Genomic DNA, 576,716 nt, shown 5'->3' with positions numbered 1-576,716 from the left:
CATATTGAAGTGCTTTTATTTTTGTTATGCATAAGAGCAGGGACCTTGTCCATCTTCATCACTAGTATCCCTAGGGCTCAGACAGTACCTGACACATTATACTTCTTTAGCAAGTATTTGAATGAATGAACGAATGCATGAATGAATGAATGGAAAGTAGAGAGGCATGATGTAGTGGTTAAGACCAAAGACTTTGGCATCAAACAGACCTGAGTTTGAGTCCTGGTTTCCTCATTTGTAAAATGGATTTGATAATGCCTCCCTCATAGGATTGTGATGGGATTAAATGAGATCACATGTAAAACACTTAGTGCAGCACCTGGCGCACTGTAATTATCCCATAAGTGGCAGCTATTATTTAAAAAGGTCACCTGGCCAAAAGGGCATCAGTAGACTTGGAGTTTAAAATTTTTCATCTATCACTAATAAACTACATAATACTGAGCAAGTCGTCTAACCTCTCTGGGTCTGAGTTGTTTCCTCATAAAATTAGGACCTTAAGTTAGATGACAGGTCAGGCATGGTGGCTCATGCCTGTAATCCCAGCACTTTTGGGAGGCCTAGGCAGGCTGATCACCTGAGGTCAGGAGTTCCAGACCAGCCTGGCCAACATGGCGAAACACCGCCCCTACTAAAAATAAAAAAGTAGCTGGATGTGTAGTCCCAACTACTCAAGAGGCTGAGGCAGGAGAGTCGATTGAATCCAGGAGGCGGAGGTTGCAGTGAGCCGGGATTGTGCCACTGCACTCCAGCCTGGGCGACAGAATGAGACTCCGTCTCAGGAAAAAAAAAAAAAAAAGTTAGATAACCCCTGATGGCCCGTCTGTGATTTTCATTTGATTCTTACAGTTGTTACTGTATTAACTGTAGGAATTATTACCATGACAATGTCAAATTTAATTATATTGGAGATTGTTAATCCCAGAGTCTAAATCTCAGAAGCATCTAAATAATAGAATTGATGTTAAAGAATTTTTCTAAAGAAAAAAATAATTCCATTTCAAAAGTTAAACAATTGGAGCAGTTGAAGAATAGTTTGCCCTAGTGTGGAGTGTTTAGTAATGATTTAATGTGCCAGGCTATGTATGATTGCTCAGTGATACTAGAAATGGATGAATGCAGATTGTAACGCAGATTGTACTGATAGCTAGGTGGTTTTGCTGAGTTGTGTTGTGCTCAGCTGTTGGGAAGGCTTGCTTTGAGGATACCTTTCTGTCCATGCTATGGTGCTGATTGGTGGAGGAAATAAAATAATCCTTAAGAGAAGATTTCTGATTTCTGAGATGTAGCTGGTTGTGTACCTGTTGTTCTTAGCAAACATGACACCAGGTATGCAAACTAATTCTGACTGGGCTTTGAGGGCGAGGAGGTTATGGCTTCACCCAGCACAGTTACTTGTTTTTCATACAAATAACTTTGAGCAGAGAGTGGAATAAACTTAATTTTCTATTCTGTATCTGTTTTCTGTTAGGCACTGTTAGGTGCTTTCATGTATATTATCTTACTTGATTTTATTTGTTGACAAAATAGTTAATTTTTGTATGTATGTGTTGCTCAGTGTCACCACCCCGAATCACTTACAAGACACTCCTGAGCTTGATAATGATTTTCGTACATGAGTCCCTAGAGCCTTTGTTAGGAAATCACTGCTGCTAGCCCCAGGAATTATATGCTGCTTTCAAAGAGGAGTTCCTTTGGCTTTGTTAGGAGCATGTAACCTGATAGCTTTTGCCATCAAACTCCATTATCTCGTCAGAACTTCTTTCTGATGGTCTGATGTCTCCAAAGAGGAATCCTAAGCACTTTTTCCCACTGAAAAGAATTATAATTGGTGATTAGGCCTCCAGATGAAGCGTATGCACATGCACACGGTGTATATATAACATGCACACACACACAAACATTACCTTACCTATTATTATATTATATATTATATATTAAAACTTACCTATTATTAGTTCATTGGTCACGTGGAACAATTTCTATAATTTAGATCTTCCTTTAAACATTTGTCTAATGGAAAGCATATATTAATAGCTATGTGACCTTGAGACAGTGTAAAATCCTGTATCTCTCCCCATCAGTAAAGTGGAAATATACTTAATCTTGTTGGGGTGTGGTCAAGATAAAGTGAAATATATGTAAAGCTCATGAGTATTTAACAGATGTAGGCATTGTATACTGTTACTCCTTCCCTTCTGTTTTTCAAATAACTGAGTAAAATCTCTGAGCATAACTAACTTTATTAAGTCTCTTTATTAAGATTATTTGGTCACATGCCCCAGAGATTGACAGTAAAATTTATTTTCCTTTCCTTATGAGTTACAAATGTTACTAGAAATTTATTCTTGTTCAGACTTTGGAATGAGAATTTTTTTTTTTTCCAGAGGGAATTAAATGAGTTTGCTTTAGGCAGCTTTCTGAGAGCTGGCAAATTTGGACAGGAATATTAGAATTGCTTTCATAGTGGAGTCCCCACCTGGAACATAGTTGGCAGTAGGGAGAAAGGTTATATAATCATATTCCTTATCACATTTTCAGTAGAGTTTATTGTCTCCTGAAACACTCAAGGAAGTCCCTTACTTCTTTCCTATCAATCAAGAAGGTGATTATGGAATAGGAGGTGAGTAAATTAAAATTAATCTGACTTTAGCAATTTGAGAATAAAAAGAATGCTAACCACCAGGCATGTGTGCTTGTTTTAGCTTCCCAGGAACCTCCTCAGAGGGCATGAAAGGTTGGTTGTAAGCATTAAAACAAACAATCCCAACCCAAACTGTAGATGAAGCCTGGATTAAGTAAGGCAATTTAAAAGATTTTAGGTTGGTAATGGAATACAGAGACGATTTTCATTGGCCAAAATCAGTTTTGATGTTTTGGTTTTACTCATTTAAAATTCTTCTTGGTAAAAAGTTATTCTTGATCATTCTTTCCAGAGTAACAAGAATGATGTTCTTAAAAACATAAATGGAACTGCATCACTTCTCTGCTCAAAACTCTTACCTGCAGTGGTTTTTCCATTGTGCTTAGAATAATATTAAGATTTCATCCCATGACCTATAAGGTGCACGCATACTCTATCTTTGCTGATCTCACCACCTCCTCTGGCATCCGTCTGCCTTCAGCCAGCTGCACCATCATCCATTAGTCTTCAGTCCTTTCAACTTTCCTTATCACTGTATCTAAAAAGTTGGCACTTTCTGCCCACAAAAGTCCCTTCTTTGCTGATTTTATAACTTGGAGAAGTTTGAAATTGGTTTTCTGCTTGATGGCTTTCCTATTTGTTTTTGTTTTCCTATGCTGTTAGATTATAAACCCCATCAGAGCAGAGACCATGTTTTATCCTTTTTGTCTAGTATGTTGGCACATGGTGGGTATCTAATCTTTGTTGAATAAGTGATGGTTTACTAATTTCTGCTTTACAGAAAAGTGGTTACTTAATAAAGGAATGCTTGCTGGTCTTATAGTCTGTAAGTGATAAAGGTTAACATGGGTCAAAAAATAAATGATTCGTGTTTTGGGGTTTAATTTTTCAGAATTTAACTTAGATGGTAACTCCTCTGGGAAGCTTTTCCTGATAGGTCATAGATTAGGTCTCTTCTTGTTTGGTTTATGGCACCATGTGCTTGCTTCATTCATTCAACAACAACAACAACAAACAGATTGCATTTATCTGTTTATCATTGTATCGTCAGCACTTAGCTTGGTGCCTAAGTCAGCACATGGTGGTTGTGTTCAATAATATGTTCAGTGAGGAATAAGTGTTAGAATTTAGGTATCTCAGGCTGGGCACGGCAGATCACGTCTGTAATGCCAGCACTTTGGGGGAGGCTGAGGCAGGCGGATCACGAGGTCAGGAGACTGAGACCACCCTGGCTAACACGGTGAAACCCCGTCTCTACTAAAAATACAAAAAAATTAGCCGGGCCTGGTGGGGGGCACCTGTAGTCTCAGCTACTCGGGAGGCTGAGGCAGGAGCATGGCGTGAACCTGGGAGGTAGAGCTTGCAGTGAGCCGAGATCGCGCCACTGCACTCCAGTCTGGGCAACAGAGCTAGACTCAGTCTCAAAAAAAAAAATAAAGGAAGGAAGGAAGGGAGGGAGGGAGGAAGGGAAGGAAGGGAAGGAAGGGAAGGAAGGGAAGGAAAGGAATTTAGGTATCTCTTTTTTTTTTTTTTTTGAGATGCAGTCTTGCTCTGTAACCTGGCTGGAGTGCAGTGGTGTGATCTCGGCTCACTGCAACCTCCACATCCTGAGTTGAAGCGATTCTCCTGCCTCAGCCTCCTGAGTAGCTGGGATTATAGGTGTGTGCCACCATGCCAGGCTAATTTTTATATTTTTAGTAGAGACGAGGTTTCACCATGTTGGCCATGCTGTTCTCAAACTCCTGACCTTGCAATCTGCCTGCCTTGGTCTCCCAAAGTGCTGGGATTACAGGCGGGAGCCACCACACTTGGCCAGAATTTAGGTATCTCTTAAGGATCTAACAGCTTTTACTCAGGTGGATTATGGAGGTCACTGTTTCCAAGAATCATTTTGCTTATCTGTTTTCCAAGTTCACCAGGTCATGATATTAGTAAAATTTATTTTGAAATCTTTAATATGGAACATTTGAAACACATACAAAAACAAAGAGAATAATGCGGTGAACCACCACCATGGGCCTATCACCCAACTTCAACAGTATTCAGGGGCGGGGCACGGTGGCTCACGCCTGTAATCACAGCACTATGGGAGGCCAAGGTGGGAGGATCACTTGAGCCCAGGAGTTCAAGGAGAAGCCTGGGCAACCTAGTGAGACCTCATCTCTAAATTAAAAAAAAAAAAGTAAAAAAAAAATTTGTTTTTCAACACATGACTAATCTTGTTTAACATTACTCCACACCTCCTCCTTCATATTTTAAAATAAAATTCAGACATTTTACCATTTCATCTGTAAATAATTCAGAAGAGTATAGTCGATTTAAAAACTAGTTAACTCTTGGAAAAACCTGATGCAAAAATTCCATTTGTTCTCTTGAATCTCAGTGTAAATGCCAGCTGGTGAATTTCCATGTGCTAAGCCACTCCCAAGGCCTGACTCACTATCCAAAGCATATACTCTATTGTAATTGCTGAAATAGCAGCAGTTGTTAGAATATGTTATGGTAGTTAAGTATGTTTCTATTGGATAGAGAGAGGTTACCAAAAAGAAAAAACTCCTGTGTCAGGAATAAGTTTTTCCCTTTGGAGATCTGATACTTTTTGACGTTGTAAATTACAGGCCTTTAAGATTTGTCTGGAAAATGAAAATGAAATGTGGTCTGTGGATTAATAGAGTAAATTCCTGTAGTTCTTTGTGGGTGAATTCCTGAGAGTCATAATTAGCAGTAAAATGAAGAGCCGAAGTGTCAGAAGCCTCGGAGCTAGAAAGACTTCTCTAAGCCTTGGGAGGTAGACAGTTTAGAGCTTCGGCCAGAGGGAAAGTCACATGGCATTAGTAGTGATTATGGTTAGTTTTATTCTGGAAGTTAAAGTTGTAACCTAGACCTCTGTAAATAGCCTAGTGTGTACATACAATTTTCTGCAGGAAGGGAAGGCACTATTTTTTCAGCAAATATTTTAAAGGATTAAGTACTATCTGAGATTGGCACTGAGTGAATGGTTGGACTAGAACTGTGCTTTCTTGTGATGCCAGTTTTTTTGTGAAGAAGAAATGAAGGGGGACAGACGTGATCATAATGATCTTTAACTATTTTTTTTTTTTTTGAGGTGGAGTCTCGCTCTGTCGCCCAGGATGGAGTGCAGTGGCGTGATCTTGGCTCACTGCAAGCTCCGCCTCCCGGGTTCACGCCATTCTCCTGCCTCAGCCTCCTGATTAGCTGGGACTACAGGCGCCCGCCACCTCGCCCAGCTAATTTTTTTCTATTTTTTAGTAGAGACGGGGTTTCACTGTGTTAGCCAGGATGGTCTTGGTCTCCTGACCTCGTGATCCACCCGCCTCGGCTTCCCAGAGTGCTGGGATTACAGGCGTGGCCACCGCTCCCGGCCAACTATTTTTTTTTTTGAGACAGAGTCTCGCTCTGTTGCCCAAGCTGGAGTGCAGTGGCGTGATCTTGGCTCACTGCAACCTCCACCTCCTGGATTCAAGTGATTCACCTGCCTCAGCCTCCCGAGCAGCTGGGATTACAGGCACATGCCACCATGCCTGGCTAATTTTTTTTTTTTTTTTAAGTAGAGATGGGGTTTTACCATGTTGGCCAGGCTGGTCTTGAACTCTTGACCTCAGGTGATCCACCTGCCTTGGCCTCCCAAAGTGCTGGGACTACAGGAGTGCCTTTAACTATTTTTTAAACCAACCATATAGGAGAACAAGAACTTGATTCTAGGAGGCTACAAGTCCTAGCCCTGCTGCGACTGTAGCCTTACTTTCTCCTTATCCTGAATCACCACGATTCTTCTGCATGTAATATTGGCAGATGGTGGATGTGGTGATCCCAAGTTCATTCTTGGCAACTTATTTTGAAAAATCTGCTCTTTTATTCTTTCTGCTATACTGCCATGTCCCTTAGTTAACTCCTCTATTGAAGTACTTAGCACACATGACTTGAATAGGTATTTTGTCAAAATCATCTGTTTCCTTAGCATCTAGCACATGGTCACTCGGAAAATACTTGTTGACACATGATGATCACTTTCCAATGCTGAGATGGTGTGATTTTGCGATTTCTCCAATGACCTTCAGTCCCTCTGTGTATTGTTCTTCTTTCTAGGTGCTTTGTTCTCAGGCTCTGGACCATTCTCTTGTTTTGGGACATTCCAGGGAACAGGAGAGAAAAATTTGCGTTTAAAACAAGAGGAGTATGTTACATTGATGTTCCTCATTGCTAGGATCACTGGAATGTTCCAGTTGCTATCAGGATGAATTCACTGTTGGTGACAGATGCCAGGAACTCATTATATTTTTGTTATTCTCCCTCATTTACTGAGATTTGGCCCCCTACCTCTGACTATGGTGGGAAGGGGATTTCAGTCTTGATCTTCAAGCTTTATATTATATTATTTTATTTATTTACTTTTAATTTTTCATTTTTTTCAAAGAGACAAGGTCTTGTTCTGGTACCCAGGTTGGATCATATTGGCACATCCATAGCTCAGTGGCCAGTCATTCAGAATTAATCAGTATCAAACAATGAGTATTTTTTTTTTTGTCATCTATGTGGTAATTGCTGAAATTAACTTATTATAAAACTAGGCTAGAGTCTAGGCTAAATTAAATTTATGTTTTGTCATCTTCTATAAGATAGTAAAATGGAAGTGTTAAAAAACATTACTTCGAAGTTGGGCATGGTGGCTCATGCCTGTAATCCCAGCACTTTAGGAGGTCAAGGCAGGAGGATCGCTTGAAGCCAGGAGTTTGACACGAGCCTGGGCAAAATAGACTCTGTCTCTACAAAAATAAAAATTAGCCGGGCATGGTGGCACATGCCTGTAGTCTGGCTCCTCTGAAGGCGGAGGCAGGGAGGAGCGCTTGAGCCAAGGAGTTTGAGGTTGCATTGAGCTGTAGATGTGCCACTGATCCAGTCTGCGCAATAGAGCAAGATCGTGTCTCAAAAAAACAAAAGTTCAAAAACTTAAAAATTGTAAAGTGGGTTTTGCTTTGCAGTTTAAAAAGGAAAGAGCCGTATCTACATCTCTGGAGCTACTATGTCTGAGTCTTAGTAATGGTCAAAGAGTAGATGCTTGTTATGGGATACTGGCAGATGAAGGGAAAACTGGGAGCTTTTATAGAGTTTGAAGCTCTTCTTATAAGTGGACAGTTTGAGATTGTAGCTTTTTTTTTTTTTTTTTTTTTTTGAGATGGAGTCTTGCTTTGTCGCCCAGGCTGGAGTGCAATGGCACTGCAACCTCCACCTCCTGGGTTCAAGCCATTCTCCTGCCTCAGTCATCTGAGTAGCTGGGACTACAGGTGTGTACCACTACGCCCAGCTAATTTTTGTATTTTCAGAAGAGACGGAGTTTCACTGTGTTGGCCAGGCTGGTATTGAACTCCTGACTTTGTGATCCGCCTGCCTCGGCCCCCCAAAGTGCTGGGATTACAGGCGTGAGCCACCGAGCCAGGCCAAGACTGTAGTTTTTTATTTTGTAAAGTATTGCATATGTTATGGTACCTTAATGAGCACATGAGCATGTTCGGTTGAATTCTGCATCTGGGTTGACCAGCAGGCTACATAGGCCTTCTTTATTTTCTCTCTTCCTTTTTAATATATACAGGTATTGCTTCCGTTTTCCTCTTGTCACCTTAATCAAATGTAATCTCAGCCTATCAAAATGCTGAGGTTACAAGTGTGAGCCAGCATGCCCTGCCTTAACTGTTCTTTAAAATCTCTATGCACATCACACTGATAATCGGAAAGGAAAGATTTGTTGTGGATATGAAAGGCAGCAGAGTGTATTGCTTCTTGTAGGAGGTTATGGATATGCCTAGGAGCACAGTGGTTTCTCTGGACTCCTTTAAGACTCTTGGATCACTTTAATCATTACCAGGACTTTGCAGGGACTACATGACATGGATTAGCACTTCTGCCTCCCTTACCTGTTTCAGGGGGCCCAGTTTATTTAATCTTCTCTTTGGGTGCAGAAGAAAGAGCGAACAGAGGAATCAGGCAGAGAGAGATTAAGATTTTTTTCATAGGTATTCAGTTTGAGGAGCTATGTAACCATATCTTTTGAGGTGGACTGCTTAAAAACCACAATTCCAAAAAACCCCCACAGTTTATTCATTTAACTGAAAATTGTTATTTTATCTCTCCTTTTTTTTGATAAGTCAGACCTCTAAATTGATTTTCTTTTGTCTTTCTTCCTTTTCCTTTTTCCCTTCTTCATTCCATTTTTGTTCCTTTCCCTTTCTTTCTTCTTCTTTTTTTTTTTTTTTTTTAAAGAGACAGTGTCTCACTCTGTCACTCAGGCTGGAGTGCAGTGGTGTAATCATATCTCACTGCGGCCTCAACCTCCTGGGGTCAAGCGATCCTCCTACCTCAGCCTCCTGAGTAGTTGGGACTTTAGGCAAACACCACCATGCCTGGTTAATTTTTGTATTTTTGTAGAGTTGGGATTTTGCCATACTGCACAGTCTGGTCTCAAACTCCTGGGTTCAAACAGTCCACTCGCTTCTGCCTCCCAGAGTGTTGGGATTACAGGTGTGAGCCACTGTGCCTGGCAAGTTTCTTTTTATTCTTTGCATTCCCTTCCCCTAAATTAAAATGGATCAATGGCATTCTTTCCAAAGAAGTGCTTGTTTGAAAGAAGACCCAGAATTCTATGAAATTGCTTTTTTTTTTTTTTTTTTTGGTTAGGAAATTTGTTTTTTAGAAGATAAGGATAATGTCATCTTAGATTGTAAAAATTATTCTCATCCCCTTTGGAATGTAAGGAAAACTTTTTTTTTTTTTTTTTTGAGATGGAGTCTCGCTCTGTCACCCAGGCTGGAGTGCAGTGGCGCGATCTCGGCTCACTGCAAGCTCCGCCTCCTGGGTTCACACCCTTCTCCTGCCTCAGCCTCTCGAGTAGCTGGGACTACAGGCGCTTACCACCACGCCCAGCTACTTTTTTTGTGTTTTTAGTAGAGATGGGGTCTCAGTGTGTTAGACAGGATGGTCTCAATCTCCTGACCTCGTGATCCGCCTGCCTCGGCCTCCCAAAGTGCTGGGATTACAGACATGAGCCACCGCGCCTGGCCAGGAAAACCTTTAAAAGCTAAACTTCCACTGGAGAGTTTATGTGAGTATGTATTGAGCCAAAAGTATTGAAAATAATTGCTATAGTTTTCTAATGCCCAAGGTTTTTTTTGTTTATTTGAGACGGAGTTTCGTTCTTGTTGCCCAGGCTGGAGTGCAATGGTCTGATCTCGGCTCACTGCAGCCTCTGCCTCCTGGGTTCAAGCGATTCTCCTGCCTCAGCCTCCTGAGTAGCTGGGATTACAGGCATGCACCACCATGCCCGGCTAATTTTTCTGTTTGTAGTAGAGATGGGGTTTCTCCATGTTGACCAGGCTGGTCTCGAACTCCCGACCTCAGGTGATCAGCCCGCCCTGGCCCCCTAAAGTTCTGGGGTTACATGTGGGAGCCACTGCACCCAGCTTTTTTTTTTTTTTTTTTTTTTTTCCCCTTTTGTTGCCTAGGCTGGAGTGCAACAGCGCTATCTTGACTGGGCGCGATCTTCACTCACCGCATCCTCCAACCTCCGCCTCCCAGATTCAGGTGATTCTCCTGCCTCAGCCTCCCGAGTAGCTGGGATTATAGGCATGTGCCGCCACACCTGGCTAATTTTTTTTTTTTTTTGAGACGGAGTCTCGCCCTGTCACCCAGGCTGGAGTGCAGTGGCCGGATCTCAGCTCACTGCAAGCTCCGCCTCCTGGGTTCACGCCATTCTCCTGCCTCAGCCTCCCAAGTAGCTGGGACTACAGGCGCCCGCCACCTTGCCCGGCTAGTTTTTTGTATTTTTTTAGGAGAGACGGGGTTTCACCGTGTTAGCCAGGATGGTCTCGATCTCCTGACCTCGTGATCCACCCGTCTCGGCCTCCCAAAGTGGTGGGATTACAGGCTTGAGCCACCGCGCCCGGCCTTTTTTAGTAGAGACAGAGTTTCTCCATGTTGGTTAGGCTGAACTCCCGACCTCGGGTGATTCGCCCTCCTCGGCTTCCCAAAGTACTGGGATTACAGGTGTGAGCTACTGTGCCTGGCCTCTAATACTCAAGTTTTTAAGGAACAATATTTCCAATTTTGGGGGGGGCACACGCATCTAATTTTTAAAATCTTCCCAGTTAGGGAATGGATATTTAAACTTTTCTGTTGTAATTTCAAAAACTGTATGTTTAGTAGTATGTAGTAGAATAAATGCATTGGACTAGTAATCAGATTGTGGCCCATTTTTCTTTTATCAGATCACTGAACTCTTGTGCTGTAGTTCCCCAACTAAAAATGAAAAGATTGAATGTGTTAGTTTCTGAGGTTCTTGTTATAAAAGTGTAGTTATTCTAGGTTTTATTGGCATTTCTCTAATGCTGATAAAAGATTAAAAGAATTTTGCTTATAATACTGTTCATATAAAAATAGAATTCATTTCAATATAAAATGAGTGAGACTTGGATTCTAAAGGGGCTTAGTCAGTGGATGACTAAAGCAACCTTTATATAAGATGGTCTCACGTAGAAATCAATTTCAAGATACATTCTCTAGGAGGCTGGGGAGAGCCGGGGGAGGGAAACAACCACCAAAACATACATTGTCTGACAACTTTGAGCTAAAATCCAGTATCTTAATTTGAGATTAATGTAAGAAATCTGTCAGGTATTTTTAAAAAGTAGCTCATCACTATTTAGGAGTTGACTTTTTCTGTTATAGCTTTCATTGAAAGACTATTGTTTTAGTCATTCGCTCCTAAATTCCTTTTCCTGATAATAAAAGATTGAGCTCATACCTTTGCATAACGATCTGGAGAGTATTTTAAGCTTGGCATGTTCAAACCTGGCAGACTCAATTAATATGTGGACAAACTAGCCCATTAGAAAATTTTTAAAGTTCCAAGCCATAAATATGTTCTAAATGAACATGGGCATGTATAAAATTAGTACTTAAGCCTTCAAATAGTGCAGACATTCAAAATGCCTGTTGCCTTGGGTGACTGATTTTCAGTGAGGCTCTCACTTACCCTACACTTTACTCTTTGTGTGAAACAGTGCCAGGAACAGAGTCGGGAGAGGGTTTGCTCCTTTAGTGCTCTACTACCCTCTGCTTTCAGCAGAGAGAAGTCTGCTGTTTTATTTCTTAAACTCCTACCATATGGAAAGCTTCTAAAAATAAACTTTGGATTTGTATTGGACTTCTAAATGTGTAACCTCCTTTATCCATGACTAAAGCCAATGTAAATACCTTTAATTACTCTACATAGAAAGCTGTGGCATCGTTTTAGTAAGAAAGATCACCAACCATAATACTTAAATTATCAACCAAATTATTTTATCTTTAATGTATGTTCTAGTTGACATGGATGAGAACCTGTTTGTGTTGTCAAGCAAAAACTAGTTGGTGGTTTTTAGTGAATCCACTTTAATTTTTTGTGCATGAATTGTTGGTGTAATTATGTAGCAGACATATTCGTGAGAATGTAGAAGTACACCAGTTTTTGACACAACAGATTGTTTAAATGGATCGTTATTCACTTTGTAAATTCTGGTCAGTTGGGCCTTCAGTCAGCAAGTGTATAATGAGCACCTGTTACTTGCCAGGCACTGCTAGGTCTTGCGAGATACAAAGTTGTGTAAAGGATGATTCTTTTTTTTTTTTTTGAGACGGAGTCTCACTGTGTCTCCCAGGCTGGAGTGCAGTGGCGTGATCTCGGCTCACTGCAAGCTCTGCCTCCCGGGTTCCTTCCATTCTCCCGCCTCAGCCTCCCCAGTAGCTAAGACTACAGGCGCCCGCCACCACGCCCGGCTAGTTTTTTGTATTTTTAGTAGAGACGGGGTTTCACCGTGTTAGCCAGGATAGTCTCAATCTCCTGACCTCGTGATCCACCCGCCTCGGCCTCCCAAAGTGCTGGGATTACAGGCTTGAGCCACCGCGCCCGGCCAAGGATGATTCTTGTTCAGACAAGTAAGAGAGAAAGGAAAAAGAAAACCTGGGGACAACCAAATATTTTAACTGTGTTAACAGAGAAATAGATGCTATGGGAGCATGGAGGAGAGATGAGTAGAGTAATACTTGGGGGCATTGGGAACCGCTTTAGAAAAATGTTTCAGTTGGCTTTTTTTTTTTTTTTTTTGAGACAGAGTCTCACTCTGTTACCTAGGCTGCTGGAGTGCAGTGGCGTGATCTCGGCTCATTGCAGCCTCCACCTCCCAGGTTCACGTGATTCTCATGCCTCAGCCTCCCGAGTAGCTGGAATTACAGGTATGCACCACCACTCCCAGCTGTTTGTTTTTTGGTTTTTTTTTTTGAGATGCAGTCTCGCCATCACTTAGGCCATAGTGCAGCAGTGCAATCTTGGCTTACTGCAGCTTCTGCCTCTCAGGTTCAAGGATTCTTGTGCGTCATTCTCTGAGTAGCTGGGACTACAGGTACACGCCACCACGTTCGGCTAGTTTTTGTATTTTTAGTACAGACAGGGTTTCACCATGTTGGCCAGGCTGGTCTTGAACTCCTGACCTCAAGTGATCCGCCCGCCTTGGCCTCCCAAAGTGCTGGGATTACAGGCGTGAGTCACTGCACCCAGCCTAATTTTTGCATTTTTAGTAGAGGTGGGGTTTTGCCTTATTAGCCAGGCTGGTCTTGAACTCCTGGCCTCAAGTGATCCTCCCGCCCTGCCCTTCCAAAGTGCTAGGATTATAGGCACTTTTCATAGGTGTTCAGTTTGAGGGTATATGTAACCATATCTGTTGAGGTGAACTGCTTAAAAACCACAGTTCGTTTATTTAATTGGGAATTGTTTTTTTCCCTCCTTTTTTGATAACAGTCAAACCTCTAAATTGATTTTCTTTTGTCTTTCTTTCTTCTTCCAACTGAGCCACGACACTGAGCCTCAGTTGGATCTTAAGTAATAAAAATTATTTACAACAGAGGCTATATTTTTTTGAGTGCCAGGGTTAATGTTACCCACCAGGGAAAGGAGAACATTGTAGGCAGTAGGAGAAACAGTAGAACTATCAAAGACAGTATGTTCTAGGAGGAAGTTTGGTGTGGGTAATGGGGAGGAGGAGGGACATTAGTGGCCAGAGAGCAAAGGCTAGTGAGACTGGGTGGGATCAGATTATGAAAGGCTTCAGGGACAGGCATGGTGGCTCATGCCTGTAGTCCCAGCATTTTGGGAGGCCAAGGTTGGAGGATGGCTTGAGCCCAGGAGTTTGAGATGAACCTGGACAACATAGTGACACCCCATTTCTATAAAAAATACAAAAATTAGCTGGGCATGGTAGTGTGTGCTTGTGATTCCATGTACTTGAGAGGTTGAGATGGGAGAATTATGTGATCCCAGGAATTTGAGGCTGCGGTGAGCTGTGATCTTGCCACCACACTGCAGCCTGGGCAACAGGAAAAAAAAAAAAAAAAAGGACTCTAGATATACCACTGATTCTGTCTCTATTGTCATGTCTTTGTTCTCTTTTCCTTGTCTGTAAAGACTTTCTCCACTCTGCCAATCTAACTTATTTTTAAAGGTCCGGTTTTATCGCATCTGTTATGTAAAGCCTTCGTCCCTTTTCTCCAGAGCTTACCGATTTTTTACTGTGAATGTTTGCACGAAGAGGCTGTATTATGCCTCATAATAAGGATTTCCATTTCTTGAACTGTTTTTTGTTTTGTCTCATCTGTCCAGCTAGTTTCTCAACTCCTTAAGTGAAGAGAATGAATCCTCTTCAGCGCCTGGTATTAGTGCTAATCACATTGTGAGGACTCAAGAAGTAAATGATGAATATAGAGCACTTACATATACAAACCATTACAATAAGTAGAGATTGCCTATGTTTTTTTAAAAGGCATTTCTTGGCCGGGCGTGGTGGCTTACACCTGTAATCCCGGCACTTTGGGAGGCCGAGGCAGGTGGATCACGAGGTCAGGAGATCGAGACCATCCTGGCCAACGTGGTGAAACCCCGTCTCTACTAAAATACAAAAAAATAGCCGGATGTGATGGTGCGCACCTGTAGTCCCAGTCTATTCAGGCTGGGCAGAGAAATCGCTTGAATCCAGGATGCGGAGGTTACAGTGAGCTGAAATTGCGCCATTGCACTCCAGCCTGGTGACAGCGAGACTCTGTGTCCAAAAAAAAAACAAAAAAAAAGGCATTTATTAACATCAATAAGAGCAATTTTCAGAGGTATAGGACAATTGTCATTTGGATATAAAATGAGTTAATAAAAACACTTATAGAGTTGTGAGATTTAGTTTTAATATTTAAGCACTTGCAACAGTAACTAGCATATAGGAAGTGCTCAATCAGTGTTACCTATTATTTAACTCCACTTATATGGGCCTTTTTACCAGTGACAGAACTCTTTAACACTGTTGTGGGCATGGAGAGGATTGAAAGGAGATAAGAAACAGCTTCGTACCTTTGAAACCAAATTCCTTTTAGGAATGGGAAGAACTGTTTATATTGCATGAACTTTTATTTTTCTGTTTGTGTTGTAGTGATCGGAGGGTATGGTTGGCATGGAATTGAATTTCATCTGTCTGTGGGAATTGTAAGCAAGGTAGGTCCCAGATTTATTTACTCTTCCCTCCCTCCTTTCCTAATGTGGTCGTTAGTATCTTCAGTTATACTGACCTAGAATAGATCAGGTTTGACTGTTGTTTGGGGAAACATTATCTTTTTCAGTGTCACTCATCGTGCCGGTTGATGGTCTGTCATGTGGTTTATCCAGTGTTGTGGACTACATCTAGTATCTCGTTAGAATGTAGAGAATGCTAAGAAACAGCATAACCAATGTAAAATGTTGGTGGTCCTAGAACAGAACCATGAATTTACACATGTACCCACCCACACATACTCCTACCTCTTTAATCCAGTCCCTGGGGGCAGAAGTTTTTGTGTTGGAGCCATTATGTAAACCAATTTAGGGTAGTGGGTAATGGTAGTCTGGCTTCTTCTGATCACTCTAAAAATCAGTAGCCTGTGTGAATGGTAGACTAAATGCAACAAAGGACCTGACTAGACAGTAGCCAGGCCATTACTGGCAACTGTAAATTTTCTTACTGATGACAGGATCTGTCCATCTGTAACCACTAGAGTTTGATTTGACACAGCATGCTTTGTTCCTTTCTTAAGCTCCGGGGCCTGAACAAACGTACACCAGATACAGCTTTGGCTTATATATCTGTCTTATGTCAGGTGCCTGCAAAAAGAGCTATAGATGGCAGTTCACGCAGCTCTGCAAAACTATTTCTGTCAGAATATTTTGTGTCAAGGTAAAGGCTAGTGCTAGTTCATGTAGTTCTAGTTTTCTGTCACCAAAGGTATGTTGAGATTCCTCTTGCTCATTGGTACAGGAGACCTGGCTCAGTTGGAGAGTAAACTTGACAGTCAAAACAGGACTTCCCAACCAGGAATTCTGTAAACTTGTGTGTGTGGTTCTATGGGTTGATGTCAGTCTGGACTCTTGCTGCATCTACACTTAGCACAGGTTCTTGAGACTGGCTTTCTCTCAGTCACAAAGAAGAGAAACTTTTAGTACCTTGCTGCAGGGAAAAACAGTGTAGCCACTTCCTGTAGCAGAAGGAACGTGGCCTTGGAATTGACACTGCTGTCTAGGAAGGAGGAGGAGATGGTAGATTAAAGTTTAACTTCTGTAAATGAATCCTTCATTGTCATTTAGTGGTCTGAATTTTCTGGGTGTGGTCTGTGTGGTCAGTCAATAAATTATCTTTTTTCTATTGTTCTACTTTTATATTGGGATAATAAGCTGTTTCATGGAAACACTGTGTGATAAAAATTAATGGAAAGTAAAGAAAGGTACCAACTTTTATTGAATTCCTGCTGGAGTTAGGCATTGTACTGTAAATTTTCATGTATGTTCTTTTATTGAAATATATCAAGTTCATTGATATTACAGTTTTTCAAGTCTAGGTGAATAATATTGTGACTCAGTGTCTTGAACTGTTTATAATAGCCATTTAGAGGATATAGAATTGTGTAGTGTTTCATGTTATTTCATTTGTTTTCTGGAGAAGGAAAGAAAATAATTATATGAGTTAGTTTTCTTTTTTGGGGGGGTTTGCTACTGATTAGCCAAAGGCAGGGTGGAGACTAGCAGGTCTGAAATTAGAGACACCTGTGCTGTTTTGGGAAGTTGAGACTCTTGACCTAGGATTTGCTGAAGTTGGTGCAGGAGAGGTCAGTGTAGGTTAATATTTTCAGAGCTCAAAGCAAATGTGGATTGGGGTTGTTTATAGGTGCAGTTTTGCTTGATCTCTGTATCTGCAAATGGAGTAAAAAAGTACAGTACTGCTGTTTTGGGAAACTTCTGCAAAAGTCCCTGAGCCAATGCAAATTAATCTTCTCCAAAAATACCAAGAAAATTCCCCATTTGGCTGTTTCACCTGGTTGAGGGAATTGACTGTTGTCATTATGCTTGTAAAGAAATTACCAGGCTGGGTGTGGTAGTTCATGCCTGTAATTCCAGCACTTTGGGAGGCTGAGGTGGATGAATTGCTTGAATCCAGGAGTTTGAAACCAGCCTGGGCAACATGGTGAAACCCTGTCTCTACAAAAAACACCAGAAAAATTAGCCGGGCATGGAGACATGTGCCTGTAGTCCCATTTGCTAGAGAGGCTGAGGTGGGAGGATTGCTTGAGCCTGGGAAGTAGAGGCTGTAGTGAGCTGTGATTGCATCACTGCACTCCAGCCTGGGTGACAGAGTGAGACCCTGTCTCAAAAAAAAAAAAAATTTTCCACAGTTTTGTTTGTTTTTTATTGAGAGACAGGGTCTTGATTTGTTACCCAAACTGAATTGCAGTGTGGAACAATTACAGTTCACTGTAGCCTTGAACCCCAAGTGATCCTTCTGCCTCAGCCTCCAGAGTAGCTAGGACTGCAGGCATGTGCCACCATGCCTGGCTAATTAAAAAAAAAAAAAAAAAAAAATTTTTTTTGTAGAGACTGACGTCTCACTGTATTGTCCGGGTTGGTCTTGAACTCCTGGCCTCAGGTGATTCTCCTACCCCAAAGTGTTTGCATTTACAGGCGTGAGCCACCATGCCTGGTCCACACGTTCTTTTAAAACAATTATAAATTTGATTTTCTGTTTTTAAATTTTCTCTTGAAATTCTTCTCTCATGGGAGATACCATCTCTATGTTTTTCAGTCATGCAATAGCTGGGGGTCAGAATAAATTGTTCGGCTCTCTCCTAGGTGATATGCAATTAAACTGAAATCTTCCTTCTCCTTTGGACTTGTGCATATATCTATGAAAGGTGAAAAAAATCTGGTTAAGAGCAGCAGAATTACCTGATACTATACTGTCCTTTAAAGGGCTGAAGTAGACACATTAACATTTCTTAATCTATGCATTTTTCCATGTTTATTTTTCTGTCTATTGAATGAATTACTGTACTTTTCCTCTTGGCCACTTCCTTTTTATGGTTTAGTGAGAGAAACTTAATGTAATTTTTCCTTCTTTGTTGAACAAGTATTAGTTCTTTAAAAATAACTTTATTGAGGTGTAATTTATATACTACAGAATTTGCCTGTTTGAAGTGTACAGTTTATTTTTAGTAATTTTGTGGAGATGTGCAACCATTGCCCCACTCCAGTATTACATTTCCAGTGCCCCAAAAAGATCCCATGTAAACACCACTTTTTAACTTCGTTTGAAGTCAGGCACACGTTTTATTAAGTTCTGCATCAGATTTAATCTTCTTCCACTCATGAAGTTTTCCACCACTCTGCGTATTACACCTCTTCTTTCCTCTTCTTCTTTATATATTTCTTATTACTGGTCAAACATACCACTCATTTGTTATTTTATTACATTTTCTCAACACTTTCTAAAAAGTGTAACCTTGAAAAGAAGGGATTTAGCTTTTATTCAAAGTTATTTTTTTCTTTGAAAGTTGTTATCTTGTAATGCCTCAGGCCTCTCAGTAAGAGCTCATTATTCTGGGTTTTTGTTCATTTCATTTGCTGTTTATTTATTTATTTATTTTTGAGATAGAGTCTCGCTCTGTCACCAGGCTGGAGTGCAGTGGCGCGATCTCAGCTCACTGTAACCTCTGCCTCCCAGGTTCAAGCAATTCTCCTGCCTTGGCTTCCCAAGTAGCTGGGACTACAGGCGTGTGCCACTACGCCTGGCTAATTTTTTGTATTTTTTTAGTAGAGATGGGGTTTCACCATGTTGGCTGGGATGGTCTCGATTTCTTGACCTCGTGATCCGTCTGCCTTGGCCTCCTAAAGTGGTGGGGTTACAGGCGTGAGCCACCGTGCCCAGCTGCTATTCATTTATTTTTAAAGGGAATAATTTATTGGTTATTTCTTGTGTGTGTATACAGATCAGGTATTAGCTAATTTGGAGAACTCTGCTCTGTGCATAAGTATTCAGATGCTCAGTAAAAGATGTGAATATTGTCGTACATTTGAGCTTTTCCTTTTTTTTTTTTTTTTTTTTTTTTTTAAGACGGAGTCTTGCTCTGTTACCCAGGCTGGAGTGCAATGGTGTGATCTTGGCTCACTGCAACCTCTGCCTCCTGGGTTCAAGCGATTCTCGTGCCTCAGCCTCCTGAGTAACTGGGATCACAGGTGTGTGCCACCATGCCCGGCTAATTTTTGTATTTTTAGTAGAGACGGGTTTCACCATGTTGACCAGGCTGGTCTCAAACTCCTAAGCTCATGATCCACCCACCTCGACCTCCCAAAGTGCTGGGATTGCAGGCATGAGCCACCACGCCCGGCTACACTTGAGCTTTTTAAAGGCCTACCTGCCATATTGGTTTGTTTCATTAATGGTGATGTTAAATCTCATCATTTGGTTGAGTTCCTGTCTGCCAGATTTATCCATTGTAAACTGTCTTTTCCCGTTTGTGATACATAATCTGTAGAGCCATACTAATTGTTTACTTTTGATATCTCTTGTATAGAAGTACCATGTGGTTGTCACAGTAGCAATACGTCTTCTTAGAGTAACAAACTAACCTGGCTAACAGTGTTTAAAAATTGAGCATTATGGCCAGGCGCGGTGGCTCAAACCTGTAATCCCAGCACTTTGGGAGGCCGAGACGGGCGGATCACGAGGTCAGGAGATCGAGATCATCCTGGCTAAAATGGTGAAACCCTGTCTCTACTAAAAAAAATACAAAAAACTAGCCGGGCGACTTGGTGGGCGCCTGTAGTCCCAGCTACTCAGGAGGCTGAGGCAGGAGAATGGCGTGAACCCGGGAGGCGGAGCTTGCAGTGAGCTGAGATCTGGCCACTGTACTCCAGCCTGGGCGATAGAGCGAGACTCCGTCTCAAAAAAAAAAAAAAAAAAAATTGAGCATTATGTGGAAGACAATATGTGAAAAATGCAAAAAAATGAAGTTCAGAATTCGTTTAATTTGAGCTTCTTTGTAATGTGAATTTTTTTTTTTTTTTTTTTTTTGAGACGGAGTCTGCTCTGTCACCCAGGCTGGAGTGTAGTGGCAGGATCTTGGCTCACTGCAACCTCTAACTCCTGGGTTCAAGCGATTCTCCTGCCCCAGCCTCCTGAGTAGCTGGGATTACAGGCGTGTGCCACCATGCCTGGCTAATTTTTGTATTTAGAGATGTGGTTTCACCATGTTGGTCTGGCTGGTCTTGAACTCCTGACCTTGTGATTTGCCTGCTTTGGCCTCCCAAATTGCTGGGATTAAAGGCATGAGCCACCGTGCCCAGCCTTGTAATGTGAATTTTTAAGTGCAAAGTTTAAATACAGTTGCTTAAGAGCCTTGGGATGCAAATCTAGTTTTCCTTAGGTCATAAGGAATTTTTGCTGACAACCCTTTCACAGTTGTACTTTCGTAGACATTATTAACATTTTTCATAGTTTTCAGACAAGTTCTTTCCTGCTTTTAAAATTCCTTCCTCCAGTCTTTTCATGTATCCCTTGGAACAATACAGCTCTTACTGAGGGGTCTAGAGTTGTCTGGGTTTGAACCCTGGCTCAGCAGTTACTTAACCTCTCTGTACTTTAGTATTCTCCTTTGTAAAATAGAATAGTAATACCATATAAGTTTTTTTGAGGATTACATAGGCATTTGGTACTTTTTCTGGTCACAGATGTTCAGTAAGCCTGTATATTATTATTCTCAGTCTGATAAAACTTGTAATAGGCAGTGACTTTTTCCTTTATACGCTGTACATGTATACATAAACATATAAATGTACCTCATAGACATTGCTCAAGGAAATAATCATAGACATTCCTTCTGTAATTGTCTCTGTCCCTATCTTGGGGGGAAATTTAGATTCACTTTTTTAGGTTACTTGTAGGATCCATATGTTAACCATACACCCCCCTTTCCACCATGTCTACATTTGCTGCATATTACTTTGAATATAACACTTAGGCACTGTCTAGTGCTATGAAAAAAAATGGTAAATATTATTTCTACCTCAGACTATATGATCTTTTTTTTTTTTTTTTTTTTTTTTCCCCCAGAGACAAGGTCTTACTCTGTTGCCCCAGGCTGAAATACAGTGGCACCGTCATAGCTCACAGCAGCTTTGCATTCCTGGACTCCAGCAGTCATCCTGCCTCAGCCTCCTCAGTAGCTAGGATTGCAGGCATGTGCCACTATGCCTGGCTGATTTTTAAATTTTTTGTGGAGATGGAGTCTCGCTGTGTTGCCCAGGGTGGTCTTGAAGTCCTGGGCTCGAGCAGTCCTCTGGCTTTGGCTTCTCAAAGCATTGGGATTATAGGTGTGAGCCAATGCACCTGGCCCAGACTATAATCTTAATATGTATGTTGGAAATGGTTAAATTCAAGGCACTGTTACTACCTTACATCTCTGACCTGAATTGGAGGCCACAGTTCATTAAGTGGCAATCTATTCATCTAAGGACAGCTACCACCTAAATTTTTCAGTGGTTCTCAGTGGGGAAGGTACCGTATATCCAAAGGGTATTTGGAAATGTATGGAGGCATTTTCGGTTGTTAAGTGACTGTGGGTGAGGGATGCACCACTGGCATTTGGTGCAGAAAACTCAGAATTGTTCACCCAAAATGCCAATAGCGTCACTGTTGTGAAATTAAGCTAAATACTTTGGTAAATCAGTAGATAATGTTTTATCTTAGTTATAAAAAAATGTTGAGCCTGGGCGTGGTGGCTCACGCCTGTAATTCCAGCACTTTGGAAGGCCAAAGTGGGTGGATCACAAGGTCAGGAGTTCCAGATCAGCCTGACCAATATGGTGAATCCGCATCTGTACTAAAAATACAAAAATTATCTGGGTGTGGTGGTGCATGCATGCCTGTAATCCCAGCTACTCAGGAGGCTGAGGCAGGAGAATCCCTTGAACCTGGGAGGCGGAGGTTGCAGTGAGCCGAGATCGCACCACTGCACTCCAGCCTGGGCGACAGAGCGAGACTCTGTCTCAAAAAAAAATGTTGGAGTGTGGCCTTCTTACCTTTCCATGGCATGTGCTCATCCACTGTTGTCAGTGTACTCTGAAAAAGGGGAGTCATCTGGCAAAAATGTCACTTTGCTTCCTGTATTCAAGGCTCCCATTTCACCAGATATTGTGAACTTTGTTCGCACCAATTTGCACAAAAACAACAGACAGCCCTATCTTGTTACTGAGTCTTGAGGTACTGGCAGAGTTGGGTCTCACATTCCCAGAGTTTGAGGTGGTGGGACTCACTGTTCTGGCCAGGGTGCTTTTGGAAATATCTGTCATGGAGGCCACATGTTTGCAGCAACCAAAACCTGGCACTGTTGGCACTGTAGAGTGAATACAGCCCAGAAAACGATATGCTATCTGTTCTCCCCTGGGTGCCTCTGCCTTACCAGTGCTGGTCATGTCTAAAGGTCATCATATTAAGGAAGTTCCTGAACTTTTTTTGGTGGTCAGAGATAAAGTTGAAGGCTATAAGACAATCAAGGAGGCTGTTTTGCTACGTAAGAAACTTAAAGCCTGGAGTGATACAAAAAAGGGCTATACCTCTCAGCAAATGAGAGCTGGCAAGGGCAAAATGAGAAACCATTGTATCCAGCACAAGGGACCCTGCATCGTCTATAATGAAGATGATCATATTGTCAAATCCTTGAGAAACATTCCTGGAATTACTCTGCTTAATGGTAAGCAAACTGAACATTTTGAAGCTTGCTCCTGATGGGCATGTGGGACGTTTCTGCATTTGGACTGAAAGTTCTTTCTAGAAGTTAGAGAATTGTGTGGCACTTGGTGTAAAGCTGCTTCCTCAAGAGTAACTGCAGTCTTTCCATGCACAAGATGATGAATACAGACCTTAGCAGAATCTTGGAAAGCCCAGACATCCAAAGCCCCCTTCAAGCACGTTGCAGGAAGATTCATTGTAGAGTCCTGAGGAAGAACCTCCTGGAAAACCTGAGAATCATGTTGAAGCTAAACCCATGTGCAAAGACCATGCACTGAAACACCATTCTTTGCCAGTCCAGCAATCATAAACTCCGGTTGGAGGAGGCAGCGGTGGCGGTGGTGGCGGTGGCGGCAGCAGCAGCAGCAGCAGCACTAGAGGCCAAATCAGATGAGAAAGGGGATTGTAGTCAAGAAGCCTGTGGTAGGGAAGAAAGGAAAGAAGGTTGTTGGTGTTAAGCAGAAGAAACCTCTGGTGGGAAAAAGGGCAGCAGCTACCAACCAAGACATCAGCAGCTGAAAAAAAAAACTTACCACAGAGGAAACGAAGCCTGCTGCATAAACTGTTGGTTTATTCCATAAAGGTCGAATAATTTTGGACAGCTTATTTTAAATAAAGACCTGATCAATGAAAAAAAAAAGTTATTGCTCATGGCAGGAAGCTTTTTGGATGAATCCTTCAGAGCTGTAGTATGTAATCTCTGAATTATTTAAGGGGAATTAGGCCATATTTTCTCAGTTGGGAGAGTAAGGTTTTGTCCTGAAGATTCTGAGGGTGTTTGCCATTATGAATGTGTTTTGGTAGGGTTTAACCTCTAAAATTAAGAGTAGTTGAATGGCTAGGGTGGTTTAGTGGTTAAAGAAAATTGGCATTATTCCTTTAGTAATCTTTGTATCCTCATGGTTGATGGAAATAATACAATTTGTGCCTGGCATTCCAGTGATGCCTGGATATTGTTTGTCCTGTTCTTTCTTTCCTTCTTCGTCTTTTTTTTTTTTTTAAGAGCAAATGATGTATTTGTTTGGCAGATCAATAAGATTTCATTAGGTATGTAATTTAACTTGTTGTAGCTTGTTTCACTTGAGGCTAGTATAGGACTTTGACAAAGATTAAAAAAAATATATTTATTCTCAACTTCCACCTCCCATTTTATCAGTCTCTAGGGCAATGTTTCTCAAACATTTTTGGCTGTGGGTCATAGTTCAAGATGTATTTACATTGAGACCCATTACACGCATAAGTATATCGGTATCTAAAACAAAAGTTTCATGAAATAATACTTACCCTTATTAGGTGCAGTGTAATCTGGTTGTTTCTATTTTATTCCATTTTATTTAATTGCAAAATGTTGAGGTTGGCCTAGCACGTTGATTCTGTGACCAGTGTATTATGAATTGCAGTTAAAAATACTGTGTTAGGATATATGTTCATGAAATTTTAACTCAGGCTTTAAAAATATATCCCAAGTCTTACTGTCTCTGTCTGCCCAACTATTGCCCTTGGCTAAGCCACCTTCATCTCTCTCTTAGACTTCTCCAGTAGCCTCCTAATTGCATTCTCTGCTGCCTCTCATCCCCTGCCATCACCTAGCTCTGTTGTTTTAGCTGTCTAATTGATGCTTTTAAAATGTTACTCTGGTCATGTCGTCCTTACTATTACTTTCTTTCCCCCACTTTCATTTATCATGGTAAAATACACATGAAATTTACCATCTTAATAATTTTAAGTGTATAGTTCAGTGGTATTGTATACATTCATAATGTTGTGCAACTATCATCACCATCCATCTCCAGAACTCTTTTCAGCTTGTAAAACTGAAACTTTACACCCGTTAAACGAGTAAGCCCCTATTCCCTCCTCCTCCTTCCCCCTGGAAACTACCATTCTACTTTGTGTCTATGATTTTGACCACTCTAGGTACCTCATATAAGTGGAATCATACAGCATATATTACTTTCTGTTATAAATTTAGCCTATGGGATTTTTAAAAAAGTTTATATAATGTTTTGCATACAAGTTAAAAATTAAAGTAGTAATCATCGACCTCAGACATCTAGAACAAGTTATACCATGGAGCCTTCCTGCTCAGCAGTATTGAGGCTTGGACTGCCTTGTTTCTTCTTCCCTTCAGATTGGCAGAAGTGATTACTTCTCTGGACTTGTTGTAATATTTTTGTTTTTTAGTAAGTGAATATAAGGAGAGCCTTGACTTTTTTTTTTGAGATGGAGTCTTGTTCTTTTGCCCAGGCTGGAGTGCAGTGGTGCGACCTTGGCTCACTGCAACCTCCACCTCCCGGGTTCAAGCGATCCTACCATCGCAGCCTCTCAAGTAGCTGGGACTACAGGCGTGTGCCACCACGCCCAGCTAATTTTTGTATTTTTAGTAGAGATGGGGTTTCACTGTGTTGGCTAGGCTGGTCTTAAACTCCTGACCTCAAGTGATCCACCCCCCTCAGCCTCCCAGAGTGCTGGGATTAAGGTTCGAGCCACTGTGCCCAGCCCAAGAGACCTGACTTTTTTTTTTTTTTTTTTTTGATACGGAGTCTTGCTCTTGTTGCCCAGGTTGGAGTGCAACGGTGCGATTTTGGCTCACCACAACCTCTGTCTCTCAGGTGCAAGTGATTCTCCTGCCTCAGCCTCCCAAGTAGCTGGGATTACAGGCGTGCGCCACCACACCCGGCTAATTTTGCGTTTTTAGTAGAGATGGGGTTTCTCCATGTTGGTCTGGCTGGTCTCAAACTCCCAACCTCTGGTGATCCTCCCGTCTCAGCCTCCCAAAGTGCTGGGATTAACAGGCGTGAGCCACCGCACCTGGCTGAGACTTAGCATTTTATTTTTTTTATTTTTATTTTTTTTGAGACGGAGTCTTGCTCTGTCGCCCAGGCTGGAATGCAGTGACGCCATCTCGGATCACTGCAAACTCCGCCTCCCGGGTTCACACCATTCTCCTGCCTCAGCCTCCCCAGTAGCTGGGACTACAGGCGCCCGCCACCACGCCCGGCTAGTGTTTTGTATTCTTAGCATTTTAAAAGACAAGATAATGTGCTGAGCCAGACAGCTCAAGATGCTCCACATCTATTTTATTATTTGCTTTTGGAAAAGGCACTATAGTAGTATGTATGGAAAGGCTGACTTGGAAGTCATGACGTCTGGGTTCTCCTGGCTTTGCTGCTTTCTTACTTGGAGACCTTGGGCAAATTGCTTACAACCCTTCTGAGCTTCAGTTTCTTCAGCATCTGAAACCATTGGATACTTTGGATTTCTTCAAACCCTAAAATTCAGAAATTCTGTCATCTCTTTGACAAGGTTTTGAGACCGTAAAAGATTCTGTTTTTCTGTTCTGCCATTCTGATTTTTTCCCCATCTACTGTAATCTGAATGCTTAGAAGAAGGACAGTGAATTTTAATCTGTCACACTCAATTATTGTGATGAAATAATTCCAGAATTGTGTTTATAAAATAGTCTGGACATACAAAGTACTATGCAGATGACAAGTACTATATATACCACTATGGGGATAAAACTGGAGATGAGCACCTCATCCTGTGCACTTTCTGTGAACTGCTCTGTGGTTATGATCTTATGATCCACTTAGAGCAGTGGTTCCCAACATTTTTGGCACCAGGGACCAGTTTTGTGGAAGACAGTTTTTCCGTGGACCAGAGCAGCGGGGGCAAGGTTTTGGGATGAAGCTCTTGCACCTCAGATCGTCAGGCGTTAGATTCTCTTAAGGAAAGTGCAACCTAGATCCCTTGTATGTGCATTTCACAGTAGGGCTTGTGCTGCTATGAGAATCTAATGCTGCCTATGAGAATCTAATGTCGCTGCTGATCTGAGAGGAGACGGAGCTCAGGCGGTAATAGTTGCTCTCCTCACTCCTGCTGTGTGGCCTGGGAGTAAGGTTTGAGCCACTGTGCGCAGCCCAAGATACCTGACTTTTTGTTTTTTTTTTGAGACGGAGTCTCATTCCTGCTGTGTGGCCTGGTTCCTAACAGGCCACGTACTGGGAGTTGGGAACCCCTGACGTAGAGAGTCTTTTGATTCTGCTTTCCTTGAATTGCAAGGCTGATTGGTTGCAGCATTCTCTTTGTATTATGTTTTGTGGCTTGAGTGTGCCTAATCCAGCCAGAGGTAAAGCTGGGGAATTGTCCTCTTCTTTGGTCTTGGGGTACTTCAGGAAAATTTAGCTTTAGAAAAGATAAGGTTACCAAAGTTCTGACTGCCTAGTTTGTGAGCTGGGCCCCTAGTGTCACATAGGGAGCTATGGTTTCATTATTACACATTTTGTTTTTCACTAAATATCATAGGTTTTTTCTCTGAAATGCTAATGAGCTGTCATGTGACTGTATTTGCCTTCAAGTTATTGGGAGGATTGATAGACACATCTGTTATAGGCAAAACAAAGCTCTGTTTTTTTAATCAGGGAAAAATATTAGTAATAGAGCTCTTTTGTAGCTCTCAGGCTTTTCAGGCTCTTTCATAGTCCCATTTGTTAAAGACTTTTTACTTTATTTTGCCTCATTTGGCAGAAGACATGGAGGTGCTCTAAATCTATTAGCTGCTTCACTCCAGTGAGACTCTTACCATTGTAGTACCTAAGGGCACGGTTCAGCTCACCCCTGTGTACTCATGGTCAGATTGCCATCAGCCTTCCTTTTTTTCATACAGAAAGAACCGTAGGCCGGGCGCGGTGGCTCAAGCCTGTAATCCCAGCACTTTGGGAGGCCGAGATGGGCGGATCACGAGGTCAGGAGATCGAGACCATCCTGGCTAACACGGTGAAACCCCATCTCTACTAAAAAATACAAAAAACTAGCCGGGCGAGGTGGCGGGCGCCTGTAGTCCCAGCTACTCGGGAGGCTGAGGCAGGAGAATGGCGTGAACCCGGGAGGCGGAGCTTGCAGTGAGCCGAGATCGCGCCACTGCACTCCAGCCTGGGTGACAGAGCCAGACTCCGTCTCAAAAAAAAAAAAAAAAAAAAAGGAACCGTAATGTGCATACTCTGTCTGTATAACATAATGAACTGACTTCTGGGCAACTTTAATTGTAACCTTAAAGGAGCTAATGATATTCATGTGTTAGGTAGGTTTACCTTGATTTTTGAACAAGTAGTGCAGTTTCCCAGGGAATCAAAGTTAGATTGCTTTACATTGTAGAGAAGGGTGTGTGTGTGTGTGTGTGTGTGTGTGTGTGTGTATGTGTATAAAGTTAAAAGCTTTGTTTTGTGACTGTATTGAAGGAAGTAACCTAGGGAAGTTTTATTAAGACTGTGAATAAGAGCAAATTGATGAGTTTTTTTGGAAAGAGGATTAAAGCAACTCATAGGAATTCAGCACCCTGATGTATGTCATAGTGCTAAAATTTGCTTAGTGTTAAAGTCAGATGGCATAATGTAGAGTTACCATGTGACCAGCAATTCCTCTCATCATTATATACTCAAGAGAATTGAAAAAATATACCAACACAGAAACTTGTACATGAATATTCATAATAGCATTATTCGTACAGGGAAGAAATGGAAGAGTCCAAGTGCCCATCAGCTGATGAGTGGATAAATAAAATGTGGTATAGCTATACAGTTGAGTATTATTTGGCAATGAAAAGGAATGGTGTACCAATACACGCTTCAACATGGATAAACCTTGAAAACATTGTGCTAAGTGAAAGAAGTCTGTCATAAAGGACCACATACTGTATGATCCCATTTATGTGAAATGTCCAGAATAGGCAAATCACTAGAGACAGAAAGTAGATTAGTAGCCGCTGAGGGCTGGAAGAGAGGGGAATGGAGAGTGACCACTTGAAACAGGAATGGGGTTTCTTTTTAAGGTAAAGAAGATGTGTTAGCTAGTAGTGATGGTTCCCCAGCTTTGCGAATTACACTGAAATCCACTGAGTTGTATACTTCGAAAGGCTGAATTTTATAGTATGTGAATTGTATACCAGTAAAGCTATTATCTAACAAGTAGGACCAAATTATCTGTATGGGTAAGATACCTATCTTTTTTGCTGAGTAGAGCTATATGAAATTCTGATACATGGAATGCCTTGATTAAAGATACTCTGTATCATCATTTCTCTAAAGGCTTATGTCAACTTGGAAATCATAATTGCGAAGAAAACCTTTTTTCGTATTAAAGAATTAAATGTTAGATGTAAAATTCCATAGCGTCTGACTCTATGGATGCCCACAAGAAAGGAATAAGTTGTATATATATTATATATATATTATAATCTAGAACTAGAAATATTACAGAAGGGAAAGCCCATATGTATATGCCTCATAAAACTATAAAGTTGGCTCTTTCTCAAACAATGGGATACTAGTTTACACACTTACATTTTGCAAATATTATAAAATCTAATACTACCAAGGCTGTGGGAAAAGAGAAACCCTAATACACTGCTGATGGGTGTGTAAGTTAGAGCTCTGTAGAAAGTTTTTGGCAAGATTTTGTGAAGGTGATGAATATATCCTATGAACCAGCAGTTCAGAATATACATTTTATATATCTTTTGCATAAATGGTGAACCTTCCATTTATGCAAAAGGAAACATGTACATGCGTTTTAATTTCATTTATATTTATGATAGGAAAAAATTTGGAAACTATAGAGAAATGGATAAGCAGGCAGTGGCATTTTAATGCAACCTATTACTCTAGTACAGTTAGAATGGACAAATTGCGTCTACATGTGTCAACATAGATACATCCTGGAAGCATTATGTTGAGAAAAAAGAAAGCAAGTGGCTTGGCATGGTGGCTCATGCCTGTAATCCCAGTGCTTTGGCTGAGGTGGGAAGATTGCTTGAGGCCAGGAGTTCAAGACCAACCTGAGTAATGTCGTGAGAGCCTGTTTCTCTTATTTAAAAAAAAAAAAAAAAGAATAAAAATAAAAAGCAAGTTACAAAAAGTTAAATGTGATACCTCTTATGATCATTTAAGACAAAATAAAAGCATGCCTGTAGTCCCAGCTACTTGGGAGGCTGAGATGAAAGGATGAGACAGGACAATTGCTTGAGCCCAGGAGTTCCAGTCTAGCCTGGACAGCTTGGTGAGACCCCATCTTTTAAACAAACACATCAGTCAATCCAATACTGTGTTGTCTATGGAAAACATATGTATGCTGCAAAATTATTTTAAGATGTGTATTAAAATAAGCTATATTACCTTCAGCAAGATATTTATTTCTGTAGGAGAAGACAGCACAGTGGAATGAAGAGGGAAACTTTCAGCTTACAGTATTCTTTCTTAAAATCTGATGCAAATAATGGCAGTATGTCATAAGTTATATTTGGGTTTATAATTTCATTTTTTTGTATTTTAAATAAACTCTTTCATAATTAAAAATTTGGAAAAGTCACCAGACATAGTGACTGACACCTGTAATCCCAACACTTTGAGAGGCCAAGGCGGAAGGATCGATTGAGGCTAGGAGTTTGAGACCAGCTTGGGCAACATAGCAAGACCTCATCTCTACAAAAATTACAAAAACTACCTAGGTGTGGTAGTGCATGCCTGTAGTCCCAGCTACTCGGGAGGCTAAGGTGGGAGGAATGCTTGAGCCCAGGAGTTTGGAGCTGTAGTGAGCCATGATGATGCCAGTGCTTTCCAGTCTGGGTGACAGAATGACACCCTGTCTCAAAAAAAAAAAAAAAAAAGAAAAGTGAAAAAAATCACATAGGATGAGTTAAAAAAAATCATTGGGCTTACACTTTTTTTTTTTTTTTTTACATGTTTCTATATTTGCTGTCCTAAAAATGATTCATCCTAATAGTTATTAATGTTGGTTTTTGAAGAAGTACAATGAATGTGGTTCATATCTTGGGTTTTTATTATAAAATCGCCCCTTGTCCATATTTTGATTATTTTTTCCTTGATTGAAAAGTGCTTAATTAACACAATAATGTTAGACAATAACACATGATTGAATTCTTACTAAAGGTGCATGGGTTTTTATGTTTTATAGTTAGGACTTTGGTTTCCCTCTATAATAGCATTTGTGTCTTTTTTTTTTTTTTTTTTTTTTGAGACGGAGTCTCGCTCTGTCGCCCAGGCTGGAGTACAGTGGCCGGATCTCAGCTCACTGCAAGCTCCGCCTCCCGGGTTCACGCCATTCTCCTGCCTCAGTCTCCCGAGTAGCTGGGACTACAGGCGCCCGCCACCTCGCCCGGCTAGTTTTTTGTATTTTTTAGTAGAGATGGGGTTTCACCGTGTTAGCCAGGATGGTCTCGATCTCCTGACCTCGTGATCCGCCCGTCTCGGCCTCCCAAAGTGCTGGGATTACAGGCTTGAGCCACCGCGCCCGGCCTGTCTTTTTTTTGTTTGTTTGTTTTTGTGTTTTTTTTGAGATGGAGTTTTGTTCGCTCTTGTTGCCCAGGCTGGAGTGCAGTGGTGCCATCTTGGCTTACTGCAACCTCTGCCTCCTGGGTTCAAGAGATTCTTCTGTCTCAGCCTCCCAAGTAGCTGGGATTACAGGCGCCTACTACCACGCTCGGCTAATTTTTGTATTTTTAGTAGAGACAGGGTTTCACTATGTTGGCCAGACTGGTCTCAAACTCCTGATCTCAGGTGATCCACATGCCTCGGCCTCCTAAAGTGTTGAGATTACAGGCGTGAGCCACTGCACCTGGCCAGCATTTGTGTCTATTGGTTTGTGTGAGAATACTGCCTGATAAGGATTATACTGCCGTCTTTCAGATGTTCTTTACACATACTTTAATTCTGAGGAAGGCTGTAAACTAGTATGATACTGGCAGGTGCTTACCACATTGTTGGATGCCTTAAAAGTTTATTGTTATGAATAATATTATTTTTAATAAATGTTTACTGTGTATAATAAGAAAGTGTAAATTACTAGATGGAAGTATGCTTTTGACAAGCTTCTTGGAGACAGGGTTTTTAGAACTGAAGAATGGAGTGAGGGATAGATTATGACAATTATTTTAGTTGTTCATCTTAAATCTTAAGGGAATTAGCACAAGATATGCCTGCCTTCACAAGACGCGGAAATTCCTTAGCATTCATCTTTAAATTAGCAGACTTGGCTATGGATATTTTCCCTGTTAACATTAGTTTCCTTTCTGCCCTTCTTTTTAGAGTTGGAGTCTCACTCTGTTACCCATGCCGGAATGCAGTGGCATGATCACAGCTCACTGCAGTCTTGACCTCCTGGGCTCAACCTATCGTTCCACTCCAGCCTCCCAAGTAGCTGGGATTATGGGCATGCACCACCATGCTTGGCTACTTTTTATTTATTTTATTTTTTATTATTTTAGTTTTTTGAGACAGGGTCTCTCTCTGTCATCCAGACTGAAGTTCTGTGGCACAGTCTTGGCTCACTGCAGCCTTGACCTCCTGGGCTCAAGTGATCTTCCCATCTCAGCCTCTAATGGCTGGGACCACAGCTGTGTGCCACCACACCCAACTAATTTTTGCATTTTTTTTTTTTGTAGAGCTGGTGTTTCACCATGTTGCTAATGTTGTCTCGAACTCCTGAGTGCAAGCAATCCGTTTGCCTCAGCCTCCCAAAGTGTTAGGATTACAGGTGTGACTCACAGTGCCCGGCCCAAACTGGCTAGTTTTCTAAAAAAAAATTTGAGAGAATGGAGTGGGGTCTCACTACATTGCCCACACTGGTCTCGAACTCCTGGCCTCAAGTGATTCTCCTGCCTTGGCCTCCTGAGTCAATGGGATTATAGGTATGAGCCACCGTGCCTGGCCCTTCTGTCATTCTTAGAGGAAAGGATGTTACATACCATCTCGTCTGTTTAGTATAATGTTCCCTTCCTGATTTCATTTTCTTTTTTCCTCCAAGAAGTTACTGAGTTTTTTTACATTTTAGATTGAGTTTTCAAGTTAGACTTTCTTCCAGAGCAGTGTTTTTTTGAACTGCAGTATGTGGCTGGGAGTAAGTAGTGTTACTGAAAAGATCATGAATTCTGGCTGGGCCTGGAGGCTCACACCTGTAATGCCAGCACTCTGGGAGGCCGAGGTGGGTAGATCACTCGAGGTCAGGAGTTTGAGACCAGCCTGGCCAATGTGGCGAAACTCCATCTCCACTAAAAATACAAAAATTAGCCAGGCATGGTGGTGCGCGCCTGTAATCCCAGCTATTTGGGAGGCTGAGGCAGGAGAATTGCTTGAACCCGGGAGGTGGAGGTTGCAGTGAGCCAACATCACACCACTGCCCTCCAATCTGGGTGATGGAACAAGACTATCTCGGGGGAAAAAAAAGATCATGAACTCTAAGGAATTTTACCAGGCAGTGGTTTAAAATGATAAGATGTAGGCCAGGCGTGGTGGCTTACGCCTGTAATTCCAGCACTTTGGGAGGCTGAGGCGGGCGAATCACGTGAGGTCAGGAGTTTGAGACCAGCCTGACCAATGTGGAGAAACCCCATCTCTACTAAAAATACAAAATTAGCCGTACATGGTGGTGCATGCCTATAATCCCAGCTACTCGGGAGGCTGAGGCAGGAGAATCGATTGAACCTGGGAGGCAGAGATTGCAGTGAGCCGAGATCGCGCCATTGCACTCCAGCCTGGGCAATAAGAGCGAAACTCCATCTTAAAAAAAAAAAAAGATCAGACGTAGGGATGTTTTTCTCTGTGTCTGCCCTTTCCTTTTGTACCTACCTTTTGAAGGCATGTCAGAGATGGGTAGTGCCCCAGAGACGTTTAGAAGTGGTCACATAAACATACCATGTTTGTAGCCAAAATGGTGGTTTATTTTGTATTTATCTTGTTACATTTGATCATTATCAAGTGGAATGGTTACTGTCCCTTATGTACATAACATCCTTTAAAGGTGTGCTTTCTCTCATTCCAAAATGGAGCCCTTCAAGTTGGAAATACACTCATATCAGGAATATTTGGGCTTCTGAGCTGTAGTTTTCTGTTCAATCTCATTATAGTCTTTTTTTTTTTTTTTTTTTTTTTTTTTTTTAAGACAATGGTCTCACTCTGTTACCCAGGCAGGAATGCAGGAGTGCAGTGTCACTATCATGGCTCACTGCAGCCTTGACCTCCCAGGCTCAAGTGATCTTTCCACCTCAGCAACCCAAGTAACTGGGACCACAGGTGCTCACCACAATGCCTGACTAATTTTTAAATTTTTTGTGCAGGTGAGATCTCCCCATATTGCCCAGGCTGGTTTCAAACTCCTGTGCTCAAGCTATCCTCCCATCTCAGCCTCCCAAAGTGCAGAGTGCTGGGATTACAGGCATGAGCCACTGCACCTTGCCTCCAGTTAATTTTTAAAATTTTGTAGAGCTGGGTGTCTCACTGTGTTGTTCAGGCTGGTTATGAAGTCCTGGACTCAGGTCATCATTCTTCCTTGGCCTTTCAAAGTGTTGGGATTACAGGCGTGAGCCACCACGCCTGGCCTCATTATGATCTTAGTGGTGATAGAAAACAAACTACTTTAGTTATACATTATATTGTAGGTTTTTCCTAGTAGCTATTTTGTATTTTTAAAGATACACTTAACATATTGAAGGTAGAGATCTGTTGGTGTAGAAAGTTTGTGTATTTTCCTTAGTCCATTTTTGGGACAATTTGAAGTTTAAGCCGAAGTCTGAACTTGGAAACATAATTTTGCTTCCTAAAGGGGTAATCTAAGAAATTCCAGACTTATGCCATGAGTTAGAATCCCTTGCATTATCCCTTTAAAAGGTAGGAAAAGTAAATTTATGGTATAAATTGAACAATTTAGGGAGATGCTAGGATTATCAGCATTCACCTAAAAGTTACTGAGTTATTATCAGCATTCACCTAAACGTTACTGAGATGAATAACTTAAAATAATTGCATCTATATACTGAGATGAATAACTTTTTTTTTTTTTTTTTTTTTTTGAGACGGAGTCTCGCTCTGTAGCCCAGGCTGGAGTGCAGTGGCCGGATCTCAGCTCACTGCAAGCTCCGCCTCCCGGGTTCACGCCATTCTCCGGCCTCAGCCTCCCGAGTAGCTGGGACTACAGGCGCTGCCACCTCGCCCGGCTATTTTTTGTATTTCTTAGTAGAGACGGGGTTTCACCGTGTTAGCCAGGATGGTCTCGATCTCCTGACCTCGTGATCTGCCCATCTTGGCCTCCCAAAGTGCTGGGATTACAGGCTTGAGCCACTGCGCCCGGCCAAGATGAATAACTTAAAAATAATTGCATCTATAGCCTGGGCATGGTGGCTCGTGCCTGTAATCCCAGCACTTTGGGAGGCCAAGGCAGGTGGATCACCTGAGGTCAGGAGTTTGAGACCAGCCTGGCCAACATGGCAAAACCCCATCTCTACTAAAATTTGAAAAATTAGCTGAGTGTGGTGGCACGCACCTGTAATCCCAGCTACTTGGGAGGCTGAGGCAGGAGAATCGCTTGAACCCAGCGGGTAGGGGTTGTAGTGAGCCGAGATTGTTCCACTTACTCCAGCCTGGGAGACAGAACAAGACTCCATCTCAAAAAAAAAAATTATATCTGTACATGTTGCCAAGATGCTATGTAAGAATGCTACAAAAATATCAGCTGAGTATATTTAAATTAGAAAAAAATGCTTAGTGTTTGTTGAGCTCGTACTGTCTTAGCATTGTTAGTGCTTCTTAGGTAGTATGTCACTCATTCCTCACAGTTAACTCATGAGAGTTGTTATACTCATCGGGATAAATATTAGGTTGGTGCAAAAGTAATTGCAGTTTTGCTATTGAAAGTAAAAAACCACAGTTACTTTTGCATCAACCTAACAACCTATGGTCTTACACCCTGGTAGTAAGTGATGATGTTGGCTTGTAAAATCAGATGCTTTGACTAAAATAATGGTGCTGTTCATCACCATATTGGCTGAAGAAAAGTCACCATGGATTGTTTATATCACCTGAATTTCAAATAGTTGAGCTATAGAGATATGCAGGTTGTGAAAGCTTTTTGATTCAAAGATGAGGAACATTGTGTCATTTAACATACCATTTCACTATGTACTACTACTCACCTGGAAAGCAAATAAGTTTTTAAATATTTGACTCATTTTATAAAAGATCCTTTTTTAATTTTAAATTTAATCGACTATAATATTTTTCTGAGAAACACCTGAGCATATCTCAATATTTTATATCTAAATCTAGCGTTTATATTTTATCTTAGAACTTTGACTTATATAGATCTCCGTGGGGTACTAATTAAATTCTACGAATATTTACTGAGTAGTTGAGCATCTTCTATGTGCAAGGGGCTGAACAAGCTGGTTGAGAACAAAACAGGGAAGGGAGTTAACATTTATTGAACAGCTGTTAAATTTCAGATAGTCTTAGGTTACTTTAGATCTTCATCTCATTTAGTCCATATAGTAACTTTGTTAGTAGGTACGATCCTCATTTTATACTACAGGAAGCTTAGGCATGGAGGAGTTAAGCTCTCATCACCTAAATGGCAGTTCTGGAATTTGAACCTAAGCCCATGCTACTTTTCTAACACACAATACTGCCTCATGGGTAAATACAAATTGGGTTTCTGTTTCTAGTTTATAGTCTGGTCCAGGAGTTCACAAAGTGGAGTCTGCAGATGGACTGCTGGTGGTCCCTGATTCACTTTTGGTTGTCATAAGTTCACAACTATAGTTGTGCATCAGTTTTCATGGAGGATTGGTTCCAGGGCCCCCGCTCTGGATACCAAAATCCATGGATGCTGAAGTCCCTTATATAAAAAGGTGTAGTATTTGCATATAACTTACACACATCCTCCCATATACTTCAAATCATCTCTAGATTACTTATAATAACTAATACAAGCCAGGTGTGTTGGCTCACGTCTGTAATCCCAGCACTTTGGGAGGCTGAGGTGGGTGGATCTCTTGAGGCCAGGTGTTGGAGACCAGCCTGGACAACATGGTGAAACCCCATCTCTACCAAAAAGTACAAAAATTAGCCGGCGTGGTGGGGCATGCCTGTACTCCCAGCTACTTAGGAGACTGAGACACGAGAATCGCTTGAAACTGGGAGGTGGAGGTTGCAGTGAACCGAGATCACACCACTGCACTCCAGCCTCTGTGACAGAGCAAGACTCCATCTCAAAAAAAAAAAAAAGGGCCGGGCGCGGTGGCTCACGCCTGTAATCCCAGCACTTTGGGAGGCCGAGACGGGCGGATCACAAGGTCAGGAGATCGAGACCATCCTGGCTAACACGGTGAAACCCCGTCTCTACTAAAAGTACAAAAAAAACTAGCCGGGCGAGGTGGCGGGCGCCTGTAGTCCCAGCTACTCGGGAGGCTGAGGTTGGAGAATGGCGTAAACCCAGGAGGCGGAGCTTGTAGTGAGCCGAGTTCGCGCCACTGCACCCCAGCCTGGGTGACAGAGCAAAGACTCCGTCTCAAAAAAAAAAAAAAAAAAAAAGGAAATAATAACGGTAACTAATACAGTGTAATGCTGTAGTTGTTACACTGTATTGTTTGGGGAATAATGGTAAGAAAAAAAGTCTGTAAATGTTCAGTATAGATGCAGCCATTCACTTTTTTCATGAATGTTTTCAATCCATGGTTGGTTGAATACACAGAAGCAGAACCAGTGGATACAGAGGGCTAACTGTTTTTATGATAATGCTAAAATGTTATTACTTTTTTCACTGATGATGCAAAAGCAATGATGGGTAAGACTGCTGGCACCTTAGCACCAGACTATATCATGGTCATTGTTTGTTTGTTTGTTTTTACCACCATGCACTCACAGGAAAAGAAAAAGAATAGTTTCACTTACGGATGTCCTTGATGCGGAGACCTGGCATAGTGGCTTATCCGTGTAATCCCAGGATTTTGGGAGGCCAAGGCAGGAGGATGGTTTGAGCCCATGAATTCAAGACCAGCCTGGGCAACATAGTGAGACTCCCATTTCTATTAAAAAAAAAACAAAACCTTGATGCAGTAGTAAAAATATTACTATTTTTAAATAATAGAGATAGAGTCTTCCTATGTTGCCCAAGATGGTCTCAAACTCCTGACTTCAAGTGATCCTCCTGCCTCAGCCTCCCAAAGTTTGGGATTACAGGCATGAGCCATCACACCCAACCAAAATATTTATTACATCTGGATCTTCTACTGATTATCTTTTTTTTTTTTTTTTTTTTTTTAAAAGACACAGGGCTTCTGTTACCCAGTCTGGTCTTGAGTTCCTGGGCTCAAGTGATTCTCCTGCCTTGGCCTCCGAAAGTGCTGGGATTACAGGCATGGGATTCTATACCTGGCTCTCGTTTTTAAAAATTGAGATATAAATCACATATTATAAAATTCACCTTTCAGAAGTACATAATTTCAGCCAGGTGCGGTCGTTCATGCCTGTAATCCCAGCACTTTGGGAGGCTAAGGCAGGCAGATCGTTCAAGGTCAAGAGTTTGAGACCAGCCTGGCCAACATGGTAAAACCCTGTCTCTACTAAAAATACAAAAATTAGCCAGGTGTGGTGGCACGCACCTGTAGTACCAGCTACTTGGGAGGCTGCGGCAGGAGAATCGCTTGAACCCAGGAGGCAGAGGTTGCAGTGAACTGAGATCGCGCCACTGCACTCCAGCCTGGGTGACAGAGCAAGACTCAGTCTCCAAAAACAAAGCAAAACAAAACAAAACAAAAACCAAAAATACAATTCAGTGGTTTCCAATATTTTCACAAGATTGTGCAACTGCCACCACTGTCCAATTCCAGAACATTTTCATCATCCCAAAAAGAAACTTCGTACTCCTTCCCTCTCCCTTTTCTTTCTCTCCCTAACACCAGGTAACCACTAATCTACTTTCTGTCTCTGTGAATTTACCTATTCTGGACATTTCATATAAATTGGATAATACAGTATGTCGTCTTTTGTGTCTAGCTTCTTTCAGTTAGCATAGTGCCTTCAGGGCATATCCATGTTATAGTAAGTTGATATGGTTTGGCTGTGTCCCCACCCAAGTCTCATCTTGAATCGTAACTCCTACAATTCCACGTGTTGTGGGAGAAACCCGGTGGGAGAATTACAGGGGCAGTGGGTCTTTCCTGCGCTATTCTCGTGGTAATGAATCAGTCTCACGAGATCTGATGGTTTTAGAAACGGGAGTTTCCCTGCACAAGCTCTCTCTTTGCCTGCTGCCATCCATGTAAGATGCGACTTGCTTCTCCTTGCCTTCTGCTGTGATTGTGAGGTCTCCCCAGCCATGTGGAACTGTGAGTCCATTAAACCTCTTTTCTTCCCAGTCTCAGGTATGTCTTTTTATCAGCAGCGTGAAAACGGAGTAATACACAAATGTAACTACTCATTTCCTTTTTTAAAACAAACATCTTTATTGAGTTAAAATTCACAGACTACCCAGTTATTCCATATGGATGTTTTTTTTTTTAAAGAGATAGTATCTCACTGTGTTGCCCAGGCTGGATTACAGTGCTCTTCATAGGCATGATTATAGCACACTGTAGCCTTGAACTCCCGAGCTCTCTTGATTCTCAGACCTCAACCTTTCAAGTACCTGGGACTACAGATGTGCACCTCTGCACCTGGCAAAGTGTACAATTTGATGGTTTTTAGTATATTCACAGATACATACAATCATTGCCACAGTTTATTTTAAAACATTTTTATCACCTGAGAGAGAATCTGTGCCATTTAACTTTTACCCTGCTATCTCCCTGTTCCTCCTGAACCAAAGAATTACTAATCTACTTTATTTTTCTGTATGTGTCCTAATTCTAGACTTTATATGAATGGAATCATATAATATGTGAGCTCCAGTTTCTCCATATCTTTGTCAACACTTGTTATAATCTGACTTTTTGTTTTTACCAGTCCTACTGGGTATGAAGTGCTATGTCACTGTGTTCTTTTTTTTGTTGTTGTTATGTTCTAATGACTAGTGATGTTGAGCGTCTTTTGATGTGCTTATTGTCCTTCTTTTTTTGTTTTTTGTTTTTTGTTTTTTTTGGACAGAGTCTTGTTCTGTCGCCCAGGCTGGAGTGCAGTGGTGTGATCTCGGCTCACTGCAAGCTCCACCTCCTCCACCTCCAGGGTTCATGCTGTTTTTCTGCTTCAGCCTCTTGAGTAGCTGGGACTACAGAGGCCCGCCACCACGCCTGGCTAATTTTTTTTTTTTTTTTGTACTATTGGTAGAGATGGGGTTTCACCATGTTAGCCAGGATGGTCTCGATCTCCTGACCTCGTGATCCCCTGCCTCGGCCTCCCATACTGCTGGGATTATATTGTCCATTTTTATACTGTCTTTGGAGAAATGTATATTCAAATCCATTGCCCCTTTTAAAATTGGGTTGCCTTTTTGTGGTTGAATTGCAAGAGTTCTTTCTTTATATATTCTGGATATTAATAACTTATCAGTTAATATGATTTGTAAATACTTTTTTCCATCTATGGGTTTTCTTTTTCACCTCTTGATATTATCCTTTGATGCACAAAACTTTAAAATTTTGACAGAAATACCTGGCCTCTTGTTTATCTGGCTTTTTCCTTTGGTTGCATGTGCTTCGTTTTATTTAGGAAACCATTGCCTAATTGAAGGTCGTGAAGATTATACCTGTATTTTCTTGTAAGAGTTTTACATTTTCATCTTTTACGTTTAGATTGTTGATCCATTCTGAGATAATGTTTGTATATGGGTGTGAGGTAGGGAGTCTAACTTCATTCTTTTCTTTTCTTTGAGAGAGGGTCTCCTGTCGCCCAGGCTGTGCAGTGGCATAGTCAAGACTTACTGCAACCTCAACCTTCCTGGGCTCAGGTGATCCTCCTGCCTCAGCCTCCTGAGTAGCTGGGACTAACAGGCACACACCACCATGGTCAGCTAATTTCTTTCTTTCTTTTTTTTTTTTTTTGTAGAGACGGGAATTCACTGTGTTTCCCAGGCTGGTTTCAAACTCCTGGGCTCAAGCAATTCACCCATGTCGGCCTCCCAGAATGCTAGGATTACAGATTTCAGCCACTACTCCCAGCTCTGCATTCTTTATTAGGTTATGTTCCATGATTTATGACCAAAAAAAGTAAAATAACGCTGGCTTTAAAAATGATATAAGCCTATTTTTTTGTCTTGTATAAAGAAGTCCACAAATAGCCTAGGAGTAGTGTGGTGCTCTGCAATATCAGAGAACTAGTTTTTTTCTGTATTTGTTGCCTTGCTATTCTCAACATGTGGCCTCTTCCTCATAGTCTTAAGTTTGCAGCTTGTACTCCAACCATCTCATATACATTTCCAGCCAGGAGGAGGGAGAAGTGCCTAAAGAATAATGTACCCAATTCTTATAAGGACATTTCCTAGAAATCACGCCTAATACTTTTATTCGTGTCCTTTGTCTTGAACTAGTCACAAGACCCCCACCTAGCTGCAAGGGAAGCTGGAAAACATAGTCTTCCCTCTGATATGCATTTAGCTAAAACTTACATATTCTTTTATTGGGAAGAAGGAATGAGAGAGGATATTGGGCAACAACCTCCCAGGCCTGTCACAATGATCTAAGTGAGGTTCTTTTACTCCCTGCTGCTGCTGTTTTCTTCCCCACCCCTCTCACTTTTCCAGTGAATTTTTATTATTAAGACTTGATTCAGGCCGGGTGCGGTGGCTCAAGCCTGTAATCCCAGCACTTTGGGAGGTCGAGACAGGCGGATCACGAGGTCAGAAGATTGAGACCATCCTGGCTAACACGGTGAAACCCCGTCTCTACTAAAAAATACAAAAAACTAACCAGGCGAGGTGGCGGGCGCCTGTAGTCCCAGCTACTCGGGAGGCTGAGGCAGGAGAATGGCGTAAACCCAGGAGGCGGAGCTTGCAGTGAGCTGAGATTGCGCCACTGCACTCCAGCCTGGGCGACAGAGCAACACTCCATCTCAAAAAAAAAAAAAAAAAAAAAAAAAAAAGACTTGATTCAGCGTCCCAGGGTAGGGATTACCATATACCCAGGTTCTTCTTTATCATCCTGGGAGAAGGACAGAGGTGGGATGGAGCCAGTTCAGATCTTCCCAAGAAATGTACCTTCTGTCCATGGTCATCCCAGGCTGAGACCCAGGATATAGGGCAGAGAGACTTGTACCCATGCTGGTACCATTCACAAACAGAGACATCACCCCCTTGTTTGTACGTATGTATATATGTATGTATGTATGAATGATGGAGTCTTGCCCTGTCACCCAGGCTGGACTGCAGTGGTGCAATCTCAGCTCACGGCAACCTCTGTCTCCCAGTTTCAAGTGCTTCAGTCTCCCGAGTAGCTGAGATTACAGGCAGCTGCCATCGTGCCCGACTAATTTTTGTATTTTTAGTAGAGACAGGGTTTCAACATGTTGGCCAGGGTGGTCTCAAACTCCTGACCTTAAGTAATCTGCCTGCTTCGGCCTCCCAAAGTACTGGGATTACAGGCATGAGCCACTGCACCCGGCCATCCATTACCCCCTGTAGCAGTCGTTGCCTTCTTGAAGGGGTGGAAGTCCAGGTGTTTCTGCCAGCCATTCCTGGTCTGGTTCTGGTTGGGGAAGTGGCTGTCAAAAGGGGCAGTCCTGTAGTTCTTTATTTTGGTCTTGATGTCTTCTACCATGGTGCAGTTCTCAGCTCAGTGGCTACTCTCTGCTGTCTTCTTTTTTCAGAGACAGGGTCTCAGGCTGGAGAGTTAGTGGCGTGATCATAGCTCATTGCAGCCTCAAACTCCTGATCTCACATGATCCTCCTGCCTCAGTGTCCCTGGTGGGACTACTGGTGTACCATTGTACCCACCTTATTTTCTGCTTCTTATTGGTAGTCTGATATTTTTAAAGGCTCGTAATTCTCTACCTATTATATTCTTTTTTTCATGTTATATGTGACATCTGAGTTACATTCAGGTGATAATGTAGTCCATTATTACCTTTTAATATGGATCACTGGTATTCTTCCTTTCTCCTTGATTAATTTAGAACCTTTCTATTTTAAATAGGCTACCCATAAGGTATTTGAAGATTTTCATGCTGGTGTGCATTTACTGTTTCTTTTTTGCTATCCACATCTCGCTTGCTGCCTACATTAGATGCTTTCAAAATGTACAGCACTGCTGACTAGTGCTGCTGTGTTCCTTAGTGCTTTATAAATTTACAATAATTGCCCTTAGATGTAGTTGTAATGTGTAAACTCCTGTAGTGATGTAGAGAACACTTTAGTTGTATTATTTACTTTGTTTGGAAAATGGATGTGTTTGCCTATACTCTGTCTTCCTTCTTTGTTTTAAAGCTTTAAATATAATTGTGCTGAGCTTAAAATGGTGTTAAAATATCTGTTGTATTTTATTCCATCAAAAATTCTCAGCACCTTTTACAGAATATTAATTGGTTAAGAGTAATACTGTTTGAAGCAAGAGGCTGTGAAAGGAAGAATAATGAGCCATGACTGAAGAGCTGTTTTTATTTAAATTGTCAAGGTTCGTTGTATTTCCAGAGGTTCTGCCCTGATCAAAGTCTTCAGTAACCACAGTAAGTGAAAATGCATTTTTGACACAAACTCTATACCATATTCCATGAAGGTAACTTGAAGAGCCATTGCTTTTGTATGGTAACTGATCTTACCAGACTAATTAATAAGCTAGTTTTTATAATTAAAGTGTAATTGGAAGAATAATTCATGAACATGCTGTCGATGGCCTGTTTTCACTGGTGCTGCAGTGCTGTCATCAGTGTGTGCATTGTCTTGAGAGTTCCTCATTGTGGCTCCGGTAGCTGCTTAGAAGCTTTAGACTTGACCTCTTCTTGACCCACAGACACACTTCAACCTTGAATATACACTTTCCTCTGAGTGTGTGTTGTTGTATTTGGATACTGTTACTGTGACAGGTTCTTTTTTTATGGCAAGATATTTTGCAGTATTTTAAAAATATTTGCTCAAGAATTTAGGAAAATATTCATGGTTCCTTTTATAAAGTAGGAGCATATTCTTGATCTATCCAGAGAGGATGTCATTGAGAAACCTAAGGATATGAGGCTTCTGGCACTGGAAAATAGGGCTTTTCTTCAAATGCCCCATTGTCATGTGAAAACAAAGCACAATACTATAAATGTCTTCCTTTCCCCCAAACTACTGCCTGTCTTTATGCTAGGTGAGGTTTGTCTCAACAAGTTTTTCATTCCAAAGTTAATATTTTCAAAAATAGACTTTTTTATATTATTCATACCTGAACAGAATTATTATTGTAGATTTTCTGTGTGGCAGATTTTCTTACTGTGGCAGGTTTTCTGTGGCCTGGCAACATTTCAGGTTGCCTAGGCTGATTTTTGCATGGAGTTTTGGTGTAAGAGTAGAATTGACTGAAGAATTCCTAACTTGAAAATTGTCTCATAACAGATTACATAATTTTGTAGGTGAATACACAAAATATGTGCAGTTGATCATATTTAAATTTATCCAGGTCTCTTATACATAGCATGTGGACTTTTAAATATCCGTCACTCAGCCTCTTAGAGAAGAACTCTCTAGAAGACAAATAGAATTCCACCTTAAAAATTGTAACACATTTGAACACCATAGAAAAAGGATTGAGAATCATAAGGAAAGCATACCTGTAGTGTTTGTGGGCATGAGTAAAGTTCAAGGAATGTAATGAAGTCATCTTGTCAAAATAGTGCTTTAATTTTCAAGCAGCCTTTTTGGAGGTGGGGGAGGAGTTTAAGGCAAATTGTCAAATTTCTGTTAAATGTTTGCAAGAAAATATTACCTTGTAGTTAATCTCTCTACTTTTCAGAGTACCTTCTTATAAGACCCTTCATGGTAATAGGACAGATAATAATAACAAATGTTTATTCAGAGTAACTTACTCAAGGTCGCATCACTGAACTCAGTGATACATTAAGACACAGGTCAGTACAACATTATTACATTTTTATTAGGGGGCCAGGCAGAATGGTAAATTATACCAGACTCAGAGTCAGGTGGCAGGCTAAGGTGAACAGCTCCCTTGTCATTCTTTCTCTACACACCTGCCAAAATGATTATTTATTTATTTTTATTTATTTATTTTTTGAGACGGAGTCTTGCTCTGTTGCCCCAGCTGGAGTGCAGTAGCGTGATCTCGGCTCACTGCATCCTCCGCCTCCCGGGTTCAAGTGGTTCTCCTGCCTCAGTGTCCTTAGTAGCTGGGATTGCAGGCACTTACCCCCACGCTTGGCTAATTGTTTGTATTTTTACTAGAGATGGGGTTTTACCATGTTGGCCAGGCTGGTCTCAAACTCCTAGCCTCAAGTGATCCACCAGCCTTGGCCTCCCAAAGTGCTTGGATTACAGGCATGAGCCACCATGCCCAGTCCTCAAAATGATTATTTAAAAAGATAGATCATATCTCTCCATTGTGTAAAACCTCCCAGCGGCATCTAGTTGTTTATAGAATATACTTATGTCCATTCCTCTTGGGCCATGCCAGTCATTTAGTTCCTTCAAGATGCCAAGCTCATTCCTGCCTCATGGACTTTTAACTTCCATATGCTGTTCCCTCTACGTGGCTGGCTGTTTCTTGTCAAGTTCAGGCAGAGTCATAGAGGCATGAATTCTGAAGCTTGACTGCCCAGGATCAAGTATTTAACCTCTCAGTGTCTCAGTTTCCTCAACTGTAAAAAATTATGGATGATATAGGTAAATATACATCTTAGTGTTGTGAAAATTGAATGCATACACATACAGTGCCTCATTTATAATAAGGGTTGGCTATACAAGTCTCATTCAGATATCCCTTCCTCAATGAGACCTTTTTTGGTCATTTAATCTGAATTAGCCCCCAGGCACATAATGCTTATAGTTATCTGAAAACTTTTTATTGTATATTTATTTTCATTTTTATGTCTCTCCCACTTAATGTAGGCTCACGAAAGTGGGAATATTTTCTGTCTGTTGTACTCCCAGTACCTACAACAGTGCCTGATCACTATGCATTTGTTAAGTGAATTAATGAAAATCAGGTCTGCCCCAGAAGGTCTTATTTATTTATTTATTTTATTTTTTGAGGGGGGATCGAGTCTTGCTCTGTTGCCCAGGCTGGAATGCAGTGGTGCGATCTTGGCTCACTGCAGTCTCTGCCTCCTGGGCCCAAGTGAACTTCTTACCTCAGCCCCCCGAGTAACTGAGAGTACAGGTGTGCGCCACCACGCCCAGCTAATGTTTGTATTTTTAGTAGAGACAGGGTTTCACTATATTGGCCAGGCTGGTCTTGAACTCCTGACTTAAGTGGTCCACCCGCCTTGGCCTCCCAAAGTGCTGGGATTACAGGCGTGCGCCCCTGCATCCAGCCTACTCCAGGAGGTCTTCTTGAGTTCCATAAGACTGAAAGGCAATTTATGTTGTTCAGTTAAGGGAAGATGTTCACATGTGTACCTAACACACATGGTAGGGGCTTGTGGGGAATGGTGTAGAGAAGTAGTCAATAAAAAGGGGTTGAGCCATGGTATAAAATACGTATTTTACTTTTTTTCTGTTTTCTTTTTTAAAATTTCTGTTTTTTTCTAGCTGGTTAGTTCATGTCCCTATACATAAGCCCATGAGCTTACTTGTGTCTTTAAATTTGAGGACAACTGATTGCCCCTCAGCATTATAAAGTTAGAGCTTTTGCCGGGTGGGGTGGCTCACACCTGTAATCCTAGCACTTTGGGAGGCCGAGGTGGGTGGATTGCCTGAACTCAGGAGTTTGAGACCAGCCTGGGCAACGTGGTGAAATCCCGTGTCTACTAAAATAAAAAAAATTAGCTGGATGTGGCAGCATGCGCTTATAGTCTCACCTACTTGGAAGGCTGAGGCAGGAGAATTGCTTGAACCCGGGAGGCGGAGGTTGCAGTGAGCTGAGATCGCAGCACTGCACTCAAGCCTGGGTGACAGTGCAAGGCTCCATCTCAAAAAAAAAAAAAAAAAAAAAAAATAAATAAATAAATAAATAAAGTTACAGCATTATTGAGCTTCTTCTAAAATAATGTAAGTAGAAAGTGTCGATATGCAATTAGATACTCAGTGGTATTTGACAATTTTAGGAGTCACAGGGATGGTCCAAGATCCAGAGTAGGTGATCTGAGACTAGGAATTTATGAATTATCAACTAAGTCAGGTTTGAAAGCAGTATTATTATTTCTTTATATCTGTAACTCAACCTCTTTCCTCTTTCTCAAACTCTTCCTACTTCTGTCATTCTCTTCCTATTCTTGTAATCTTTGTCATTTCTCATTCTGTCTTCGTTCCCATGTTTTCCTTCTCGTGTACCTAATGGAAACCCAAATGACATTGCCATTATTGTTCTTTGGTCTCTCGACCCAACATGCAAAATCAGATTTATTATCTCCACAGATAAAATTCCTCATCTTTTCCGTATTTCTATTAGCAGAATACTGTTGTCATGACCGCCCTGGCTTAAAACCTTCAGTAATTTTTGACATCTGTCTCTCCTCCTTCCCTAACAATCAAACAGAAACACATTCTATCTTATATAAATCCTGTCCTCATTCATTCAGTATTAATTCGACAAAAATTTGAGTTCCTGTCTGTGCCAGGTACATTGTATGGTCGTACCCTTCTTTCTATTTAACTACCCCAATTCAGGATATCAACACATTATACTTTGCCTAATGAAGTAGATTTGTAACCTCCCCCCGCAACCTCATATTTCTTTTTTCCAATGCAGTCTAACTCAACTGCCATATTAATTTCCTTGTACTGGAACGACGTGATTTCTCCACTGCTATATTAATTTCCTTGTACTTGAATCATGTGATTGGCCAAACCGTATTGCCCTTTTAGAACATACTTCACATTTTCTCACATCTATGACTTTGTTCATGCAGTTATGTCTCCTGGAGGAATATAAGCTCCCTGAGGGCAAGAACTTTGTTTTATTTACTGTAATTCTCAATACCCAGGCAGCACCTGGCATGTAGTGGGTATTGAATTTTGTTAATCAGGTTGGTCTTGATCTACTGGGCTCAAGGGATCCTCCCCGCTTGACTTCCCAAAGCGCTGGAATTACAGGTGTGAGCTACCACACCTGGCCCACTCTGGAAGCTTTTTCTGATCTTCCATGTATTTATACCTGTGACGGAACCCTCTTTCCTTTTTTTTTCTGTACCTGTGCCGACTTTGTATATATGATGTGCTTGCTGTAAGGTTAATATACATAGTAAATTAGCAAATATTTATAAGTTCTTTTTAAATTTCAAGTATTGTGTCTGGGTACTTGAGACAAAAAACCAGTAGAATGGAGTTTCTTTCAAAGAATTTACCATCTACTGGGAGATCAATCCATGATAATGGTAAAAGTAAGCAGTGATAAAAGCAATCTTGGGATGTTGTGGAAGCCTAGCCCATTGGAAGGGGATGGATAACAGAGAGAAGGAGATAGGGTGGAGAAGAAGAGGCAATTCTTGGCAGTCACAGTAAAGAGCCGCATAACCGGTACCAGTAATTAGAGTGTAAATAAAGGGGAATGGTGAGAAATGAAGCAAGTAGTGAAGGGGCCTGTACTGTTGTAATTGAAGAGACAGTGTTATATTGTTACTGTTATCCTTTTTGTTGGGGGAAGAGGAAATAGTCGAATGACTGATTCCCTGTAGAACCATCAAGAGGAGCTGAAGTGAGCAAAGGCCAAATAATTTATGGACTGGCCATAAATTATTTTTTGCCTTTGGCTATTTGTCACCATTGGATGTTACCAAAGGGTATTTATCACCTTGGCTACCCAATTCGTTGAGAACGCTATAGATACCTAGAAGTCTACCCCGCATCTTGCTACTTTTAGACGACCATTTAAGTTTTTTCTATTATTCACTCCCATGTTTCCCTCCCTTCCTTCCCCACTTCCCCCTTCCCCCTTCCACCTTCCCCTCCTTCCCCCCTTCCTCCTGTCCCCTCCTTCCCCTGCTTCCCCTCCTTCCCTTCCTTCTCCCTCTTCCCCGCTTCCCTTCCTTCCCTTCCCCTCCCCCTTCCCCTTCTTCTCCCCCTTCCCCCCTTCCCCTCCCCCTTCCCCCTTCCCCTCCCCCTTCCCCCCTTCCCCTCCCCCTTCCCCCCTTCCCCTCCTTCCCTTCCCCTCCCTCTTCCCTTCCCTTCCCCTTCCCTTCCCCTTCCCCTTCCCCTTCCCTTCCCTTCCCTTCCCTTTCCTTTCCTTCCCTTCCCTTCCCTTCCCTTCCCTTTTTCTTTCTCCTTCTTTTCTCTTCTTTCTTTCTTTTCTGCTGTTGAGAAATCTCATGCCATTTATTACATATCACAATTTTGTGGTGAGGATTTTGGACAGGGCTTAGCTTAGGGATTCTTCTGCCTGCTCCATATGGTGTTAACCTGGATCCATACAGTGTTAAGTGTCATCTCTTAGTTTCAGCAGGTGACTAGGCTTCATCTGCTATACAGTAACTTTTTTTTTTTTTTTTGAGATATAGTTTCACTCTGTCATCCAGGCTGTAGTGCAGTGGCACAGTCTTGACTCACTGCGACCTCCACCTCCTGGATTCGAGCAGGCCTCAGCCTCCCGAGTAGCTGGGACTACAGGCATGCATCACCATGCCTGACTGTTTTCCTCATCTTCTACTGTAGGACGTAGGGCAGTACCTACTACATATATAGTAAGCTGTCAGGAAACACTTGTTCAGTTTATTTGAATTCCTTCATGCCAGATTTTACACACACACACAGACACCCATACCCACCCACACCCACCTCCACCCCTACCCACCCACACCCACCTCCACCCCTACATACCTGCTTAGACAGTAACAGTTTTCAAGATTAGGTTTACTACGTTGAAAATAAATCAGTGAAAATTAAAGTAAAAATATGTCCAGCTAAAGAAAGTTCATTAATTGGTTGAAAACAATTTTTATACCAATTATTTAAAAAATTTTTTCAGAAGAACCATACCATTTGGTTGCATAGAACCACCTTTTCGTCATGGGTCATGATAAAGAATCGTGCTAGTGCTTACTTTTTAGAGTTGTCAGTAGCTGTCTACGTTCTTCCATTCTTCTAACACATTTCATGCTGCTGCTTCTAGGTACATATGTTGTTCTGTACAGGCAGAAGGCATGCAGCCCTAAAGCAAGTAGGGCGGAGAAAAGATGAGGCATAATCAGGCCAGCAAAATAAGGAAACAGATGGGTTGTGGGAGATGACCCTGCCCCCATGTTGTTTTTGTTCTGGCTGCTATTGATCATATGTGAATCAGCAGCCCAGAAACTGGAGTTACTGATCCTTTGATAAAAAAGAAAGTGTGATCTTAGGCTCAGTAGAGTTATAAATTACAACTCTAAAAAATGATGCAAGTTTTACAGTAAATAAAATTATAGGAGAATTCAGGAATTGTTAAACGGGACTTAATTACGATGGCCATACCTCAGCATTTTTGGGTCTTGTCTCTAGATTATCATAGTTTACGAGATTTTATCCTGTGGGCTCTTTCAAAATGAATAGAGAGTAGTGTGTTTGTTAGAGAAATAAATCCAGTGTGTATATTTTATGCCAAATTAGTCTTTTGTCAGTGGTTATATATGACTTCTGGTCTATTTCCTAATCTCAAGGTTAAGGAAACCTTGCTATGTCTCTCTAAGCCTTCCCATTGTTCTGTGGAATAATCTTATTTTTTAAAAAACATTAGGAGAATGTTATCAAACATGTACAAATACAGAGATAATAGCATAATGAATTTCTAAATACCTAATAACCAGCTTCAACATTATCAACATTCTGCCCCTCTTGTTTTATGTATTCTTCCCCACTCCCTGCCTCATAACCTTGATGGAAGGATTTTGTTGTTACATAGTATAGTTTAATATTGGTGTTTTAAAGGTTATATCCTGAAACTTTTGAAATCCCTAAATTAACAAATAACACTATATAATTTACCCAATAAAAATATTTGGTAAAGTGTGTGTGTGTGTGTATGTATGTGTGTAGATATATGTGTAAATTTTAAGTGATCTCTTTAAGCCCTTAATAATTTTGTAAATATGGAACTTAATTACAAAACTATTCTGAATCGAACACTTGCTAAAGCAGTTTTTCCAATTGCTTATTTCTTTTGTTCTGGGTAGTGGTAGGCACAATCATGGGGTTCAGGTCTATAGAATTTGATATTCCTATTTTCTTTTTTTTCTTTTTGCATCATAATATAGTATCAAACAGTCCTTTCTTTAAACTATTAAAAATGTATGTGTTCTGTTGGGCAAGGTAGCTCACGCTTGTAATCCCAGCGTTTTGCGAGGCCAGTGTAGGGTGATCACTTGAGGCCGGGAGTTCGAGACCAGCTTGGGCAACATAACGAGATCCCATCTCTACAAAAATGTGAAAACATAGTCAGGTGTGATGGCACACGCCTGTAGTTCTAGCTACCTGGGAGGATCACTTGAGCCCACGAGTTTAAGGCTGCAGTGAGCTATGATCATTCCATTGCACTCTAGGTTGGATGGCAGAGTAACACGTTGTATGAAAGAAAAAAAAGTATGTGTTCTAAGAAACATCTCCACTTTCCGCCCCGCCCTGGGTTGGATCTCGCTGTTGCCCAGGCTGGAGTGCAGTGGCATGACCACAGCTTACTGCATCCTCAACCTCCCTGGGGTTGAGTTGATCATCTTACCTCAGCCTTGGGAGTAGCTGAGACTGCAGGCTCACACTACCATGCCCCACTAACTTTTGTGTGTTTTGTAGAGACGGGGTTTTGCCATGTTGCCCAGGATTGTCTTGAACTCCTGGGCTCTAGTGATCTGCCCACCTTGGCCTCCCAAACTGCTGGGGATTACAGATGTGAGCCATCACGCCTGGGTAAAACATTATTTTTAAAACTTTCTGGCCAGGCGCGGTGGCTCACACCTGTAATCCCAACACTTTGGGAGGCCGAGGCGGGTGGATCATGAGGTCAGGAGATCAAGACCACCCTGGCCAACATGGTGAAGCCCCGTCTCTACTAAAAATACAGAAAAAAAAAAAATTAGCTGGGCGTGGTTGTGGGCGCCTGTAGTCCCAGCTACTTGGGAAGCTGAGGCAGGAGAATGGTGTGAACCCAGGAGGCGGAGGTTGCAGCGAGCCGCGATAGTGCCACTGCACTCCAGCCTGGGCGACAGAGCGAAACTCCGTCTCAAAAAAACAAACAAAAAAACCCCCACAAACTTTCTTGGCTGGGTACAGTGGCTCACGCTTGTAATCTTAGCATTTTGGGAGGCCGGGGCGGGTGATCACCTGAGGTCAGGAGTTTGAGACCAGCCTGGTCAACATAGCAAAAACCCAACTCTACTAAAAACACAAAAATTAGGTGTGGTGTTGCATGCCTGTAATCCCAGCTACTTGGGAGGCTGAGACAGGAGAATCACTTGAACCTGGGAGGCAGAGGTTGCAGTGAGCCAAGATCGTGCCTCTGCAGCCTGGGTGATGGAGCGAGACTCTGTCTCAAAAAAAAAAAAAAAAAAAAAAACACCCAAAAAAACAGAAAAACAATAACTTTATTTTCTCTTCATGCTTAGCATTGGACTTGGACTTGGGTTGGCTTTCTTTTGGGGGTCATTTTTTACAAAGCTTCTTTAAATCATTTTCTAGAAATACTGGTTATGTTCACTAAATACATACCAGCATCACAAACTCATGAAGTTAACTTCATGCTTCATTAGAAAAACATTGATACCCTGTGATGGATTTTTATTGTCTCTTGGAAATAGTAACACATGTAAACGCTCAATCTCTGAATTCCAGCAATAATAATAATTCAAATAGGAAGAAGTTTGTTCTGAATTAGTGAAAAGTAAATTAAATAATTTACTTTATTTTAAAGAATATATGGTTTTGGTGAGGCACAGTGGCTCATTCCTGCAATCCCGGCACTTTGGGAGCTTTAGGTAGGAGGATCCCTTTAGGCCAGGAGTTTGAGACCAGCCTGGGCAACATAGCAAAACCTCGTATCTCCCCAGCCTCCTGCAAGAAAAATAAAAAAAGGCTGGGCATGGTGGTGTGTCTGTAGTCCTAGCTACTTGTGGAGCTGATGTGGGAGGATCACTTGAGCCCAGGAATTAAAGGTTGCAGTGAGCTATGGTCATGCCAGTGCACCCTCGTCTGGGCAACAGAGCGATACCCTGTCCCTTAAAAAAAAAGGAAAAGGAAAAGGCTGGACTCAGTGAGCTCTCACGCCTAGCACTTTGTGAGTCCAAGGCAGGTGGCTCACTTGAGTCCAGGAGTTTAAAACCAGCCTGGGCAACATGGCAAAACCCCATCTCTACTAAAAATACAAAAATTAGTCGGGCCTGGTGACGCACGCCTGTATTCCCAGTTACTCGGGAGACTGAGGCAGGAGGATTGCTTGAGGCCGGGAGGTGGAGGTTGCAGTGAGCCGAGAACTCATCGCTGCACTCCAGCCTGGGCGACGGGAGTGAAACCTTGTCTCAAAATAAATAAATAAATAAAACAATAAAATATGTGGTTTTATTCTTTCAAGCTCAGTAATGTAAGTTTACTTAGTGAATTTTTTTTTTTTTTTTTACCAAGACATCTAAAAATAATTGTGATAAAAAACATATGTAACATTAAATTCACCTTTCCTCCTGCCTTGGGAGCTCTTAGACAATAAACTCACCTTTTACACTTTTTTTCCTTCTTTTTAAAATTTTAAAAAACTTAAAAAAAACTTTTTTTTAAAAGAGGCAGGGTCTTACTATGTTGCCCAGACTGATCTGGAACTCCTGGGCTCTAGCAATCCTCCCACCTCAGCCTCCCAGAGTGCTAGGATTATAGGAGTGAGCCACTGCACCTGGCCACCTGGCACTCTTTTATATTACCGTGCCCCTGCCAAGTAGCATAATATTTTATTTAATCTCACACCAAGTTATAGTATCACAAATATCAGTTAAGTCTGAAATAATGGGGTTTTGCTAAGTTAAAAACTTTTTACATGAAACCATGATTCTAGCGCGTCTGTTTAGCTGTAGTATTTTAGTGATATGAGGCTTGATGTTTCCTGTCCTTGACTTCCTAACATTATTTTTAGTATTTCTGTATGTTTCATGCAGTCTTCCTTGTGTCATCCAAATTTCCCCCAAGACATGTCTATTGTGGTTTCCTAGATTGTCTTTATGTATCTTTCATTTGCTTCTCTCTCTGTTCAGTTAACAAATATTACAATGCTTGTTTTGTGTTAATACTTTTGCGTGGCCCATCTACTGCATACAGAGTTGTTACTGTTACAGTTGAATTTCTTAATTTTCTTATGAGAGGTATGAACTCTTACTGTCCATAATGATTTAACAGCTGTTTATTGGAAACCTGTTACTCTATGTGAAACCATTTTTCCTAAGTCCTAGGGCTGAAGTTTTGATACCGTTCTATTTTCGTTTAGAATAAGGAGGTTAGTTTTCAAGGAGTCCTTGAATGTCATAAAATTGAAGTCTTTTTTTAGTCTGAAAGGCTGCTGTTAAAAGAAGCAAACATGCTGTTTCAGAGTCAATGACAAAGAATACTCAGCCAGATGGATTAATCCTGTATAACAGTTGTTTTTTTCCCAGTACACACAGAGATGTGGTTCAAACCATAATAAATCATAGACAAGATGGAAAAGAATTCTTTGAAGTTTAGATTCTGAATTTTCTTAGTAGACATTTGTTGTTTTGTAAGTTCTAAAATTATTCAAACCCTAAAAGAAGTCCTTTTCCCATTGTTTGCCCATAGTACCCTTGAGAATATTGAGTTCTTAATATTGAGTTCAAATATTTTTTTTGAACTTGTCTCCCTTAAGTCTTCTTCCAGTCTTTTTTGGAGTAGAGAGTCCTTAATATCTTTTTCTTCATAATATTATCTCCCTCATGTTAATTGCTCTTATCTGGACCTTTTCCAGTCCAGTTTATTTTCTGTGAGATGTATCAACCAGAACTACAGTCAGATTTGGGCACACTGTTGCTTTACTTGAAGTTAGATCATAATAGTCTGTTTAGTGTCTTTCTTCACTTCATGGCTGTTCAATATTTTGTTGGTTTCTTCAACTAAAGCAATTTAAAGTCCTCATCAAAGTTTGCAAAGAATGCCCAGGGAATCTCACTTTATAGATCAGAAACTATAGTCTTTTTATTATAAAAGCCATGTAAGTATTTTAGAGAAAATTTGGAACCTTAAAAAATTTTTTTTCATTGTCCAATCAAACAGAACCCCTCTTTTGTATCTTGGTATACTTATTAAAATCTTTTCTCTTTGTGTAATATTTTAATATATGAGTATGTAGTTTTATATCTTATTTTTCTTAAATGTGGCTTTAGAATAAGCATTTCCCACATTAGAAATGCTTTATAAAAATTATTCTTATGGCTGGGCATGGTGGCTCACGCCTGTAATCCCAGCACTTTGGGAGGCTGAGGTGGGTGGATCTCAAGGTCAGGAGGTTGAGACCATCCTGGCTAACACGGTGAAACCCCGTCTCTACTAAAAATACAAAAAAATTTAGCTGGGTATGGTGATGGGCACCTGTAGTCCCAGCCACTTGGGAGGCAGGAGAATGACGTGAACCCAGGAAGTGGAACTTGCAGTAAGCTGAGATCACGCCTCTGAACTCCAGCCTGGGCGACAGAGCGAGACTCTGCCTCAAAAAAAAACAAAAAGAAAAGAAATTATTCTTACTAACTACATAGGACTCAGTAATGGATATATATATATATATATATATATATATATATATAATTTTTTTTTTTTAAATGAGGTTTAATTGGTTCATGGTTTTGCAGGACTGTACAAGGATGGTGCCATCAAGGAGCTTTTACTCATGATAGAAGGTGAAGCAGGTGCAGGCATGTCATAGGGTGAGAGCAGGAGCGAGAGAAAGAAGGGGGACAGTGCACACACTTTTAAACGACTAGATGTTGCAAGAACTCACTCACCATCACGTGGACAGCACCAGTCCATGAGGGATCTGCCCCCATGACTCAAACATCTCCCATCAGGCCCTACCTCCAACATTGGGGATTGCATTTCATAACCTTCATTGTCCATATCACTATCAGCATTTTGGTCAAAGGCATTCAACAAGTCTCTAGGAAGTTTCAAACTTTCCCACATTTTCCTGTCTTCTTCTGAGCCCTCTAAACTGTTCCAACCTCTGCCTGTTACCCAGTTTCAAAGTTGCTTCCACATTTTCGGGTATCCTTATAGCAACATCCCACTCTATCAGTACCAATTTACTATATTAGTCTGTTCTCACATTGCTATAAAGAACTGCCTGAGACTGGGTAGTTTATAAAGGAAAGAGCTTTAATTGGTTCACAGTTCCACAGGGCTGGGGAGGCCTCAGGAAACTTACAATCATGGTGGAAGGAGAAGCAAACATTTCCTTCTTCACATGGTGGCAGGAAGGAGAAGTGCTGAGCAAAAGAGGGAAAGCCCCTTATAAAACCATCAGATCCTGTGAGAACTCATGAGAATAGCACAGAGGTAACTGCCCCCATGATTCAGTTACCTGCCACCAAGTCCCTCCCATGACATGGGAATTGTGGGAACTACAATTCAAGATGAGATTTGGGTAAGGACACCACCAAACCATATTATCATGGTACCATCTAAACTTTCCATTTTTTCTTCCATTTCCAGATTGCCATCACGAAAGCCAAAGTGGATTTCTCCAGTGTGGTGTGCCTGCCCCCTTCCGTCATTGCTGTGAATGGACTGGACGGAGGAGGGGCCGGTGAAAATGATGATGAACCAGTGCTCGTGTCCCTATCTGCGGCACCCAGTCCCCAGAGCGAAGCTGTTGCCAATGAACTGCAGGAGCTCTCCTTGCAGCCCGAGCTGACGCTAGGCCTCCACCCTGGCAGGAATCCCAATTTGCCTCCACTTAGTGAGCGGAAGAATGGTGAGTAGATACAGAATTATTGCATTCCCTGATTTGTACCAGGATCTTCATGTTTATAATATTATAGATCCTTACTTTATTTCATGTTCCTTGAAAGTTTCTTATAATCTTAACATTTCTTGTAAAATAGATAGCTGTAAGTTAAAGTGATCATTTTAAGTCCAACATTTCCTACCTGGATTATTAGAATTTATTTCTAATTTCTCTACTTCCCTCACCCCATTCCTTCCATAAATTCATTAATTTAGCATATGTATTCATTAATATCAACATATTATAAACTATGCTAAGATTAGGAATTAAATGGTAAACAAGCCTCTGTCATTAGGAAACATACTGTATCGTATAGCCTTGTCAGAGTAATCTTTTAGGACTTTCTAGCTTACAGCTTTTCAGTGATTGCCTTGTGGGATGAAACAAAAGCAAAATAAATGTCTTGCCAGGTGTAGTGACTTATGCTTGTAATTCCAGCACTTTGGGAGGCTGAGGTGCACAGATCACCTCAGGTCAGGAGTTCGAGACCAGCCTGGCCAACATGGTGAAACCCTGTGCTAAAACTACAAAAATTAGCTGGGTGTGGTGACACACGCTTGTAGACCCAGCTGTGGAGAAGGCTGAGATGGGAGGATCGGTTGAACCCAAGAGGCAGAGGTTGCAATGAGCCAAGATTGCGCCATAGCACTCTAGCCTGGGTGACAGAATGAGACTCTATCTCAAATAAACAAACAAACAATAAATAAATAAGTGAATAAATTTCTTGGCATGTTTTGCAAGGCTTTGCAGAATCTGGTCTTTTTCTTTTAACATCTTCTCTTATTCCCCTATTCCTAGTATTTGTTCCAGCCCATTAAACTATGCTAAGTACTGTTTAAAAACCATGTACTCATACCTCAAACTTTTTTTAATTCAAAAAATATATAATTTGTTATGAAATATTTAAGATTTGAAAAAATGTATAAAGAGGCCAGGCACTGTGGCTTATGCCTGTAATCCCAGCACTTTGGGAGGCTGAGGCAGGCAGATCTCCTGAGGTTGGGAGTTCGAAACCAGCCTTACCAACATGGAGAAATCCTGTCTCTACTAAAAATACAAAATTAGCGGGGCATGGTGGCACTGCCTGTAATCCCAGCTAGTAGGGAGGCTGAGGTAGGAGAATCGCTTGAACCTGGGAGGCAGAGGTTGCGGTGAGCCGAGATCGCACTGCTGCATTCCAGCTTGGGCAACAAGAGAAAAACTCCATCTCAGAAAAAAAAAAAAAAAAAGAAAAAATATATAAACAACAATATAGAAAATTGTGTGTTCGGATACCACCCAACTTACGTACTTTGCATAAATCTTCATTACCCCTGGAGGTAACTACTAACTTGAATTTGGTATTTCATTGCCAAATATGTTTGTATTCTTTTCCCACGTGAATATATTCTTAAGCAATATATAATGTTGTTTCTCGTGTTTTAAACCTATATATGACAGAAAATTATGTGTTCTTCAGTAATTTATGTTTGTTATTCAGTATTCATTTTCCTTGTAAGTTAAAGACATTTTGTATTTTCTTCTAATCCAAGCTGTTAATCCCCACTTATTGAATAGTTCTACTTTTTCCTACTGATCTTTATGCCTGCAGTATTCTGTCTGTGCGTGAGTTAGTTTTCAGGCTCTCTTTTCTTTGACTGGTCTCTCTGTCCATCTCTGTGTCACTGCTACCTTATTTTAGTTAATTGCCTAATAATTAGTCTTTCTGTCTGCTAGGACAGCTGTCTCCTTACCTTTTTCTTTTTCAAAGTTGTCTTGGCTATTACCCTTTTAATTTTCCATGATTTTAGAATTGGCTTTTCAAGTTCTGCCAACAAAAAATCCCTTTGGGATTTTTACCTCCAACATTTTATTATGAAAAAAATTAAACATAAAGTAGAAAGAAAAAAAAAGAAGTAGGAAGAATTTTACAATGAATACCTGCATGTCCATCTCTTAGATTCTACCTATAACATTTTACAAAACTTGCTTAGGCCAGGCGCGGTGGCTCAAGCCTGTAATCCCAGCACTTTGGGAGGCCAAGACGGGCGGATCACAAGGTCAGGAGATCAAGACCATCCTGGTTAACACGGTGAAACCCCATTTCTACTAAAAATACAAAAAAATTAGCCGGGCGTGGTAGCAGGCGCCTGTAGTCCCAGCTACTCCGGAGGCTGAGGCAGGAGAATGGCGTGAACCCAGGAGGCGGAGCTTGTAGTGAGCCTAGATCACGCCACTGCACTCCAGCCTGGGTGACAGAGCAAAGACTCCGTCTCAAAAAAAAAACAAAAACAAAAACAAACAAACAAAAAAAAAAACTTGCTTAAATCGCAGATATCTATCAATCTAATCTTTAAATTTAAATTTTTTTTTTTTTTTTGTAATAGAGTCTCACTCTGTTGCCCAGACTGGAGTGCAGTGATGCCATCTTGGCTCACTGCGGGCTCTGTCTCCCGGGTTCAAGTGATTCTCTTACGTCAGCCACCCAAGTAGCCGGGATTACAGCCATGTGCCACCATGAATGGCTAATTCTTGTATTTTTAGTGACAGGGTTTCACCATGTTGACCAGGCTGGTCTCAAACTTCTGGCCTCAGGTGATCCGCCCTCCTCAGCCTCCCAAAGTGCTGGGATTACAGGCATGAGCCACCACACCTAGCCCTCAATCTGATTTTTTTTATGTTTCTTGAAGTAAAATGCAGACACCAGTACTCTTCCTGTTGTGGAAGTATAACATAAATACAAAATAACCCACAACTTGTAAGCGTTGTTATTATCACAAAGTGAGTACACCTGTTAGTAATTACTACTTAGTGAGGAACTACTACTTAGTTAGTAACTACTACTTAATGAGGAAATACTAGTAGTCCAGAACTTTCCCCACCTTGTACTTCTTCCCAATCAATACTCAAAGGAAACTACCATCCTGATTTTCAACACCATAGGTTAGTTTTGAAAACTTATAAAAATTGAGTCATACCATGTGTATTCTGTTGGTGGTTTCTTTATGTTTTTGAAATTTTTTTATGTTGAATTGTGTGTGGCTAGAGTTTATTTTCATTGCTGTTTAATCAATTCATTGTGTGAATAAAATGCAATTTATTTTTCCATTTTACTGTTCATGGATGTTTAGGTTGTTTCACTTTGGGACTATTACGATTTATGCCACCATGGAATTCTTGTATATGTCTTTTGGTATACTCGCTGGGATTTTTATTTGAAGTATGTTGGTCATCGGTAAGTAGGGAGAATATAATCCCGCCATGTTGGGAGGCTGACATTTGAAGATTGCTTGAGCCCAGGAGTTTAAGATTATAGTGAGCTATGATTGCACCACTGCAGTCCAGCCTGGGAGCCATAGTGAGACCCTGTCTCTTAAACAAACAAACAAACAAACAAAAACAGTGGGTAGGAAAATACACATTTTTAAATATTGAGTCTTCCTATCCATTACTTTGTTTTATCTCTTCAATTAAATAGGTTTTCTTTAATGTGTTTACAGAGTTTTGTCAGTGTCTCGAGAAAAGTCATACAAATATTTATTAGTTTTATTCCTGGATATCTTTTTTTTTGTTTTTTTTTTGGTAGATGTAGGTGGTATATATATATTTTTGAGACGGAGTCTTGCTCTGTTGCCAGGCTGGAGTGCAGTGGTGCGATCTTGGCTCACTGCAACCTCCGTTTCCCGGGTTCAAGTAATTCTCCTGCCTCAGCCTCCTGAGTAGCTGGGACTACAGGCATGCACCACCACGCCCGACTAATTTTTGTATTTTTAGTAGAGACGGGGTTTCACCATGTTGGCCAGGATGGTTTCTTGACAATCTCTTGACCTCGTGATCCGCCTGCCTTGGCCTCCCAAAGTGCTGGGATTACAGGTGTGAGCCACCAGGCCCAGCCTTAAATGGTATATTTTTATACAATATTTTCTGTCCCATGCTGGTGTAAATAAATGTCAAACCTTTTCAAAACCCCTGTTTCTTTTCTACGTCTGTGTCCTCCATTTGGAATACCCTTTCTCTCCCTCACTCTTCTTGAAGCCTTTCGTAACTCATATTTAGTGTCAGATGCCCCTCTTTTGGTTTTCCCAGTTCCCTATTTTTTTTTTTTTGAGACGGGGTCCTGCTCTGTCACCCAGGCTGGAGTTCTGTGGCGTGATCTTGGCTCACGGCAACTTCTGCCTCCCTGGTTCAAGGGGTTCTTGTGCCTCAGCCTCCTGAGTAGCTGGGATTACAGACATGCGCCATCACGCCTGGATAATTTTTGTATTTTTAGTAGAGACAGAATTTCACCATGTTGTCCAGGCAGGTCTCAAACTCCTGACCTCACGTGATCCCCTCTACCCCTGTCCTCGGCCTCCCACAGTGCTGAGATTACAGGCGTGAGCCAGTGTGCCGCTGTTGCCCTTTATCAACCTACTTCATCACCCTATATTGTAATTGGAATTCTTCACTCAGCAATAGTGAGCCTTTGAAAACTGAAATCAGACACTGCTACGCTACTCTCAGTACTCTTCAATGCTTTTCTGTGAGGCTTATGATGAAATTATAGTACTTATTATGTGGCCTTGGTATTCTCTCTGACACCATTTCTTTTTTTTTTTTTTGGGAGACAGTCTCGCCCTGTCACCCAGGCTGGAATGCAGTGGTACGGTCTCAGCTCACTGCAACCTCTGCCTCCAGGGTTCAAGTGATTCTCGTTACTGAGCTATTGAGTAGCTGGGATTACAGGCGTATGCTACCATACCCGGCTGATTTTTAAATTATTTTTAGTAGAGATGGGGTTTCACCATATTGGCAAGGCTGGTCTTGAACTCCTAACCTCAAGTTATTCACTCGCCTCGTCCTCCAAAATGCTGAAATTACAGATGTGAGCCATCATGCCCAGCCTCTCTCTGACATCATTTCTTAACCCTTATCCCTTAGCTCCCAGGCACACTGACTTCTTGCTATTTCTTGAACACATCAAACCTGTTCCTATCCCAGGGCCTTGTACTTGCTGTGCCTTCACTGAAGTTCCTGCACAAATGTCATTTCCTCAGGGAGGCCTTCCCTGCCTGTCTTCTCTATAATAGCACCTCCTGCTACTCTCGATCCTGCTTTTTCTTCAAAGCAGTTATTCTTATCTGTCATTGTGTGTGTGTGTGTATGTGTGTGTGTGTGTTTATTTTCTCTTTTCTCCCCTTTAATAGTTATTTCCTGAGGGCAGAAACTTTATTTTGTTCACTGGCATATACCCAACTCCTGGATCATAATGGGCACTCAATAAATATTTATTTTATTTTATTTTATTTATTACTATTTTTTGAGATGGAGTCTTGCTCTGTCACCCAGGCTGGAGTGCAGTGGCGCAATCTTGGCTCACTGCAGGCTCCACCTCCCAGGTTCACACCATTCTCCTGCCTCAGCCTCCTGAGTAGCTGGGACTACAGGCACCCGCCACCGCGCCCGGCTAATTTTTTGTATTTTTAGTAGAGACCAGGGTTTCACCGTGTTAGCCAGGGTGGTCCCGATCTCCTGACCACGTGATCTGCCCGCCTCGGCCTCCCAAAGTGCTGGGATTACAGGCGTGAGCCAGCGCGCCCGGCAATAAATATTTATTGAATGAATCAATGAATGGTTTACATGTTTGTTCCACTACAGGTAAGAACTCTGTTTTCTTAGTGGAGTAGAAGGCAGCTCTTGCTGTTGGGCCCAAGGTGTTTGTGTATCTTCAGCCTTTTTCTCTAAAGTGTTTCCACTTAGCATATAAATTAACTGAAATCTTTCCCAACAACTCTTAACTTTCCCTTAGTATTTAAGCTCCTGAAAGAATAGTTTACAGTCATTGTCTCTATTTTCTCATATTCCAGAGACTTGAATGCTTTATGGCTTCTGTCACTACCTGTCTTCAGAAACTCCCATTGCCACAGTAATTTGTGTTCTTTTTGCTGTAGATCAAATAAGCCCTCTTTAGTCTTTACGCTACTTGACCTCTTTGCCATTATTTGACATGGTTGGCTTCTCCCTCAGACTTGAAACTTTTCCTCCACAGATATCTATGACTTACCTTTTTCCGGCTTTTTAAACTCTACCTTTCCAGCCACTCCCTTTGCTATTCAGAGCTTTTGCTATCTTTCTCTGCCTACCTCTTAAATTTTGTTACTCTCCAGCATTCAGCTCTGGAGGAAAGAGGCTGGTAAGAAGATCCTTATATTTTACAGTAGGTTTTTGCATGGTCATTTGTTTGGGAGGTAATGATAGGAGCAGAAATGGAAAGTCTTTGAGAAGATTGTGAAATTGGAAAGTGTGGAGCTCTAGAACAGAATAAATTCTAGAGTTAGAGGAGGTGCTTTTTCATGAATGGGTGTATCGTGTGTTGAGAGAGTGGAGTGAGAAATGTACTTCTTTGATCTATTTCACATAGAAGCATGTATTATATAGAAATTCAGTGGTGGCCGGGTGCGGCGGCTCATGCCTGTAATCCCAGCAGTTTGGGAGGCCGAGGCTGGTGGATCGCCTGAGGTCAGGAGTTTGAGACCAGCCTGGCCAACATGGTAAAACCCCGTCTGTAATAAAAATACAAAAATTAGCTAGGCATGGTGGCAGGCGCCTGTAATCCCAGCTCCTCCGGAGGCTGAGGCAGGAAAATTGCTTGAATCCAGGAGGCGGAGGTTGCAGTGAGCCAGGAGATTGCTCCACTGCACTCCAGCCTGGGCGACAAGAGCGAGACTTCGTCTCAAAAAAAAAAAAAAAAAAAAAAAGAAAAGAAAAGAAAGAAATTCAGTAGGTTAGCAGAGGTCCGTATGGGGCAGTAGGCAGTCAAGGTCCTGACACCTTCATTTCCTAAACAGAGGAACTTGGAGCCTTAAAGAGAGGCAGTGCCTTGGTTAACCCAATCTTTACTGACTTAATTGTAAAAGGTTGATAAAAACTTTCAAGAAGTATTTTAAAATATTACTCCTCTATCTTCTAGGCTGAGAACTTAGGTCTAAAAGATAAAAGTTGATCTGCTTGTGGATCGTATCTAGCCAGGGCTTGGAGAAGCCTGGAAACATCTGTCTAATGAACTAAGCCCTTAGGCTTCAGCTCAAGGAGTTCTGTCATCCATTGAATCAGTGTATCATACTGGAAAGTGATTTCTTTTACCAATTATATATACCAATTATTTTATACATATAATTGGTAAATCACTTTCCATTTTTTAAAATATATATATATATTTGAGACAATGTCTTGCTCTGTTGCCTAGGCTGGAGTATGGTGCTCACTTCAACCTTGATCTCCTGGGCTCAAATGATCCTCCTGCCTCAGCCTCCTGAGTAGCTGGGACTACAGGAGTGTGCCACCATGCCTGACTCAGTTTTTATATTGTGTATAGACAGAGTCTTGCTATGTAGCCCATGCTGGCCCTGGCCTGTACTTCCTCTTTTGTGAAGTGGCAAGTTAAGTCTTTTGCCTACTCTTTCTATTGTATTGGTTTTTTCTTGAATAAGAGTTCTTTAAATTTCCAGAATACTAGTTTGTTGTTGCTTAAATATATTGCAGACATCTTCTCCCACCTTGGGATTTGTCTTTTTCTTTCTATTTATCCTGTCTTTTGATTAAGAATCTCTAAATTTAGCTGGGCATAGTGTTTCATGCCTCTAATCCCAGTGCTTTGGGAGGCCAAGGCGGAAGGATGACGTGAGGCCAGGAGTCCAAGACCAGCCTAAGCAACATAGCAAGACACCCTCTCTCAAAAAAATGAGCCGGGCATGGTGGCTCATGCCTGTAGTCCCACCTACTAGGGAGGCTGAGGCAGAAGGATCGCTTGAGCCCAGGAATTCAAGGTTACAATGAACTATAATCATGCCACTGTAGTCTAGCCTGGGTGACAGAGCAAGACCCCATCTCAAAACAAACAAAACACAAAAAGAATTTCTAAATTTAATATAATTTATGTGAGTCTTTTATAGTTTGTGAGTTTTGTGTCTTGTGTTTCTGGAAATATTTTTTCATATAGGAATAAGGTAAGACACAAGTTAATTTTTTTTTCAAGTGGATTCCCATTTATTGAAAATCCTCTTCTTTCCCCACTTATCAACAGAGCTACCTCTTTCATATATCAGGGACCTAGCTATGTGGGTATGTTTCTGAGCTCACTCTTTGGTTCCATTGGGCTATTTGTGTATTCCTGCCCTCACAGTTTTAATTATGATAACTGTAATAAGCCCTGTTGTATGGGAGAAGTAAGTCCTCACGCTTTGTTCTTGTTCAAGAGTTTCATTCTTGCCTGTTCTTGGTCCTTTGCATTTCCATATAAAATTTAAAATCACTATGGGATTTTGATTGGAATTGCGTTGCATCTATGAACCAATTTAGGAAGAACTGGTATTTTTAGAAGATTATACTGTAAATGTGTATTTTCCGCATTTATTTAGATCTTTTGTAAGGTCTCCCAGTGGGTTTTTAAAAATTTTCTCTGTGATGATCTTACACATCTTTTGTTAGATTTATTTTTAGACACTTCGTATGTTTTAATGCTATTGTAAATGTTACCTTTTACAAAAATTTTATTTTCTAAATGTTGTTGCTGATCTCAGATATTGTTCTGAGAGATGTAAAGGTGCAGTTCTATGTGTGTCTGTGGTCTGAGGTGCTGGGTAGGATAGGAAGAGCTATGTAAAGAAAAGTCAGCAGGAGAATGGGAGTGAAAAGGGCCTTTCCTCTTTCACAGTGGTTTTTCTCCTCCTTTGTGTAAGATTTAAGAAATATCCATTTGTTTTCACATGTGCAGCCTGTGGAATAAAGGGCAGATCATGTATTTTTTTCTGTAAGGGTACGAACCGTATCCTTTCATGCCATAATGTTGCACAAGAGGTTCTAATTAATTGCTGGGAGAAGTAAAAATCTTGAGTAGGCAGTTTCTGATCCAAATTACAGCATTTCTTGGGGAAAGGAAAGAGATTTGTTAATTATATTCTTCACCAAGCATGATTTTCGAGGATTTTCTAGATTAGGTCTCCTGTTGAAAATCTTCCAGTCTTAGGCATGTCAGTTGATTAAATGATTCTGTTTATAATGTGACTTAGAGAATTTCATAACCTACTTCATTCCAGTACTTAGCGATAATCAATTTCTCATTCTTGCTTATTCATCACATGTTATGCTAGGCCCCTGGAGAACAGATACCAGATAGAGTTCCTGCTCTAACACAAAACAAAACAAAAACAAAAGCCCAAATTCTAATGGATCCCATCTCCCAGAGAAAATCACTGTTAGCATATGGTTTATATCCCTCTAGTGTTCTTGCAAATGTATGTTTTTAAAATAACTGAGCTAATACTACAGACCCAATTCTGTGTCCTGCTTTTTTCATATTATTGAAATATTTTTATAAGTAGCCTTTTTTAATGGGGTGTATAACATTCTGTTCCATGCCATCGTTTATTACTTTCTCCTTAGTTGGACAATTGAATCATTTTCTGTTTTTCATGCTTACATTAATATTTAGATAAATATCTTTTAAATCGTTTTTTGCATTTCAGATTATTTCCTTAGAAGTGGAAATATTGACTTAAAGAATTTGACCATTTTAATGTTGGAAAAATTATTCTGTGATTATTAAGATCTTAGCACTTAGCCCTGTGTGCTAAGTATTGGAGAGAGGGTAGTTCACAAGACAGATAAGGTTCTTACTGTCTTTCATGGAACTATAGAAGTTCCATGAAAGACAAAGACTCAACAAAGAGTTAGATGAGCTAATTCATAGTTACAAACTTTGGTAATTGCCTTTTAAAAAAACAAAAACACAAGATGTTATAACAGAATAACAGATCTAATAGTGAGGGTTTTAATGTAGGGAAGGCTTGAGGAAGAGACATTTAAGCAGAGATCCAAAGCGTAAGCAGTGGTTTGACAAACGAAAGAAGTAATAGCATGTGTGAAGACAGGGCTGGGGGTGGAGGAGGAGAAATCAGGAGGAGGAGGCGGCAGAGGTTATTGGGGAAAATTGTCACAAAGGAACTAGAAGAGTGTCAGTATATCAGTGGAGGGAGTTTGAGAATAAGTAATGTGAGATGAATACTTTATTTCAGACATAAAGTATGAACGAGCCATGATGGTGCCACTGTACTGCAGCCTGGGCAACAGAGTGAGACCCTGTCTTAAAATGAATAAATAAAAATGTTTAAAAAGTGAGCTTAAAATACAGCCATCACCTAGGCCGGGCATGGTGGCTCATGCCTGTAATCCCTGCTTTGGGAGGCCAAGGCAGGCTGATCATGAGGTCAGGAGTTCAAGACCATCCTGACCAACATGGTGAAACCGCGTCTCTACTAAAAATACAAAAATTTAGCCGGGCGTGGTGGCAGGCGCCTGTAATCCCAGCTACTTGGGGGGTTGAGGCAGGAGAATCGCTTGAACTCGGGAGGTGGAGGTTGCAGTGAGCCAAGACCATGCCACTGCATTCCAGCCTGGGCAACAGAGCAAAACTGTATCTCAAAAAGACACACACACACACACACACACACACACACACACACACACACACTCTGCCATCATCTGTGACACACACACACACACACACACACACACACACACACACACACACTCTGCCATCATCTGTCCTGGGTCTAAGGAATAACGTATCTGTGGTAATGTGTGATCCTCCCAGGTTTGCAGGTCTTGACTCAGTACTTCATCAGCAGTAGGTTGTGGTCACAGGAAATGGAAGCTGCCTCAGGACCTGTAGCAACTTGCCTGCATGCTGGGTTATGTTATCTTTTGAGTGGTGCCCAATACGAGGTGTCTAGGGGAAAGTCTTCACTGGTTGGAGCCCATGACATTTGGGTATGATGACTAGATTTTTCGTAGAGCTGAGCTTCAATATACTGATGCATATGCTTGTGAGAACTCAAATCAGAAATGGACACAGGAACTGAATTACATTTCTGTTCTCTGAAATCCCAGAGTTCATAAAAATAAATTTGTTACTTTTGTGTATACATGTGTAAATTACATTTTATTATAGAAATTAACATTAGTGAAATTGACAGCTTTCTGTGTTTAAAGATTTTTCTGTAGGTGAGCCAAAGTTCTCTGTTTTTCTAATTTCTCTTATTCATTCCCTATAATTTCAGCATTTTCATTCTCGTTAAGACTTAATATTCCTGAGGGTATTATTGTGAATGTCTTTATGTTAACTCCATACTTCAATACTTTATGTAGTTTTCTAAGTAATAACCCTTTCAGTATGTGTTCTAATGAAAATTTTAGCAGAGCACCTGCCCTTTCTGGGTAGGTAATGATTTTTTTTGTTATGAACTTTTCCCATGCCATTTGAATTTCTGTGATAAATAAGGGCTTTTCATTACACTTGGCACACATTTATGAATGCTGTCATATATGTCAGACACTGAGCAAGATTTGGGAATGCAGAGGAATTTTTTGTTTGTATTTTTTTTTTTGAGACAGTCTCAAATTACAATATGCCTCATATTACAGGCATATGCCACTATGCCCAGCTAATTTTTGTATTTATAGTAGAGATGGGGTTTCACCATGTTGGTCAGGCTGGTCTCGAACCCCTGATCCACCTGCCTCAGCCTCTCAAAGTGCTGAAATTACAGGTGTGAGCCACCACCCCTCCTGGCTAGCATTAAGCCATGCGGTATTAACAGAGGCAGGCACAGGTGCTGGGGGAGCCTAAAGGAGGGGTAGTTAGCATATCCGTGGAGGCTGTGTGAGATGGGGAGAGTGCCAGGGATCAGAGAGGGCTTTATGGAGAAGGCAGCACCTTAAACTGAATTTCCAAAGAGAAATAACAGTCAGTTGGTAACAAGGATGGTTTTTAGTAGAAACAAGGCCAAAGAGAAGGAGCACAGTTCAGAAGCTATTGCTCAAGTACACACTACCACCTGTGAAATACTACTGTCAAAAACTTTAACCTGGGCTGGGTGAGGTGGTTCACATCTGTAATCCTGCCACTTTGGGAGGCTGAGGCAGGAGGATTGCCTGAGCCCAGGATTTCAAGACCAGCCTGGGTAACTTGATGACGCCCCCCATCTCTACAGAAGTTTTAAATATTAGCTGAGTATGGTGGCATGTACCTGCGGTCCCAGCTACTTGGGAGGCTGAGATGGGAGGATCGTTTGAGCCTGGGAGGTCGAGGCTGCAGTGAGCCGAGATCACTCCACTCAGTCCAGTCTGGGCAACAGAGTGAGACCCTGTCTGAAAAAAAAAAAAAAGAGAGAGAGAGAGAGAGAGATAACTGAAAATTTGAACACTGATTGTTTAACTGATATTAAGGAATTTATAAAATTTAAGTGTGAAAATATTATAGTTATGTTAAGAAAATAGTTGTTGTTGGCCAGGTCCAGTGGCTCATGCCTGTAATCCCAGCACTTTGGGAGGCCAAGGCAGGCAGATCACGAGGTCAGGAGATCGAGACCATCCTGGCCAACATAGTGAAACCCCGTCTCTACTAAAAATACAAAAATTAGCCAGGCTGGTGGTGTGCGCCTGTAATCCCAGCTACTCAGGAGGCTGAGGCAGGAGAATCGCTTGAACCTGGGAGGTGGAGGTTGCAGTGAGCTGAGATCGTGCCACTGCACTCCAGCCTGGGCGACACAGCAAGACTCTGTCTCAAAAAAAAAAGAAAAAAAAAATCGTTAATAACTGCCAAAACTGTTAAAAAATTTAAAACTAGGCTAGGTGCCGTGGCTTATGCCTGGATTCCCAACACGTTGGGAGGCCAAGGCTGGTGGATCACTTGAGGCCAGGAGTTCAAAACCAGCCTGGGCCAACATGGTGAAACCCCATCTCAGCTAAAAAAAAATATATGTAAAAATTAGCTGGGTATGGTGGTGGGTGACTGTAATCCCAGCTAGTTGGGAGGCTGAGGTATGAGAATCACTTGCACCTGGGAGGTGGAGGTTGCAGTGAGCCGAGATTGTGCCACTGTACTCCAGCCTGAGTGGCAGAGTGAGACTTTGTCTCAAAAAAAACAAAAAACAAAAAACAACTATATTGATATCCTACAGTATAATGTCCCTTTAGAGTGAATTAATAGAGACTGTAGATCATATCAAATTTGTGTTGATTTGCTAGTTAGGATTAGAAGCAAAACTTTTGTTCTATTGGAAATTAAGATCATTATCTCTCATTCCCTTGGTGCTGTTAACTTGAAGTCATCTTCATTTGTGCAGAGCCCTTGTTAAAGTTTACTTTAGTTCTTTTTCTACGAAGTGTTACTAATTTGCGCAAAAACATAACGGAACTGAAGCTTTCACAGGGGTTCAGACTTTTAGAATTGTAACTTTTAGAATTTTGGCAATGAATGTTGCTGTGCTAATACTCTTGAGAGTAAATGCAAAATCTTAGCAATTGAGAAAGATTACATTGCTGCTTGTTTTATTTTTTAAAGATTACTGTTTAAAAAATTGTTTTTCTTTTATTTAGCTCTTTTTACCTCAAAGTGCCAATGAGATAATGGGTGTGGAATTGCTAAGAAAAAGTCAAATCAACTGAGATGTTATGTTTGTTACTCCTATCGCATGACTCTTAGTATCTCCTGTGGCACTGGAGTATTGACACTGTGGCATTACATGCTCTCTTCTAGGGTGAACAGTTTTGGCAGGAGGGAGACAGTCCTCTGCCCTTCCTACCATCTTCTGTGCAGTAATCTTAAAATTTCGTATTTATTTTCCTGTAAATACCGAACTGTGAAAACTTGTTTCATTTGAAAACCCTCATTACTAGAGAGACAAAGTAAATTTAACAAAGACCAGGTGTGGTGGCTCAAGCCTGTAATCCCACCACTTTGGGTAGCTGAGGCAGGGGGATCACTTGAACTTAGGAGTTCAAGGCCAGCCTGGGCAACATGGTGAAACTCCATCTTTACTAAAAATACAAAAATTAGCCGGGTGTTGTGGCATGTGTCTGTAGTCCCAGCTACGGGCAGGCTGAGGTGGGAGGATCACTTGAGCCTGGGAGGTTGAGGCTGCAGTGAGCCGAGATCATGCCATTGTACTCAGTCTGGGGAACAGAATGAGACCCTGTCTCTCAAAAAAAAAAAAAAAAAGAAGAAGAACAAGAAACTCCTCACACAGCAAATTATACAGCCCACATAAGGACCAAGGAATGACTCAATCTCTCAATCTTCTCAACCTTTTTGGGATGCTTTTCCCTTAATTGCTAACCTTTGACCAGACTGTCATGTAGACTCAGAGTTGAAATTTACCTGTTTTTCATAAGTCAGTTTGAGAATTTGGTTGCCAGAAGGGGCCAGTGAGATGCTTCTGCCTTCCCAGAGCAGCATTTAGCCCACACTGGCTGCTACTCTTTGCCTGTTGAGTCATTCCCACAGTTCTATATAGAGCTTTTCTGGCTTTTCTTTTAAACATGATGTTCTTGGAGTGAGAAAGGAAGGAAGTTTTTCTCTCTGGTACTGAGTCTCCCTCACCCCAAATCTGCATTGCTTCTCTTTACTAATAACAAAATATTGCCTTCAGTCATTCTGAGACTATTTTCTCTCTTAAGGTTTCCTAGTGCTTTTATTTACCATTTGTTTACTATGTAAGCATTAAGGTATTTGCTGGGCTGTTTGCAGCAGCCAGCTTTCACATACAGGCTGATAGTTAACCAGAAAGACTGAGGAATTCTAGATAAACATACCAAACATGAATTCTTAGTTTCCAACTTTTAAAAAGTCAATCAGATAGGCTGAAAGTAATCTTAATATCATTATTTTGAATATCAGTTAATGAAAGGTGCTGTGGGGAGTGGTGGTTCATGCCTGTAATCCCAGCACTTTGTGAGGCTAAGGTGGGCGGATCGCTTGAGCCTAGGGGTTTGAGACTGGCTACTCAGGAGGCTGAGGTGGGAGGAGCTCTTGAGCCTGGGAGGTCGAGGTTGCAGTAAGCCATGTTTGTACCACTGCATTCCAGTCTGGGCGACAGAGTGAGACCCTGTCTCAAACATACAAAAAAAGTAAATAAAATCAAATAACATCAGTATGCTCTCTATTCACAGACCGTATATCTAATATAAGCATAAGTAAGAGGCTCTTTTAGGGGATTGACAGATCTGAAAGACAGATTACAGTTTCGGAATGTTTTCAGATGACTTTTTGAAACAGATATTTTAATTGGAGTGGGGGTGGAGAAATAGTTGAGCTTCTGTAGTTAAATGTTCAACTTCCTTAGCCTGTTATCTATAAATACCACAGATAAAAAAGCCGTTGGAATTCTTTTTCAGAAAATTTATGCAGCTTACATTTTGTATATATGTGTTTATATGTGTTTAATCCTCTTCCCCACCTCTCTTCAATGGGTCAGTAATTGGACTGCTTCTTTCATGAGGTTGAGCTGTTTGGATTGTGTTTAATCTGTTCCACTAAACTGCATTAACAGCAGTCTTTTATAGTAGGATTTTGAACAAAACCTCATCTTCTCTTATAAAGAGAGGAAAAAAGCAGTTGATCTGTTTTCTGAAAGTCTCTTTATATATGTCTCTCCCCTCCTCCAGAGACAAATAGCAAGGGGAGGAGCTCACTCACTGTTCTAACCACACTTAGTGTGTCTTAACTGGAGAGCTTTTTGGTTTCCTGTCGGCAGTAATTCAACTTTGTGTCATCTTGACTCGCCTGAAGGGTGGATAAATTGGTAACTGCACTGAGAAGGGGAGTGAGTTCTCACAGTCTGATTTGAGCGTAAGGCATCAGATTGAATTTGTGAAAGCTTTCCATAGCCTTTCAAGACAGCTTTTCTTCTGTGACTTTGACTTTCTTCAGTATATTTGTGGACTTTTGTTTCTGGAAGAATCCGTCATGACTCTACTGGAACCTGACATGTTAATGATGGCAGTACAATCAGGTAATTCCCATAGATCCTAATTTCCTAATTTGCTAATAATTTCCTACAAATCTTATTTGTCATAGGCTTCTTTAAAAAAAGTTGGTCAAATGGGGAGGAAGAAATGTACTGCATTTTCAGTTTTTTATTAATTTTTCTCTCATTGCAAATTCTAGTTATTCCGAAAGTTTTGAGTTAGATGCTTACTGGTTTTAAGACTATTTAGTCGAGGAGACCTATTTGAGAAAAAAACTATTCATCTTCTTTAATCAAGTGTTGTATTGTCTGTGGCACTGTTTTAAATGAAGGACAATTAAATTGCTTTGCTGTTTTATACATTGTCTTTAATCATTAGTCTACACTCTTTGTTTTTCTGAAAGCATCTTTAAATTTTTTTTCTTTGCTGTTCTTTCTTGTTTGTGGTATATCCTTTCTGTATCATCTTTTGGTTCTGTGGAAATGTCCTTAATAACACATAGGATTAGGACTGAATTTTGGAGATGGGTAAGTTTGAGCAAAGAGTCAGTCAACACAAGGCAGGATTTTTGACATTTTATCTCTAAAAACAGTTTTCCAATTGAGAGTTTTTTAAAACCTTTAAAAAATACAGTTAGTTTTTAATGGTTTCTTTTAGTGTTTTTACACTTGGAAGTCAGATATCTAAAAATAGGGAATGTTCTTTTGCTATTTTTAGATCTCTACTAAAATGTAATCTGTAGTGTTTTCTTGTTTGAGAGCATATCTTAAAAGATTCAGACAAGTGGCATTTGGGGACCTCTTCCCCATCCACTGGCTTTCACTCAAAGGGAAATAAGACTTCTTGGTTCTGGCAGATACTGTCTCTGGCAGAACTGGTCTCACTGTTCTCCTTGGGGAGCATTTTAGGTAGTATGTTGAAAGACATAGGTATACATCAGTTGAAGACAGGATCAGATGCTATCTGGTTAATAAAGCTTACGATCAGGGAAGGGGCAAAGAAGACAGATACCACTACCATTTTGTTCTTTCTGGTTTTACTAATATGACGGTAATGAGTCATTTTTTATGCATATAGGCTGTGTCTTTCAGGTTCTTTCCTTTTCCTCCTACAGATCTATTGAGCTTTGTGTTCTAAACAAGACAGTGTGCTTATCCGAATGCTTTCCATCTGTCTTTGATGAAAAAGCTCCCAGTTACACTAATTTGAATTTATTTTTCCTCTCTATTCCGGTTCTTTGCTATGTGTGGGCAAGGGCCTATTTTATCTTGAGGGTTAGATTTTAGCATTTGAACTCTCTCCCTTTTTAAAATCACCTTGTTACTTACAAATCATCTCAGTCCAGTAACTTTATAAAGGTTAAAAGATTGTTTGCTTTCTTCTTAGGTAGTCTCAGTGTTCTCAGCCTTAAGAGGGAAAGGGACATACTTAATATTTTCTTGTCTTGCCTGCTAAGAGCTGTTTTTCCTTTCCGGCATGTGTTGGGCAGGGCTAGCCACCCATCTGTTGAACCAGCTACTTCATAAAACTTACAAAGGATGATAGTATGTGAAACAAAATTGACAGGAGTGTTGGATGCAGGTTGAATGAAAGGTCTGCCAAAAATAGCATGTATGTGAACTTCTTTCTTTTGTTTATGTTCGTAAAAGTGGAGAGACTCTGGATATAGAAAGTAATAGCAAACTGATATCTCCAGTAGCTGCCTCCTAAATGATCAAAAACATTAGCAATGTGTTGGTTTTGTAAAATTGCTACTGTTTTGTTCTGAAGTGCTGTAGCTGTTACCTGGATTCTAATAGTAATATGACAGCTATATAGTAAAATATTGTCTTTCTTTATGATAGGAAATGAAAAAGCATCTGTTATGAAGCCTCAGTGAACTAAAAGCCATTCTCTGAGAAGTCAGGACTTTTAGACTTTATCAGTAGATAAAACATATGAGCCATAAATTTTCTAGCAATAGAATATTTTGACCTGTATGAATATATGCTTTATAGGTGAGACTGCTATTTAATGAGAGCTTTAAAGTAAACCTTGTTGACAGAATTCAGGATGGAAAGTTTTACCCTAAATAAAACTTCAGGATATTGAATATGATAGCAAACTTCAAGGGTACGTTGTATATTTATGAACAATTTTCTTTTGCATATTTTGACCTTGGGGGTTTTGGTGAGACATGTTCGTGTATGTTATATACAAACTTTCAGGCCTGGCATGGTGGCTCACACCTGTAGTCCCAACACTTCAGGAGGCTGATGCAGGATAATTGCTTGAGCCCAAGAGTTCAAGACCCCATCTCTACAAAAAATAAAAAAAAAAAAATTAGCTAGGCATGGTGGTGCCCACCTGTAGTCAGAGCTACTTGAGAGGCTGAGGTGGGAGAGCCCAGGAGGTCGAGGCTGCAACAAGCTGTGATCATGCCATTCTACTCCAATCTGGGTGACAGAGCAAGATTCTGTCTCAAAAAAGCAAAATAAAACTTTCATCCTCCTCACTGCTGGTGGTCTCTTACTGGACCTTTGGAACCAGTCAGATGTATATGTCTTCCTAATTAGATTATTAGCTTCTCAAGGGCAATATATTAATCTATATATTGGCTTCTGATACTGGCACATGGTATACAGTAAGTATTTTTGAATGAAAGAGAGTAATGAAATTTAGATTGTCATACTTTAATGAAACAAGTATAAACTTTTTTTTGTTTTTTTTTCACAAGTATAAACTTTTAAATCAAGATTTTATCGAAGTATTTTGAGATCTGTTCTTACATTAAGAAATGAATCTTCTACCCACCATCCTGTATTTTAGCCAATCCTTGTCCAAAGCAGATGCTGAAAAATAGCTTTCAAAGTTGGAATTCTTCTGCATCTCAGAATGTGCAGTATGCCATGTCTGCTCATGATGTTTATTGCTGAATGTAAGTGTTCTGATCAAACCACAGTTAGAGCTTTTCTCGCTACTATGGAAACGTATCTGGATAATTTTGATTAGAAAATGAATGATCTAAGATGGACATTATGGGGCTGGGCACAGTGGCGCACGCCTGTTATCTCAGCACTTTAGGAAGCGGAGGCAGGTGAATCATTTGAGGTCAGTAGTTCAAGACGAGCTTGGCCAACATAGGAAACCCCGTCTCTACTAAAAATACAAAAATTAGCCAGGCATGGTGGTGCATGTCTGTAGTCCCAGCTACTTGGGGGGCTGAGGCAGGAGAATCGCTTGAACCCAGGAGGAAGAGGCTGCAGTGAGCTGAGATTGTGCCACTGCACTCCAGCCTGGGCGACAGAGTGAGACCCTGCCTCAAATAAAACAAAACAAAAAAAAACAAACAACAACAACAAAACAAATAAGATGGACGTTATGGAATTTCTGAAGCTAAGTCTTAGGGAATTTGGGGGCGTGGTACTGACTCTGGTGTGTTTTAGAATGGAGAAATGCTAGGACTTGGCTCTTGACAGCTAATGTGTAAGGCTTTGACTAGACGGGCCCTAAGCTGTATCTAGCCACTGCAGTCCTCTTAGTTATAACAACAGTGGGACAGAATTCACAGAATTCACAGAAGTGAATTCACTTCTGTCACTTGCGGGACAGAAAAGGATTGAAACAGTTCCTGAGGTATGCTTTGGTCCATGACATAAACCTGATCTTAATGAGGCACAGTTAGGGAGTCACTTTGTTTTTTCTCTCTCTGTCTTGTGCATGTATGTCTGTGTGCACACCCACACATTTGTCCATGCACGGAATGTCTCTGGAAGGACCACAGAAGCTGATAACAGTGGCTGCCTCAGTAAAGGGGAATAGAGAACTGGGGAGCTGGGGTGGAAGAGACTTTTTGTTGTTGTTGTTATGAGAGTGCTCCGTAAATGCCAAAGAATATATAAAGTATTATAAGATTTGATTAATGCACACCTACTAACCAGCCTAAGAAAAACAGCACAACCTATATACTGAAGTTTTCTAAGTGTTCTCTTTGATTTATCCTTCAGAAAATGCTTTTATTTTTAACTGTGTACTTTAAAATCTTTTTGGTTTTGTGCCACATACATGTTATTTATTTGAAAATATGTTTTATTTTTGAAAATATTTCTTCAGCACTTTGGGAAGCTGAAGTGGGCGAATCACTTGAGGTCAGGAGTTCGAGACCAGCCTTGCCAACATGGTGAAACCCCATCTCTACTAAAAATATAAAAGTTAGCCAAGCGTGGTGGTGGGCGCTTGTAATTCCAGCTACTCGGGAAACTGAGGCAGGGGAGTCTCTTGAACCCGGGAGGCAAAGATTGCAGTGAGCCTAGGTCGCACCACTGCATTCCAGCCTGGGCGACAGAGCGAGACTCCATCTCAAAAAATAAAAATAAAATATTTCTTCAGTCCATTTAGTCTCTCCTTCCTTGATATCTGTATACTTAAAATTCCTGCATTTTTTTTTAACTTCTAGTTCGCTAATCATTACAGTTTGTCTCTGCACTGTATGTTTGAGAATAGTATGGATCAAGAGGGGAGTGGCAGTTAGTAAAAATGAGGTTAAAAGGAACTATCATAGGGCAGATTGTGGACAAATAAGTTTTGCCCTTTTTGATAGTATGTTAACTCTTTAAGGAAGTTGCCCCATTTGGGTTCACATCACTCAGAAGTCTATAAAACTGATGAAAAACTCCAGGTTGCACTAGCAATACCTACTTTTTGGATCTCTTAATGCTCTAAATCTTTTGGCAAGGGCTACAATGGATGAAGAAGAATTGTCTTGGAATACATTAACACTAACGATAGCTGATGAGCTTTTAAAAAATTGCAAAAACTTTTCGGACTCAGCCCGCCTGCACCCAGGTGAAAGAAACAGCCATATTGCTCACACAAAGCCTGTTTGGTGGTCTCTTCACACAGACGCGCATGACATTTTGGTGTTGTGACTTGGCTCAGGGGACCTCCCTTGGGAGATCAATCCCCTGTCCTCCTGCTCTTTGCTCCGTGAGAAAGATCCACCTATGACCTCTGGTCCTCAGACTCAACAGCCCAAGGAATATCTCACCAATTTTAAATCGGGTATAAACCCAGATGGCCTGAAGTAACTGAAGAATCACAAAAGAAGTGCAAATGCCCTGCCTCATCTTAACCGATGACATTCCACCACAAAAGAAGTGAAAATGGCCGGTCCTTGCCTTAAGAGATGATATTATCTTGTGAAATTCCTTTTCCTGGCTCATCCTGGCTCAAAGAGCTCCCCCACTGAGCACCTTGTAACCCCCACTCCTGCCCGCCAGAGAACAACCCCCCTTTGACTGTAATTTTCCTTTACCTACCCAAATCCTATAAAACGGCCCCACCCTTATCTCCCTTGGCTGACTCTCTTTTCAGACTCAGCCCGCCTGCACCCAGGTGAAATAAACAGCCATGTTGCTCACACACACACACACACACACACACAAAAAAAAAAAAATTGCAAAAAAAAAAAAAAATCTCATAGTGTTTTAAGAAAGTTTACAAATTTGTGTTGGGCCACATTCAAAGCCATCCTAGGCTGCAGGATGTACACGCTTGCTCTAAATATTAATGTGGACTTTAAAAGAACATACTTTTTTTTTTTTTTTTTTTGAGGCGGAGTTTCACTCTTGCTGTCCAGGCTGGAGTGCAGTGGTGCGATCTGGGCTCACCGCAACCTCCACCTCCCGGGTTCAAGCAATTCTCCTGCCTCAGCCTCCTGAGTAGCTGGGATTACAAGCATGCACCACCATGTCCCGCTGATTTTGTGTTTTTAGTAGAGACGGGGTTTCTCCATGTTGGTCAGGCTGGTCTCGAACTCCTGACCTCAGGTGATCCTCCCGCCTCTGCCTCCCAAAGTGCTGGGATTACAGGTGTGAGCCACCGCACCTGGCCACTTTTTTTTTATATTTCAAGGGATTTTAGAGTTTGAGAGAAACCTAAGGTAGGGAAACCTTAGGTAGAAAATTCTTGCCCTCCACTTTAAGATAAGGAAATTGACCCATTTCAAAGAAACCATCAGAGGCCTCTAATATATGAGATTGTTTATAATTTTTCCCAAAGATTTTGGTTTTCTTTGGGTTTTTCCTTTACAGGATTCTATCACTACTCAGACTGACTCACATCTTAGGAGGTGGAGATAAAAACCAGTGCCTGGGTATTCACCTTCTGCCCGTTGGGAAGTGGAGTCAGAATGCGACAGGCCTCATAGTTCTCCAGTGTACCTCCATCTTATCTTACTCCGTATTCCCTAGTCTTGGTGATCTCATACTTTAATGATGATCTCAGAAGACAGGTAGGTAGACAGACAGCTGTTGTCATCAGTATTCTGGCTTACATCTTACTGCCCCTTCTCTGACTCACTGATTTATCTGAAGTCCCCTTAGAGTTAGGACGCAGATCAAAGAAATTTGAATTCATCTGTCAGTCTGCATCTTTTTTTTCCCTCCTTTTTGTTTCTTTTTGGATGAGGCAAGCTGTCAAGACCAAGAACTAACAGTTTTAGCTTTATTAAAACAGTGCCAAATTAAATAAAGATGAGACTCATAAAGTCTTGTTTTTTTGGAACTTCACTTTTATGATTACCACATGCATTATTTTTAAAAAAGATTTTCCTTATAACAACAAGGAAAATAATGCTGAAAAACCACTCTGCCATCAGTGACAAAAAAAACCCCACTTACTTTGCTTTGCACTCATCAAGCTAAAGGGCAGTATCTGGCTGAGCTCATAGTATCAGAGGTCTGGGGCATTAATCTCATGGCAAAGTTGCATAAATGGATGATGGTGGCAGTAGGGTGAGTATAGAGGGCTTAGAAAAGAGGAATATATGGCAACTACATAGTGCAAACAAACTCAGTAGTGAAATTTTTGTAGTCTGTCATAATTTATAAATATTTTAATGTGTGTGTGTGTATACATATATATATATATATATATATATATATATTTTTTTTTTTTTTTTTTTTTTTTTGGAGACAAGGTGTTGCTCTGTCACCAGGCTAGAGTGCAGTAGTGTTCACTGCAGACTCAACCTTCCTGGCTCAAGCAATCCTCCCATCTCAACCTCCCAAGTAGCTGGACCACAGGCGTGCACTGCTATACCCCAATATTTTTTTCTCCTCCTCTGCCCCAGTAAGTTTTTTATTTTTTGTGAAAATGAGGTCTTGCTGTGTTGCCCAAGCTGGTTTTCAACTCCTGAGCTCAATCAGTCCTCCGACCTCTGCCTCCCAAAGTTTTGGGATTACAGGCGTAAGTCACTGCTCGTAAGCCCCTCAGCCTTATGTATATTGTTTGATCTTCACAACAACTTTTTGCAGTGTCTGTATCTTCACAATTTACAGTGGAAACTGAGGCTCAAATGCTTAAGGGCACACAGTAAGAGATGGAACAGGTGTTTAATTCAGCTTTTTGAGTTTAAACACTATTTATTACATGATCCATTTAAAATTAATCAGGTCATATCCCTCCGTACTCACAACCTGCCAGTAATTCTCATTCACTGGAAAAGCCACAGTCCTTATACTGCTCTACAAAGTCCCACATGAACTGCTTTATAACTCTTGATTTTATCTCCTTCTCTTCTCTCCCTTGCTTATTTTACCCCAGCCATATTGGCTTTGTTTGCTGTCCCTGAGCACCTTAGCTCCCGTACCAGGGCTTTTGTACTTGTTATTCCTTCTATGTAGAGCACTTTTCCCTGAGTAGCCTCATGGCTTGCTCCTGCATCACCTTGAGATTTTTGATTAAATGTTCCTTTTGGGCCCGTTATGGTGGCTCATACCTATAATCCCAGCGCTTTGGGAAGCCGAGTAGGGAGAATCACTTGAAGCCAGGAGTTCAAGGCTAGTCTGGGCATCATGGTGAGATGCTGTCTCTATGAAGCAACAACAACAACAACAACAAATTAGCCAGGCATGGTGGCATGTGCCTGTAGTACTATCTACACAGGAGGCTGAGTGGGGAGGATCAGTTGAGCCCAAGAATTTGAGGCGGCAGTGAGCTATGACTGTGCCACTGCACTCCAGCCTGGGTGACAGAGCAAGACCATGTCTCTTAAAAAAAAAGAAAAAAGTGAAAAGAAAAGTTACTTTTTCAGTTAGGCACTCCCTGACCATCCTATTTTATAAAATCTTGCTTTTATTTTCCTTCATACCACTTATTTGACAGAATAGATAGTTCATTTGTTTATTGGTTGTGGCTATCTCTTTGTAAAATGTAAGTGCCACAAGGAGGATTCGTTTTCCTTTTTGATTTTTCTACATTGAATACTTTCTACATTGTAAATGTATAAGAATAGTTTCTACATTGTAAGCACTTAATAATTGTTGAATAGGTGATGTACCAAAATTAGGATTTTTTTTTTAGGTTAAGTGTGTTCCTGAGACCATGCCTTGTAACTGTTTGTATAGTGTGCCCTAACTGAAGAGGCACTATAATATAGCGCATTGGTTTTCAAAGTGTGGTCTGAGGACCCCCAGGTGTCCTTGAAACATTTTCAGTGGATATGAATCAAAATTTTATGTATTTATACTAAAATGTAATTTCCCCTTCTTAGCTGTTGTTCTTTGATAAGTGTACATTGTAGTTTTGGTTTTTTATATTTTTATAATTTTTTGAGACAGGGTCTTGCTCTGTCGCCTCCTGCTGGAGTGCAGTGGTGGAATCTCAGCTCACTGTACCCTCTGTCTCCTGGGCTCAAGCAGACCTCCCCGCCAGTTTCCTGTCCAGCCCAGGAGTTCAAGACCAGCCTTGGCAACACAGCAAGACTCCATCTTTACAAAATTGTTTAAAAATAATTTTGAAAATGTGGAATAATGTTTACCACTGATCTGTATAATTCTAGAAAAGTGGCTTCGAGGCTGTACACCAGAATATGAATAACTATCTCTGAGTAGTGAGATTTCATGGGGGACATTATATTTTTTTCATCTTTTGGATTTTCCTGTATCTTTCTGATTTTCGATGATGAGCATACATTTCTTTTGTATTCCAATAAAGCTTATGTTGGCCGGGCACAGTGACTCACCCCTGTAATCCCAGCACTTTGGGAAGCTGGGGCAGGCGGATCACTTGAGGTCAGGAGTTCAAGACCAGCCTCGCCAATATGGCGAAACCCCATCTCTACTAAAAATACAAAAAAATTAGCTGGGCATGGTGGCCCATGCTTATAATCCCAGCTACTTGGGAGGCCTAGGCAGGAGAATTGCTTGAATCTGGGAGGTGGAGGTTGCAGTGAGCCGAGATTGCGACATTGCACTCCAGCTTGGGTGACAAGAACAAAACTCTGTCTCAAAACACACACACACACACACAAAACAAAGCTCATATTAAATTGTGTGTATGTACGTACACAGGTAGGTACATTTAAAAGAGGGAGAAAATGGGTGGAAGCATAATGATTAGAAGACAGAGCTGTTAATTTGGGACCTCTGCAGTCAAAGTGCTGTACTGACCAAGCAATGCATGATAAGGAGGCACTCCATCCCATTAAACTGTTCCCTCTGACCAGTTGAGTTTGTATAAATCTCTTTTACATTTTTGCCTTTGTTTCTATTTTGTAAGATTTATTGAAATTTATCTTTGCAGTGTTTGTGTTAGGCCATGTTCTTGGCAGAGCTGTAACTCCTTCCTGTGTACACTCATTTACTCTCAATTTGCTGAACCTCTCAAGTTTTCTATCAAAAAACAACACACTAAATTTTTTGTTTGTTTTTGTTGGGTAAGGATAATCTGATTTCTTGTAGGCATAAAGTGGTGGTGTTAGTATAAAATGTTTAAATTATTTCTTTGTGTAGCTTTTTTTTTTTTTTTGAGCCAGGATCTCACTCTGCTGCCCAGGCTGGAGTACAGTGACATAATCACAGCTCATTGCAGCCTTGACCTCCCCTGGCTCAGGTTGTCCTCCCACCACAGATTCCTGAGTAGCTGGGACTACAAGTGCACATCACTAGGCCAAGCTAAATTTTTTTTTTTTTTTTGAGAGACAGGGTTTCACTATGTTGCCCAGCCTGTTTTAATTATTTGAAAGTGCATTTCTGTAATATATTTTGTTCATTGACTGTAGGGTGTGAAAATTGTCCTTAACAATTCATGTATGCTGTATCTTTCTGATTTTCTGTTTTTCTGTTTTTCCTTGCAAATAGGATCTTGAGGAATTAAAATATTAATTAAACTTGATTTTCTGAACTGTTATCTTAGTATATTCTCTTGGGAATCAATAAGATTCTATTCCTCAAATCAGTGCCATAAGACTAATTTATTTGGTTATGTAAAGAACTGAAAACTTCAGTATCAGCATTAATTAGGTTACTCAAACAGATACTCTGTCCGTATTCTTCTAACACCTTGCTACTCAAAGTGTGTTCCAAGGTCCAGCAGCCTTTGTATCACCTGGAAGCCTATTAGGAATGCAGAATCTCAAACTCCACCTCAGACCTGCAGAATCACAATTTGTGTTTTGAAAAGATTATTTGTGGGATGCAGTGGCTCACAGCTGTAATCCCAACACTTTGGGAGGCCACAGTGGGCAGATTGCTTGATGTCAGAAGTTCGAGACCAGCGTAGGCAACATGGTGAAACCTCATCTCTACAAAAAAATGCAAAAATTAGCCAGGCATGGTGACACACACCTGTAGTCCCAGCTACCTGGGGGGCTGAAGTGGGAGGATCACTTGAGCTTGGGAGGTCAAGGCTGCAGTGAACCGTGTTTGTACCACTGTATTCCAACTGGGCCACAAAGTGAGACCCTATCTCAAAAAAAAGATTGTTACATGCATATGAAAGTTGAGAAGTTCAATTCCAAAAGATATTTTATTTTTATTTCCCAAGATGCTATGAGATGTGTTGGATTTATATGTGGGATTTATATGATATCTAATTAGTATGGAAGAAGAGAGTAAAACAGGAAACAAAAATACGAAGCTGTGCCTAGTATAGTGCTCTGTGTTCGATAAATGTTCACAATTTGACAACTTTTTTTGTTTTTGCCATTTTTCTTGATTTTTCAAAGAAAGAACGAATAGGCTTATTTTTGACATTCTAGAATGTTTAAATGGGAAGGATCTTAGACATGACCTGATAACAAACCTTGGTTTTACAGGTAAACAAACTGGGGGCTAAGAATGTTAAGTGACTTACCCAAGATCATATAGCGTGGACTGCCTGTGACCTGATTTTCAAACTACTGATCTTTGTGCTACTCCTCTGTGTTGCTGAAGGCCATCTATTGTTAGTTGGTTCTATTGATGTTGGTTGAAACCATCCTGAACACACCTGTGACTGGGCACAGTGGCTCATGTCTGTAATCCCAGCACTTTGGGAGGTTGAGGAGGGCGGATAACTTGAGGTCAGGCGTTGGAGTCCAGCCTGGCCAACATGGTGAAACCCCGTCTCTACTAAAAAAACAAAACTTAGCCAGTGATTCTAGCTACTTGGTTTGCACCTGTGATTCTAGCTACTTGGGAGGCCGAAGCAGGAGAATCGCTTGAACCCTGGAGGCGGAGGTTGCAGGGAATTGAGACCATACCACTGCACTCCAGCCTGGGTGACAGAGTGAGACCCTGCCTCAAAACAAAACAGAACAACCATCTTGCACAATTATGAGTGAGAGTAAATCCAACACATCTCACAGCATCTTGGGAAAATGATAAGACTCACTTTTCTTCTTTCTCTTCAGTGTGAACTTATGTAATAACTTCAAAGAAAGACATTTCCCTGCTGTCTGGAAGTTGAACTCCTACAAACTGGTGGAGCTTGCTGCTCAGTCCTGTGCTCTCTGAGCTGAGGGAAAGGTGTGGGGATTTTCTCTTCTACTGAAATGGCAGGATTGTGTCATGGCAGTGGTTTTGAGTGTTTAGAGGTAGTGTTATTTTAATTAGTTTTCTAACTCTGGTTTAAATAAAAACTTACAAACCAGGAAAGAACTGGCTATCTGTATGTTAAGAAAATTAAAAGAGGGCTGGGTGCAGTGGCTCACATCTGTAATTCCAACACTTTGGGAGGCTGAGGTGGGTGGATCACGAAATCGGGAGATCGAGACCATTCTGGCCAACATGGTGAAACCCCGTCTCTACTGAAAAATACAAAAATTAGCTGGGTATGGTGGCATGCGCCTGTAATCCCAGCTACATGAGAGGCTGAGGCAGGAGAATCACTTGAACCTGGGAGGTGGAGGTTGCAGTGAGCCGAGATTGCACCAGTGCACTCCAGTCTGGGCGACAGAGCAAGACTCCATCTTAAAAAAAAAAAAAATAGAAGAGGAGAGAGAGAACATTGACTCTTACCTTGTACCATACACAGAAATTCATTTGAGGTTGGGTGTGGTGGCTTATGCCTGTAATCCCAGCCCTTTGTGAGGTCAAGGTGGGCGGATCACTTGCGGTCAGGAGTTGGAGACCAGCCTGGCCAACATGGTAAAACCCTGTCTATACTAAAAATACAAAAATTAGCCAGACGTGGCGGGCACACATAGTCCCAGCTACTTGGGAGGCTGAGGCAGGAGAATTGCTTGAACCCAGGAAGCAGAGGTTGCAGTGAGCCAAGATCACTCCCCTGTACTCTAGCCTGGATGACAGAGTGAGACTCCATCTCATTAATTAATTAATTAATTAATTAATTCAGACTGTGGGATGCTACTTAGCAACTTTTAAAAAGGGGCAAACTTTTTAGAAATAAAACACCCTGAATGACTCTTGAGAATTATTCTGAGTAAAAAAAGCCAATCCTAAAATGTTACATATTGTATGATTCTATTTATGTAACATTCTTGAAATGACAGAATTATAGCTATGAAGCACAGATTGGTTCTTCATATTGTCAGGGCCTGTGGATGGTGTGGGGCTGAAAGTAGATGTGGCTATAAAAGGTCAATGTGAGAGATCCTTAGGGTGATGGAAATGTGTATGTTGACTGTATCAGTGCCAGTATTCTGGTTGTAATATTGTACTGTAGTTTTGCAAGATGTTACCATTGGAGGAAACTGAGTAAAGGATACATGAGCTCTTTGTATTATTTCTTTTTTTTTTTTTGAGACGGAGTCTAGCTCTGTTGCCCAGGCTGGAGTGCAATGGCCGGATCTCAGCTCACTGCAAGCCCCGCCTCCCGGGTTCACGCCATTCTCCTGCCTCAGCCTCCCGAGTAGCTGGGAGTACAGGCGCCCGCCACCCCGCCCGGCTAATTTTTTTTTTTTGTATTTTAGTAGAGACGGGGTTTCACCGTGTTAGCCAGGATGGTCTCGATCTCCTGAACTCGTGATCCGCCCGTCTCGGCCTCCCAAAGTGCTGGGATTACAGGCTTGAGCCACCGCGCCCGGCCTCTCTTTGTACTATTTCTTGTAGCTACATGTGAATCTATAATTATCTCAAAATGAAGTTTAAAAACTGCAGACAGTTTAGCAGCTTTTCAAAAAGTTAAACATAGATCCTGTGACCTAGCAATTCCACTTCTAGATATATATCCTAGAAAATTGAAAACATTTGTCCATGTAAAAATACACACACAAATGTTCATAGCAGCATATTCAAAATAGCTAAAAAGTGGAAACAACCCACATGTCTTTCAGTTGATGAATAAACAAAATATGGTATATCCATACAATGGAATATTATTCACTCATAAAAAGAATACTGTTGATATATGTTATAAAATGAATGAACCTTGGTTGTGTGTGGTGGCTCATGCCTATAATCCCAGTACTTTGGGAGGCCAAGGCAGGTGGATCACTTGAGCCCAGAAGTTTGAGACCAGCCTGGGCAACATGGTGAAACCGTATGTCTACTAAAAATACCAAAAAATTAGCCAGGCATGGTGGTGTGGGCCTATAGTCTCAGCTACTCTGGAGGCTGGGGCACAACAGTCGCTTGAACCTGGGAGATGGAGGTTGCCGTGAATGGGGATCAAGCCATTGCATTCTAGCCTGGGTGACAGAACGAGACTCAGTCTTAAAAACAACTACAAAAAAATGAATGAACCTTAAAAACATTTTCCAAATGGAAGAAGATAGACACAAAAGGCCACATATTGTGTGATTCGGTTTAAATGAAATGTCCAGAACAGGAAACGAAGAGTAACTGATGGATACAGGGTTTATTTTGGGGGCAGTGACAATGTTCTGGAATTAGATAGTGGCGATAAACTATGGAATTATGCACTTTGAATGGTTGAACTTTATAGTATGTGAATTATATCTCAATTTTTCAAATTGTATGAGGAAAAAAATTCAGGTTTCTCTAGTGACAGCAGATCAGTGATTGCCTGGGGCTGGAAGTGGAAGGAGAAATTGAGTACGAAGGGACACAAGAAAACCCTAGGGATGAAAATACATCTCTTGATGGTCATGGTTATACAGGTATATGCCATTGTCAGAATGCATTGAATTGTACACTAGGTGAAGTTTATTGTGTCTGAATTGAAGTTCAATAAAGTTAGTTTTTAAAACTTGTAATAAAATTGTCTCTAGTTGTTGTAAGCTTAAAATGACCTTTAGGTTAAAATTCTCTTATCTCTTATTAATTATAAAGCCAACAACTATTGCAAAAATTACCTCATGGAGTCTCACTTCCATTGCTAGTTTCTATTCCCACGTTTCTATCCAGTTTCCAAAGTGAAACTAGATTGATCACTTTTACCCAGACTCTGCTCTTAGGCCTTTGTCCTAGCCTGACTCCGTTACTGTACTTTTCAGAACCCATGAGTGGGTGTGATTGTTCTAACTTTTTAAGTTTATGGAACATTCTGTTGCTTTTTTGCTTTATGTACAACAGAAAAATGTCTCAATTTGGGTATTACAAATCAGGGTGATTGCCTTTCACCTCCACTTTGGAGTGCTTTGAGCCAGTTTGGACACTAGGAGGTTGGAGTTAAAATGACTCCTGAAGGAAGTAAGCAAGCATGAGAAGAGGGGGCAGCACTGGTAGGTAATGCTAAAACAAAACCAAGTGTGTGAGCTTCTTTTCTACCTACATCGCCTTCGTCTCTCAACCCTGATCTTTTGCCAAGAAGTGAACTGATTAAATGAAATATACAAAACCTTCCAAGGTTTGAGAAGAGTTCTAGAGGGTGGTCTCTAAGTGAGAAGGACCATCTCTATAGGTGACCCTGAGTTTTATCCCCAAATTTCCTTCTACCCCAGTGTACCCATCCTCACTCATTTTTTGGGTCCCACCAAGCCTAAACTCACTCAGGGGTAGTTTTACATTTAAAATTCTGCCTCACAAGTGGACACATCTTTTTTATTGTTTCCCTTAAGCACAGATTAGACTAACTTTATTAAAAGAGACCATGCAGTAGCATCCCTTGAGACCGGGAGGCAGAGGTTGCAGTGAGCCAAGATCCTGCCACTGCACTCTGGCTTGGGCGACAGAATGAGACCCTGCTTCAAAAAAAAAAAAAAAAAAAAAACCAAAACAAAACCACCACCACCGACAACAAAAGCCTCCAAAACAAAAATCATGAAAACATAAAAGAGACATATTTCTAGAATATGGAATTCTAGAATTCTAGGAATTCTAAGTGGATTTTGTAAGAATTCCAGCAAAAATAAATATATTTAAAATAATAATAGCTAACACTTAGAGTTTACAGTGCATGAAGAGGAAAGACAGACACTGTTTTGTTTTTTTCTGGACTCTACTACTCCTTTCAACACTCCACCTCTGATGATATCAGATGTGTGGTCCCCACCCCCCCAACAACCAATTCTCCAACCATCTGGACACTAACTGGGTGTTCTGCAATTTAACTCAATTTTGACGCTAATTCCCTGGAGTTAGTGCAGACCCCCCAGGTTAAGGGCTCAGGCCCACAAGATTGCCCCCAACTTCAGATGACGGTCGATAGTGGTGGGTCCTCAGATTATCCATAACTTCTGTCTGACTCGGCTATAAATCAGAGGTTTCCACAGCCCCCTCCTCAGGTTGGATCATTTGCTAGAATGACTCACAGAACTTATGAAGCCCGTTTACTTAAATTTGTCAATTTATTATAAAAGATATAACTCAGGAACAGCCAAATGGGAGAGAAGCATAGGGTGAGCTATGAGGGGGTTGTGTGGCGCTCCTATGCCTTCTCTGGGCATACCCGCCCCTCCCAACACTGCCTGGGTTTATCAGTCTGGAAGCTCTCTGAACCCTGTCCTTTTTGGTTTCTTTGGAGTCTTCATCATGTAGGCATGATTAATGACATCATTGGCCATTGGTGAGTAGGTCAATCTCCAGCCCCTCTTGCCTCCCCAGAAGTCAGAGTATTGTGGGGCTGCAAGTTCTAATCCTCTGATCATATGATTGTTTTCCCTGGCAACCAGCCTTCATCCATAAGGGTTTTCCAAAGTCAGCTCACTAACATAAACTCAGGTATGGTTGAAACGGACCTGTTATGAATAACAAAAGACGACCCCTTTTACCTTTGTTATTCTTAGGAAATTTCAAGGTCCAATTTTAGGACCTCAGTGCCAGGAATGAAGACAAAGACCAAATATGTATTTATTATAAATCACAACATTGCAATGTGGCAGACAGTGTACCAAGTTCCTTACGTATATTAACTCTTACTCTTTGCAACAACTATGTGAGATAGATGGTCTTATCCCATTTTGCAGATAAGGAAATTGAGGGACAAAGTGGATTTGAAACCTATCCAGTGCTACACACTTAGTAAGTGGTACAGCTAAGATTGTATCCTGCTGGCCTGGGTTAAGAATCTATGCTCTTTACCTCTATACTATATTGCCTTTCACGTGAACTTCAAGCCCTTTTTCAGACCCTGTGTGTTAGCTCTTGATACACTGTTCTAACTTGTCTAGGTTCCTTTGCTCCATTCTCCCAGTACTTAGCCTGCCTGACTTTTTAGTCCCCCTTCCCTCCCTGTTTGATCTTTCCCTGCCAGAACACTACAACATACATGTAACAAACAAAAAAAACCCTCCAACTTTTTCTTCTCTTAGAATATGTATTTTAAGGGGCCAGGCACAGTGGCTCACACCTGTAATCCCAGCACTTTGGGATGCCGAGGCAGGAGGATTGCTTGAGTCCAGGAGCTCTAGACCAGTCTGGGCAACATAGTGAGACCCCCATCTCTACAAATAATGAAAAATTAGCCAGGCATGGTAGTGCACACCTATTGTCCCAGCTGCTCGGGAGCTGGGGCAGGAGAATTGCTTGAGCCCAGGAAGTTGAGGCTGCAGTGAGCTGTGATTGTGCCACTGCACTCCAGCCTGGGTGACAGAGTGAGAGCCTGTCTCAAAAAAGGGGAAAAAAAAAAAAAGAAAAAAGAAAAAAATTATGTTGTCCTAGACATTCTTTCTGCATAGCAATGGCCCTCTTTTTTAAAAAATAAATTCGACATTTAAAAAAAGCTCTTAGAAGACGAGCCCTAACCTTTGCATAGAAGCTTCCTTGTTTTTAACTGTGACTCTTGTACCTGTTCACAAGGATTAGGAGGGATGCTATTTTAAATTACAGTGTAGTAATATTTCTGACTCTATACCTGTGGCCAAAACCAGTGTCATATGCTTGAAACTAAGCAAAACTTCTAGTGTGTCTTGCCATAAACGTACATTAGACATTTTTTCCGTTGTAGCTAATAGTTTCTGTGGGTTGGAATTAAAATTAAACCTGTATATCTTTAGAGTAGGAACATTTGCTGTGTGAAGGTCCTTGTTGGCTCTGGTAAGAAAAAAGTTCCCTTGCTTATTCTCTTCTGAGAAGGCTTTCAGAAACTTTTCTTTTTTTTTCCTTGAGACAGACTCTTGCTGTATGTTCCAGGCTGGAGTGTGATGGTGCAATCTTGGCTCACTGCAAACTCCACCTCCCAGGTTGAAGTGATTCTCCTGCCTCAGCCTCCCAAGTAGCTGGGACTACAGGCACCTGCCACCACAGCTGGCTAATTTTTGTATTTTTAGTAGAGGCGGGGTTTCACCATGTTGCCCAGGCTGGCCTCGAACTCCTGACCTCAAATGATCCACCCACCTTGACCTCCCAAAGTGTTGGGATTACAGGCATAAGCCACTGTACCCGGCCCAGAGGCTTCTTAACAGCTGAGTTTTATATCAGTTCAGTCAGTCCTTGAGATGTTTGCAAATAATCTTCCATTGCTTTATCCTGAAGATCCTCTTGCATGTAGGCTTTTGGTCAACTGATTCAATATTACTAAATATATGTTTAATCCCAACTAAGGTAGGTAGTTTGGATGTTTTTAGAAAAGTTTAAATTTGAGGAAATAGTATATATATGTATATATGTACAGAATCTGTCACGTGCTAGATGTTGCATGAAAGTTGTTTGAGAATCTGCCGAAAATGTGGTTGCTATCCGCACAAGGATTATATTCTGGTTTAGGTAGTTCAGAATAAGGGGTGAAATAATATATAGTCCTGCAGTCAATACTTGTCCTTATATACTGGTAGGCGAGTTTCCTGATATGCATGGCTCCATTTTCTCTGTTCCTGCCTACCTCTTCAACTTTACCTGCTGCTGTTTTCTCTTTGCTTTCTAGGTTCCATCTGCCTCTCTTTGTTTTCTAGGTTCCTCGGCCTCCTAGGTTCAAATGATTCTCGTGCCCCAGCCACCCAGGTAGCTGGGATTACAGGCGCATGCTACCACGCCGAGCTAATTTTTGCATTTTTAGTAGAGATGGGGTTTTGCTGTATTGCCATGTTGGCCAGGCTGGTCTCGAATTCCTGACCTCAAGTGATCTACCCGACTCGGCCTCCCAAAAGGCTGGGATTACACACGTGAGCCACCACACTGGCCTAGTATGTGATTATTTTATGAGATTTTTGGGGGTTCTTAAATGTATTTTTTCTCACTAGACTGTAAATGCTACAAAGGCAGGAATCTTATTTTTATTGTGTTAGCATTTTATATCCAGGATCTTATTAGGGTGCTTGATACATAATAAATGCTGAGTAAATTATGTTAACAAATAAAAGAAATGAATATGAAATATTGGAGAAGGCTGGGCGCAGTGGCTCAGGCCTGTAATCCCAGCACTTTGGGTGGGCGAGGCAGGTGGGTCACAAGGCCAGGAGTTGGAGACCAGCGTGGCCGGTATGGTGAAACCTCGTCTCTACTAAAAATATAAAAAGTAGCTGGGCATGGTGATACGCACCTGTAATCCTAGCTACTCGGGAGACTGAGGCAGGAGAATCGCTCGAACCCAGAAGGCAGAGATTGCAGTGAGCCGAGATCACGCCACTGCACTTCAGCCTGGGTGACAGAGTGAGACTCTGTCTCAAAAAAAAAAAAAAAAATTGGAGAAATTGAGAAGAAAGCCATTTCTTTCTGTGTCCAGGTCCTTCAACCTAACTGTTTCTCCAAAGAAATATTTTCCTGAAGAGTATGTACAAACCATTCCTTTATAAGAGATAGGGAGGGCTGGAGGTGCGGTGGCTCACGTCTGTAATCCCAGCACTTTGGGAGGCTGAGGCGGGTGGATCACTTGAGGTCAGGAATTCAAGACCAGCCTGGCCAACATGGTGAAACCCTGTCTCCACTAAAAAAAATACAAAAATTATCTGGGCGTAGTGGCTTGCACCTATAATCCCAGCCACTCAGGAGGCTGAGGCAGAGAATTGCTTGAACCTGGAAGGTGGAGCTTGCAGTGCACCAAGTTCACGCCATCATGCTTCAGCCTGGGTGACAGAGTGAGACTTGACTCAAATAAATAAATGTAAGAGGGACATTTTTGTTTTTGGCCATCTCTAACTTCCCCCTCCCCACCATTCATTTTGAGAAATGTGATTCTCAATTCTTAGGAAATTATAAAGCTATATAAACCACAGTTTTCATATCCATATTCCTGAATGAATACACCTCTGCCCAGAGTTGAGGTCAGAAGTTGTCTCTTTTTAACTTTATTTATTTATTTATTTATAGAGATGGAATCTTGCTCTGTCATCCAGGCTGGAGTGCAGTGGCGTGATCTTGGCTCACTGCCAACCTGGGTTCAAGCAGTTCTCTTGCCTCAGCCTCCTGAGTACCTGGGACTACAGGCACGTGCCACCATGTCTGGCTAATTTTTTTGTATTTTTGGTAGAGACGGGGTTTTGCCATGTTAGCCAGTCTGTGTTCTCTGTCTCCTCACCTCACTCAGGTGATCTGCCTGCCTCAGCCTCCCAAAGTGCTGGGATTACAGGCTCGAGCCACCGTGCCTGGCCTCTTTTTAACTTAAAAAAAAAAAAAAATATTGCTTTAGAGACAGCATCTTGCTATGTTGCCCAGGTTGGTCTCAAACTCCTGGCTCAAGTGATTCTTCTGCCTCAGCCTCCCCAAAATGCTAGGATTACAAATGTGAGCCATCACGCCCAGCCCGAAAATTGTCTCTTACTAAGGAGCTAGCACATATTTAAAAGCACTACATGTTTTGGCTTATGGATTAGGGATTTTATTTTTTATTAATGGACTTACTTTTGTTCAGGCTTTGGAGATCATTGTGGCATATTTAAGTCAAAGGACTCACCATGTTGTTTGTTTTTTTTTAATGGCAAGCATTTTGTTTTTTCCTTTTCTTTTTTTTTTTTTTTTTTTTTGAGGCGGAGTCTTTGCTCTTGTTGCCCAGGCTGCAGTGCAATGGCGCGATCTTGGCTCACTGCAACCTCTGCCTCCTGGGTTCAAGTGATTCTCCTGCTTTAGCCTCCCGAATAGCTGGGATTACAGGCACACACCACTATGCCCAGCTAATTTTTGTCTTTTTAGTAGAGACGGGGTTTCACCATGTTGGCCAGGCTGGTCTCGAACTCCTAGTCTCAGGTGATCTGCCCGCCTCAGCCTCCTAAAGTGCTGGGATTACAGGTGTGAGCCACCATGCCTGGCCTGCAGGAAGTTTAACAGCCCAAACTCAAACCAAGAGTGTTAGTGTTTTAGTATTTCTGCTGCTTGTCTGTTAATTCTTACCTCCTGCATCTCAGAATACTTCTAAGGTTTCTAAGATTGACAGTTTTTGTGAGAGATTTGGTACTCCTGAAAACTTTTGACTTAGAATACTCAGTTTCAAAAATTGTTTTCATAAGCTCATCAGATGGCTTTAAACTTGGTGTAGTGGTAGTGGGATGAAAGTGCCATAAACAGACTTTACTTGTTGGAAAACTTTCCTTTCTTCTAATTATTTTATTACTTTAAGCTTTCTAGATTGTGTTACCTAGAAATTTCTTTTCATACCAAAATAGTTATATAAAATAAAATTTGGAAAATTTATAGTTTAACAAATGCTCTTAATTAATCATGATAAAAGTGGATCAGTTAAAGTTTACAAATTACTTTTAGGATGCACTTTGCTAAGTGGTGGTGTTATGGGTATGAATTTCTTAGCTTTTCAGGATGTCATCCTTTTAGCCCTGTAGCTAAATATCAAGAGGCTACATGTTCAACCATAAAACATTAGCCTCTGCCAACATTACATCAGCTCCACAAAACCTCACTGGCTAATTATCCCTTGGGACTAGGAAATGGATTTGGCAGCTTGTGAAAGCTGCTTTTTCCAATTTCTCCCTTACTGGCTGTGACATATCCCAAAGGAATGAAGTTGAGAAATAATCATCTTTCGAAAGCTCTCAACCTCTCATTCCCACAGTGGTTCTCATGGTTAGGGATAGAAGATCCTTTCTTCCACTTGAGGAATCCCTTTAGCTTATGATGTATTCTTTCAGTGGTAACCAAGGTACCCTGAGTGGAAGGGTGATGGCAAGGATCCTCATTAGGTATGTTTCCAGGTAATTGTCTATAAGGAATTTAGTGCTTTTGTTAGGATTGAAGAAGCTGTAAGACCAGCATCAGAATCCATGTGTGGTTATCATCTGTGTCCATTGACATTTGCTGTAAGAATTAGTGTTGCTCATTTAGCATCTCCTTTTGATGAGCACCTGTAAAACAACTTTTTTGAGGACACTCTTGGATAGCAAAAAGAACTGTATGATCTTAATCTCTTTTAGCCTCAGTTTATTTATCCTAAAATAAAGATATGGTACTTGCCCTGTTTTCCTAACAAGGGATTGTAAGGATGGAAGGAGATGACACATATGAACTAATTTCACAGTGACCTACTAGTCACCCTATATAGTGGGCCCATTCTAGGCCTCATCTTACCTGTTCTATGTTCACTCCTCATTCTGTGCTACTCAGGGTTCTTTGCATAATCTTGGTTAACCTAAGCATAAAATTATTGGAAAAGTATTGGATAGTGCACAGCCTTAAAAGGAAGGCTGAATAACACAGTTCAGAAAATGAGCAGAAACTGAGTGAGGCAAGACACAGTGAAGACCATGTAGTGGGACCAGTCGGCTGAGGACTCTATCTCTAGCACTGCTCACTGGACCTTCTCTGCCACTGTTGCTGGCCTGGTCTCCCATGAACATCTGTTACTGTTGGCACTGCCACCAGTAGGCACTTGCCACAGTGCCATGAATAATTTCTGATTATATTTTCCACCTTTGTGTTATTCTTTCAATATTCAAAGATCTACATAGGAGGATCTGATCGGCTTGGGTTATATACTTGTGAACTAGATGCCAAGGAACAGAGAGGGAATTTCTGTTACTCTCAGTTCCTGTAATGGGAAAAGGTGACTACCTTCCCCCATCTTAGAATTTCCTCCAAATAAGAAAGGTATTCAAATGTGATGTGTGTATCTGTATCTATATCCCTGACCTGTTTCCTGAGTTCTTGATTCAGTTAATCCACTAATTCTTCCCACCTGGATATCTAGATGACTAGCATGCGTTTAAAACTGATATTGCCATTCCTGGTGACTACCCCCTAACCTGCATTTCCTCATTTATAGTGCCAGATGCCCTAGCCAGAAAATTAGGAGTCGGTCTCAATTCCTCCTTTCTTGTTATACTCGTTGTATCTATTTGGCTTGTGAGTTCTCTAGCTTTTACCCCTACCTTGAATCTCTTATATTTTGTCTCTCCGCCCTATATCATATTGTCAGCATTTTTATCTGTGGTTTCAGTGATCTTGTTATTGGGCTCCCTGGCTATAGTTCAACTCTCCTCTATTCAGCTGCCAAGATACGTTTGGTAACTACCAATTCTAATAATTTTCTTTCTCCTGCTCAGAATTCTTCCATTTCTTGTGGGGCAAAACTTAAACTATTTTATTTGGTCTCTGACTATGTGGTTATGTCACTTCCAAACTCACAGTCCCCAGCAGTACTGACCAGCTTTTGGTTCCTAGAACACTTTGTGCTTTTTTAAAAAAAGCACATATATTCCTTTGCATGTAATCTTTCCTCTGCCTTTGCATTTAATCGTTCCTCTTTCTGCTTGCCAGCCTTCTGGCCTCACTTCAAGGGCTATCTCTTCTGAGACGTGTGCTGTCTTTGATTCCCCCAGAAACTTCGGTGCCCCTTCTGCTGTGCTCTCCTTATGTTTACTGCATGCCGCCAAAGAGCGATTGTTTGCTGCATTTTCATTCCTAGCAGGTCTCATCATTGGAAGTATGGCCCCTTTAAAGCAGGGGTGGTATTTAATTTCTGTATTCCCAGTTCCTAACATATAGCAGGTACATAATGATTTTTATTTAATGATTCAGTGAAAGCACTTTGAGAAGTAAAGCACTGTACACATGATATTTTCATCACTGGCATTTTCTTGTAAGCATTTAGGACCTTTTTAACTCTAAAATTCTGTTATTTATTAATCTGTTTCTGGGGGAACATTTTGGGTTTTATTTCAATCAATTATTTACCTTCAGGTGGCCAGAGGTCCAAGAACCCTACCAGCCCCTCACGTGAGCTTGCCTTCTTTGTGATCAGCCTTATGTATTCCTTCACCAATAAGTTGATTAAATGTACTTTCCTTTAGTTTTCCCAACCTCTCACCTAATGTACATTTTAATCCTGAATCATGATTTGCTTCATGTGTGACACCATTCCTTACCCCCAGCCACTAATTCAATCACTTTAGTTGTCCTACTTATCGTAAATTATACAGTGGCTGGGACCTTACACTGTATTGGTACTCTAGAGATTATCTAGAGAATCTAGAGACATATCTGTCAATTTGACTGGATTGCTGGTTCTGCTGTCCTTTTTCTCTCATCCCACAGCTCTCATATGGGTTCTGTACTCCCACTGGGGGCCTTGGCAGAGCAAACAGTATTAACCTCACTTTTTTTTTTTTTTTTAAAGTACTTGGCTGCTGTTTCTTGATTTACTGCACTGGGAAGAATACGTTTTGATTTTTTTTTTTTTTTTTCTTGTTCCTCCCTCTGAGGGAGCCTGCGTCATTGAGAAATGTTTAACCTCATGGCCTTGCACTGGGGCTGGAAATTTGCCTAAGGGAACTTGAAGTTGGCAGTATTTTTACTCAAATTCCTCCTTATGAGGAGGGGGATTTCAGCATGACCTGCCCAAACAGGAAGATGTTGGGAAATTTTTAGTAGCAAAGCTGTTGCCATTAGATTACTGAAAGTATTTGAAGAGGTTTCTGGACATAAGCTTAGGTATTTTGAATTTCTACTAGGAGAAAGCAGTAGCTTCTATCAGGTATAAACAAAAATTCAGGCCGAGAAGCTTAGCTTTTCGGTTGTGTGGTATATTGTTATAAGAAAACTTTGACCAGCTGGATAAGAAAGAGAAGCTTACCAGAAAGTTTAGAAAGTCTCGCTTAGGGAAAATAGACTCAGGCTGAGGCAAATCTCTTTCCGCTATGGGGAGAATTTGGCTTTTTATCAATCCTGGATTATCCAAAGAGTAGGTCATAACAGGGATATTTTTGGCAAATCTTTCTTTCAAATACTTAATGATATTGGTATTATATTCTATTTACAAAAGTACTTAGTTGACACAAACAAGATATTTGCCCAGTAAGAGTTAGAATGGATGATCTTTTGTGCCCAGTGATTTCCCTAATACAAGAAGGTGTGAAGGAGGAAATGTTTAGAATGTGACTACCTCTCCCTATTTTAATCTTTGTATCACAAATGAGGAAAAGTTGTATAGTTGTTTGCCAGTATGAAATGATAAGCTGAGCGGGCGCTGGGCGCTGGCAAGGGAAGAATTGTACAGTTAAACAATTTGTGGTGGCTTTATGACTTCCTAGAAAATTGGAAATAATTACTCAGTACTAAATACAAATACAAATAATCTTGCCCACTCTGAAAGATATTGTCTACCTTCTTTTCTTTCTGTGCAATGTATTTTCTGCTATTAGCATGGACATTTGAGGGTTGAGCTGTTGATACCAGCACCTTGTTAAAAGCTACTGTGAACACAAGGAGAAGCATATGATAATCTTAGAAACCAAGTTCTTTTTTTTTTTTGGGTAGAGACAGAGTCTCGCCATGTTGCCCAGGCTGGTCTCGAACTCCTGAGCTCAAGTGATCCTCCTGTTTTGGCCTTCAAAAGTGTTGGGATTACAGGCATGAGCCTCCATGCCCAGCCAGAAGCCAGACTCTTACTTTGCAAAAAAGTGCCCTCAAACCACAGCTACTATGGAAAGAACATATTACTAACGTTCTTCCACCTTGAAGAAACTTCTAAATGGGAGACAGCCTGAATTGTGAGGCCAGAGATTTTAGTATGAACGGAATACATTGTATCTATAGAAAGTGGTAATGAGTGTAAATAAATTCTTTTTTTTTTTTGAGATGGCGTCTGTCTCTGTTGCCCAAGCTTGAGTGCATTGGCATGATCTCAGCTCACTGCAAGCTCTGCTTCCTGAGTTCAAACAATTCTCCTGCCTCAGCCTCCTGAGTAGCTGAAATTATAGGCGTTCACCACTACGCCCAACTACTTTTTTTGTACTTTTAGTAGAGATGGGGTTTCACCATGTTGGTCAGGCTGGTCTTGAACTCCTGACCTCAAATGATCTGCCCACCTCAGCCTCCCGAAGTGCTGGGATTACAGGCGTGAACCACTGTGCCCAGCATGTAAATAAATCTTATTGGGAATAGACAAACCCATTTTTTTTTTTTTTTTACATTCTATCAGAATCTGTGATTTATTTGAATTTTTGTTATTAATCAAATTGGGGACGAATCTAATTGTCTTCAGTTGCTGCTAGGAGAAACTTATTTTTCCCTAGAAGTCACTATGCTAATCTTAGTAACAGCACCTGTGCCCAGGTACTGTTCTATGTGCTTTATATATAAATCAACTTTTTTTTTTTTTTTGAGATGGAGTCTTCTCTCTCTTGCTCTATTGCCCAGGCTGGAGTGCAGTGGCTCAATCTCAGCTCACTGCAACCTCTGCCTCCCGGGTTCAAGTGATTCTCATTCCTCAGCCTCCTGGGTAGCTGGGACTACAGGTGTGTGTCACCGTGCTTGTCTAATTTTTGTAATTTTGGTAGAAATGGGGTTTTGCCATGTTGGCCAGGCTGGTCTCGAACTCCTGACCTCGTGATTCACCCACCTTGGCCTCCCAAGTGTTAGGATTACAGGCGTGAGCCACTGCACCTGGCCTAAATCAACTCCTTCAATCCTTGAAATAACCCAGTGGTTCTTAATCTAGGACAATTTTTTTTTTTCTTTCAGAGAGGGCCTTGCTCTGTCACACAGGTGGGAGTGCAATGGCACCGTCATAGCTCACTGCAGCCTTGACAGGCTCAAGTGATCCTCCCACCTCAGCCTCCCTAGTAGCTAGGACTGCATGTACCCTTCTTATTTTTTGTATTTTGTTTGCCATGTTGCCCAGGCTGGTCTCAAACTCCTGGGCTCAAGTGAGCCATGGTGCCCAGCTGGGAAGTTTTTTTTTTTTTTCTTTTTTGAGATAGGGTCTCACTGTGTCACCCAGGCTGGAGTGCAGTGGTTCAATCACTGCTCACTGCAGCCTCGAACTCTCGGGCTCAAGTAATTGTCCTACCTCAGCCTCTGAAGTAGCTGGGACTACAGATGCATGCCGCCACGCCTGCCTAATTTTTTTGTATTTTTTGTAGAGATGGGGTTTTGCCTTATTGCCAGGTTGGTCTCGAATTCTTGCACTGAAGTGATCCACTTGCATGGTCTCCCAAAGTGCTAGTTTTACAGGTTTGAACCACCATGCCTGGCTGAAGGAGAAGTTTCTAAGATGGTAGTATGCTTCTCTTGGAGCACGGTAGCTTTTAACAAGGCGCCAATAGAGACTGTAATGTATCCTACTCAGAACTCACCAACCATAATAAGCAGAATCAGCATTTATTATATGTGGTCATTGAAGAATTAAAATAATGGTGTATTCAGCAATATTTCATTGTATATTTTATAGAGTACTTTTTGTGTGGCATATATGCTTGCTGGTAGCTAGTACATTTGGTTACCTGTTTGCTAATAGTGTTCATGCTATTGTATTGTTAAACTCTCCTTAAACAGTGAAAATGGTGATAAATGGAGGGTCATTAGTTTTAGAGACATGGTATATAGAAAAACAGTAGTTGACAAATGCAGCAGTCAGAATGAGCTAGTTGAATAAAGTCATGACTCATCATCCCCCGTTTAGAGAATTGTTATTTTTTTTATATTTGCTTAAGATTCTTAACAAGTAGGTGGGAATAAGTCCCTGAACATCCAGCCTTGTTCGGTGCTGAAGAAGCCACATCTCCTTCAAATGCCAGTGAGACGTAAATTTTAAGATATTGGGGATAAATACCGCAGTTTCTTAATAGTAAAGAGCTTGGTGTTCAGTTCCCATTAATGTTTAAATACTGCATAAAACTGAGTTATATTGGGAAGTATAAGTGTGCATCTGTGCACAATCTTATTTTCTAGACTCCTTGGCAAATTACTGCAGAGATCATTTTTGTGGGGAAGTTTACTACAGTGGGAAGTACATCACATTCAAGAATGGATTATATTTAATATACTATATTTTATCAAGGAATTGGTCATAATGCACTGTATTTTTAAAATATTTATTTATTTATTATTATTTTTTGAGATGGAGTCTCGCTCTGTCACCCAGGCTGGAGTGCAGTGGCGCGATCTCGGCTCATTGCAAGCTCCGCCTCCCTGGTTCATGCCATTCTCCTGCCTCAGCCTTTCGAGTAGCTGGGACTACAGGCACCTGCTACCACGCCTGGCTAATTTTTTTTTTTTTTTTTTAATACAGTCGGTGTTTCACCATGTTAGCCAGGATGGTCTCGATCTCCTGACCTGATGATCTGCCTGCCTCAGCCTTCCAAGGTGCTGGGATTACAGGCGTGAGCCACTGCGCCCCGCCAGTGCTCTTTAATAATAGAATCTATGTTATATCTACTTTTTCTTTATAATTGTCTTAGTTCATTTTGTGCTGCTGCAACAGAAACCTGAGACTGGGTAATTTGTTAAGAACAGAAATTTATTTCTCATAGTTCTGGAGGCTGAGAAGTCTTAAGATCAAGGAATCAGCAGGTTTGGTTGTCTTGTGACAGCTGCATCCTCTGCAGGGGAAGAAGAACGCTGTGTCCTCATACGGCATAAGGCAGAGAAGGGCAAGCCACCTGAAAGCTGTGTGAAGCCTCTTTAATAAGGGCTTTAATCCCATTCCTGAGGGAGGTTCCCTCATGGCCTAATCATCTTTTAAAGACCTCACTTCCTAATACTATCACATTGACAACACCCGCACAACACCTGAATTTTGGAGGGGACACATTCAAACAAACCATGTCATTACTTGTTGAACAGTAAGATTAGCTACCATGTTTTGACTACTTCTCTTGTATTGGGCACTTTAAGTAGTTACCTCATTTCACTCCAATAGTAATTCTTTAAGATAAGTCAAATTTTACTTTGCGAGAAACTGGAACCTAGCTGATACATGCCGAAGTTAGAGTTTAAACCGTTGACCTCAAAACACCTGCCTACTAAACTCATGTAGTCTCTTGATTAGATATAGTATGAGAGAGGATGGATAAGACTCATAGATAATTTTTTTAACTGCATTTTGACATAAATGTTGATCCCTACAGTCTAGAAGTTGTATTACCAGGGGCTAATTTTGAGTTTGAGGTCTTTCCATTTCTCTTTGCCTGAAAGTTGGCAATGATGATAAATTTCTAAGAATTCAGTAATTTGTGAGCATCTGTTGAAAGACAGTGGACTAGATGCTGTGGATATCTGATAATGTGTATTGAGTATCCATTGGATAGAGCTCTGTTTTGTGACCAAAAAAAAAAAAAAAAAAAAAAAGAAACAACATGGCTAATCCTTTTCCTCAAAGAGCTTAGCATTCAGTTGGGGATAGATATAGTCATTATGCTACAAAATAAGAGGAAACTTTATGCTGAAGGTATAGTAGGTATGAGGGATCAGCTTTTTGAAGTTAATCGGAAAAGGTTTCTAAGTTTTAAGCCATGTTTGTAAGATGATGGATGTGAAGAGGTGGCAGAACTGAGTTTCCTCAAAGATACTGTATCCAGAGAGTTCATTCCAATTTGGAATGTTTCATAATTTAAAAAGAGTGGCCTTTGTCATACATCTTGAGGTTCATTCTAAGTTGAGGATTCTGTTTGATCAAACCCTTTTCAAGGCTCTCATTTACATAAGTAACTGAAACTTCTTTCTTTGTCATTTAGACTGCTTACATTTGTGTGTGTGAAGTTTAAGATCTGATTTCAGAAAATAATTTTCAGTTCCTTGTTTTCATAAAGATATTAGAATTAGAAGTAATGTTAAATTGTTTCTCACCACTCACCTGGTTTTATTAATGAAAAACAGTACTAACAGAAAGGCTGATGTGATGTACTGACATGTTTGAAACCAGCCATGGCCTAATTTCTGATTAGATATAGCATTTATCTTGAGATTATCTGAGAATTTAAGTCTTTTTATTTTTTTAGAGATCGGGTCTTCCTCAGGCTGGATTACAGTGATGTGATTATAGCTTAGTACAGCCTTGAACTGCTGGGTTCCAGTGATCTTTCTGCCTTAAATTTCTGAGTACCTGGGATTACAGGTGTGAGCTACTATGCCCAGCTACAAGAACTTGAGTCTTAAGAAATTTGAGAAGTCTAGGTTAATTTTTTTTCAGCCACAAGACAATTAGGTCGTCAGTTTTGAATTTTTATATCTAATTTTCAGTTATAAAATATTTTTTTTCTTAAAATAAACTTATGCAGAGAAGGCTCATCATCCTCAGTTCAGTTTTGAACTTTCTTAACTTTAACGTTTACATTTAAAACTGTGAAATTAATAATTTTTATATAAATTTAACTGAATCTTTTGAATTAGTCTATGAAGTTTCAGGCAGTTTATTAGTTTTTAAGTATCCTGGGAATTTTTTTTTTTTTTTAATCTTGAGACAGTCTTGCTATATTGCCCAGGCTGAAGTGCAGTGACACGATCTCAGCTCACTGCAACCTCCGCCTCCTGGGTTCAAGGGATTCTCCTGCCTCAACCTGCCTAGTAGCTGGGATTACAGGTGTGCGCCACCATACCTAGCTGATTTTTGTATTTTTAGTAGAGATAGGGTTTTGCCTTGTTGGCCAGACTGGTTTCCAACTCCTGACCTCAAGTGATCCGCCTGCTTCGGCCTCCCAGACTGTTGGGATTACAGCCAGTATCCTGGGAAATACTGATCCCTTCTTTGCAGTACAGCCTTGATAAAGACTATTTGTTGTTGGTCAGTAATATCAGAATCTGAAGCTAAGTATTTGTGATAAAGGACACTCCACTCTTAAAAAAAAAAAAAGTTACGGGCTGGGCGCAGTGGCTCACACTTGTAATCCCACTACTTTGAGAAGCCGAGGCTGGCAGATCACTTGAGGCCAGGAGTTCGAGACCATCCCAGCCAACTTAACAAAACATTCGTCTCTACTAAAAATACAAAAATTAGCTGTGCACGGCAGCACATGTCTGTAATCGTGCCTGGCCCCCAGACTGCGTTTCTGATATTGTTGACAGTTCATAATGTGGAGAAATTAATTGTCTGGTGACATCCAAACCACTAAAAAAGAGTAAATGGTGATACATTATGGGGTGATCACACAGTTGTGGTGAAGCACAAATGAACAGATTTCTAGCCTTGTTAGCTCAGTTCTCCTGCACCTAAAGTGAAGAATGTGCCTTTATGGTTTCTTTAGACTCTTCTTGATGATACCCGGTATAGCCTGGAGGCCTTTAAGCAGAATAGAGCAGTGCAGGGAGGCACAGGTTGTTCAAAAGCTTCACTAGCTGCTGGTTTCCCTGTGCATAGATGAGGGGGTGTGGGTGTGTTAGGGAAGGGGAATGGGAAAAGTGGAGAAAGGGTAGCAAGTAGGTGTCCTCTGTGACACTAGGAAGCAAAAAAGATCCTAGTGTTTCCCGGAAGCGTGACAGTTAATCTACAGAGGACTATTTTCATAAAGGAGATTGTAAACCACCAGTAAAAGAAAGCAATGTGAAAGTACATTATTCTTTCTCTTTGTAGGCATAGACTTTTACTTTAATGAAGCATAAAAAAATCATAGACTGGGCTGGGCGCGGTGGCTCACACCTGTAATCCCAGCACTTTGGGAGGCCAAGGTGGGCAGATCACAAGGTCAGGAGTTTGAGAGCAGCCTGGCCAACATGGTGAAACCCCGTCTCTACTGAAAATACAAAAAATTAGCTGGGTGCACCTGTAATCCCAGCTACTAGGGAGGCTGAGGCAGGAGAATTGCTTGAACACTGGAGGTGGAGGTTGCAGTGAACCGAGATTGCACCATTTCACTTCAGCCTGGGCAACACAGTGAGACTCGGTCTCAAAAAAAACAAAAACAAAAACATGGACTACTTGAAAATTGTGTCCAGGTTTTCTCTGCTTCTTAAATTCTTGTGTTTGGCCTGAAGTGTCACACCTGGTTTTAATACAAAGGGAAATTTATGGGGAAAGTTTAAGTAAAAGCAGTTTGACCCTTAAGGTATCCGGTCACAGAAAAGACATTTTCTTTTTGTGTTTCATGTATGCCTTCAAAATCTTTAAATGACCAGTGTTGCTTTCAGAGTCATTTCTAACAAACATTTTAAGAGATAGTTAAAACATTTTTGAGGATGTAATTATAGGGAGGAAGCAGTTTTAAAATTTGGTTAAAAAAATTTTTTTTCCACAGATAAAACAAGGAGGTATTAAAATTTTAAGAAAGATTTCTTTTGGCTTGAGAAATATGTTAATTTCTGTGCTGCTTTTCTCTTAGAAGGCATAATTACTCAAAGGTACAGCCAGTTAGGAAACTCTCCTTTTATCTTGGTTTTTCTGTTTCAGAAAGTTCTGCTTGTAGTCTGTGGTCAGTCCATAGTGTGCTCTGGCACCTCTGCTCTTCAGTTTTGTGTTCAGACTGCTTATCAGTGCTCTGTGTTGTCTGTGTTCTTTAAATGACTCAGTATTAGTCAGAGAATCAGAACAAGGAATCCTGGGAGAGATTGTGACTGGTTCCCTATTTTGGGTGATAGATTTTATTTAATTTACTAGGTCATGTAATGTAGGCAAGATGTTAACAGTTTGAGAAATCCTAAAGGAATGTAAGTTCCAAGCATGATATCTTTATGAGAAAAACGGTTGTGAATTCACTAAGATGTGAATTTAGAAATGTTAAACAGATCATTTTTATACCTTTCTTTCCCTTTTTTTCTACCCTGTGAATATCTTTGTCTATGTTGTGGGACATCATGGTCTGTTCTAAAAGTGGAAAATTAAAACTTAAAAGAGACGATTGGCTGAACATACTGTATACCCAACACACTGATTATTGATTGATAGATTAAATTCACCCTAAAACCATATGAATTTGGTGATATTATCTTTATTTTCAGGTAAGGAAATGAAAGCTCAGAGAGGGTTAAGTAACTTACTCAAAATCAGAGTTGGCAACAGGTGGTAAGAGCCAAAATTTGAACAAAGGTCTCTCTGATTTCAAGTGCAAATTCCCAGCCACTATATCATCCTGCCTGTGGCCTGCTCCTGAGAGGTAGAGACTTTCACAGGTCTTGGCCAGACAAAAAGACATCTGGTTGGTTGTCTTGGGTGCTTTGATGGTTCATTTGTTTACTGTCTGTGTCTCTCTTCTCCCTCAGCACCTACCATATGCATGACACATACTCAATAAATATTTATTGAATGAGGCTAGGGACAGTGGCTCCTGCTTGTAATCCTACCACTTTGGGAGGCTGAGGTGGGTGGATCTCTTGAGCCCAGGAGTTCAAGACCAACCTGCGCAACATGGTGAAACCTCATCTCTACAAAAAATGCAAAAATCAGCTGGGCATGGTAGATTGTACCTTAGTCCCAGCTACTTGGGAGGCTGAGGTGAGAGGATCGTCCGAGCCCAGGAGATCAGGGCTGCAGTGAGCCATGATCATGCCACTGCACTCCATCCTGAGCTACAGAGCGAGACCCTGCCTCAGAAAATATATATATTTATATATTTTAATATCTATAAATATATAATGTATTTTAACATATAAATATAATATGCATTTCAATATATAAATATATATAAATATATATTTTAATATATATCATATATTTTAATATATAAATACATATAATATTTTTATATATAAGTGTATATGTTAATTGTACACCCCTCATATATACATATGAGGAAAATGGAAGTGTGCTGACATTTTGTTTGCTAAATTTTTGTAAGTATATGCTATATTTGTAAATATAGTAAAGTGCATTCTGTTTTTTGAGACAGGGTCTTACTCTGTCACCCAAGTGCCGGAGTGCAGTGCTGCGATCTTGGCTTACTGCACCCTCCACCTCTCAGGCTCAAGCAGTCCTCCCACCTCAGCCTACCGAGTAGCTGGGACTACAGGCATGCGCCACTACACCCATCTAATGTTTTTAAAATATTATTTGTAGAGGCTGAGTTTTGCCATGTTGCCCAGGCTGGTCTCCCAACTCCTGAGCTCAACCAGTCCACCAGCCTTGGCCTCCCAAAGTGCTGGGATTACAGGTGTGAACTACTGTGCCCGGCAAAAGTGCATCTTAAACTAATATGTGTCAGGTTTGTTTATGGCATATGTAGCCTTTTAGATAAGAAGAAAAGATTTACTACCCCATGTGATTTCTCTTTTTTTTTTTTCTTTGAGGCGGTGTCTCTCTTTGTCGCCCAGGCTGGAGTGCAGTGATGCGATCTCAGCTCACTGCAACCTCTGCCTCCCGGGTTCAAGTGATTCTCCTGCCTCAGCCTCCTGAGTAGCTGGGATTACAGGTGTGCACTACCACGTCTGGCTAATTTTTGTATTTTTAATAGAGATAGGGTTTTACCATGTTGGTCAGACTGGTCTCGAACTCCTGACCTCGTGATCTGCCTGTTTCGGCCTCCTAAAGTGCTGGGATTACAGGCGTGAGCCAGCCTGACCTATGTGATTTCTGAAGATTACTTTCCTCTTCCCCTCCAGCCTCTCTGCTGCTGCCTTTGTCCCTCCTTGTTTCCACACTGCTGTCAAAATGACCTTTCTCTGTTTCTCTTTCTCTCTATTCTCCATCTCTCAAGTAATTGTTATTTTCATAACTTTTGCCTTTGTGCATTCCTCTGCCTTTGATTGGAATGCCCTTCCCATCTTTTTGGTTTGACTTAAACAAAAATGATTTTAGATTTCAGTGCAGGTGCCGTTTCTCCTCCTGGAAGCCTTCTCTAACTCTCCAGCCCCAGCAAGGTCCCCTGTTCTGCGTCCTCATCAGAGCACTTATCATGCCGAGGGATTGTATAAATAGGTACAAGCCTGTCTCAGTTTCTTGAACAGCCTGTATTGTCAACTGAATTTGGGCAGGTGTTTCATCTTTTTGTGTCCACAATGCCTGGTACTTGATAGGCAGGCAGTAAGTATTGACAGAAAAATGAAACAAAACAAAGGATGTAGCTTTGCCAAATCCCACCGTAAATCTTAGAGAACCATTCCATTTTAGAGATAGAGGACACCTTATCTACTGCAGCCACTCCTTTATAGAGATTAGCAATATTGCTGGAAACCAGGACTTGTGACTCAGCCTAGTGCCCTTTTTTGAGAAAAAGGTTTTTGGCTTATTATAAAGACAGTAGTTATTTAATGTAGAAAATGTAGAAGTTACAGATAAACAAAAGGGAGAAAGAGAAAATAGATCGTTCTGTTCCAACCACCCAGATGGTGACTGTGCTTCCACTGTCTCCTGTGCGTATATAGAAACATGTATATGTATGTGTTACATAATTGTGTGATGATAACAGCTCAGATTTACTGAGTGCTTGTAGAATGGGCACTGTTTTAAGTCCTTTACTTAAAATTTATGTATTACGGATCAGAGGTGAAACTGTTACTTTTATTTGACAGATGAGGAAATGGAGGCATAGAGATGTTAAGTATCTCAAGGTCACAACAGCTGGTAAGTGGTAGAGCCAAAATTTGAACCCAGGCAATCTAGCTCTAGAGCCTTATTATTATTATTATTATTTTTTTTTTTTCTGAGACAGAGTCTCACTCACTCTGTGGCCCAGGCTGGAGTACAGTGGTGCAATCTTGGCTCACTGCAACTTCCACCTCCCAGGTTCAAGCAATTCTCCAGCCTCAACCTCCCGAGTAGCTGAGATTACAGGCATGTGTCACCACACCTGGCTAATTTTTGTATTTTTAATGGAGGCGGGGTTTCACCATGTTAGCCAGGCTGGTCTTGAACTCTTGGCTTCACGTGATCCACCCACCTCGGCCTCCCAAAGTGCTGGGATTACAGGCATGAGCCACCGTGCCTGGCCTAGAGCCTGTACTTTTTTTTTTTTTTTTTTTTTTTTTTTGGAGACACGGTCTCACTCAGGCTGGAGTGCAGTGGTATGATCTCAGTTCACTGCAACCTCCACCTCCCAGGTTCAAGTGATTCTCCTGCCTCAGCCTCTGAGTAACTGGGAGTCCAAGCGAACAGCACCACACCTGGCTAATTTTTTTTTTTTTTTTTTTTTTTAATTTTTAGTAGGGATGGTGTACTTTTTTTTTTTTTTTTTTTTTTTTTTTTGAGACAGAGTTTTGCTCTGTCGTCCAGTCTGGAGTGCAGTGGCACGATCTCAGCTCAGCGTAACCTCTGCTTCCTGGGTTCAAGCGATTCTCCTGCTTCAGCCTCCTGAGTAGCTGGGATTACAGGCGGGTGCCACCATGCCCGGCTAACTTTTATATTTTTAGTAGAGACTGGGTGTCACCATGTTGGTCAGGCTGGTCTCGAACTCCCAACCTTAGGTGATCTGCCTACCTCAGCCTCTGAAAGTGCTGGATTACAGGCATGAGCCACCACACCTGGCAAGATGGTGTATTTCTCTAAAGCATTTGTTTAATTTTTATTTTTAGTAGAGACGGTGTCTCACTGTGTTGCTCAGGCTGGTCTTGAACTCCTGGGCTCAAGCAATCCTCTCACCTCAGCCTCCCAAAGTGCTGGGATTACAGGCATGAGCTACTGTGCTTTGCCAAGCCTGTACTCTTAACTATGCATAGTGTCTTGTAATCTGCTTTAAAAAAAAAAAAAATTGAGATCAGTTTATATGCAGTAATAGTCACTCTTTTTTAGGGGTACAGTTCAGTGAGTTTTGCTAAAAGGTAAACCACCACCTTTTATCAAGATATATAGAATATTTCCATCACCCCCCCAAAATTCCATCATGCCTTTTTGTAGAGTCTCTCCTTCCCTGTTTCCTAGCCCTTGGCAATCACTGATCTGATTTCTGGCCCTTGTTTTGCCTTGAAGCCTTGTGGCTTCTTTTAGCATAATAATGCTTTTGAGGTTCATCACTGTTGTTTCCTGTAACAATAGTTTATTGAGTTTTTTAAACATTGCTGAAGTAGTATTCTGTTATATGGGTATATCATAATTTTTTTTTTCTTTTTTGAGACAGAGTCTGGCTCTGTTACCCAGGCTGGAGTGCAGTGGCATGATCTCAGCTCACTGCAACCTTCGCCCCCTACCTCAGCCTCCTGAGTAGCTGGGATTACAGGTGCACACCACTATGCCTGGCTAATTTTTTAAGGATTTTGTAGAGAAGAGGTCTCACTATATTGCCCTGGTTGGTCTCAAACTCCTGGGCTCAAGTGATCCTCCTGCCTTGGCCTCCCAAGCTTTTTTAAGACTCATTACAGGCATGAGCCACCGCATCTGGCCTGTACATAATTTTTTATTCCATTCACAAGTTGAAGAACATTTTGGCAATTACAAATAAAGCTGCTATGAATATTCACATAGAGTTCTTTTTTTTAACCTAGTAGTTTTAATGACGTTAATTACAATTAATATAGAATGATAACTCCTTTTATTACTAAAGTCACATGAACTAAAAGGCATTTGAGTTTATTTTTATTTTAGAGAGAATAGAAAAGCGCTTACTTTCTCTAAGCCAATAGATAAGAGCTCTTTAATATATTTTGGTAGTGAAATATCACTTATAAACCATATAGGCATAGAGACAGACAGAAATCTAAGATCTTTCATTTGCCAGCTTTCAAATAGTTTCTCTCTCCCACTTTAGACTATTACCTGCTTCATTCCCCTGAAAAGTTGCTAGCTAGACAACTCTAAATTCACATTTCCAAAGACACTCTTCTTAGGTGAAACAAGGTAGACAATTTATATCAGGCACAGAACTGAGACCTAAACACTGTTAACCGAAGACAGTGTACAGCTCTTTATGGGGATGTATGTTTTCACTTCTCTTAGGTAAATACTCAGGAATAGGATTACTGGGTTTTATGGTAAGTGTAAATTTAACCTTACAAGAAACTCCCAGATTGTTTTTCTGCATAGCGTTATCGTTTTCCATCCTCCTTAGTAATGTCTGGGAGTCCCAATTGTTCCTCATCGTTGATGACAAATCATTTATTGCTGGTATTTATATTCTGACAGTAGCCAAATAATAATTTCCACATGCTCTTGCTGGAAAAGGTGTTGCTTAAATTAAGGGTTTCTCATGTAAATTTTTTCTCTTTCATTTTCCTTTTTCTTTTCTTTCCACTTTATAAATATTTATTGAACAGTTTACAGTGCATGGGATGGACGAGCATCAGTGATTTTACTCTCAAAGCGCCCCCAGTTGGCCCTGTGAGTAGAGGTCATGGCAGATGATTATGACACTTTTGATTCTTATACTTTACCTAGTTTCCTAGTGGAGCAAATTGATCTGCATAGAGGTTTTCATTTTTGTGCCTCTACGCTGCATGCCTCGCTTAGCTTTCAAGTGTGAGGAACCTTGTAGGGAGAAGACTATGGTGGCACATCTGGTTCCAGCTGTGCTGTAAGCCATAACATTTTCCCCCTTCTGTTTAGGTGGAAATGCCGGTGAGTGTCATGGTGGACTTTGTTTTCATAATCGGCTGGGTAGATTTTTCAGTTGTCTGTTAGTGTAGCTGTCCTGATTTCCTTCCTAATGATTTGAATGATGGGACTGTGACATACAAGAAGTAAAATCAAATTGTGAGGTAAGCTGAGGTCAACAAGAAAAGGGTTTGAATCCCAAATTTTGGTGGGTTGCCACTATTGTGCCAACGTATTATCTCTGACCCTAGCCAGCATCTTAAGAGCTTATATTGTCTTTCTAAAGGAAGAGTCAAATAGGTATTGAACTGTATCTTCTTTTAAATATTTTGTCAGCAAAGTGTTTACAAATTGGTGAGAAGTGTCTATCCATTTAGTTTTTCATTCATTGAGTACACTTGCCAGTTAACCATTACGTTTATGGTTCCCACATCAGTGCTGTGATAGGACTTTTTTCAAAGTAAATTCTTCCTGAGTTTTTCCTTTGGTACCTCCCTGCTCTGCTTTTTGGTTATCTCTTAACTTTAAACATTTTAAAAATGAATGTGTCAAGTAAAATAGTGTTGTGTTATAGCTTCTTGCTCCACTTTGGGTGCAGACTTTGCACAAGAAGGGAGGGAGGGCAAGAGAGAAAAGAGGGAACCTAGTCATGTGATACTGCTTGTCTGGCAGAAGCCTTTTGGTTCTGAGCAGAGAAACCAACTGTTTACTATTTTGGGTGAATGAGGTTGGTTGGTTGCTATGAGCATTTTCTCTAAGGGAACCCTCTCCTTTTCCAGCTCTACACATTGAAATCATCTCAGTCCTGCTTTTTGGCATTTGGGTAGAAGAGGGAGGTGTCTGTGTCTAGGCCCAGTGCTGACAGGAAGAAATGTTTTGCCAGTAGAGTTACTGATTCTGACCTTCTGCTGTCACTGCTTCTAATGCCCCGCTCCCTAAGTAAACTTGGGATGTAACTGTTCTTGCAACCCTTTGCACTACAGAATGAAGTGCCCACTTTAAGTTAAAGAGCAAGGCTAATCAGATCTTCGGCAAATAATAAATGGCCTCTTTAAGGAGGGAGGGAAGGAAGACTGGTTTACTGCAGCATTGGCCTTTGGAGACTCGCATCTCCTCCAGCATGCTGGAGGAGAAGATCAAGATTCATCAGCCCACCTGCAGGATTCTGCCACTCTCGTGGATTGTCTTGAAGCCAAGAAAGGACAGCTATTACTCAGCAGTGTGCCTGACCCATTATCACAGTTTGCGGGAAGGTTCGAATATTTATCTGTTTGGGATTTGCATGCTTTTATTTCCTCTCAAACTTAACTGCTGTCTTTTATCCCAGTCCTATTTCTCTGTAGCCATCCAAGCTTTGACTTTGAGTGGTTTATTCTCCTAGGATTTATATCAAAGTTTGTTGAGCACCCAACAAATAGGTAACTGAACATAGTACTGTAGGGTGCATTTCATGACCTGATGGAACAGTGGTTAGGATGTTCCACTTTCTTATTCCTTTTTTCCCCACCATGCAGAGCTCATATAGCCACGCCTAGATTGTGGAGTAAGGGAAGAAAAAACTTTAATAAGGTGGAATTATTTTTTATGTGGGTCAGATTCAATGTTTTATCCATAAAATGTACTCTGGCCTAAGGTACTACACAAATGGGAGCTATTGATGATCATCTCAGTTTCTTCTGTCTGTTGAATACTTGAAAGTAGATAGATAACCCTTTAAGGTTTATAACACTGATACATCATTTAAAATAAAATAACACTTGAAAGGCTTTTTACTTGTATTGCATCTTAGTTTTGCTTAGGGCGAACAATTTGGACTGGTCTTATCAATATTAAAAGAGTTTGCCTTTGAACAGCCTTCTTTCATAGTCTTTTTTTTTTCCTTTTTTTTTTTTAAAGACAGGGTGTCATTCCTGTTGCCCATGCTGGAGTGCAGTGGCTCAATCTTGGCTCACTGCAACCTCCACCTCCTGGGCTCAAGTGATTCTCCAGCCTCAGCCTCCTGAGTAGCTGGGACTGCAGGCATGCACCACTGCACCCGGCTAATTTTTATGTTTTTTGTAGAGATGGGGATTCGCCATGTTGGCCATGCTGGTCTTGAACTCCTGGCCTTAAGCGCTCCTCCTGCCTCGTCCTCCCAAAATGCTGGGATTACAGGCGTGAGCCACCATGCCTGGCCTCTTTCATAGTCTTATACTGCTGGAAAAAAATATCCTTTGGGAGTAGAATGGACACATTTGAGTTCTTCAGGAAAGTTCACTTTTAAATTTGAGGAAAATTCTTTCAGGAGAGTTCTAGGTTATGAAAAAAACGACAATAGGAGCTTTATCCAAATCTTGTTAAATATGAATAAAAGAGAATTGTCAATATTTTCTTCTCCTATCTTGGAAATCCTAATTATCTAGTATCAGAATTTGTATACAATGTATAATAATTATGTAAATACTACTTTTCTGAAAACTTAGACGTTTCTTTTGAGTTTTCCAGATTTCTTTGGGATTTTAATAATTTTAACATGATGATTTGAGCCTGTGGAGTCAGCAATGAATGGGCACATCAAAGATGAGATGAAATGATTATCAGTGCCCAGTTTGCAGAGAGAATAGTTTTTTTTTTTTGTTTTTTTTTGAGATGGAGTCTCTCTCTGTCGCCCAGGCTGGAGTGCAGTGGTGCGATCTCGGCTCACTGCAAACTCCGCCTCCTGGGTTAACACCATTCTCCCTCAGCCTCCCGAGTATCTGGGACTACAGGCACCTGCCACCACGCCCAGCTAGTTTTTTGCATTTTTAGCAGAGATGGGGTTTCACCATGTTAGCCAGGATGGTCTTGATCTCCTGACCTCATGATCCACTCACCTCGGCCTCCCAAAGTGCTGGGATTATAGGCGTGAGCCACTGCGCCCGGCTGAGAATAGTTTTAAGAATTGGTTGAGAGGCAGTTGGTTTTTCTTTGATTATCTAGAAGTGTTCTGGACTAATGTCAAAGAAACACCATGGCAACATTAAAGGGAAGATTATTTGAGAGGCAGAGGAATAGTATGGCTTAGGACTTAGGCTGCTACCTTTGACTTTGTAATCCAGAAGATTGTAATGTTCCAGATTTTCAGTCTGATCATTAAAAATATCTGTGTCACATGCAAAAAACCCTATAGGCAATAGAGATTCAGACTTGTGATAAGTAGGATCAGGATGGTAATTGTAGATAACTACCCTAATCAATTAACTGTATGCTTTTCTGATTTTTTTTTTTTTTTTTTTTTTTTTTTGAGACAGAGTCTTGCTTTGTCGCCCAGACTGGAGTGCAGTGGCGTGATCTCTGCCCACTGCAACCTCTGCTTTCAAGCGATTCTCTTGCCTCAGCCTCCCAAGTAGCAGGGATTACAGGTGCCCGCCACCACATCTGGCTAATTTTTGTATTTTTAATAGAGATGGGGTTTCACCATGTTGGCCAGGCTGGTCTCAAACTCCTGACCTCAAGTGATCCACCTGCCTTGGCTTCCCAGTGTGCTGGGATTACAGGAGTGAGCCACCATGCTCGGCCGCTTTGCTGATTTTATAGTGTGCTTAGAACCTTACATTTAGAATTCTGTATATTGACTGAATCTTGAAAGGACTCAAATTATAGGCTGGGTGCAGTGGCTCTTGCCTGTAATCCCAACACTTCGGGAGGCTGAGTCTGGGAGGGTCACTTTAGTCCAGGATTTCGAGACCAGTCTGGGCTTCAAAGTGAGACCTTGTCTCTACAAAAAAAAAAAAAAAAAAAGAAAGAAAAATCAAAAAATTAGCTGGGCATGGTGGTACACACCTGTGGTCCCAGCTACACAGGAGGCTGAGGCTGGAGGATTTCTTGAACCCAGGAGGTAGAAGCTGCAGTGAACCATGTTCATGCCACTGCACTCCAGCCTGGGCAACAGAATGAGACTCCGTCTCCATCCAAAAAAAAAAAAAAAAAAAAAAAAAGATTTCAAATTGTTTTTTCTACAGATAAATAAATATACATTATTTTAAAAAATGCTGTCGTTTTGTAAACTGTACAAGAGAAACATTTTGCCTCAAATGATAAAAGTATTAAGGATATCTGATGTTCCTGCTCTTGGGCTGAAGCAGGTGTTCCAGGGAAAAAGATCATTCTTCCTGAAATACTGAACAATACCCAGTGAAAATGATTGTGTGTTGTGTTTTATTATTATAAATTCTTAGTAATATTTTCTGTTTTATAGCTTTATTTTTCTTATTAATAGACTTTGGCATCGATCACATCTGCATCAGTCTTTTTTGAGGACTGAGCCATAATGAAACATTGGTGTTTTGCGGTTTTATACAACCTCTGTTACAATATGAATGATGCTATAAAAGATCTAACACCATTCAGTATTGATATGGATATAACCCAATATGTTAGCCACAAGCCAGATGTACCCATTGAGATTTGAAATGTGGCTAAAGCAGTGAGGAGCTGAATTATTATTAGTTTTTTTGAGACAGAGTTTTGCTCTTGTTGCCCAGGCTGGAGTGCAGTGGTGCCTTCTCGGCTCACTGCAACCTCTGTCTCCAGGGTTGAAGTGATTCTCCTGCCTCAGCTTCCTGAGTAGCTGGGATTACAGGCGCCCGCCACCATGCCTGGCTAATTTTTTGTATTTTTAGTACTGGGTTTCACCACATTAGCCAGGCTGGACTCGAACTCCTGACCTCAGGTGATCCGCCCGCCTTGGCCTCCCAAAATGCTGGGAGGATTACAGGCATGAGCCACTGCACCTGGCTGAATTTTTAATTTATTAAAAAAAAAAGAAAAAAGAGATGGCGTCTCACCGTGTTGCCCAGGCTGGACTCAAACTCTGGGCTCAATGATGTCTCAGCCTCCCAAGTAGCTGGTACATGTGCTGCTAATTTATTTGATTTCAATTAAGTTTAAATAGCATGTGTGGCTAGTGGCTGCCATATCTGATAGCACAGTTCTAGACCCTTCAGAGTCTGACCCTAGTCAGTCTTCCTTCTATTATTCTCTTTCACAAACTTAATGCTCCAGCTAAACTGGAGAGTGTTGGCTGTGTCCTTAACCTTGTAAATTTCCCACCTCCTAGTCTTAGCTCATGTTGTTCATCTCTAGTTTATGAAGGCCTTCAGATTGCTTGTGTGCTGTTGCCCTGTGACACTTACCTAATCCCTTTTGTACTCTAGTAATATATTATCTGCAGACTCTTAAAGCGCTTAATAACACTATCTCTGATTGTAGTGATTTGTTTTTCATTTCTCATAGTCTCTATTACATTTATAGATTCCTCGAGGGGCTTATGTGGTTTTGATGGTTGTATGTGTGTGATAGTTGAAGTTTTTCTCTCTTCTTTTTTTCTCCACAGTGCCTAGCAAAGCATACATGGTAGGTGGTTCATATGCATTAGGTGAGTTAATCTACTGAGATTGCTGATTGTTACTGTGCTTCCTGGCACTAGAGGGCAGTGTCATATCTATAAGCAAAATGAGGTATTTATCTCAAAGTGACAGATACATTTTGAGCACTCTGTCCTAATTCAGTTTTATTCAGTCTTATTAATGATTCTGGCCTTCAGAAGGAACTCACATCTGTTCATTGTCAGTGATATTAATAAATAACCTTTTTCTATAAATATCTTGATTAGATTCAGTGTCTGTTGGATCAGGAGATGGTGAGATTCTTTCTGAGAAGAAACTTGGTACATCTGAGAAACACCAGTCAAGGCATTAGGTGTCAGAGATTAATTCCTTGAGGGCAGAAGCCTTTTTGTGGTAGGCAGCTAATATCCCAGTAGTGGTCTGGTAGTCAAGAACCCAAGGTTCTTGGTTTGATCTTGCCAATGGTGAACTCGGCTAAGTTGCTCTAAGCTTGGCAAACTAATTCCTCTTATTGTGTAGTAGTGGGTATAATGACCAGTTCTGGCTCATAGGGTCAAATGAGATATGTATGAAAGTAGCTTTGTAAAGTATTATATAAATGTATAGTGGTGTTTTCCTTCTCAGTACCTATGTCGTACTTAGTACCAATGCATGTACAAAATAAGTGATTCCTTATAAATATGACATTAATTTGTAAATTTTAGGTAAGGGATGTACTGTGGTAAAGGCTGTACTCACCAAGGCTGCATACATTGAGAGGTGATTATAGTCACAATAGTGGTTAACATATATCCTGTCCTTAGATGTTATTTAGCCTGAAAGTGAACTGTGTGATACACACACACACACACACACACACACACACACACACACACGAAGTTTACACTCTTGTTAGTCTCTTGTCTAGTGAATTTATTTTTGTACACCCGCTACCCTTCTTTTTTGTTTGTTTTTGTTTTTTGAGACAGGGTCTCACTTTGTCACCCAGGTTGGACTGCAGTGATGCAACCTCGGCTCACTGCCGCCTTGACCCCCGGGCTCAAGTGATCCTCCCGCCTCAGTCCCCCAAGTAGCTGGGACCACAGGCACGTGCCACCATGCCCAGCTGATTTTTTTTGTAGAGATGAAGTTTCGCCGTGTTGCCCAGGCCGCTCTTGAACTCCTGAGATAAGTGATCCACCAGCCTCAGCCTCCCAAAGAGCTAAACTTGTTGGAATGGGTTAAGATTCTCAAGATCAAACGCATAAAGGAGAAGCCAGATCATTATAACACAGGAGCCCATTTAACTAGTGTAGAATTTTCCCACTCCACATCCCCCAGGTTTAGCAAAGACTTTTTCAAAAGCAAAGGTATGTGTAACTGTAGGAGAGTTCATGTTATAAGTACTGCAACTTCGTATTTCCTGAAGTCTGTGTGGTTGAATTTGCAAGTGGAACATTTCATTACTGCAGGTTTTGCACAAAATTTTACGAAACAAACCTGCATTAAGTTAAAGCAGAACTAAAATAAATGCCTTTTCTGGATACTTCAGAAATAATTTCCATATATTTCCTATCACAGACTCCTTTTAATTTAGATACTCCTTCAATACACATGAGTAGAAGGGAAATTCCAGCTCAAAATCTAAAAGTAGAGGTGGGCATGGTGGCTCACGCCTGTAATCCCAGCACTTTAGGAGGCCGAAGCAGGCAGATCACAAGATCAGGAGATTGAGACCATCCTGGCCTACATGGTGAAACCCCATCTCTACTAAAAATACAAAAATTAGCTGGGCATGGTGGCACGTGCCTGTAAATCCCAGCTACTTGGGAGGCTGAGGCAGGAGGATCGCTTGAACCTGGGAGCAGGAGGTTGCAGTGAGCTGAGATTGTGCCACTGCACTCCAACCTGGTGACAGAGTGAGACTCCGTCTCAAAAAAAAAAAAAAAAAAAAAAAAAATCTAAAAGTAGAATGCAAAGTGATCAAATAATTCCTCCATATCACATACTTCAATTTTCTAGCATAATTCTGAGTGATGCAGAGTACCAAACCTATCAACAAAATGCCTATTTAAAAAATGTCCCTGATACTACCATGTACTTTTCCTCCTCCTGATTTTCGAATCATCCCAGTATTAACATCCATCCCTAAGGAATCTCAGTAGTGGTTTCAGAAAAATGATTTTGATTTGTTTGACACACTGTGGGAGAGACAACAAATAAGACCCCCTTTCCTCTGGCTCTTCTATGCTTCTCCTGGGCATGAAAACAGCCCGAACTGCGGCAACAGCTGGGGATCATTAAACTGACAGAAATAGCTTAGGAGACTCCAATGGTGTGTGAAGGGGGGAGGAGAGCCTGAGTATCAGATTAAAAAAAAATCAAAAGGGCAAAAGGAAAGGGGGGCAGGGCAGTGAAGTCTAAGGAGTGTATCAGCCTAAATTTCCTTTACCACAGCCAAGGAGATGCAGTGAAGCAAATGACAGGATACATAAATGCAGCCTAAATTGCTTCGCCTCCTACCTATTCCTAGATGGAAGGTTTAGTCAAACCTAAACATGTGGGTCTGAATGAAGACAAGCTGGGGAAGAGTAGGGAGGAGAATTGTGGCATCTCAAAGGCTAACTATGGGTCTGGAAGAATCACTTAGAGGAGGTGGCAATGATGATAAAAATCAACTCCAAGATGGAGCAGGAGCAAGGGCTGTGAGAATACATCCCAAGCCCTAAGTGGACTCAGAGATTAACCTGGTCACAAGGCATCCCCCTCAACTGGGAAGGACCAAATGCTACATGAAATGCTGGTTCTTGTTCTTGCCAGAGCACAGCCATGCCTCCCCAGTGGTAGCTTTTCAACCTGGCAGGCCTTCGAAGGTCGGTGCAGGAATGAGCCATCTGCCTGGCCCACTGCCCGAGTGTATTCAGCACATACCTGAATGCCCTAGAGTAGCTTTATTCAGATCACCCCAAGGGAGTGGGCTTGCAGATCCTGACTTATGCCTTTAAGTCTGGTTAGTCCCAGGGTCCTGGGGTACCTTCTTCATCCCCACACTTGTTAGGCTGTCTATTCAATATTATCATCAAGGCTTCTCCCACCAAGGCGTTTTCTTTGTAACTAATCTTACAGGACTGCAGTTTCAGATGGTTCCCTCACCTGCAAGCCTAAACAGGAAATGATTCGATTACAGATATTAAGACTGCAACTTTCTTTGGCAAGAGTGTTTTGTAACTATGAGATTGCATCAAGCTCGGTTGAACATTTTATTCGATGAATCTAATTATTTACTAAATAAAGTTCCAGGCTGGTGACTGGTCTCAACAAAAAGCTACCACTATATTACCTTCTTCTTGAATAGCTTGCTTCTTTTCTTTATTTTCTTCCTTCCACTCTAGGAGGAAAACTTGCTTCTTTTCTAACCACAAATCTGGCAGGAAAATATGCTCATGCGTATTTCCATACTAAGCCATCTTTGTCTAAATAACTGTATTTAAATCTGACTTTCTATAAGAAGTTCAAAAACCTTACAACGGTTGGCTCATTACAAACACTTTAAGTTCACATTAAGAAAAGGGTACAGGTGCAGTGTGGCTCGCGCCTAAAATCCTGGCATTTTGGGAGGCTGAGGCTGGTGGATCACTTATCTCAGGAGTTCAAGAGCGGCCTGGGCAACACGGCGAAACTTCATCTCTACAAAAAAATCAGCTGGGCATGGTGGCACGTGCCTGTGGTCCCAGCTACTTGGGGGACTGAGGCGGGAGGATCACTTGAGCCCAGGGGTCAAGGCGGCAGTGAGCCGAGGTTGCATCACTGCAGTCCAACCTGGGTGACAAAGTGAGACCCTGTCTCAAAAAACAAAAACAAACAAAAAAGAAGGGTAGCGGGTGTACAAAAATAAATTCACTAGACAAGAGACTAACAAGAGTGTAAACTTCGTGTGTGTGTGTGTGTGTGTATCACACAGTTCACTTTCAGGCTAAATAACATCTAAGGACAGGATTTGTAGCTTTTACGCTCAGGCACTACATGAAGTTTAATTTTATGGATTTCATTCTTCCACGGAGAAGACAAATTTTGCTGTAGCCTTTATTAAATTTTATTTTTAAATCTTAATCTTTTTGAGTCAAATGGCTAAAATTTTATATCATTTAGGACTTAAGGGTGAGAAGTTTACTGTTTTTTTTTTGTTTACCCATAGAAAACTGTATACATAAACATTTGAATAAGCTTCAGATTATTTGTCTATCTAATTATCTATCTATCTATAACCCAACCTGTATGGTCTAATTTCTAATCACCTTTCTATTCCCTAATCCTTCCCATAGAAAAGGGCCACGTGCAGTGGCTCATGCTCAATCCCAGCAAAGCCTGTAATCCCAACAGTTTGGGAGGTTGAGGCGAGTGGATCACTTGAGTCCAGGAGTTTGAGACCAGCCTGGGCAACATGCTGAAATGTCATCTGTACAAAAACAAACCCCCCAAAAGCAAAATTGGCCAAGCATGCTAGTGTGCGCCTGTTGTCCCAATTACTCAGAAGGCTGAGGTGGGAGGACCGATTAAGGCTGGGAGGTCAAGGCTGCAGTGAGCCGTGATTGCACCACTGTGCTCCATCCTGGTGACAGAATGAGACCCTATCTTTTTTTTTTTTTTTTGGGACAGAGTCTTACTCTGTCCCCCAGGCTGGAGTGCAGTGGCTTGATCTCAGCTCACCGCAAGCTCTGCCTTCCGGGTTCACGCCATTCTCCTGCCTCAGCCTCGCAAGTAGCTGGAACTACAGGCGCCCACCACCACGCCCGGCTAATATTTTGTATTTTTAGTAGAGACGGGGTTTCACCATGTTAGCCAGGATGGTCTTGATCTCCTGACCTCGTGATCTGCCCACCTCGGCCTCCCAAAGTGCTAGGATTACAGACGTGAGCCACCGCGCCCGGCCGAGACCCTATCTTTAAAAAAAAAAAAAACCACTTTAGGCCTGTCATAGTAGCTCATTCACACCTGTAATTCTGGTGATCCTGTGCCACTGCATTCCAGCCTGGGCAAGAGAGTGAGATCCTGTCTCTGTGTTTTGTTTTGTTTTTTTTTTTTTGAGACGGGCTCACTCTTGTTCAGGCTGGAGTGCAGTGGCACAGTGGTGGCTCACTGCAGTCTGGGTCAACAAGCACACACTACAGGCACACACAACCAGATGTTGTCTCCCTGTGTTGCCCAGGGTAGTCTGTGACTCCAACTCTCAAATGATTCTCCCACCTTGACCCCCCACAGTGCTGGGATTATAGACACAAGCCTCTGTCCCTGGCCTAATTTAATTTTAAGGAAAACCATTTTTTGTCTCTTTGGTTTGCCCTAGAATGACTACCCTATTCTAAGTTTTGAATCTGTACAACAAAGTTGGGTGCAGAATGTCAGCGTCAGTGATACCAGCAGGGATTAGCAAATGAGATTCAAGGCTGCCCATATTTTCTCGGTGAATGGGCAGAACTAATACAATAAGGAAAATGCTGTTCTTGGTGCCTTTAACTTTGGAAGGGAGTCTTCAGATGGCCCTACCTAAAAGTGCTAAAGGAAGCACATTCCCAGTTTGTCTCCACCCTGTTCAGGCATCTGGTGCAAGTGCATGCCGTGCCCAGATCTTACATGATGGAGTTGGTTGCACATTGCTTTATAGATCCTCAGGAAAGAGACTGATGACATTGAAGTAACTGGCACTTTGAGATCTATTTGCCGCGATTAGAGAAGGAGGTCACATCAAGGGGTGGGGGAGAGGAGTAACTACCCAAAATGAGTGGTAAGCCTCAGATTTTTGAGGATGTGGGGAATAATTTTTATTTATTTATAGTTATTAATATTTTTACTATGACTGTGGCATAAATGTAATATAGTAGGAAAAAAACACAAACTTTGATATCAGGGCAACCTGTATTTGAGCTCTGGCTCTACCTCTTACTACCCATGCAGCTTCTTCATCTATGAGATAGTACGTATCTCAAATGACCATTGAGATGAAATGAGTCACTGTAGTAGTACATCTACCCAGTGACCACACAATGTAAGAGCTAAAGACATTAGATTCCTTGTTTCTTACATATTAGTTTTCTTCTCAAGGCAAGCCTTTTCTCAGTGCCTTTGCACTTGCAATTTCTTATGTCTGGAACACTCTCCAGATCATTTTTATGGTTTGTCATAGTATTTAGGTTTCTGTCCAAGAGTCATCTGTCTCTTCAAAAGGGCCTTCTCTGTGCACCCTATCTAAAATTACCACCACCCCGTCACTCTCTGTTCTCTTGTTCCACTGTATTTTTCTTCACATAGTGTATTCCCTGAAATTATTATATGTACAACTTATTTATTATGTTTTCCCTACTAGAGCATATGTTCTGTGAGGACAGGGACCTCATCTGTCCATGTTATTGTTTTATCACCTATAAATATTGACCTTATCTGTCCATGTTGTTTTATCACCTATAAGCATCACCTATACATATTAGTTCAATAAATGAATGAACAAACCAACTGACAATCTTCCTGGTGCCAGAAAAGAACCTGTGGCTGAATGCAGGAAGGGAGTTGTGCCAGGAAGCAAATGCTTTCTGCTTTTGTGGAGTGGATGTTCCCACACTGAGAGCCAGATAGGAAGTAGTCATGTGACGTCCTCTTACGTCCTTTTATACTTCTTCCTGTCTCTCTCTGGGAAGAGCCCCTTTGAATGACCTTTATTTAGTAGTTGTTATTTTTTGCCCTCTTGCCCAGGCTAGACTGCAGTGGCATAATCATGGCTCACTGCAGCCTCGACCCCTCAGCTTCCTGAGCAGCCAGGACTACAGGCAAAGGCTACCATGCCTGGCTAATTTTTTTTTTTAATTATTTTTTGTAGAAACAGGGGTCTCTCTACATTGCTCAGAAAAGTCTTGAACTCTGGCTGGGCATGGTGGCTCATGCCTGTAATCCCAGCACTTTGGGAGGCTGAGGCAGGCGGATCACGAGGTCAAGAGCTCGAGACCATCCTGGCCAACATGGTGAAACCCCACCTGTACTAAAAATACAAAAATTAGCTGGGCGTGATGGCGCACGCCTGTAGTCCCAGATATTTGGGAGGCTGAGGAAGGAGAATCACTTGAACTGGGAGGCAGAGGTTGTAGTGAGCCGAGATCGTGCCCCTGCACTCCAGCCCGGTGACAGAGCGAGACTGTCTAAAATAAAAAAAGAAAAGAGAAGAAAAAGTCTTGAACTCCTGGGCATGATCCTCCCACCTTGGCCTCCCAAAGTGCAGGGATTACAGGTGTGAGCCATCATGCCCAGCCTGAATAACCTTTAAATGTGACCACTGTTATCCTGTTAAAATCTCAATTCCTTTTGGAATTAGAACATAAGCAGTGTTTTCAGTCTCCAGAGTTCTATGTCATATACTCTACATGTTCCATACTATTCACTGAAATCACCTGAATTTTCCCCTAGTTAGTATGTAGGTCACTTTTTTCCCATCCATATCATGCTGATAACACTGTCAATATAGTGTCATTTTAAAACATAGAGGAGTGGGGTGCAGTGTTTCATCATGACTGTAATGACTGAGGCCAAGGCAGGAGGATAACTGGTAGGCCAGGAATTCAAGGCCAGCCTGGGCAACAATGTAGGATCCCATCTTGACAACAATGTAGGATCCCATCTTGACAAAACATAAACAGACAAACATACAGAGAACTGGTGTGTTTTATGAGAAAAGAGAGGTGGTTGAAGATTCAGACTGTACATTCAGACAGAGCTGGGTTCCAATTTCTGCTCTTTTACTTTATGACCTTGAGCAAGTTGCTTAATCGGTCTAAACCTCAATTTCCTCATCTACAAAATGGTATAAGAGTTCTATCGTCTGCATAGCTTTGTTGTGAGAATTAAGTAAGATGATGCGTGTTTTCACCGTTTTGTAAGTGTTACTACACAATATAGACAACTTTCATTTGCATATTTTAGTACCGTAAGTTAGATTTTTCATAAGCTGATTCTTGGAAAGTTACCTGGTTAGATGTATAAGTTGCCCAGGTTTACCAGCCCAGGAACGTACTTCATTAATCTAGAGCCTTCATTCCCGACAGTATTCAGATTAAATAGAAGATATCTATTGTATTTTGGTATTATAGGTTAAGAGTATTCCTTATCAGAAATGTTTGGGACTACAAGTGTTTTGCATTTTGGATTTCGTTCAGATTTTGAAATATTTGCATTATGTATTTGCAGGTTGAACGTCCAAATCTGAAATCTGACATGCACCATTGAGCATTTCCTGTGAGCATCATGTTGATTTACAGGAATCATTATAGGAATTGATAATTTCTTTCTCTCCAAGAGATGGCAGCATTTCAATTTGAAAAACCTGACGTTTGTTATGTTTCATAATTGATTCATCAATTTTTTCTAAAGGTAGAGGCAAATTCATGTTTTTTAAAAATTTATTTTATTTTTTAGGAGCAGAGGTTTAATAGGCAGAAGAAGGGGATCTGTCTCTCTCTGTCTCTGTCTCTGTCTCTCTCTCGAGAAAGAGGGGACTTTCGACAGGAAAGGCCGGCCAGCAGCAGAGGATGCCCCAGATTTTATAGTCAGGCATGAGGAGGCGGTGTCTGATTTACACAGGGCTCACAGATTGGTTTGATCAGGTGTGATGTTTACATACTGAGCAGGCAAGGCTGGTTGCCCCACCCTAATCTTGTTATACAAATGAATTATCCCCTTAGCTGGCACCATCTTGTCTGCTTCTTACTGTACATGTGGCTGGCAGAGAAGGGAAGGTGGAGCCAGCATTTTGAACGTGACTAGGCCCAGGTCGTTCTTTCCTGCCGGCATTCACCTGTGCAAGCTCCCAGCTTGCTTATCTATTTCAGCAGCTCAACTTTACAGGCTGCTCTTTGTTAGAAAATGATTTGGGGCTGCTTTTCATTAAAAAGGAAAATCTTACTGAGGACTTCCATACCGTCACTATCTGCCTAAGTAATTTCTTCTTAACTCCTGTATTATTCACCCCTCTGGAATGGTAACCCTAACTGCTTTTAGAGGGTGTTGGACGACAACTCTTTCTGGCTCCTTCCTGCTGAAAAGGGGCATTGTGTGTGGAACAGCAGCTAGGGCTCCTCCTGGGGTCAACCTAAGGGTCCTCAGATGAAAGGTGTGTCCATGCGTGGTTCGGTGTGCAGCACCATTTGGAGTTTGCTGTCAGAACCATTCCGATGGGTTGTAACACTGGTTTGCTTCTACCAGATGTTGCATTTCAATGAATATTGTACCTTGGTATCCCAGACGAGGTCCCTAATATGAAGTGGCTATGTTGTCTGGGGTAAATACTTGGGATTTGTCCTTTCACACCTAGAAAATTTAGGACATGGACACATACAAGGAGTTTAGGAGTGGAGGTTTCATAGGCAAAAGAAAGAGAAGGAAAGAGAAAGGAAAACAGCTTGCTCTCTAGTGAGAGAGAGGGGACTTCCAAGAGGAAAAGGCCCTCCATGGGTTTTTTAACTAAACTTTATTTGGAATGATTTTACACTTACAAGAAAGTTACACAGATAGTACGGAGAGTTCCTGCGTATCCTTGATCCAGTTGCCCCTAGTGTTAGCATCTTACGTAACTATGGTACATTTGTCAAAACTGAGAGATGAACGTTAGTACATTACTATTAAGTAAACTCCAAACTTCTTTTGGATTTCATTTGTTTTCTCACTAACGTCGTTTTTCAGTTCCCAGATCCAATCTAGGATACAACATTGCATTTAATCATAAGGTTTGTGGATGGTTGGTCAATAGAATCTCAAGGAGAATTTACTTTCCTTTCTTCACCTCCACTTCCTCCTTCTTGTCTTAACTTTGGATCTCAATCTCAAGAATTTCAGCAGCTCCTTTCTCTGGCAAAAGATAAATGGACCTTTCTGGATCCTTTAACAACTACTTTGGTATTGATAGCTTAGAATTTCAGGAGCATGCTTTTTGAATACTCAACTGTATATTTGATTTTAATAATGAATGAGTACTGATTCTTCTGCCTCTCTCTCAAGCTTGCTCTTTATAATTACCAGAGACTGCTTCACTGGCTACATGTTCCTAATCTGCCTTCCAAAGAAAAATAGTTCCCTTTCCTTTTTTTTCCCCTTTCCTTTTTTCCCCCTTTCCTTTTTCTTTCCTTTCCTTCCTCTCCTTCCCCTTTCCTTTACCCTTCCTTTGATCTCTCTGCATCGCTCACCCCCAACCCCCACCAAGAACAACTTGGGATGTGATTTAAATAAGGGTGGTTTGATATAAAATCATGTTACCTTGCAGAATAAATTACCTCGTTGGAGGTGTGGTACCAGATTACTTGCAGTTCTTACTTTGTCCTAGAGAAAATCTGATGTAAAAGCCTCTAATGAAACATTTGTAATCTGTATTATAATTTTACAACTCACTTTTCATGTACATTGTGGTCTTTTGAGTTTCAAAGGGTATATGGATTAGTTTTCAAAATTGTATTACAGTGATAAAATTGAGGAAAAAAGAGATAGTTACTTGATTAGGTAGCAACAGAGATAGGATTGGGACCTCTGTGTTCTGATTCTTTCTCTGGTGTCCTTTGGTCTCCCCTTAGAGGTCATCTCTGTTTTTTTTTTTTTCAAGACTGAGTCTCACTCTGTCGCCCAGGTTGGAGAACAGTGGCGTGATCTCGGCTCACTGCAACCTCTGCCTCCTGAGTTCAAGCTGTTCTCCTGCCTCAACCTCCTAAGTAGCTGGGATTACAAGTGCCCGCCACCATGCCCAGCTATTTTTTTTTGTATTTTTAGTAGAGGCAGGGTTTCACCATGTTGGCCAGGCTGACCTCGACCTCCTGACCTCAAATGATCCACCTGCCTTGGCCTCTGAAAGTGCTGAGATTACAGGCATGAGCCACTGCGCCTGGCCAGAGGTCATTTCTGGAGGTGTGTTGCATTTATTTGGAACTTATAAAATATTTATAAAACCAACCCCACATTCAGTGCTGTGTAACCCTTTACCCAGAAGTCAGTTGAGTTGACAGTAAACCCTTTCTGGTTAAGGATAGGGCTAATTAAAAAATACACTGGGCCTTTGCAATGCTTTTGTTTATATTAAAAACAAGCCGGCAGGCGTGGAGGCTCACGCCTGTAATCCCAGCACTTTGGGAGGCCAAGGCGGGCAGATCACAAGGTCAGGAGATCGAGACCATCCTGGCTAACACAGCGAAACCCCATCTCTACTAAAAATACAAAAAATTAGCCGGGCGTAGTGGCAGGCGCCTGTAGTCCCAGCTACCCGGGAGGCTGAGGCAGGAGAATGGTGTGAACCCGGGATGCGGAGCTTGCAGTCAGCGGAGATCTCGCCACCGCACTCCAGCCTGGGTGACAGAGCAGGACTCCGTCTCAAACAAACAAACAAAAAACAAAAAACAGAAAAACAAGCCACAGCTATGTTTTTGGTGCAGTGTACACTGTGCTTACCCATTCAGGCTGGTTTCACAAGTTGAAGGAAGAAAATTATCACGAAAAGGACAAGAGAAGCTTAGTGTTTAGGCTGGACGCAGTGGCTCACATTTGTACTCCCAGCACTTTGGGAGGCTAGGGTGGGTGGATCATTTGAGCCCAGGAGTTCAAGACTAGCCTGGGCAACAGGTGAAACCCTGTCTGTACAAAAAATTAGCCAGGTGTGGTGGTGCATGCTTGTGGTCCCAGCTACTCGAGAAGCTGAGGCATGAAGATCAATCACTTGAGCCCGGGAAGTCGAGGCTGTAGTGAGCCAAGATTGCACCACTGCTCTCCAGCCTGGGTGACAGAGCAAGATCCTATTTCAAAAACCAAAAAAGAAAAGAAACTTAATGTTTAGAAAGCTTAAGAACATTATATGTTAAGAAGCAGAAGAGGAAACAATTCCATTGGATGCTGTAGGACAGGGTAGGGCTCAAGAACCAGAAAGCAAGAGAGGTAATGAAACCAAGTTAGGGAACACAGAGACATTTCTCTTTCATATCTTTTAGGCTATATCAGGACAGACTTATGGGCACATTCAATAAGTAGGGGCCCAGAGGAGTATTACTTTTGGGGAATGTTATCAGGATATAGCTTGAAACTTTAATACCAACTGATCATGAACATAAAATACTTTCAAGACCCCCCCCGTTGTTTTTTTTTTCCTGAGATGGAGTCTCGCTCTGCCCAGGCTGGAGTGCAGTGGTGCGATCTCAGCTCACTGCAAGCTCCGCCTCCCTGGTTCACACTATTGTCCTGCCTCAGCCTCCCAAGTAGCTGGGACTAAAGGCACCCGCCACCATGCCCGGCTGATTTTTTTGTATCTAGTACCTAGCACAGGACCTAACAAACTAGTATTATGTTGGTGCAAAAGTAATTGCAGCTTTTGCCATTAAAAGCAATGACAAAAACATCAATTACTTTTGCGCCAACCTATAGTTGTTTAGTAAATATTTGTTAGGTGAGTGAATTGAGAAGATCTCTCTCCACACCCTGATTCCCAATCCTTATATTGGTGGTGATGCTGGAAAGTAACCCAGGTAGCAGAACTTGAGTAGCACCTGCTTCTGGAGACACCCTTCACCTGCTTTTAATCATGCATTCTAGCAACGAAGCTGGTGAGTGTTCAGAACAGCCTTTGGTTCTAATTGATAGGCCATGTGGTTTTACAGTTTGGATGTCACTAAATGATTTTTGAGGCATATAGGATAAATAGAATGTAAAATACACCAATAAAATAGGTATAATTCACTGTTGCAAAGTTGAGTATTCTAATTATCTGCATGCTGAGCTTCACCTAAGGCTAGCACCCAACCTGTTCCTTCTCTGACCTTCCTGGTAAAACACATTCCCCAGTTTGAAGCTAGAAGTATTGGTGTCTGATGCTGAATTAAGTTGCATTTGCTTATTTTTTCTGGAACCTGGTGCCTGAAAATTAGAGAAAAAATATACCAATTATTAGCAGGTCAAGCTTTAGGAATTTATAGGAGGCTATGAACTTAGAGTAAGGAAATACTATCCGAAACTACTTTTCACAGTTAATATTGGCTGGGTACAGTGGCTCACACCTGTAATCCCAGCACTTTGGGAGGCTGAGGTGGGAGGATTGCTTGAGCCCAGGAATTCGAGACCAGTCTGGGCAACAGTGAGACCTTGTCTCTACAAATAAAAAATTTAAAAATTAGCTGGGCGTGGTAGTACAAGTCTATAATCCCAGCTATTCAGGCGGCTGAGGTGGGAGGATTGTTTGAGCCTGGTGGGTCAAGGCTGTGGTGAGCCATGATCATACCACTGCACTTCAGCCTGGACAACAGAGTGAGAACCTGTCTCAAAAAAAACCAAAAAAAAAACCAGTTAATATTTATTAGTAAATGTACTACACTGTATATAAACAAGAACTTGGAAGATATACAGCATCATATCACATGCATTAAATTTAGATAGAAAACTCACAGAAGTACATCTAGAGATACCAGATTTTATCTCTTTATTGGGTTGTTCTTTAGCCATTCTCTTCCCGTTGACAAACCTTTAGTGGTAGTCTACAAATATATTTTATGGAAGAAGTGTGTTGGAAAATAAAATTTCTCTCCTGTTGTAAACTTTTGAACAAATAATAATTTTTAACTAGCCAGAGCTTGGGGGTCCATTTTCACTGCTCTTTGTCCTCTGCTCCAGGAAGCTACGTGTGAATTTGTTGTGGTCTCTGTTGCCCTTGTCCTGCAGGTCCTAGGACGTCCATAGCTAAGATGCCAGGACACCATGGAAGCTGGGAAATGTGTTGATAATTTGTGACAGTGGATATCCCTGGTCTGTATCCTGTTCTCTAGATGTCTGAGTTTAATGCTAAACTTCATGAGATGGGACTTGACACCTCCTAGAAGTGTTCACATATGATTGTTTATTAAATTATTCGTTTGGTGAAAAGGAATTTGAGAAAAAAAAGAAAAATTATTTGTTATTCTTAAGTGTTTCAATGTGAAAAATATTAAAAATGATCGTGGAAATAACATGTTTATTGTCAAAAAATTTTAACTTAAAAACTGAATCGTCGTTCAAAACACAGCAAAAGATGATGTGCCTTAAAACAGTATCAGAGGAAAGGCTACTTACTGGTTATTAGTTGGAATAAACCTGCTTTGCACTATTTACTTGCCATGATCTATCATTGGCATCACAAACATGGGTGGAGCATATTTAATTTCTCCATATGAAGTAAGCTTAAATTAGGCCAAAGTAGCATTACATAGGGTAGCTCTTGACATGGCATTGCATTAGAATTATCTGCTAAGCTTCTTAAAGAGATGAGGTCTAGGCCCCATTCCAGACCAATTAAAAACCTTCCCAGATGATTTCATTGTGAAGGGTAAGGGTTGAGAATCACTGGAATGAGAAAAGGATTACAAGGATAAGGATACAGAATATTTGGTTCCAGTCCTGGCTTCATTTCCTAGTATTTTGTTGAGGAATTTTGTGTCTATATTAATAAGGCATATTCATCTGTAGTTTTGTTTTGATGTTTTTCTCTGGCTTTGGAATCAGAGAATAATACTAGCTTCATAAAATGAGCTGGGGAAGTGTTTTCTCCTCTGTTTCCTGGAAGAGTTTGTGAATGATTGGTATTATTTTTATTTTTTAATTTATTTTTTTGAGACAGGGTTTTGCTCTGGCACCCAGGCTGGAGTGCAGTGATGTGGTCTCAGCTCACCACAGCCTCGACCTCCCAGGTCCAGGCGATCTTCCTGTCTCAGCCTCCTGAGTAGTTTGGACAACAGGCACTTGCCACCATGCCTGGCTCATTTTTGTAGAGACAGTTTCGCCATGTTGCCCAGGCTGGTCTCAAACTCCTGAGCTCAAGCAGGCCCACCTACCTGGGCCTCCCAAAGTGCTGCGATTACAAGCATGAGCCACCATGCCCAGCTAAGTATTTGGAGAAATATATCAGCGAAGCCTTCTGGACCTGGGCTTTTCTTTGTGGGAAGATTACTATTTCAATCTCTTTACTTGTTACACATCTATTCGGATGTTCTATTTCTTTCTTGAGTCAGTTTCAGTAATTTATGCCTTCCTAGGAATTTGACCATTGCATTTCTTTTTCTTTTTCTTTTTTTGAGATGGAGTCTTGCTCTGTCACTCATGCTGGAGTGCAGTGGCATGATCTCAGCTCACTGCAACCTCCACCTCCCAGGTTCAAGTGATTCTTCTGCCTCAGCCTCCCAAGTAGCTGGGATTACAGGCTCGTGCCACCACATCTAGCTAATTCTTGTTTTGTTTTGTTTTGTTTTTAAATAGAAATGGGGCTTTGTCATGTTGGCCAGGCTGGTCTTGAACTCCTGACCTCAGGTGATCCACCTGCCTTTGCTTCCCAAAGTGCTGGGATCACAGGCATGAGCTACCACACCTGGCCTCCTTTTGCGTTTCTGATTTTTGTATATATTTTCTGTTTTTTTTCTTGGTAGTTAGGTAAAGATTTATCAATTTTGTTGTTGTTTTCAAACAACAGACTTTTATGCCTATTGATTTTCTCTGTTGTTTTTCTGTTTTTTGTTGTTTGTTTGTTGTTTTTTGTTTTTGAGACGGAGTCTCGCTCTTTCGCCCAGGCTGGAGTGCAGTGGCGCGATCTCAGCTCACTGCAACCTCCGCCTCCTGGGTTCAAGTGATTCTCCTGCCTTAGCCTTCCGAGTAGCTAGGACTACAGGTGCCTGCTGCCACACCCATCTAATTTTTGTATTTTTAGTAGAGACGGGGTTTCACCATATTGGCCAGGCTGGTCTCAAACTCCTGACCTCAGGTGAACAGCCCGCCTTGGCGTCCCAAAGTGCTGGGATTACAGGTGTGAGCTACCGCACCTGGCCTATTTTTCTGTTTTGTATATCATTGCTTACCACTTTAATTTCCTTTCTTCTACTTACCATGGTTTAGTTTGCGCTTTTTCTAGTTTCCTTTTTTAAAATTAACTGAATTTTATATTCATCTAGTTTCTTAAGGTAAAGGCTTACAGCATGTATTCCAGATCTTTCTTCTTTTCCAGTGTAGGCTGTGAATTTTCTAATATAAACCTATGAATTTCCCTCTAAGCACTGTTTGGCTATATTCCAGAAATTTTGATAAATTGTTTAGTTCAAAGTACTTTGTAATTTCTCTCATTCTCTTTTGACCCATTGGTTATGAATTTCCCAAATTTTTTTCTGTTTTTTGTTATTTCTCTCTCTCTATATATATATACACACACATATATATGTGTTGTGTGTGTGTATATATATGTGTGTGTGTGTATATAGATATATATATATTTTTGAGATGGAGTCTTGCTGTGTCACCCAGGCTGGAATGCAGTAGCACAATCTCGGCTCACTGCAACCTCTACCTCCTGGGTTCAAGCGATTCTCCTTCCTCAGCCTCCTGAGTAGCTGGGATTATAGGCACCCACTACCATGGTCTGCTAATTTGTGTATTTTTAGTGGAGATGGGGTTTTACCATGTTGGCCAGGCTGGTCTTGAACTCCTGACCTCAGGTGATCCACCTGTCTTGGTCTCCCAAAGTGCTGGGATTACAGGCGTGAGCCACCATGCCCAGCCATATATTCTTTATATACATAATATTTATAGAGATGGGGGTCTTGCTATTTTTGCTACCAGGTTGGTCTCTGACTCCTGACCTCAAGTGATTTTCCTGTTTTAGCCTCCCAAAGTCCTGGGGTTATAGGTGTGAGCCACCATACCTGGCCTGTTTTTGATTTCTAATTTAATTCCATTGTGGTCAAAGAATGATTTTAATCCTTTAAAATGGACTGAAACTTGTTTTATTGCTTGGTATATGTTCCAACCTGGGGAGTGTTCCATGTGTGCTTGAAAAAAGTGTATATTCTGCCATTGTTAGATGGAGTGTTCTATATGTTTGTTAATTCTATTTGGTTGATGGTGTAGTTCAAGTCCTGTGTATCTGTATTAGTCTGTTTTGGGTTGCTACAAAGGGGTACTTGAGGCTGGTTAATTTATAAAGAAAAGAGGTTTATTTGGCTCGTGGTTTTGCAGGCTGTACAAGCATGGCACCAGCAGCTCCTCAGCTTCTAGAGAGGCCTCAGGAAGCTTTTACTCATGAAGGAAGGCAGAGGGGGAGCAGGAGTGTCACATGGCGAGAGACGGAGCTGGAGAGATCCCATGCTCTTTTAAACAAGTTTCATGCATGCGCATGAACTAAAAGAGTGAGAACTCATTACTTGCAGGTAGGGCACCAGGCCACTCCCAGCGGATCTGCTGCCGTGACCCAGACTCCTCCTGCTAGGCCCTGCATCCAACACTGGGGATCATATCTCAGCATGAGGTTTGAAGGGGGCATACATTTGAACTGTTTCAATATCCTTACTAATTTCTACTTAGTTGTTCTATTGTTGAGAGTGAGGTAGATTGTGATTTTTACAGGAGATAAACTCAAATACTCCTTATTTAAAATTAGTTAAATAAGCACCATGCAATTTATTAAAATGTAGAAATGCTCTAGTATTAGTTGTACCTTACAAATGCCAGAAGTGACATCTATTAATTTAGTTTCTAATATGTTGGGGCTATTTTAATATTTTTAGTGTGAAGGTCATTGTTAATTCTCATGAAAACTGATGCTTTCAAACTTGGCTCCAACCAGAGCAGTCTTTCAGTCGATTGTTTCTGGGTAGCAATTTCCCCCTGAAGTATGACAGCCTCCAGAGTTGGAAGCCAAATATCTGAGTGGGGTAAGAGAAAAGATTTTTGAGAAGTCTTGTCTGCTTTTTGCTCTCCTCAAGCATATAAATCTCATTAATTTTCAAATGCAGCACTGTTTTGGCTGGCTTATAATTTCTAGTCCAGGAACATTTCCCTTACTCATCAACAAGTTTGTTTTGGAGCCTTTTCTAACATAAACATTCTGAAAAGCAGTGGCCAAGTTTATTGCCATTTGATTAGAAGTTTCATGAGAAAAAGACTTGTCAGTATTCCTGAGTTACGGCCCGGTTAATGAAATGTCCCTACAGTATGAGAATCTTCCTTGAGAAGACTTAACTGAGCAAAGGATGCTGTGGAGGGAGGGGTCTTGTTTTTTTGCTGTCCTGTCCTTCTCATACTAACCCCACCTTCCTATTCTTTTCTACTTCCTCATAATTTATATGTTATCTTCTGATTGTAGAAGCCTTGGTGGAATCAATACATGTATAAGGTAGGAATGGCTACCAACTGCATGTTTCCTTTCCAGTGAAATCCGGGACAAATGACCAGTGGAAGAGCTGGGCATGAGAACCCCACTTCTTATTCCTTTCTTGTTCCAGTCCTGATTGACCCAACTGTTTGATGTGTTCATTTCTTGGGTATTACCCCTTGAATCCTATCAACATGCTTCCGTGGTCTTACACGACAGAGATATATTAAGGTCACTCCTTGGCTTTTCCTTCACCCCTAAAGTAGCTATTCAAATAGCAATTGATGCCTTTGTTTGAGGCAGGTAAAAAACTTGATTATTTCCATGGAGAGTGGAGAACCTAGGGTTTTTCATTTTATGGTTGTGTTTCTTTTCTTTTTATTCCATTCTTTTTAGCAGGCAACTCAGTTGATTCACCACCCATCAGCTCTAAAGACATCCGTTCATCTATATATAGGTTGTTTACACAGACCCATTTAGAAACATGATATATTAGATTTGTGGAAATCAGTTAACAGTAAAGTATTAAAGGCTTATGCTTGTATACAAATAAATATTTTTGTTTAGTCTTTACTGGCTTGGGGAATGATGAGCAGATCTAAGTAGTGATATACAATGACATAGAGAGATGTCAAAATTCCTACTCTCCTAAATCTCCATAGGCTTGTACGGTCTGTGAAAATCATCATTTGTTTCAGATATTTCTTGTTGAGGGTGGATGTGCATTAAATTTATGGCCTCTGAAATTTATTCCTGATTTTGGTAACTTTGGCAGTGAACACAGAATGTATGGCTCTGTGGTATTTACTGAAAGGGGGTTATTAAATAATTGCTTCTAAAATGAATAATCCTAAGGTCTGGAAATGTAAAGTCATTTTATTTATAATGCTTAGAATTAAGAGGAATTAATAGACCAAGGAAACAGAAACTTCATATAAACAGCTGTTTCTTTGTAGTTGAAAGTCTCCAACGATGGATCATTTTAAGTCTACACAGATAAACATAAAGCAGATAAATTATAAAACAAAATGAATTATAGGTTGACTGCCATAATTCTGAGTTTACTGCTTCAGTCTTTTTTCCCCTTCTTTGTAACCATTGAAGGTTATGCAGTGCATAAAACAACACATATCTAAATCAGGTTATTGCAGTACCCAAGATAATTCTGTTATTTGAGTGGGGAACTTTTGTCAGATGTCAGATAAACACAAAGTTCAAAGTTAACTCCTAGGAGGGACAAGATGGAATTTTCAGATAACTGAACTTTAATTTCATTTAGTTTTAGAGGTGGAAAAGGTTTATTATATAAACTTTCCTCTTTGTACTAGAGCTGTATATGTGTGTGTATATATATATATACATGCATAATATATACACGTGTGTATATATGCGTATGTATATTTAAGTTGAATATGCCTTTACTGTAGTCTCCACAGAAAACTTGAATCATAAATTTATTAAATGTGTTAGCTTTCATAAATTTAAATTTTTGCATTCATGAAGCAAGAAGTTTTTCAATCAAGAAGTTTATATAATATCCCTATGGCCCTATTTATATATGGTTTACTTAAGAAGGCTAGTGGTTAATATTTCAAAATTGTTCTTGGATAATAGCCATAGCTTATGTTAGTTATTGTTTCTTTGAAGTATTCAGACTTACTAAATTGCATTGTTCCCTTATTCTCTGAAATAAAATTAATTTGTTACATTTAATCATTTTCTAATAGCTCATTTTACACTGGGCTTTAGAAACACTCTAAAAGATGACAATTATTTGCCCTTTTATGCCTCTTACATTTTATCCTGCTTGGCTGTCTTTTCTTTCTGATAGAGAGGCACATTGCCTATGATCAGGTGCCTCCACTCTAGAGTCACGGAAATGTGGTTATGAATCCCAATTCCAGCACCTTTGAGCTGTGTGACAAAAGGCAAACTTTTAAATATCTGATTCTTAGTTTCCTCATCTGTAAAATTGAGATAATAACTGTAGTATCCTCACAGGGCTTTTTAAAAGGATTAAAAAAGTTAAAAGCATGACAGTCACTTAACACAGGGCCTGACACATAGTAGCACACTCAATTATTATTTGTGTTTTATTAATGCAATTATTGTTGCTGATCTATGGTTATAATTTTTTTTCTGAAATCAACTTCCTAGAGTAAATTTGTTTTACTGAAGTTGATCACCTGAATTCCTTTGACCCTGTTGAACCATCCATTTTACTTAGCCCCTTTGTCTGTCTCACCAGAGAATAAACCCAGGTGATCACACTCCGCTCCTATTATCACAGTAGAGCAGGCTTTCAGAAGATCCTAGAGAGGCAAAGTAAGGCCCAGGTTTTGGAATCAGAATCCCTGTCTCCAAATCCTGTTCTACCTCTTATTAGTGGGATAACCTTAGGTGTATTACTTAAACCTGCTGGGCCTCACTTTGCTTCTCTGTAAAATAGGATTAGTAATACCTATCTTGGCCTGGGACAGTGGCTTGCACCTATAATCTCAGCACTTTGGGAGGCTGAGATGGACAGATCACTTGAGCCCAGGAGTTCAAGACCAGCCTGGGCAACATGGTGAAACCCCGTATCTACAAAAAAAATTAAAAAATTAGCCGGGCGTGGTGACACGCACCTATAGTTCCAGCTGCTCCAGAGGCTGAGGTGGGAGGATCCCTTGAACCAGGGATATCAAGGCCTTGGTGAGCTGAGATTGCGCCACTGCACTCCAGCCTGAGTGACAGAGTGAGACCTTGTCTCAAAAAAACAAAACACCAAAATGTATCTTCATATGGTTGTTATGAAGATTAAATAAGTTAAAATGTAAAAGAATGTAAAACAGTGTCTGGCAGAGAATACTTGCATCATAAATGTCAGCTATTATTGTAACTCCTGCTGTTTTTATCTAGTTAGTTCTCCAAGGCTTTGTTCTTAACAGTGTTAATCTGTAAAATAATAATAGCCTCTTGGTTCAGTTTCTCAGACTGTTTGTAACATCCTTTTGAGATCCAGTTCAGTACAAGAAACAATTATTGAATGCCTACTATGTATTAAGTGCTATGAGGGACATATATCAGTAAGGCATATTCTCTTCTCTCCAGGAACTTATAAACTGGTAGGAGAGGTAAGATATTGAAGGGCTACTATTACACGAGGCAAAATATTATACTTTTTCCTAACACATAAAAGGTAGCTCACAGGAGGCCTATAGTAACTCTGAATGCTGTGGAGTGAGTCAGGAAGTTCAGATGAACAGGGTAGGGATTTCCAGGTGAAGTGAATAAAAGAGGTAGGAAAAAACTCATGGTACTTGAGGAAGAGTAACTGGCCAGCCTTGATTAAGATGACTTAAAATGGGAGAGAGACAATACAGGCAAGGACACAGCCAGGGAGCTACGACTGCAGCATGGGAAAACATGGCAGGGTAAAATTGATAAGAGAGGAGTGTGAGTGTGAGGAGGCAGAGTTGAAGTTGGCCTAGACATTTAAAAAAATACTGGGAAAAATAGTGATATCATTAAAGAAGTAAGGATGGGAAGTGGATTGGGTTTTTGGGAGGAAAACAAGTTTGGGTTTGGATCTACTGAATTTGAGATGTAGGCAGGAGCATGGTTATGGTTCTGCCATTCTTGGATGCCTCCCTAAAAACTGCTCTGGGGATAGAAAAGGCAGATATTAAGATGATTCCCAGTAGATTCTGGTTCCTCTCAGATGTGACTTGGAAGGCCCATACACTTGAAGACAATTATGTAAGGAGACTTTCCTTGGCCCGTGGGATCCTCCTAACCCTCCTTCTCTGAACATTTTCTTTTTTTTGTTTTATTTTTTGACATGGAGTCTTGCTCTGTCACCCAGGCTGGAGTGAAGTGGTGTGATCTCAGCTCACTGCAACCACTGCAGTTTCTCATTTAGTCTCTGAATGACAGCTGTGCCGTCGTCATTCTGCCTAGTTTGTAGTTGTAACACCCTTTTGGTTTAACTGGCTTTTGAAAGAAAGATAGTTGATTTTTTTTTTTTCCTGAGACAGCATCTCACTCTTGCCCAGGCTGGAGTGAGAGAGAATAGCGTGATCTCGGCTCACTGCAACCTCCGCCTCCCAGGTTCAAGCAGTTCTCCTGCCTCAGCCTCCTGAGTAGCTGGGATTACAGGCGCCCACCACACCTGGCTAATTTTTGTATTTTTAGTATAGATGGGGTTTCACCGTCTTGGCCAGTTTGGTCTCGAACTCCTGACCTTGTGATCTGCCCGCCTTGGCCTTCCAAAGTGCTGGGATTATAGGCGTGAGCCATCGCGCCTGGCCGATAGTTGATTTTTAACTTTAAAAATCTCTCTATTGTTTCATTAAGCAGTATTGCCAGAGTGAAAATAAGAGAAACACCCATCAGTCTACCCTAGCCCGGATGTGCTTTGAGTCATCTAGCTTGATTGTTTCACCTCAACAGAAAAGGCTGTAAGTGAAGAGAAAGAAGAAAAACAGAGGCATATTAATGGTAAAATATTTTGTAGGCTAGAAAAAGGCATTGCTTGGTGAAATGGCTATAATTTTTAGATGCAAAAGAAAAAGTTTACGAATAGTACTTCCTGATCTATGTGAGTAGTACTTTCATTCACTATACTTATGGCGGTAAACATTTGTTAAGCGTAGAACCTCTGGAGAGCTTTTTCTGCTGGATGATGGTCCTCGTTATGATATTTTGAGTTTGGAATAGGTGTTTTTTAGTTTTAGGAGGAGGAGTCAGTGTTGTGGAGGTTTTGAGTAAAAGGCAAGACTCTGGTGCTTTGTGGATTGTTATCGCCCTGCAAGACCCTTCGCAACTTCCTCTCACCGCCCACAGCAGAATACGGAAACTCTGCTGTATCAGGCCACTTCTGCAATTACAGACAGTTGCACTTCAAGGGGACCCTTCTTTCACACTACATCCTTCTGTTTTTAGACTTTTTTTGCATTTGAAAATGTGTTTTTTGAGGTGGAATACCCAACTGACCTCTCATCTCTCCTCTCTTTCTGCTGCCCTGCAGTGCTACAGTTGAAACTCCAGCAGCGCCGGACCCGGGAAGAACTGGTGAGCCAAGGGATCATGCCGCGTAAGTGCCTCTCTCTCAGCATTTGGTAGATTGCTTTTAGGACATGGCTGTGTTTACTGAGTATGCCGTGGGAAGCATAAAACAAGGATGATGGGTTTTATTTTCCACTCTTTTCTTTCTCATGACTTTCCAAGTTTAGAGCTCAATCACTAAATAGTTAACTAATTGATCAAATTCAGGGAAACAAACTGGGTTTAAAGGGTCAAACCTGGTTTAAATTAGGTGTAAAAGGTGCCATTGAATTTTCCTTTACTTTGGAATTGCACCTCTAAAAGAATTTTCACTCTGTTATACTTCCTTTTATAGGAGAGGGGCAGATCTTGAGCTGGGGTATTGTGAGGAAGAACCACTTCTTGCATATGCTTTGCCTTCATGTTCTGGTTCTTAGGAAGAGAAACCTCTTTTCTGGTATTTTGAATCAACCACAGTTTTATGCAGAGTGAGATCCTGAGATACTCTAAGGCTGGCCTGGGTGTGAGCATGGCTGAGTAGAGTCGTTGATGGCGCTATCACAGCACTGGGCTCAGTGGGTGCAGAAGTCCGTCCCTTAGGGGAAAAAAGAAACCAAACCTTGCAATCTGTTAGAAGTAAGGAAATTTGCCTTTAATACCAACAACATTATAAACAGAGTTGAAACTGGAGCTGGTGAGGTTTAGATCTTTCTGACATTTCTTTTTTAAATCATCAGCAGAGAACATAGGCTCTCCCTCTTTTCTGTTTGTGTGTTATCACTACTTGGATACACCGTAAGTCAAAAAACAGTCATACAACTTCTGGCTTCATGGTGGGAGAACTGATGTTTTTCACTTTAACTCGTTATCTGCTGGCTGACTGCTACCATATTTTCCTAGCTGTCATTCATTCATTCATTCATTCATTCATTCATTCAAAATCTTTGAGTACCTAATATATGCTAGTTGATACAGCAAGATAAATCCGGCTCTTGCTCGCAAGTGATTTATATTTAGAAGGGCAAGACTAGTAAGACAAGAAATTTCAGAGCAGGGATCACCTTGAAGTGCAGCTGGTAAGTTCAGAGCATGGTAAGTACTATCAAGTCAATTAACTGATTGGTGCATTAATAAGTAATAGGAATAAGATGGGGTCACTTTGAATAAGATGTTCAAGAAAGGCCTCACTGAAGAGGAAAGATGAGCTGAGATCTAAAGGATCAGGTGAAACTGGCCATTCAGAAAGCAGGAAGAGGGCTCAGAAGAAAAAGCAAGTGTTTGGGCCTGGTGCAGGCAAGAAGTTGGTGTGTTTGGAGATCATCAAGTAAGCCAGTGGGGCTGGGGCGTGGTGGAGAGAGAGAAGTGGCAAGTGAAGACGGGTAAGGTGGGCAGGGCCAGAACCAGGGCATTATCACCCACATAGAGGAATTGGATTTGACTTTTCATTTTAATTTTTTTTTTTTTGAGACGGAGTCTTGCTCTGTTGCCCGGGCTGGAGTGCAGTGGTGCTATCTTGGCTTACTGCAAGCTCTGTCTCCCGGGTTCATGCCGTTCTCCTGCCTCAGCCTCCCGAGTACCTGGGACTACAGGCGCCTACCACAAGGCTCAGCTAATTTTTTTTTTTTTTTTTAAAGTAGAGACGGGGTTTCACCGTGTTAGCCAGGATGGTCTCAATCTCCTGGCCTTGTGATCTGCCTGCCTCGGCCTCCCAAAGTGCTGGGATCACAGGCGTGAGCCGCCACGCCTGGCCTTCATTTTAATTTTTGAGAGATGGGGTCTTGCTAGGTTGCCCAGGCTGGACTTAACCTCCTGGGCTCAAGCAGTCCTTCTGCCTCAGGCTCCTTAGTGGCAGGGACTACTGGTGTGCCTCACCATGCCCAGCTGGATTTGGTTTTAAGTGCAATGGGAAGCCATCGAAGACTTTTAAGCAAGTCAGGACCGACTTACCACAATAGTGATAGGGTCCATTTCTAAGAGAACCTTGTAACAAGTATAAGGAGCGTGGGGTCTGTTTCTTTCTTTTAACAATTTTTTTTTTTTTGGTGGGGGGGTGGGTACAAGGTCTTGCTCTGTCATCCAGGCTGAAGTACAATGGCATGCTCATGGCGCACTGCAGCCTCCACCTCTCTGGCTTTCGAGCAGATCTTCCCACCTCAGCTTCCTGAATAGCCCTGGGACTATAGGTGCAATCCATCATGCCTGCCTAATTATTTTTACTTTTTGTAGAGATGGAGTGTGCCTCTGTTGCTCAGACTGGTCTTGAACTCCTGGGCTCAAGTGGTCCTCCTGCCTAACCCTCCCAAAATGCTGGGGTTACAGGTATGAGCTACCTTGCCTGGCTTGGGGTCTGTTTCTATCCTAAACATCAGCCCAGAGAGCTTAGGTCCCAAATTAATCTTTTTGTTTACTGCAGTTCACTGCCAGACTATTTACCTACATTATGCTATCTTCTATGGCCTCCAGTGAAGGACTCTCTACCCCCAGTTCTTAAAGCAGTAGGTGGCTTGTGCTGTGCATCAGCAATGTGATCAGGTCAGGCAATGCTGTACTTTACAAAACTCGCCTAATCTCCCAGTCCATACTGTGGAGAAACAAGATACCTACCCAGTGTCTCATCTACTTGTCCTTTTCACCAAGGACATCATATATTTAGTGTCTACTTTGTACCTAGAGTAGTCCTAGATGCTACCAAGATTAAAGAAGAGGCATGGTACCTGTCCTCAAGACATTGAACAGCCAAAATTTGGGCTGCCAAAACATACCCATACACAAAATAAAGAGCAATTCAGTGCTGACACATGGGATACTATCCGTAATTACAGCACTAATTCTGAGAGCATAATGCTACTTCTCAGGACTTGTAGTATGTTCAGGATCTAAAAGCACTGCACAGAATGAGTGCCCTGCGTTCTTTTTCCTGTCTTTCCTGTAATAACAGGGGCTACTGGAGATCACTGTTTAATAGGATTTATCTGTTAGTCTCCTTACTTAGCATTTCTTGTAATACTCTATGTTGGTAAGACAAATGAGCCAGGTGCAGTGGCTCACACCTATAATCCCAGCACTTTGGGAGGCCGAGGACGGTGGATTACCTGAGGTCAGGAATTCCAGACCAGCCTGGCTAACATGCTGAAACCCCATCTCTACTAAAAATATAAAAATTAGCCGGGCATGGTGGCATGCCTATAATCCCAGCTACTCGAGAGGCTGAGGCAAGAGGATCGCTTGAACCTGGGAGGTGGAGGCTGCAGTGAGCTGAAATTGCACCACTGCACTCCAGCCTAAGCAACAGCGAGACCCTGTCTCAAAAAAAAAAAAAAAAAAAAAGACAAATGATGCTTTGGTTATTGCAGTTATCTGCGTATATGCTTGTATCTCCTACTAGACTATGATCTCCTTGAGAAAGTATCATTCATTTATATATATATATATAAGCGGTCCCCAGTGCCTGGCACTGAATGAAGGAATGAATGAAGACAGCCAGTTGTAAAGTGCGGTGTGTGCATGTGTGTATGAGAAAGCCCGACAAACTGAAACAGATACCAGTCTATTGAAAACCTGTTGGAATTCTGGGCATGGAGTTTGAAAGAACACTCCCATTCTGTCAGAAGCCCAAATTCTAAAATTGTCCTGAATATTTAATCATATACTTTGGGTTGTTCTCTGTGTCTGTGAAGTGAGAATAATTGCCTTTCCTGTGGGAATGGAAATGACCTGCTTCTATGAGAATATTGCATTTTCCCATATACCAAGATCCACCTTCAGCTGTGGACATAGTCTTGTTATCAGTTTTTCTAGAGAAGGAAGTAGGTAACAAATTCTTAGATTATGAGAAAGAATGTTGAGGACTGGGAGTAGTTTCAGGTGTGAATTTTCTTCTCATTTACGTACCTGTTGGTACATGGATAGGGTCTCTTGTTCCCAGAAATGAGGCTTTTATTTTTTATTTTTTTGCCAGACCCCTACCTAGTGAGTAACCCTCCTTCACCCCTACCCTGTGTCCCCCAGCTCCTGTTGTAATCTCCAACATCCTCTACTACCCCAACACCCGGTCATCCTGCTGACTTCCACTAACCGCACTCCTCACCCTCCACTCCATATCTTTTTTTTTTTTTTTTTTGAGACAGAGTCTCGCTCATTCGCCCAGGCTGGAGTGCAGTGGCGCGATCTCGGCTCACTGCAAGCTCCGCCTCCCGGGTTCACGCCATTCTCCTGCCTCAGCCTCCCAAGTAGCTGGGACTACAGGCGCCCACTGCCACGCCAGGCTAATTTTTTGCATTTTTAGTGGACACGGGGTTTCACTGTGTTAGGTAGGATGGTCTCGATCTCCTGACTTCGTGATCCACCTGCCTCGGCCTCCCAAAGTGCTGGGATTACAGGTGTGAGCCACCGCGCCTGGCCTTTTTTTTTTTTTTTGAGACAGAGTCTTGCTCTGTTGCCCAGGCTGGAGTCAGTAGCGCCATCTCAGCTCACTGCAACCTCTGCCTCTCGGATTCAAGTGATCCACCTGCCTTAGCCTCCCAAGTAGCTGCGACTACAGGCACATGCCACCATGCCTGGGTAATTTTTGTATTTTTAGTACAGACAGAGTTTCACCATACTGGCCAGGCTGATCTTGAACTCCTGACCTTGTGATCTGCCTGCCTTGGCCTCCCAGAGTACTGGGATTACAGCTGTGAGCCACCATGCCCAGCCTTCCATTCCCATTTTCTTGACCTGAGGTGTTTGTTTGTTTTGTTTTGTTGAATGGATTCTTGTTCTGTCGCCCAGGCTGGAGTGCAGTGGCGGGATCTTGGCTCACTGCAACCTCCACCTCCAGGGTTCAAGCAGTTGTCTCGCCTCAGTCTCTCAAATAGCCGGGACTATAGGTGTGCACCACCATACCCAGCTAATTTTGTGTGTGTCTGTGTGTGTGTTTTAGAGATGGAGTTTCACCATGTTGGCCAGGCTGGTCTTGAATTCCTGACCTCAAGTGATCTGCACACCTCAGCCTCCCAAAGTGCTGGGATTACAGGTGCGAGCCACCACGCCTGGCCAGCCTGAGGGGTTTCTGAAAAGAGCTCTCAGATTTAAATTTTGTTGTACAACTTAGGAGGTAGGCAGGGCCCTCAAGCCGAGGGAATGGGCAAGTTAGTTATGGCTGTATTTTGTCTCATCATTTCTGGTTGATATCTTTTATCAAATTCTTCTCCGTTGAATTTTTTTGCCTCCGGGAAGGAAAGAAACCCATCTACCTCATCTTCCAGAACACTTGCATGTAGTTATCCTATAGGACTGGCTGTCCTGACATCGTCATATCTGTAGGACACAGTGTGCTTCAGTGGCTCCCTTCCCTTCAGGGTTGTTCTGTTTCTACATGTCATTCAGTGTTGGGGTATGACCTTTCCATAAAATTTAAGGGATTAAAGAATCCCCTGATTCCTACATACCTCTCTGTACTGCTTGATATGCTCTGTTCATGGCGTCTCAACTGAGATACAGAAGTTGTTTTTTGATGTGCTGTTAAACAGAATCATTTCGCAGTATTTATTCTCGTGTAAACATAAGTTTCAAATTTAACATCACTTAACTCTACCAAATACAGAGTGCCAGATAGCAGAGGCTTATATAGTCTAGGCCCTAAATTTTCACTAATGATGTCTTGCACATATCTTGAGGGCGAGGACAGATGGCAGAGATAGGGAGCTGGTCTTGAAATCCAAAGATGAAGACCAGGAATGCCACTGTATCCAGGATGAAGACTCCCAGAAGAAATTGGTCATGTTTGGTACACTTTCTTCTCAAAGCTTTCACTGCAGCCTTTCTCTATGATGTTTAAAGGTGTACAGGGTCATAAGGTTAAGGTGAAAATTAAGAAAAACGTTCTGGCGTGAGAGCTGTTGCAGAGGATAACCTTTCAAAGGAAAACATGGAAGGTTTTCTGACCTAGACAAATCAGAAAAAAGTCTCCTGTATTCTTTCTGGATGTGAGAGAAGCTTGTTTGTCTCTTGTCAGTCCTTTATAATTGAGAATCCTTGGAAAAAAAAGCAGAGTACCATGTTTCTAATGCTACAGTTAACCCTCAATTTATTATTTTCCCATATGCAAGTAGTAGAAAAACCTTGACTAACACATGAGGAAATAATTATTTTTGTCCTATAGATCTTTGAAGACCTTGCTCTGTCTTCTTGACCGAGCTTGTTTTTTTCATTTTTAATGATGTTCCTGTGCACCCACAGCAGAGTTAAAATTTCTTCTTAAAAGTGCCAGGATTGATGACTATGGTCTCTCTCTATCTGAAGCTGCAATTCTTCTTTCTTTCTTTTTTTTTTTTTTGGAGACAAAGTCTCGCTCTCCCAGGCTGGAGTGCAGTGGCGTGATCGCGCCTCATTGCAACCTCCGCCTCCTAGTTTTTGTATTAGTAGTAGAAATGGGGTTTTGCCATGTTGCCCAGGTTGGTCTCAAACTCTGGGCTCATTGCAAGTGACTTTCCTGCTTCAGCCTCTCAAGTAGCTCAGATTACAGGGACCGACTACCACGCCCAGCTAATTTTTGTATTTTTAGTAGAGACATGGTTTCGCCATATTGGCCAGGCTGGTCTTGAACTCTTGACCTCAGGTGATCCACCCACTTTAGCCTCTCAAAGTGCTGGTATTACAGGCGTGTGCCACTATGCCTGGTCCTGCGATTCTTAATAATGTTTTTGTTATTTGTAATTTGGGAATCATGACTTACATTATTCTTCACCAAATATGCAACCTAAGTTTCAACGTTCTTTTTCCTAAGTACATGTGAATCAAATCCATTTTGGTAATCTTTTTTAAAACGAAATTTTTAAAAAAATGGATTAGGTTGTGACTCACTAATGAGATGTTCAGGATTTGGTAACCAGTAGACAGAATCTAGGACCTTAGGCTAGCCCAGTTTGCAGAGATGATAAAAGAAATCAAAGGATACAGAGACTACAACTTATTTTATGATAGGCTGAGCCAATATAAGGTAATAGTAATGGTGATAATAAAGATATAAAATGAGCCAAAAGGAAACTTTTTATTTTTAAAATTTGTTTATATATATTTTTGAAACAGGGTCTGGTTCTGTTATCCAGGCTGGAGTGCAGTGGTGCAATCTCAGCTCACTGCAACCTCTGCCTCCTGGCTCAAACCATCCTCCCACCTCAGCCTTCTGAGTAGCTGAGACTACAGGTGTGGACCAGCGCATCCAGCTAGTTTTTGTGTTAGTAGTAGAAATGGTGTTTTGCCATGTTGCCCAGGTTGGTCTCAAACTCTGGGCTCAAAGTGATCTGCCTGCTTCGGCCTCCCTTAGTGCTGAGATTACAGGCATGAGTCACTGCACCTGGCCTAAATTTAATTTTATTTATTGAACAACCCCCGAACCAGAATAGGTGCAGAGAGGCTTCCCTGAATCTTTTAAAATAGATTTGATTTTATTTATTTATTTTTTTTGAGATGGAGTCTAGCTCTGTTGCCCAGGCTGGAGTGCAGTGGCCGGATCTCAGCTCACTGCAAGCCCCGCCTCCCGGGTTCACACCATTCTCCTGCCTCAGCCTCCCGAGTAGCTGGGAGTACAGGTGCCCGCCACCTCGCCCGGCTAATTTTTTTTGTATTTTAGTAGAGACGGGGTTTCACCGTGTTAGCCAGGATGGTCTCGATCTCCTGAACTCGTGATCCGCCCCGTCTCGGCCTCCCAAAGTGCTGGGATGACAGGCCTGAGCCACTGCGCCCGGCCGCCATGGGATCTTTTCTCCAAGTTATGAATTCAAAAGAACTAGCTTCTAGACCAGCCCCGTCCAATAGTACGTTAAGTGAAGACAGAACTATTTCTATAACACTAATCACTAGCCACATGTGCTGTTGAACACATTTTGAGTTGAAAAACTGAATTTTAATTTTTATTTAATTTTAATTAATTTAGATTTAAATAGGTGCACGTGGCTATTCTAATTAAATGGTCACATTTGGCTAGTTGCTATTGTATTAGAAAGTGGAGTTTTAAGCCAGGCACAGTGGGTCACGTTTGCAGTCCCAGCACTTGGGGAGGCCAAGGCAGGAAGGTCTATTGAGCCCAGGACTTTGAGACCAATTGGGCAAGATAGATCCCCATCTCTACAAAAAAATTTTTAAAAATTAGCCAGGCCTGATATCACATGCTTGTGGCCCCAGCAGCTTAGTAGGCTGAGACAGGAGGATGGCTTGAGCCTTGAACCCACAAGGTCGAGGTTGCAGTGAGCTGTGTTCATGCCACTGCACTTCAGCCTGGATGACAGAGCAAGACCCTGTCTCAAAATAAATACACATGCCGGGCGCGGTGGCTCAAGCCTGTAATCCCAGCACTTTGGGAGGCCGAGGCGGGCGGATCACAAGGTCAGGAGATCGAGACCACAGTGAAACCCCGTCTCTACTAAAAATACAAAAAATTAGCCGGGCGCGGTGGCGGGCGCCTGTAGTCCTAGCTACTCAGGAGGCTGAGGCAGGAGAATGGCGTGAACCCAGGAGGCGGAGCTTGCAGTGAGCCGAGATCGCGCCACTGCACTCCAGCCTGGGCAACAGCGTGAGACTCCGTCTCAAAAAAAAAAAAAAAAAAAAAAAAAAACAAAAAAACAAAATAAATACACATATACATACATTCATTCATATATACATACACACATACAAACAAAAGAAAGAAAGTATAGTCTTAGACCTTACTTTGTTTCTTAGGAGTTAGAAGACTTTGGGCAACTCAGTAACTTTTCTGAACTCCCACTTTCATATAATTGGGATAATAACCCATCTTAAAGGTTACCCACAGAATTAGTTACCCATGGAGTGATAACTTACCCACAGAGTTAGTTTGGAGATCAAATGAGGTGATGTATTTTTCATGCTTTTGAAATGTAGGAAGTAATATTCTCATTTAAGAATGGAGGAGCTTGGGCCGGGCGCAGTGGCTCACACCTGTAGTCCTAGCACTTTGGGAGACCGAGGCGGGTGATGGATCACAAGGTCAGGAGATCGAGACCATCCTGGCTAACATGGTGAAACCCCATCTCTACTAAAAAAAAAATACAAAAATTAGCCGGGCGTGGTGGTGGTCGCCTGTAGTCCCAGCTACTCGGGAGGCTGAGGCAGGAGAATGGCGTGAACTCGGGAGGCAGAGCTTGCATTGAGCTGAGGTCGTGCCACTGCACTCCAGCCTGGGCGACAGAGCGAGACTCAGTCTCAAAAAAAAAAAAAAAAAAAAAAAAAAAAATGGAGGCACTTGGATCCACCATGTTGATGTTGTGACTATGAAAGCAGCTTTAATACATACATACACACACCTACCTCTTAAGTTATGTCAAAACTAGTATTTAGGAATAGGAATTGGGCTAGGTATAGTGGCTCATGCTTGTAATTTTAGCACTTTGGGAGGCCAACGTGGGTGGATTGTTTGAGCTCAGGAGTTCGAGACCAGCCTGGACAACATGGCGAAATCTCATCTCTACAAAAAATACAAAAATTACCTGGATGTGGTAGCAAGTGCCCATAGTCACAGCTTGGGAGGCTGAGGCAGGAGGATCGCTTAACCTGAGAGCCGAGATTGTGCCACTGCACTCCAGCCTGGGCAACAGAGTGAGACCCTGCCTCCCCCACACCCCCACCCAAAAGGAATAGGAACTATTTTCCAATAAATACAGTTCTTAATTTTACTTTCTGTCCTACCAGTGGATTAAAAGACAATTGCTATAAATTGTTAGTGATCAAAGAACTTCTAGTCAGCATGGTACTACTCTGTTAAGATCATTCTCCTTTTGGTCATATATTAGCAGGACTATCATTTTATTAGCTTGCCCTCTGCCTGGGAGTAGATGTTTCTTTTTAACCTCTTTCTCTTGAAACCAAACAAGTGGCTGTGTTAGAAATGTTTTTAAATTTCTGGGCAACTTGCCAAGAGACAGAAATGTTTAGCAGTGGGGACACAGTAGGGATTCCAGGGCAGATGAGGGTCTGGTTTGAGAGTGATCTGTCCCCCACCCCCACCCCTATTTTTTTTTTAACAATGTTTTTTAACCAAAATTGTAAGTTTCAAGAAAATATCACTTGTTTGCTTTTAAGTGGAGTGTTACACTATCAGGGACATTAGGTCTCAGTGGATACTTCATAAGTGAGTGAGTTTGGGTGGGGACTAGGGCGAGGGCAAATCCTTTCTCTCTGGGCCTTTATCATCTCTCATATGCTCCAGTCCATTTGGGAGTTACTGAAAGCTCTGTGTGATCATCTCTCAACTGCTGCCCCTGTGTGTCAAAGAAGTTTGGCTGTGATCCACCCAGTGCCCCTTTCCAGTAGGAGCCCAGAAAAGGCTTTCCCCAAACCCTGCAATTGGCCCTCTGCCCCAGTCTGGTCAGTGCCCTCAGACTCCTGCTTCCATCAGAGCTCAGTTGCAGGATATGGTGGTATAACCCATTTGGTGATCATTTCCTTATCTTTTCTTTCTTTAAGAAGCAGAGAACCCCACCTAGTGAGATGATGTGTCTTCACTACAGGGATGTGACTGTATAATTGTAGTTGAATCCCTACTTTAAGTTGCATTTGATAAACACCATAGTGAAACATGTTTTCCAGGAGTGAGGCTGACCTGATTCCTAGAGTTGAAGCTGAGAGAAAATTGTGTTAGGTATGTGGCTTCAGGAATCTTCTCTTTTATCTCTGGAGAAGGCACATCACTCCCAGGCATTTTATGCTGCATTTGTGTCAGCGTCCTCATCTCTCTTCTGCTGTTGTAGTGTGTTTGTACCTCAGTGATCAGTGACTAGCATAGAACCTCCTCCTTGGCCAGTTGCCAGCAAATCCTAAAATAATACTCTGCAGTGAGTGGTGTGTCCGTGTTCTGAATGTGTTCCTTGTTCAGTTGGAGGCAGAATCCAGCCGTGAGCTGTGCTGAACAGGCCGTAGAAAGCATTCGTCATCGTCGTCTTTTTTTTTTTTTTTTTGAGACAGAGTGTTGCTTTGTTGCCCAGGCAGGAGTGCAGTGGGGCAATCTTGGCTCACTGTGCCTTCTGCCTCCTGGGTTCAGGCAATTGCCTCGGCCTCCCAAGTAGCTGGGATTACAGGCGCCTGCCACCCACACCTGGCTAATTTTTGTATTTTTAGTAGAGACAGAGTTTCACCATGCTCGAACTCCTGACCTCAGGTGATGTGTCCACGTCGGCCTCCCAAAGTGCTGGGATTACAGTCATGAGCCACTGTGCCTGGCCGAAAGTAGTCTTCTTGATATGAGTTCTTCTTATAGTTTGATATCTAAAAAGTACAGCAGGTGTTAAGCTTCATTAATAATTGGTTATTGAAGAATCTGAGATATCCAAGGCTAACTTCTTATCAAGAATAAAAGAAGGTTATAAGATCGCTTGTAGGTACTACTCACTATTTTACCTGAACAATACACATCTTAATCACATACCCAAGGAGAGTCCTGATAGATAACTGATGATGGTGGTGATTTAAAAGTCTTCAGGCTGGGTGCGGTAGCTCACGCCTGTAATCCCAGCATTTTGGGAAACTGAGGCAGGTGGATCACGAAGTCAAGAGATCAAGACCATCCTGGCCAACATGGTGAAACCTGTCTCTACTAAAAATACAAAAAATTAGCTGGGCGTGGTGGCGCGTGCCTGTTGTCCCAGCTACTTGGGAGGCTGGGGCAGGAGAATCTCTTGAACCTGGGAGGCAGAGGAGGCAGTGAGCCGGGTTCGCACCACTGCACTCCATCCTGGGCTACAGGGCAAGACTGTGTCTCAGAAACAAAAAAAACAAAAAGAAGCGTCTTCAGCCAGGTGGGATGTTACTTGCAGGAGGGCACAGGTGATCTGGAGCTTGTATTCTAAACAGATCACTTAGTCATATTGATTATGGGGACTTCTGAAAGAGGCAATAGAAAAAATTGGTTTGCACTTTGCCAAAAAGTATACTGGAGTGAAAATAGACTGATCCAGGGTCTTAGACTGGGCTGTGGTATGAAAGCCAGATATAAACATGGCTGGCCTATGTCAAAGAGGAGCCTAGAAGGTCAGATTCAAGATATTTGATCACTAGTACATTAACCTTTTGGAATTCCCTGTGTCAATACTCGTGCTAAATGAGATGTGTGCTTATCTCTCTCAGTCTTGAGCCCCTTTAACCATCATTGGGGTCAAGAGCAGGAGACGCTGGAACAGTTTGCACTCTTGGGAAGGAAAAGATTTAGCATCCTACGTCTCCACTTCTTACATTCATTCTTGGGAGTTGGTCTTCCTGCTGGTTTGGGTAGGGGTGATAGCTGGTGCCAAAACAGGGGTGGTGGCAAGCATGCATACCAAAACAGGATGTGTATGAAGAACCCTTTATGACTGCTAGTTTGGATCCTTGCTTGCCCCAGAATATGCGGTCCATTCTGCACACCTCACCACACAAATTCTTTCTTTGATTCACATGAACTTAGTTTTGGTGCTCATTTGTCATGGTCAGTCTCTCGAACTGTTGACAGACCTCTTTGGTTGATGGTCTTTATTAAAGGATTTTTGTAGGCATTTTAGTTTGTCAGCTAAAAACAGAAAGACAGAAAATGGAAGTCAAGCCCAGTCCAGTTAGCTCTCAGCATTTGACTCTATACACCTGCTCTTTCTTTCGGAATGGTGATAAAGAAAAAAAGCTACATCAGTAACAGCCCTTAAGCTTAACATAACTTCTAGCAGATGGCAAAGCACTTTCATTTTAATGCTAATAATTACGCAATACAGCAGTTAGTTTAATTGCTATTTTGCAGATGAGGCTACTGAGCCTCAGAGGGGTCTTGGGACTTGTTGTAGGTTACACGGGCACTGAAAGATAGGCAGACCCAATCCAGGTTTTCTGGCTACAAACCCTGTGCTAATTCCTGAAAGTCACAGTTTGTGGTGGTTCTTGTCCACATGGGCATTTTTGTGATGATAGCCTGCTATGCTTTTGCCAAAATTTCAACTTTAAAAAATCTTTGAAAGATGAAGAGGCTGGGTGAGGTGGCTCATGCCTGTAATCCGAACACTTTGGGAAGTTGAGGTGGGTGGATCACTTGAGGTCAGGTGGTTGAGACCAGCCTGGCCAATATGATGAAACCCTGTTTCTACTTAAAAAAGAAACAAAATACAGAAATTGCCAACTGTGGTGGCAGGCGCCTGTAGTCCCAGCTACTCGGGAGGCTGAGGCAGGAGAATCGCTTGAACCCGGGAGACGGAGGCTGCAGTGAGCCCAGATTGCACAACTGCACTCCAGCCTGGACGACAGAGCAAGACTCCATCTCAAAAATAAATAAATAAATACACTATTAAAAAAAAAAAATTGAAAGCAGCATCAAAGCAGGACCTATAGTTGGTGAGATCGGGTGGTGGAATTGAGAGGAACCCTATCATTTGTAAGCACTTCAGTACAAGTGCTTTCAGGTTGCTGTTCATTTGAAGGCCGTGGGCATCTTTCTTCTTTTGTCATAATAACCCTTCAGTACATCAGAGGTTCTTGATTTATTTTGTGTCATGTATTCTTCATAGAGAATCTTCCACATCCTCTCACAGTTGTCTAAGCAAGCACCTAACATTCACATAGTTCCAGGGATCTATAGCTGCTCTAAAGTGGGTGGTACAGTGTGCTCCAGGTTAAGAGATTCTCATCTACCTGGATATGGAATCCTAAGAAAAATCCTATCTAATGCTAGTGTCAACCCTTACACACCAGTGACATAGCCAACCTCTTCTCTTCTGTCACTCAGTGTGTGAGGGATCCTCTCCATTCCCTGCACTACCAGTGAACCTCTGTGCTCCTCACCTTTTGGGTGGTAAGACCAAGAACTACATTTCTGTAGCTGTAGCTGCCTTCCCTTGGGTGACTAGCATGCCTCTGATAAAACCATCAGGGTGTGTGGAATCCATCCCATCTGAATTAGGCCCTAGCCAGGGTGTGAGGAAGATCGCAAAAAGCCCAGATTCTCTGACTCCTAGAAAAATATGCATTGCAGTGATCCTGAAAGGAGTCCAGGAAATTAGAACTCTTTACCTACACAGCCAACAGAATTGACATTTTGAATCAAGCTATTGAGAAAATTCCGTAAGTCCTTCTTTACTAAATGTACTTTTAATCAGCACCTGGTATTAGTGAATAAGCAAATAAAATCCTTACTTTCTCGTCTCTTTGCCTTTGTTAGATTAGGGAAGCAATGTGTTTCAAGTTTAGTGGCTCTAGCATTACCCAAATTGCTTACTAAAGATTGTAATTCTATTTTTTTTTTTTTTTTTTTTTGAGACGGAGTCTCGCTCTGTCGCCCAGGCTGGAGTGCAGTGGCCGGATCTCAGCTCACTGCAAGCTCCGCCTCCCGGGTTCACGCCATTCTCCTGCCTCAGCCTCCTGAGTAGCAGGGACTACAGGCGCCCACCACCTCGCCCGGCTAGTTTTTTGTATTTTTTTAGTAGAGACGGGGTTTCACCGTGTTAGTCAGGATGGTCTCGATCTCCCGACCTCGTGATCCGCCCGTCTCGGCCTCCCAAAGTGCTGGGATTACAGGCTTGAGCCACCGTGCCCGGCGATTATAATTCTTAAGGCCTAGGAATCTGCATTCCAAGAGATTCTTGCACACCGTAGACATTTTCATGCAAATGGTTCTTGGTCTACACTTGGAGAAACATTGGGCCATGGACTGCTGGCCTCCTCCCCCTTTTCGTTTTTTTTTTTTTTTTTTTTTTGAGATGGAGTCTTGCTCTGTCGCCCAGGCTGGAGTGCAGTGGCCGGATCTCAGCTCACTGCAAGCTCCGCCTCCTGGGTTTATGCCATTCTCCTGCCTCAGCCTCCCGAGTAGCTGGGACTACAGGCGCCCACCACCTCGCCTGGCTAGTTTTTTGTGGCTAGTTTTTTGTATTTTTTAGTGGAGACGGGGTTTCACCATGTTAGCCCATGTTAGGATGGTCTCAATCTCCTGACCTCGTGATCTGCCCGTCTCGGCCTCCCAAAGTGCTGGGCTTACAGGCTTGAGCCACCGCGCCCGGGCCCCTTTTCATTTTTAGTATGGTGTAGAATATTTTTATTCTCTTCTTCCCAGGAGTTCTGAAGTAGAAGATTGCCCTGTCCCCATGATTCAAGAGTTAATGGCAAATTTCTGTTCTTTTTTTTTTTTTTTTGGAGACCAAGTCTCGCTCTGTTGCCCAGGCTGGAGTGCAGTGGCGCAATCTCGGCTCACTGCAAGCTCCGCCTCCCGGGTTCACACCATTCTCCTGCCTCAGCCTCTCGAGTAGCTGGAACTACAGACACCTGCCACCACGGCCGACTAATTTTTTTGTATTTTTAGTAGAGACAAGATTTCACCATTTTAGCCAGGATGGTCTTAATTTCCTGACCTCGTGATCCACCCGCCTTGGCCTCCCAAAGTGCTGGGATTACAGGCGTGAGCCACTGCGCTCGGCCGAGTTAATGGCAGATTTCTGAGACAGGTGAGGCTATTGCATGTAAGATGACTGGGTACAGAAAAATTCTGAGCTTTCATCTCCAATGCTGGGAAAAGCCTGGCTCGCCTGCCTGTCTTACAGCTTTGTACCATATTGCTGGTCAGTTTTGGCAAGTGAGTTAACTGCCTAAAGCTGTATGATAGACTCTAATGCTAGGGCCAAAGGATGTGGCAAAAGACTCAGTTAACTTTGGATAGAGTATGATTATACAGTGACTCCTTTTCTGCTGTGCTGAAGGGAAAAGGAATAGCAGAATTTGTGCCCCTGCGACATTTTCTGAGGTTAGATCTGAAGGCTTCCCTGCTGTCCCATTGCCAATATTAGAGAAAATGACAAGGCAGCATTTATTTCCAAAGGAATAGCTAGGAAAAGATGACCAAATGCGAAAGACTAGATTTTTTTTTTTTTTTTTTGAGACGGAGTCTCGCTCTGTCCCCCTGGCTGGAGTGCAGTGGCGCGATCTCGGCTCACTGCAAGCTCCGCCTCCCGGGTTCCTGCCATTCTCCTGCCTCAGCCTCCCAAGTAGCTGGGACTACAGGCACCTGCCACCGCGCCCGGCTAATTTTTTGTATTTTTTTTAGTAGAGACGGGGTTTCACCGTGGTCTCGATCTCCTGACCTTGTGATCCTCCCGCCTCGGCCTCCCAAAGTGCTGGGATTACAGGCGTGAGCCACCGTGCCCGGCCGAAAGACTAGATTAAAATCACTGTTGTCTGTTATTTATTTGGTAACCCATCATGCATTTTGTTTCATCTTGGGATTTTTTATTTAGAGACAGGTCTAGTTCTGTTGCCCAGGCTGGAGTGTGGTGGTATGATCTTGGCTCACAGCAACCTTTGCCTCCTGGGCTCAAGTGATCCTCCCACCTCAGCCTCCCAAGTAGCTGGAATCACAAGGGTGTGCCACGACAGCCAGCTAATTTATTTATTTTTTTGAGACAGCGTCTCACTCTGTTGTCCAGGCTGGAGTGCAGTGGCGTGATCTTGGCTCGCTGCAACCTCCGCCACCCGGGTTCAAGCGCTTCTCCTGCCTCAGCCTCCTGAGCAGCTGGGATTAGAGGCGTGCACCATCACACCCAGCTGATTTTTGTATTTTTAGTAGAGATGGAGTTTCACCATGTTGGCCAGGATGGTCTTGATCTCTTGACCTCGTGATCCACCCGCCTCGTACTCCCAAAGTGCTGGGATTACAGGCGTGAGCCACCGTGTCTGGCCCCACCTAATTTTTTCGTAGAGATGGAGTCTCGCTAGCTTGAACTCCTGGGCTCAAGCAATATGCCCTCTTCGGCCTCCCAAAGTGTTGGGATTACAACCACACCTGGCATATCACACACTTGGTTTTCTATACTCCTTTATCCTCTGCCACCTCTTGATGGAATATATGTAAATAAAAAGATTTGGAATCAAAAGAACAAGAGTCTAGTCTTCATTCTGAAGTTGATTAGGATGTGATCTCAGGCAAGTCATTTCCCAACTGTAAAGTGTGGAAAATAGTACTGAGAAGCTCAAGTGAGGTAATTTCTAACACATTGTGGAGGTTGTCAGGGAAAGCAAGGAGACCATTTTCAGCAAATCTGTTTATTTATATTACCTTCAGAAGCCTTTTTCTCAGCATCAAGGTTCGCAGGCACCATTCCACTTTATTTCTTTTCATTATAATTCACAGTTTTACAGGGTCCTGTGTGGCTTTGTCTCACTGTGTTTCCACCCACTCTTCTCCTTGTTCCTGCCACCCTGGCCTCCTTGATGCCATGCAGGCAGGATCCCACTGAGAGCCTTTGCACATGCTGTTCTCTGTTTGGAGGGCTCTCTCCCAGAGGACCGCAGGGCTCACTCTCTTCTTTTACATCTCTGCTCCAATGTCACCTGAATTTTTTTTTTTTTTTTTTAAACAAAGTCTCACGTTGTTACTTAGGCTGGAGAGCAGTGGCTCAATCTTAGCTCATCACAGCCTCAACCTCCTGGCCTCAAACAAACCTCCCGCCTCAGTCCCCCCAAATAGCTCGGACTACAGGTGCACGCCACCATGCCTAGTTTTTGTATTTTTCATAGAGACAGGGTTTCACTTTATTGCCCAGGCTGGTCTGGAACTTCTGAGCTCAAGCGATCCGCTTGCCTTGGCCTCCCAAAGTGCTAGGATTACAAGCATGAGCTGCCACCTGCAGCCAAATGTCACCTTATCAGAAAGTCTTTCCCTGACCATTCCATATAAAATGACCTCACCCTGTTACTCTGTCACTTATACCTTGCTTAATAGTTCTTCATAGCATATACTGCCTCCTACTGTGTTACATGTTTACTTGTTTTATGTATATCTTTCTTCAGTTGAATGTAAGCTCCACGAAAACATGAATAACCCAACACTCAAATGGGGTCTGACACATGTGGGTTCACAGATATTTATTGGAAGAATGAATGAGTAATGAACTGTTAGCACATCTGTAATTAACCTCTTAGGGGACACATACCTCTGACTCCACTTTCTCACTTCTTATTCACTCTTTAATCTGTTGCAATAAATTTCTGCTTCCACCAACCCACTGGCATAGCTCTGAGACTACTGACTATGTCCTAAGCATAAGTGATTCTCTGGAAACTTCATAACCCTTATTTTGCCTGACTTCCCCACTGTTAGCATCTCTCTCTCTTTCCTTTTACAGGCTTTTTCTTGAAGCTTACTTGGGGTAATAGCTTTGCCTCATCGCCTCCTGCCTCTGTGGCCCTCCTCAGATTCCTGTGCTGGGTGGGCTCTCTTCCATGCCTGGTGACCCTCCTCAGATTCCTGTGCTGGGTGGGCTCTCTTCCATGCCTGTTCTTGAGTTCTGTGGTTTCTCCAAGACTGAGCACAGTCTCTCCCCGACTTCCCTAAGCTCACTCGCCCTGGATCACCTGTCTGGGAGTGTTAATAGCACAGCCATTCATCCAGTCACTCCAATATGTTCTGATCCGCCTGCCTTGGCCTCCCAAAGTGATGGAATTACAGGCGTGAGCCATCACACCTGGTCCCAATATTTAATCAAGAATCATGCACTGCATTTGGTTGTTGTCAGTTTGGTCACCATCTAGAACAGTACCCCTACCTTTTTCATTTTCATGACACTGACTTGTTTTAAGTATCTAAGCTGCTTGTCTTGCACAATGTTCTGTATTCTAAATTTGCTTCCTCATGATTAGATTTAGGTTAAACATTTTTGGCAATAAGAAAACATAGGTATATGTACTTCTTAACATCAAGGGGCACATGTTATCAGGCTGTATAACCAGTGATGGTGCTAAAAGTTTGAAAGGTGACACCAGATCTGTCTTTGTAATTAACACATAATCTATGGGGTATCATTTTGAAGCCATGTGAAAATCCTGTTTCCCCACAACTACCTGCCTAATAACGGTTTTAGCATCTATTGATGATCCTTGTCTGAACTGATTTTTACAAAATTGATTTTTTCAATAAAATTACAAAATAGTAAGGACTGCATTTTTATGATCACTCTAGTAATGATCAAGAGGCCACATAAAAGAACAGAGGGATGGATGGATGGATATATTTCTAGTTTCTACCTGGTTTGTTAAATGGGTTTATTCTCATACACACATGTAACCCCTGTTGATGTTCTGTGTATATGCTCCCTGCTTCCACACTGGAAAAAGAAATGCAGCAGGCTTGCCTGAAAGAAGAGCTACTTGGACTGTGGCACTCCAGTGACCTCTGTTAAGTGTACTATGTTCATAGCCTTTGAGTTCCTCTGGATCCATAATTGTTGGTGAGCGTCTGGCGTATTATCAGAGATAGGAACCATCGTTTTTATTACAATAACACCTAATAAAGCAGGATTCAGACCTAGACACACTTAATATATATTCCTTCGTGATAGTGATGAGGAAATGAGGTTTGATAATGAATTGGTGTCATTCCTTGCTCAGAGGCATTTCTAGAACTGCTTGTGAATCCTAGAAAACTCATTTACCTACTTGTTTAAGTAAATCTGGAGCTGGTGAGGGAAAAGTGTTGGCTTGATGTCCTAAATTACCAAGGTAGGTTAGTTTTTAACAGTCTTTGTACTTACTCTTTAGTGCCAGCTTAAATCAAGACCAGTCTGGCCCTGGGGCCCCTGTGCTGTCATCACACATCTGTGTCTATACACACTGAGCACAGCACTGAGCTCCCCCTTTGCTATATATTGGTTGCCTGTGTGTGTGTGTATGTATGTATGTATATGTGTGTGTGTGTGTGTGTGTGTGTGTATGTATATATATATATTTTTTGTTTGTTTGTTTGTTTGTTTTCCCCTGAGACTGAGTCTTGCTGTGTCACCCAGGCTGGAGTGCAGTGTCATGATCTCGGCTCACCGCAACGTCTGCCTTCCAGGTTTAAGCAATTCTCCTGCCTCAGCCTCCAGAGTAGCTGGGATTACAGGCGTGCCCCACCACACCCAGCTAATTTTTGTATTTTTAGTAGGGGGGGGTTTCACCATGTTGGCCAGGCTGGTCTCGAACTCCTGACCTCAGGTGATCCTCCCGCCTCGGCCTCCCAAAGTGCTGGGATTACAGGTGTGAGCCACTGCACCTGGCCTAGATGCCAGTATGTATTTTAAAATAAAATGGAAAGTTTTTCACTTTTTATTTCTTTAATTCACAAATGACCTCATTTAATTTAGGCAACAGTTGTGCTAGGGGAGAAAGAAAATGGGTGCTGGAAAGAGGGAACAGAATATTAATTGGTAGTTGTAGCCAGCCAGGGGCGGGGCCCACATCTAGAACTGAAACTGTGATTAAGAATGGCACACCTCTTGGCCACTTCTGTTCAATTGTTTTCTCTGGGGAGCTTGGTTATTTTTCTTTTCAGGATGTGCTGCACACTTCCCTTTGTTCACACAAAGCCACACAAGAGCTCCATTGGAACCAGCTCCCAGGGCAGCAGGAAAGGATCAAGAACTGCCGTCTGATATTGAATATGTATATTCTTATAAACACACAAGGCTCTTGTCCTTGCATTGGTCTTTGGGGGCTTCTCTTTCCAGAGACTGCTTTCTAGGAGTGTCTGGGAAAATGCAGTTTTGAGTAATACTCTGGCTCCTCCTGCAAAGCTATTAAGGCATCAGGAAGAGGGGAGATGGACTCCTAGATGAATGCAGCCCTTGTAATTGGACGCACATTTATGGGGTAACTTTAAGTCCTTTTTTTCTTCAATTGGCAGAGGCCTAAACTTAGAAACCTGTTTTCTGCTTCCTTGTGTCTTACCTCCTTGGCGTGGAACTTGAGGTGATTCTGGCTCCCCATTGTCATTTGTTCCTACAATCAAGAAAGCTCAGGGCTTACCCGTATCACTCTTACATCCCCTTCACCAGGCTACCCTCCACGTGGTGGCTTTTAACAAAGCTGGCTGGACACACACAGGAGTTGCCCTGTCCACCTCAAACCCCAGCGCACCACGAGCACTTGTTGTGGCTACTCCAGTCTCTTCCCAGATGAACTGAGAAACACCCAACAGGAAGTCCTGATACAAACCTGAAGAAAGAGGGGCCAGTGCTCACTCCTTTCACCTGGCAGAAGTGACTATTGAAATTGCTGAATCTGCTATCAGAGAAAAGAATTAAAAATGAGGAAAGAGGAGCACAGACTAAGCTGGCCTACTCAGGGACTGAGAGAAACTGACACACTTGTCAGAAGGTTTAGACAAGGGAAGAAAGGGAAGGCAGAACTAGACCTGGGTTGGGGTCCACCACTCGATGAATGGATGATCTGGCAGGTTACTGCATCTCAGCCAGTGTCAGTTTCATCACACATGGAATAACGGTCCCTGCCTTATGGGTTATGAAAAGGATCCAGTGAGTTTTTTTTTGAGACAGAGTCTTACACTGTCACCCAGGCTGGAGTGCAGTGGCGCAATCTTGGTTCACTGCAACCTCTACCTGCCAGTTTCAGGCGATTGTCGTACCTCAGCCTTGCGAGTAGCTGGTATTACAGGTACCTGCCATCACACCCAGCTAATTTCTGTATTTTTAGTAGAGATGGGGTTTCGTCATGTTGGCCAGGTTGGTTCTGAACTCCTGACCTCAGGTGATCCGCCCGCCTCGGCCTCCCGAAGTGCTGGGATTACAGGCGTGATCCACTGTGTCCGGCCCTATCTTGAATTCTTTTCTTGGTCTTCATTTCTGGTTCTTCTGACCAGCTATCCTGTCTCAGCTTCTCCAACTTGTTTTCTAGTATCAGTGCCAAAGGCTGTTACATGGTGAGCTCCAGGTTTTGAACTGATTCTCAATGCTTGAGAGCCCTGGGGCCCCTCAGACAGGTCCCTGAACCCCTCTTCTAAGCCTTCTTTGCCCTAGTCTTTACCCAGTGCTGTGGCCAACCTGACTCTTGTATGTTGCCTGGACTCAGATACGCATCTAAACTGTGTGTGTCAAAGAACATTGAAGCTACCTTGTCCCCCTACCCAACAGTTTCTTTTCTTCTCTCTCTTTTTTTTTTTTGGTGACAGAGTCTTGCTCTGTCACCCAGGTTGGAGTGCCACTGAACAATCTTGGCTCACTGCAACTTCTGCCTCTTGGATTCAAGTAATTCTCCTGCCTCAGTGTCCCAAGTAGCTGGGATTACAGGTGCCTGCCACCATGGCTGGCTAATTTTTGTACAGATGAGGTTTTCACCATGTTGCCCAGGCTGGTCTTGAACTTCTGACCTCAAGGAATCTGATCTCCTCGGCCTCCCAAAGTGCTGAGATTGTAGGCATGAGCCAACATGCCTGGCCTTTTTTCTCTAATTTTTTTTTTTTTTTTGAGATGAAGTTTTGCTCTTGTTGTGCAGACTGGAGTACAGTGACATGATCTCAGCTCATTGCAGTCTCCACCTCCTGGGTTCAAGGGATTCTCCTGCGTCAGCCCCCGAAGTAGCTGGGGTTACAGGTGCCTGACACCATGGCTGGCTACTTTTTCTGTGTGTTTAGTAGAGACGTGGTTTCGCCATATTGGCCAGGCTGGTCTTGAACTCTTGACCTCAGGTGATACACCTGCCTCAGTCTCCCAAAGTGCAGGGATTACAGGCTTGAGCCACCATGCCCGGCCTCTCTTCTCTAACTTTTGAAGAAGTTAAGAAATCAACACAGAGGAGTGGAAAGAACTCTAGGCTAAGGATGATACAGAATTAGGTTATATCTTCCAATTCAGGGCCCTTAAACAAATTAGGTTATAGTCCTTATCCCTGCTATTTGCTTGCCTTTACTTTTTGGCCCTGTCCTTATCTATAAAATGGGATATTACCTACCATGTAGAATGATTAGGAATATTAAATTAGCTAACAGGTTTAAAATATCTAGAACAGTGCTTTCCATATAAGCACCCAATAGATATTAATCCCTTTCTTGCCATTACATGAAAATGTCCTTAATAGGACCAAATAGGAATTCATATAGAGTAGTCTGCCCTTACTCCTGAGGAACACGTGCCAAGACCCCGCAGTGGATGCCTGAAACTGCAAGTGGTACCAAATCCTGTATGTACTGTTTTTTTTTTTTTTCCTATACATGTGACCTATGACAAAATTCAATTTGTAAATCAGACATAGTAAGAACTTAGAGCAATTTTAACAATACGCTGTAATAAAGGTTATGTGAATATGGGCCCACTCAAAATACTGTAACATTTTTGGACCTTGGTTGGCCTAGAATAACTGAAACCATGGAAAGCGAAACTGCAGATGAGGGAGACTCTGTGTACTGTAGCTATTTCACCCACCACCTGTCCTCCACTAGTGGTGCACCACCCTTTGTACATGAAGATGATGTCCTCAAGATGTTCTGGCGAATTGTTTTCCTAGAAGTTGGGTTTGTACCGTACCCTTTGGGGATAGCCAGTGTGGGTTGTTGAGGCAGCAAGTGAGCCAAGGTTTTAGAGAATCTGTGGCTGCGGTACAGAAACTAGCTGGCCTGTGAGTGAATCAAGACAGTGATTCAACCAAATTACAGCATTTGGTGACAGCAACACCTGAATATATAGGCACATATACCATTTGGTTCAGGGCACACTCACTGGCATTTCTTCCTTACAAGGGTTCTGAGAGGTGGGCAGATTCTCACTCTGGAAGAAAGTTAGACGCAGAAAGCAGTCACAACCCCTGTCACCCAGCAGTAATTGGTAGCACTCAGTACTAGAACACAGATCCCTTGACCTATCCAGAACTTCTGTGAGGTTTTGAACCCACTTGAGAACCAGAATTCCGGCTATTCAGATGAAAGTTTAGAGCTCTGCTGCAGAATCTTCCCGTCCTCCTGTCACTAGTCACCTTGAGTCTATTTCTTATAGAATACTAATTCACTGAGTGAATAATTATTGAGGGTATACTGTGTGCCTGGTATTCTAGGCACTAGGGAATGCTGTGAGTAACTAAAAAAATAGACAAAACCCTTGCTGTGCTCTGATGGGGGCATGTCGTAAATGTAAACATGGGAGACTGAGAGTAAACAAGAAAAATATGTAGTATTCCGCCCTTTTTTTCTCGCCCAGGCTGGAGTACAGTGGCACTATCTCGGCTCACTGTAACCTCCGCCTCCTGAGTTCAAGCGATTCTCCTGCCTCAATCTCCTGAGTAGATGGGATTACAGGTGCCCTCTACCATGCCTGTACAAAAATTTTTGTATTGGCCGGGCGCGGTGGCTCAAGCCTGTAATCCCAGCACTTTGGGAGGCCGAGACGGGCGGATCACGAGGTCAGGAGATCGAGACCATCCTGGCTAACACCGTGAAACCCCGTCTCTACTAAAAATACAAAAAACTAGCCGGGCGAGGTGGCGGGCGCCTGTAGTCCCAGCTACTCCGGAGGCTGAGGCAGGAGAATGGCGTAAACCCGGGAGGCGGAGCTTGCAGTGAGCTGAGATCTGGCCACTGCACTCCAGCCCGGGCTACAGAGCAAGACTCCGTCTCAAAAAAAAAAAAAAAAAAAATTTTTGTATTTTTAGTAGAGACAGGGTTTCACCATGTTGGCCAGGCTAGTCTTGAACTCCTGACCTCATGATCTGCCCACCGCGGCCTCCAGAAGTGCTGGGATTATTGCAGGCGTGAGCCACCACGCCCAGACAGATATGTAGTATTTGTATAAAGACTGTCAAGACAGTGATGAGTCCTGCAGAGAAAAATGAGTCAGAAAAGGAAGCTGGGGTGGGGTGGACAGTGTCCATTTTCTCTTGATTCTTTGTACTTACTGTCTCATGCATGTGCTAAGCTTTCCAAGAGGCAAGGTTATGTGTGATCCATCACACCCAGGTTCCTGCAGAGCAGGGCCTTTGGAGTTGAGCTAGCTTTACACAGTAGAAGCAGGTGCAGTGGGTGTCTGTTTACCCACTGAAATGCCCACGACCTGTCCATGTAAGAAGTAGGGAAGCATGGATAGTGCCCAGGTAGGTTGAGGAGGTAACCTGTAGTGGTTTTTCTTTGATGTTATTTGTTAAATCTAGAGCTCCCCCTTCTGTTAGAAGATGGGATCTCAGTAGTACTTTTAAGACTATAGTTTCTTTTTTATCTTAAGATTCACAAAAATTTTTTAAAATAAATACTGCTGGGACAATTGAAATTTTCTTCTGGAACTACTGTTGCTAAGGCCCAGCCCCCCACTAGGGGGGAGGAAGGAGGAAGAAGCACAAAGGCCCAGGCAGGATAGGGTCCTATCTATGCTCTCTTGCTACTTTTAGCAGCTCCTTAACCCTGCACTCCTACCGCAGCCAGCAGCCTAGCAAAAGTTATCTCTGCTCACAGTTTCACAGCTCTTTGGAAATTCTAGGGCAGCAGAAGTGAAACTGACCACAGTCTTATAAATTTCTCTCTTATTGCCTCTGTTCCCTACTTGAAGTGAGTCAGGCCTTTCCCTCTCATCCTCAGAGTGTCTTAAAATTTATTTGTCCTTACAGTCAAGTTTTTGACAAAAGGAGTCAGACCCTTCATTCATGGTGCAGCCTTTCTGGAGGCTCTTGGTTTGGTCTTGCCACCTGAGTGTTGTTTGCAGAAGTTGAGACTTGTGGTCTTTATGTGGTATCCCCAGAATAGAGCTGAGCCCTTCGTGTCAGCTGTTGGTTGTATGTGTTCCTTCACATATAATTGCCGTGGGGTTCTTTTAGTCCTTAGAGATGAAATTCAAGTTAATTTTAGCAGCAGTATAAATATCAGGTGCAGTGAAGAAGGAAATAGCACCGAGTGGACATACATCTTTTTGGGTTTAACTGTCCCATTGGAACGGTTTGGCCACTTTATGATTCCTCGTGAGGCTGAGGAAGTAAGGTTGACCTGGCATGCATCTATGCCCCTTCCTGTGTGCAGGTGTCCTGAGAATAATGTGAGGCCTAGCAGGCGTTCTTGGAGCCCTGGCTGATGGGGGATTTGCGGCTGACAGTCCAGTCATGGGCCAGGGTGTTTGTTAAAGTTACATTCCATGGGTGCACTTTAGACAGCCCAAGCTTAGGCAGTGACAGTTCCCATTAGGAATCATATTTTGGTTTCTACCAAAACTGTTTGAATGGGGTAGCTAAACCATAAAAATACATGCTTACTCAGGTGTCATTGCCTTCACTTCAGCTGATATTTATGGTACTAGTAACGGTAACGTGAATTTTTTTTTGAGACGGAGTCTTGCTCTGTCGCCCAGGCTAGAGGGCAGTGGCGCGATCGCTGCTTACCGCAAGCTCCACCTTCTGGGTTCACGCCATTCTCCTGCCTCAGCCTCCCAAGTAGCTGGGACTACAGGTGTCTGCCACCACGCCCGGCTAATTTTTTGTGTTTTTAGTAGAGACGGGGTTTCACTGTGTTAGCCAGGATGGTCTTGATCTCCTGACCTCATGATCCGCCCGCCTTGGCCTCCCAAAGTGCTGGGATTACAGGCATGAGTCAGTGCGCCTGGCCAGTAACATGAATTTAAGGTGCCTTCTCCACTGAATATTGTAGCCCTAGACATGATGCTTCGCTTGAAGGTAATTCTTTATGGTTCTTCTCTCAACAGCTTTGAAAAGTCCAGCTGCATTTCATGAGCAGAGAAGGAGCTTGGAGCGGGCAAGGGTAAGGTACCTTTTTTTCCCTCAGAACCCCGAAAGAGCATTTTCAGAGCTCATTGTATTGCTGATTATATTTCCATTTAGAGCTTTCCATAGAACTCTGAGGCCAGAGCCTGCTAGACTCTAGGGCCAGCCCTGGCCTTGCAGTTTTAAATGGAAAACCCTTCTTCTCCTACCTCATCCCGTCTCTCATCCACCTCCCATGGTGATTATATGGAACATGATTGGAATGAGGTTTCTCTTTTAGTACATTTAAGGATATGGAACAATCACCTCATCCTCCTTCCCTGAATTTTGGAGTGCTTTGGAGACCACTGGTATTTCCCCATCTTTAATTCCACTTAACCTTTTGTAGATGTTGGGACACAAACATTAGCCAATGGAAAAGCTTCCCAAGTCCAGGGTTACACTGCCCACACCTCACAGGATGGGCATTCCAAAGGGTAGGAAACCTCCCTGGTCTCCATCTGCCCAGAGAATCCACTTGACTCTTGTGGAAAGCAGAAACTGGCCCACACTCCAAGCCCAAGTGTTCTGCTGTAGCACCTTACTTGCATCCCCATCCTAATTCTCAGTTTCAGTTCCCCAGGGGCCCCTGAGGAATATTCTGCTGCCCAGTGTGGGTAGAGATGGGGAAGTCACCAGAACTTGTTTCCCCCTCCCACTCACTTTACTTTTTCCTTTCACATAACATCGTGGGAAGACAATCCCCTACACAGATCATAGTCTGCATCTCCTTAAGACCCACAGCTATTTTATTTTACTTTATTTTTTTGAGACGGAGTCCCACTCTGTCACCCCAAGCTGGAGTGCAGTGGCATGATCTCAGCTCACCGCAGCCTCTGCCCAGCAGTTTCAAGTGATTCTCCAGCCTCAGTCTCCCAAGTAGCTGGGACTACAGGCGCCCACCACCAAACCTGGGTAATTTTTGTATTTTTAGTAGAGATGAAGTTTCACCATGTTGTCTAGGTTGGTCTCGAACTCTTGGCCTCAAGTGATCTGCCTGCCTTGCCCTCCCAAAGTGCTGGGATTACAGGCATGAGCCACCGCACCTAGCCTCACAGCTGTTTTAGAGTCTCAGAAATATTTACCTCCAATACTTTTTTTTTTTAACTTTATTTCATTTTTTCCCTCCTAGAAAATCATGATTAATTCTTAGAGTAAGTGGGAAGAATGAAATCAGGGGTCCTGGGAACCAAAGGAGTAACAAGCAGCAGTGTTTTAGTTTGCCGAGAGCACTTGAGAGTACAGTGTAGGGGGAAAGGATGGCATTGCCTGTGCCCCTATTCGGTCAGAAGACTGGGCACCATTTCCTTGACTGCTTCTCGAATAGGCAGGGACCAGTAGGGCTGATTAGAAGAGTCTGTTTTATTGAGCACCTTTATATAAGAGGTTGTATCTGTTTTTTTTTTTTATCCTCACATCAACTCTTATGAATTAGGTAGTATTATCCTCATTTTACAGATGCAGTTAAGAGAAGTTAACTCACTTGTCCAGCCAGTAAGTGGCAAAGCTGGGACTCAAACCTTTGTCTGTGGATTCTAGATTTGTTTTTTAAGCAAAATGATTTTATTTCCTAACACGTGGTAACCTAACACTCAATTTGCTTACCATGCACATCTGTTCACAGATGACTTCCACATTACAATAACTACTTCCATATTTACGCACGTACTAAAAATTATCTTAGTTGAGATATGAAAAATGAATATATTGGATTGGTTACAGCAGAATTTGCTTTACTTAATTCTAAAAGCTTAAAGCTTTGAAAAGCTGCTACTTTTGCATCTCATACTTCCAGATGAATAAGACACAGCAATATCAGCTTGTATTCAAGAGAAGTTTCATTTCTTTTTCTGGTGTTGGAACCAGCTACCCACATCTGTTGGTGCTGCATAGGCAGCTATACATGGTGGTGGGAAATCATCCACCATGGCTTCAGCTATGTCAGGATCACACTTGAGGGAGTCAGAGATGCTGATTGCTTTGCTTTGCTTTTTTGGGTAATTTTAGAGGTGGGATCTTGCTGTGTTGCCCAGTCTGAATTCCAACTCTTGGGCTTAAGCAATCCTTCTACCTTTGACCTCCTGAATTGCTGGGATGTATAGGCATCCACCACTGTACCTGGTCAAAATGATTTTTCCCCTCAGTTTTCTTTGACACAAATGTGCTTTAGTGGTCATGAATGCCTTTAAGGATATCAGTTGCAAAATCCATATCTTTAAATTTGGCCCTGAAAATTCTCTGGTTTTCCGTCAGAGACCTTGTACCCTCTAAACCAGTCCAGAGTAGCTTCTAGGTAGTCAGGTTTCAGCCATTTGACATCATTAATATGTTTACTATTTGTTATAAACGATACAACTCGGCCGGGCGCGGTGGCTCAAGCCTGTAATCCCAGCACTTTGGGAGGCCGAGATGGGCGGATCACGAGGTCAGGAGATTGAGACCATCCTGGCTAACACGGTGAAACCCCGTCTCTACTAAAAAATACAAAAAACTAGCCGGGCGCGGTGGCGGGCGTCTGTAGTCCCAGCTACTCGGGAGGCTGAGGCAGGAGAATGGCGTGAACCCGGGAGGCGGAGCTTGCAGTGAGCTGAGATCGGGCCACTGCACTCCAGCCTGCGCGGCAGAGCGAGACCCCATCTCAAAAAAAAAAAAAAAGGATACAACTCAGAAACAGCCAGGTAGAAGAGATGCATAGGTATGTGGGAAGGGACGAGGAGCTTCTGTGCCCTCTCCAGGTGGGTGTGTCACCCTCCTAGCATCTCCATGCCTTTAGCAAACCAGAAGCTCCTCCATATATTTTCTTAATCAGTACTGTATTCTACCTCAGTCATGGCCACTGGTCAGAGCTTCAGATGGCTTAGAGAATAAGCCTTCCTCTGTTGTCTGTGAAGACGTGCGGCACCTGACACCTGCTTTACCACTCTCTGCTGCAGCTGAGGCAGTACTTCTGCCCACTGCACATGGGGTGGTAGACCCAGAGCCCACAGCCACTTTAAACCATCTCCTGGATTGCTCAGCCACCGCTGGGCTAGCACAGAGCTGCCCGGCCAGAACACCAAGGCGGCAGATGGCTAGGTGAGGAGAGGCCTTTTTTTTTTTTTTTTTTTTTTTTCAGTCTTTTCCTTTACTATATATAATGTCCTCCGAGGCTTCATTTCCTAGTGTTCTCTGGCCTGTCTTATCCTTTGCTGGTCTTGATCCGCTAATGTTCTATGGTTTGAAAATGTTGGTGCAGAGGTTAAGAGCACAGACTCTGTAGAGTCAGATCTGGGGGACCGTATATATTATAATTAGCCCCATTTGGTGGGATGGCTCTGTGACTGTTGAGGGACTAGTGTAGTTTGCCCAGAGTTTCATAAATGCAGAAATTAGGACATTGGACTTTGAGGAACTAGAGCTTTGATATCATGTATCAAAATTAGTATTCCATTTGGCAGCCATTCAAAATGAATGGAAAATACTCATGAGATCATGCAGTGTTACAGTTTTTTTGTTTTTTTGAGACGGAGTTTCATTTTTGTCGCCCAGGCTGGAGTGCAATGGGGCAATCTTGGCTCACTGCAGCCTCCACCTCAAGTGTTCAAGTGATTCTCCTGCTTCAGCCTCCCAAGTAGCTGGGATTACAGTTGCCAGCTACCACATCTGGCTAATTTTTGTATTTCTAGTAGAGACAGGGTTTCACCACATTGGCCAGGCTGGTCTTGAACTCCTGACCTCAAGTGATCTGCCCACCTTGGCCTCCCAGAGTGCTGGGATTACAGGTGTGAGCCACTGTGCCCGGCCCAATGTTACATTTTTTAAAGCAGGATATAAAATAATATTCAGTATGATTACAGCTCTGCAAAGTTAAGCCTATTTTCTGCGTGGAAGAGTAACTAGAAACAGATATCCCAGAATACTAACGGTGGCTGATTAAAGTTTTTTTAATTTTATTTTTCTTTCTAGTTTTCTAAATTTTCTTTGCTGGACATATATTACTTTTATGGTAGTAGAAATAGTAGTTTTTAATAGATATATTGTCAGTCCAGCCTCAGAGAGACAAATGGTCTTGAAGGATGGCACCCTTCCTTGGCAGGCGCAGTTGGATTTTGATGTGCTCTCTCCAGGCCTCCTCTTGCCTCTGGACCCTGCCATCATCAAGTTAAGGTTGTGGGGGTGCAGAGGTGGTCAGCAGCCACCATGGCCAAGGCTGCTTTTGTGATCCTGTCCATGCCATAAGCCTGTGTACCTGGATTTGAGAGTTTCTTGGTGTGTTTTTTCTGTAGACAGAGGACTATCTCAAACGGAAGATTCGTTCCCGCCCGGAGAGATCGGAGCTGGTCAGGATGCACATTTTGGAAGGTGTGGAGATTGGAATTGCTTTTTCATCTAGACCCAGTTCTCACCGCACTACCCATTTCCTTCTTGCTTCTTTCTTCTCCCATTTCTGTTGGCAGTGGGTAAGCCAGAGCCTTAACACAGTATGACAGCTGTGCCATGGTAACCGCCGCTGGTCTGAGGGACTCTCAACAAGCACAGTCACACGCTCTTAGTTTGGCTTGGCCTGTTCTCCAGGGTCCCACCATCCCTTGGTGTGAGATTGTTTCTCTCTGCCAAAATCTGTTTTGTTTTGAGACAGAGTCTTACTCTGTCACTGTGATTATAGGTGCAAGCCATCATGCCTAATCTAAAATCTGTGTTTAAAATACACTTACTTTTTTATACTCATTAATTCATTCAGTCAGTCATTCGCTTGACTGTCTGTGATATACCATGCTCCATCTAATATTATTCTAGATGTATACCTGGCCCCAGCTGCACACGTCTTCCTTCCCACCCCCCTGCCCTTTTTTTTTTTTTTTTGAGATGGAGTCTTGCTCTGTTGCTCAGGCTGGAGTGCAGTGGTGTGATCATGGCTCACCGCAACCTCTCCCAGGTTCAAGCGATTCTCCTGCGTCAGCCTTCCGAATAGCTGGGATTACAGACGAGCTCCACCACACCCAGCTAATTTTTAATATTTTTGGTAGAGATGGGGTGTCACCATGCTGGCCAGGCTGGTCTCGAACTCCTGACCTCAAGTGATCTGCCCATCTTGGCCTCCCAAAGTGCTGGGATTACAGGCGTGAGCCACTGTGCCTGGCGGTCTTCCCACATTTTTAGTGAAGAAAAGGTTTTGGCTCCTGGAAGCAGCATAAATATATTTACTTATTGTTTGTCTAGTGTTTTTTTGTTTTGTTTTGTTTTTTAAACTTGAGATGGAGTCTTGCTGTGTCACCCAGGCTGGTGTGCAGTGGCACAATCTCAGCTCACTGCAGCCTCCACCTCCCGGGCTCAAGCAGTTCTCCTGCCTCAGCCTTCCGAGTAGCTGGGACTACAGGCACCTGCCACCATGCCTGGCTATTTTTTGTATTTTTAGTACAGACAGAGTTTCACCATACTGATCAGGCTGGTCTTGAACTCCTGACCTCAGGTGATCCACATGCCTTGACCTCCCAAAGTGCTGGGAATACAAGTGTGAGCCACCACGCCCAGCTGTTTGTCTAGTTTTGAGCTGTTTGAGGGGCTGGAAGAGAACTTTTCTATTCTGAGTCCCATATTTTGCAGACAAAGGCACTGAAACCCAGAGCAGAGATGTGAATCGCCTTAGTAACACAGCAAGTTTGAGGGAGAGTGGAGACCATTCTGTCATCTGGTGCTGCTTCCATTCTGTAGCTCCACCTCAGAAAGTCTTCTGAGCTTGCCTCTGCCTGGTTGTAATTGTGTGTGACCGTGCACTGCCAGGTCACAGTGGGAACCCGTTGTCTTGTCTTTGTGAAACTTCAAGGCAGGCCACTCTTCTCTGCTTGGGATATGCTTTCCATTCTGACAGTCTCTGCTCTTGCCCAGGAGGAAGGAGAGCTGCTCTGGAGTTCCCAGGGCAGAACCACATCCACTCATATATCTTCCTGCACCCCTTTCTCTCCCATGGGCAGAAACCTCGGCTGAGCCGTCCCTCCAGGCCAAGCAGCTGAAGCTGAAGAGAGCCAGACTAGCCGATGACCTCAATGAAAAGATTGCACAGAGGCCTGGCCCCATGGAGCTGGTGGAGAAGAACATCCTTCCTGTTGAGTCCAGCCTGAAGGAAGCCATCATTGGTGAGGAGGACCCAGCCACCCTGCATGAGAGGCAGCTGAGATGCAGGAGGGGAGATGGGGAGGGAGTGCCAGGCTGAAGCAGAATTGGGCTGAGGCTCTTGACTTCTTAACAGAGTTTGAGAGCCTCATGCACAGGTTGTGTGAACTTGGGATAGTGCCTGTTGCTTTAAGAAACAGGGACATACAACAGTAATTAAGTAAATAACAGGCCTTGCGCTGTTCACTTTCCATGTTTGTAAACTCGGATTGCTTCCTCTTTCACAGAGTAGGTAGATGTCAGGATTAGTGTGTGTGAACGTGTGGAGATGCCAGGAATTAGAAATCTGTGTAATACTCTTCATTTTTATTAGTGAAATCTCTTCTTGGAGACTGGCCCTTTCCACAGATATTTCACTCAACAAATATTGATGGACCCAAACAGTGTGCTAGGTGCTAAGACCATAGCCCCACAGGGCAGACCAAGTTCCTTTGTCCTTATGGAGCTCATGCCTCATGGAGCAGGTAATAGGCAGGTGAATAGGCAAGATAGAGAAGCTGTGCTGGATAGAGAAGCTGTGCTGGAGGGAGCACAGGGTACTCTGGAAACACAGAGGAGGGGCACCCAACCTGGTTGCATCAGGAGGGGTGCAGCTGTCAGAGGAGGTGAAAGCCAAGCCTGGGGCTGAAGGATGAGTAGGAATTCGTGAAAGCGTGTGGGAGGGGGTGGGACAAGGGAGAGGAGGACAGTGTTCCAGATGGGGAGAACAACCCTAGGACCTGATGAGAAGGCACTGGAAGGGAGAGTATCAAGATGAGAGGTGGGAGGCCAGGTCCCCAGTGATTTGGTAGTCCGAGGTGGGAGGATCACTTGAGCCCAGGAGTTTGAGACCAGCCTGGGCAACGTAGGGAGACTCACCTATACAAAAAAATAAAAAAATTAGCTGGCTGTGGTGACACACACCTGTAGTCTCAGCTGCTCAGGAGGCTGAGGTGGGAGGATCGCTTGAGTCCAAGAGTTCAAGGCTGTAGTGAACTATGATTGTGCCACTGCACTCTAGCCTGGGCGACAGAGTGAGACCCTGTCTCAAAAACAAAAACGAGGTGGGAGCGGTAAGCACAGTCCAGGATGTGCAGGGCCTCTTGGCACACTTGGGAGTTTGGACTTCATTCCTTTAGTGTAAAAGGGAAAAAGCCTCTTTTCTCTCTATTTGCGCTCAATACAGAATACTTCTGGTGTTGGTATTCTGGCATGGTGTTTCCCCACATACCAAGCAGTTCTCCAGTGGACACCAGCTGGGTGCCCTTTTCAGATGCCGTCTACCTGGAGAGAGTGTCCGATCCCACAGGTTGAGGACTCAGTCCCACAAAACTTAGCCCCACTCCCCATGCTGGTCCCACGCCCCAGGTTATTTTACATTTGCTTTTAACCAACTAGCTATCGATTGGGGTTCCTATACTCTCTCCTTGGGCTTGATAATTTGCTAGAGTGGCTCACAGAACCCGGGGAAACACTTCACTTACATTTGCTGGCTTATTATAAAGGAGGCAGAGGAACAGCCAGAGGGAGGGGCAGATGGCACAGTGTAGTGGGGTGCCAGGGGAGTGGTGGTATTGGAACTTCCCTGCCCACTCCGGGCCTTCACCCTCCCAGTAGCTAGAGAAGCACGTCAAATCCTGTTATCCAAGAGTTTTTATAGGCTTGATCTCAGAGCCCCCACTCCACATCCTACATACCCACCCCCACTTTCCTGGAGGTTGGTGGATGGGCTGGTAGTTCCAGTCCTCTAATCCTCTAATCACTTGGTCTCTGTGGTGACTGGCCCAATCCTTAGTCTCTCCCAGATCATCACATTAGCATAAGCTCAGGTGTTGTAGAAAAAGATACTGAAGATACTCCTGACCTTAAGGAAATTCCAAGGGTTTTAGCTGCTCTGTGATTTTAGCTGCTCTGTGATGAGAACTGGGGGATAAAAACCAAATATATTTATTATCCTACTCTTCGATTTTGGTGATAATTGGTACAGACCTGTCTCCTTCGCTGCAGTGGGCCCAAGACCCGATCCCTGACAAGACAGCACCTGCCTGCCCCTCCTGAGGCAGCTGTGCCTTCAGAGAAAGAGGCTCAGGTTTCCCTCTAACATAGTTTTAGTTTTGGGCAGAGGGGAAACACTGCAGCAGACCCCCAGGGCATGCTGAGTTAGGCCTTGGGCCCTGATTAGAGGCGACTGGCAGTTTCTAGGGCCTCCTCTGCACTGTAGCCACCCTACTGTAGGCTGGCCCACACTGAGCCCGGAGGAGCCCTTTCCCCATGTTGATATAGTAGCCCTTATAATTCACAGATTTTCCCTGGCGTTCGTCCTGCCTCATCTCAGTGGTTTCCTCTGTGTGTTCCTCAGCAGTCCCAAGTTATAGGCCAGTGTAGGGGCCAAGCCAGTTCTAGATGCTGCAGCCAGCCACAGTCTGATAAATGTGTGCCGAGAGTCAGCAGTGTGCCAGGCCGTGTGAAGTCCTGATGTCACAAAGATGAATAAAATATGACTTGTGCCCTCAAAGAATTCACGTGGGTCTGATGTGAGAAGACTAATGTATAAACAACTGACTTCTGAGTCTGGTTCCCAGTCAGATGCCAGTGCTGCCTAGTAGGAAGGCCATGGCCCTGCAACACTGTCTCTGAGTCACCTGCCTTGTGCGACTGCTTGCAAGATCACACATGATGATGAATATAAAGGGCCCAGCCTGGTCCTTGGTGCCTAGAGAGACTCACACAATGGTTGCTGCTGTTGTCAGCAATAACACTCATTCTAGACCAGCTGGCAGCTGCTGTAATGGACAGTGTAACAATGGATATGTGTGTGTCAGCGCTGTGAGAGCTCAGCAGAGGGACGTCTCTCAGGGATGGGGACAGATGTTGGTGGCCAGGGAAGTGCCCACACTATAGCGTGTTTTGGGGGCTGGATCAGAGTTTGCCAGGTGGAAAAGGTACAGAGGGACAAGAGGGAACAACACGGGCAGTGGCCTGGAGACCTGTGCTTGTTTGTTTGAGGAATTTGGCAATGGGGTGATTGTTGGGGACTTTAAGGAGCACAGAGCATTTGCCAGCAAAAACCAGATTGTACAGTTGAGTAGGAGGGAAGAAGGCAGTGATGGCAAATGTAGCTCATTTGCTCAATAGTTCTGTGGAGAAGGAAAACAGAGGCAGGTCCTGGCTTAGGGAGGGGTTTTCAGGCTGGGTGCAATGGAGCAGGTTTTTGGGCTGAGAGGAAAGAGTCAAGGACTTGGGAGGATGGGCACCTTCAGAGGAAGAGGAGGGAGGAGGACGAGGAAATGGAACCCCGACTGAGGTTGAGGTTTGGCTCACATAGGAGAGGCAAAGCTGGGAAGGAAGTTTGGCTCAGATGAGTGAGAAGGAAGCGGGCAGTGGGAGCAGGGGGAGCAGACCGTTCTGAGGCCTGAGAAAAGGGCTGATGGGGGTTGGGGTCTTTCCCACACACCTAACCTCCCCATCCGACCCTTCCTCCAGGCCCCTCAGTTATCTTCAAGGTTCACACTAAGTCCTCTCCTCCAGGAAGACTTCCCTGAATCTCTCCTCAGTGTGCCCTCAGCTTCTGTGTTTTCTGTCTAGCAGAGCATTCATGGGGCTCCAAGGCAACTGGACCATAAACTCCTGGAGGGCAGGGGCCCCATCTTTGTTCCCAGGATGTGACTGTGAGTGGAGAGAGAAATAGTCTGTAGTGACCCTGGCCTGTACCAGCCCTGGGCTTTCCACAGTATGGCCAGCAGCTTCCTTGGGTTGGACTAATCTGGTGGAAGCTACAGTTCCTCCACCCTCACTCACCATTGTCAGTACTGGCCGCCCTGGGGCTGCTGTACCAAAGCAGGTGCCCTTGCTGGGAGTAGGAGATAGTGGGGAAATCTAGCCTTGTGTCTGGCATGAAGTACACGTGGTCAGCAAGCCCCATTCTGTGTGTTGCATACTTGCCCCTGCTGGGACAGATGAGGGGACGGAGGAGCAAGCCACCACCACAGTCGCCAGTAAGGAAGAAGCTCAGATGCGTCCTTCCCAGGTCCTGAGGGAGGAGAGAACCTCAGGTCCTGGCTGGAGGGGAAGAGCTGCTAGGAGAGCTACTGCATGGACAAACCCAGCCTGAGCTGTTGTGCCTTGTTCCTCTTCCTTACCTGGGGTCTTCCCACACAGCACACTTCCCCAGGCTTGGGCGGCAGCTCACCCCTGCCTTCACCCCTGCCTTCACCACTGCCTCCACCACTGCCTCCACCACTGCCTCAGTTCCTTCTGCATGGATGGCAGATCAGCTGGGAACCTGCTACCCCCACCTCTTCCCACGACAGTGCTGAGCCGGTGGCTCTGACAGTGACTCTTGAAATAGCCTCCTTGCCTCTGTTCCCATCTTTCCTTCCCACTGCGACCCCATGGAACAGAAGCTTTGTGCTGCGCCCTCCTTCCCTGCCTCTGCCTCCCAGTTGGCCTCAGGAGGACACGTACTCACAGTCATCCAGAGCCTGGCAGTGGGTCAGGTCAGGGCAGTTACAGCCAGCAGGCTGTTTTCTTCTGGTGCCCCTGCTACCCAGGTGTTGGGTGTCTGCGAGCCACTGGCCTCTAGAGGAGGTCACCACACCTCCTCTATTTCACCTGTGCAGGCAAACATCCCCTTTCTGGGATACCCTCCATCTGAAGCCCAGAGCCAGGCTCCTTAGTCTGTTCCTGGCCTCTGGGGAATTCAGCTACACTCACAGGGCTGTTACCCAGGCTTTTCTGGTCCCTCGTTAGCTGGTTCAGAGCCCTCACTGCCCCGTTTGTAAGCATCATGGGGGAAGAAGAGAGTTTTGTGCAGTGTGGGATGAAGACACAGAGTACCTTTAACAATAGGGAGATGGTTGAGGTGGAAAGGTAGCCCGGGTCTCCTAGGGAGGAGCAAGGGAGGGAGGGACAACTTGACATTGAAGATTAAACACAGTATAGAGTTACAAGCAAGAGGCTAAAGGAGGCCTTTGCTCAGCCCATGAGGTCACTCTGGTGGCCTAGGAGACCTTTCTGGCCTCTCTTGAAGGGTCATGATGATGACCAGAGCTTTTTTAGACCAAGAAAGCAGATTGGCTGCTAGTCTCCTTGGTTTGCCTGCCTCACAGAGCGTGTGGGCTGTGGGCCAGGCCTGTCCCTGCTCACCTGTGCCCTGGGCTGCAGGTGGAATCTCATACCAGCTTTGGGTTTCAGTGGGCCAGGTGAACTATCCCAAAGTCGCAGACAGCTCTTCCTTCGATGAGGACAGCAGCGATGCCTTATCCCCCGAGCAGCCTGCCAGCCATGAGTCCCAGGGTTCTGTGCCGTCACCCCTGGAGGCCCGAGTCAGCGAACCACTGCCCAGTGCCACCTCTGCATCCCCCACCCAGGTGAGTGTGTGCTTCCAGATGCTTCCCCAGCTCCAAGGTGCTAGGGCTGCCCAGAGTAAGGTCTCTCTCCTGGGCCAGGGTATGCCTTCTGCTCTGGCACAGGGAAGCCAGGGGGACGCTACCCTAGTTGCTCAGGTGCTGGCTGCTTGGGCTCCCTGCTGGTGGGAGATGTGGGCAGAGGCCCCTCTCCAGCAGCCAGAGGTCAGGTGGAGGACGACGCTGGCCACGGCTGCTTTGTAGTGGGATTGCAAACCTCACTGGCCCAGTCTGTATTCATTTATTTGGAGCAGCCTGCTTTTCTTGAGTATATTCAGTTCTGTGACCTTTTCATTGCCTTCTCTCTTTCTTTCCTAGCTCCTCCTGCCACCCTGGGGGTTGCTCTTCTCCTCCCCCAGTCTCTGCCCACCATTTGCCCTCTGACAGTGGTGGCGTCTGAGGACCCTGTGTAGGGTCAGGGCAGGCTGGGCACACCCTGCCTGGAGGTGGCCATGTCCTCACTTCCCTTTTTCCCTCTCAGGTTGTGTCTCAACTTCCGATGGGCCCGGATTCCGGAGAAATGCTTTTCCTGGCAGAGCAGCCTCCTCTGCCTCCCCCACCTCTGCTGCCTCCCAGCCTCACCAATGGAACCACTGTCCCCACTGCCAAGCCCACCCCCACGCTCATTAAGGTACATTTCTGCCAGTGATTGTACCCTCCCCTTCCTGGTGCCCTTTGGAGTCCTGCTGTGACTTCATTCCAGCTGTGGGGACAGCTGCAGGGGGTGTGGTGCACGTCCTCTCCCATTGGTCTGGGAGTTTCTTCCTGTTCTCTCCGCTGTCCGACATAACACTGGCTGTTGCGATCATAGCCACCAGTTATTGGTGGCTGTGGGCTGGTCTTGGGCATTCCAGGTACTCATTCCTGCTCTCGTCCATGAAGTCATTCCCACACATTATGTCTTGTTCACTCAACAATTCCGTGAGGCAGAAATAGAGCCCTTTGCTACAAGAGAGGAGCTGAGAAGTGAAGTGACGTGGCCAGAGGCACGCAGGAGGTGTCACTGAGTGTTCTCCTCCTCCAAGGCCTGACCTGAAATGCCGGCAGGAGGCGGGGGTTACTGTCGTCGGTGTGGGGAACCCTGTGCTGGGCACTACTGGCCTCATGGACTCAGGCGTCTGCTGTTAAATTCAGCTGCACCAAGAGCTGATGCAGGGTCCCCCCTGCTCCACAGAACTGCCTGGCCACCAGGATCTCAGGGACCGCAACCCCACACCTCCACCTGGCCCACGCCTCCCTGACTTGCTTCACCTGTACCCTTTCTGCTCTGTCCTTTCTTACTCTCTAGGTTCTCGCCTCACACAGATCCTGTGCCTGGCTTGGCAACCCCTAGCCATCTGAGCCTCAGGAGAGGCCGACAGTCTGTAGCCTGGGCTGTCTGGCGCTCGTGCTCTGGCCTTAGAAGGGCCCCACTAGCTCTGGGAGCTGCCTGCCCATCTTGTGACTCTCCCTGGCTCTGTCCCGTGGTGACATCCCCAGTCCCGCCTCTGCACATGACCCTGTCATCTCTGCTGTCTCCTGCTTCCTCCATGTCAGAAAGTCACTATGGCTTCCTGAATGTCACTGTCTCCTCCTTCAGGCCTGGGAGCAGTGAGTGGCCTCTCCTCCCAGCCTACGCCTGCTTTCAGTGCTGCCTGCCCAGGCGCTGCCTCCTCAGTGCCTTTCCTGCACCTGCATTCTCTTCCTCACTGTCAACAGGTGTCCCTGCTTTTTCCACAGAGTTCCTCCCTCCAGCGTGCTTCTCCTCACACTCCTGTTGCCTTCCTTTGCCTCCCACGTTTGGAAGAAGAGTCTGTGTATTTTGTCTACACATCTCTTCAGTTACCCCACCAGTGGACTGAAACATTATCTTCAGGGGCCTCAATCCAAGTCCATCCCCACCGCTGTGCTCCTGGCCCAGCTATTGGGGTTCTCTCTCTTTGGTTGTGTTTTCCCTGCCTCCCTCTTCCTCCCTTTAATTGGGGGTGCTCCCTAGGCTCTGCCCTCTGCCCCCTCTCTCCCTCTGCCCCCTCTCTCCCTCTGCCTGTACTTCTGCCTGCTCAGAGGCTCTCTGTGGCTCTGTTCCCTTCTTCTGGAACAATCCTGGCCCCACAGCCTTGGCAGCCCTGCCCTTTCTCCATCCTTCCCATGCTCCCAGCAAAACCAGAACCTCTTCTGGGGTCACTCCTCACCTGCCACATGTTCACTTTGTCTGTTCTTCCACTAGTGGGTCACCTGCCCAAACCTTCCTTTCGGTCCTCATTGCCACAAGGTCTAGATGCCACCCGTTCCTACATCCAGCCTTGTACGCTTCTATCTGCCGTTCTCTGCTCAAAACTTCTCAGCTCTCCGCGGTCTCTCTCTGGCACTCCCTTGCTAACTCACCTTGTCCAACTGTGCCCTTCCTTGCTCCAAGAACAGGCCTCCCACATATCGCCTACTGGCCCTTGGTCAGTTTGGGTCTTCTGACTCTCCTGGCCCAGCAGCTGTGCCAGCTGGAGGTCTTTGGGGGCATGAATAGGAGCTTTTGGAGTCCTGTGTTAGAACAAGAACAAGATCACCTTGTGACTTCGGGCAAGTGACTTCTTTGAGCCTGTTCACCATTTTCAAGTAGACATGACAGTTCCTACCTGGCAGGATTCCCCCCAGCCCCAAAAAGAGCAAGCAGCGTTCTTGAGAAGCTTGCGTGGCTCCGTCTTTGTAAAGTGCCTGGTCTGGTGCAGCCCAAGCTCCATCAGTCAGCTGGGTTTTACCTCCTTGTGTTCACTCTGGCTTGGGGTCATGGTGATGTCTGTGCTCGAACATTTGGTTGATTTACGTTCCAAGCTAGAAGCTCTTTTAAGCCAGGGGCCAGGCACAGCCCTCTTTGTCACTCCAGCCCCTTGCCTGGCACATTTCTGGGCATGTTTCTGCTTTCAACGGAGTGTATGGTCCCATGGGGAATTGTGGAAATGGGCAAAGTGTGGATGGAGATGTCTTCTCGGAAGCCACACAGGCGTGGGGAGAGCTGCCAGCCCCACACCGAGAAGCCTGAGGCTGCCCCTGAATGGCACCCTGTCTCCTGTGCCCTCAGCAAAGCCAACCCAAGTCTGCCAGTGAGAAGTCACAGCGCAGCAAGAAGGCCAAGGAGCTGAAGCCAAAGGTGAAGAAGCTCAAGTACCACCAGTACATCCCCCCGGACCAGAAGCAGGACAGGGGGGCACCCCCCATGGACTCATCCTACGCCAAGATCCTGCAGCAGCAGCAGCTCTTCCTCCAGCTGCAGATCCTCAACCAGCAGCAGCAGCAGCACCACAACTACCAGGCCATCCTGCCTGCCCCGCCAAAGTAGGCACCCACTCGCCACCACCTGCCCCTGCCCTTCCCGAGCCACCCTGAGCCAGGCAGGTACCAGATCTGGTGGAGCTGAACCCCACATCTTTAAGGACCCTCTGGTCTGGATGCTACAGAGTGGTCTGCAGGCAGAGCCACCCTAGCCTTTGCTAGGCCCTTGCCCCATGCCTATCTGTACCCAACCCTGCAGCCCAGGCTTGGGCTGCCACCTGCAGAGGCCACGGGTGATGCTGGATGGGTGCTCATTTCCACCTTTTCTTCTCAGGTCAGCAGGTGAGGCCCTGGGAAGCAGCGGGACCCCCCCAGTACGCAGCCTCTCCACTACCAATAGCAGCTCCAGCTCAGGTGCCCCTGGGCCCTGTGGGCTGGCACGTCAGAACAGCACCTCACTGACTGGCAAGCCGGGAGCCCTGCCAGCCAACCTGGACGACATGAAGGTACACAGCCACTGGAAAACTTGAGCCACTGCCAGCCTGGCCCTTCCCACAGGGGCTGTCTGGGTGCTAGTTTTTAGGCAGGGAAGGCATCCAGCCTAGGACCCACCATCGTGGAAGGCAGCGCAGGGCTCCAGGCTCTGGTCCCCATCAGACAGGGGCACCTTGGACACAGCTCCGAGGCTGCCTGGAGGTGGTCATGGCGAGTGACACCAGCTTCCTCGTGGTGGGTCCTGTTGTTGGCAGCACAGCCGGCATCTGTCCAGGCAGTCGTGTGTCTCTTATCTTCCTGGACTTGTATGGTACATGCAGTGTGAGAAGTGGGGATGGGTGTCCCTTTGAGGATGGTCAAGCTGAGGCACTGACAGGAGGAGAAGCTTGTCCACAGTCGCAGACCTGGTCAGTGTAGACCGGGCTGTCCAGTAGCAACCCTGCTCGCATTTTCCCCTTTGCTGGTGAATGCGGAGCTCAGGGTGCTATTCAGATGCAGTGTCTGCCTGGAAAGAGAGTGGCCTGTGATCAGGGTCACAGACTTGGCTTCCGTCCTAGGGCCTTGGAGAGGAGTGGGTCATGCCCAGTGCCTTGTGTGTTTTCTCTGCCCCATCAGAAGATTGACTGGACCAAGCTCTCCCTTGAGAACTTGTTCTCTGAACCAGGCTGGGCCCTACTTTCATGAGCTCAGTTTTCTCTTCTGCAAAATTCAGTCTGTTCCATTCAAGATTTATTGAGCCCAAGCACCATGTTGGGGGCTGGGGACAGCTGTGGGCACCATGTGCCAGCCCCCACTGCCTGCATAGGTGGGGAGCATTTTAACCAGGTCCCTGCTAGAGTGAGAACAATGAAAGGGAGGATGCTGTTGGCTCAGGTGGTGGGGGGCATTGCGCCCTCCAGGGTGCTGGAGGATTAGGGTAGTTGATGCATCTGAAGTGCCCTTCTGCCTGGACGCAGTGCCCTGTGTCCAGCTGCCCCTGGCCTCCCTGACTGTTGACTGCCTTGCAGGTGGCAGAGCTGAAGCAGGAGCTGAAGTTGCGATCACTGCCCGTCTCAGGCACCAAAACTGAGCTGATTGAGCGCCTTCGAGCCTACCAAGACCAAATCGGCCCTGTCCCAGGAGCCCCCAAGGCCCCTGCCACCACCTCTATCCTGCACAAGGCTGGCGAGGTGGTGGTAGCCTTCCCGGCGGCCCGGCTGAGCACAGGGCCAGCTCTGGTGGCAGCAGGCCTGGCCCCAACTGAGGTGGTGGTGGCCACGGTGACCAGCAATGGAGTGGTGAAATTTGGCAGCACAGGCTCCACACCGCCTGTGTCTCCTACCCCCTCAGAGCGCTCACTGCTCAGCACCGGCGATGAAAACTCCACCCCCGGGGACACCTTTGGTGAGATGGTGACGTCTCCCCTGACGCAGCTGACTCTGCAGGCCTCGCCACTGCAGATCCTCGTGAAGGAAGAGGGCCCCCGGGCCGGGTCCTGTTGCCTGAGCCCTGGGGGGCGGGCAGAGCTAGAGGGGCGCGACAAGGACCAGATGCTGCAGGAGAAGGACAAGCAGATCGAGGAGCTGACGCGCATGCTCCGGCAGAAGCAGCAGCTGGTGGAGCGGCTCAGGCTGCAGCTGGAGCAGGAGAAGCGAGCCCAGCAGCCCGCCCCGACTCCTGTCCCCACCCCTGCCCCTCTCGGCATGCCAGTGAAGCAGGAGAACAGCTTCTCCAGCTGCCAACTGAGCCGACAGCCCTTGGGCCCTGCTCACCCATTCAGCCCCAGCCTGGTGGCCCCAACCACCAACCATGTAGACCCTTGTGCTGCGGCCCCGGGGCCCCCGTCCGTGGTGGTGAAGCAGGAAGCTGTGCAGCCTGAGCCCGAGCCGGTCCCCGCCCCCCAGCTGCTTCTGGGTCCTCAGGGCCCTGGCCTCATCAAGGGGGTTGCACCTCCCACCCTCATCACTGACTCCACAGGGACCCACCTTGTCCTCACCGTGACCAATAAGAATGCAGACAGCCCTGGCCTGTCCAGTGGAAGCCCCCAGCAGGTACCTGGGTATGGGAGGAACTGGGCAGGGCCCAGAGGAGGGTGGGAAGAGCGTCTCGCTGCAGCCCTCGTGGGCCAGGGGTCCCCTCGTGCTGGGCATTTTGTGTTTGCTTCGTTTAATCTTCCTTTCGACCCTCTGAAATGAGCGGTCGTTATCCCCATCTCACCACGGGGAGCACTGAGACTTAGGAAAGTTAAGGCACCTGCCTGAGACCCCCTAGCCGTAGGGTGGAACCATTGGCGAGCTCTCCACCTCTCTGGCTGTTGAGACTAGAACATTTTTGCATCTCAGCAGAGGACTCCTGAGCAGCCCACACCAGGCTGGGCCTGCCTTAGTGCTGCTCTGTGGGGAGTGGCCAGTGAAGGTCAGAGGTAGCCTGCCCTGGGGAGAGGCTGTGGGGTCCTCTGGCCAGGATCCAGCTCAGGGTCCTCCCCTCAGAGAGGCCAGCTCTCCCCACCGAGGTGTCAGCAGCAGAAAGCTCCCCAGCAGACCTTCTCTCAGCCTAGGCCACAGGTGAGGCTGCCCTAAGGCTTTATGTAGCCTTGTGGTCCTGCAGAACTTGGGGGTGGAGGAGACAGTGACAGGAACAGGTACCTCAGGATAGGAGATGGGGGTCCCTGAGCAGACCCAAGCAGAGAAAGAAGCTGCAGAAATCTCAGGGAGTGACCAGCCCAGCCCAGAGACCTCTCCCAAACCTCAAGAGGCCAGGCACCCCCTGCAGGGTTGAGGGTCCCCCATCCTGTATTCCTTCTTACCTAGTGGCTTTCACAAAAGCTCCCTAAAAGCCAGTGCCCCCCATCTGCCCTCCTAGAGTGTGAGAGGCCCTGGCCTTATCCCCACCCCTCACCCCTACAAGGCAGGTCTGTACCCCCAGCCCCCTGGCCACTGGTCCTCTCCCTGTTCTCCTGTCCAGCCCTCATCCCAGCCTGGCTCTCCATCCTGGCCACTGGTCCTCTCCCAGTCTCGCTGCTCAGCCTCATCCCAGCCTGGCTCTCCAGTGCTGCCGCCTCTGCAGATGGACCTAGGCTGTGAAGGCACTGGCTATGGAGCCAGCAGCCCAAACAGCAGGTGAGGAGGGGGCTGGGCCTGGCCATTGTGGGCGGCTGCCCTAGGCTGCTGGGCTGAGGTTCCTACAGCCCCAGCTGCAGGAAAAGGGGGCAGGTGAAGCCCAGCTTCAGGGTCAGAGAGGCCTTGGGGAGTGGGCCGTTGGGGGATGGGCACCAGGAGTCCGGACATGCCCGTGGGTGCTGTGGATCTGGCTGCTTATTCTGGTAGAGGGAGGGGCCTCATTCATAGTTCAGGCTGGGAGCCCCCATTCAAGAGTTTCATCTTTTTTTTTTCTTTCTTTGTCCCGCAGGAAAATGGTTCCTCAAGCCAGCAGATGGACGACCTGTTTGACATTCTCATTCAGAGCGGAGGTAACCCCAGATCCCCTGCTGCCTCCTGACAGCCTTCTCTGTTCATAGGTGTCTCTAGCCCTGGGTTGGTTTGTTTTTATTGAATGCTTCCATGCGTGACTGGTCTTGGGCAAGCACTGTGGATGCAGTGGTGGCTGTGAGCCCTCCTGTCTCCAGGGCCTGGATGAGAGGACCAGGGAAGGTGTCGTCCTTCATTCAGCAGGGAGCACTGCCCCAAGGCCCTCGCCTGCCAATGAGCAGAAGAGACATTTGCCCTTGTGGAGCTCACAGTGCAGCCTGGGGAGGTGGACAACAAGTAGAAGAAATAAGCAGATCATATGGAAGATCCGAGAGGAGCCTTAGGACAAAAACGGAGGGGAGGGAGAGGTCTGGGGAGCCTGGTGGGGAAGGGTCGGGATGGCTCCTGTGAGCAGGAGCAGCTGTGTGCATCTGTGCGGCCTTGGGAGTGACTGGCGAGTTGGAGTGTAGTTGAGGAAAGGGAAAGAAGGGCTTTGTGGCCAGATCATGCGTGGCCTCCTGGGCATCAGGGCAGGGTGGCTTTGGCTCCATCGTGTGGGAAGCCATCGCACAGCCTTGGGTAGAGTGGCCTGGTCTGATGCAGGACCCAGGAACCTTCCAGCTGCTGTAGCGATAGCAGCCGCGCAAGGGCAGAAGCAGGGAGCCCCAGGTTGGGGGTGGTGGGAGAGCAGGGCTGTGGCCCAGCAGGCAGCAGTGGCAGGCGGAGGAACAGCTGGAGTCGGCCCCATTTGGAAAGAGCCAGGTTGGTGTGTTTATGGATGAGGTGTGGAGAGAGGGAAGGAACAGCCAAGGATGACTTCAAGGGCTGTGGCCTGAAGGGCCAGGGTGGAGCAGCCATTGATGGGGTGAGCTGGGGAGGGGGCATGTGTGGGACCACATTGTGCAGTCGCTGATGGGGTGTGTCATGAGTGGAGGGTTTACAGGGACAGTTGACATCGAGGGGCATTTGTAAGAGAGGTCTGGGCTGCATGTAGGAGTTGGGGTGTTGTCGCATCTAGATTGGCAGTTGGAGCTGGGAGGCTGCCCAGGGCGTGAGGTGGGGGAGCAGAGGTCGGGGTTGAGCCCAGCCTTAGGGGTCGGGAGGACAAGCAGTGGCAGGGTGTGGTGTCCTGGAAGCCAGCTGTGGCCAAGGGAGCTGAGGACCGAGGCCTGGACACGGAAGCAGGTGTCATGGGCACAACAGGAAGTCCGTGAGAGGCCTGAGAGCAGGGTTGGGGGTGGCCATGGAGAGCTCTCTGGGAGGTTTCTCTGCAGAGGGGAGGAAGAGGGTAGGGCAGATGCTGGGTGGGAGACAGCGTGCATCTGTGTGAGGGACCCAGCTGGGAGTGGAAGATCCCAGAGGACCCCGAGATGGCCCTGGGAAGGAGCTCACTGGCAGCAGCAGGCAAGAAGGCTGGGCGTGTGGTGCCGACCCTGGGCGGCGAGTGCGGACTTCTCTCCACGTGTCTCAGTGGCTTCTGGAGGAGGAGGAGTGGCTGAGGGGTACAGGCAAAGCGGGAGCTCAGCCTGGAACCACAGCTCTACCAGAGTGGATTTGATGTTGTGTGAATTTTATTTCAATTTAAGACGAGCTCAGTCACTGGTGTTCCTGTGAGGTCAGCAATTCTCAAGCCTTAGGGAGAATCCCCAGGTCCCTGGGGCCTGAGGCGCATCTCTCACCAGTGTAGGTGGCACTGAGGCAGCAGGTATGGGACCTGCTTTGGGGATGACTGGGCTGGGTGCTCAGGAAAGAGGCCTTGGCATGAGCTTCAGGAGTTTCCAAGGGAAGGTGGTGCTACTCCAGAGATTGTTCAAGGAAAAGGGAACAGGCTTTGAACTCTTAACTTCTAAGAGATGGCAGAGAAAGGGAGAATGGTGGGTGTGGGTGCTGCCTGCCCCCAAAGGGACACTGAGAAGTGGCCCAAGAGGTGGCAGTGATGCCAGAAGCAGGTGTTTGAGGAGAGAGGTCTGGGCAGGTGGTGGCAGCTGGAGGTGAGCGACCTCCTTGCCTGTGAGAGCAGCTGCAGGGCAAAGAATGCATTCTGCTGGGACCAGGAGGGGCTGGAACCCACAGGGTTGGGGAGCAGGCCTGGTTTTTGCATAATTCTTTTTTTAAGTTGTAGTGAAATAATTCTAACCATTTTTTAAATGTACAATTCAGAGGTATTAGGTCCATTCAGTGTTGTGCAGCTATCACCCCATCCACTCTAGAATTTTTTTTTTTTGAGACGGAGTCTCGCTCTGTCACCCAGCCTGGAGTCCAGTGGCGCGATCTTGGTTCACTGCAAGCTCCGCCTCCCGGGTTTACGCCATTCTCCTGCCTCAGCCTTCCTTCTGCTCACTGCTCGGGCCTCGTGATCCGGCCGTCTCGGCCTCCCAAAGTGCTGGGATTACAGGCTTGAGCCACTGCGCCCGGCCAACTCTAGAACTTCTATATCACCCCATAGGGAAACTACCCGTTAGACAGTAACTCCCCATTCTCCCCAACTGCAGCCCTTGGCAGCCCCCATCCCACTTTCTCTATGAATTTGCCTATTGTAGGGACCTCACAGAAGTGGAATCAGTTTGTCCTCCTGCGTCTGGTGTATTTCACTCAGCATAATGTCCTCAAGGTCCATCTGTGTTGCAGCATGTGTCAGAATTTCACTCTTTTTAAAGGCTGAGTCGTACCCCTGGTGTGGATACACCACATTTTCTTCATCCATTCATCTGTGGCTGGACAGTTGGGTGGTTTCCACCCTTTGGATGTTGTGAATGTGGGTGTGCAAGTGTCTGTCTTGAGTCCCTGCTTTCAGTTCTGGGCATAACCTAGGGCTAGAATTGCCGGATCATGTGGTAGTCTGACTCTATTGCCCAGGTTGGAGTGCAGTAGTGCGATCTTGACTCACTGAAACCTCTGCGTCTCGGATTCAAGCAATTCTCCTGCCTCAGCCTCTCGAGTAGCTGGCACCCACCTCCACACCCGGCCAATTTTTTTGTATTTTTTAGTAGATGCGGGGTTTCACTGTGTTGCCCAGGCTGGTTTTGAACTCCTGAGCTCAGGCAGTGTGCCCGCCTCGGCCTCCCAAAGTGATAGGGTTATAGGCGGGAGCCACCACACCCAGCCTCGTATGGTAACTTCTGTGTTTAACTTTTTGAGGAATCACTAAACTGTTTCTACTGCAGCTGTAACATTTTACATTCACACTAGCAACACACAAGGGTTCCAGTTTCTTCACCTCCTTACCAGCACTCCTTTTCATTTTTTTGATAAAAGCCACCCTAATGGGTGTGAAGTGGTACCTTAGTTTGCATTTCTGTAATTTAGTGATGTGGAGCACCTTTTCATGTGCTGCCTGACCATTCGTGTATCTTCTATTGGAGAATGGCTGAGTCCTTTGCACATTTTAAAATTTTTTTTAAAATTTGTGGTAAATTGACCGGGTGCAGTGGCTCACACCTGTAGTCCCAGCACTTTGGGAGGCTGAGGCAGGTGGATCACAATGTCAGGAGATGGAGACCATGCTGGCTAACATAGTGAAACCCCGTCCCTACTAAAAATACAAAAAAATTAGCCAGGCGTAGTGGCAGGCGCCTGTAGTCCCAGCTACTCGGGAGGCTGAGGCAGGAGAATGGCGTCAACCCGGGAGGTGGAGCTTGCAGTGAGTCGAGATCACGCCACTGTACTCCAGACTGGGCAACAGAGCGAGACTCTGTCTGGAAAAAAAAAAAATTGTGGTAAATAATGCTTGTAATCCCAGCACCTTGGGAGGCCAAGGCAGGTGGATCATGAGGTCAGGAGTTCGAGACCAGCCTGACCAACATGGTGAAACCCCATCTATACTAAAAATACAAAAATATTAGCTGGACGTGGTGGCACGTGCCTGTAATCTCAGGAGGCTGAGGCAGGAGAATGCTTGAAACCAGGAGGTGGAGGTTACAGTGGGCCAAGATTGCCCCACTGCATTATAGCCTGGGCAACGGTGAGACTCAGTCTCCAAAAAAAAAAAAAAAGTGGTAAAATACACCTAAAATTTACTTTTTTTGTTGTTGTTTTTTGGTAAAGACGGGGTCTTGCATTGTTGCCTAGGCTGAGCTCAAACTTCTGGCTTGAAGCCAATCCTCCTGTCCTGGCCTCCCAAAGTGCTGGCATGACAGGTATGACATTTTACTGTTGTGAATGATGCTTTTCTCAACACCTGTGTACAAACATCTGCGACTCTGCTTCCAGTTCTTTTGGGTATATGCCCTACAGTGGAATTGCTAGATCATATGGTAAATCTTTTTTTTTTGGAGATGGAGTTTTGCTTTTGTTGCCCAGGCTGGAGTGCAGTGGCACGATCTCGGCCCACTGCAACCTCTGCCTTCCGGTTTCAAGCGATTCTCCTGTGTCACCCTCCTGAGTAGCTGGGATTACAGGCGCCTGCCACTACACTTGGCTAGTTTTTGTATTTTTAGTAGAGATGGGGTGTCACCATGTTGGCCAGGCTGGTGTCGAACCCCCGACCTTGTAATCTGCCCACCTCAGCCTCCCAAAGTGCTGGGATTACAGGCGTGAGCCACCACACCTGGCCAGTAATTCTATTTTTAAATGTTGGAGGAACCTCCATACTATTTTGCATAGCAGCTGCACCATTTTGCATTTCTATCACAGGGCACAAGGGCTCCAGTTTCTCTCTATCCTCACCGGCACTTACTTTTTTTTTTTTTTTTTTTTTTTGAGACAAGAGTCTTGCTCTGTCACCCAGGCTGGAGTGCAGTGGCCAGATCTCCGCTCACTGCAAGCTCCGCCTCCCAGGTTCACGCCATTCTCCTGCCTCAGCCTCCCGAGTAGCTGGGACTACAGGCGCCCGCCACCTCGCCCGGCTAGTTTTTTGTGTTTTTTAGTAGAGACAGGGTTTCACTGTGTTAGCCAGGATGGTCTCGATCTCCTGACCTCGTGATCCGCCCGTCTCGGCCTCCCAAAGTGCTGGGATTACAGGCTTGAGCCACCGCGCCCGGCCGGCACTTTCTTTAAAAATTTTACAGTAGCCACTCCAGTGGGTTTGAGATGTATCTCACTGTGTGGTCTCCCTCATGACTAGTGATATTGAGCTCTTTTCATGTGCTGCTGGCCATTTGTATATAATTGGAGAAATGTCTGTTCAAGTCCTTTACCCATTCTTGAGTCAAGTTTGGTTTTGTTGTTGTTGAGTTTTAGAAGTTCTCTGTGTATTCTGGATATCACTTCTTTATCAAATACATGATTTGCAAATATTAAGAGTTTTATAGTTTTAGCTCTTACATTTAAGTCTTTGATCCATTTTATTTTTGTAAATTGTGTGAGGTTAGGGTCCACCTTCATTCTTTCGCATGTAGATATACAGGCTTGGTTTCTGATATCCACTTACTGTCTTGATTGGCAGAAATTTCAGCAGATTTCAAGGAGCCGCCGTCCCTGCCAGGGAAGGAGAAGCCATCCCCGAAGACAGCCTGTGGGTCCCCCCTGGCAGCACAGCCATCACCCTCTGCTGAGCTCCCCCAGGCTGCCCCACCTCCGCCGGGCTCACCCTCCCTCCCTGGGCGCCTGGAGGACTTCCTGGAGAGCAGCACGGGGCTGCCCCTGCTGACCAGTGGGCATGAGGGGCCAGAGCCCCTTTCCCTCATTGATGACCTCCATAGCCAGATGCTGAGCAGCACTGCCATCCTGGACCACCCCCCGTCACCCATGGACACCTCGGAATTGCACTTTGCTCCTGAGCCCAGCAGCACCATGGGCCTGGACCTGGCTGATGGCCACCTGGACAGCATGGACTGGCTGGAGCTGTCGTCAGGTGGTCCTGTGCTGAGCCTGGCCCCCCTCAGCACCACAGCCCCCAGCCTCTTCTCCACAGACTTCCTTGATGGCCATGATTTGCAGCTGCACTGGGATTCCTGCTTGTAGCTCTCTGGCTTGAGACTGGGGTGGGGACAGGGCTGGGAGCCAGGGCACTCTGGTGCGTGGCGCTCCTGCGTGATTCGGCCTCTCCACATGGTTGTGAGTCTTGACAATCACAGCCCCTGCTTTTTCCCTTCCCTGGGAGGCCAGAACAGAGAAGCCCCTACTCCTGGTTCGGGCCCACCCAGGGCAGAGGAGAGCAGCTGTCAAGCAGCAGCCCTGGCTCTCACGCTGGGGTTTTGGATACCCAGTCAGGGCCAGGGCCATTTCAGCTTGACCTTTTTTGAGGTCAGGGGCACTGTCTGGCTACAATTTGGCTAAGGTAGGTGAAGCCCAGCCAAAGCCCAGCCAGGAGGCTTCTCTTCTGACCCAGGGCTGAGACATGTCAGGGGGTGAATCTCCTTTTTGTTCCCTGCTTTGCTGTGAAGGGATAAATTAGCCTGGGCCTCTACCCCCTAGTCCCCATGTCTGCCAACCCCAGGGCTTCCTGGGATGGGGCTCCCTGCCATTTTAGTGTCTTGGTGTAGTGTAACCATTTAGTGGTTGGTGGCAACAATTTTCTGTACAGGTGTATATACCTCTATATTATATATCGACATACATATAGACATATATTTTTGGGGGGGGGGACAGGAGATGGGTGCAACTCCCTCCCATCCTACTCTCACAGAAGGGCCTGGAAGGCCATGGCTCCTAGGGACTGGATGCAAGGTTACCCTTGAGCTATGTGCCACCGTCTGGTGCCCAGTCTGGCATGCAGCTACCCAGGCCCACCCACGTGTGATTGACATGTAGACACCCTGCCACGGCCTGTGCCCCACCTGCCCTGCTTCCTGGTTCCTTATCAGTGCCACGAGGGCAGAGGTGCTACCTGGCCTTCCTGCCAGGAGCTCTCCACCCACTCACATTCCGTCCCCACCGCCTCACTGCAGCCAGCGTGACCCTAGGACAGGAGGGAATTGGGCCCAGCTTCACCCTGCTGTGGGGCTGAGAGATGGCCATGAGGTTGTGGCTGTCTCCTGCCCTGGGGCCACTGGCTTCACACTCTGGCCTGACTCATAGGGGAGTAGGGGTGGAGTCACCAAAACCAGTGCTGGGACAAAGATGGGGAAGGTGTGTGAACTTTTTAAAATAAAAACAAAAACACAGGCCTGTTAGTGCATCTTAATCCATGGAAGGGGTGGGTGGCATAGGTGGGGGTCCTGGGCCTGTTGTGTCCCAGCATCTGAGGGGCCAGGCAGTGCCTTCTAGATTACTCAAGGAAGGGCAGAGCCTTGGACATGAAGACAGCTCTGCAGCCCTGGCTGTACAGAAGACAGGAGGTACGTTCTCACAGACAGTTTATTTATAAACCAAGGAGGACAGGAGCCTATTAGTCACCCCCATCCCCTTCCCTCTTCCTGAGCAAAGACTGGCACAGACATGGCTCCCCACCGCCTCACAAGGCTTTTGGTACAAACTGGTTTGGCCCAGAGCATCTCTAAGGACCCTGGTAGGGCAGGGCACCCTCTGCTGCCACCACCTGGGATGGGCTGGGGAACCTGGAGTGGGGCAGCCTGATATCCCGGGGCCCCGGCCAGGGCTCTGGAGCTGCTCTTCCCTGGGCTCTGCAGCTTGGGGTCCTGGGCCACCTCAGACCCAGGCCCAAGGCTGGGCTGGGGAGGAGGGGTCACCCATCCACATCCCAGCTGAAGAGATGGTGCTTCACCAGCATGTCCCGGACGCCCTCCTTCAGGGGCTGCTGCGCCTGCAAACAGGGCAGCCCCTCACCTCACAGGCCTTGGGCGTGGCTGGGGTGGTTCCTAACCACTGACACCAGCACTCTGTGTCCCCACCTCAGCCACCCTGTGAACGGTTTGGGCAGCTCCATCAGCACAGGCCTTACAAGGCCCACACCACCCACCTCTCTCTTCGCAGGGAGTTCCCAGTCCTGGGAGAGGCTGAAGGCAAAGCAGCAGAGGACTCTAGAGGTGAGGAGGGGGTTGGTGAGGCTCTTGTCACCCCCAGCCAGCCCTTCCTGACCCACCTCCATTCCCCAAACCCAGCAAGGTCCTCACCGGAGCTCACACTTGATCTGGACCCAGCCCGGGCTGCGCAGGAAGGACCAGGGCTGGTACCACTTCTCCACGGTGGGCAGGCTGGAGCAGAGCACCTCCAGCCACAGGTGCAGCACCTGCTCACTGGGGACATGGCCAGGAGTGGGGAGCAGGGGCGGCTCCAGGCCCTTCTGGCTGCAGCCATGGTAGAGGCCTCCAGCCTGTCCCTCAGCAGCTCCCAGACCACCCTCTTCAGGGAAGGACCTGAGCCCCTGAGGTTCTTTGTCCTTTAGGGTCCCCTGTAAGGACCCTCCCGATGCTGGGCTGGGTCCCCCTACTCCAGCGTTCTCCTCCAACCCCTTTTCCACACTCACTTGAGCCCCACGCAGATCAGTGAGCGGAGCTTCACATCCATTTGTGCGTGCACTGCATCGTGGCTCACGTTCACAGACTGCACAGCCTGGGGACGGCACCATCCACTGTCACTCAGGCTCCCCCACGGGCTAACCTCGAGAGGTCTATAGGGTCTGGCAGAGGAGGCCCCTTACCCGGTAGAGCAGCTCCTCCGGGGTCAGGACCTTGCCATCTTCGTCCAACCTGAGGGGGCACCAAAGCTCCTGGGGTGCCGGGGCTGGGTCAAACCCCGCCCTCCCACTGCAGGCGGCTCCACCAGAGGAACCCAGGCCCAGTTACCTGAAGGTCTTACAGAGCACCAGGCGGGAATACACGGAGGCAAAATCTCTCTCGACCTCCCGGCCTGCAGCCTGTGGGAACAGCACACGGTGTGAGTGTAGGGACAGGAAGATGCTGGTTCAAAGCCCTTGGGGCCAACTGGGCACCTGTTACTGCCCTGCCAGCTCTTCCCATCCTCTCCGTGGGGCCCAGGGACAGGAAGGGCCTAAGATGGGTACTGGGGGGCACAGCAGGGCTGGTGCAGGGTGGGAGACATGGGCCAGCCACTGACTTACCTCCTCTATAAACAGCCAGGGGTGGCAGGCGCCCCCAAGCAGGGATGGCTTCTTCAGTCCATGTTCGAACAGGGCCTTAAGGGCCGGGCAGAGGGTCCCTCGCACGAGGTCTGTGACCCCCTCCGTCACTGAGTCGTCCCCCGCGATGGAATACTGATGGGAGGGATGGGTCTGAGAAAGCCCTGCCTGACACCTGCAGCCAGTTGCCCTCCTCTGTCCTCTCTGCCATGCTACAGGCCAGGACTCACTGGGGACACAGGCCCTGGCTAGGAGGATGCCAGCCGTGCCTAGCCCGCCCACCCCCTCACCTCTTTGCTGCGCTCATCCAGGACTTCCACAAACTTGGCTGGAAACCAGCCTGTGGGAAAAATAGGCCCTGTGAGGAGCAGCCACAGCTCAGGCAGGCAGGGCAGGGGGAAGCTGGCCCAGGTGCTTCAGGGACCTCAAGCCAGGCAGGGGTAGAGAGAACGGCCTGGCAGCGGCCAGGGTCACTGAAGTCTTCTGTGCCCACCCCCTCCTCCCTCTCCCAGCTCAAGAGCAGACCAAGGCCCCCACCTCGAAGGCCGTTGAGCTCCCCCACCCAGCAGTGCTCGTCCTTCTGAGACACGATCTGCACAGGAGGAAAAACAGTAGGAACCAAAGCTGGGTGCCTGGGGCCAGCGCCGCCTGCACCCCCAATACGACTCCTCAGCAGCTAGGCCAGGCCAAGACCCCTACATCTTCACAAGAGCAGCTCTTGGCAGGGAAAGGGGTTGGAGTGGGGCTTGGTGGAGGGAGGCTGGGGGACCCGCCCCAGCCTGAGGACCTGTAGTCCAGCGCCCCCACGCACTGTGATGATGTCGTTCTTGCGGAAGCCCAGCTCGTCGTCGTCGTGCCGCTCGAAGTCCAGCAGGGCCTTGGCTCGGCGCCGGTGGCCGCGTGAACATGCCACGTAGTTCTCGTGGTCCCGCTGGTGGCTCTCCATGCTATAGTCTGGAGTCAGCTCCTGCCACAGTGAACACAGGCCCACCAAGGGGGTTGGAGGAGTTAGGGCCATGTTTGGTACCAGCCCGGGGAGCTGGCCACTCACCACGCTGCAGTTTTTGGGGTCTGCGCACTGGAAGTGACGCGCCACGCGCAGGATGGCTTCCCGGAGGTCAGCCACCAGTTCCGTCTGCTTGATGTTCTTGGCCTTGAGTGCCTCCAGGTCATCCTCCCCTAGGAGGCCCAGAGAGCAATGGTGACCACGGCTCACTCCAGGCCCCCGAGGAAGCTCCACATCCACGTGAGCGTGAGGACAGACTGTTCCATGCCCACACTGCCTGGCACCCGCAGAGCTCTCACCGAAGAGCAGAGCAGTGATGGTGGACTTCCTCCGCTGGGTCCTGCGGCGAACAACCTGCACCATGAGGAGGGGGTCAGGGCGGTCCTGGCCCCCGGAAGAGAACCCACCAGCCCTTGGCTTATGCTCTCTCATCTAAAATGGCCTCTGATGCCGGCTCTGAGAGTTGAAAACAGATAATCAGTTCAGAGCTGGGTCTGCCTTCCTCCCAAACTGTGCCAGGGTCAGAACCTGAGACGCATGAAGCCCGAGGTGGCCTGGGTCACCCCACAGCTGTGGTCTGACTGGGCCAGGCTGGGGTGCAGAGCAGGAAGGGCTGGTTTATTTCCCATAGCCCCCGCACTTGCTCTGAACTTTAAGGTGACCCGTTCCCCACATGCTGTGGGCCAAGTCAGGGCCCCCCATCCTGGGTCACCTGAGAGAGGTTGGTGAGGGTGCCGGTCCCCAGGAGCTGACCCTGGTCTGCAATGAGATAGGCCAGGTGCTTGCGGCGCTGAGTCTCCACAGCCACGTCGGTGAGGGAGCCGGCCAGCCGCATGGCCACCCCCAGAAGCAGCTCTGCGTCCTCCATCTGCGACGGGATATCCGATAGCGTGTTGAAGATGGAGGCTGAGTTCTCTGACTGGATCAGCTCTTCTTCCTGGGCCATGTCAGAGCAGGATGCAGGGAGAAGGTTGTTACTGCAGGAACCTGGCACTGAGCTGACCCCAACCCCCATCCTCAGGGACCCGTTTGCTTTGGCACGGTTGTCAGGGGCCGGGGGACTGGTCTTGCCTGGCCCAGGGAGGTCTCTCACTCCCTGCCCCCCATCTCGGGCTCCTACTCCTCAGCCTAAAGTGGGGCCCTGGAGCACCTTGAGGTGCAGCATGCCCAGCGTGAGCTGGAACAGCACCCGGGAGCCCTCATAGAAAAACAGGTCCCAGATGCGCAGAAGCAGCTTGATGTCCACCACGCTGGCGAAGGCCGTGAGGAACCAGTGCAGTGTGATCAGGGACAGCTCTGTAAACACAGGAGCCGAAGCTGCTGGGGAGGAGGTGGAGGAAACCTCCATCCCCAGAACTGGAGGGAGGTCCTCCCTGCCCAAGAGCGAAGGAGGGGATGGGGCAGGGAACACCGGAGAACAAAAGAGCGACAAAGACCAGAGTTGGGGGCTATGCCCCATCCCCCCTTGGCCATCCGCCTGAGGCCTCCAAGCTGCAGAATGGGAGCCACTGGCTCAGAGGCCCCTTACCGATGTCATGCTCCTGGAGCAGCTTGTCCAGGCGAGGCAGGTACTGGACAATGAGGTGGCGCAGGACCCGCTGGTCAGTCTGGACGCCCAGCAGGGTGGTGCTGAAGTAGGAGGCGGGGAGCAGGTCCTCGATGATGGCGCACATCATCCAGAAGGTGTCCTCCTCCTCCAGGAACAGCAGGAGGCAGGCAGCCACCTGGCCAGGGCATGGGGATAAGGGCCCTCTACCCAGGTCTTTGTGCAAATTAGAAAAGGTGCCCCTACCCTAGGGAGACCGTTTAGCAAAAGCCTCTTGGGGGGCACGCATGCTGGAACACAGGCCTTCCCCGGCTGCTTTCCTTGGCCGGCCTCAGTTTCACACCCTTTGGGGGGCTCCTCTGCTTGAATAACGTGCAGCTGCCCTGATCTCCTTGGGGACTCCTCTGTCCCCCCACCTCCCCTCCTGCTGCCCCAGAGCGGGAGACCATTCCTTGTTAGGGGTCCTGGAGGAGGCCCTGGGGCTGTCACTGCCCTTGCCGGGGCTGTGCTCACCATACCAGTGCCCTGGCAGTAGCCGATCTCTGGGTAGAGCCAGGCCAGGGCCCGGAGCACCCTGCGCAGGCGGGGCACCCCGATGCTGCCCATGCTGGCGAAGCAGGCGTTGCTGGGCATGGTGCGCAGCAGGTCCTTCTCAATCTGTCCGGCAGCCATTGGCACCCACAACAACAAGACCTTGTGACACCCTGGGAGGGAGGCAGACCCCAGGCGGGCTTCTCCCCCAGGAATGGGGATTCCTTGTGTTCCTGGTCAAGGTCACCCTCCTCCCTTCAGGGTCAGCTCCCAGCCAGTGTGGAGCTGGGACATCAAATCCACCTGGGAAGCTTCATGCCAGACAGAGTGAATGAGAACGTGTGGCCCAAGGCCTGGAGTCTATATTTAGAGTCTCCATCTGTTCCTAAAGTGGACCCGGGCTTGGGAACCCCATCTCCAAACACCAATGGCCTTTTGGACAATTCTTTCTGTGGCCTACAGAGGACCCAGGAAGGAGCATGTATCCTCTCCCCCACCCCCCAACAAGGGCACACTCCCAGAGCCCCAGGCAGCCTCCCTCTCTCCTGCCAGCCTCACCTGCTTGGCAGCAAGGGTCTCATCATTGGAGCTGTTCTTCACAATCTCGCGGTAGGACAGCTCGGAGTTCCTCTTCTTCTGCAGGGCCCCAGAGAGCCGCATCCATAGCTGAGGGAAAGGAGTCGCAAGGGCACTCAGTCTTTCTCATGACACCTAATCATGGGGCCAAGACCCTCTCAAAACCCTGTGGCCACTTTACCTGTGGCCTCATGCCATGTGGGATGCCGGCCAGCACCAGGGAACGGAGCTTCTCAGAGCGGGGCAGAGAGACTGCAATCTTGTCCCAGGTGAGATCCCCCACATCGTGGTTATGGGTGAACTCCAGGTGGGCCTGCCACCGCAGCCTCTGTGGAGCATCCTCCAGCAGCGGGGAGCTCGCCAGCAGACTAGAGCCAGGCTCACCACCTTCTGCCAAGAGACAGCCGAGGGACGCCGCAGTGAGCAGAGGAGGAAGAAAAAAGCATTCTCTACTACGTGTTCTGCAAGCAGCCAGGCCTCTGTCTTCAGGAGGGTCTCAGCTTCATGGCTCTAGGCCAGCTCTCTCCCGCCAGATCCAGATTCCCACAGCTAATGGCTTTCTGACAGCTCCAGGTGATCATCTAACCTGCACCTATGATGAGCAAAGCTCTTCACTGTCTCCTCAAAGCCACTCCTACCACAGTACTACCCAGATCCAGAAATGACACCTCCATTCTCCCGATGCTCAGCCTAAACCTTGGAGTCACCTCTGGCTCCTCCCTTGCCCAGACTCCACACTCAGTCCTTTAGCAAACCCACGGCCCTTGTCCAAGCCATTGTCCTTCATCGAGATTGCTGCACTGGCCCTCCCACTGACCTCCCTGTTGCTACCCTCACCTCCCAAAGGCCGTTCTCCTCAGCAGCCACAGCAACCCTTCCAAAATGCAAGTCAGATCATGTCACACTGCTCAGAGCTGAGACTCAAAGGCAAGGGCTTTCCAGGGCTCCCTCAGCTGCTTCCTCTGGGCCATGCCCACTCTGTCCTCATCCCCTACCATTTTCCTCTTGCTCCCTCCCCTCCAATGACATGGTCTGAAAGGGCCACTTCAGGGCCTTTGCACCTCTCCTTCCCCAGCTCTGCCCATTCCCTGGCTTCCTTATATATGATTTACTGCCCCTCTTCCCTGAAGTATTTTCCCAGCCCTTCTTGCTCTAGCATATTACATGCTTGTTTACAGCCTGTCTCCCTCTCTAAAATGAGAACTCCATGCAGTCGAGACCACCTTCGGTTTTGTTTAAGGGCCTAGGGGTGCAGCTGTGGAGACTACAGCACCCACCGTTGGGTTCATGAGATATTTGTTGAATGAATGAGGTGAAGCTCTCCTGTGGCAGCCCAGCAATCTCTGGGTGAGCTCCATAGACAGCCTCGTCCTTATTCACCCAAAAGCCAGTCCCTCAGCCCAGCTTTCAAAAACACCAACTTTAATGACTTTACCTACAGTAAAATGCACAAATGTTAGGTGTACATTTTGGTGTATAAACAAATGTCTAAGCAGTCTCAGTTCCATGGCGTAACAGTGAACACTCTGACCCCAGTGACCCAGCCAAACAGATACTCCATCATACCAGCAAGTTCCCTGTGTCCTTCTCAAACCAAACCTTTACCCTGCAACTACCTGCCTACAAATCAGAAGAACAAGGAAAACCCTTGTCAGAATTGGAAACGTGAGTGACCTGAAGGTGATCAGTTGCAGTCAATTAAAATGTCCTAGCCACAGGTCTGGCCTGGCATCCAGTTGTCTTGGCAGATGACCTTCCCAATAGCCCACTCAGGACCAAAAGGCCCATTTATAGTAGAAAACAACAGAAAAGGACTGAGACTCAGTTATAGAAAAGTGGTTATCCAAATACTGTAAGTTCATTATGATATTATACAGCCACTGAAAATACTCTTTTTTCTTTTCTGAGACAAAGTTTCGCTCTCGTTGCCCAGGCTGGAGCGCAATGGCGTGATCCCTGCTCACTGCAACCTCCGCCTCCTGGGTTCAAGCGATTCTCCTGCCTCAGCCTCCCGAGTAGCTGGGATTACAGGTGTGTACCACCACACCTGGCAAATTTTGTATTTTTAGTAGAGACCGGGTTTCACCATGTTAGCCAGGCTGGTCTTGAACTCCTGGCCTCAAGTGATCCACCCACCTCAGCCTCCCAAAGTGCTGGGATTACAGGCGTGAGCCACCACGTCCAGCCTGAATTTTTCAACTTCTCTACAGTGAACACTATTGCTTTTACTATCAGGTGAGGTTCAGTAAAATTTATCTCAAAAAAAACAGAGGTTTCCCATACATATAACAGTATCACCCTCAGATACACTCTGTCCTTAAATCTGGAACTGTGACGCATCAGAGCTCAGCCGTCACGTCTGAGTAATTCCAGTCAAGGGAGCAGAGTCCTCCCCAAAGAACATCAGCAACATGACCCACAAAAGGGGCTCAATGTTACCTTCCTTGTACACACGGAAACCAAACTCATCGTAGTAGAAATCTGGTTGCTCTGCTGACTCTTCCTTCTAGAATCAGGATGAGATTGAAGTCAGTTGTCTGTACCCTAGCTGGAGGCCTCAGGTCTGAAAGATGCCACCCACAGGGTTGCCTGCTAAAATCCCACCCAGCCTTCAAGCTCAGATCAAAGGCTACTCTTCCAAAAGCCTTCTCTGGTTACCAATCTCCTCTGAACCTTCTAGCTTCCTTGTTCTTCTCAGAGGTCAAAGATAATAAAAATCAAGGCAAGAAACATGTTTTATGCATTTGTGTCCCTATAATACCGACAGCATACTACCACAGTGATTGACTCACACAGGCACATGGAGCTAAGATACCATCTCTGGTGGGGACCCCATAACCCTGTGTGAGTTGGCCACCTCTTCCTGGGCAGCCTGCAGAGCTGGGTCCCCTTCATACCGCAGTGTGGGAGCACAGCAGGCTGGTGCCTGGCTAACTGCTGTACCTGTGTATACTTGGCCAGGATCTCCTGGGGCCATATGCTCGGAGTCAGGGCTGAGAAAGGGCCACAGGCAGAAGGTGTATGGCTTCCTAAAACCAAAGAGGACCGGGAGAACAATCAAGAAAATGCAGAGGCAGGCCAGGCGCAGTGGCTTACGCCTGTAATCTCAGCACTTTGGGAGGCCGAGGTGGGCGGATCACCTGAGGTCAGGAGTTTGAGACCAGCCTAGCCAACATAGTGAAACCCATCTCTACTAAAAATACAAAATTAGCTGGGCATGGTGGCACATGCCTGTAATCCCAGCTACTTGGGAGGCTGAGGCAGGAGAATTGCTTGAACCCAGGAGGCGGAGGTTGCAGTGAGCAGGGATCATGCCATTGCGCTCCAGCCTGGGCAACAAGAGCAAAACTCTGTCTAAAAAAAAGGAAAAAAGAAAATGCAGAGGCAAAATTCAAGTCAGGAAATAATGCTCTCCCTGTAAGAACACCAGCATTAAAGGGACTAGCCCATCTCAAGCGTTATGGGGAGGGAAGGAGCAGAATGAAAGAAACCTAGAGATCAGCAAATTTCTGGAGAAGGGGGAAGAAACAGCAGCACATTACAAAACATGACCAAACTTCATCTTCCAGCCTCTTTCTCCACCTGAGGAGTGCAGATCTGCAGGCTGCAGGGCCGGAGGAGGAGAGCTGGAGAGCGGAGCTGAGAAGGAAGTTTTAATAACTTTCTCAGCCAGCCAGAAGCCTTCCCTACCATCTCCACCTCTCTTATCTGGATGGTGTTTTATGGAAAACAAACAAGCCAGCTTCCAACCCTCTGGCTCCTCTGTGAGAGCTTCACACCCCGTTTCCAAGTCCGGCCCCTGCTTCTACCTGACATTGTGCTGTGGGGCTGGCAAGTCTTCTGTAGCTCCAGGCTCGGAAGTCTCCTATCCTGCTATCTTAGAGCTGGAAGGCGCCTCAGGCTTCATCTGGTCCAGAATCATCTGCCCTGTTAGAAGAGTAAAGAGGAAAGTCATTCTATTTTTATTTATTTATTTTAGACAGAGTCTCGCTCGGTCACCCAGGCTGGAGTGCAGTAGTGTGATCTCGGCTCACTGCAACCTCTGCCTCCTGGGTTCAAGAGATTCTTCTGCTTCAGCCTCCCGAGTAGCTGAGACTACAGGGGTGTGCCACCACACCAGGTGATTTTTGTATTTTTAGTAGAGATGGGGTTTCACTACATTGGCCAGGCTGGTCTTGAACTCTTGACCTTGTGATCCCCCCACCTCGGCCTCCCAAAGTGTTGGGTTATAGGCATGAGCCACCATACCCAGCCTGAGGAAAGCCATTCTAAAACACCCTCTCTCCTACAAAGAGGAGCCCTTTCCACCCACACTCTGATTTTGCTAGCCTGGAGGCAGTGGGAACTGAAGTCTCAGCCATTGTTTAACAAGGGAAGGGAAAAAAAAAATCACTTTGCTCATTTTTATTTTTGTTTATTATTTTTTGAGACGGGTCTCGCTCTGTGGCCCAGGCTTGAGTGCAGTGGATCTTGGCTCACTGCAGCCTCCACCTCCTGGGCTCAAGCGATCCTCCCACGTAGCTGAGACTACAGGCATGCACCACCATGCCTGGCTAATTGTTGTATTTTTTTGTAGAGATAGGTTTTCGCCATGTTGCCCAAGCTGGTCTCGAACTCCTGGGCTCAAGCAATCAATCTGCCTGCCCTGGCCTCCCAAAGTGCTGGGATTACAGGTGTGAGCCACCATTCCCAGCAGCTATTTGTCTTTTTTTCTTTTTTGAGACAGGGTCTCACCCAGGTTGCAGTGCAGGGGCACAATCACAGCTCACTGCAGCCTTGACCTCCTAAGCTCATGGGATCCTCCCACCTTAGCCTCCCAAGTATCTGGGACTGTAGGCACACGCCACCACGCCCGGCTAATTTTTGTATTTCTTGTGGAGATAGAGTTTCACCATGTTTCCCAGGCTGGTCTCAAACTCCTAAGCTCAACAGATCCACCTGCTTCAGCCTACCAAAGTGCTGGGTTTACGAGCATGAGCCACTGCACCCAGTCAAGCCTTTTACTTGTGACCACAGAATGAAAGGCTCTCACTATGAAAGGAAGTGGAGGTAACAATGAGGAGATGTGGCTGAAAGATTTCAAGACAAGTTACATTCCAGTTTTTGAAATCATATTTACCTAAACCTGGCACTGAAAAAAATTTACTTTTGCCATTTTTCAGACAACGAGAGTTCAGAAATGACAGCTGTTAATCCTGGTCCATAGCAGAACCTATTCTCCATGCTATCTGCCATGGAATTCTGGTGTTGGGAATTCTAGTAAATCGCAAAGAATTAGGTAAGTGAGAAGCAAAAAAGAGGAAAATCAAACCATCACTTCAAAGGAGCTATGAGAAAATCCCAGTTCTCTTTAAAGACATACAAGTATGGGGACAAAAGTAGCTCCTGTGGGCAGCCCAGCTGTGGTCCCAGCCTCTGCTCCTGCCCCAGACAAACACTGGCCAAGTTTAGGATAAAGGGAAAAGCAGAACATTCCTGAACATTCCTGACCATTATAGAGGTTTGGTGCCCAGTGGGAGAGGCGCTCCCTCCTGCTTCCAGACACGCCGCTGAGAGCCAGATGGCAGAACCTGCTTCCCCAACAGGCCGGCCATCCTGGCTGGTTGGTTCTGTGTGAAGAGAATAGAATTTTAATGTCTTTCTTCAGTGTAAAATATATGTGATACAGGGTTTACCTCAGAACTCTGAGCTGGATGGAGGATTACATATTTTTACATTAAAGAGACTGAGCTACAAGTTTTAAAAAGCATGTCATGTTATCATTATACCCTTACAACACATTTATTCCTTATACAAGAGAAAATAAGCCTAGAAGAGACTGATAGTTTCCAAATGGACTCCCAAAAACTCTGCCACACCATGCAACCCCACCTTGTGAAATGATGGACACATGGCCACCAGCTAGATGGCCCTGGGAATGGAACCCAGTGCTCTATTATGCCTCCCGCTGGCTTGGAGCCTGAGATGGCATATGGCTGTGGCAGAACCACCACGTGTCCGCCTTGGGAGGCAGTGGGCTCAGCACTCATCCTCTGCACCATGATTAAAAATAAAGACATCTCAGCCGGACGTGGTGGCTCATGCCTGTAATCCCAGCACTTTGGGAGGCCGAGGTGGGTGGATCACCTGAGGTCGGGAGATTGAGAACATCCTGGCCAACATGGTGAAACCCTGTCTCTACTAAAAACACAAAAATTAGCTGGGCGTGGTGGCGTGTGCCTGTAATCCCTGCTACTTGGAAGGCTGAGGCAAGAGAATTGCTTGAACCTGGGAGGCAGAGGTTGCAGTGAGTCGAGACGGTACCACCACATTCCAGCCTGGGTGACAGAGACTCTGTCTCAAAAGAGAATCGGATGATAAACATAGAAATAGACTGTGATAACTACAGTGCTGTGAGGAAAAATAAAGCAAGGTCAAGATGTGGAGAGTCTCAGAAGAGAGGGGATTTATATCAAGTGGTCAGGAGCAGCCTTTAAGAATAAGGGTTAGGGACACCTGAGCAAAGACCAAAAGGAACTGAGGGCTCATGGCTACCTGAGGGAAAGGAGATCCAGGGGGAAGCACCAAGTTGGGAGCACACTGGGCACGTTAAAACAGCTGCAAGGCAGCCATCAGGCTGGAGGGGCTGGGGAATGAGGAGGAAACAGTGGGAGGAAACAGCCTGAACGGTGGGAGGAGATGCAGCAGGGGGCTACCAGGCCTCACAGTGTGGTGGAGATTCTGGGCTTCATGCTCAGTGAGCTGGGAAAGTAGGGGAGGGCTCTGAGCTCTCTCTGGCTGCCTTGCAGAGGTGGTGGTGGACATAGAGGAGGCTGCTGGATTAGTCAGGGTGAAAGGTATGTTGACTTTCCTGTGGTGGGAACACTGAGAAATGGTCACATTATGGATATATTTTATCTTATTTATTTTGTTAGAGACAAGGTCCCTCTATGTTGCCCGGCTGGTCTTGAATTCCTGAGCTTAAGTGATCCTCCTGCCTCGGCCTCCCAAAGTGCTGTGATTACAGGCGTGAGCCACCACACCCGGCCAGATTCTGGATAGAAAGAGTCTGCAAGGTTTAGCTCTTTAATGCCACACACACATATAAATGTATGTAATGTATATATAAACATGCCACTTCTCCCACTGGCTCCAGAACCCAGCCGGATGTGAACTGTGAAGCTGGGTGGGCAGGTTTTTCCTGCCTCTGGTCGCTATGGAAACCTTCCTGAAAGCAGCCATCTGGGAGTTGGCAGGAGCAGCCCAGAGAGTCAGCCACGTCAGGGTGGCTGCCCTCCTGTTGTCACAGGAGTACTGAGAGGCAGAAACTTGAAAAACAGGATTGATTTAGGTACCTTTGAGGAGCTCTGGAAGGAATTTTTCAAAATTAAATGTACATACTCCGTAGTTTAATAATCCTACAATTTCCTATAAGGCAAATTTTGTTTAGAAAGCACAGAAGGCCACATCTCACTATAAACCCTGTTTTCCCACATCTGTGGGGGAGGGGCAGAAAAGGTTCTGTTCATTTCCTGTGGTCTCTTCACATAGATCAGAGGGATATGGCCCCCCATTCTCTCTGCTCCTACTACCCTGTCCGGTGTCCTGTTTTCTTCACAACACAGCATGGTCGCTACCACTACACAGATGATTTTCTACAGACATTTACCACGGAACATGAAAGCTGTAAGCAACATAAGCAAAAATACTTCTAAGAGGCCTCTGAGACGCTGAAGACTGCATTTCCTCTGTGAGGAGGGAAGAGGACACTGGAAGCTGTCGATAAAAACTCACCTGGACAGAGAAGCACAAAGTCGGGAAAGTCCAAGAAAGGCTGGAGTAAAAAAAGATGAATGTGGCTACTATAGATGCTAAGAAAGGATAAAATCAGACAAGAAATGCTCAAAGAAACATGAACATTTTTTGGAAAAGGAAAAAATATATGAATAGCTTTTTCAAGGTAAGGGTACAAAATAACTGGTTTTCTTCCTGGTTTTTCTCCTTGACTTCTATTCTTCAGCACACCTCTAAAATGTATGTGGGCTCCAATCTGGCCGCTACGTGGGCAGACAGCTTGTAGAGAGACAAGAGTGGATGCTGGGAGGCAAGAGTGGCGTGCAGGGGAAAGATTATGGAGAATGAGTCCAAAGTGACAGTGGAGACAAAGAGAAGTAATAGATTCAAGACATCAGAGGCAGAATCAACAGGCCTTGCCACACAGTTGGATGTGGGGAGAACGGGAGTGACCACAGGCAAGGCCTAGGTTTCCGGTCTGAACTCTGGGCTTCTGATGATGCCATTTCCTAATATGAGAGAAATGGGAACAAAACAGGTTTGGGGAGGGGCGAAGTTAAGAGTTATGGGGCAGGGGCTGGGCATAGTGGCTCACGCCTGTAATCCCAGCAGTGTGGGAGGCCGAGGTAGGCGGATCACCTGAGGTCAGGCGTTCGAGACCAACCTGGCCAACATGGTGAAACCCCGTCTCCACTAAAAATACAAAAATTAGCCAGGCATGGTCACAGGCACCTGTAATCCCAGCTACTTGGGAGGCTGAGGCAGGAAAATCGCTTCAGCCCGGGAGGTGGGGGTTGTAGTGAGCTGAGATTGTGCCACTGCACTCCAGCCTGGGTGACAGAGTGAGACCCTGTCTGAAAAAAAAAGAGTTACGGGGTAATTTAAATGCTCATTTAGAAATTCAAGTGGAGCTGTTAAGTAGGTGATTGCATCTATATATCTATGTTTACAGGGAGATGTCAGAGGTAGAAATGTAAATCTGGGAGTTTTTCATTCATCTATCCAACCAACAAAAAAATTTTTTTGCAACTACTGTGTACCAAACACTGTTCCATGTGTTAGAGATATAGCAGTAAAACAAGATGGACAAAGTTCCTGCTTTCACGAACCTGCAATTTCTTCATCTGTAAAATGGAAATAATACCTTACTACTTATGAGGTTAAGTGAGAAAATGTAATACTTGTAACTATACTCAGCACATGGCATGTGCTTAATAAATGCCAGTTTTTATCAGTTACAGAAAACAGACAATATGTAAATAATTTCAGAAAAATAATACATGCCATGAAGAAAACAGAACAAGAGGTTACAAAGTGACAGGTAGGAGTGGAGGGGCTATTTTTAATTGGTGGTTGGGGAAGGCCTCTCTGAGTAAATGACTTTTCAGCTCACACCAGAATAAGAAGGAGCCAGCTCTGTGAAGATCTAGAAGAATAGTGATGAGGGGGAAAGTAGCAGGTAACATTGGAAAAGGAGGCAGGAACTAGCTTATAGATGGCCCTTCCAGCCATGACAAAAACTGGAATTTTTTTTTTTTTTTTTTTTTTTTGAGACAGGGGTCTTGCTCTGTCACCAGGCTGGAGTGCAGTGGCATAATCTCACTCACTGCAACCTCTGCCTCCTGGGTTCAAGAGATTCTCCTGCTTCAGCCTCCCGAGCAGCTGGGATTACAGGTGCCCGCCACCGTGCCTGGCTAATTTTTGTATTTTTAGTAGAGATGGGGTTACACCATGTTGGCCAGCCTGGTCTTGAACTCCTGACCTAGTGATCCACCCGCCTTGGCCTCCCAAAGGGCTGGGATTACAGGCGTGAGCCACTGCGCCTGGCCAGTCTCCAAGGTCTTGGACCTGAGCAACTGTGCAGGTCCCATCAACTAAGACGCAGGAAGCCTGGTGAAAGCAAATTTTGGGGTTAGAAATCAAGAGTTCTGCTTTGGCTATGTTAAGTTGGGAAGACGATCAGACTCCTCAGTGGAGAGGTCAAGTTTGCACCTTATGAGCACAGAGTTCACAGACGTCAGAACTAGAAATGTAAATGTGGGAAGCGTCAGCATAGAGCAGAACTAGATGTCATTGCCAGGGAGGGAATGCAGAGTAGGGGCCCTAGGACCAAATCCTAAAACACTCCAACATTTAGAAGTTAGGCAGAAAAGGAGGCAGGAAACAACATTTGGGAACTGGCCAATGAAACAGAAGGAAAACGAGTAGTGTGTGGTGTCGTGGAAACCAACAGAAGTGAGTATTGCTAGAAAGAGTGCTCTGGTTTTAATGTGTCCCCTCCAAAATTCAGGTGTTGCCAACGTGATAGTATTAAGAGCTGGAACCTTTAAGAGGTGATGAGGCCACGAAGGCCCCTCCCTCATGAATGGGATTAGGTCCCCTTCTAAAGGGGCTTGACGGAAGGAGTTGGCCCTCTTGCCCTTCCGCCATATTAGGATGCAGCAAGAAGTCCCTCAACAAACGCCTTGGACTTACGAGCCTCCCAAACTCTGAGAAATTTCTGTTCTTTAAAAATGAGCCAGCATATTCTGTTACAGCAGCACAAAACAAACTAAGACAAGGAGTGGGTGATCATGTGTGTCAATCAATATGAGGACAGAGAACTGGTCCTTGGCTTAGCAAGCTGAAAGTTGTTTGTGATCCTGAAAAAAGCTTTTAATTTTAATGGTCAAGGTGAAGGTCCAACTGGAGTGGGTTGAAGAAGGAATACAAGAAAAGTAGAATCATTAGCATGAAGACAGTATATGACTTCGACCATTTAAAAATGTATAGGCCTGGCACAGTGGCTCACACCTATACTCCCAGCTCTTTGGGTGGCCCAAGGCAGCCACCCAAATCTGACCACCCGGATCACCTGAGGTCAGGAGTTCCAGACCAGCCTGGCCTACATGGTGAAACCCCGTCTCTATTAAAAATACAAAAGTTAGCTGGGCGTGGTGGCAGGCGCCTCTTAGTCCTAGCTATTTGGGAGGCCGAGGTGGCAGAATTGCTTGAACCCACGACGCGGAGTGCAGTGAGCTGATATCGCGCCATTGCACTCCAGCCTGGCAACAGAGTGAGACTCCATCTCAAAAAAAAAAAAAAAAAAAAAAGTAAAAGAGTGAAAAGGTGAAAACAACCCAAATGTCCAACAACTGATGAATGGATACACAAAATGTAGCATATGCAGACAATGAACTATATTATTCATCCATTAAAGGAATGAAATACTGGAATGTGCTACAACATGAATGAACCTTGAAAATCCTATGCTCAGTGAAAGAAGCCAGTCACAAGGCTGCCTATATTGTATGATTCCATTTCTACGAAATGCCCAACAAAGGTAAATCCATAGACTGAAAGCACATGAATGGCTGTCAGGGGCTGAGGGAAGGGCGGATGGGAAATGACTGCTAATGGGTAACGGAGTTTTCTTTTGGGCCAATGGAGATGTTCTGGAATTAGATACTGATGATGGTTGCATAACATAGTGAATGTACTAAAAACTGGTAAATTATACACTTTAAAAGGGTCACTTTTATGGTGTATGAATTATATCTCAATTTTAAAAATGATTATAGGTTAAGTATAGTAGAACATTAGAGTAAGAAGGTATCTTCCTTGAGCTTTTTCTGAGGACCACCAGTGAAGCTGAGTACTGACAACAGTGAATTAGCTTCTCCCCATCTTGCCTTTCTTTTCCTCTGCAGAGCTGCTACTACTCCCCACATTAAATATCCACCTCTGCAGAGATTTAATGCTTATACAAAACCAAGGAAAGAAAAAAAGTGTAAACAATTAGAAATAGCTTATCCAGAACTGTGAAAAGGATCCCCTTCTCTCTCATTTGTAACTAAGTTTCCTAACACAGCTCTGCATGAATTTGACATCTTAGCAACCTGTGAAATCAGGAACTTCCTAAGCCGCTTTAAAAAAAAAAAAAAAGCCTGTAATTTTCCGAGTTACTGTAACAGGCCCCCTTCCCCTGCCATAGTCTAAATAATTACTGAATAATCACTGGAAAAAAAACTGACAACACTTTGAAACTCAGGTTTCCAAGCCACTGGTTTGGGTTGATAGTTTTTAAGGCTAAATAAAATCCCCAGGTGTCTCTCTTCATCTGGGTTGCAGTTGCTCCCTATTATCAGGAAGTATTAATACTTTTCCAAAAGCAAAAGCCACTAAAAGCAGTTTAAAGGAAAAGAGATACAAACAAGGACACCAGAAAAGTGCAGCAATTTGCAAAACAGGCTCTAGGGTGGAAAAATGCTATTTACAAATCTGCTTTTACAGATATGCCTCCATGTCTCCTGAGTTTTCACCACAGCCCAGGCATTTCGTTTCCAGGCCCGGCCAGAGCTGGGTTTGGGTGAGACACTGGCTGTCAGAGCCCAAGGATCAGAAGCACTTCTGGGCACTCAGCACAAATGCTCACAGGACCATTCTTTTCTACTGAGAATACAGTAAGATGCAAACACAAATGATAAACTTAAGTCCTTGCAGGATAAATTTCAGGGCAAAGGAAATCTCTGGATTATAAACACAGTCAATAGGCTAATCATGGCAAAGGAAGCTCTGGACTCTTGAATCTTGTAATTACACTAACACAACTTTTTGTGTTGTGTTTTGAGACAGGGTTTCACTCTGTTGCCCAGGCTGGAGTGCAGTGGCATGATCAGAGCTCACTGCAGCCTTGAACTCCCAGGCTCAAGCAAGCCTCCCATCTCAGCCTCCTGAGTAGCTGGGACTACAGGTGTGCACCACCACACCAGGCTAATTTTTTTTATTTTTTGTAGAGACCGGATCTCACTATGTTGCCTAGCCTGGTTTCAAACTCCTGGGCTCAAGGGATCCTCCTGCCTCAGCCTCCCAAAGTGCTGGGATTACAGGCATGAGTCACACACCCAGTTGATCAGTGGTTCTCAAAATACAGAGTGTATCAGAATCACCTGGAGGGCTTCCTCAAACCCAGACAGCTGAGGCCCAGCCCCTGAATTTCTGACTCAGCAGGTGTAAGTAGGACCTGAGACTGCCTCTCCCAGGTGATGCAGATGCTTTTGGTCCGGGGAACACACTTTTTGAGAACCACTGACCTGAATTCCTCTTTGACCATTATTCTTTCAAATTCTAGCTCAGATGTGGCCTCCTCTAACAAGCCTTTCTTTCCAACTTCCATATCCCCTACTTCCTTCCCCAAAAGAATTAATCATTGTACATGCTGCTGTTGATTTCATGTGATACTATAATTTATGGACATGTGTATCTGTCCCATGTCCAGTACCTAGGCCAGTGCTGACATGTGGCAGGGGCTGTTTGGTGAATGAGCACAGCAAACTCGTAGAAGGTCCTGATGTACAACACGCTCTTTTCCTGTGCCTTGGGCTCTCTACTGCTCCCCTTGCTCATAATGCCCTCCACTTTACCTGACTTCTTCAAGGCACAGCTCAAGCACTGCCTCCTCTAAGAAGCCTTCTTTGATACTCCCCCTGCCTTTAGTTTGTGTTAGGTGCCCCTATTCCTTTGGGCCCCCAACCAACCTGTCTATACATATCTTACTAAGAGCTACCATTCATTGCATGCTAAATGCCAGGGACTCAAATAAACAGAACTGAATTAAATCCTTTAGAGGTTCTTTGGCCCAGCAATTCCCGCTTCTGGAAATTTATCCTACGTGCCAGCAGAATGATCCATATACAACTTAACTCCCTATAGCACTGGTTTTGAAAACAAAATATGAGATGGCAAAATATTAGGAAACCTCAATACCCACTGATACAGGACTGTTTAATTACTGTATATCTATATAATAAAATGGTGTGCAGCTGTCACTGATAGGGGCTAAGTAAAAAAAGCAAGGAGAGTGAGAAAAATGTGAAAATGCTTGTTAAAAAGGGGAGAAATTTTCATATGAAATAAGGCTACATGTGGGGGGAACTGGGTGGCAGGGAGACTTTTACTTCATAATCTTTCTGTACCTTTTGCATTCTGAACAGTGTTATTACCTATGCAAACAAAGTTAAACATGAAAACAATTTTAAAGACCTTTAGAGAATCACAGAGCAAGAGATTAGGGTGCCCCCCATTTAAAAATGAAATGAGTATGAGGAACTTCTACAAAGTTTAGATTTTTTTCCCTAGATGACTTGTTCTGTATCTATGAAATGGCCAATAATGAGTTCTATTTTCTCTCTATTTCACATATCTGCATTATTAGTGTCCTCAGTGTGAGCTAGGGCTAAAGAGTCAATCCAGCACAGCTGAAGTTCATTAAATCTAATGACTACACTGCAGTTCTTTGTGTTTTTGAAATGGAGTTTTGCTCTTGTTCCCCAGGCTGGAGTGCAGTGGCGCGATCTCGGCTCACCACACCCTCCGCCTCCCAGGTTCAAGCAATTCTCCTGCGTCAGCCTCCCGAGTAGCTGGAATTACAGACATGCAGCACCACACCCGGCTAATTTTGTATTTTTAGTAGAGACAGGGTTTCCCCATGTTGAGGTTGGTCTTGAATTCCTGACCGCAGGTGATCTGCCCACCTCAGCCTCCCAAAGTGCTGGGATTACAGGCGTGAGCCACCGAGCCCAGCCGTTTTGTTTTTGAGATGGAGTCTCGCGCTGTCACCCAGGCTGAAGTGCAGTGGCACGATCTTGGCTTACTGCAAGCTCCGCCTCCCGGGTTCACGCCATTCTCCTGCCTCAGCCTCCCGAGTAGCTGGGACTACAGGCACCCGCCACCACACCCGGCTAATTTTTTGTATTTTTAGTAGAGACAGGGTTTCACCATGTTAGCCAAGATGGTCTCGATCTCCTGACCTTGTGATCTGCCCGCCTCGGCCTCCTAAAGTGCTGGGATTACAGGTGTTAGCCATCGCGCCTGGCCTACACTGCAGTTCTTACCACACCTGACCACTCCGTATCATTTATCTGTAATCACTTCCTCCTCCTTAACACACAGTGTCTCTGGGTGTCTATGTGTCACGATCCTTTGGTTTTCCTCCCGGCTTTCTGATTCCTTCTTAGTCTCCTTTTCCAGTTCCTCCTCCTATGCCTGTTCTTCAGATGCCTTAACGTTCTGCCTTCGACTCTCCTCTAGCTCTCTGCACTCTCCTGGAGCTCCTGGTGACTCTCACAACTTCAATTAACATCTACAGGCAGATAACTGATTTCTAGCTCCAAGATGCATTTCTCTCTGAACCTCAGATCAGCACATCCAGCTGGTGGGCAGCTCCTCCATATTCTTCCAATTTGCCGCTCTCCAAGTTAACTTATCACCTTTCCTCATGAACCTGGTCCTCCTTCAGTGGTTCTATTGCCATTACAACCTGCCTACCCACTTTCTCCAGGCAGGACTTGGGGGTCATGTTTAATGGATTCTTCATTTTTCCATCTTCACCCCTCAACTATTTGGCCTTTCCTAATGTTTTTGAAGCCTCCCTTTCTCTTACAACCTGCTGCTACTTTCTAGTTGGGGCCGTAGTCATTTTTCACCATCATGATTATTATACATCTCTCAACTGGAATCTCTGCCTCCGCTCTCCCTCCATCCACTCTCTACCCTGCAGCCACAGAAATTCTTTCAAAATGCAACTGACCATTTCCCTCCTTTAAAACCTTCCCTTTGCTTTAAAGTCCAAATTGGTTAACTTGGTTTATAAGACCCTGCATGACCTAGCAGCCCCGCTACTCCCTGCAGCCTCATCTATGAACACCTGCCTCACACTTGCCTCCAATGCACATTTTATGCTTTGGCAATGTTATCCTGGAACCCACCTGTGTTCTCTCAGAATGCTGCTAAATACAGCAATTACTCAGCAGTATGTAAAGACAGCCTTGAAGCCTGGACCCCACCAAACTCCAAGATGAAGCAGCTAGTGGCACAAAACTTCTAGAACTCACTCCCCCTCCGGTTACCCTAGTAATTTTTGTTGATCATTTATGTCACCCTTTATGACAAGGACATCTGAGGTGAACATCCATAGTATCATACACATTTCTCAGCTGCCTCCCCCAAAACTGGCATCAGCAGAAGAGCAAAGTAACTCTAAGAATCACACTCTACCTTGAACTCCACTCCTGCTACAAGGTTTGCAGCTGGGTCTGCTTACCCTTCCCTGAGTCAATATTTTCTTTGTGACAGAGATAGAGTGTTCCTGTAGACGGGACTTAGGTGTGACTGTGTAAGGGAGAACACAGACTGGAGACATGTATCAGGGAAACAGGAACCTCAGCCTAGAATTCAGCACACCAGGTATGCGTGTGCCCTTCCTGCAGAGGAGTTAAACTCAGCTGCCCTTCGCGGACTTGCTCCCACTCAAAACCGTGCCCAGCTCCTCTAGTTCTTCACATCAAGTAATCAATCATCCACAGTCATCTGGTCACTTACCTGAGTCCCTCCCTGGATGATTCCTTTAATATTTATGGCCTAGCAGTTTCTGGAAAGGATAAGGAAAGCAAAAGCAAGGTAACTGCATGGACCTTCTGTCATTCCCACTACCAGGGGTGGGGGATAACCACCCCCTCAGAAGTAGAAGGGAAATAAATACCAGTTAAGGCAACTCAGCTTTCAGATAGCTCTGAAAAACAGCAGACAAGAGTTTTTGAGGAAAATAAAGCTCCTTAAGGGCTGACTGGCAAAGAAGGCCACTGAGAAATTTATATTGAAAGTTTTATATTAACATAGGAGCTTAGGGCACTTAAGAGGAGATTATAAATATAGTTAACAAAGTTGCTATTTTTCATATAATTAAACGACAGAGGTCAACAAACTATCTCATCTTTACGTCATTTATTTGTCATTACCATCTATATAATTACCAGAAATGTTTCATTTGCAGATATGAACATAGCTATATAACATTACCCTAAAGAATGGTAATTGTATTATACTAGAGTATATACAGTATTGTAGAGTATATATGCTATTATACTCTGTGGCACTGAGCAGATGGAGGTATTAGAAGGAAACCTATGAAAGAAGGAAAAATATGTATTAAGCATTCATCACACGCTAAGCACATTCACAGGCCTTATCCCCATTTTACACCTGAGAAAACCAGGGATCAGAGAGCTTAAGCATCTTGCCCATATCAAACAGGACTGACCCCTCAGCAGTCTCGCTATACTACACTGACTAGCACAACTCTAGTTAACTTTGCAGGACAATTTCCAGAAAAGATCATGGAACTGTGCATGTGCAAGAACAAAGTATCTTGACCTGGGATGACCTAGTGGGAGTCAGCCAGATTTAAGACACAAAACAACTATATTAAATAATTTTTTGTGTGTGAAAATTCAAAATTAAACAGATAAATTAGGAGAGAATTCTTATAAGAGCAAACAAACTTCTCTAACAGATCTGCACCTATATTTAGAGACCATTAACTTCTTTAGTACTGGGGTGCAGGGCAAAGGGACTTACACAAAGTCATGAATTATAGAGTTAGAAGGATCCTGTGGGTTCATCTCTCATATTTTTTAAAAAAAAGAAACAAGGGCCAGGCACACTAGTTCACATATGTAATCCCAACAATCTGGGAGGTTGAGACAAAAGGATTGCTTGAGGCCAGGAGTTCAAGACCAGCCTGGGCAACATAGCGAGACCTCATCTCTAGTTGTCTTTTTATTAAAAAAAAAAAAAAAAAAAAAAAAAAAAAAAAAAAAAAAGAGAGAGAGAGAGAGAGAAAGAAAGAAACAAACTTGCCAGGCGCGGTGGCTCAAGCCTGTAATCCCAGCACTTTGGGAGGCCGAGACGGGCGGATCACGAGGTCAGGAGATCGAGACCATCCTGGCTAACACGGTGAAACCCCGTCTCTACTAAAAAATACAAAAAACTAGCCGGCGAAGTGGCGGGCGCCTATAGTCCCGGCTACTCGGGAGGCTGAGGCAGGAGAATGGCGGGAACCCGGGAGGCGGAGCTTGCAGTGAGCTGAGATCCGGCCACAGCACTCCAGCCTGGGTGACAGAGCGAGACTGTGTCTTTAAAAAAAAAAAAAAAAGAAAGAAAGAAACAAACTTGGACTAAAGAGGTCAAACGACTGATTTAAAGCAGCATAGCCAGACCAGAAGTCTCTGATTTATACTATTCTAATCTGAAACCGAATCAAAAACTTGGAAACAGCATAGAGACAGGCCCATTGGATTACATTCGGATCAGCATCATTACCAACAGAAATCCCAGAAGATATGTCACATGAGGTTGTCCTCCTACTGCTGTGAACCTTAGGGTTAAGCAGACCATATCTTTATATTTATTTCATACTTAATAATGCTAATTTCAACAATCAGGTCCACATACTTCATTCCTACATTGTAAAAGTTACACAACCATCTGAACTAACCATGAATTAATGACAACTTTTTGCCTCATCTAGCCCCATTTAAGTTCCTCTTGGCTGGGAGAGGCTTATACCTGTGATCCCAGCACTCTGGGAGGCCAAGGCAGGTGGATTGCTTGAGTGCAGGAGTTCAAGACCAGCCTGGGCAACATGGCAAAACCCCACCTCCACTAAAAATACAAAAAAAAACCCCCAAAATTAGCCAGGCATGGTGGTGTGCGCCTGTAGTCCCAGCTACCTAGGAGATTGAGATAGGAGAATCACCTGGGCCCGGGAGGTCGAGGCTGCAGTGGGCTGAGATTGCACCACTGCACTCCAGCTTGGGCAACCTGAGTGAGACCCGGTCTTGAAGAAAAAAATTGTTCCTCTGCTTTTTCTGCTCACGTTCCTCCTGGACACAGTTAGGAACAAGCCACATGCTATTTATCTTCACGGTTGCTCAGCAGCCTTCATTCATCTCTAATTGACTTTACATCGTATTTCCTTCAGTGATACTTTCAAATCATTCTCATAATTCTTCTGATACCCAACTACTCTCTGCTGCCACTCACTCCCAGCTGAGGGACTGTACTCCAGCTTTAACGAAGCTCAGCTTACTAGACTTAAGCTTCCTCAACTTCCTTATTCTCCATGTCAAAAATGCTTTTCACCTGTTTTCTCTTTCTGCCCTCTCTCTCAGAAGAGAAAGTGGTCTTCTTCCTTCCTAGAGTAACTTCTCCACCCACAAGAACCTTTCAACCCATTTCCTTTATACTCTTTTCCTTTGTGCATCTTCAGTCTTTTCTTCTCCAATGGCTTTGTGTCTAGTGCAAATACTCAGATCTCCTGAACCCTGAATTAAACAAAACAAAACAAGGCAACTATACCTGTACCCACTCAAGCACTTACCTTTCTAGCTCTTATCCCTCTGCCTCACTGCTATACTTTTAAAAGTGCCCATGCTTCATCAATCAACTCATTCCTTAAGCTTTTCACCCTAGCTTCTGTCACCACCTAAACTGCTTTCTAAGGTCTCCAGTGATTTCCTAGTTATTATTTGGAATCCTGTTCCTGTGGCCTCATTTCCTGAAACTCCCTGAAGCATCAGACTCTGCTGACTTACTTTGGTTTCTTGAACTGTTCAATGACTCTGAGGGTACAGACCATACTGGTTTTTCTTCTCTATTTAACTGCTTCTTTACTGCCTCTTCTTTCTCCAGACCCCCAAAAAAGACATTCCCCACATCAGTCTTCTTTCTTTTAGTTCATTCGTAATGGATTCCAACTGGGGAGTCCATTCCTATTCTGAATGGGGATTTAGCTGTTACTGTCATATAGGTAAATTACAAATCTCTATCTTTAGCCATGACAACATAGGTTATTTCCAACTTGTTGGATAGTTTCATTTGACTATATTCCACAGCACATTAAAACATGTTTTTTTTTTTTTTTTTTTTTTGAGGTGGAGTCTCGCTCTGTCGCCCAGGCTGGAGTGCAGTGGCACGATCTTGGCTCACTGCAAGCTCCGCCTCCCCAGTTCACACCATTCTCCTGCCTCAGCCTCCCAAGTAGCTGGGACTACAGGTGCCTGCCACGATGCCCAGCTAATTTTTTATATTTTAGTAGAGACGGGGTTTCACCATGTTAGCAGGATGGTCTTGATCTCCTGACCTCGTGATCCGCCTGCCTCGGCCTCCCAAAGTGTTGGGATTACAGGCATGAGCCACTGCGCCGGGCCGTTCCTACTGATTTCTATCAGTAGTGCCTTATTTATAAACTGAAAGCTCTTCAAGGGCTGAATCCTTATTAGCACCTAGTATAGTACTTAGGGATTTAATAAATGTTTGAAGTAGTAATCACCTGTTTCATGAGCTATTTAATTACCTGTTTTATAACCTACATAAATATACCTTCCATAGTATTTCAGGACTTTGTGAAGAGATCTACCTTCACCTTTATACAGTGTTACAGTGGGAGCAAGAAGGCCTGGGCCTGACAACTTGCTCTGCCACTTAGCTGTGTGGCCAATTCATCTTCCATAACCTCAGCTTCCCTATCAGTAAAATTAGGATAACAGGTACCTGCAGAATAAGTGAAAAAGTTTCTTAAAACCCTTAGCACATGCTTGGCATGGAGACCCTATTTTCCAAAGATGGGCTAACACAGCATAACATATCTCACATGCTCTTCTTCAAATATGACGACACTTCTCCCATGGAATAGTGGGGTCCCATCCACTCCCCGTGAACCCAGGCAAACCTCTGTGACTGCCTCAACCAAGACAATATGGTGATACTGTGTAGCTTCTAAGGTTATGTCATAAAAATGTCATGCATTTTCATCTTGTTCCCTTGGGAGGTTAGCTCCTAGAACACACCTGCCATGCTGTGAGGTAGGTAAACATGGAGAGGTCACATATAGGTGCTCCAGCCAACAGTCCCAGGTGGGACCCAGCTGACAGCCACCATCAACCCTAAGACACGTAAGGAAACTTTAGAGATGACTCCAGTCCCGTCTAGCTGCAACTGCTTGAGATACCCCAGGAAAAACTACTTAGCTGGGCCCAACCAACCCCCCAGCAAGAGATAATAATAAAATGATTATTGTTGCTTTAAGCTGCTAAATTCTGGAGTGATCCGTACATAGCAATAGATAAATGAAATAATTGGTGCTCAATATGTTGTAGATGTTAACATAATGCCATTTTAAATTTCAGTCTCCTCTCAACCCTTACTTTTTCGGACTGATGAGTCCTAAACTTATCCTGACCTCACATGGCAGGCACCACTCTCATTCTTTTACGTCATGAGTGCTTACTCTGTGTCAGACCCTAGGCTAGATCCATGTCTAGATCCTAGACAGGACAGTGAACAAAACAAAATCCTGACTTTGTGGAGCTTTTATTCTGATCTGGTAGAAAGACAAACAAATCTATAATATAAAATAAGAATTATTATTTGAGACAGGATCTGACTTAGTCTGCCAGGCTGGAGTGCAGTGGCGTGATCTTGGCTCACTGCAACCTCTGCCTCCAGGGCTCAAACCATCCTCCCACCCCAGCCTCCTAAGTAGCTGGGACTAAGGCACATACCACCATGCCCAGCTAGTTTTGTATGTATTTTTGGTAAAGACAGGGTTTTGCCATGTTGCCCAGGCCAGTCTTGAACTCTTGGCCTCAAGGAATCCTCCCACCTTGGCCTCCCAAAGTGCTAGTATTACTGGTGTGAGCCACCACACATGGCCCCAAGAATTATAACAAGAACTTATAACAAATTGCACAATAGTTTACATATATGTTGTGTAGTAACAAAGGGCTCTCATGCTTATTATTTGTTCTTTTCCAGAAACTAAAGGACTCCAGTTATTTAGCTTCTAGATTTACCTTTTAAATTTGGAGTAATAATATAATACTTCATTTTGTATTTCCAGTTCCTAAATGCACTATCTTGTATTGTTAACACGCCTTGTAGCTGGGCATGGTGGCTCATTCCTGTTATCCCAGCACTTTGGAAGGCCAAGGCAGGAGGATCACTTGAGCCCAAGAGTTCAAGACCAGCCTGGGCAACATAGTGCAGCTTCATCACTACAAAAAATTAAAAAAATTAGCTGAGTGTGGTGGCGCACACTTGTAGTCCCAGATACTTGGGAGGCTCAGGTGGGAGGACCACCTGAGCCCTGGAGGTGGAGATTGCAATGAGCCAAAATCATACCACTTCACTCCAACCTGGGCAACAGAGCGAGACCCTGTCTCAAAAAAAAAAAAGAAAAAAGAAGAAAAAAAAGCTTGTGCCTCTTTTCCGATGGCTTATATAGACTAGTAAAATGTTTCTATAACCTTTCCTAATTACTTGGTTCTTCCCAATATGGATGACTATCATGCTAAAACATTGCTTATATTATGTGAATCAATGGGGGAAAAGATAATTTACAAAAATAGAAGCTGGGCCGGGCGTGGTGGCTCAAGCCTATAATCCCAGCACTTTGGGAGGCCGAGATGGGTGGATCACGAGGTCAGATCGAGGCCATCCTGGTGAACACAGTGAAACCCCGTCTCTACTAAAAAATACGAAAAACTAGCTGGGCAAGGTGGTGGGTGCCTGTAGTCCAGGTACTCGGGAGGCTGAGGCAGGAGAATGGCATGAACCCGGGAGGCGGAGCTTGCAGTGAGCTGAGATCGGGCCACTGCACTCCAGCCTGGGCGACAGAGCGAGACTCCGTCTCAAAAAAAAAATTGAAGCTGCAGCAACTTGTATTTTTAATTTATTAATTTATTTTTGAGCAGGGTCTTGCTGTGTTGTCCAGGCTGGAGGGAAGTGCTGTGATCACAGCTTACTGCAGCCTTGACCTCCCAGGCTTAAACAATCCTCCCACCTCGGCCTCCTGAGGAGTTAGGACTACAGGCACACACCACCACGCCCTGCTAATTATTTTCACTATTGTAGAGAGGGTCTTATTATGTTGCCCAGGCTGGTCTCAAACTCCTGGACTCTACCTTGGCCTCCCAAAGTGCTGGGATTACAGGTGTGAGCCCGGCCTGTTTTTATGATTATAAAAGTTTTAGGCTGGGCACAGTGGCTCACGCCTGTAATGATCACTTGAGGCCAGGAGTTCGAGAGCAGCCTGGCCAACATGGTGAAACCCCATCTCTATTAAAAATACAAGAATTAGCCAGATGTGGTGGCACGTGCCTGTAATCCCAACTACTCAGGAGGCTAAGGCAGGAAAATCGCTTGAACCCAGGAGGCAGAGGTTACAGCAAGCTAAGATAGTGCCACTGCACTCCAGCCCGGGTGACAGAGCGAGACCCTGTCTCAGAAAAAAAAAAAAAAAAAATTATAGACACTCATGGTTTAAAAAAAAAAAAGCTAGAAAATGTACAATTAAGAAATGAATAAAGAAATGCCAGAATGTTTACTGATTATTCCTGGGTGGTGCAGATAATTGTAATTACTTAATCACACACACATACAAATACACACACAGCATAAAAAATGTTAATAGTCACACAAGAACATTTCCAGCACTGTATAAAGTTCTCTTGGACAGCACCTTACTACATTACACTGCCGCTCAAGACTAGGGTCTGTGGTAGGTACATTTAGTCTTTGTCCATGGGATCATAATTTCATTGACCAGACAGACACATAAAATAGCAAACAACCCAAGGCCAGTGAATGAGAGAGACCAGGCCGAGCACGATGGCTCACACCTATAATCCCCCAGCACTTGGGGAGGCCAAGGCAGGTGGATCACTCTTGAGCCTATGAGTTTGAGACCAGCCTGGGCAACATGAAGAAACCCATCTCTACAAAAAATACAAAAATTAGCTGGGCATAGTAGTGCCCAACTGTAGTCCCAGATGATTCGGGAAGCTGAGGTGGCAGGATTGCTTGGGCCTGGGAGGTGGAGGTTTCAGTGAGTGGAGATGGTGCCACTGTACTCCAGCCTGGGTGACAAAGTGAGACCCTGCCTTAATAAGAACAGACCACAAATATTATCAAAGTTCAAGGAAATAAAGAGGTAACTACAGGTTGATATGGAAAAGCCTTCACATGAAGGAGGGAGACATTTACTTAATAACTCACTGAGGGATATGCATATTCTGCAGCAGTCACTGCATGGGCCTGAACTGAGCAAGACTTAGGGGAACCACAGTTTAACAGAGATAAACAATCCAACAGTCAGTCACCCTCCACCCCACATCTTTCATTAACTAGCTGTGTTACATAGGGACCTCTGGTCCTTATGAAGGAGTGATCTCAGACTTCTGGTCTTAAAATGCTGTGATCCAAAAGGAAGAGGAAAAGAGAAAGGCACCAGCGAGCAAGGGAAGCAACGGAGAAAAGGTACAAAGTGGACAGCATGAGCTGGATATTCTAGAACACAAAGCAGACCCAATGGTGACTTTGTGTTGAGGAAATACTCATTCAATCAACATGTTTACTGAGTGCCTATTATGTACCAGGCACTGTTTTAAGTGCTGGGAACACAGAAGTGCTCAAAATAGAAATCCCTTCTTTGAAAGTCCCAGCATTCTAGAGGGGAAAGAAGTGACTTAAAAGATTAATAAGAGACCATATTGTATGTCAGATGAATAGTGTTATAGAGTAAAACGAGGCAGGAAGAGCAATAGGCACTTTCAGGAGCTGCGTTCTAAATTAGGTGGCCAGGGGAGGCTCAGTAAGAAAAACCTGAGCAAACACTTGAAGACGATGAGGGGCTGATGGAAGCAGAGGTCTGAAGCAAAGAGCAGCACATAGGTGCCGAAGCGTGAATATGAGAGACTAGGTTGGAAAAGTGAGGAAAAGCAGGTAAATCTTCTAGAAAGAACTCTAGGTCTCGGAGTCTGCAGATTTAGATTTCAGTCAGAGAATCATTATCTCAGAATTGGAGAGAACTTTACAGTTCATTCAGTACAACCACCCATTAGATGGTTATTATTGGTTTTCTTCTGTTTTTTGAGAGTCTCACTCTGTCGCCCAGGCTGGAGTGTAGTGTGTGATCTTGGCTCACTGCAACCTCCGCCTCCCAGGTTCCTCTCCTGCCTCAGCTTCCTGAGTAGATGGGATTACAGGCATGCGCCACCACACCCAGCTAATCTTTTTTATTTTTGGTAGAGACTGTGTTTCGCCATGTAGGCCAGGCTGGTCTCGAACTCCCACCCTCAAGTGATCTGCCCGCCTTAGTCCCCCAAAGTGCTAGGATGACAGGCATCAGTCATTGCGCCCAGCCATATTATGGTTATTAATACACACAGGGTCTTGCTCTGTCACCCAGGCTGGAATGCAGTGGCACTATCACAGCTCACTACCACCTCAAACTGCGGGGCTCCCAAGTAGCTAGGACTACAGGCACACACCACCATGCCTGGCTAATATTTCTTATTTTTTTGTAGAGATGCTGGTCTTGCTGTGTTGCCCAGTGTAGTCTCAAACTCTTGGCCTCAAGCGATCATCCTGCCTCAGCCTCCCAAAGCAGTGGAATTACAGGCATGAGCCACCATATCCAGTCCCCATTAGATTACTAAACCCATATTACTCCTCCCAGGTGACCATCTTGTCTTGGCTTGAACAATTTAGTGGATATATCTATCTCCACGTACGAAGTCAGTCTGTCACCCGTGGAAAGCCCTGCCTTAGGCTTTAATGTGGGCAAAAATATGTTTGCTAGTAGTATCTCCTCTTTGGTCTTTTTAGGGGTACTTTGTATTCTATAAACTTCAGACATCTGAAGATACTCAGATCTTCTCCAAGATTTATCTCCTCTTCACGTTCAACTTAGCTGATTTTAACTTTTTTTTTTTTTTTTTGAGACAGGGTCTAGCTCTGTCACCCAGGCTGGAGTGCAGTGGCGCGATCACAGCTCACTGCAGCCTTGACCTCCCAAGCTCAAGTGATCTTCCCACCTCAGCCTCCCAAGTGGCTGGGACTACAGGCACATGCCACCATGCCCAGCTATTAATAATTTAAAAATTTTTTTTTGTAAAGACAGGTTCCCACTACGTTGCCCAGGCTGGTCTCAAACTCCTTAGCCCAGTGGATCCGCCTGCCTTGGCCTCCCAGAGTGTTGGGATTACAGGCATGGGCCACCGCGCCAGGCCTAGTTTAACTCTTATATGACATGATCTCCTGCCATGTAAAGTAAGTTAAGGGTGTCTCAGCTGCAAGCTACCAAAACTGACTTTGGGTAACTTAAGTTATGAAAGACAGGAATGTACTGGAAGGATATGTAGTAGGACACAGAACTGAGGAAAAGCTGAAGACTCAGGTGGTTGAAAACAACAGCAGCTCTAGCGCCCAGATATTAGGAATTAGCCTGTGGTTGTCATGTCACTGTTTACTGAACTTTTGTTACTGTGTCATTCAACCTAAGATTCAAATTAAAGGAGGAAAGCATCTATTTGCCTAACATCTGTTGGCCTGACCTGGGCCATGTGCCTACCACCTAGTTGGTCAGGGATGAACTGTTCTCCAAAGCAAAATTGAGCTGTTATCCCCAGAAGAACCTGGATTGGATGCTGGACCGGCCAAAACAACTTATGTCTACTAAATTCTCTCAAAATGTGATGCTTCAAATTCCACGTGATCTAGATACGGAGGAGCAACACTAGGGTACTGTCTCCACACATGCTGCATGACTGGGAAAGTGACCAAATGCGTGCCTGCTTCCTGCCAGACAGTGATGCTCACAAACATATTTGGTTGTTCCTATGACAATCAAAGAAAATGAGTGCAAAATGCTTTATAAACTTGAAGCTAACTGTAGTACTTAATACAGTAAATGCTTGTCACAGCCATTTTATATAGATTTTATTTAATCTTCAAAACTACTCTATTTCTTGATTACATGCTAAATTAAAAAAAACCAAAAAACTATGAAGGTGGAGATTATGAGCGTAAACTCTAGAGTCAGACTAAGTTCAAATCCTGACTCCACTCCTCCAATCTTCAGCAAGTTACTGTTTCTGTGACTGTTGCCTCACCTGTAAATGGGCATAATACTAACAATACCCAGGGCTGATGTGAGGATTGTGAGTTAATACAAGTAAAATTCTTAGAACTGTGACTGGTATATATAGCAAACACCTAATACGTATTAGCTATCATTATGAGTAGCACTAATTATTCCATTTTTGCAGGTGACAGAAATGAGGCATCAGAGAGATAACTAGTAAGTTCTCAAAGTTTATAATGGTAAAGCTAGGCCGGGTGCAGTGGCATGCACCTGTAATCACAACAACTCATGAGACTAAGGTAGGAGGATCTCTTGAGCCCAGGAGTTTGAGGTTTCAGTGAGCTATGATCATGCCACTGCACTCCAATCTGGGCAACAGAGCAAGACGCTGTCAATCAAGCAGGCAAGCAAGGAAGCAAGCAGTAGTGCCAGAAGTTGAACTTCATTGTTGGTGCTCCTGACTACCATACTGTTTTCAAAAGACAAAAAAAAAAAAAAAAAGTGGTAATTGGACTTTAACCCTATACTCAAGTCACGTAATTAAGGATATTTACAAATGAAATTCAAACACAAGAGAGGGAAAAGGGAAATGATCTGTTATCTTTTCTTTTTTTTTTCCTAGTTTTTTGAGACAGGGTCTCCCTTTGGGCCCCTTTCCACAGATATTTATTGCTCACCTACCACTGTTCTAGGAGACGGGGTGAGGTGGTGAACAACACAAAGCCCCTACTTTCATAGAGCTTACAATGCAGGCAAATATTACAAAGAAGAAACTGTGGTTCAGTTACCAGGTCTGTCAGACTCTAAAGCCTATACTGTATCTTTCAACCATGTCATCTCTCAGTGGATACAGCTTTTCCCTAAAAGTATATGCCTAAGCATGCAGTCTTGACACTACACTCTAGACCAATTTAAGCTTTCTCTCTCTGTTGGCAGTCCAGTGACATCTTCGCAATAAAGTGTTCCTTCCCCAACTCTCAAACTATACCCTATTGGCCGGGTGCGGTGGCTCACGCCTGTAATCCCAGCACTTTGGGAAGCCGAGTCGAGCAGATCACGAGGTCAGGAGATCGAGACCATCCTGGCTAACATAGTGAAACCCTGTCTCTACTTAAAAAAATACAAAAAATTAGCCGGGCATGGTGGCGGACGCCTGTAGTCCCAGCTGCTCCAGAAGCTGAGGCAGGAGAATGGAGTAAGTAAACCCAGGAGGCAGAGCTTGCAGTGAGCCGAGATCACGCCACTGCACTCCAGCCTGGGTGACAGAGGGAGACTCCATCTCAGAAAAAAAAAACAAAAGAGAAAAGAAAAAAACCCCACCCTATCAGGCCAGGTGTGGTGGCTCACGCCTGTAATCCCAGCACTTTGGAAGGCCAAGGCAGGCGGATCACGAGGTCAAGAGATGGAGACCATCCTGGACAACATGGTGAAACCTCATCTCTACTAAAAATACAAAAATTAGCCGGGTGTGGTGGCACACGCCTGCAGTCCCAGCTACTCAGGAGGCTGAGGCAGGAGAACTGCTTGAACTCGGGAGGTGGAGGCTGCAGTGAGCCGAGATTGCCCCAGTGCATGCTAGCTTGTTGAGAGAGGGAGACTGTCTCAAAAAAAAAAAAAAAAAAGAAAAGAAAAAAAACAAAACGAAACACCACAACTGACCTATCAGTGGTAAACATATATTGACATGTATAAACTACCCTCTCTCATTAATCCCTAAACTACCTGAGGGCAAAAACCATGTCTTAGCCGTCTTTATAAGTCTAGAAGATATACACAGTAGATAATAAATCATTGAGAGGAATTCATGAGAGTAGTTTCAACAGAGTTGAGGGTAGAAGCCAGACTGCAATGAACAAAGCAGTAAATGTTAGAGAAGAATGTAGAGTCTGCTTCTTAAGGACAAGTCTAGAAAGGAAAAGCAGGAGAAATGGTAGTAATTTGAAGGGAAATATGATCACAGGGAAGTTTCATATAGTTTTAAGAATGAGAAATACTTGAATACAGTTGTTAAGGTAGTACAGCAGTTAAAAGAGAGGAGTTTAGAGTCAGGTAGACTTAAATTCTGTGTTTGGAAAGCAGAAGGCATTCAATAAATGGTTTCAATGATTATTACTACAGGTAGGAGCCTGCACTCTGGTGTTCTAACCCCTCCCACATATCCTGTGCTCCAGTCTAGATTCCCTAAGTCTGTGTATAATATGTGATGGCAAAGAAACAGGATCTTTTTTTCTTCTGTAACACTCATTGTGCTATTCCCATTTCCTTGTGACAGTCTGCATGAGCTCATGAATGGCTGCTGTGGAAAATTACTGACGTCACCAGCTGAATAACAGGCTATCTGGAGAGTAAGCAAGATGAAACTCATGTTAAATTATCAAAGGTACAAGATTTTGGGCTCCTGCCAAAACCTTCATTGAGAACTAAGAGAAAAACTGAAAACACACAGAGCTTTTTTTAAGCTTCTGAGCCAGCAGGATGTTCCTACATCCACTCTAGCGACAGAAAGATGGCTGTAAAATAAAAGAGATGATTATCTCCTCACTTCCCTTCTCAATATTTCACCCTAATGTCAGGTTCATTTCTGTGAGGTTCTACCCCAGTTCACTTTTCTATCAACCTGATATGTTTCCAAATTCACGAGGTATGCGTTTTTACATTGAAGCAATTGTTTGTTTACAGCCTTTTAATGTTCTGGTCATTGGTTATGTTCACCTGTTACCCATAGCTGATCAACAGACACCTCACCCTCTCCTCTCCCTCCCAGACCACAAACCTCCACGCTTAAAAAGGGACACGGAGAAGAACTAAAGCTCAGGCTACTGTGATAATTAGGGATGAAAAAGCTGCATTCACTTAGGACTATCAAAAGCCAGGAAAGATATCTATCTATAGAATTACAAATTAATCCGGCCTGGCGCAGTGGCCCACGCCTGCAATCCCAGCACTTTGGGAGGCCCGAGGCGGGCGGATCACCTGTGGTCAGGAGTTCGAGACCAGCATGGCCAACATAGTGAAACACCCCCTCTTTACTAAAAATACAAAAATTAGCCGGGCGCGGTGGCGGGCGCCTGTAGTCCCAGCTACTCAGGAGGTTGAGACAGAAGAATCCCTTGAACCCGGGAGGTGGAGCTTGCAGTGAGCCGAGGTCGCGCCACTGCACTCCAGCCCAGGCAACAAGAGCGAAACGCAGTCTTAAATTAAAAAAAAAGAAAAGAAAAGAAAAAAAAGAATTACAAATTAATCACCAAGAAGAGAAATATGTAGAACAAAGATGTAATTCAGTTGTTTAGAGTGCAGAGAGAATTGGAACTAAAAGAGATGAGCAAGAAAAGTGGGAAGTGTATATACTTACAAACCTAATCACAAACCTGTCACGCAAACTACGAGTAAACGAGTCGAAGTTGAAAATGCAGTTTTTGTGAAGCAGAGTCTGATTGGACTTGAATTTACTAAGAAAGAATCAAGAAGGGTGTGGAATATTCCAGGATATCTCTATCCCACCACAAAACAAAAAGCCATCAACCCACCCCAACTCTAGTCACCCAGTCACTGAAAACCTTTGAAACAGCTTCATTTTTCTCTCCAAATAAAAAAGAGCCTAGATCAGTAAACTAAGTATGAGAATAATTTTCAAAATTCCAATCCTAACCACACCGGGTGATTCTGGCTAACGTATGCCTCAGTTTCCCCCGTGCTAAAATGCAAACACACCTGTGTTCCGAGTCTCGGCGTGGATCCGAGCCCGGGTTCTGCACCTGGATCTGACTCTCAAAGGGAAAGGCGCAAGTTAAACCTGAGGAGGAGTCTGCAGCTGTCCCCGTGCCGGAGCCAGCCAGGCTTTTTAAAAAAAAGCCCCCCGCATCAGGCGCGGTTTCTGTAAAACCGCTCCCGGCTGCCAGCGCGGTGGATTCCGGTTCCCGCCCCGAACACCTGAGGTGGCCTCGGCCGTCTAGGGTCAGCCGGTCCGGGGTACGCAGCCCACCTCTCCGCCCCGCCGCGTCCCCGGCCCCCGTTCCACCCGCGACGCGAGTAAGGTCGGCCCGGCGGCTCTCCGGCCCGAGGCGGTGCTTCTCTCTAGTGGGCGCCTTTGGCCCGTACATCCCTCGGTCAAACAGTCCGACCACAAACGCCCCGCAACCCCAGCCTGAGGGGAACTTGTGGGCGCCGTTCAGTCTCTGCTGACTCCTGTCCCCGCACTCACCTGCCCCACGGGCCACCTCAGCGCCAATCCGGGTCAGGTTAGCGGCTTCCCCGCTCGCACCCAGTCAGCGCTCAGCGGCGCCTAAGCGCACGCGTGGCGGGGCGGAGCATAGGCGGCCGCGGGTCATGCTGGGGGCTGTAGTCGTTCCCGCCCACTTGGCGGGACGCGGCCAGGAGCTTTGCGACCCCGTCCCAAGGCCTGCAGGCACAGCGATGCTTTTGCCGTCTCACCAATCCTCACATCCACCCAGGCTTCATCATACCTTTCTGGGGACTCCTAACCCTCGTGCTTCCACTAAAGCTATGGTTACAAACATTAGAATCTCCTGGTTCTTAAATGAAACTGAGCACCAGCCAGGGAAAGAGGGCATTAAGTGTCCAGGTGTCTGACTTCAGCTGAGCAGACATTTCATCAGTTGTCCCATGTTCTGCCCAGAACCTAACATCTGGGTAGTTTTGATGCTGGAGTCTGCGTGAGTTTAAACCAATCTTAAAGAAAACAGCCTGGGTTAACATAGTGAGACCCTGTCTTTACAAAAAACAACAAAAAATTAGCCAGGTGTGGTTGTGTGTGCCATAGTCCCAGCTACTCAAGAGGCTGAAGTGAGAGGATCGCTTGAGCCAGGAAATCGAGGCTGCAGTGAGCTGTGATCACACCACTGCACTCCAGCCTGGGCGACAGAGCGAGATCTTGTCATATATATATTATATATATATATATATATATATATATTATATATATATAAATGTACATTTAACATGTTTTCCAGTGAACATGCAGACCATCAAATTAAAATGCTACATGGGAAAATCAGATTACAGAGTTGCATACAAGTGTGTAAATACAGAAACAAAGGAGAATGGAAAAGGAAAGAAGACAGAGATGCACCAACAAATCCACCCATAGTCCAGGAAGAAACCAGGTCAAATCGCCAATCACTGGAGACCATTAGTCTAACAGAATTGTTAGGACAGGAAGAAGACTGTTATCTTATTTCCTTATTTTCTATGAGGAAATGTATTAACTAAAATCCATGGTATCCTATATCCCCAACATCTGTTATGTAATATAAAGTCTCACATTAGATAAACTGATAGTAGTTGCTGCCTCTAAGTTGCCCATACCAGAGAAGGAAGTAGACAGAATATCTGGTCAGAGTCCAATGACTTAATTTCCTTGTTTCAGACTTATCATTTCAGGATTTTTTTTTTTTTTTTTTTTTTTTTTTGAGACTGAGTCTCGCTCCATTGCCCAGGCTGGAGTGCAGTGGCATGATCTTGGCTCACTGCAACTTCTGACTCCTAGGTTCAAGCAATTCTCCTGTCTCAGCCTCCCGAGTAGCTGGGACTACAGGTGCCTGCCACCATGCCCGGCTAATTGTTTGTATTTTTAGTAGAGATGGAGTTTCACCTTCTTGGTCAGGCTGGTCTTGAACTCCTGACCTCAGGTGATCCACCTGCCTCGGCCTCCCAAAGTGCTGGGATTACAGGCATGAGCCACCACCGCACCTGGCCCTTTTCAAGATTTTTTAAAGAGATGAATAGAGTGACTCTGGAAGTTGAGCAAATGGCTCTATGCTATCCCCACTTGCTTGCTATACTAGCCTATATTCAGAATTTGGTTTTCAGAATTGCCTTCTATTGTTCTTCCCAATAGGTTGAGCTCTTCTCTTAGGATGGCTTTAAGTGACAAGTTCTCGCTATGTCACCCAGCCTGGACTGAACTCTTGGGCTCGTGACCCTGTTGCCTCAGTTTCCCAAGTAGCTGGGACTGCAAGTGCGCATCATCTCAACCTGCTTTTCTGGCTACTTTTAGATAAAACTGGAACCGATTCAGCCTCCTCTCCCCCACAACATTCCTAACTAGGCAGTCTTCCAGCTTCTGCCTGACCTGGGAGATTGAGGGTGGATTGCTAATCTCAGTGGTTCCAATGTCTGGCCCCAAGCCAATCTTAGAGCCTTAATAATGGGTATTGATCTCAGTGTCTCTTGGGGCAACACACAATCAAGTCACTCTTCCTCCACACGGCAATATTTGAAGTGCTGACAAGTTTTCTCCTGGATAGGATAAAGAGCCCTAACATTCCTCCACCACAAGATCTTTTTGGAGGTTCGCTCTCCAGTTTCTCTCTGTTCCTCAGACTGGGTATCCAAAATTGAATGTAATGCCAAGAGTGTGGAGCAGTAAGCCTCTGGTGGCTTTCTGGGCACTGGACAACCATTAACACCTCCTAAAACAGTCTTCTCTCAGTTCTGGTGCATACTGAGTTTAAGGTTAACTTATTTACATTGATCTTATTTTTCCTCTTAGTTTAAGGCACATCATTTCAGCCTGTTTAGGTTATAGATGAAAACTTATTTTACCAAATAAATGTACTTGTTAATTCTCCCAGTTTTGTGTCATTTACAAATCTGATAAACAAAAGCTTTCATTTTCATCTATGCTGAAAAATACGTAGGATGAGAATGGGCTAAATAACAAGGGCTCTCCTGGCAGGTAGGTAATTAACTCAATATTTGGCTACAGTTGCTTCAATCAGCTATAATACTGCAACAAGGAAGTTGGGCGTGGTGGCGGAAGCTGGAAGACTGCCTAGTTGCCAAGTATCTGATGTGCTCTTGCTATTGGAAATACAACAAGGAATGACACAAACAATGTTCAATGTTCTTGTCCAATGGCATTTGCTTACACTGTAAACAAGTAAAAAAGAAAACAAGATTAGGCCGGGCATGGTGGCTCATGCCTATAATCCCAGAACTTTGGGAGGCTGAGATGGGTGGATCACTTGAGGTCAGGAGTTCAAGACCCGCCTGGCCAACATGGCAAAACCCCATCCCTACTAAAAATACAAAAGTTAGCCAGGTGTGGCGGCGGGTGCCTGTAATCCCAGCTACTTGGGAGGCTGAGGCCGGAGAATCGCTTGAACCCAGGAGGTGGAGGTTGCAGTGAGCCAAGATTGTGCTACTGCACTCTAGTCTGGGTGACAGAGCAAGCCTCAACAACAAAATCCATGCAACAAGGAATAAAGACTGTCAGGTGCCCTGATGAAATCAATATACTCAATTAGCATTTCCCTGATATATAAGCCTTATCAAAAGATGAAATGAGGTTGGGCACAACTTTGGCTGAATAAGCCTGATGGTCACATCAGGGTTTTTTTTTTTTGTTCTGTTTTGTTTTTAAGTATTTACTGTAGTTCCAAACTTCATTACTTATACTAGCCAAAAATAACCGAAATAAAAGGTATATCTGATCATGGACTCAATCACTGAGTCCAGGCTATTTTGCTAGACCTAGATCTAATTCACTTTTAGAGGACAGGACCAGAAATTTCTTGCTACTTTACAAGCAAACGAACACGTGAAAAGGACTAAACTTGAGGCAGCTGGAAAATATGCCTTGAAAGAACAGAGATCAAGTACGAACTACATTTATTATGCAAGTTTGTGTTGTTGTAAACAACAGAGTAAACTTCAATGCTCTTTGTTTCTGCATTGTTGAGAAATATGAGACTGAGAAATGGGAAAGACCATGGATAGAAGAAAGTGCTGTATTAATTTAAGGTAACAATTCTCGAGGTAAAATAAAGCATTACAGTAACACAATTTTCATGCCTCAGCAATTAATGATTTTTCGTTTAATTCTCTTCCAACTCTAGAGACATAATTCTGCTTTCACCTTCATCACACTTTCATACGGTTTTAACAGGGGATACACCTCCTCTTCTAAGAATCTCTGCACCTGCCAGAGGAAAGCAAATACAAGACAAAAGAAAATATTAAGATATTAGCAGATAATACCTTTTCCAATGTCAGGTGATACCACTAAAACCTAATTTAATGAAGCTTTTACTCCACCACTAAGCTTGTTTTTTCCTTAACTGCCTATAAGGAATTTCCGCCTAGACACAGGTGATTCAACCACCATGCCCACATGCCCACCAACCTTTCCCGCAAACTGGCCCAGCCTGTGTTCTCTCAGGTGGTTTTGCCATTTCCATCCAACCTAAAAATCACCACAGCTTTCCTCCTGCTTTCCAGCCCTCTTCAAGTAATCACCAAGAGCTTAACCTCCTCTCCCTCCCTGGTCTGCATCTCTCACCACTGCCTTCACTCAAAGCTCTCATCATCTACTGCTTGGTCCGTTGCAGCAGCCTCCTTATTGGTCTCCTACCTCCAGTTCTAGTATTTTAGCCCTCAGTCCTCGCACCTACTGCTTGGTATTCTAATGACCTATTTAAAAAGTATTCACCACTAAGTTTTGAGCTCTCTGAAGATGAGAATTATCCATTCATCTTTATTTTTTGAGACAGGATCTCACTTTGTCACCCAAGCCAGAGGGCAGGGGCATGAACATGGCTCACTGCAGCCTTCACCTCCTAGGCTCAAGCTATCTTCCCGCCTCAGCCCCCTGAGTAGCTGAGACTACAGGTGCATGCCACCACACCTGGCTAACTTTTGTATTTTTTTTGTAGAGACGAGTTTTCACCATGTTGCCCAGGATGTTCTTGAACTCCTGAACTCAAGCAATTCTCCTGCCTAGGCCTCCCAAAGTACTGGGATTACTGGTGTGAGCCACTGTGCCCGGCCTATCTATTCATTTTTAAATCCCCAGAATTAAATACAGTATCTGAACACATACTGAGCACCTAGTATATACTCATGCATTTCAATTGTTAAAACACTGAGATATTTACTTTTATCCTGTCAGCCAGTAAATGCCGGAGGTTAGGATTTAACACAAATCCACCTGACAATAAAACCTAATTCTTTGTCCATTATACCACATTCTCAAGATCAAAACTCCAAAAAATCTACATAAAGAAACACTTAAGGCAGCTAGCTCAAAACAGCCATATCTTGGTCAGTTGTGGGGGCTCACGCCTGTAATCCCAGCACCACTGCACTCCAGCCTGGGTGAGAGAGAGACTGTCTCCAAAAACAAAACAAAACAGAAACCAAACCCAAATCTCTAAGTTTTAGCCAGCAACCTGCTCTGATTTCCTTCTAACTAGGCCCATTCCCAACATACCTCCTATAAAGCAAAAACATCAAAGAGAGTACCCCAGATTCTGCAGCCCAGCAGAAAAGAGGCTTCTGGGGACCGCTCCTCGGAAGCGTTCTAATGTATGCTTACCTGCTGGGAGGCACGACCAGTGAAAGAAGAAGGATCCAGTAAACGATCCAACTGGGAGTGAATGGGACTGAAGTAGGCATCAGCCTGGATACGCTCTATGAGGTCATTGTCACCCCCTTCCTGCTTGACCACAGAAGCTGCCTGCTGAGAAAGCACTCTGATTTTCTCATGGCAATCCTGGGAAGACAGTGAAGTATTGTCAGTTCTCCACTAACAGGGCATTTGAACACTTTAAAAAAGTCATGAGATACTTCACATCCATGTAGTCTACACAGCTCTACACAAAAACACCTCCAGGCTGAGGCGGTTCCTGTGTCTGTCTCTACCAGGGTCTTCGCTACTCTCTGCCCACATCTTAGGACAAGCCTGAAATGGATGCCACCCTGCTCTGGCCCTCTTCCATAAAGCCCCATGAATAATTTGCTCTTGTTTCCTGCTCACTTCCTACGGAATGTCAGACCTCATTCCTTCACTAGGAGTGGACTTTTCCTACAAGTGATTAAGTAATTCACTTTAAAAAACTCAGTTCACCACAATCACCCTCCATAGATGGCAGATTCTGGCCACTGCTCTGTACCATTACTGTGAAGGTAATGACACGAACACCTTCATCTGCTCTCCCTCATGGAGAAGAGAGCAGGACCAAACATGCACTCTCAACTTAACCAGGAACATGAGAGGTTACAAACCTGGCGGCTACCTCCAGCTTTGACCATGGCCATGATGATGTTCTCTGTGGCCATGAAAGGCAGCTCTTGCCGAATGCGCCGTTCAATTACCTATAGGAAAAGATAAAGTGAATGACCAAGAAAGCTGCCTCAAGGCTAAAGTGATAAACACAGCAGGATGTCAAACAAAATGCACAGCACAGACACTAACTACCACATTATGGAGACAGAAATGGGTTGTTTTATTCTACATGATGTTTTTTCAGTTTCCTTACTAACTCAGACTTTTGATTTTTTTTTTTTTTTTTTTTTTGAGACAGTCTCGCTCTGTCGCCCAGGCTGGAGTGCAGTGGCACAATCTCCACTCACTGCAAGCTCCGCCTCCCGGGTTCACACCATTCTCCTGCCTCAGCCTCCCCGCCCGCCACCACGCCCGGCTAATTTTTCTATTTTTAGTAGAGACGGGGTTTCACCGTGTTAGCCAGGATGGTCTCGATCTCCTGACCTGGTGATCCACCCACCTCAGCCTCCCAAAGTGCTGGGATTACAGGTGTGAGCCACCGTGCCCAGCCAGACTTTTGATTTTTAAAAAGGGAATATTAACTTAAAAAGTTGCCACATAGAAAGTGGCATGATCTTGGCTCACTGCAACTTCTACCTCCTGGGTTCAAGCAATTCTCCTGCCTCAGCCTCCTGAGTAGCTGGGATTACAGGCACACACCACCACGCCCAGCTAATTTTTGTATTTTTAGTAGAGACAGGGTTTCACCATGTTGGCCAGGCTAGTCTTGAACTCCTGACCTCAGGTGATCCGCCTGCCTCGGCCTCCCAAAGTGCTGGAATTACAGGCGTGAGCACCGCACCCGGCCTTAAATAATTCTTTTTTTTTTTTTGAGACGGAGTCTGGCTCTGTCACCCAGGCTGGAGTGCAATGGCCAGATCTCAGCTCACTGCAAGCTCCACCTCCCCGGCTTAAGCCATTCTCCTGTCTCAGCCTCCCGAGTAGCTGGGACTACAGGCACCCGCCACGTCGCCCGGCTAGTTGTTTGTATTTTTTTTAGTAGAGACGGGGTTTCACTGTGTTAGCCAGGATGGTCTCGATCTCCTGACCTCGTGATCCGCCCATCTCGGCCTCCCAAAGTGCTGGGATTACAGGCTTGAGCCACCAGGCCCGGCCTAAATAATTCTTAAAACCCCTATATGCTACATATCAGTGCTCAGCCTCAAGAGCTAAGTATAGGAGAGAAATAAACCCATCTGCCTCAAGTACTTAAAAACAGGCAAATGGAGCCATCTACTCTGCCTAGTCACACCAGAGCTGATGATTCATGCTGCGAGATAGTTTAAAGGCAATTTAAAATACTTCTTTTTCTGTTTCTATAAATGTGTCTATGAATTCCACAGAGCTAGTTCCCTAGAGCTTATGAACTGAAGGATGAGCTCGGGTGGGAAGAACGCCTATCGGATCAGAATGCAGCTCCCTCAACACACCCCAGAGCACCCTCCCTCCCACATTCTAACCCCTCCCTAATACTTTACTTTTTAATTGAAGCTTCTTACTTTGGGGTACACTACCAATCCTTCAGAAATGTTCTGCAGCGTATTCAGTATAGTATCTGCAGTAAGAAATGCCTCGGCCAAACAGATCCGTCTAGAAAACAAATAGCCATTCAGTATCTCTTTAAACAAATAATTTCAGTGAAATGCAGAGTGTGTCCCAACAAGTTGCCCTACTGACTGTACTCTCTGGATAATTTCCTTCAATCTCATGATTACCCCAATGACCTCATGACCCTCAAGTCTGTCGCCTCTAGGCCAGACCACTTGCCTAAGTGCCAGACCTTATACCTACTGAGACGTCTACCTGGTTGATCCATAGGTACCTCAATCCCCAAACTGAACTCAGCCACTGTCATTCTTCTTACTCACCATTACAAACCTGCCATTCGTCCCTCGCAGGTCCTGCCTCAGCAAATGACAGTAGCGCCCCAGTCACCAAATTCTTTATACTCACTCCGGTCAACCACCAGGGCTGGCCAGTCTGCCTTCAACTCTGGATCTATATCCTTCCTCTCCATTGACATGGCACCTGCACCAACGTGGCCTCGGACTTTTAAAGTAGCCCCTAACTTGTTCTGACGTGATCCCTGTCTCCTTAGAGCCAACTCTCCAAACTGCTGCCAGGGTCTTTTAGCAGGCAAATCAGCAGACCCCCAGGGTCACACCTTGCTAAAAAGTATTCAGTGGCTGACTTCTGAGTGAGTTCACATGACTTATCTCCAGAGATAAATCCTAGATTATGCACAGATCCCAGAAAGCTAGGTCTAACTATACATCCGTATCCACTCAAGAAATTCCAGCACAATGCAAGCAGGCGAGAGTAATGCCAGTCTGCTTTAAATGAGTATTAACACAAAACAGAAAATGATGTGCACATTGGTACCTCATCAGCAGTACAGATTATTTCAGACTCATCTCATAGCTTATCAAGATGTCATTGTGCCTAAACACCACAACTGACATCTATCTGCCTTCAGAAAAGACCCAGAAGACCTTTCGTAAACTGGCTACTATCTGTGACCATGTCCTGCCCCACCTCCTGGCACATGTTGATTTCATTCCCCAGGGCTACTCAAGTAGTAGTAACTCCCTCAAGTGTGTTTTCTCCTGCTTTGTGCCTTTATAATGCTCCCGATCTTGTCTTTAAAAGATGCATGTATTTCTTAAGTCTTAAGGCACCACCTCTACTGTGAAGCGTTCTGACTCCTCAAGCACTAATGCCTTCCTCTCTGCTCCACAGTACCCAGTACACACTCCAATTGTAACACTTATCACACTGTCTTTTCTATGTTTTTGCCTCCCTGCTAGACTCTGGGCTCCTTGGGGGTAAGGAGACTGTAGAGATGCTCAAATATGTCCTTTTACTTCTAGGTCCCTCCTTCAGACCTCCTCTCAACTTGGTGTATGTGACGTCCCTGCACCACTGACCGGTTGGCACTATCATCCAGTGTCCGTTCAAACCACTGGACAGATGCTGTCTGTAGCGGGTCCATGACAAGGGTCATCAGGTGGCGGGCAAGACTGCAGCAACGTTCTGAACGCATGGGATTCCGCTTGTATGGCATCGCACTCGAGCCTGCCCATGTGAAAAAGGACAAGATGCAAAGGCAGAGAGACTTCGGAGGATAGTGAGTAGGCAAGCATGCTGCTGAACGAGCTCTCAGCCCCCATCCACAGCCCTCCAGCCGCTCTGTGTGCTCACAGGTCTCTACACAGCACTCACCAATCTGCTCTTTTTCAAAGGGTTCCTCCATCTCCTTGAGGTTTGCCAGGAGGCGTATGTCGGTGCAAATCTGGGGGAGGCAGGGGAATAAGCATCATCCCACACTGTCAGTGTGCAGGAGAGTCTGGGAGCCGTGACTAGGCTGATGAAGGAGATGAGCTCTTAGGTGTGCTGCGGCTGAGCTGAAGACCAGCGTGTCCTCCCCAAGAGCTCCTGGAGAGTATCTTACTCAGACTCCTCTCTGTTCCTGAAGGGCTGGGATGACAAATTCAAGGAGCATGAAAACGCTTTTGTGAAACACTGCTTAAGGCATCATGGAAAGACAATCACAAGATTAATTTAGGATGGGCACGGTGCCTCACACCTGTAATCCCAGCACTTTGGGAGGCCGAGGCAGGTGGATCACCTGAGGTCAGGAGTTCAAGACCAGCCTGGCCAACATGGTGAAACCCCGCCTCTACTAAAATAAGACAGGCATGGTGGTGCATGCCTGTAATCCCAGCTACTTGGGAAGCTCGCCTGAACCTAGGGGGCAGAGGCTGCAGTGAGCTGAGATCGTACCACTGCACTCCAGCCTGGGCAACAAGAGTGAAACGCCATCTCAAAAAAAAAAAAAAGATTAATTTAATACACCACTGAAAAAGATGGATGTTTTGCAGTGCTTGGGATAACTTTAAAGAAAATGCCAAAACTAGTCTCCCCCTTAAGGGTTTCATCTACAGACCACAAATTATTAAACTAATGTATAATATTGCTTGAGAGATGGTTAAGTAAAAGTCTGAGGCTGAAACAGTCTGTCTGTGGTGCCCAGAGCTCCTGTCCCCGCCCCACAAGCTGCCACAACTCACCTTGTGTACTGACGCCCCCAAGCTAGCCAGCACAGACAGTACTTCAATATCCACTTTTCGTGTATATGTCTGCCCTGTGATGATGAAAGCTCTAGAAATAAATAGAAGAGAGACGTATGTTAAAATATTTTAAAGCCATTGCAGTGGTGCATGACTGTAGTCCCAGCTACTTAAGAGGCTAAGGGAGGAGGACTGCTTTAACTCAGGAGGTTGAGGCCAGCCTAAGCATCATTGGGAGACTCTTATAAAATAATAATAATAATTCAAAACATGCCTCTGTCAAACAAGGAAAAACACATCCTAAAGAAAAGCTTGGTCTTATTGGTATGCTAAGTTTTACTGAGCCAGTGGACCTGAGTGGTAACTTGCTCCTGAAATAAACTATTCTTCCACCCTTTTCACTAATACTCAGGACACTGGCATGACTCAAGAAGGATACATGGTGCAACATGCCCATGTCCGGCCACAGCTCAATAGAAATGCCTGGGCGAAGCATCCATGGTGGAACCTGGTGGACTCCAATGGAAATGGTCAGATTTAGCCTAACCTGTTGGGGGCCCTAAGTAAAGAAACAAAAATGGTAACAACATGAAAAAAGGTATAATCTAAAGAAACCAGAAGTAAATCATTTTCTTTTTTCCTATAGATTATACAAAAATAGAATGCAGGTCGGGCCTGGTGGCTCATGCCTACAATCCTAGCACTCTGAGAGGCTGAGGCAGGTGGATCGCTTGATCTGAGGAGTTCGAGACCAGCCTGGGCAACATGGTGAAACCCTGTCTCTACAAAAATAATACAAAAATTAGCCAGGCATGCTTGTAGTCATAGCTACTCAGGGGGCTTAGGTGGAAGGACGGCTTGAAGCTGGGAGGTGGAGGCTGCAGTGAGCCGAGATCACACTGCTGCACTCCAGCCTGGGTGACAGAGTAAGGCCCTGTCTCAAAAATAATAATAAAATAAAATAAAATCCAGAAAATATGTCAGCAAGACGATTGGGGGAAAAACAAAAAAGAATCCAGATAGTAAGAAAATAAAACCCAGGACAGAGACAGAAAAAAAAAAAAAAAAAAATGGGTAGAACAACAAAGGAAGAAAAAGGCAAAAATTATAAGGTCAAATCTAGAGGTATACTGAACACAGGACTTTCATCAACTTAACAGGGAGGTCAACGTATTCCCACTTACCTACCTCTTAAATCCCGCCTTATCTGTCACCATCTTGTCAAGCTGCTCTACCTTGGAAAGAAAAGACACATCCTTATAATAATCCAGGTGTCTAGTATGAGAATGCCCCAACCTGTCATCCTACCCAGGTCTTGCCCCCAACCCCCACAACTTCCTTCCAGTTCAAAGACCCCACCCGTCCCACAATCAATCTCTCCTATCATCCTCAAAGACAGCCTTGTCTCAGGCTCCACCACTGAGTTTCAGTGTCCTGCAGGTCACTTTCTGAATACCTTATGGTCATCTCCCTCAAAGAGCTGCAGGAAACTGGCCTGAGTGCCAGTGGTGCCCTTTACTCCCCGGAAACGCAGGTCATCCCGGACACGCTTCAAGTTCTGGAGATCCATGCAAAGATCCTGAATCCAAAGACAGCAACGTTTCCCCACTGTGGTCAGCTGTGCAGGCCTGAAAACCCAAAGAGAACACACGGAAGTCTCAGACCAACACCTTACATCATCAAGGTTTCATTGCTTCTTTTCATAACCACCATTACCCCTTGGAGGGAGAACAATTTAAGAGATGAAGTAATTGGTAAAGATAAAACAAGAGCTAAAACGTTTAACCAAATAATCGTTACGGAGATTCAATGTCATTTATAAATAGTCAAGGAGTATGAAACTAAAAGGCTATTAGCATAGTTCTTTTTTCATCAAGAGGCAATTTTTAAATTACTATTATTTCTAGACTGGGTCTTGCTCTGTTGCCCAAGCTGGAGTGCAGTGGCATGAACATAGCTGACTGCAGCCACGAACTCCTGGGCTCAAGTGATCCTTCTGCCTCAGCCTTCCATGTAGCTGGGACCACAGGCACGCAATACCACGCCTGGCTAATTTTTAAATTTTTTGTAGTGATGGGGTCTCACTTTGTTGCCCAGGCTGCTCTCAAACTCTATGTCTCAAGCAATCCCCCCGCCTCAGCCTCCCAAAGTGTTGGGATTACAGGCATGAGCCACTGTGATGCATGGCAAGAGGCAATTTATCATAAGGGCAGGAACAATGTCCCTTTTGTTCATGGCTATATCCACCGACATTGGTAAGAAATACATCAGAAAGTCGTGTAATATTTGCCAAGTATCTGATATGCTCCTGCTATTGAAAATACAATAAGGAATGACACAGACAGGATCCTTGTCCAATGGCACTTGCTTACATTGTAAACAAGTAAAAAAGAAAACAAAACAAGATTAGGCTGGGCGTAGTGGCTCATGCCTATAATCCCAGCACTTTGGGAGGCTGAGACGGGTGGATCACTTGAGGTCAGGAGTTTGAGACCAGCCTGGCCAACAGAGACAGGGTAAAACCCTGTCTCTACTACAAATACAAAAAATTAGCTGGGTGTGGTAGCAGGTGTTTGTAATTCCAGCTACTTGGGAGGCTGAGGCAGGAGAATCACTTGAACCTGAGAGGCAGAGGCTGCAATGAGCCGAGACTGTGCCACTGCACTCCAGGCTGGGCGACACAGCCAGACTCTGTCTCAAAAAAACAAATTAAAAGAAACGAGATTAATTATTGAGATTTTAAGTGCTAAAAGAATAAAAGAACAATGAAGATAATGGTGATGGCTGCTCTAGATTGGAAGTAGAGGAAAGCCTTTGTGAGGAGTCAAGACCCAGTGAGGAGTAGTCACGCGATGGAGAACCACCCCACAACATGCATAAGCAAAGGATGTGAACGTAGCAGCTAGTGGCTTTGTTTCTTGTTAAGCCTAAATCAAAGCAGGGCACCGCGGCTCAGGCCTGTAATCCCAGCACTTTGGGAGGCCAAGGAAGGCAGATCACCTGAGGTCGGGAGTTTGAGACCAGCCTGACCAACATGGAGAAACCCCGTCTCTACTAAAAATACAAAATTAGCCAGGCATAGTGGCGCATGCCTGTAATCCTAGCTACTCGGGAGGCTAAGGCAGGAGAATCACTTGAACCCAGGAGGCAGAGGTTGCGGTGAGTCAAGATTGTGCCATTGCACTCCAGCCTGGACAACAAAAGTGAAACTCCGCGTCAAAAAAAAAAAAAAAAAAAAGCCTAAATCAAGCCACTGAAGGTCGGTTTCCGAACACAAAACATAATTACGAGGCCAGCTGCTGTGTCTCACGCCTGTAATCCCAGCACTTTAGGAGGTTGAGGTGGGTGGATCACTTGAGGCCAGGAGTTTGAGACCAGCCTGGCTAACATGGCAAAACCCTGTCTCCACAAAAAATACAAAAATTGGCCAAGTGTGGTGGCGCACACCTGTAATCCCAGCTACTTGGGAGGCTGAGGTGGCAGAATCGCTTGAATCCAGGAAGTGGAGGTTGCAGTGAGCCAAGATCGCGCAACTGTACTCCAACCTAGGTGACAGAGTGAGATTCTGTCTCAAAACAAAACAAAAAAACAAAATACATAATTATGAATAAATTGTCCTAATGTCCAATTTATTTCTTTTTTGAGACAGGGTCTCACTCTGTCACCCCAGGCTGGCATGCAGTGGTATAATCACAGCTCATTGTAGCCTCAATCTCCTGGGCTCAAGCCATCTTCCCGCCCCAGCCTCCTGAGTAGCTGGAACTACAGGCACAAGCTACCACACCTGGCTAACTTTTTGTTTTTTGTTTTTTTTTTAAGAGCCATGGTCTCCCTATGTTGCCTAAGCTGGTCTCGAACTCCATGCCTCAAACTATCCCCGTCTTGGCCCCCCAAAGTGCCGAGATTACAGGCCTAAGTCACTATGCCCAGTCTAATTTCTTTCTTTTTTTTTTTTTTTGAGATGAAATCTCGCTCTGTCGCCCAGGCTGGAATGCAGTGGTGCAATCTTGGCTCACTGCAACCTCTGCCTCCCGGGTTCAAGCGATTCTCCTGCCTCAGCCTCCTGAGTAGCTGGGACTACAGGTGTCCGCCACCACACCCAGCTATTTGTGTATTTTTAGTAGAGACGGGGTTTCACCATGTTGGCCAGGCTGGTCTTGATTCCACTTTCTCATGATCCACCTGCCTCAGCCTCCCAAAGTGTTGGGATTACAGGCGTGATCCACTGCACCTGGCCGCCCAGCCTAATTTCTTTCTTTTTCACTGTCACCCAGGCTGGAGTGCAATGGCGCAATCTCGGCTCATGGCAACTTCCGCCTCCCAGGTTCAAACAGTCCTCCTGCCTCAGCCCCCCGAGTAGCTGGGCCTCTATAGGCGTGCGCCACCGCATCTGGCTACTTTTTTTTGTATTTTTAGTAGAGACAAGGTTTCACCATGTCAGCCAGGCTGGTCTTGAACTCCTGACCTCAGGTGATCCACCTGCCTTGGCCTCCCAAAGTGCTGGGATTACAGGCATGAGCCACCGTGCCCAGACCCAGCCTAATTTCTAATAGATAACCTAACCTATTCCAAATGGAATTTCTTTCCTCTTAGGCTAATAACACTGACAGCTAGGAACATCAAGGCATAACACTAGGAATGTCCACAGAAGGCACATCACAAGCTACAGTGTATCTCCAAAATTAATCTTATCGTTTTCCTTGTTAACTGCTAACAGATTACTGGTATAAGCAAAGAAAGAAGTAAATTAGCATGGACTTGTTCACAGCAGCATCATTCACAGTAGCCAAAAAGCAGAAATCCCCCAAATGTCCATCAGTTGTTGACAATTGGGTAAATGAAACATGGTACAACCACACAATGGAATGTTTTTCAGTCATAAAAAGAACTGAAGCTCTGATACAACATGGATATTGAAAACAGCAAAAGAAGCCAGAGATAAAAGGCCACATATTGTACACGATTCCATTTCTATGAAATGTGTAGAATAGGCAAATGCGTAGATACAAAAAATAGATCAGCGGCTGCCAGCGGGTGGGGAAGGGAGGCATAGGAGTGACTATCAATGGGCATGAGGTTTCTTTTTGGGATGATGAAAATACTCTGAAATTATATAGTGGTAATGATTGCATAATTCTCTAAGTATAGTAAAAACCACTGAATTGTACACTTTAAAAGGGTGAAACTCCGTCTCTACTAAAAAGTACAAAAAACTAGCCGGGCGAGGTGGCGGGCGCCTGTAGTCCCAGCTACTCAGGAGGCTGAGGCAGGAGAATGGCGGGAACCCGGGAGGCGGAGCTTGTAGTGAGCTGAGATCTGGCCACTGCACCCCAGCCTGGGCGACAGAGCGAGACTCCGTCTCAAAAAAAAAATAAATAAATAAAAAATAAAAGGGTGAATTCTGTTATGTAAATTATATCTCAATAGTTTTTTTTAATTGCATGAACTGATACACTAAGAGGATGCCTACACATCAACACTGTTTTCTGAGTTCCTAATGGCTACGAACTCTGGCAGCCAATCTCTTCCATTATGCTATCTCCAGAGGAACATTAGAATGCTTCTGTATTTGCTGAGCACTGAGGCAGGAGAGGAAGAGAGGAGCTGTATTTATTTTTTTTTTGTTGAGACGGAGTCTTGCTCTGTCGCCCAGGCTGGAGTGCTGTGGCTGGATCTCAGCTCACTGCAAGCTCCGCCTCCCGGGTTTACACCATTCTCCTGCCTCAGCCTCCCAAGTAGCTGGGACTACAGGCGCCCGCCACCTCGCCCGGCTAGTTTTTTGTATTTTTTTAGTAGAGACAGGGTTTCACTGTGTTCGCCAGGATGGTCTCGATCTCCTGACCTCATGATCCGCCCATCACGGCCTCCCAAAGTGCTGGGATTACAGGCTTGAGCCACTGCGCCCGGCCTAGGAGCTGTAACACAGAGGAAGGAGGATGTGGAGGGAAGCCACTGGCATGGAGCACTTCGTATGAACAAGCGCTTCAGGCTACTGCTACCAATAAGTATAGGCCCTGCCTTTAAGAAATACGAAGCTCAAAAGGCTTTCATAAATTATCATATCCTTGTTGCCACAGCAATACACCATCAAAACAGAAGGCAGATGCTAATATACCACTACTCAAACATCACTCAAAACCTGTCACTAGCACTCCAAAATTACACCATCGGCATTTAAAAGGGCTTTATTCAGTAATCATAAAAATACTTGCATATTTTACAAGTAAAAATGCAAAAAGTATGGCTGGGGGCAGTGGCTCACGCCTGTAATCTCATCACTTTGGGAAGCAGGGGTGGGCAGATCACTTGAGGTCAGGAGTTTGAGACCAGCCTGGCTAACATGGTGAAACCCTATCTCTCCAAACAATACAAAAATTAGCTGGGCGTGGTGGCTGGCGCCTGTAGTACCACCTACTAGGAAGGCTGAGGCGGGAGAATCATTTGAACCCAGGAGGTAGAGGTTGCAGTGAGCGTGAGCCAAAATCACACCACTGCACTCCAGCCTGGGCGACAGAGCGAGACTCCGTCTCCAAAAACAAAACAAAACAAAACTAAAAACGTAGAAAGAAATTTAATTTTCCTATTATCTCATAAACCAGAGTAATCAACATTTACATCATGGAGTACTTTCAACCAATTTTTGTGCAATTTATAAGCTGCCTTTGTTACCATAACATAAACCTAAGTGCCTTTGCACGTTAGATCTTGTAAGCATCATTTAAATGGTTGCATATTACTCCAACCTATGGATGTACGAATACTATGCCTTACTTATTCTCTTATTGTTGAACATTTCGATGTTTTTTTTTTTTTTTTTTTTTGAGACGGAGTCTTGCTCTGTCGCCCAAACTGAAATGCAGTGGTGCGATCTCAGCTCACTGCAACCTCTGCCTCCCAGGTTCAAGTGATTCTCCTGCCTCGGCCTCCTGAGTATCTGGGATTACAGGCACATGCCACCAAACCTGGCTAATGTTTATATTTTTAGTAGAGACGGGGTTTCACCATGTTGGCCAGGCTGGTGTTGAACTCCTAACCTCAAGGGATCCGCCCACCTTGATCTCCCAAAGTGGTGGGTTTACAGGCGTGAGCCACCACACCTGGCCCATTTAGATTGTTTCTAATGCTTACTATCATAAATAATATTTTTCAAGGCTCTTGATATGTTTTTCCCAATGTTTCCCAAAGGAACTGTTATATTTACTCTCTCACCAGTATGTTTTAAGGTAGATATCAGGCTCATTACCCATAAACATCCCAAATTACTTATACTTAAATCATGTTTTCAGATTCTTCACCTCAAGGTTACTGTAGAAAAGACAGAACTCAAGAAGTAGCTGAAAGCCATATGCACATAAACAAGAAGTAATCTTATCACTTACTGGAAATGTGTGAAACCTAACGTGGGTAGACTGGCTCGTTCCTTAGCAAAGTCGGCAAGCCGAGAGATCACTCTGGCAAGCTACAAGAAAGATCATGTGATAGAAAGAGGTTGAATTCAGGTTGTGTTCATTACATAATTAGGAACAAAACTTTTAGATAATTTTGTATAAAATTAGACCTGTAACTCATGAAAGGCAGCAGCCATATCTTTCCATCTTTGTATCCTAAACTGCCTGGAAGAGTTCATAGCAACCAAAATTTGAAAACTGAGTTGACTACCTAAAATGTCATGAACTATTTTAAGACCATGGCAGAAAAACAGAACAAAATCATAATCCTGACCCACATATCCCAGCAACATGCCTTTGGTTGCACTCTCTTCATTTAAAAGGCTATGCTTGGGCCCCCACAAGCAAGAAAGGATGACAGCAGCAAAAATGAAGAACTGGCCGGGTGCGGTGGCTCATGCCTGTAATCGCAGCACTTTGGGAGGCCAAGACAGGCGGATCACGAGGTCAGGAGATTGAGACCATCCTGGCTAACATGGTGAAACCCCGTCTCTACTAAAAATACAAAAAAATTAGCCAGGTGTAGTGGTGGGCGCCTGTAGTCCCAGCTACTCGGGAGGCTGAGGCAGGAGAATGGCGTGAACCCAGGAGGCGGAGCTTGCAGTGAGCTGAGATTGCACCACTGCACTCCAGCCTGGGTGACTGAGTGACACTCCGTCTCAAAAAAAAAAAAAAAAAAAAGGCTATGCTTTAAAAACCATTCACTTACAGTCAGCTGGGTGCAGTGGCTCACACCTATAATCCCAACACTTTGGAAGGCCAAGACGGGGGGATCCCTTGAGCTCAGGGTTTGAGACCAGCCTGGGCAACATGGCAAAAACCCATTTCTACAAAAAATTAACCAGGTGAGGTGGCATGCACCTGTACTCCCACCTACTTGGGAGACGGAGAAAGAATTGTCTGAGCCTGGGAGGCGGAGGCTGCAATGAGCCGTGATCACGCCACTTGACAGAATGAGACTCTGTCTCAAGAAGAAGAAGAAAGGAGAGGGAGGAAGAGAAGAAGAAAGGAGGAGGAGGAGGAAGAGAAGAAAGGACAAGGAGAAGAAACAATTAGTTCTACAGATTAAACACAGGGATGTCGTTCACCTGAAAAAATGATGCTCTATGTAAAAATTTACATTGTGATTTAGTTGTAACTGGTGCCTATCTCCTACCATAGGGAATCTATGGTTGGTAGGAAACATCTCCCAACTCCTTACCTTTGGCAAAAGCAGGTCAAGTGCATTTCTAAGAATAATCAAGTCCTACGAAAGAAAACGCAATGATCTTATATTAAGCAGCTTTGCTCAAACAATATTATTATGTAACACTTTTTGGCCAAAAAGGCTGGGTTGCTCAGCTACCAGCCTATATCACCATTACCAACCCACTAAGCATGCCAGAAAATACTAATACAAGTTGTTCTTTCCTGATTACTGTTTGAAAAGCACGTCAGCTTAACAGTACTACTGGGATCTATAAGGAACAAAACCTTTATACTTATAAAGCCCAGCATGGTGGCGCATGCCTGTACTCTCAGGACTTTGGGAGGCTGAAGCAGGTGGACCACTTGAGGCCAGGAGTTTAAGATCAGTCTGTGCAACAGAGCAAGACTGTCTCTCCAGTATTAAAAAATTTTTCAATTAAAAAAAAAATGACTGGACAATGTTTAAGTCAACAAGGTTTATGTTTTCCCAGAGGACTGCTTGAGTTTCTGAGAAGCTTCCACATGGTACATTCCATTACTTTCCTCCCCCATTTCTTTTTTTCTTTTTTTTATTTTTAAGTTGGGAGTCTTGCTCTGTCGCTCAGGCTGGAGCTCAGTGGTGCAATCTCAGCTCACTGCAAGTTCCGCCTCCCAGGTTCACGCCATTCTCCTGCCTCAACCTCCCAAGTAGCTGGGACTACAGGCACCCGCCACCACACCCGGCTAATTTTTGGTATTTTTAGTAGAGACAGGGTTTCACCGTTAGCCAGGATGGTCTCGATCACCTGACCTCGTGATCCGCCCACCTTGGCCTCCCAAAGTGCTGGGATTACAGGTGTGAGCCACTGCGCTCAGCCTTCCCGGTTTTTTCCTGCCTACAGTTGCTAACAAGGAAAGGAATGACCCAGAATATCAAGGTTTAGGAAACGTAAAGCTGCTTTTGAGGAAGGTTATCTCGAGATGTACATCTTTCAGGTAGCTCCAACACATGTCGATATGAAACAGTAATTATTGAGCCCATCCACACACTGGGTACTGTTTAAAGGATTTTCCAAGTAAGAAGACTGTTCTTCTCCCGTTACCTGACTCGCCAATTACACAAAGATGCCTTTAATTATGTTTAAGACTAAATGAAAGCATTTGGGGCAACTTAAAAATTACTGGCTTATTCCCAAATTGGACATTTATCTGGAATCTAACTTCAACCCCCATGGGTATACTCTGATTAAGAGCACAAGCTAGGTCAGGTGCGGTGGCTCACGTCTGTAATCCCAGGATTTTGGGAGGCTGAGGCAGGACGACTGTTTGAACACAGGAGTTCAAGGCCATTCTGGGCAGCATGGTGAAACACTGTCTCTATAAATATTTTAAAAATTTGCCAGGCGTGGTGGCTCATGCCTCTAATCCCAGCACTTTGAGGGGGCTGAGGCAGGTAGATCGCCTGAGGTCAAGAGTTCGAGACAAGCCTGGCCAACATAGTGAAACCCTGTCTCTACTAAAAATAAAAAAAATTAGCTGGGCGTGGTGGCAGGCGCCTGTAATCCCAGCTACTAGGGAAGCTGAGGCAGGAGAATAGCTTGAACCTGGGAGACGGAGGTTGCAGTGAGCCAAGATCGCACCATCGCACTCCAGCCTGGGCTACAAGAGCAAAACTGTCTCCAAAAAAAAAAAAAAATTGTTTTAAATTAGCCCAGTGCAGTGGCACATGCCTGTGGTCCCAGTTACTCAGGAGCCTGAGGTGGGAGAATCGCTTGAGCCCAGAAGGTCAAGACTGCAGTGAGCCATGTTCGTGTCACTGCACTCCAGCCTAGGTGACAGAAGCGAGACCCTGTCTCAAAGCATTTTTTTTTGAGACAGGGTCTTTGAAGGACTTCACAGTCCTTCAAAGGTCTTCGAAGGATTTTATAAGTCCTTTGAAGGCCGGGCGCAGTGGCTCACGCCTGTAATCCCAGCACTTTGGAAGGCCAAGGTGGGCAGATGACCTGAGGCTAGGAGTTCAAGACCAGCCTGACGAACACGGTGAAACCCCTCTCTACTAAAAAGACAAAAATTAGCCAGGCACGGTGGCGGGTGCCTGTAATCCCAGCTACCGGGGAGGTCGAGACGCGAGAATTGCTTGAACCTGGGAGGCAGAGGTTGCAGTGAGCAAGATCGCACCACTGCACTCCTGCCTGGGTGACAGAGCAAGACTCTGTCTCAAAAAAAAAAAAAAAAAAAAAAAAATTCCTTTGAAAAATTACCTCAGCCATTAAAATCCTAAGGCTTTGGCTTACATCCAGCAAACCAATGCATAAGCAGGATCTGTAGGTCTTATTTTATAGAGGTCATTTGGTGCTTACAGTTTAGATTGGAAGGACAGTAAAAGCTGAAAAAATTCCTCAGCATTTTCAACCAAGATACCTTTAAAAATAAAGATTTGGCTGGCGTGGTGGCTCACGCCTATAATCCCAGCACTTTGGGAGGCTGAGATGGGCGGATCATGAGGTCAGGAGATCGAGATCATCCTGGCTAACAGGGTGAAACCCGCCGTCTCTACTAAAAAAATACAAAAAAATTAGCCGGGCGTGGTGGTGGGTGCCTGTAGTCCCAGCTACTTGGGAGGCTGAGGCAGGAGGATGGCGTGAACCTGGGAGGTGGAGCCTGCAGTGAGCCGAGATCCCGCCACTGCACTCCAGCCTGGGCGACAGAGGGAGACTGTCTCAAAAAAAAAAAAAAAAAAAACCACAAATTTATAGTTTCACTTCCTAAACTGGACAACATCAAATAAAATTGACAAATACATTCTAGAGACTGAGTTTTAAGTATAAACAACACGGGCACCTACAGTATTGTCTCCAACATAGCAAGAAGTGGCACCAAGGTGAATAATGCCTGCAGCTTTTGGACAGCAGTGGCCAAACGTGTGCACGTGAGCCATTACATCATGTCGTAATCGTTTCTCTTCCTCAGCTGCCATCTTGAAGTCGATGTTGTCCAGGTTTGATTTCATCTCCTGGATTTGTTCATCTGTGATAGGCAAACCCAATGTCTGCAGAATAGGCAAAATAAAATAGACTCAGTGTCACAGTTATTTGAATGAAGTGACACCAAGGAAAAAAACTGATTCATGTTAGCAGCAATACCCTATCTCCCAACCCTTAAATTAAAATTTAAGGCAACCGAGTTGAAAGACCACTGGCCGGGGGTAGTGGGGTCGAGGGGTGGTGGGAGAGACCTTCTCAATGAACCATGGTAAAGTATACTCTAAGAAAGCGCCAAGAAATAAAACAACAACATAATCCTGCTCTTGACTGTTCCTTCTGCCCAAGACCTCTGCTTGGTTCACTCCCTCACACATTCTGGTCTCTGGAATCAAATGTCATCTCCTCAGAGAGGTCTTCCCTGACTTCAGTGTAAAACACCCTCTGTGTCACTCTCTATCCCTGGCCTGGTTTTATTTACAGCACTTAAAAACCACATGACATTTTTTACATATTTATTAACCTGTCATTTCCCTCTAGAATGAATACTTCTTGAGGAGCTTTGTTTTATTCATTGCTTAATCCTTAGTGCTTGGCACGGTGGTGGCCATGTCACTTAGATGGATTTACTTTGAGAAACCAAATTTAAGAATTCTGGGCCGGGCGCGGTGGCTCAAGCCTGTAATCCCAGCACTTTGGGAGGCCGAGACGGGCGGATCAGGAGGTCAGGAGATCGAGACCATCCTGGCTAACACGGTGAAACCCCGTCTCTACTAAAAAATACAAAAAACTAGCCGGGCGAGGTGGCGGGCGCCTGTAGTCCCAGCTACTCGGGAGGCTGAGGCAGGAGAATGGCGGGAACCCGGGAGGCGGAGCTTGCAGTGAGCTGAGATCCGGCCACAGCACTCCAGCCTGGGCGACAGAGCGAGACTCTGTCTCAAAAAAAAAAAAAAAAAAAAAAAAAAGAATTCTGTAAGTAGTTTTGCCAGGAAATTATGTACAGCAAATGAGTGCAACTGAAAGCAATTTCAGGAGATACTGATGAGAAAATAAACACGTCAATGTCTTACATTCATCCATCACTGGAAAAATTAGGCTGCAGAAAACAGCTGGCAGCCCACAGGCAGCTCGGAACTTGGATCCAAGGGTTGAATATAAACAGTGGTGAAACTGATTTAAACCTCACTTGAAACTTGCAAACAGTGACTCGGGGAAGGATCTTACATCTTAGACCTCTTTTATCCAAGAGAGGAGCTACTAGCCAGATATGGCTATTTAATTTAATTTGATTAATTAAAAAGTATTGGAAAATATTTATAAGTAAAAAGTCAGGCCAGGTATGGTGGCTCACATCTTTGGGAGGTCAAGGCGGGTGAATCGCTTGAGTCCAGAAGTTCTAGACCACACTGGAAAACATAGTGAGACCCGTCTCTACAAAAAAAAAAAAACAACACAAAAATTTGCCAGCCATGGTGGCGTGCACCTCTAGTTCCAGCTTGGGAGGCTGAGGTGGGAGGACAGCTTGAGCCCAGGACGCAGAGGTTGCAATGAGCCGAGATTGTGCCACTGCACTCCAGCCTGGGCAACACAGCCAGACACAGTCTCAGAAACTAAACAAAAACAAATAAAAGCAAAAAGTCAGTTTCTCAGTCACACTAGCTGCATTTCAAGTACTCGGCAGCCACATGTGGCAGCACTGCCTGGAACTTTACAGTCACAGAAGACAGGACACCTCTTGACTCCTTCCAAAGCAAAGCAGCAGAGGGCAGCATGGCCATACTGCTTCCTCCCCTGAAGCAATGTATCTTTTCAAAATTCATACTTTCCTTACTACGAATTTTCTGCATTCCTCCTAATCTCTTATTCTCTAAGTTTTTTCTTAGCTACTAAGTTATTATGCAATTTATGGTAAATGTGACCTAATAGATAATCCAAAGCTAAAATTGTATGCGTTTCAGGCAAACAGAGGAAAGAAGACATACTCAGACTCTACATTCCAACTCCAGCTTGAAGCCATTTACTAGCTTTGGCGACCCTGGCAAAGTCTTGAGTACCACTACCCTCATCTACAGAATGGAGTATCAGATGAAGTAGAAAGAGTACACGCTAGTACATCACAAATCACAACACATGATGAAGGTCTACTACTATCGCTATCTACGCCAAGAGTTTATTAACTTGATGCTCCATTCTTTCATCTGTAAAACAGGTACAGTATTTAATACCTACTCTTCACGGTTGTTTGGAGGATTAATGAGCGATCATGTGTAAAGGGTTAAGACAGTACCTGGGTCTCAGAAGGCACTATATGAATGTCTGCTATTATTGTAGTGTATAGCCCAATATTTCGGAGGGCAGTGATAAGGGGAGGGCAGGAAATCTAGAATGAAAGTTTCCTGTTTCGAGAGTTCCATTGTACGGGTCCTAGACACAAACTCAGATTGTTTCCGTGCTTAGTGTGCCGTTTGAGAGAGCATTGCCAACTTGCTCGTTGTGGCACTTTCCTCTGTAACTTGAGGAGAAACATTATCGCTCTCTGGATCACCTTCAGTTTGCTTCAACTCTTCTGGAGCTATTTCTGAAACCGCTGGGCTAAGGAGTTCTCAAACAGCCCTTAGAAAAGAAACTATAAAACCCGTTTAATAAACCCCTACCCAGAGTCTTCTCCTCAGACGCAAAGCGCAGCCCAGTGAGGCGGAAATGGTGGCCTAGAAAACACGCATTCCAGTCTTGTCACTTGTCACTAACTGCATAACTGTGGAAGACCAAGGGGCTACGTGCTCAGCTCAGGCTCTGGACTGCACCCAGGTTCAAATCCCAGTTCCGCGCCTAATAGCTGCATGGGCTAGGGCAAACAACAAGCTGTCTGGGCTTGGTGTTCTCCCCTGCAATGTAGGAAAAACACAATCAAGCCTGCAAGATCTTCATGGATTACACGAGAAAAGATGCGTGAAATAATGAGCACAACGGTACGAAACAAGCGCTCGGTGTCTGTCGTTAGCAGCGTACTCCTGCGGGGATGACCAAGGTGAATTCTCTGAAACTGCAGGCTGAATTTCTCCCAGCCGCCTCCGCGTCTCGAACCCTCTCGGACTAAGAACATGCGAGGCAACAGGTGGCGGCTCCCGGGCCACCTGCCCTTGCTTTCCTGGGGCCGCAGCTCCTCAGGACAGGGAACACCCAGCTGAAAATAGCCCGGCCGCAGCTCCGGGGTGGCTAAGCCCAGCCCGGCACAGAGCCCGGCACGTGCTGGGGCGGTCCCGTCCCTCCCGGCCCAGCCCCTCAGCCCAGGGTCCGTTACCTGCTCAGCCTCCGCCAGCCACAGCCACAGCTGCCGCCATGTCCGGAATTTATACCTGTCGCTAAACACGAAGCACATCTCCGGGCTCGCATAGCGGGAGGCAAGAGGTGAGCGGTAGCTGTCGGGCGAACCATGATCGCCTACAGCAGCCATGCCGACCCCGCGACCCCGCCAGGATAGACTGGACCCGGGAAGAGCGGAAGCGGAAACCCGGAGGCCGGGGCAGGACGGGGCGGGGCGGGACTTCCTTCACGCGGTCCAGCTTTCTGGGTTCCGGGCGCGCTGGGCGCTGCCGGCTGCCGATTATCTCGGCTGCTTCTGCCTGAAAGTTGACGTGGTTCGCTTCTTTGGCCAGAAACATGATTGGTGCTTCCTACGTTACTTAGCCGCGCTGCACTTTAGTTTTCCTGTCTGTAAAGAGCTACATTAAGACTTGCCCCGGCCGGGCGCGGTGGCTCAAGCTTGTAATCCAGCACTGTGGGGGCCCCAGACGGGAGGACCGCTTGAGGCCAGCAAATCGAGACCAGCCTGGGCATCACTGGGAGACCCTCCCATCTCTTAAAAAAAAAAAAAAAAAAGGGCCGGGCGTGGTGGCTCAAGCCTGTAATCCCAGCACTTTGGGAGGCCGAGGCGGGCGGATCACAAGGTCAGGAGATCGAGACCACAGTGAAACCCCGTCTCTACTAAAAATACAAAAAATTAGCCGGGCGCGGTGGCGGGCGCCTGTAGTCCCAGCTACTCAGGAGGCTGAGGCAGGAGAATGGCGGGAACCCGGGAGGCGGAGCTTGCAGTGAGCCGAGATCGCGCCACTGCACTCCAGCCTGGGCAACAGCGTGAGACTCCGTCTCAAAAAAAAAAAAAAAAAAAAAAAAAAAAAAAAAAAAAAGGCCGGGCGCGGTGGCTCAAGCCTGTAATCCCAGCACTTTGGGAGGCCGAGACGGGCGGATCACGAGGTCAGGAGATCGAGACCATCCTGGCTAATACGGTGAAACCCCATCTCTACTAAAAATACAAAAAACTAGCCGGGCGAGGTGGCGGGCGCCTGTAGTCCCAGCTACTCGGGAGGCTGAGGCAGGAGAATGGCGTAAACCCGGGAGGCGGAGCTTGCAGTGAGCTGAGATCCGGCCACTGCACTCCAGCCTGGGCGACAGAGCGAGACTCCGTCTCAAAAAAAAAAAAAAAAAAAAAAAAAAAAAAAAAGCCTGCCTTTTCGGGTTGTGCGGATTCAGTGTTAGAGCGGTGTCTGGCACTCTTGGAAGGCCGTGTGTGCGCTTGCTGTTACTCTTATTGCCGTCGCCCCACCCACCCCTGCCCGCCTCGCACAGAGCTCGGCTCTAAGGAGAAATGAAGATACCCAAGGGAAATCGGCATTTACTGCGCCCCCAGTAAGCTGGATGCGGTGGCCTACGCCTGTAATCCTAGCACTTTGGGAGGCCGAGGCAGGCAGATTGCCTGAACTCAGGAGTTTGAGACCAGCCTGGGCAACACAGTGAAACCCCGTCTCTACTAAAATACAAAAAATTAGTCGGGCGTGGCGGCGTGTGCCTGTAGTCCCAGCTACTTCGGAGGCTGGGACAGGAGAATTTCTTGAACCCGGGAGGCGGAGGTTGCAGTGAGCCAAGATCGCGCCACTGCACTCCAGCCTGGGCGACAGAGCGAGACTCTGTCTCCAAAAAATAAAAAAAATTAAATAGATAGAAATAGAGACACTCAAATGGCCCTTTTGTTTTGTTATGTTTTTGACAGGGTCTTGCTATGTTGCTCGGTCTGTAGTGCCAGTGGGGTGATCATACAGGAAGGGGTTCATCTGGAGCTGTTAAGAGCCAGGTGTCTCAGTTGGGCACGGTGACTCACGCCTGTAATCCCAGCACTTTGGAGGCTGAGCAGGGCAGATCATTTGAGTCCAGGAGTTGGAGACCAGCTTGAGCAACATGATGAAACACGGTCTCTACAAAAAATACAAAAATTAAGTGGGCCTGGTGGTGTGCACCTGTAGTCCCAGCTACTTGGGAGGCTGAGGTGGGAGAATCACTTGAGCCCAGGATGTTGAGGGTGCAGTAAGCCATGATTGTGCCACTACAGCTTAGGCAACAGAGACCCTGTCTCAAAAACAAAACAAACAAAAAGAGCCGGGTGCCTACACCCTCTCCATCTGCACTTAACTCCTAGCTCTCTGCCTTTTACGTGAGGAATCTAAAAACACTCAAGCCAGGTGTGGTGGCTCACGCCTGTAATCCCAGCACTTTGAGAGGCTGAGGCGGGAAGATTGCTTGAGCCTAGTACTGTGCTGCTTTGAAATTTCCTGTTTCTGAGTGCCTTACTGAAATGAGACCTGTGGTGGAATTCCAATTTGAACTCCCAGTTTATTTGCTGAGAGTTAACTTCCCTTTTCCAATAGCCATAATATTTCTAGAATATTAAAAGTACAGATTAAGGGCCAGGCACGGTGGCTCACACCTGTAATCCCAGCACTTTGGGAGGCTGAGGCAGGTGGATCACCTGAGGTCAGAAGTTCGAGACCAGTCTGGCCAACATGGTGAAACCCATCTCTACTCAAAATACAAAAATTAGCCAGGCGTGGTGGCAGGTGTCTGTAATCTGCTACTCAGGAGGCTGAGGCAGGAGAATCACTTGAACTCAGGAGGTGGAGGTTGCAGTGGGCCGAGATTGTGCCACTGCACTCCAGCCTGGGCAACAGAGTGTGACTCCGGCTTAAAAAAAAAAAAAAAAAAAAGTACATGTTTAGATCTCAAGGCTTCAAGATCTTTTCTTTGACAATAAATTCTTTTCCAGTCATCTTCCCATTCCTGCTTTCATTCACAGATTCACTGAAAAACATATGGAGCACCCATGATAGTGTTCTCCCTCCCCACCTCTGGGCTTTCTTAGATGCTGAGTGACCTCCCGGCTTCTCTTTTTTTTTTTTTTTTGAGACGGAGTTTCACTCTTGTTGTCCAGGCTGGAGTGCAATGGTGCTATCTCCGTTCACTGCAACCTCCACCTCCCTAGTTCGAGTGATTCTCCCGCCTTAGCCTTGCGAGTAGCTGGGATTACAGGCATGTGCCACCACGCCTGGCTAATTTTGTTTTATTTTATTTTATTTTTATTTTTGTAGAGACGGAGTTTCTCCATGTTGGTTAGGCTGGTCTTGAACTCCCGAACTCAGGTGATCCACCCGCCTCAACCTCCCAAAGTGCTGGGATTACACGTGTGAGCCACCATGCCTGGCTAGATGTTGAGACCTCCCGGCTTGTTTCAAAACTCTTACCAGAATTCAGTGTTGCTTGCCTTGGTCATTGATGGCAAACTCGGGGCAAGAGATCATGTCTCTGTTCCTGGCACTAAGCTCCAAACCTGGCATAGCATAGGTGCTCAGTAAATGTTTGCTGGATGAATAAATGCTGCCCCAAAGGAGCCTAGCCCAGTAAGAGAAATACCGCCCACAATAGCCATGCTACCCGTTAGATTCTGACACTATACTTCCTCTTCCTCCACACCTCCTCGGTGTCCTCATTCCCTGGCTTGTTCATGTCTCCACCTGAACTCCAGAGTTAGCTGTCACAATTGACTACAGCGCCAATTTCAGAATATTCAGGCCATCAGAGAAGCCTGTCAGTCACCTGGACTCATCACCAAAGTCTTCTTCCACCTCCCCTCAGAAGACTGTTTTTGGGGGTGAGGGCAATCATAGTTCTGGAAAGATGAAGAATTTGCTCCATGAAACTCCCCACTCTTTGTTTGGAGAGTGCTTCCCACGCACTCATTGCTTGGATATACTGTGATCAATTTACTTTCCTCATTTTCCACCAATGCCCCTTGTAAAAGGTGGAAAGATAATACAATCTGAAGAGAAACCAGAGCATGCACACCCATGCCCATTGTAAACTCAATGATCTCAGTCTTCTAGCCCTCTCTTCTTCCTTTGCTTCACTTTGCTGTTACTTTTCCTCCTCCAAACAAGTTTCTACCCAAATCTTCTTCCTCATTCAGGAAAAGATCTTGCTCGATAATTTTGTCTTGTATCTTTCATCACCCCAGTTCTGTCTCCCTTCTCCTCTTTTATTTTTCAAGACCTTGTCTCAGGCTATTCTTTTAGAAATGGGGTATGTCACCCAGGCTAGAAGACAGTGGCATGATCATAGCTCACTGCTGCCTTGAACTCCTGTGCACAAGCAATCCTCCCACTTCAGCTTCCCCAGTAGCTAGGACTACAGGCACATGCCATCGCCTTCATCTACTTTTGTTTACTTATTAACATACAGACGGGGTCTTGTTATGTTGCCCAGTTGGTCTCAAACTTCTGGCCTCAAGTGATCCTCCCACCTCAACCTCCCGAATGGATGGGATTACAGACATGAGCCACTGCACTCAGCTCCTCTGAGGGTTGTTTGTTTGTAAATGCCTACGTCTCTTCCACTATAGGAACATCTTCACTTGCCCTGGTAACTCCTTAACATGGAGTCCTCATTTTCTGTCTGCCTCTTCACCAACCATTCCTGGCACTACCACTTATTAGCTGTGTTACTTGGGGAAGTTACTTATCTTTCAGCACATGAGTCTTCTCACCTATAAAATGTGACTGATGATCCCAGGTGTTAGATGCAATAGCAAAAATAGATGCTGGCTCCCTAGCTCACTGTCTGGGACTCCTGTGCTCAACAAATCGTTCCCCACCCCACTTTATTCTTTAGCACCGAGGTGCAACTTCTGCTCTCTCCCCTTCTTCCAAATCAAACTATTCTTAATTACCAATAACCTTCTCTAACAGACCAATCAAAATGTCCTTTTCCATAATATGTACTTGTTTGCCTCATTAAAGGTGTGGGGGATGATGCAGGGAATGGAATAGACAAGGACAGTACTAGTAGCAGAATTTCCCAATGTACATCTTTATGTCATTTTGACTTTTGACCCAAATACGTTTTTTTTTTTTTCTTTTTCCTCTACTCATTCATCCTTCCTGGCTAAGTATTTAGCATTTTTGACAATTTCCCTCCTGTCTGCTTTGAAAACTAAACTGTACTGATTTCCCCCCCTTTCTGACTGCTTAGCCTTTTTTTGTTTTGTTTTGTTTTTGTTTTGTTTTTTGTTTTGAGACAGGGTCTTTCTGTGTCGCTCAGGCTGGAGTGCAGTGGCATGATCATGGCTCACTGCATCCTCAACCTCCTGGGCTAAAGCAATCCTCTTGTCTCAGCCTCCCAGGTACCTGAGACCATAGACACGCACCACCATGCCCAGCTATTTTTGGCAGACACAGGGTCTTGCTATGTTGCCCAGGCTGGTCTTGAACACCTGAGCTCAAGTGATCAGTCCACCTCAGCCACCCAAAGTGATGGGATTACAGGCGTGAGTCAATGCACCCGGCCTCTTAGTTGCCTTTTGAAGAGGCTTCTCCTCTCACTCCTGGAAAAGAAGTAGGGGAAGTTTCCTCAAGATTTGATCCATTTGGGAGGCTGAGGTGGGTGGATGACTTGAGGTCAGGAGTTCAAAACCAGCCTGGCCAACATGGTGAAACCCCACCTCTACTAAAAAAAAAAAAAAAAATAGTCGGGCGTGGTGACGAGTGCTTGTAATCCCAGCTACTCAGGAGGCTGAGGCAAGAGCATTGCTTGAACCTGGGAGGCGGAGGTTGCAGTAAGCTGAGATAGTGCCATTGCACTCCAGCCTGGGTGACAGAGTGAGACTCCGTCTCAAAAAAAAAAAAAAATTTTTTTTTTGATTCACCTTTCCTCCCCTCGGACACCCCTTGCACACCTGCAAGACTTACCTTCTGAGTCCACAGGCTCTTCAAAGTTTTGACTCTTGATCTTTAAAGGCCGCTACATAGACACTTCAGCTGGCTTTCACTGTTACCTAAAGCAACATCTATAAATAGAAATTTTGTTTCTTGAGCCCTAATTCAATGAACACATCTTCTGAGTGTTTTCTGCTTTTATTTCAAGCTTTTAAAAACCTAGTTTCTCGCCCAGGTGCAGTGGCTCACGCCTGTAATCCCAGCACTTTGGGAGGCTGAGGTGGGAGGATCCCTTGAGGCCAGGAGTTTAAGACCAGCCTTGGCAAGAAAGTGAGACCCCCATCTCCATAAAATTTTTCAAAATTCATCAGTTTTCTTTTTTTTCCTCTGAGACAAGGTCTTGCTCTGTCCCCCAGGCTGGAGTGCAGTGGCACAACCATGGCTCACTGCAGCCTTGATCTGGGTTCAAGTGATCCTCCCACCTCAGCCTCCCGAGTAGCTGAGCCTACAGGTGCGCACCACACCTGGCTACTTTTTCAGTTTTTTAGAGAGGGTCTCGCCATGTTGCCAGACTGGTCTTGAACTCCTGGGTTCAAGCAGTCCTCCTGTCTCAGCCTCTCAAAGTGCTAGGATTTTAGGCGTGAGCCACTGCGCCAGGCTTCATCAGGTTTATGCTTTGAAATGGATCATCCCTGCAATTACATATAGAATGCATTGGAGGTGGGGGTACTGGAGTGAACATCAAGTGAGAAACCAGCCAGGCTAATGCAGTGAACTAGTTAAGACCTAATGGTGTAGGTGATCTAGCTTGGACAACGGAAGTGGCCAAAGAAAGGTGGAAAAGAGATGAAGAGGTACAATCAACCTAGCTTGGTGAAGAATTAGTTAAGGAAGGAAAGGAAGCAGCAGAGTCCAAGAATTCTCCTAGGTTTTTAGGTTTTATTGTTGGGTGGATGGTGATGTCAGTTACCACAGGGTTGGGGGTGGGGCATGCAGGCAGGTCAAATTCTGTTTTGGATTGAGTTTGCAGTATCATTAAGATAAGTGCTCCCAGCACTTTGGGAGGCTGAGGCAGGCGAATCATTTGAGGTCGGGCGTTCGAGACCAGCCTGGCCAAAATGGTGAAACTCCGTCTCTACTAATAATTCAGAAAAATAAGCCGGGCGTGGTGGTGGGCGCCTGTAATCCCAGCCACTGGGAGGTTGAGGCAGAATCGCTTGAACCCGGGATGCGGAGGTTGCCGTGAGCTGAGATCGCGCCACTGTGCTCTAGCCTGGGCAATTGAGCGAGACTCCCGTCTCAGAAAAAAAAAAGTACTTGGAAATGTTGAGTAGACAATTATATATACAGGTCTGGAGCTCAATGGTAAGGGCTGGAGATGAATTTAGGAGTCATTCACATATAGATGGTTAAAAGTCACAGAGGCTTCAGGCCCCGGAGCAGGTGAACCTGCCCTTTTTGGTGCTTATATTCCAATACGGGAGATGGAAAATGAAGAAATAAGACAACTTTACAGAGTGGTTAAGTTTTATGAAGAAAATGTAGCAAGACGAGCATAGAAATAGGGTGGGTCTGAGAGTTGTGACAACCATTTTTGGATAGGATAATCGGGCAAGGTCTCACATTTGGTCAGAGACCAGGCAAATATCCAGGGAAAAGGGCATTCCAAGCACAGGAAACAAGTGTTTACAGCCTTGAGGGGGCATGAGCTTGGTGTAACTAAGAAAAAGGAATGGGCTGGCATGATGGCTCATGACTGTAATCCAGCACTTGGGGGAGGCCAAAGTGGGAGGATCGCTGGAGGCCAGGAGTTTGAGACCAGCCTGGGCAAAACTGCAAGACCCTGTCTCTACAAAAAATAAAATAAAAATTTAATTAGCTGGTCATGGTGGTGCACGCCTGTAGTCCCAGCTACTTGGGAGGCTGGGACAGGAGGATCACTTGAGTCCAGGACTTGGGGGCTGCTATGAGCTATGATTGTGCCACTGCAGTCCGGCCTGGACAACAGAGTAAGACCCTAGTATACAACAAACAAAGGAGGGCCTGGGTTTGAGCACTGATGCAACCCAACATTTCCTGGCTAGGTAAGAGGATGAAAGCGTGAGAGATACAGGAGACAGAGGAACACATCAGAACACAGAAGGAAATCTAGGATTTGTGGTCTTAAAAGGCAAATGGTCATGTCCACTGGACTTAGGGACTTGTTAGTGACTTTTAGTGAAATGATAGGTGCAGAAATCAGATTGGAAGACTGTAAGGGGAAGCGAGAACATTTCTGGAGAGTCAAACTGTGGCAGCAGTTGGCAAGGCAGCAGCTGGAATATGAGCTTTATTATGGGATGGACTTGAGCATGTGGAGGGAGTGAGGGCCCCAGTGAACACATGGAGACAGAACAGGTAAAGGAGGTAAAAGTTACCAGAAGGCAAGGAAGGAAGGATCCTGAGCAATGGAGAAGGAACCAGAATAAGAAGGGAGACAGACCTCTCTCATAGTTTGGAAGCAGGAATTTGAGGGCTTTTTTCTGGTAACTAATTTTATCTGTGTACTAGTAGGCAAAGTCCTCAGTTGAGGGAGAAAGGGGGTTCAGATTTGAAATCAGAAAAGGTCTTAAATTGGGAAGGGTAGCTGCACATGGTGGCTCACTTTTGTAATCCCAGCACTTTGGGAGGCTGAGGCAGGAGTATAAGGCCAGCCTGGGCAACACAGTGAGACCTCATCTCTACAAAAAACTAGCCAGGTGTGGTGGCACACACCTGTAATCCTAGTTACTCCAGGGGTTGAGGCAGGAGGATCACGTGAACCCAGAAGGTTGAGGTTACAGTGAACTGTGATCACACCACTACACTCTAGCCTGGGCAACACAGACCTTGCCTCTAAAACAAACAACGTAATTGGGAAAGAAGTGGTAGAGTGAGCTGATCAGAGGAACGCAGGAAGCCTGCTGGACAGTGTCAAGGTCTCACTGGGGGGTAGGTTACAGTGGATTTACGGGAGTCCTCATATGCCCTGTAGTGACTTTTTTTTTCCAGCAATGCTGGGCTGCTTTTGGGTGCTGGGGGACAAAGTGGGAATGTGGTCAGATAGGTGTCAAGAAAACAGAGCGGCAGGTAAAGCATGGGTATTAGCAAGCGTGTTACTGAAATTACAGGCTACAGAATCTAAACCGGATTAGGTGGGTATGGTTGATGAAGTCAACAGAGCCAGAGGACTGGGAGCCAGTTGGGAGGAGAGGAGGTCATGGTCCAGGATGCTGAAATTAGTGACTCTGGAGGAGAGCAATTTTGGGTGAGCATGGGTATGTGTGGCTGGGGTGGGCTGGAGGAAGGGCTGAGAAGCCCAGGTCATAGGTAGATTTTCCATGTGGACACTAAAGTCACCCAAGATGATGGAAGGACACATCTGTGGTGAGGAAAACTGGGTCAGATGCTAAAGTCTTAACAATCACCTTTAATTCTACAATATATTACTCCTTAGCCATTTATACATTTTTAAAATAATTCAAATTTAAAACAAAGCCTTTGGTCACAAAGGTCTGTATAGTCTCTGCAATGATCTCAGTAAGAGCACCTACCTGTGACAGGCAGGCCCTCCATGTTTTTGAACAGCTGGTGCATCTCTTCTTACCCGTTTTTCAAGGTTTACTTCTTTTGTGATGACAGACGGGATAGCACATGGCCTACCACTTTGTACAACAGGCCTTCTTTAAGACCTTGTCTCAGAATCCAGGTATTTTTCAGCAGAGGCATTTGGGCATAACTTTTTTTTTTTAAGACGGAGTCTCGCTTTGTCACCCAGGCTGAAGTGCAATGGCGCGATCTCGGCTAACTGCAATCTCCGCCTCCTGGGTTCAAGTGATTCTCCTGTCTCAGGCTCCCAAGTATCTGGGATTACAGGCATGCACCACCACACTTGGCTAATTTTTGTATTTTTAGTAGAGACAGGGTTTCACCATGTTGGCCTAGCTGGTCTCGAACTCCGGAACTCCAGTGATCTGCCCACCTTGGCCTCCCAAAATACTGGGATTACAAGCATGAGCCACTGCGCCCAGCCTTGGTATAACTTTTGATTCCAATCTGGTTTCCTATTTTGGTTTCACCCGTGACAGTGTGTTTCAGTGAACAGAATGCATAGACATCACATGCTTAGAATAGTGCTCGGCTTATAGTAAGCACCCAATCAGTGTAACCTTCTATTGGCTAATTAAATTATTCTGAGCCAGTTGGGCACGGTGGCTCATGCCTGTAATCCCAGCACTCTGGGAGGTTGAGGCAGGCGGATCACCTGAGGTCAGGAGTTCGAAACCAGCCCGGCCAACATGGTGAAACCCCGTCTCTACTAAACACACAAAAATTAGCTGAGTGTGGTGGCGTGTGTCTGTAGTCCCAGCTACTCAGGAAGCTGAGGCAGGAGAATCGCTTGAACCCGGGAGACAGAGGTTGTGGTGAGCTGAGATCACGCCACTGCACTCTAGCCTGGGCGACAGTGAGACTCTGTCTCAAAAATAAATAAATAAATAAATAAAAATAAAAATAAAAAATTCTGAGCTTCCTAATGATTTTTCTCACAGCATTCTGAGAATAAAATCAGATACAAAAGTACCTGGAAATGAGGAAATATTAGTTCCTGTCCATTCTTCCTCTTTACCATTCTAGAGGTGTTTCACAATTACATATCTAACAAGTCTCTGTTTTAACAGCTAACCATAAATACATCGGAGATGGGGGAAATCTAGCCCAATGGTTACGGTTATGCTCCTCAGCAGTGTTGCAGCACCCGAAGCAGGGCAGAGGAGCACTCAGCGTGGCATTTTCTGGACAAAGCTAACTCGCTGGTTATCATCCTCGGGCACCGCAGCAGTGGGAAGCAGCAGAACTCTAGGCAGGCATCTTCTCTCTTCTCATGTTCTCATTCCAAATGCAAATTAGGATTAAACGAGACAACAGCCAAAGGTAGAAGGAGAACATCAATTTCTCTTAGATAATTTGAACCCTGCACTGTGGCAGACCGTGTTCAGCACTGGGGCAGGCGGTGAGCAGCACAAACCAACCAGCCAACCCAACAATCCTAACAAAAACATGACAAGATAGACAAAAGTTGCGGCCCAAATTCAAATGTTGAATTTCTGACAGCTTTTACATGTGGAGCAGGGAAAAAAGAGTAAGAAAAAATATATAAACATTCAACAAAGGAACAAATTAAACTGGCAGAATAAAACAGGAAACCACAATAGTAAATGCTTAGCAGCCAAACACATTTATTAGTCTTTTTTCTTTTTTTTTTTTTCCAGGAACCCAAAAATATTTTGTAGTTATAATGTAAGCAACTGAGTTGCACATAATACAATCATATCTTTCCAAAATAAAATAAAATAAAAAAACTAAACAAAAACAAAAATAAGCTGTTTAAAAGCCCAAAAAAACCCTTCAGAAAACTCTTATATATGCATTACATCATCTCTCAGTTTTAATGAAATGACGACGACTTAATTCCTTATTACTCAACCTGTCACAATCCAATAAAACACCACCCTTTAGTTTTTTTTGTTTGTTTTTGATAATTTTTTTTTTTTTTTGAAATCCAGCATGAGAAATACAGTACCTGCTATGGCAAAAAATACACATAAAATGCAACTTTTCAGCTTATTTGTACATTAGTAGAGTTTAACATTTTATTGTTTGTTTTTTTTTTAAGTGAACCAGTGATTTTAAGTACCACTATACTAAAAAGGAAAATAAAATATAGAAAAGGGGGCCCAGCCTGCCATGCAAGTGCACCTCTAAAGTGCCTAGTTTCTGTGTCCATGTAAAACCAGTAATATGAGGAGCAATTTCAACATATGGGAGTTTGATTAAACCTCTATGTTAAAAAAAAAAAAAAAAAAAAAAAAAGACAATGCCACATCCTCCCTTTTCTCCCCCCAGGCGTCCTTAAATCCCATCATCTACTTTCTCTATTGCCCATCAAAGAGAGAAAAGAAAGCCACCAAAACAATATCGTAAAAGCAACTTCAAGTATAAGAGAAAAAAAAAACACTTAAAGGTAACTTGCAGAGAGCATCAATATGTGCAGCTGATTAGTCATTTTTACAGGTTTTGTTTCTGCTGACAGTGTCTCAGATGAGAGGATTTTTGCTGTACCTTCCTGTTACCTGTTTGTGTGCAAAGTTGGAAAGCTGCCTTTTAAAAAATCCAGCCTCTTTTTGATGCCCTTTTCTGCACCTTCTGTCTAAAGGGGGCAAACAGAGACGTGGAGGGAGAAGGAGAGGAGGAAGGAAGCCACAAGTCACAAATAATTAAAATGGTACTTCTCTACCTATCCTCCTCTGCTAGGCCCCCCAGGTCCTCCTCTGTGAAGTGACTCCCATTATTCACTGTTTCCTGATTTGGTAGGATGTATTTTACTATGTAAACATAGCCCCCTAGGATTATGGAACCCAAAGCAGCATTTATATCTCCATCTAAATGGAGACAGATAAAATAGTCCAGAAACCTCTCCTCAGGTTGCTTTTGTTGTCTGTTTTTTGGTTACGCAAAACAGGGATGAGGTGGGTGGCGGGGTGGGCATAGAATGTGAAGTTATAAGCACATAGTGGAGAGTTAGGAGTGGGAACAGTTGAGCTGTTGTATCTGCTTTTTATTTTTTTCCTCCCAGAAGGGTTTTTTGTTTTTTTAAAACCTGTTAAAAATGTTCCTGCACCTTAAGTCATACTGAGATTAAGGCCAAGGGTGCAGAATCTTGTGCACGTGTCTCTTTGAGCACATTCACGGTGCATGCACCATTTTTGATGTCTTCTGTGAGATCACTGCATACACTTTGGTCACTGGTGTGTGCAAAGGGTGGTGGTGGGGGGAGTGTCCCAGGAAAGAAGTGCAGAGATCAGCAAAGCCCTTTGGGAGCATTGTATAAGAGATATAAGGGCAGGCAGAACCCATGAGGGATCAGAGACTGAGAGAAAAAGGGCCTCCAGATAAACAAAATAAATAAAATTCCAAGGTCAACAGCGCCCAAATCAGAAGGTGGGTGGATAATATGCATGCACTTATAATCAAGCTTCTTCCTTCAAAGGAAGTCGTCACTATACAAGATCAGTGAGATCCAACTGAAAACGGCTTCTTGACTAGTAAAGGGTTTATCTTAAAGATGGGGGCGAAGGGGGTGTCTGCGAAGAAGCAATTCAAAATGATCCATTCCAACCCTGCTTCATGGGTGCCCAAATCTAGGCAAGCAATAGCTGATAGATCCACATGAGCAGCATTTGTTAAAAGCATTTCCCTCTACTTAATGTCAGCTTCAAGCTCATGGAGGGGCTAATGGAAGAGCTGAGGATGCACATGGCTTTCAGGGTGGTTTGCACATCTCCTTACACAAGTTTCCTCCCAAGTAAGAAATCGGTACATTTCCAGAGCATCACAAAGTGACAAGGCTACGGATTCTACAGCGCAAACCAAAATGCCAGGGACTACATCCCTTTGTGAACTACAAAATGATACTGAGTTACTCAAGGGGTGTGTATGTGTGTGTCTGAATCAAGAAAGGTTGAGAGCTCCGGGTATTGTGTGGAGAACATTCTGGAGTCCCTCCAGGGGATGGATCTTCTGGAAGAGAGAAATTCAGACACTTCTCACCCTGGCACTAGATTGCTGGAAGAGATGGCAGCTATTTAAGACAGGGGTTTGTGTGTGTGTTTTGTTTTTTTATTTTTTTTTGAGTTGAAGTCTCGCTCTGTTGCCCACACTGGAGTGCAGTGGCACAATCTTGGCTCACCACAACCTCCGTCTCCCGGGTTCGAGCAATTCTTCTGCCTTAGCCTCCCGAGCAGCTGGGACCACAGGCGCGCGCCACTGCGTCCGGCTGATTTTTTGTATTTTTAGTAGAGACGGGGTTTCACCATATTGGCCAGGCTGGTGTTAAACTCCTGACCTCAGGTGATCCGCCCACCTCAGCCTCCTAAAGTGCTGGGATTACAGGTGTGAGCCACTGTGCCCAGTCAAGACAGGGTTTACATACTGGTCTGCTGTCACTGTGTGGGAGGCAATGGAGAGAACACCCCTCCACCACAAATGCAAACCCGCTCCCCCAACCTGCTCTGCTCTTTCTTCTTAAACATGAAAGAGTAAGATCTGAAACTTCTGATGGCTTAAAAACAAAAACCAAAAACACAAAAGAAGAAAACATATTTTAGGGTTACTTTCACAGCAAAGAAAATGTTTTTTAAAGTTATCCTGCTATTTACATGTTCATATTTTAAAAAGGATAATCCACTGATGGCAGAAAGGAGAGAGGAGTTAAGGGTTTACATTGCAGGGGGAAATGTACCTCGAGGTATTATTTTGTGTGAGACAGTTGAAACGTCAGGATTTTATTTTTTTGTTGTTTTTTTTTGTTTAAAGGCAATCTAACAGATTGGAACCCTGATAAGATCATGCCTGTGCAGCCCTGCACAGGCACGAGGAGACTGTGATCAAGTCTGTTACTCGTTACAGTACTGTGAACGTCAACAACAAGAATTGCTGCATGGAAAACACTGAATATAGGCAGAACAATCTCTCGCTTACGATACTGTGTGTTGCAAATGACGCCTAGACCAGAGCAATGCAGGCGCTATGATTTATCACAGGCAAGATCAACAAAGGAATTGTTAGGACAAAGAAGAGGCTGCATGCAGACCTCCCCTGTCAAAACACCTCGCAGCTCACTGGCTTCACACAGCCTGCCAAACGCAAGGGAGGCAGAGAGAGGGATGGTGAGTAGGGAAGATAAAACTTTTTTGCCTGCCAAGAAACAGCCCTCTTCCCCACAAAGCAGGACAGTTCCTTATAACTCAGAGTCAGTTCACTTAAACAGGATTAAAAAGAAAGAAAGAAATATGAAAAAGGAGAGAGGAGGTGGAGTTTTTCAAAACTGACCTAAAGATTAACTTTCAGGTCAGCACGCGTGAGGCGTGGTTTCCTGAGCTGGAAGGGCTCTGGATTCAGGAAAGGATGAGTACTTTTTCCAGAGAACACTGGAGCCTGTGGAGTTCCATTGCTACACTGGATTAACGCTGCCCGGCTAGGATCAAGAATCCTGAACCACACTGGTTGACAGGAACTGCCGGCCCCTGGAATTTACCTGGCCATCAGACCTGCCAGCAACAGTGGCAAGAGGACTCAGAGGTCTGTCTCACTGTGCTGACCTTACCACATCGTCTCTCACTCCCCTTCCCCTCCAGGACACGGGGACACCATGGACACAGAAACTGGAGAACAAGGATGCAAAGCTACTCCCGTCCCCTTTCTGCCCTCTCTTCCCCCCACCCTTTGCAGAATGCATAGTTACAATTCACCTTACAACATAAAGAAGAGACGATGACCACATGTGGGACTTTTTTTTTTTGAAAAAAGAAAAAAATCCAACCTCTTCTTAAATTCAGTATCAAAATTCACATTTGCATAATAATACATTTCAAGGCCATGAGAGAGGAATGAGAGCAAAGCGCAGAAGCAGCATCTCTCCTCCCTGTGTCTTCCTGAATGAAGCTGAAGGAATCGAGCGGGAGGGACTGTTTTCCTCTTTGGGGGAGCTCTGAGGAATCATGGAAATGGCCCTTAGCATTTGCTTGATATTTCTTCAGAAGATAGGAGTGGGGAGAAGAGGTGAAATTGTTTAAAACATAAAAACAAATAGAGACATTGCAGATTTCTGTGTTCAACTATAATAGCTCTGAAGAAATAAAATATGATTTCAGATTTTTCTCTTTTCTTTCTCAAACACTTCCATCTTAACTCTTCAAAACCCCTTTTCCTTGTGTGTAATACCCTGTTTGCATCAACAGCAACGTGATGTGACGCCCATGTGGGAACATAACGGCCGCCTCAGGACAAGACTCAAAGGGTAAAAGTGTGCTGCCCGCTCTGCACACGGCAGAAGCTGGAAAACGCCTTGTTTACATGCGTGAATGTGTCACAAGTATCACCATATTCCAATTCTCCAGTGCTTACAGAAAAACAGAAAATGAAACAGCTACAGCCACATGAGCACAAACATACACACAGAGAAAACCAGGGAATGCAGATGTGTAAACCTGCGCTCTTGGACGAACCTGGGTCTGCGTCGCCTGGGTACCTTCCCCTAACTGTCTCCTCTGCCAAGTCCCAGAATCTCTTCCACTCAGCTCTACACTGTGCAATATTGATGCTAATGAAATCTCAACAGCTGCCCCTGGGACTTCCAGGAGGAACTCTGACTTCCCTAAAGACTTAAGCTGACCGTCTTTCTGTTTGTATCCAATGGATAGCCTCTTCCTAGAACAGACGGTCTCTGTACTCACAAAGGCACATTCAGAAATACTATACTTAAGTAATTCCTTAGACAAAATTTAAAAAGGGGGGTGGATGATGTTTTAAACACATTTATTCTAAATTATCCCAAAATTTCTGGCAAGAAGTGTTATGCTAAAATGCATCACTTGGTGAGAAACTCTACCTTTAAAAGGTATGTAACTTCTTAAAGGGATTCAAAGGTTTTTGTTTTGCCTAAATACCCACCTTTCCCATTTTTGGCGAACACACATAGGATGTACTGTCCTCCTCTCTGTAAAGCTCTTCTGTAGGGCTAGTCCTGGCAATAAGGCCACTCCACTTTGCCTCCAGTCAACTTTGACACCCACCCCTCCGGGAGTTGTACACACCTTTCAGTAGCCTAAGGGGAAGGAACACCAGATTCCAGAGGGCAGAGGGTGGGAGGGAAGGAAAAGCACTTCCTTTCACAGCTCTGCTGCAGCAGCATCATGAGCCACCTCGACAGCTCTCTTTTGCTGCTTACTGTGAGCAGTGAAGAGGAATTTCCCTTTTTGGAAAACAAACAAACAAACAAACAAAACCGCCATCCCAACTTATTGATATTGGCTAGAAATGGGTCAATTATAACTGGGAATTTATTTCCAAAGCAATAATTTATAGTTTGAATATGAAGCTGAGGCACAGAGTGCTTTAAACGAACACTATTTATTCTTTATTTAAAACAGAATACTTCTTGCCTAGTTATCTGATCTTTCCCCTCCCATGAACAAAACAAGCGTTGGTCACAGTGAAGAACTGAAGACTGAGCTTTTTGCAAAGACCCTTTGGCCAAGGTAGTACCATTTTTCCTGGCCATGGACAGTTTCTCGTTAAAAACAAATTCAGGTATATAGTTAACTGAAAAGGGAACAATTTAAATTCGGTGAGGCAAACACTGGCAGTTACTGCAACTTTCGTTACTTTTTTGGGTGGCGGTAGGAGGTTATGACAAGAGACTGACAGCTTAAAAATGGCTCAAATGTTAGGGGTACGCCACAATCACTCGGGATCTAGTCCTGGTGGCCACACGCGTGAGGGCAGTGTGGGTGCTGAGCTGCTGGAGTAGCTCTCCACTCCCCAGACCAGTGTCCCCCCTTTACCACCTTGTAGATGTTCACGGCCTCTTTCTTCAGAGGCATGGGGTGGGGGAGGTATGGTGAGCAGGTTAGGGAGGGTCGAGGTCGAATTTTTATTAAGTTATTACTATGTTCGTAGATTCTTGGAACTGGTAATTATTTCAAATCTAAAGAATGTGATATTACCACCCCCTTTGTCAAATTTAAGATCGAGAAAAAAACCAAAACAAAACACTATCACTGACAAATAGGGACCATTTCTGAAAATACACATACCTTTGGCGCTGGCCATAAACCCACAGACTGTTATCACAGGGTGTGCACAAACTCTGGAAAATCTAGATAATATTCTGTTTTCTTACAGAATGATGTCCTCAACAGCATTATGTATATCTGTGTGTTCCTTGACTGTACAGACTCCCTGTACTAGCAGATAAAGTAAAGGGGGTATGGTGTGCTGTGCAGCAGGGGTTGTGGGTTCCCTATTTTCTCAATGACCATGAGGTCTGAAGACTGACAATTCATTGTATACACACAGGCTACAATATTTTCATCCGCATTATCACGTGGCTTTAGTTGTCCACTCACAGGAGGAAAAACACAATTAAAGAACCAGGCTTTTTTTTTTTTGCAGTAACACTAAGAAGTGTAGTTAATGCATACACATGAAGTGTGACAAAACTTGGCAAAAACACTGGAGAGGAAAGTTTGATTTTTAACCAGCTAAAAATGTATCTCACTCCTAAAGATCTTATAGATACTTACAAACAAAAACCTCAAATCTAAAACAATAACCTATAAAGCTTTAAATGTTGAATTTTAACTCTGAGGATGGGGAAAAAAGGGATAGTTTCTACATAAAGACTCAATTGTTCCCTAATCTTAGAGATGGCTATTACAGCCAAGTCTGCTGAAAACATTCTGTTTACTCTGCAGGGAAAACAGGCTCGGCATAAGCATTTTGCTCAGCATGCAGACATTTTCATTCTGTTTTAGAGAAGAGTCAAGATGGCAGAATATAAAAAATGAAATTAAAAAGTACACAGCATCTGAGGTCGAAATGGAATCCGGCTGTTAACCCTACAAAAATCACACCCCTCTCCAAAAAAAAGTGGTAAAAATGAGAGAATATTTGCAAAAAGTTAACAGCCCATGAACTTCTAGTTTCTGCGAGATATATGTATTAATAAAGGTGCTTCCAAATTCTCAGGCAGGAGTTTTATCTTTTCCTTCCTCTTTCCTCTTACATACCTTACATACCATGTTCAACCCAAAGAAGTTTGGAAGAACCGATTGCTAACTTATGCTACATTCATGTCAGAAGAGGTGGGAAAATTCTTAGAACAGGAGCCATATTCATAGAAAATCAAGTTGCTATAAATAAAACTAACTGGCAATAAATGGATAACGATTTATTGGGGGGACACTGATTAAATAATTTGGTTTGGAACCTTAACTTGCAACACTAAGTTAACTCCTATGAATGCTGTAAATGAAACATGTCCAGGGTTGGGGACTGAGGGATCAGAGATGTTACATGAACCATCCATTTCTTCACAGTGTCTCAGAGATCTGAACTTTTTTAAACACTTAAAGTTAGGTCACGGCGCTGGATCTAATTGCCGGCAGCGGTCCTCTATGTGATGTGAGACACCCCTTTCCCTATTAGGGCTTCTTTTCTTTTGGCTACTCATGTGGTAAGTAGAAACCAAGTTGGTGATGTTCAAGAGATGTACCCACCTCTAAGCCACTAGTAATCAAGTGTTTTAAAAAGAAGTAACTAGTAAAAAAAAAAAAAAAAAAAAAAAAGGGAAAGCTCAAATTAATGTAATCAAAATGTTTTTAAAATAAATCAGAGGTGACCAGCAAGCCTGTATCTATGCCAGAGTGTGGTGGAAGAGAAGGCACTCTCACTGAATTTTAGAAGTATACTGAAGTCACCTAACCTCTTAGTAGACATGGCTCTTGCCCAAGAATACCACGGAAAGAGCTCTTCTCTTCCATGACATCCTCACCATATCCTGTTCTTAGGTCACTGCCAACCAATAAAGCAAAGCTCCCAGCAAGTTGACAAGAAGAAGGGGGAGGTCTGGGGGAAAAGGGGAGGAGACAAAGGACAAGAGCAGAACAACAGGAACCCCTTTCTATTGGCCCAGCACAAAGAGACTTTCCAAATCATGGCAGTTGTCACAATTACACACCTGGAGGAGTCAATGCACAGTAACGGAGGGCACACGACACAGGGAGGAACTTGGCATTCTATGTTATTGAGACATAAGCATATTAACTTGCTTGTCGTTTGTTTATTTTAAATTTAGCCCACTGCCTTTGGGGCCTGTCCAGAACCACTCCAATTTCCTTTATGGGCGAGTATCTTACATCTGTGGAGTGACCGGACCACACGCACACACGTGTGCGTCCCCCTTGCTCAGGATGTCTGGGTGTATGTACGAAGGCACTAAAGCGGTTTTAGAGAAATTGCAGGCAGCAACCCCACCCACTCCCTTTACCTGTCGAGCTGGAGTTTCTTTCCCACTGGGAAGCTTAATGTTTAAAACAAGCTTAATGTTTAAAAGAAGCTGTGGTCATGCTTGGGAATTCTGACCCCTGGCCCCAGGAGGGAATACAAAATAATTCAACATCACCAAAAACTGAAAGGAAACACTCCACATCGCCGGCTAAGGGATGGGGATAATTAAGCAGCAGATCTTCGAAACAGCAATTAAAACGAGCACAACAGTAGCTGGGAGCTAAAAAAGTAAAATCACTTGTTCCTTATTAGATTCTTCTATATTTTCTCCTCCTTCCAAAACAAACGGAGGTAAGACAGACATTCTTCATTAATAGGACAGTCCATAGATAATTTTCCTCTAGTAATGCCTATATTTAAAATTTGTTCCAAAAATTAACCTATATTTCCTAACTCTTTACATAGATTCTCAGCAATCCAACTGTACTATTTTACAGATTAGAGTTACTTTTTTTTTTTTTTAAGCTGTTGTTTCTTCCTTCCTTCCTTTCTTTTGTTGCTGGGGTTGTGGGGACAGGGAGAAGGGCTCCTTTAAAAAAATAAAAACTACTAGGGGAGATTTCAGTTCAGTCTCAAATGGAAAGGAACAAAGTGATGGCATTCTCATCTATATACACCAAACACTCTCCCATTAAACTACACACAATTTCAAAAGAATCCATGATCGAGCTCTTACAAAGCTTAATCCTTCTCCCATATTTTTAAGATAATGAATTTACCTGTTGCTGCTAAATTGATAATTTTTAAAAAATATTTCTATGTGTTTTAAAATGTATGATCCCCAGTATGACAATAATGTTTGGAGACTTTTCTTTTTACATTTTTTTAAGTAAAAATTGTTTAAACTTTCTGAATTTTCAGGAACTTGTAAAAGTTTATTAACAGGAAAGAAACAGCCATCTCTCTAGGATAAGATACGGTTAAATAAACCATCTTCAAAAAACTGGCTTCCTACCCTAGAATTCCTGAGAATGCTTGCAAATTTTAAAGCAGGAAAACAAATGTTAAAAACAGAAACAAAAAACACTGTTAAATGCTCCCAGAGTTAGTCTTCATCTAAAATATATATTTATATGTATATATATATACGCACTTTTTGGTCTTTTTTTTTTTTAAAGTTTTTAGTTTTTTTTCCCTTTAAGCTTATGATGGAAGAACGTTTTAGCTTCTCATGTTTATTTTTACATATTTCAAATCCCTCATTATGTCTTGTAAACAAGAGGGGCTCTAGCACCCGGCTTTCACCGTAGTATCATAAGGAACTCAACTAACCCATAGTGCAGGTCAAGGAACCAACAGGCAGGAGGAGAGGAGGGTGGGGCAGGACACAGCAGTGAACCAAGAGCGGCAGTGGACAGGGTCACCACTGGCTCGCAGGAGCCTTGGGATATGCTCCTGGTCCAGGGACGCTAAGATTTACCCTTCTCTAGATGTCTGAATACAAGCTGCTCTTCACCTGGTGGTCACCACACGACAGCACTTTGCTCCACACAGAGAGCAGTCAGTGGGGCTGCTGGAAGGACAGCTTTTGTATGGGGAACAGCGGTGGAAGGGGCACGGTGGTGATTCAAATTGGAGAGCAGGAAGAGGGCACGCTCAAGGCACCCAGCGGGGCCAGGTCAATGCTGCAGACGCCAAGTGTGACCACCCACCCACAGAGGGCTGGCTCATGCAGGCTTGTACACGTGAACACTCACTTGAGTCATGCCTGTCAATCTCTTTTGAGGCTAGGTTTATAATCAACAGGGTAAGCCAGAAGGGCTACAGAATTTCCCATTCTTTGTCTCACAAAACCACTGAAATGCAAATAACTTGTTTTAGGCTTTTCCTATACACACCCACCCACCCACCTACACACAGACACAAGCTAAAAGTCAAATACATTAGGCATTGTTGTATTGTATCCTTCACTGAAGACGCTAAAGAAAGAAAAACTCCCTTGTCCTCAATAGCAGCAAGTTACAGAGGACAGTAGAGGTCTGCTCCCACCAAGGGTTGGAATGGGCAGGTATTTGCTGGTACAAAATGTCGGCACTTTATGTTAAACAGTATAATGCAGACTGGGATGTCCACACAAGTGCTAGCACGTCACCGGCATCCATCCCCCCCACCCTATCTGGTTTTTCCCCCCATTCAGGTCTATAATTCTCTTCACAATAAGCAGTTTGATACATTTTGATTCCAACATAAGTACATACATGTTGGTGATAACTGTAGATTAAACGTTGCCCCCTGTTCGGCCCAGAGTACTACTACATTGATGCTTAAAAAAAAAAAAAAAAAAAAAAAGTATTTAAATACCGAAATAAAAAAAGCAAAATTACAAGGTGGGGGAAGAGGTCAAAACCAAAAAAAGGTGCAATACTTAAAAGTCTTTGCTAAGTTATACCTGCCTAAGCAAAACCACATACACAGGAAATACACAACAGAGAAACGAAAGGAAACGCTTGAAGTACACACTGGTTTAAGAACATTCGTTAAGTAAACGTTTCTGTCAGTGATGGCCTGGTGCTGTGACGCGCCGCGGCCTGGCACAGGTAACGCTCGGCGAGAGAGGAGCAGAGGGAGTAGCTGCAGATGCTTTCAGGAGGCTGCTCACCACTTACTCTTTTCTTTTTTCATAAAATGAAAAAGAGGACCAACCAATAGAAATATGTAACTCAACTTCACCTAATTCTTTAAAGAATTTCTCAAACCTGATCATAAGGAAAGAGGGAACAAAGTTTTTCTGTTTTTGAGACATCCCATAATCAAAAGCTATCTTCCGTTCCCATTTCAAACTAACGAAAAGGCCTGCATGAAACTTAACAGATACTCAGATGTGCCTGCTGGCCATTCACTTTGAAAAAAAAAACAGAAATAAACACACAGCTGCTCCGAGAGGTACCTCCTGCTCTAGTTTTTTGGACTTGGCAGTGCTCCACTCTACTGCTAGGTCAAAAGAACAGCCAGAGAAACCCCACATTCAGGCTAAGTTGCAAATGGGAAGGAGCTCCCTGCTTTCATCATTAAAAAGCACTCTGTTCATCTTAATGCAGCCCAATGGAGTTGCTTTAGTAGCAGTGGCTCTCTGGGACTGTGTGTTCTCAGAGTTAAAAAAATAAAATAAAAAGCAGATGGCCGGCCAGCCAGCCTGCAGACTGTCAGCGATGCAGCTTTCTGAGAAGTCAGGGTGGGGCAGGGAGAGAAGGGAAGAACACAGGCACACACACGGAGACAGAGAAGGATGCACGCGAATGCACATGAACACACGTGCACACACACACCAGAACGAGCATGCCTGGGCAGTTACATGTGCCAGAACACACTGGTATTTATCAACCAGCCAATCACAAATTTTTTCCTTTTTTTTTTTTAGGTTTTTTGTGTTTTTGTTTTTAAAGTGAGGCTCCGTCAAGTCTTCCCTCCCCCCTCCCCCAACAATTCTTTTGAATTTCCCTCCCTCCCAAACATGGTAGACCTAAGGACGGAAACACACCCAGTGCAAACAAAGTTAAAAAGCTATTTTTTTTTCAGTATATATGTTTCTTAGCAACAACTTCCATATAACATGAAAAAAGTGAAAAACTAGAAACTAATTTTTTTAATGTTTTTGTGTTTAAATTTAAATGGTATGTGTACTTGCTTCACATTGTCTTTCTAGGTTGGCGTTCATGATTCAAGTATTTCAAGAGTGATATGTTCTCTTTTTGGATTCATATTCCAAACGAAAAAACTGAAGTTATAAGGGAGGCAACTATGTGCTCAGACAGTCTGTCAATGACCCACCTTTTTTTCTCTCCGTTTTCTTTTTTCCTTTTAAAAATGTATTTATTGCAAGTTGAAAAAAAAAACGAAAAGGTCAAGTTAGTGCTGCTGCTGTTCCAAAAAAGGTCACGAGGTCAGAGTTGAAAGTTCTAAGTTCAGATTGAATCCGACCCTCCTCCCAGAAGGTCACCAGGTAGTAAAGGAGCAGGGCTGCCCATCCTATGGGGATCTTCCACCGTTGGGACTCCCCATAAGCTAGAAGAATAGTTTGGGGGCCCCCACAACGAAGCGCCAGCAAGATCGGCCCCGCTGCTGCCACCAGCGCTGCTGCTCCACTGCCCGAGCCCAGTGGACCCACCGAAAAGATTCAGAGCAGGTCCCACGGGATCTGACTGGTTCTGGCCCGTCTCCAGCGACTGCCACCCCGCGGCTGGTGCACTCGGGGTTGCTGCAGGTGTAGGGGGCTGAGCTTGTGCCAGAAAGCGGCTGACTTCATCATCAGTGGCAAACTCAGCAAGGATGGTAGTGTTTCCCAACACACACCTGGAAGAAGGGAGGGAGAGAGAGCTATGGATCTGAGGAAAATCCTAAAGCACATGGAGGGAGCGACTGCCCAGTCCTTGACATTCAATGTGCGGTCCTTTGACTAGAAGCTGCCATATCCATGAATGCTTTTTAGAATGCAGAGTCCAAGCTCCAACCAAGGCCTCTGGGTCCACAACCTGTATTTCAACCAGACTGCCAGGTAATTGGGAAGTAATGATGTAAAGCAACAAGGCATCACCAAAGCTCAGGATAACCAAGGACTACTAAAGAATATTATATTCTGATATTTCTTGGTGTATGGAATGTATATATTCTAGACAACTTAGCTATCAAGAAAAACGTGTGTGTCTGTGGGGCGCTAAGAGGGATCACTGAACTGGCAGAGGGCTCTGATACTGTAATGGTAGATACCTGTCATTATACATTTGTCCAAAACCACATACTGTACAAGGCCGAGAGTGAACTCTAATGTAAACCACAGACTTTTGGTGATAAGGAGGGGTTCAGCAATCTTGACAAATGCACCACTCTGGTGGAGGATGTTGATAATGGTGGAGGCTATTCTTGTGTGGCAGCAGGAGATATGAGACAAATCTTTCTATTTTCCTCTCAATTTGGCTGTGATCCTAAAACTGCTCTAAAACAAAATAAATAAAGCCTTAGATAAAAAGGAAAGAAAAATATGGTCTCTTTCTTCCCCCACGTGAGTTACGAGGCAAAAGATCAAACCCAAAGCATCAAAGCAACCTGGCTTCAGCCCTTGGAAGTGCTGCTCTTTCTCAGGGGCTCCTCGCTGCCTGAGCCTCCTTGTCCCTGGCTTGCAGTATGTCTGGCTTTCTGCCATGGCATCTGCAGCCAAGGGCAGTCAGCTCTTCTCCATCCACCAGTTTGACAGTGGCAGGGAAGGGGATGGGCAAAGTCTGATCTAGCGCCACCTAATTTAAGCCAAGACCCTGCTACCCACCAAGACCACAATATTTTGTCATCTGCAAAGAGGCTGGAGTAAGCAGCCAGATTCTATTATGAAAAACAATGGCACTTTTATTAGCTGTGTGGTTTTTTTTCTTTTTTGAGATGGAGTCTTGCTCTGTCACCAGGCTGGAGTGCAATGACGCAATCTTGGCTCACTGCAACCTCTGCCTCCCAGATTCAAGTGACTCCCCTGCCTCAGCCTTCCGAGTAACTGGGACTACAAGCACGTGCCACCACGCCTGGCTGATTTTTTGTGTTTTAGTAGAGATGGGGTTTCACCACGTTGGCCAGGATGGTCTCCATCTCCTGACCTCATGATCTGCCCACCTCGGCTTCCCAAAGTGCTGGGATTACAGGCGTGAGCCACTGTGCCCGGCCCTAGCTTTGTTTTATGTTACTTAGAATTTACTCACTACTTCACAAATTATTTACATTTGGAATTCTGAAGACTGGCCTCTGATATATACAGGACAATCCAAGCTTAGGTGGAAAAGACCTGGCACCTCCGCACTCAAGACGTGCAGATGCATGTGTGATGGTGCCATTCTTCGTGTATGCTCTGGTGCGTCTTTAATTCAGCAGCTGCCAGAATACTCACGGGTGCATCTTCATGCATCTTTGTCTGCGTGGGTGTAGCATCGAATACTCACATGTGCAGTGCAGTTTGGGCCTTGGCCGCCTCCTGTTTGGTGCTGTATCGGATCAGGGCAGTGCCCTGGGTTAGATTCAGATGGAATGTCAGCAGTGGGCCATGCTGCATGCAGATCGTTCTCAAGGTTGACCCATCAATCTAAGGAGTAATGACATTCATGAGATAAAGACTGGAGGTGGGGTGGAAAAGGTAAATTTTAAGATATTCAAAGCACTGGCTGAGACCTAGGGGGCCCATTTTGCAAATCCAGTTTGCATAAATGAGGCTCAACACAAAAGCGTATGATTCAGCCTATGGTCTGTTTTCTTTAAGAGATAAACAGGTGTGAGTGTTAATTTGTAGAGTCAAAAAAGGACAGAAATGAGATGGTATCCACATAAGAATGTAAGTTAACATTCTTAGCATCACTGCTCATGTATTCCTCTGTAAAGAGAAAGACACAAACAAGAAAAGCACTACTAAACATCTGATTATTGAAAATGCTAATGGCTGACCTGGTTCACAGCCTATTCCAACACTGTCTTACCCTACTTTGCCCATCTCTGCCTACTTCTCTATGCCCTGTGTTGACATCAGGCATTTTGACCAAAGGCTGTACTCCTCACCCCAGTTAGACTTTCGCCACTTAAGATCTTCAGCGATTCAGCGATTCGGGACAATTTTCCTAATCTATGAGTTGGATGAACAAACTTATTCACTCTGATTAATTTATTTTGCATCAAGATCTTTTTATTTATTTATTTTTGAGACAAAGTCTTGCTCTGTTGCCCAGGCTGGAGTGCAGTGGTATGATCTCAACTCACTGCAACCCCCATCTCCCGGGTTCAAGTGATTCTCCTGCCTCAGCATCCTGAGTAGCTGGAATCAGAGGCGTACTCCACCACTCCCGGCTAATTTTTGTATTTTTAATAGAGACGGGGTTTCACCATGTTGGCCAGGATGGTCTTGATCTCCTGACCTTGTGATCCACTCGCCTCAGCCTCCCAAAGTGCTGGGATTACAGGCATGAGCCACTGCGCCCAGCCTGTCAAGATCTTAAATAGGTATTTAAGATCAGTCCACCATTTCAGTTGATTTCTTTGGAAGATAAACAGATTACTATTGAATTGCTTAACAAGCTGTACTACTGGTGGCAGTGGTAGACACCCTGCAGGATGAAAACAGGCAGTTTCTCTGTAGTTCTTTGCAGAAAATGATCAGAGAAATGTTCTTAGCATTGTTTTATAAGTAATAATAGACTACATAAACATGTCGGCATATGCCTCAAGAGACTTTTTTTTTTTTTTTTTTTTTGAGACAGTCTTGCTCTGTTGCCCAGGCTGGAGTGCAGTGGCGCCATCTTGGCTCACTGCAAGCTCCGCCTCCCAGGTTCACGCCATTCTCCTGCCTCAGCCTCCTGAGTAGCTGGGACTACAGGTGCCCACCACTACACTCGGCTAATTTTTAAAATATTTTTAGTAGAGATAGGGTTTCACCGTGTTAGCCAGGATGGTCTCGAACTCTTGACCTCATGATCTGCCCGCCTTGGCCTCCCAAAGTGCTGGGATTACAAGCGTGAGCCACCGCGCCTGGCCTAAGATACTTTTTAGGATAGATGCCCTCTAAATAAATTTTAGGTGATGAAATAAAAATTATCCAGAAAAAGTAGTTCCTTTTTATCTGAGGGGAACACCTTCCAAGGCCCCCCAGTGGAGGCCTGACACCACCGAAAGTACTGAACTCTAAGTATACTATGTTTTTCCTATACATACATACCTAAGATAAAGGTTAATTTATAAATTAGGCACAGTAAGAGATTAAGATAGAAAAGTTATAATATACTGTAAGTAATGTGAATGTGGTCTCTCTCTCAAAATATCTTAATATTTTTTGACTATGGTTTGACCAAGGGTAAGAAACTATGGATAAGGGGGTAGCAACTGTAACAATATATATATTTTTTAAAATTTAGATATGGGGGGGTGTCTCACTCTTCTGTCACCCAGGATGGACAGCAGGTAACTTGCTCTCATAAACTTTTAAGCTATGATAGCGATTAGTCTGCTTTTAGGAAGCTTTGATTTTTAAAATTAATTCTAACCCAAACACAGCCACCCCCATATTCATTTTATATGGATGTATGTGTACAACAGACACTTTTTTCTTTGAAGCAATCTCACTCTGTTACCCAGGCTGGAGTACAGTGGTGCAATCTCAGCTCACTGCAGCCTCCACCCCCCGGTTCAAGCGATTCTCCTGCCTCAGCCTCCCAACTGAGGTGGGACTACAGGCGCCCACCACCACACCTGGCTAATTTTTGTATTTTTAGTAGAGATGGGGTTTCACCATGTTGGCCAGGCTGGTCTGGAACTCCTGACCTCAGGTGATCCACCTGCCTCGGCCTCCCAAAAGGGCTGGGATTACAGGCACGAGCCACCACATCTGGCCAGCATTTTTTTGTAAGATAGAACAAGTGAACAGCCACCCAGGCTTCTTTCAATACAGTGCATCTCTTATTGCTTCTCTCAATCTCATCATACCATAATCAACACATTGTGTGACAACTCTTAGAAAACAGGAGGCATAGTTTTGAGGATGGTCATACAAGATTCTTTCTATTTCAGTCAACTATTAGCTAAAGAAATAATTTGGAACTTCTTTTTCTGAGATGGAGTCTCGCTCTGTCACCCAGGCTGGAGTGCAGCGGCGCAATCTCGGCTCACTGCAAGCTCTGCCTCCCGGATTCATGCCATTCTCCTGCCTCAGCCTCCCGAGTAGCTGGGACTACCGATGCCCGCCACCATGCCTGGCTAATTTTTTGTATTTTTTGTAAAGACAGGGTTTCACCGTGTTAGCCAGGATGGTCTCAATCACCTGACCTCGTGATCTGCCCGCCTCGGCCTCCCAAAGTGTTGCGATTACAGGCGTGAGTCACTGTGCCTGGCCATAACTTGGAACTTTCAGCTGAGTTGATTAGATACAGAGATTAAGAGCTGACCCACATCCTCCCTCATGTTAACTGTATTTAGGAAATTGTTTACTTCAATGTGCACCTTGAAATACGAACCCTGTGATTTACTCCCTACAAATGGGCAAATGTATTTAGGAGATGTATTTCCCCACAGAGAATCATAATATGGGTTAGCATATTAAAAGGCCTAAAAAGTCTCAAAGTGAAAAAATCTGCTTAGTTCTGTTTAACCAAGTATACATGTCCAACATATTAGGCCAGAGACCTAATCATATCTCATGAGAACATTCTGGAAAATGTTGGCTTAATAAAGTGTGCATGAATCCATGTATGAATTAAATGCCAGACAATGCATTCCATGTGTCAAAAACAGGAGGCATAACTGACTCCTTTTAACAAGGTGTTGTGAGGGTGTTGTAAAGGTTGTGATGGACTCAGTTTTGATGGGCCCATTTAACTTCGTTCAAATGCTCAACATAATGCTTCTGCAAATGCTTCAGTTATCTAGCAACCAAGGTGAAAGGCAGGGTGCAAATGAAGCCCTTCCACTGGAAAACCACCCGGAGGATATGGTCTGATGAGAGCCAATTATAGTAATGCCATCTACACATGAAGAGGATAATAAACAGAGAGTTAAACACGCCCATGTAGCATTTTTAAATTAAAAAAAAAATTTTTTTTAGACGGAGTCTCACTCTGTCGCCAGGCTGGAGTGCAGTGGCACAATCTCAGCTCACTGCAACCTCCGCCTCCCGGGTTCAAGCGATTCTCCTGCCTCAGCCTCCGAAGTAGCTGGGACTACAGGTGCGCATCACCATGCCCAGCTAATTTTTGTATTTTCAGTAGAGACAGGGTTTCACTACGTTGGCCAGGATGGTCTTGATCTCTTGACCTTGTGATCCACCTGCCTTGGCCTCCCAAAATGCTGAGACTACAGGCGTGAGCCACCACAACTGGCCCCACGTAGCATTTATAAACTATGAAGTCAAATGATCTCTTCCACTGGAGAGATGGATGGTTAGGTATTTACAAAGCACAGAAATGGTTAATATGTTTTAAGAGGGAGAAAATACTGAGGTTTTGTAACTAAACGATGCATGAGATCAATATTAAGAATCATAAAGAACTTAGTTGAGAAGGGAAGACGCTTTTAGGGATGGGGAAGTATAGGTTCAGGTCTTATTGGAGAATTAACACAGAAACAGGTAGCTTTTGGGTGTCCTTAAAATACTCCCTTTTCCACTAGGTTCCAGATTCTAACATGCACATCTGTATAGCAAATAGTGTCTACTACACAGAAACCACCAGAAAATACCACCCCTACTCTTTTTTCTCTTTCTCTGCCCCATAAGATCTGCAGGAATCCATGCTAGTGGGTTTTACCTAGTTTTATAAACTAGCATATAAAACTAGTTTTCACTTTTATAAACTGTATGTGTTATCATCATCTTGAAGGCAGGCATGAAGCCTAGTGGCCAGCACCAACCCCTCTCCAGAAGTAGGCTGTGAACCTTGGGTCGGGAGGGGACACCCACCTCCTGCAGTCAAGACCTCTTTGCAGTGATCAGGAGATGAGCTTTCATATCTGCCAGCCTCCCACATCTATTTCCCTCTCTCTATCTTTTTTTGAGACAGGGTCCTGCACTGTTGCCCAACCTGGACTGCAATGCAATGCAATCATGGCCCATTGCAGCCTCGACCTCTGGGCTCAAATGATCCTTGCACCTCAGCCTCCTGAGCAGCTGTGCGCCACCATGCCTGGCTAATTTTTAATTTTTTGTAGAAACAGGGTCTCACTATATTGCTTGGACTGAATTCAGACTCCTGGCTTCAAGCAATCCTCTCGCCTCGGCCTCCCGAGATGCTGGGATCACAGGTGTGAGACACCAACTCCCGTCTTTCCCTCTCTTAACACAATCAAGTCCTATCTAGAAAACCACGAGGAAGCATAATTACCTGTGGAGTGAGATTGTGAAGAACCAGCCAGTAACTAGGACGAACTGAGCCACCATCACTCCAGGTAGAGGCTGTGAGCAACCAGAAAAATGGTTAGGAAGAGAAATAAAACAAAAATTCAAGAAAAGCCAAGAAGGAGAAAGATTTTCATGTAGCCCACATTTCTTCTCTGCTTTTATAAACTGTCTCTCTTTTCCACTGGACTTTGACCTTCTTTTTCTCTTCTGTTGATCCCTGACTCCTACGCATGACTTTTATGCATGATTTCCAAGACAATATTTTCCTCCCAGTGTTCTCGCTCTGCCATTTTTACTCACTTATTTTACCCCATCTGTCCCTTGGGAGTTCTTGGGTCCCTTTGCCTCATACTGACTGCGCCTTTCACTCAAGAGGTACCTTTTCCTCTACCAGAAGAAAAACCAGACAACTATGACTTCCTCTCTTGGGAAGACCTCTTGGTGTCTTCACCATCTGTGTTAACAAAAGCCCCTTGTGGATGAACAATGGCGCTCCTTTAGGCAGATCCTCCTCACCCGAGGCAAGCCGTGAGTCCTGTGTCCCCCACCCCCTGACTGATCGGGGTGCTGTGCTGCTCCAGGGAGATGATGGTTTGGGGTTGGTCAGACCAGGAGGTGGGCGGGGCAGCGGTGTAGTGTTCCTGGAGGAAATATGGTTTTTCCACATCTTGTTGGAGAGATGAGTGGGGTTGTGTCCTATGGGATCTGGGGACCATGTTGATTTGTAATCAGGGAACTTTGCTGTAAGAAGAGAAAATTAAGGAACGAATAAGGTTAGATGGTTCACTTTTGTTGACAAATACACATGAGTTTTATCTACATACACATAAATACATACACATTTATATTCTAAAAATAGTACACATTTCAAGCACAGTGATACAAAGTAACACTGTTCTTAGAGCATAATGAACAGAAAATTTTCAGTGACTGCTACTCTGAATTGATATAATTATCATATGAACTAAAGATTTAATAAGATAACCAATTCTCTACTGCTTTCTTAGCTAAAAATGACTTGAAAAGGAGGACACATGCAAGGAGAGTCTTCCTAAAGATACCAGCTTCTGGGTAACAGTGAGAATGTGAACCCTAGCAGAATAAAGTATTCCACAAATAGTCATTGACTGAATGGAAAGTAATTAGTAAATTACGCTTGTCTTGAGCCTTGATCCAGCTTATTAGATATTGATGTTCAAACAGATTCTTTAAAAACAATCAAGAAATATTCACTAAGGGCTTACTATGCATATGGCACTAAATCAGTGCCGTGAGTAATACACATAATTATCCCCAAGAACCTCAAGCTCAGATGGGAAGACAGAACAGATGAGCAACAGAAGTGGTGACCCCATCATCATCACGTATGTTCAATACGCAGAGGGGACCAAGAATGCTGGGCTTGCAGCAAAGGCTTTATAAAGACAGCTCTTGAAGGATTTACATAAATGGATGGGCACAAAGAAACAGGAATGTGTAAACCAAGTTTCAACATAAACTGTCTCTGCATGGAATATGTTCCCCCTCAATTTCGGTTTAACAGTCCACAGGAGCAGAGAGGTAAAGGAGGTTACAAAGGTAGGCTGGGGACTGATTAAGATACTATTACGAGTTTTTGCAATGGATTCAGCAGGGAGTGTTTAAACTACTGTGATAGTAAATAGAATGGAACAGAAGGAATGGATATTTGAAATATGACTGCAGAATAAATCACTACGGAGAAATCATAACTGCCTGGATCCAGGGATTGAGAGAGAGAGAGGAAAGAGGAAGAAAATACTGAGGTTTTGTAACTAAATGATGCATGAGATCATAATTTTTTTTTTTTTGAGACGGAGTCTCGCTTTGTCGCCCAGGCTGGAGTGCAGTGGCGCGATCTCCGCTCACTGCAAGCTCCGCCTCCCGGGTTCACGCCATTCCCCAGCCTCAGTCTCCTGAGTAGCCGGGACTACGGGCACCTACCACCATGCCCAGCTAATTTTTTTTTTTGCATTTTTAGTAGAGACCAGGTTTCACCATGTTAGCCAGGACGGTCTTGATCTCCTGACCTTGTGATCCACCCGCCTCGGCCTCCCAAAGTGCTAGGATTACAGGCGAGAGCCACTGTACCCGGCCGAGATCATTAAGAAACATAAAGAACTGAGTTGAGAAGGAAAGACACTTTTGGGGGTGGGGAAGTACAGGTTCAGTTTTAGACAAGTCTGAGGTGATTCTTGGGCCATCTCTCAGATGAATTTTCAACCGCTGGAAAAAGATATATAGTTCAATCTGAGATATGGGCATTTATAAGTGTAAAAGAGATGGGTAATCAGAGTAAGTTCTTACATGTAAAAGAAATCTTACAAAAGTGTAATGTAAGGTGGTGGTTCAAAACCTGGAATATTGAGATGTCTCCTTTACATACGTGCTCAGAACTGAGGCAAGTTATATCAGCTCTCGGAACCTCGCTCAGTTTCTTTATCCACAAAAGAGCGATAACAACAGGACTTACTCATAGCCTTTGGTGAAGGTAAAATAAAAATTCATGTGGAAGGTTTAACATGATGCCTGGCCTGCGGGATCACTCAGTGAGTGGTAGGTTATTGTTGCACTACTGATAGGACACAGAGGTGGGAAGAAAAACAAGACAATCTGCAGCCCGCTAGCCTGCAGCATCTTCGTAGGTGGATAAAGGTCTGCTTTATTTGCTTTTGCCTAAGCAAAGCATGTAAGTCATAATGACTTTAACAGCTTAAGGTCTGACTTGTGCAAACTGAAGGTGCCAATTACTAATATGTCTACCAACCAGGAAGGCACTATGCTCAGTGAGTGATTTCAAAGCCTTTATTATATCTACTAACTTTTCCATTTCCTAATGTCTTTCAAAAAAACATGAGGAACTTACCAAAAGATGCTAAAATTAATCAAGGTCCTTTTTTTTTTTTTCTTCTCTTTTCCTTCCGCCATCTGCCCTTAGCCTTTGTCTATAAATGGGAGGATTTTTAGAGAAAAGCCAGCCATAATTGGCTACCTTAGGAATAATAACCTGGCCTTAACTGGTTCTTCTCATGACCCTTGACTTCTTAGCAGCCTTGGTAAAAGAGAAGCATGTTGGCCGGGCATGGTGGCTCACGCCTGTAATCCCAGCACTTAGGGAGGCCAAGGCGGGCGGATCATGAGGTCAAGAGATCGAGACCACAGTGAAACCCAGTCTCTACTAAAAATACAAAAAATTAGCCGGGCGTGGTGGCGGGCGCCTGTAGTCCCAGCTACTCGGAAGGCTGAGGCAGCAGAATGGCGTGAACCCTGGAGGCAGAGCTTGCAGTGAGCCGAGATCGTGCCACTGCACTCCAGCCTGGGCGACAGAGCGAGACTCCGTCTCAAAAAAGAGAAGCGTGTGTGTCATCAGGACATGACTACAGCCCTCTGGATATGCCAGCTCATCCCAAAGTTGTATCTGGCTCATCCTTCCTGAGACTAGAAGTTCCTCAAAGATATAGCAAATAGAAAAGGGTGTGCTTCCATCTATACTGGCCTATGCTACTGAACTTCTCTAAGAGTATACCTTACGAAATACATGCCAATTTCCTTTATAAAAGGGAACCTGATGAAAAAGTGCTAACCAAAGGGAAACCAAAAATTCACACTCATACCTGAAGTGCTATGAACGTTGGTAAAGGAGTTGTCAGAGGCACTGTAGGGCCAGGCACCAGGTGAAGGCAGCGAGGTGTTGAGGGAAGAATTAGACCCTTGGGTAACAAAGAAGAAGAAGAAAATACTGAAGATAAATGTCAGTATAACCAGGGAAACCTTGAGAGTATTTTATTTAAACTTCAATAGAATGGAGGACAAAATATGTCTAACAAATAAATGTGAAAAGCAATATTCTTACATTTTTTGGTTAAACTTTTAGGTACCAGCAAGTACAAATGAAGTCACAAACTGACAACTATGAAAATGCTGGGTGCTGAATATATAAGAGATGCTTCGCTCAAGTACCTGTGGTGTTATCCCGCAGCAGTTGGTGGTCAGTATCTACAATGGGAGATGTGGCTGTACCCCCCAGCACACTTCCTGGGGTGACATAGGGGTCAGATTCAGGGTCAATGTTTTGGATACCTTTCCATGGCACTCCTGGTTGGAATTCTGAGACAAGGAAAACAAATATTAGAGAAGGAAGGTTGTTTAAATAAAAAAAAATGATAATAGTACTTTTTTGATCTAAGAAATGGGTCTGTGAAAAGTATAAATACTGAATTTATTGTCTGTTAGATTTTCATCACAAAATTAAGGAAAAAAAAATCAGTATGAACATACACTCTTGCCAACGGCACCTTTGTGTTACCACACTGTCTGCGGTAGTGAACTGGAAGCCACAGCTCATCACAGCCTGGCCCCGGTAACCTGATCCTCCTGCTCCCAGGAGACTTCAGGGCTGAAGGCAGGGGAGGCAGGAGTAAGGACTCTGGTGTTCACAAGAATTATCCAAGCATCTAGGCCACGAACTGGTGAAAATATGGGCTAGAGATCAGTGGTCTTTCTCCTTTTCCTTACCAGATGTCGGCCAAAATGCAAAAAATGTAACACAAATGATACTGCCACATAGAATGTCCAGCGATAACCAGCAGGGATAAGTTAGCTTAGCAAGAGAAAGCCTAGAATATTCACGAGAGCTCAGAAGTTTTCAATTGGTCAATCTAAATCATTTTAAAATGTTAAAGCTATGTGACAGAATAAACTTTCATTTTCCAAATCGTGAAGAGAAAGAGCAATGTGTATCACATACGAACAATCTGCATTATACAATTCTACTTTGGCCGGGCGTGGTGGCTCACACCTGTAATCCCCACATTTTGAGAGGCTGAAGCGGGCGGATCACCTGAGGTCGGGAGTTCGAGACTAGCCTGCCCAACATGGCAAAACCTCGTCTCTACTAAGCATACAAAAAATTAGCCAGGCGTGGCGGCAGGCATCTGTAATCCCAACTACTTGGGAGGCTGAGGCAGAAGAATCGCTTGAACCTGGGAGGCGGAGCTTGCAGTGAACTGAGATCGCACCACTGTACTCCAGCCTGGGCAACAAGAGCGAAACTCCGTTAAAAAAAAAAATTCTTCAAGCCTGTAATCCCAGCACGTTGGGAGGCCGAGACGGGTGGATCACGAGGTCAGGAGATCGAGACCATCCTGGCTAACACGGTGAAACCCTGTCTCTACTAAAAAATACAAAAAACTAGCCAGGCGAGGTGGCTGGTGCCTGTAGTCCCAGCTACTCGGGAGGCTGAGGCAGGAGAATGGCGTAAACCCGGGAGGCAGAGCTTGCAGTGAGCTGGGATCCGGCCACTGCACTCCAGCCTGGGCGACAGAGCGAGACTCCGTCTCCAAAAAAAAAAAAAAAAAATTCTACTTTAATAAAATGAAAGTATACATATTCATGTCACAAATACGCATGCACAGAAAGAGGTCTAGGAGGACATATATTTATGGAATTACTGATTTTAATTTTTGCTTTATTAAATGTTCCTATTTTTCTTTTTTTTTTGAGACGGAGTCTCGTTCTGTCGCCCAGGCTGGAGTGCAGTGGTGCGATCTTGGCTCACTGCAAGCTCCGCCTCCCGGGTTCACACCATTCTCCTGCCTCAGCCTCCTGCGTAGCTGGGACTACAGGTGCCCGCCACCTCGCCCGGCTAGTTTTTTTGTATTTTTTAGTAGAGACGGGGTTTCACCGTGTTAGCCAGGATGGTCTCGATCTCCTGACCTCGTGATCTGCCCGTCTCGGCCTCCCAAAGTGCTGGGATTACAGGCTTGAGCCACCGCGCCCGGCCATGTTCCCATTTTTCTATCATGAGAATAGATTACTATATCCAACAAAAGAGGAGAGAAAGAAAAATATTAACAAATAATCTCATTGCAATCACTACTGCATACCTAGAGCCTAACTGATAATAAATACTTGCCTAAGAACTAACAGATCAATTCAACAAGACACTTCAAAAGAACCCATGTTATAAGGCATCCTATGCGTGGGACGAATGCCAAGTCCCAGTTACAATGTCACTTATCCCCAGATTCCCCATCTAATGAAAATCTTTTGTCTTCCCATAGCACATGCCTTGCTTCTAACAATTATTGAATGAAAAAATGAAAGCAAGTACCTTAGTAACATGAGTCACAAAAGCAATGTATTCTGAACCTGAAACTCACAATTACAAAACAAACGCTATCCTGGAAAAGCATTTCCTGGACAATACCTGGAGGCCAGCTGGCATTGCTGGATTTACTTCCGATTTTATTTGTTGGTGGAGATTTGGCAGGTAACCAGCTATCACCAGCAGGACCCGTATGGCCACCCAGTGTGTCACTAGGGATGATATCAAACTGGTTGTACGGTGACCCTCCCCGGGTCTTACCAGGGGCCACTATAGCGCCTGAAGAAAAGAGAGGAGATTAAATCATCCAAAATAACTCCTATGAATAGAACTTGTCTATTTTTTATTCATTGGAATGCAAACAAACAGTCTTCTGAAGCTGACGGAGTATATACAAACAGCACTGGAATAAGAGGTTGCATTCGAGACTCAGCACATAATTACTAAGCAGCATGCCCAACAAGTCATTTCGCCTCTCTGAGCCTCTCAGTTCCTCACTTAGGCACACAAGATTGTTCTCATGCTTGAATGTTCCTTTCAGTTTTAAAATTCCATGGTCTTAGGAAATTAATGAAACGTTCACATACGAAGAATCTGACCATTATCCCTAGTTTCTATGCTAACAAATGGGGAAAATTCTAACAATTTGTAGCACATAAGAAGGTTTTAACTAAATTTCTACTGATGCTACCCACCCAGGTTCTTAAGGGCTGGCTGATCAGGCTTAGATTAGCTGGAAGCAGTAGGGTAAACAGAGAGTCCATTGGAGGGAAAAGCATCTGCAATTACTTTAAATTCCAACGCAATGAGATGGAATTCCCGCCTAGGGTCTTTGCCAGCACAAGACCAGCAATGAACTCTGCAGCTCTGGGATCCATGGCCTCACACATGAAGAACAGCAAATCCTTTGTAACTGGTTTCCTGAGAGCACTTCAGTGGTTTTGTCGGTGCCCCCATCATGCATTTTTATATGCTACGGGGCAGGAAAAGAATTAAAAGCTTAAAATTGCCTTGAACTAACAAAACATGCACTTTAAATAAAATTTTAGGCGTCAGTGAGATACCAGTCTACTTACTTCTCAAATGAATTTTATATACCGTATTGGGTCACTTGATCTATTCTTAGGATGCTGCTTGTGAAGGGATAAAATTATTTCCAGGGTGATGCAGCCTAATGGGAATATTATCAAAACTATCTCCACGCTTAGCTAAGAGGACATTTACTTTTCTGGAGCCACTGACAAATCTGGCTCAGAGGTGCATTATGGTGAAGCAGTGGAAAATGAAAAGCTCAATTACTTTGGGGATTGCTAAGGAGATGGGAAAACATGATCTATAAGCTCTAAAAAGGCAACTAGAGATTTTGCCTTTGAGATACCCTCTCACATGCCATTTCATATTTATTATCATGCACCTATCATGTCTTTGGGGACAAGGGGACCTGGTGAATCATCAGCCTAAGGAAGCACTGAAAGCGCCCAAAGCTATAGATGACAGTGGGCTTAGATTATTCAGTCCACAAACAGATTTTACAATTTCAATAAATCACTTTTGACTTCATGCCATGAAACCAAACGATAATGCTCAGGGATGGCAGGCAGAGAGCTCCACGTGGCTATTTCACCGGCCTCCTGGATGGGCTTATTAAAGAGTGGTTTATGAAGGAAACCTGAAAGGCTTCAGACTGAATGACTTGGCTGGGGCTGAGGCCTGCCAGGGCGCTGCAGCAGGAACAGCCAGACACCTATTTATACTTGGTTCTCATGGATACAGTTAAGTCCAAGTGAATTACTGTCAAATGAAACAAACACTGAAACAAAGGCTGAAGGAAGGTTCTGAGACCTTTTATCTGTTTTACAGGAAATGGAGAAGCCCTTACAGAGAGAAATTGAGAGGAAAAGCCGACCAACCTCACCACCAAAGCCTGCAATGCCCTTCAACGCTGACTTGCAGACACTATAATTCACATAGAACAAGAAAGCTTTGTGAAAAGTTCAAATCTCATGTATTATGATCTATTAGTCATCTTTCGGAGATTAAAAGACAGGAATTTTTTAAAAAGCTGATAAACTTAATATGGTTCAAACCAACCAACAAGACAGGTATTATTACGATCCCTTGCTCCACAAAACAAAGCAAAACAAACTCAACAAGCTGACCCTGTTCCCTCAGCCAACTTATTAGGGTTTCACCTTGGTGGGTGCCCAAGTTCACTGCTACTACCCTCAATCATTGTAGCTGAAAAATTCTGCTCTCTTTAATTAGAACTAGCACTTTATATTTCTTGTAATTCAACATACACATGACTGTGACCTTCCTCCACAGGCAATCACAGGATTCAGGAGGAAAAGAATACCAAGTTCTGTACTTCAAAACAGTATTATAGAATGTTTCATCAAGACCTGGTGTGAGTTGGGGGCTCTAGCTTTCAGTGCTTCTCTTACCATTTTTGTGCATATTGGCTTCCTGTGTGGCTACAGAGGGCAGCCCCTCCATCATGGAGGTCCACTGTTTAAAGCGAGACTCAGTTCCAGCCTCCTTCCCACCAACCATGCCATAGTCCATGCCGCCAGAGCTGAAGCCTAAAAAGGAGAAGACCACATTTTATAAGTCTCTAGCATCAGTACCAAGAGTTCTGAAGCACAGCCCACGAATGCCTTCAAGTGTCATTCAAAGACTAATTCACAGAGTTTCTTCACTCAGAAACAGGTATTTTTGATTCCAAGCTTTGATCTAGGCTCTTGCTCGCTAAGTAAGTGATGTCTCCATGTGAAGGTGTGAAGACATGTATGACTGCCATCGATTAGGTCTGTCTCAGTGCATTCCTGCAGGCCCTTTTTCATTCAGCTGACATTTGTGCCAGACAGGATGCTGGGGCCAGCCACTCTCCAACTGAGATGGGGAAGACTACATCCAGCCAATGTACTGCAACAGCAGTGACAGAGTTGTAGTCAGGGTATCTCGGGGGAGGAAAGGCTTTGCAGAAGGAACATGTGATCTAGGGCCTAACGTAGCTATTTGGGGAAGTCAAGCAAACCAAGTACAAAGCTCTGACTCTTGATAATCAAGCGTGTTTAGGGAATGGTGACACGTTCAAATGATTCCAATGTTTAGCTAACTCTGGGATGAAGTGAGGCGGAGAGTGCTGGGGGATGGGGAGAAATGAAGAGTCGTGTCATGTAGGGTCTTTATATATTAGGCCAAGGAGTTGGGATCTTTTTTCTCTCTAGGACAAGAGGACAGTGAAAATTTTAAGCATGTTAGAGGATAACTAGTTGTATTTTAGGAAGAGAATTGGCAGCCTGAGCGTGGGGTGGGTGGAGGTCAGGGCAAATCAGAAAGAAAAATTTGAAAGTAGACAGAGCGAGACTCCGTCTCAAAAAAAAAAAAAAAAAAAAAAATTGAAAGTAGTCTTTTTTTTTTTTTTTGAGATGGAGTCTCGCTCTGTTGCCCAGGCTGGAGTGTAGTGGTGCAGTCTCAGCTCACTGCCCTCTGCCTCCTGGGTTCATGCCATTCTCCTGCCTCAGCCTCCTGAGTAGCTGGGACTACAGGCACCCGCCACAACGCCTGGCTAATTTTTTGTACTTTTAGTAGACGGTGTTTCGCCATGTTAGCCACGATGGTCTCGATCTCCTGACCTTGTGATCCACCTGTCTCGGCCTCCCAAAGTGCTGGGATGACAGGCATGAGCCACCGTGCCCAGCCGGAAAGTAGTCTTTAAGCAATGAGGAAGACCCCAAAGCTTGAGCAGGTGGGTAGTTCAAGATTCTGAGTTCACTTTGCCATGAGCCCCAGGTAAACTTCAGGGGAAGAGTCTCCGTGGGTAACGTTTTCCCAGTTCACAGAGCTGGAGAGCCGGAAGCCACATAGCAGAAGCTAGGTGATGGAGTCTAACAGGGTCCATCATTCATTTGGGTCAGAATGTACGTGACACCTGTTCATAAAAACTCTCAAAAAAGTAAAATAAAGGACTAAAATGATGAAACGGGACAAAAATGAGAATGAGCCACAGGGAGCACAGAGCAGCAGCACAAGCGCAGGCATCCCAGGGAGGCAAGCAAGGCTCCCACTATGGCAGAGCCAAGCTTCTCTGCCCCGAGATGTGCAACTCTAGCCAGGCCAGACTCCACACTATACCCATAAAGGGCCCTCAATTTCCATCTATTCAAATCCCACTAGGGGCCCAGGTTGTGTTTTTCCTCCCCTGTGCTTATCCTAGTTGTCTGGGATAGTTTTATGAACACATAATAAATCAAGTAAAAGTTGAATACCTTCCTGACCCATGTGAAAAATGTTGCTATTTATATAAAGAACAGTGTTCTTTCACACTTTGTAACTCAATTTACTAGTTCAAGATGACTCGGGGGGGAGCAGAAATCTTTAGAATGAGATGAAAATATTTCAAATGAAATTATTGTTACTATTATTATTTTGGAGATGGAGACTCTGTCACCCAGTCTGGAGTGCAGTGGCGCGATCTTGGCTCACTGCAACCTCCACCTCCTGGGTTCAAGCAATTCTCCTGCCTCAGCTTCCCGAGTAGCTGGGACTACAGGCGCACCGCAGCCATGCCCAGCTAATTTTTTGTATTTTTAGTAGAGATGGGTTTTCACCCTGTTAGCCAGTCTGGTCTCAAACTCCTGAGCTCAGGCAATCTGCCCATCTCGGCCTCCCAAAGTGCTGGGATTACAGGCATCAGCCACCGTGCCTGGCCTTAATATTATTATTATTATTATTATTATTATTATTATTATTATTGAGATGGAGTCTCGCTGTGTTGCCCAGGCTGGAGTGCACTGGCACGATCTCGGCTCACTGCAAGCTCCGCTTTCTGATGCCATTCTGCCTCAGCCTCCTGAGTAGCTGGGACTACAGGCACCCGCCACCTCGCCTGGCTAAGTTTTTGTATTTTTTTAGTAGAGATGGGGTTTCACCATGTTAGCCAGGATGGTCTTGATCTCCTGATCTCATGATCCAGCTGCCTCGGCCTCCCAAAGTGCTGGGATTACAGGCATGAGCCACCGTGCCCAGCCTATTATTTTTTTTAAAAAAGAAGAGTCGGAGGCATTTTTTTCTTTCTTTCATCCTAGATAGCAGAAATGTCATTAGACTGGAGGGCAAGGAGGTTGCAAGGAACAAAGGTTTTCTCTGACATAGCCTTAATGGCCTAAGCAGGTTGCTCCTTGGGTAAATTACACTTCTCTCTTTGAAAAAACCAGGCCAAGGTGCTTGGATTCCAGGCTACCTGAAAGCTTAGTTCTAATCATTGAGAAAGAGCTTTTGGAAATAACCTAGGTTTCTGGCAAAGATTAAAATGAATGCTAGCATTATTAAGAAGAGGAGGAACCATTCCTTACACGTTAATTTTCTTTGAAGTTACTCTAAAATTTCTATAAAACCCATAGTAAATTAAATTTCTTTTCTTTTTTTCTTTCTTTCTTTTTTTTTTTTTTTTTTGAGACCGAGTCTCACTCTGTCGCCCAGGCTCAAGTGCAGTGGCACAATCTCGGCTCACTGCCACCTTTGCCTACGGGTTTAAGCAATTCTCCTGCCTCAGCCTCCCGAGTAGCTGGGACTACAGGTGCCCACCACCACACCCAGCTGATTTTTTTGTATTTTTAGTAGAGACAGGGTTTCATCATGTTAGCCAGGATGGTCTCAATCTCCTGACCTCGTGAGCTGCCCACCTCAGTCTCTCAAAGTGCTGGGATTACAGGCGTGAGCCACCGTGCCTGGCCAGTGAATTAAATTTCTTTAATTTCAACTGCTTAAGAGTTTTTTTGGTGACAAATGAAATGCAGAAAATTAAAGAGTTATAGAAAAAGGGCAAAAAAAGAAAAAAAGAGAAAAAGAAAAGGAAAGAAGGAAAGAAAAAGAATGAGAGAGAGAAAAAGAGAAAGAGAAAGAAAAAGTTAAGCACGCAAGGAAAGAGCTCAGCAGCTCCGAGAACCTTAGAGAAACGGCCACCTTTCTCACTAGAGACTTGGGAATCAAGTACCACCACAGTAGGGCAGTCTCAGCACTGCCTCACTAGGTTTGGTCAGGAAAAATAATCCAAGGGATCAGAGAAAGAATAGGTAAGAAAATTGCCTTGAAAGGTTCCATCTACAAACCCCAAAGTATAAGAGGAAAAATCAGGCGAAGATGTACATAATTTTCTTGGATGTCACGTAGTAACCGGCATGACACTAGGATATGGAGTGTGTCTGGTGGATTTTGATGGAAGGAATTCTGGGACACTGTGCTCTAGTGGCTGCATTAACAAAGAAGAGACAGTGCTTTGCTAGTGACCTTTGGCTATTTACAAGCTATCATACCTCTAAACCCAAGAAAATACTGACTTTATTGTACTTTCCACTATAGCAAAACCAAATTTCCTCAGTCCACCAAGTGGTTTCCCTGAAATTTCCAGCCCACAAACACAGAGCTTTAGCTCAAATTAAGCCATTTAGTTAAGTTCAATGAATATTTATGGACAATGTATTCTGTGCCAGGCCTTGTTAGTAGGAGCTGAGGTACAAGCAGAGATAAGACATGCCCCTTGCCTATCACCTGCTTTTATCATTCACGCAAGGACAACCCTTTGCCTGCCTCATCTGTCCTTGCCAGAATTACTCTCTCTCATCTTCACACACCCTAATTCATGGTCTGTTCATGACTAACATTTGGCTCCGTTCTTACATCCTTGAGGAAATGCTCTTAAATTAACTTGTCCTTATACTGATCCTGCCTTCACTCTTTGTTTACAGTTCTGTTTTCTCCTCTTTTTACTATACATTAAAAAGCAAACTAGTTTCTATAACTATAATTATTTTTTAAAAATCACCCATAATTGGCCATCCTAACACAACTGTTCTAAGTCCAAATTGCAGCATAGATACAATTACTCTTCTGTCATTTTTATAATCTCCAATATTTATACAGCTTTACTTTTCACAGGCATACACCAAATAAATATTATAAATTTTGGTAAATTTTAAACATAAAAAGTGAAATTTTATCAGAAATGCATATTCTAAGAAGATGAATCACTTTGTTTCTAAATGAGTTCAGATATCCACGGTAACCAAGACTCCTTACTATAATGAGAGTTTTCTCTACTATCTTATTTTAAATTTCTTTGTTGACATAAAGCACTAAGAAATCTTACTCATATAAATAAGTAGATGGGAACAGAAGGAGTCTTGTTATAACATGAATTACTTCTCTGAATTTCTTTTAAAGTATATGTTCTTCCCCCTAGCCCAGTAACATAGATACTAAAATATAATTTTTAGATAGGTCATTATCACCTAACAATGCAACTAGGTATTCTTTCTCTCTCTCTCTCCCTCTCTCACTCTCCACCTCGGCCTCCCAAAGTGCTGGGATTACCAGACATGAGCCACTGCACTCAGCCTCAATTAGGTGTATTTTCAATTTTGCTAAAAGGACAGAATTAGAAACCATCTGTTTTACAAAAGAATCAATAAGGATTAGTTAAGCAGTCATTAGGCATTCAAATTCTTAATTTTGAGATAATGTAACAAAGAGGCTTTATCAAGACATATTAAGAAACTTTCAATTATTCTTGCTATTCTTTCACCCAGAGGTATCCTTTTTAGTTCAACACACTTAGCATCAGGAAAACTGAAATACTGTTCATTTCATTACATCTTTGGCATTTTATTAGAAAAAAAATTTTAATTTCTATATATGCTTTAAATACATTTTCATCAAATAATCTATTCAAAACAGGCAGCCAAATCTAACTTTCAGTCCTAAAATGTATTCTTCAATTCAAATAAATGTAATCATGCTAACTAAGGAAAAAATTTTTTATTTTTGAGATGGAGTCTTACTCTGTTGCCAGGCTGGAGTGCGGTGGCATGATCTCAGCTCACCGCAACCTCTGCTGCCTGGGTTCAAGCTATTTTCCTGCCTCAGCCACCCGAGTAACTGGGATTACAGGCGCCTGCCACCACATCCGGTTAATATTTTGTATTTTTAGCAGAAACGGGGTTTCACCACGTTGGAGGCTGGTCTTGAACTTCTGACCTTAAGTGATCTGCCCTCCTCAGCCTCCCAAAGTGCTGGGATTACAGGTGTGAGCCACCGTGCCCAGTCAGGAAAATTGTAAGTGAAATAAATGACAAAACATATCTATCTTATAAGGCAGATTATAAATGGTCAGGTCACAATTAAAATGAGACCTAAAAATATTTATTTATCTATTGTTTAAGAAGTTAACAAATATAGAAACAAGCTAATAAGTCAATACTTCTCTTTAATATGGAATATAATGCATAGCTAAATTTACAAGTTACTTATGAAACAGGAGTATGACAAAAATCATAAAATTTCTTCAGTAAATGTGTATATATGTGTATGCTTAACTGTGATCCTTTAGCCGTTTGAAATAAGAATCGGCCGGGTGCAGTGGCTCACGCCTGTAATTCCAGCACTTTGGGAGGCCACGGCAGGTGGATCACCTGAGGTCAGGAGTTCAAGACCAGCCTGACCAACATGGTGAAACTCCAACTCTACTATACAAAAATTAGCTGGGAGTGGTGGCGTGTGCCTGTGATCCCATCTACTCAAGAGGCTGAGGCAGGAGAATCGCTTGAACCAGGGAGGTGGAGGTTGCGGGAGGTGGAGGTTGGGCAACAGAGTGAGACTCTGCCTCAAAAAAAAAAGAAGGAAATCCAGCGTAGGACACCTTTGTTAGTAATTAAGGGAGGCTCCCCCATGTTTGGTACCCTGGTGTTCTTCAGCCCAGATGAGCACAGAGCTGACCTTCTTCTGTATCAAGTGCAAGAAAAGTTATTTCGAATTTAAGTCAGTTATCAGGCAGATCATCTTTAAGAATGAAAACGGTTGGTGGAAGCTGAGGATCTACAAAGTAATTCCGTTAAAATACCCAGATCAAGAACACCATGAAGTCTTTGCTCAACCCCTGCATGTGCAGTAGGAGGATCACGGGGTTGGCGCATAGTCAGCCGCTGTCATTTGTCCAGAGTCACACTGTCACCTAGAACCAGCAATTTCATGTCTTCCCAAGTCTTTTTTTTTTTTTTTTGAGATGAGGTCTCACTCTGTCGCCCATGCGGGAGTGCAGTGGCGCAATCTGAGCTCACTACAACCTCCGCCTCCCTGGTTCAAATGATTCTCCTGCCTCAGCCTCCCCAGTAGCTGGGATTACAGGTGTGTGCCACCACGCCCGGCTAATTTTTGTTTTTTTTTTTTCAGACAGAGTCTCGCTCTGTCGCCCAGGCTGGAGTGCAGTGGCGCGATCTCAGCTCACTGCAAGCTCCGCCTCCCGGGTTTACACCATTCTCCTGCCTCAGCCTCCTGAGCAGCTGGGACTACAGGCGCCTGCCACCTCGCCCAGCTAATTTCTTTTTGTATTTTTAGTAGAGACGAGGTTTCACCGTATTAGCCGGGATGGACTCGATCTCCTGACCTCGTGATCCGCTTGCCTCTGCCTCCCAAAGTGCTGGGATTACAGGCATGAGCCACTGCGCCCGGCAATTTTTGTATTTTTAGTAGGGATGGGGTTTCACTATGTTGGCCAGGCTGGTCCTGAACTCCTGACCTCGTGATCTGCGTGCCTCAGCCTCCCAAACTGCTGGGATTACAGGTGTGAGTCACCGCACCCGGCCCAACTCTTGTTTTTTGAGTGTGCATAGAACAGTATCTTCTTTACAAGATAAATTCTAAATGTTGTCAGTTTGAGACGAAACTATGATGGTGTGTGGTATCTTTTCCATTTTTAAATTTTATTTTGAAATCCCTGTTTCCTCACCAATTAGATTCTGCTTACAGCATGTTTTCCAGTTCTGAAAGAGCTATGATTTGCCTGCCAAAAAAGTCTTGAAGAATGTTAAAGGCATAACCTTACTTGTTCTATTTAAATCAGATGAAATACTAACACCAGATGAATTCGTATCAATCTGCATTATAATTTTAGTTCATTTTTTGATAGAAGGCAATTGTATTAATATGAGTATACTAAAACATTTCAAACTAGTACATATTTTAACAGATCATAACCTCAGCCATGTGTACCACTCACAGCATGCACAAGCGTTTAAACAGGGTTTTAAAAATTCCTGGCGGTAGGAGAGCAGTTTGCCATTCACACACATATATTGAAAGACCGCTTTGAAGCCAGAGAAGTTAGAGGCCTGTCTCGGCTATTTAGTAACCATGTGGTGAGCTTTGGAAACCCACTGAAACTCAAGAAGCCTCAGATGGCTCATGTGTAAACCAGGGGTAAGAATATTTACCTACCTTGTACAGCTGACATAAAAACGGAGGGTAATGCAGGCGCAACCCCTATCACAGGCCTGGAGGGGTAGATTTCTAGAAAGGTAATTTTCTCTACTAACAACTTACCAGAACCATATCCAGGTATTGGCCCTTTGGTTTGAAGGTCTGGGAGCCCCACATTCAATGCATTGGGTACCATGTTGTCCAGATGCGGCTTGGGTCCAGCAGCAGGATGAGAGGGCGAGTGCTTCATGCCCGGCTGCCTCTGCTGCTGCTGCTGCTGCAGTGCACTCACCATTCGAGCCAGCTGTGAGCCAAGAGAGATGGACACGTGATAAGCACAGCCCCGAACTTCCCAGGAAGAGACTGTGCCTGGTTCTTTGCCATAAGAGGCTAAGCCGGGATGTACTCCTCAAACACAACACTGGAGGGACCCTGTCCACCCACGTACCTGCTGCTCTTGCTGTTGGCGTACAGCTTGAGAAATCTTTCTCTGGTTCTGTAACAACTGCTGCTGTTGCTGCTGCTGCAAGAGAAGCTGACATGCCTACAAAACAAGGGGGATAGACAGAGAACCAAAGTGTCCTGAGACTGATTGACTGAGGACACCTAAAGGGTCTGTGCACTGACATACAGGTCACACAATTCTAAAGTATCCAGGAGGGAAGTAACACCAAATTCCTGGTCTCCTGGTTACATTTTCCTCCAGTTGAGTGACAACCCTTAAGCACACTCCATAGTCTGCCTAGAAGTGTGGACTAGCACCCTTTGAACATAGAAAGTGGCAAAGATGTGGGAAGCAAATCAAAGCTAAAGAGAAAAAAAAAAAAAAAAAAAAAAAAAAGCAAATGACCTTTTCAGCCACAGGAAGAAAATCTGCTACTTACCAACTGAAACTGGGGAATTTGTGGAAGCTGGCTCAGCATGGCAATTTGTTGAGGAGATAACTGGGGCCCCACATTGAAAAGACCTGGACTCAGGCCACTGTTGGGAAACTGCTTGAGCATTGAGGCAGAAACCTAGCCAAAAAAATAAAAAAGAAAGAAGAGAAACGGAACCTTCAGAATGTATCAAAATAAAATGGTTTTTCTGTGAGAAGAATCTTGATGAATCTAAAGCAAGTGTTCTCAAACTTTTCTGTGAAAAATATGTTAACAGGAAAAATACACTGAAGTGTTAACAATGATTATCTTGGAGCAGTGAGATTACAAGAGTTTTAAAATTTTCTTCTTAGATTTTCCAATTTTCTACAGTAAAAAGCATAAATTTTATATTCAGGAAAACATCTTCAAGAAAAAAAAAACTGATGACAATATGGCTTTTTATCCAACTGAGAAATTATTACTGGAAATGTGCCATAAAACAAAACATGCTACATTGCATAAAGCTAATAAATAATACTCATGTGACAGTATTTCTGTGATACAAATAAGACAAATGTATTAACCTGTAAATAGGAGACATGAGTTTCAACTCATGGCTTCTGATAGCTAACACCCACAGAGTGGCAGTGTAAAAAAACAGCCAGCATAAAAGAACCTGGAAGGTCAATGGCCTGGCAGGGTCCTTCTCCGTGTTCTCAGGAGTAGGCTGCAGGAAGCTCTGCTGACCGAGGATTCCCTCCCATCTTTGGTTTGCTCCTCTAAGATGATTTAAGTAAGCAGAAATGAGTTTCCCTGCACCCTCATCTACTGAACCCACTGGACTGGTTGGGGCCATGGAGAACAAACTTAGGCACGTGCCCATGAGTGCCAAGTAGTGTAGCACACTGGTCAAGAGTTTAGTCCTGCCGGGCGCGGTGGCTCAAGCCTGTAATCCCAGCACTTTGGGAGGCCGAGGTGGGTGGATCACGAGGTCAGGAGATCGAGACCATCCTGGCTATCATGGTGAAACCCCGTCTCTACTAAAAATACAAAAAACTAGCCGGGCGTGGTGGCGGGCGCCTGTAGTCCCAGCTACTCGGAGGCTGAGGCAGGAGAATGGCGTGAACCTGGGAGGCGGAGCTTGCAGTGAGCCGAGATCGCGCCACTGCACTCCAGCCTGGGTGACACAGCGCGAGACTCCGTCTCAAAAAAAAAAAAAAAAAAAAAAAAAGAGTTGAGTCCTACAGGCTGGGCACAGTGGCTCATGCCTGTTAAATCCCAGCAGATTGGGAGAATTGTTTGTGCCTAGGAGATTGAGAACACCTCGGCAACACAACAAGATCCCATCTCTTTGAAAAAAAAAAAAAAAAAAAAAAAGACTTTAGAGCCGGGTGTGGTGGCTCGTGCCTATAATCCCAGCACTTCAGGAGGCCAAGGTGGGTGGATCACCTGAGGTCGAGAGTTTGAGACCAGCCTGACCAACATGCAGAAACCCCGTCCCTATTAAAAATACAAAATTAGCTGGGCGTGATGGCGAATGCCTGCAATCCCAGTTACTCAGGAGGCTGAGGCAGGGCAATCACCTCAACCTGGGAGGCAGAGGTTGTGGTGAGCCAAGATCGTGCCATTGCATTCCAGCCTGGGCAACAAGAGTGAAATTCTGTCTCAAAAAAAAAAAAAAAAAAAAAAAAAAAAAAAAAGACTTTAGTTCTAGAGGCAGTCTGCCTGGGTTTGTAATCCCAGCTCTGCCTGCCTCCCCAATTTTTATTTTTTTTGGGACAGGGTCTCACTCTGTTACCCAGGCTGGAATGCAGTGGCATGATCATGGCTCACTGCAGCCCTGACCTCCCGGCTGGTCTCAAACTCCTGGGCTCAAGCCATCCTCTCAAAGTGCTATGATTACAAATATGAGCCACTGCTCCCAGCCCAGCTCTGCCATTTCTAAGCTGACTCAGAGCAAGTTACTTATTTGGCCTTTCTGACCCTTACTTTCCTGATCTCCAACTGGAATGACAACAATATTAACTTCAGTCATTAGATTTTATGAGTTAATCCATGTCAGATGCTTAGAGATTATAATGTTCACATTATTCCACAGGCTGGTTATTCAAATGTCTTCAGACAATGATTACAGTTCCCTTGCGTCTCATCTTCAGATTCAATATGATCAGTTCTTTCACCTATATCTCCTTCCATTTCTCAGTGAAGAGCCAAGAACAGAAAGGTATTTTCTAGAGTAGTTCAACACCAAGCAGACCCGGCCATTCCTAACCATTCTGTTAAAACCTGTGCTTTCACTAATAATGCCTAAGATGTCACTTTCTCTGGTGATCATAACTCCTGATTCACACACTAAGCGTAATGTTAGTTAAAATCTATAATATTTAAAAATATGCTTTTGTTCCTTCATGTAATATGTAGCTGGGTTTTATTTTATTTTATTTTTTTAGATGGAGTTTCACTCTGTCACCCAGGCTGGAGTGCAGTGGCGTGATCTCACCTCATTGCAGCCTCCACCCCCTGGGTTCAAGTGATTCTTCTGCCTCAGCATCCCGAGTAGCTGGGACTACAGGAGCGTACCACCACACCCAGCTATTTTTTGTATTTGTAGTAGAGACGGGGTTTCACCATATTGGCCAGGCAGGTCTCGAACTCCAGACTTCGTGATCCGCCCGCCTTGGCCTCCCAAAGCACTGGGATTACAGGCATGAGCCACTGCACCTGGCCTTCAGCTTTTTATAAATTGATTTTTTATTTGAGCTTAAGACCTTACATATATCTTTATGAGCATGGCATATAGAAGATGCTCCATAAATATCTATTAAATGAATGAACCTCTATCATATTTAACTTCACAGTTACCCCACCAAGTTCTTGTTGATCCTATTATTCTACTTATTCCCAGTTTGTGTTCCCCCATCCCATCACGGATGGGAATGCTGAACTTGATAAAGCTGAGGATAATCTAATCATATGCCACTAAAGCTTCCTTCCAATATGAAGCCATCAGCCTGAGAATCGTCAGTTACTAATCTACACAACTGTTTTAATGTTTAGCCAATATATTTCCATCTCGTCCAAAACAGCTTGTCAAACGGCCTGTTAAAGTAGAATACAACAGCTATATTATTATTCTATGCCAGCATTTTTACCAATGAAGGGAATGCATGAAAACTTGTTAGCAAACTATGATTATTGATTACTGCCATATGTACTCAAAAGCAATCTTTTTGATAATCTAGATTCTCTCCTGGAACTGGGACCAAATTCATCGATCTTTCAGCTACTTTTTTCTTATTTCTCCTTTCAGAAAACATTTAAAAAATTTCCCCAGGCTGGACACGGTGGCTGACGTCTATAATCCCAAGCACTTTGGGAAGCCGAGTTGGGTGAGGATCACTTGAAGCTAGGAGTTTGAGGCCAGCTTGGCCAACATGGCAAAACCCTATCTCTACTAAAAATACAAAAATTAGCGGGGCGTGGTGGCAAGCGCCTGTAATCCCAGCTACTCAGGAGGCTGAGGCACAAGACTCGCTTGAACCCAGGTGGCAGAGGTTGCAGCAAGCAAAGATCGTGCCACTGCACTCCAGCCTGGACGCCAGACAGAAACACCAAAAAACAAACAAACAAACAAAAAACACAAAAGGCCGGGCGCGGTGGCTCATGCCTGTAATCCCAGCATCTTGGGAGGCCGAGACAGGCGGTTCACGAGGTCAGGAGATCGTAACCATCCTGGCTAACGTGGTGAAACCCTGTCTCTACTACAAATACAAAAAAAAATTAGCCATCCGTGGTGGCAGGCGCCTGTAGTCCCAGCTACTCGGGAGGCTGAGGCAGGAGAATCGCTTGAACCCGGGAGGCAGAGCTTGCAGTGAGCCGAGATCGCGCCACCGCACTCCAGCCTGGGCGACAGAGGGAGACTCCGTCTCAAAAAAAAAAAAAAGGAGGCCGGGCGCGGTGGCTCACGCCTGTAATCCCAGCCCTTTGGGAGGCCGAGGCGGGCAGATCACAAGGTCAGGAGATCGAGACCATGGTGAAACCCCGTCTCTACTAAAAATAGAAAAAATTAGCCGGGCGCAGTGGCGGGCGCCTGTAGTCCCAGCTACTCGGGAGGCTGAGGCAGGAGAATGGCGTGAACCCGGGAGGCGGAGCTTGCAGTGAGCCGAGATCACACCACTGCACTCCAGCCTGGGCGACACAGCAAGACTCCGTCTCAAAAAAAAAAAAAAAAAAGAAAAAAAATTCACCATTCTCCTCACCTTTTTATAGTGGAGGGGTGCTTCTTTCCAATTTCTGATCTGAGGCTCCACACAGAAGACATCCACCTTTATTTTATCAGAGCACTTTAGGCCTCTTTTCCCTCCTTGGAAGCAAGCCTGGAGAGAGGACCGCCCCATTCCAGTGACTCTGGGTTAAGGCTGGAATTTGGTATTAGGAAGTGCACACGTTTGCCGGTATCTGCTCTATTGGTAGTAAAGGGGGTACTGTGGCCCCAATATGTTTTCCTCTTTTGCCTTAAACATTCAGAATGTGGGCAGGAAAGATGGGTGTTAAACTCCCCTTGAAGACTCCCAGCATTCCTCAAAAATCACAGACGGGGATTCTCTTCACAAATTCCTACTCTGCTCTAGGATCTGTCATTTGGTTTGAACACCCTTCTTCTTAATAGAAAAGACAAAAGCAACAAAAATTTTATCTCCACTCTGTAATCCCTGGGCATTATACAACTAGTCCAAGGCAATGACTCCTTTCCTAGTCACCAAACTGCACCAAACCAAATGCTAAAAGGTTCTTTTAATCTACCTACTTTTTTTGCAGGTCTCAGTTTACTCTGCGTTTAACTCACACTTGCTTTTACCCTTACTATCCATCTTCTGAAAATGTCCCACTATAAACTAAGTTAATCAGAAAGCTTCCCCATCCCCATTGCATCTTCTCATTTTATCATTCTTTGGCATCGCGGTCAGAGGTAAACTCCTCAGTTTCCTAATACTTTTGAGCCACCATCTCTGTTACATTCTCAAGAACACAGGCCTATCTTTTCTTTTTTCTTTTTCTTTTTTTTTTTTTTGGAAATGGAGTCTCGCTCTGTCTCCCAGGCTGGAGTGCAATGGCATGATCTCGGCTCACTGCAATCACCACCTTCCAGGCTCAAGCAATTCTCCTGCCTTCGCCTCCTGTGTAACTGGGATTATGGGTGCCCGCCACCACACCTGGCGTTTTTGTATTTTTAATATAGTCAGGGTTTCACCATGTTGGCCAGGCTGGTCTTGAACTCCTAACCTCAAGTGATCCACCCACCTTGGACTCCGAAAGTGCTGGGATTACAGGCGTGAGCCACTGCGCCTGGCCTATCTTTTCTTTGACACTCTTTTAGTCTATGAACATTTGACCAAGTTTAGGTTTCCTGTACTTGGCTCACCAGCTCATTTTCTCTCAAGATCTGTCACTTTCACTCTACCCATCAATTCTGTCATTTTGGAAAGTACTCTAATTTCAGTAATAGTTCTCCCAGCTGCTTCCTCTCTATCCTCTAAGAGATGTTGAGTGTTACCAACCAATTTAAAAATCTGTTTGACTTTCTATTTTAACAGCTGTACTCCAAGCAGACGTGAGCACCAAGTGAGCACACCACTACAGGGCATGCTGCCTCTGCACCGGTTTTAGGGCGAGCATAAGGAACACGTCCTCCACAATTTCCCCCAAATAACAACTCCTCTTCATCTCTGCTTTGAATTCACACAAAATGTCACCAGTGTGACTTAACTTACTGTCTCTGATATACTAATTTTGAACTCAGTATAATTTGAGTCTGGGGGAAAGGAGGGTGAGTATAGATATATTCTGTCCTAACAAAACCATGTTCCAAACTGGCCTCTTATCCCACTATACCTCAATGACCCATAAAATCATATGTACCACCTTCAGTGTGAATCCTAAATTCATTTGCGTTAGCAACTGCATTTGGTTACATAGTGTTCCCCATAAATTCATGCCCACTGGGAACCTCAGAAGGTGATCTCATTTGGAAATAGGGTCTTTGTAGATGCACTCAAGTTTAAGACAAAGTCATATTGGATCAAGGTGGGCCCTAATCTATTAACTGGTGTCCTCATATGAAGAGAGAAATTTTGAGACAGAGAAGAAAAAGCCATGTGAAGATAGACACAGGGGAGAACACCAGATGATGACGGAGGCAGACAGTGGTGATTTCAGACTGAAATCCTCCAAAACTGAGCTAAGGTTGATTGATGGATTGATTTTTTCAGACTGGGTCTCACTCTGTTGTCCAGACTGGAGAGCAGTGGCGTGATCATGGCTCACTGCAGTCTCGACTTCTTGGGCTCAGGTGATTTTCCCAACTTAGCCTCCTGAACCACTGAGACTACAGGCATGCACCACCATGCCTGGCTAATTTTTTTTTTTTTTTTTTTTTTTTGAGACGGAGTCAGGCTCTGTCGCCCAGGCTGGAGTGCAGTGGCCGGATCTCAGCTCACTGCAAGCTCCGCCTCCCGGGTTCACGCCATTCTCCTGCCTCAGCCTCCCAAGTAGCTGGGACTACAGGCGCCCGCCACCTCGCCCGGCTAGTTTTTTGTATTTTTTTTAGTAGAGACGGAGTTTCACCGTGTTAGCCAGGATGGTCTCGATCTCCTGACCTCGTGATCCGCCCGTCTCGGCCTCCCAAAGTGCTGGGATTACAGGCTTGAGCCACTGTGCCCGGCCTTTTTTTTTTTTTTTTTTTTTTTTTGTAGAGATGGGGTTTTGCCATTTTGTCCAGGCTTGTCTCGAACTCCTGGGCTCAAGTGCTTGTCTTAGTCTCTCAAAGCGCTGGGAGTACAAGTGTGAGCCACTGTGCCTGGACTTTTTTTTTTTTCAGGTAGAGCAGACACTTTGGTCATAAAGAGATCTGCAGCACCCAAGTCTCTCACACAAAGTTAACTGCACTTTCCCAACAATTCCACTTTTGAAATCACTCTTGATATGCATCTTCCCACGACTTGATGTATATTAACTGAGCTCAAAACACATGCCTGGCACAGCTATTGATGCTCAGGCTCCAGTAGTGAACACAGCAGGCCCAGACCCTGCCGCTGTGAAGCTTATTACACTCCTAGGGGCAGGGCAGACAAGGAGCAAGCGTGGGAGAGACAGTAACAGGGCAAGAACCCATTATTCCCCACAACCACCCCGTCCCCACCCCCCCCATCAAGCATTTCTACTACTCAAAATTAGCTAAAGAAACCACCAAAGTAAAACCTGCCCGTGACCCAGCAGTACCATTGAGAAATTCATCCTGGGAGACAAATATGAGACTATTATAGCAGGCCAGGCGTGGTGGCTCATGCCTGTAACCCCAGCATTTTGGGAGGCCAAGGCGGGCAGATAACGTGAGGCCAGGAATTCGAGACCAGACTGGCCAACATGGTGAAATCCCATCTCTACTAAAAATACAAAAAGTAGCCAGGCATGGTGGTGGGCAGCTGTAGTTCCAGCTACTCAGGAGGCTGAGGCAGGAGAATTGCTTGAACCCGGGGGCAGAGATTGCAGTGAGCCGCAATCACACCACTGCATTCCAGCCTAGGCAATAGAGGGAGACTCTAAAAAAAGAATATTACAGCAGCACTGCTCATAACAACAAAAATCTAGTAACAATCCAAATGTCTATGAACAGTAGACTTGGTAGTAGAATAGGTAAATTAAGGTATAGTCATATAATGGAATACCATATGAACCATAGCTGCCCAAATCCACATAGGAATATATTTGAAATAATACAAGTAAAAATAAAACAACAAAAGGAGGAGGCTCTATACTATATGGTTTCATTAAAGTGCAAAAAAGGCAAAATGAAAACAACATATTGTTTAAAGACAGAGACACACACACAGAAAGAGTATAAAGAAAAGCACAGGAAAGTGATCTTTAGAAGCCACCAGTTCATATGTTTCATAAACTGACAACGTTAGAGACAATATAAGTTTAATTTTTGAGAAATGCCTATCCCAGCCTTGCTGAACTTTCTTAGGATTGCAAATGTACTGTCCCTCTCCAAAGAATACAGAAGGACCAGGGAGAAGCGCCACTAGGCTCAAGGCAAACAGCTGTTCACACCTGGGCTGCAGAGGAATCTCGGTGGTGCAGGTCTGCACATTCTCCATTTCAGGGAGTTAATTATTCTGGCTTAAAAGCCCTTCAATCTCCAGCTGGATTGGAGAAAGTGAAGATCTTGGTGCAATCAATATGGCATTTAACAAAGCATTGCAGGTGCAAAATGACAGCAATTTAAAGTCAGGACAAAAGCCTGCTGGAATATGTTACTTTCTCAATACTGTATTTGAGTTACAGGAGGAAAAAGGCATGGTAGAAACCCAAGGCCTGGGACATTTGTAAGAAATCCTAGAGATAAGTTTCAGTGTCTTCCTTTTTTTTTTTTTTTTTTTTGAGACAGAGTCTCACTCTGTCACCCAGGCTGGAGTGCAGTGGCACAATCTCGGCTCACTGCAACCTCTAGGTCCTGGGTTCAAGCGATTCTCTTGCCTCAGCCTCCTGAGTAGCTGGGATGACAGACAGGTGTGCACCACCATGCCTGGATAATTTTTATATTTTTAGTAGAGATGGGGTTTCACCATGTTGGCCAGGCTGGTCCCGAACTCCTGATCTCGGGTGATCCAACTGCCTCGGCCTCCCAAAGTGCTGGGATTAAGGCATGAGCCCTCATGCCGGGCCTCAGTATCTTTTATGTTTACATTAACTACTGATTGCCCCTATAATGTGGTCAAAATGAATATAAAATCTGATATTTATCAAAATCTTTTAAACTATTCATGTGCTTTGACCCAGAAATTTCATTTTGGGCAACTCAATTTAGAAAAAATGTGGGCAAAGGTTTATGTATAAGGATTTCTTTGCAGTACTATTTGTAACAGGGAAAAATTAAAAACAATTTAATACTCAACAGTGGGGGGAAGGGAACATTAAATAAATCAAGGTAAATCTAACTGATGAAACATCATTATGATCACCATGAATGCTACATAGCAACAGTCTTCGATGTGGGCTGAAGATACGATTTTGGAATTCAATGCTTAAAGTCATTCCACTGGGTAAGATCACCTGGCAGTGACTACAGATGGTGGGGAGAGGTTCGAAGGTTGAGATCTGGGGCATTCTGCTGAGTAAGTATTGGGAACTTGAGGAGGAACTTGTAAAGGAGATGGAGAAGGAGAGGCAGATGGAGAACCAGTGTAGTAGGTGTCCAAAAGCCAAACGCAGGAAGTGCTTCAGGAAGGAGGGAAACTGTCAAATGCTGCTGATACACCGAGTAAGAAGAGACTGGAGAACAGATCATCATATTATGCAACAAAAAGATCAGAGGCAACTCCTACAAGAGGGTTAATTCCCACTGTCGCTGCCTTACCTGGACTCCTGTACTAGCCCTGCAACTGCTCTCTTTTGCTCTAGTACTCCTGCCATTCAAACATGTCCTCTATATTACTGTGAGTGTTCCCTCCCTCCCTTTCTTTCTCTTTTTTTCTCTCTCTTTTTTTTTTTTTTTGAGACATGGTCTTGCTCTGTTGCCCAGCCTGGAGTGCAGTGGCTTGATCATGGTTCACTGCAGCCTCGCCTCCCAGACTCGATCTATCCTCCCACCTCAGTCTCCTGAGTAGCTGGGACTAAAGGTGCACACCACCATGCCTGGATAATTAAAAAAAATTTTTTTTGTAAGCCGGGCACAGTGGCTCATGCCTGTAATCCCAGAACTTTGGGAGGTCAAGAAGGGGTGGATCACTTGAGGTCAAGAGTTCCAGACCAGCCTGGCCAACATGGTGAAACTCCATCTCTACTAAAAATACAAAAATTAACCAGGCGTGATGGTGCGCGCTTGTAACCCCAGCTACTCAGGAGGCTGAGGCACAAGAATCGCTTGAATCCAGGAGGTGGAGGTTGTAGTGAGCTGAGACTGCATCACTGCACTCTAGCTTGGGTGACAGAGAATCTGCCTCAAAAAAATAAAATAAAATAAAATAATTTGTAGAGATGGGGTCTTACTATGTGGTTCAGGCTGGTCTCAAACTTCTGGGCTCAAGCGATCTGCCTGCCTCAGCCTCCCAAAGGGCTGGGAGTGTAGGTGTGAGCCGCTGCACCCAGCATCTTCTAAACCTTAAATTTTTCTACATCACTACTCAGCTGAAAAATCTTTAATAGTATATTGTCTATAGCAGTGGCCAAACTTTAAGTGCACATAAAGATAACATGGTGGTGACTAAGCCCCAAAGCCACCTGCCACAGAAGATTGGAAACCTGGGAACTGTGTCTTTAAGTAGCAGCCCAAATAATGGTTGTAAACCATGTTGAAAAGGATTGGCCTATAGGGCCAAGTCCCAAATCCTAAGCAAAGCAAACACCTTTTCCAAATTTGGTCCCATACTTCTTGTCTAGTTCCTTTCTTTTCTATTCTTTTTTTTTTTTTTTTTTTTGAGATGGAGTCTCGCTCTGTCGCCCAGGCTGGAGTGCAGTGGCGCGATCTCAGCTCACTGCAAGCTCCACCTCCCAGGTTCACGCCATTCTCCTGCCTCAGCCTCCCGAGTAGCTGGGACTACAGGCGCCCGCCACCTCGCCTGGCTAGTTTTTTGTATTTTTTAGTAGAGACGGGGTTTCACCATGTTAGCCAGGATGGTCTCGATCTCCTGACCTCATGATCTGCCTGTCTCGGCCTCCCAAAGTGCTGGGATTACAGGCTTGAGCCACCGCGCCCGGCCTTCCTTTTCTATTCTAAGATAGTGTGTGTGTGTGTCTGTATGTTTCAACAAGCTCTAACTAATTATTCAAACTAACTGCCTTTCCCCCAAATGCTATGTTCTTCTAGATATTACTGCCCCTTGCACATGAGGCTCCTGCTGCTTAGAAGGCACTTTTAATCTGGTGTGCTCAGAAAATTCTGACTCATTCTTCAAGACTCAAACGACACTGCTAGTGTGAAGGCTCAGCCGATTACCCAAACTCTGTTAAACATTTCTATACATTTATCACACTATCTGCTGGGAATTCTGCTATCACCTCCTCCTCACCTCAACCCACCCCTCTGCCACCAACTCCAAGAGGCTGCAGAGAGAGAGATGGCATTTTCTCCATCTGTGCACAATGAAGACATTACCTAACATGCTACAGATATTTGATAACCATGGATGACTGTCAGCCTGATACCAAGCGATACTGTAAAATGTGTGTATGCTCCAAGACTTAGGAAGACACTGCTGTTGTAGAGTGCCGGGAAAGTCAGAAATGGCTCTGTCTAAAGGATAAACCAGTACCTGGGGCTTGAAAACTGGAACTTAGAGAGAGGGAAAGAAGAGGAGAGGCTGGCACCTCTCCTCCACCAAGTAGCTACTTGGAGGCTGAGGAGGGACGATTGCTCGAGCCCAAGAGTTCGAGGTTGCCATGAGCTATGGACCACACCACTGCACTCCAGCCTGGGTGACAGAGTGAGACTCTATCTCCAAAAAAGAAAAATAAATAAAAACACAAAAACAAACAACAAAAACTGAACCTTTACAACCTGCTGGTTGGATCTAGTAAGCGCTCCCATCTTGTTTTACAGAATGAAATGGACTCAAAACTTTGTATATTAAAAATAACATCCTAAGGAGGGACTAACGCTACACATTGAATCCTTGCATAAGCTTATCAGCTATTACTCTGTCCTCACGTCTGCTTTCTCACAAAGGGGAACGGGGAAAGTGTGTGGTAGACTAACACAAACCTCTTACCTTTACCCACAAAACAAAACACCATCTCTTTGCACATCTCCTACTAAGGGACAGACCTAACTGGTTCCCATGGTATCCAATGGACTATGTCCTACACGGAGCTGCTCATGAATAAGAGTTAAGTCCAGGAGTCTCTGCTACGTCATTAGTTCTAAAACTCCCCTTAGAGCACCTAATTGCTATGTTGGCATGCAGCTCCTCAACATTTTCAGAATAATCCAGAATCTGGCAATTCGCTTGTTTTCTTTTCTTTTTTTTTTTTGAAATGGAGTCTCACTCTATCACCCAGGCTGGAGTGCAGCGGCGTAATCTCAGTCCACCGTAACCTCTGCCTCCTAGGTACAAGCGGTTCTACCGTCTCAGCCTCCCGAGTAGCCGGGATTAGAGGCAGGCAACACCATACCCAGCTAATTTTTGTTTTGTTCTATACGCCTGGCTAATTTGTGTTTTTTGGTAGAAACAGGGTTTCGCCATGTTGGCCAGGCTCATCTCAAACTCCTGGCCTCAAGTGATCTGCCCACCTTGGCCTCCCAAACTGCTGGGATTACAGGCATGAGCCACTGTGCCAGGCCGAATTCTCTTTTTATCTGTGGGTAAATCCTTGAGGGCAACCAGCCTCTGAACACTGACACATCAGAACTTATTAATAGTAGTTTTAATTATATGCAGTTTCAAAATATATAGTTAGAAAAATAGGAGGTCTAAAAGGAATAGAATCATAAGCTTTTCATGCAAAAATACCAACTTTGTTGGTATGCATGATGCAATAAAAAATGAGATTTGATATTTTGTTCTAAAAGTCTTGATCTTTGGCAGCTAGATATTTCATATTTTACTCTACTTGATCTTAGCCAAAAGGTCAAGAAAAGATGGCTTTTTCCTATTTTATGCTACTAACTATTATTCTTTTTATGCCCACAAAAATCAGTTAACAACTGGTAACTACCTGAAATGGTCTTTAATTTTGAATCATAGGAACACAAAATTGCTTACCTGGGGGGAAATAAACTGGGGAGGCACTTGCGCCCGGAGACTGGGAGAAGAATTTAGTGGCTGCACTGGTGTGTGCAGACCTCTCGATTGTGCTGTGCTGTTTCCAAACAAACCATGACTACCGCCCTGTAAACAGAAGAGCAGCAGTAAGGCTTTTTGTTAACATAAGAAAATGCAAGTAAGAAACAGTTCTGGTCTTTTAGATCCCTCAGAAGAATCACAGGCTGTGTTCCATGGAATAACAGAATTTCATAACTGAGAAGTTCCTTATCTTAGAAGGCTTAGGGCAATTACTCAAATTGAATCATGAGCGCCTGTACAGTTTGACGAACTCTATAAACGGAAAGGGTTCAATTTTGTCAAATATTAGGAGAAGTCCTACTTTCTTTTTTGTGAACGAAAGCTATAGACAACATAACATTTATTTCAAGTACTCTTCTTTGCGACTGGGTTTACCAAATTTATTCTCAAGCTCTGTAATCTGAGCTCCATCTTGAAAGGCACCTGAGTAAAAATGCAGCCTTATGAATAGTTATCAGTTGTATTTATAAAACATTATGATGTGATTTCTCTGCCGTCCCAGAGTGAGCCTAGCACCCTTCCTTGTCCTGGATCTGCTCAATCCTTTCTTTGATAGATAAGGAAATGTGACTCAATTACACAGTGAGATAAAAAAGGAAGAAAGGGAGAAAGTAAAAACCATTACAGGGACACCAAAATAAACATTACTCACCTGTAACTTCTCAGTCAAACACATATCGGTCTAGTTAAAAATAAGCTGAACTCCCTCCTTTCTGGAGGCCCAACTCACTGGAGCACTTCTACACTATTCCGATGAGATAACTAAGAGAGTTGGGTTATATGGTGGCCTTTCCTTTCTGACTCGTTTCTAGCTGAGAAAAGTCCTTCAGCGAAGAAACCGTATTTGGTAATAACACAACACTGTGTTCCCTCTGCCTGATACCATTTTCACTTGACCTCTTCAAGGCCCAGCTTGGAGGTCATCCTCATCAAGGAAATCTTCCCCAAAATCATCTTCCTGATTTCACGTTCAGATTAACTGAGCCCACCTCTCCAATCTCAAAATGCTTTAAAACTCTTTGAGGGCACTCATCATCAAACCACACTACAGTTATTTTCCATTCTGTCTTTCTACTGTCAGCTTAAATCTTTCCCTCTTCGTATTCCCAGAACTCAATAAAGCCCCAGTCTGTAGGATGAATATATAATCTGTAAATATTCATGACCCACCAATTCCACACACTGGAAAATATCCCATTGAATACCTTTAGCAAAGACAGTTGCATCACTGCTTATACTGAATATGTATACCCTGAATTGAAATCACCACCATTATCATATCCCTGGAATCACAGGGATTAAGGTAATTTTAAAGAATTTTGTAATGGCATCATTAAAACCTAGAACACTAAAAATACTGTGATGGCTTAATGATTAAAAAATAGAGTAAGGGACTGCTGCAGGGAAATTAGTGAACTTAAAAGCATTGAAAATTAAAATGATTCTAAACATAAAGTCAAAATGGCAATTAAAATCTGTGTATCTCATAAAAGTAAATCAAAGATCCATCATGAATTTTATGTCTCCCAAAAGATTGTTTAAACACGAGAAGACCTTTAACTCCAGAAACTCTACTGCTCCTTTCTTACCAACTGCCACTCGAAAGTGACATGGCTCAGCCCTAACTTTGCTCGGATTGTGGCAGTCAGTAGCTTCGCTACCCTGATCATCCCTAAGAAAACAGGAAACATTTATTTCACCAAGGATATTCTGCTAAGATCTTTCTCACTTTATCATCAAAGTAATGACTTAGTTATTAGATGTCAATTATTCACAACTGGTCCTTGGATGGTGGGGTTACTGGGAGCTAAAGACCCTGCCAGAATCCATTTTCTGGCAAATACAAAATTACTTCCTGACGGTTGTTTTAAATTTCAACCTCTCCTTTAATAACAAATATTGAAAAGAATTTGCTTTTTAAGCTTCTGTAAAATCAATTCCTACTTCCGTCTTCCCAGTAGACAATTTCCACCCTCTTCCGCCATAGGTTTTAGACTTTTCATTATCAAGTGACCCTACAGCCACACAAAGCACTATCTCTGGAATGGATAATAATATAGGTAAGTCCACAGTAGTTGATCAAAAAATGCCTTGTCTAACTTAATATGGAACCTGGGCATCACAAGCGCTCATTTTCTTGGCTCCAATAGAGCTATTTTTGCACAGTGATGTATTCAGGGGCAATCATACAGATTTGGTCTTTAAGAAACGTATATAGGCCAGGTACAGTGATTCACACCTGTAATCCTAGCATTTTGAGAGGCTGAGGCTAGGAGTTCGAGACCAACCTGGGCAACATAAGCAAGACCCCGTCTCTAAAAAATAAATGGGAGAAAAAAGGCACCTGAGTATGTGCTAATGCAGGTTTCTGTGGCTATCACTAAAGCTCTACTGTTGTACCAGAGGCTTTTACAATTACCTGAGTCTGGTGATCTTTGCTTCAACTATACTGTTTAACTCAAAAAAGCATACAAATTAAAAACAAAATTACCAAGCTAACCAAAATCCGTGATTTGGAAAATTTAAATCTTAAATTTTATTAATACGAAGCATATTAAAATAATTCTGTAAGAAAATAGTCTTTAAAAACCACGTCCATATTTAGATGGAACATGTGCACAAACCAGGTTAACAATGGACTTTGTAGCAATCCACAGATCAAAAAAATGAAGAAGAATGACCTTTTTTTAGCGCCTAATGCTCAGCTGGTTTGGCTGGTCTACCATACTAGTTTAATAGCATTTGATAATTGTGTGATCCACCACATTTACAATTACCATTAACTGAATGTTATGCCTATTTCATGTTTTCCATACTCAAAATAAAAGAACCCCCAAAACATCAATATAATCATTTCTTCCCTGTTTATATAAACAGTGTATATCCATGTCCTCTGTGGAAGCAGTAAGGAAAATAATGAAATATAAAGGAAGAAAATGAAAAAATCAGTTGTAACTCCCAATCCAGAAATAACCAACTGAACACATGGATATAGTATAATCCATTTTTTAAAATGTGCTAAGGCAATGATTAGAAAGCATGTAAGAGACCTTCGTGCGACTTAACTGGTGTCAGAGGTGCTGCTTCACGTCATCCTGTAATGCGTATGTGGAAGTCATCATATGGAGACAGAACATCATTACGGATGCATCATGTGGATACAACTAATAATTACAAGTTGTATAATTAACGTCCTTCCACAATGTCCTGAGGTGAAGGTCACAGTGACAAGTAAGTGGTCACAGAAGTATGGCGATCACTGCTGGGGTTACTGTTGCAAAGGAATTGTGACGCCAAAGTCTGGTTTTCTCCACAAAAACTACAACAGAGCCACTGTGGGAAGGCAGGCAGGGTCCTGCTGTGCACCCTCAGGCCTGGGAAGGTGAGGAGGCGCGATCCTCCCAGCCCTGCCTGTCTTGTTTCTACTGCACAGCCCTTAACTGGAGGGTTGCCAAGTCCAACCCAAGGTGCAATGAAACACTGCTGTGTCTGAGCAATACCCATTCTTCCCAAAGCTTCACCGTCTACTATTTAAAGTTACCCTTCTACGGGTAATTATTATATTTTACACTTACGGACAATAGATTTCAGATGCCATAACCCACCAATACTTCATCATACTAGTTTTGCTATTTTTAAATTAGCAGGTTTATTAAATTGAAAAGATCTCCAAAGTATTATACAATCTAATGTTTAAAATGGCAAATGCATTAAGTTAGATTGTCTAAGGTACTTATGTAGTAGCCTCTTTAACATCTTCCTTAGTCAGTTCTTAGTTTACTTATTAAATATGAACTTATGATCAAAAATGAGAAGACAAAAAAAAAACAGGTTTAAAATAAAATCCATGTTGAAAAACATGAAGAGAGATGGGTTCTATGGGCTGAAAGATCTAGAACCTACACTTAATATCATTCTGTGCATTCAGTAATCAACAAATTTCCCAAGACAGACAAATGATGCAATAAACTGCAGACCAGGACCAAGGCGAGGCCACAGCCAAGCAGTTATAAATTTGAGAGGCCTCCTTACTTGTCTAGCAGCGAAGTTTTGGGGGTTGAGCCCTGTGCCGATTGCTCCAAGGCTGACGTTGGGTAGTGTGGAACCAGAGGGAGACAGCTTGTAGCTGGGAGAAGGGGAGAAGGGAGAGCAGGGAGCCTCATCCCCAAGGCACCCATCTTGATTGGAGAAAGGCAAAGTCAGCTGAAAAGCAGTAGGAGTTAGCCAATCACAACGAGTGTTGGTTAGTGAAGCAACAGAATGCAAGAAGGGAAAAGAGAGAAACACTAGCAATAAACAAAGTTAGAGTGTATTAGCAATAACCGAGGATGGAATTTGGATCTGATAATAATCTTTACACTCGGCCCAACAGACACCATCTGTCATCTTCTTTGATATTGATTTTTCTTTTCCCCTAAGTTAGTAACACGTTCTATCCATTGCATTAAGATAAAAATTGCCAGACACTTTGATTTTATGCATCTAATATTGATTACTCTAGCAATGTGGCTGCTGAAACAGAAGCCAGGCCAATCTTGTGAATATGCTTCTGTCTGGACCAGCAACAAGTGTCAAAATGTGCCAGATTTGAAAATTTCGGTTTTAACTGCTTTCTGAAGACCAGGAACATAGTAAATTAGTATTCTGAATCAAGATATAATTCCCACCATTAGAAATGGTAAACATCAAAACCAATAGGTAGAAACTGCTTGGTTAAATTAGGTAGTTGAGAATTTGAAAAGTATACCATTGTAACTAAACACAGATCGCTAGGGAACTGGGGAAAGATAACAACAGAGTTCTCTCAAAACTAGAAGAAGGCAAGGCCTTAGGAGACATGGAATATCTGCACAAAATCCCAAAATTTATTTTGTAGCTGCACAGCAGCAGAAAAAAGAATGCAGAGTAAGTTTCTCTCTAACATTTCCACACTTCATGAATTTCTCAAAACTCAGATTTTCTAATACATACATGCTAAAGACAGATGGTTCTTGCTCTTGCCCAATCACCTGTTGACATCAATCGTTTTCAGGTCACCACATTAATGCAGGTGATGTTTGTGTTTGGCTCATCTAGTTCAGTAATTCTATGCTTCCTCCAGAATCAGTTATCAAAAGACAAATGGGAACCAAAGCGGTTCTCATGAATTATTATCTTCAACAAAGGATTCAACTCACCTTCTCAAAATAAGGCCCACTATCTGTGGTTCCCATGTCTTTGGAATTAGGTGGACGGAACCCAGATCGATCCTTCCTCATGATATCATTAAAATCCCCGAGATTCATCGCTCGCTTGTCCACATCAAATTTTTTATCTGAAAGGCTTCCTGAAAAGTAGCATAAACAGAGTGAAAATTTCCAGAATCAATGTTTCCCCCATGAACCAAGAGTGACCTGCCCCACTATCCTCATGGGGGTGCCGGATATGAGCTATTAATATTTCTATTTCTGGGGATAAGACGAGACAAACTCTCATTGGTCCAGGCTGCTGGTGTTTATCCCTGGAACACATATGGGTTTTTATTTATTTATTCATTTATTAAAAAACAAAACAAAACAAAACATATATCTTTTGTAGTTTGTTTTCCATGGAAGACTGAAAGAGCCTTAGGGATAACCTGGCAAAAATCTGGCTAAGAAAACATTTAGACTGGATATTGATGTGTTTGATGAACACATCTTGCTCATAAATTCAAATGTCCTCAGGGAGAGAAGTTGTCTGTTTTTGCTATTTTAACATCATCTAGATAAATGGTCTGAGTGAAACATAGTTACAAGGAATAGAAAGATCAAAAAGGCACAGTGGTTGCCCTCAAATTCAGAACTTAAGAACTGAACACAGAAGATGGGTCCACATTACCTACATGGTGCATTCCCAGGTGTCCTAACTATACATACCACTTCTCTTTCACGGCTCTATAAATGTGCTGTCGTCTGTGGACATAACCAGTGCCCCCCCCCCCCCAGGAAACGTGTTTTAATTATTCTCATATTTAGAAATATAGATCAAAGATTACCTACTTCCTTTACTACCCAGAATTATTTTCATTTCTTCTTAGTTTGACTCTTTTTAAGTTCCTCAGGGTGATCAAGAGCATTACTACGAAAACCCCACAGACCAGCAGCTAACACTGCATCCACTCCAGTTGCAATGTGAGAATTTGTCAATAATGAAGTTTCCTGGTATAGACAGGACTGGCAACTTGAGAGCCACATCTGGCACACAATTTGTTTGGCCCCATAGAGCATTTTAAGAGACCCGAATTAGTTCTGATATATAAAAATCAGGGCTGGGCGCAGTGGTTCACGCCTGTAATCCCAGCACTTTGGGAAGGCGAGGAAGACGGATCACTTGAGGTCAGGAGTTCAAGACCAGTCTGGCCAACATGGTGAAACCTCGTCTCTACTAAAAATACAAGAATTAGCTGTGTGTGGTGGCACACGCCTGTGATCCCAGCTACTCGGGAGACTGAGGTGGGAAAAATCGTTTGAACCCAGGAGGCAGAGGTTGCAGTGACCAGATATCATGCCACTGCACTCCAGCCAGGGTGACAGAGCAAGACTCCGTCTCAAAAAATACAAAAATCATAATACCAGTGTACATCTGAATTTCTGGCCTCTCTTGAAAGACTTGTCATAGCTCAGCCTGGATTCCTCCAGAGCAGCAATTGCTAGGAGCCATGCAAGGCTGATTCTTCCAGGTGGACTCTCCACAGTTAACCCGTGGTCACCTCGTCCCAGGTTTTTTTTTTTTTTTGAGACTGAGTCTCACTCTGTTGCCAGGCTGGAGTGCAGTGGCACAATCTCGGCTCACTGCAACCTCCGCCTCCCGGTTCAAGCGATTCTCCTGCCTCAGCCTCCCAAGTAGCTGGGACTACAGGTGCATGCCACCACGCCCAGCTAATTTTTGTATTTTTGGTAAAGACGGGGTTTCACCATGTAGGCCAGGATGGTCTCGATCTCTTGACCTCCTAACCCGCCCGCCTCGGCCGCACAAAGTGCTGGGATCATAGGCTTGAGCCACCATGCCTGGCCTCATCCCAGTTTCTTATACCTGGCACACATCACTCATTTACATTCTTTGCTGACTCCTGCAGTCATTTGAGTTTTCTATCCCTACCTAGTGTCTAGCACAGTACCTTACCTACAAAGAGTAAGTGCTCAATCAATGTCTACTGAACTGCAGCCATCCCTACTCAAATTGGGCAGGAGATGCCAACAGGACATCATAACACTGATACACTCCATTCCTTTCAGCAGAGTGATACACACCTACAGACAAATCCATTTTGCTGCTTGGATTATCTTCAGTCTGACTCTGAAAAATAAAGAACAGATGAGACAGAATTAAGGATGCACATCTTTGAATCAGAGAAGTGGCATTATTCACGTGAGAGCCACATCTTACTACTGGCATTACAGAAGGTTCTCTGAAATGAACTTAAAGGTAATGAAAACATTAACATTTTTAATATGCTAGCTTGATTGCTGTTTGGGCCTATATTCCTACAATTCAGTTTTCACATACAATTAGTCTCAATAAGTCTACAAAGAGAGCAATAGATAAACAGCTGCCTGAAGAAATAAACCCCCGTCCTTACATTCTAGTCAGCTCAGGATCAAATTCCATCAATGGCAGCCAAATAATGACAACTTCTTCTCGTGACTTGTCAAGTCATCAAACCTTCAACTGTGCAGCCAAGTCAAGTCGTTTGTCTTTTGGCCAACCAGGGACAGGGTGTCCCTACACCATTCCCGAGAGATAAAGAAATCAGAAATTCTACAAGAATTCCCTAAGTAGTCCCAGTATAGTTTTTCTAGTTTCGTTATTGTTGCCTTTTAAAAAAATTGTAATATGAAAACTAGTACAGTAATGTGGTCAGAAACAATTGTATAAATTTTAAGTGCCTGACTCCTTCTTCTCTATCCTCCTAAGGAAAAGGACACAATGACTACAAATTTAAAAGCCATAACTTTAAAGGTTGGAGTATGTCATTCAGAATAAGAATAGAAGAGAAATACTACTTAAACTCAAAAGATCAAGAACATTGCTTAACTAGTTTTTAAATCTGTAACTTTGTACTATATGTGGCAGTGGTCTTAAAATTTGTATTACTCTTAAACCTAAAAGTTGGGATACATGATACATTTGAAAAAAATAAAACTTACCAGCAATCCCATATTTGAAAACTGTTTGGCAAGAGGATTCATCCATGAATCATTGTTTCCTCCTTTGAGTGAGCACTACAGAAATGAAACACAGAACCTCAGAACCAAATAATTTATTTCAACCTTCTGAATTTTATTAATACAGATTGAAAATGTAGACTTGAGTTTACCTTTTTAAAACCTATTTCTCTTTAACTAAAATTATGTTGATATTTTATGTTAAATGATTAATAAGCCCTAGTTATATCTATGCTTTCATTTTTATAAAATTCACTGCACTGAACTAGAAGTAGCTGGAAAAACACATGCTCAGCTGGTACTTTTGCTTTTTAAATAGAAAGAAGTCTGATATGATTTTCTAAAATAGAAGTTTTGCACACAACTGCTTTCACTTTCATTAGGCTGCTCTCTGTTACCCAAACTGGTTTACGTTAGGAGAAAAGAGTTTGATGTCAGTGCGTGTCATTTGGAAAGGAGCCTATTTAACTGGGCGTTATGAGGAACTCGTAGTGCTTCCTCTGTTTGTTTCACAGCATAAAGGACATTGGTCCTAGTGGTAAAGAGACCTAGTGGAAGACAACATTGCCGATCTCCTGGGCAGAGTAGGGCAGCAGTAGGTTTTAATCTTTTAATGGGACAAACTAGTTTCTCCCCTGAACAAGGCACTGACTGAGCTCCACTTTCACTTTTGTGAGGGAGGCAGGTGGAATTAGAGGATTTGGTGGGGTGGGGCTTTGTGCACTTGTGTATTTCACAGGTAAAAATTCTCCATGTTGTGATGATAGCGCTCTCTCTCTCTCTCTCTCTCTCTCTCTCTCTCTATATATATATATATATATATATATATTTTTTTTTTTTTTTTTCCTCTGCCACCCAGGCTAGAGAGCAGTGACACCATCCCGGCTCAATGCAAGCTCCGCCTCCCGGGCTCAAGCCATTCTCCTGCCTCAGTCTCCTGAGTAGCTGGGACTACAGGCGCCTGCCACCACGCCCGGCTAATTTTTTTGTATTTTTAGTAGAGACGGGGTTTCAGTGTGTTAGCCAGGATAGTCTCCATCTCCTGACGTCATGATCTGCCCGCCTTGGCCTCCCAAAGTGCTAGGATTACAGGCGTGAGTCACCGCGCCCGGCCCGTGATGATAGCTATCAAATCAATTTTATTATCCTTGAAAGTGATGAAGCACTTAAATTTAGTACAGGTTTTGTGTGTGTGTGTGTGTGTGTGTGTGTGTGTGTGTGTGTGTGTGTGTGTGTGTGTGTTTTGAGACTGACTTTCGCTTTTGTCACCCAGGCTGGAGTGCAATGGCATGATCTTGGCTCATTGCAACCTCTGCCTCCTGAGTTCAAGCAATTCTCCTGCCTGAGCCTCCCAAATAGCTGGGATTACAGGCACCTGCCGCCACACCCAGCTAATTTTTGTATTTTTAGGAGAGACGGGGTTTCACCATGTTGGTCAGGCTGGTCTTGAACTCTTGACCTCAGGTGATTACAGGCGTGAGCCACCGCGGCCAGCTAGTAGATTTTAAGGTCAAAAAAGCCTTTACTAGAGAGAGGGGGGAATGGGGAGTTACTGTTTAATAGGTACAGAGTTTCAGTTTTGCAAGATGGAAAGAGTTCTGTGGATAGACGGTGGTAAATGGCAGCATAAGTATGTGAATATACTTAATGCCACTAAACTGTACACTTAAAAACATACACTATGGTAAATTATATGCTATATGTATTTTATCACAATTTTTTAAAAAATGCCCTCAGTATGAAAAGTCAGAATCACTGGTACTGGGGCTGGAAGATTCAACTCCCAATTAACTTAATTAATTAAATCTTGGTTGTCAACCTAGTGGGGTATTTATTAGTCCCTTTCAATCAGTTAATTTAGTCTCATTGTTAATTTGTAAACAACCAAAAGAAAGCCAAAATCACACTAGACAACCTAAGAGTGCAAGGAATGCTGAAAAGTTTGCTGAATAATTCCTTCTGTGACTAGGCTAAGGAAATAAAAGCTCTTAATAGAAAAAAAACTCTAAGAGACTGCTTAAGCAAAACGTCTCTAAATAGAAACACACTGTATTCTTATTCTATAAAAGAAAGGGTCGTCCACAAAATTAATGGCCTATAGGCAAAGGGCAAAGGGGATGAAGGTCCAATCCTCAGACATGGGAAGGCCTCTAAGATGGCACCTGGTGTTTGAAACACAGGAGAATATTAGCAGTGAAGCATTTCATAGGGTGCCAAGACTCTCATGTTGAAATTAAGTATTGGATGCCCATTTCTTATTTCCACTATTTTATTTGTCAAATGAAAATCTGGAATTGAAAAAAGAGAGCGTCTGCCAAGACACTGGTTCAGGCTCAAAGACTACTGTTCTAGATTGAAAACCAAAGTCCTCATCAAACTGTGCAAACCAAAGGAGAAACTGAGTTGTTATGAGATACAGAAGGTATCTCATACAGAAGATGGAAAGTTTAGTACACAACCTGGTATATGATGTAGAGAAATCATCTAGCTGCTAGGCTGGGCATGGTGGCTCATGCCTGTAATCCCACAAATTTGGGAGGGCGAGGCGGGTGGATCACAAGGTCAGGAGATGGAGACCATCCTGGCTAACATGGTGAAACCTTGTCTCTACTAAAAATACAAAAATTAGCCGGGCGTGGTGGCAGGCACCTGTAGTCTCAGCTACTCGGGAGGTTGAGGCAGGAGAATGGTGTGAACCTGGGAGGCGGAGCTTGCAGTGAGTTGAGATTGGACCACTGTATTCCAGCCTGGGCGACAGGGCAAGACTCTCTCAAAAAACAAAAGAGAAATCATTTAGCTGCTATACACACAAGTACACGTTGGTACTTCATTTGTCGGGAGAAGGGTTTGGGGTCTTGGAATTTCCCAAATCAGATAAAATCAGGACGTGCTGATCGCCACGGGACAAGCCAGCATTTTCTTCCTTTGGGTTCCCTCCAACACATCTATGGGGATTTACTGGAAGGACTTCTTTGGCTTTAGAATGCAAAAGCAATTTATAAAGTATGCCTTGAGAGCCTCCAACAGATTGTTATAATGTGGAAACTAAAAATGAAAAATATCTCATATCTTTGAAAACTTCATTTTACCCACAGCAACAGTTTTATAGTTCAAGGTTTCAAGGTCATGGGAAAGGAAGACGAAAGGTAAAAGGGAAGTAGTTATTTGTTTGCAAGAAAACATTTTTCCCCTTACTTAGGACCTTGAGGACCCCAGCTGCCTCACACCTTTCATTTAAAAATCCTCAGTTCTGGCCGGGCGCGGTGGCTCACGCCTGTAATCCCAGCACTTTGGGAGGCCAAGGCAGGTGGATCACGAAGTCAGGAGCTCGAGACCATCCTGGCTAACACGGCGGAACCACTAAAAACACAAAAAATAGCCGGGCGAGGGCCGGGCGCAGTGGCTCAAGCCTGTAATCCCAGCACTTTGGGAGGCCGAGACGGGCGGATCACAAGGTCAGGAGATCGAGACCATCCTGGCTAACACGGTGAAACCCCGTCTCTACTAAAAAATGCAAAAACCTAGCCGGGCGAGGTGGCGGGCGTCTGTAGTCCCAGCTACTCGGGAGGCTGAGGCAGGAGAATGGCGTGAACCCGGGAGGCGGAGCTTGCAGTGAGCTGAGATCCGGCCACTGCACTCCAGTCTGGGCGACAAAGCGAGACTCTGTCTCAACAAAAAAAAAAAAAAAAAAAAAAATAGCCGGGCGTGATGACGGGCACCTGTAGTCCCAGCTACTCGGGAGGCTGAGGCAGGAGAATAGTGTGAACCCAGGAGGCAGAGGTTGCAGTGAGCCAAGATAACGCCACTGCACTCTAGCCTAGGCGACAGAGCGAGACTCCGTCTCAAAAAAAAAAAAAAAAAAAAAAAAAAAAAATTCCTCAGTTCTAGCTAGGTGTGGTAGCTCACGCCTGTAATCCCAGCACTTTGGGAGGACAAGGCAGGAGGATTGAGCTCAGGAGTTTGAGACCATCCTGGCGACATGGCGAAACCCTGCCTCTATGAAAAAATACAAAATTTAGCCAGGCATGGTGATAGTTCTGGCTACTAAAGAAGCTGAGGTGGGACGATTGCTTGAGCCCAGGAGGTTGTACAGTGAGTCGTGACTGTGCCATTGCACTCCAGCCTGAGTGACAGAGTGAGAACTTGTCTCAAAACAAAAACAAACAAAACAAAACCTCAGTTCTGCCTTCTCAGAGCGAATGAGCAAGTGCCAACATTTGTAAAGCGGGCTACCTTCATCTGTTTCTTTCCTCCTTGTCCCCAGCTTGCTGAGTTGTGGGAGGAGGCACTGCCCTGAGAGCCAGCGGTGTTCCAGACTCCTCCATCCTCCTCCTCTTCCCAGCTGGGGTGACGAGTTCCTGTGACTGGCCCGTCACTCTCCCCCCAGCCGTCTTGCATAGATTTGGAATCTTTAAGGAAAGAATGAATTAACTCTTTGCAACAGCTATATAAAACAATCATCAGAATAGTAATTCCTTGCAGATGCAGCATTTTAGTGTCTTTGTAATTTTATCTACTCCATCTACAATGGCAAGGCAAATATTATTACTCATTTTGTAGAGAGCAGGAAACTAAAACCCATGAAGTTTCAATGATACACAGAAAGTTAACAAACCATAGAACCAAGACCTCCTGATTTCTGGATCAATGCTTTTTTCCTTGCACCAAGTTGGACAGGAATTTCAAAACTGAAAAGAACTTATCACAACATTCCTGGCAAGAAATTTCAAATCTCAATTAAGAGAAATCTGTTCCTCTTAATGAACATACTTTACTGCAGCCCTGGTTTTATCCTCCATTCAGTATGTACTTTATATACAATGGACGAGGTATGATATAAATACGAGGTATGATAAATAAATACGAGGTTCGATAAAGGACAACTGTCTAGCTTGCTTGGGGTGAAGCAGAGACAAATAGAACATGAAAAGGGGGAACATTTTTCATAAGATTTTGAATATCAGAATTATGGTGAATGAAGAAAAATTCACATATAGCCACGGAAATCTAAAATGTATTAGAATTATGTACTTGAAATGTATTAGATACTAAAGAGGCAAAGAATATATACATAGTGGTTTTGAAAAGACAGGAGGAGAAAATGTGGAGGATAAGGAGAGGAAGGGAGAAAGGAAAGCAGAGAGAAATCCAAGAGGCTTTAATATTTGAGGAAGTGGGACATCAGTATCCCATTCTAAACAAAGATCTTTAATTTGAAGACTGGAATAAGTCCTTAATTCCCTCCGAAAATACTGTGCAGAATCAAAACATACCTTGCAGTAATAATACTGTATAAAATGATAAAGAAAAGGAAATATATTCTCCTGCCTGGAAACTTCCATCTGCACCTCTGCTTTCCCACATGACAGGACATTTATGAAAGTCTTCTGATGTGTACATAGCTTTATATGAAGAGTTTAAGGGCAGATAATTGGCTCTTCCAGGCCTTTCCTTGAATGACAGCTGCCACCCTGTAGGATCAGTCCTATGATAGCCAAGTAGGTTCGTGCCAAGTACATAAGGCACAGGGCAATTAATTTCTTCTAACTGTGGCATCTCATCCCCCAGCAAGGCCCAGGTAAATCTGACAGTCTCCCAGTGGGGTTCATTGTAGCCACAGGAAGGGGCTGTATGCACAAGGGGGAGGGTTGGGATGCTCCTCTTCCTGCTGCTGGAAGTGCTGCTGATAACCAGGACTGCTGCCTCTGTATACAGGATTATAAATTTATACAATACCATATTTGTGATTTATATTATACAAGCATACAAGCACAGGCTTCATACCATCCATCCACTGACAAGCAACAGGAGTTAAAAACCCAATATAAATAACACACTGACCCCTTTAGAAAAATGAAGACATGCAAGTGAACCTTTTTTTTAGAGAGGGAAGCTAAACTTCTAACAAATGTTTCTTATAGAAAGGAGAGGTCTAATTTTTAATCATAGGATTCATAAAATCAAATTTAAGACAGGCTAGAGGAGATCACAGGGTAACTGTCTCCATCAGCTGGTAGCCCTTTCTTCTGCATATTACACATTTAACTTACCCACAGAAAGGATGTGTGTTATAACTACAGACGATCCTGAAGAGTAGAAGACATTTTTAGAATCTGAGGAAAAGTGGTTTCGTGATACAAGAGAGGTGATCCTGGGGTTGGGAAAGACACATGAAAATCCTGAATATACTGGTAAAGGATCTCTTTGTGCCCAGGGTCTGATTAATGTCTTCCAATAGCATTTTGGATGTATTTCAAGTCTACTAGATTACATTTCCCATGATGATACGACTGATTTCACAATGGAAAGAATAAAACCAACATTTTCATGAAGCTAGCTATTTTAATGAAGTCGAGGAGAGTCATGAGTTTTAAAATGTAGTCAAGTTACTGCATATAAACACGTGTGAATTTCCAGAATAGAGCTAATGTATTCTTATATGGCACTTAAGAGTCCTGAATATCATATGATAAACTTAACAGAATTTATTTTCTTGTTTGAATTTTGGTCATTCCAGAAATGTTCATTATTTAGTCAAAAGATAATCCCTTAAATCTGCTACATGGTAGAAAAGAGATGTTGGAACATTTTTAAGAAAGTTACAAAAATAAGTGGAAACAGGCACTTGAATTCAGGAACAGCCAATGAGGCATTCCATAGCCTCAGTCCACAGAGTTCTGCTCATTACTGTGATACACATCGCCAGCTGGATCAAGTACAGCTTAGATTTTAGATTTTCAATGATTCTGAATAAGTGTGATGTTCTTCATTTAAAATACTGAAGTTAAATTTATGCCAGGTTCAAAAAATCTGAAATGGTCTTATGTGGAAGAAAAACGACAAAGGCAAAGGAAAGTGCAGAAGGATGAAGTCACTGGGCAGCACAGATCATATTCCACATGAAAAGCCAGGAACTTTTGCTTTAAATTGTACTAACAAACAAGTAGAAATGCAAGCTAGACATGGTGAGCACATAGTCACTGGGCTAAAAGCATCACATCAAAATTACAATTCTGTCCAGATACTAAATTTAAAACAACATTAGCTTATGATTTTTAGTTCACCTTAAACATTTTAAGAAACGCCAAGCCAAGCCACAACCGTTTGCTATTAACTAATTATTTAACACTCAAGGTCCTGAATCTCACTGAATCAACAGTTTAAAACTAAACAGCCCTCACCAAAATGTCAGATTCTCAAATCTGACATTTGACAAACATTTAACAAGGAATCCCGGCTGGGCACGGTGGCTCACGCCTGTAGTCCCAGGACTCTGGGAGGCCAAGGCGGGCGGATCACGAGGACAGGAGTTCAAGATCAGCCTGCCCAACATGGCAAAACCCCATCTCTACTAAAAATACAAAAATTAGCCGGGCATGGTGGCGGGCGCCTGTAATCCCAGCTACTCGGGAGGCTGAGGCAGGAGAATCGCTTGAAGCTGGAAAGCAGAAGTTGCAGTGAGCCGAAATTACACCACTGCACTCCAGCCTGGGTGACAAGAGTGAAACTCCATCTCAAAAAAAAAAAAAAAAAGAATCCCTCAAAAATGAAAAGCTTCACACTTACTAGGCTTCATGGCATTGGGAGCGTTGGCGGGCGTGTTCCCCCAGCCTGTGGTCGATGCTCCTGTATCATCCATCTCGCCCCACCCAGGACTGCTTTCATTTGGCTCACCCCAAGCGGAAGTACCATTATCTGGAGCAGGTGGTGTGCTTTTGCTCCAGACTATAAAGAAAGGAAATGTCTCTAAGAATCATTTGTTAAATGAAATGCCATAATATCCAGTGGGGTGAAGGTGGAGGGAACAGGCATGCCTATATTCTGTCGACAGAAATGTAAATAGATTCAACTTCCATGTGAGGAGCATTTGGCAATGTCACCTTTTAAAAAAATCTGATGCACACTAAACTTCTGACCCAGTAACTCCACTGCCAGGAATTTTTTTTTTTTTTTGAGACAGAGTCTTGCTCTGTTACCAAGGCTAGAGTGCAGTGGAGTGGTCATGGCTCACAGCAACCTCCACCTCCCAGGTTCAAGCGATTCTCCTGCCTCAGCGTCCCGAGTAGCTGGGATTACAGGCGCACGCCACCATACCCAGCTAATTTTTGTATTTTTTTTTTTAAAGTAGAGACAGGGTTTCCCCATGTTGGCCAGGCTGGCCTCGAACTCCTGACCTCATGATCTGCCTGGCTCGGCCTCCCAAAGTGCTGGGATTACAGGCATGAGCCACCATGCCCAGCCTGCCAGAAAATCATACTATAAATATACTTGTAAAAATAGGTGAAATTACATGTATAACAATACTCACTGCATCACTGATAGAAAAAAATGTGGAAACAACCTAAATATCCACCACAAGCAGACGGGTTAGACCAACTGTGGGTCACCCGTAAAAGAAATACTGGGTAAAGGCCGGGTGCGGTTGCTCATGCCTGTTATCCCAGCACTCTGGGAGGCCGAGGCGGGTGGATCTCCTGAGGTCAGGAGTTCAAGACCAGTCTGACCAACATGGCGAAACCCCGTCTCTACCAAAAAATACAAAAATTAGCTGGGCTTGGTGGCGCATGCCTGTAATCCCAGCTATTTGGGAAGCTGAGAAGGAGGCTCACTTGAACCCAGGAGGTGGAGGTTACAGTGAGCTGAGATTGTGCCACTGAACTCCAGCCTGGGAGACAGAGTGAGACTCCATCTCAAAAAACAGAAATACTGTATATGAAGCAATTAAACAGCAGACTATGTGCTAAAATTGAAAGCTATAAGTATAACGAGAAAAGCAAGGTGAAGAACAGTATACAAAGTACAATCCCTTCTCTATAAAAGTTCTGAATGAAGCACAAACTTCTAAGAGATAACCTGTGGGAAGAGACCCTAGGGGTTAAGATTCTTTTATTGATTATCTTTTGCTTTTCCACACAGTTTGAAGGTTTTTGCTATGTGGATAAAGTTTTTAAAAATTTTAGCAGGTTTTATTCTGGATGGGGAGCAAGCGAGAAATCTTCATTTCCTTCCTCATTCTTTTCAATACTTGAAAAAAGAATGAGTTAAAAGTAATCATTTTTCTAAGTGGCCACAAATGGATTAGCTGAACACTAGAGGTGTATTCTGAGAAAACTGATTCTTGGCTGGGAGCAGTGGTCATGCCTGTAATCCCAGCACTTTGGGAGGCTGAGGCAGGTGGATCACCTGAGGTCAGGAGTTCGAAACTAGCCTGGCCAACACGGTGAAATTCTGTCTCTACTAAAAATACAAACATTAGCTGGGCATGGCGGCAGGCATGAGAATCACTTGAACTTGGGAGGCGGAGGTTATAGTGAGTCGAGATCGTGCCACTGCACTCCAGCCTGGGCAACAGAGCGAGATTCTGTCTCAAAAAAAGAAAAAAAAAAAAAGAAAACTGAATCTTAATATTATGATTAACTAAAAAAAGACTAAAAGGTGCATCCCCCTTAATTTGTTGAACTATATGCTTTATAGGGACATTCAAGTTGACAATGACAAACTAAGAATGGCATCACCATTGCTACTTTTACCAGGTATGATGTTTCCTATTCAAATAGTGATGAAAGAAAGTTTAATTCTGGGCAACTGATTATCCTAACAATCTCTCTCTCTCTTTTTTTTTGTGACAGGGTCTCACTCTGTCACCCAAGCTGGAGTGCAGTAGTGAGATCATAGCTCCCGACAGCCTCCCATCTCCAGGGCTTAGGCAATCCTCTCACCTCAGTCTCTAGAGTAGGTGGGACTATAGGCACATGCACCACACCCGTCTAATTTTTAAAAAATATTTTTTGGAGACTGAAGTCTCTCTAGGTTGCCCAGGCTGGTCTCAAACTCCTGGGCTCAAGGGATCCTCCTGCCCCAGTCTCCCATAGTGCTGGGATTACAGGTGTGAGCCATCTCACTAGGCCTGAGATGACAATAACAATCTCTTATACAAAGTACTCTCATTCCAGAGGTCATCACTAAAAATCATCTGGAAAGAGACAGAAACCTTCCAGATACCAGCTTTGCTTCAGCATCATGATGGCCTCTGGAAAAACACAGGATATTTCCCTTTGCTGGGGAAAGAGAAGCAGAGATGTGTCCACGGGTAGAACCAGAATGGAAATCAGGTCTATTTCTGCTACTACTTTAATTCTTTATTTTAAAATCTAGAACATAGTTTGTTTGGCAAGATATGTCTTTTGGATTCTGCAGACCAATACAATTACAGAAAAATAATTCTGGGGACTGACATAGGGTTGTCATCTTTTCGTTTTGCCAAGAAAGAACATTAAAATGTACTACCAGCATCTGCCATCACTAGCATTTTATAAAAAGAGGTTCTGTCAGCAACAGAGTAGGAACTGTAGGAAAGCGTCTCAGAACAAAACTAAATTGAATAAATTCACCTAATAAAAATGCCTTGGTCTAGGATTTCTTTTCTTCATCAAAAGCTGCAAGAAAAAGCCACTGCTTACCTGATGCCGATTTACCGGTCATTGGGGTGGGCAGGTTTGGTTCTCGAGGTGCCGGGCCCCCTTGGGAATTCTTATCCCACAGATTCACATTCTTGTAGTTGTAACTGTTAGGGTCTCCCCATGCTGAAGTGCCATCATCAATGTCCATTTTCCGACTAATTGACTGTGGGGATGGCTCTTCCCAACCACTGGGTTCCTCATCCTTAGGGGTTGCAGGCTGTGGCCCGCTGCTCCAGCTGGAACTGGAAGGTCGAACGTTGCCTGGAGGTGGTGGGGGTGGGCCTCCCCACGAACCAGAAGCCTCTGGTTGTGGTGGCGGTGGCTGCTGTGGGGGCTGCTGCTGTTGGTGTTGTTTATTCCAGGAATTGGGCTGTCGGCCTGTCTCATTCCATGCTGGGGATCTTTTGCAATCCTCCCACCCACCTTTTGAAGCTAGGCTTGCATTGCCACCATTACCCCAGGTTCCGATTTCATTCTGCCCTCCTTCACCCCACCCAGACACAGGTTTACTTGCAGAACTTTCCCAACTGCTGTTTTTCGTCTGATCGACTTCCTCTCCCCAACCGTTCTTCCCAGAAGACCATCCTTGATTGGGCTGGCGTCCACCTCCCCACCCCTGATCCTTGCTGGGATTCTCATTCCAAGAGGAAGGTGTCTTTTCATCAGGCCGTCCTCCTCCCCAGTTGGAAGAGTTGTTGTTCTTGTAGTCATTCCAGCCTCCTGTGTTCTTGGGGTCTTTCCACTCTGTAGAGGCTGAGAGCTCCCCCCATCCAGACTTCATTTGATTGCTTTGGCTGGGTGCATCTCCCCAGCCCCCTGAGTTCTTGGTCTGTGTGGCAGCGCTCTCCCACCCCTCAGTTCCTTTGTCAGATTTCCCCTCAGGCCTTGGCACCTCTTCAATGTCCCACACTGTGTCCTGCTTAATTTGAGTTTGGCCCCAGCCAGTGTTTGAGAGCACCCTGGGGTCCAAATCAGTTCGGCTCAAAAGAGTCTGCAAGACAGCCTGACAATCAGGATGTGTGGGCCTGTATGACCGACGGCCAGAGTTATGACTGTCGCTACTTCCTGCTTTGTGGTTGCTTCCAGTGCTTTGACCTCCAACTTCACTTCCTGTGGAGCTGGAAGATCTTCCCCAACAGGGAGCCTGGGCATTGCCTTGGTTTTCAGGGAGGGGGTGGCCCTTTTGATTGTCCCATGCTCCAGTGCTAGAATTTGGTTGGTTTGGACCACTCCATTCTCCAATTTTCAACTCATCAGACCCAGTCGGCTGTTTCCATTCTCCCTGAGAGACCCCAGATGTCATTTTGTTCCCTTCACCCCATTTGTTGTCATTAGAGTCCTGGGGGCCAAAGTTCCAGGACCCACCCGTAGACCTGTTATTGTTGTCCCAAGAGTCATTTTTTGACCCAGTTGATTTCTGAACAGAAGCTCCTTTCCAGGAGTCCTCTCTCTCTTTTCCATTGTTCCCATTGTTTCCAGAATTGCTTTGTCCAGAGACTGTGTCAGTTCCAGAAGGCCCCCTAGCTGCACCCCAAGATCCAACACTCCCAGTCTTTCGATCTCCAGTGCTTTGTGAAGGGGCATCAGTGCTCCTGGAGGTGTTCCCCAAGCCCATTCCGAAGGGCATTCCCTTATTCTCCATGGGGTTTGGTGAACTTAAGTTCAAGGAGTTAGTGTTTCCATTTTTTGGTCCATCAGTGTTATGAATTTGAGCCTGTTCTCTGCCAGAGACAACAAAATTAACACCCGCATTTTCCATCTTTGACTGCTGTTCCCTGGATGTCTGACCTACTGTGCTAACCTGTGCACTGGAATTACTATTCTCTGCTTCCAATGCCCCTTTCCTAGAAGTTCCTTCTTGGACCAGTGCTGGCCAGGCAGATGGGTTGCTATTTGGGTTAAAGTTGCTGAAGCCAGAGCCAGGTCCAATTCTATCCTGACCACTCACATTCCTCCAATTTCCTAGTCCATTGTTGTTCTCTGTAGTTGAGTTGGAAGATTGAACAGATTTAGCCTTAGGGTCAGATTTCCAGACCCCAAGATTACATTCGTTCCCAGAACTTGCAGACTGGCACTGGCTCCCTTTTCCTTTGTTACTAGTGGTGCTTCCTGGCAGAGTGCTCTTCTCAGAGCCAGGGTTCGAGGCACTGTTGTTATCGGTGGTGTTTTCGGAAGAAGATTCAGTGTCTTTGCTGGCAATACAAGGCCACTCTTCCATGTCAGACCCGTCTACAATCACCTTGTCCCAGATGTGAATTGGGTTGGGGGAGGTGCCGTTGTTGGAGGAGGCTCCCGAGCCCCAAGTGGAATTTGCATAATTTGAAGCAGCAGCACCTCCAAGGGTTGAGTCTGGGGAAGAGATCATCTTATTAATCACAGCTTCACATGCATTCATTACCCATTAATCCCTCAAAGGGGCTCTCCTTTGAGCTCTGCCCTTAGGAGAGCTAATCACATGCCAGTTTCTCTCAATCCAGTTGCTTGTATCACAACTGTCTTAGTCATCTCTTCTTTTTCATTTGCCTTGTGTTATACCGGCTACGTCTCACTTCATCTCTCTCAAAACTACACCCTTTGCCGTTCCTGTTGACAGAGAAGGGCCTTCTTGTATTTTGGGACAAGGCAGTAGCAATGACACTCTAAACCTGCTCTGTATCTCCAGTCCACTCTAAACACCCCTGGCTGGAGCAATCTTTCTAAAGCACACCTTCGATTATATCACTGCTGTATGGAGAACCTTCAACAGTTCCTTAGTGCACAAGAATAAAGGTGAATTCCTTGGCCTCGAATGTCATCAAGATGCTCCATGACCTGGGACCAACCAACTTTTCTAGTCTTATCTTCTCCTGCTTCCTATGTAGATGTTAATATTCCACACTACTTGACATTCCACAACTCATGCCTTCTCACTCTGGCACCATTCCACGTTGGCACCTACTGTGTTTTCCTGCTGAATTCACACAGTGAAATTTACTCATCCTTCTGGGCCCAATTCAAGTGTCATTTCATCTACCAAGCTGTTTTCAAGCTCATCACCTGAAAATAATCTTTCCCTGTCTAGAGCCATTTTGCTCAGCATTGCGGCACCATGTTCACAACTTTCCTTCCCCATGTTAGCATCTTTGAGGCAGAGACTCTAACTTGCTAACGTTAGAATTCCACGCAGCAGCCAGCACAATGCTGCTGAGTAAGCATCTGCTGAATGATGGATGCCCGCTGAGCCACTGAGCTCGGTGCCCGGGGTGGGGGGGTGTCACACGAGTATGAATTAGGCAGAGTTCACAACCCCAAGGAACTTAATCTGATAAATGAGGCTGGCTCACCATATATTTTGGTGGAATTTACCATATTTGGTGGGAAAAAATGTTTTTAATGAGATCATTTCTTCTCGATTTACTTTGGCTTCTTTAACCAGGCAGCTTTTAATCAATTTGAAGTTGCAAAGTACTATACAGAGGCATAGAAAAATAAAAAGCGTAGAATCCCAAACTCTTGAAATTTAGGGGCCTCCTTGGTTTTAATAATGTGCACTCTGACTCACACTGGCCCCATGTCTCCACCTAGGCCTGGCTACACTGGGCTGCAGAAACTCCGCCCAACAGGGCCCGCCCCCTCACATGCTTCCTTTTGCAGCTGGTTAGGAGAGGCCAGGAAGGAAAGGCCATGGGTAGGGCTTATCTCTGCAGGAAGTCTGTGTCACCACGAGGTTTCTTTCCATCCTTACTCTGCACACAACAAGGTGGTGACCGAATTTTCTAGGCAATTATTTGTTCAAACTCAGAACTCCAATAAAGCATCCTACTGGTGACAACCATCAATCCATTGTCTTTGCCAATGCTTAATGGTATTCAAGCTCTGAATTTTAATATCACCCCAAAAGACATTTTAAGTTGAAATCTGTTAATAAACTTTAAAAGATATTTAGAATTTCTTAGCTGATAGTTGACTTAGTATTCATCTGTTAAAAACTCTCAAAACTTCTAGTAGAACCCTTCAGCTAAATCTCTCTTATTTCTACATACAGTTTTTAACAAAGCTCAAAATTCAGGGCCCTCAAAAGAAATACTGATTTTAAAAATCTAATTAAAAAGCTATAGAATAGTATTATTTTAGAATCCTCCCAAGATTCTATATTGCAATGTAGCAAATCATTTTCTCTATCCTCCTAGCATTCTGGAAACATAACACAGGCATCTAAAGATTCGCCTTCACACAAGCCCCGTGTCCAATTATGCCCTGAACACATATGACAGTGGAACTGTGGAGGTTCAAATTTATAACACTCTGGTCTGAGAAGGAAAAAAGGCCCCCAAAATAATGAGCATCAACAGCTAAAACAGCCCTCATGCCAAGAGCACACACTTATGGAACACTAACCCTCAGTTCCAAGAATCACCAATACACATCACATACTAGGATCCTCTCTCATCTTTTGACTAATCCCAGTGGTTTATACAATTAATGGCTCTCCTGGACTTTACATTAAGCAATGCAAACAAAGTGCTCTCTGTCTGTCAAGCTGCCATGCATTCGATTCACAGCGTGCCTTACCTGGCGCAGTCCCACTCTCACTCTGCAGCAGCGCTCCTGTCACTTGTGCGTTGTTTGGGTTTGCTCCAGGTGCTGTGCAGGGAGGAGGCCCTGCCCCACCCCCAAGGAGCATGCAGGACGGTGGAGGGGGCTGCCCACGTTTTAGTAACACTTTGTGGTCCTGCTGGCAACGGAATCGCGGCGGCACCTCCCGAGGCATGTAGCGGGCGGCGCTTGGCGGTTGTCCGTTCGGCACTGCCACCCTTTTGGCATTGTTGCCACCATTGACTGGTGGCGATGGAGAGCTGCCAATTGGGCTGGCGGCCGTTGGTTGGCTTAAACTTGGTTTCGTCACTTCGGGCACTAAAAGAGAGGGGTTGGGAAACAGTCTTTGAAATACATCAAATACATTTTTTCTAAAACTTTAAATAATTTTATTATTTTATTGAGAGATGGAGTCTTGCCATGTTGCCCACGCTGGTCTCGAACTTGGGCTCAAGGGATTCTCCCACCTTGCCTTTCCAAAGTGCTAGGATTACAAGAGTGAGACACTGCGCCTGGCCAAGATTATTTTTTATTATTTTATTATTATTTTTTTGAGATGGAGTCTCACATTGTCGCCTAGGCCGGAGTGCAGTGGTGCAACCTCCGCTCACTGCAACCTCTGCCTCCCGGGTTCAAGCGATTCTCCTGCCTCAGCCTCCCAAGTAGCTCGGATTACAGGCGCCTGCCATCACAACCAGCTAATTTTTTGTATTTTTAGTAGAGACGAGGTTTCACTATGTTGGCCAGGCTGGTCTCAAACTCCTGACCTCGTGATCCGCCTGCCTTGGTCTCCCAAAGTATTGAGATTACAGGCATGAGCCACTGCGCCCAGCCTATTTTTTATTTTTTTTTGAGATGGGGTCTTGCTGTATAACTCGGGCTGGAGTGCGGTGATCTTGACTTGATGCAACTTCCACCTCCAGGGCTCAAGTGATCCTCCCACCTCAGCCTCCTACGTAGCTGCGACTATAGGCATACACCACCATGCCAACTAATTTTTTTTTCCTCTTCTAGAGACAGGGTTTCGCCATGTTGCCTACCTAGGCTGGTCTCAAACTCCTGAACTCAAGCTATTTACCCACCTCGGCCTCCCAAAGTGCTGGGATTACAGGTGTGAGCCACCACACCTAGACCCTGGCTAAGATTATTTGTAAGAAAGCTTACATGGTACCAATTCTAACAAAGTCACTTCTCCTTTCACTCTACTCTCAAGGGACATAGTTATTCCAAATTCTCCACCATCTCTTCACAGTTTACTGAAGGCAGGATGAAGGTGGCGGCTAATAGTGACATGAATTTAAACACAGCAAGATCATGGAATACATTCCATCAATTAAGGGGGAGATGGAAGCGATCATCATTCACTCCCCCAAATCAACAGTGGAATTAATGCCCTGGAGTGCTGCCTAGAAGAGTTAAATGTCCATGGCAAAGTCCTTGGGAAAGGGTTCAAGCCTCAGTCCAAGGGTCCCTTCCTTTCATCCACATTCTTTTTTTTTTTTTTTTTTGAGACAGAGTCTCATTCTGTCACCCAGGTTGGAGTGCAGTGGCATGATCTTGGCTCACTGCAAGCTCTGCCGCCTCCCGGGTTCACAACATTCTCCTGCCTCAGCCTCCCAAGAGGCTGGGACTACAGGCGCCTGCCATGACACCCAGCTAATTTTCTTTAGAGATGGGGTTTCACCGTGTTCGCCAGGATGGTCTCGATCTCCTGACCTCGTGATCCGGCCGCCTCGGCCTCCCAAAGTGCTGGGATTACAGGCGTGAGCCACCGCGCCCGGCCCTCATCCACATTCTTAAAAGATCTACCCCTGAGTAACCTTTCTTGAAGTCCCCGGCCTAGGTGAGCTAAACATTCTTCCTAAGTGTTCCTGGAACACATCATCCCGCTCTCTCTACCATGAAAATTCTCCATTCAAAAGTCCATCTATCTCTACCACAGAAATTCTCCATTTATAAGTCCCATCTCTCTCTGCCACAGAAATTCTCCACTTACAAGTCCTTCTCCCTCACCAGGCCATGACTTCCTGAGGGCAAGGACCTATCTTTCATCTTTTCTTTTTTCCTTAGGGCATGGCACAGAGTAGACTCTTACAAGAAACTCCAGGTCTGGAAAACTCAGCTTGGTTTTGGTTTCTACAGCTACCTGGACTCAAAGACTTGCACCGCTCTCTGTGTAAATACTAGAAATGTTACAAATCTTTTTGCTTTTGTTAAATGTAAATACTTCTTCTATTTACTTTAAATAATTCGATTTTTTGACCTCAATTTTAAAAATGGCCCGCATACAGTGTGGGAATGTCGGGGCAACCATGAAGCTGCACTCTGCCAGATCCTCTGGCTCTCCCCTTGAACCTACAGAGAAGGCTCTCTGAGATCTGCACCTCCCTCACTACATGCTGCCAAAAGATCACTACCCTCTCCATAAACTCTGCCTGGCAAATAGAGGCTGGAAGTCGTACAGAAATAATCATCAAGCCTGATAGTTCAGATGATTCTGAGGCCCAAGTCCCTGCCTCCCAGGGTAACGTCAGGGCCAGCTCTGCGGGTAACGCTGCTTTGACTGCTAAAATGATGCTGGGCCAGCATGTCGCTTGTTGAACTGGCTCCTTTATGAGAGAGATACAGCATCATCAGAAATCAGGCGGCCCAATCTATGCCACTACCGGACATTAACACACTGTGGGTGACAGGAAGTGCCTGCAGCAACTTCCAGGTGACCCCATGTCTAACTTCAGCCAATCACAAGGCAGCACCAGGCATCCCAGTAAGGGGAGGGGGAGTGGAGGTCACAGGATCCAAAATCTGATAAGCATAATAAATGTGTGACTTAAGAAAACAAAACTAGGCCGGGCGCGGTGGCTCACGCCTGTAATCCCAGCACTTTGGGAGGCCGAGGCGGGCGGATCACAAGGTCAGGAGATCGAGACCACGGTGAAACCCCGTCTCTACTAAAAATACAAAAAAAAATTAGCCGGGCGTGGTTGTGGGCGCCTGTAGTCCCAGCTACTCGGGAGGCTGAGGCAGGAGAATGGCGTGAACCCGGGAGGCGGAGCGTGCAGTGAGCTGAGATCGCGCCACTGCACTCCAGCCTGGGCGACAGAGCGAGACTCCGTCTCAAAAAAAAAAAAAAAGAAAGAAAACAAAACTAGTCGGCTGGGCGCGGTGGCTCACACCTGTAATCCCAGCACTTTGGGAGGTCAAGGCAGGTGGATCACAAGGTCAGGAGTTCGAGACCATCCTGGCCAACATCGTGAAACCTCGCCTCTACTAAAAATACAAAAGTTAGCTGGGTGTGGTGGCGTGCGCCTATAGTCCCAGCTACTCAGGAGGCTGAGGAGAATTGCTTGAACCTGGGAGGCGGGGCTTGCAGTGAGCCGAGATCCTGTCACTGCACTCCATTCTGGGCCACAGAGCAAGACTCCGTCTCAAAAAACAAAAAAAAAAAAAAAAGAAAGAAAATAAAATTAGTCATTATCTAATATTCATGACCTATAATAGATGGATACGTAACTGGTAAATGAATGAATGAAGATTATTTAATATTAATTTTCTATCTGTTATTGGCGGATTCTATAGCATAGGGCATTCGCAATCCCCTTTTATCTTATTATGAGAATAAACAAGAAGTTGGCAGAGACTGGAGAAATTCATCCAAACTGGTTTTTAGGACAGAAAGAGCTATGTTTCTGTAAGGCTGCCCTTCTATAAAAGGTCTAGAATCTTCATTATAAGTTAACCAGGTCTACTACATACTTTTAACTCAATCCAGAAAAACAAGACAAGACAGAGTAACCTGCAGGACTGAATGCTGAACTTCAGTTTGACTCACTTTAAAACATTCACAGCACTGTTTCAACCGAAGAAATTTGGTAGGTATCACGTATCATGTAAGATTCCTTGCAAAAGTTCCTCAGGGCACTTTCCCACCACATCAGAGACAGAATGGATTGTAAATGATAAAGTCATTATAAAATGGGAACACACCTCAACCACTTTCCTCCCAATACAGTGTGCTCTGGCCCAGGAGATTAGTCATTCAAACTCCAGGACATCACGTACAAATAGGTCAAAGTATAAAAAGAAGAAAAACAAAACCTCCAGGAAACAGTCAGAAAACGCCCAAGACACCACCTTAGTCATAGCAAACTGTGTTTCAGCACCTGAGTGAATTCTTACTCTATTTTTAAAATCACACCTTTCTGTGAATCCAAGAACGTTAAGCCTTTAAAGGCCAACCAGAATTGCCGGCACTAATTGGAGAGCAATGCAGCTTTTTAGGCAGGAGGTCTGATCCAAATTGACTCCCAAAGTCCAAACTTAAGACATCAGAATCTGTGTGTGTCACCCATCATCATGGTCCAGAATGTTAGACGATAAAGGGCAAGAGAAGCTATTGTTAAGTCTGAATATGTTACTTTTCAGGCTGTCTCTTTTCTGAATCTTAAGGATTTGTAAGTTGTGCAAGTTTTTCTAAAGATGAGCTGTTCAAAGTAAGGGCATAGTTTCTTAATTTCCAGAGGAAAGGTTTGTGGCTTAAACATGATCTCAGTACTACAGGGAAATAAAAACATTGTGGGGGTGGGGGGAAGCTATGTATCCTATTTTCTAATTTCCATTCATTTACTTTTTTTTTGTTTTTTGAGACAGAGTCTTGCTCTGTTGCCCAGGGTAGAGTGGAGTGGCAGGATCTCAGTCTGCTGCAACCTCCACCATCACTTGGGTTCAAGCGATTCCCCTGCCTCAGCCTCTGGAGTAGCTGGGATCACAGGCGTATACCACCATGCCTGGTTTTTGTATGTTTTTTGTATGTTTAACAGAGACGGGGTTTCACTATGTTGGCCAGGCTGGTCTCGAACTCCTGACCTCAGGTGATCTGCCTGCCTTGGCCTCCCAAAGTGCTGGGATTACAAGCGTGAGCCACCGTACCTGGCTGGTCATTCATTTACTTTTTTTTTTTTTTTTTTTTTGAGACGGAGTTTCGCTCTTGTTGCCCAGACTGGAGTACAGGAGTACAGTGGCGTGATCTCGGCTCTCTGTAACCTCTGCCTCCCAGGATCAAGCAATTCTCCTGCCTCAGTCTCCCAAGTAGCTGGGATTACAGGTGTGTGTCACCATACCTGGCTAATTTTGTATTCTTAGTAGAGACGGGATTTCACCATGTTTGCCAGGCTGGCCTCAAACTACTGATCTCAGGTGATCCACCTGCCTCAGCCTCCCAGAGTGCTGGGATAAAAGGCATGAGCTACCGTGCCTGTCCCTCCATTTACTTTTAAGAACCATTGAATTGAATCTCCTCCCCTTCCTCATCCCATTTATCTTATTCCATTCTTGCATCTCACAGTTTAAACTTCTAATTGCCCCTATTTCTGAAAACTCCAATTAGATGCTACTTTTTCGGATAAAAGGGCTCTTTAAGAAACTTCCGAACCAGGCAGGGTTCTGAACACAGCAGCTGCACAGAACTAGTACAAACTATTATTTCCTTTAACTATCTCAATGGTATCAAACATAAAAAAGAATGACCTAGAAATGTTTTTAAAGTAGTAGCTAAAATACAAACAAGGCCTAGAAAAGACATTCTAGGCTGAACATTTTAAATCTGATGACACGCAGTGAGCGGTCAACGTGTACTGAACAATTTTCAGTAACCTCTCAGCACTGCCTCTATTTCTTTACCTTCCACTCCCTCCTCAACCCAACACACACTGGCTTTTGCCTTAAACATCTCCCTGCAAGCTTCTTTCCCCATAAGTCACTAGTGATCTTGGTTGCCAGTCTAACCAGCCCGCTTTAGACCTTTTCTTCTTTGATTTTTCTGCAGCTTCTGACACCACTCATCATTCCCTCCCTCCTGTTTCTGTGAGACATGCTCCAGCTAGCTCTTCAGCTTTTCCCTTCCTCTTTCTGTGTGGGCTTCTCCTACTCTTGATCGGGGGGATCAGCAAACTTTCTGTAAAGAGCCAGATAGTAAATACTTTAGGGTTTACTGGCCATATGGTCTTCATCACAACAACTCAACTCTGCACTTGTGGGGCCAAAGCACCATAGACAATGTGTAAACAAATGAGTGTGGCTGTGCTCCCATAAAACTTTATTTACCGACAGTGAAATATGAATTTCCTGTCATTTTCACATGTCATGAAATACTGTCCCCATTTTTTCTCCAATAATTAAAAAAACGTAGAAAATATTCTTAGCTCATGGGCAGTGCAAAAATAGGCAGCGAGGCCAATTTTGTCCACGGTCATAATGGCAATGCTGGCTTTTGACTGGCGAATAGCAAATGAATTTGGCCATAAGTAGTGGCTTAAAAACAAAACAAAACAAAATCAATGTGACGATAGGGCCTGCACCCTTTCCACATTTCAGTTCCTTGAGTACAAATTCTTCCATGCTCAGGCTTTAACTACCACTTACCATCTTTCCCTTCCTCTCAAACTTGTTTCCTAGCCCCAATCCCATTTCTTCACCCTCAAAGAATGAACTTATCACCCAACCAGCTGCTCAAGTCAGAAACCTGCTTCGTATCTTAGACTTCTCAATGCCCCCCACCCACATTATCATTATCCAATCAATAGTAAGTTAAACTAAAGCCTCTCTCAATTCCTTCCTTCCCCTTTACCATCACTGCTCCTAATCAGGTTCAAGTCCTCATTACCTCCTGTTTGGACTATTTTCGTGCCAATTTATCGGAGCCACATGTCTTGTAATACCTCACATTCATTCACTCTCTCAGAGGCAGCCAGTTTCATCTCTGAACAAGTGGCTTCCCACCACTGTGTTAGAACACACAGGTGTTTCTACAAGGTGTGAGGGGTGCTGTAAGTAGTTTATAAATTATTTAATGGAGGGGACCCCTCCAATAGTAATAAATGACTCAAGGTTATCCTGTACTCACTGTACTATGTCTTCTGAAATAGGCTCAAAACAAAGAGTGGTAGCTAATGTCCTGCGATGGCCCATAACCCCAGGTATGCTGATGGAGAAGGTGCTGCTCTCAGCTGTGTCCCAGTGGTAAAGGACAACACCTAAAAAATTGAACTTCTACTGAGCTAGAAGCTTTTCCCTGTTGGCTTTGACTCACCATTGGTGCTATTTGAAGAATAAGCTTCACTGAACAAAATATCTAACAGATAACTACCAAGGAACTGTTAAGTGTCAGGCACTAGAGTCCTTCAAAGTTTTGAAGACAGTTACCTGAGGTTCCCCAAGCAGGAAGCCTTGCTCTGGGAGCTCAATGAGCCCAGGTGTTTAAACATTTCTGAGTTGACAAATTCCTTATCCAATCTGGCTTGAACTCCACATGGTCCATGGAGGTTGCTCTCTGTTCCTTTTCATAGTGTGGTGCAAGAAGTGTAAATCCCTTCCTGGATAGTGTATGTCTATTAATGCAGGGTTTTTTTTTGTTGTTTTTTGTTTTTCTTTTGAGACAGTCTTGCTCTGTTGCCCCAACTGGAGTGCAATGGCATGATCTTGGCTCACTGCAACCTCAACCTCCTGGGTTCAAGCGATTCTCCTGCCTCAGCCTCCTGAGTAGTTGGGACTACAGGCGCCCGCCACCACGCCTGGCTAATTTTTTGTATTTTTAGTAGAGATGGGGTTTTACTGTGTTAGCCAGGAAGGTCTCCATCTCCTGACCTTATGATCCACCTGCCTTGGCCTCCCAAAGTGTTGGCATTACAGGCGTGAGCCACCGCGCTCGGCCTACTAATGCAGTTTAAGGTCATCTTATGCTGATACACTCTCATTAAAGCCAGCCATCACTCTAACATCTTTTTTTGGTTTGTTTTCAATTGAGACAGGGTCTCGCTCCATTGCCCGGGCTGGAGTACAGTGGCACAATTATGGCTCACTGCAGCCTGGAACTCCTGGGCTCAAGCAATCCTCCTATCTCTGCCTCTCGAGTAGCTGGGATTACAGGCCTGTATCACGGTGCCTGGCCCCTAACATCTTTTTAACAAGGCTAAATTTATATGTCCAACCTCCTCTATTACATAGTCTATGCAATTGGGCTTTTTAATCCTAAACTTCATCCCTGTTAAATCTGAATGATTACATCAATTCCTCAAACTCTTTCAGTTCTACTCTAAAATCCAACGAAGGAGGATATTAGCTTCTACCTTAAGTGCTTTCTATTATTTGATACCTGGGTAGCAGGCCAGCTCTAGCCTATGTCTTCACATAACCTCCACTTGAAATCTCTATCCTATTCCTCTGCAGAATTTTCACAATTTTTTTTTTTAATGGTGGAGAATACAGGAAGAATATATAATGAATGCACTACTACTCTGAAATACAGAAAAATCTCACTTCGGTCCTCTATACAACCAGGGACTTGGTACCAACGGTCTTTTCTTTGTGCTTCTAGCAACTGTTGGGGAAAGATGGATAGATTCAGATGAAGGGGAGATTGCCTGAGAAAGACACTATCTTTGGGAAGAGGAATATGTCCCCCAGACATGTTAGCTGAGGTAAGAGAAGAAGAAGGAGACTTAGAGTACCAAGGTGGGCTACTGGGAATAAAGATGAAGATGTGGCTGTAAACCTAGACCCAACACTAGAAAGGTCAGGCCCTCCCTCTGTTTACATTCTTAACATACCCCAGGGACAACTGGTATTTTTACTTGCTATATAACAATTAAATCCCTTAGGAGATTGAAATGGCCTCTCATCTCCCTTTAGGATTATTTTATGTTATCTTTTGATTGGAGGGGTGGGAGGTAGGGCGAGTAGGTTGACTGTGAAACTATGAAATTCCACGACATAGTAGGTATGAGAAAGCGCCCAATTGGAAAAAAATTTTTTTGGGTAGTGAGTAGAAAGGAAAGCTTGATTTTTAAGACTGGTAGAGGAAAGAAGAATGTGTTTGAGAACAGGTATGGTATCCCTCCCAATTTTTTTTCTATAAGAAAAGATGCCTAACAGATTTTCTGTTTCCCAGCACCACTTATCACACAGAGCAGCTCAGTTCTGTAGCACAACTAACACTTGGCTTTGCAAGCATCAGTCTTGTGGCCAGCCTAGGAACCCAACCACCACATTCCAGCAACCAGAGTCTAGACTGTCCAGGAAAAAAAATGCCAATTTTCTCATCTGTTGTCCCCATAAATCATCAAAAAGCCCTACAAATATAAATACTTAAGTGCCCAAATCCTTTTCTAGAAAGTATGTTGGTTTAGAAAGCATGGACACTGTACCAGCATGAATAACACTATTTCTATGGCAAAGTATCATTTATATTTCAAGCAAGTAATTTACAAAGATCCTTCCAAAATAAAGCCTACTTCTGGGCTGAAACTGAGGAAATGTACAAGGGCAGATACTATTCTCTGTAACCAATTAATTATAACTAATAATCATGGTTTCTTTTACACTTCACTACAAACTCCCAGACTACATTCTCCTTTGAAATGTCTTTTGGTTAGAAATTTATTATAGTAACTCCTAGTTATATGAGAATTTATTTTCCATAACTAAGTTTCCTAAGAAATTAGCACTGTCTTATTACTCTTTCATCATTGTGTGACAGGCTTTGGTCTCGTAGTCCAACAAAACAAAACAAAACAATGAAGAAACCAATCATTACAGGGCCTCCCATCAAGCCTTGACCTCTCCATCACCCTTGTCCTTCTCCAAGTCATCACAGTCACATCTAATTCCCTTCATCTAAGGCAGTGATTCTCAACTAGGGACATGTACTGGGGTCACCTGCAGAGCTTTTCAAAATACATCTGCTAGGGCCATGGCCTGGGACTGTGTATTTTGATGATTTTATGCAAATGATTCTTATGCATACCTAATTGAGAAACACATATTTAAGTAGGCAAGGAGAGGAGCTATCTCAAAGAATTAACTCTCTCATTCTGAAGGGGAAATGAAAGAAAGTGTGAACATCACCAGACAAAACTACATGATCAAAATTAACAGCAGAGCAAGAAGCCAAAACAACACAGACTATTAGGTTGAGAATGACCCAAGTGGCACCTGCTCCCGTTTATAACATTTTTTAACAGAGTTAAGCTACTCAAAATATATTATATTTTAAAAAAGCATATTCCAAGTTTTAGATTAGAAGGCAGAGTAAACATCCTAGGTGCAATATTCCATTATCAGACTCAATGCATGCTATCAGTCAAGGTGGTTGACAAACCGTTGTAATTCGCATCTGTAAATTAAAAGCTGGTGTTTGTTTTTTGCTATTATTCTAAAAAAAAGTTTTTTTTAGATCATGATCAAAATCATGACCCATATACTTTTTTTTTTTTTGAGATAGAGTCTCGCTCTGTTGCCCAGGCTGGAGTGCAGTGGCATTATCTCGGCTCACTGCAACCTCCGCCTCCTGGGTTCAAGCAATTCTCATGCCTCAGCCTCCCAAGGAGCTGCGATTACAGGCATGAGCCACCATGTCTGGCTAATTTTTTATTTTTAGTAGACATAGGGTCTCAGCCATGTTGGCCAGGTTGGTCTCAAACTCCTGACCTCAGGTAATCCAGACTCCCAAAGTGCTGGGATTACAGGCGTGAGCCACCGTGCCCAGCCATGACCAATAAACTTTTTAAAACAAGGTATTTACTCTTTTGACTCCTAAAAAATTTAAGGCCAACTAGAAACACTAATACAAGTATTTTCAATTTGTCATTACTGCTCTTCAGTGACTGCAAACAACCCACTTTAATTACTCTACACCCACTCTCTTTTCACTGGATTGGAGGCTGAGTCAGCAACAGTGTAAAAGCTAAACACAAAAGGTTCTAAATAATTTAAAGAGAAAAAAAACCTTACCTTTGGTTTTTTGTTCCGTGACCTGCAAAATAAACAGATAAAAGTAAATGAGATTTGCTTTTTAATTCAGTACTATATTTTCAGACTACTTTAGTCTGATAACTCAAGTAATCCAAGCTGTCAGGCACACAGGCATAGCTGAAATCCAGAAAAAGGAGCTGGGAGTCAGTTCAGACATCCTTCCAAAAGACTATGGCCATATGTCCAGCTATAATTTACATGACCACCATTAGGAAGAATAGTAAAACTAAAAAGCATTCCACTCATTATAGGATGAGGTCCCTGTACTGAGAATGCTACTTGCATTTTGATTGCTATGACTAGAGAAAAATCACATGAATGTGGCCCAGAAACTAAATTAGCCATAGACACAAAAAGATTCCCCTATGAGTATAGACACAAACACTTGATCTCAAATCTAAAAAGCAAAACTTCAGGGACTCGTCATCAGAGGCACCAGACATCGCGGTCGGAAAGCAGGATTCAAAACCAAACCTTGTCACTTTCTGGCTATGAGATCCCCAGTTTTCTATTATCTGTTGAATAGAGATAATAATAGTATATCCCTGCAAAGGACTGCTATAAGGATTAAATCAGATACGCTATGCAGTGCTCAATAAATGTTTGCTGTTATTATCAACATTTATATAAAATAGCATGAAGTATAGCACTAAGACTGAAATATGTAAATTTTGGACAAATCAAGGGTGCTTTGTTTAAAAAAAGTATTTCTTTATATAGTAACTAATACATCTACAGAAATGATTAACCTCTAGAAGGCTGGACAGGCTGAACATAGTAATGGACTTCAGAGAGTTTGGAAATGATGATTAGGAGCCTTATAGAAAACTGCTTCTGATATTTTTAAGAGGGGAAAATAAAGGAGGGCATCTAATTTATAACAATAAAACAAACGGTGATGCACAAGCAAAACATCCAAAAGGAACTATGCCATCATTGCAATAGTGGTTACATTAAATTGTTGAGATCATGGGTGATTCTGACTCATTTTCCCAACTGTTCATCTTTTAAAGCATTTTTATTTGGTTATCTGACTTTTGTAATAAAAATATTCATATAGCGGCCGGGCGCGGTGGCTCAAGCCTGTAATCCCAGCACTTTGGGAGGCCGAGACGGGCGGATCACGAGGTCAGGAGTTCGAGACCATCCTGGCTAACACGGTGAAACCCCGTCTCTACTAAAAAATACAAAAAACTAGCCGGGCGAGGTGGCGGGCGCCTGTAGTCCCGGCTACTCGGGAGGCTGAGGCAGGAGAATGGCGTAAAAACCCGGGAGGCAGAGCTTGCAGTGAGCTGAGATCTGGCCACTGCACTGCAGCCTGGGCGACACAGCTGAGACTCCGTCTCAAAAAAAAAAAAAAAAAAAAAAAAAAAAAAAAATTCATATAGCAAAGAAGAAGTTTGATGATTTGTGGCTGGTAATCATACTGGATTATGGCCATGGGGGTTCACGAAAACACAATCATCTTTGGAAGGAAGGTCCTGTAGCTGACCAGCCCACCTTGTGATGGATCCCAACACATCATCAGACTCTAAATAGGAGTTAAAGGATCCGCCTATAGAACATCCTGGTGTGTTTGCTACATTCCTGTGCTAAATGACAAGCTAATTCTATTACAGTGAATTTGTGGAACCCAGTGTCTTAAAAGTGAATGTTTTCCAGTACTGTTACAGAGCTCAATTATACTGAAAATACTCTTGTATGATTTTTCTATATCTCCACTTATCCAAGAATGAATGATGTGCAGCCACTTACCAGTTCCCAAAGGCAATTTAGGTTTTATACCATTGTAACTATTTCTTAGAATGCCATTTTGAAGATCAGTCATATACAGGAAGTCAGTGCCTTCCCATTGTAAGCAACAAACCCAAATAATGTCAAATATGTCTTATCATGTGGGTTCTGTTAAGAGCTGTCCCCCAGACGGCAAAAAACACAATCAAAGCATGTGTTCTGCCAACACTAAACAATTAGCAGCATCAGCCTAAATGAATGTGAATGGAATCCTTCTTTGACACCTCTCTCATGAATGGATATCTAACAGTTTACTCAGTGATGGCTCCAGGAAGAGCCAACTGCTACAACCAATGAACACTGGAAAAGGCTCATGCTTAATTTCTGTGTGGAAGTAACTTCGTTTTAGCTTTAAGTAAGTGTCAATTCTTCAAGAAAATTATGTTTCCAACTTCATTCTTGACCATTCACTTATTAAACAATTTCTGAGTGATTATTCTGCACCAGGCACTGCCCTAGTTACTGGCAATACAAATACGAATAAAACCAAGAAACTTACAGTCAGTCAAACAGTGAAGATGGACACAAAGAGATGGTCATAAAGCTCTGGGGAAAGCAGCATGAAAGATGTGGAAGCCCTTAGAAGAGGCACCACAAATGTTTGCGGACTGAATGAATGAACCACTGACCACATGATAGACCTCTGGCACGTTCTCCACGATTCTTTGCATCATAGCACATTTTATGGCTCCTAGCTGAGGCGTTGTCTCTACAATAAGGTTGGAAACCACGAAGATAATCACATGGTAAGCTTTGTGCTCTCCTTAAAACTGCTAAATCAGAATTTAATTCTGAAATTATGCAATGGTTCAGTATAATAAAACAAGATCAAAGGCCATGCATCAGCCTGCGTCAGCCTAGATTCTGTGTCAAGCTGATCTGGAACATTTTTGAGCAAAAACGATAAGAATTTTTACTGTTCATAAAATTAATCACTTAGAAATTTTATTTACGGTGATTTTCCCCTTTGCCATCACTTCTTAATCAGCTCTTAATGCAGATGAAAGCACACAGGAGAGATTATCCAGCTACATAAACTACATTCTCTGCATAAATAATCTCATTCACTCTCAACTACATTCACAGCATCTTTATTTTAAATCATTTTTCTTTGTGGAATCCAATGAAAGTTTACAGAGGCATATTTTATTAATCATTTTAGATACTGATATTTGTAGTTTAAGAAAACACTGTTATGTATGTTAAAAATGAAGAAGGAATATATACTCTCTAAATCACTCTGTTTGGCATCCTCTTGTTAACAGCCTTTGCTCAAGTTCCTTGGTACCCAGTCTATTAACCACTCATTTCCAGAGACTGCAAAATCTGATTTTTGTAACAACTTAGTAGACGAAATGTGTGAGTGTCCTAAGGAAAGTAAACTTTCACTGAGATTTAATCTCACGTCACTCCAGTTGGAGGTGGAGGGCACAATGTGTGCGAGGCACAGGGAAAAGAGCCCAGAAACCACAGGGGCAATGCTACGAACACCCCACGGCTGGTGGAGCTGCATATTGCAACCTCAGTGACAGGGCATGTGGCCATGGACCCAAAGGGAAGTACAAAAACGTCTCTGGGCTGTTATCTGACTTCCATTATTATTATTATTATTATTTTGGACACAAGATTTCACTCTGTCACCCAGGCTGGGGTGCAGTGGTGCAATCTCTACTCATTGCAACCTCCACCTCCTGGGCTCAAGTGATCCTTCTACCTCAGCTTCCAAAGCAGCTGGGACCACAGGTGTGCACCACCACACTCAGCTAACTTTTTTCTTTTTTTTTTTTTTTTGGTAGAGACGGGGTTTTCATGTTGGCATTACAGGCACGAACCACCACACCAGGCAATCTGGCTTCTTTATTCAGACTTTTCACTCCAGAATTTTAGGCAATTCTAACAAACTCAGGTGAGAAGCAACACATTAGAAGGAGGTACCCTGACAGCATGAAGATGTGATGGAGAATATACCACTATTAATAGAAACAAACACAATTAAAAGCAGACAAAATCTTCAAGAGCACAGCGGTCTATTATAGCACCAAATAATAATGAATGTTCCTCTTAATTAAGTCATGAAGAAAAGATAAAATTACATTTCATATATTTAACATGGCAAGGACATATGCAATCCAGTTCAGAAACTATTTTCAGAATTTTTCTTATGCAGATACTCACACATCAATTTTTTGAATTATTTCAATAATACAAAAAATTGAATTATGAGAAACGCCATATCCAATAATGCTGGAAAAACGTGCAGTGTTATACTGGCTTGTGTTTGATTGGCTTGACTCTGTTCTAAATCTAGAGTTTCCTCTGAACCTTGCCACAGTTTCTTTCTCCCTAAACTTAGCTTCGATAACTAGCACCAACACAGGGATCCTCAAACCTGTCCCACAGTAGGCCCTGCTTCGCAAATGCTTTACATAGCAGTGACAATACCTGACAGAAAATCACCTTGCCTCCAAAAAAGGCACCAAAGTAACCCCTGCTGAGCCACAGCCCAAGTTAAGAGATGCAAAAAGAATGGTAAGGTGGGGAAACAGGTAAGATCAGACAACGGACAGGGTAGAGAGGCATGCTCTGAAGCAAACAGGGAAGGCAGGCGCATTCTAACCACTCTGCCTTAGACAACTCTGCTGGACAAACCGCTCACCTGAGACCTGACAGGTGACAGCCGTCAGCCCTTTGTCTTTTTTCTCTTAGCATCTCTTGTTTTCTCTAAGCAATTCCTCAAAGCCACACAATGCCATATCCTCCAAAGCACTACGTGGGCTCACTAGATCCTTTCCGAGAGGGATTTCTACTTGTCATTCTCCGAAGGTAGACACAGCACCATGGGGGGACCAAAAGAACACCGGGGCAACCTCTAGCCAGTTTTTAAAAGTTATTCTATAGGCTTAAGAAAATGTAGATTAAATTAATATACAAATAAGGAAATACAACAAGAACTGAGAGTTTGAAAACTCTCTTGCCTTTCTAATATTGTTTACTGTTGTTTTCAAAAAATCAGCCATAGCATTATTTAACATCTACTTTATGGTAACAAATACAGACCTTGAACTTTCTCCCACTTCCAAATATGAAAACTTTTAAGTAAACTAATGTCTCAAGTACCGTTACTGAGATATCAAGTATTCAGGCCAGGCGCAGTGGCTCACACCTGTAATCCCAGCACTTTGGGGGGCCGAGGCAGGCGGATTATGAGGACAGGAGTTCGAGACCAGCCTGGCCAACATGGTGAAACCCTGTCTCTACTAAAAATACAAAAATTAGCTGGACGTGGTGGCAGGCACCTGTAATCCCAGCTACTCAGAAGGCTGAGACAGGAGAATCGCTTAAACCCGGGAGGCAGAGGTTGCAGTGAGCCAAGATGGTGCCACTGCACTCCAGCCTGAGCAACAAAGCAAGACTCTCTCTCAGAGGGAAAAAAAAAACGATATTGGGTATTCAAGCCAAGACAGTTTCTTCTTCTGGATGCCGGATGCCTAGTGGATATAAAGACAGACTTAACTGATTAAACTCACCTTCTGAGTGGCTTCTTTTTTCTTTTTATCCTCTTTCTTCCTTTTCTTGTCTTCCATTAACTGTTCTTCCCTTTCTTGCTCCTTCTCTCTGTTAAAGTAACATCATAGCAGAAGGTTATACATCTATATTCACAACCCATTTCTGTAGCAAATTAAATGCTTGTAAATGGTGTGCAAGACGACATTTCATCTCTGTGACTGAGTAGAACACAGTATTTCATTTAAATCAAAAGGATGCATAAAACTCACATTTAATTATTCCCACATCTTGGTTTGTCACCCCTTTTGCAAAACATGACATTAAGTTTGGTTTCAAAGAAGCCTATTAAGGTGAGCTTTTATAATATCTTACCTAAAAGAACATACATACAAACACACACACACGATTAATATAGTTCCACTCAGCAAAGGACCTGATCTGAATATGACAATATCCAGATGGCTTCCGGGCAGTATTCCTCACAGATAATGCAGAATATATTAACTCAATTATGGTACATATGTATTTATCATAAATAGATGCTTTTCCATGACATCTTCAGAGTGGTGAACATAAAGCTCTATGCTCTGTATTCCAAATTTTTTTTCTATATTTATTATTAATACTGTATGTTTTATATATTTTCTACTTGTGTTTTCTAAGGCAGGCACTGAGCGTCCTATAAATCAATGTATTCCAGGCCAGGCGTGGTGGCTCACGCCGGTAATCCCAGCACTCTGGGAGGCCAAGGCGGGCAGATCACTTGAGGTCAGGAGTTTGAGACCAGCCTGGTCAACATAGTGAAATCCCGTCTCTACTAAAAATACAAAAATTAGCTGGGTGTGGTGGCACGCTCCTGTAGTCCCAGCTACTCGGGAGGCTGAGGCAGGACAATCACTGGAACCTGGGAGGTGGAGGCTGCAGTGAGCTGAGATAGTGCCACTGCACTCCAGCCCGGTCAACAGAGCCAGACTCTGCCTCAAAAATAAAATAATAATAAAATAAAATAAATAAACATATTCCCTATTGGGTGAATTCACTACTACATCTTCCTGTACACATGAATTAAGACAATCAGGTTTTGCTCCACTGAATTAGAATAAAAATGATATACAATCATAAACATTCTAGTTGGAGAAATATGCTGAATCTGAAGAAATTAAGAGACTGTAATTTACAGCACACATTTGAAAAGTAACATTTATTGGAATGCTGTCAACTTTCACTCTATGTATCAACTGGGAAAAAACATACACTCAACCAACCGCAGTAACTTCAAAGCTCACAGTGGGAAACCCCAGACTCTATGCTTATGGAATTTCATTGCTGTGAGGAGACTTTAAGATCTAGTTCCCAGGTCCTCAGAACACCCAACAAATAACAAATCCACGGTTTCACAGATATCACCTAGAATAAGGCCGAATTACAAGTGAGTCAAATTCAAGATTAAGGGAGTAACAGGTTTGCAAACACGGCAAAATCATAAAGATGGTTCCTGAAGGACTTAACTTTGGGAAGCAGAGATCTAGTTTAACATACTGAAACTATACAAAAGGAACCATGGATGAAAACTGAGGTGGGCTCTCATGAATACATAATAATGTTTTATTTATAGAAAAAAAGGCTTAAAAATTATTTTACCTACATGTTGTCACTGACTTTGTCCGCATTCAAATATTAGCGTTTCTTCTTCTGCACTTCTGGGTATAAAGATATAAAAGCCTAATATGCAAAATCCACCCAACCAAGGAGGAGATTTTACTGAAATTTCCTTAGGTCTCATGCTGGATTTCTTTGGAGTCAGATTGTGTGCCTCTGTCTAGGTGTGAAACGCGTGGAGAAAATCCACCTGCAGCAGCAGTGCCCTCCTTTAAGAAAATGGATTTACAAACACCGGTAAGATGGATGTTGATCATCTCAGGCAGGCTGGCCATGGGTCCTGTTATATTTGGCCCTAAAAGCCTTTTGCTTCCTCTGGCTGCAAGTGGAAGGAGTGGATGGGGTTCCTCACGCCCAAGCTGCTGTAACTTGGCTTCTACATTTTACAGTGAAACCAACTACAGAAAAGGAGCAACCGCAGCCTGAATATTTCCTGTTTAAAGATTTGGTGTTTACAAAAAAAAAAAAAAAAGTATTAGGTTGTCATTTTTTTCTAAATCTGAAATTATTCTAAAATTAAAAGTTTATTTTAAAAAATGCAATGTTGGCTGGGTGCAGTGACTCACGCCTGTAATCCCAGCACTTTGAGAGGCCAAGGTGGGTGGATCACCTGAGGTCAGGAGTTCGAGACTGGCCTGGGGGACACGGTGAAACCCTATCTCTACTAAAAACACAAAAATTAGCTGGGAGTGGTGGTGGACACCTGTAATCCCAGCTAATCAGGAGGCTGAGAAAGGAGAATCACTTGAACCTGGGAGGCAGAGGTTACAGTGAACCAAGATCACACCATTGCACTCTAGCCTGGGCAACAAGAGCAAAATAAATAAATGAATCAATAATAAATAATAAATAAATAAAATAAAACATAAAAAAGGGGGTAAGTTTTAATCAAACATGTTCTTCAAAAACAAACTAACCTTTTCAAATATTGTCCCTATAAACAGGCAATTCAGGGAAATAGACTGAAATTCATGCACAACAGAAGTAAATTCATTTCTAAAACAGATATATTTCAAAGCTTTCCAGGTGACAGGCTATACTTTCACCATGTTTTTTGTTTTATTTTGTTTTGTTTTGACCATGCGTCTTGGTAGGATTTAGTCTTCTCTTTAAATTTCACTTCCTTAGGAATAATCTACTTCGTCAAACCTGGCTTAAAAACCTGCCATTTACTTAACAATAAATCAAATAGTGTGGGTCTCACCTTTCTTCTAATTCTGTTCTCTATCTAGGTTGCACATTAGCACCATTTGGTGAGCTTTAAAAAAATCCTGGCTGGGCGCAGTGGCTCACGTGTGTAATCCCAGCACTATGGGAGGCTGAGACAGGTGGATCACGAGGTCGGGAGATCCAGACCATCCTGGCTAATGCGGTGAAACCCCGACTCTACTAAAAATACAAAAAATTAGCTGGGCGTGGTGGCACACACCTGTAGTGCCAGCTACTCGGGAAGCTGAGGCAGGAGAATTGTTTGAACCTGGAGGCAGAGGTTGCAGTGAGCCAAGATTACACCACTGCACTCCAGCCTGGGCGACAGAGCGAGACTCCATCTCAAAAACAAACAACAAACAAACAAACAAAAACCCTACTCTGAGTTAGAGCCCAAGCAGAGAGCAATGGGCGTCTATGCGGAGAAGGCATCTACGGGGGCGGTGATGGAGATGGCTTACATACAGGAGACTGATGCACTGTTTAAGTATAGTAAGAATAATAGGGCCAGGCATGGTGGCTCACACCTGTAATCCCAGCACTTTGGGAGGCCAAGGTGGGTGGATCACCTGAGGTCAGGAGTTCAAGACCAGTCTGACCAATATGCAGAAACCCCGTCTCTACTAAAAATACAAAATTAGCTGGGTGTGGTGGCGCGTGCCTGTAATCCCAGCTACTCAGGAGGCTGAGGCAGAAGAATCGCTTGAACCCAGGAGGCGGAGGTTGCAGTGAGCCGAAGTCGTGCCACTACACTGCAGCCTGGGCAACAAAAGTGAAATTCCATCTCAAGGAAAAAAAAAGAATAATGACAGCCATGTTTCTCACTGTTGAGAAAATAAGTTACACAAACGGAAGAAAAGGGAGAAAACTCAAATGAACTCTGTGGGGTTGGATCTAAATTAGTTACTGACATGAACTCATGGTTTCCAATATATATAGACATAATAAATATTAGCTGTAACTTTGTGTACATGTGAGATATGTGAATATATATTCCTTCACACACACACACCCACACACACACGCTTATTCCCTCAGCTCTGTCACTCTGAGGGCTAGAGAACAAGCAACATCCAAGTAACAATGAACACACTTAGCACCCAGTTTTGCGGCTTCCATTCTTCACTAAAAAAACCAGAGTTCTCTGGGAAAAATAGCTAATTCTAGGATAGGATAAGGAAAGTACAAGATGAACCTGGAATGTACGTTTGCCAAGAAGCAAAAGAATGATGGGATCCTTCAAATGACTACAGAAGACAGTTTGAAGTGCTCCTACAAGCTAAATCTGGAACAACATCAGCATCAAAATAAGTAATTATAGTAAGAGACTATAAGCCATTGTATAAAATAGGAAAACACAAGTTCATACAGAGAGAAATAAGCAAACGAATACATTGAAATGAGGAATGGAATAGTCACATAGTTTCAAAGCACCTCCCCATAAAATACTTGTGATAAAGGGTTGAGAAGAGTAATTAAGTCAAGGAGAAGCCTGTCAAGATACCACCTTAATCAAGTAATCCACGTGAACATCATCAGCTACGGGACAAATTCAAACTGGGAGTTACACAACAGGATGCTGTAAAAAGAACACAGCATCGATTCGATTCTGTGATACTCCTTTTAAATGTGTTTTTAACCCGAATACCATCAAAGGAACCGTCAGACAACTCCACATTCAGAGGCATTCTACAAAATATACTGGCCTGTAATCTTCAAAAGTTTTAAGGCCATGACAGTCAAGGAAAGATTGAGGAACTGTTCCAAATGAAAGGAGACCAAAAAGACCTAACAACGAAATGTAATGTGTGGCAAATGTCACACCCGAATGGAGATCAAGAGTAAGTGGTGGTAACGTATCAGTGTATTAATTTTTTTCCTATGACGGTTATATTGTGGTTCAACACTAGAATGTTCTTTTTGTTAGAAATATACTATATTACCCAGGTGACAGAGCACTGGATCAGCAGTTAATTCTCAAATGACTCAGGGGGAAAAAGGCTTTTTAAAATCATCCAGATTCAAACTCTGTAAGTTCCAGATTGTTTCCAAAAACAAAAGAAAATACAAACAACCAACACAAAATCATTGCTCAGATAGTACCCCAGGTCAATTACATAGAAATCTCCAGGGATTTTGAGAAGTCCCTCCAAGTGGTTCTAACATGTAGCTAGGGTTGAGAAACTGCTCTAAATTCTTGTTTAAACCTATACTTGAAAACATTATTACCTGATTTATGCCTCAAAAATGAAACCTCCCATCACCTGAGCCCAGGAAGTTGAGGCTGCAGTGAGTCATAATCGTGCCACTGCACTCCAGTGTGGTCAACAAAGTGAGACCCTGTCTCCAAAACAAACAATAAAAAAACACCTCCCATACAGCAACGAATGCAAATGCCAAGTGACTAGGCGGGTCCTACTTGATCATCAATTGCTTCTAAGTATGAAGGGCAAGAGAAATCATTCATATTTTCTCTCATCTTTAAATATACAACCAGATATAAAGCTCATCACTGTCAAATTATGTAATTCATTCAACAAATTCAGTTAAGTATTTACTGAGTCTCTACTACAGCTTCCCAGGCAATACTACGGGCACCTCCAATTCCTTAACTTTGTGCCAAGTATGGTTTATAGGTGCACCCAGCTTCCAAGTACATATGGAACACAAAGCCCCTCAAACTCCTTACAGCCCAGCCTGGGGCAGCTGCTAGCCCAATCCAACCTCATCTATTTACCCCAGTGTGCTGTACAAATCTTTTCTCTGTGTGTCTTGACCTGAAAAGGTAAGGAAGCATTGTCTAGGGGAGCTGGGGGTTTTAATATTGTCTCTGCAGGGGACGAATGTGTGGGAGGTACTGTGCGGGAGGGCAAAAGATAAAGCAAGTGCAAACACCATAATCTAGAATAAATCCAGAATGGTAAAAAGTCAAACTACTCTTGAGAACTTCTCAGGTTAAGAGAGAATACAACAGTGTTTTCTTCTTAATTTTTTACAATAATAGTAGAGAAAAGTAGAAGTGACTTGTAGCTGAACAGAAAATGCCCAATATTCGGCCGGGCACAGTGGCTCATGCCTGCAATCCTAGCACTTCCGGAGGCTGAGGCGGGCAGATCATGAGGTCAGGAATTTGAGACCAGCCTAGCCAACATGGTGAAACCCCATCTCTACTAAAAATACAAAAAAATTAGCTGGGCATCGTGGCAGGTACCTGTAATCCCAGCTACTCGGGAGGCTGAGGCAGGAGAGTCGCTTGAACCTGGGAGGCGGAGGTTGCAGTAAGCCAAGATTGCACCACTGCACTCCAGCCTGGGCGACAAAGCAAGACTCAGTCTCAAAAAAAAAAAAAAAAAAAAAAAGAAAGAAAGAAAGAAAGAAAGAAAAAGAAAACACCCAATATTCACTTAAGCTGAGGTATAGCAAGACTGCCCTGCATGCAAGTTCAGAACACCAAAAAGCAATGATGCTGACATTCCTAGGAATAGGCTGCATCCCAGAACTCAATCTGCCAATGGTCCGAGACCATGCAAAGGGAAGGCTAAGAGCTTGGAGCATCTGTAACTGGCATTCAAAGCCATGCATAGCACAGTTCTAGCTTTTACATTTTCCTCATCCATTCTGCATGCCTGACAAAAACCATCCTCTTTAATATCCATCACACCTTACCCTAGTGTCAAGTCCTAGCTCAATATCCACTTGCTTTAACAGCACCATCCCCAGTAACCCCCAACTCTAGAGCAACTCGTCTTCTTCTGTAGACCCCGCCTCTTGTTTGGCCCTTAAGGTCTGAAGGCAGATGACACCGGTCATTGGCAGCATGAGAGCACCTGAAATAACTGCGGCATGGCTGCTTTTACTAGGGGTGATAATAGGCATAGGCTGACTTGGCTCTCTTCTACTAGGATGCCCAGGAACTGACTCATTCCTTTAACAAACATTTATTGAGTGTCTCATATGAGCCAGGCACTTTTCTTTTCTGTCACCCAGGCTGCAGTGCGATGGCACGATCTCAGCTCACTGCAACTCCCGCCTCCCAGGTTCAAGTGATTCTCATGCCTCAGCCTCCTGAGTAGCTGGGATTACAGGCGCCTGCCACCATGCCCGGTTAATTTTTGTATTTTTAGTAGAGACGGAGTCTCACTATGTTGGCTGGCCTGGTCTTGAACTCTTGACCTCAAGTGATCCACCTGCCTCAGCCTCCCAAAGTGCTGGAATTATAGGCGTGAGCCACTGCGCCTGGCCAAGCCAGGCACTTTTTCTAAGCACTGGAGATCTGGCCGAAACAAAACTGAGCTTTGGCTCTCATGCGACTTAGATCCTAGTGGGGGAGACAGGCAACAAATGAACAAGATATACAACAAGATGCATGCATAAAATACACAGCTCAGGCGGCGACAGTGCTCAGGAGAGGACAGTTCGCCGACAGAGAAGGAGAGAGGTGGGGAGAGGAACACCTTCCACATGATAGTTAGAAAAGGCCTCTGATACAGTTGCATGAGAATGGAGACTCACTGAGGTGAGGGATGGGGCCATGTGGGTATCTGGGGGAGAATATTCCAGAGAGAGGGAATGGCAAATGTCAATGAGTGAGACTGGTCCATCTGAGGAATGGCAGCCAGAATGCAGTACAGGGAGTAAGGGAGGAGGTGGCAGGGACGAGACCAGAAGCAGGATGCGGGGGTTGGGGGAGGGGGGATCTCCTTACAGGGAATGCATTTTCTAAATTAACCAGCACACATTTTCTGGTAATTGAATAAGAAATCAAATTGGGACTGAACACAAGCACCTAAACACAAAACTTCCAAAACCTCTTCTTCTCAGCTTCAGTCAGGAGGCCCACCTCTTCCCTCAGCTGTCAACCTTGCCCTCGGCGGGCTGGCCTGCTCCACCAGCGCACCCACCACTCGAGACAATGGCGAGCCAAGTGTGTGTGGCCAGCGTGTGGCCAGCCGAGTGTGTGCGCGTTTGCCACGGCTGAAGCCTCTGAACACAAGGGAAGGGGAATGAACCTTCCTCTTCTCCCTGCCCTATGTCCGTGGCACAAACACCCAAAACACAGTAGGGTCTCCAAGTAAATGCTACCAAAATGCATAATTAAAGAGCGAGCAACACTTTCTAGCTCCCGGCGGACATGTGTTTAAAGAATAGCCTCAAAACAACGAACTAAATCATCTAATAAACATATGCTGAGTGACTACGATATGCCAGGCACTGGCCTGTGAGGCACTGAGGATATAAGACTGTGCAAAAGAAGGATGGTGCCTGCCCTCAGGGAGCTGACATTCTAGATGGGAGACAGAAAAAAAACACACACAACACCACGAAGACAAAAAAGCTGGAAAGGGGCCAGAATGTCTAAGAGGGAAGAGATGGGAAGAGGGGGCTGCCTTCCAGGAGGCATCTGCAGCGGGCATCTGTGAGGCAGGGACATCCAGACCCCTCCATGAAGAAAGCCATCTGGGAGATGAGTGACCAGGTCAAGAGAAGAGTAAGTCCCAGGGCCCGAGATGGGAAAGTGCTGGGTGTGAGTTTGGGAGCAGGGAGATGGCTACCCCTACTTCTGCCCTCTCTCAGCAGCAAGCCTCCCCAGACACACACCCACACTTTCTCTGGTTTTCTGGGCTTACTTGGTAGTCACCCTCATCTGCACCAGAAGAACTGGGCATTGTGGCTGAAAGGTTGCCTTCCACCGCATCAGTTCCCTCAGTATCTCAGTGCTCACTTGATGCCAGGCACCAGACTGACGCCAAGAAATCAGCAACAAACAAGACACAGTGCTGCCTGCCTTCCTGGGGCTCTAAATTCCACTTTTTAAATAGTCCTACCTTACCTCACAACCCAGACAGCACCTTCAGGGCAGGAAACTGTGCTCTCCTTGCTCTGTTCCCTGTCTCTACACACTTTAGAATACTCTGAAGAGAGCCTGCAGTGCCTTTGCTGTTTTGAAAGTATCAGAATCTTGGATGTGTGAATTCAAGCTTGTGATGATCCAGGTAAGAGATCAACTTTTGTTTCTGTGACAGAGTCTCACGCCATCTCCCGAGAGCAGTGGCACGATCTCGGCTCACTGCAGTCTCCACCTCCCAGGTTCAAGTGATTCTTCTGCCTCAGCCTCCTGAGACGCTGGGATGACAGGCATGCGCCACCACGCCCAGCTAATTTTTGTATTTTTAGTAGAGATGGGGTTTCACCATGTTGGTCAGGCTGGTCTCGAACTCCTGACCTCAGATAATCTGCCCGCCTCGACCTCCCAAAATGTTGGGATTATAGGTATGAGCCATCGCGCCAGCCAAGAGATCAACTTCTTTCCACAAACTAGAGTCACGACCAGTGGTTCCTGTATGCATGTCTCTGAGCCCATTGTGCCTCAAACATGCAGGAGAGGCAGGGCTGACAATTTCACACTTGAATATATTAATCTCCACCTGTATGCTCATGGGAGTGAAAGGATGGTAAGAACCTTCATTCAGAAGAACAGCCAGGATTCATCTTGACAGGAAATGGCTCCACATTCCCAGGAGCATCTTCCTTTCCATCAAGGTCTGAATGACTGGCTGTGACAGCATCCAAACCTACCCCTGACACCCTGTGATCAGAAGGGTGGCGGCACCTTTGGTCCTAGTTCCAACTCCACAAAACCGAGGCAGACAGACCCGAACAGGAACAGAGCCACCCAAAGTGGGAACTATGCCAGAAGTAAACGAATACTGTAAAAGATTAAAAAGAACTCCACAATAAAAAGGAACAAACCATTAATAATACACCAACTTGGATGAATCTCCATGGAATTATGCCGAATGAGAAAAGCCACTCCCAAAAGTGTCAAACTGTAGATTCCATTTAGATAACATTTCTGAGATGACAAGTGGTTGGGTGCCAGAGGACACAAAGGGGGGTAGGGTGAGGCAGGAGTGGTTAATCAAAAGGGTGACACTAGTGACCCTTATGGTGACAGAACTGTCCTGTATTTGATAGTGGTGGTGGGTACATGAACCCACGTGATAAAATTGAATAGAACTAAACACATAGGCAATTAAATACAAGTAAAACTGGGGAAATCAAACTTTGGCAGATTATATCAGAATCGGGGTTGGGACATTATATTATAGTTCTGCAAGAAGCTACCATTGGTGGAATGGCATACAGAATCTCTGCCTTGCTTCTGGCATGTGAACCTACAGTTATCTCAAAAATTTCGATTAAAAAAAAAAGAGCTTCACACATTGACTTATCTTTTGGTCTCCTGTTTGAAATTTTGTGAAGGACTCCTACTTCAAACCATTTTCTTTATGAAAGTCACATAAGAGTCAAAAGGAATTTGAGAAATCATTTAGTCCCCACATTACAGAAATAGATTTCCAAAAATATTCTAGAATCTACACTTCATCCTAACATGCTCAAATTGTTAGTTTAATCGATCAAGTATTCCTTAACTACAGCAGGAATATGACAGATAGCCACAAGGGTATTTAAAATGCTCCTCTTACACGTAATTCACAAGACAATTCTTTTCCCAGGAATTTTAGTAGTGTACTAGTCACTGAGCTATGATTTCACTTTGTGGTGGTTGTGGTGGTATCTTCATCAGCTCAGTCAACATCAATTCCAAGCCCCACTGGCCTATTTCCAAGACTCCTTCACAATTAGAGATGGGGACGTGATTTACGCTGTGCCAGTAAGGTGCATGCATGACTTTACTAGAGGACACACAGGGCACTCATCTTCTCAGGGAGCATTATAGGGATGACGTGGTCCTGGGGCCTACCCCTGTAACGGCAATTTCCTGAAAGTGCAGGAAAAGAAAAAAAGCTCCCATGGGACCCCCAGTTCCATGGTGTGGTGCTGGGCGCATCACCTGACCCTCAGCCTCTCAAGTACCATTTAATAAACCCACACACCAGTGAGAATGAATTCTAGTATCTACACACTAAGGGCTCTGCCCAACACAGATTTAAACAGGGGTTTTCAAAATGCACCTAAGACATGTGACTCGTATGAACATTATTTCCTTAGAAAACAAAAAGTAATCTTGGCAACTTATAAAGCAGTAAGAAAATAGCCACAAAACCATTACCAATCATAACTAATTAAGGATTAATGACACCACGTGCATATTTGGGGTAAGAAAAATTAACAAAGGAAGTGCAATGAAAAGAGTTAAGCAAAGTGCTCAAAGTATCCACTTAAAATGTTTTTAATTAACAATGCACACACACAAAAAGCATGTTGGAACATATCCATTCAGGCAGAGGAAATTACATAGTAGGGTACTCCAAATATCTATATTGGATTTGTTCTTAACATTTTTTTCATTTGCTGGATCTGAGGGAATTTAATGGGATGCTAATGTAATTTGCACATATTAAATTCGCAGACAAGGCCAAAAAGCACTAGGGCATAAAAATCATTCTAAGTGGCTTATAAGAAGAAAACAACATTAAAACTAGAAAGATTAAGGTAAAAGGATTTTTTATTAATTTTAAGGGATAAAGAAATTTCTCCTGCCTTCAGTTTTATTATGTGACATGTGATAGGTAACACTTTTATGTTGGTAACAAAATGTAACACAGTTCCTTCTACATAGTGTTACCTTCCTTTCTGAGGCTGTGTAAAGCAATGCTTCTCAAACTTTAATGGGAATCTTGTTAAATGCAGATTCTTATTTAGAAGGTTGTGGGACAGGGCCCACAATTTTCCATTTCTAATAAGCTGCTGGTCCCTAGATCTTTGAGCAGCACACAAGTATGCACTTGGTTGTTTCTTTTCAAGAAAATATAGAATTGTAGTCATTTCTTAGTTAAAATCTCAATATCAAGCATATGCCTCATTATTTTTATCTGTGTTTCAATGCAAAATTACAGTGTAACCTTAGTGAAGTTTGTTTGTTTGTTTTGAGACAGGGTCTTGCTCTATCCCACAGGAGTGCAATGGTGTGATCATGGTTCGCTGCAGCCTCAAACTCCTGGGCTTGAGTGATCCTCTTGCCTCAGCCTCCCAACTGGCTGGGACTACAGACATGCTCCACCATGTGCAGCTAATTTTTAAATTTTTTGTAGAGATGGGGTCTTGCTATGTTGCCCAGGCTAGTCTTGAATGTCTGGACTCAAGCAATACTCCTGCATTGGCCTCTCAAAGTGTTGGGATTACAGGTGTGAGCACCACACTCGGCCTGGGAAGGTATTTTAGATTAAACAACTCGTGTAGCGTAGACTTCATGAAACTCTACTGAAATGATGACATCAGGAATACCTAGGATCAATCTGTGCATGTGCAGGCAAGAACAACTGCCAGCTGGATGACAGCAAATGAAAGGCACCAGACATCCAAGGGTGGCATCAACTGTGGCATGAATGCAGACTTCAGAGATCTCAAGTAAGTAAAAGAACGTGAGGCTCAGAATCCATGAAATACGGCAACAGACTTTTGCAGACATAGCCTCTGACTCCAAGCTTTTCATGAATTTCCCAGTTTACATATTTAAAGGCACATGCAAGGAATTGGTTTGTCTGGAATTACTCAAACCAAATAAAGTAAGACAATTTTTATTTTATTTATTTATTTTTTATTTATTTATTTATTTATTTATTTTGAGACAGTCTTGCTCTGTCACCAAGCTGGAGTGCAATGGTGCGATCTCAGCTCACTGCAACCTCGGCCTCCCGGGTCCAAGCAATGCTCCTGCCTCAGCCTCCCGAGTAGCTGGGACTACAGGTGCCTGCCACCAAGCACAGTTAATTTTTGTATTTTTAGTAGAGATGGGGTTTCACCATGTTGGCCAGGATGGTCTCAATCTCTTGATTTTGTGATCCGCCTGCCTCGGCCTCCCAAAGTGCTGGGATTACAGGCATGAGCCACCGCGCCCGGCTGATAATTTTTTTTTTTTTTTTTTGAGACGAGTCTTGCTCTGTTGCCCAGGTTGGAGTGCAGTGGCGTGATCTCGGCTCACTGCAACCTCTGCCCCCACGGTTCTAGCAATTCTACCTCAGCCTCCCAAGTAGCTGGGGACTACAGGAACGAGACACCACACCCGGCTATTATTTTATTTTATTTTTTGAGATGGAGTCTTACTCTGTTGCTAGGCTGGAGTGCAGTGGCGCAATCTCGGCTCACTGCAACCTCCGCCTCCTGCATGCAAGTGATTCTCCTGCCTCAGCCTCCCAAGAAGCTGGGGCTATAAACACGTACCACTACACCTGGCTAATTTTTTGTATTTTAGTAGAGACAGGGTTTCACCATATTGGCCAGGATGGTCTCGATCTCCTGTTCTCATGTTCCACCCGCCTCAGTCTCCCAAAGTGCTGGAATTACAGGCGTGAGTCATCGCGCCCAGCCACGCCCGGCTAATTTTTATAGTAGTGATGGGGTTTCACCATGTTGGCCAGGCTGGTCTCCAACTCCTGATATCAAGTGATCCGCCTGCCTTGGCCTCCTAAAGTGCTGGGATTAGAGGCGTGAGCCGCTGCACCCAGCCAGCTATTTTTAAAAACTTGCTTTTACTTTCCAAAATTCTATGTGGCAAAAGCTACAACCAACAATTTGAAAGATTTTTCCCTGCAAAAAGTTTCAGGGTTAGAATGGTGCCTGAAGAACATTCGTCTCATGCTTTACATACTCTGGCTGGGCAACTCAGCAAACTCTAACAAAGAGAGATGTGGCTTCCTACTCAAACTTTGCAGCTGGGTAGGAAGTTCTTGATAGTGCCTTGAGAAATGTCTCCTGATAGCTTCGACTCTCTAGTCCTAAAATTTCCTTTTCAGAACACATGGAACAAATTCTCCAAAAATGTGCAGTTATCCATGATGCATCCCTGAGACATTCTTAGTTCCTTCACACATTCCACTCACGACCTGGTTTTCTATCCCCCTTACCAGTGGGATTATTATCCCTTAAATATGTTCCAGTTTGTCTACCCTCATCCAATTACCAGGCAAGGCAGCACCAAATAGGGTAGGCCTGCCATTTACTTGTCCCCTATGATATACCACTGATAATACTGTTAAAGAGGTCATTTGCTTTCTTGGAAATCACATCTTACTGAGTTACAACCACCTAACACTCCTGTTTTTTCACAGTATTGCTAAGTCACTTTTCCATGACTGAGTAATAATGTATCTCTATTAATGCCCTCAGTGCCAGACTGTCAAACTGCCATCACCACCTCTCCTGATCTTCCCTGCACTTCAGGAAATGGCCTGGAACTGTATTTTCCAGAATCCCATTCCCTGTAGAGTTCCAGGTTAGCTGCCACCAAGGAGAGGTCCCTAGATCCCTACCCTTCTTAGATCTGGAAAGCAGAAAAGAAGTCAATATTCTCTAGAAACAGTTGCAAAAAGACCATAGGCAACAACAGGCAGGACTTTCCCATTCTGCAGCAGCTTCCAGATGATCTAAAGCCACAGCAGCACACAGCGGACATCACTGCTCCTCTAGGAAGATGCACTCTAATCTCATTAGCAATAATAGAAGACTTCCTGAATTTCTTTCATCAGACTTTCCAATGGTTGTGTGAACTTTCGATTCCCTATATTAAAATCTTTCCTATTTGTAAAGTCAAATGGAGCCTACCGAAAAGGTTACCAAAATTAATAAGTGAGTTTAACGAGGCTGCAAAATACAAGATCAATATAAGAAAACTCGTTATATTTCTACATACTAGGAACAATCAGAAATGGAAATTTTTTTTTTTTTGAGATGGAGTCTCGCTTTGTTGCCCAGGCTGGAGTGCAGTGGCCGGATCTCAGCTCACTGCAAGCTCCGCTTCCCGGGTTTATGCCATTCTCCTGCCTCAGCCTCCTGAGTAGCTGGGACTACAGGCGCCCGCCACCTCGTCCGGCTAGTTTTTTTGTATTTTTTTAGTAGAGACGAGGTTTCACCGTGTTAGCCAAGATGGTCTCGACCTCCTGACCTCGTGATCCGCCTGTCTCAGCCTCCCAAAGTGCTGGGATTACAGGCTTGAGCCACCGCGCCCGGCCAGAAATGGAAATTTTAAAAAAGATTCCATATATAATAGCATCAAAAACTGTGAACACATAAGAATAAATCTGACAAAAATATGCAAGCCCTGAATATGTACACTGAAAACTACAAAATACTGCGGATAGAAATTTTTAAAAACCTACGTAAGTGAAAAGATATACCATGCTCATGAATGAAAAGACTCAATATCGTTAAGATGTCAATCACCCTCCAATTAATTTAGATTCAACAAAATCTTTATATTAAAATCCCAGCAGAATATTTTGTAGAAATTGGTAAGTACCTTCCAAAATTCATATGGAAAAGCAAAGAACTCAGAATAGTCGGTAACTATAAAAAGAACCAAGTTGGAGGACTTGCACAACCTGACGTGAAGACTTATTACAAAGTTACAGTGATTAACACAGTATGGTACTGTCTTATTTTTCTATAGACAAAAGTTTAATGGAATCCAGAAATACACTGATTATACACACACACACACACACACACACATATATATAAAATGAGAGAGAGAGAGAACCAATTTTCAAAAAAGGTGCAAAGGTAATTTAGCTGAAAAAAGAGTGTTTTCAACAATTAGTGTTAGAATAACTGGTAGGAATATTTTTAAAAATGAACCTCATTTTGTACCTTGGCAATACATAAAAATTAATTCAATGAATCATAGAACTAGATGTAAAACCTAAAACTGTAAAACTTCTAGAAGAAAACATACGAGAAAATCTTTGTGACCCTGTGTTAGAAAAATTTTTTCGACACAACACCAAAAAGCATAATCCATAAAAGAAAAAAAAAAACTGATATATTGGACTCAAAGTTAAAAACGTCTGCTCTTCAAAAGACAATTAAGAGAATACAAAGATTAAGCCACAGACTGAGAAAAAGTTATCTGCAAATCACTTATCTGACAAAGAATTTATATACAGAGTATATAAAGAACCCCATCTTAAAACTGAGCAAAAGAGGCCGGGCATGGTGGCTCACATCTGTAATCCCAGCACTTCTGGAGGCCGATGCGAGTGGATCACTTGAGGTCGGAAGTTCGAGATCAGTCTGGCCAGCATGGTGAAACCCCAATGCTACTAAAAAAACAAAAATGAGCCGCATGGTAGAGGTGCATGCCTGTAATCCCAGTTACTAGGGAGGCTGAGGCAGGGGAAATTGCTTGAGCCTGGGAGGCGGAGGTTGCAGTGAACCAAGATGGTGCCACTGCACTCCAGTCTGGGCGACAGAGTGAAACCCTGTCTTAAAAAAAAAAAAAAAAAAAAAAGATGGGCAAAAGATTTGAACATTTTGCTAGAGAAGACACATACGTGGCAAATAAACACATAAAAAAGATATTCAACATCATTCATGATTATGAAAAAACAAATTAAAGCCACAATGAGATGTCAACACACATGTACTTCTAGAATGTCCAAAATTAAAGACTCACCATTCCAAGAATTAACAAATGGAGGCCGGGCGCGGTGGCTCAAGCCTGTAATCCCAGCACTTTGGGAGGCCGAGGCGGGTGGATCACGAGGTCAGGAGATTGAGACCATCCTGGCTAACATGGTGAAACCCTGTCTCTACTAAAAATACAAAAAACTAGCCGGGCGCGGTGGCGGGCGCCTGTAGTCCCAGCTACTCGGAGGCTGAGGCGGGAGAATGGCGTGAACCCGGAGGGCGGAGCTTGCAGTGAGCCGAGATCGCGCCACTGCACTCCAGCCTGGGTGACAGAGCGAGACTCCGTCTCAAAAAAAAAAAAAAAACAAAAAAAAAACAAATGGAACTCTCTCATGGTGGGAATGGAAAATGGTACAATCACTTTGAAAAGCTAAACATACACCAACTATATGACCCAGCCATTCCATGCCTAGGTTATTTACTCTAGAGAAAAGAAAGCATATGTCCAACAAAGACTTCTAGATGAATATTCATCGCTTTATTCATAATAGCTGAAAATGAGCAACTGCCCAAATGCATATCAATAGGTGAATGGATAAACAAATTAAGGTAAAACATACAACAGAATGCTACTTACTCAGAAATAAAAATAATGGACTACTGTTATACATAACTAGATGAACCTAAAAATAAGTATGTTGGGTAAAAGAAGCCAGACAAAGAAGAGTACCTACTGAACGATTCCACTTGTCTAAAATTCTAGAAAATGTCAACTAATGTATAGTGACAGAAAGCACATCAATGGTTACCTGGGGTGGAGAAGGGGCAGGGAAGGGTGGCAGAGAGGGGTGATAAATAGGCAAGAGGAGACAGAGGGTGGTGAAGGACATTTAACTATCTTTTGCATACATTGTTTGTAATTACCACATTGTAAATGTCAATTATACCTCAATAAGGAGGTAAAAGGAAAAATAAGGAAGAGAGAGAGAGAAAAAAAAAAGCCTTTCCTACATGGATACCTGGAATGGCCCATTTCCCTGGCAGAACCCTGAATGACACAGCCCCATAAGTGAGATCTCTTTATCAGTTGAAATTTCACCCTGGATGTGCACACTGTTCCCTAAGATCACAAATCTGTAAATCAGAGTTTCTGCACAGATAACGCTCCTAGGATGGGTGCCAGGTTTCATTTTTCAATGCGATGAAGCCTCTTGTAGAAAAGAGCTTAATAAGGAAAATGTCTGAATTTTTAGAGCTGTTACCTTACATCTCATTGTTTTAATTCTCTGGAGTGCTGTAAACTACCAGCATCTTCACTGAACTTTCCTTTGATCAGCAATACCTATACTGTGTGTTTATAAGGTAATTCAACCAAAGCTGTTAATTTTTTAACCATTCTTACGGTTTTGCTTGCCTTCAAATAAGGTTCTTCGAGTTCAAAGGACACCTTAGGTTTTAATGTAAGATTTAGTGAATAAATCTTTAACATCACCTCACATTTTACTCCTGAAAGTACTTTCCTATACACTACAATTAATATGCCATGCTTCTAACGACAGCCTGAAATTAGGAGTGGTTTTACAAATATCCAAACAGGCTAAGAAAACAGCCTCCCAGGGCCGGGCATGGTGGCTCACACCTGTAATCCTAGCACTTTGGGAGGCCGAGGTGGGTGGATCACGAGGTCAGGAGATCAAGACCATCCTGGTTAACACGGTGAAACCCCATCTCTACTAAAAACAAAAAAAAAATTAACCGGGCGTGGTGACACACGCCTGTAGTCCCAGCTACTCGGGAGGCTAAGGCAGGAGAATCGCTTGAACCCGGGAGGCGGAGGTTGCAGTGAGCCGAGATTGCGCCACTGCACTCTGGACTGGGCAACAGAGCAAGACTCTGTCTCAAAAAAAAAAAAAAAAAAAAAAAAAAAAAAAAGAAACAGCTTCCCAACGAGGGCTTATACCACATATTCTAACATACATACATACATACATTTATCTATTTATCTTATTTTATTTTATTTTATTCTATTTTTGAGACGGAATTTTGCTCGTCGCCCAGGCTGGACTGCAATGGCACAATCTCGGCTCACTGCAACCTCCGTCTCCCAGGTTCAAGGGATTCTCCTGCCTCAGCCTCCTGAGTAGCTGGGATTACAGGTGCCCACCACCACACCTAATTTTTTAGTATTTTTAGTAGAGACGGGGTTTTACCATGTTGGCCAGGCTGGTCTCGATCTCCTAACATCAGGTGACCCACCTGCCTTGGCCTCCCAAAGTGCTGGGATTACAGGTGTGAGCCACCGCTCCTGGCTCACATACTCTAATGTTTATAATCTGGAACCACTAAAAACTATGTTTACACCTTAAGGGCCAGGAGCAGCACTCTACCATGAACACTCGACAGTGAAGAAACTAAAACGAAGATGAGGAATAGCAGTCTTAGCTATGGCCCTGGAAAGAACTATTCTCTACAGAAAAGTGATGAAATATGGCTCCTAAACAGGAGAGAAAATAAGTTTATCAACCAGAATCCACAGCTCCGAGGCACATATTATTCAGGAGAAAAACTGAGAACTTATTAACAGTAAGTGGTGGGACAGCTTTTCTAAACATTCAGGTGTTTTCCTTTTCATGTTGCATTTTTTTTCCTCTGCTTTCCTCCACACATGGTCCAACACAGTTTTTCTTTTCCATTGAAAGAGTAAATAATAATAACTGACCTTTGAAATCAGATTGCTAGCAATTCAACATCAAACTCACAGTAAATTGATTCCATTAAATTCCATTAAAAGGTAATTTTAGGACCAGGTGCAGTGGCTCACACCTGTAATCCCAACACTTTGGGAGGCCGAGGTGGGCAAATCACTTGAGGTCAGGAGTTCCAGAACAGCCTGGCCAACACGGTGAAACCTCACCTCTACTACAAAAATACAAAAATGAGTCAGTGTGGTGGCATGCACCTGTAATCCCAGCTACTTGGGAGGCTAAGGCAGGAGAATCGCTTGAACCTGGGAGGCAGAGGTTGCAGTGGGCCAAGATGGTGCCACTGCACTCCAGCCTGGGCAAGAGAGCCAGACTCTGTCTCAAAAAAAGAACGTAATTTTAGGCTAGGTGTGGTGGCTCACGCCTATAATCCCAGTACTTTGGGAGACTCCTTGTGCCCAGCCTGGGCAACATGGCAAAACCTTTCCATCTGTACTGAAAATACAAAAAATTAGCCTATAATCCCAGCACTTTGGGAGGCCAAGGCAGGTGGATTACTTGAGGTCAGGAGTTCAAGCCCAGTCTGGCCAACATGGCGAAACCCCATCTCTAATAAAATACAAAAAATAATAATAATAATTAGCTGAGTGTGGTGACACACGCCTGTAGTCCCAGCTACTTGGGAGGCTGAGGTAGCAGAATGGCTTGAACCCAGGAGGTGGAGGCTGCAATGAGCTGAGATTGTGCCACTGCACTACAGCCTGGGTGGTAAGAGTAAGACTCTATCTCAAAAAACAAAAACAAAACTAGTGGTATTAGGAGGCCTCCTGCCTCCCAACACCAGGGAAGCGAGCACTCAACTGACAGCCCCTCCCCTCAGGCTCTGGGCCCTCCTCTCTCACTGACCAATGACCAAGTCTCCGTCAGGGCTGCATGTGTACACAGAAGAAATGGAGCTAAATAATGTACATGAAGATCTTTAAAAAGCATTAATTACATGCAAGGAATCAAAACTAAGTGAATTCAAACAAGGATACATTTGGTTCTCCTCTGACCCATGTGTTCTCAACTCTTAGCAGGATGCATATCCGGTTAACAAGATTGGAGGAGACTTGTTTTAAGGCAGTCCATCAAGGAAAGTGATTTTTGCACACCTTTCCAGATCTATGCTTTAAGAAAAAGCCAAGAATTGTATGTTAGAAAATAAATGCAAGAGATGTGGACTCTGCTCCTGAGATCACACGGTTTCTACTGCAAACAAGTGATCTGGTGGCAGGTGGGCTTCCTGATTATGCTGCACCATTGACATTTTATTATGTTTGTGTCTGTTACTCGAATCCTGGAAATCCTCTGAGAAAGGGTGCTATTTGTGACACTTATCTTGGTATTGAAAAAAATCAGCAGACAAGGAAATCAACTCTGAATTCAAGACTCTACAGGTGACAGTCATACCCTACTTCTCAATGCTCTTAATTTGTGCTCTATTTTGAGAATAGTAAAAATGGAAAGTCGCGTTCTTGTGTGCCAGCAGTTGTCATTTAAATTTAGCAAGCTGAATAATAATTGAATTACCTTGAGGAAAATGTATATTTCTGAAAGATAAGCATGTTTAATAGTAATCACAAACTACAGAGTAAAGCTGACTTGTGAACTTACATGACCCAATTCTTCAACTAAAATTATACACCAGTGAGAAAATGACTTCAAATCTAAAAAGTGATTTACATACAGCATTTTGATAACAACTAAGTCAACATTTACCTGTGTTTAACTCTTCAGGATCAGTTAAGGATGCCCAGCTCCATTTAAAATGACATCCAAGTCTCTATACACAGTTTAACACCTAATTTCTACTTAGGTAACCTGGGGGAAATGTTTCATGAATGATCTACCATTGTAATCTTTAACAGACAATCTCAGTAACAGCTATGTCAACTACGTTCTTCTCCTTTTTTTTCTTTGAGACCGAGTCTCACTCTGTTGCTCAGGCTGGAGTGAAGTGGCATGATCTTGGCTCACTGAAACCTCCGCCTCCCAAGTTAAAGCGATTCTCCTGCCTCAGCCTCCCACGTAGCTGGGATTACAGGTGCACACCACCACACCTAGCTAATTGTTTTTTTTTTTTCAGTAGAGATGGGGTTTCACCATGTTGGCTGGGCTGGTCGCGAACTCCTGACCTCAAGTGGTCCGCCCACCTCAGCCTCCCAAAGTGCTGGGATTACTGGCGTGAGCCACCGCAACTGGCCTCAAATATGTTTTTCTGAGAGAACACGTTAGGTTCTCTTAAGCTATCAGAAGCATTTTTTTCTCCTCTCAGTTGAGCATTATGATTCCTATACATCATTGATGTAGGGATTGTATTAGTGAGTGCATACAGTATTTCTGCATTTCTTTGTGTTTCCAGACCCTTCTGACACGTTCTTCAAAGTTCTTTTGACTCTCATCCCTCAAAATCCTATACTCAAGCATGGTCAACTGCAGTAAGCGCATGCCTCTCCCAAGGCGCTCCCCTGCTATGCTGCAGCCAGGTCAAGAGAAAAAGCGCAGGCTTTGGAGTCTGACAGTTTAAAATCAAATTTTATGTATCTTGGACACTACAATGGTAGGAGCTTGGGCAAATTATCTGGCATTAAGTTTCTGCATCTGTAAAATGGGAGCTACATACTACTTACCGTGAAGAGAGGCTGTGTTGATTAGAAATAATGGATGGAAAACACCTAACAATACAAAGCACATGAGCTGCTACTGCTTCTGGCAGCAGGGTCCACCTCCTCCTCCATACCAAGCATCTACTGTGCATCAGCAAAGAAGGCGCTGAGTAACAGGGATGAGGCACACAGCGCTTGGAGAAGGCACTCAAGAACCACACATGACTTCGTAAGATCAGACCCATACCTCACACCCTGCATGAAAATAAACTCCAGATGGATAAAGTATTTAAACGGGAGGAATAGAGGAAGGAAGGGAAAAAGAAAGAAAGAAGAAAGCTGGGAAGGCAACCATTAAAGCCTGTGAAAAAATTGTGGCTAATTTTTCTTTTCATAATGAAGAATGAACAAAGACTTTCTAACTATGATGCAAACTCAGAAGTCATAAACAAATGACAGCTACATCTGACTACAGAAATGCTTTAGAACAAGTATTATGATAGAACCCACCAAGGTCATTGTTGCTGGGGGGAAAAATCAGCATTTAGATCTCAAAGAGCTAGGTTTCATAATACACAAAGAACTCCTACAAATCAACAAGGAAAAGACCAACAATACAAAAGAAAAATGGGTGAAGGAAATGAATAGACAGTTCACAGAAAAGGAAAGATAGCCTTTAAGACACAGGAGAAGATCAACTGCATTCTCTATAAGGGAATAGAGTATTCAAAGTATATCAAGACAAGCTGGGCATGGTGGTTCACGCCTGTAATCCCAACACTTTGGGAGGCCGAGACGGGCAGATCACCTGAGGTCAGGAGTTCGAGATCAGCCTGGCCAACATGGTGAAACCCAGTCTCTGCTAAAAATACAAAAATTAGCCGGGGGGCATAGTGGCTCATGCCTGTAGTCCCAGCTACACGGGGGGCTGAGGCACGAGAATCACTTGAACCCGGGAGGTGGAGGTTGCTGTGAACTGAGATCACACCACTGCACTCCAGCCTGGGCAAGAGAGTAAGACTTGGTCTCAAAAAAACAAAACAAAACAAACACCAAAGTACACCAAGATACCGCTTTTCACTGACCAAACTGGCAAAGACAAAATTTGGTAACAACACAGTGCCGTCCAAGGTAACAAAGAAAAAGGCACTCACATGTATCATTGCTGATGAGAATATAAACTGGTGCATTCTCTGTACAGGATAATTTAGCAGCTACCTATCAAAATGAAAGTGTACACAGTCTTTGACCCAGCTATCCTATTTGTAAGTATTTATCACAGGAAAAGACTTACACATGTGGGAAATTATATATGCAAAGGATATTCACTGCAAAAAATGTTTGTAATGGCAAAAGATCAGAAACAGTCCTTCAATTAGGGTACCAGTTAAATAAATTATACCTTATCCACACAAGAGAATACTATGCAATTACAACAAGCAGTTCTTTATGTACTAATGGAGATAGGTCTTCAAGATAAGGTGTTAAATTTTAAAAGCAAAATGCAAAAAAAGTGTACTTGATGATATCATGTACATAAGAAAAGGGGGGCTTTTACGTAATTCTTTATATGTGAACGGAGACTCCTTGAAAGGAAACAAAAAACTGGCTGGGTGCGGTGGCTCATGCCTGTAATCTCAGCACTTTGGGGGGCCAAGGCAGGTGGATCATGAGGTCAAGAGTTCAAATCCAGCTTGACGAATACAGTGAATCCCAGCCTCTACCAAAAATACAAAAATTAGCCAGGCGTAGTGGCATGCACCTATAATCCCAGCTACTCAGGAGACTGAGGCAGGAGAATTACTTGAACCCTGGAGGTAGAGGTTGCAGTGAGCCAAGATTGCGCCACTGCACTCCAGCCTGGGCAACAGAGCAAAACTCCGTTTCAAAAAACAAAACAAAACAAAAAACCTAGCATTACTTCCGAGTCAGAGAAGGAAATGCTATTGGCTGTAACACAACTGTATGCCTTTTTAAACTAGATACATTCAATTTTTAAAAATATAATACAGGTTGGGTGTGGTGGCTCATGCCTATAATCCCAGCACTTTGGGAGGACAAGGCAGGTAGACTGCTCAAGTCCCGAAGTTCGAGACCATCCTGGGTGACATGGTGAAACCCCATCTCTATAAGAAAATACAAATATTAGTTGGATGTGGTGGTGCACGCCTGTAGTCCCAGCTACTTGCAAGGCTGAGGCAGGGGGATCGCCTGAGCCTGGGAGGCAAAGGTAAGGTTGCAGTGAGCTGATATCATGCCACTGCACTCCAGCCTGGGCAATAGAGCAAGACCCTGTCTCAAAAAAAAAAAAAAAAAAAAAAGAGAATACAGCAAGATGTTACCAGTGGGAGAAACTGCATAAAAGGGTAAAAGAGATTATTTCTTACAACTGTATGTGAATATATAATTATCTCAAATTTAAATAAAATTTTTAAGTAAAAAAAAAAAAAAAGAATGCACTGTATTTGAGTAACATATGGATCTGGAAGTCAAACGAGTGGTCAAGACTGGAATGCTGTCCTGAGTTCAGAAGAAAGGCCACCTTAGGCTTTGCCACAGGGACCCCAGGATTCCTCCTTGAGAACTCCCCATTTCCTCAAACAAGCCCCATTCCTCTTTGGCCCTCTGACTCATGCACTTCCCTGCCTGGACTGCATTCCTCCTTTCTTCCAGTCCTAGTAAGGCCTTCAAATAGCCACAAAACTTTCCCTTCATCTGTGCATCCCCTTTAAGCCTCTTTTATCCCTGACACCTCAGCATTCTGTAGAGTGGTATGCAGAGGTGACTTAAGATTCCCCAAACATGTAGATGTGGGCTGCCTAGAGTGGCCATCAATTAAACCCTCCTCAGCAATAGACCACAAATAGGTAAGAGGTTCCAGGGACTCCTTATTTTTACTTTTAGGAAGGGACTAAGAGATGGCGTGAAGACAGAATACTGCCCAACAGAGATGGGTCAGAGAGGTCTCCAGACAGCAAGACTGAGTTGGTCTCCACTTTTCCCGGAGCTTAAAGTGAGTTAGACGTGAGTCATCCCACCTCCTGGTACACCTTAAAGTAAAAACTGAGATGAGTGGGCCAGGACAACATCACTTCAGGACATGAAGCATTAAGATCCTTCCATTCAAGCCCCCCGTATATGCACTCCTTGCTCACCAAGTGACCATCTCATTCTCTTACACAGAACACCTGGGTAAGGACAGGTATTTGGGCAGAATGTCCAGCGGAAGCCTTGGAGCAAGGGGCAGCAGGAAAGTAGACAGGAGTCAAAAAAAAAAAAAAAAAAAAAAAAAGGGAGATAAGAAGGTGGGCCAGGTGTGGTGGGTCACATCTGTAATCCCAGCACTTTAGGAGGCCAAGGCAGGAGGATTGCTTGAGCCCAGGAATTCAAGACCAGCTTGGCCAACATACTGGAACCCCCATCTCTACAAAAAAATTAAATTAGCTGGGCATGGTGGCACACACCTGTGGTCCCAGCTACTCAGGAAGCTGAGGTGGGAGGACCACTTGAGCCAGGGAGGTTGAGGCTGCAGTGAGCAGTGATTGTGCCACTGCCCTCCAGCCTGGGGAACCAAGCAAGATCTTGTCTCAAAAAGATAAAAAATAAACAGAAAACAGAGGTAGCCAAAAATCTTCAGCTAGATGTATTATCTCAGGGAGAAAATTAACAACTAAACGTATTTGCATTTCTCTAGTTCCTGAATGTTCAACTGGTGATTGGTGTAGGAACATTGTTCCTGAAATAGCTACACACTCAGGCTAGACAGTCGAGATCTATCTTAGGAACCCAGGTACGTACTACACACTATTCATATACCTAAAAGAAGGAAACAGTTGCCCTGACAAAAAAGAAGCTACCTGCCATGCTGTGTCACAGGGAACCATGAAAGAACTGGAATCTTTCACAGGTGGCCTGGACTGAGTGCTCAGACCCAAGAAGGAATGCTACAGGTATCGACAGAGCTGGGAGGGAGGGAAAGGGAACATCCCAGACACCAGGGGGGATGCCATCATCAGTAGGAAACCTAAAGCTTCCCAGAAATAAATAGCCAAGCCTTCTGGCTAAAGGCATGTGAGGCAGGGCTTTGGGTGAAAATGTCCAGTTGTTAGCTCTCCCCCACACGCCGGCTTCAGCTTCACATTTTCCCTTACTTCATGGGACGTGTTCTGGGCCCTTACCAAATTAGACCAACGAGTCCAGTCTTGAAAAGCTCACAACTGCTCTCCAAACACACCAATTTCCTTTTTCCTAAAACAAAGGCTTTAAAAGGGAAGGGAAAGTGAAGAAAGCAAGCGCATTCGCAGCGCCTGCCAATTCTCCTGGCCAGCTCAGGGTTTCTATGGTTAAGCTTTCCACTGTTCTACATGCATCTTTTGCTTTTTTTTTTTTTTTTTAATAAAAAAATAAAAAGTGAAAGGAGATGGGAAATCAAATACCGAACATCAAAACTAAACTGTAACAGTGCTAACCAAAAGGTTAAAGAAATGTCTAAGAAGATAAAGTGACTGAAGCAAACACTTGAACAATAGAGTGTTCACATACTTATAAAACTATTCACTGCCTCCAGCAGGGTAGATTCAAACAGCACCCCTCCTCCGCCAATCTCCCTTCGAAGTTGCTCTAAAGCTGACAGAGTGACAAAGGCACCCCAATGGGGTGGGATGTGGAGGGGCTCAAACCTCCACCCCTCCCTCGAAGGGAATGGAAAATGCACCTGAGTATACCTGCTGCCTTGACTTACACTCTAGCTCCTGCTCACACTGGGAATTAAATTCTGGCTCTAGCTCCAGGACCACTGTGGGCTGTCCAGGGCTATCAAGGGTTTGGGGATCCTTCAGCAAGGATTCCCTGCTACACATTCCACAACCCCAGAGTCAGCAGTATAGATTTAGAGCTTGGGAGACCACAGCATCCAAGCTAGGACACGCTGAAATGCTGCCTATAAAAGCTCCACTCCCCATCTACTTCCGCAGCGATTCTCAAGGAGACCAGTTGTGAGCTCTATCATAATTTGCTGCTAATAAAATCTCTAAGTTTACAAACGATCTATATGAAACAAAGGGTCTCCCTCTGCAATAAAACCCGTTTTTTCCCCCATGCATTCATTTAGTGTCCCCTATAGGCCACACTTTGTTCAGGACAGAGAAGAAAAAGACCAAAATCATGCTTACATTCCAGTAAAGGGAACAGGCATTAAACCAGCAGACTGATGAATACGCTGATTCCAGTAGTAATCAATACTAGGAAGAAAATAAACCAGACAGGGTAATAGCACAGAATATGGAGAGGACGGGGAATGGGTCCTTTGGATAAGATGAGGAAATGGGGGACATTTGAGAACTCAATCCTGAGAACAGGCCACTGGGGAAGAATGATCCAGGTAGAGGAAAGACAGCCCCAAGACATGGGGAACAGCCTCATTTGAGTGTGAAGCACAGGAAGGAGGTCTGGGTGGCCACCACAGCCACCAGTTTCCTCAGTCAAAGACAGCAGGGCAGATGGAACAGATGTGGCGTGGAGGGGGGCACGGTGAATGCCTGAACCATACAGACCGGGAGGGAGGGCCCCTGCTATCCTTTCCAGGACTCATCCTTTCCTTAGGCTTCCGCCCTCCTGCTGGCCTCCTGTCCACCCTCCTGCTGGCCTCCTGTCCTCATTCCCAAGCCTAGACCTTCGCTTAGGTCATTCACACCTCCATAAATGACTTTACTGCTCCTTCATATACCTTCCTACTCAAAGCTCTCCTTTTCCACAATGTAGTCCTGAAAGCATGGAGCACTTACTCGTTTCTGAAAGTAAGTATTTACTGCCCACCTACTAAGTGCTACTGGTCCTGGATATAGATACACAGGTGAACCAGACACCGCCTGTCTTCAAGGGGCTCAGCCTGGCCACCCAGGGAGAGGAACTGGTAGGCAAACAAATCCTATACAATGGGGGTGACTGTAACAATAAAGTTCATTTGACTTTTCATCAGGTAACAGCCTTTGATAGCAGCTTAATACTTCTGTGCTTGTGTGTATGATGTCATCTGCCCAGCTCAGCCTGAAAACTCAAGAGGCAGGTGAACCTGCTTCTCACAATGCCCAGAAAGTTCTAATTCATGCCTGCTGCTCCTCAAAAGTGTCCCACTGTTGACAATGACTCCATCCTTCCCATCAGGATCAAGCCAACATTCTTGGCTGGCTCTTAAAAGCTCGACATTCACGTGGCCTCAACTTTTATCCCCATCTCCTCTGTCTCCCTGAAGAGACGTGTACTCGCTGTTACCAGAATCCATCTGTAATCTGTCACCTTCTGCCTTTCTTTGGTCACCTTGTGCCACTCATGCTTGGTCCAAGAAAGATACTTAAATAAATGCTTTTTAAACAAAGAAATAAAGAGAATGTCTGTCAGTCTTTACCAGCAGCTACCTTGAGTATTTTGCCTCAGCCAGGTGCAGTGGCTCACATCTGTAGTCCCAGTACTTTGGGAGGCCAAGGCGAGTGGATCACTTGAGCCCAGCAGTTTGAGACCAGCCTGGGAAACATGGCAAAACCATGTCTCTACAAAAAATAAAGATATTAGCCAGGCATGGTGGGGCATGCCTTTACTCCCAGCTACTCAAGAGGCTGAGGTAGGAATACTGCCTGAGCCCAGGAGGTCGAGGCTGCGAGAGCCATGATCATGCCACTGCACTCCAGCCTGAGTGACAGAGTAACACCCTGTCTCAAAAAAAAAAAAAAAAAAAGAAAGAAAGAAAAAAAAAAATCTCTTGCCCACAAAAGCTCTCCAGGTAGCACTTCCTTTTCCTGTTTGGAATGCCTAGTTCTTGCTATCACTTGGTAATCAATGAGGTATCATATAAAATAATTTAAAAAATCATTCCTAATATTATCAAATTGGGTCATCATCTCTAAGAATATTACAAGCACTTTGGTATTAGTAGCCACAGTCTGTAAAGGACAGTATAAACAAATGTCAGCTATTGTAACAATCACACTAGAATTTACTGAGACAAACATGTTTTATCCCCTTTAAAGCAGTTACCCTGGAGGATTCTATGCTTATTTCAGTTTTTTTTTTTTTTTTTTTGAGATGGAGCCTTGCTCTGTTGCACAGGCTGGAGTGTAGTAGTGCGATCTTGGCTCACTGCAACCTCTGCCTCCAGGTTCAAGTGATTCTCCTGCCTCAGCCTCCTGAGTAGCTGGGACCACAGGCACACGCCACCATGCTCGGCTAATTTTTGCATTTTTAGTAGAGACGGGGTTTCGCCATGTTGGTCAGCCTGGTCTTGAATTCTTGACCTCAGGTGATCCACCCACCTCGGCCTCCCAAAGTGCTGGGATTACAGGCGTGAGCCACCGCACCCGGCCTCAGTAATATTTTCTTGGTTCAAACTGTTTTGAAACTATTTTCAGACAGACTGAACCAGTATTAAGGAATCTTTTTCAGCATCTGCATAGTCTGCTTTTTAAAAGCAACATGGATTTGGATGTGTAAATTCTAGAAGACTAGTTTAAAAAGAAATTAATTTACACAGTCACATTGTTTGTCCTTTCCCAACACTGCCTTACACATAGTAGGTTTATGGTCCTCACTGTCACCAAAATCATGAGCAGGGTGCCAGGAGCTCTACCTCTGACACCCCAGGAGACCTGGGCAGGCCACTGACTTGCTTGGGGTCATACTTATGAGAAAAGAAACTGGACTATACAATGTCAGGTTCCTTTCAGTACTACATTTTATGGTGCTTTTAGAGAATTAGTAAAAATCCAACTTCAACAAAACAGTAATTTGGGAACTGCTACGAAGGACATGTGTTAAGAAATAGTCTCACCGGGCACGGTGGCTCAAGCCTGTAATCCCAGCACTTTGGGAGGCCGAGATGGGTGGATCACAAGGTCAGGAGATCGAGACCATCCTGGCTAACACGGTGAAACCCCGTCTCTACTAAAAAAATACAAAAAACTAACCAGGCGAGGTGGTGGGCGCCTGTAGTCTCAGCTACTCGGGAGGCTGAGGCAGGAGAATGGCGTAAACCCGGGAGGTGGAGCTTGCAGTGAGCTGAGACCCGGCCACTGCACTCCAGCCCGGGCAACAGAGTGAGACTCCGTCTCAAAAAAAAAAAAAAAAAAAAAAAAAGTAGTCTCTACTTTTTTATTCACTACAGAAAAAGGTTGATGCTAATGATGCAGTAATGAAGACAAGGAACAATGAGGGAAATGCTTCCAAGGTTAGGAGGAATTTTCAGAGTATGGAAATGGGCTACTGGAAGAATATACGGTACACCTAGCCAGAGCAGAAGACTTAGAGGAAAGGCAAACAAAGGTACAGCTGCATCGGTCAGACAGACGCGTTGTACCGGAATACAGGAAGTTTTAGGAGGGCAATACCTGTGCGCTGCGGGTTCATGGTGTCAAAACCTCCAATTTGGGACTGACGGCAACTCAAGGAAAGGAAGTAGGATAATTCATGTTTGTCTTTTAAAGAGGGATGGTAAGATAGAAACCACTATGAGAATTAGGTTTCAACTGAGTATGTACGTTTTCAATATTATCTTTCCCAATGAATATGAGAGAAGGCAGCAACCTGACATACGGTATTTCCAGTTTAATAAGTAGATTTCTTCTCCTGGTTTGGCTCCTTGTCAGTATTTTTACTTAAGTAGCTAAATGCACAGCAAGAGAGACTTTCTAAAAAATTAGAAATAACTACTTAATACAGAGGTGTTGCGTTTTTGTTTCTGTTTTTTTTATTTTTGAGACAGAGTTTCACTCTGTCACCCAGGCTGGAGTGCAGTGACGCATAGACTCAATACAACCTCTGCGCCCTAGGTTCATGGGATTCATGCTTACGGTAAAAACTGATTCACCAAATGGTCTCCTCCTTTTAGTTCAACAAATATTTATCGAGCATATATAATGTGCCAAGCTCTGGGGCACAGCAGTAAGAAAAAAAACACTGACTTAGTTCCTGCACTCATGAACATAAATAGTGCAGGTGGGGAAAGAGGCCTGCTGTAGAGAGTAGCACATACAAAGGCTCATGGAGACTGTGAGTGCCATAAGGGAAACGAGGGGCTGGGAGTGCACGTAGTCAGGGAACAGACCTCACCAGGGAGGCCAGAAGGGTGTTCCCCAGGAAGTTACAACTAACCTGAGGCCCAAGAAAGAAAAAGCTGACTAGGCAAGAAGCAGAAGGGGTATCTCACTAGGGGGAACGGCACGGGCCAAGGCCATGCAGCAGAAAGCAATCTGGCTGTTGAGGAGCTGAAATAAGACCCGTGTGGCTGGATCACAAAGATGAAGGGAAGCGAAGTGTGAGATGAGACAGGGCTCGCAAATGAGCCAGACCACTCACGGCCCTGCAAGAATTTTCTTCTTTTACCTGAGAGCACAGGAATCCACTGATAGAGATTTGAAGGGGAGGAATATCAGATTTACATTTCAAAAGGTCACTGGCTACAGAGAATAGAGCACGCATGAAGAAGAAGCTGAGATGCAGCCCATACTGAGCTGGTGGCTCTGTTCATGACATATGAGTCGAGGTCCACATAGGAGACAGAAATCACACTCCTCATCTTAACATACAGATTGTAATACAAAGAATATTAAAAAAATTGTTAACTAGACATAAACTTATTAACTAGTCACTGAAAAGGGGAGAGAGAGAACACTAAGGTACCACAGAGGTGGGAGCTGCCCCAGGGCTGGGGGAACACAGGGAAGAGGCTTCCATGGAGCTCTGGTCCAGTGTCAACACCCCTGGGGATGCAACGAAGATGGTCCTCCAAGTATAGGGAAAACTGCAAAATGGATTCAGGTGCATCTACAGGAAGGAACTGCTGCTGCTGTGGGGCAAAAAAGCATTGCTCAAGTGCCTCATCGGAACAGGAAGCAGCAAGTTCCTTCCTTCCTTCTCCGGCCATGCAGTCACCCTCTCCTGCCCCACTGGCACTGCCTAAGGAAGAGCCAGGTGGCAATGAGAAATGTAGCTGGCAGGATCCCAGCTTTAAAGGCACACACAGAGAAGGGGGGCTTGGGGCTGAGAAACACACACTTAACTGATAAATCACACATGAAAAATGTAGCTAGCAAAACTGTCACCAGCTACTGTGCTTTTCCAACATGGCTGAATGACTCACTAATCATATGTATCGAATCTAGGACACCAGTGATTGTAAGACACATCAATATTTCATGTGCCACTAAGAAAAAGTGACGCCAATTAAAGTGACTCAATGCTAAGTCTCCATGAATTGTTAAGATACATCCTTGTTTGAAAGATGTTAAAAGGTTAAAAAAAAGAAAGCTAAATATTCTTTAGTAAGGTGTCAAACTTGATCAAAACAAATCATTGCACAGAAAATTATTACAGAAGAAACATCTGGGTAAGTAGAAAATATTGAAAACTAGGAGCACCAAGGGAGACCTGCTTTATTCAATTTTGTTTGCTTTTGACTTTTTGAGATAATTCTAGATACACATGCAGTTGTAAGAAATACTACACAAGGCTGGGTGCAGTGGTTCATCCCTGCAATCTCAGAATTTTGGGAGGCCAAGGTGGGAGGATCGCTTGAGGCCAAGAGTTTGAGACCAATCTGGGCAATATAGCAAGACTCTATCGTTACAAAAATAAAAATTATTTGGGCATGGTGGTGTGTGCCTGTAGTTCTAGCTACTTAAGAGGTTGAGACAATAGAATCATTTGAGCCCAGAAGTTCAAGGCTGCAGTGAGCTATGATCGTGCCACTGCACTCCAGTCTGGGCAACAGAGCAAAACTCTGTCCCCCCTCCCCCCACCAAAAAAAAAAAAAAGAAAGAAAGAAAGAAGGAAAGGAATACCACACAGATATTGTGCATGCCCGTTACCCAGTTTCCCCCAATGGTAACCATTTACATAACTATAATATCCCAACAAAGAAACTGACATTGATAAAATCTACCAACCTTATTCAGATTTCACCAGTTTTACATGCTCTCATTTATGTGTGTATTTAGTTCTATGCAACTTATAACCAACACCCCAGTCAAGAGAGAGAACAGTTCCATCACAAGGATCCCTCACGCTACCCTTTTTTTAAAAAAATGTTTTATTTTTTGAGATGGAGTCTCCCTCTAGTCCCCAGGTTGGAGTGCAGCGGCGCAATCTCAGCTCACTGAAACCTCTGCCCCCTGGGTTCAAGTGAGTCTCCTGCCTCAGCCTCCCAGGTAGCTGGGGCTACAGGTGCGCGCCACCACGCCCAGCTAGTTTTTGCGTTTTTTAGTAGAGACGGGGTTTCACCATGTTGGCCTGGCTGGTCTCAAACTCCTGACCTCGTGATCTACCTGCCTCGGCCTCCCAAAGTGCTGGGATTACAAGCGTGAGCCACCGCGCCCCGCCTGCTACGCCTTTATTTATAGCCACAGACATCTTTCTCCTGGGTACCTGTCTACATTATTTTTTTAAGGAAGAGAGCTGACATATTATTCTCTCATTATTTGTCATATGAACCCGAGTTCTTTTTCCATATTTGAAGAGTGATCAGTTGACTTTGGATTAGCTATTCCTATACAGTAGTGCACTGCAAAATGGGTAAAGACTTCCCCAAATGGCAGAAACCTTGGCATCTTTCCAAACCCCATCATTTACGAGCTGTGCGATCACCGCACTCCACACAGCCTCCCAGGCGCTCACCATTTCCTCCTGAACCACTGCGCCGCGGGATGTTAGCTGCTATTATTATCACTGTGATTGTTATTAGCCTGATTATGTCTCCCTTGATCCAGTTCTGCCACCTTCTGATACATTTTCTACAGAGCAGCCAGAGTGATCTTTCTTGAAATGGAATCCAAACTTGCCATTTGCTTGCTTAAAATCCCTCCATGGCTTCCTGTGGCTGGATGGGCCAAGTCTCACCTCCTCAGTCTGCCACACCAGAGCCTGACCCCACTTGCTCTCCCGCCCCTTCAGGTCCAAGTTAGGAACCCATTTGTCATCTCTTTTCCCAGGGTCACTGCTTATATCAATACTTCTCAGACTCAGGGCGCCGCCTCCTCTGTGAAAGCCTCTCTGACAGCCTCTCACTGCACGCTGTGTCCCTTCGCCATGCACTCTTTGACTTTTCATTTTGGTAAAATATATATAACATAAAACTTACCATTTTAACTGTTTTTAACTGTGCAGTTCAGTGGCATTAGTACTTTATTCAATTTTCCCACAAGTTTATTACTCCAGGTGCAGCAGGCATTTAAGTCTTAATATAGAAAAGTTTTCCATAAAAGAGAGGAAGGAGAATATCAGAAGTTGTACACTAGAGAAGACACAGAGTCTCATTTAACAAGAAGGTTAAGCTATCATTAACAGTTGAGACCTGACCTGTTTAATACGGTAGCCACTAGCCACATGTGGCAACTGAAATTCAATTTAAAAATTAAGGCCGGGTGGGGAGGCTCATGCCTGTAATCCTCGCACTTTAGGGGGCTGAGGTGGGCGGATCACTTGAGGTCAGAAGTTCGAGACCAGCCTGGCCAACATGGCGAAATTCTATCTCTACTAAAAATACAAAAAATTAGTTGGGTATGGTGGCACATGCCTATAATCCCAGCTACTCGGAAGGCTGAGGCACGAGAATCGCTTGAACCCAGAATATCACACCACTGCACTCCAGCCTGGGCGACAGAGTGAGACTGTGTCTTAAAAAATAAACAATAAAAATAATTAAAAACAAACAAAAAAGAAACACCCAGCTGTTGAAGGGCAAGAGGCAGGAGCAAAGCTGCCCAGCCACAGAGGAAACTATGCATGCTGGAAGTATGCAGAAACTCAGTACACAGAGATCACAACCTTGGACTGTGTCCATACCCAAAGACAACAAAAATTCCAAACTCATCTATTCCCAAAGGTATGCATTTAAAAAATAATAAATGCTGGCAATAAGGATACTCACTAAGGAGAGTGCTAACAGCACTATGTACAGAGGCTAAGAATGAAATGGTTAAGAGGCTAGGCTTTCCAGTGAGGGCCATGTTGCATCCTGAACAGGCATCAGCTAAGGGGATGCAGTGGGCAGAGCACGTCTGGCAGGGTCCAAGGTCACAGAAGTGGTAGGTGGTAGAGCCACATCTGTTCTCTAGGGCCTGTGATCTTGATCACTCCCCAATATTGAGAAAACTGCAGAAGCAAAAGCATTAAGTTGTGAAGCACTGGGTAGCTGAAGCCTGAAGTACAACTACGTAAATGACAGGAGGTAAATCTATAACTCCAAGATAAGCGAGGTCAAATATAAAGGGCTTTGTCTTTCAGGCTAAATTTGAACTTCATCTTGGTGAGTAACCACAGAAGGCACCTACTAAGCAAAGTAATTAGACAACCACGTTTGTAATTGCAAAAGTGAACATTTGAAATCAGGAAGACCAACCAGCAGGAGAAGAGACGGACGAAAGGAAAGAGGAGTTAGGAAGCAGCACACAGTAATACGAAGTGTTCAGGCTTTGCAGTCAGAGTCTGCCAGCACTAGCCACAGTGTAGCCTGGGGCACAGGGTTCCTCCCTCCCAGAGCCTCAATTTCCTGACATATAAAATGAGGATATCTCCCTAACAGTTTTGGTGAAGAACTGGCCCCTCCAAGGACTGCTGCCAGAGTTCTCCTGGAGACACCCTTCTGCTCTCCCGTTCTGGGACGCGGGCTCTTAAGGACAAGGAAGCGAAGCACGTGCAAGCACGTCCGTAAAATATAGAGAAAGGAGGAGTCAGAGGCTTCCTAGTATCTTAGGCCTCTAAGATCCTCTTTGGGTTTAAAAGTGTGAGCTGGGTTTAGGTTGCTTACAACCCAGAGAGCCACAATAAGTTTGTGGCAAGGACAACAAATGATATATGTAAAGCACCACATTATCAGTTACTCAATACAGCTGGGGTTCCTGGTAACTACTAGAATAGTTCAGGCATGGGGAAAGCACTCGAACTAACACACGAACAATGAGAAGAAAAAAAAAAAGAAGAAGAGGCTGGGCATGGTGGCTCATGCCTGTAACCCCAACACTCTGGGAGGCCAAGGTGAAGAATCGCTTGAGTCCAGGAGTTAGAGACCAGCCTGGCCAATATGGCAAGATCTCGTTTCTACAAAAAATAAAAAAATTAGCTGGCGTGGTGGCACACACCTGTAGTCCCAACTACGTAGGAGGCTGAGGCTGCAGTGAGCCATGAGCATGCCACTGCACTCCAGCTTGGATGACAAAGCAAGATCCTGTCTCAAAAAAGAAGAAGATGAAGAAGAAGAAATCTCACTAAGATATTCCGGAAGCAGTATTAAAAGGGCTGGTAACTGACTAAATGTGGGCGGGAAGTGAAAAACAAGAGTTTAAGACAGTGGTTTTCAGGAAGGATGATTCTGCCCTTGAGGAGACATCTGACAATATATAGAGACATCTGTCTGTGAAGACTGAGGTGGCGGGGTGCTAATATCATCTAGTGGGTAGAACGCTAAGGAGGCCGCCAAACACCTTACAATGCACTGGATGGCCCCCATAACAAAGAATTACCCAGCCCCAAATATTATTTCCAAGGTTTTGAAACTCTGGTCAAGCATATTTCCAGGTTCCCGGACTAAGGTGACAGGTAAAGAATATCTTCCTTACAATTTAATTAAGTTCTAGGAAAGATGGGTATCAATGAATGTTTGCTACCAACAATGTTAATAGTTTCCAATGCCAGTCTTTATTTAAGCCCTAACACCATCTCCACTGCAGTCAAAGGGGTAAATGAGTAAATGAGTTTAGATTCTACACCAGTGTTAACTACTGAGAGCTGTGCATAGAGAATGGTGAAGAAAATAATTTTTACCAAAGTGTTAAGTTTTCAATGAATAAAGAAGCAGAAATTGATACACAAACTCCCTTACCAATTTTAAGAAAAAGACTGTCCAAGCCATGTAACTTACAAAGCGTTTTTTAAATATCAAACTTTGCATGTTGAACAAATAACATTACCAGGCTTGCTCAGTGAGGGGGCCAATGCCTGTCGTTAGGATGAGCATCATCTGTGCCTATATTCCCATAGAGTCTGAGAGATGACAGCTTTTTCATACTCACTGTCCGTCTCATCTCACTGACTACTTGATCTGTGTAGTGAACTAGTACCACAGATATTTCCATCTCTGTTTTACAGTTAAACCCTTTCAGGTGGGGGAAGGAAGCAAGGTCTCTGGCAGCCTGGGGGTTGGGGGGAAGGCACAAGGCGGGCATCCCGCAGGCAAGGGTACAGGGTCTCGAACAGTGGTGATGCAGGGCCTGCAGTTTGCAGGTCACCAAGTATGCCTGTGCCCACATCTGCATTCTTTTTTTTTGAGACAGAGTCTCGCTCTGTTGCCCAGGCTGGAGTGCAGCGGTGAGAGCTCAGCTCACTGCAACCTCCTGGGTTCAAGCAATTCTCTGCCTCAGCCTCCAGAGTAGCTGGGATTACAGGTACCCGTCACCACGTCTGGATAATTTTTGTATTTTTAGTAGAGATGGGGTTTCGCCATCTTGGCCAGGCTGGTCTCGAACTCCTGACCTCGTGATCCACCCACCTCAGCCTCCCAAAGTGCTGGGATTACAGGCATGAGCCGCTGCGCCCTGCCTGCATATCTCTTTATCCTGAGAGGTGGAAATCTTTCTTCCCACTTTGCAAAAGAGGAAACCGAGGGTCAGAGAGTTCAAGTGAAAATCTCTTGAGATATACAACTAGTGACGGCAGCAGGGGCTCCTCTCACTGGGGGTATGCTTCTTATGCATGCCATGGCAGGTTAGCGTAAGAATGCCACCATTCTGGGAAGCCAATGGCAGAACTACCACCATGTCCTGAACCGAGGTTCAGAGCCTTTAAGTAAATTACAGAGTTTTACTCATAGTAAGTGGCAGAGATGAGGCCTGATTCTAGGTTTGTTTGTCTGATTTCCAAGCCCATGTTCTTATGGTGAGATAAAGGTTTGGGCCTTTTCAGCTGCTAGATGACTGCACGTTCGGACAGGCAAGGAAGAAATAAAAGCTGGTTTTATTATTTTGTTCTTACTGTCTATTAACTAAATGGATACTGGTAGAAAGGGGTAGGTATAAGCTATCTTTAGAAGTTTCTGTTCTAGAGAATAAATTGGAGTCGCTTAGCCAATTATTCACAATTTGAAGTCTTATCATTAGGAGAACAGGAACAGTAAAATTAAATGGCTGACTTGCATGAAAGCTGAAAGAGAACCCAATGTGGGAAACATTTTCCATCTGGCTCAATTACTTAGTTGCCAAAATAATAATAAAATGAACAGGGGATAGGCATATTGTTGCTCTGATAAAAATGTGACTATGCTTTCACGTGCCACTAAAACCTCCTTTAGCCTGCTCTTGAGATACACTGTCACGTCTATAGCTCTATAGCGGCAGAAGCCTCTCAATGCCAAAGTCATGGGACAAACAAGGATCACTAGGTCCTTCCTTTCCATGTTTCAGGCATCTCTCATTGGCAAAGAATTCAAAACGCATTTAAAAATAAGTGCTCAGTGCCTGAATTACTTTTTGGATGGAGATGACATTTCTGTTATTTTTCCACTCTTAAAAAATAATAAAACTTCTGGAGAAAAATTTTTATTACATATTTAATACATGTGAAAAAACTTTTATAGACCCCCCCACTCAGCTTAAGGAATAGAACCTTTCAAGTACTCAGAAGCCGCCTGTATAATCCCACCTTTTCCTACTCCACAAGCATTAACTTCCCCCTTAACCAAATGCTTAGTACTCCCTTGATTGACCGCACCATGCTTGGTAACCTAAACAACATTTCAGTTTATGTATTTCTGAATTTCCTAAGTGGAATTTTATTACTTTATTCTTCTGCAATTTGTTTTTCTCACACAATGCTATGTCCCTAATATTCATGTAAATGTAAAGAGTGCCACGCTGTATTTATCCATTTGCCTACTGATGGGCATTAAGGTTTCCCATTTTTGCCACGACAAGTCACATTGCTGCAGACATCTTAGGGCATGCCTCCTGTACGTGCATACAGTTCTTCTGTGGGGTAGGTTACCAGCCCACAACTGAAACTGCTGGCTCATACAGTGTTCATGTTTTCCAACTTTACTAGACATTGCTACACTGTTTTCCAAAGTGGTTACAACAATTTACACTCCCACCAGAAGAGTAAAAGCTCCTACTATTCCATATCCACACCAAAACTTGGTATTTTCTCTTTTTTTTTGAGATGGAGTCTCGCTCTATCGCCCAGGCTGGAGTGCAAGGGTGCATCTCAGCTCACTGCAAGCTCTGCCTCCTGGGATCCCGCCATTCTCCTGCCTCAGCCTCCCAAGTAGCTGAGACTACAGGTGCCCACCACCACGCCCAACTAATGTTTTGTATTTTTTTAGTAGAGATGGGGTTTCAAGTGTTAGCCAGGAAGGTCTCGATCTCCTGACCTCGTGATCTACCCACCTCAGCCTCCCAAAGTGCTGGGATTACAGGTGTGAGCCACTGCACCTGGCCGGTATTTTCTTAATTCTTTTGATTTTTGCCAATTTGATGAGTATAAAATGGGACCTCATTGTTGTTTAACTAGCATTTCCTTGATTACTTATTAAGTTGTATTTCCCCCTCCATATTTATTAGCTATTTGGATTTTCTCTACTGTGAAATCTGTTTCTTTTGTGCATTTTTTTTCTTCTACTAGGTCTTTTTCTTATTGATTAGTAGGAGTTCTGTACTGTATTTTGGATATAAATCCTAGGTTGATTACATGTGCTGAAAATATATTCTCCTAGCTTCTCTCTCACTATGGCCATAGTGTCATTTGGTGACCTTTTTTTTTTTTTTTTTTTTGAGATGGAGTCTCGCTCTGTCGCCCAGGCTGGAGTGCAGTGGCCGGATCTCAGCTCACTGCAAGCTCCGCCTCCCGGGTTTACGCCATTCTCCTGCCTCAGCCTCCCGAGTAGCTGGGACTACAGGCGCTCGCCACCTTGCCCGGCTAGTTTTTTGTATTTTTTAGTAGAGACGGGGTTTCACCGGGTTAGCCAGGATGGTCTTGATCTCCTGACCTCGTGATCCGCCTGTCTCGGCCTCCCAAAGTGCTGGGATTACAGGCTTGAGCCACCGCGCCCGGCCAATTTGTGACTTTAAATTCTTATGATATAATGAACATGTATCAACTTTTTCATTCTTGTTATGTGTATTTTATTTTTTATATATATATATTTTTGAGATGGGGTCTCACTCCATTGCCCAGGCTGGGATGCAGTGGTGTGACAACAGTAGAGGTAAGGTCTTGCTATACCACCCATGAACTTCTGAGCTCAGGCCGTCCTCCTACCTCAGCCTCCCAAAGTGCTGGAACGACAGGCGTGAGCCACAGTGCCCGGCCATGTTATCCTGTTTAATCATCCCTGCTCCAAGGTCATAAATATTCTTCTATATTTATTTCTAGAAATAATTTTTTTCATATTTATCCGAATCCATTTGGTATTTATTTTTGTATGTGGTGTATGACTTGATCCTTACAAGGGAAAGACATTCATGTGAAGACAGAGGCAGAAACTGAAGTGGTGCAGCTCTAAGGCACGAACGTGAAGGACTGCCAGCAACCAGAGGCTAGGAAGAGATGGGGAGCAATTCTTCCTAGAGCCTTCAGAGGTAGAATAATTTTGGACTTTTAGCCTCCAGAACTGTGAGAGAATAAACGTCTGATGTGTTAAGCCATTCAGTTTGTGGTATTTTGTTATGGCAGCTTAAGAGACTAACGCAATCCATATCAAGTATCCCAGAGCACTTGTCAAAAAGTCCATTATTTCCCCCAGTAAACTGCAGTGTCAACTGTCGCCTCTCCCTACTGACTGTCAGGCCAGTTCCACCACAGAGCAAGAGTCCATGTACGCATGGTGGACTTGTCTGGGCTTCCCACTTACACGCTGACCCACCTCAGCCCCTGCATCGACACCACACTGCCCTTCGTTACTACAGCTTTACAGTAAGGGATCTCGCAGGTTAAATCCTCCTACTTGTTGTTCCTGTTCCTCTTTTCCACGTAAATTTTAAAACCAGCCTATCAAGTTTCAGAAAAAAAAGCATGGGGTTTTTATGGGAATTACCTTGAATTTATATACCAATTCAACAAGAATTGACTTTTTAAAAAATAATTGAGCCTTCTTAACCATGAATATGACAAAGCTCTATTTAGGTTTTACTTTAATGTCTTCTGATATAATTTTACATTTTCTCCCATGAAGGTCTTGTTAGGTCTAGTCCCACATTTCTAGTATTTTCTCTTGGTACTATATTGGTATACCCTTAAAAATTGTATTCTTATAACAGGGAATCATTTAAATATAAAAGACAAAACTTTGCTGATGTTTAGAAACAGGACCTAATCATATACTTACACCAGTACGTTCTTGAGTGAGCACCCCATACAGAAATCAGGTATTTTAATAACTATATTTATATTTCCATGCTCAAAAAAACAAAACATTAAAAATTAAAAAACAAACATATTTCTGTGCTCATTATGTGTTAGACATTGCCCTAAATGTGTAAACCTCACTTTCCTGAAGTAAATTCTATGAAGTTCACTGTACAATTGAGAAAACTGAGGCTTAAGGAGGTAAAGGCCCAGGAGGTAGCTCTGGAAACGGAAGCCAGCATGTGGCTCCACTGCGTTCTTTCTTTCTTTTTTTTTTTTTTTTTTTTGAGACGGAGTCTCACTCTGTCACCCAGCTTGGAGTGCAGTGGCGCCACCTTGGCTCACTGCAAGCTCGGCCTCCTGGGTTTACGCCATTCTCCTGCCTCAGCCTCCCGAGTAGCTGGGACTACAGGCACCTGCCACCTCGCCCAGCTAGTTTTTTGTATTTTTTAGTAGAGACGGGGTTTCACCATGTTAGCCACTACGACTGCGTGTATCACCCCTTCGTCATGACAGATGAGAAGAATAAAATCCACCTTAACCTCAGAACCCAAAAAGACTTTCCCAATAATCAAAATCCCTTCTGGCTGCCTAAATTCACTTGGTGGGTTCTGCAAATCAAAATAGAATTGAAACTGACTATACTTTTGGATTCAAAACTTTTTTGATTAATTTAGAATAAAATGCTTTCTAGATGATAAATGCTCCAACACTTTCAATTACATTTTTAAAGTAATTAGATAATATAGTAAACCAAGAATGTCACAAAACTAGTATTACCGTTAGGTAGTGGTAGTTTCCAGATATTTTTTTCAATTACTTTCTTAAAAATGCTCAATGCTTAACTGTCAATTTTCAGATTAATGACTCATTTTCAAGATTCAGTAATGGACTTCACCTAGATTCTAAAGCTTCTAGGTTGATGATGATTAGTGTTTCTATGGACAAACCATCAGCTGACCATTCTAGTGATTTTCAGTAATTACACTAATATATCTAAATTCTTTCTTAATCTATAAGCCACAGAATCAGCATATCTAGAATATCAGTAATCTTTTGACCTTAGCCAATACCAAGTAATCCCTTTTCAATACTGGTGCACAAAACTTTGGTCTCACCTTATGTTAACAGATAATCTGTGAACACCATCTACTTAATTGCATTTGTTTGCTTACTACAATGCTACAAATATTTTTTGACTTCTACTAAGTGCTTGAGGTAATCAGTGAACACAACAGACAAAAGATCCTGACAATTTCCACTATGAGGCAGGAACTCAGCACACTCCAGTATGGCTCAGTAGTGGTCAGGAACAGTTGATCAATTTATTAGATCACATCTGTGGAACGCACCTGAGATTATCATTGTGAAAATTAACATATGTTGGGCAAACTGCTCTTAGCTACATAGCTGTATACTGTCTTCAAAATGGAAAAACTGAACAATGATGTTCAGTAAAATAAAAATGTACCTGTACTTTCGGAATAACTGAGGAAAGTTTTTAATGTCATTAATTTCACTGGATAAATGAAATTGAAGGTTAGAAATCAACTACATTTTTCCTATGCCCATTTCAGTGAACTGTTGGTATCCCTATAAAAACCAAGTAATTGGCAACTTATTAAAAATAGAAAAAGCAGCAGCAGAAGCAGAGAGAGAACAATAGCAGGTGGCATAAGTACAGCAGAGCTTCTTAATAGCCGCAGGCAGCTCTGTCACTACCAGAGTCAATTACTCTCACAGAAGAGCATCAAGGAGGCCAGGCAGCCCCCCTGGGTCGGTTACACATGTATCATTTAGAGATAACATCCTGCTTACAAATAGTGGTGCAAACACTGAAACCCAAGTTCCACAACCGCTTTGCAACACGTAAAATTTACACTCGCTAGTCACTTGTTAGCATTTTTGGAATGCAGTGGGACAGAGGAAGCAGAAGGGCAGGTCCATAGCCAGGAAAATGTACCCTGTCTGAACTCTGCTAGTCCCTGGGGACCAGAGTGGCAGGGGATGAATCTGGAATGACTGGCCCTGGCTACTGGCCACAGCATCCCAACAACGGCAAAAAAAAAAAAAAAAAAAAAATTGAACCTACATGCGTGGTTTATCCTAATGGTCCGTGAATAAATGCCAGAGGCTTATATTTCACAGGACTGACCAAAATTCACAAGTATGTAAAAAGTTCCTGCCCTATACCTCCTTCTCCCATAATTAACAACAAAGAACCCAGAGTCTGAACACAGTACAGATGGCTTATGAAATACAAAAGACAAAATATTCATATCCTCTAAAAATTAAAGATATGTAGTGGCATATAAAGGCACAGAGTTAAGTATTTTGCTGAAAACTCTGCATTATAAGATGTTTCTCCTTTCTCTTTGCTGTCTCTTTTTGATTCTCTTTCATTTATTAAGAAGCGAACAGGGATAAAAAGTAGAGGGCTGAGGAAGGTGATGCTATTTGGGTGGGGAGATGGAGAGAAGGAAAACTGAAGAAGGAAAGAAAAAGCAAAACAGACACATCATAAGGTGCAATAAAAGAAAAACTAGAGACCCACGCCGATGCTGGACACCCTCCTCCCACTCTGTGACTAACAGCCCGAACCCTTTTAGTATTACAGATCACCAAACCCTTAGAAAGATGGGGCTAGAATATTCAGTGGTTCCTGAAGGTACTTCTCAGCAGCACCTGCCATGTGGCGGGAAATGAAAACAAAACAAAACAAAATTGGCAGAAGCAGAAGGCCTCACCACATGAGTCTGTTCTGATGACTGAACCTAAGGCGTATAAGAAAAAAAACACTGGGTCTCAAAATTTCATCTTAAATACAGAACTTATTACAACTAAAGAATTACCATAAGTGGTATCTATCAAAGTAATCAAAGAGTTTTTTAGGCTGTTTTTCCAATTCTATTTTACTACAGACTTGCACATTTTTGCATTTTTACGATATACCTGGAAGAGATTAAAGCAGACGCAAGGAGTACTCTCATGAAGGTGACTTCTGTTACGGTAGGGCAAATGGCGGGACATGAACTGATGGAAAGAGGAAAGTGGGTCATAGAGCCAGAAGCAACCCTGGTGGGAATCCATTAAGGGGGTGGGCCAGACCCTAGACCTGGGGGAAGCCTGGCATGCTGTGACATATTAGGTCTTTGTGATGCAACAGAGTGTCCTGACACCTGGCTGGGAACCATCCATAGCTTAGAACCAAAAATAGGTTTTGTTTTGAGCTATCAGTTAAGTTTGTTCACCAACACGTGATCACCAACAACTACTTCTCTCTACTATACTCAGCAAGACAGGCTGATGATCAGTGGTCAGCATTTTCTGAAACCTGCTAGTGAGCTAATGGAACCTGCAAGGCTGGAGCCCATTCAACACAGAACTTGGCCTTACCATAGTCTAAGACAATAGGCCTGAAGTCCTCCTCACTAAATTCAAGTGTGTTAGATCAAATGTTAGTGAAAACCTGGGCAAGAAGGAAAGGGCTAGCAAGAAAAGACAAAAAGTGTAGAGATAAGACGGATGAAAGCAATGCGGACAAGCTGTAACTCTGGAGATACCCAATAGTGCAGGCTCTGAGTGGACAGCCAAGAGCAGAGCTCCTTCCACCTGCAGTTATCCCCTCCATGCAGTCCAGTCCTGGCCCTCTTCCAGCAGGCACTTGACACATGGACTCCTCTGATACACCTTCAAGGACTAGGGATCCCTATGGCCGGTGCCATGGAAGAAATACTGTAGTCTTCATGAAGTTATGAAGGTGTTTATCCAACACTGTGGGCTACGTATTTCAAAACCGAGAAACAAGTCATTCGTTATCTTGAGGCAACACATACATCAGATTCATCTTAAAGAAATGGGCTGTCTCTTTTTGAAAGATGGACTCCTTTTTGCTTCACAGTTTTCAAGCACATCTCCTGTCCTACATGCGTTTATATATAGTTACAACAGCAATGGTTTATTTACATTCCTCCACTAACTGCAGAAAACCACAATCTATTTGCAATTATAATACCCTAAAAATAAGTTATTTGATTATTTCAAATGTGAAAAGTAACAAGTGGCAACATTCTTGTTAAAAACTCATAATAGAAACTTGGTCATTTGCAAAATAGGTCTGCCAAAGTCAAACAAAAACAAAAACAAAAACATACACATTTAGAGGTTTTAAAAGTCTATTCTGGTTTTTCAAGCAGGGTATACAGAAAGAAAACATCAAATCAAATGACTTTAACTCAACTTGAGGAAGTAGGAATTAATATTATTCCTTTTTCTGACATTCAAAACTCATCAGGTAAAGTTCTCAAAACGGTATTTTCTTGGCTTACACTACCTGAGACAAAAGTATTTCCTAGTGATTAACATTACATGACCCTTTCAAACCTGAGCAAAGCTTGCCTAACTATTCTAAAATGGTATCACAAATTGAGTATTCCTTATTGAAATGCTTGGGAACAGAAGTGTTTCAAATTTTGTCGGATTCTGAAATAGCTGCATGCAACTTACTGGTTGAGGATCCTGAATCTGAAAATCTGAAATCCGAAATACTCCAATAAGCACTTTCAGTATCGTGCTGGTGCTCAAAAAGTTTCAGATTTTGGAGCATTTTGGATTCTACAGCATTTTGGATTTTCAGATTTGGGATTCTCAACCTGTATTTGAAAATGGAGGCTGGGTGTGGTGGCTCACACTTCTGATTCCAGCTACTCAGGAGGCCGAGGCGGCAGGATCGCTTGAGTCCAGGAGTTGGAGACCAGCCTGGGCAACATAGCAAGACCCCGTCCCTACAAAAAATAAAAAATTAGCCAGGCGTAGTAGTGTACGCCTTAGTCCCAGCTACTCAGGAGGCTGAAGTGGGAAGATCACTCAAGCCCAGGAGGTCGAGGCTGCAGTGAGACATGATCATGCCACTGCACTACAGCCTGGGTAACAGAGTGAGACCCTGTCCCCCCCCCCAAAAAAAAAAGAAAGAAAAAGAAAACGCGCCAATCATCACATAAAAACAACAATGTTAGTAGGCCAACCCTTGAGTAGAGAAAAATCTGAAAGTAAGCCAGCATTTCCTATCTCATACTGCTCAAGTTCCAGCCCTATATGGCACAGACTTTCAGACACATGTTCCCTATTCTCCATCTAGTTTTTCACAGCACTCTAACAAACTAACAAAGCCACTAAAAGCAAAACTTCACAACAGAAAGGTAGCCAAGTTTTTTTTTTAAAGATTCTTAAGTGTAAGTGTGCAAAAATGTATACAAGGCAATTTTTAGATTTATAAAAGTGCGAACGATAACCTAAACGTCCCTCAGTGGGAGCTACCATTTACCAGGTGCTTGCCATGTGCCACCCACAAGTGTAGCACCCTACGTGTATCACCACGTGTCCTGCTCACAACAGCTCTGTTAAAGAGTGAGGAGACACATCTCCAGCCTGCAGATAAGGAGGTGGAGGCACAGTGAGGTTGAGTAAGATTTCAGCACAGTTGCTGGCAGGGCTGGGATACAAATATAGAGATTGAGCTCCTACCACCACCACATTCCACTGCTTCTCATGAGAGAGAACTTAAAGAAATGATGGCTTCTCCAAATAACACAAGGTCATGCAGCTCTCATGGCAGGGGTAGGGGGACTGTTCTTTTTGACTGATGACCATTGTAATTCCCAGGAATACAGTGTGCCTGTGCCTAGCATATCATAAATACTCAATATGACCTACAACATATATTACATATATATTCATACATACATAAATAAAATGCTTAAAAGAGGAGGCTAAAATAAGAAATAGGGAACACTTAATTTTATGTACTTCTCATGATTTAAATTTTAGGCAAGAATATTACTTTTTGGCTGGGCGCGGTGGCTCACGCCTGTAATCCCAGCACTTTGGGAGGCCGAGGTGGGCAGATCACCTGAGGTCAGGAGTTCGAGACCAGTCTGGCTAACATATGAAACGCCATCTCTACTAAAAATACAAAAAATTAGCTGGGCATGGGGGCGCACGCCTGTAATCCCAGCTACTCGGGAGGCTGAGGCAGGAGAATCACTTGAACCCAGCAGGCAGAGGTTGCAGTGAGCCGAGAATATGCCATTGCACTTCAGCTTGGGCAACAAGAGTGAAACTCTGTCTCAAAAAAAAACAAACAACAACAAAAAAATACTTTTTAAATTATTTTAAAATTTTGAAACAATCTCAAACTTAGGGAAATTTGCAAGAATAGTACAAAGAACTCTCTCTCCCCAGAACCACTGAGGGGAAGTTGCCAACTTCAGGCCCCATCACCCTGAATACTTCAGTATGTGTTTTCCCAAAAACCAAACCAAACCACTAGGCCAGGCATTGTGGCTCACGCCTATAAACCCAGCACTTTGAGAGGCTGAGTCGGGGGGATCACTTGAAGTCAGGAGTTCAAGATCAGCCTGGCCAACATGGTGAAACCCAATCTCTACTAAAAATACAAAAATTAGTCAGGTATGGTGGCACACGCCTGTAATCCCAGCTAGTCGGGAGGCTGAGGCATCATGAGAATTGCTTGAACCCGGAAGGCGGAGGTTGCAGTGAGCCGAGATCACGCCACTGCACCACTCCAGCCTGGGTGACAGAACCAGACTCTGTCTCAAAACAAAAACAACAACAACAAAAACCAAACCACAGTCCTACATAACCATAATACAACCATCAAAATCAGAACATTAACGCTGATACATTTCTATCATTAAATCCTCAAGCCCCACGCAAGCTTCGTCGCTTGTCCCAGCAATGGCCTTTATAGTAAAAAGATCCAGATCAGAATCACATGTTGCATTTACATGTCTCTCTAGTCTCCTCCAGTTTGGAATCGTTCTTTGGTCTTGCTTTGACTTGCATGACCATGAAATTTTTGAAGATCACAGGCCAGTTATTTTGTAGAATGTCACTCAAACCAGGTTTGTCTATCATTTCCTCACAATTAGATTCAGGTCATGTGCCTTGGCAGGAACACTGCAGAGGGAATGGTGTGTTCTCTTTGCATCCTAGCAGGTGGCATGATTTCAATTTGTCCCACTGCTGGGATTACCTGGTTAAGGTGGCGTCTGCCAGGCCTCTCCACTGGAAAGTTGCTCTTTTTCTCCTTTGTAATCAATAAGTAAGGTAGCATCTGCCAGGCCTCTCCATTAGAAAGTTGCTCTTTTTTTCCTTTGTAATCAGTAAGTATTTTTGAAGAAGTACTTTGCAATTTAAAGAACCCATTCTTCAAATGCTGAATTTATTTATGAGTATGTACATAGGTTTTCTTACAAAGTAGGTGAAGCTGTGTGAAAATGCTTAAGCTTTCTTTTTTATTAAACAGGTTCTAATCCATGACTATCACTTCTTTTTTTTTTTTTTTTTTTTTTTTTTTTTGAGACGGAGTCTGGCTCTGTGGCCCAGGCTGGAGTGCAGTGGCGCGATCTCGGCTCACTGCAAGCTCCGCCTCCCGGGTTCATGCCATTCTCCTGCCTCAGCCTCCCGAGTAGCTGGGACTACAGGTGCCCGCCACCTCGCCCGGCTAGTTTTTTGTATTTTTTAGTAGAGACGGGGTTTCACTGGGTTAGCCAGGATGGTCTCGATCTCCTGACCTCGTGATCCACCCGTCTCGGCCTCCCAAAGTGCTGGGATTACAGGCTTGAGCCACCGCGCCTGGCCTCTCCATGACTATCACTTCTTAAATTCTGAAATTAACTCAGATTTGGCCTAAGTCTGGAACCCCTTCAAACTGACTCTGGGTCCTTCTGGCATGTTTTCATCACTCTTTGAAGACTTCTTTGCTTTCTAACCCAAGATGTTCCAGGCTCATGTTAAACGTTCCTGCTCCAATCCTATAATCAGCCATTTCTCCAAGCAGCTGGGGTTCCTTTTAGTGGAAAATGGTATATAGAAGCCAAGATCTGTAAACCTGATACACTCATTGCTATTGGAATATTGCTGTTCCCAGGCACCCTCCTCCTCTACTATGAACAGAACTAGGAAACAGATGTGTGTATGTATGTGCACACACATATGTATATAAATACACATGCATGCATGCCTTTTGCAAAGATTTTATTGCTATTTTTATAGGTCCTTATTAAAATCCATGCATTCACACCAAATACTTCTGATTCCAATCTAGCATCACCAGGTTAATTCTAGCTGTCTCCTTTCCAATATTTGTAACATTCTTCAACCGTGAGAGCTGCTGGGAGCCACTATCCTGAACATACTTATTTCATCAATCCTCCTATATTCAACCAATCAATACAGGAAGGGCATCCCAGAAGCAATGGATGCCCTTCTCACCTCTCCTGGGCTCTGACACAGCACACCAGACCCTCCCTCCTAGGTAAAGACCTTCTCATCCTACTCAGGCTCTGATACCCCTGGGCCGGGCCAACACCTTGCTCATCCCACTTAATAGCCTCTAGGACTGAATTGTTCAGGAAGGAAAACAGAAAAGAAGAATACTTTTAAAATTAAAAAGAATTAATGTAAAAATGTATTTTTTAAAGGATATCAGTTAAGTTAGAACTTGTAATAATTCAGAGAGCCAAACTAAAGTTCAACTTTGCATCATCTATGAAGAACAGGTTTGCTAAGTAAATTAATAGTGTAAACAAGCTTGTAACCCAGATATTTAACCTACTTAAGAAAACTAATTGTTTTCAAGCACTTTAAAATCACTGGGCATGTACTTGCCTTTAATTATTGTCTAATTACAAATGACTTCTATTTTCTTAGTTATAGCTTTAATAGGCCTTCTGATTACACTTTAAGAATTACAACTTAAACCCAATACAGTTTAGATCCTTTAAAAATGCCTTTATTAATCAATTTGTTTTTTCAATTAATCACCTGAAATAAACTTTTTAACCAGTGGTTTTTCTTTTTTAGTTAATCTGTCATGTTGCTTAAAAAGAAAAAATGGGCCAGGCATGGTGGCTCATGCCTGTAATCCTAGCGCTTTGGGAGGCAGAGGTGGGAGAATCACTTGAGCCCAGGAGTTCAAGAACAGCGTGAGCAGCATAGGGAGACCCTATCTCTGCTAAAAGTTTTTTTAATTAGCCAGGCGTGGTGGCTCATGCCTGTAGTCCCAATTACTTGGGTGGCTAAGACAGGAGGATCGCTTGAGCCCAGAAGGTCCAGGCTGCAGTGAGCTATGAATCGCACCACTGCACTCCAACCTGGGCAACAGAATAAGACCTTGTCTCAAAAAAGAAAAAGAAAAATGCCTTTCGGCCGGGCGCGGTGGCTCACGCCTGTAATCTCAGCATTTTGGGATGCTGAGCGGGGCAGATCATGAGGTCAGGAGTTTGAGACCAGCCTCGCCAACATAGTGAAACCCCGTCTCTACTAAAAATAAAAAAAAATTAGCCTGGGCATGGTGGCAGGTGCCTGTAATCCTAGCTACTTGGGAGGCTGAAGCAGGAGAATCGCTTGAACCTGGGAGGTTGAGGTTGCAGTGAACCAAGATCGAGCCACGTGCTGCACTCCAGCCAAGGGCAACAGTGTGAGACTCTGTCTCAAAAAAAAAAAAAAAAAAGAAAGAAAAAAAAAAAAAGAAAAACGCCTTTCAGCAGCCAGCCAGGGCTGCTCCCGAAGACCTCCTATTCTGCACATCATCAACACAGTCTCATTCTCCTGTTGTTTATCGTGAATGCAGTGCTGAGGATACCATAAAGCCAGCAAGCAGTTCCCGTCATCTGCATCCGTATTTTAACACACTCCACTTTATAAAACAGGGTTTCAACCAATCAATTAGCAAATCATTCTGCACTGTTTAAGGCAGCTTGGGAAGAGAAGAAAATTTTGGTGGAGTTATAGCACCCAGTTCTTCCACCTCCTTGTGTACATGGCCGCAGCCTGGTCACTGAGCTGTCAGCACTCCTTTTTTCTTATGAAGATAAAACAATCCTCCACATCAGGTTGTCGGGAGGACTAAATGAGGTAATGGAAGTGTGTGTGCAGCATAATAGGCACTTAATGAATCAGTTCGTGTCCCTTCCCCACCAGAGCCTCATGGAAAATCTCAGCATGACTCAGAGCAGTGTTTTAAAATTTGGCTACACAGAACCTCAGAGAGAAGCTACTGCAGAGCACAGGTCATAACTGCCAGCCTGAACCGCATCTGCCCTATCATGGCCTCTGACCCAAACAAAGGGAAACCAGAAAAATACACCGGCAAGAGTTCCATAATCTAAAAACGAGCAACCAACTCATCCCTGCCTCAGGAGAATAGAAATATTCTAGGGGAAAGGAAAGGAAGAATAAATAAGCTGTTTTTTCTACCCTGACTTCCAAATAAAGGTGCCAACAAGTCCTAGAGACTCCCAACGAGGCCCAGTTTGAGGGTCCTGGACCACTGAGGCACTCATTTATTCAGTGGTGGGTTATCTGGTTTTTACCTCTAGCTCTGTTAAGTACCAGTAACTATTAGGATTTAACATGTGACAGAAGAAGATCACATTAAAAATCCATTAGAAAGCCCCACCTCTACAAAAATGCTAGCCAGGCATGGTGGTGGAAACTGTAGCCCCAGTTACTCTGGTCCCTTGCTGAGATGGAAGGACTGCTTGAGCCCGGTAGGTTGAGGCTGAGATTGTGACACTGCACTCCAACAGACTGAGACCTTGTCTCAAAAAAAGAAAAAGAAATCCATTAGAGGTAAGCAATTTTTTAAAGTCAAAAGTGTTAATAATATGATGCACTATGGGCTAACCTAGCAGTGTATTAAAAAGAAAAAAAAAAAAAAAGGCTGAGGATGGTGGCTCATGCCTGTAATCCCAGCACATTGGGAGGCAAAGGCAGGAGGATTGCCTGAGATCAGGAGCTTGAGACCAGCCTGGGCAACATATCAAGGCCCTGTCTCTACAAAAAAATTTAGCCAGGTGTGGTGGTGTGCACCTGTAGTCCTAACTACTTCGGAGGCTAACCCAGGAGGATTGTTTGGGTCGAGTCTAAGGCTGCAGTGAGCTAAGATCGTGCCACTGCACTCCAGCCTGGGTGACGGAGCAAAGCCCGGTCTCTAATGAATTTAAAAAAAAAAAAAAAAAAAAGAAGACGACGACAAAGGCAAAAAAGCTAGTCCCTAACAGTGAATCAAGCAGAGCTGGAAAGGTTCCAGCAGGTTAGACATTTCAAACTCGTGGCCTTGAAAGAAAACACTAGGATCAGGAATGAATCTAAGAATTCTCAGTAAATAATGCCAGATGATCTATTTGCTCTATATTTTCAATATCTGAAACATCTAAACTTCCTTGACATGTAAGATGATGTGGTTTTGGTGTGTTCTTTTAAAACCATGATAATTTGTTTACATCCAAGAAAATATAGTGGCACTCCTTCCAAACTGCCTCAAGAGCAAAGCCAGACATTTAAAAAATGCAAACAAAAAAGGTACCATGAATATACATTGTTGTCTCTGCAAATAATTCTTCCTTCACACAGAAGGATAAAGCTGTCTGCATGTGTCATTTGCAAAGCCTCTGTGCTTCCAAATGGCCTCCAAGCAAAGTTTAAAGGAGGGCTCCCAGCGAAGTTTAAAGCAGGTCTCCCCTGGGTTTACAAAGGGCCTAGACCCTGAGGGATAGGTCACAGGACTCAGGCGTCCTCCCCAAACCACTGCAGACACACCAGTGTTCTGCAGCAGGAAACACCAGTTCCTCTCCCTCTAGGGACCATAGTCCCTAAAAGTCTCCCCTTCCCCAAGCTGGTGGAGGGGCCAGCCACTCTGGCTTTTCTTCTCTATTGGTGGGGGGAGGACAAGTAAACAAAGAAGTTGCTGCAGCTCAGAGAATTCTTCACAGGCTGACTGCATTTAAAGCCTTCCCCAATTGTGAGATGTTAGGCATTCTTTGTTCCTATTAAAGGACATTCAAGCACGTGCAAAGCAGGTGGGGAAAACTAACAGTTCTGTATCAAGGACACTGCTACCTGAAATACAGATATTTATTCTAAAAGGGAGGAGACAGTTCACAGCCCCCTTCCACACCACGCCAAATATTTCTTCTGGAAGGAAAGCTGGCCCAGGAAGCTACTGCAAAGCTACCTGGTCTGGAAGAAGTATTTTGTCTGATTTCTTCCTAGGGCAGAATACCATAATGCCCAAGCACAGAAGCTCAGCAGCCGAGGCCATCCGGGTCACTTCGTACCTGTGTAGCCTCGGGCAACACAGTCTCTCCACACCAGCTCACAGGCGCTTCATGAAGATGAAATGAGTTAGCACAGGTAAAGTACACAGGACACAGTGCCCGGGGTTCGCCACAGGAAGTGCTATCTTCAGCCCTTCCAAGATGTAAATTCCCACCTCCTCCAATCCAGACTCTTTCTTCTTTTCCTTTTCTTCAGACCATTTGCCTGCCCCTGGTTCTTTTATTCTTAACCTAACCCGCACTGTCATGCATATTCACCGGCATTCTCCAAAGACCTCACCCCCTGGTTATCCCACAGTACCTTTCTAAGCCTATCCTCACACAACCTCAGACAAACCCCAACCCCAACTAACCGTGTTCTTCACCTTTACTTGCTGGGGGGTGGGGGGGAACCCTGCACAGCCACAGATCACTACAATTACAAATAATGCATCTCCTCTCTCAGTGAAGCTCTTAGGGCTGGCAGCCGGTTCTCTTTGCAGTCTGTCTCTCTCTTTTTTTTTTTTTTTTGGAGGGCGGGTGGCGCTGTTCCACATGTTTTATCTTACCTCAAGTTCTCTTTCCCACTCAGACTTCACCTCCTATTCCTACTTTACAGAAACAGTGAATGCTTCCCAGGAGAACTCCCTCAAACACCCTTCCCTCCATTTCCACATTTACTTTTCCTTCTCAGAGGCTGATCTCTCCCCAAGCCTCAGGTCTCTTCTCTGAGGGGAGATTTTTCTCCCCAGGACATCCTCTCTTCCAGGTACAAGTCAACTAACTTTGTCAAGTGCCTACGGAGTGCCAGGCTGCAGCCCACAGATGAGAGAGGTAGGGCCCATCCTCACGCCTTCAATGCTTACCTCTCTGCTAGTTCCTTCCTATTTGTGCTTCAGAAGGGAAGCCCAACCAGGGCAGCGTTTTTCAATCTATTTTTGCTCACTGCTTTATCCCCAGAGACCAGCACAGCTCCTGGAGCATATGAGGCACTCCATAATTATTTGCTGAGTTGTTTCAAGTCATCTTTGACTCACTTATTCATTCAACAAATGCTCACTGAGCACCCTCTGTGAGAAGTTGTGCAGGTCCTGGGGTGACACTGATGAGCACTGTGAGTTCCTGCCCGAGAGTTGCTCAATGTATTACCAGGAAGAGACCCCAAAACCCATGAGGAGTCTTCGCTAAGTGACAACAACAAGCAGGATGAACAATGCGCTGGCCTTCTGGGGCTCACTGCAGCCTGATGGACGCCAGTGCTCCTCAAGGCTAAATCTAACTGTTCTCATTCAGGGCTTCCCAAGCTGACTGCCAGGGCGCCGGCCCTAAAATCCTCCCTCTTCGGGTTTCTCTTGCACCATCCTTTTTCCTGTTCTCACCCTGCTCCTCTGAGCAACTCCTAAGGGAGCACTGTCACTCCCATGGCCTAAAGGACCACCTCTGTATGTAAGTAAGTGGCTCCCAAGCTTCTGCCTGGAGCTTCAGACCCTTATTTCTGCCTGCCAAGTTATATTAAATGTCTAGCAAATCTAAACATGTCCCAAGCCAAACACATTGCCTTCTACCCCTGCTGTTCATCCCACCACATAGCCCAAACCCCTGCTCTACCCACTGACCGCCTACCCCAATTCATGGCTTCCCCCAGCCTGGGGTGATCTAGGGCCCCTCCCTCTTTCTCATCATAGCTGATGGACTGATCCCACTTCGGAAGGAGCTCTAAAATCTGTTTTTTTGTTTTTTCTTTTTCTTTTTCTTTTCTTTTTTTTTTTTTTTTTTGAGATGGAGTCTCGCCCTGTAGCCCAGGCTGGAGTGCAGTGGCCGGATCTCAGCTCACCGCAAGCTCCGCCCCCCGGGTTTAGGCCATTCTCCTGCCTCAGCCTCCCGAGTAGCTAGGACTACAGGCGCCCGTCACCTCGCCCGGCTAGTTTTTTGTATTTTTTTAGTAGAGACGGGGTTTCACCGTATTAGCCAGGATGGTCTCGATCTCCTGACCTTGTGATCCGCCCGTCTTGGCCTCCCAAAGTGCTGGGATTACAGGCTTGAGCCACCGCGCCCGGCCTGTTTTTTGTTTTTTTCTTGAGGCATAGTCTCGCTCATTTGCCCAGGCTGGAATGCAGTGGCGCGATCTTGGCTCACGGCAGCCTCCATCGCCCGGATTCAAGCGATTCTCATGCCTCAGACTCCGCAGTAGCTGGGACTACAGGCGTGTATCACCATGCTCGGCTAATTTTTGTATTTTTAGTAGAGACGGGGTTTCACCACATTGGCTAGGCTGTCTCCAACGCTCGGCCTCAGGTGATCCCGTCCATCTTGGCCTCCCAAAGTGCTGGAATTATAGGCGTGAACCACCACACCCGGCCTGGTCTTTCCATCTTTATGGTCACCACCTTAATTTATGTTTTTCACTTGCCCCTCTTGCTTTGACTGCCTGTCCCTTCCACCGGATCCTTAACATGAAAATCAGTGGAGGCAAGTTTAGTTTTCAAAACTGCTTTCTGTGGGATAAAATCCACATTTCTGGGCAGGGCATAGTTGCTCACACCTGTAATCTCAGCACTTTGGGAGGGCGAGGTGGGAAAATCACTTGAGGTCAGGAGTTCGAGACCAGGCTAGGCAAAAAGGCAAGATCTTATCTCTAAAAAATAAAAATAGGCTGGGCATGGTGGCTCACGTCTGTAAGGCAGGTGGATCACCTGAGGTCAGGAGTTTGAGAACAGCATGGCCAACATGACGAAGCCCCGTCTCTACTAAAAATACAAAAATTAGCCGGGCGTGGTGGTGCACGCCTGTAATCCCAGCTACTGGGGAGGCTGAGGCAAAAGAACTGCTTGAATCCGGGAGGTGGGGTTGCAGTGAGCTGAGAGTGTACCAGTGCACTCCAGCCTGGGCAACAGAGTGAAACTCTGTCTCTAAATAAATCAATCAATAAATACGCTGGCCATGATGGCACACGTTTGCAGTCTCAGCTACTCAGGAGGCTGAGGCAGGAGGATCGCTTGAGCCTAGGAGTTCAAGGTCACAGTGAACTATGATCACACTATTGCACTCTAGCCTGGAGTGAGAACTTGTTTAAAAAAACAAAACAAATTTCTCAGAATACAAAACAAAACAAACTACAACCCAAGCTACCCTTCCACTCTCCTCCAAAGAGGTAACACTTGTGCCCCACTAATATCTCACCATTTCCCACTCTCCCACTCAGTCCCTAACTCTTCGTCTTTGTTTATTCTATTTCTTCTGCCTGAAATAGAGCAGGGAAGAGACCTGGGAAACACCCAATTCCAGTAATAACAATAATGAAAACAGTAGCTAACACTGACCCAAGCAACATGCTAAACACTTGAAACGAGTTCTCACTGAATCTTCCCAATCACTCTTCGAGGTGGGTGCTGTTACTATCCCTTTATTATACCAATGAGAAAGCTGAGGCACACAGATGACACAGCTGCTCAACACTGGGCTGATCTGACCACACGGCTGTCCTGACTTCAGAACCTCAGTTCTTAACCACTCCACCACACCAAGCGACTCCCGTTTGCCCATTAAGACCCAGCTCAAATGTTTCCTCTTTGGGGGAGCCTTTCCCATTCTCTTCCTCTTCTCTATCCTCTAGGATCCCGTCTTTATCATGGGCAGCCTCATTGTGTGTCTGTCTGTTTACATTACTGGTTGAGTTCCGAAGATAAAAACTAGGTCTTTTTACCTTTTTATTCCCAGCACTATACAATGCTCGACACATTAGATATGTTCAATAAATACTGATGCAGTAAACACATCCTTCCAATCACACTGGACCTAGATTATACCAAGCTCCAATTCAAGTCTACCCAGCATGCCAATGCTCCCAAACACCCTACACAGCTAACCATAACCTCTCCTCCTCTCCCCTCTCTGCCCCAGCACTCTTAGAAAAGGAGAAGGAGCAGGCCTTGCTGGGGCAGCCACTCCCACAACCAGCTGATAGCATTATCACACCAGGGCAGGCCAGGGAGCTGCCGGCCATGGCCCTCCTGATTACAGGAGTAAAGTGCATCCAAGAAGCACTTTCCCTGAGATAGGGACAGAGGGGACATTTGATGTGGGGTTGCCAGATTTAAGGTCTTTGTCACTTAAAATGCAACAGCAGATGATGGACATAAAAATTAAAATGTACATAATATGACAGAAAATCTGCCATGGCCTTTTTCATAACTCATGAAGAGCCAACAGGCTGAAATGTATACAAGTAACACAGATATGTAAGTTTTACAACCTACTTGCCGTTTTACATAACCACCATGCATCGGATAAATTTTGCTGCAAGTTTTGAGTACTATTCTAGATGCTACAACTGCTCAGCACCTAATGGAGTGGGCTTGGTTTTTCTTTTTTCAGACACTAATGCAGAATGGTTATCTGCTCACAGTATATTCAGATGGAACAAAGTAATTTTTTAAACGGATGAGTCATGAAATCATTATCTTGGTAGTCAATAAATAAGAATGAAGGAAGGTAGTCCCAGACTTGAAATAAGGTTTACTCCTATGAGTGAGGCTAATAAAACCGGCAAGCACATAGTTAATTGTAATACATGCTAAGAGATGGTCTATAATTAGGATGTGGTTCCCAAATGCCAAACTTTAGCACCTGTGATATCTATGGGAAAAAGGACACAATGTAATCAAATGAGACAGCTCTTATTCTGAGACTGTTCATTCTACTTTTTTGTTAAAATTTTTTTTCTTTGAAATGATGGTAACAAATAGTAAGTTTCAAAAATGCCTTTACTTGGCAAATTTCAAACCAGTAACTCATGATGGATCCCAATGTGCCTTTTTCAATGTTACAGTTCCCTGAAACCGAAGTCTGGGAACCACCATATGAAAGTGTTTGAAGAGACCTGGGAAACACACAATTCCAGTTTGCTTAAGACCCAGTTTTAGAAAGGGATAATTGACATGGAAAGCTAATCAAGCATATCCCCTAATGGACACGAAAAAACAGAAACCTGGCACTTTTAAGATTTTATATACACATCACTAAGATTTCCAATGCACATTCCCATCTTAGAGACGCTAAGAAATCCTGTAGCAAGGAAAGGCCAGTTTAATTCAGTTTAATCAGGAAAGAAACCTCTTTTTTTTTTTTTTTTTTTTGGCAGACAAATCTATTAGCACCCCAACAAACAGTGGGAAATGCTGAACTAATCAAATGTACTGAAGTGTGTCTAAAACAGAACATATTACTAGTTGAGAGATGTGCCTTCGTGAAACCTGGAAGCTGGAAGACAGCACAGCAGTGTTTTCCATGAGGCTTTTCCAAAAGAGAATACATACTCTGGTAGCTAAAAAGGTGTTTCCCACTTCAGTTTCTCCAATATCTGGGGGAGAAAGTATACACACATATTCATTTCTCAAGATAAGTATATCAATAACCACTTCTCAATATGGATGGTCAATTCGGTTTGATCAGAATGAGATCCCCTGGACGGGGAAGACAACACTCTGGGCATCAAAAATATCCATCTTCTGCATGCTGAAGTGACATATTAACATTTTTTTAAAGTCACTAACAAATCTGGTTGATATAACTGAGTGGGACTGATAAATGATCCTTAGACCAGCAAAAGTGGGGATCATATGCTGAAACAGGGCAACTCATGAGGAGTGCCTTCTAAATGTTTTGAAACCATGGTAAGACAACCCTCCGTGATCATTAAATCAATTTAGTGGGTTGGAATTAGCTTATTAGGGTTTTGTTCTGTACCACACAAAGTGGACTTAAAAGACTGTATCTGACGACATGCACTTATTATCAGAAAGTAAATACTTCTGCTTCAGCGTAAACATTCATATGGCTATGGGTCTCAATGCAAATTGAATTTTTTATAGTAGAGCCAATCAAAAAGTTTAAAAGCCACTGTTCTGAGCTACCTAATTATCTAACTTCAGTTGATAAATAAGAACTTCTTGGCATTAAAAGAACAGCAATTATTTTCTGTAAGCAGAGGGGTAAAGGAAACAACGGCAACAAGAGGCAACAACAGATCACAAGCTTCGCTGCCCTGGGATCCTGGGTAGGAGCGCACGCGATCACCTGCTAGGTCTCTGACTTTATTAAGGCATTAAAGGGCATTATTTCTGCTCACCACTATACAGTCTGGTTTTTATAAAGGCACAAACGAATAACCAAAATGCACTTCTAAAGAAAAACAAAAATGTAAGAAGTCATAATGATTAAACAAACAAAAAAACAAGATTGAATAGCTGATACCCCAAACTCTGACAGGGCACTTCACAGAAAAATAAGCTCCTCTATGTCAACTGAAATGAAATTATGTAGCAACCAAAAACTAGCACTTACTCTCTCCAGTGTGAACAAGGTTTGGTTCCAAGCAGGATTCAAGATTATTTCTTTTTCTTTCTTTCTTTTTTTTTTTTTTTTTGAGACAGAGTGTTGCTCTGTTGCCCAGGCTGGATGGAGTGCAATGGCATGATCTCGGCTCACTGCAACCTCTGCCTCCCAGGTTCAAGCGATTCTCTTACCTCAGCCTCCCAAGTGGCTGGGATTACAGGCACACACCACCATGCCCAGCTAATTTTTTGTATTTTTAGTAGAGACGAGGTTTCACCATGTTGGCCAGGCTAGTCTCAAACTCCGGACCTCAGGTGATCTACCTGCTTCGGCCTCCCCAAGTGCTGGGATTACAGGCATGAGCCACCGTGCCCGGCGGGATTCAAAATCATTTCTATCTTTACTGGTTATCACTTAGATGGTCTAGCTGACAGCTGCAAAGCAGTCTCAATCAATGAGATAATTAAATGAAAGTCTTTGAACCTGCTTTTTATAAACTAAAAAGACCCACCCGTATTTAGTAAATATGTATGTGTGCTATTGGCCCAGGTCGGCAAAAATTACACAATGAGTGCGACAATCTGGGGCTAAACGGCCTGCATATCACTCAAGAAAAGTAAGATAAGAAAAGTGAGAGATAAGCACAAGATAATTAGCCTGGTGGCACCCTCTCCCACCTCACACCTCCACCACACAGGGAGGCTGGGACACCGACTAAAAGCAATCCTAACTTCATCCCCCCACCTGAAGCCACCACCTCACTGACTCCAGGGAGTGCAAAAGAAATTCACAGACAGGAACAGGAACGCTCCCACCCCTCCTGCTGGATCTGTTTTTAAGTGTAAGCCTCTGCACCAAGCATTTCAAGAAATATGGCACAAACCGGAATGTTTAGGAACTTCTACCAATGTACCACTCTGCTGACTGTAGCCCAAACACTATTTCAAATTTTGGAATCTGTGTACTTTCATAAAAAGTTTGTCTCCTCACATTCAAAATTAGAGATTTGACCCTTCTAATTCTAAAAATTCCACTAGGATAAGCCAACATGTATTCTAAGAAACACTAATCCTGTGAAATGCTCTGCGATGGTGCTAAAACCATTTTGGGTATTTTCAGAGTGCACACCCACTGTAAAGTAGCCTGTTTTACTTTGCATAACCCTCCCTGTGCTGTCCAACAGAGTAGCCGCACGTGGCTACTGTGCACTTGCAATGAGACTAGTGCCACTCAAACTGAATTTTTAACTGTATTTTAATCAATTTAAATCTAAAAACTGACACTTATTTCCATTGCTGGAAAACTTTTGTATGTTTGGAAAAACTTGGGTATGTGAATCTACTTTTCTATGAAAAAGTAGTAAGTTTTATGAAATCTAAAAGCAAATCAAGTATTTCCAATGAAAATTTTATGTTTGAACTAAAATCTGTTGTAAGCCTAAGATACACACCAGGTTTCAAAGTCTTGGTACCAAAAAAAAAAATGTAAAACGTTGCGTTAATATTTTAAAATCAATAGCATGTTGAATTGACAATATTTTACATATATTTAGTTAAATAAAGTCGATATTATTGAAATTAATTTCACTTATTTCCTTTTAATTTTTTTTTTTTTTTTTATTTTTTGAGACGGAGTCTTGTTCTGTCACCCAGGCTGGAGTTCAGTGGCACAATCTCGGTTCACTGCCACCTCAGCCTCCCAGGTTCAAGCAATTCTCCCACCTCAGCCTCCCAAGTAGCTGGGATTACAGGCACCCGCCACCACACCTGGCTAATTTTTGTATTTTTAGTACAGATGGGGTTTCACCATGTTGGCCAGGATGGTTTTGATCTCCTGAACTCATGATCTGCCCGCCTCGGCCTCCCAAAGTGCTGGGATTACAGGCGTGAGCCACTGTGCCCGGCCTATTTTTACTTTTTTAATGTGACTCCTGGAAATTTTTTTTTTTTTTTTTTTTTTTTTTTTTTTTTTTGAGACGGAGTCTCGCGCTGTGTCACCCAGGCTGGAGTGCAGTGGCGCGATCTCGGCTCACTGCAAGCTCCGCCTCCCAGGTTCACGCCATTCTCCTGCCTCAGCCTCCGAGTAGCTGGGACTACAGGCGCCCGCCACCACGCCTGGCTAGGTTTTTTTTTTGTATTTTTAGTAGAGACGGGGTTTCACCATGTTAGCCAGGATGGTCTCGATCTCCTGACCTCGTGATCCACCCGCCTCGGCCTCCCAAAGTGCTGGGATTACAGGCTTGAGCCACCGCGCCCGGCGGACTCCTGGAAAATTTAAAATAACACACGTGGCTTGCATTCTGTTTCTATTGGGTGGTGCTGGTGCCATCGAATGATTCCCAGACCAACACTGGAACCACCTCCCAACATCAGGTTCGGGAATGTTGCCATAACCAAATACTTTTCTTTCTGTGCAGCATTTGAACTGCTGATCACACCTGTGATGGAACAGTCCTTCCCTCATCTTCAGTGATGAGGAATGACTGTCCTACAGAGCCACCGTTCTTTTTATCCTTTCCCAGGTTCTCTTTCTCTTCCTGTCCCCAAGGTCTCATTCTCAGTTCTCTTTTCTATTCTTTACACTCCCATGGTGACCTCATCCTCTCCCTTAGCTTCGACTATCACTTCCACGTGGAAGCCTTCCAAGTCTTTATCTCCACTTCTGACCTCCTTCTCAAGCTGCAGATCCACATTGCCAGCTGCCTGCTAACCAGTTCCATTGCCAAGTCCCACCAAATTCTCCAATTCAGTAAGTCTGACCTGGAATGCATCATCTTCCTTTTTGTTGAAGATTCTCATCATTCACCTTAAAAACCTGGTCCCTAGTCCCATGGCTATAGCCTTATAGCAGGACCTTTCATAATAGTCCTTTTATCCCCTAACTGGCCTGCCTGCCTCTCAATTCTTCCTTTAGTCGGTGGCCCCCCACCAAGTCCTCCTCTGCACCTTTGCCATATCAGTATTCTCACTGCACTGCCATCAGGTTTTCAACAGGTCCCCGACGTCTACCACGGCAATACAAACCATTCAACAGGCACTCAGCTCCTCTACACATGTGCAACCTCCCCTCAATCCTCCCTGGACACACCTAGCCCTCCTCCACCTTCCTCTAGCTAATACAGCCTGCCCTAAGTCTACTCATCACCATTCTGCCCAATCTGTAGGGTTCCACTCAAATACAAAGTCCTTAAGAAAGCTTTCTGGCCGGGCGCGGCGGCTCAAGCCTGTAATCCCAGCACTTTGGGAGGCCGAGGCGGGCGGATCACAAGGTCAGGAGATCGAGACCACAGTGAAACCCCGTCTCTACTAAAAATACAAAAAATTAGCCAGGCGCGGTGGCGGGCGCCTGTAGTCCCAGCTACTCAGGAGGCTGAGGCAGGAGAATGGCGGGAACCCGGGAGGCGGAGCTTGCAGTGAGCCGAGATCGCGCCACTGCACTCCAGCCTGGGCAACAGCGTGAGACTCCGTCTCAAAAAAAAAAAAAAAAAAAAAAAGAAAAAAAAGAAAGCTTTCTCTGATCAACACAGTTAAAATCAGTGTCTCTCCTCCCTCAAACTCCTTTGGTACTTCTAATAATCACTATGGTAATGAGAGTATATGGCCTTATCTTTCTAAAATAGTATCCCCTTAATAGCACTGAACAGCACCTTGCACTGCATAGTACAGGTATGCCATCTTTGGACATCTTAACAAAGAAATCAACTTCAAAAGGAAAATCTTGCCAGGCACGGTGGCTCACACCTGTAATCCCAGCACTTTGGGAGTCCAAGGCGGGCGGATCATGAGGTAAAGAGATCAAGACCATTTTGGCCAACATGGTGAAACCCCGTCTCTAATAAAATACAAAAATTAGCTGGGTGTGGTGGCGCATGCCTGTAATCCCAGCTACTCGGGACGCTGAGGCAGGAGAATCGCTTGAACCGGGGAGGCGGAGGTTGCAGTGAGCTGAGATTGTGCCACTGCACTCCAGCCTGGCAATGGAGCAAGACTCCGTCTCAAAAAAAAAAAAAAAAAAAAAAAATTGGTAAATTTCAAACTACGGATGACTGGTAAGTCTTTTATCTCCAGACTGGACCTGTAATTACTCCAGCCTTTCACCTGGATATCTCAGGATTCAATGATTCCAAAACTGAATTCATAATCTCAACCCCACATCTGTCCCTCATCTAAATGCACCCTGACTCAATGAATGGTGGCCCCATTCCCGCAAGAAGCCCCGCCAGAGACATAGGTGTTATTTTACATTTCTCCAACCCCGCCTTCTCATACCCAATGACCAACTCCTCTGAAATCTTCCTAAATGCCTCTGGCATTCATTCATTTGTCCCCAGCTCTGTTGTCAGTTCAGGCCACTATTACCTGAGATTACTACAATATCATCTGGTCTCATGTGCAACGTCCCAGCCAGTTTCCACAACACACCAGAATCATCTTTCAAAAATCCAATCTGAGCAAGTGACTTTCCCACTTAAAACCCTTCAACTGTTCTCAGGAAAAAGACTTTCAAACATGGCTTATACACTCTTATGTATGTGGTTAAGGCTTAGGTTTTCAGCTTACCTCTTATTTCTCAGATTATTTCTTCCCTTAAGCACACGACACTCCAACCATGTCAAAGTACTCTCTATGCTGTTCCCCAAACATGCCAATGTCCACTAGTGCCCCGTGGTCTTTGCAGAAGCTGTTATCTCTGTAGGTGTCCATCCTTTGTAACCCCCCAACACCCTGAACACCAGCCAGCCCCCTGCATCTATTGTCTAACTTCAGCAGTCATGTCTGGAGAAAAGCTTCACACTACTGCTAGGCTTGTACTTGTACTTATCAACACCTGGCATGTAAAAGGCACTCAGTAATTATTTGCAGAATGAATGAGTAAACAGATCATTTTCTAGGTTTTTTAAAAAACAAATTCCAAGGTCAATGAATGAAAGCCATTTTTCTGTCACCTATATTAATTCAACAGCATTGTATAAAGTGGACAGTGGACCTAAATTTTTATTTTACCTATGAAGTCAAAACTGGTGGCTGGGTACGGTGGCTCACGACTGTAAACCCAGCGCTTCGGGAGGCTGAGGCAGGTGAATCACGAGGTCAGGAGTTCAAGATCAGCCTGGCCAACATGCTGAAACACCGTATCTACTAAAATATACAAAAAATTAGCTGGGTATAGTGGTGGGCACCTGTAATCCCAGCTACTCGGGAGACTGAGGCAGAAGAATCCCCTGAACCCAGGAGGCGGAGGTTGCAGTGAGCCAAGATCGCGCCACTGCACTCCAGCCTGGGTGACAGAGTGACTCCATCTCATATTTAAACAAAACAAAACAAAACAAAACTAGTAATAATTTGGTCAAATCAACAGAATTTACATGTGTGGGCTCAGAATAATCACGATGAGGGAGAAAACGCTGTATTCAATGTTCTCCTTTGCCTAGTAAACTCTAAGACCTATTCATTTAAAATTGCTGAGAACTTTCTGATGCAAAGCACAGAATGTATGAAAAACAGCCAAGTAAACGTGGATACAACACAGAGGCACAGCCTGCAGGAAACTGGAGAGTATGAAGAGACGACATCAGACCACAGGAATGTAGAGACTTGAATAAAAAGAAAAGGCTCCGCGCTGCTCCTGTCCTTGTGCAGGCTAAAGCTCTGTGCAATCACTGTGCAGGCTTCATGATCCTGGTAGCCATGAGAAAGAACAGAGCCATTCTGTGGGGCCATAAAAGCCTTTCTGGTTCATTCAACAAAGGGAGATACAGCAAAGGGGAAGGAAACACTTACTAAGCAACAAGACTAGGTGCCCAGCCCTCACATACAGCATTTCCTTTATGCTTCGCAACAATGTTATTATCCCCACTTTGCTGGTGAGGAAATGAGCCTACGGTCGTCACACAGCGAGTCCTGGTGACCTTATACTCACACATTTTCACTCGACATCTACTCCTGCCAAGCCCAGTTCTAGATGTTGGGGATACAACAGTGAGGAAAACAGATAAGGTCTCTGCTCTCAGGAAACCGGATAGTATTGTGGAGAGAGACGTACCATACACAAATAATTTCAGATGGTGATACAGTTTAGTAGCATTAAAAAAGTAAAACTGAAGGATGTGATAAAATAACCAGGAAGGCAATTCTAGGTTGCAAAGTTCTCAGAGATAATTCAAAAGATAATTTTGAAGAGAGAATGCGCAGAGCTAAAGACAATGTTTAATAAAGTGACTATCAAGTCAACCTTTCAATGGAAGTCTCTAAAACTACCAGAAGCAAAAAATTAACTCATTCCCTGATTATCAGAAAAGTTATCTCGGTCATAACCTAAAGCAGTAAGTTATATGGTTAGTCACCAGATGGCAAAAATTTCCACATGAACCAAACTATCGAAGGCAAGGGGCCAACCAAATTAATTCTTAGATGCCCCAGCAGCTACATCAGTGCATAATAAATTATTGCTGAATAAATATATGACGGAAAGAAGAAAACAATGTTAAGATGTCACTGCCATGAGTTAAATAAATCCCTTTTCTGGCCAAGTGGGTTCAATTCACTCCACCCTACCCCCGACACCAGTCTTAATCACAAGAAGCAGGTGAGGAAAGTGGGATTAGAGTAAATCCATGAACAACACTTACAGAGAAACAATTAGCATATGCTGTCCCTCTCCGCAGCCACCAGACAGAAACAAGTTCCACTTAAAGAAGTCTAATATCCAAATAACTAAAAATTATTAAACGGGGCTTTTTTTTCTTTTTTCTTTTTTTTTTTTTTTTTTGAGACGGAGTCTGCCTCTATTGCCCAGGATGGAGTACAGTGGCACAATGTCAGCTCTGTGCAACCTCCGACTCCTGGCTTCAGACGATTCTCCTGCCTCAGCCTCCTGAGTAGCTGGGACTACGGGCACACGCCACCACCCCCGGCTAGTTTTTTTGTATTTTTAGTAGAGACAGGGTTTCACCATATTGTCCAGGCTGGTCTCGAACTGCAGACCTCGTGATCCGCCCACCTTGACCTCCCAAAGCGCTGGGATTACAGGCGTAAGCCACTGCGCCCGGCCAGCTTTCCTTTTTCAGACAGGGTCTCGCTGTTTCCTAGGCTGGAATGCAGTGGCGCAATCTTGGCTCACTGCAGTGTGGACTTGACCGGCTCAAGCTATCCTTTCACCTCTCAGCCTCCTGAGCAGCTGAGATGACAGGCGTGAGCCACCATGCCCAGCTATATTTTTTAAAACATTTCTTGTAGGGACAGGGTTTTGCCATGTTGCCCAGGCTGGTCTTAAACTCCTGAGCTCAAGCAATCAACCTGCCTTGGACTCCCAAAGTGCTGGAATTACAGGCATGAGCCACCACGACTGGCCTATTTGGCTTCTTTGAAAAAATTTTAAAATAAGGACTCTCCTAATGCAGATACTCAGGATACTTCTGTAACCAGGAACTTGCTCTGAATATTGCACGTAAACTGCCAAGTTGTGACGCTCTGTTTACCAATAATGCTGACCTGGTACTCGAGGAAGGGGACAAAGTACATTCATCTATCTGTATTGCCTCAGGGCCGTGTCCAGCTTAAACTGCAGATGATCAATGATTATATGATCTGAGTTATAAAAACTAAAATCCCCCCAAACTTTTCAGTCATGGAGCAGTTGGGTAGGGTGAGGACCACCCTAATTCTTCAGGGTGGTCCTCAAGAGCCAGAGCTGCTCAGCCTGCTCTGCAGAACCTGAAGGTCTCATCATCACACAACACTCTTGCAGTGTCTCTTGTAGAGCTGAAGGGCTGGAGAAGCCTTAGACGTCTCTGCTTCAATGTTCGGAAGTTTATTTTTAAAGGACCATCCGAGTGGACTTACAGAATAACAAATGGCCATTCACAGCTGAAGAGCAGAACTGAGTTTGCACCATATATCAAAGATGCCAAAGCTTCCTTTCTGGGAACCAGATGGAATGCCTGAAAAGCACTTTAAAATTGAGATACCACTTCGGATGAACGCTACCAATTTTTGTGATGTTTCAGTCATGAACCTGTGACTTTTTTTCTGAGACAGAGTAGTGTTACGATATTATCACCAGTTGATCCAGCATTAGGAAATATGGATTGGTTGGGGGGTGGGGAAGTTAATAGGGATTATATTCACTTTCTCCAGTAAGAAACTTCCTCTGCATACACTATCTCATTTTAAAAAAGTAAAAACCACAACGTGCAAGTTCCAATACCCCTGAATATTGCTCTTCATAATATGGGCCACATCTTTAAAGTTTTTAAAGCTTCAATTCACAACACTCACAGAAAGACAGCTTCAACAGAATGCACAAATTAAATACTATCCATCTGCACACTTAATTGATTACCCATTTTCATTTCCTTCTGGATGACCATCATGTTGGTAAGCCAGAAGGATTGGTTCTGCAGGATCTGAGATCCAAAATGGCAGTCGAGCTATCAACTCACCAGAGCCATAATGCTTCCCATACTTTAATTATCTGGGAGAAAAGAAAATCTACAAAAAACATTTCAAAGAATCAAATGGCATTCATTCTATCATTCTCTGTTCTGCCTAAGAGAGCAGGTACCCTGCTCTGGTTCCTCCTCTCTGCAAACTGAATTAACCTGCCATTCATATGTTTACACAGTCCACAAAAACAAGCTAATGGCAAAACATGCAAACCCTAGGTTTTTCTCTCCTCTTTAGTAAGACCAACTTTAGGAAATAGGTGTAAAATGAATCATCCAACAAGCAAAGCCCCCAAAAAGTGCTTTCATTTTCAGAAAAACAACAACAAAAATCAGAGCTCTGATTTTCCTTTAGGTCTACCACAGTGCAACACTTCCTATCACTAAGGTAATTTCTCTATCTTTTCCGTTTAAATTCAAGCCATTAAAAAATTTAGAGACAACTTTGTTCCAGACTACCTCTTTAATGTAATGTTTCCAATCCTTCTTACACAAAAGCTGAGTTTATATCATCAAAAAATTTACAGTGAATCTAAACAGTCACTTCTGTATTTATTACCATTACTAACATAACAACATTAATTTTTTAAAATAATAAAATTCTTGCTTGTTAGAGACAGAGGGCTTTAATTATCTTATGCATTCAAATGGAAAGTCTTTTTGTTAAATTAGCGTGAAAGTCCCTTCATCTACACACAATTGGCCCAAAGAAACAGGCCATTTTCAGCACAAGAGGCCAATCCATTTTAAGAGTGAATAAAGCTTTTGAAAGCACCACACACCCTCTTCCAGACTGTCAAATTTTCAAAATGGTCCAGCATTTTTTCCACTTTATCTTTTTTAACACTTTCAGGCCCAGTAAGCATCTCATAATTAGATTAATTAAAAAGGAAACAACAAAAAACACTGCTCCCTTCTGATCAAAATTATTCCATTTATGCTTAATTAGCTTTAATCCACGTCTACATATTTAATGATGGGGATATGACAATTCAACCTATTTGCATATTTTAAATGCCTTTTCTAAACTATACTTTGTAACAGATTTAGAAGAACAGTCTCTTTCTCATGCCAATATGCCACAGCATAAATCAGGAGGATACAAATTAGGAAAAAAAGAGAAAAGAAAACAAGGCCTCTCAGAGCCAGGGATGTGCTCAGGGGGGTGGAGTAATTTACCCAGGGGTGGGGGCAATTTACCCGCCACATCACAAACTACAATCCTTTCAGCCCACCAGACCGAGAAGCATTACATCACACTCTCACAATGATAGGGGGAGGAGGCTCTGAGAAAGCAAGTTTTCAGCTTTCTTTCCTCCCTGCTCTCAGGCTTCTAGAATCCTGCATTAGGAGTAATGGAATTTAACTTCAGGCACTGCACAGCTTCAGGGGTTACTAACCATCACCTAGACTGCTGCTTATATATGTGACCCTAAATGACCACTTCGCAGTGGATACATGGCCGAAACAGGCAACCACACACCCACACGACGAATTTATGCTGAAAAGCCCAGTTATGCATCTGTGTCAAATTAAACAAAAATTTTATTTCGTGAGGAATGAAGAAGGCTAATACACAGGGAGAACTGATAAAGAAATAATTTCTAATCGCGGTGAATAGCTGTTCATATCTTTAAAACACCATGTTTACAACATAGTCCTACCCTTTGGTTGAATCCACGATCAAAATAAAAGCGCATCTGGCTGCACATTTGAGAACACACACAGAGACCCAGTGCAAACGAGCGCGCGCAGAAAGGAGAGGGTGAGCCACATATTGCTTGGGAGGTTTTCAAGCAGGGGAATCTACAAACCCCAAACCTCCTGGTGTTCACCCGCCCCCAACCTGATGTTTAAAATGTATCAGGTCTTACTTTAGGTTTTACATCTCTCTAGGAAGGAGGGCCCAGTTTAAAAAATAAAAAGAGAGAAAAAGGCTTTCCCGTTCTAGGGCTTGCCCTCCCAGATCCTTTGTCGGCCTTAGCAGCCGAAAGAATGCAAACCCATTTATATTTATGCAAATTTTTGCAGCAGATTTAAGGGGGGAGGGAGGAGGTCTGTGTTTTTTAAAAACCTCTTTCTAAATAGCAAATTTCCAATTACTCGCAGCTTCATTTATTGCAAGATAGAAACGATGATGAAAATCTGCATATACATTAAAAGTGCAATTAAATCACTTCAAAATCTAAATATTTTACCACGTCTTTTCCATTTCTAAAATGCCGAACCAAAAGTACATCACGGGTCTGATTTACACAGATCCACGAAATGTCTGAAGCCAGTCTCCATGCTAGACAAATGTCGATTTGCAACACCACCAGTGAAAACGGTTAGACAAGATCCATATAAATCAATTGGTTTAAAAAAATTGAAAATATTTACCAACCTCATAAAGTGCAGCAGTGCTTAAATCCAGCAAATTGAGGCATACAAGGTAGAAATGGAAATGAAAAAAGGTCCAAAAAATGAATTCTTTTTGTCTATCTGTTTTTTTGTATTTTAAATATTCAGAAACCAGCAGAGACTCTGTCGGCCATTTTGGCTTGAACTAACTCTCTCTCACACACTCTCCCTCTTGCTCTCTCTCTCCCCCTCTGTCTCTAAAGGAAGCAGCTTTTTGTGACCTTCAAATAGAGGCAGATCATGTGACTTCGGGTAGGTTTGTCAATCAGGAAAGGGGAGGGAGCTGGAGCTGGGACTGCCTTAAAGGGGAAGCAGCCCTTTTCCACTCACTTTCATTTGTGAAATGCTGTTATCTCATACTCTCCGCCTACAGACATTGCATGTGAAAGTGGCAACAGCATAAGGGTAACAGATGAACAAAACAGAAAAACCTTTATTGGTTTATAGAAATATGCTCAGTTGCTAACGATTCTTACAGCTCCTGGATCTTCTCCTGGCTGGCTTGCTAGTTATTCTCTAGATGTTTGGGCAAGCACAGGCTGGCAAACTGCTCTGTACAAGGGGCTGAAACACAGCTCTACCAAACAAGAGACTTTAGTTTTGAAAGACTGAGGTGAAATATAGGGCACCACTGATCTCTAAGAAGCTCCTAAAATGCATAGAAAAAGACGGAAAGAAATACACAAAAGTATAAACTGAGCTGCAATTCAGAAAGGTTAAGTGACTTATCCCAAATTGCACAGCTAAACAGCTGCAGAAGAGGAACTGGTTTCCCAATTCTGAACTCTACACTTACTGTTTTGCCTGTATGTGTGTTCAGTACCTCCTCCCCCAAACCCAAATAAAAACTATGCTTCAACATTGCAAACGGAGTTTCTCTGGGCTAGGGCAGGTCTGAGTCATCTTTAATCCCCTCCCCCACCGCAGGAGGTAGCTCTGCAGCTGAGGGAGACTAGGCATTAAATTAAAACCTACTTGGTTTCCACCACTCCTAATCCCTTCTCCTTCCCATATACATCTCCATTCCTACCCACCTAAGAAACCCAAGCTTGGTTTGCATCTCCAGCCCTGTGGCTCACAGGCTGTGTAACTTCAGTGCTAACAGCAAGTAAGTCAGTCCCTTACCCACCCTCCCACCCTGCCTGGCCTCAGTTTTCTCATTTGAAAGCGAGCGGAGATTGGGCTTTGCTAGATGGTATCTTTGGTTTCTTTCACCTCCGAAACTCTGCACTTGGCTGCTTTCTTTGAATAGTTCCGTTCATTTTTTCCCGGCCATCTCAAAAGTTCGCCTCCACGCTGGGAAGGCAGAATTCTTGACCTTCGCAGTCCAGACCAGGTCCTCCTGTTAACACTCCCATAATATCTTTTACTACTTTAGAGCAATGGTCATAATTGCAATTTAGTATTTACGAAAGAATGTGTTTAACATTAGTCTTCCCCAGTAGACTGTAAACTGTATAAGGAAAAATATCACGTCTTCATTGCTCTGTGAGGCTCCACACCAAACCCCACGTAGGAGCTAAATAAATGAATAAATCTATGACTTGGACCCTATTCAGAAGGGCTGGGCTGAGTAGGAGGAAACCTGCCACCTGAATATAAACAATTTAGGGGAATGAGGGTCACATAGTTCCCAGAAACTCGCATTCATCTATGTTTTAAGGACAGCTTCAGGAAAGAAAGTAACTAAAATGGTAAAAAGCGCATGAGAGTGCCCTGTGACTACTGACTCCACCTATCTCTATAAGCCAGAAAAGGGAGGATTCCCCAGTGTGCTTCTCCCATAAACTGGGCTGCTGTGCCAGCCAGCAGACAACTGACAGATTCTAGAAACCCGGCTTTCCTTGAAAAGGAACCTATGAATGCCTGTAAAATCCCATACACTTGTAGTCATCCTGGCTTCTGGGTCTATATACAGTCGCCTGCCTTTGCTTTTTCCACTCAGATATGAGGACAGGAAAAGAGCTGTTTCAGGGCAGGCCAAGGCCAATGCCTGGACAATCTGGCAGCCTGAATAGCTGCGGCTTAACAAGCTTCCACTGTCTTTGCGTGGCACTGAGTGGAATAGCCAAGCCCTGCACTTACAGCTGAGATGCAGGAAAAAGCAGGAAACTCCTAGAATGGAAATTCTGATTATTTAGTCTATTTTTATCCTTCCAATACCTTCCAGATGAGTTACTGAAAGTTGTAGCAGGCTCGATTTATAAAAATGTATGGAGACTGAACATCCACCTTGTTTTAATTTGTGATGGACATGCTTTCTTTATGAAACTGAACTTTGCTAAGTTCCATTCCCCAGTGTAGAATATTACTGTATACAAATGTGTTGCCTTGTAAGTGTTAAACAGCAAACTGTATGAAAAGTTTGGAAACAGAACAAACATATTTTAAATATAATATTGGTTCTAATTTCAAATAATATGAATATATATATTATATTCATATAATATATATATATTTTTTCAGACACAGTCTTGCTCTGTTACCCGGGCTGGAGTGCAGTGGCATGATACCAGCTCACAGCAACCTCCACCTCCTGAGTTCAAGCGGTTCTCCTGCTTCAGCCTCCTGAGTAGCTGGGATTACAGGTGTGAGCCACCATGCCCAGCTGATTTTTGTATTTTTAATAGAGACAGGGTTTCACCATGTTGGCCAGGCTGGTCTCGAGCTCCTGACCTCGTGATCCGCCCGCGTCGGCCTCCCAAAGTGCTGGGATTACAGGCGTGAGCCACTGCACCCGGCCACTGAATACTTTTTCCTTAACCTCCAGATCATCTTTTCTATGCAACACCTCTAAATTCAGTGTAGTTAGTCTAATCGTTTATCTAAAAGAAACAAGTGCAAGGCAGGGCGCGGCGGCTCAAGCCTGTAATCCCAGCACTTTGGGAGGCTGAGACGGGCAGATCACGAGGTCAGGAGATCAAGACCATCCTGGCTAACACGGTGAAACCCCGTCTCTACTAAAAGAAATACAAAAAACTAGCCGGGCGAGGTGGCAGGCGCCTGTAGTCCCAGCTACTCAGGAGGCTGAGGCAGGAGAATGGTGGGAACCCGGGAGGTGGAGCTTGCAGGGAGCCAAGATCCGGCCACTGCACTCCAGCCAGGACGACAGAGCGAGACTCCATCTCAAAAAAAAAAAAAAAAAAAAAAAAGAAACAAGTGCAATAAATACATTATTTCTCCCTTCTGTTTCCAGGCATAATAGATTCTGTGATAGATTTATTATACTTTTTTCATATTAACAATTAGACAATGTTTTAAAATTATATTATGAGGTAAGGATAAAAAGTAATAAAAATTATTATTGATATTTTTATTTATTTATTTTTTTTTTGAGAGGGAGTCTCGCTCTGTCGCCCAGGCTGGAGTGCAGCCAAAGTTAGAGGACTGCTTGAGCCCAAGAGTTTGAGACCGGGCAACAAACATAGTGAGATCTTGCCTCTACAAAAAAATTTTTTAAATTAGCCAGGCTTGGTGGGGTATGCCTGTGGTCCTAGCTACTCTGGAGGCTGAGGTGGGAGGATCACTTGAGCCTGGGAAGTCAAAGCTGCAGTGAGCTGAGATCACACCACTGTACTCCAGCCTTGGCGACAGATTAAAAAATATATATAATATGATATATATGGTATATATATCATATGTATCTCATGTATCATATATGATATATATACACATTTTGTTTTTGGGCACAGATATAAAGTAACAGCCAAAAAAAAAGAAAAAACAAAAACAGAGTAAACTGAATAAAACCCAAAACTGTATTTTGTTTTAAACAATTAAATAAATGTAGATAATTCTGTCAAAAATCTGATCAATTAAAAGAGAGAATTCACAAACATTAGGGCTGAGAAGAGGATATCATAACTGCAGATTTAGAGAAAATCTTTTAAATCATGCTAGAATTATATGTAACTTTACGTAAATAAACTTGAAGATTAAATAAGATGGATGATAGTCAAAGAAAACAGAAGTTACCAAAATCAACTCAAGAAAAATTAGGGGAGCAACAACCCATAGCAGAAATCTCTAAGATCTTCAAAGAATGAGCCACTAAAACAACAGCAAGCCCAATTTTCTAGGTGAATGCCATCTAACTCTTATTGAACAGATAATTTCCATGTTATCCCTACTGTTCCAGGAGGCATAAGAATAAAAGGAAAAGCTTCCTACTTTTTTCCATGAGGGTAACATATTCCTGATATGCATTTGGCCTAAGATGGTACAAAAAATAAAACTAATGTTCACTGGTGAAGGCAGAGCAAAAATACTAAGTAAAATATTTTCAGATAGAACTGAGTAGTTTTAAGAGAATAATTCATTATGACCACGTAGGCTTTACACCAACACTACTACACCAACAATACAAGGATGGTTAAATTACAACCATACAAGGACAGTTAAACTAGCTATTAACATTAATCTTCATTTGTTCAATAAATATGTACTAAGTACTTTCCCCATCAGACGCTGCGCTAAGTGCTAGGGATGCAGCAGTGAAGCAAAAGGTTCTCGTCTATATGGAGCTGACATCCTCACAGGAGAAGGAACTCAGTGAGAAGAGAATAAGCAGTTTGATAGGATATAGAATAACTGAGAGGCTCACTTTAGATAAGGTGCACAGGGAAAGCTTTTCTCAGGAGCGACATTTAAGCTGAGTTGAAAAGCAAACGTTTAGGCTGGGCGCGGTGGCTCATGCCTGTAATCCCAGAACTTTGAGAGGCCAAGACAGGTGGACCTCTTGAGGTCAGGAGTTCGAGGCCAGCCTGGCCAATATGGTGAAACCCCATCTCTACTAAAATTTAAAAAAAAAAATAAAAAATTAGCCAGGCATGGTAGCATGCCTGTAATCCCAGCCACTCGGAAGGCTGAGGTGCGAGAATCACATGAACCCAGGAGGCAGAGGTTGCAGTGAGCTATCGCACTACTGCACTCCAGCCTCGGTAACAGAGAGAGACTCCATCTAAAAAAAAAAAAAAAAGAAAGAAAAGAAAAGAAAATGTTTGAGTGGTCAATGAACAAGAGAAATGATCAGGAGGCTAGGACCTGTGAGCAGGGGATAGAGTCATGAAACGAATCTCAGGAGGTAGGAAGAGCTAGATCATACTGAGTCCTTCAGTCCACAGTAAAGATTTCACTTTTGGAATAGTGGAAAGTCACAGAAGAGCTTTCAGCAGGTCAACGAACAGCGCCATTTTATCCATTAGTTGCTTTCCACTGAATGCCTAGGGTCTATAAGCTTTTCAGAGACTTAGAAAAATGTTTGGGATCTAAAAAAAAATACAAGTTCAAAATGCAAACAAAAAATTGTAACCAAAAAAATTAATAAATGCTTAAATGTCCTTTAAATATAACCACTCAGCAGTCCCATTCATTGTTAAATTTAGCATTTATGGCCGGGCGTGGTGGCTCACGCCTGTAATCCCAGCATTTGGTAGGCCGAGGCAGGCGGATCACAAGGTCAGGAGATCAAAACCATGCTGGCTAACATGGTGAAACCCCGTCTCTACTAAAAATACAATACATTAGCCGGGAATGGTGGCATGCACCTACAATCTCAGCTACTCGGGAGGCTGAGGCAGGAGAATTGCTTGAATCGCAAAGCAGAGATTGCAGTGAGCCAAGATCGCACCACTGTACTCCAGCCCGGGCGACAGAACGAGACTCCATCTCAAAAAAAAAAAAAAATTAGCATTTACAAAATGTTCATCACATTCGAAAACAATTCTTACTTTGCAAAAATTCCTATACATACATACATATAAACATACATATAGGTATATATATGTATATATACACATAGGTGTAGATGTATATATACATATACAGGTGTATATGTCATATATAAGTATATATGTATATTTTTGTTTATATATATGTATGCATAGGAATTTTTGCAAAGTGAGAATTGTTTTTGTTTTGTTTCATTTAATTTAATTTAGGAGAGCTAAATAATTAAACATGAAGCCAAAGTACATAAGAAAGCGGCAGTCTTTTATTGCAAATATGCACACACTCTCAGGCGAAGTTCTCTGGTCCTCAGGTGTGGGGGGCCAGGGAAGTCCCGCCAGCGCTCTAGGGTGAGGTTCCCCGGTCCACGAATGTGCCGAGGAAGTCACACCGGCGCTTACCGGCAGCGGACTTTTATGCCTGGGAGCTGGAGGGGGAGGAGTTTGGGGCGTGTGTGTAGGAGTGGCTTCTTGAATTTCGGTGTCCTCGGCTTGACGTCACTCTGCGCATGCTCAGTTGATTTGGTTCTCTCCCCGGGCGCGGGAATTTTTCCCGGGCGTGGGAAAATCTGTGATGAAGAACCCGGAAACAACAGGGACTGCTCCATCTTGTTCACCTTCCTCCATCTTGTCCCTTCCCCCTCACCCAAACAGTTTTCAAATGTGATGAACATTTTATATAACACATATACATGTATGTTTATGTATGTATAGGAATATATATATATATTTTTTTTTTACCCCCTTGAGATAGGGTCTCGCCGTGTTGCCCAGGCTAGAATGCAGTAACACAAACATGGCTCACCACAGCTTCAACCTTTTGGGCTCAAGTGATTCTCTTGCCTCAGCCTCCCAAGTAGCTGAGATCAGAGGTGTGTGCCACCATGCACAGCTACTTTTTCAATTTTTTGTAGACAGGGTTTCACCATGTTGCTCAGGCTGATCTCCAACTCCTGGGCTCAAGCAATCCTCCTGCCTCGAACTCCCAAAGTGCTGGGATTATAGGCCTAAGTCACCATGCCCAGCCCCTAAATATGTTACCTGTTAAGAAGTCTGAGTTTTTTTGTTTTTTTTTTTTTGTTTTTGAGACAGAGTCTGGCTCTGTAGCCCAGGCTGGAGTGCAGTGATGCCATTTTTGCTCACTGCAAGCTCCGCCTCCCAGGTTCACGCCATTTTCCTGCCTCAGCCTCCCAAGTAGCTGGGACTACAGGCGCCCACAACCACGCCCGGCTAATTTTTTGTATTTTTAGTAGAGACAGGGTTTCACTGTGTTAGCCAGGATGGTCTCGATCTCCTGACCTCATGATCCACCCGCCTTGGCCTCACAAAGTGCTGGGATTATAGGCGTGAGCCACTGCGCCCAGCCTAGAAGTCTGAGATACTTATGAATTAAATTAGTTACTTGTAGCCAAAGAATTTCAGAAGCAGAATTATGAAAAATTCTTTTAAAATGTGACAGCAAAAAAAAAAAAAAAGATAAATGCACATATTTAATATGGAATATGTCTACATATTTAATATGGTTGTGAGTACCTTTTAATTTTTCCTATAAACATGGGATGAAGAATTCAAAACCTCCTAATATGAGTATGCTAAGGACCCTTGGAGGTCTTAAAACCACTTTGGTAGAGACACAATCAGATTTGTGTTTCTAGAAGCTCTTCCTGGTTTCTGTATGGAGAATATACTACCAAAGATCAAGAGAAGCAGGAAGAAAAGTCGGAAAGCCACCGTGGTCGTCTAGGTGAGAGAGGGTGGGTAGACAGAGCCAGCTGGGCAGTGGAGGTGGAGAAAAGTATGTAAGTACGCAGTATATTTTGAAGGTAGAAGTGATTCTACTGTAAGATAATTGGTACTTGTTAAGTATGTAATCTTGTGACCATGAACTATCATAAGGCCAATCAATTCATTCAAAAATAAGACTCCAGGCTGGGTGTGGTGGCTCACGCCTGTGATCCCAGCACTTTGGGAGGCCAAGGTGGGTGGATCATGAGGTCAGGAGATCGAGACCATCCTGGCTAACATGGTGAAACCTCATCTCTACTAAAAATACAAAAATTAGTTGGGTGTGGTGGTACGTGCCTGTAATCCCAACTACTCGGGAGGCTGAGGGAGGAGAATAGCTTGAACCCGGGAGGCAGACTGCAGTAACCCGGGATTGCGCCACTGCACTTCAGCCTGGCGACACAGCAAGACTCCGTCTCCAAAAAAAAAAAAAAAAAAGAAGACTCCAAACTCTGGACTCACCATTCATTCACAAAGTCAACAATCCTTATTTGTGGCACAACAATCCTTATTTGTATGCTAGGACTAGACCAGGGGCATACAAAAATGATTAATAACACTTCAAAGGACAGAGAAGCATTTTAATCCATAATTAAAATATAGCAAAGTATCATAATGAAAGTATAAATAGAGATATAACATGGCTGTGCTGTGGCAATAAAAAGGGTAACTGCTGGGAGAATAAGAAAAGATTTCACAGGGAAGGAGGTGAGAGTTTGAACTGAGTCTCAAAGAATGAGTAGGAGTTTGCCATGTAGAGAACCTAGGAAAGGCAAAGGCTTTTCCAAGTTTTACCAACTTCGGTACTACCAAACCATGACAAGGAAGTAGGCTGACAAGAAAAAATGTCAATGGGAGAGCTAAGCATTTCTGCTATTCTTACTCCCAACAAAGTCAGAAGATAGAAATAATAGCCAAAACTATGTTAGATCTCCAATGCAACCTAAATCCAACAATCTCTGGATTCAGTTACAAAATAGAATGTTCTATTTAAGTTAGAATGCTAGCAGGCCTTTTAGGGAACAGTTTTTCTCAAATTCCTTTGAATCGAACCTCAAAAGTTAAATCTGCATTTGGAGGAAGCCTTTCTTGACACTCCAGGCTGAGTCCAGTACTCCCATCTGTGTTCCAAGGCACCTCGTACATACCTCCAAAGCAGCACCTTCATAGCCTATAATGGTTAACCACTTACTTGGCGTTTCCCCCTCTAAACAATGAACCTTAAGAGGGCAGGGTATGTAGCTTTTATTTCTGGGTCTAGCGCAGAAGAGAAATTCAATTAATATTGCTGAATGAATGAACAAATAAGCAAAGGAATGAATGGATGAATACTATGAGCCTAGGTACTTTTAGGCTGTAAAGGAAGACAACACGTATCCTACAGTTCAAAGATAAGACATATGCATGAGGCAGTCAACAAAAAAGTGTAAGATAAAATTATTAACTGCATGGTTGTGCTCTAAGAGAGATGAGTTTGAAAATGGAGGCACTACAGCTTAGATCAGTTGGGTGTCAGCAGATAGGTAGGACCAGAATGGTTGAAACAGATTTGCTTTGCTCTGAAGCTAATTTAAGCTGCAGGCCCCTCAATTTCATGGGCTCCTCCTAAAGCTCTAGGAGGGATCCTAACAAAGTGCCCAATTATCCCTTATTTTTTGGTTACTGTTTTTTGTTTTTGGAGACAAGGTCTCGCTCTGTTGCCCTGGCTAGAGGGCAGTGGCACAATCATGGCTCACTACAGCCTCAAACTGCCAGGTTCAAGCAGTCCTCCTGTCTCAAACTCAGCCTCCCAAGTAGCTAGGACTACAGGCATCCACCACCATGACGAGCTTTTTTTTTTTTTGGTAGCAATGGGGATCTCACCATGTTGCCCATGCTGGTCTCGAATTTTGAGCTCAAACAACCCTCCCACCTTGGCCTCCCAAAGTGCTGGGATTGAGCCATGGCACGTGGCCCAAAAATTTTTACTGTGGTAAAAAAAAAAAAAAAAAAAAAAAAACACACACATAAAATCGATCATCTTAACCATTTTTAAGTGTATAGTTCAGTAGCGTTATGTATATTCACTCTGCTGTGCAACAGATCTCCAAAACTTTTACATCTTGCAAATCTGAAATTCTGTACACATTAAACAACAACTTCATTTTTACCCCTTCCCTCAGCCCCTGGCAACCACCATTCTACTTTCTGTCTCTAAACTGACTGCTCTAAGTACCTTGGATAAATGGAATTATATATTAATAGTATTTGTCCTTCCATACCAGCTTTCTTGCCAGTATGGTTCCCTTTGTGTCAGTGGACTTAACAGTGACTTCAGCCATTCTGGAGATCCCCTAAGGAGACCTTAAGTTGAAGATACCTTTGTTTGGGGTTCAATGGAATAAACTAAATGTATGTGGCTTTCATGAACCTGTGTATGGTTGAGATAATGTTAACCATCAACGTACAAAGAGCTGTTAATAGGTGAACTCACTCTGTATCACGACAGAAATATGCAGGGCCAAATTATGTTGTGATATACATATGTCAATTCAAAGGCTATTTCAGATTAGCCAATGTACAAGAAACAGTGAAGCCCGGCAATTTCATAGTGCATATATAAAAGATACTCAATAGAGGTTTTCCCAAAATTGCTAACAATTTTTTTTTTTTTTTTTTTGTGACAAAGTCTTACTCTGTTGCCCAGGCTGGAGTGTGGTGACACGACCTCAGCTCACTACATCCTCCACCTCCCTGGTTCAAGCGATTCTCCTGCCTTAGCCTCCTGAGTAGCTGGGATTACATATGTGTGCTACCACGCTCAGCTAATTTTTGGATTTTTAGTAGAGACAGGGTTTTATCATGTTGGCCAGGCTGGTCTCAAACTCCTGACCTTGTGATCTGCCCACTTCGGCCTCCCAGAGTGCTGGGATTACAGGCATGAGCCACCGTGCCCTGCCAACAATTTTACAAATTTATATAATGTTACCAGTAACCAGTTGTGAGGCTGAATGGAACTTATCTAATTAATCACAAAAAAACACATTTTGGTAAACCATGCTATAAGAAGCACTGAATTATTTACCTATTCTCTTTTTAGAAAATATCACAGAATAGGGAGGGATGATCAAAGAGTATAGCACAGCCAAAAAATGTAGGTGAAAACGTTTCACAGCCATGTATTAGGCAACCAATTAATACATATATTACATTGTTTTTCTGAATTTTTGGTATTTAATTTTTTTAAGTTGCCATTTTTGTGATTTATCTCCTCTTTGTAAATATTCACTTTTGAACCTAGTTTTGTCTTTGAAATTAATTTGCTTTTTCTTAAAGAGTATTCCCACAAAAGTCGGATTTGCAGCTAGTCAGAAAGAAGGATTTCTTTGCCTGCCCAGAGGCATGTAAGGCAGAAGGAAACCAGACTTGCGTGGAAGACCTTCAGGAGGGCCCCTGGCAGGAGCAGAAGTTCCTTTGAAAATATGCATAGATAGGCTAATAGCATCTTAGGGAGGCCCTTGGAAGCAAAGAAAAGGTTCAGGCTTGGTTGGAAAGGCATTTTCTGAAAGAAAACAAACAAACAAACAAACAAACAATAACTGATAACTGGCTGATACAGTTTGGCTGTGTCCCCACCCAAATCTCATCTTGTAGTTCCTATAATCCCCATGTGTTGTGGGAGGGACCCAGTGGGAGGTAACTGAATCATGGGGGGTGGTTACCCTCCTGCTGTTCTTGTGATAGTGAGTTCTCACGAGATGTGATGGTTATAGAAGGGGCTTTTCCCCCATTGCTCAGCACTTCTCCTTTCTGCCGCCAAATGAAGAAGGACATGTTTGCTTTCCCTTACGCCATGGCTGGAAGTTTCCTGAGGCCTCCCCAGCCATGTGGATGTGTGAATCAATTAAACCTCTTTCCTTGATAAATTACGCAGTCTCAGGAAGTTCTTTATTTTATTTATTGATTGATTGATTTTTGAGACGGAGTCTCGCTCTGTCACCCAGGCTGGAATGCAGTGGTGCGATCTTGGCTCATTGCAAGCTCTGCCTCCCAGGTTCACGCCAGTCTCCTGCCTCAGCCTCCCGAGTAGTTGGGACTACAGGCGCCTGCCACCGCACCCGGATAATTTTTTGGTTTTTAGTAGAGACGGGGTTTCATCGTGTTAGCCAGGATGGTCTCGATCTTCTGAACTAGTGATCCACCTGCCTCGGCCTCCCAAAGTGCTGGGATTACAGGCGTGAGCCACTGCGCCCAGCCAGGAAGTTCTTTATTAGCAGCATGAGAACGGACTAATACACTGGCCTATAAGTAGGATGCTTAAGGAGAACAGTGATAAAATCAGGTCTGTTGGAACATATTCAAGAAAAGACTGAATCTAAAGTTGATGACTGGGCATGGTGGCTCATGCCTGTAATACAAGCACTTTGGGAGGTTGAGGTGGGAGGACTGCTTGAGCCCAGGAATTCAAGACCAGGCTGGCAACATAGTCAGGCCTTGTTTCTACTAAAAACAAAAAAAAATTAGCCAGGCATGGTTGTGTGTGCCTGTAGTACTAGCTACTCCGGAGGCTAACGTGGGAGGATTGCTTGAGTCTAGGAGGTGGAGGCTGCAATAAGCCATGACCATGCCACTGTACTCCAACCTGGGTGACAGTGAGAGACCCTGTCTCAAAAACAATTTTTTTTGGTTGAGGCTGCAGTGAGCCCAGATTGCACCACTGCACTGCTTGGGTGACAAAGTGAGACCCTGTCTCAAAAAAAAAAAAAAAAAGGTGGGTGGGGTGGGTGCAGTGACTCACACCTGTAATCCCAGCACTTTGAGAGGCTGAGGTGGACAGATCATCTGAGGTCAGGAGTTTGAGACCAGCCTGGCCAACACACTGAAACCCTGTCTCTACTAAAAATACAAAAATTAGCCAGGTGTGGTGGTGGGCATCTGTAATCTCAGCTACTTGGGAGGCTGAGGCAGGAGAACAGCTTGAACCTGGGAGGCGGAAGTTGCAGTGAGTGAGCCAAGATCGTGTCACTGCACTCCAGCCTGGGTAGAGTGAGATTCCATTTCAGGAAATGGACAGTTTCGCTCTTGAGACAGTTTTGCTGCTGTTGATCAGGCTGGAGTGCAATGGCGTGATCTCAGCTCATGACAACCTCCGCCTTCCAGGTTCAAGTGATTCTCCTGTCTCAGTCTCCCTAGTAGCTGGGATTACAGGCATGTGCCACCATGCCCAGCTAATTTTGTATTTGTAGTAGAGACAGGGTTTCTCCATGTTGGTCAGGCTGGTCTTGGACTCCCAACCTCAGGTGATCTGCCTGCCTCTGCCTCCCAAAGTGCTGGGATTACAGGCATGAGCCCCCATGCCTGGCCAAAAAATAATAATAATAATAATTTAAAAAGAAAAAGGTGTAACAATGTTAACAATGCCTTTTTTTTTTTTTTTTTTTTTTTTTTTTGAGACGGAATCTTGCTCTGTGGCCCAGGCTGGAGTGCAGTGGCTGGATCTCAGCTCACTGCAAGCTCCGCCTCCTGGGTTTACGCCATTCTCCTGCCTCAGCCTCCCAAGTAGCTGGGACTACAGGCGCCTGCCACCTCGCCCGGCTAGTTTTTTGTATTTTTTAGTAGAGACAGGGTTTCACCGTGTTAGCCAGGATGGTCTCGATCTCCTGACCTCGTGATCCGCCTGTCTCAGCCTCCCAAAGTGCTGGGATTACAGGCTTGAGCCACCACGCCCGGCAACCCTTTTTTTTTTTTTTTAAGGCAGAGTCTCAATCTGTCGCCCAGGCTAGACTGCAGTGCTGTGGTCTTTGCTTACTGCAACCTCTGCCTCCCAGGTTCAAGTGATTCTCCTGCCTCAGCCTCCTGAGTAGCTGGGATTACAGGAGCCCACCACCACACCTAGCTAATTTTTGTAGTAGAGATGGGGTTTCACCATGCTAGTCAGGCTAGTCTTGAACTCCTGACCTCAAGTGATCCACCTGCCTGGGCCTCCCAAAGTGCTTCAATGTACTTTTCTTCTGCTGATAACAGATAAAATATTCTGGAATTAGGCTTTTTAATACCACCACCTCAGATTTCAAAGTGAGTGTGTAGAAGAGGGATTGTTAACAGTCCATGGGAACTTATTCATTCAACATATATTTATAGATGCTTTTTGTGCCAGGCACTTCTCTAGGCAGTGACCAAGACAACAGAAATCCATCCTCATGGAGCCAAAGATCTAGCATAAAGCTTTAACCCGATCTTTTCTGCCTTGAGCCTCCCCTCTCCTCTTATTTATGAAATAAAATACAATAAATAAATAAAATTGTGAAACACATATCTATTAAAGTTACCCTTTTCTTTTCTTTTTCTTTCTTTTTTTTTTTTTTTGAGACGGAGTCTTGCTCTGTCGCCCGGGCTGGAGTGCAGTGGCCGGATCTCAGCTCACTGCAAGCTCCGCCTCCCGGGTTCACGCCATTCTCCTGCCTCAGCCTCCTGAGTAGCTGGGACTACAGGCGCCCGCCACCTCGCCCGGCTAGTTTTAAAAAAAAAAAAAAAAAATATATATATATATATATATATATATTTTTTTTTTTTTTTTTTTTTGAGACGGAATCTCGCTCTGTCCCCAGGCTGGAGTGCAGTGGCCGCATCTCAGCTCACTGCAAGCTCCGCCTCCCGGGTCTACGCCATTCTCCTGCCTCAGCCTCCCGAGTAGCTGGGATTACAGGCGCCCGCCACCTCACCCGGCTAGTTTTTTGTATTTTTTAGTAGAGACGGGGTTTCACCGTATTAGCCAGGCTGGTCTCGATCTCCTGACCTTGTGATCCGCCCGTCTCGGCCTCCCAAAGTGCTGGGATTACAGGCTTCAGCCACCGCGCCCGGCCTTAAATATTTTTTAGTAGAGACGGGGTTTCACCGTATTAGCTAGGATGGTCTCCATCTCCTGACCTCGTGATCCACCCGTCTTGGCCTCCCAAAGTGCTGGGATTACAGGCTTGAGCCACTGCACCCGGCCTCCCTTTTCTTTTCTTTTCTTTTCTCTTTCTTTCTTTCTTTTTTTTTTTTTTTTTTTTTTGAGACAGAGTCTCGCTCTTATTGCCCAGGCTGGAGTGCAGTGGCGCCATCTTGGCTCACCACAGCCTCTGCCTCCTGGGTTCAAGCGATTCTCCTCCCTCAGCCTCCCGAGTAGCTGGGATTACAGGCATGAGTCACCATGCCCGGCTAGTTTTGTATTTTTAGTAGAGACAGGTTTCTCCATGTTGGCCAGGTCTCGAACTCCCGATCTCAGGTGATCCACCCGCCTCAGCCCCCCAAAGTGCTGGGATTACAGGCGTGAGCCACCATGCCTGGCCTTTTTTTTGTTTTGTTTTTGTTTTTTTTTTGAGACGCAGTCTCGCTCTGTCCTGCTGGCTGGAGGGCAGTGGCGTGATCTCGGCTCACTGCAAGCTCCGCCTCCCGGGTTCACGCCATTCTCCTGCCTCAGCCTCCTGAGTAGCTGGGACTACAGGCGCCCGCCATCACGCCCGGCTAGTTTTTAAAATATTTTTTAGTAGAGACGGGGTTTCACCGTATTAGCCAGGATGGTCTCCATCTCCTGACCTCGTGATCCGCCGGTCTCGGCCTCCCAAAGTGCTGGGATTACAGGCTTGAGCCACCGCGCCCGGCCTTGCACTTTCTTTTCTTTTCTCTTTCTTTCTTCCTTTTTTTTTTTTTTTTTTTTTTTTTTTTTTTTTGAGACAGAGTCTCGCTCTTATTGCCCAGGCTGGAGTGCAGTGGCGCCATCTTGGCTCACCACAGCCTCTGCCTCCTGGGTTCAAGCGATTCTCCTCCCTCAGCCTCCCGAGTAGCTGGGATTACAGGCATGAGCCACCATGCCCGGCTAGTTTTGTATTTTTAGTAGAGATAGGTTTCTCCATGTTGGCCAGGTCTCGAACTCCCGATCTCAGGTGATCCACCCGCCTGAGCCCCCCAAAGTGCTGGGATTACAGGCGTGAGCCACCATGCCTCGCCTTTTTTTTTTTTTTTTTTTTTTTTGAGACAGAGTCTTGCTCTGTCCCGCTGGCTGGAGGGCAGTGGCGCGATCTCGGCTCACTGCAAGCTCCGCCTCCCGGAATCACGCCATTCTCCTGCCTCAGCCTCCTGAGTAGCTGGGACTACAGGCGCCCGCCACCTCGCCGGCTATTTTTTTCTATTTTTAGTAGAGATGGGGTTTCACCGTGGTCTTGATCTCCTGACCTTGTGATCCGCCCGCCTCGGCCTCCCAAAGTGCTGGGATTACCGGCGTGAGTCACCGCGCCCGCCCGCCTGGCCTTATGTTTTGAAACAGGGTCTCATTCTGTCATCTATTAAAATTACCGTTTTTTTTTTTTTTTTTTTTTGAGACAGGGTCTTGTTCTGTCACCCAGGATGGAGCGCAGTGCTGCGATCTTGGCTCACTGCTACCACTACCTCTCAGGCTCAAGTGATCTTGAGGAGCTGGAACTACCGGCACACAACAACACGCTCAGCTAATTTTTCCATTTTTTGTAGAGATGAGGTTTGGCCATGTTGCCCAGGCTGTTCTCTAATTCCCGAGCTCAAGCAATCCTCCCACCTCTTCCCTCCCAAAGTGCTGAGATTACAGGCGTGAGCCACCGTACCCGGCCTTGAAGTTACTTTTACTGTAATTAATCCATGGTCCAGGCATCCAAGAAAGACCTCACAAAATAGAATTCAGAATGTATTATAATTCTGACAGTTCTGGGGAAAAAAAGATGTTGTTAGAGAATTTTTTTAAAGTAACTTCAATGCAAATTACAAAATTTATTAGCAACTGAAAGTTCCCCAAAGATCTAGCACAAAATGTTGATGGCTTTACAAAAACTCCCAGCAGCAAAAATTCCATGAGTATAAACTATCATCTACTGAACCTCTTTGTGGCGTTTTCAAAATACCAATTAACTTGAAAAGAAAACTCATTTCCTCATTCCCCCAAAAGCTGTTCAAGATTATACAGAAAAGTCAACTATTCTTCTGATGTCTAGCTTACTACTTTGTAATAATGATCGAGTTTACAGAGAGTTCAACTTGCTACTTCTTAATAAATTAATTTCAACATGTACATATTGTAATGGTTTAAAGGGGGAAAAAACTGTAGAAAACCTTATGGTATAATACACAAAATTAAAACGTCAACAACAACAACTTTCCTATGGCCAAATACCAATATTTGTGTTCTGAAGACGATTATCTATAAAATTCATGATTTTGGAAAATTTTTACTTTTCCCTGTGTTTAGGAAATGCTATAGAGCTGCCCAATGTTTTTAAATAAACACCCAAAAGAATGGTTCCCAAAAAGTGTAGTGCCTAATTGGGTAGTTAAATATGAAACAAGAAATATACTAATAAAAGGAATCCTTACGATGGAGATTTATCTTGTGCTACAAGTACAACTTTTAAAAGTTTAAAAGATAGAGCTGTAAGTTAGGGAGTTGGAGTGTCAGCAGAAACAGAGATAAGGGGAGGACAAATTATTAGGACTTAAGAAAGATCTATAATAAGTAAAATTTAGAAAAATTAAAAGGGCCTTTTATTTATTTTATTTTATTTATTTATTTTTTTGAGACGGAGTCTCGCTCTGTTGCCCAGGCTGGAGTGTAGTGGCTGGATCTCGGCTCACTGCAAGCTCCGCCTCCTGGGTTCACGCCATTCTCCTGCCTCAGCCTCCCGAGTAGCTGGGACTACAGGCACCCGCCACCTGGCCCGGCTATTTTTTTATTTTTATTTTTTAGTAGAGATGGGGTTTCACCGGGTTAGCCAGGATGGTCTCAATCTCCTGACCTTGTGATCCGCCCATCTCGGCCTCCCAAAGTGCTGGGATTACAGGCTTGAGCCACCGCGCCCGGCCAAAAGGGCCTTTTATAACTAGACACTTAAATTGGGAAGAATGTAATTAGGAAGAAAATAATTTAATCAAGATGACAGAGTTAAGAAACTTAAAAGGCCGGGCGCGGTGGCTCACGCCTGTAATCCCAACACTTTGGGAGGCCGAGGCGGGTGGATCACGAGGTCAGGAGATCAAGACCATCCTGGCTAACACGGTGAAACCCCGTCTCTACTAAAAATGCAAAAAATTAGCCGGGCGAGGTGTGGGGCGCCTCAGTCCCAGCTACTCGGGAGGCTGAGGCAGGAGAAGGGCGTGAACCCGGGGGGCGGAGCTTGCAGTGAGCTGAGATCCAGCCACTGCACTCCAGCCTCGGCAACTGAGCGAGACTCCGTCTCAAAAAAAAAAAAAAAGAAAAGAAAAAAAGAAACTTAAAAAACAGCACCTGGAGCACAAAGCCACATTGAACCACACCACACTGGAGTATGGAGAGCGGTGCTAACTCCATAAATTACATTCTTCTTTCTCTCTGAATCATCGATGTAAAACTGTCTTCAGGGCCGGGCGCTGTCGCTCACACCTGTAATCCCAACACTTTGGGAGGCCGAGGCGGGTGGATCACTTGAGGTCAGGAGTTCGAGACCAGCTTGGCCAGCACGGTGAAACCCCATCTCTACTAAAAATACAAAAATTAGCCAGGCGTGGTGGCAGGCGCCTGTAGTCCCAGCTACTTGGGAGGCTGAGGCAGGAGAATCGCTTGAACCTGGGAAGGTTGCAGTGAGCCGAGATCACACCACTGCACTCCAGCCTAGGCAACAGAGTGAGACTCCATCTCAAAAACAAAACAGAACAAAAAACAAACAAACAAAACTGTCTTCAATAATTCCATTTCCTTATAGGTCTCCTATGTAACCTCTGAAATAGTTCTCCCTTAGAGAGCAAAGTAAAAAAAGATGGCACCCTAAGGAAGCAGAAATATAAAAATATACGTATTGATACAATTTCTGTCAATTCTAAATATTCTATCAATAATCCCTAAAAAGCAGATACTGTCTATAAAATGAATCCTGAAATAATTTTTTTTTTTTTTTTCTGAGACAGAGTCTCGCACTGTCACTAGGCTGGAGTGCAGTGGCACAATCTCAGTTCATGCAACCTCCTCCTCCCGGGTTCAAGCGATTCTCCTGCCTCAGCCTCTCAAGTAGCTGGGACTACAGGCCCGCACCACTACGCCCAGCTAATTTTTGTATTTTTAGTAGAGATGGGATTTCACCATGTTGGCCAGGATGATCTCAATCTCTTGACCTTGTGATCTGCCCGCCTCGGCCTCCCAAAGTGCTGGGATTAAAGGCATGAGCCACCGCGCTCAGCCGAAATAAGATTTTTTAAAACTTCTAATAAAGTTTTATTTAGCAAAACATATACAAAAGATTGTCATTCCAACATAAAATCAATATAAAAGTTAATCATTTTGCAATTATTTTTTGTGGTGAGGGGGAACTAAGTCTTTGAAATCCAGGCTGTAGTTTAAAAGTACATTTCAATTTCACTGTTAATTTTTTTAAACTGTCATTTAAAAAACCCATAAAAATGTATCATCTTAACCGTTTTTAAGCATACAGTCCAGCACTGTAAAGTATAATCACACTGCTGTGCAGCAGATCTCCAGAAACTTCATCTTGCAAAATTGAAGCTCTATTCCCATTAAACATTACCTTCCCCCTACCTCAGTCTTTAGCAATCACCTTTCTACTTTCTGTTTCCATGATTTTGACTACTTTAGATACTTTATATGAGTAAAATCATACAGTATTTTGTCCTTTTGTAATTGGCTTATTTTGCTTATGATGTCCTCAAGATTCATCTATACTGCAACACATGGCAGAATTTTTTTTTGAGGCTGCATAATATTCCCTTGTATGTATATGCCAAATTTTGTTTATCCATTCATCTGTTGACAGATATCTGGCTTGCTCCCACCTCTTGACTATTCTGTGCAAATATCTCTTCAATATTCTACCGTGAGAAATTTGTTTTTAAAAATTGCCTTTCATAAAATGAACCAAAAGAATGGAGAACATTGAATAAACAAAAATTTGCTAGAAAAATTCAGTAATTTTAGTATATTAACGATAAGTATCTTTTGAGAATTTGAGTCAATTTTTTTTTTTTTTCTTTGAGATGGAAGTCTCACTCTGTTGCCCAGGCTGGCAGTGGCACGATCTTGGCTCACTGCAAGCTCTGCCTCCTGGGTTCATGGCATTCTCCTGCCTCAGCCTCCCTAGTGGCTGGCACTACAGGTGCCCGCCACCATGCCTGGCAACTTTTTTTCATTTTTAGCAGAGACAGTGTTTCACCGTGTTAGCCAGGATGGTCTCTATCTCCTGACCTTGTGATCCACCCGCCTCGGCCTCCCAAAGTGCTGGGATTACAGGTGTGAGCCACCGCACCCAGCCCCGAGTCAATTTCAACATAAAGATTGAAAGCTTAGATTTAAAGATTGTAAGTTATATTGGGAAAAAATTAAAAGAATGAAAGAAGCCAAATTTACAACTACATCAAAATTGATGGCCAGGCACAGTGGCTCACGCCTGTAATCCCAGCACTTTGGGAGGCCGAGGCAGGCACATTACCTGAGGTCAGGAGTTCAAGACCAGCCTGGCTAACATGGTGAAAACCCATTTCTACTAAAAATACAAAAAATTAGCTGGGCGTGGTGGCATGCGCCTGTAATCCCAGCTACTTAGGAGGCTGGGGCAGGAGAATCGCTTGAACCTGGGAGGCAGAGTTGCAGTGAGCCAAGATCACGCCACTGCACTCCAGTTTGGGTAACAAGAGCGAAACTCCATCTCAAAAATGATAAAAACAAAAATAAAAATAAAAATTGGTATTTGGCTTCAAAATTACAACAAATGATCTTCCCACAAACCTTTAGACCATCATAAATATAAATAAAACCAAATCAAAAACCTGTCTGCATTTCCTCTCTGGTGACTGCTCAATAAGCATGGTCAAACGCAATCTATGAGCAAGTACCTGCTCAGCTGCTTTTTAAAAAGCTGCCATAGTTTTAATATTTACTCCTGCAGTAAACACGTCATGCAATTAAAGCTGTGTAATTTTAATGTAGTAATTACAAGGCAATAAACTTTGCTTGTCTGATTTGCTAAAATAACTCTCAAAGACAATATTCTCAGAAAAATGATTACATTAGATAGACTAATAGTAAAAAAAACCCATTGAAACAATACACATAAAGTGTTTACACCTATATACATTATAAATCTTATTCACATACAAATACCAGAATTCAGCACAACCGATCTAGAATATTAACAGTTTAGCACAGATATTTCTCAATATCAGAAGTCAATTATTTTTCAAGAGCTTTCTACATATACAGCTACCTAATCTGCCTCTTAATAGAACTTAGTTCTACTGAAATAAACATCACAGAATATAATTTTTTAAGGTTTTGGGAACCTATGGTCAAAATGTTAAATGGGGAGATAAGGAAAGTGGCACAGATCAGCTAATGACATAATTTAGTCCTAATCCTTATGAGAATCTGCTCTGTGACCTTGAGTAAGTTACATTAGCCATGTGCTCTGCCAACCTCTGTAAGTGCAATGGGCTCTTTGTACGGGCTAATACCAATGAATAAGAACCATCTGGAAAAAAAATTAAGTTAGATCTCTGCCTCACACCATATACAAAATGGAGTGGCGATTCAATTAAACACCTAAATGTAAAAAACAAGGTAGAAAACCTAAATATATTTTATCAGGTTAGGGTAGGAAAGACTTCTCAAGGCAAGCATAAAACATAAAAGCCAGAAAGGCTGATTTTGCTATATAAAAAATTTAAAAGGTTTGTTGGCATGAAAGATATCGAATGTTAAACAATAAGGACTGAGAGAAAATATTTAAAACATCTCAACAAAGGTTAATAATATCTAAAATGTATAAAGGGCTCCTACAAAGCTATAAAAACAATCCAATAAAAAAGGGAAATATATATAAATAGGTGATACACAAAATAAAAATAAATGGCCAATAAACTAACAAAAGATATTTCAACTCATTAGTATGCAGAAGAACATAAATTAAAACAGCAAGAGGCCAGGGGTGATGGCACATGCCTGTAATCCCAGGACTTTGGGAGGCTGAGGTGGGAGGATTGCTTGAACCTGAGCCCAAGAGTTTGAGACCAGCCTGGGCAACATAGTGAGGACCTGTTTCTACTTTTTTTTTTTTTTTTTTTTTTTTTTGAGACGGAGTCTCGCTGTGTCGCCCAGGCTGGAGTGCAGTGGCCAGATCTCAGCTCACTGCAAGCTCTGCCTCCCGGGTTTTTACGCCATTCTCCTGCCTCAGCCTCCCGAGTAGCCGGGACTACAGGCGCCCGCCACCTCGCCCGGCTAGTTTTTTGTATTTTTTAGTAGAGACGGGGTTTCACCGTGTTAGCCAGGATGGTCTCGAACTCCTGACCTCGTGATCCGCCCATCTCGGCCTCCCAAAGTGCTGGGATTACAGGCTTGAGCCACCGCGCCCGGCCTCTACTTATTTTTTAATTATTTGGGTACGGTGGTATGCACCTGTAGTCCCAGCCACTCGGGAAGCTGGGGCAAAAAGATCCCATGAGCCCAGGAATTCAAGGTTACAGTGAGCTATGATCACACACTGCACCCTAGCCTAGGGACCTTGTCTCAAAAAAAAAAAAAAAAGAAAGAAATAGACTGAAAATATGTCAAATTACAAAAGTAAGTCTTAGAAGAATGATGTTGGGAAAAAATCAATTTAATTGTTTTTTAAAAATGTACAGAAAATGTTTAGGAAGATTAGGAAGGGAAGGAAGGGAAGGGTCTCACCTTTATTTCTACAGTCACAATTACTGTTTGAATGTTTTCTGACAAGCTTATATTACTTTTATTAAAAAATTACTCAGGGCTGGGCGCGGTGGCTCAAGCCTGTAATCCCAGCACTTTGGGAGGCCGAGGCGGGCGGATCACAAGGTCAGGAGATCGAGACCATCCTGGCTGACACGGTGAAACCCCGTCTCTACTAAAAAATACAAAAAACTAGCCGGGCAAGGTGGCGGGCACCTGTAGTCCCAGCTACTGGGGAGGCTGAGGCAGGAGAATGGCGTGAACCCGGGAGGCGGAGCTTGCAGTGAGCTGAGATCCGGCCACTGCACTCCAGCCTGGGCGGCAGAGCGAGACTCCGTCTCAAAAAAAAAAAAAAAAAAAAAAAAAAAAAATTACTCAGTTCCGGCTAGGCGCAGTGGCTCACGCCTGCAATCCCAGCACTTCGGGAGGTCAAGGCGGGCGGATCACAAGGTCAGGAGATCGAGACCATCCTGGCTAACACAGTGAAACCCCATCTCTACTAAAAATACAAAAAATTAGCTGGGCGTGGTGGCAGGCGCCTGTAGTCCCAGCTACTCGGGAGGCTGAGGCAGGAGAACAGTGTGAACCTGGGAGATGGAGCTTGCAGTGAGCTGACAGCATGCCACCGCACTCCAGCCTGGGCAACAGAGCGAGACTCCGTCTCAAAAATAAATAAATAAATAAAAATCACTCAGTTCCCAGATTCCCTATCCAGACTGAATCACATTTACAAAGTATAGTAATAATCATTTGCCAACTGCAGTTCTGAGATTTAAAAAAAAATTGTTTTGTAAATATTTTTATTGTTGTTGCCTCAAACAAAAGAACACAGCACCTTTGCTCATAGCACCCTGGAGAAAACTGATTTCTGCTTTATCACTTCAGTATATAATAGCTGACCAGGCCCAGAAAAAAAAAAAACAGAAATAGAACAGAATTCATCTGTGAAAAGGCTAGGCAGTACGAGACTTTTGAAAACAAAACAAGGGAGAATGGTAAGGATACGATACACGGCGTTCCAACTTGGTGGGGCTGTTTGAAACTCTCTAAAGGAAGTACAGTTTGTATAACATAAAACTTGTGAGAGAATCTGCCCAGCAATGTTTCCTGAATACCTAAATAAGCTAATTCAGGACAGGGGTTACTAGAGAGGTTTTTAAAGATAAAGACTGGTTTGTTTGGGAAATGGATATCCTTTATAGTACAGAACTTCCATCTGTGTTTTTAAAAATAGGCTTAATGCCATTTTCATTGTTTCCCCCAGTTCCCTCTTTTATTTATTTATTTATTTATTTTTTGGAGATGGAGTTTCGCTCTTGTTGTCGACGCTGGAGTGCAATGGCATGATCTCAGCTCACTGCAACCTCCGTCTCCTGGGTTCAAGCAATTCTCCTGCCTCAGCCTCCTAAATAGCTGGGATTACAGGCGTGTGCCACCACGCCTGGCTAATTTTGTATTTTTTTAGTAGAGATGGGGTTTCACCATGTTGGTCAGGCTGGTATTGAACTCCCAACCTCAAGTAATCCACACGCCTTGGCCTCCCAAAGTGCTGGGATTACAGTGAGCCACACCACGCCTGGACTACTCCCTCTTGTTCATGAGACTTTTGATCTTGACAACTGCAGTTTTACTAACCACAGTATTTTCCAGGAGCATAGCTCCCAAGGATGGCAAAGGATGTGAGAGAGTCGGTAAGATCTGGGCTCAAATCTAAATTGCATTTCAAGCTGCATTACCACACCTTATCTCTGAGTGAAATGGAGATGAAATGGTGTAATGAGTGGAAATGACAGAGTAAAAAACATTTAAGCAAAGTACCTTGTGCACAGAAAACCCTCGACAAATGAGAGGTATAATTTTTATATGACAGACCTTTGACCAGAGTGTGGGGGTGGAGGGCTGTGCAGTGGACACCGAGAAAAGCACCTGAAGTGTTTCTCTTCTCATTCTACTGGGACTAGATGTCTGGCATTCTAATTTGCTAAAGATGAATTGATTCCATCAGCCCATGCAAAATGTAAGTGCATTTGACAGAATACAGCAAAGTTAGGATTTATATTGTGAGCTATTTTTAAAATTGCCTGGTTAGCAAATTAAACCAGCTGTGAAAATATCCTGGTTTCCATTCACAACAAATACAAGACAAGCCATTTTCCTTTAATGAATCTGGCCTCGTGGCAGCATAGTCCATTCTGCATAATTTATTCCTAAGGGTTTCAAAGACATAATTTTCTTAAGACAGACCAAAATTAAACTATTTTCTAGGAAAAAAAAATATGAGTGAGAGGAGTTTCTCTCTATAGATTTTTGGTAAATTCCATGAATCACTGGCCCATCCAATTTAGGAGACTAATGTCTGAATAAAAAATAGTAGTTATGTCAGTACTTTTAAGCAGTCTTAACTGGTTTTCCTTTAAAAGGGCATATGAAAAACCAGTCTGCTCTGCAACACAATTTTTCACATTCTATGACGGAGAGAGGAAAAAAATTCACTCACTGCTATCAAAAAGCTACCCAACAGCCTCCCAACTTCAGGTTTAAAACCGATCACCCCGGCCAGGCGCGATGGCTCACGCCTGTAATCCCAGCACTTTGGGAGGCCGAGGCAGGCAGATCACCTGAGGTCAGGAGTTCAAGACCAGCCTGACTAACATGGTGAAACCCCATCTCTACTAAAAATAGGAAAATTAGCCAGGTGTGGTGGCAGGCAACTGAAGTCCCAGCTATTCAGGAGGCCGAGGAAGGAGAATTGCTTGAACCCAGGAGGCGGAGGTTGCAGTGAGCCGAGACTGCACCACTGCACTCCAGCCTGGGTGACAGAGTGAGACTCTGTCTCAAAAAAAAAAAAAAAAAACAAAACAAAAAAAAAACCAACAACAAACCAATCACCCCTTAAGGAGTTAGGGGAGAGATTCTGAATTATTTAGAATGTTGGCTAAGCTATATTATTTATAATTCCTGTTCCTTTAGGGAAACAATTTGTTATTTAAACAAAGATCAGCAGTGTAAATAACCAAATGGAATAGAATTTCAGGAAGTACTGTTCAAATAAATTCACACTTAGATTGCAGGGAAATGTTCTATTAATTTAGTTCACTTCATAAAGACATGCTGAGAAAAAGATGTACCGTTTTTTTTTTTTTTTTTTTTGTGAGACGGAGTCTGGCTCTGTCGCCCAGGCTGGAGTGCAGTGGCTGGATCTCAGCTCACTGCAAGCTCCGCCTCCCGGGTTTGCGCCATTCTCCTGCCTCAGCCTCCCGAGTAGCTGGGACTACAGGCGCCCGCCACCTTGCCCGGCTATTTTTTTGTATTTTTTAGTAGAGACGGGGTTTCACTGTGTTAGCCAGGTTGGTCTCGATCTCCTGACCTCGTGTTCCGCCCGTCTCGGCCTCCCAAAGTGCTGGGATTACAAGCTTGAGCCACCGCGCCCGGCCAGATGTACCGTTTTATACTTTCTTTGGAAGTCAACGAAACAGAATTAGTTCAATTTGGAACATCCTGAGCCTTAAAGCCTTTGCTACAACATAACATAAATTTTGATTAGGAGAGTGCAGAAAAAACTATAAAGCTAACTTTCTTGTCCTTCCAGTTAGTTGGTCTATAAATAGAAGCAATGCATTAACAGCCACCAAAGCAACTGGTGAGTTCCCCAGTGTCTCCAACGTATACATCTCCGACAAATACACTATCAGCATGTTGAACCAAAGTGTTTCCGAGGATCTGTAATAGGACTCTTTTTAAATAAACTGTGACTCACTGTTTGCTTTCTTCACCAGGAGGTGGAGTCTTGCCATGCCCTTCCATTACAAAATCCTCCTGTTCCACCTGCAAAGGCAAGCACCACAGGTCAGCAGCAGTCAGTAACTACAATGCAACTCACTCCAAGAACCCACACCTGCCCTGTGCAAAACCACAGGGCCATTTCACTGCGGTGCACAGAACAGAAGCCTGGGCCAATGGTTTTCAAACTTCTCCTTGAGTGATTAGATTTTCAGGAAAAAGGAAACATGTTCATCAGCAAAACATATAACTCTGACAAAGGATTAGCACCCAGAATATAAAAGAACAGTGATGAATCAATGAGACAAAGAACACCTACTAGAAAAATCTGCAAATAACCAAGTAGGAATTTCACTGAAGAGAACACATAAACAGTTCCTAAACATATGAAAAGATATTCAATCTCATGTCAGTCAAGAAAATGCAAATTAAAACTATTTCACAACCACCAGGTTGGCTAAAATTAAAGTCAGGCAATGCCAAGTGCTGACAAGGGTATGCAGCAATGGCAACTCTTCTCCACTCCTAGTGGGAGGGAAAACTGGTATAGCTACTTCAAAAAGCAGTTTTGTTGGCCAGGCATGGTGGCTCACACCTGTAATCCCAGCACTTTGGGAGGCCGAGGCAGGTGGATCATGAGGTCAGGAGATCGAGACCGTCATGGCCAACATGGTGAAACTCCGTCTCTACTAAAAATACAAAAATTAGCTGGACGTGGTGGCATGCACCTGTAGTCCCAGCTACTCAGGAGGCTGAGGCAAGAGAACTGCTTGAAACTGGAAGGCAGAGGTGGCAGTGAGCTGAGATCACACCACTGCACTCCAGCCTGGGCCCTGGGTGACAGAGCAAGACTCTGTCTCCAAAAAGAAAAAAAAGGTTGCCATTATCTATTACATTTGAAGATGCATTTACTGTACACATTAGTAACTGCACTTATAGGTATATACCCTAGAGAAAATTTTGCATATATACAAAAATATTTATAGTAGAATTACTTTTAACAGAAAAAAAAATACAAGAATAAACATCTGTCAACAGTGTAACAGACAGATAGGCTATGGTGTTTTCAGAAAACAGAATACTACATTGCATGAAAACGAACGAACTACAGCTACACACTTCAATCTGGGTGAGTTACAAAAAGGTAATCAAGTGAAGGAAGCAAATCACAAAAGAATACATATATAATATGATTCTATAAATATCAAGTCCAAATATATACATATTTTAGAGCAAACTGAAGCAGAAAATATATATTTTTAACCATATATATGTGTATATAGGCATACATATGTATATACATGCTTTTATTTTATTATTTATTTATTTTTGAGATGGAGTCTCGCCCTGTCACCCAGGCTGGACTGCAATGGCACGATCTCGGCTCACTGCAACCTCCGCCTCCCAGGTTCAAATGATTCTCCTGCCTCAGCCTCCCAGGTAGCTGGGATTTCAGGCACCCATCACCATGCCCAGCTAATTTTTGTATTTTTTTTTTTTCTTTTTTTTTTTTTGAGACGAGGTCTCGCTCTGTCACCCAGGCTGGAGTGCAGTGGCCGGATCTCAGCTCACTGCAAGCTCCGCCTCCCGGGTTCACGCCATTCTCCTGCCTCAGCCTCCCGAGTAGCTGGGACTACAGGCGCCCGCCACCTCGCCCGGCTAGTTTTTTGTATTTTTTAGTAGAGACGGGGTTTCACCGGGTTAGCCAGGATGGTCTCGATCTCCTGACCTTGTGATCCACCCGTCTAGGCCTCCCAAAGTGCTGGGATTACAGGCTTGAGCCACCGCGCCCGGCCTTGTATTTTTTTTAGTAGAGACTGAGTTTCACCATGTTGGCCAGGATGGTCTCCATCTCCTGACCTCGTGATCCACCCACCTTGGCCTCCCAAAGTGCTGGGATTACAGGCGTGAGCCAACACGCCCGGCCCATGCTTTTATATTTAAAGATAAAAAGAAAAGGCTGAGGGTTATGGCATGACCCTGTAAGTCCCAGTTACTTTGGGGGTTAGAGGCAGGAGAATCAATAGAGCCTAGGAGTTCGAGACTGTAGTGCTCTATGATCACACCTGTGAATAACCACTGCCCTCCAGTCTAGGCAACACAGTGAGACTCTAAGTCTTAAAAAAAAAAAAGAAAGCCAATAATTTCTTAATATCAATATTAAATCACTAATATAATTTCATATATGGAATTATTCCCTTTCTTTGATAAATTATAATTTAAATTACTAATTTAAAAATTATTAAAATTTATATTAAATACATATACATTTAAAAAGTCAAATAACATTAATACTACAGGCTGACAAACAAAAACAGCACTTTCCACCCCTGCCCCACCCTCACAACATAAGCCTCCATCCTCCCTTCCTCACAATGTAAGTTACCGTTTTTGTTCAACTCAATATTCAGTGCTAACAGTGCTATTATGTAGTAAATATATACAGCTGAATCATATGGAATGCTATAATCAAATTTCCTTTCTTGTATTATTTTGGTTTCCCTGGAACTAATAATTACCACTTCCTCTTCTTATTCTTTTTCCTTTTTTTTTTCTAGCTTAGTATTTGTTATGTATTTTTCATTAATTCATCCTCAAACTCTCCAACATAACTGTAAATCTCCTCTTAATCAGTTCAAACACTTCAGGTAATCTGTCAGTTTCAATCCGCCCTGGAAACATCCTCAGGGGTTTCTCCAGCTCCGAACTGGATTGATTGCTCTCTAGGCCACTGAATCGCTGACATCTCGCCAGGGATGTCTCCTCTTCATCTCTCGAATGCCCTCCTCTTTCTCCTAGGCTGGAGCATCTGTTTCCCAGATCCTCTGTCCCTTACAGTTTACTCACTGATTGAGGTGGAGTATATATTCCAGTGATTTCCTGATAAAAGGTATATAGAAGGTGAATTTTTTCTGAGACTTTGAATGACTGAAATGTTCTTGTTTTATCCAGATATAACTGACATATAAAAACGTATTTATTTTTATGTTTTTTTTTTTTTTTTTTTTGAGATGGATTCTCGTTCTGTTGCCCAGGCTGGAGAGAAGTGGTGTGATCTCGGCTCATTGCGGCCTCCCCTTCCTGGGTTCAAGCGGTTCTCCTGTCTCAGCCTCCCGAGTAGTTGGGACTACAGGTGTGTGCCACTACACCTGGCTACTTTTTCGTATTTTTAGTACAGACAGGGTTCCACCACGTTGGCCAGGCTGGTCTCCAACTCCTGACCTCAGGCGATCCATCTGCCTGAGCCTCCCAAAATGCTGGGATTATAGGCGTGAGCCACTACACCCAGTCATAAAAACTTTTTTTTTTTTTTTTACCCAAATCTCAATTAAATATAAAAGTTGAGGCCAAGGCCGGGCGCGGTGGCTCAAGCCTGTAATCCCAGCACTTTGGGAGGCCGAGACAGGCGGATCACGAGGTCAGGAGATCGAGACCATCCTGGCTAACACGGTGAAACCCCGTCTCTACTAAAAAATACAAAAAAATACCCGAGCGAGGTGGTGGGAGCCTGTAGTCCCAGCTACTCGGGAGGCTGAGGCAGGAGAATGGCATAAACCCGGGAGGCGGAGCTTGCAGTGAGCTGAGATCCGGCCTCAGCAAGTGCTGACAAGGGTATGCAGCAATGGCAACTCTTCTCCACTCCTAGTGGGAGGGAAAACTGGTATAGCTACTTCAAAAAGCAGTTTTGTTGGCCAGGCATGGTGGCTCACACCTGTAATCCCAGCACTTTGGGAGGCCGAGGCAGGCGGATCATGAGGTCAGGAGATCGAGACCATCATGGCCAACATGGTGAAACTCCGTCTCTACTAAAAATACAAAAATTAGCTGGACGTGGTGGACGTAATTAAATTTCCTTGGGCGACACAGCAAGACACCGTCTCAAAAAAAAAAAAAAGTTGAGGCCAGGCATGGTGGCTCACGCCTGTAATCCCAGCAGTCTGGGAGGCAGAGGCAGGTGGATCACAAGATCAGGAGATCAAGGTCACCCTGGCCAACATGGTGAAACCCTATCTCTACTAAATACAAAAATTAACCAGGTGTGGCCAGGCGCGATGGCTCATGCCTGTAATCCCAGCACTTTGGGAGGCCGAGGTGGGCGGATCACGAGGTCAGGAGATGGAGACCATCCTGGCCAACATGGTGAAACCCCATCTCTACCAAAAATACAAAAAAATTAGCCAGGTGTGGTGGCTGGCACCTGTAGTCCGAGCTACGCTGAGCTAGATTAAGGCAGGAGAATGGCGTGAACCCGGGAGGTGGAGCTTGCAGTGAGCTGAGATGGCGCCACTGCACTCCAGCCTGACAACAGAGCAAGACTCCATCACAAAAACAAAAACAAACAAAAACCTTGAAGTCAGTAAACTTTTCCATCCAAAATTTTGAGGGTGATGCTCCGTTGTCTTCTAGCTCCCACAGCTGCTACGCAGAAGCTCAGAATCATTCTAAGTCCTAATGTATTGGATGTGTCTTCTCTGGAAACTTCGATCCTTATTTTTATAGTGGTAAGAAAGAAAAAAAACAAAAACAAAAAACTCTTTTAGGATCTTCTGTTTATCCTTAGTTTTTAAAAACGCAAATCACTAAGCAAGGTTTTTTATTTATTGAACTGGTGCTAGGTAAGTACTTACAATCTAGAATCTCTTGTTTTTCAGGTTTGGGACATTTTCTCTACTTATTTATTTGACATTTCCTCCCTTCCAACTTCTGTTCTCTCCTTCTGGAATTCCTGTTATTCAGTATTGAATCTCAGAGATTCTTTTCTCTCTCTCTCTCTTTCTTTCTTTTTCTTTCTTTCTTTCTCTTTCTTTCTTTCTTTCTCTTTCTCCTCCATTTTTGTCTTTGAATGAATCTCTGAGATTGACTTTCTTCTTTCTTTCTTTCTTTCTTTCTCCATTTTTGTGTCTTTGATTTTTTAATTTTAATTTCTGGGAGGTTCTCTCAACTTTATTTTCTAAAACTCCTAATATATGTACAACTTCTCTTATTTTAATTGAATTTTTAAGAGCTCTTCCTCGTTCTTTGAATATTCCTTTTTCCAGTCTCCTGTTCTTGTTCCATTATAACAATATCTTCTCTCATCTCTGAGGATATTCTAGAGAGTTAGTTTTCTTTTCTTCTTTTTTTTTTTTTTTTGAGATGGAGTCTCACTATTGCACAGGCTGGAGTGCAGTGGCACGATCTTAGCCCACTGCAACCTCTGCCTCTCTGCTTCAAGAGATTCTCCCTGCTTCAGCTTCCCGAGTAGCTGGGATTACAGGCGCACATTTTTGGTAGAGGCAGGGTTTCACCATGTTGGCCAGGCTGGTCTCGAACTCCTGACCTCAAGTGATCTGCCTGCCTCGGCCTCCCAAAGTGCTAGGATTACAGGCGTGAGCCACCACGCCTGGCCTATTTATTTTTGAGACAGAGTCTCACTCTGTTGCTCAAGTTGGAGTGCAGTGATGTGATCTTGGCTCACTGCAACCTCCACCTCTCTGGTTCAAGCCATTCTCATGCCTCAGCCTCCTGAGTAGCTGGGATTACAGGCGTGAGCCACCACACCCAGCCTATTTCAGTTCTCTTCTGCTCCCTACATTATCTGTTTCCTCCAAATTCCTCTTTTGTCTTTGGTCACCATCTTTCATTCATAGATTTTTATCAAATGTCTGATCATCCTTGTCTATCCACTGATATTTAAGAGCAAGACCCTAAAGAGCTTGATTTTGGGAGTGTGTGTGTACGAGGGGAGAGGTAAGGGAGAGGTTCCTTATCCAGGGATTAGCTTTCTGGAGGGTGATCAGGAAGGGACCTGCCCATTTCCTTGGGACCTTCAGATGCCTACAGTTATATATCCTCATCTATTTCCCCCTCCTTGGGTTATTTAATTACCCCAAAAAGACACCCTTCTATCTTCAGCCTGACAGATATAAGCCAGGCTTTCAGTGTTCTGGGACTGAATTTGGGAAGAGCTGGTAAAGTCTCACATGTCAGCGTGTAGCCTTTTATGTAAGTTCTGTTTTTAATGAGGTACCTCACACCCACCCTCAGGTTTCCTGAGGTTCAGCCTTTCCTGTCTTCTGCCAGGTAGGAGAAGGTATCGGTCTGTGGATATGAGGAAAGCATATCTGGGGCCTTGCTTCTCATTGCCTCTTCAACCCATCCTGCTGTTCTAGTGTCACTCCAAAAGCTTCCTAGCATCCAAAACTTTGTTGGGCATCTCTTATCCTCTTCATCTCTTCTTCTATTCACTTTGTTTTCTGGTGGATTTATGCTTGCTGAAATCATTTTGTAAAAATAATTCTAGTAGCACTTCAGAAGGGAGGAGAAGACATTCACCTGGTTTCATCTACCATGTCGAGACTTATTCTAAAACCTTTTTTGACTCTACTTTTTCCACTCCACCGAAACTATTTTCAATTTTTTGTTGGCTTTCATTTTTAAAAACATATTATTTTATACCAGGTGCAGTAGTTCACGCCTGTAATTCCAACACTTTGGGAGGCCAAGGCAGGAGGATGGCTTAAGCCTAAGAGTTCAAGGCTGCAGTAAGCTATGAGGGCACCACTGTACTTCAGCCTGGGTGACAAAGTGAGACCCTGTCTCTTTAAAAAAAAGTACAGTCTGGTAAGTTTTGACACATACACACACATGAAACCATCACCACAATCAAGACAATGAACATACTGCCCTGGAAGTTTCATCATGTCCCTCTTTAATTTTTTTTTTTTTTTTTTTTTTTTTTTTTTGGGTGGGGAGACGGTGTCTCACTCTGTAGCCTAGGCTGGAGTACAGTGGTGCAATCTCGGCTCACTGCAACCTCTGCCTCCTGGGTTCAAGAGATTCTCCTGCCTCAGCCTCCTGAGTAGCTTGGATTACTGGTGCATGCCACCACACCTAACTTTTTTTTTTTTTTTTTGTATTTTTAGTAGAGACAAGGTTTCACCATATTGGCCAGGCTGGTCTCAAACTCCTGACCTCGTGATTCGCCCGCCTCAGCCTCCCAAAGTACCGGGATTACAGGTGTGAGCCACCGTACCCAGTCATCCCTCTTTAAGCTTTCTCTCCTGTGCCCCCTGCCTAGGCAACCACTGATGAACTTTCTATCACTATAGATGCAGTTGCATTTTCTGGAGCTTCCACAAGCGGAATCAAACAGTATGTACTCTTTTTCTGTCTGGCTTCTTTTACTTAGCATAATTATTCTGAAATTCATCCGTGTGGTTTCAAGTGTCAATAGTTCATTTTCCTTTCACAGCTGAGTAGTATTCCATTGTTGAGAATATATCACAATTTGACAGGTGTTCGAGTTGTTTCTGTTTTTGCTACTGCAAATAAAGCTGCTATGAACACTCACATATGCATTCTTTTTTATTGAGGAAATACCTAGGAGGGTGTATTAGTTTGCTAGGGCTGCTGTAATGAAGTATTTCAAATCTGGTGGCTTAACAAACAGAAATTTTTTGTCTCACTGTTCTGGAGGCTAGAAGTCCAAAATCAAGGCATTGGCAGGGCTGGTTCCCTCTGAGAGCTGTGAGGGAAGGATCTGTTCCAGTCCTCTCTCCTTGGCTTACAGATGGCTGTCTTCAGTTTCACATGGTATTTTCCCTATTTGTTTATTTCTATGTCAAAAATTCCCCCCTTTAAATACGAACACCAGTCATACTGAATTAGGGCCTACCCCTAATAACCTCATTTGACTTAATTACCTCTATCAAAGTCCTATCCCCAAATAAGACCACATTCTAAGGTTCTGGGGGTTAGTATTTCAATATATGAATTTGGGGGGTAGGGGGAGCAGACATAATTCAACTCATAACAGAGTAGAACAGTTAGATCACATGGTAGTTATGTGTTTTAACTTTTTAAGAAACTGTTTTCTGGCCTGGTGCAGTGGCTCACGCCTGTAATCCCAGCACTTTGGGAGGCCAAGGCAGGAGAATCACAAGGTCAAGAGATCGAGACCATCCTGGCCAACATGGTGAAACCCTGTCTCTACTAAAAATACAAAAATTAGCTGGGCGTGGTGGCGGGCGCCTGTAATCCCAGCTACTCAGGAGGCTGAGGCAGGAGAATCGCTTGAACCTGGCAGGCAGAAGTTGCAGTGAGTCGGGATTGCACCACTGCACTACAGCCTGGCAACAGAGCGAGACTCCATCTCAAAAAAACAAAAAAACAAACAAAAAAAAAACTGTTTTCCAATGTGGTTGTAGCATTTTACCTTCCTTCCAGCAGTGTGTGAGAGTTTCAGTTGTCCCATGTCTCATCAATACCAGCACTTTGTGTGGACTTTTTAATTTTAGCCATTCTCATCGTGGTTTTAACTGCACTGATGTTGAACATGTTCCTACGAGCTCCTTTGCTATCTATTCTCTGGTAGTGTCAGCAAGTCTTTCAGCCATTTTAAAAATAGTTTTATTGAGATATAACCTATATGCCATAAAGTTCACCTGTTTAAAGTACACAATTCAGTGGCTTCTATTATATTTACAGAATTGTGCAACCACTACCACAATCCAATCTTAGAACATGTTCATCATCCCAAAAGAAACTGCTTACCTAACAACACTCTCCATTTTGCCTCCCTTTCATCCTCCTTCTGAGGCCCAGACAACCACGAATCCACCTTCTGTCTCTACAGATTTGCCTATTTTGACTTCTCCCATATAAATGGAGTCATACAATACGTGGTGTTTTGTGCCTGTCTTTGCTATGGTCTGAATATGTCTCCCAAAATTTGTGTTGAAAACTTAATCCCCAGTGCAATAGTGTTGGGAGGTGGGGCCTGGAAGGTGTTTAGGTCATGAGAGTGCTGCCCACGTGAATTCATGCTGTTATAAAAGGGCTTGTCAGGGACACTGTCACTTTTTGCCCTTCCACTTTTTGCCATGTGGGGACGCAGTATTCCTCCCTCTTACAAGCGGGGATTGGGGCCTCCCCTGACTACAAATCTGCTGGTGCCTTGATCTTGTTATTCGTGGCCTCCAGAACTACCAGCAAATACATTTCTGTTCTTTATCAAGTACCTAGTCTGTGGTATTTTGTTACAGCAGCATAAACAGAGATACTGTGGAACCATCACTACCATCCATCTCCACAATTTTTCCATCTTTCCCATCTGAAACTCTGTACCCCTTACACAGTAACTCCCCAGTCCCTGCTCCCCCCAGTCCCTAAGAAGCACCATTCCACTTTCTGTCTCTATGAATCTGACTCCTCCAGGTGCCTTACAGAAGTAGAGTTATATGGTATTTGTCTTTTTGTGACTGGTTTGTTTCACTTAGCATATGTCTTCAATATTCATCTGTGTTGTAGCATGTGTCAGAGTTTCCTTCCCTTTGTAAGGCTAAATAATATTCCATTGTATATATATATACTACACTTTGTTTATCCATTCACCCTTCCATGGACACTCGGATCACCTCCACCTTTTGGTTACTGTGAATACCTCTAAGTAATATTTAACACAGTAGCCATCTCCACCCTTTTTGAAAATCTCTGCCTTGTACTGGACCATCTTCTGTCATTTCTTTTCCTCTCTCTCACCCAATCTCAGGGTCTTTGGATTTATTCCTTTGACTTAGAAAGCGTTTCTTGTTTGGGCACAGTGGCTTATGCCTGTAATCCCAGCACTTCAGGAGGCCAAGGCAGGCGGATTACACGAGGTCAGGAGTTCAAGACCGGCCTGGCCAACATGGCGAAACCCTGTTTCTACTCCAAAAACAAAAAAAATTAGCCGGGCATGGTGGCGGGCACCTGTAATCCCAGCTACTCAGGAGGCTGAGGTAGGAGAACTGCTAGTGGGAGGAGGTTGCAGTGAGCTGAGATTGCGTCACTGCACTCCAGCCTGGGTGACAGAGCGAGACTCTGCCTCAAAAAAAGAGAAAAAAAAAAAAGCCCAAGAGCAGCCAGGCGTGGTGGCACATGCCTGTAATCCCAGCTACTTGGGAGGCTGAGGTAGGAGAATCCTTGAATCCGGGAGGCAGAGGAGGCAGAGGTTGTAGTGAGCCAAGATCATGCCATTGGTCTCCAGCCTGGGCAACAAGAAATAAATTCCATCTCAAAAAAAAAAAAATACAGCATTTCTCACATATTATTACATGAAAGCTTCCTTCACATCATTCAGCCATCAGCTCCAGGGCCATCTCTTTGATCCAGGGTGATCTTCCCTACCAGCCCAGCTGAAATACTTCCACGGTCACTCCCCAGCATCACACATATCACTACCTGAAAGGCTTATTTGTTCATGTGTCTTATTGTCTCTCTCCCCAGCCACAAATGCAAACTTCTTGAGGCAGAGACTTCGAATGTCTTATTCACCAGAAGCCTGGCACAACAAAGTTGTTTGACCAGGATGTGATGACTGTCTGATATCTGTTTCCCTTTCTCCTTTCTCCTACTACTCCCTAAGCATTTATTTCCCTAGGTTCTGTGCTTGGACCTCTTTCCTCTCATTCTGCCACAGCAATTTCATGTAATCTCACAGTTTCCACTATTAAATTTGAGTGATCCCAATTCTGTTTCCAGCCCTAACCTATCATGTTTCTAGCCCCACAGTTTCATCAGGTCGAATGACATTGCCACACAGATAATATGCCAGCATTTCAAACTCTGTGTTCCATACAGAACGCATCCTATTCACTCCCAAACACATTTTTGTTTTGTTTTGTTTTGAGACGGAGTCTCGCTCTGTCACCAAGCTGGAGTATAGTGGTGTGATCTTGACTCACTGCAACCTCCACCTCCTGGGTTCAAGTGATTCTCCTGCCTCAGCCTCCTGAGTAGCTGGGATTACAGATGTCCGTCACCACACCCAGCTAATTTTTGCATTTTTAGTAGAGACGGGGTTTCACCATGTTGACCAGGATGGTCTCGATCTCTTGACCTTGTGATCCGCCTGCCTTAGCCTCCCAAAATGCTGGAATTACAGGCGTAAGCCACCAAGGCCGGCCGATTTATCATTTTCTCTTTCCTCAACATCAAATAAATTGCTAAATCCTATCCATTTTATAAGTGTTTCCAACCACTCCCTCTATTGCAGGTACTGTAGTTAAAAAGAAAATGTATATATTTTTTGAAAGCTGAGAAGTCAGCTGATATAATGGATAAAAGAATATTTAACATGGTCTCAACAGACTAAGGAGATAGGTGGAAGCTCCTAATTTTTTTTTTTTAATTTAAGTATAATTCACAAGCAGAAAAATACACACACTTTAAGTGTAGAGCTCAGTGAATTTTATTTTTCTCTCATTTTCTCTCTACTTTTGAGACAGGGTCTCACTCTATCACCCAGGCTGGAGTGCAATGGCACAATTGTGACTCACTGAAGCCTTGACATCCTGGATTCAAGTGATTCTCCCACCTTAGCCTCCCGAATAGCTGGGACCACAGGCCTGTGCCAGTACACCCAGATAATTGTAGAGATAGATAGGGTCTCTCTGCCCAGGCTGGTCTGAAACTCCTGGGCTGAAGTGATCCTCCAATCTTGGCCTCCCAAAGTGCTGGGATTACAGGCATGAGCTACTGAGCCTAGCCTTAATGATTAATTTTAGATATGGTTGTACCTTCAAGCAACATAGAGATTGAGACAGAAAATTTCCATCTCCCCAGAAAACTGCTACATGTCCCTTCCCTTGAAGATCCCCCTATTACTATAAATGGGGTTGACATGTTCGTAAGCTTTATATATATCACTGGGATCTCACAGTATGTACCACTTTTATATTTTCACTTTTTTCACTCGGTTTTTTCACTCGGTATAATGTTTCTGAGACTTATCCATGTTGTTATACTGATCAAGAGTTCTTTTTTTTTTTTTTTTTTTTTTTTGAGACAGAGTCTCGCTGTCGCTGGAGTGCAGTGGCACAATGTCGGCTCACTGCAAGCTCTGCCTTCTGGGTTCATGTCATTCTCCTGCCTCAGCTTCCCGAGAAGCTGGGACTACAGGCGCCTGCCACCACACCCAGCTAATTTTTTGTATTTTTAGTATAGACGGGGTTTCACCGTGTTAGCCAGGATGGTCTCAATCTCCCAACTTCGTGATCCACCCAGCTGGGCCTCCCAAAGTGCTGGGATTACAGGCGTGAGCCACCGCGCCCAGCCAAGAGATCCAATTTTTAAACTCAGTAGTGTTCCATTGCACTGACAAACTATAATTTGTTTATTCATTAGATAGACAGCTGGCTATTTCCAGTTTGGAGCTGCTATAAATAAAGCTGCCATGAGCATTTTCATATAATGTGTTTTTGCAAATCTATGCAGTCATTTCTATGGAGTATACACCTAAGAGAATGTTTGCCTTCTAGGGTGGAAGTTCATTTAACTTTATTTAGAAGCTTATGAAACAGTTCTTTAAGTGGTTGTATCATTTTACACTCCTTCCAACAATGTCTAAAAGTTCCAGTTGCTCCACATTCTTGGCAACACCTGGTATTATTAGTCTTTTGAACTGTAGCCATTTTGGTGAGTGTATAACGGCCTTACATTATAGTTTTAATTTGCATTTTGCTCATGAATAATGTTGAACATCTGTGTTTTCAAAATCATCTGGATGTCTTATTTTGTGAAATGCCTAGTCTTTTGCCCATTTTTGTTGTTTGACCGTTTCTGATTTTTGGTAATTCTTTACATACTCTGGATACGAGACTTTTATTAGAAAGATGCATTGCAGGCCAGGCGCGGTGGCTCACGCCTGTAATCCCAGCACTTTGGGAGGCCGAGGCGGGAGGATCACGAGGTCAGGAGATCGAGACCATCCGGTAACACAGTGAAACCCTGTCTCTACTAAAAATACAAAAAATTAGCCAGGCGTGGTGGCAGGTACGTGTAGTCTCAGCTACTTGGAGGCTGAGGCAGGAGAATAAAGTGATCCCAGGAGGTGGAGGTTGCAGTGAGCTGAGATCGTGCCACTGTACTCCAGCCTGGGCGACAGAGCGAGACTCCGTCTCCAAAAAAAAAAAAAAAAAAGATGTATTGCAAATGTTTTTTCCCAATCTATACTTTTCTATATTTTTATTTTATTTTTTTTTAGAGTCAAAGTCTTGCTGTGTCACCCAGGCCGGAGTGCAGTGGCGTGATCATAGCTCATTGCAGCCTCAACCTCTAGGGCTTAAGTGATCCTTCCACCTTAGCCTCCTAGATAGCTAGGACTACAGGGGTGCATCACCACACCCAACTAATTTTAAAACATATTTCTGTAGCCTCGGGGTCTTGCCATGTTGCCCAGGCTGGTTTCAAACTCCTGGCCTCAAGTGATTCTCCCACCTTGGCCTCCCAAAATGCTGGGACTACAGACATGAGCCACTGTGCCCAGCCTTTTTCCACATTCTTAATGGTGTCAGTTGTTCAGCAGAGGTTTAAAATGTTCCATGAAATTCAACTGAACAACGGTTCTCTTTTACAGTTAGTGCTTTTTTTTTTTTTTTTTTTTTTTTTTTTGAGACGGAGTTTCGCTCTGTCGCCCAGGCTGGAGTGCAGTGGCCGGATCTCAGCTCACTGCAAGCTCCACCTCCTGGGTTCACGCCATTCTCCTGCCTCAGCCTCCCGAGTAGCTGGGACTACAGGCGCCCGCCACCTCGCCCGGCTAATTTTTTGTATTTTTTTTTAGTAGAGATGGGGTTTCACCATGTCAGCCAGCATGGTCTCGATCTCCTGACCTCGTGATCTGCCCATCTCGGCCTCCCAAAGTGCTGGGATTACAGGCTTGAGCCACCGTGCCCGGCCAGTTAGTGCTTCTTGCATGTTACCAAGAAATGTTCATACCCTCCCCAAGGTCATGAATGCAGACATCTCTTCTGCGGCCATCCAAAGGCTTCAACGTTTTAGCTCCCCCTGTTAGCTCTGTGATCCACCTCAAATTACGTTTTGCATATAGTATGTGACATAGAGGTCATGGTTCATATATTTCCATGTGGTTATCCAATTCCTCCAGCACCTTTTCCTCAGTGAATTACATTAATCTTTTGATAATTTTTTTTAATTGTGAAGTCTTATGCTTTAGGTTCAAAAGAATCAATAATACAACTATAGGTTGGGCATACAATAATAGCAGTGTATGGACAACGTGGTTGACTTCTGAAAAAAAGAAACACTTCTTGCTTAGCTATAGAACCACAAATTTTAACTGATAACATATTTTAATATCCTTTGAAGCTTATTTTGACCATGTGATTAAATTCTAGTCAAAGAGATGTAAGCAGGATGTAAAGTGCAGCTTCCACAAAGTCTTCCTAAGGAAGTGGCAAGTTCTCTCCTTTCTGCTACATGGAACACAGTTAAGAATGGTTATTGTTATTTTTTATTTTAGCCATTCTAGTGGATGTGAAATGCTATCTCACTGTGGTTTTGATTTGCACTTTGCATGCTTTTTAAAGCAAAGATGCCTAAGCCCTACTGGGCTTAATGAAACAGAATCTCAAGAGTTAGAATCTGGTGGCTGTGCATGGTGGCTCATGCCTGTAATCCCAGTGCTGTGGGAAGCCAAGGTATGAAGATCACTTGAGGCCAGGAGTTTGAGACCAGCCTGGGCAACATACTGGAGACCCGTCTCTAAAAAAAAAAAAAAAAAATTAGCTAGGCGTGGTGGCACATGCCTGTAGTACTAGCTACTCAGGAGGCTGAGGTGGGCGGATCCTTTGAACCCAGGAGTTCAAGGCTCAGTGAGCTATGATCACACCACTGCACTCCAGCCTGGGTGAGAGAGTGAGGCTCTTCTGCTTCAAAAACAAAAACAAGAAAAAAGCAGTTGGGACCTGGGATCTCTATTTTCTTTACAAGCACCCCACGTGATTCCCATGCAATAGTAGGCAGACTACAACTGAACAAGGGGGCAGTCAGAGGAGTGAGAACCCGTGAATTTTTAACATTTTCTTTAAGAGGTAAGGCACTTACAGACTTCAGAGTAGGATTACAGCTGAGGAAGGAGGAAAGGGATTGGCTTGGGAAAGGGCTACACAGAGGCCCTCAACTATTAACTATATCTCCTTATTTTATTTCTTTAAAAAAGAGATAAATTTGATCCCAGCACTTTGGGAGGCCAAAGTGGGGGGATCACTTGAGGTCAGGAGTTTGAGACCTGCCTGGGGCAGCATGGTCTCTACTGAAAATACAAAAATTAGCTGGGCATGGTGGTGTGTACCTGTAGTCCCAGCTACTCGGAAAGCTAAGGTGGGAGCATCGCCTGAACCCGGGAGGTGGAGGCTGCAGTGAGTTGAGATCGTGCCACTGCATTCCAGCCTAGGCAACAGTGAGGCCGTCTCAAAAAAAAAAAAGAAAAAAGAACAGAATTTGAGTTCACCCATGGAAAGAAGTTAACTCCACTTTGCTCAATAAATTCATTAATTTAAAAAAAAAAAAAAAAGAAGACAGAAATTTGTTTTATTTTTTTTTTGAAGAGAGAGAAATTTGAAGCAAATATGACGAAGCAAATATGACAAAGCAAATATGTTAAATCTTGTTGATGGTTAAGTGGATGTATCTGTTATTTTATTCTCTGTACTTTGCTACAGCTTAATATTTTTTCTTCATGACAAAATCTTACCATGAAAAGGAAAACTACAAGAATAAAGAATATAAAAATATAATTATTGGCTGGGCGCAGTGGCTCATGCCTATAATCCCAGCCTTTTGGGAGGCTGAGGCAGGCAGATTGCTTGAGGTCAGGAGTTTGAGAACAGCCTGGCCAACATGGTGAAACGCCATCTCTACTAAAAATACAAAAATTAGCCAGGCATGGTGGCGGACACCTGTAGTCCCAGCTTCTTGGGAGTCTGGGGCAGGAAAATTGCTTGAACCTGAGGGACAGAGGTTGCAGTGAGCAAAGACTACATCACGACTCCAGCCTGGGCAACAGAGCAACACCCCATCTCAAAAAAATAGAATAAGATAGAAAAAAAATTACCATCTATTCAACAACCACTCTCTCAAGTATATGAAGACTGTTCCTAATATCTTTCTTAGAAATCTGTGTAAGTGGTCAAGGACTGGTATGGTCACTTTCCAATTACCAGGGACTTGAGACTTCTATTGTTCTTCCATCTTCAATATATTTCTTCCACCTTGTGTTCTAAGATGGTTGCTCCAGCCCCAACCTTCATGTCTGTGTTCCATGTAGCAGAAAGGAGAAGACTTGCCACTTCCTTAGGAAGACTTTGTGGAAGCTGCACTTTACATCCTGCTTACATCTCTTTGACTAGAATTTAATCACATGGTCAAAATAAGCTTCAAAGGATATTAAAATATGTTATCAGTTAAAATTTGTGGTTCTATAGCTAAGCAAGAAGTTTTTTTTTGTTTCAGAAGTCAATGACATTGTCTGTACACTGCTAGTATACTGGTTTTGCCCATCCTATAGTTGTATAATTGATTCTTTTGAACTTAAAGCATAAGACTTCACAATTAGAAAAAAATTAGCAAAAGACTAATGTAATTCAGTGAGGAAAAGGTGCTGGAGGAAATGGATAACCACATGGAAATGTATGAACCATGACCTCTATGTCATATACTACATACAAAACTTAATTTGAGGCAGATCACAGACCTAACTGTGGGGGCTAAAATGTTAACGCTTTTGGATGACAGTAACAAGTACTAGTGATGATGCAGACAAATTGGAACCTTCATGCATTTCTGGTGAGAATATAAAACGGTGTAGTCACTTGAAAAACAGTATGGCAGTTCCTCAAAAAGTTAAACCATATGACCCAGCAGTTCCACTCCTAGGTATATAACTAAGATAAATGAAAACATATTCCACACAAAAACTTGTACATAAAAGTTCGCAGCAGCATTATAATATTCATTTCATAATATTATTAATGTTCACAGCAGTCAAAAGGTGGGAACCATCCAAATATTCATCAACTGTTGAGTATATAAACAAAATGCAGGCTGGGCATGGTGGCTCACGACTATAATCCCAGCACTTTGGGAGGCCGAGGCAGGCGGATCACCTGAGATGAGGAGTTCGAGACCAGCCTGGCCAACATGGTGAAACCCTGTCTCTACTAAAAATGCAAAAATTAGCTGGGCATGGTGGAAGGTGCCTGTAATCTCAGCTACTCAGGAGGCTGAGACAGGAGAATTGCTGGAACCCGGGAGGCAGAGGCTGCAGTGAGCCAAGATCACACCACTGCACTCCAGCCTGGGCAACAGAGCAAGACTCCATCTCCAAAAAAAAAAAAAAAGAAAAAGAAAAACAGAAAAAGAACATGCATACATCCATGCAATAGGGTATTATTCAGCCATTCAAAGGACTGAAGCACTGATAATGTGCGATAACATGGATAGCCTTGAAAACATGATGCTAACTGAAAGTCTCACACAGAAGGAAAACATACTATATGATTCTATTTATATGAAATGTCCAGAATAGGTAATTCTATAGAGATGGAAAGATTAGTGGTTGCCTGTGGCTGGGAGGAAAGGGAATAGAGAGTGACTGCTAATGGATACAGTTTCTTTTTGGAGTAATGAAAATGTTCTTAAATTAGATGGTAGTGATGGTGGTACAACTCTGTGAATACACTAAAAACCACTGAGCTGTATACTATAAATGGGTAAGTTTTATGGGATATAAAATATACCTTAATAAAGCTGCTAAAAAGAAAAAGGAAAGAATATCCAAGCTAATTCTTTTCTTTCCTTATTTTTATTTTTACTTTTTTTTTTTTTTTTTTTTTTTTTTTTAGCATTTTGAATTGCTATTTAGGGTTCTGTTTTGTTTTGGTACTTTGAGAAAGCGAATTCTTATCCATGCTCAGGTTGGACCCAGTCTGAAATAGTTCCTACAGTTCTATACTTGAGCCTTTTCTCATGTCCCAGGCCCCATCTATTCCTATTATGTTGAGCACTCCTAATGTGTATCTTGATGTCCTCTCCCTCTACTGAGCGCTAAAATGCCTACTAATTAGTTTTACCTGGGCTGCCTGCAGGTGCCTCAATATTTCAAAATCCACACCCAGTTAAAAATAACAGTAACAGGCCAGGTGTGGTGGCTCATGCCTGTAAACCCAGCACTTTGGGAAGCTGAGGCAGGCGGATCACCTGAGGTCAAGAATTCAAGACCAGTCTGGCCAACGCAGCGAAACCCCGTCTCTACTAAAAATACAAAAATTAGCTGGGCATGGTGGTGTGTGCCTGTAATCCTGAGCCTGGGAAGCAGAGGTTGCAGTGAGCTGAGATCATGCCACTGCATTCCAGTCTGAGCAACAGAGCGAGACTCCATCTCAAAACAAAAACAAAAACATAATAACAGTAACAATAGCTACATCCAGTACCTTGCTCTATCTCCTATTTTACATGGTATCATTCAACCCTTTACAGATTTGTGCTCTAGTCCCATCCTTCCTGTATGCTTCTGCAGACCACTGTTACTGTCTGATTTCAAGCCTTCCTCAGTCTTCTTGAGGGGACTCCTAACTGGTCTCCCTGTCTCCATTTTACACCCTGTTTGTAATCATTTCTCCACACTCCTGCCAGGTCATTCTTTCTCTTTTTTTTTTTTTGAGATGGAGTCTAGCTTTGTTGTCCAGGCTGGAGTGCAGAGGCATGATCCTGGCTCACTGCAACCTCTGCCTCCCAGTTCAAGTGATTCTCCTGCCTCAGCCTCCCGAGTAGCTGGGATTACAGGCGCCTATCACCATGCCCGCCTAATTTTTGTATTTTTAGTAGAGACAGGGTTTCACCATGTTGGCCACGCTGGTCTGCAACTCCTGACCTCAAGTAATCTGCCTATCTCGGCCTCCCAAAGTGCTAGGATTACAGGTGTGGGCCACAGGGCCCGGCAGGTCAGCCTTTCTAAAATATGCATCAGATCAGGTTTCTCCCCTGCTTAACATCCTTCAATAGCTCCCTATTGCCTGCAGGGATTCTGCTTCTAACCCCATCTCCAGGGTCTCACAGACATCTCAGTGCTCTAACCATCTCTTCTCCAGAGAAATGTGTGGCTCTGAATATTCACAAAGCACCCTCTCCCTTCTTAGGGATTCTTCTATACCCCGGTGACTTTTCCAGTAAGTTTATCTGACATAAGGAAACAGTTGATTACTCTGCCATATAACTTGTCCAGGATGGAATATTGAACTACTACGGCCTCTGGAGTCAGACAGACCTGGAATCCAACCCAAATGATGTTGCTTACCAGCTATGTAAACAAATGGGGAAAGCATCTGCGCTGCATGTTTGCTCTTCCAACCTGCTCTTGGAATACCAAATTCCATGACATCTTGCGATCACTTGCTAAAGCAGATTCAACCTAAGGTAGAGATATCCTAAGCTCTGGAAAGCAAAAGACTTTATTAAACTGTGTGTAAATCTTTCTTCTCTGCATCCCCTACCAAAACACAAACAAAACAAATTACCATGTTCCTAAAATACTCCTGTGTAACACTTTTCTTGACTAAATGAGCACTTACTATTAAGAACAGATCTTGTAGTTCTTTGTCAATGAAACCAGTTAAAACAGATCATTCAAATGCTACTGTGTATTTTATTGTCTAAATTATCCTATTTAACTATCTTTAATGTATTCTCTGTAGACAAAGACTACGTTTACTTGTTACCTTTGCTAATGATAAAGAACATTATTATTAATAGCTAAAATGGTAGCTTCCTGATTCAGTAAATATTTATTTGCAGTAATTAGTAGAGACACTTGGGTACTTAAACCTATAGCTATAAATTTGAAACCCTAGAGCTTACTTTCATTGTTTTATTATAACTATTTAAATATACAGGCCAGGCACAGTGGCTCAAGCCTGTAATCTCAACACTTTGGGAGGCTGAGGTGGAAGGATCTCTTGAGCCCAGGAGTTCAAGACCAGCCTAGGCAACATAGTGAGACCAAGTCTCTACAAAATAGTTAAAAAAAAATTTATCTGGGTGTGGTGGCATACGCCTATGGTCCCAGCTACACGGGAGGCTGAGGCAGGAGGATCCCTTGGAGCCCAGGAGGTTCAGGCTGCAATGAGCTGTGTTCAGGCTACTATACTCCAGCCTAGGTGACAGAGCAAGACTCTGCCTCAAAAAAAAAAAATATATATATATATATATATACACACACACACACACACACGTATACACACACATATGTATACATATATATATGTGTGTGTATATATACACACATACATAAGATAAATATACACAAAGATACAGAGAATATGATCACAAACACCCAACTGCTCAGCTCTATAACAAACTCTACTATTATCTGTTTTAGATTTCACTTAAAAATGAACACTTCAAGTCTAGAGCTACAGAATCTCTACAGCTAGTAAGCTAACACCAACTCATTTAGAGTACTGACCTAAGTTACATTATATTTAAAGTGAGAAATGGCTACAGAGTTTAAGCATTCTAATCTATCTTTGTTAAGAACCATAAAGGAAGATTACATCAGGTCTGGAGACCATCCCAGGAATGCTAGTCCTTGCCCTTGCCTTCCAATTCATTTGTCCTTCTATGGGATCTACTTCCTCACCTTCTGCTCTTTCTCTCTTAACTCCTGAGAACTCACGACCCAGTGGAAATCAGTCCACAGGCTGAAGTAGGCCTATTAAATCCTCTTTTCTTTTAGATAATCTGAGTGTAGAGATACAGATATTCTAGTCTACCCTCTACATCAACACCAGTTATCCTCACACAGCAAATCACAAAGTAAAATGTACATCTCATTTCCCTGCTTTAAAAATCTGCTGCTTCGGTTGGCTGCAGTGGCTCACACCTGTAATCTCAGCACTTTGGGAGGCTGAGAGGCAGGAGGATCACTTGAGTCAGAAGTTTGAGACCAGCCTGGTCAACACAGTGAGACCCAGTCTCCACAAAAAAGGTAAGAAAAATTAGCCAGGCTTGGTGGCACACCTGCAGTCTCAGCTATTCTGGAGGCTGAGGTGGGAGGATCACTTGAGCCCATTAAGTTCAAGGTTTCAGTAAGCCATGATCACACCACTGCTCTCCAGCTTGGGCAACAGAGCAAGAACATGTTTCTATTAAACAAACAAACAAAAAAATCTGCTACTTCAAGGTGTCAGTAAGGTTGCTAACATAAAATTGTTTAATCTGTTGTCTATTCTTGAAACTCTTCAGCCTAGATAATCTGGGCTCTACCATGCCCTCCGCTTCCCTGGCACCCAACACTCTAGTCGCTGTGTGGTGGATTAAAGATGACCTCATATTTAAGGCCAGTCTTCCCACTGAAAGGTGGGATCTGTTTCTCCCCTCCTTGAGTCTGGGACGGTCCTGTGACTTGCTTTAATTCAACAGACTGGGGAAGACGCAAAGCTGGGTGACTTCTAAGGCTGGGCTTAAAGGTATCTGCAGCTCCTGCATGGTCGGAATGCTCCCTCCTGAATCACTGCCAACTGCTGTGAGAAACCCAAGGCGTGCAGAGGTCACATGGAGGAGAACCTTGGGTCAACAGCCTCAAGGTGGTCTCCTAGCTAACAGCCAACACCAACTGCCAGCCATGTCAGTGGGCCCTTTCAGACATTTTTGGCTAACTGGGCCTCCAGATGACTGTAACTCTAGCCAATACCACTTTGGAAGAGAAGAACTGCCCTATGAGCCCAGGAAAACACAGAATTATGACAAATGAAAGGTTGTCTTGGCGATGGAGTTTTAAAAATATATGAAAACTTTATTTTTTAGAAGAGGTTTAGATTTACAGAAAAATTATGAAGATAGTCCATTTATCTGAACCCAGTTTCTGCTGTTAGTAACACATTTCCTTAGTATATTTGTCACAATTCAAGAACCAATATTGATACATTATTATTTATTAAACTGTAAGTTCTGGGATACATGTGCAGAACGTGCAGGTCTGTTACATAGGTACACATGTGCCATGGTGGTTTGCTGCACCCATCAACCCGTCACCTACATTAGGTATTTCTCCTAATGCAATCCCTCCCGTAGCCCCCCCACCCGATACATTAACTAAAGTCCATGCTTTATTAAGTTTGCTTAGTTTTTACCTAATGTTCCAGGATCCCATCCAGAATACCACATTACATTGTTATCGTGTCTCCTTAGCTGTCTCTTGGCTGTGACAGTTCCTCAGATTTTTCTCAGTTTTCCTTGAGTTTTCAGGAGTGCTGATCAGGTATTCTGCAGAACACCCCTCTAGTGGAATTTGTCTGATGTTTTTCTCATGATTAGACTGGGATAATGGATTTTAGGGAAGAAACTAGAAATTGAAGTGCCATTTCCTCACGTCGTACCAAGGGTACAAACTATAAAAAGGACTTATCACTGTTGATGTTGACCTTGATCGCCTGGCTTTAGGGTTCTCCACTGTGTGAATCTGCACTTAAGGAGTGGAAAGTTATGCTCCACATCCTGGAGGATAGAGTATTTACTAACTTTTTGGAATTATTCCACTCAGGAGGTTGTAATGGTGGTTTGAAACCACTAAGTTTTGATGTGATGTAATAGACACCAAGATATCTGAAACACACTCCAATTTTTCACCATCTCCCATCACACATTACTTTATTATTATTATTATTATTTTTTTGGGACTGAGTTTCGCTCTTGTTGTCCAGGCTGGAGTGCAATGGCACGGTCTCGGCTCACCACAGCTCTTTCCTCCCGGGTTCAAGCGATTCTCCTGCCTCAGCCTCCCGAGAAGCTGGGATTACAGGTGCACACCACCACGCCCGGGTAATTTTTTTGTATTTTCAGTAGAAATGGGGTTTCTCCATGTCGGTCAGGCTGGTCTCAAACTCCCAACCTCAGGTGATCCGCGAAGTGCTGGGATTACAGGTGTGAGCCACCGTGCCCAGCACATTACCCCTTATATGCTATACACAGTTCCTCTGCATATAATAGCCTTCTCCCCGTCACCCATCCAACAACAAACCAATAAAAACCATGAAACCCTTCTTTCTACAATGCCCAGTTCAAGTGTTCCCTCTCCATTGTGGAGCTTCATGCCAGACAGAGTTCATTGCTTTGACCTAGGCACACATTTAATATCAGTGTCATAGCCTGTATGGTATGGTTACCTCCCTCAACCAGATTAAAAGTGCCCGAAATGCAGAGACCATATCTTACATAAATAACTTTGCATGCCTGTACCTACGACATCAGCAACTAGTAGGTGCCCAATAAATGTTTGTTGAATTAAATAAACTGAATGACTATAAAAGTATATCACTTTTGATAATATCTCAATAAAAAGAAGAAAAGATGATACAAATAAACAGCTTAGTTCCAGCATGTGTCAGTAAAGCCACAAAAGAGCTGAAATCTCCCAGTAATGCACAGTTCCACTATGTGATAGTGAAACCAGGCACTAACAAAAGTGAGCATTACATTTAACCAGTCAAACCCACATATGACAGATAAAATCGTATCTGTTTTCAGATCAGTGTGATAATATAAGGACATAAATGCCAAATAAAATAGGTCACATGAGTTTCTCTCTATGGGAATCAGGCCAATGAAGTACATACATATCCATGCCTCCAGATTTCCTATGTCATCAAAGACTTTTTACAAAATATAATTTTTTTTTTTTTTTTTTTTTTTTGAGATGGAGTCTCACTCTGTCGCCCAGGTTGGAGTGCAGGGGCATGATCTCGGCTCACTGCAACCTCTGCCTCCCAGGTTCAAGCGATTCTCCTGCCTCTCGAGTAGCTGGGACTACAGGTGCACGTCACCATGCCTAGCTAATTATTGTATTGTATCATATTGTATTGTAGTGATTGTATTGTATTGTATTGTATTGTATTGCATTGCATTATATTGTATTGTATTGTATTTATTGAGATGGAGTTTCACACTGTCACCCAGGCTGGAGTGCAGTGGTGTGATCCTGGCTCACTGCAACCTCTGCCTCCTGGGTTCAAGTGATTCTCTTGCCTCAGCCTCCCGAGTAGCTGGGATTACAGATGCAGCTGGGATTACAGGTGCACGCTAACCTGCCCAGCTAATTTTTGTATTTTTAGTAGAGATGGGGTTTTGCTATGTTGGCCAGGCTAGTCTCAAACTCCTGACCTCAAGCCATCTGCCTGCCTCAGCCTCCCAAACTGCTGGGATTACAGGCGTGAGCCACCGTGCCCAGCCACAGAACATAATTTTCATATTTAACCTCTAAAAATGTGGAACAATAAGACAGTTCCATGGGTAACTCTGTTAATTTGATTCAATTTTATCTCTCACATACACAGCAGAAAAATTAAATAAGCCCTGAGTGGTCCTTGGGAAAAATGTAAGAAATAGTCACTGTTCCTCCAAAGGATACGTTCAGGGGCGTCTAAAGTTTTACATTAACAATAACTCTGTCAACTTGTCTTCCTTCAGCATTTACAATAGAAGCTTTCACAACAACAGCAGAACTCTCTTTGAGAAATTCGTTAGGTCATACAAAATTGCAATCTGGTGACCATTCAGGGAAAAAAGCTCATTCCAAACTGATGTGAAATTTAACATTCTTTCTTCCTGCCTCCACTTTAAATGGTTAGAGCTCCAAGAATTAAAAGAATAAATAATAGTTTAAGGAGTCAATTCTGTGTGTCAGCACCCAGCACAGTTCCTGGCACACAGTAGGTGCTCAATAAATATTTGCTGAATTAATCAGGAGAGAGGAGGGGAGGAAAGAAGGCAAAAATAAGGAAAAATAGGACGCTTGTGCATAATTCAGGAATCATCTATAATCTGTTTACAGCAGTCTTTTAGAAACCATCACCTGCTTTATATGTTTCTGGCAGAGAAAAAAAAAAATCTCCCTAAACTCAAGAGGTCAAAGTCTACATTTCCCAACTCCTGAAGAATATAGAATCCTAATCCAACTCTGAACTTCAGTAAACATCTCTCTCCAAGAAAATGTTAAGGAAAATGCTGCACGGTTTCAGAGAACATCTCTTCAAGAGGAAGAGCAAAATTCACTTCCTCCAATAAGACTTCTATACCAACCCTGCCCATCCGTAAGGGCTCCCGATTTATACTTGCACAACCTACCTGGATATTTTGTAAACCATATTGACCCTTTATTCATTTGTTAACTATTCTTAGCATCTTCTCTACAGCTGCAATTCCAAGCCTTTCCCCTTAACAGGAAATCGAAACTTGTCATTTCAAGTCTTCGACTGTGTACTCTACACTCTCCCAACTACAATGACTTCTCTTTCAAAGGCAATACAAAGAAAAGCTGAATTTACTTTCTTTCTTTCCTCCTCCAAAACTCCCTCCACCACTAAACAAGAGTCAGAAGAGCAGGATTTGGGCCTGAGCTCAGGCATTACTGCAGTACGAGGCCCGTTAAGCCTGGAAATCGGAGAAACCTTTTTCTAACTGCACTCTTGCCTTCCTCCACTCATTTCTTCCCTTTTTGCTCAAACATGCATAGGCCTTTTCCATTTAAAAAAAAATCTTTCACTTGAACTTAATCCTCCTCCTCATTGTTCTCTCTTCCATTTATTTCCAAATGTCCTAAAATTAGGTGGTGGACTATAGTCATAACGCATTTTTAAAAATCATTTAATTTGTCTTTAACCCATAAAATTTGGTTTCTGCACCTCCTACTCTAATTAAATGGCACCCCTGAACATCAGTAAGTTCTTTTTAGAAGCTATCATAGAAAATCTAGGCCAGGCGCGATGGCTCAAGCCTGTAATCCCAGCACTTTGGGAGGCCGAGACGGGCGGATCACGAGGTCAGGAGATTGAGACCATCCTGGCTAACACGGTGAAACCCCGTCTCTACTAAAAAATACAAAAAAAAAAAAAAAAAAAAAAAAAAAACCTAGCCGGGCGTGGTGGCGGGCGCCTGTAGTCCCAGCTACTCGGGAGGCTGAGGCAGGAGAATGGCGTAAACCCGGGAGGCGGAGCTTGCAGTGAGCTGAGATCGCGCCACTGCACTTCAGCCCGGGCGACAGAGTGAGACTCCGTCTCAAAAAAAAAAAAAAAAAAGAAAATTTAAAACATGTACAAAGTAAATACAAATAAACCCCTATGTGCCCATCACAACACTTCAATAGTTGCCAACATTCTGCCATTCCTGCTTCATCTATACTTCCATGTATTCTCCACTCCATTTGATTATGTCAGTTTCACCACACACAATGTACCTACACTGTAACTACTTTTTTTTTTTTTTTTTGAGATGGAGTCTCGCTCTGTCGCCCAGGCTGGAGTGTGCAGTGGCGGGATCTCAGCTCACTGCAAGCTCCGCCTCCCGGGTTCCCGCCATTCTCCTGCCTCAGCCTCCCGAGTAGATGGGACTACAGGCGCCCACCACCTCACCCGGCTAGTTTTTTTGTATTTTTTAGTAGAGACGGGGTTTCACCGTGTTAGCCAGAATGGTCTTGATCTCCTGACCTCGTGATCCACCCGTCTCGGCCTCCCAAAGTGCTAGGATTACAGGCTTGAGCCACCGCGCCCGGCCACTGTAACTATTTTTATTGTAATTATAAACCGTTGCACCCCTATCAGACACAGAACATCTCCATCTCCCCAGAAAGTTTTCTCATATCCTTTCTCTTTAATTAGTTCTTAAACAAATCCAGGTGTCTTTTCTCATTTGTCAACCTCCTCGATTCTTGGCAGCATCTGAAGTTACTGAGGGAACCTTTTTCTTGAAATTCCCCTTTCTATGATGCAAAAGGATCCCAATCCATCCTCGAGTCACATCAGTGTTGGCGCCAAAACACACCTCAAGTCTGTCTTTCCTCCACTTCCGGTAACACCCATGAATGCAGCCCTACCCGAACGGCTGCACGTGCCTTCTCACCAGGTTCCCTGCTTCCACTCTTACCTCTTTCCAATCCACTCTCCAGACAACAGCAAGAGCCATCTCTTAAAATGCAAATCCTACCACATCACATCACTCCTCGAGTGAACAGCCTTCAATGGCTGCCCTATGCATAGAGAATAGGTCCACGTTGCCCTGTGGCCTCTGAGGCCTTGCAAGGTCTCTGCCTCTCTCTCTAACCTCCCGTCACACTTGGCCCACAGGTTTCTGAGAGCTCTTGGAAGAGGCCAAGGGCTTTTGCAGCTGTTTCCTGTGTCTAGAACACTGTTCCTCCAGCCCTCCAGACAGCTGGCTCCCTTGCCCATTAGCTTCAGCTGAAATGTCCCCTTCTCAGAGAGATCTTCCTTGACTAGCTACGCTCTTCCTCCCAGCTGCCCTGCATGACATGGCTTTCTTTTATTTTCTTCATAGCACTTGCCATCATCTATAATTATTATCTTTATTTATATTTATTCATGTCTCCCACTAAGATGAAACCACCTTGAGAGTAGGAACCATGTCTTTTTGGTTCACTGTTGTACCCCATGATAACACATGCTTAAGAATTATTTATTGAAGGCCAGGCGCAGTGGCTTACACCTATAATTCCAGCACTTTGGGAGGCTGAGGCAGGAGAATCAGTTGAGCCCAGAAGTTTGAGACCAGCCTGGGCAACACAGCAAGACTCTGTCTCTACCAAAAAAAAAAAAAAAAAAAAAAAAAAAAAAAAAGAGCCAGGTGTGGTGGCACACACCTGTGGTTCCAGCTACTTGGGAGGCTGAGGTGGGAAAATTGCTTGAGGCTGGGTGGTTGAGGCTGCAGTGAGCCGTGAGCTGTGATCATACCACCACATTCCAGACTTGGTGACAGAGCAAGATCCGGTCTCAAAAAAAAATTTTGAACAAAAAGAAATTCAGCTGAAAATCACTTTTTGGTAAAAAATTCTCTACTTTTCCTCAAAACCTGCTACCTTTCCTAATGGCCTTCTGTTAACAGACATCCACAAACTACATAACCACAGCAAAATGATAAATTCCAGCCATACATTAAATCATTCCAAACATAAGATTTTATTGACTGACTGATTGATTTACACCCTCGGTGGGGGAGAGTGGACTGACGCCTGCGAGATGAAATCAGCGTCCAAATATAAGATTTTAAACAAAAGCAACATCGGGGGAAAAACATAAGAACCTGAGTTAAACTAAGGCTGATGAAGTTGAAGTTATAATCTAATTTATAACAGAAGCATCCACTTAGGGCACATATAAAAAGAATGTTCTCTTATTCTTGAGTCTAATTCATTCTGAACTGATAAACTATTCAGTAATTGAAAAATCAAGAAAACTAGTCATTTATTTTTCCAAAAAGAAGTTGAAAACTGAGCTTATGGCACAGTAATATATTCTATACTGGTCTAATTACATATTCACCAAGCAATCTCCCAATTATACCTTATCTTTCCAGGGAGAAAATGTACTAGCCAGAAATCCAATCTTCCTTTTTTTTTTTTGAGATAGGGTCTTGCTTTGCTGCCCAGGCTGGAGTACAGTGGCATAATCACAGCTCACTGCAGCCTCCACGTCCCTGGGTACAAACAATCCTCCCACCTCAACCTCCTGAGTAGCTGGGACTGCAGGCATGCACCACCATGCCCAGCTACTTTTTGTTTTTGGAGACAGGATTTCATCATGTTGCCTAGGCTGGTCTCGAACACTTGAGCTCAAGCGATCCACTAGCCTCGGACTCCCAAAGTGCTGGGATTGCAGGCATGAGCCAGCGCGCAGAGCCCCAGTCTTCCTTAACATTACATTTCACTATAAATTAGTAAATTAGGATCTTGGGGATGCATATGTACCTCAGACATTCTGGGGTGTGGGTATCTTGGGTGTCCTGGGTATGTGTGCCTCTGTGTGTGTGTGTGTGTGTGTATGTGTGTGTGAGGGAGATTCCTAGAGCATGTGTGTACCTCACAGGCTCTGACTCACCCTACACAAGATTCAGGGTCTAGATGAGTCTGATGAAAGTCTATAAATTTGTGCTTTGGCTACAGAAAGAAAGAAATCTGGTGAGATGGGAAAGGAAAACCAAGAGGATGGGATGACATCTGTCCCTCCACCCAAGCTGTGGACTAGATCACAGCCCCGTAGAGGGGACATCCAGAAAGAAACTGAAAGAGTTGTTTCAGAGCTCCCAGGAAGAGCTACAGACAATTCTGAATGGACAAAGAGGGAAGTAAAAGTAATACTAAGGGTCTCATGTAACCATGTTAAGCAGCAGCCAAGGAAAATCAGCACATGGAGCCAGATAGAGACAAAAATATAGATAAATATTTATATACAGGATTTATATAGAGAGTCATATATATTTATTTTTATTTATTATATATATTTACATATAAGATTTGATGATAACATTTCTTAGGCTTTAGATTGAAAAAAAAAGCAAACAAATTACCATTTAAAAATGTATAATACGCAGCCATAAAAAAAGAATGAAATCATCCAGGCAGGGTGGCTCATGCCTGTAATCCCAGTACTTTGGGAGACCTAGGCGGGTGGATTGCTTGAGCTCAGGAGTGTGAGACCAGCCTGGGCAACAAAGTGAGACCCTGTCTCTACAAAAAATACAAAAATTAGCCAGGTTTGGTGGTAGGCACCTGTAGTCCCAGCTACTCAGGAGGTTGAGGTGGGAGAGTGGTTTCAGCCTGGGAGGCAGAGGCTGCAATGAGTCAAGATCGTGTGACTGCACTCCAGCCTGGGCAATAGAGCCAGGCCCAGTCTATTAAAAAAAAAAAAAAAAAAAAAAAAGAATTAAATCATGTCCTTTGCAGCAACATGGATACAGCTGAAGGCCATTATCCTAAATGAATTAACAAAGAAACAGAAAACCAAATGCTGCATGTTCTCACTTATAAGTGGGAGCTAAACACTGGGTACATGTGGACATAAAGATGGAAACGGTGAACACTGGGGACTCCAAAAGGGAGAGGGAAGGAAGGGAACAAGGGTTCGAAGACAAGCTCTTGGGTACTATGCTCACAACCTGAGTGATGGAATCATTTGTACCCCAAGCCTCAGCATCACAAAACATACCCACGCAACAAACTGCATATGTACCTCTGAATCCAAAATAAAACAAAATAAAATTTATAATAGAAAAACACCTAAAAATTATCAGCAACTGCCTCTGTGCAGCAGGAACAGGGGACCAGCTTTGACTCTTGACTTTATATATATACTTCTGATTTTTTATAAACCTAGAGTAACTTTCATAACAAACTTAAAAAGACATAGTATTAGTGTTCTAAAAATATAAAGTTCTCTGTAGTTCAGTAAAATTGTTTTAAATGAGCATATAGCATTAAAAAGTACACTGAAAAGAAAAAATATTTCTCAATCTTAGGTTAGGTTCTAATTTAAATCAATCGAATTCTTACAGTCATGTAAAATGAAATTCCCATTCTGCTCATCCACAGCCTCTATTGTTCAATTTCTACTCAAACTGTACCTTTCAGTAATTTACTGACCTTGGAACTGCTTTCTTCCGATACTTCTCCCTCATTGGTTTGCATGGGAACAGATTTTGTGCAAAACTCTGCAGAAACACAAAAATACTGCCTAAAAGAAGAGAGAAGAGAAAAAGTATGTAAGGAATTCAGGGCAAAATTTTGTTTTTTCAAAGGTTTCGACTGAAATTCTCTCAATTAAGGCCACAGACACTGTGAAGTAACTTTGAGTAACTTTGTGTGTGTGTGTGTGTCTACGCACATTCATCTTAAAGGTAAGAAAGAGGGAGGGAGAGAAGCAGGGAGGGAATTTTTCCCACCTTGGGGGAGAAGGGTAAGTAGGACAGGTTTCCAGCATTGGGATATTAATAGCTCTAGATTTCTTTCCCTATTTCATTTAGCTTTTGGCAGAGATGGTGGCGAAATTCTCACAGCAGACACTGACCTGCAAGAAAGTATGGCAGTGAGCAAAGCGGCACACCTGTTGTTCCGCCCCTGCAGGTCACAGTGCTTGGGTATTAGGCTAAGGCTATTGGAATTGGCAGGGTTTCCTGGGCTTATAATTTATGAATAACATTCCTGCTTTCTTTGTAACTGAAATTAAAGTACACTATAATGGCTGGCCCCACTTTTCATTTTTAGGAAATGTGCTTAATAAACTAAATGTCAGTTAATTTATTTTTATATGAGACTATTTATAGGGCAAGACAGTAAAAAGTAATTAATTTTTCCCCAAAGAATGAGTCAAGAAAAAGTTTGTTCAAATTTTACGAATTAAAATGTGCCAAACGGAAACTACTAAAAATTTACACAACATTTTCATGAATTCATTACATATGTAATTATTGAGGAATAATTTTTTTTCTTTTTCTTTGAGACAGAGTCTTGCTGTGTCACCCACACTGGAGTGCAGTGGTGTGAGTTTGGCTCACTGCAATCTCCACCTCCTGGATTCAAGCGATTCTCCTGCCTCAGTCTCCCAAGTAGCTGGGACTACAGGCGCCACCACCACCCCCCGCCAATTTTTGTATTTTTAGTAGAGATGGAGTTTCACTACGTTGGCTAGACTGGTCTTGAACTCCTGACTTCGTGATCCGCCCGTCTCAGACTCCCAAAGTGCTGGGATTACAGGCATGAGCCACCACTCCTGGCCCTATTGAGGAATCATTATTCAAATGACACAAATCTCCATTATAATACAGGTACGAATATTTACAAACCTATCAGCTACTTTAAAGCTCATAGCTACAAAACATAAAAACTAAAAAAGGCCGGGTGCAGTGGCTCATGCCTGTAATCCCAGTAATTTGGGAGGCCGAGGCAGGTGGATCGCTTGAGCTAAGGGCTTCGAGACCAGCTTGGGCAACATGGCGAAACCCCACTTCTACCCAAAACACGAAAATTAGCCAGGTGGGGTGACACATGTATGTGGGCCCAGTTACTCAAGAGGCTGAGGTGGGAGGACTAGTTGGGTCCAGGAGGTCAAGGCTGCAGTGAGCCGTGATCACACCACTGCACTCCAGCCTGGGTAACAGAGTGAGATGCTGTCTCAAAAAAAAAAAAAAAAAAAAAAAAAAAAAAAAAAGGGTAAAAAGATGCTGGTAGTGTGTTTTGCAAGAAAAATCTATTAATGCACAATGCCTGATGATCTGTTTTGGTGCAGACTTCTCTATAACCAGCCAAGACTCATGGCTAAGAAGGTGCTTCCAGGAAGCTGTTTCCTCATCTACTGGATGAGGAAACATCCAGGGTGTTTCCTCCCTGGGTGGGAAGGGGTTACCAAAATATCAAAATATCTACTTTGCTCACCTACCTAGCAAGGTCTTTTTGGGATCGAATGCATATTTATGTGATGTGAAGTGTAAAATCAGTACAGTAGAAGCTCTCAATTGATATTCATTCACTCACTCCCAACGTAATCAACATTGCCCATCCCCTCTGTCAAACACATGACCGATGCTCACAGCAAGTCAAAACAGGCTTTCTCTAGTCGACTTTGTCCCTCACCTACTTATCACAGTTGCGCAAAAAAAAAAAAAAAAAAAAAAAAAAAAAGTTCTCTTTTCATGAAAATTAGGTTGATAACACCGGAAAAACTCGGTAATATCTCCAGAAAGATTTTATGTGTAATTTGCTTCACAGATGTCTTTAAGTTCTCCTACTTCACTGAAACAGAGACTGCATTTCATAGATGATGCATCATAGGCATAGCTGAACCAGAAAAACTCCTTGGAACTCCATTCATGCTTGCAGGCCTGTGCTCAGCACACTCCTTGGTCTGGGGCTGTACTGTCTGCTCCCTCCAGAGCCCCACTCCATTCTCTGCCTGACGGTGTGCCTCAGGGGACACCATCATTGGGCTCCTTATCTTCTGGCTGCTGGCTGGGCTAAGCCAGTGGGAGGCACTGACTGGAGACAGGAGGTCGGCAGAGGAAGAAGGGATGGCAGTGGTTGTTTTGGCAGTGGTTGTTTCTTCTATGAAAGGGCACTGCTCTCATCTTGCTGGCTTCTCCTTCAGCTATAATCTTTTTACTTTCATCCTTTCTGGATTCTCCTATTTGGCTGTTCTATTTTTCTTAAGTTTCTTTCTAGCTTGACTCACCTGGCCATGTTAGTTCTCTCCTTCTCCGACAATCACTGCTATTTCCCCTCACCGACTCCTCCTCCCTACCCCCCAACACTGAACACTGTCATCTCTCCTCCCCTATGCTATCACCTTCTACCCAAGGCTTTAACCAAGACTTCTGCCCCTACACTCACTTCTTAAAATCCATTGTCTCCTAATAAGATCCTACCAAGGCCCAAGTCTTACCTTCTCTACTACTCCAGCCCTCAATTTTCCAACACGTTAGAATGGAAATAGGGAAACCAACAAAGGCTAGTGAACCACCCAGTGGCTGACAACAGTGGGGAACCTTACTATTGCTAGGCCTGAAGGGGAAGGGGCAGTGACTGGAACCTGGAGGGGGAGCTGTGGCCGTCACCGAAGAGTCCAACAGACCTGAATGTGTACGGATGTGTGACCTTGAGGTAATCACTCAATTCGTCTCAGTCTCAGCTTCCCTATCAAAACTTGGGAATAATAGTTATTCTGAGGATTCACTGATAATGTATTTGCACTTGATACATAATAGATACTTAATAAGTACATGGAGATGACCAACTCACAAGGCATTCTCTACTCCGAGCTCTTATTCTTTCAGGGTCCGATCCCCAGTGATCTCCATTTCCCTTTGGACACGCTGTGAAAAGGGAATGCTTCTTCCTGGCTCCTGAATTTCCACCCTTGGCTCCTCTCCACCTGCACACAATCCACTCCAGAGAAGGTAACAGGATCTTACTTTAATGGTGAGTTTGGAAGGAGAAACAAAGTGTGTGGAGCTCAGCCCTTTCTTTTCCTTCCTTTTGGAAGCCAGCTGCCCCGGGGAGCAGGCACTCTCCTCTCCTCCTCCACCCACAGACACAGGACCCTCACAACTACCCATGAGTAGGTCAGTCTGTGTGATTATGAAGTTCAGTGTTAAGCTCACCGGCCTGCAGATGTGCCACATTCTCCAATACAGCTGTTTTTTTTTTTTAAGCCCGGCCCCTCTGCCCAGCGGCACACACGATAGCAGTGGCAGCAGGAACAGGTGGTCCAATACAGCTTTATTAGTCAGAGAAACAGTATTTTGGTCTCCCAAATGCCCTCCTTTTAAAAAGGAGGGAAAAATGGAAAGTGTAACAATTTTTTGCTGCATGTAAGTTTTTAAAAAGGAGGACATTTGGAAGATCAAAATATAGAGCCCAGTCAAGGGAAGGAGAGTGCTATTTATTGGGTCTCAAAGACCGTAACCTCGGGTGCAGGGCACTCAAATTTTGATAAATAGACACGAACTAAAATTCAAGGGAGTAAAACACATGTGGCATTTTTGAGGCTTCTGTTAAGGCCAGGACTTTGGGCCTTGGACTTTAATGAGGGGGCACAGTATTTTCTTGTAGAAGCTTATATTAGGCTTTTTACTGTTGTTTTTATAGTTACACAGTAGCTTTTAACTATTGAGGCTGAATTCGAGGTTTATAAACCATAGGCACACAGTATTTTGACCTTAGCAGTGACTGTAGTTATGGCAACTTTGTCTTCACGTAAGTGGCTGTTTCTATAGAGACAAGACTGCGTACACTAGGCACATAAGCCTTTGCAAAGGGTTGGGGGCTTTGCAGGCCTCATCAAGAAACAAGCCACAGACGGTTGTGGTGGTGGTGGTGATGCTGGTACTGAAAGCTCATTTACATATCAGCTGTGCAGGCAGTCTCAGCATACACCGGCCGCTCTGGCCTAGCAAGCAAATGCCAGCCGTGCTGGCCTCAGCAAAGGGAATAGGGCATTAGCGGGCTTGGGTGGCTTCAGTGTACAGAAGGCTGCTGCTTGACCTTGAATTATGCCGGCGCAGCTTTTCCTAAGCAGGCATGGCTGAGGAAAGATTAGACTTCAGGGAAAACAGACTTTCTTCCTACAGGCCTTTTAGACGTCAGAAAGTGGAACAATTACTCGCTGCATATAAGCTGCAAAGCAGCTGAATTTCAAATAGCACACATGCATTACAAAACCAGTGAAGTTCCACATTTACATTGCTTGTGCTAGGCCTATATAGGTGATTCAAAAGGAAAATGAAAATTAAGAGGTTTCTGGTGAAGGAAGGAAGGAAGGAAGGAAGGAAGGAAGGAAGGAAGGAAGGAAGGAAGGAAGGAAGGAGGGAGGGAGGGAGGGAGGGAGGGAGGGAGGGAGGGAAGGAAGGAAAGGAAGAAAAGGAAGAAAAGGAAGGAAAGGAAGGAAGGAAAGCTAGGGGAGGAAAACTTTTTTCCCTGTTCCTGATGCTTCCTTCCACATGGGACAATATCCAACTTTTCATATTCCTGGCCTTATATCCCTGACTCAGGCTGTCAGGGGTGAAGTCACTTCTCTGATGAGTGTGTCTGGAAGAAGGAACCAGGCTTGCATAGTCCAGCCCTTTTCTCTCCCTTTTCCCTTGGGGGCACCTGTTCTGCTCTGTTCCTTTCGTTGACTAGGAGGCAGGTCTATCCCAGACTAGTGTTGCTGGGTGAATAAACCTGTTAAGTCCTTCAGTCTAGTCTTAAAAAGTCTGCTTGCCCTTACATTTAAGCCAGTTCTCCAATGGCAACTTTATGAATGATAAACGTGAAATTTTGATCTCCAGCTATCTGCCCTACTCCTTTGTCCTAAGTCTCTGTTGGTTCAGAACTTGAGCAGGGAAGAGAATACTACTTATTGGATACCCTTTGATCTCAACTTATATCTAAAACGTATCCTCCTCAGAATTAAGTTCAGTTTTCCATATCAGCCTTGTCTTCCAAATTATTCCATTACCACAGCATTAATCACACACTTTTACTTCCAAAGCTTTTCACTAACCTCATTTCTAGTTACTCTCAAAGCACACTATATTCTGCATTCACGCAGGCAAATCTTTCCATTCTCAGCACACAACATGCTAATCTCTATCTATATATATCCTAGCCCATACCCCACTGGAAACCCCTTCCCCTCATCACCAATCCACATCTCTACCCTTCTAATCTATTCAGTATTTTTTTTTTTTTTTTTGAGACAGGGTCTCACTCAGTCACCCAGGCTGAAGTACGGTGGCATGATCACGGTTCACTGCAGCCTCAGCCTCGCTGGGCTTCCCAAGTAGCTGGGACTACAGGTGCACATCACCACACCTGGCTAATTTTTGTATTTATGGTAGAGTTGGGATTTCACTATGTTGCCCAGGCTGGTCTTGAACTTGTGAGTTCAAGCAATCCACCTGCCTAGGCCTCCCAAAATGCTGGGATTATAGGCGTGAGCCATAGTGCCTGGCCTCCAGTCAGTTTTTATTTCTAAAAATCTTTCCTGATTAAAACCATGTAATGTGCCCACTTACTAAATGTCATATTGATACCTATTTTTATCTTTGTCCTTTATTTTATTTGCTCTCATTTTTTGTTGTTTTGGAGCTGTCCTTAGTTTTCCATGTGTTTCTTGAACAAACCTTGATAACATTCTTGTTTGAAGGCATGGCTTATGGTTGTGTCTAAGGCAACTTTCCTTTTGACAAAATAGAAGGTAAGTAAGACAGGCAATGCAAAAGTATATGGTTAACTAAGGGTTCCATGTAAGAAGTGACAAAGGGTCTAATGTATCAGTGCTAACAGAGTCACAAAAAAGTCAGGGGAAAGCTCACTTACATGAAAACTAGAGGGGTGAACAAGTCGTGCCAAAGTGACAAGTCATGTCCCATCATGAGATGAGACAACACAAGTGTTTATTTTATGTATGTATGTATGTATGTATGTATGTATGTATATATTTAGAGACAGAGTCTCGCTCTGTTGACCAGGCTGGAGTGCAGTGGCGCAATCTTGGCTCACCACAACCTCTGCCTCCCGTGTTCAAGTGATTCTCCTGCCTCAGCCTCCCAAGTAGTTGGGACTACAGGCATGTGCCACCACGCCAGCTAATTTTTGTATTTTTAGTACAGATAGGGTTTCACCATGTTGGCTAGGCTGGTCTGGAACTCCTGACCTCAAGTGATCCGCCTGCCTCGGCCTCCCAAAGTGCTGGGACTATAGGCGTGAGCCACCGTGTGTGGCCAACACAAGTGTTAAATTTCTGTTTTTGCACCTCACTTAAACTTGGAGCAGTCACCGGTTTGTGACCTGTGGTTGGTGGTGGATAGTCCTGACCGGGCACAGTGCTTGCCACACACATGACAGGACTCAGCAAATGTTAAGAACTAAATACAAGTAATGTTCTACAGTACCTGTGCAAGTTCTTCCATGAAAACTGCCAAATATGTTAATATTTTCAAAAGCCCTCCAGGATCCAGCCCTCACCTGTCTCTCCAGCCTCATCTGCCTGGTCTCCATTCCTTTTGTTCCAGCCGTAATGAACATCTTACGGCTTTGCCAATATGGCAGACTGTTTGAGGTTTCCATGTTTTTGTTGTTATCACTCCCTCTGCCTTTCCCTCCTCTGGTGCCACAAGGGGAGACCCGACTTTCCAGTCAAGGCTTAGCTTTTATGAACTACTTCCTGATCCATCTCTAGGCAGAAATGATGATTCCTTCCTCAGTGCCCCCAGTGGATCTTGTCTGAATTCTATTATGGGATCTGTAATACTTTATTAGATTTATTTACTCACATAGATTTCTCTATATGATAAGGATTAGACTGTCAACCCCTTAATACCAGACACTATATCTTGTTAATCTCTGTATTCAGTCTACCTAAAACTGTATACCTGGCATTTAATAGGTATTCAATAAATTTCTATGTTAAGAATGACTGAATTAATCAACTACAGTGCTTTTTCTTTAAGATGCAATAGATATCAATTCAATAAACATTTACTGTGCCTCTACCACATGTCAGATGGTGCTGGGATAGTGTGTTATGCTGGAATGAGCTATGCCTTTGAAAATGTAGAATTGTACTTCTTTGTCAGTTATTAGCTGTACGATCTTGGGCAAGTTATTTAACTTTATAATCCTGAGTATTTTCATCCGTAAAGCTGTGCAGGAAGAGCTGTGAATTAAACAATGTGTGTAGAACTCTTAGTAAGGTGTCTAAGAGCATTTTATCTTATTGCTCTATACTACTGAGGCTGAATTGGGAGGTTCAAAAACCATAGGTCACACAGTATTTTGACCTTAGCAGTGGCTATAGTTACAGCTACTGTCTTCAGGTAGGTGGCTGTCTCTACAAGAGACAAGGTGCATACACTAGGCACATAAGCCTAGCAAAGGGTTGGGGAGAAATTCATCATGAATTTCTCATCCTACCCTGGACCCCTCATATTAGCTCACCAGCAAGTCCTATCATTTTTGCTTTCAAAATTTGTTTCTCGGATCCACCCACAATTCTTCATTTTCACTGCTGTCATCCTTTCTTGCTTGTGGGGGCCTCTTTTAGGCATTAAAAATAGGTTAGCTCCTTTCCAAGCAGTCTCAAAGGGTTTATATATTAGTAAAGGAGACAGATACAAATAAACAACTTTAATATAAAATATTGAATAATTTATTATTGTAATAACAACAGGTGCTCTTAGAACACAGATGAAAAAGAAATTATGCCAAGGGAGTTTGGGAGAAGAAGACAACAGGAAAAATACAACAAGGAGAGTAGATAGTCACATTCTTCTCCCTGCTTCCAAACTCTAAAAAGAGAAAAGCATCAACCACGGCACAAAGCCATGAAAAAAATACTATATATATCTAGGGAAAAGAAAGTGGTCCGTTAAGGCTTACAGATAAGGATTCACTAAAAAAGCAGCCAGAAACTTTGACTGGAATTAGGTTTTGAAGGGATCTGTGGGACAACATCTGCAGCAACTGGATGCAATGAGGGCTGTTTAAGCAAAGGAGTGACCTGAGTAAATCCATCGTTCAGAAAGTGAACCCTGGCAGTAATGTGGACTACAGACTGCGGCAGGGAAAGGTGAGAGACAGAGACGCTAGGGGTACACTCACATAAAACTCACATAATAACTAAGTTGTAGCTTTCTAGCATGAGGCACCAAATGTCAGTATCCATCTAAATACCAGTTTTTTTTAAAGGGACCTACCACATAGGAGGAAAGCAAGGGGCTGGTATGATGGTCACCTTACAAATATCTTCCTGTAAGAACTTGGTAAAAGGGCAACAATGTTCTTGAAAAAGTATTTTCTTCTTTTTAAGGAGAAGACTATTGCCAATACATGGTAGATACATATTTTAAAAACTTACCTTTGACAGTACCTGGGGCAACACAAGCCCGTGAAGATGAGTCTAGGTTACATTCAGTGCAAAAAACCACAACCCTGAAAAGAGAAAAAAATCACAATGAGCTGTATGCTCATAGCAAGATGCCACAGGAGGCAGTGGCACAGGTGGCCTCATGGAAATCCAGCTCCTCCTTTCACCAGCTATTGTTTCTAGGCCCGCAGCCCAACCTCTCAGAGCTCAGCTTCCTCAACCAACACTGGGAACACTAACAACACCTTCTTCATAGGGTTCTTTTGAAGTTTAAATGCAATACGTGTAAAACTCTTAGTAGAGGGCAGGATACCAAACACATGCTCAATAAAGGTAAGTGGTTACTAAGGCTTCATGCAATCAAGGGCATCACCCTCTACCCAGGTGTTTAGGTCAGACCCTGACATCCGTCATGAATTTCTCACCCAACCCCTCATATCAGTCCATCAGCAAGTCCTATCATTTCCTCTTTCAAAATCTGCTTCTCAGATCTACCCATAATTCTTCATTTTCACTACTGTCATTCTTGCTTGTTGGGGCCATTTCGCTGGTTCTCTGTTCCTATTCTTGCTCCTCCCCAGTCCATTCCCCCATAATGGCTGGAATAGTCTCTTCAAAATCAATTCATAGCAAGTTGCTAAAAAATGCAGTAAATATTTTATTTATTCCATGATGGAATCTCTCTCTGAAATATATATTCATGTATTTGAATGTAGAGATATAGGAATATATATTAAATGGCCAGCACCTTCATTTTACAATGACACAAACAAATGCAGAAGGAATGCTCCTCAAGGTTGGAGCTACCTACGTGTGTGCTGGTGCTCAAAGCAATGGCGAGCCCAGCAGAAGTTCATCTGGGACCAGCATCTACAGTGCTGTCAGAAAGCTGGCACTGTCTGGAAGTTGGCCCCTTAGTTTCACAGTAACCCAATACTTCTGTCCAGGACAGCGTGCTCCACTCCCCACAGCTAGAGATTGTAAGTCAGAGCTTCAGCCCCATGTCAGGGCACGGTGCTGAGACGGTGCCGCAGGGAATCTGAAAGCACCTCACTGCCACTGCCCTGCTATCTGTCGTCCCCTCTATTGGACTTACTTTATTTAATAGTGTTTGAGTCAATACATCTCAGATGGAATTGTGATGAGAATTAGAAATATTATGACTCGTCTCCCTATCTCTCTACTATACACCGCAGCAGTCTTTCTTGCTAAAAAGCAAATTTGACCTCTGGGTATCTCGCCACCTAAATTCAGTCAATAACTATCTTTAGGGTAAAATCCAAGACCTCTCCAGAGACCTCTTCATGACCGCACAGAGTTTTCTTACTCACAACATACACACTAATGTCTGAGAGCCCCTGCCTATTCCCTTCTCCTTTTCCTTTAGGTGTTATCTCCTAGAAATTTTCTGTACCCTCGCTGGTTGGACAATGTGTTCCTCCTCTTAGATACACATTATATTGGTAATATCCACGAGTCCATTTTCTTCACTCAGCAGGAGTTCCTTGACAGCAAGGACTATGTCTAACACACCTTTGAATTTGGTACTGGGTAGAGTCCAATAAACATAAGCTGAACCGAATCCCAATGGAATCCCAGCAATTCAGTAGTTGAATGTGGATGTGTCCCCTAATTAACTGCACTGGTAAAAACTGAAGTTAGCTGCAGCCTCCAAGATGGGTCTGGCCCTTACAGAGAACTCGAGGCTACGTGGTTATGTCTGACCCTCAGCACTTCAGAGGACGACAGGATTCATTAATTTTTTTGTCAACTGCAGAGACTATCAAGATAATAACACTAATTTTTAGTTCCCTATTCCGATTAAAGTTTCCGCTTAGGCTAAAACACAGCCTCTTCTCTGGATCTATCATTAGTCCAAATTCTGTGCCAACCCTGTAAAGTTGCACATTACATGTCTCCTTAACAGACAAGGCTAGAAAGAGACCATGCCACTCAGTCCCTAGCCTGCTTGGCAGTGTGTCTCAGACACTGCCTGTATTCAGAAGGGAGGGGAAAAAAGGAATTAGGGCAGAGGATAGGCAAGCTAAGGAAACTGAGCAGTTTTCCAAGTACTCCTGAATCTAGGTTTTACAGAACAGCTGCATTACTTTCTCTGCCAGGCTGTGAACCTCTGTATCAGGTGCACATGTATTCAAAATAAACATATAAGTCAATTCTAAAATCAACATCTGAAATTATCTAGCTGAAGTTACCTACAGCACTATTTTCCTTCCAAGGTATAAATAGTGGCAAATTCCTCCAAAACAGCTTTGAAATGCTCAGAACTACACAGTAATCCTACCATCTGATCAGGTACAGCTGCAGCAGTAAAACTGTGAACCACTCTAGTTTTCTCTCTTCTCTTTCAGAGCAGCCAAACTAGTCTTGGAATTCATAGAAGGGGTGGGAATGTTCAGTGGATCTTGGGTTAAATTAATCCCCAGGTCCTGTTAAACTGCAAGCCGGCTTCAAGAATTCCTTTAGGCCAGGCGTGGTGGCTCACTCCTGTAATCCTAGCACTTCACTTTGGGAGGCCGAGGCAGGAGGATCGGTTGAGCTCAGGAGTTCGAGATCAGCCTGAGCAACATAGGAAGACTCCGTCTCTACAAAAAAAATGTAAAAAAATTAACGGGGCATGGTGGCATGTGACTGTAGTCTCAGCTACTAAGGAGGCTAAGGCAGGAGAATTGCTTGAGTCTGGGAGGTTGAGGCTGCAGTCAACCATGATCACACCACTGCACTTCAACCCGTGTGACACAGCAAGAACCAGTCTCAAAAAAATAAAAATAAAAATAAAGAATTATTCCAAAGCCAAGTACCTAACTAAACTCACAGGATGTAATTAGAACTAAATCTTTCCTACGGAATATGGCAAGTTGAAAGAAATACATATTCAACAAACTATATTTATTTTGCTGGTATCTTACTAGTATCACCTTTGATATGGCAGGGTTTTAATTTTCAAGCTTGACTATTCAGCACCATTATTTTAAATTTAAATTCTCATTTTAAAAATTCAAGCAGTATAGAGAGGCTCTTAACCAATGTCCCCTCTCCCTCCATTCCAGTCTTCCCAGGACTCACCACTCTTATCAGTTTGATATCCAGCATCATTCTTAGGATACAGACTATTGAGAATACACTATAAACTTTTAATTGAGTCACAAATAACTCTGAAAACCTTGTCTGCCTACATTGTTGGCAACTCGCCTAACTTCAAGCAAGACGTCCAGAAGAGATGTCTTAAGTGAGGCAGCAGACGTGAGGGAGGAGCAGAACACCAGCAAGGAGGCCTGGAAGGTCTTCCCAGGAAGCAAGAGGGGATGCCAGGAGACTTGGTGGCAGACAGCAGGGTACCAACCATCCAGTTCTGTGAGCAGGGCGCCCGGCCCAATCAGGTAAGAAGATACCCAGTTAATTAAGTAACACAAATAATAATATCAAAAGTCTAACGAGGCCAGGCATGGTGGATCACACCTGTAATCCCAGTACTTTGGGAGGCTGAGGTGGGCAGATTGATTGAGCTCACAAGTTCAAGACTAGCCTGGGCAACCTGGTGAAACCCCATCTCTACAAAAAAATACAAAAAAAGTAGCCCAGCATTGTGGTATGCACCTGTAGTCCCACCTACTCAGGAGGCTGAGGTGGGAGGATGCCTTGAGCCTGGGAGTCAGGGGATGCAGTGAGCCTAGATCACACCACTGCACTCCAGCCTGGGCAACAGAGCCGGACCTTGTCTCAAAAGGAGCACAGGTGGATGCAGATCTGCTAGAAATAGATGGTTTTACTTAGCCCCCATACACAAGAGATTTATTATCGTTCCAAGACCTGGAAATACTATCTTTGCAGTTTTAGGCCACTCCCTACTTCACTTCAACGCTTTGGAAATTCTATAAAAATACTATCAGTCCATTCCTAAAAACATCCCCTTTAACCTTAAAATCTGTTCTACCTATTGCACTCCTCCTCCCCTCTTCCCCTTCCTAGTCCAGCTTTTGTTGTTGTTGAGATGGAGTCTCGCTCTGTAGCCCAGGCTGGAGTGCAATTATGCAATCTCAGCTCACTGCAACCTCCACCTCCTGGGTTCAAGCAATTCTCCTGCCTCAGCCTCCTGAGTAACTGGGATTACAGATGCATGCCACCATGCCTAGCTGTATTTTTAGTTGGAGTTTCACCATGTTGACCAGGCTCATCTTGAACTCCTGACCTCAAGTGATCAACCCTCCTTGGCCTCACAAAGAGGTGGAATTACAGGCGTGAGCCACTGCACCTGGCCTAGTCAAGCTTCTTGAAAAAGCAGTTTATATTTGTGGTCTCAACATACTAATTTTTCATTCACTTATTCATCACTTGATAAATAAGACAACTTGATTTCTGTCCCTATCAATCTCAGTGTCAATGCAACAGATACTGTTCAACTGTTCTTCCTTTAACCTCTCTCTAGCATTTAAAAATCAGAACCATTGTCTAAAAATAAACACAAAATAAATAAATAAAAATCCGAACCAGAACCACCTGAAACCTGTCATTTGGGACCTCCTTTCCTGTCTTAATAGTAAGGATACTGAAGATCCAGCCACTGGGCCAGGGGCATCCTGTTTTAGCTCCTGGTATCCTGGCTGTGTCAGGTCCTCCTGTTCCCTTGGGTCTGTAACCAGCCTTCTTATCACAGGAAGGTTTGGAGTGGGTGAGAAGGTGAAAAGCTGCTGCTTCAGTTGTTGCTGTACATGGCAGACTGGGGGCCAGAGTCATGGAGAGGGAACCAAACTCAACTCCTGGCTTCACAGATTGAGCTCAGTTCTGATGCCCAGTCTGATATGGAGCAGGTTTAGTCCCTTCACCCACTCCTCTGGAAGGGCCCATGGCAGTACTTTTGCTACCTCTTGGTCTGTGTCTTTCCAGTCTGTTTCACAAGACAGTCTTTTTCTCCCTGTCCTTTCATTATTAGTGTATTCCTCCTCTGGAGTCCACACTTCCCTTTCTCTATTTATTATATATACACATCCTTATGCTTTCTCTTTTTTGAGACGGAGTCTCACTCTATCGCCCAGGCTGGAGCACAGTGGCGCGATCTCAGCTCACTACAACCTCTGCTGCCCCGGTTCAAGCAATTCTCCTGCCTCAGCCTCCCGAGTAGCTGGAATTACAGGCACCTGCCACTGCACCCAGCTAATTTTTGTATTTTTAGTAGATACGGGGTTTCACCATCTTGGCCAGGCTGGTCTTGAACTCCTGACCTCGTGATCCACCCGCCTCGACCTCCCAAAGTGTTGGGATTACAGGCATGAGCCACTGCACCCAGCCTGGTCTTATGCTTTCTCATAGATGCAGCTTCCACCTGGATCTTGATGATTCCCAAGTCTTTCTCTAGTGTTGACCTCTTTTACAGCCTTTAGAACTATCTACATAACTGCCTAATGCAGCTCCACCTCATGTGCCACAGGGCCCTAAAATAAAACAACCCTCCCCCAAAGCGTGTTCTTCTGTCTCACTTGGGAATACTGCCATCCCACTCAAATCAGAAGTCTGCGAACATCAGCAGCTCCTTCCTCTCACCAAACTGTCAGTTCTAATCCCCAACTATTCTAGTATATACTTCCTTATTCCTACTGCCACTGACTGCCCTGCTTCTGGCATAGCTTCTCACCAGTCTTATGCTAGTTATCTTTTCGATTGGTTTTCCTACCTCAAGACCCACCCCTCCCCTACACCACTAGAATTACCTTCAAAAAGCAGAAATCCTTATTGCCTTTGCAATGTGTCTCATCCACCCTGTAGATAAAACCCCATTCCCACTGTGGCCGGCGAGGCCTGGTCCCTGCCCGCCCCACTGTCCTCACCTCCAAAACCCAACTGTTTTCCGTTTCCCTTGAGCACCACATGGTTTCCGCGTGCCTTGGAACATGCTGTTGGTACCTGGACTGCCTTCCCACGGGCAGGACAAATTTCGTCTCAACTTTCAAGATGCAGGCTTAGGGAAACCTGTTCTGTGAAGTCTCTCCTGACTCCCTCTTCTCACAGGTGATCTGGATGGATCCTTCCCCTGAGTGAGCAACTGCACTCAAAACACACACTAGGCTTACTTTTGTGTGTGTATACTGGTAGGTGGTAAGCTTCCCGGGTCTAAGGCTTCCTTATCACTGTCATTTAATATAGTGCCAGCACAAAGGACATTCCCAATAAATTCTTGTGGAATAAACACACACATTTTTTACGAAAAAACTAAAATCAACTCAATACAACATGACATTCTGAGCTTACGAAAACAAAGCTGTGGCTTATCAGCTGTAACAGTCTATGAGGGCAGTGTGCTACTTGCACGGCATCCCCAGACTTCCTGGGAGAAGCAGTGAAGGAAACTTTGGGACTGATGGCAGGACCCTGGCACAAGAATGTTAATCTGATTTTTATGTCTTGGAAGTCAGGAAAGGTTGCCTAAGAAAAACAAACTCAGTCCAAAGCAGGAATGATCAGAAAGACTCATACCCAACCTTGGGGTATTAATCCAGCTTGCTCAACTAATTTATGCCCTCCAGCCTGGCCCCAGAAAAGTCTGTCAATTCTGTAACAGAAAAGGCTTGAGAAAGTACGACTGCCTTCTGAAAGCCTAAAACAACTGCAAATCACTTATAGTAGAGGCAGGGATGGTAGGGAATTCACCGAGGGTTACAAGAACAGCAGAGGCAGCTACTGAAACAGCAGATTCAATTCAACCGGCTTCACTGAATGCTTACTAAGTGCACGGCACTATGCTCAGCAACTTTTCAGAGCAAGGGCCTATGTCCAGGGTTTATTGCAATTGTTGGTCACATAAGAATTAAGCAGATTAGAGGTGATAAATATGTTAATTAGGTTGACTTAATCATTCCACATTATATTCATAAATCACAATATCACTTTGTACCCCATAAGTATATGCAATTATAATTTGGCAATTTACATTAAAAATTAAAATTAAAAGAAATAATTAAGCAGATTAACATGTTAACTTTTGTGACCAATTTATTGGTGATTAAAGAAAAACCTTTGTTCTTTTTCTATATTGCATATTGATTTTATGAGGTGAGGTTGTTCACAAATTTTAGATGTATACTGCTTCTCCAATAAACCAGTGAGTTGAACATTGACAATGATGATAGTAATATGAATAATCATTAACAATTGTTTATGCTGTGCCCAGCACTGCATACCTTGGAAGTCTCAAAAACTCTCAATTCAGATCTGATCCGCCTTTTCAGGGACCTTACACTATATGTAAGGAGAAGAAAGCTAAGCACTAAGCTGAGTGGCGCAGAAGTTTAGAGAATGCAGAGAAAACGGTGAGCCAGACAACCTGTGCCACCTTCAAAGAGAAACTGGGATTCCAACTGGAACTGACAGGATTGAAAGCAGTGATTCTCAAACCCTTTTGTCTCTGGATCCCTTTACACTTACGAAAATTATGGAAGACCTCAAAGAGCTCTTGTTTATCTTAATTTTAATTATCAATATTTGCCATAGTAAAAATTATAACTATGAAACATTAGAATTATTCGTTCATTTATTCGGCCAACAAACATATGAAAAAAAGCTCACTGTCGCTTATCATCAGAGGAATCCAAAAACCACAGTGAGATGCCATCTCACGCCAGTCAGAATGGTGATTATTAAAAAGTCAAGAAACAACAGATGCTGGCGAGGCTGCACAGAGGTAAGAACGCTTTCACGCCATTGGTGGGAAAGTAAATAAGTTCGACCACTGTGGAAGATAGTGTGGCGATTCCTCAATGATCTAGAACCAGAAATACCATTTGACCCAGCAATCCCATTACTGGTTATATTCCCAAAGGAATATAAATCATTCTATTATAAAGATACATACACGCGTATGTTCACTGCAGCACTATTCACAACAGCAAAGACATGGAATCAACCCAAAGGCCCATCAATGATAGACTGGATAAAGAAAATGTGGTACATATACAACATGGAATACTATGCAGCCATAAAGAGGAACGAGATCATGTTCTTTGCAGGAACATGGATACAGCTGGAAGCCATTATCCTCAGTAAACTAACACAGGAACAGAAAACCAAACAGTGCATATTCTCACTCATAAGTGGGAGCTGAACAATGAGAACACATGGACACAGGGACATTTCTTGATCTGGGCCTGTTGGCTGGGGGTGGGTGGCAGGGGGAGGGAGATATTAGGAAAAATAGCTAATGCATGCTGGGCTTAATACTTACGTGATGGGTTCACAGTGCAGCAAACCACCATGGCACATGTTTACCTACGTAACGAACCTGCACATCTTGCACATGTACCCTGGAACTTAAAATAAAAACAAAAATAATAAACTGTTGCTTTTTAAATTAAAAATGGTATTTCAAAGGATCAAAAATTTGAGGAAAGTGGCACTGTTTTACATCTTTGCAAACTTCTTTAATGTCTAGCTTGAGCAACAACAGCTGTACCCAAATATATACTTTCGCATTCAATCTTTTTCTGTATCACATGTCTGGAAAAACTCCAATGTGCACTCATGAGAGAATGAATTTAAAAGGCATACAGCATCTTAGTATTATTAAAACAGTTGTGACCTCCTGAAAGGGTCTTGGGCGGGAGGAAGGGGCACACTTTGAGAAGTGTTCATTGAAAAAGATAAAGAAAATGGTCTAATTAAGGGCTGGGCAAGAAGGATGTGTGTGGCTCCTAAGCTCTAATTTTCAAGAACACAAACCCCTACTCTTAACAGCTCAGCTACAACCAAGCTAACCTCCGTGGTGAATCTCAGAGACAGAGATGGCCCGGGCAAGGCGGCGTTCGGCCAGGCTGTGCAGGGTGGTGCTGAGGGCAGTGCCATCAGGGAGGCTCTACTGCCCTGGGTAGCATTCTCTAGAGGCCACGTCAGGTTTTCCTCTCCAGAGCCTCCACCGTGCTCTCCTTCTAGAAGAGAAGCTGTAAATGGCTTACCAGAACTGCCTTGCCATGGCTTCCCGGGGCTGTGTTTACTAACTGCAAAATCCTCTCCCTGCTGCAGTCTCAAAGTCTTCAGACATTTCTTGATCTGGCTGTCTTAAAAAGCAAATTTAACATCAGCCACGTAGCCAGGTTTTCCTTGCCAACAATCATGTGAGTTTGCTATTCTGTTCCTGTGCATCTTGCGCACTGTAAAAACAGTTCCTGGAGCATCATATGTCATGGATCTAGTTGCCATAAACTGAAAACATTTTCTTCATATTTTGTGGCACAAACTAAAAGCATTCTGGATGCGGTTTGCATACAGTCCATCTCTGGCCAAAAAAGAGGTTTAAATTTATGGATAAACAGAGAAAGGGGGGCAGCCACTGCTTTAGTTAAGCCGTTTTATTATCAAAGTCAATGTCTGATAGTGTGTATTTTTTAATTTAAAATTTTCCTGTGATTAATGTTCTGAAATTATCCTGCAATAAGTATAACTATGCTCATTTTATGTAGCAAGCTTACATTCGTCTAACAGTATTTTATAGCTGACAGAAGCAGAGAGGAAACAGAAGCTTCTTTTTGGTCTCTTAAATTAAAATAAAAAAAAATAGAAACAGTCATGAATCTATACAGTTTTTCAGTCCTTTTTTATTTTTTAGTAAACATATTCATTAAGGCCCCTTAACAAGACAGGACAGATCATTTTTAAGTCAAAGCGAAACTAAAACTTTAAAAGACATTTCTGCTTCTGGGAATGGTAAACCAGGTAATAAAGACCAACCATTCTGCTGAGGACAGCCAGAAAGTCTGGACAGAATATTTAAAAAATTTTAAAGGCAGAGGTATACTAATAAGTTAGTTAAGAATTACCATACACAAAAATCAAATTCAGGTGAACTGTATACTCAAATGTGAAAGATAAATAATAAAGCTTTTAGAAGATAATATGGGAAAATGCTTCAAAACCTAGGGGTAGGGAAGGATTTCTCAAATAGGATACAAAAAGTACCTAGTATTAAAAACCAAATATGACAATATTAGACAAACATGACTACATGAAAATTAAGAATATTTGTCCATCAAAAGATATCCTCCCTCTTTTTCCGACTGGAACCATGGAGGGTGTAGAAGAGAAGAAGAAGGTTCCTGCTGTGCCAGAAATCCTTAAGAGAAAGTGAAGGAATTTCGCAGAGCTGAAGATCAAGCGCCTGAGAAAGAAGTTTGCCCAAAAGATGCTTCGAACAGCAAGGAGGAAGCTTATCTATGAAAAAGCGAAGAACCATCACAAGGAATACAGGCAGATGTACGGAACTGAAATTCGAATGCCGAGGGTGGCATGAAAAGCTGGCAACTTCTATGTACCCACAGAACCCAAATTGGCATTTGCCATCAGGATCAGAGGTATCAATGGTATGAGCCCAAAGGTCCGAAAGGTGTTGCAGCTTCTTCGCCTTCGTCAAATCTTCAATGGAACCTGTGTGAAGCTCAACAAGGCTTCAATTAACATGCTGAGGATTGTACAGCCATATATTGCTTGGGGGTAACCAAACCTAAAGTCAGTAGATGAACTAATCTACAAGCGTGGTTATGGCGAAATCAGTAAGAAGCAAATTGCTTTGACAAATAACACTTTGACTGCTCGATCTCTTGGTAAATACGGCATCATCTGCGTGGAGGATCTGATTCATGAGATCTATACTGTTGGAAAATGCTTCAAAGAAGCAAATAAGGCCGGGCGCGGTGGCTCACGCCTGTAATCCCAGCACTTTGGGAGGCCGAGGCGGGCGGATCACGAGGTCAGGAGATCGAGACCATCCTGGCTAACACGGTGAAACTCCGTCTCTACTAAAAATGCAAAAAATTAGCCGGGCGAGGCGGCGGGCGCCTGTAGTCCCAGCTACTCGGGAGGCTGAGGCAGGAGAATGGCGTGAACCCGGGAGGCGGAGCTTGCAGTGAGCTGAGATCGCGCCATTGCACTCCAGCCTGGGCGACAGAGCGAGACTCCGTCTCAAAAAAAAAAAAAAAAAAAAAAAAAAGAAGCAAATAACTTCCTGTGGCTCTTAAAATTATCTTCTTTACGAGGTGGAATGAAGAAAAAGACCACCCATTTTGTAGAAGGTGGAGACGCTGGCAACAGGAAGGACCAGATCAACAGGCCTATTAGAAGAATAAGGTGTCTACCATGATTATTTTTTTCTAAGCTGGTCAGTTAATAAACAGTACCTGCTCTCAAATTGAAAAAAAAAAAAGAAGACGCCCTCGAGAAAATGAAAAAGCAGGCAACGTAAAACCAATAAAAGGTCCATATTCAAAATAATAAAGGGTTCTAACAAGTTCTAAAAGAAAAAAGATAACCCAACAGGAAAAGGGGCAAGAGGCTAGATGAAACATGTCATCAAATGAACGACAAGAAAATCTAAACTATCCAAATGGCCAATAAACATATGAAAAGGCATCTAGTCTCAACAGTAAGGGCGACGCAAAAGAAAATCATGAGGCCAAGCACACTGGCTCACGCCTGTAATCGTAGCACTTTGGGAGGCTGAGGCAGGCGGATCACGAGGTCAGGAGATCGAGACCATCCTGGCTAACACAGTGAAATCCCGTGTCTATTAAAAATACAAAAAATTAGCCGGGTGTGGTGGCAGGCGCCTGTAGTCCCAGCTACTTGGGAGGCTGAGGCAGGAGAATGGCATGAATCCAGGAGGTGGAGCTTGCAGTGAGCCGAGATAGTGCCACTGCACTCCAGCTTGGCAGACAGAGTGAGACTCCATCTCAAAAAAAAAGAAAAAAAAAAGAAGAAGAAAATCATAATGATACACCATTATACATCATAATGGCTAAAAACACTGAAATCTGATATGATTAAGTGTTGCTAGGCTATGGAACAACAGAAATCTTCACACACTACTTGTGTAAATGTAAATTATTACATCTACTTTGGAGAATGGTTTGGCTTGATTCTCCTAAAGTTCAAGACAGATAAGACCCATGACCCAGCAATCCCACTCCTAGGTACATACCCAGCAGAACATATGCACGTGTACCCCAAAGGCACACACAGCAGCACTATCCATAATAGTCCCCAGCTGGGAACAACCCAAATATCCTCAATAGCACAAAGGTAAGGACACTGGTATATTCATAAAATAGAATGTCATACAGCACAAAAATGAAGGGACAGTCACACAGAACAACATGGATGAATCTCGCACACATAATGATAAGACACAAAAGAAGATACAGCATATGACTCCCTGTGTTCAAAACCAGGCAAAACTATAATGTTTACAGGGACATGGGCAGTAAAACTACAAAGGAAAATAAAGAAATCAAGAGTGGTTACCTGTAGGTGGAAGGGGAGCGACTGTGACTAGTGAAGGTCACTAAGAAGGGGCTGTTGGGCCGCTATAATGTTCTATTTCCTAACCTCAGAGGTGGTCATTTAAAAATAATTCATTGTTTTACATTTGTATTTTATGCACTTTTCTAACTGTGTGATATATTTCACAATTAAAAAGATTTAAATCAATCTTTTTAAATCTTTAATTAATTTTACAAAAATAAAATTAATACAAAAGGAAAAGTGGTATTTTTTGTGTAACTTTAAAAATTAGATCACAGAACCCAAATTCCTCAGATGGTGTACCAGGCCCTTCATCCTCAGCCTTGTCTTTCTAGTCTCATTCCTTACCACTCATCTTTCTTCACAAGTAGTCTGCCACACTTGCTCTCAATCGTGTGCTTTCTTTACCTTTACTTGTGATACTTCTCTGCCTAGAAAACCATGTAGACATATCCCAATCACCTTTCTGCCAGACTAGCTACAAGCTGTTATTCAAGACACAGCCTGGGTGCCTCTCCTCTAAGAAACCTTTTCAGGAGACAGACTCCAGAGCCAGACTGACTGGTCTAAATTCCAGGTCTACCATTCACTAGCAGTGTGCGCCTGGTCAAAATACCAGCCTCAGTTTTCTGGCCTTCTCGTCTGTAAAACAGGGTAAGGGGTTGAAGTGAAGATTAAATGAGTAAACATATACAAAGTGCCTGGAACAGAGTATGCACTAGGTAAGGGTGAGCTATTATCATCAACACACTCTGACACCCTCCTCTCTGCTCCCCTTGTTAGATCCTCTGCTCTACCTTGTTAGATCCTCTGCTCTACCTTGTTAGATCCTTTGCTCTACCTTGTTAGATCCTCTGCTTCTGGGTTCCTGTGGCCCAGTATTATAGTTATTTTCTTGTATACAGCCTTTATGGACAGTTAATTCCTCAAGAGCAGAGACTAAATCTTTCATATCCCAATCCTCCACCATCTAGAACAGTGCCTGGCAGGTAGCAGATATTCATTGAATATTTGCAGAATGAATAAACTGACTCCAAAGTTGGATCTACATCACATATAGAAGTAGTCCTTTGGTGCTGCTCTATCCTGTGTGTACACCATAAAACGGAAGCATACTCTTGATGGGTTTCCTATGGCAATAACCTAAGAATACAGGTGTAGACTCCCTCTGGATAGCAACAAACGAGGGTAATACTACTTGTCCTGTCCACTTGTTGTAAGGCTACTGTAGGGCTCAAATGATAATGACTATGAAAACATTTTTCCCCCCCAAGACGGAGTCTTGCTCTATTGCCCAGGCTGGAATGCAATGGTACGATCTCCGCTCACTGCAACCTCCGCCTCCCGAGTTCAAGCGATTCTCCTGCCTCAGCCTCCTGACTAGTTGGGATTATAGGCACCCGCCACCACGTCTGGCTAATTTTTGTGTTTTTAGGAGAGATGGGGTTTCACCATGTTGGCCAGGCTGGTCTTGAACTCCTGACCTCATGATCCACCTGCCTCGGCCTCCCAAAGTGCTGGGATAACAGGCATGAGACACCGGGCCCAGCCTTCTTTTTCTCTTTTAAAAGATAGACTCAGCTGGGCATGGTGGCTCATGCCTGTAATCCCAGCACTTTGGGAGGCCAAGGCGCGCAGATCACTTGAGGTCAGGAGTTTGAGACCAGCCTGGTAAACATGGTGAAACCCTGTCTCTACTAAAAATACAAAAATTAGCCGAGTGTGGTGTCACATGCCTGTAATCCCAGCTACTCGGGAGGCTGAGACAGGAGAATCGCTTGAACCTGGGAGGCAGATGTTGCAGTGAGCCAAGATAGTGCCATTGCACTCTAGCCTGGGTGACAAAGCGAGACTCCATCTCAAAAGGTTAAAAAATAAAGAAAAAAAAAATCATTATAATAGTCAAACAGTATAAACAACCCAAATGTTTTGTTGTCCATCAAAGTAATCAATAGATAAACTGTGGTAAATCTACCCAGTAGAAAACTACTCAGCAATAAAAACAAACAAGCTACTCATACTTAAAACAACATGAATGAACCTCAAAAATATTATGCTCAATGAAAGCAGCCAGACGTGAAAGAGTACGTACTGTATGATTCAATTTTTAGGGGCTGCCTGGGGCATGGAGTGGAAAAAGGGACTGACAGCACTTGGGCAAGAAGGATCTCTTTGGGCAGATGGAAATGTTCTAAAACTGGGTTGCGATGATGATGGTAAAACTGTATAGACTTCTTTTTTTTTTTTTTTTTTGAGACAGGGTCTCACTCTGTCCCCCAGGTTGGACTGCAGTGGCACAAGCAGAGCTCACTGCAGACTCAAACTCCTAGGTTCAAACTATTCTCCTACTTCAGCCTCCTGAATAGCTGGGAATACAAGCACACGCCACCATGACCAGCTAATTTTATTTATTTAGAGATGGACTCTCACTCTGTCACCAGGCTGGAGTGCAGTGGCGCTATCTCGGCTCACCACAACCTCCAACTCCCTGGTTCAAGTGATTCTCCTGCCTCAGCCTCCCGAGTAGCTGGGATTACAGGCATGCGCCACCATGCCCAGCTAATTTTTGTATTTTTAGTAGAGACGGGGTTTCACCATGTTGGCCAGGATGGTCTCAATCTCCTGACCTTGTGATCCGCCAGCCTCAGCCTCCCAAAGTGCTGGGATTACAGGCATGAGCCACCACGCCCAGCCAATTTTTATATTTTAATTTTTTTAGAGATGGGGTCTTGCTGTGTTGCCCAGGCTGGTCTCTTAACTCCTGGCCTCAAACAGTCTCCCCATCTCAGCCTCTGAAAGTGCTGAGATTATAGGTGTGAGTCACCACAACTGAGCAATTTACTATGTTTTAATTGTATATCTAAACTGGGTAAATTACACAGTATATATATTATACATCAATAAAGATGTTTTGTTATAATGCAAATATCTGGCACTCTTTTATAACTAGCTACGATTCTCACATATTTAAAATCTCATCCATAAATGTGAAGCCAAATCATGTAAGACTAAGACAGAAGTCAGCTTTTAAAAATTAAAAAATAATTTAATGTCACATATTAAATATCTTAAAAACCCAAACTGCCTTCTCTATACTTATTTTCCAATCCAGGAACAACAAATAATGATCCTGATAAGCAGGCTTTCACTGTCATTTGTTTATTTCATCCCACCTGTACAAACACACACTTTGGCCTCATCTGCATTTATAATTGGAAACATGAGTATCTGGCATAATACCCCCCTCTTTGTTTTTGTCCCAACAGCAAGCATAAGTAAAAGGTAAATACAGAAAGCACAGTATATAATGGGGTTTTAAAATATATATATATATATATATATTCATATGATAAACAGGATTTCTAAATAGGGTTTAAACTAACCCTTAGAAATTAACAGTTCTTTTATATATACAAATGTACCATAGTACTTCAGATTAAATTCTGCAGGTCCTAAAATGCTATCCAAACTAGTTTGCTGAACTGGAATTGTTAAATTGGATACTGCTTAAAGTAGGTCACTGGCTCGGCCATGAAAGTATTTGGTAATGCAGAGATCTACTTGCAAAGTCATCTGTCATAATGAGATTTGACTTAGACAAAACCGGAGAAGCGACACCAGTTGGGTGTCAATTGTCAGCTGTATTTTATTCAAATAAATCCCATTTTAGATTTATCTCACTGCAGATTCTTGAACTGGGAAATAACAAGATGAAAGAAGTGTTTTCCAAAGAGTAAATCTGGTGTCCATGTTTAGAAAATGCCTCTTTTGCTTCCTGTCCTTTGTCCCACACATCTACTCAGTCTCTAAAGCCCATTAATCCTTCTTTTGAAATGTCTTTCAGCTTCATTCCTTTCTCTCCACTTCTATTCTCACCACTGCAGTCCTAATTTGAGTCAGGAGGCTTTAAAGTACAGGAAAACTAGAAAAAGAAGCCAAACTAGAGACCATTAGAGTAATCTAAAATGGGAGTGAAGAGGACTCAGTCTAGAGCAGTGGTTCTCAAAGTATGGTCCCCAGACAGCAGCAACAGCACCTGGAATCCTGATAGAAATGTAAATATTCAGACCTTACCCCAGAACCAGTGAGCCAGAAACTCTGGGGGTGGTGCTGGCAATGTGCTGTTAACAAGCCCTCTGGGTGATTCCGATATAGGTTAAAGTTTGAAAATTAGTGATTTAAAGAAGCACGGGCCAGGCAAGGTGGCTCACGCCTGTAATCCCAGCACGTTGGGAGACTGAGGTGGGTGGATCACAAGGTCAGGAGATCGAGACCATCCTGGCTAACATGGTGAAACCCGTCTTAAGATACAAAAAATTAGTTGGGCATGGTGGTGCATGCCTGTAGTCCCAGCTACTCGGGAGGTTGAGGCAGGAGAATCGCTTGAGCCCAGGAGGTAGAGGTTGTGGTGAGCTGAGATCATGCCACTGCACTCCAGCCTGGGCAACAGAGTGAGACTCCATTTCAAAGAAAAAAAAAAAGAAGCTGAAGAGAAAGGAATGGGCCCAGATGAGGAGAGAACTTGGGGACCTGCTGAGAATGTCTTCCACAATGTCCCTCCAATCTCCAACCCAACCTACCAAAAAAGAACTCTTCTCCAAACCTATCTCTAGGTGTTACTGACTTTTGATATCACAACCCTCTACAGTGCTTAGGTTCAATCTTCCTTCCCCCTAGTCTCCATCCAATATAATACAGTCATCCTCAGTATCCTTGGGGGATTGGTTCCGGACCCTTGGTGTATACCAAAATCTATGGCTGCTCAAGTCCCTGAAACAAAATGGTGTAGAGACACGCCTAAAACCCCAGTCGTTAGAGAGGCCAAGGCAGGAGAATTGCCTGAGGCTAGGAGTTTAAGACTAGCCTGGTAAGACACATAGTTAGACTTCATGTCTATAATTTTTTTTTTTTTTTTTTAATTAACCTGACATGGTGGTGTGCACCTGTAGTCCTAGCTACTGAGGAGGCTGGGGCAGGAAGATCACTTGAGCCTAGGAGTTCGAGGCTGCAGTGAGCTATGATTATATCACTGCACTCCAACCTGGACAACAGACAGAGACTCTGTCTCTAAAAAACAGACCAGGCGCAGTGGTCACGCCTGTAATCCCAGCACTTTGGGAAGCCAAGGCAGGCAGATCACTTGAGGCCAGAAGTTCGAGACCAGCCTAGGCAACATGAGGAGACCCTGAGTCTACTAAAAATACAAAAAAATTAGCTGGGTGTGGTGGCACAGGCCTGTAATCACAGCTACTCAGGAGCCTGAGGCACAAGAATAATTTGAACCTGGAAGGCGGAGGTTGCAGTAAGCCAAGATCACACCACTACACTCCAGCCTGGGCAACAGACCCTGTCTCCACAAATAAATAAATAAATAAATTAATTAATTAATTAATTAAAATGGAGGGGCTGGGCGTGGTGGCTAACACCTGTAATCCAAGCACTTTGGGAGGCTGAGGCAGGCAGATCATGAGGTCGGGAGATTGAGACCACCCCGGCTAACACGGTGAAACCCCGTCGCTACTAAAAATACAAAAAAATTAGCCAGACGTGGTGGTGGGCGCCTGTAGTCCCAGCTACTCAGGAGGCTGAGGCAGGAGAATGGCGTGAGCCTGACAGGCGAAGTTTGCAGTGAGCCAAGACTGCGCCACTGCACTCCAGCCTGGGCAACAGACCGAGACTCCATTTCAAAACCTAAATAAATAAAATAAAATGGAGAAGTATCTGCATATAACTTATGCAAATAACCTAATGCCCCCTCCTTAGGTACACATCTTCCTGTATTCTTTAAATGTAATCTCTAGGTTATTTATAATATCTAATACAATGTAAATGCTATGTAAGCAGTTGTTGCACTGTATTATTTAGGGAATAATGTCAAGGAAAAAAGTCTATACGTCTTCAATACAGACGCAATTTTTTTCCTAGATATTTCTGATCCATGACTGATTGGAGTCATGGATGTAGAACCCATGAATATGGAGTGCCACTATACTAATCTTGTTGATTCTGCTGTTGAGGCTCTAGGTAGTCGAGGAAAAAAGATACGTACCACAATGTGGAAAATTATGATTAAAGGAGTGCTTCAAATCAGTGAAGAAAAGATGAATTATTCAGCAAATGATTTTTTAATAACTGGCTAGTCACTGTGGGAATGCAGAGCAGGAAGCTATACATTCCTTACTGTATGTTTTCTTTTTTTTTTTTTTTTTCTGAGACAGAGTCTCACACTGTCACCCACAGTCTCACACTGTTGCCCAGGCTAGAGTGCAGTGGTGTGTGTGATCTCAGCTCAACACAACCTCCGCCTCCCGGGTTCAAGCAATTCTCCTGTCTCAGCCTCATGAGTAGCTGGGATTACAGGCATCTGCCACAGTGCCTGGCTAATTTTTGTATTTTTTGTAGAGACAGGGTTTCACCATCTTGGCCAGGCTAGTCTCGAACTCCTGACCTCGTGATCCACCGACCTCGGCCTCCCAAAGTGCTGGGATTACAGGCGTGAGCCATTGTGCCTGGTCCTACTTTATGTTTTCTTACTCCATATATCAAAATAAAATTCCAGATGAATCAAATACATCAATTTGAAAACAAAAAGAGCTGGGTGTGGTAGCATATGCCTTAAATCCCAGCACTTTGAGAGGCCGAGGTGGGCAGATCACCTGAGGTCAGGAGTTTCAGACCAGCCTGGCCAACATGGAGAAACCCCATCTCTACTGAAAATACAAAAATTAGCCGGGCATTCCAGCTACTCGGGAGGCTGAGGCAGGAGAGTCGCTTGAACCTGGGGGGTGGAGATTGCAGTGAGCCGAGATCGCACCACTTCACTCCAGTCTGGGTGAAAGAGCAAGACTCCGCCTCAATAAATAAATAAATAAATAAATAAATAAACGAAGTTGTTCATTGCTATTGCTGATGTACTATATGTAATCCTGAACTGAAAACAATCTTAATGTCAACCATTAAAGGATTGGTAAGTAAAATAATCGATTATTCTGTGGACATTAAAAAGAAAGCAGTGAAAGACATATGGAAGACATTCAAAACTACTTGTTAGATTAAAATATGAGCCAGCCAGGAGTGGTAGCATACACCTGTAGTCCCAGCTACTTGGGAAGCTGAGGTGGAAGGATCACTTGAGCCCAGGATTTTGAGGCTAGCTGGGGCAACAGAGTGAGACCCTGTCTTAAATAAATAAATAAATAAGATAAGCCATTACAAAACATTTTGTATAGCTTTATCCCCTGTTGGTCAAAAATATACAAATAAATATATAAAACACATATGTTATACATTATATACTATCCGTGTGTATATATAATGTATACAATGTATGATATAGTATATATATGATATACCTGAAAGTATAGAGAAAGTCTGGCAAGACATCCAACAGCCTTTGGCAGACTGCAGCAGCTCACGCCTGTAAATTCAGCACTTTGGGAGGCCTGGATCACTTGAGTCCAGGAGTTCAAGACTAGCCTGGGATATATAGCAAGACCCAATCTCTACAAAAATATTTTTAAAAATTGGCCAGGTGTGGTGGCACCCACCTGTAGTCCTAGTTACTTGGGAGGCTGAGGCAGGAGGACTGATTGAGCCCAGTAGTTGGAGACTGAAGTGAGCCATGATCACACCACTGCACTCCAGCCTGGGAAACAGAGAAAGACCCTGTCTGGCTGTTTTTTAAAAAACAAAACAAAACAAAACAAAAACAAAAGAAGATACACCTAAGGAACAGGATGCAAGAATTTTCCATTTTCTACTTCATAAACATCAAGTTTTTACAAAGAGCATAAATTACTCTTACAATAAAAAATAAATCTGATCATGTCACTCCTTTGTTCAAAAAGTTCAAAAGCCTTCCAGCCCACAGACGATACAGTCCAAACTCCCCAGTGAGATGTAAGGATGGTCTAGCTTTGCCACCTGACACCTCACCTATCACCAGGGTGAGCTCCCCTGATGGGGCAGGTTAGGATGGGGTCTCTGTTCTCCCTCCTCCACTGTATCTTTCCTGAAGTCTGGTGCCACATGGTCCTTAATGGTCAACTCTGATAACCTTTTGTGCCATTTGCAAAGCTTTCGTCATAATGGAGCACACTGCTACTACATTCCAACTTGTCCTTTTCAGAACAATGTTGACAAAGCTGTTCAAATAAATTAATAAATTTATCCCCTGCTTTCATGGAAAAATAAGTTCACATGCCAGCGTATAATCAGACCAATAAAACCTCCACTTCTGAAAACCAAAATCTAACATTATGCTTTCTGGCTAATAAATATTAACACTTATTTATAGTTATTCGTTGGCATATATCTGGCATAGTATGTAACACATGACTATAAAAATTACAGTTGTTCAGGAGCAAGAGAAGACTGGGGGAAGTTTTTTCACAAGCAATGAGAGGTGGAGCCAGTTTTGTGATCTCCTTGGCTGGGGTATAATGGAGGATGCACACTGAGTAGTTGGACAACATCTTGATGAAGTCCTACTATTCATCTCACAAGCCCAGATTCATGTTGCTGTCAAGGTACAGAGATAGCACACCACCTGTATGCTAGTGCAAGTTTGATCCAGGGCTCAGTTAATAAAAACTTATCTCTGCAGGAAATGTAGATGCTTCTAAAAGAGGTAATGCTATGTGGGAATAACAGATCATCTCCTCTGATTATCCATAACAACCATGGTTTCTTAGTATTCACTGAGTATTATCTGTGCTTTATTCTAAGTTGTTCCTTATGGCCAATAATTGTCCTCACAGACTTCCTAAGAATTGGCCATTGGAAGAGTTCCCTGTGGCTAAAGATCTGGAATCTAAAGTCTCATAAGATTTTGGCCATGATCCTGGCATTGAGTGGTTGACCATTTACCATAAGCACCAATGTGTTCAATACAATGGACAGTGCTTTCTGAAGCTAGTCTCATAGTCATGTTTATATGTTTCTAAGACCATCAACTCAGTAAGATACAAGGATTTGGGGTTGGGGATAGGAGGGATACAGAAGAGCTACACTGCTTGGAAGGCCTAGGCTAAAGTCACCAGCTTAGTTACCTGGTCATGACATGGATGAGCCACTTTGTCAATAACATCTGCCTTGAGCATGAGGGTTACAGGTTGTGGTACTTATAAATTTTGTTGATAACCATTTCCCTTATCAAATGAAGTACCTTATTCATTTTTGTATTAACAGTGCCTGGCACAGAGCAGGTATTCAGTAAATGTTGGCTATATTAATGAAGCATAGGTATCAGGAAATACACATCATATAATAAAGGGGCAAGTGGGCAAAACTGATAATTGCCTACTAGACAGCATGAGGTGGTAAACTCTGTTACTGAAAGGATAATGTTACGCTGTGGGCTCAGTCACAATGTAGGTCAGTTAAATTCAGGGGTGCTTCACGGTCACAAATCATGGTTACATTGTAATCACAGCAATTGTGGTAATACTATTACTTGTTTTGCAAATGCCTGGAATCCAGATTTGGCTAGGGGTAAACTTAGGTTCAATTAGAAAGCTACATTTCCCAACTTTTATTATGAAGACAGGTGGCTACATGTCATGGCTCTGGTCAATCATTAGATGAAGCACACCTTTTGTACCTCACTTGAGAGGGTGGGTGGTCTGAAAGGGAAGCAGAAAAATGGCCTTGCCACCATCAAGGATGGATCAAAGGAATTTGAGACATTAACAACACTGGGAGTGACTACTTATTTCTCAATTTTGTGGTGTGTAGGAAAAAATGAATCTTTATTTGGTTAAAGCAAAGTTGGATATTCCATTACACATAGCCTAATTTATTTCTAACTGATAAAATCACATAGAAGTAGCAAGAAGAGTTATGAGACTGCTGTAATAATCTATAAGAACAAAAAACTTATCCTAATAACTGAATGAGTAGTCATCTTCTTTGTGGTAATATAATTGTAAAGATTTCTGGAGTGTACGGTATCATGAAACGACAGCACTCTAGCTAGCAGCTTCAATAATGATTTGAGATGATCTAACCAAATCAAAATGTTTGGAAAGAGTGTTGATGCTTACATGCTCTGAGACATGCTGCAGTATCATCAGCAATAAGACCAACTAAAACAGAGCAACATCCAGCCTCATATGAAATTAGCAAACATCTCCTCTCAACTACATGCAAGTGGTAATCAAAACCAAGTGGAAAAGAAAAACTGAAAACATTTCAAAAAGCACCTGCAGAAGAATGCTACTATTCCAGCTGCATATTAAACTTCTGTTTATCAAACATGTTCAACATTCAACATCTGGCCTTTCCACAAGCTAGTGCTTACCAATGAAATGCTAAAGAACACTTTTTGTTTAAGTAACAGCCACTGGGAAATCTTAAGCCAACTGAAGGGCAGTCTGGTTGTAGCTCATATTCACTTCTGAAGAAATGAAAATGAAACAGCTGTCTTTTTTTTTTTTTTTTTTTTTTGAGACGGAGTCTCACTCTGTCACCCAGGCTGGGGTGCAGTGGCCGGATCTCGGCTCACTGCAAGCTCCGCCTCCCGGGTTCACGCCATTCTCCTGCCTCAGCCTCCCGAGTAGCTGGGACTACAGGCGCCCGCCGCCTCGCCCGGCTAGTTTTTTGTATTTTTTTAGTAGAGACGGGGTTTCACCGTGTTAGCCAGGATGGTCTCAATCTCCTGACCTCGTGATCCGCCCGTCTCGGCCTCCCAAAGTGCTGGGATTACAGGCGTGAGCCACCGCGCCCGGCGAAACAGCTGTCTTAACCCTCAATAATTTGTACTCAAAACTCTCTAGCCGTGGGTACTACACATTTAAAATCTGAGCTTCACAACACTTTCATCAACTTCTTCAAACTGTTTGTTTTTTAAAAATATTTCATATACAGTATTTTCTCCTGTACTTGAGCATCTGCTATCAAAATACTATCTTTCATCAATTTTGAGATTCACGGTTTTTTTTTCTTTACAAGTTAATATTTGTGAAATCTAGACAGATTTTACAATTAATGACATCTTACATCTTACAATTAATTGGCAGCATTCTTTCTTTCTTAATGGAGCATAAAATACAATAATGTCTTATGACTGATGGCGTCTTAAATTCCGTAAAATATGGTAACAGCAATCCCTAACTTTTACTAGATGCATACCGTGTAGGAGTCACAGTGCTTTACATAGAACTCATCTGCCTATCAAAGCATTCCATGAGGTAAGTGCTACTGTCATCCTGTCTTTAATTTTTTAAAATTTTTAATTATTATGGGTACATAATAGTTGTATACATTTATGGGGTACATGTGATGTTTTGATACAGGTATACAGCATGTAATGATCAAATCAGGGTAACTGGGGTATTACCTCAAGCATTTATCATTTCTTTGTGTTAGGAAAGTGCCAATTCTACTCTTCCGGTTATTTTAAAATACACGATAAGAGTATCGTTAACTATAGGCATCCTACTGTGCTACCAAATACTAGATCTAATTCATTTTATCTAACTGTATTTTTGTACCCATCAACCATTCCCACTTGTCATCCTATTTTGTAGAGAAGGAAACAGAGAAGCTAAACAACACAGTCACTGGCAGTACAGCTCAAACTATCTGACTCCAGAGTTTAAGCTCTTAACAACTGTCCTAACTGAAAGCTCAAAAATACTCTTTTACTTTCCTCCATTCATAATAAAAAATGGTCTTTATTTCAAAATGTTTTTATTTTGCCCTCATTCTTGACAGATGGTTATTTTTCTTCCAGCACTTTGACGATGAATTGTTTTGTGGCTTCCTCTGTCACTGAGAAGTCAGCTATCAGCCTGCAGTCTGCTTTTTCTCTCAGGACTGTACTAGGATCTTGGATTTGCCAGTGTATCCAGGTGATATTTCTCTTTCTTTACCCTGCTTGAGCTTCCGGATTCAGATGATTTACGTCTTTCATCGATTTTGGAAAATGTCTTCAAATACCACCTCTCCCTCAATGCTTCTATTCTCCTAGAACTTTGATCAGATGTTATATTAAATCTTTTATTCTATCTTCCATGCATCTTAATCTTTCTTTTACATTTCTCTGTCTCTATGGGTTTTATGTGGACAATTTCTTCAGCTTTATCTTCTAGTTCGGTAAGTCCTAGCTTCACTTGTGTCTAATTTGCTTTAAGATTAGACTTGTCTACTAAATGCCAAATTCAATGATGTTCTTTGCTTCTGAAATGGTTATTTTTTTCATTCTTATTTTCTTAATTGACAAAAATTGTATTTAACATGCACAGCATGTTTTCAAATAGGTATACACTGTGGATGGCTAAACTGATGAAATGGTTCTTTTTCAAATATACCTGATTATTATTATTTTAGCCAGTCAAATGCCTCTATAGTGGCATGCACCAGTTGAAAAATCCATCCCTGACATACAGGACTTTTGATCTGATTATTCCTGATAGTCTCAGTTGCCAACTTACATCTTAAAATTAATTGGTAGCATTCTTTCACTTATAATTTACAATATCTAATTACATTTACGGTATTTGTTTTTAGCCAGGCATGGCGGTGTGCGCCTGTAATCCCAAATACTATGGAAGCTAAGGCGAAAGGGTCATCTGAAGCCCAGAGCCCGGCATTTTGAGCAGTCCAGGCCAGATAGCAAGACCTTGCCTCTAAAAAAAATACTAAAAATTAGCCAGGCATGGTGGTACGTGCCTATAGTTCTGGCCACTTGGGAGACTGAAGTGAGAGGATCACTTGAGCCCAGGAGCTCGAGGCGGCAGTGAGCTATGATCTCACCACTGCACTCCAGTCTGGGCAACACAGCAAGAACCCATCTCTAATTAATTAATAACCAAAACCATAAAAAACCAATATATTTCCTTAAAAATATTAAATATACTTATTCTATGTTCAGTTTCCAATAATTACAATATTGTAGACTTTTCAAATCTGATTTTTTTTTTTTGAGACAGAGTCTCACTCTGTCGCCCAGGCTAGAGTGCAGTGGTGGATCTCAGCTCACTGTAACCTCCGCCTCCCAGGTTCAAATGATCCTCCCACCTCAGCCTCCCAACTAGCTGGGATTACAGGCACATACTACCAGGACCAGCTAATTTTTTTATTTTTAGTAGAGATGGGGTTTCTCCATGTTGGCTAGGCTGGTCTCGAACCCCTGACCTCAAGTGATCCACCTGCCTCGGCCTCCCAAACTGTCGGGATTACAGGTGTGAGCCAACATGCCTGGCCTCAAATCTGATCATTTTTGTTGCTCCTGCTGACTCATTCACTGTAGCTCAGTTTTTTGAGTGTTTTATGACTTTTCATTTTGGACTTCTGAATAATTTTATTTGTGAGACATATTTGAGTCCTAAGTAAGGTATATTTTTCTCCTGAGAAGATTTATGTTGCTCTGGCAGGTTCCTGGAGGCACTACTAACCCAAGAACAATTTAAATTCCATACTGCACAGATAGTATGAATTCAAGTCTCACTCCCATACATGGGCCAGTTTGTGGTTATGAATTCTCAAGGAAAGTTTTTATTTAAGTTTCATTACAAAAAAAGGTTAGACACAGAAGCAGACAATAATATAATGAACCTTCATGTGCTCATCGTCAGTTTAAACAGTTAACTCCCGGCCAACACTCTTTCACCATATCCCTTACTGGTATCCCTGCCTCTGCATTAGTTTTAAAGCAAGGACATTTCATTGATAAATACATTTGTAAATATCTATCTCTAATATATTTTTTAAAACCTTTAAAATTCCTAATACCATCATTCCACTTTAAAAACATTAGTAACAGTCCCAATACCATCAAGTAATCAGTCAAACTTCCAACTGTCTCATCAATGTCACACAAGACTTTGTTTCCTTTGCTGTGCTTTTTTTTTTTTTCCTTTGCAATTTATTTGTTGAAGAAACCAGGTTGCTTGTTGAAGAAACCAGAGCTTCACATAGTCTGGACTTTTCTGACTGTATCCCATGGTGGTACTAATATGCTGCTCTGTCCTCTGTAATTCTTATAAATTATTATATAGCTCTAGAAGCCAGATCTGTTTGTATATGAAAGGGATGGTATATGGTTAATGTAGTGTTAGCAAATGGTATCCAATAGCTTTTTAAAAAAATATCATCATGCTCTGGGAGGCCAAGGTGGGCAGATCACAAGGTCAGGAGATCGAGACCATCCTGGCTAACATGGTGAAACCCTGCCTCTACTAAAAATACAAAAAAAAATTAGCCGGGCGTGGTGGCGGGCACCTGTAGTTCCAGCTACTAGGAGGCTGAGGCAGGAGAATGGCGTGAACCCAGGAGGCGGAGCTTGCAGTGAGCCGAGATGGCGCCACTGCACCCCAGCCTGGGCAAGACAGCGAGACTCTGTCTCCAAAAAAAACCAAAAAACAAACAAACAAACAAAAAACTTTATTGGTATTCAGATTGTCTCATCATTAGTTGAAGAGAGTCTTCTCATGTATGTTCTTTGGTTCTTTTGATGTGATCCTGGTCACAGTCTTTTATGACTTCCTTGTTATGTGGTGTAACCAGAAGTTCTAGGTTTACCTTGTACAGTTCCTGTTCTAGACCTGTATCAGTGATTTCTCCAAATAGCCCTGTTTCCTGTTAGTGAGAATTGGTATTCCAAGACCACAATTTGGGCACAAGGGTTACACACTGCTACTAGGTCACTGTTTACAGGATTTTTCAATTGAATGGGTTAGGAGGTGCTTTTTGTCTAAGATAAAATATATCAATAATACATACTACAACTTGTAATTCAAGATTAAGTTAATCAAGAGAATGGGAAGATAAGTCAAAGACTGGGAGAAAACACAAAGACATATCTGATAAAGGAGTATTATCCAAAATATACAAAGAGTTATTAAAACTCAGCAATAAAAAATGAACAACCTGATTAAAAATGGTCAAAAGACCTGAACAGACACCTCACTGAAGAAGATATACAGATGGCAAATAAGGATATGAAAAGATACTCAACATCATATGTCATTAGGGAATTACAAATTAAAAAAAAAAAAAACAATGAGATGCCACTACACACCTATTAGATGCCCAAAATGCAGAACACTGACAACACCTAATACCGGTAATGATGTGGAGAAACAGGAATGCTCATTCATTGCTGGTGGGAATGCAAAACCATATGGCCAGTTTGCAAGACAAGTTTGGCAGTTTCTCACAAAACTAAGCTTACTCTTACCATTCAATCCAGCAATTGCACTCCTTGACATTTGGTCAAATGAAGTGAAAACTTATATTCCCACAAAAACTCACATATGGTGTTTGTAGCAGCTTTATTCGTAATTACTAAAACTTGGAAGCAACTAAGATGGCCTTCAATACGTGAATGGATAAACTGGAGTACATCCAGGCAATGGAATATTATTCATGCTAAAATGAAATGAGCTATCGAGCCATGAAAAGATGTGAAAAAACCCTAAAATACATACTACCAAGTGAAAGAAGCCAATATGAAAAGGCCATGTGATTCCAACTACCTAACATCTGGAAAAGAAAAATCTATGGAGACAGTAAAAAGATCAGTAGTTGCCAGAAGACAGGGAGATGGAGGGATGACTAGATGGAGCAGAGAAGACTGAGAGCACCGAAACCACTCTGCAGGATTCTATGATGGATACATGCCATCCCACATTTGTTCAAACCCATGGAATATGCAACACCAAGAGTGAACCCTAATGCAAATGAACTTTGAGTAATAACGGTGTGTCAATGTAAGTTCCTCAATTATAACAAATAGACCTTTCTGGTGTGGGATGTGACACTGGGGGAGGCTGGCAGGGACAGGGAACAGGCAAATATGAGAACTCTATACTTTCTGCGTAATTTTACTGTGACCCTAAAACTGCCAATAAAAACAAAAAGTCTTAGGCCGGGCGCAGTGGCTCACACCTGTAATCCCAGCAATTTAGGAGGCCGAGGAGGGTGGATTATTTGAGGTCAGGAGTTCACAACCAGCCTGGCCAACATGGTGAAACCCCATCTCTACTAAAAATACAAAAATTCGCTGGGTGTGGTGGCGTGCGCCTGTAATCCCAGCTACTTGGGAGGCTGAGGCAGGAGAATCACTTGAACCCAGGAGGCGGAGGTTGCAGTGAGCCAAGATCGCACCAATGCACTCCAGTTTGGGTGACAAAGTGAGACTCCGCCTCAAAAAAAAAAAAGAAAAAAGAAAAAAGAAGTCAATAAAAAAATCAAGTTAATAGGGTTTTATTTAACCTCTTTTATTTTCTATTTCTATCTCCTTTCACCCAAGTTGGGAATCTGGATCTCAAAACACTGGAAATGATAAAGTACCACATAATTACTCATTTGCTTTTTCTGACAATATACACTCACACAACAATCTCAAAACAGCACTAACAAGATCACTGGTATGTTCCACATGAGTATAAAAATTTAGGTTTACTTGTTTCTCATTTTTCATTTAAAAAAACTATAAACCATATTTAAAGCAGACTAGCTTCTATCCCTGTCCCCTCTACCCTATTTCCTTCCTCCTTCTCTCATAATTTTTAAGCTTTTATGATTTAATATTCCATTAAAAAATATCAATTGGCTGGGCATGGTGGCTCACACGTGTAAGCACTTCGGGAGGCCAAGGTGGGTGGATCACCTGAGGTCAGGAGTTCGAGACCAGCCTGACCAACATGGTGAAACCCCGTCTTTACCAAAACGCACACACACATACACACACACAAAATTAGCTGGGCATAGTGGCAGGCGCCTATAATCCCAGCTACTCAGGAGGCTGAGGCAGGAGAATTGCTGGAATCCGGGAGGTAGAGGTTGCAGTAAACTGAGATTGCACCCTGCACTCCAGCCTGGGCAACAGTGCGAGATTCCATCTCAAAAACAACAACAACAACAACAAAGAAAACAAACAAATAAATTGCAGATACTGAAATCAAAATATGTAGAAGCTCTGGCATTCATAGTAAGTGGAAGAACAGAGCACAAAGACCACTAGGTCTGTAGTTAGAAGGCCTGGTGTTCAGTTACCGCTTCACCACCTATTAGCTGGCCTTGAGGAACTACCTAATTTTTCAGAGGTTCAGTCCCTTTTCTGTATGATGTGAAAAATAATAAATATCCACCTTATAAGATCGCTGTGAGGATCAGATGAGATATGAAAGTCTTTTAAAGGTACTATATATGAGTGCATCCTTGGAGTGAAAGTTTCTGAAGATTAGCCATAAATAATTCCGTTTATTAAAAGTTTCTTTCACTCTTAAGTACAAGCTAAGCAGGAATAATTTTTAAAACATTTCTTTATTAACAAAGGACCCTCGAGAAATAGGAGAGAAAAGCTGAACTCAGAGTTCCCAGTATCTCCCAGGAGGACCAAGAGGTCCTGAAAAGTATTACGTCTGGTCCTTAGTCTGGGTCACCAAAGGCTGTACATCTGTGGCTGTAACTGAGACGGAGGCCAACAGCAGCCTCTGTGATCAGGCCCCTGCCTACATCTCCAGCTCCTCTCCTAATTCCCTGCCTCCCTCTCAGTCTCCAGCCTCACCAGCATTCCCAGGTCCCCCAAGGCTTCAAGCGCGTTCCTCCCTCAGGATCTTCATACATAGCTAGTCCCTTTGTTTGAAGGCTCTGGATCGCAATGATCACCCGGCCAATGCCTACTTTTCCTTCAAATCTTTGCTTAAATGTTACTTTGTCAGAAAGGCCTTTCTGTCCTCTCAGACTAAGCCAGCCCCCGCAAGTTAATCACTCTTACAGCTCCCTGTATTTTTCCTAAAATGCACTTATCAGGGTTTGGAATTACACATATAGTTGTCTTTCTCCCACTGGAAAATGGTCAGTTTAGCATGTGTGTCTGTTATTTCTTTATTCTCAGTTCCTAGTGCCATGCCTGGTATTACCCTGGCACTCAGTATTTGTTGAACGAATAACTGAATTAATGAAAAGCTTAACATATCATGTATAAAACTGTTGAATTAGATCCTGAACACTGGGAAAGAGGGAAGGATCAAGTTGTTACATACTGAAAAAAAATTCTACATTCCAGAGTCTTCCCATAAGGGGGCAATATTCCATTCTCCTCTAACTTGATTCATAATTTAAATATACAATCATTCTAATGATATATTTCCATTTCTTATCTATAATGGGTTTTTATGATCAAAATATCCAGAAACACATTACTAACACCAACACAAAACTAAGCTTTTCACTAGTGATGCAGTATAAGCTGAGGATATATAATAAAGTGAAATTTTCCAAACAAAACACCATGCCCTCCCAAAAATGCCAGGAAGAAGACTTGTGTCTGTGAGAGGGGAGCCTACAGGGACAGGGGACCTGGAGATTAAAAAAAGACTTAAGAAACATATCAAACAAATGCTATAATGATAACCTTTAAACACTGCCTAGTTTTTACGTAGCTGGAAATATGAAAAGCCTATTAGCATCTCTCTTCACTGGACATTATGAACAAAGTATGACAGAGAGAGGACACACAATTCTAAAGGGGAGTTAAGGCTTCATTTTATTTCTCCCTAAAGCCTTTGTTTTCCTTTTTCTCTAACAAACGAAAACACTCCATATTTCATAAATTAAGAAAAAATCAAATTTCTATCCATTCAAATTCAAGGTGAAAGAAGACATTTTTTGAACTCTACAGATATTCATCTATTATACAGATAAGCATCTATTAAAAAGTCTCTCATCCATGTTCAAGCACCCACAATGTGCCTCCATATATTCTTTCCTGCTGAAAAGAATGAGAGCTCCCTGAAGAAATGACTGAGGGTTGACACAGAAGATGCATGAGATGCACCTAAACGTATCATCATACCAAAAAGGAAGGACACTATAAAAAGTCTTCAGAAACCAACTTGAAGGGGCCCCTCCCACTAGTCAAGGATGGGATCATTTGAGCATCAATAACAAATAACATTGCAATGGATTTACATCTATGAAATATGATGAAATCCATGAGTTCATAATGAAACACATATATTTTAAGACCTTACTGGTCTCTTTTGGAGGATACTAGGGAATCAATTTATTACTATGAAAACTGGTAAATAAGAGAAAGAATCAATCATTTAATCTGCCTTTCCTAAATGGAATATATCTCAGATTAACCACAGAGTGGGTAAGAGACTATTTCTGGCTAAGTATGGTGGCTCATGCCTGTAATCCCAGCACTCTGGGAGGCTGAGGCAGGAGAACTGCTTGAGCCCAGGAGCTCGAGACCAGACTGGGCAACATGGCAAGACCCTGTCTCTACAAAAAATTAAAAATTAGCCAGGTGTGGTGGTGTGCACCTGTGGTACCAGCTACTAGAGGGGCTGAGGTGGGAGGATCACTTGAGCCCACGAGGTTTAGGCTGCCTTGAGCCATGTTTGTACCACTGCACTACAGACTGGACAACAGAACAAGACCCTGTCTCAACAACAACAAAAATAGTTTGTCTAGCTAATAAACGAAGACAAGTGACTTAGAATATTATCATTTTGTAAACCCTAATAAATTAACGTATCTCAGTATTGCTCTTCAATAGCTGTTAACATCATAAGATGAGACGAAACAACTGGTTATTATGTGCCTCTTGATGGAAGTAAACACCACCACCTATAAAATATTCTTGCCAAACAAAAACAACGTGAATTAGATCAAGCCTCCTCCGGATATAACTACAAGTTTACACAAAATTCAAGGTAAAGGAACACTCTTCCTTGTACTCTGAACAGACACAATTAGCAAAATCAAGAATGTAAGAAACTATAGGACAAACAACCAGGTTTCTTTATAAGATAAATTGAGGGGAAGAAGAGTGAGGGAAGCTACAGATAAAGAAGCTTAGGAAACATTAACCAGATACTATGTAGTTCCCTTTTTTTGGATCCTAATGCAAATAAACAAAATGTAACAACTAAAACAAATTTTTAAAGACTCTGAATTTTTTGTAATATTAAGGAGTTACATTTTTAGATGTGATAATTGTATAAGGCTTAAGTGTTTTTTACAAAAAGTCCTTGCCTTTTAGAGAGACACACTAGGATATTTATGAATGAAATATGTATGTGTGAGGGCTGCAGTCATCTGCAGGTTTGTCTGGGGCTGGAAGATCTTCTCCCAAAACAAAGCACTCACATGGTAGCTGTTAGCTGGAGTTCCTCTCCATGTAAGCCTTTCCACAGGCTTCTTAAATGTCCTCACAACACAGCAGTCTGGCTTCCCTCAGAGCAAGTACTCTACGAAAGGGAGGCAGAAGTTGCAATGACCTAACAACGGAAATCACAAACCATCACTGCCACGATATTCCAATGGTTACACAGGTTATCCCTATTCAGCAGGACAGAGGACTACACAAAGGCATGAATACCAGGAGGCAAGGACCACTGGGCCATCTTGGAGGCCGGCTAGCACACCAAGGCACTTAGAATTAACATACATGCACCAAACTCCTGGGCATGATTTTCCAAACCCTTCATCATCTGACTCCTACTGCGCTCTAACCTCATTTCATCCCACCCTTTCTCAGCCCAATAAGCTCCAGCCTTCCTAGCTTCCTTTCTTTTCCTCAAAGGCGAAGGATTTGTACCTACTTCAGAGCCTTTATATTAGCTGCTCCCTCAGACTGGATTAATTCTCTCCACTTACCATTTTATCCAGATCTGAGCATAAATATCACTCCGCAGGCCACCAAGTCTAAAAGACCATCTATCCTCTTTCTGTCCCAGAACTGAATTTTTTTTTTTTTTTTTCCGTCTGACATTTGAGCACATCTGGCTCAGTGTTAAACTCTCTGGCACAATTAGTCACTATGGTTAACATACCTTTAACCTTCAAAGGCATAACCTAGCCCAACACCCTGGCCTTGCAGCTGTGGAAACTCCTCAGCTTCAAGGACCTTTTCCTTCATTCCGCCTCACCCACACTCTACCACTGTCACATCAAACTCAGCTCACCTTGTATCACCAAATTCAATTCACGGTGTCAATATTTTAGCTCACTGGCTCAAGCGTCCCATGCAAAAACTTTTCAACTGCCATGGGTCCTTCTATCCCTTGACCCCATTTTCCTTCTCCTGACTTAATTTTTCTCTTTAGCTTAGATTATAATCACTTACTTGCAAGAACCTTCAATTCGCTTCCAACGTCTCCTCTCAAACTCCACAATCCCAGAACTCAAGCAACTGCCTTCTCCATGCCAAGAATACTGAAGAAAAAGCATTTAACTTGGCAGGTTTACCATAAATTAAAGGTCAGGCAAATGGGCACTCAATTTAAATTGGCAGTCTAACTGGATCTCTTTAGCAGGCTGGCTTTCCTATTCTCCCCTCTCCAAGAAGGCTATTTCTTACTTATTTTCCCCTCCTCCCCAACCCTTCCCTGCCTTTTAAGCTAATGTCAATGACTCTTCATTGAGAACAAAAATACCATAATACAACGATCTGCTATCTCATGACCAGTTGTATAAACCTACCTGAATCTGCATCAATTTTCCCTTCTTTCCCCTATTTCACAGAAGTGGCCCTCCTCCTTTCTAAGAATACTTATGCTCCTGACACCATCCCCTCTCTTACTCATCAACTCCAATCTTGCAATTCTCCCTTTTTTCCTCCACCAACCTTCACTCACTGCTTCCTGGATTGCCCCTATGTGCATACATGCTCTAGTATGTCCCCTCTTAAAAAGACAAGCAAAAATTATTCTTGACTCTGTATCACTCTTCAGCTGCTACTCCATTTTTCTGCTCCCTTCACAGCCAAACTTCGTCAACGAGTTAAAAACCTGCTCTTTCTCATACTTTCTCACCTCCTATGAAAGCTCTGTTAAAACCATTCCGACATGACTTCTGCCCCTATCACCAGCAATATCCACGCTGCCAATCCAATGAACAGTTCATGTGACCCTTTCAGTAGCACTAAATTCAGCTAATTATTCCCTCTTCTTTGAAGTGATCTCCTCTTTTGATTTCATTCAACCAATAATTACTGAACACTGTCCTGGCCAGTCACTGTTCTGGGATTGGTGAGGGTACAGTAGCTTCTAGGGCACCTCACTCTCCTGGCTTTCCTTCTATGTCTTTGACTCCTCTTCTCTCCTTCACCCTCTTCTGACTCTATCTTTAAATGCTAACAGTAATTCAGAACTTAATATCAAACCCCCTTTACTTTCTCCTTAAATGATATTCTCCATTCTCATGGTTTTTATTATTGTCTTTATAATGAAAACATTCATATTTGTATCTGCAGTTGGGAACTTTCCTTGGAACTCCAGTTCTCCTGTATTCAATTACTTAACTTGATATTCCCACTTGAGTGCCCCAAGGCATCTCAGACTTAATATAATCAAATTTTAACTCTTGACTTTCCCTAAAAACATTCCATCTACTTCAGTAAATCTCAGCAAATAACACAATATACAGCTTTCAAGCCAGAATTCTGGATTTCTATGCCTTCCTCCACTCCCACTTCTAATCCACCAGCAAGTCCTACAGAGTCTGTCTCCAAAATACATCTCAAATGTTTTCATTGTTCTCCATTTCTCTGACTATTATCATCTGTTCCCTAAACTACGGTAATAGCTTCCCAACTGGTCTCTCTGTTCCCACCCTTGTCTTGGCCTCCAATCTTTTGGATACATACCTTTAAAAATGCAAATTAGACTGGCTTACTCCCTGCTTTAAGTCTTCAACAGCATCATACTATAACAGGAATGAAACCTGAACCCGTTCATTTGATCTTCAAGCTCTTAAGCAACATGGACCCTGTTTACCTGCTCTCCAACATCATCTATCCATCCTTCCTCACTCTAATACAGCCCCAGTGACCTTTCTGTTTCTTGACTATGCTAAGTCTTGCTCTCCTATGGCTTGGTACATGCTATTCCCTCTGTCAGAAACACCCTCTCCTCTGGCTGGCTCCGTCTCAATTTCCAGTCTCAACTTAAATGTGAACTCCCAGATCTTTCCTGACCACTGTATCTATAATAGTTCTCCCTGAAAGTTTCTAACACAGTTTTTATTCATTTTCTTCATAGCACATAACATTTCATAATTGCTTATTCATTCATTTACTTTAAAACTCACTTTGAAAATTTACAAACATATACAAAAGTAGAACAAACTGTAGAATGAGTCCAAAAATTCTACGATTTTTATTTCCAACTACTTCCCCTGCTCTACTGTAAGCTCCAATGAATAGAGACTACATCTTTTTCTCTCATTATATATACACCCAGGGCCTTGCACTGAGCCCAGCTTACGATAAAAACTTAGTATGTTTTTGTTGTTGCTTTGAATGAGAAGCCAAGTTAAAGATGTCTCTAAAGAGAATAATGGCACCACTGAGAAAAGTGACACAGGAAGGAGAGTTCTGAGGACAGTTGTTAATTTATTCATCAGTCTACTGGCAGCTAGGCTCTTGGCTAAGTATTGGGTTTCGGAGATAAACAAGAGAAAGTCTTATGCAAAGTCTTGAGGAGAAAGATACAATAATAGGAAGTATGTATTGAGGGCCACCTATGTGCTGGAGAGAAAGCTAAGCATTTCAGAGATATTGTCTCATTTAGTTCACAAGAACCCTATAAAGTAGGAACTATTATTATCCCCATTTTGTACCTAAGGAAACTGAGGCTTAGAAATATTATATAATTGGTTGCAGGTGACAAAGTTGGAAAGTGGTAAAGCCAGGTTGAGCACTTAGGTTATCTAATTCCAAAGCCATGCTGCTAAACAACACTGAACTTCCAGATACATATTATGGTATAGGGCATTATGAAAAACGTTTCAGCAGAGACATGCACAAGGTACAATGGAAGCAAGCCGGGAACTCTGATGAGGAGAAAGGGCAGGAAGGCTCTTACAGAGGTGATCCCTCAGCAGTCTGAAAGTTTAAGCAGGAAATTGCTAGGCAATGAAGTCTAAGGAAAAAGTATGTGCAAAAAAAAAAAAAAAAGCACGCAGACACTTAAAGGAACATCATGTACTCTGGACACACTGAAGAATTACAGTTTTATTTTTTAAAACTGAGTGTAATGCATAACACCAAGGTAGGGCTTAGGCTATGAGACAAAAGATGAAGTACTATGAGAAAGTTATACATGGGATGGGTGAGGTGGCTCACCCTGGGATTACGCCTGTAATCCCAACACTTTGGGAGGCCGAGGTGGGTGGATCACTTGAGGTCAGGAGTTCAAGACCAGCCAGGCCAACATGGTGAAATCCCACCTCTACTAAAAACGCAAAAATTAGCCAGTGTGGTGGCACACGCATGTAATCCCAGTTACTTGGGAAGCTGAGGCAGGAGAATCACTTGAACCCGGGAGGCGGAGGTTGCAGTGAGTTGAGATCACGCCACTGCACTCCAGCCTGGGTGTCACAGTGAGACTCTGTCTCAAAAAAAAAAAAAAAAAAGTAAGTTATGCACGAAAGAAAGAGAGAGAGAGAGAGAAAGAGAGAAAGAGAAAGAAAGACGAAAGAAAGAAAGAAAAAGAAAGAAAGAAAGAAAGAAAGAAAGAAAGAAAGAAAGAAAGAAAGAAAGAAAGAGAGAAAGACAGACAGACAGAAAGACATGAAGCACTCTGAAGGCACAGAGGAGGAAGGTTCTTTGTAGCCTAGCAGGAATGTGAGAAGACTTCACAAAAGAGATGCGCCTGAGCTGGATCCTGAAGGGCAAATTAACCGCATTAGGATAAGAGGGCAGGCAAGGGAATGACTTGCACAAAGCCATGGACATCTGATAAAGCAAGGAACACATGGGGGAACTGCGAGGATTTGAAGTTGGATATGGACAGATTTGGGAAGAGTGGGTTACAGGTGAGTGGCAAGAGATAAGACTGGCAGCTGAGATCAGATGTAATCTTCAATGTCACTGTATCTTAAGAAATCTGGATTTAATGTTGTGTTTAAATAGTAAAGTGACATAACAAGATTAGATAACTGCTCAACAAAAGTGCTTCAAAGTCACAGTTACTAAAACAGCATGGTCCTCATACAGGAATCTATAATCAAACAGAATGCAAAAATAAACCTGTGTGTACTATACATTGAAATTTGATGTATAATAAAGGTGGCATTTCGAATCAGTGGAGAAAGGATAAATCATGCAACAAATGCCCTAGGGACAACTGGTTATCCATTAAAAAAATATATATATATATAGGCTGGGCTTGGTGGCTCATGCCTGTAATCCCAGTACTTTGGGAGGTTGAGGTGGGAGGATCATTTAAGGTCAGGAGTCAGGAGTTCAAGACTGGCTTGGGCAATATAGTGAGCCCCGTGTCTCTACAAAAAAAAAAAAAAAAATTAGCCAGGTGTGGTAGTGCATGCCTGTAGTTTCACCTACTTGGGAGGCTGGGGTGGGAGGATCACCTGAGTCCAGGTGTTGGACGTTTCAGTGAGCTATGATTGTGCCACTGTACTCTAGCCTGGGTGACAGAGCGAGACCTTGTCTCAAAAACAAAACCCCAAAAATAAAGTTAGACCTGCTTCTTCATATCATAAAAAAAAAAATCTACTTAGATTTGGGATTAAATAGAAAAATAAAATAACTAAATATTTTGTGGAGTAGAATATAAATTTTATAGGAATTTCTCAGTTACAGCAGGAGACTTCAGGGAAATTTTATTCTGGGGGCAGACTAATGTGGGCTTGCTTACCAACATTCAGGTGATTACATTCACCCTGCTGGTCTAAAGAAGTGGTCCCCACACCTTGCTGCTTATCAAGCCCACCTGGAGAGCTTTGTAACACCCACCCACCCACCAGAGGCAATCCTAGAGCTTCCAGGCTGAGGGAGAGATCTTCCTTTAATGAAAGCTTTCATTTACAAAGTAGATATTGCTCGGGCACAGTGGCTCATGCCTGTAATCCCAGCACTTTGGGAGGCCAATGCAGGCAGATCACTTGAGTTTAGGAGTTTGAGACCAGCCTGGGCAACACGGTGAAACCCCGTTTCTTTTTCTCTCTGTTTTGAGGCAGAGTTTCACTCGTCGCCCAGGCTGGAGTGCAATGGTGTGATCCTGGCTCACCGCAACTTCCGTCTCCTGAGTTCAAGCGATTCTCCTGCTCAGCCTCCCAAGTAGCTGAGATTACAGGCACCCACCACCAGCTAACTTTTGTATTTTTAGTGGAGACAGGGTTTCACCATGTTGGGCAGGCTGGTCTCGAACTCCTGACTTCAGGTGATCCACCCGCCTCAGCCTCCCAAAGTGCTGGGATTACAGGCATGAGCCACCGCACCCATCCGAGAAACAGTGCTTCTACTGAAAATACAGAAATTAGCCAGACGTGGTGGTGCACACCTGTAATCCCAGCTATTCGGGAGGCTGAGGCACAGGAATCACTTGAACCTGGGAGGTGGAGGTTGCAGTGAGCTGAGATCGTGCCATTGCATTCCAGCCTGGACAACAGAGTGAGATCCTATCTCAAAAAAAAATAAACAAACAAATAAATAAATAATAAAAAGTAGATATTGCTTCAATAGTAATAGTAATTAATTAGTGATTAATCATAAATAATTTTGAGACAGCGTCTCATTCCATCTCCTGGCTGGAGTGCAATGGGACAATCAGGGCTCACTGCAACCTTGACTTCCTGGACTCAAGTGATACTCTTGCCTCAGCCTCCCAAGTAGCTGGGACTATAGGTACGTGCCACCACAGCTGGCTAATTTTTAAATTTTTTGTAGAGACAGGCTCTCTCCCTATGTTGCCCAGGCTGGTTTTAAACTCCTGGCCTCAAGCAATCTTCCCACCTAGGCCTCCCAAAGTGCTGGTATTTTAGGTGTGAACCACTACAACCAGTCAATCATAAATAATTTTTATTAAGAAACTGAGAAAGTGCTTTAATGAAAAGTCTGCCGGTAGTACAGTAGCACAGATGCTTCACGAAAGCAGTTTCCAGTACTATATCTAAACTTTACCTTTTGCTTGACAATGTGTATCTTTAAAGCCTTAAAAAATATCCACACACCCTGTGACCTAGCAATTCTTACGGAAATTTAGCTAATAAAACAACTATGGGTGTGTGCATACAAAGATGTACAAATATATTCATTACAATGTTGTTGACACTAATCAAAAACTGAAAATAAGCTACAACCAGTATGAGAAATTATTAAGTACCTATGTGGTGAAAAGCAGTGCAGCCATTAAAAATGAAGTCTACTTATTGACATAGAAAGTCACACCACACACTGAGTGGATAAAGCTGATCTCAATGCAGTATGTATCCACTGTCATGAAAAAATTTCTCTAAGTGTGTGTATACACACAAACACACACAAAAGATCACCACTAAAATGTTAACAGTGGTTATCTCGGCATAGGAAGATTACAGTGATCATCGGCAATGTGTATGTTTTGAATTTGTCTACAATAAATATTTATTACTTTTGTAATAAAGGGTTTTTTAAAAATATCTGTATTCAAGTGCCATCAAATAGAGTAAAAGCAATGAAAAACTGCTTGTAGCCCAGCAAATGCAAAATGCTGAATCACAGTATGTGTGATTCAGAAATAAAAATTTCAGTGGTTACTACAAGAAAAGATACGCAAGGTAAACGTCAGCAGGGGGAATCGAATGAGATCTCAACTTCTGCTTCAGGCCACGATGAGGCAGCTAGTACCAGACTTGCCCCCCCATTATAAAGAACTAGAAAATTGGACAAAACATATGAAACAATGACTTCGGGCACTGAAGAACAGTTAGCACTGTGATCTCTGAGAGAAAGGAACCAAATAGGTGAGTCCTTGAAGGCTCTGGCTTTCTGCTCGTGGGCACTTTGCAGACCACAGCATGGGAGAGAGAACCTATGCAGACTACTGTGAGCGAAATAATCAGAGGAGCCCGAGTTCAGGGTTTGTGGGGGGTGAGGAAGCTGGGATTTGCAAGGCAGGATACTGTATAGGAAGAAGCTACACACATCTTTTTTCTTTTCTTTTCTTCAAGAGATAGGGTCTTGGTACTTTGCTCAGGTTAGTCTCAAATTCCTGGGCTGAAGCGATCCTCCTAACTCAGTCCTCAGAGTAGCTGGGACTAGAGGTGCACACCCCTACACCCAGTTAAGAATTGCTGGGTAACAGGGTATGTGGATATTTTTTAAGGCTTTAAAGATACACATTGTCAAGCTAAAGGTAAAGGTTAGATACTGTAGTGGAAAGTTTTTTTTATGAAGCATCCATACTACAGTACTACTGGAAGACTTTTCATTAAAGCATTTTCTCAGTCTCTTAATAAAAATTATTTGTGTTTGGCTGGTTGTGGTGGCTCACACCAGCACTTTGAGAGGCTTAGGTGGGAAGATTGCTTGAGGCCAAGAGTTCAAGACTAGCCTGGGCAAAGGGAGAGAGGCTGTCTCTACAAAAGAAAGAAACAATACAAGATAGGGATCTTTAACAACAGAAAAGCATCTTTAAGATGCCAAAAGATAGAAACTGTCTATCTAAAATTTGATATCCAGCAAAAATAGCCTTCAAAAATGAAGGAGAAATAAAGAGATTTTTCAAGAACAAAAGCTGAGACAATTAATTGCTACCAGGTCTCTACTAGAAGAAATGTGTGGCCCACTGCATGACCACGGCTCACTGCAGCCTCAGCCTCCCCAGGCTCAAGAGCTCTATCTCAGCCTCCCGAGTAGCTGGAACTACAGATGTGTGCTGCCATGTCTGGCTAATTTTTGTATTTTTTGTTGAGATGGGTTTTTGCCATGTTGCCCAAGCTGGTCTTGAACTTCTGGGCTCAAGCTATCCTCCCGCCTTGGCCTCCCAAAGTGCTGGGATTACAGGCATGAGCCATCGTGCACAGCCTGGGAGAAATCTTTAGTACAAGAAACAGTGAAGCTTTTCAGGCTAAATAAAATAATACAGATGGGAACTCAGATCTAAGCAAAAGAATAAAGGGCATTGGAAATGGCAAATATGTGGGTAAATGGAAAATACTTTTCTTTTTCAGACTTTTTATCATTAAAAGCAAAATTGGTAACAATGAATTGTGGGGCATATAACATGTGGAAGTAAAATGTATGACAATAGTCCAAAGATAGAATGGGAAAATGAAAGTGCACTTTCTGAAGTTTTTACGCTATAAATGAAGTGACATATTATTTTAAGGCAGACTGCATAAGTTAAAGACAGCATATTTTAAGCCATAGAGCAACTGTTATAAAAGTAAAACAAAGGTTTATAGCTAACAAAGGAGATGGAATAGTAAAAAAGTAACCAAAAAGAAGCCAGGAAAAGAGGAAAGAATAAACAGAAAACAGATGGGATAAGTAAAAAACAAACAGCAAAAGGATACACTTAAACCCAACCATATTGAAAATGACATAAATATAAGTGGTCTAAACACTTCAGTTAAGAAACAAAGATGGTAAGATTGGACTTTAAAAATCCAACTATCTACTATCTAAAATAAATTTGTTAAAAACATAAAGACACGAATAAGTTAAAAGTAAAAGGAACCAAAAAGATATACAAATACACAAATAAGCTGGAGTGACCATATTAATATCACACAATACAGGCTTCAGGATAAGGAACATTACCAGGGATAAGGATGCATTCTATAATTACAAAGGGTTAAATTCATCGACAAGACATAAAAATCCTAAAAGTGTATATACACCTAGTTACAGAGGCTCAAAATGCATGAAGCAAAAATGAACAGAACTGAAAGGGGAAATAGACAAAGCCACAATTATAGTTGGAAATTTCAACACTCCTCAGAAACTACATTATATCAATGTAGAAAGAAAATCAGTAAGAGTATATATATATATATATATGAACAGAACCAACAACCAACTTGGCTAAATTCACATTAATAGCACACTATACCCAAGAATAGCAGAACATACATTTTTTTCAGGTACACAGAGAACTACTCATGAAGAAGACCATACAAGTCATGACAAATCTCAAAGGACTGAAATCGCATGTGTTTTATGGTAACAGTATTTTTCTTTGAGACAGGGTCTTGCTCTGTTGACTACACTGGAGTGCAGTGGTACAACCACGGCTCACTGCAGCCTCGACCTTCCAGGCTCAAGTGATCCTCCCACCTGAGCCTCCCAAGTAGCTGGGACTACAGGCACACGCCACTATGCCCAGCTAATTTTCTTCATTTTTTCATAGAAATAAAGTCTCACAGTGTTTCCCAAGCTGGTCTTGAACTCCTGGGCTCAAGCAATCCTCCCACCTCAGCCTCCCAGAAGTGCTGAGATTACAGTCGTGAGCCACCATGCCCGGCCGGCCATCTTGAAATGTACTAATTTCATACACTCTAAAGAAAGTTTTTCCATATCTATATCCTTTATTTACTCTTAAATTATTAGCTTGAACTACCATTTTCTTTTCTTTCTTTCTTTCTTTTTTTTTTGTTGAGACAGAACGACTTTTACTCTGTCACCCAGGCTGGAGTGCAGTGGTGTGACCTTGGCTCACTACAGTCTCTGCCACCCAGGTTCAAGCAATTCTCGTGCCTCAGCCTCCTGAGTAGCTGGGACTACAGGCACAGGTCACCACATCCAGCACTTTTTCTTTCTTTTTTTTTTTTTTTTTTGAGATGGAGTTTCACCCTTACTGCTCTAGGCTGGAGTGCAATGGCACAATCTCCACTCACTGCAACCTCCACCTCCCAGGTTCAAGCGATTCTCCTGCCTCAGCCTCCAGAGTAGCTGAGACTACAGGCACACGCACCATGCCCAACTAATTTTTTGTTTTGTTTTATTTTTTGTTTTTAGTAGAGATGGAGTTTTGCTTTGTCGGCCAAGTTGGTCTCAAACTCCTGACATCAGGTGATCCACCCACCTCGGCCTCCCAAAGTGCTGGGATTATAGGCATGCGCCAGCGCACCCAGCCCTGGCTGCTAATTTATGTATTTTTAGTAGAGATGAGGCTTCACCATGTTACCCAGGCTGGTCTCGAACTCCTGGTCTTAAGCGATCCACCTGCCTCAGCCTCTCAACATGCTGGTATTACAGGTGTGAGCCACTGTGCCTGCCCATATTAGTATTACTTAATGGTTTATTTCTACTAAGTTGATTTTATAGTTAAGTTTCCCTTCATTGGCCAGCATTTTTTCCTTCATTTAATGACTAGTGGCTCTTTGTAATGTCATAGTTCCCAGCACTCCCAAAACCCCAATAAAAGACACCAGTAGATTCTTGTATTCTGCCAGCCAAAGACTTGCCATAAGGTCCTTAAAAATCTCTAATCCACCCCCAATAGTTTCCAGCCATATTAGAGACGCTCCCGTTTAATGCAGAGTACTGAATCCTAAAAGGCTCCACAGGACTTGCTGCCCCTAAAGGAAGACAAAGAGTTCTTGACCTTCACTTAATAGAAAAAGTGTTCTACACTGCACTCTGCAAAAACAAGGACTCTGAGACTCTCAGCTAGGCAACAGGCACCTGAGGATCCCAATGACCATTTCTGCTGTTCCCACATATACGGCTCTAAGTACAAGGATTGAACAAGAAAAAAAAAAAAAAAAAAAACCAAGGCCCTATGTATGTGTAGGGTTTGGGGCAGTGGGGGATGGGAGTGTAGGGGTGACTGCCTGTTAGGGACTTGGCCAAACAACTTGTGACTTAATGTCCTTAAGTAGAATACGTGTCAGCCAGTACTTACTACGTGTGCCCTCATTTGAAAGGATATATCTTAGAGCCTCGTTATGACCAAGCAAAAGTGATTTCTGATCTTTTGTTCTAGCTTATGTCCCAGTGATCTATACCTCCACTGTGAAGCCAGCTCTCTTTTTTTTTTTTTTTTTTTTTGAGACAGAGTCTCGCTCTGTTGCCCAGGCTGGAGTGCAGTAGCACTATCTTGGCTCACCACAACCTCTGCCTCCCAGGTTCGAGTGATTCTCCTGCCTCAGCCTCCTGAGTACTTGGGATTTCAGGCGCGCACCACCATGCCCAGCTAATTTTTGTATTTTTAGTGAAGCCAGGGTTTCCCCGTGTTGGCCAGGCTGGTCTCAAACTCCTGACCTCAGGTGATCCACCGTCCTGGGCCTCCCAAAGTGATGGGATTACAGGAGTGAGCAACCTTGCCAGGTCGAAGACAGTTCTTGACTAAGTTAGCGCTCAGTAAAAGTTTGCTGAACTGAACAATAAAACAGTGTGGATTCCATATTAAGACAAAAGTTTACACTTTCCCAAAAAGGACATTCATGTTTAAATGCATCGTGATCTTCTTTATTATGGATTTAAGAACACAGATAATGTCAACAACATCCTTGGGAGTAATTAGTAGGATGACAGCTGCATCCCACTGCCCATGTGCTTACCTTGAGAACTGACTCGGTGAACGAGCCAACATCCCGTTTCTTAAGTAAGTCCTCCATTAGGGAAACCTCACTCTCAAATATATTATATGCTGTTTTTGACTCCTAAAAATTATTTTTCATTAAATAAATAATTTATATTTCTATCTCTGTGTGTGCATAATACTCAAGACACTTTCAATCTGTCACAATTAATACTTCAAAAAAAATGTATCTTGTAATCCCAGTGCTTTGAGAGGCAGAGGCTGGAAGATCGCTTGAGTCCAGGCATTCAAGATCAGTCTGGGCAACACAGTGAGACCCTGTTTCTACAAAAAGATTTTAAAAAATCAGTCAGGCGTCGTGGTGTATGCCTGTAGTCCCAGCTTTCCGAAAGGCTGAGGTGGGAAAACTGAGCCTAGGTGTTTGGGGTTACAGTGAGCTATGACTGCACCACTGTACTCCAGCACGGGCGATGGAGCAAGATCCTGTCTCTAAAAAAAAAAAAAAAAAAAAAAAAAGGTATTTCATTAACAGTTCAAAACCATGCAATCTGAACAAATCGCTCTAGAAATAAAAGCTACAACTGCCAGCTGACACAGAAAAGGCCATCTCCATAATTTAACACACAATGAACACAAAATCAATCCAAGTGGGGTTATAATGCCTAATCAGAATTCCCCAAACTGTCTCCTGGAATGTCTGAACCAAAGAAAAAAAATTGTTTTAAAAGGGTCCAAATCTTGTGGTCAGAACCTGGAGGGGTGAGGGGTGCAGCAGGGCAGAAGAAAGCTTCTGCTTTCCCTTTGTACTTCTATACCATTCAGACTTGGGTGTTATCGTAAGTATATATTCCTTTATGGTAGCACCAAAGTCCAAATGGTACACAAGTATAAGTTACTTTTTAGGCTTCCACATTCGCTGGTAATAGGAAAAGTCAGTCTGGAGAAAGCATGTTGCGCCTTCTGAAACATTTCTACTTGAGACAGGATATTACATGAAGTACTGTACATTTTAAATCTCTTTTACTTAGTATTTATTACCAGGAGGTATCTCCGAAAGGAGAGTGGAGAAGAGGGGAACTATGAGATCCTTCACATAAAACCAGCGAGGAGTAGGAAGTATCTAGTGGAGGTGTCAGGGGACAGTGGCAACTGCCTAAGGTATCGAGCTTTGTGAAGAGGTGTCCTAATTTCATTAACTGGCCTATAGAGAAGGAACAGATTTAATCTTACATCCTGTAGCAGAAAAAAAAAGGAAAGTGGGTTCCATTTTCGGAGAGTAACGTTTAGAGCTAAGAAAGTAAATACAGTCTACAATCCCTTACCCACAATTCCAAAATCCAAAAACTTCTGAAAACCAAAACTTTTCTGGAATTCATTGGTGGCAAAACCTGATGGGAATTTAATTGGTGGCAAGGTCTGACCTGAACTGACATGAGACTATTTATAGTCTACCCACTTTAGACTTTAGTCATAGCTTTGGCTGCTGAAATACTGATGTATTTGACTCTGAAGTGCCGCCTCTGACCCTGCAGGGGCATTGTATAACATATGGTAAGTGCATCTTATTAGTTTAAAAAAAAAAATCTGAACTATAAAATACGTCTGGCCCTTAAGAGTTTCTGATAAGGAATTGTGAACCTAAAAATGGTTTTTTATTAAAATGATTCTGTCAACCTCCCTGAAATATATCATTTTTTTCTAAAAATACCTGTAAATTAATTTGAACTAATCCTTTTCCTCAAACTTATCACCATTAAAATATTCTACTTTGAATATCTATAAAGATATAACTGTATTATTAGTCACAATATTTTATTCCACTTCAACATATTTTAAGTCTTATTTTAACTTCTTTCTGGAGGCAACACTGAAATCAGCCTTTAGCAGATGGCATCAGAGTGGAGTGAAGACAAAGTTAAAAAAGCAGACCTCTGTCAGTGAGCTTCACCCTTTCTTTTTATGCTTAAAGAAAAAGAGCAGGAGATTTTCTAATGTATCAAAGAATAACATTAATTTTAAAAATTAACAAATCCCAATGTAAGTCATTAAAAGAATCGAATCAAATAAAAAGTCTCAAAATCCAAGAAGTTACTAAATCACAAATATAAGTCAAGAAACAGAACATCTACAAGAAATGAAAATTATATACTTTAAGCCCAGTTACTTATCGATTTTATTATACGAACAAATGACAAAGGCAGACAGAACATGCAAAACTCAAATGTCTCTCTTAGAGAAAAAAAACCTATAAAGCCAGATTAAAGCAAGAACTAAGACATAAAACTAAGAACCTATAATTAATTACAATGACGGGTATTTTAGAAGATACGAAAAAACAGGCACAGAATGAACGCTTTAATAAACATAAATACAACACTTGTACCTACATAAAACAAAATTAGTTAACATTTTTTTCTTTTAATATACACCAATCCTCCCAACTCCCCACCTCCTACAACACAATTAACATGCCAGAAACACATGAGCCAAATAGGAATCTCATTTCACAACTAGTAGAAGTGAAAATCCCTTTTAATAAATGTGTGGTGTAGAAAAGAACACCTAATTATTTGTGTCTAAAAGAAGCTCTCGGCCGAGTACAATGGCTCACGCCTATAATCCCCACACTTTTGGAAGGCTGAGGTGGGTGGACCACCTGAGGTTGGGAGTTCAAGACCAACCAGCCTGACCAACATGGAGAAACGCCTACTAAAAATACAAAATTAGCCAGGCATGGTGGCACATGCCTGTAATCCCAGATACTCTGGAGGCTAAAGCTGGAGAATCGCTTGAACCCAGGAAGTGGAGGTTGCAGTGAGCCAAGATCGTGCCATAGCACTCCAGGTGGGGCAACAAGAGTGAAACTCTGTCTCAAAAAAAAAAAAAAAACTCAAGTTACACTCAAAGAAACTAAAGACTGAAAAATAACACAAAATATTCCTTAAAACAACTTTTAGGCCAGGTGCAATAGTTCATACCTGTAATCCCAGCACTTTGGGAGGGTGAGGTAGGAGAATCCCTTGAGCCCAGGAGTTTGAGATCAGCCTGGACAACATAGGGAGACCCATCTCCACAAAAAAAACTTTTTAAAATCAGTCGACATGGTAGTGTGCACCTGTGATCCCAACCACTCAGGAGGCTGAGGTGTGAGGTTTGCTCAAGTCCAGGAATTTGAGGCTGCATGCAGTGGGGCATGATTGTACCTGTACTACAGCCTGGGTGAGAGAGCGAGATTCTGTCTCAAAAACAAAAGACAAAAAACTTTCATAGTATATTTGTGGCTAGGTCCTGGAAACAAAGGATAATGCTACTTTTACACTATTGTTTACTAAAGTGTGGTTTTTACTCTCCATGAAAATATGTGGCCATAAAAATAGTATGTATGGAATTCTAAATTAATTAAAAATAAAAATTAAAAATTTCAGTGCAAATTTCAAGGTAAAAAGTCCACCTCATATATACGGATTTAAAAGAAAAATTTGGCGAGGTGCAGTGGTTCATTTCTGTAATCCCAGCATTTTAGGAGGCTGAGGTGGCGGGGACTACTTGAGGCCAGGAGTTTGAGACCAGCCTCGGCAACACGGCGAGACCTCATCTGTAGAAATAAAAAATAAAAGAAGATTTTCTTGTTGTAACCTTCCTTTTACTTAAACAAAACACAGAATCGAAAGAAAATGAAAACAAGACAACAAAAAGTTACTACGATACTAAACAAGAATATCCAGATAAACAACAAACTGAGAGGCCAGGCGCGGTGGCTCATGCCTGTAATCCCAGCACTTTAGGAGGCCAAGGCGGGAGGATTACCTGAGGCTAGGAGTTCGAGACCAGCCTGGCCAACATGGTAAGATCCTGTCTCTATTAAAAACACAAAAATTGGCCAGGCGCGGTGGCTCACGCCTGTAATCTCAGCACTTTGGGATGCCAAGGTGGGCGGATCACGAGGTCAGGAGATCGAGACCATCTGGCTAACACGGTGAAATCCCATCTACTAAAAATACAAAAAATTAGCTGGGCGTGGTGGTGCGCGCCTGGAGTCCCAGCTACTCAGAGGCTGAGGCAGGAGAATGGCGTGAACCCGGGAGGCGGAGCTTGCAGTGAGCTGAGATGGCGCCATTGCACTCCAGCCTGGGCAACAAAGCAAGACTCTATCTCAAAAAAAAAAAAAGAAAAAAAAAAAAAAACCACACACACACACACACAAATTAGCTAGGCGTGGTGGCATGTGCCTGTAGTCCCAGCTACTCAGGAGCCTGAGGCAGGAGAATCACCTGAATCCAGGAGGCGGAGGTTGCAGCAACCTGAGATCATGCCACTGCACTCCAGCCTGGGCAACAGAGTAAGACTCCATCTCAAAAAAAAAAAAAAAGAACAAACCACATAAGTGAAAGAGTATCCACTCTACTATAAGGCTCACTATTCACTGTAAAGGAACTGTGAAGCTATACAGTTAACTAAAAAGATGAAATTAAAGAAAATAAAAGCTGAAAGCTAAAAATCTAAGAATTCAAACCATAAGAATACTTTTTTAAAAAGTCCTTATCTTTCCAAATTGGGGGTGGGATGAGATTAATAGGATCTTAGGGTGCTGGAGAACAAAGACTACGGAAAAAGAATTTTAACCCCTAACCCCTTTCAACCCAAGAAGAATTTGACCCAGTGATTAAGGTGGCATATGACAGAGTGTATATTCCAATCTACTGGGTTCTATGGACATTCTTTGGTTAATGACATAACATATCCACTGTGATGGTTAATTTCAGGTATCAACTTGACTGTGTTGACAGATCCCTAGATGGCTGGTGAAGCATTGCTTCTGAGTGTGTCTGTGAGGGTGTTTCCAGAGGAGGCTAACATGTAAGTCTGGGAGTGAGAGGGACTACCGCCCTCAATGTGGGCAGGCACTATCCCATTGGCTGGGGGCCTGAAGGGAAAAACCCAGTAGAAGAAGGGTACATTCTCTGTCTCTTCCAGAACGGGATTCCCTCCTCCTTCTGCCCTTGGACATCAGAACGCCACGTTCTTCAGCCTTTGGACTCTGGGATTTGCACCAGTAGCCTCTTGGGGCTCTCAGGCCTTCAACCGTGGACCAAAAGTTCACCACTGGCTTCCTTGGTTCTTGAGACTCTCAACTTGGGCTAAGCCATGCTACCAGCTTCTCTGGTTCTCCAACTTGCAGATGGCCTATTGTGGGACTTCTCGGCTCCATAATCACAGGAGCCAATTCTCCTACTAAATCCTCTCTCATGTATCTATATAAATATATATTCAGTTGGTTCTGTCTCTCTAGAGAACCCTAATATATCCAGAGTCAAGGCATCTCTTTGAACTAGGGCATTTGCATAATTCCCACAGCATAAGACAAATACAGACATGTGCCCATGCTACTGGAATTCAACATAGTATATATAGCTTTTAATTAAACTTATGAAGGCATTAGAAACTGTACAGGTATCAAAAACCAATTTTACATACTTTTATCATGCAACGTATTATTGACAGGGTGATCTTGGTTTCCTTACACAGAAATTAATTAGTTGATTATGATGATTTAAGAAGCCTCCACATTCTAGCCTGGGCAACATGGCAAAACCCCACCTCTACAAAAAATACAAAAATTAGCTGGGCATGGTGGCACGCGCCTGTAGTCCCAGCTACTCAGGAAGGTGAGGTAGGAGGATCACTTGAGCCTTGGAGGTTGAAGTTGTAGTAGATGAAATCATGCCACTGCACTCCAGCCTGGTGACAGAGTGAAACTCTGTTTCAAAAAAAAAATTAGAAAAAAGAAAAGAAAAGAAGCTTCCACAGTTAAGAGTGCAATGTAGTAAGGAGAAATGTACAAAAGTATTCAAATATCAGTAAGTTTATAATCAAGTTGGAGGAAGACTATCACATAAAAACAAGCTTTCTTTTTTTTTTTTTTTTTTTTTAATTTATTTTTTTTTTTTTTTATTTTTTTTTGAGACGGAGTCTCGCTCTGTCTCCCGGGCTGGAGTTGCAGTGGCCGGATCTCAGCTCACTGCAAGCTCCGCCTCCCGGGTTCACGCCATTCTCCTGCCTCAGCCTCCCGAGTAGCTGGGACTACAGGCGCCGCCACCTCTCCCGGCTAGTTTTTTGTATTTTTTAGTAGAGACGGGGTTTCACCATGTTCACCAGGTTGGTCTCGATCTCCTGACCTCGTGATCCACCCGTCTCGGCCTCCCAAAGTGCTGGGATTACAGGCTTGAGCCACCGCGCCCGGCCAAAACAAGCTTTCTTAAATACTTCAGTTCAAATTGTAAATATAAACAATAATATACACCAGCAAATACAGAGAAACATTCAAACTAAAGTTATTTTTCAAGATATACACCCCCAAGAAGTTTTATCCTTATCTTAATCAGGTTACCAATGAAAATACTTTGCAACTCTTATTTTGTTTCCAAACTAGCTTACAAACCACACAAGGAAATCTGCCTTATTACACTGAGCTCATTTTGGACCCCAAACAGTATTACCCAGATGAGAAATCACATATCCAGACCTGCAAACGTACTCCTGGTTGCTCCTCAAAATCAAATCCATCCTGAAAGAAGGAAGATTTTCCCCCTACGGAAATTCCAAAGAATATCTCATACTCTGGAAGCAACCCCTAAAGAATTCCTCAGATATTTTAAGAAAAGGCAAGACTTCCGCTTCCAGAAAAGACGAAGTAATGAGAACAAGATTTATCCGCATACCTGAAACAACTAAGAAACTGGATGAAATATAGAAAACAGTTTTTAAGATACTGGCCACAGGCAGCATGGGACAGTGATGCGATACCCGAGACACAGCAAACCAAGAAGGCGGCCTACACTTTTCAGGGCTTGCTGCCTCGGGAAAGTTTCCCAGTCACACAGCAGGGAGGGAAACCCAGGGGGAGCTCAGAGAAATACCTTTACTTGAGGAGCTGGAGCTAGATTCTGAAAAGGCCAAGGAATCAGAATTTTCAGTGTATAGTAGTGCTAAGAGAGAAAAGAGCTGCACAGAGAAAGAACTCCAGAGATCTGTAGGAGACCCTCTGAGTATTCAGCCGAGTTCAAAAACAGCACGTTTATGTGAGAAAACTGCCCTAAGCTGGGGAAATAACTACCCAAAATGATTAGAAGAAACAATCCTCGGAACTCACACAGGGCCAGGAATTGTGCCTAATCTCACCAGACAGAGTAAAAACCATCATTCATGGGGCACTACGTAGAAGACTCAGAAGATTCAGTTGCTTCAGTAGTGAAGAACATTATTCCGAAGTACTGTTCTGCTTCCATCTAACAGAGCTTAAAAGCAACACCCAAATGGATCAAACAGCGTCGATCCAGAACAAAGCTCAATAATATTTACAGAGATACAAAAAGATCCACCATCCAATAATATAAAACTTACAATGTTTAGCATCCAATAAAAATCACCAGACATGAACTGTATGCCAACAAATTAGAAAACCTAGATGAAATAGACAAATTCCTAGAAAGACGCAAACTACCAAAACTGACTTTATAAGAAACAGAAAATCTAAACAGGCCTATAATAAGCTAAATGTATAATAAAAAAAAAATTCCTATAAAGCAAAGCCCAGTGCCAGGAGAGGTAGCTCGTGGCTGTAGTTCTAACCATTTGGGAGGACAAGGTGGGAGGGTTGCTTGAGGCCAGGAGTTCAAGACCAGCCTAGGCCAAATAGCAAAACCCCACCTCTACAAAAACAAAATAATTAGCTGGGTGTGGTGGTACAGGCCTGTAGTCTTAGCTACTCCGAAGGCTGAGGCAGGATGACCACTTGAGCCTAGGAGTTCAAGGTTACAGTGGGCTAAGATCCACTCCAGCCTATGCAACAGAGCTCACTAGGGAATTCTGTCAAATACTTAAAGAAAAAGTATCAATTATTTACAAACCCTCCCTCCACCCCCACCCACCAAAAACAAAGGGAACACTTCCCAATTCATTCTGAGACCAGTATTACCCTGACTAGAAAAAGACACCACAAGAAAAAACACATACATACAAAAACAATACTATAGACCAATACCTCTTATGAACACAGATGTGAAAATCCTTAACAAAATATGCCAGCAAGTCAAATATAGCAATCTATAAAAAAGGATTATGGGTTAGGCATAGGGGCTCACACCTATAATCCCAGCACTTTGGAAGGCTGAGGTGGGCAGATCACCTGAGGTCAGGAGTTCAAGATCAGCCTGGCCAACATGGTGAAACTCCGTCTCTACTAAAAAGTAGTCAGGTGTGGTGGCACATGCCTATAATCCCAGGAACTTGGGAGGCAGAGGCAGGAGAACTGCTTGAACCCAGGAGCCGGAGGTTGCAGCGAGCCGAGATCGTGCCACTGTACTCCCGCCTGGCGACAGAATGAGACCCTGTCCCCAAAAAAAAAAAAAAAAAAGAAAGGATTATAAACCATGACCATGTGGGATTTATCCCAGGAATGCAAAGTTAGTTTAATACACAAAAATCAATGTAATATACCACATCAGTAGAATAAATGACAAAAACTACATGATCATCTCAATACAAGCAGCAAAAGCATTTAACAAAATTCAATACCCTTTCATGATAAAAATGCACAGAAAACTAGGAGTAAAAAGGAACTTCCTTAACCTGATAAAGGCCATCTTAAAAAAAAAAAAAATCAGCTAACATCATACTTAGTGGCAAATGACTGAAGATCATAGTGGTCCCCCGAGACCAAAAACAAGGTAAATATCCAGGCTTGCCATTATTTATCCAGTACATTGTATATTCCAGTACATTGTATGTTTCGGCCAACATTGTACTGGAGGGCAGTTAGGCAGAAAATGAAACAAAGAGCATCTAGACCTAAAAGGAAGAATTCAAACTATCACTATTTGCAGATGACATAATCCTGTATAAAGAAAATCCTAAGCAATACAATGAAAAACTATCACAACTAATAAATGAATTCATCAAGTTTGCAGGATACAAGATTAATGTATTAAAATCCATTGTATTTCTACACATTAGCAGTGAACAAACCAAAAATAAAATTGCGAAAACAATTATATGTAAACTAACATTGGGCTGGGTGCGGTGGCTCATGACTGTAATCCCAGCGCTTTGGGAGGCTGAGGCGGGAGGATCACTTGAACCCAGGAGTGCGAGACCAGCCTAGGCAACATAGCAAAACCTATCTCTACAAAAAATTAAAAAATTAGGCAGGCATGGTGGCGTGCACCTCTGGTCCCGGCTACTCAGGAGGTTGAAGTAGGAAGATCACTGGGGCCCGGGAGGTCAAGGCTGCAGTGAGCTGTGATCGTGCCACTGCACTCCAGCCTGGGTGACAGAGTGAGACCCTGTCTCAAAAACAAAAAACAAAAACAAGAAAGAAAAAAAAAAAAACTTAACATCAAAAAGAATAAACTCTTAGGAATAAATTTAACAAAAGAAGTGCAAAACTTATACATTGAAAACTATAACAGGTTGAAATAAATTAAAGATCTAAATAAATGGAAAAGCAGCAAATGTTCATAAAGCAACGTTTTGTTTAAATGGCAATATTTGCCAAATTGATCTATAAGTTCAGCACAATTTCTATCACAATCTCAACTGACTTCCTTCTAGAAATGGACAAGCTGATCCTAAAATTCATGTGGAAATTCAAGGGATCCAGAAGGGCCAAAATAATTTTGAAAAAGAATAAAGTTGGAGGACTCAAACTCCCTAATCTCAAAACGTAATACAAAACTATGATAATCAGTGTATTGTGGTAATGGCATACAGACATATAGATCAGTGGAACAGAATTGAGAATCTAGAAATAAACCCTCAATTACAGCCAGTTTCACAAGAAAGTTGCCAAGGTAATTAAATGAATTAAAAGAATAGTCTTTTAACAAATGGGGCTGGAAAATATATCCCCATGCAAAAGAATGAAGTTGGACTCCTCCCCTACACCATACACAAAAATTTACTCAAAATGGATCAGAGATGTAAATCTAAGAGTTAAAACTATAACAATCTTAGAAGAAAATATAGAAGTAGATCACTGTGACCTTAGATTAAGCAAAGTCTACATAGATATGCCAAAAGCACAAATAGCAAAAGATAAAAAGAACTTTATCACAATTAAAAGTTTAGTGCATCAAAGCACACTATCAAGAAAGTGAAAAGACAACCTGCAGATTGGGAGAAAATTTCACAAAACATGTGTCTTAAAAGGGATTTACATCTAGATATATAAACAAATATTATCATTGAACAATAAGACAAGTAACTCAATTTAAAAATGGGCAAAGGATCTGAATAGATATTTCTCCAACAATGATATAGAAATAGCCAATGAGTGCACGAAAACATGCTCAAAATCATTAGCCTTCAGGCAAACGCAAATGAAAATACCATTTCCTACCCAGTAGGATAGCTGACAATAAAAGTGGCAGACAGTGAAAAGGACCTGGAGAGACTGGAACCCTCATACGCTGCTGGTAGGAATGTAAAATGGTGCAGCCCTTTTTGAAAATAGTCTGATCGTTCCTCAAATGGTTAATTTAAAACAAAAATAATAATATATGGGCGGAAGCGGGGGCTCACACCTGTAATCCCAGGACTTTGGGGGGCCGAGGTGGGCAGATCACTTGAGGTCAGGAGTTTGAGACCAGCCTAGCCAACATGGTGAAAACCTGTCTCAAGTAAAAATACAAAAATCAGCTGGGCGGCTGGGCATGGTGGTGGACGTCTGTAATCCCAGCTACTCAGAAGGCTAAGGCAGGAGAATTGCCTGAACCCAGAAGGCAGAGGTTGCAGTGAGCCGAGATCATGCCACTGCACTCTCGCCTGGTGACAGAGTGAGACTCTATCTCAAAAAATAAATAAATAAAGTAAAAAAATAATAACATACTGTGAGATTTGTAACATATGTATAAGTAAAATGCATAACAATAATACAAAATCTGGGAGGGGTGAAATAGAGACAGCTGTAAAATTTTCTTTTGAAATACAGCTGTAAAGTTTTCTTTTTATTTTTGAGACAGAGTCTTGCTGTATTGCCCAGGCTGGAGCGCAATGGCTCAATCTCGGGTCACTGCAAGCTCCACCTCCCAGGTTCAAGCGATTCTCGTGCCTCAGCCTCCCGGGTAGCTTGGATTACAGGCACCTGCCACCATGCCCAGTTAATTTTTGTATTGTTAGTAGAGACACGGTTTCACCATGTTAGCTAGGCTGGTCTCGAACTCCTGAACTCAGATGATCCACCCACCTCGGCCTCCCAAAGTGCTGGGATTACAGGCGTGAGCCACCGTGCCCAGCCTAATTGTAAAGTTCTTTTTTTTTTTTTTTTTTTTTTTTTTGAGACGGAGTCTCACTCTGTGGCCCAGGCTGGAGTGCAGTGGCCGGATCTCAGCTCACTGCAAGCTCCGCCTCCTGGGTTTACGCCATTCTCCTGCCTCAGCCTCCCGAGTAGCTGGGACTACAGGCGCCCGCCATCTCGCCCGGCTAGTTTTTTTTTGTATTTTTTTAGTAGAGACGGGGTTTCACCGGGTTAGCCAGGATGGTCTTGATCTCCTGACCTCATGATCTGCCCGTCTCGGCCTCCCAAAGTGCTGGGATTACAGACTTGAGCCACCGCGCCCAGCCTAATTGTAAAGTTCTTATAAGGAAAGTGATACTATACTATTTGAAGATAGACTGTGGTATCTAAAAGATGCATATTATAAATCACGAAAATAACACACAAAGAAATACAGCTAATTAACCAAAAAAGAAGATAAAATGAAATTTAAAAATACTTAGGGAAAAGGCAGAAAAAGAAAAATAAAGAATATATGGAACTAATAGAAAACAAATAGCAAGATAGTAAGTTTAAGCCACACTGTATCAATATCACATTAAATGGCAATGATCTGAACAAAAATTGTAAAATCAAATTATTTTTAAAAAGCAAGACTCAGGCCAAGTGTGGTGGTTCACGCCTGTAATCCCAGCACTTTGGGAGGCTGAAGTGGGCAGACCACCTGAGGTCAGGAGTTCGAGACCAGCCTGACCAACATGGTGAAACCCCGTCTCTACTAAAAACACAAAAATCAGCCAGGCATGGTGGCGGACACCTATAATCCCAGCTACTCAGGAGGCTGAGGCAGGGAAATCGCTTGAACCCAGGAGGCAGAGGTTGCAGTGAGCTGAAATCTCGCCACTGCAAAAGCAAGACCCAATTATATGCTGCCTACAAGGCTACTTTAAAAACAAACAAATTTTTAAATGGGAAAAAAATATACTAGGCTAACGTTAATTAAAATAAAGCTGGGCTGGGCGTGGTGGCTCAAGCCTGTAATCCCAGCACTTTGGGAGGCCTAGACGGGCGGATCACGAGGTCAGGAGATCAAGACCATCCTGGCTAACCCGGTGAAACCCTGTCTCTACTAAAAAATACAAAAAACTAGCCGGGTGAGGTGGCGGGCGCCTATAGTCCCAGCTACTTGGGAGGCTGAGGCAGGAGAATGGCGTAAACCCGGGAGGCAGAGCTTGCAGTGAGCTGAGATCCAGCCACTGCACTCCAGCCTGGGCGACAGAGCGAGACTCCGTCTCAAAAAATAAATAAATAAATAAATAAATAAATAAATAAATAAATAAATAAAGCTGACGTAGCTATAGTAATATCAGAAAAAGTAAATTCCAATACAAAAAATGTTACCAGAAATAGTTTCATTTAATAAGGCCAGAGAGTTTAATCCATCAAGAGGTCATTATAGTTCTAAATATTTATGCACCTAACAACAAAATACATGAAGTAAAAACAGAACTGTAAGGAGAAATGGACAGGTCCATAATTGTAGTCGGAAATCTCAACACCCTTCCTCAATAATTGATAGAGTAAGTAGAGAGCAAACTAGTGAAGATATAGAAAACTTGAACAACACTACCAACCAACTTGACCTAACTGACATTTATAAAACATTAAATCCAGGCCAGGCACAGTGGCTCACGCCTGCAATCCGAGCACTTCGGGAGGCCGAGGCAGGTGGATCACCTGAGGGCAGGAGTTCGAGACCAGCCTGGCCAACATGGTGAAACCCCGTCTCTACTAAAAATACAAAAAACAAACAAAAGAATTAGGTGGGTGTGGTGGCACATGCCTGTAATCCCAGCTACTCAGGAGGCTGAGGCTGGAGAATCGCTTGAACCTGGAAGACGGAGATTGCAGTGAGCCAAGATTGCGCCATTGCACTGCAGCCTGAGCAACAAGAGCAAAATTCCGTCTCAAATAATAATAATAAAATAAATCCAACAACAGCAGACATACATTCCTTTCAAATGAATGCACAAATAATATTTACCTAGACAGACCATATTCTGTACCATAAAACACATCTCAATACATTTTAAAGGAGTACCAAAAAGAATTCAAACAACATAACTGCAGGCTACTATCCTTGGAAAAGTCTGCTTGCGAAAAGGTTGGCTCTTGGGTGGCATCTGGGAACCTAAATTTCAGGAATGTTTCCACCATTCTCTAATTGATAAGGGTGCTTTATCGTGTCTAAACTCTACATACCATGCGGTTTATGCAGAACACCTACTTTCCTACTGGGAACCTGAAATTTTGGTACATGCTAGGTAGAGGGTACCTACATAACTAATTCCTGATAAAAAGCCTGGATTCCTAGGCTCAGGCAAGCTTTCCTAGTAGACAACACTTCACACATATTGTTACAACTTGTTCCTGGGAGAATTAAGTGTATCCTGTATGTTCTACTGGGAAAAGACTCTTGGAAGTTTGCAACTGGGCACCTACCAGCACTTTTTCCCTTTTAATTTTGCACTGTATATTTTCACTGAAATAAATCTTAGTCATAAGTATGACTATATGCTGGGCCCTGTGAGTTCTCCTAATTAATCAGTGAACCTAGGGATAGTCTTGGGGACCCTAGAAACACAAAGTGTGTTCTCTGGTACAATAAAATTAAAGTAGAAATCAATAACAGAAAGATATATAGAAACCTCCGAGTATTTGGAAATCAAACAACACTTCTAAATAATCCATGGGTTGGCTGGGCATGGTGGCTCACGCCTGTAATCCCAGCACTTTGGGAGACCAAGGCGGGTCAACATGGCGAAACCCTGTCGCTAATACACTTACAAAAATTAGCCGAGTGTGGTGACACACACCTGAACTCAGGAAGTGAAGGTTGCAGTGAGTGGAGATTATGCCACTGAACTTTAGCCTGGGCAACAGAGTGAGACTTTGTGTCCAAAAAAAAAAAAAGTCATGTGCATTTTTTATGTTAAACTTTTTTTTGTTAAAAAAAAAAAAAGCAAATGCTGGCCGGGCACAGCGCTCACACCTGTAATCCCAGCACTTTGGGAGGCCCAGGCAGGCGAAGTTCGAGACCAGCCTGGCCAACATAGTGAAACCCCGTCTCTACTAAATATACAAATATTAGTTGGGCATGGTGGTATGCACCTGTAGTACCAGCTACTCAGGAGGCTGAGGCAGGAGAATCGCTTGAACCTGGGAGGCGGAGATTGCAGTGAGCCGAGGTTGCAGTGAGCCGAGACTGCGCCACTGCACTCTAGCCTGGCGACAGGGCGAGACTCCGTCTCGAAAAAAAAAAAAAAAGATACTACTCTGTCACGACCAATAGGGCTTATCCCAGGAATCCAGGGTTGTTTAATGTTCAAAAGTCAGTCAAAATAATTCACCATATTAACAGACTAAAAAAGAAAAAAACATATTTTAATATATTTTGAAAAGCACACCCAATAAACTTAATCTCCATTCCTGATTAAAAACTCTTAGTAGGCCGGGCGCGGTGGCTCAAGCCTGTAATCCCAGCACTTTGGGAGGCCGAGACGGGCGGATCACGAGGTCAGGAGATCAAAACCATCCTGGCTAACACGGTGAAACCCCGTCTCTATTAAGAAATACAAAAAACTAGCCGGGCGAGGTGGCGGGCGCCTGTAGTCCCAGCTACTCGGGAGGCTGAGGCCGGAGAATGGCGTGAACCTGGGAGGCGGAGCTTGCAGTGAGCTGAGATCCGGCCACTGCACTCCAGCCTGGGCGACAGAGCGAGACTCCGTCTCAAAAAAAAAAAAAAAAAAAAAAAAAAAAAATTAAAAAAACTCTTAGTAAACTAGGATTAAAAGATAAATTCTGGAACCTGATAAAGTGTGACTATGAAAAAGCACAGATCACACCACACTGAGTGATACAAGACTAAATGCTTTCTCCCTAAGATGCAGGAGAAAAGCAAGAATGCCCACTTACACCACTTCTGTTCAGCATGGTACACGAAGTACTAGCCAGGACATTTTAGGTATGAATTAGAACTCAAAGACTAGAAAGTAAAATTGTCTTTCTTTGTAAATGATGTATTTGTTTAAAACAACACCAAAATCTATAAAAATGCCATTAGAGCTAGTGAATGCAATTAGCAAAGTCTACTTAATTCATTATCATCACAATCACATCAGTAAGAATAAACTATATCCAAATGAAGGGGGCGTTACTTAAGAAAGGCTTTCAGGAAGACAACATTTCGCGAAGGCTTTTTGAGAGTAAGGGGGACAATGAATTGGTAGCCAGAAGCAGGGAGAATATTTTACATAAGTCAAACCTTTATAGAGCACGGGGACAAAAAGAGAGAAAATAATATGAAAAAATTGGAGAAAAGATTGTACAGAAGGCACAGATTCAAAAGAAAGAAATGACAGTTGATAAATGGGAGCAGTAAACGAACTTGGCTCCAACAAAGGTGTTTGGATTTCACAGAGTAAGGACAGGTTGCTGAAGAAAGGAAAAGAAAATAGTACGTAGGAAATGTTTTCTGGGGAGAAACTAGAAACAGGACAACTGATTAGAGAGCTATTTAAATAACCCAGAAGTAGACCAAGGATGATTTGGATTCAGGATGGTGGCATGAACATAAAAATGAGAAGGTCAAAGTCCAAAGCCACAGAGAAAAGAAAAGCTAAAGGATATGGCAATGTTTCCAGATTCAATGTGTCAGATTTCAAGATTCAAGTACTGGGCAGGTGGGTTACCAGCGACAGGGGACCCACACCTCTCCAGAGGGAGGTGAAGCAGGGACCCCTCTCCAGCCTCCAGTTACCTTTCTGAAAAGCACCCTGAATTTTGATAAGCCCAAAGTCTGAAAAATAGGAGGTTAAAGGAAAACAAGAGAAAATGACATTAAATGCCCATTTTTCAGTACAGTCGGTCAGTCTAGAGACCGTCTGCTTCCAAAGCCAATGTGCTGCATTGGTTGGGTCCCGGCTCTGGCCAGTTCGGGAAGTGCAGGCTGGCACCACTACGTGCTGTAGCCGAGTCATGAGTTTTGGGGGACAGGTAGAGGGCCCCCTTTTTAAAGTTTTCAAACCATCCCTTACTGGCTTGAAATGTGATGTCTTTTACATCTTCATTCATTCTTCTTGTCTCTGTGATTTCTACCAAGAGCCTTTTTTACCATTTATGTTTTGTTTTTGTGTTCTGGTGTTTTAAAAGTAGTATTTTCCCCTCTGAGCCTTTCGGCTCCATACTGGGGTGTGGGGCATAAAAAGATCTCCTCTTTCTAGAGCAGTCCGCAGACCCACCTGCATGGTTTAAGCTGGAATCAGTAAGTATTGTGGCCTTTTGTTTAAGGCAATAGAGCCAAACTGCAAGATAAAACAATGTAAATTTTAAACATACTGGTGTAAAAATATAAAACTTGTACAGCAAAAAGAAGCTTTATAAAATTGACCGAAGAGTAGATGGTGAAAGATTAATTTCAATCCTGTTGTCCATGGTATATCTAACAGGAGAGAGTCTTTATTTAGAAGGTCCATAGAGATAACATCTGAGTAAAACCTTCCTCAGGAAAAGGATGTTACTGAGCATGAGACACCATTAGCAGGATTTTCACAGGAGGAAGACATTTAGCTCCTCAGAGAGTAGCAGTTTCATCTTTTACTTTGGATTGCCTTCCTCCACATCAGAATCTTGTACCCAGCAAGTACCCAAGACATTTCTCTTGATATGCTGACCAGGGGGTCTCCAGGTTAGAAAGCCTGGTCCACTTCCAGTTTTTGAGGCTCGAGGATAGATACATATATTTTTAAATAAAGACATGCCAGAACAGCATTATAAAAATTCTGGGCCGGGCGCGGTGGCTCACACCTGTCATCCCAGCACTTTGGGAGGCTGCGGATCACCTGAGGTCGGGAGTTCGAGCCCAGCCTGACCAACATGGAGAAACCCCGTCTCTACTAAAAATACAAAACTAGCTGGGCGTAGTAGTGCGTGCCTGTAGTCCCAGCTACTCGGGAGGCTGAGGCAGGAGAATCGCTCGAACCCGGGAGGCAGAGGTTGCGGTAAGCCGAGATCGCGCCATTGCACTCCAGCCTGGGCAACAAGGGCAAAACTTGGTCTTAAAAAAAAAAAAAAAAAAAAAGGCATGTTTTAAATGTACACATTTAATAAATCGACACCTCCTTTAGGAAAATAATTCAATGTAACTGTACTATTCACAAGATAAGAGGATTAATAAACATGTTCACTTGTCATAAACCACAGAGAGTGTTACCTGGTAACAAGTTTAAAGGTTCATCAGTATTACCTTTCAATCCTGTGACTTTATCTCTACTGTTTACACCTACTATGTGCAAAACATCCTAGTGGGTGCCATGACAAAACAAAGTAGCATAAGCTCATTTTGAGCTCAAGGTATCCAAGATGAGAACCCATGACTTCTTCTTACTCGGTTGAGATACTACGAGGAACTTCCAATGAGTATAGCCTACCTGTGCCCATGGGAGAAATCTGGTGGCCTTGTCCCATCAAATCTGCTACGATCTCCATTCAAGCAGCTTCCATTTTTCTTTCTTCCTTGGGTCCTTCTTGTATATCTTTTAATAGATTATAGATTTTTCTCTTTTTTTTGAGACAGGGTATCACTCTCTCTCTCAGGCTGGAGTATAGTGATGCAATCCTGACTCACTGCAGCATCCAACTCCTGGGCTCATGCAATCCTCCTGCCTCAGCCTCTTGAGTAGCTAGGACTACAGGCATGTGCCATCATGCTCAGTTAATGTTTAAAACATTTTTTGTAGAGATGGGGTCTCACTATGTTGCTCAAGCTGATCTCGAACTCCTGGCCTCAAGTGATCCTCTTACTCTGTCTTCCCAAAGTGCTGGGATTACAGGCATGAGCCACTGCGCCCAGCCTGATTTTCTATCTTACTTAAAGGTGTTGTTGCCTTCTCAACCTCGTCCTACATCAATTTTTCTCCATCCTTTCTCTTCCAAACATCTTGAACTAAACTGCACTCATTACTACCATTCCCCCTATCATCACTTAGCTCCTGAGTCCTTTGTTATGTAGGTCAAATATGTACACCTAACTTGTAGAAATTGGCATTACGATAAATCAATTAACATCTTGTGAGTGTAATCAGCACAGCACTACCAGAGCATAATCACTTCTTCCTATTCTGAAAAATATCAAGCTCTGAATATGCAAAGCTGAGAAACAATTAGTTTAGCCAACAAGGTACGGACATCCTGCAACTGAAAGCAACTTAGCAGTAACAGAATGGAAGATGGCTAGAGATGGGGTGGATGGGAAAAGGAGGCACTACTTAAGAGTGACAGGGAGAGAAAAATGGATAGAAGTAGACAGAAAAGGGGCCGGGCGCGGTGGCTCACGCCTGTAATCCCAGGACTTTGGGAGGCCGAGGCGGGTGGATCACAAGGTCAGGAGATCGAGACCACGGTGAAACCCTGTCTCTACTAAAAATAGAAAAAATTAGCCAGGCGCGGTGGCGGGCGCCTGTAGTCCCAGCTACTCGGGAGGCTGAGGCAGGAGAATGGCGTGAACCCAGGAGGCGGAGCTTGCAGTGAGCTGAGATCCGGCCACTGCACTCCAGCCTGGGCGACAGACCAAGACTCCGTCTCAAAAAAAAAAAAAAAAAAAAAAAAAAAGGAAGTAGACAGAAAAGGAAAGAGACATTGAAAACAAAGAGGAGTAAATAAAGGAAAATGGGCTACATTTCCATCCAATTAATCTCCCTTTCTTCAAATATGGTTGAGAATTAAATTAATGTTAGCTCACTGAACCACTTGGAGATATGTAAAGACCTTCAAGCTGTAGGAACTGTCTTTCCCAGAACATACACCAGAGGCCCTTAGCGGTAGTCCTCTTTTCTGATTTCCTCCCTTTCACTGGTTCAGAGTCTGACCCATTTGAGATGGTATCAGCACTCACCTCAGGTGATCTAGAAGTCACTTCCTTTACTCTCTGCTCCTACAGATAAGCTTAAATGAGTCACCACTTTCTAATTCCACCTAACATCATTTGCATGGTTGCAGGTACACCACTGAAGCAAGTATATTAACTAGAAGTGACAAGTGCCATTGTGGTTTATGATTATCTTCCCTGAATGGTACTCTATGCCTATACGAATCCTAATATACAGGGTCAGATCATTATTCTAAGGTCATTTCCCGTCCTAAACTGCAGTGCAGTGTAAGAGGCTGAGTCTGACATATCACAGTTCAACTGTAAGTCAGCTGTTAACCCTGTACCCTAGTGCCAGCCTTGTAAAGCACACCTCTGTGCGGGTCATCTTCTCCACATACTAAAAACGTTCCCTCATGCCTCTGCACAGGCTGTTCTCTCTGCCTGAAATGGCCTTTACCTCCACAACTTAGTGCAAGTGTCACCTTCCCTGGGAAGGCTTTCTCAACCTCTCCACCGTGTTGATGACCCTCCTTTTCATCCCCACTGCACCCCTTGTACTGTCTATCACAGCACTTATTACACTAAATGGCACTCATCTGTGTCCACATCTGTCTCACCCACCTGGCTGTGCATTCCTTGGGAACAAAGATCTCCTTTCACCCCACCCCTGTATTCCGAGCTCCTAGCACAGCATTCAGCATGTCTATGCATTCAAATGTTTAGTGAGAGTGTCATCATGTCAAGCCCAAGCATATTTCTTTTCTTTTTTTGGAGACGGAATCTTGTTCTGTCACCCAGGCTGGAGCTCAATGGTGCAATCTCAGCTCACTGCAACCTCTGCCTCCCAGGCTTAAGCAATCGTCCTGTATCAGCCTCCCAAGTAGCTGGGACTACTGGTGCGCACTACCACAACCAGCTAATTGTTTTTTTTGTTGTTGTTGTTGTTGTTTTTTGTTTTTTGTTTTTGTAGAGATGGGCTTCACCGCATCACCCAGGCTGGTCTCGAACTCCTGGACTCAAGTGACCTGCCTGCCTAGGACTCCCAAAGTGCTGGCATTACATGCATGAGCCACCGAGCTTTGCCTAAAATGAGGTATTTTAGAAATTCCATTTTAAATTCTTTCTTTCTTAACTTCATTTGAAAAAATATTTATTGAGGATCTACTATGTGCAACTCACAGTGCTAGATGCTAGTGACACAAATGTGAATAAAACAGAGTATTTTTATTCATGTAGCTATTTTCCAGAAGGGGAAATAGAATATACAAATTAAATAATTATACAATTGATATCTTCTAATGTGGGGCAGGGTGATTAGGAAGTCATTAAAGAAGTGACACACACACTGAGCTCAGTATTGAAGAGGCATCAACTAAGGTTGGGCCTGGGGGCTTCCAGCTGTGGGAATAGCATGCTCAAGGAAGGGACCTTGGGTAGGGAAGAACATACATTTCAGGAACTTGAAGACGGTCAGTATGGTGAGAGTACAGTCAGCAAGGGGGAAGACGGCAGGAAAAGAGGCAGGGGACGTTGGCAGAAACTTCACTGGGCAGTCAGTGAAAAAGGCAGGAACACGAATTCAGGTTCTTATCAGGGTCTTTAGGCCTCATTGACAGTTTTTTGTTTTTGAGACAGGGTCTCACTCTGTCACCCACACTGGAGTGTGGTGGCACAATCGTGGCTCATTGCAACCTCCACCCCCAGGCTCCAGCTGTTCTCCCACCTCAGCCTCCCGAGTAGCTGGGACTATAGGCAGGCACCACCACGCCCGGCTAATTTTTGTATGTTTTGTAGAGACAGGGTTTTGCTGTGTTGCCCAGGCTGGTCTTGAACTCCTGAGCTCAAGATATTGGCCCGCCTCAGCTTCCCAAAGGGCAGGGATCACGGGTGCGAGCCGGTGCAGCCAGCCTTATTAACAGGTTTAAGCAGGGGAGAAATATGATCAGATTTACACTTGTTTTTTAAGTAAATGTTTTAAATTAAGATATATACAGAACAAATCTGTAGTTTTAAAAGATTATTCTCACTACGGTTTCAACAATTCTCTGAAGCAGAGAAGTTCCTTCTTGCCAAAGAAAAAACTAAGGCTCTGCAAAACTAAGTAACTTACTTCCAGTTATTTATTTAACAAACATTTGAGTGTCTACGATATGACAGACAGTACAGTATGTGTCTACGGATGCAAAGACGACTACAATACTCTCACTTAAGAAATGTGCAATCTAGCAGGAGAGGCAGACTAATAAACATGATATAATGTAGTCTATGTCAGAAATGAGTAAAGTCTAAGAGAACAGAGAGAAATTAAATCTTCCTCGGAAGAATTAATCATTTCACCTTTGTGTTCAAGGGGTTTGTTTTTTTTTTCATACTGTAGTTTTTGAATTCTCAGTCATTCCTGCGCTTGGCACCCAGTATGCACTCAAGCAAATGTCAGCAATACAAATGAATCCAGGACTTTTGACTCCTAATTCAGAGACTCTCCAACTCTGCCCCAATTCTGGAAGACTTGCATTAATTATAATAATTATGGAACTATTTTGGACCTCTACTTTTGAAGCTGCTTTCGGAGCCTGTTTATAAACCACAAAGAAAGTCAGTCTCATTAAGACTGTCAAACTTCATTAATGACCCAACCTGAAAATCCGTAACAATATCTAAACATTGCTATTTTGTTAAAAGAAAATCTACTCCAAACACATCGAGTGGTATACGTTAAGTACCTAAAGCTTTTAGTATGTCAATCATACCTCAATAAGGTGGTTTGGGGGAAAAAGAAAGCACAAACTGGCATTCGGAGGATAGTGAAATGCTCCTATGAAGACAATCAAGCAAATATGACATATACTCCTTCATAATTCATGATCTCTGTCCTCAAAGGACTTACATATCAGTTTCTAACTGGAAAGACAAAGAATAGCACAAAAAAACAATAAAAGGAATAGAAGGTAACATTTGTTCATTTATTTAAAACATTTACACACTGTCTACTATAGGTCTGGTCAGAAACTGTTCTAGGGATGCAAAGGGGGTAAGATAAATGCCTGCTTTCAAGAAACTCAGTCTTATCGGGAAGTCGACAATACACAGGCCGGGCACGGTGGCTCACACCTGTAATCCCAGCACTTTGGGAGGCTAAGACAGGCAGATTGCTTGAGCCTGGGAGGTTGAGACCAGCCTGGGCAACATAGTGAGACCTCGTCTCTATAAAACATGAGACAGGTGTGGAGGTGCATGTCTGTAGTCCCAGCTGTTCAGAAGGCTGAGGTGGGAGGACTGCTTGAGCCCAGGAGATGGAGGCTGCAACGAGCCATGTTTGCGCCACTGCACTCCAGCCTGGGTGACAGAGTGAGACCCTGCCTCAAACAAAACAAAACAAAACAAAATACACAGCGTTGCTATTAAGCAGGTACACACAAATGAGAACACCGAGGCGGTGTACAGCTGGCATCAATTCTAACTCATCAGACACCCATTCTTATGGGTCCATGCTTTATCTGTTGTTAAATATTGTAATATTACCTCTGATTATAATGTAAATTGGTAAATACTGTAAGTAATCACTATATGAAAAAACAATGATACCCAAAACATTGTTAAAAGTTTTCAGAGAATATGATGAGAACTTAAATTTTAATCTTGGGTCCCCTTGTGTTTCTTGGCAAGGAAGCTTGGCACATTTGAATAAGTAAGCTGGTTCTAGGTGAGGGGAATAGTAACCAAAAGGCCAGTGGCTGGAATTACCCAGGTATGGCTCTTCAACTATGTGGAGAGCATGGTTTAGAGTTGTGCTGTCCAACATGGTAGCCACTAGCCACATGTGGCTACTGAGCTCTTGAAACGTGGTTACTCTGAACTGAGATGTATATGAGCAAAAAATACACTCCAGATTTCAAAGGCTTAACTAGAAAAAAGAATGCAAAGTATCTCATTAATAATTTTTTTACTAATTACTTATTTAAATGATATTTTGGATATACTGAAGTCAATAAAATGCTATAAAAATCAATTTCACCCCTTTCTACTTTTTTAATGTGGCTACTAGAAAATCTATACAAATGTGGTTCATATTTGTGGCTTGCATTCTATTTCTATTGGACAGTGCTAGTCCAAAAACTTTAAATAACAAGCTAAAGCATTTAAACCCTCTAGGCAATGAAACACCATTGAAGGCTTTCAAACTTTAGTGCCTGTGGTCGATTTGGGAGGGAGCAGGAAACACAAACAAAGCGCTGTTTCAGGAAGATCAGTGTGGGGGCAATCTGCAGGGGTGAGACACTGGAGGCAGTTGTCAATATCAACAGGCTGCAAAATGTCAAAGGGTGAGCAGGCTCGGCTGGAAAGTATACAAGGTCTTTAGAAGGCCCACGCTGGGTGGAGGGAGGAGGAAGAAATCAAGAGCAGGTTGAAATACGGGAAGAGTAACAGCTGCAAGTGCTGACCCCAGCCTGATCAACCAAGGTGCAATGCTTGTGGGACTTAGTGAGCTCAGCGCAGTTTACTTTAGATCAAGTATGGCTTAGTGATAAGGGCTTCCAGGCAGAGGTACAATTCAGAACAGGACTGGGGTCCTCTTCAGCAATTCTGGAATCTATCTCACTGTGGCAGGACTTCCAACAGTAAGATCAAGTCCCAGAGGAGATGGGGAGGAGGTAGGCAAGGCTACTAGAAACCGCAGGATAGGCTGGGCGCGGTGGCTCACGCCTGTAATCCCAGCACTTTGGGAGGTCGAAGCAGGTGGATCACAAGGTCAGGAGTTCAAGACCAGCCTGGCTAATATGGTTAAACCCTGTCTCTAATAAAAATACAAAAAAAATTAGCTGGGCATGGTGGTGGGCGCCTGTAGTCCCAGCTAGGTGGGAGGCTGAGGCAGGAGAATTGCTTGAACTCAGGAGGGGGAGGTTGCAGTGAGCTGAGATCAGGCCACTGTACTCCAGCCTGGGCAACAGAGCGAGACTCCGTCTCAAACAAAAGAAAACAAAACAAAAAAGAAACTACAGGATAGGCCGGGTGTGGTGGCTCACGCCTGTAATCCCAGCACTTTGGGAGGCCAAGGCAGGCGGATCATGAGGTCAGGAGTTCAAGACCAGCCTGGCCAACATGGTGAAACCCCATCTCTACTAAAAATACAAAAATTAGCCAGGTGTGGTGGCACGCACCTGTAGTCAGCTACTTGGGAGGCTGAGGCAGAAGAATTGCTTGAACCCAGGAGGCAGAGGTTGCAGTGAGCCCAGATCGCACCACTGCACTCCAGCCTGGGCAACAGAGCGAGACTCTTATCTCAAAAAAAAAAAAAAAAAACTACAGGATAGCAATAAATAACAAAAGCAAAAGACCAGACTTACAACACAGCCTACAAATATTTACTGGAAGTCTGCTGTATGCCTGACACTTGGCCAGGCTCTGGAGATACAGTGAACAAAACAGACATGGTCCTGAATCATGAATTGTGGAAAAATAACAGGAGCTCTGCCAGTCTTAACTGAGGGTGGATGGCGGCAGTGGGACGAGAGCATAAAGGAGAGCCTTTCTGAAGTGACAATTTAATCTGAACCTGAAGTTAGCTGGGTGAAGACTAGTGGGGAGCAGAGGAAGCACAGCCCAAGCCAAGAGATTAGTGCAGGTGTATACAAAGACAAAAACCTTAAGGCCGGAAAAGGCTTGGGCAATTTGAGGAACTGAAAGAAGGACCTTGCAGTTAAGATGGTCAGAGAGGAGGGCGGGGTATAAAAGAAGTGAGGGCAGGTTGGAGAGGCCAGAACACACAAGCCTCATAGGATAAAAAGTAAAATCCCAGCAGGGCGCGGTGGCTCACGCCTGTAATCCTAGCACATTGGGAGACCGAGGCGCGCGGATCATGAGGTCAAGAGATCGAAACCATCCTGGCCAAAAATGGTGAAACCTCGTCTCTACTGAAAATACAAAAATTAGCCGGGCGTGGTGGCATGCGCCTGTAGTCCCAGCTCCTCGGGAGGCTGAGGCAGAAGAATTCCTTGAAACTGGGAGGCGGAGGTTGCAGTGAACCGAGATCGTGCCATTACACTCCAGCCTAGGCGACAGAGCTAGACTCCATCTCAAAAACAAACAAAAAAGCAAAATTCTAAACCGGCCAGAGTGTAATGGGAAGTCATAAAAGGGTTTTGACCACAAGGAAGTGGTACAATCCTAAAGGGATTCTAAGTGCTCCAGCTACCTATGCTCCTCTCAGGTCACTGAATCCGGGCTGGCTTGGCAGCAAAGGGGCAGCAGCCAGTATCATAACTGAGTAGCAGGATTCCAGGTCTGAAATAACAAGAGTTTACCTACCATATGGCCCTCCAAATGCTCCAGGGTTGCAAACTTGAGAGGATGATGGCACCACTGAAAAACACTAATAATAACTAATAGAAACTAACAATAACTAACAGAAACTAATACTAATGGGAGGCATCACTTGACTTTCAACATACTGAGTACGAAGAAGTAGCAAAGAATGCCAGCCGGGCACAGTGGCTCATGCCTGTAATCTCAGCACTTTGGGAGACTGAGGTGGGCAGATCACTTGAGGTCAGGAGTTCGAGACCAGCCATGGTCAACATGGTGAAACCCTGTCTCTACTAATAATACAAAAATTAGCCAGATGTGGTGGTGTACACCGGCAATCCCAGCTACTTGGGAGGCTAAGGTAGGAGAATCGCTTGAACCCGGAAGGCAGAGGTTGCAGTGAGCCGAAATTATACCACTGCACTCTAGCCTAAGCAACAGAGCGAGACTGTCTCAAAAACAAAACAAAAAGAACGCCAGCAGGTAAATATGGATTTTGTTTTGGAGTATGGAAGAAAGGTGAGGCATGGATATGTAGGCTAGCATATACAGAGGTGATAGTTAAGTCTCATAAATAATACTTATGAGGATTAGAAAAAGAGAAAAATAAAACAATAAAAGGAGCCCTTAGTAAATGACCTTAGTGTTTCTCTCTGCGATAGAAGTCGGGAAAGGAATGATGCCCCAAAAGGTAAAAAGAAGGACAGTACGATGTCAGAAAAATGTCAGAAAAGGCAGAGCGTTAAGAAAGCTGACTGGGCACGGTGCCTCACCCCTGTCCTAGCACTTTGGGAGGCCAAGGCGGGAGTTCAAGACAAGCCTGGTCAACATGGTGAAATCCCTAAGGTCAGGAGTTCAAGACCGGCCTGGCCAACATGGCAAAACTCTGTCTCTACTAAAAATACAAAAATTAGCTGGGCTTGGTGATGCGCACCTATAATCCCAGGTACTTGGGAGGCTGAGGCAGGAGAATCGCTTGAACCCAGTGAAGTTGTGGCGGCGAAGGGTGGCGGAGGTTGTGGTGAGCCGAGATCATGCCACTTCACTCCAGCCTGGGCGACAGAGCGAAACTCCATCAGAAAGACAAGAAAGAAAGACAAGAAAGATGGATGGATGGATGGATGGATGGATGGATGGATGGATGGATGGATGGATGGAAGGAAGGAAGGAAGGAAGGAAGGAAGGAAGGAAGGAAGGAAGGAAGGAGAAAGGAAAGAGAAAGCTGTGATCCAAAGGGATGGGGCAAGGGAGTTTTTTTTTTGGAGTGATGGAACCGTTCTGATCCTGACTGTGTGCATTCATATGTGAACATTCACAGAACTGTAAACACACACAAAAAGTCAATATTACTGTATGTTATTTTTTAAAAAGTTTTTAAAGGGATAGGGGTTGTCAAAAAGGATTGGCTGCTGCAGGGAGACAGAAAAGGATGAAACCTGAAAAGAGAGTTTTGGAAAAAAATTTTTTTTTTGAGACGTAGTCTCGCTCTGTCGCCCAGGCTAGAGTGCAGTGGTGCGATCTCGGTCACTGCAGCCTCCGCCTCCTTGGTTCAAGCAATTCTCCTGCGTCAGGCTCCTGAGTAACTGGGACCACAGGTATGCGCCACCCCACCTGGCTAATTTTTTTTGTATTTTTAGTAGAGACGGGGTTTCACCATATTGGCCAGGATGGTCTTGATCTCCTGACCTCCTGATCCGCCCACCTCAGCCTCCCAAAGTGCCGGGATTACAGGCGTGAGCCACTGTGCCCGGCCAGTGTGGGAAATTTACCCACTAGGTAATTGGCAACCCTGGAACAATCTGGCTGCAAAAGTTTAAAGAATGACGGAGTAGTGAAGACGTGAAGGAAGGGAAGTAGCCAGCATAGACTGCTCTTTCAGAACTCTGGAAGTGAGAGGAACAGTAGCTCAAACATGATAGCAGAATGGAGAGATCCAGCAAACTGGCAGAATTTTCCAAGATCCCATGAGTTGCTCCATTTAAGTATTTTTTCAAAACACGCATTTTGCACATGAACTAGTCATGTTCTTATCGTCCTGTTAATCTAAAACTGTATAATTCAACGACTAAAACGAATCCAAAATCTACACTTTGATTCTGCTTCTTAGAATCAGATGTTAGTCAACTAACATTTTCTGTGTTCCCACTATGTGCCAAGCACTATGCTGGATAGAAAAATGAATAACACTTAGTCCTTGGAAGAGCACACAATTTATCACAATAGCCCGGGACTGGAGCAGAGATCTGCACCGAGGGCTCTGAAAGCCTTGAACTCTGAACTAAAATGTATTTTTACAATCTTTATAAAAATTAAACAGGGAAGAAATAAGATGTACTTTTGCAAAAACGTTATTAATTTCTAAAAGCCAAGAATGAGCTTAAACTTTTTTTTTTTTTTTTTTTTTTTTTGAGACTGAATTTCGCTCTTGTTACCCAGGTTAGAGGGCAATGGCATGATCTCGGCTCCCTGCAACCTCCGCCTCCTGGGTTCAAGCGATTCTCCTGCCTCAGCTTCCTCATAGCTGGAATTACAGGCGCCCACCACCACATCTGGCTAATTTTTTGTATTTTTAGTAGAGACGGGGTTTCACCATGTTGGCCACGTTGGTCTCGAACTCCTGACCTAAAGTGATCCACCCGCCTCGGTCTCCCAAAGTGCTGGGATTACAGGCATGAGTCACTGCGCCCAGCTTAATTTAAATTCTTAGGTATGGGCAACCTAATCATCAGTGGTATTCTCCTTTTCTAGTCCTCTCTACTTTTCAGCGCCCTTTCTCCCTCTGATAATTCAGGAAGGAGGCAAAATGAAACACGCGTTGGCTCTCAAACCAGAGAGACGTGAGACTGAACCTATGCCCTTGAAATGCATAGCTGTGTGGCTCTCGGAGATGCCTTTTCTCTTTCATAGAATAGTAATGATACCTACCCCACAAACTTGGGGTAAGAATTAGAAGGAAAAAATGGAAAAAGGCTGGCATACAGTAAGCATGCGACACATGTTAGCTAGTATGATTACTGCCATTTCAACAAGTAGCATTGCTCTGACTTTAAAACATTTTTAAGTGCTTCCATTTGAATAAGGGAAATTTTTTTCAAGGGCATGACATTTATATGTTACCATAGAAAAGCAGCTACAGAATTTCTATCAGAAACCACTCTGCTCAAATAATGGTGTTTGGGATAAGCACTTAATAATACTCAAGAACTAAGAAAATATAAAGGTATTATCATCATCATCATCACCACGTCCCACGTGGGACAAGGCAGTCTGATTTGCGTTCTGGATATTGGTGAGTGTGCCTTCGTGCAAGTGGACACTACATTCATAGCCCTCCCACTACCTGCCTACAGCAATGCAACACGCTGTAGAGACAACGTGCTAAAAGTTCCGCTCTACAAGAGTCATTTACACAACACTACCCAAAACACATCTGTAGTTTCAAAGCGAAGATCACTGATGAGTCTCCAAATCAAGAGAAATCTTAATACTACTGACATCTCCCACAGCAAAGAAGTAACCTCTATTAGTAAACTTTCACAAAATGCTAATGTGTATCATTTCTACACACTTTCTATATATACTTAACTGTTGGTGGGGGCACTAAAGTTTTATTCACTATGAAGAAATGTCTTTGGCCAATTTTGCATAATTTCGCTTAAATTATAATACAAATGACCAACTTGAAATTCACCATCCTCTCGTTCAATCTCTAGCACTGATGCTAAAAAGTAATAACACGGCCAAAACACATGAGGAAGCACGAACTTAAAGTCGCAGGCTGGTAACCTGAATTCCAAAGAATTCAGAATAAGCTGGTCCTTAAGGCGCTTGACTAGAGGTGACCGTTACTGGACGTCTTTAACCACTACAATGTGTCTCACTGGATCGGATGTTTAGCCTCTACAGCCGAATAAACCCAGTAGTCTGGAACTGAAGGGCACCGGGCAGGGGAAGGTGTAAAACCATTTCCAGTGCCCCTCGTTTCCTTGTCCAGAGTCTGAGCCGCCTCCCCAAGAGGCCGCACACGCAGGGCCCTGGGGAAGGGTGTGTAACGCATTCACCCTGTCACGCAGGTCCTGCACACAGGCGAGGACGCTGCGCAGGGACCCGAGGCTCCGAGGCCTGACGCCTCCCTCTGCCACCGACAGCCATGGACGAACGCGCCTCCGCGGGCCGGGAGGGTGCACCCGCGCCGGGGCCCCCAGGAGACGGGAAGCGAACTCAACTCGGCCGGGCCAGCCCACCCGGAAGCCCTCCCCCAGCTCACACCTGCTGGCGCGTGACGCCCGGAGCCGCGCGCGCGCCCGCCCGTGCCTCCCCGGCCGTTCGGGGCGCTCGGCCCGCGCGCCGGACGTCGCCCCGAATCCCTCCCCGCCCCTCGACTCAAATCTCGGCGGCTCCCGCTCCCGTGGAGCGCGCGCTCAGCGCCGCCGGCCACACCGGCCCCGCGCGCGCTCACGCCCCCTCCCCGGCCCGCTCCCCGCCCCACGCGCGCTCCCTCGCGAGGACACGCACACGCCGCGCCTCCGCTCACCGCCCCGGGCCGCGCCGCGCGCCCCCGGGGGCGTCCTCGCCGACCCCCGGCCGCCCCGCTCCGTCCTGGCAGGGCGCGGGGGAGGGGAAGGACGGCGCGGCCGCCGCACCTCACTCACCCCCGAGCCGTGCCGGCTCCAAGTACGCGGCGTTCCGCTGTGAAGCGAGGCGCGCAGTCCTCGCTTCTCCGCAGACTATGGAGGCGACGTCGTAGGGGGACTGAGGGTCGCGGGGGTCACTCCCTCCCGTTTCGCCTTGCAGAAGCACGGGGACCCCAGAAACTAAAAACAAAATAAACAAACTTTCCCCTCCGCATCCCTCCCCCAAAACCACAACACAAACACTCGGGGGCCCGCCCAGAGCCCCACTCCATTGGCCGCAGGGAGGATGCTTCCGGCTCTCACTGGCTGCCTTTTGTGCCCATCAAGCTGTCGTTCCGCCCCTCCAATTCCTCGTTGCTGCCTTAGCCCCTCATTGGTTAAGTGCTTCCCGTTTAACGAGCTAGGATTGGCTGAGCTGCCTGAGCCAATCATGCGGGGACACACCCCCTCAGCATCCCAGAGGCCGCTTCCTCGGTCGAGGACCCAAAGAGACTCAGGGGAAACTAGAGCATGATGGCCGCCGAGCTGGCTTGGCGCAACCATGGTCTTTTTTCTTTTTATTTTTAGCTAGTTAGTGCCTTGCCTCGGCGCTGTTTCCCTAAGCTCGTCTTTCCATCCAGTACTGCCCTATAACGGAATCTATACGTGCCGGCTCCTTGATTTATCCCCTCCGAAGTGCAGAGTGTGGGCTGGTTGTGTGTCATTGGACTGTCAGGATGTCACTCCCCAGTCAAATCTTCAAGCTATTGGTGGAACAGCAAGAAAGCCCGTCCAACAACAAGAGCTAATACCATTGGTTTGACTCCACTGTGTTATTTCCTGGCACCTTATTGGGCAAATAGGTGCGTCAGATCCGGATTCGCTCTGCTACGGTTAATTGTTTACTGGGGATTTGGGGTCAACTCCAGTTGTTTGGCCAGTAGTTGACGATAATAGTGACTCCCATGTATTGCATGCCTATTTTGTGCCAAGTACTGGACTGCTTTCTTCACAACCATTATCTGGTTAAACCTGGGAGTAATGCAGTATCCAGTTTTTATAGATGGGAAATTAAGGCTGGCGAGAGCTTAGAAAACTTGCCCAAGGTCATCCAGATACAAAGTAATTGATGAGCCTGGCATCTGGTCCTGGGTCAAACTCCAGAGACGTCACTCTTTTTTATTATGCGTTAGTGCCTCCACCTTAGACGATATACTGGCAGTCAACCCAGCATCTTAAAAACTTTCATTTGGAACTCAAAAAGTCTTCAGTTTCTGGAAGTGACTTTTTTGGGGACTTACTATGGAGAGGTTGTCATTGCCTCCACCACATCCTCCTCCCCAGGACCCATTCCTCTCCCCTTTAAGTTAAAGTAGACATTTCTGCCATCCTTTTATGTGAAGCCTCCCCCCCCACTCACAACCCCTGACCAACCATCTACAACTCATTCTTTGGAGAGAGTCCTCAAGAGCTGGAAAACTAGGAGAAATCAAGTCTAAAGAGAGAGACAGAACAAATCGTCTTAGAAATGAATAATTTATTGCATGCAAAGAGAACAGCCCTTCAGCTCCTGGAAGTCTTCCAGGATAGTTGATGCTGAGCAAGACGTGTGCTCCTGGCTGGTGGCCACTGGGTTCTTTCTCTGGAGCAGCTTTCATCGAAGTGAATCCAACATTTCAGCCAGAGGAGGGCAGGATGCTTAGGACCCATTGCCAGAGTGCCAGCCGTGAGCTTTTGGGACCGAAATGATCTCCAGGAGCACAACGCTGGACTCTAGCCCACATTCCATCTCGGATAATTAACATTTTACCGTCCCAAATCCCCATCCCCTGTAGCTTCAGTGGGATCACCGCCCTTGTTTCGCTTCCTGATCCAAGCTGTTGTGTAACCTCCCAGGCACTGCTTTAATAATAAAACAACCATTGTAACATAGTAACGATGCTCAACACTTAGAGCCTTTCAGCAAATGAAGCCAAGGTATTTCATAAAAGTCCATTAAGAGTAAGTGGCGTGTATTCCTAGGGCCAATGCAAGAAAGACAGAAGAAAGATCATGCGTCAAATTCTAATACAGGTCGTAAGAACGTGAATCCGTACAGTTGTATGCACATACCCCATATTAGCCTTCCAGTATGGGGATTCTGAACTCAAAAACACAGTGAATGAGAAACATTCAGAATCTAAAACCTTCCTAACCTTCAAAGTTGGTTGCTTGGACCCCTATTTTAACTTGGTACTTGACTTTCTGGGTAATTGTTTGATACATTTCAGTTGTAAGTACCTTGAAGCAGATGGTTTATTTTTCATCTTTGTGTCCTTCACATTGTTCTGATGGTAAAAGGCCCCCAAATAAATAATTATTCCGTAAATGTTTAGTGAGCATGTCAGGCACTTTTACTAAGTTACAAAGGCTACACAGATGAGTAATAGACTCTCTCTTCCTTCAAGGACCTCAGTTTAGTAGGGGTGTCCAGCAGATAAGCAGATAACCATGGTGCAGTGCTGTGAGAAGGTGCCCTGGAAGCAAATGGTAGGGACATGGGACTCCATCTCGGAGGGACAGAAATGGCTTCCCGGAAGAAGTGACATCTACAGAGAGAACTAAAGAATGAGTTACGGTTAGCTAGGCAAGAGACTGGTGATGTGTGGTGACCTACAACATTTGCTGTCTGGTGGCAGGGAGCAGAATGGGAATATCCAGAGATGGCCAAAGCCTGCTCTTCTTAGAATCTTTGTCTATAAAGGCTTCAGCTATTTGTCATTGTGCCACCTCATTGTGCCTTCCCTCCCAGAGACAAAGCAAATGTGCCTTCCCTCCCAGAGACAAAGCAAATGCCTGAAACCTTCTTGTATTTGTCCCCTTGAGAATAGGAAAATAATTTCCAAATAAGATGGCTGTTTTTCTGATCATAAAAGTAACATTGAGGCCAGGCACATTGGCTCACGCTTGTAATCCTAGCACTTTGAGAGGCCAAGGCGGGGAGGACTGCTTGAGGCCAGGAGTTTGAGACTAGCTTGGGCAACACAGGCAGAGCCCATTTCTACAAAAAGAAAGAAAAGTAATAGTTGGGCATGGCAGCCTGCGCCTATAGTCCCAGCTACTCGGGAGGCTGAGATGCGAGGATTGCTTGAGCCTGGAGTTCAAGGCTGCAGTGAGCCACACGACCACTCTAGCCTGGGCAACAGAGCAAGACTCTGTCTCAAAAAAAAAAAAAGTTACATTGAGTAAATATTATTTTAACTCAATATAATATTCTATATTTTAGACAATATAGAAAGTTATAAAGTGAAACCTCCCATAATGTATTACATCCAGACACCGTTAAGGACCCTATCTTCCCAGACTCTTTTATGAATAGGCCCACAGATGAGTTTCTTCTTCCAACAAATAGTGGGATGTGGTTCAGGGGCTTTTCTGGGCTCTGACAGCTCTCATCACCCAGAACTGTGGCTTTGGATGGAACCTGCCCTTGCTTTCTATACTTATAGGAAGGAAGCCAATCTGTCAATCAAATAATTATTGTGAAGAAGATGGGTTTCAATTCTTGTCACGGCCAATGACAGGACTTTTGGGGCTTGTTCAGTCTGGTGTGAATGTTGAGCCAATGAATGGGGTGAGGGTATCTGCACCGTAGGGCTTACAGGCATGCTTTGGTGCCTGTGGAATCAACTCATACCCTGAAAAAGCAGCCCAGGTCAGAGAATGCTATGCCAGGGTACTCTCCTGTGCTCGCTTTCATTTCCTCTCTGCATGCTACTTGGGGAAAATATTTTTCTGTTTGTTTGTTCCAACCCACCCAGCTTTCAGAGTAAAAAGACTCGTTAAGCCCTGCACACTTGTATGCAGGCCAAGTGCACTATGTTCTTGGAGCGCTGTGCTATTCTTAGCGCTCTATATGTGGTGTTCTATACAGTTGGCTTTTTGCTGGAGGGGAAGGCAGATTTCATGAGTGATAGCTGCCTTGGCTGGCTACCAAAAGTGCTCTGAGCCATCTCAAGCAACAGGCCTTCTTTTTTTCCCTTGAGAGGTTGTGTTGTGATCCCTGCCCTGGGCTTGGACAAATTCCAAGGCAATGGGAATTTTTGTGAACGATTCTGCAACAACCCACAAGCTGGGGGAAGGGGGGATAGCAAGCTGGATCTGCTCCAGCTCTAATTTCTGTGGCACAGGAGAACTTCCGCCCTTTGCACTGGCCCCTCATAGCTATGAAGAATTTGGAAGTGTTCGTTAAGCATTCTCCAATTCTTGAAGCTTATAACAATGGGAAGATCCCTATAAAGGAATCTGATCCAAAGGACAAGGGGACAGCTGACAGCTGATACTGCTCGCTTGGGCAGTGGGTGTAGCCATTGCCAAAGACCAAGCGCAATGAGGGAGGGAAACTCTCTAGAGAGTGCTGATTACAGAGGACGTGCTTCTAAGCATTTATTGCATGTGTGGGAGCATTTACTGTGCAACACATCCCTTGCGTCTGTCTCACCTTCTAAATCACCTCTCATTTTTTATGACCACACTTCCTGAGAAGCGATTTGGTTAAGCAGCAAACACTGGACCCCCTCCTGTGTGCTGGCCAATGCTAGACACACAGGAGGAGGCTTGCAAGAGAACCAGGATTACGGTTAATAATAACTACCCTTTGGTGGACGCTTGCTGTGTGTCAGACACTTTACTGAGAGCTTTACGTGGATTGTGGATAGTTAATCTTCACAACAACCATTGTTATCCACATTTTCTAGATAGGAAAATGTAGGCACTGAAGGGCTAACATTGAACCTAGGCAGTCTGACTCCAATGAGTAAGCTCTTGTCCACGCTGCTATATAGCCTCTCGGATGTCTAACTTGGGAACCCCACAGTGCAGCTGGGGAGACAACTAGCCCTCAATGAACAGTTGTCCTCGTAGTCTTTAGTATCTCAGCCCCCATCCTCTTTACCCCTATAAACTCAAGGAAAGAAGTACACCTCTTCCTGGCTAAATTACCGCCTCTGGTGGTCCTTCCTCCACTTCCCAACTGAGATCTGGCTTTTCTCCCACTCCCTTCAAATAGCTTCCTTCCTTTTCTTCTCTATTTTCTTATCCTAGCTTCTTAAATAATGACCTGTGGCCATCTCCACCACAGAAGTGCTCTCTCGTTCTTTCTCTCTCTGAACCTGGCTTCTAGCCCTAACTCTACTGAAATGCATTTCTCTAAGCTCATCTATAACCTTTTTGTGGCCAAGATCCAAGAGACTTTCTCAGTCCTTGTTTCCATGGCTTCACCAATACGTTTTACTCTGAGAATCTTTTCTTTGCTTCCCCAAATAGCCAGCTTTCCTCCTACCTCTACAACTGTTCATGCTCTTTTCCCTACCAGCTTTTTCTCTAAACTCCTTCAAAGGAGTCTGTCTGCACTTCTCTCCTTATGTTGTTTCTGGGGGCGTGCGATGCTTGCGGGACTCAGCGAGCTCAGCTGGGTCATTATCCTACTTTCGCCTCTAAGATGAGAATTCCATCTCTCCATCTCCAGCCTTCATTCTGCAGCTTGTTTGCTGCCTGACTTTTTGCAAGTCACATAAACTATCCAAGCTTCAGTTTCCTCGTTTCTAAAATGAATATATTGAATCAGATTTGTTATTCTCCACCTAAGATAATGATAAAACCTAACATTTTAAACCACATACCAGGCCAGGCGTAGTGTTCACGCCTGTAATCCTCCCAGCAATTTGGGAGGCAGAGTTGGGCAGATCACTGGAGGTCAGAGATTCAAGACCAGGCTGGCCAACATGGCAAAACCTCATTTCTACTAAAAATAGAAAAATTAGCCAGGTGTGGTGGCATGCACCTATAATCCCAGCTACTTGGGAGGCTGAGGCAGGAAAACTGCTTCAACCTGGGAGATGGAGGTTGCAGTGAGCTGAGATCGCACCACTGCACTCCAGCCTGGGCAACAAAGGGAGACTCCATCTCAAATTAAAAAACCACATACTATGCCAGGCAGGACTAAGTGGAAAATGAAAGCATGGGGTTCATGGGTTGCACACCCATGAAACCAGCTCCAGTACCAGCCTCTGCTCCAAGCATTGTATATGAGTTTATTCAGTCCTCATAGTAACCTTCAGAGGTAGATACAGATGAAGAAAGTAAGGCAGAGATAGGTTAAGCAGTTGCCCAAGGTCAGTTTTTAATTGGTAGAATTGAGAAAAATAACACCTGCTTGCTGGGGCTATTGTGAGACTCGTAGGCGCAGGTGTACAGGGAAGGCTGGTTCCTGTCCAGGGACCCCTCAGCCAGGCCATGCCCATTCTCCCGCAGAGTTTCTCCATGCGGTTTCTGCTGCCTAAGATGCCCCCTCTTCCTCTGCCTGTCCCCAAGTCTACACGTTCTTCAAAGCTCAGTTCAAGCCCCTCCTCCTCCTCTGAGGGGCTTCTGCAGCCGAGGCAGGCCCACAACTCTCTTCCCCTGGCAGATTTCCTGAGCACCCTTGTGGTGAAGGCAGCCCCATCCCCGCCTTAGGAGCACTCGCTGGACTTTGCCCACTCCAGGCTCAGTAATAACCAATCCTACAGGGCCAGAGGGACCTTTTTCTCCATATCCTTGGAGCAGCTTGCTGTAGACTGTCTCACCTACCAGGCAGGAAGGCTTTGCGGGCAAAACCTATTATTTGAGTTATCTGAGTTTTCACTGTGTCCTCGATAATTGTGATTCTCATAATTCTCATAAAAGAGTTCTGTTTAGGCTCTGGACCTTTCCCTGGAATGCCTTGCCTCATTGTCCCCTCCTTCATTCACTCCTCAGGTGTCGGCTCAGAGATTACTTCCTCCTCTAGGAAGCCTTCCCTGATCTTCACCCCCAGGTTAAGTGCATCCTCTGGGCTTCTATACCCACTGTGCTTTCCCATCACAACACTTGCCTCCCAGTGTCCATCTTCCTAACCATGTTCTGAACATTTGAAAGTAAAGGCCAGGTCTGTCTTATCACAGTGCCTGGAACACAGTAAGTTCTCAAGTTCATTTGAACAAATGAATGAACGAACGAATGAATGAAAAAATTAAATGTTGAGCAGGTGCAGTGGCTCATGCCTGTAAGCCCAGCTACTTGGGAGGCTGAAGTGGGAGGATCACTTGAGCCCAGGAGTTAGAGACCAGCCTGGGCAACATAGCAAGACCCCATCCCTAATTTTTTTTTTAAATTAGCTGGGCAGGGTGGTACATGCCTATAGTCCCAGCTACTTGGGAGGCTGAGGCGGGAGGATCACTTGAACCTAGGGGTTTTAGGTTGCAGTGAGTTATGATTACGTCATTGCACTCCAACCTGGCAACAGAGACCCCATCTCCAAAAAAAAGAAGTTGGTGAAACCTCTGGGCTCTGCAAGCACTTCAGCATAGGGCTGGGCACCTGATGGGCGCTTATGTAAGTTCATGAAATGCGTGAGAACAACTCCAGAATTTCTGTTCAGAAGAAGGCTTAATGGCAGTGGTCTAGTTGGAGGAGTGAGACTAGGTAATTCCTCTTGACAGAACAATGACAAAGTAAACATGAGAGTTGAGAGTCCATGCTGGGAGCGGAGGCATAAAGGAGAGGTGTCCTAGGCCAGAGGTCAGCAAGCCTGGGCTTGAGGACCAAATCCAGCCCACTGCCTTGTTTTGGCATGGTCTGTGAGCTAAGACTGGTTTTTGCTTTTGTTTTGTTTTTTTGTGTTTTTTTTTTTTTTTTGAGATGGAGTCTAGCAAGTGCAGTGGCATGATCTCAGCTCACTGCAACCTCCGCCTCCCGGGTTTAAGCAATTCTCATGTCTCAGCCTCCCGAGTAGCTGGGATTACAGGCATGTGCCACCACACCAGGCTAATTTTCATATTTTTAGTAGAGACAGGGTTTCACCACGTTGGCCAGGCTGGTTTCGAACTCCTGACCTCAGGTGATCCGCCCGTCTGGGCCTCCCAAAGTGCTGGTATCACAGGCATGAGCCACCGCGCCTGGCCAGTTTTTGTATTTTAAAAGAATATTACTACTTTGTGATACATGAAAATTATGAGATCAGATTTCAGTATTCATAAGGTTTCAATGGAACATGGCCACATCCGCTTGTTTCTGTATTGTCTAGGGGTGCCTCAGTGCTACGACAGTAGCTGCAATAGACACTGAATGTCTGCAAAGCCTATAGTATTCACTTTTTGGCCGACTACAGAAGGAGCTTGCAGATCCCTGCTTTGGCCGTCTAGCTGACCCAGGGGAGGAAGGACGCACGCTGCCAGCCAGCCACAAGGTGTCAGCCTTTCACCATGATGCTGCCAGCCGCGTGGGCTTCTCCAAGTTCTCCAAGGCTTCTCCCCAGGGCCACCAGTGCAGGACCAGGACTGTGGCCCCTAGACCCCGTTCCACCAGGCTGTAGTCACTAGTGTGAAGGACAAAGACAGCAGGACGGGGTGTGGAATCTACATGAGGAGTACAGGCCTGGCTTGGGAAGCCCCGTGGCTTGGAGAAGGATTGGCAGACTTCTCCAGACGTGCTCTGTTTCTTTGATTTAGGTTTTATTTGTATTTTGTATACAAAAGATTCTCCAAACAAACTAAAATTGTTTATTTTGCCACAAACTATCAACCCAGAAAGGTTGTGGGACTTTTGCACAACCAGATACACCGCAGCCCTCTAAGGATGAACCTGCATGAGGGGAACACAGGTCCCTGCCAAGCAGGGTGGCTCAGAAATGGCATCTCTGGTAGGTCTCCTCTCCCTTTCTGTCGAAACCTGGGCCTTGGCCGGGTGTGGTAGCTAATGCTTGTAATCCCAACACTTTGGGAGGCCAAGGCAGAAGGATCGCTTGAGGCCTGGAGTTCAAGACTAGCTTGGGCAACACAGTGAGATCCCATCTCTACAAAAAAATATTAAAAATTATGGCAGGAGTGTTGGTGCAAGCCTGTAGTTCTAGCTACTCAGGAAGCTGAGGATAGAATATCTCAAGGGACTCATTGAGCCCAGGAGTTCGAGGCTGCAGGAAGCCATGATTACGCCACTGCACTCCAGTCTGAGTGACAGAGCGAGACCATCTTAAAAAAGAAAAAAAAAAAAAAAAAAAAAAGAAAAAAAAAAGAAAAAAAGAAACTTGAGCTCTGTAGCTTCCTTCAGATGAATGAGCACTTAGCCCTGTGTGGCAACGATTCAATATGAAAGTGGTAATTTTCACAGGGAACCCATGGGGAGGATCTAGGAGAGAAGATCACAAGAGGAAAATAAGCCACTGGAGGTGACACCCCCAGAGGCTCCTGCGACACCTAGCTGTGTGTGTCAGCCCCTGTGCTGGGTGCTTTGCGTGGTTACTGTGGAGAGTTGTCTCGAGATCATCCCCATTTGACACATGAGGAAACAGGAAAGTTCAGGGATGTGAAATAGCTTGCTGAGGTCATTAGCTATTCAGTGGCAGAGATAGGATTTCAGCCCTTGCCTGCCTGTTCTGAAGCCTGTCCTCTCTCTGCCATGCGCCCTGGCCAAGGTCACAGCAAGCGGCATGCAGGCACACCACCTCAAAACCATGCCTTCCTCGGTCACCATGTAGCCCCAGGCTGGGCACCCAGTAAACATCCACTGGATGAAAAAATGGGTGCAGGCCTGCAAGCACTGCGGCAAACCTTTCCCTGTCCAGTGGCCTAACTTCCAAGACACTTCCAGGAAGAGATGAGGCAGGGAGTCAAAGCTGCCAACAGGAAATAAGAATCATGACTCGTGGTTTTCTGCACACGATGGGCTCTTTCCCCCTTGCTTGTGCCCACAGCACCGTGGGCACCGTGGACATCCTACCTGTTCTTGCCTTTTGCTCCTTTCCTTCCCCAGCTCCCATATACTTGCTGGCTTCCATGGCAGGCCCTAGCCCTTCTAGTACGTGGACATCTGCTCCTAAAGCTGCTTTTCAGTGACTGCAGGCAATGCCCTAACTTCTAGCCATTTTTCTAGATGAAAACTTGTTTCCCGCTGGCTGTCGCTGCGAAAGTGCTCTAGGACAGTCCAGATAACCAGATTCTAGCCCTTCCTGCGACTCAATGGGTGACTTTGGACAAATTTCCTCACCTTGGGCCCTCCTTTCTATGCTAGCTTTTGAAAGGAAGCACACAGAGAGGGCTATCCTTGAGCAGCCAGAGGCCTGCAGGCCCAGTGCCACCTAGTCTGGACCACCCAGGAGATGAAGACCAGGCACTTAAGACACAGGAGGAAAGGAGAAGCCTTCCTAGAGGAAAGGATTAGATCTGGAAGGACTTTTGATAAACCCAGTCCTTGAGAAATTAAATCACAGCAGTACCCCATTTGGCATATATGGTGTTAGAAGTCAGGAATGAGACCGAAAGGATCATGACCGATTCTAGAACCTGTATGACACCTCCTGTTTATTCGCCTGGCTCATTCTCTGTACTGAATGGCAGTCTTCAATCCTTTAACAAATAGGTATTAAGCATATATCGTGGTTGCAAAGCTGAGCCAGGCAGTGAGGCACCAGTGCTTATAGAGCACGCTCTCCAGGCTCAGGAACCCCAAGGACAGATGGGTACCTATCGTGCCAGGTAGCAGCACATGGCATCTAGAAGCAGGGCTTTCCTCAGTCCCTGGCTGGGAGGGCAGAAGCTGCAAGGGGAAGGGCGAGAAGTCCAGGCCTGCCTAACTGTGCAAGGTCTCTGGGCTGATCTCCCGGTTACTTAGCCCCAGAACATCCTCATGGCTGTGCCTGCCCTTCTTGCCCTTCTCCTCACTCAACCTTGGGCTGGCTCCGCTCACTGAGCTGGGGTCACCTGTTCTGCAGCAAACCTCCTGCCCCTGGAACAGCAGTGCAGATGATCAGCAGCAGCCACTGGGTCCTTCGGGCAGGGAGGCAGGAGTGTGGCGCACCGCCAGATGAGAAATTGCATCCCTAGTGCACGGCAGGGCCAATTAGCTGCTAAGGGGGCTTTGTCAATGTTCACTGAGAGTGTGGTCATGACAGTCAGGTAGCGATTCCCACCTGGCCTGACTTGAGTGTGGAAGGCTCTCTGCTGTCAGCACTGGCTGCTTTTGGAGGTGGATCCACCACTGGGCACACTCAGGTATGTGCAGTCGTACTGTCTGTGCAGGAAGTAGCTGAAGGAAGAGGGACAGACTGGCAGGAAACCTGACAGGGAGCTGAGTGGAGTGAGGCAGATGTGTGTACATAAAGACACCCGTCAGGAGGAATATAAGGTGGTAAAGAACTAAGCAAGATAACCAGAACAGAAAGGAAAGATGTTACTGCGTCTCCCAGGAAGCAGCGTCTCAGGCAAGTCAGCCAACCTCTCTAGGCCAGAGTGCTGTATCCAAGGTACCCAGGGCAGAGTGTGCATGAAACACTTCAGAGAAACAGCCTGTGCAGGCCGCCAGGCCAGGACCGCAAAGAAAAGAGCCAGTGCTCTCAACGGGAGCACTTTTACCCCCCTCCCCAGAGGACATGTGGTAACATCTAGAGACATTTTTGGTGGTCTCATCTGAAGGGGTGCTAGCGGCATTTAGTAGGTGGAAGCCAGGGATGTTGCTAAACGTACTATAATGCACAGGGCAGCCCCGTAACCAAGAGAGAATTCTGCGGCTCCAAAGCATCACCATTGCCGAGACCCTGAGCTCAAGGAACAGGCTCAGACCTGCATTCTCTGTGATGTGGGATCTGGGGAGAGCTGTGTACCTCCTTATCTGAAAGATGGGGATAATGAACCTTAGCCACGCTGGGTGTAGTGGCTCATGCCTATAATCCCAGCAGTTTGGGAGGCCGAGGCAGGCAGATCACCTGAGGCTGGGAGTTCGAGATCAGCCTGACCAACATAGTGAAACCCTGTCTCTACTAAAAATATAAAAATTAGCCAGGCGTGGTGGTGCATGCCTGTAAGCTCAGCTACTCGGCAGGCTGAGGCCAGAGAATCACTTGAACCCGGGAGGTGGAGGTTGCAGTGAGCCGAGATGGCGCCACCGCACTTGATCGACGGAGCAAGACACTGTCTCAAAACAAAACAAAACAAAATTACCTGTGCCTCTCATCATACAACTTTATGAGGCCCACTCCCCCAATACACGGTAAAACTGCTAACTTTCTAAAGGGCTCTTTCTTCAGCTTTTCTTAGTTTGAAACCTTCATGTTACTAAAGCATCCAGCACGGTGACTGGCATATAGCAAGTGCTCAACAAATATGAAAAAGAGAAAAGCAATACAGCAGTTTAAAAAAAAAAAATAGCCCACTTCCCCTCTTTGGCCAGTTTCTTCCGTATCTCTGGGTCTCATTTTTTGCCTAGCCTTTCTATAAAGTTCTACCCAGACAGATCGTAGTGATGTTAACAGAGGCTATCTTGAAAGCCCTCGAGGGATTAGAGATAGGATTAACCATACCCTAAGGACAGGTAGCTAAGGAGATGGGAAGTTTTGCCAAATCACAAGGGGCAGGCTCCCAGACCCATCCAGGAGTCCTGTGCTTCCTGCCCTTATGGGGCAGAAGCAAGTGTGGCAGCCACACCAGGGGCTCAGCTCACTGGGAGGTGAGGCTTCCCAAAGAGCTGCACCAGCTGTGAACACTTACCCTACAGAAGCTGACTCAGAAAGTGAGACAGCAGCTTGGTGGTGGTGTGCAGTGGTGGGCAGTGAAGCCAGACCCCAGCCCAGAGAGTGCTGCTTTATCCTGTTCCTCCTAGAGCCCTTCCAATGTAACCAGCCTTACGGAAGCTGCTGTACAGGGACCAAGGGCATGATCTACCCTTGAACTTGCCATCCAACTGGGAGGGCCAGATGTCCCCTTGAGATCTGATGAGTAAGAGACTACTTCACAAAGTATGTGCAAGTGCTGGAACAGAGGGCAGGCGTACTCACAGCTGACAAGCCAAGAGGCAGAACAGAGTGGGCCGGTGCCTAGGCAGACAGGCAAACATGAAGAGCTGCATTTTGTGAGTTCAAGATCCTTGCCATCTCGGACTTCAGTTTCTGTCTCAAGCCTTTTGAAGCGGGTGGGGCCAGACACCATCTTGTCCACACTGCTATAAGGACGAGGACATGGGCCAGCAGGGAGAGGCACCCTGCCTGGGCACTCCTGCCTTGTGGCTGGCCCTCTTCCCACTATGCCAACTTGTTTCCTCTCTAACATATGGTCTCCCCATCATTTCTACCAAGAAAGTGTGAAAAACCCCATCTTGGCACATGGAGAAACTGAGGCAGAAAGGAAGGCCTGGCTTAAGGCTGCAGTGACTTGGAGATTCCAATCAGGGATCCTTGCAGATTAGATGTCAGGGCAGGGGAGGGACCTGGGTGTGCTTTGGGTCTAGAGGGGGTAAAGGGACAAAGCAGGGCCTGCTCTTCTGGTAAGGGAGGCACAGATGCCCTTGGCTAACTTGCTTGGAGGCCGGTCCCTTCCCCAGGCCACCTTCCTCATCCCCAGAGGCACCCACCCTCCACACCAGAGAGTGATCTCTTTGTCCCATTGCAATTTACACATCTCATGTCCCATACCTTCAAGGTGTCCCCCTCGAGCTGAGGTGTAACACCCCCACACCCCACCTCCCCCCTCCCTTCCCTCCCCTCCAGAATGAGTTCGTGCCACACTGCCTGGCCTTGGTACCTAAGGAAGCACTTCCCAGAAGCATTTCATCTTCATAAAAGCTCAGGGAGGTGGGCCAGAGCCCCTTCTCCACACGCCCTAGAAGCCAGCCTTGGGATTAACAGAGAAGACCCTGGGGACAGGCTCACCCTTCTTTTCCCTTCCCCTCCCCACTGCCAGAGAGATCGGTCTCCTCAATGGCCGCCACATGTGGTCCCTACTTCCTGCTTCCTCAGAAGCAATGCCTGGCTCTCACAGCCCAGCCAGAGCAGCCCCTTTTCTGGCTCTCACATCAGCTGCCTTGCAGACATCTGTACCTCTCCCCCAGGTGCTGGTAGTGTCCTAGGGTTTTTTAGACAGAGAGAAAGAGGATGAGAGTTTGGTTCAGAGGTCACTGCCGCATGGCTCTTTCACAGGGCTCGGATCCTCCATCGCCCTGCCCGCAGGGTCGGCTCACAGAGTCTGCGGCTTGGCAATTTCTCCCAGGTCCATTCACAAACTCTCCTCAGCCCTCTCCAGTCACCCAAGTGGGGAGGGCAGAGTGGAATTGCTTACTGGGTCTCCCGGCCCAGCCTCATGGCAATTAGGCTGACCTGCTCTGGCGAGGCACAGGCTCCTAAACATGGCCTGACTCTCGCAGGAGGCGAAGGCCTGTCTTTGGCCAAAGTGTAACCTGGAAGCCCTGGTTGGTGAAGGGGTCCGAGGACCCCGTTAGAGTTGGGGGAAAAAAGGCAAATGCTCCTGTCCTCAGGGCCCAGCCTCCCATACCCCCAATCCCCTCTCAGCCAAGCCCCCTCCCTGCCTTGGCTGTAAACCAAAGTTTACCGACTGAGGGAAGGAACAGTCCCAGGTAAAGGCACTGTAAGGACCCCCACATAGGTCTGCAGCAGGCAGCAGCCGAGGAGGCCTGGACCACTCACGCTGAGACTGCCAGGACGGCACCGGCAGGGAAAGAGACCTCAGTATGAGTGCTCTCAGAACAGCAGCAACAAATTCTGCCCCTCGCTGGGGGAGGCCGTGGGATCTTCCCCTCATTCAAGTCTAGT

The 576,716-nt window shown here is 43.7% G+C and overlaps 4 protein-coding genes, 2 long non-coding RNA genes and 1 pseudogene across 32 annotated transcripts; 2 read left to right on the top strand and 5 right to left on the bottom strand.

The window, feature by feature from the left end:
* The first annotated feature begins 12,606 nt into the window (after positions 1-12,606).
* MRTFA (myocardin related transcription factor A) lies at positions 12,607-191,246 on the top strand. Its single transcript, XM_071078933.1, has 16 exons — positions 12,607-12,925; positions 15,160-15,221; positions 56,326-56,587; positions 138,984-139,049; positions 165,427-165,482; positions 169,750-169,825; positions 171,436-171,597; positions 176,807-176,982; positions 177,500-177,649; positions 180,071-180,324; positions 180,596-180,767; positions 181,764-182,786; positions 183,700-183,735; positions 183,840-183,854; positions 184,144-184,204; positions 189,586-191,246. Exons 1-16 carry the CDS (start codon positions 12,697-12,699, stop codon positions 190,101-190,103), a joined length of 3,318 nt encoding a protein of 1,105 aa, XP_070935034.1. The 5' UTR covers positions 12,607-12,696; the 3' UTR covers positions 190,104-191,246.
* LOC139358738 (large ribosomal subunit protein uL4-like) lies at positions 15,230-30,483 on the top strand (annotated as a pseudogene).
* LOC139358739 (uncharacterized) lies at positions 74,548-84,702 on the bottom strand. Of its 2 annotated transcripts, none has more exons than XR_011614164.1 (3): positions 84,646-84,702; positions 80,145-80,237; positions 74,548-74,683 (listed from the first exon to the last, which is right to left on the bottom strand). It is a non-coding gene; the product is annotated as an uncharacterized lncRNA (long non-coding RNA). The 2 variants fall into 2 exon arrangements; XR_011614163.1 differs by lacking the exon at positions 84,646-84,702 and adding an exon at positions 83,501-83,638.
* A 174-nt stretch (positions 191,247-191,420) lies between the features above and the next one.
* LOC105464400 (small G protein signaling modulator 3) lies at positions 191,421-227,602 on the bottom strand. 14 transcript variants are annotated; one of them, XM_071080626.1, is made up of 22 exons: positions 227,495-227,602; positions 200,588-200,705; positions 199,722-199,807; positions 199,218-199,284; positions 196,960-197,168; positions 196,761-196,868; positions 196,190-196,375; positions 195,654-195,849; positions 195,276-195,421; positions 194,838-195,062; positions 194,425-194,479; positions 194,171-194,298; positions 193,907-194,086; positions 193,657-193,711; positions 193,410-193,459; positions 193,102-193,254; positions 192,827-192,897; positions 192,682-192,730; positions 192,508-192,593; positions 192,155-192,277; positions 192,001-192,061; positions 191,421-191,844 (listed from the first exon to the last, which is right to left on the bottom strand). In XM_071080626.1, the coding sequence occupies exons 2-22, from the start codon at positions 200,592-200,594 to the stop codon at positions 191,767-191,769; spliced, it is 2,319 nt and encodes a 772-aa protein (XP_070936727.1). In that variant the 5' UTR covers positions 200,595-200,705; positions 227,495-227,602; the 3' UTR covers positions 191,421-191,766. The 14 variants fall into 14 exon arrangements, with proteins under 14 accessions (XP_070936727.1, XP_070936729.1, XP_011710561.1 ...); XM_071080628.1 differs by having other exon boundaries at positions 192,155-192,187; XM_011712259.3 differs by having other exon boundaries at positions 193,931-194,086; positions 196,185-196,328; positions 227,495-227,601.
* A 3,306-nt stretch (positions 227,603-230,908) lies between these two features.
* LOC105464404 (adenylosuccinate lyase) lies at positions 230,909-252,538 on the bottom strand. Of its 2 annotated transcripts, none has more exons than XM_011712267.3 (13): positions 252,327-252,538; positions 248,890-249,093; positions 246,079-246,123; positions 244,809-244,888; positions 238,886-239,057; positions 238,618-238,664; positions 237,430-237,520; positions 236,582-236,651; positions 236,287-236,434; positions 234,859-234,949; positions 233,320-233,409; positions 232,631-232,807; positions 230,909-231,235 (listed from the first exon to the last, which is right to left on the bottom strand). In XM_011712267.3, the coding sequence occupies exons 1-13, from the start codon at positions 252,477-252,479 to the stop codon at positions 231,149-231,151; spliced, it is 1,455 nt and encodes a 484-aa protein (XP_011710569.1). In that variant the 5' UTR covers positions 252,480-252,538; the 3' UTR covers positions 230,909-231,148. The 2 variants fall into 2 exon arrangements, with proteins under 2 accessions (XP_011710569.1, XP_070936735.1); XM_071080634.1 differs by lacking the exon at positions 246,079-246,123 and adding an exon at positions 245,755-245,838 and having other exon boundaries at positions 252,327-252,529.
* Positions 252,539-263,924: 11,386 nt separating this feature from the next.
* LOC105464406 (trinucleotide repeat containing adaptor 6B) lies at positions 263,925-562,389 on the bottom strand. 12 transcript variants are annotated; one of them, XM_011712270.3, is made up of 27 exons: positions 562,169-562,389; positions 487,478-487,551; positions 481,876-482,022; positions 478,729-478,819; positions 448,471-448,538; positions 352,255-352,342; positions 346,913-346,934; positions 336,104-336,445; positions 331,553-333,901; positions 328,659-328,817; positions 325,326-325,501; positions 321,075-321,149; positions 320,178-320,223; positions 318,084-318,232; positions 316,939-317,109; positions 312,826-312,951; positions 300,089-300,220; positions 299,653-299,748; positions 299,328-299,508; positions 291,395-291,532; positions 289,053-289,229; positions 286,805-286,951; positions 286,459-286,554; positions 283,343-283,567; positions 282,810-282,880; positions 277,902-278,041; positions 263,925-276,276 (listed from the first exon to the last, which is right to left on the bottom strand). In XM_011712270.3, exons 4-27 carry the CDS (start codon positions 478,771-478,773, stop codon positions 275,889-275,891), a joined length of 5,607 nt encoding a protein of 1,868 aa, XP_011710572.1. In that variant the 5' UTR covers positions 478,774-478,819; positions 481,876-482,022; positions 487,478-487,551; positions 562,169-562,389; the 3' UTR covers positions 263,925-275,888. The 12 variants fall into 12 exon arrangements, with proteins under 12 accessions (XP_011710572.1, XP_011710571.1, XP_011710570.1 ...); XM_011712269.3 differs by lacking the exon at positions 481,876-482,022 and having other exon boundaries at positions 562,160-562,389; XM_011712268.3 differs by lacking the exon at positions 481,876-482,022.
* LOC139358737 (uncharacterized) lies at positions 429,756-448,464 on the bottom strand. Its single transcript, XR_011614162.1, has 2 exons — positions 438,604-448,464; positions 429,756-433,547 (listed from the first exon to the last, which is right to left on the bottom strand). It is a non-coding gene; the product is annotated as an uncharacterized lncRNA (long non-coding RNA).
* Positions 562,390-576,716: the final 14,327 nt, after the last annotated feature.

The sequence above is a fragment of the Macaca nemestrina genome, chromosome 15, assembly GCF_043159975.1.
Source record: "Macaca nemestrina isolate mMacNem1 chromosome 15, mMacNem.hap1, whole genome shotgun sequence".
In the NCBI taxonomy this organism is placed as follows: domain Eukaryota; kingdom Metazoa; phylum Chordata; class Mammalia; order Primates; family Cercopithecidae; genus Macaca; species Macaca nemestrina.
This window is presented reverse-complemented; position numbering and strand designations above follow the sequence as displayed.

Coding starts and splice junctions, on each gene's coding strand:
- LOC105464400 (XM_011712252.3), bottom strand. Junction 195,422..195,653: donor GCTCCAGGAGCATGACATCG/GTAAGGGGCCTC, acceptor CTGTGTTTACAG/AGCTGTCCCTGATCACACTG. Junction 195,063..195,275: donor TGGGCATGCTGCACCTCAAG/GTGCTCCAGGGC, acceptor GACATGGCCCAG/GAAGAAGAGCTGATCCAGTC.
- LOC105464404 (XM_071080634.1), bottom strand. CDS start 252,479: ATGGCTGCTGTAGGCGATCATGGTTCGCCCGACAGCTACCGCTCACCT. Junction 244,889..245,754: donor ATTCTTTCTCCGTCTCCCAA/GTAGGTGGGAGT, acceptor TCTTTCTTGTAG/CTTGCCAGAGTGATCTCTCG. Junction 236,435..236,581: donor CTTTGAAAAAGAGCAGATTG/GTGAGTGCTGTG, acceptor TCACATGGGCAG/GCTCGAGTGCGATGCCATAC.
- MRTFA (XM_071078933.1), top strand. CDS start 12,697: ATGCTATGGGAGCATGGAGGAGAGATGAGTAGAGTAATACTTGGGGGC. Junction 177,650..180,070: donor CCACCCCCACGCTCATTAAG/GTACATTTCTGC, acceptor CTGTGCCCTCAG/CAAAGCCAACCCAAGTCTGC. Junction 184,205..189,585: donor CATTCTCATTCAGAGCGGAG/GTAACCCCAGAT, acceptor CTTGATTGGCAG/AAATTTCAGCAGATTTCAAG.
- LOC105464406 (XM_011712269.3), bottom strand. CDS start 478,773: ATGCAAACCAATGAGGGAGAAGTATCGGAAGAAAGCAGTTCCAAG. Junction 346,935..352,254: donor AAAAAGAAGCCACTCAGAAG/GTGAGTTTAATC, acceptor TTTATTTTGCAG/GTCACGGAACAAAAAACCAA. Junction 328,818..331,552: donor GACCGGTAAATCGGCATCAG/GTAAGCAGTGGC, acceptor CTTTCTTTATAG/TCTGGAGCAAAAGCACACCA.